The sequence below is a fragment of the Camelus bactrianus genome, chromosome 11, assembly GCF_048773025.1.
Source record: "Camelus bactrianus isolate YW-2024 breed Bactrian camel chromosome 11, ASM4877302v1, whole genome shotgun sequence".
NCBI classification, from domain to species: domain Eukaryota; kingdom Metazoa; phylum Chordata; class Mammalia; order Artiodactyla; family Camelidae; genus Camelus; species Camelus bactrianus.
In genome coordinates, this window is record NC_133549.1 from 48,257,475 (window position 1) to 48,834,190 (window position 576,716).

The 576,716-nt window shown below is 40.6% G+C and overlaps 4 protein-coding genes, 2 long non-coding RNA genes, 1 other non-coding gene and 1 pseudogene across 22 annotated transcripts; 6 read left to right on the top strand and 2 right to left on the bottom strand.

Annotated features, from left to right (window-relative positions):
- Positions 1-5,465: 5,465 nt before the first annotated feature.
- PCGF5 (polycomb group ring finger 5) lies at positions 5,466-290,123 on the bottom strand. 10 transcript variants are annotated; one of them, XM_074373970.1, is made up of 12 exons: positions 289,977-290,123; positions 264,091-264,219; positions 143,272-143,327; positions 73,485-73,779; positions 56,642-56,738; positions 47,658-47,713; positions 47,487-47,546; positions 44,867-45,015; positions 29,800-29,898; positions 27,058-27,147; positions 20,268-20,327; positions 7,691-13,382 (listed from the first exon to the last, which is right to left on the bottom strand). In XM_074373970.1, the coding sequence occupies exons 4-12, from the start codon at positions 73,594-73,596 to the stop codon at positions 13,335-13,337; spliced, it is 771 nt and encodes a 256-aa protein (XP_074230071.1). In that variant the 5' UTR covers positions 73,597-73,779; positions 143,272-143,327; positions 264,091-264,219; positions 289,977-290,123; the 3' UTR covers positions 7,691-13,334. The 10 variants fall into 10 exon arrangements, with proteins under 10 accessions (XP_074230075.1, XP_074230077.1, XP_074230071.1 ...); XM_074373974.1 differs by lacking the exons at positions 7,691-13,382; positions 143,272-143,327; positions 264,091-264,219; positions 289,977-290,123 and adding exons at positions 5,466-5,717; positions 75,835-76,063; XM_074373969.1 differs by lacking the exons at positions 143,272-143,327; positions 264,091-264,219; positions 289,977-290,123 and adding an exon at positions 133,490-133,827.
- LOC123613141 (ADP-ribose pyrophosphatase, mitochondrial pseudogene) lies at positions 129,498-132,806 on the top strand (annotated as a pseudogene).
- LOC123613134 (uncharacterized) lies at positions 240,345-281,795 on the top strand. The gene is made up of 3 exons (XR_006720491.2): positions 240,345-241,008; positions 263,530-263,689; positions 281,392-281,795. It is a non-coding gene; the product is annotated as an uncharacterized LOC123613134 (long non-coding RNA).
- Positions 290,124-298,852: 8,729 nt separating the features above from the next.
- On the top strand, positions 298,853-307,715 carry ANKRD1 (ankyrin repeat domain 1). The gene is made up of 9 exons (XM_010971228.3): positions 298,853-299,007; positions 299,676-299,855; positions 300,759-300,896; positions 301,047-301,154; positions 302,187-302,285; positions 303,801-303,899; positions 304,027-304,125; positions 304,263-304,361; positions 306,856-307,715. The coding sequence occupies exons 1-9, from the start codon at positions 298,981-298,983 to the stop codon at positions 306,964-306,966; spliced, it is 960 nt and encodes a 319-aa protein (XP_010969530.1). The 5' UTR covers positions 298,853-298,980; the 3' UTR covers positions 306,967-307,715.
- A 2,433-nt stretch (positions 307,716-310,148) lies between these two features.
- On the bottom strand, positions 310,149-341,581 carry RPP30 (ribonuclease P/MRP subunit p30). The gene is made up of 11 exons (XM_010971229.3): positions 341,266-341,581; positions 339,691-339,746; positions 339,008-339,064; positions 337,724-337,798; positions 334,840-334,911; positions 329,053-329,142; positions 320,413-320,529; positions 319,810-319,839; positions 319,368-319,405; positions 318,898-318,977; positions 310,149-315,419 (listed from the first exon to the last, which is right to left on the bottom strand). The coding sequence occupies exons 1-11, from the start codon at positions 341,345-341,347 to the stop codon at positions 315,310-315,312; spliced, it is 807 nt and encodes a 268-aa protein (XP_010969531.1). The 5' UTR covers positions 341,348-341,581; the 3' UTR covers positions 310,149-315,309.
- Positions 326,370-326,443, top strand: TRNAA-GGC (transfer RNA alanine (anticodon GGC)). Its single transcript has one exon. It is a non-coding gene; the product is annotated as a tRNA-Ala (tRNA).
- A 10,153-nt stretch (positions 341,582-351,734) lies between the features above and the next one.
- HTR7 (5-hydroxytryptamine receptor 7) lies at positions 351,735-462,884 on the top strand. Of its 7 annotated transcripts, none has more exons than XM_074373978.1 (6): positions 351,735-352,279; positions 419,971-420,732; positions 428,054-431,296; positions 431,897-431,931; positions 450,349-450,406; positions 462,700-462,884. In XM_074373978.1, exons 1-3 carry the CDS (start codon positions 351,735-351,737, stop codon positions 428,100-428,102), a joined length of 1,356 nt encoding a protein of 451 aa, XP_074230079.1. In that variant the 3' UTR covers positions 428,103-431,296; positions 431,897-431,931; positions 450,349-450,406; positions 462,700-462,884. The 7 variants fall into 7 exon arrangements, with proteins under 7 accessions (XP_074230079.1, XP_074230078.1, XP_074230080.1 ...); XM_074373977.1 differs by lacking the exon at positions 462,700-462,884 and adding an exon at positions 452,446-453,051; XM_074373979.1 differs by lacking the exon at positions 462,700-462,884 and having other exon boundaries at positions 419,971-422,127; positions 428,050-431,296; positions 450,349-453,051.
- An 8,218-nt stretch (positions 462,885-471,102) lies between these two features.
- Positions 471,103-478,725, top strand: LOC123613138 (uncharacterized). The gene is made up of 3 exons (XR_012510417.1): positions 471,103-471,309; positions 476,573-476,614; positions 478,382-478,725. It is a non-coding gene; the product is annotated as an uncharacterized LOC123613138 (long non-coding RNA).
- The last annotated feature ends 97,991 nt before the right edge of the window (positions 478,726-576,716 follow it).

The following is a 576,716-nucleotide window of genomic DNA, read 5'->3' on the forward strand; positions in this document are numbered from 1 at the left end:
TTGATTCAGGGCCTACTGTGTGGGCACAGAAAATTTCAGATTCCTCACTACCCAGCCAGTTTCACAGATAAGGACACACAACAGGAGGAGATGTGGAAGACATCTTCTGTTAGTTTTGTTAAAATGACATTTAAAACTAGATTCATCATTTATTAAAAATATGCATTGAGTATTTCCTGTGTGTCAGGCACTGTCGGGGTACGGCAACGAGAAAAGATGGACCAAGTCCCTGACCACATGTAATTTACATTCTAGCGAAGGGGACAGATAGTAAACAAAAGAGTAAATATTATTACCTATATTGTTGGAGTTTTTTTAAATTTCAGAGTTTTTTTTTTTAGTTGAAGTATAGTCAGTTTTCAATGTTGTGTCAATTTCTGGTGTACAACATAATGTTTCAGTCATACATACACATACATATATTTCTTTTCATATTCTTTTTCATTTTCATTATAGATCACTACAAGATATTGAATATAGTTCCCTGTGCTATACAGTATAAATTGTTTTATCTATTTTATATACAGTAGTTAGTGTCTGCAAATCTCAAACTCCCAATTTATCCCTTCCCATCCCCTTTTACCCCTGGTAACCATAAGTTTGTTTTCTATGCCTGTGAGTCTGTTTCTGTTTTGTAAATACATTCATTTGTGTCATTTTTTTTAAGATTCCACATACAAGTGATATCATATAGTATTTTTCTTTCTCTTTCTGGCTTACTTCACTTAGAATGATGATCTCCAGGTCCATCTGTATTGCTGCAAATAGCATGATTTCATTCTTTTTATGGCTGAGTAGTATTCCATTGTATAAATATAACACTGCTTCTTTATCCATCATCTATTGATGGATATTTAGGTTGTTTCCATGTCTTGGCTATTGTATATAGTGCTGCTATGAACACTGGGGTGCATGTATCTTTTCAAATTAGAGTTGCCTCTGGATGTATGCCCAGGAGTGGGATTGCTGGGCCATATGGCAACTCTATTTTTAGTTTTTTTGGTTTTTTTTTTTTTTTTGAGGAATATCCATACTGTGTTAGAGTTTTAAAGTTAGAAATATACCATGCTTATGTCACAAGTTCAGATAATACAGAGTTGAATATAAAGCAAGAAAAGAGGTTACCTTTCCAAGCTCCATTCAGCTGCTTCCTCATAGGTTACTACCAGCACAGTTCAGTGTGTATCCTTCCAGACTTTTTACTGTCCTTTTACAACCATGAATTCATACATTTGTTGTGGAGGAGGGATCATAACATACATACTGTGTTTCAGCTTACTTTTTCCCTTTTAAATTAAGCTATGCAACTCTCCTCATCAGAACATATAGATCTACTGTGTTCTTTACAATGCCGTAGTATGGGTTTATTAATCCATTTCTCTATCTGTGGACATTTATACTGTTTCTGTTTCTAACCATTACCAAACAATACTGCAGTGAACATTCTTTTGAATTATATCATTCCAATGATAATATGTCTGTAAGCTAGAATCCTTTAGCTGGGATGTCTGAGGCAAAGGGCGCGCATAATGTTAGACTGATTTTTCTGATAGTGAACCATTCACTGAGTCTAGGAAAGACTATGCGGTGAGTGGATATCTTAAATTTCTACTTTGTAAATGCTTAGTTTGAGATGTCTTTGAAACAGCTAAGAGGGGCTTCCAAGAGGGCTGTTCGGTTAGCTGTTTGGTTCAGGAGTGATGGGGTTTGGAGAGATTAATCTGCACGTCTTCTGACTGCATGCGGTCACCGAAGCTGTGCAGCTGGGTGAGCTGTCCCAGGAAAGGGAGCACAGGTGAGGACAGGAGAGAACCCAGGACCAAGTCTGGAAGGCAATTCACAATTAAACACCCAGCAGAAGAGGGAGGCATTGGCATGACCTTGAGAGTAAACCCCTCCTTAAGTTTTGTACCCTAGACATTTCACTAGTCCCTTCCCTGCTGGTCAGAGAGGAAGAAGGTGCATCAGGAGAGAGGTGTATCATGAAAGCCAAAAGGAGAGAATTTTTTCAAGAAAGAAGCAACGGTACCATTGTTGCATTCTGCTAAGGGGACAGATAAGCTGGGCCTGGGGACAACACGTTGGGATTTGCAGTGCCTAGGCGCTGTGTCCTGTAGGAGATGGAGAGATGGAAACCTCCCCCCGACGCAGCGCCCTTGCCTTTCTTTGCCATCAGTCCTGACGGCCTACATCTCTCCTCCTAGAGCAGCCTCCAGCCAGCCTGGTGCCTTCATGTTTTCTGTTTCTTTTCCTGAGAGGGTCTCTTCATTTAATTTGTCAAAAACACACCCCCACTGCTGCTGTTGAATTTGCTTGCTACTTCTTAGTAGCTGAGAAGTCTGTAGCACGTACAGGGCTCTCCTTTTCCAAATAACGAATGCCAGGAGGATTCTTCTTCATGCATGACCCAGAACAGTGCCGGTGCACAGCTGTTGCTTATTAGAAGCCATGCTGTTTAAAGGCATAGGTTCTGGAATCTGGCAGACCTGGGTTCAAAACAGTCACTAGCTATGTGACTTTAGGCAAATTACTTAACCTCTCTGAGCCACCGTTTCCTCATCTGCAAAATGAGGACCATAACCAAACCTCATAAGGTTATGAGGATTAAGTAAGATAATACATTATGAGGATTAATGAGATGAATGAGGCCCAGGATCCCAGGTTATCTGGACCCACTGGAACCCATCTGATTCTAGGATGTAGACTGAATTGTCAAAAACCCCAGGGAGCCAGGGCCTCCCCCAAATGCCCCACCTGAGCAGAGGCAAAGGAAGGGGTGCAGCCGTCTGTCTGCTTGGACACTCACTGAGGGAGATCCAGGATATGTGACTTTCACCAAGCCGCACCCCCTTCTCTAGTTTCCCATGACCCGCCACTGCCCCTCCCTCCAACATCCTGTGGCCAGAGAGCCCCAATTAGATGGCATGTGCCTCTTCCCTAATTCCTGTTCATTCAATCGGTTATTGAATTTTCCAAAAATTTTCTCTAAAGACCAAAAAGGGGGAAAAAAGTCTTTGTGTTTTGGAGCTTCGTATGCAGGGTCTTTTAAAAGGCAGGCCCGGGGCAGGGTTCCCTCTAGCGGCGGTGGTGGTACTGCAACCATTTCTTCAGTAAGCACAGGATCTGTGAGTTCACAACATAGAAGAGTCGCTTCCCATCTTAACTCACTGAGATTTCTCTTCCCTTGAGCACTGCCATGGGCCAGGCACATGAAGAGCTGAATCACATAGACTGGCCTGTGTGCTCAGAGAGCCCATCTGGGAAGACAGATACTACACGGGGAATCGCAGTTGAGGTGGGTGTCACAAGAAGGGAGGTACAGAGTAAAGTAGCCAAGGCAGGACCAGAGAGGGGAAGTGACTTGTCCGAGGTCACACAGCTGGTGAGCAGCTGAACTGGGAGTGAAGCCCTCCTTGGTTGGACTCCTGGATCCCTGCTCACTTTCCCATCACCACCCCACCTAACCTGGGCTCTGGGGCTACCTCGGGTGGAAACCCCCAGTGGCAGCTTTGAGATGCTCTTCAATGAACACATTTCTAACCAGAGAGAGCCACTGTCCTTGGGCTGTTTCCATCTCACTTCTTGGTCAGCCTGAAAGGGAAAACTTCCCAGAACGCTCCCCCGATCCCTCCAGCAGCTGCTCACCCAACTGCTTCCCCGTGGGGGAGCTTGAGAAACAGACAGTTTGATGCTGGTAGGTTGTACTGACCAGCCCAGAACAGCTGGTACCAAGTCTGTAAGCAGACAGTAGAGCCTCCCACATCGTAGGGCTCCACCCCTCCGGACGCTGGTTTTGCTTACCCCTTCCCAGGCCTTGGCTGGATCACTGCGTCCTGGCTCAGAGTGCCAGAGAGTCGGCAGCCAAACTGGATTCTGGAAGTTCAGACAGGACTTCACTTTCCCCACCTCAGCCCACCCTTTCTTCTCTGGGGGCAGCTGCTTTGAAGGAGTCTGACCTGGGCTGGTACCAGGGCCTCAGTCCCTCAGTCTGGGTTGGATGCTGGTGGGGTGCAGGTGTGTCTCTTCATCTGCCGGCACCATCGGGAGCTGTGCTGCGGCCAACAGGCCGTGTGCCATCTTGCCTCTGGACAAGGTGACCACGGAGAGAGCCACAGCTGAGGGAAGGCAGAGGGAGGAGCCCACTCAGTCTTGGTGATTACGAGCTGCCCGTGCTTCTGGTCACCAGGTAGGCTTTCCTTCACGTTTTCAAAGAAATACTGCAGGAGTCAAGGAGGGAGGTTTACACAGAGGCTTTCTGTGAGCGAGCTGGGCTATGAGCACCTTTCTTCAAGGCAGAGAGGGGGTGGGTGCTGGCCCCGTCCCCCGTCTAGTGGGAGTGGGGCTGCATCCCGGGAGGGCTTGATAGGAGGTACCTGGCTGTGGTGTGGGGACGCTTGCCTGGAGTCCACACACCCAGAGGAATCTAAAGGCCAGAGGCTACAGGATGTATTTGGAACCTGGGATTCCACAGGATGGGGCTGTGAAAAGGGTTATGAGGAAGGAGCAGGCAAGGACTCCCACTGGGCAGGAGGAAGACAGTGGCTCCTGAGGATGGCACCCCGGCATCCCGAGCGGGTGCTGGCTGGGCCTCTGCGGGGGAGGGGGACCTGTGCGGCGGACTCTGGGGGAGCCCCGTTATAAGGCTTCTCGGGGTCTTCTCTCCCATCCAAACAGAACCCACCTCCCTCCCCTTGCTCCTGCCACCCTCCCGCTCAGCTTTCTAAGGAAGTGCTGGCAGTTTGGGTGTGGCTGCTCCCCTCTGTTCCTTGGCTTCATCCCACCCTCTTGGTCTGGATTCCCCACCCCCAACTAGAGCTTCACCTGTGACCTAAGAATTTAGGTTTCATTAAATTTAGGCACATCGTGGCCCAGCTCCAGGTGATGTGTGCAAAGAAACCCATTTCTCGCCATTGCCTTTCATGTTCATCTTGAGTTTCATCACCACTGGCCTGGGACACCTCTGCTTTTTCTTAGCTGTACTGCTTTAGGCTTTTAACCTGTCCCCGTGTCTATTCAAGCCCCTACCCCTTTACCATCTGCTCTCCACAAACTCCCAGAATGATCATTTAAATGGGTAAACAAGATGATGTCAATCCCTGTTTAAAACCCTTCCATCGTGCTCAGGATAAAACAGAAGCTTTTAAGCAGAGCCTAAAGTGTCTTAGTGATCCGGCCCCTGCCGCCTTCTCCAGAATCCTCTCCCATCGCCCCCATCCCGGTCACTCCCCTGGCTTCCCGCTGCCGGGTGCTTACTGTTCTTACTCACTCTCAGGAATACTCTCTCCATGGCTCTGCCAGGCCAGCTCCTCTCTCATCTCTGCTTAATGTCATTTTCTCAGAAAGATCTGGCCCTCCCACGCCTTCCCATAGAATTTATTTTCTTCAGAACACTTACCACTCGTTTTATTACGTACTTACTGTCTTTGTTTAATGCATGTTTCCTCCCCATACTGGGAGGCTCAACTGACATGAGAGTGGAATCTGTCAGGTTCACCACCTGTCTGCCCAGAGCCCAGCACGGCACCTGGTATACAGTGGGTGTGCAAACCAGTGCTGACCACAGGAACGACACAGATACTGTGTCATCTTAGGCACATACTGGCTGCCGGGCGTTTATTCTTTACTGTGATCCATCCTGGAGTGGCAGGAAGGCCTGAAAGTAATCTTCTCTAGAGCTCCCAGAGGCAGAGCCAGGCTCTCAGAGAACAGAATCGGCCCTGGAAAAAGAAAGGTCCACGCTGGAGACCCAAATACATCTCTGGTGATGGCGAGTGACTAGGTCACTTTCACATCATTAAAACCGGGCTGAGGATGCCTACCTCACAGGTCTGTTCTGCTGATTAAGTGGATGAGAGTAAAAGGGAAGACATTTGTAAAGCACCTACTATGTGCATCCTTTCCTAATCAGTGCACTCAGTGGGAGTAAGTTTTAAGAATGACCACGTGACTGGAATGGCTCTCAGTAAGCAAGATTTGAGTTACTACATGGCATTTTAGCTCACAGCAAGTCAGAGAGAACACTGGTGTGGCACCAGCAGGTAGCAGTCTATAGATGATCAGGTGAAGATGGAAAATAGTTGTGCTGTTCTTTCTTGTTTCTGCTGGCATTGCTCTGAGCACTTCCTGTGGCCTCTCATTCCTCCACAAATCTATGGGGCAGGGATATAGTTCCTGCTTTACAGAGGAAACCGAGACTCAGCCAAGTGAAGCAAATCGCCCCATGCTAAGCCACAAACGACCATATACTTGAACCCAGGCCTATCATGTGACTGTTGTGACCTGAACAGTGAAGCCCTAGCCCCAGGATCTTACAGTGTGACTGTCTTTGAGACGGGGGGGCGGGGGGTGCTTAGAAGAGGTAATCAAGCTTAATGAGGCCATAAGGGTGGGGCTCTAATCCAGTATGATTGATGTCCTTACAGGAAGAGGAAGGATGCCAGGAGACTGTTGGGGACATGGCTGGACTCTTTTGTTAGCACTGCCTCTGCTTTCTGAAATCTGGATTCTTCCACTACATCGGTTTTATGGGTGCCAGTAGCAAATGTGTTGTGAGGGGGAGGACACACAATGACTGTCAACATCCCTCTCAAAGCTCGGAATCGAATAGGAAGACAAACACCAATTACTGTGGTTGTGATAAAAGTGTTACAGAAGGAGAAAGTCCAGCTCAGCTGGCTGTAGGAACAGGGCGTTGGTTGGGAGAGGGGCTGAGGGTGAGCATTTGCTATTTCTCCTCTCGGGGTGTGATGCTCCATTTGATTGCAACCCCAGCACCCCAAATCCCACAGCAGGGGACTGGGTGTCAAGCGGGGTTCTACGTGGCTTTCAGCAAAGTACTGTTGCAGACCCCTCTGCGCCGTAACAATCAGAGGTGGGCCCCCGGCTTCTCAGGCCTCACTGGGGTGCAGACTTCTCCACACCTTACTAAACCGGTGAAAAGGGCAGAGCTGAGTCTGTGCTGATAAAGCACAGCTGGGTGAACTGAGCCTTTCCTCAAGTGGAGGTGAGGCAGGGACTGACAAGCAGGTCACAAAACTGTTTTCTCTTTTCCTTGGGGCGACCTCCAGCCTTCCAAGGCCCTCACCGGTTCTGGCCCACGAAACGGGATACAAGTAACTTGGGCTCTGTTTTGAGCGCTTCCCACGCGTGGCCCTCTTGGGTCTGCCCTCCCTGCAACAGCCTTGAGCAGGGGAAAGCCAGAAGGCGGAGGGAGTGGGGTGCTGCTTGCAGGATGCTGCTCCCACATCTCGGTGACTGCCTGGGGTCTCCAGCCACCTCCCTGGTATCACTCATCTAGACAAAGCTTTAAGCAGACATCTGAGTCTCACTTTACCCAGATAGAATTTCCTGAGGCAAGGCATTAATAAAACCAAGCTGCTATCTAACCTGCTAAGCAGTCTGTCTTTCAAATCACTTGGGCCTTTCTTTGATAATTATTTTGAAAAGATGATTTGGATCTGATTAACTTAACAAAATGAGAAATTGTGCTGAAGTGTCCGTACACCTCAAGTGTTATTCAAGGGTCAGTGTGACATCTTAAAACTAAACAGCTCAGAAAGTCTTTAGGAAATGCTTAGCACCTCAAATATTCAGCAAACATTCATAAAATTGTTACAATAGTACTTAGTGGAGGCTGTACAATGGAGGCTGTGATCTGCAACCACTGATACAAAGGATGACAGACAATAAATTATGCAATCAACTTTTTAATAACAAAGATACTATTTTAACATGGTCAAATATACTTGGCTAAGTCCAGATTTTAAAAAACAAAAGTATCTAGCCCAACAGCACAACCACACAGCTTTGTACAGAACATTCCCTAGATCAACAGAAAATACATTTGAGCACAAAAATAAAAAATATTTAAAGAGGATCTCTAAGCAGCATTTTATTTCTGCAAAACAGACATATAGTACTGATTAAATATCTACAAGTGCTTTTCCTTTACAAAAATACATATATTCTTAATAGACTAAGTCATTAACAATGACCTGGTAATCTTTCACTTCAATTTGAATGATTTATAAGCTAAATCTTACAACCACAAAAAGGTTTTTATTTGTATTAAGATGTTACCACTTTTAACAACGACGACAACAACAACAAAAAGCTTAAAATATTTTATATTTCAAAGGAAAATCTGCAACATAACTGTACAATATAGCCTATGATGGTTTTATTTAAAGTGAGGGCTACTCCGCTGAAGACGGTGCTCGTTGTGCTGCCAGATGCAGGAACGCAGCAGGACACTGGTGCCCCCCCACAAGCTCTCAGCGCTGACCACAGCTTCATAAGGACACTTGGGACCCCCTCCCCATTCAAAAAAATACAGCAAAAGAAGCTGACCCCACACAATGTTCGGCTGAGCCCATTCAATTTCTAATGTGTAGAACTTCTCCTGCTGCATGGACTGATGGGAAGTCCATGCATAAATATCCTGTTTACTATCTCTACATCACCCAGAAATATTTAATCTTCAATTCATACTGGATCAGTTTCGTACTCCATGAAGCTCTGAAAGATGGAAGAACACTGGACCCAGTATTTTTAATGGTTCACTTGACTCTAGATTTAGATTTCTAGGTTCTAGATTTTTAAAATACTTAAAAATCATTTCTGAACAGTGTCTCAAGTTCTGAATCCTAGAAAAAGGGGCATAACAAGTATAGATACATTTTAATGAACACTTAAAATAATTTATTTTTGTTTAATTTTATAACTTTCTGAAAAGGAAGTGCTCAAGCATTTTAATTCTATTCAAAAATATAATAAGGACAGCAAATAAACACACTGCTCGTGAAAACCACCTCACACTAGGAAGAGAATCATTTTCAAATTATTGGGAAAATGACATTGCTTTAAGGAAAAACCAGGAAAACCCTGTAATGTATATTTAAGTACATTTTAATGAACTTTCAGTCTGAAGTTTTTTCAGCAAAATACTACTGACCTGTATCAAGTAAATTCAGAATTGATTGGTTATTTTGTGCTTTCAAAGGGTTTGAGTCTCTAGTACATTTAATATTTTTCCATTTTTCATAAACCAGACCTGACAGACATGTTATGTTCCTTATTGTAAGGATATATATATCTTAAAATAATAGCATTTCATGCTTTTGTGTTTCTAACCCAGAAACTTAGATATGGCAAACACTCATTTTTGCAATTCCTACAACCAATATCTCACTGGTATAAAGCACAGCCTGCTGGGAAATTCCTCATGATAAACCAGAGTATGTCATGGAGTGCATCCATTTTTTTCCTATCCAAGGAGGTTTACCTAGTGGCCTCTCAGAAAAGACATTATCGTGTGAGCTTCACTGGAGGGGGCCCACAGCCTGAGCTCCCCCAAAAGAACCGTGTGAGGAGAGCGCCTAGCTTGACATTTATGCTTTTCATCTGGGACCCGTCTTGCCAAATTCGGCTGTATGGCTAGATTCTAACAACAATAAAGTAATTGCTGAGAAACAAGACAAAGAGTTACTTGAAAAAAAAAACCAAAACCAAAAACACAGGCCTTTAGGAAAATTTTGCCTTTGAATACAGAAAGAGCTGTTTACTTATGCAAGCCCAACAGCATGTACTATTTTCTACACAAGTAAGCATGTCAGCACTCTCACTAAAGCCTGTCTTGTGTAAAATTTCTCATGTCACTAAGAACTTGGGAACTAAATCTCAATTTCACTTTCAAAGTAGGGATTTCTCCCACTTTTCATCCAGAGGGAGACTATCTGTTGTGTTAATCTCTTTCTCACCTTTGAGGATTTCCTAAGATCTGTCAGATGGTGCTGGAAAAACAAGGAACGTAACTGAAAGGAAGTGTGCTCTGATTGCTGCAAGAAAAATCTGCATTTGATTGATCTTACCACGAAAATTCAGTTTAAAGCCTTTCTTTGGTGATATTTTAGCAATTACTCAAGGTTATTGCCTAATTATATAAAAGTAAATCGCAATCTAAAAATTTCCAACCTCCAAACATTTAAAACTGTCTAACATGGATATTAACAGTAAAATGTCTTTGGTGATATCTATTTTCCTATGAAAATCTTTCAAAAAGAGATTACTCTAACTTACAACAGCCTATTTAGATACAAAACCATTGATAAGAGACAGGGACAGAACTCAAAATTTATGCAGTAAATCTAAAACAGAAATGCACTTTAGCAATGAGGCACTTTCTCTTAAATAGTTCAATAAAGCTAAACAGTTCACAATATTATATAACACTTTTTTTCCCCCTTAAAGAATCATTTTAATTTAGGTTACACTTAAGTGAATAATATAGTTGAGCAAACTTATTACATTTATAAAATGTGGCATATTAGTATGGGACAAGTTTTCAATGAATAAAGAAATAATATATTCTTCTAAAAGTAGTTAAAAGACATTTACCCAAGGTACCTGGACCCCAGACTGAATAACCTAATAGTACCTCATCAATCAATCTTTTAGTTTATTTTTTCATACTTCTTGAAAGTATTTCATTAATCTAGAGAAAGGGCCATATTTGGATTTTTCTATTAACTAATGTGATTACTTCAGTTAAAGTGATGTCTATAAACCACAGACCTTCTGTAGATTTGAGGTTCCTTGATCCTTGTACATCTTTGATATCCAAAGCAGAGAAAACAGATTACTTACAAAATCTTTTATGGAAACAAATTTCTTATCAGTTTGTTGCTTAAGAAATGAGATTAAAGAAAAACTTAATTTAGTTTTATTCTCCAAGATGATTATTCCTATAGGTTATTTGTATAAAGAGTTTATTTTATTAGCACCCTAAGTTTGTGAAACTAACCACCTGTATATTTTTGCCTGTGTATTTTTTCTATACCTGGTTTCTTGCAAATTCCACAACCTGACTTAGGGGATAATTAACTAGGGATTAGAGAATTACTAGACATGAAAGTAGTCCCATACTTAGAAAATTATAGTTGAATATACCAAAAGAAGTTGGGAGAAGTCTGTGGTTCTACTATTACCACATTACTCAGGACCATCATAAAATGTGTACCTTTCCCCACGTGGCAACTGATGCCCCTCGTTATGCAAGGCTTTCACATGTTTTGGCACATATTCCATTGCATTTCAGTAAAAATGTTAATACATTAACATTAAATTAAGGAGTTTTATATAAAACTATTCTCAATTCCATAATTGCTTCCTATATATTTCCTTGGAAAATAGTGACATTACATAGGATGAGGCAACAGGCCAAATTTAAAGAGATTGTATATAAAACTCACATAAGGCTGTAAGTTTTGGCTGGGGACCCCAAAACATCTAGGTCTCATTTGCATTTTTTTTAAATGCACTCTCCATTCATTTTTAGTTAATTAACTTTCATATGTAATCACCAACCTAGATGTGACAAATTTATAAGAAACTTAAAAATTGCTCAAGGAAGTCAGGGAACTGGATTTCATAGCACAGCAAAATAATTTCGGTAGCTAGCGAGTAAATTCAGCTTTTGGTTTAGTGTAATGGTTTGTTCCAACCATTTTGAAAGAGTTAATGAAAATCTGCCTTTCAAATTCCATTTGTGAGCCCTTCCAAGCGCAAACACAATCTAACAAAATGAAATTTTAAAAGTACTGTCAAAACCTTTTTCACAAAAGTCAGACCCAAAACAGAAAACTTTAGACTTTTTGACTTGAAACCAAGATATATGGAAAAGATAATTATGAAGTTTCAGCCTTTTATATTGTGAAATGCATCAAGATTTAGCTGTATTTTGTATGTTTCTTAGAGTTGTACAATGTTTTATTAAGAAGCATTTTGAGATCAGAAGGCATTAATTTGTGATACATTTTACTAGAAAATGTAGCACATTTACTATGTATACAGTATAAAAGCTATGTGTATAACACACAGATTGTGCTCATGTCAGATTTCTAAAACATTTTTTCCCAACTTCCAAGAATATCAGAATCCATTAACTTTGTTTTAAAGCAATTAATAAAACTTAATTTATGAAAACAACTGCAAATTTTAAAAGGTTTAAAGTGAAGTTCTTCATATAATTTAGGGTAACAAGACTTTTTCACTTGCAGACTTATCTCAAAATGAATGGAAGACTTAACAAAACTGCTAGATCAAGGACATTATCATAGTTCTGACCTTAAAGAACTTACGTATAAAACAGTAAACCCATTTCCCCGATTACTACAGGATCTGAAATGAAATATCCTCAAACCATTCATTGTGGTTAGTATAATTGGTCTACTACACTGCATTGGTTCTAGTTTATGCATGTGGTTTGGAAATGTGACAGGTAACTAACAGGTTTCATCTATAATTGCTTTGAGATTTTTGAAATCCATAAAATAGCTAAAGTTATCTGCTCTAAAAATCCTAATATTTAAAATCATCATAACCTTCTGCATGCCACAATGACACACACCTAAGGCCAACTGAAAAGAGAAGCCATGTACTTGTTAGATAAGAGCCACAGTACAATGGTGCACACAGAGGGGCTACACACATGACGGTGACATTTCATGAAGCGGCACCTGCTTGTTGTAAGGCATCATGAAAAACTGACCTCACTTACACATTGATTTTGTTAGAAGTAAATGTGATCAGCTGCCAACATTTCGAATGGTTGTGAATCTCACTTCAGTTCTCCAAGAAGTCATGCACATTTTCAATCTGGAGGGTGAACAGGTCCCTCCTTGTGCAATTGGTCGACTACAGAGACAGATGACTTGAAATGCTTACAATTATACTGTATACTGTGCTCTAATGTTAAAGAATAATTGGAATTCTTCCCAAAGGACTTGTGTACACTGAAGGGTGAACTATTTTGCACACAAAAAGCTTACTGAGAACAGGACAGTGGCTCCAAAACCACTTTTCTAAATATATTTCCCATACAAAATAATTTCAAGATATAATAATTATTAGTTTCTTGTACAGTACTCTACTTAAAAAATTAATCAAATAGTAAGTATGTGAAAACTGCAACACCACGAAGATTGAGCCATTTTACTAGTGTAATAATCAAACATTAGAACAATCCTGGAACAGGCAAGCAAAATATTCAGAAGGCCGAATCACGGCTGCGCACCTAGCTGATTTCGACCTTGACTTGTATTGTACACTGGGAGACAGCACAAATGCCGTATGCAGATGGGTCAGTAGCAGAATGGCACTTGGTTTGCTCCTAATAGAAACAACATAAATGCAACTGATAATTTAGAGACAGACAACGGCCTTATTCGCATGCTGAGAATCTGGTTGTGTCCCTCTAGTCCACATAGTTCACTGTCAATCTGTCGATGAGTAAAACATAGTGCAGGATTCATTCGGTGGGATCTGGGCCCCTTGGTCTAACCGAAATCAATTCTTGGTCGATACTGCAATACCATGGGGTATGACTATAAAATAAAAACAGACGATGAATAAGGCTCTGTTTATGTAAAACCAGTATAAATTATACATGAAAGATTTTTAGAATGTGGGGTTATGATCTACAATATTCCCTGGTACTAGTGATAATGGTAATTACAATTTTTAATTGCTATTATTTTCTAGAATCAGTCAAATTTTCCATAATATACAACAAAGGTCAAGTTCAAAAGGCTCACAGATGTGTCATGCTGGTGGCACATGGGTATGGTACTGATGTTAACATGGAGAGTGAGGCAGGCCTGTGGAGGACAGAGAGCTGCCCACCTGCTTAGAGGTGTTCACTCATTCACCCAGACTCCATCAGCGCTCTGGTTGGTGACAGCCCCCCCGGAGTCGCAGGTTAACAAAGAGACCACCTGCCATGAATCTCTGAAACTGGGGTAGTGTTCACAAATCACACATTTTAAGTAAGTTTGTCACTTTTAGCAGTTAAAATGTATTTTAATGGTCCATGATAAAAAATGTTGAAAATAAGTAGCTAATAGTTACGTGAAATGTTTAGGTGACTGCCTCCTTTTAATAGTCAGCTGATACTATTAAACATGCAGATTTGACTATTACATAGCTGAGTTCACGTGCCCTTCAGGCTGCTCTGCGCAGGGAAGGAATCACACACGAACATGCAGCACTGGGGAGGAAACAGCTTCCTGTGGATGAGAGTCGCACTGCTACTTCTCCATCTGGTTTTCCCGGTTTGGCCACATCATATACAACTTCAAAATCAGTTAGAAAGGGTCTGCAGAACCAATGGTTTTCCTTTTCTTAAAGCTGTAGATTCCCCTTTTTAAAATGAAACTTCCAGAAGCTACTTTTAGGAAATCAAGAAAGGGGTGAGATGGCCCCTGGCTGTTCTCCCCTCATCCCCATGTGGGTGAATGCAAACGCCCAGTGCAGAGAACGGTCTTCTGTCCTACAGACAAAAGGGGTGGACTGAGATTCCATAACCCTGAAAATGCCCCTTTCCATAGGCATCCCAGCTGTGTTCTGTGCCGGGAAGTCTCTCTGACCATTCAGCACAGGATGGGACTGGAGGGTAGGAATGAAAATTCCTAGATTTCGCTATGCCCAGCTGAAGCAGCGAGGTGGCACCACCACAGGTCACTGAGGGCTGGGGTAAAAGTTACAGGCAGTCTTTCAGGGCTTCCATGGTCTAAATCTATTTTGGTTACATTCTGCTTGCTTGTTTTTATTTTAAACTTTACTCTCTTCCCTGAGTATCTGTGAGCGGGGCACGGAAATCTGTGTTCTACGAAGCTCCCTGGGCTTTGTGAGGTTCAGCCAGGCTTGGAGCCTGCTACCTAGACAGCCTGCCACCCTAACGTGACTACTGCCCATCCTGCTGGCCCGACCCACTGCTCGCCTCTCATGACAATCTTTCTAGCTTTGCTTTCCATTCCTGACTCTTGAATCTGTACACTTTCTGCAAATAATTACATCACTCATTCAAGAATCCATTCATCATGTACAGAAGAATCCATCACCGGTTCTACTAGGATGAAGGCAGAGAGGGAAGTAAAATGGCTTGGTTGTCAGTGATTGGAATTTCAGTTTTGGGCTGAAAATGGTTTTGTCTTCCCCACCGAGTAAGCATTTTTGTGTGTGTGTTCTATGACAACATGAAGTTTAAGCATTTTATTGGTGTTACAATACTGGAAATTGTTAAGGTATATTCTAAGTTCTGTTTGTGTTTCTGTCTGCTTTCTGAAGTAAAATGGCACTGCACTCACTATAGGGAAGCGTGCACTGTGTTAACTGACCTCACTGAATGGACCTACATTTCTGAAAGCTGCCAGTCCTCAGTTTCATCATTTACTAAAATAAAGAATACAGACTTCCAAAGTATGTATTTCAAATGTGATTAATTTTAGAAAATGATAAACTTGACTACATACTGTTTTCCTTAAAAAAATTCATAAAAGTAACTTGGTTTTACTGTAGATTTGGAAAATACAGAAAAGCACCAAGGAAAAAAGGAAAATCAAGTAAACCCCACCATCCAAAGATAACCACCATAGACATTTTAGTGTATATCCGTATATCCATCTACTCTTTTTGTCTGTGTTATTTTTCTTTTCAAAAACCGAATCATGCTACACATATTGTTTGGCAAGTAATTCTGTCCATGTAAGAATTCTGTCCATTTAGAAGTTCCATAAGCTTCCCACCTCCCCTGCACCTCCAGCGTTAGTTCCCAGGAGTGGGACTGCTGATTCAGACAGCACCAACATTTTAAAGGGCTTTTTATAGACGCTGTCACACTGGACTTTGCAAAGTTGTTCTATTTTCACATTTCTCGAAGAAATATGGGTGTTCATTCTTCAACAGCCTCATCAATCATGAGTACTATTCCTTTTCTCTCTCTCAACTTGGAAATTTAATAAGCATAAAACAGTATTTTATTTCTTTCATTTCTCGACTTCTAAAGAAGTTAACCATCTCTGTACACTTATTAGCCAGTGTGTTTCTTTCGTGACTTGTCTAATCATGTCTTGTTCATTTTCCTATGAAAATGTGAACTTTTGTCCTACAGATTTATATAGATTCTTCATATATTAAGGACATCAAGTCTTTCTATCATATGTTACAAATATTCCTTATTTATGGTATTTTTGCCATGTTCTTTTCAATATTAATAGTTTGTCTTTTTCCTTTTACATGTACAGTGAGAAAGTCCATCCCCATTCTGAGATTATTCAGCTATGTCTTCCTCCCGATATTTGATGGTATCATTTCTATATGTAGCATTTTAGTGACAAACTCATGTAATGGGAGATATGGACTGGACCCTTCCTCCTCTGTCACCACCACCAACAGTCTCAGTACCATTAACTGAAAACAAACCCTACTAGGTCACACCCCACCCCCAACATCTCCGCTCCAAGTTCACCGATTCCCCTGCCACTACTGCCTCCGCGCCAGGCCCCTCGGCTGCCTTGCAGCCCTCAAACATCCAGACGTGACCTCCCCTCCAGAGCTCTGCGCTGTGTTCCCTCGGCCTGGAGCACCCTTCCCCAGGGAGACACATGCCTATGACTCTCACTTCTTGTTGATCAGAAATCACCACCTGAAAGAGAAGTCTTCCCTTGGCTATCTTATCTAAAATACTCTATTTATCTACTTTTTCTTCCACCACTATATACCTTACTCATTTATTTTTCATTGGTTACCATCATTAGAGTACAAACTCCATGGGAGGAACACTTTTTTTTTTTTCTTTTTTTCATTTTTACTTGTGTTCTCAGGGCCTAAAAGAGTGCCCAGGGCATACTGAAGGGCTCAACAGATATGTGGTAATGACTCTTTTTACCCTCCACTCATTGGAAATACTCTATAGATTCATAGGTACTACTGAGCTCTTTTTTTTATTCGTGTGTCTGTGTTTAAGTTAATGCACTATTTTAATTACTTCGGTTTAAAATACACTTCACTATGTAGTGGTGCATGTGCCCCTGACCAGTCATTTAAAATGCGACTGACCAGAAGCACCAATCTGTAGTTCTTGATGGACTTCAGAATGATTGACTTTGTCAGGTTAAACAAGAAGCTGGTGAAAGTGTGTTTGAAACTATTTTAAACTTCATAATTTAATTATAGGAGGACTGACATCTCTGGGATATCTGATATACTATTTAAATTTCTTGTGTGTGAAGTGGTATCTTGGTTATATATGAGAAGGACTTTGATCTTAGGAATTACATGTTAAAGTATTTAAGGGTCAATGTCATGATACTTACAATTTACTTTCAAGTGATCCATAAAGAAACAACAGATAGATTTATAAGGAAACTAACAAGATGAGGATAGGGGAAGAGGAAGAAAGGGAAAGGGGGCAAAAAATGAAGCAAGATGTTAACTGGTAAAGCTAAGTAAAAGAAAAAGAAGGTTCTTTTGTATTATTTCAACTTTTTTGTTGTTTTGAAACATTTCGAAAGGAGAAGCTGGTAGAAAAAATAGGACTTAACACTGAATTTTATCAAATGCCTTTTTGGCATCTACTGATATTTATTTGACTTAATGTGTGTGTAAAAAATATGTTTCTAATATACATATATAAAATTCCTTTCCCCCAATATTAAGCCATTCTTGCATTTCTGATAGAAATACTATTTCATCTTGGTTTATTATTCTTTTAGCATATTATTTTAGTGTATCTTATAATCACCTTTGTGTTTATATTCAAAATGAGATATAATACTCATTTTCTAGTTGGGGGCCCTCTGTCAGTTTTTTGCTATCATGATTGTTACTTTTGTAAAATAATTTGGAAAATTCCATCTTTTTCAATGATTTAAAACAATTTAGAACGGCAATGATTCATTCCTTGAAAATTTGAGACTATGGACTGTTAAAAGTAGTTTTGTATCTAGGTATCCTTTGAGGAAGCAATTCTTTAATAATTTTTTTACATCTTTCATGACTTAGTAATTTACGTTTTCCTTTTTTCTGGGTAAATTTTGGTCCACTGGTATTTTCCTAGAAAACTGTCTATTTCAGGAAATTTTCACTGGTATTTTCCTAGAAAACTGTCTATTTCAGGAAATTTTCACAAATTTAAAAAACTTAATAGTATAAAGCTACACACATAATATTTTCTTTTAGTAAAATAGTGGTAAGTTTTTCCTTGAAATTTTCTAGCTGATTTTTGGCTATAGGTGCATCCTATCAATCACAAGTTCAACTTTCTGACAGAACTATAATCCATAATGAAGTGTTGAAGAAAGAAAAGGAAATGTGTGTGAATTTTTGAAAATTTGATCTTATTCCAGTTGTTCTCTAATACTTTAGGTTAGAGTTTAAGAACAGCTTTATTTCTCAGGAAGTAGTAGGCATCAGTGCCACGTGAAAGCAAAAAGCCATGTATGTATGTGTTATAATTAAAGGCAGGGGCATCACTACAATTCATGCCCCAATCAGCTGTGAAGCTAAAAGCAGCTGAACCACCTAGACACATCTCACCAGCTCAGTTAAATTATTTACTCACCCTCTGCCCTCAACTGCAAAACGTAAGGAGAAGGATCTTTTTTCCTAAATCATTTTCTCTTGGCCTTTATGGTTGCTAATTTTGCTTATTCCATTACTAAAAGCCCAGGACTTAACCAGTGTGTATTAAGAAGCAACACATTTTGAATAGAAGGAAGCCTTTACTCTGGAAAATGAATCTAATTTTGAAGTTCAACTGGAATAAGCAATTGCTAAATTTTGTATAAAAATTTTATGTAACTTCATAATTAACTGATTATTTGATTTATTAAGTAAACAAAGCATAATGTTTCTTAAAGCCTATGAATAAATACTTTTTTCCAAGCATGACAGATTAAGTGAAAATAGGAAGAGTGAACAAAAATGGGAGGGGGTCAGGGATGTATCTGCATGGAGGAGGACAGTACTTTTGGGGAGCGCAATTTACATCAGCATCTGGGTCTTCTGTAATGTTTTGGAAGGATGACCTAAGTCTGATACACTGATGAACAGCATTAACAAAGGTCTGGTTGTCAAAGGCTAGGAAGGAAAATGCAATTAGCCACAGCAATGAGGTGATGTCTGTGTTTGGGGGAAAAATGGATACCTAACTGGCTATAGGAAACATTGAAATGATCCCATCAGTAAAAGGCTGGATTTGTGTGTGTGTTGGGTGGGGTGGGGCAGTGGTATCTATTATATAATGATCTTAACTCAGTGGAATATGACCAAGAAAGTCTTTTTGGGGGGTTAATATTTGGTTTATGTGATGAAAGTGGATATGTATCTCTTACTAATGAAATAACATGATAATCTCAACACATTTGTAACGTATAACATGCTAATTTTACCAACCTGCCATTTGCAATACTGTTTGTTTCTATTTAAAGAAAAAATAGAATTAAATAGAAGTGCACTGGAGTACAAAAAAAAACCCAGAACCACACATTTTAATGACAGTGTAGGCATTTCCATTATCACAGCACTGACAATGAGACTGAGGGAAATGCTAGTTTGCTAATTTAACATTTTTTTATTTGAAATGGTTCTTTTAATACTTAACCTACATTCATTTGTCCCAACCCTAAAACTGCAACATCAGAGGTAAATCTGCTGGTTAAGTTTGTTATGTAGTTATAGTTCTCCTTTCTTAGTTCCTTCATCCTTAGGAAATAAGGATGAAGACTAATTTCTGAGAGAGAAGAACAACGATTTTAAAGAAATGCTCTGATTAACCCATGGATTAAGGCTGACCACAGATCATCTTTGTACTCAACACTAATCCTTACTATACTAACACTTAGTCTTTTCTTATTAGATAAACTTTCCTCAGAGGCATGTTCAAGTTTTCTTGGTGCATTACTAAATTTAGGTCATGGTCATTTATCTATTCGAAGCGCTAACTCAAGTAAAGAGCCCAGGGCAGGCCCAGTAAGCAAGCCCACAGCCACATTTAGCTGCTGCTGTTATCCGGCTTCACCTAGTCTGGCGTTTTATCTTTCACTTGGGGATGAATGATTAATTAAACACATACACACACACACACGCAACTGTTAAGAATGGAGTAGAGATCAACATGGAGCAGAGATTTCTCAAGGGCCGAAACTGGTAATTATTAAAAATCCCTGATTCATAAATAATGGCCTTAATTATCATTTAAAATTTCATTTTTAGTTCAGTAAAATTAGATAGTTCAAGAGAACTAAAATAATGGGAAACTTTGGGGACATAAGTTGAAAAGATGAAGTTTCACAGCTCAAATGAGTATTAGTTTCACAAAATTCCATGTCTCAGGAACCTGAGTTTGGGATGAAGGCATCACCTTGGTGACAGGCATCACCTTGGCAACAGGCATCATGAGGGTCATATGTACAGTCGTGAGTGCCTCTTACCTGATACAAAGGGCCATCCTGAGGGCAGACTTGCGAAGATGAGCAGTTCAGACACCGAAACTGCGGAGGAGATGAACTCATCAGATAAGAGGCATCCACAACTGGGTACATATTTAAAACTGATTATTTAAAATATCTGAACGTCAAACATGAGTCAGCATGATTAACTTTAAGTAAACACTGTCCAAAATATGATAGTTGTTTTTGGAAAAAGATTTTAATAACTCAGTGGCTGGTAAATTTAGCTTGAAATAATTTTAGTATCTACATATGAGTCTTGTTAATATTTTGCAAATATTACCACATTGGTGACCTTTCCATCTCCTCTTCAAATGCTAATTCCTTAGAGAACCCTTGCCTCCTCAATCCAGGAGGGGCACCCTCTTCCTTCTGTCCCTTCCTGTAACTAATCTCACCTAGATCTCCTCTTCAACACCCTGAAAGTAACACTGCGGAAGGGGCTCAGAGCTCTGAGAGGGGCAGGGAACTTGCCTCAGCCTGTAAGGATCCATTTTCTGTTTTAGATTAGGTTCTTTACATTGTTCAGATTAGACTCTCAGTCTCCATAACTATTTTGATAGTGTTAGGGTATGAGCTCCTTGAGACTATATCTTACTCATATTTGCCACAGTCTTAGGTCTTAATAGCTAAGTCACAGACCTGGCACACAGCAGCCGGTCAAAAAATGTTTTGGGAGTAAATCCATGAATGAAGATACTTTTAACTAGTGAGTAGATTCATTTGTAAATCCACTAACTTTTTTTTTTTTAACAGTTTAACCATTCGTATTAAAAAAATCATTTCCAAATTGTGATTTTTCAATATTATGCTAAGCACTTACTAAAGACAAACATTTTAACTGTAATGGAATTATAAAATATAGATAAATCTAACATCCCAGAGCAGCTTTTTAAAGTATACTTCGAAAGAATATTTAAGGCGGGGGAGAATATAGCTCAGTGGTAGAGTGCATGCTTAGCATGCATGAGGTCCTGGGTTCAATCCCCAGTCCCTCCTCATAAACAAACAAACAAACAAATAAATTAACTAAACCTAGCTACCTACCCCCGCCACCAGAAAAAAACAAGAATATTTAAGCAGTGATTAAAACAAATATATTGGCAGCCTTTTAAATAAAATTTCAGAAATTCTCCATTTCCTAAAAGACCTTTCCCTAGAAGGCAGTCCTTGAATTTCTGCACAGGGCTCAGCCACATGCTTTGAGACACGTCCAGCACTGTTATCCCTGACAACCTCCCCCCTTTTCTCTCTGAAGAGTCCCCACACTCTGGCCTATCAGACTTTGCTAACTATGCAAGTCCCAAATAGCATTTAACAAGATTTGGGGTGGAAAGAGGCAAATTTCACTAAATGATTAGTTTTTTCTTATTAATCCCTTTTGTATTAGTCAAGACAGAGGTTTGCTTTTCCTCAAATTGCTTGGTAACATGCAAACGAAGCACAGCAAGACAAACATGGTGCGGTAACTCTAGGTCGGGACTGGCAGCGGTTGCTGGAAGGGAAAGGGCCAACCAGGGTTATGTGGGAAAGGAGGGAGTTCTGAGAGTAGGTCCTCAAGCTACCCGAGGTGAGGGGAGGTGCGGGGAGCGGGAAGAGCACAAGCTCCCGAGAGGGTGAGGCTGAAGAGGCAGACGCCGATGGCGTGCTCCCGGGCTGGGGCCAGGGGCAGGAGGAGAGAGTTACAGCAGTGGTGAGAGCCAACACACGTAAGCTATCAGAAAATTACATTCATTATGTCGGGCACCCTGCTAAGTACTGTATTTCATTAGTTTTGACTAAAAACTTTTGATAGGTGTTATCCCAATTTTAAGGATCAAAAAACTGAGGCAAAACTGGGCAGGACACAACTGGGAAGAAATCGCTGTGACATCCATAGCAAAACAGGAATATCCGGGATACACAGAGAGCACCCAGAAGTCAGTAAGAAAAAGACAGACTCCACGGCGGGAAAAAGAGGGCAACGGACATGGGAGGAGATGTCACACAAGAAATACAAAGCTGAAAATACATCGTGTTGGTGAGGAGATCAGAAAATGGGCACCCATACATTACTGGTATGATTATAAACTGCTAAAACTTTTTTAGGGAACAATTTATCAGTCTATCAAAATTTAAAACATACACACTCTGCTGTAAAACCACATCCGGAATTTAGCCAGTTGACATGCTTACACATGTGCAAAAGCATATATGTCCTGGAACAAGGTATTGCTTGCAGTGTCAAATATTTGAAAAAAAGAAAAACCTTAATCACATCATGCTATAGCCACACAAATGGAATACTATGAACTTTTACAAAGAACAACTTTCAAGTTTACTAATTTTTCACAAGAAATATTAACAAATGAGAAAAAGAAGTTGCAAAACAATATATATGATTTCATTTTGTTTCAAAAACTGATGAACACCACATGGATATTATAAACAGAATCCACATATCAGATTGGTGACTAAGTCCCTCCCAAACTGAAATCTAATTCTTGAATTCTACACTCTCAACTTACAGATGTGGAAACCACAGGGTCAAAGCCAGTGGTCATAAACCATGTCTCCTAAAATCTTCTTACTAAAAGATGGTCCAAAGATCAGATGCACTGGCATCCCCTGGGAGCTTGTTAGAAATGCTGAACTTTTGCCCCACCCTAGGACTACCGAGTCAGAATCTGTATTTTACCAAGATCCCGAGGTGATTTATAATTTGCATTTAAGTTTGAGAAGCAACGGTTTGAAAAAAAGGTACGTTTTCTCCTACTAGTAAGCAAAAGATGAACACCAATCTTGAGGCATAAATATTGTTATGAACTGAAAAATTTCTAGGAGTTAGCTAAGTTTGACCAGATACTTGATTCCTAAAGATAAAAATCATTCGAAAATCAATGCATCACAATGAGGACAAGGATCCAGAAAGAGCAGAGACGACAGAAAAGAGGCTGAGCCTAAGTGGAACTGCCCCAGGACAAAGGGGAGGAGCCTTACAGACAGAAACGTCCTGCTCGAGAAACCAAGGCAAAGTCAACTTCCTAAGACTCTTCCTAGGAGTCTAGAAATAGGTCAAGGTAAAGAGGTGATCTGAATATGGGGCAGCCTGGCCTGAGGCCAAAGAACCAGAAGGGCAGAGGAGGCATCAGACGTGAAGAGGGGTGAAAACCACAGACTTCACTCGGACACAGAAGAGTGCAGAGCTTAAGAGGACACCCCACAGCACCAAAGAGACTAAAAGACTGCAAATGGCAGCCAAATCCACCTAGAAATTTAATCCAATGCCAATCACAATCCCATTTTCAAGCTCACCTGAAAGAAAATATGTGGGGATAAATAGCCAGCACAGTTTTAAAAATAATAATAATAATAATGAGCTTTGCCCTAACAGATACTGATACATATCATAAAGCAACCTAAAAGGCCGGACTCCTTTCCTTCTAAGTTAGTTCGGGCTTTATTTAAACATATCCTGAAGAAAATGGAAAATTAAGGGGTTTTAGATAGGGGTGTTAGTGATCACATTCTTACAAAAGCTATAATGTGCAATGCTGGTGTAGGGTAAGTCCTGCTCAGAAGAACAAGAAGAACGTCCAGGAATGTAGACGTACACATCTGTGCGTATAAACATATGTCTAGATACACATGCATAGGTAACGGTGTAAATACTGAGGCAAATTATGGGTTACTATATAAATTGTATTTCTGGCAAAAACGTTCCTAGGGTAAGTTGGAGTCTTAGCCTCACGGCAGGTATGTGTGTGTGAATGAACAAATCCCAGGTGGATTAAAATGTTTAATACAAAAAACTACTAGAAGTAAAAGAACCATAAGGTGGTCATTAGTTTAGGAAATACACTGACCCCTGCCCAAGGCAGAGCCAGTTAGCAGTGCCAGTAGGTAGAGTAATGTGAGCTTTTCAGACATCTTGGCATCTGGCTGGCAATGGAGGGTAGAGATGGGAAGGGATGTGACTGCGGCAAATATGCCACGAGGGGCTTAAGAAAGAACTGTTTTATTGCTAGTCTGTCCATTCCCTCCAACTGTCAGAATTCATCAGTTACTATTATAATAACATAATTGGAACATGAGCAAAAGCTTAAAATTTGTTTAACAGAAAACACACGGGAAACAGATGGAAATAAACGAAATCACCTTTAGGATATATTCCACATAGCTATTACCTTATAAAAGACTAGAGTTTCATTCACTCTTCGATCAGATACTTATCACGTATCTGTACCAGGCACTGCCTGAGGTGCTGGAGACTGAGCAGTGAACAAATCCTCTTCCCTGCCCTCAGACTACGTATAATTGAGGACAAACAATCAACACGCATAAGAGACACAGTGTGTCAGATGGTATGAAATACGATGGAGAACAGCAAGGCATGAAAAGGGACTGAGTGCCAGAATGGGCAGGGGAGTTGTACTATTAAGCGAAGTCAGAGGTCTCACCGAGGAGGTGATGTAGAAGCAAAATTCTGAGTGAAAGGGGTAAAGGGAACAAGTTAGGTGGATACTTGGGAGGAGAAGGCAAGCCTGGCATTTTAGAAGAAACACAGAGGCCGGTGAAGCCAGAGGGAGGGGGCAAAGGGTCAGATCAGGGAGGTGTCTGGGGAAAACCGTGAGGAGCCTGCCATCTATAGGTCCCCAGAAGGACTTAGGCTTTTGTCTAAATGACATTAGGTGTTACTGGAGATTTAGAGCACAGAGGTGGCACGTCCTAACTGGTGTTGAGAGGGTCACCCTGGCTGCTGTGCTGGGTGAAGACGGGAGCAAGAGTGGATGGACGCATGGAGACCAGGGAGGAGAATCTGTAGAAATCTGGGCAAGAGTGATAGTGGGGGGACCAGAACGGCAGAATGGAGGTGTAAGACATAACTGGATTCTGATTATTGTATTTTGATGGTAGGGGTCAGAAAATTTGCTAAGGATGGATGAAACTAATCAGGATTGACTTGAGGGATTTTGGTCTGAGAAACGGGAAAAATGAAACTACTAATCTTGGAACTGCTGAGACTGTGAAGGCTGAGGGAAAACCAGGTTTAGAGGAGAACAAACAAAAACCAGGTTTGTCATGCTGGAAAAAAGGAAATGGGCTAATATAGTATTTTACTGTTGTACTCAGTACAAAATGTGGTAACTTTTCCATTTATTACCTGTATAAAAATCATAAGGTACTAAACCATTTTTTGAACCAACTTTTATTAAAATATGCCTTTAACAACCAGGGAATTTAAACTACTCAGAAATGTGTAATCAGAAGCATAATAGTAGTAAGGACTGATTTAACTCTTTATTAATAACAATTTCTATTAATTAGCTCTTTTGTGCTTTGACATTAAAATAACCGGCAGTGTGGGCGGCCTTTGGGAAGTGATCTTGGGAAGGACAAATGAGTGCCAGCAGAGGTCCTGCACTGGACGACTAGTTACATCTCTTCAGCCTTAAGGCAAACCTATTCATAATGACGATTTCAAGCACTAACACAAACTGAAATGTCCAATGAACCATCAAAGAAAGCTAAAATTGTATCAATATTATATTAATATTATGTGTAATAATCACAATAATCAGGCCCCAGCAGTGCTGGGCAAGAGAGAATTGGCTTGCTCTGTAATCTGCACGTGGTGCCAGAAACATTTTAGTTAGAAGGATTAAATGAGTGATGTATGTACACCATTTAAAAATATATAAAATGTCATAGTAAGGCAAGTAGTGATTTACCAAATACAAAGACAATTAGATTTTTTTAAAAACTGAGCCCTAAGAGGTTTCATGAGTTCTTCAAGGGCACACAACTAGTTGGTGGCTGGGACTAGAATATAATTTGCTTCTCCTGGTCACGAGCATTCAGCCTCACAAGGAAGGCTTCGTTCAAGTGGGATGCAAATAGAAAAAAAAATTCTGACTTAACAAGTTAGGTGCTCCATTTATTATTATATCATATCAAGATAGTTCTTCTGGAAAACAAAAAACAGTTCCATAGATATTGACATTCAATGTAAGTATGTTTTTGAACCACTGTAATTTGTGAGGCTACATGTCTTAATTTTGTGTTTTTCATAGTTACTACTATATTCCTTGCGGCTACATATCATCCTTACAATCCTTAGTCCTTCAAATTTCCCTGTCAATGTTACATACAACTCAGATAAGGCATGCTTGAAACTTCTAATTAACCCTCATCAAAGATATAGTTCCAAATACAGAAGTTCCCTTCTGGATTTTTTTTTTTAATTGTCTTAGGTTTCTCCTTTTAATCACTTCTTCCATATTGCACAATAACCTAATTCTGGCATCAGAAACCACTGCAAACTCACTTACCCTTTGGTCCGCTTTTATACTTTGAATGTAAAGGAGGTAGCTGAAAAAAAGATTATCTAGATTCTACCCTATCTGTTCCCTCTACCACAACCAAAAAATAATATCTTAACCATTAAACATATTAGTCAGGGCAGAACTTAAAAGTTCCCGCATTTTACTGGGGTTTAAAAAAATGTAAGTGCCATCTCCTCCGTCTCTAGGTTAGTAGAGTTCTGAACACATTCAGAGGGGGTTTTAAACTCACCTTAAATATAACAAAACCACATTCAACACAGCCCTTGGTCTTGTACTTGGGACCAATTATCATGGAGTAGCTGAGAAACAATAAAAGGAACTAGTTTCTTCTCTTTCCCTAGTTAGTTTTTTTTTTTTTAATAAGAATCTAAGTAATACTGCTAAATTTGAGTAATGTAATGGTAAGTAACTAAATACACACATAGGTAAAGATAAAAGCAATTTACGTTTTCGCCTCTTAGTCTCCATCTTGTCATGTAGATGAATTCCATAGTGTGATCCTTCCCCATAATTTCACCATTGCACAGCACATCCAACTTTAAAAAGAACAGTTACAGATCCATTAACAGAAGTTAATTTTGAATTCATTACTGTTTTACACATTCTTTTCCAAATTTCAAAAAAGATTCAATTAGCTACAACAAAATAGAAGTAGTATCCATTATTTAAAAAGAACACTGACTCTTTCTGCTAAGAGCACTGGTTCACCTCGCAGGTATTAACAATTCAGATATAACATGAACCAGCATCTGTCCTGTCCTACACAGTCCTATCTCAAGATCACACACAGTTTTGAAATGCAGTGTGAGCTTTCTTAGTCTATGTCTCTGCAATCTTTGAGATTTTAGACATTTCTGTGACAGCCTCTTACTGAATGAGAAGAAATGGTGGACACCTCACAGTTCCTCACGGCACCTTTGCCTTTTGGATCCTTTCAACCTTCCCAAAATGTGAAGGAGCTGCTGTCCTCTTTTTCATTAGTTTGTATTTGAAGAGGGTAAAGGATGGATGTGGGTATGATTTCTGGGGCCTTCGAGGCATCCAAGCTGTCAGAACAGTCAGGACAGTGCTTCAGGCCTGCATCTGCCAGGGCTCTGCAGCTCTCTGCTTTGTCTGGTTGGTAACTTACATAATACCTCAGGGACCTCTTTCCAACTTGTATGGAACTTCAAAAAAGGGTCATACTCATGCCAGAGCTCATTTCTGCTCCAGAGTTACTAGGAGCTGTGGCTATGATTTACGAATTCAACAGGGCATCATTAAACAAACATTTATCATAGGTCCCTATAAATAAAACATTTCGGTTCTCTAGATATTAAAAGCAAACTGATAGGATTTAATTTAAAGTGTGAAAAGGGGGAAGAAGAATGGGTTTAAATAATTCTTGTGTGGCTAGACAGAAACTAGAGTTTTGAACTGTAAGTCTAAAATCAGTACAGTTCCAACTGTACTAGACAAATTATTAGCTAAATGATATTGATGTTTTGATTTATGGTGATTTAAGTGGACCTCAAAGTGTTCTTCAGACACCATTTTATTTTTAAAAGCACAAAGTAGATAATTTTATTTTCTTTATCTTGCCTGTAAAACAAATGCATAAGTGAAGAAGTAAAAGGGCTTACTTAGTACGCAATTCCTAATCAGGTACACTGCTTCTTTGATTGTCATTTAAAACTAAATTATCCTGCTCCAACCACCAATGCTGCTACAGAAGCTTCAGCTGTTAGGTGTCTCACTAAATCATCCCCTTACAGGTTGGGCAGCAAAATAAAGGGGAAATAGTAAATATTACTAAAAATCATAGGGAAAGCCCTTTGCAGTGGGAGAGATAAGGAGCTGTCAGTGGATTCAGTCTCTTCCCTTCCATCCTTTTCTACAGAGAAATGCAGTAAGTGCCAGCAGTCAGACAGTGTGTATGAGAGTAACAGTTCTCTCAGCTCTAACAACTTCCTGAAAGCTAGAAAATAACTCAATGAGTCACACTTACAAGTAAAGAAATAAAACTGCAAGGGGTATTTTGCAAGAAGAGAATAAAGTGCAAAACCAAATTATAAAAACAATTTCATATTCTATTTTCACTGTTGCTATATCTATAAGTTGTTATTATCTTTTACTTTTACCAAGTACATAGGGCTTTGATTAACGTTCACAATTTTTTTTTTTAATGTAGAAGTTGCTATCTCTGGAAATTTTTTATTATTTGTAGGGCTGGACACATAAGAATTTTTAATTCACAGATTAATTATTCACCTGCAAGATATTTTAAAATAAGTTCAGGATGAGGGGCTTCCTCAAAATAGAGACTTAATACTTGTCAATGTCTATGTTCAAATCCTATTTTATTTCTGCTATGATAACTGTTCATATGAATATTATTGTACATAAGCCTAAAAACTATGTTACTCTGATGTCTTTGTTTATATGAGAAACTTAGCCTTGGCTTTAGTTTTTTTAAGATGCTACTAGCGGAACCCAAAGGGGTGGAAGAGGAAATTAATACAAGTTGTTAAGAGTGCCACTTGGGTAGACGAGAAGTGGTAGCCACGTTTCCACATTATGTTATAAATTACAGCCATATTCCTAGGATCATAAACATTCTCTAAACACTGAACACATTACAAGTTGTGCTGTGATCAATATCAGGGCAACTGCTCTCTCCTGTAAAGAAACTAGTAAACTACACTGATGCAGATACAATGTGCTGGTTTTACCTAGTGCTAAACAATATCACTTTTGCATATCATGGAACTAAAGGAACATTAATTACAAAATTCCTTTTGATAAAAGGACAATATTTTACATTCTGAAAAAGAAGTCTATAAAGAATTGGTTAAAATGGATCTAAAAGGTCTCAAATTTAAAAAGACACACCATCAAGAATGTTGGCATAAAAGGAATCCATTTAGCTACAATATTTATTTCAAGAATACTTAATGTAAAGTTATTTAAATATCTCCTATAATTATAAAATGCTATATTTATTAGTATCATGTTTTAATCAGGATATTAAATTAAAAAAATGCAGATTGCCTAAACAGAATATTACATTCTAAAAATTAAAATTTTAACATGAAAATAATCAGATTGCACAAAAATCAATTAATATATATATTCAGTTTTTATTTTTTGTTAGAATTTTATTTCAGATTATAATTGCCAAAATGATCAAGATTAGATTATTAGCTTACCTCGTAAGAACTTGGAAGTTTTAGTTTTAAACTTAGAAATTTTTTAATAGTTCCCACAGTTACACGTGTAGAACATCGAATGAATTTCTTCATTAAACCCTAAAGAAAATAAAGATTACTAAATGAAAATACTCCATCTTGCTTTGAATAAAACTACAGGTGTCATTTCCACTATCATTTTGAGTATTCTAAAAACGTATTCTGAAAATGTTTCAATTTACAGCTCTTTAGTATTTGTAAATAAAAGTGTTCCTAATTCTTGGATATTTACATGATATTCATGTACTAAGAAAATCCTTGCAAATAGACAATCTGCATTTCTCTAGACATTTTGGTAGAGAACACATCATGAGCTCAGATGATAAAGCATATAAAATATTTTATTATATGTCACTTCTGAAAGTATTAGGCACAGTAAACAAAAAATCTCGTAACTTTTAACTATTTTTAAAAAGAGCCATGATTTCAAATGGGGCTCTAAGGAGCCCTAGGGTTCAACAGAGAGAGGCCAATTAGGCCATGAAGTCCCCACCAGCTAAAAGTCATGCAGCACGGACTCCTGGTTGGGGGGAAACGCCCAGTCAGTGTCTGGTGGGCTGTTGGCAGTACTTTACTGGAAAAACAATGTTCTATGTGCCTTGATTTTTCTCACTAAAACGTAAGAACCGAACCAGAATGGACACCCAAACTGAAAACAAGTCAAAATGAGGCTGTGGACACGATAAACATGAACTAATTTGTGAAACAAAATTATATCCCCAAACCTTAAAAATTACCAATATTAAAACAAAAACAAAACCCAGCAATTTAATCTTTTAAAAATATGAAGTATTACTTCTACTTACATGTTTAGGAAATTAGGTCATCAATTTGGAGAAGTTCTTAAGTTGACTAAGTCAAAAGTAGAACTATCCAGTCAAAATGTATTCCTAGCAAAACATATTTCCCAGCAAAGACCAAGAGAAACTGATCTACAAATGACACTTGGTCACAATTCAGATGGTAGAGGATCCATTAAAAGAAAACAGAAGTTAATAGTTACATTAAAGCAAAACATAGCATGGCAAGACTGACACCCTAGACAGCACGCAGACAAAGGGAGGACACACACACAGACGTTCTCTCTGTTGACTGCTCCTATCACCTCAAGCACACCGAGGTTCTTATCTATTTTCTTGCTCCAAACAGCTTATAAAGAACTGTTATCACGTTTCATAGGTCACAGTTAAGTCAGAGAATAATGTGAGGGTACCAGAAGACCCTTCGAGTATATCCCATTTGCAGGGAAATCTAATGTTGAAAGAACCTGGAGAAAATGACCTGGAGTCACTACTCATAATCTTTTTGAAATTATAAGTATAGAGATGTCAGAAGAATTCAGATTTTAAAAACTATGCAAAAGCTTGTTTCTGGAATTTATAATCCAACAAAATTTGATATCAATCTCTAACAAAATTCCAGGCTGGATTATTTAATATTTGATTTTTAAGCATTTTGGAAATAAAACTAAAACAATTATGCGTTCTCTCTCTGTTAGAATATGCTACAATTATACCAAATTAACCTTGTTGTTTCCTAGCTAGGTACACCTGGGAATTGCTGTACAGCTCTCTGAAAGGCAGCTGACATATTTTAAGAGGGGTAATGACAATTAAGAGTGCTCAGTAGATGATAATGAGGCTGGTGGAGACAATCTTAAAAAGATGACCCTAGAGCAGTGATCCTTCCCTAACCACTTCATTTCATAACACACACTGGAAATGGAAACATCCCTACTACACATGGTGGGAGGTGCTGGGGCAGTGGATGTGCGGCCCAGGCCCTGCCCCGCTGTCCTGAGGGGATTAACATTTCAGCACACCTGTGTATTTGAAGAAATAATATATGGCAAAGATTTGTTTTGTGTTTCAAGATTGTTAACTTTCCCTTTCATGGCACAATCCCCTTGACTTCTGACCTGTCCCTTCTAACTCAGGCCAGAAGAGGAATAGTTCAAAAAAGGCTCCTTTCTGCTTCTAAGAGGCTTTCTGCTTCTACCCTAGAGGCTTTTTCACTCTGTATCCCTTTGTTTTTAGAAGAGTTAAAGACCAGATCCGAAATCAGATGGTGGTCCATATCACAAGTTAGATGGGCTTCCGGTCCTAGGGTACAATGAAATAAATTCTAATTCTTATGGTAATGACTACTGACTGTTTTTATTTCGTTATTGAAAAGAAACACCCTGCTTTCCTCCCTTCCCCTTCTTCAGAGTGGTAGGTCAGTATCTCCACCAGCTAAAGCAATTGTCAAACTTGACTCTGACTTTTTAAAAAACTGAAATATAATTCAAATGCCATAGAAGACACCCTTTTAAAGCATACAGTGCAGTAGTTTTCAGTATATTCATGAGGTTGTGCAACCATTACCACTATCTAAGCCCAGGATATTTTCATCACGCCCAAAGAAGCTCCATACCCAACAGCAGCATACTCATTCCTCCCTCTGCCCAGCCCCTGACAACTGCTAATCTAACCTTCTGTGTCTGTGGGACTGCCAATTCTGGACACCTCATACAAATGGAACCATGCAATACAAGGCCTTTTGTGTTTCATTCATGCTGTATGTGCTGTAGCATGTATTAGTATTTGATTCTAGTTTATAGCCGAACAATATTCTACGGGGCAGATTTACCACATTTTGTTTATCCATTCATCAGCTGATGGACATCTGGGCTGTTTTGACTGTTCCGTGATTATGAGTAATGTTATGAACATTCATGTGTAAGATTTTATATGACTATGTTTTCGATTCTCTTGGGTATACGTTCAGGAGTGGAACTGTTGGGTCGTATGGTAACTAACTTTCTGAGGAACTGCCAAACTGTTTTCCACAGCAGCCGCATCACTTTACCTTCCCACCAGTGATGCATAGAGGTTCCACTTCTCCACATTCTACCCAATATTTATCGTTTTCCTTTTTAAAAAATTACAGCATCGTAGAGGATGTGAAGTGGTACCTCATGGTGATTTTGATTTGCACAGCTGTAATGACTAATAATGTTTAGTATCTTTTAATGTGCTTACTGGCTATTTGTATACTTTCTTTGGAGAAATGTCTATTGAAAACCCACTTAAGAAATGGATTATCTTTTTGTTAACTTTTAACACTCCTTTATATCATATATGTGGCTTGCAAATATCTTCTCCCATTCTGCAGGCTGTCTTTTCACTTTGCTGATAGTGCTCTTTGATGTACAAAAGTTTTTAATTTTGATGAAGTCTAGTTTATCAATTTTTTCTTTTGGTGCTTGTACTGATGGTGTCATTTCTAAGAGTCCACTGCCAAATCCAAGGTCATGAAAATTTATCCCTATGTTTCCATCTAAGAGTTTTATAGTTTAGCTGTTATATTTAAGTATTGATCCATTTTTGAATTAACTTTTGTATACAGCATGAGGTAGGAACCCAACTTCATTTCTTACATGTGGGATATTCAGTTATTCCAGCATCATTTGTTGAAAAGATGTTCCTTCTCCTTGAATTAACTTGGCCTTGTGTCAAAAATAAACTCATTGGAGATAATACAGATTTATTTCTGACTCTCAATTCTATTTCACTCATCTATATGTCTATACTTATGCCAGTATCACAGTCTTGATTACTAGAGCTTTGGAATTTGGGCTTTTGTTCGAATTCTTTTGTTCTTTGGAGTGTTTTGACTATTCTAGCTTCCTTGGATTTCTGTAAGACTTTTAGGACTGCCATAAAAGGTAGTTAGAATTTTCACTGAATCTGAGGAGCAATTTGGGCAGAACTGTGATCTTAACAACATTAAGTAAGTTTTCTAATCCATAAACATGGAATACCCTCCCGTTTATTGAGGACTTCTTAATTTCTTTCAATGTTTTGTAGTTTTCAGTACACAAATCTTACACTTTTTTGGTTAAGTATATTCCTATTTCATTATTTTTGATGCTACTGTAAGACAAATACTTTCTTAATTTCATTTTTAGATTGTACATTCCATGTTTATCTTTAACTGTTGTATCCTGCAAACTTGCTAAGCTTGTTTACTAGCTAAAGTAGTTTTTCTGTGGATGCTTAAGGGTTTTCTATATATAAGACCATACCATCTGCAAACAGAGATAGTTTTACTTCTTTTCCAGTCTGGATGATTTTATCTTTTTCTTGTCTAACTCCTCTAGCTAGAACCTCCAGCACAATGTTGAACAGAAATGGTGAGAGCAGGTATCCTTGTCTTATTCCTTATCGCAAGAGAAAAGCTTTCACGGTTTTAAAGTTAACTATGATGACAGCAGTGGATTTTTTTGTAGATGCCGTTTTTCAGGTCAAGGTAGTTCCCATCTAATCCTAATTTAAGTGTTTTTACCAAGAAAGAGTAATGGATTTTGTCAAATGCTTTCCCTTCATCTACTGAGATGAGTATGTAGTTTTTACCCCTTTATCCTATTAATCTGGCGTATTACCACTGGACCAACCAACTTGGTCATGGTGTACAGTCCTTTTCATATAGTGCTGGATTCAGTTTGTTAGTATTTTGTTGAGGATTTTTGCATCTGTGTTCACAAACTGGTCATAATTTTTCTTTTTTTCTAAACTTTTTTGCAATTTTTATTGTGTTAAAAAACATGTAACACAAAACTTACCATCTTAACCATTTTTAAGTGTATAGTTCAGCAGTGTTACGTATACTGACACCGTTGTGAAATAGATCTTCAGCTTTTTTTCACTGTGACAAACTACAGTAACAACTCCTTTTTACCCTCTCCTCCCAGCCCTGGTACTCACCATCCTACTTTCTGTTTCTATGTATTTGACTAGATACCTCAAGTGGAATCACACAGTATCTGTCTTTTTGTGACTGGTTTATCTCACTTAGCATAACATCCTCATGTTCATCCATGTTGCAGGATATGACAGGATTTCCTTCCTTTTAAAGGCTGAATAATATTCCATTGTATACACTACATTTTGTTTATCCATTTATCTGCTGATGGACATCTGGAATGCTTCCACCTCCTGGCTATTGTGAATAATGCGGCTATGAACGTGGATGTCCAGATTCTGCTTTCAATTCTTTTGGATATATACCCAGAAATGAGGTTGCTGGATCATAAGGCAATTCTGTTTTTAATTTTTGAAGGAACCCCACATTGTTTCCCATAGACAGTGCACCATTTTACAATTTCACCAGTAGTGCACAAAGGTTCCCATGTCTGTCCTCACTAAAACCTGTTTTTATGTTTTGTTTTGTTTTTGATAGTAGCCATCCTAAAGGATGTGAGGTGATACATTATTGTGGTTTTGCTTTTCATTTCTCTGATGATTAGTGGTGGTTTTTTTTCTTTTTCTTTTAATTGAGTTATAGTCAGTTTACAGTGTAGAGCACAATTTTTCAGTTATACATGAACATACATATATTCATTGTCGCATTCTTTTTCACTGTGAGCTACCACCAGATCTTGTATATACTGTATATATTTCCCTGTGCTATACAGTATAGTCTTGTTTATCTATTCTACATATGCCTATCAGTATCTACAAATTTTGAACTCCCAGTCTGTCCCTTCCCACCCTCCTCCCCACTGGCAACCACAAGTTTGTATTCTATGTCTATGAGTCTGTTTGTTGTGTGTGTGTGTGTGTGTGTGTGTGTGTATTTATTTACTTATATATATATTTTTAGATTCCACATATGAGCGATCTCACATGGTATTTTTCTTTCTCTTTCTGGCTTACTTCACTTAGAATGACATTCTCCAGGAACATCCGTGTTGCAGCAAATGGCGTTATGTTGTCATTTCTATGGCTGAATAGTATTCCACTGTATAAATATACCACACCTTCTTTATCCAGTCATTTGTCGATGGACATTTAGGCTGTTTCCATGTCTTGGCTATTGTAAACAGTGCTGCTATGAACACTGGGGTGCAGGTGTCTTTTTGAAGTAGGGTTCCTTCTGGATGTATGCCCAGGAGCGGGATTCCTGGGTCATATGGTTAGTCGATTCCTAGTGTTTTGAGGAATCTCCATACTGTTTTCCACAGTGGCAGCACCAAACTGCATTTAGTGGTGGTTTTTTTTAACTGAAGTACAGTCAGTTACAATGTGTCAATTTCTGGTGTACAGCATAATGTTCCCAGTCATGTATGTACATACACATATTCATTTTCATACTCTTTTTTATGAAAAGTTATTACAAGGTATTGAACATCGTTCCCTGTACCATAAAGAAGAAAAATTTTAATCTATTTTTATATATAGTAGCTAATATTTGCAAATCTCAAACTCCCAAATTCATCTCTTCCGACTCCCTTTCCCTCAGTAACCATAAGATTGTTTACTATGTCTGCGAGTCTGTTTCTGTTTTATAGATGAGTTCATTAGTGTCCCCCCTGCCTTTTTTTTTAAGATTCCACATATAAGTGATAATCATAATAATAATAGTGATAATCTCTTTCTGGCTTACTTCACTTAGAATGATGATCTCTAGGTCCATCCATGTTGCTGCAAATGGCATTATTTTATTCTTTTTTATGGCTGAGTAGTATTCTATTGTATAAATATACCACAACTTCTTTATCCAGTCATCTGTTGATAGACATTTAGGTTGTTTCCATGTCTTGGCTATTGCATATAAGCACTGTTATGAACGCTGGGGTACATGTGTCTTTTCAAATCAGAGTTCCCTCTGGATATATGCCCAGGAGTGGGATTGCTCGATTATATATAAGTCTACTTTTAGTTTCTTGAGAAATCTCTGTTTTCCATAATGGCTGCACCAAACTACATTCCCATCAACAGTGTAGGAGGGTTCCCTTTTCTCCACACCCTCACCAGTATTTATCGTTTGTGGACTTTTGAATGATGATAATTTTGACTGGTGTGATATCTCATTGTAGTTTTGATTTGCATTTCTCTGATAACTAGCAACATTGAGCATTTTTTCATTTGCCTATTGGCCATTTGTATATCTTCATTGGAGAATTGCTTGTTTAGGTCTTCTGCCCATTTTTGAATTGGGTTGTTTGGTTTTTTTGTTATTAGGTTGTATGAGCTGTTTATATATTCTGGAAATTAAACCTTTGTCAGTCATATCATTTGCAAATGCTTTCTCCCATTCTGTAGGTTGTCATTTCATTTTGCTTATGGTTTCCTTTGCTGTGCAAAAGCTTATAAGCTTACTTAGGTCCCATTTGTTAATTTTTGCTTTTATTTCCATTGCCTGGGTAGACTGCCCTAAGAGAACACTGCTAAGATTTATGTCAGAGAATGTTTTGCCTGTGTTTTCTTCTAGGAGGTTTATTGTGCCTTGTCTTATGTTTAAGCCTTTAAGCCATTTTGCGTTTTTGATGATTAGTGGTGCTAAGTATCCTTTCATATGCCTGTTGGCCAGATGTATATCATCTGCAGAGAAATGTCTATTTAACCCCTTTACCCAATTCTTAATTGGATTATTTTTGTGGTTGAGTTTTAGAGTTCTTTAGACATTCTGGATATTAGCCCCTAAAATTATGACTTGTAAGTATTTTCTCCCATTTCATAGGCTGGCTTTTTACTCTGTTGATTGTGCCTTTTGATGCACAGAAGTTCTTTTAGTGCGATGTCTTTGGTTTTGGTATCAGATTAATACTGACCTCACAGAATGAGCTGGGAACTATTCCTTCCTCTTCTATCTTTTAAAGAGTTTATGAAAAACAGATGTCAATTCAAATTAAAACATTTGGGCTTTTCTCTCTGGGAACCTTTTTTTTCTTTTTAAATTACTAATTTCATCTCTTTGCCTGTTATAATAGGTCTTCAGATTTCTGTATTTCTTGAGTCAGTTTTGGTAGTTTGTGTCTTTCTAGGAATTTTCCATTTCATCTAGGTTATCTAATTTGTTGGCATTCTATTGTTCATAGCAGTCTCTTATAATCCTATCTTATTTCTGTAAGGTTGCTAGTAATATTTGTTCTTTCATTCCTGATTTTAGTAAGTTGAGTCCTCTTTTCTTCTTAATTTGTCCAGCAAAATATTTGCCAATTTTCTTTATCTTCTCAAAGAACAACCTTTTGGTTTTGTTAACTTTCTCTATTGCTTTTCTATTCTCTATTTCATTTTTTCCTAATCAAATCTTTATTAATTGCTTTCTTTTGCTTCCTTATAGTTTGTTCTTTTTTCTGGTTTCTTAAGGTATAAGACTAGGTTATTAATTTGAGATCTCTCTTCTGTTTTAATGTAGGTGTTCATCGGTATAAATTTCCCTCTAAACACTGCTTTTACCACATCCTGTAAGTTTTGGTGTGTTATGCTTTCATCTTCATTCATCTTATAGTATTTTCTAATTTTCCTTGTGATTTCTTCTTTGACATACTGCTTATTTAAGAGTATGTTGCTTAATATCCACACATTTGGGAATTTTGGCAAGTTTCATCTTGTTACTGATTTCTAATTCCATTGGGGTTGAAGGATATAGCTTGTATGATTTCAATCCTTTTAAATTTACAGAAATTTCTTTTGTAGCCTAACATAAGATTTACCCTGATGAATGTTTCATATGTATTTGAGAAGAATGTGTACACTGCTGTTGTTGGGTAGAGCATTATATAGATGTCTGTTAGGTACAGTTTGTTTTGGTGCTGTTCCAATTGTCTATTGCCTTATTGACCTTTTTTTCCTATTTGTTCTATCCATTATTGAAAATGTGTGTATGTAGAGAGGTACAGCTCAGTGGTAGAGTGCATGCTTAGTATGCACAAGGTACAGGGTTCAATCCCCCAGTACCTCCATTAAATAAATAACTAAATAACCTAATTATTTCTTGTCACCCCCCCCCAAATCTTTAAAAACTGTCATATTGAAATCCATTATTGAAAGTGGTATTGTCTCTTTCTCCCTTCAATTCTGTCAGTTTTTGCTTCATATATGTTATGGCTTCATATATTTTGCTGTTAGGTGCATTTATATTAATAACTGCTATATTGCTCTGATGATTAACATTTTTATCATTATAGAAACATCCTTCTTTGTCTCTGATAATAATTTCTGTCTGAAAGTCCATTGCCTGACTTTCCTATAGCCACTTCTGCTCTTTTGGTTAATGTTTGCATGGTATTTCTTTTCCCAGTGTCCTACTTTTAACCTATTTGTGTCTTTGAATCTAAGGTACGTCTCTTGTAGACAAGACAAGTTGTATCATGTATTTTTATCCAGTCTGCCCAATTTTTGCCTTTAACTGGGGAATTTAATCCATTTCCATTTAAGGTAATTACTGATAGGGTAGGATTTATATTTGCTATTTAAAATTTTTTTCTATTATGTCTTAGGCCTTTTGTTCCTCTATTTCTCAAGTATCATTTTATTTTGTGTTAAAATGATATACTAGAAAATAGCTCTTTAATTTTTTCTTTTACTATATATTTTCAAGTTACTTTTTTTGTGATTTCCCTGAGGATTATAATTAACATCTAAATTTATAATAGTCTACTTGGAAGAATACTATCTTACTTTCAGTAGCATATAAAAATTTGCTTCTCTGTAGCTGTTTATCCCTCTCGTCCCCTTCATGCTATTTTTGTCACAAATTCCATCTTTATACTTATGTGCCCATTAACACAAATTTAGAGTTACTGCTTTGCAGTCATCTTTCAAATCAGATAGGAGACAAAAAAGTTTACAAATAAAATATACCTTCATTTTGCCTTTTATATTTACCTGTACCGTTACCTTTACCAGAGCTCTTTATTAACGTGCATTTGAGTTATTCTCTAGTGTCCTTTCATTGAAGTTTGAAGGATGACCTTCATTATTTGCAGAGAAGGTCTGGTAGTGACACAGTCTCTTGGTTTATGTTTATTTGGGAGTTCCTTAATTTCTTCTTCCTTTTTTGAAGGATATAGATTTTTGATGCACACAGAATTCTTGGTTGACAGTTTTTTTCTTTCATCACTTTGCATATGTCATCCTACCGCCTGGCATCCATAACTTCTGATGAGAAGTCAGCTGCTAATCTTATTGAACATCCACTGAACATCACTTGTGATAAGTCACTTCTTTATTGTTGCTTTCAAGATTCTCTGTCTTTCGATAGTTTGATCATGATGGGTCTAGCTATGAATTTCTTTATCACACCTGGAGTTTGTTGAGCATCTGGGATGTTTAATGTTTTTCATCAAATTTGATAAGTTTTTGGCCATTATTTCTTCAAATATACCTTCTGCCCCTTTCTCTCGTCTTCACCTTTGGGGACTTTGATTATGTATATGTTGGTAAGCTGGATGCTGTCCTACAGGTCTCTGAGAATCTGCTCATTTATCTTCATTTCTTTTCTTTCTGTTCCTCAAATTGAGTAATCTCAATCTACCTTCAAGTTTTTAAATTCTTCTATGACTCAAATCTGCTGTTGACCCTCTCCAGTTCATTTTTCATTTCAGTTAGTTATTATACTTTTTAACTCCAGAATATTTTAAAAAATTATTTCTTTTTATTAGTATTTTCTATTTGGTGAGATTGTTCTTGTACTTTCACTTAGATATTTAAACATGATTTTAGTTCTTTGCATATATTAAAAATGGATGATTTAAAAATCTGTATTTAGTCAAGTCCAATGTCTTGGAGTCTTCAGGGACATTTTCTATTGTCTGCTTCTCTTCCTGTATATGGGCTATACTTTCTTGTTTCTATTTGTTTCACAATTTTGTTGAAAACTGGACATTTTAAATAATGTGGCAACAGTGGAAATCAAATTTCTGCCTGCTCTTCAGGGTTTGTTGCTGTGGCTTTTTCTAATTTCTCATTGTTTAATGACTTTCCTAAATTAATTCTGTGAAGTCTTTATTCTCTACGGTATGTGGCCACTGAAGTTTCTACCTAGTGGTCAGCTAACAACTGAACAGCAATTTCCTTATACACTTGGAACCAGTAAGTCTCCCAGTCTTTGCTGAGGGACCTGTATGAGTTTTGGGGCATGAGTCCATCATTTACCCAGACTGTTGACAACTCTGCCTTAGTCTTCACTTCCCACTTGTGCAGAGCCTCAAGTTCGGCCAAAGGTGAGCGTTTACAGCCTACTAGTGTCTTTCCTGAGTATATACAAAGTCCTATGCATGTGCCTGGCCTTCTAAATTCCCAGGAATATTTTTGAGTTTTCCAAAGCCCCTATAGACTTTGATATCTATAGACATCTCATTCTTCAGCTTTTCCTTTTAAGCTTTTTGGTTAAGTCTATTGTTTGCCTCTAATGTTATTTATAGCCATGAAGTTAAAACATTTGTCTGTAATTAGTTTTGATGAGTGTTCCTCCCCCTTCTTCTCCCTAGCCCACAGAGAAGATTTTATCCACTGGGCAAGCTCTAAGTCAGGTCTAACAGAAACAGCCTTGTAAGTGGGATATTCCAGGAACCACCAAATTATAATTATTTGGCAATTAAGCTTTGAAAAAGATCCATTTTTGTTCTGTCCCTTTGGTGCCTGAGAGGTGGAAAAGTAGGATATAATTTTTTCAAGGCTATTCCAGAGCTCAGAGTAGGCGGTGGGACTAAGACAAGTTAAAATGCCACAAAGCTCACTATTCTCCCCAAGAGTCAGCCATTTTTTTCTTAATGCTCCATGGGCTTCTGCAAAGGATTTTAGCCTTTGGTTAATTATCAGATTTCTGACACAGCTGATTCTGAGTTTTTGCCAGTTTTTTCATTGCTTTTATGAAGGAGCAAATTTTTGGAGGTCGTTACTCTATTTTCATTGCCTTCTTGCTCTTGACTTTGACTTTTGAATTGCAGTAGGTATACTGTATAAACTATACATGCAACTGGTCTAACCACCACATTTGAGACTCTCATCCTACTACAGAGGAATGAGATGGCTGAAGTTATAAAGGAACATAGGCATAATTTCTTTCTCTTTAGGTGCTGTATAATCCAGTTTAAAGGACAAGACACAACAACAACAACAAGATAGTATCAGTGCCTGGTACCTTTAGGAACACAGTAAGTGCTGATTTAATTAACAGCAGACAACCCTCATTGAGTGGTAAATGCCAAGTTTGACAGAATTTCAGAGAAGGGATTAACTAGGGTGGAAAAAACATCACAAAGAACAGAGGTCTCTTGGGTCTTGACAGAAGTCTAGGACAGTGATGAGAAGAGGGAGGGCTTGACAAAAGGGAAGGACTGTTCAAGGTTTTAAAGGGTTTTAAATATTCTCAATATGAGCCTTTATTCTGGATGCAATCCTTTGTCAGATGTAGGTGCCAACATATATGTTGGTATTCACATATAAAGCAATTATCATTTGTCTTGAGAGGAGAGAGGAGGGTTCACTGACAGAAATAATGGGACATAAACTTATCAAAATAGGGGTTGGTAATCTTCAAAGGCCTTGAATGTTAACACAAGGAGTTAAGACTTGATTCCACAGGCCAGAAAGTGGCAAACTATGACCATGGCCCTCAAGCCACATCTGCCTGGTTATCTATTTTCCTAAGTAAAGTTTTACTGGAATGCAAGCATGCCAGTTTATTCATGACCATCTCTGGCTGCTGCAGTGCAACAAGTAAGCTGAGCAGTTGCAACAAAGCCTGTATGGCCCACAGAACCTAAAATATTTCCTATTTGACCCTGATACTGGCCACGACTCTGGGCTTCATGCTCTGCCTTGCACACACTTAGGCTGCAGCCTCAGCCACGGAAAATAAAAGAAATTAAGGATACAGGAAACACTCGAGGCTACTTTAAAAACTCTAGATGTATGTGAGCAACACTAGACTGAGGGAAATTTTGCATGACTTATGACTGGTTGAAGGGAAAGGATAAAAGGTCAAAAATGACTCTATGATTCTGAACTTGTATGACTGGTTGAAAGATGGTAGTGATAACTGAAACTGCATGTCTGGAGTAAAGTTAGGTTAAAGTACAGTACAATGAATTTGTCTCTAAACATCTTAAGTTTCAGCTATTAGTGAAATCCCCAACTGCGATTCTGTAAGTAGTTAGAGATAAAATACCTCAACCTGGAAGAGATGGCAGGGTTAGAAAGGGGGATTTAAAAGTTCTTTGCAAAGGGAAGAGGGTATAGCTCAGTGGTAGAGCACATGCTTAGCATGCACAAGGTCCTGGGTTCAAGCCCCAGTACCTCCATTAAAATAAATAAATAAATAAAATTACCCCTCCAAAAAAAAAAAAAAAACTAGAAAAAAATTGGTAAAAAAAAAAAATATATATATGTAAAAATAAGTAAGTAAATAAAAGTTCTCTGCATAGTTGAAGCCACAAAAAATGGAGGTGCCTTCCTAGTATAAATACAGAGAAATAACTGGATGGAGGCCATACTCACATGTATCAAGAAGAAAACAGGAAGAAGTGGAGCCAGTGGAGACAGTATAGGAATGGCCAGAGAGGAAAGCTGGGAATTAGGGTAGCAGAATATGAGTCATGTAAGCAGTAAAAGCTGTTGTAAGAATGAAGGCACAAGGATGAAAAAAAAGTCTATAAAGCAAACAGTGAATGAATAAAAGGTCAACTGGCATGAAGGTGTCAAAGATGCCAAACAGAGTATCAAGGCAGAGGGCAGTTAATTTTTAAGATGGATTTCTAAAAGTCTATGCTTTAAAACTTTCATACTAGAAATCCTGCAGAGAAGTAGACTTCACATTTATTTATGAAAAGATATTCCACCCTCCTATTGGCTTAATTTTCACTACAAGATAATAACTCCCGTATTAGAGAGCTAAAGGATAATCATAAGCTCTATTGAGAAGAACCTCCCCAAAAGGGGATTGCAGAAATTATTTGGAATAGAGAGATGTAAAGTTATTTAAGAACTCTAGGGGAAAAAAGCTTACAAAAAGGAAAGGCTGCTGCACCAGAGCATAAAAAAACAATAGAGACACCTGGAGGATAAAACAGGGACAGCGGCTGCTTCTCTAAAGATTGCTGCACTCTATCACAAGTCCTGCCCAACCAACCTCTCTTAACTAAATAATCTTATTGTATTATAACTCTGTATGCATGAGACCTAACCAAAGTACCTTGAGTGAAAAAACTTACGAACATCTTTACTGACTAATATCTACACAGTGAATAAATACTCATTGAATCACTATGCTCATATACATTCCTTTTTGCAAGATGCTGGGACAACCTAATCAGAGTAGAAAATGTATTTGTTTTTAACTCTAATAGGAAAATGACATTAAATGTATTAGTGAAAAATTCAACCCACTGGCCTACAGATCACACACAGGAAGGAGAGGAAAATAAGAGACACTGAATATAGGTATTTGAATACAAACATGCAATACAAAGAGAAACAACATTCTCCATGGCTGATATTTGCTAGGATAAAATGACAAAAACCTATGTACCAATTTAGAAGCTAAAGTAGTAAACATTTATAATGAAAACAACCATTTAAAGACCAAAGAAAATCAACAGAAGTGAGTATAGAGCTCCTTTACAAAAAGGTTCAATTAGCAGGTAGAGGGAAACAGGAATGGAAACCAGGATTAGAGACAGACACAGCAGGAAACATCTGGGAGCCTACAAGGACTCTAAAAGTTCCCAGGTACTTTATGACATCCAGTTTTACTTAAAAACCAATTAATTATATTATTCATAAAATGTATTGGCCATGACATGGATAGCTTTTTGAGTTGCAAATAAAAACAGAGAAACAAAAGATAAAATGAGAAGAGGATGAATAAAAGAGTTGATGATGCTGACCAACATGAAATGATTGAGTCTGAGCTGGTGACCACACTTAAAAAAGGAAAAACATTGTATATGAACTCCCAACAAAGGTATAAAAGGAGGCAGAAAGAGAAACACAGCCATGATTCTACACATTGGCCACTAGGTGGTGGCATTGACCCAGGACAGTTCAGTTGTGAGGGTTGGAAATCAGGAGCCTGAAGTGAGCAACTACTTGGCCATCTGCAGGTAAGAGACTGCCCGAGAATGACAATCTCTTTGTTTATGTTAATAAAAACTTTGAAAGCAAACATTTTGAAACATCAGAAAAATTCATTAAGAAATTATCAAAGGTTTACTATAAAGTGATTATGAAAATACAAAGGTCCCTTGTCCACTCACCTTTACTACATTGTCCCCTGATTGTCCATTATTTCGTAAACAATCTAGACATATAGCAATTTGTGGGTCACTTCTATGATAGTCTTTATCATCTTGATTTTCATCACCTTCTTCATCTACTTTAGGTTTGTCAACTTTTGAAGTATCATCTGCATAATTTAAATAAGACTAAGTTAGATATAACTCAAAGTTGATTTTATATTTATAATTGAGCAACAATATACTAATCATCAAAATAAAAATAAACTTAAAAAACATTTGTTAGCAATTTTGATGAAAAATAACTGAACATGTTAATACCTTTAAAATGTCAACCAACTTAACACTGGAAATACTTTTTAAAGACCATCAATGACTTATTAACACAGCTTATGATTTCTAGGCTCACTGGGAGATCCAAATGAAAGAGTCAGGATGAGCTATGTACTTGGTCACAAAAATGATTGCTATTAGTGATTAGACCACTTAGAAACTTACAGGATATAAAAATACTTCCAAATTCTCTATATATTCAAATTTAAAACCAGGTCCTCTTCTTTTCAAACTATAAAATAGTCTCTAAGGTCTCAAAATTTCAAATTATTAGATATTCATAAAATTAGCTCATGAAATAACGAGTAGAATGGATTAACTTTTTAAACATGTATGTAGCTATGTAACATATTAAAACTCCACCAAATAAATCTGAATAGCATATTTCATATTATAAACAAATGTATTAAACCTATGAAATACCAGCAGCCTACAAATAATGCAACTGTATCTGTTGACTCATTTACTGAGTGCATTTAACTCTGTTAGACATGCATTGTGCTAAGCCTGAGGGAACAATACTGAAACTAGAGTGTTACCATCCTCACCCTCATCGTGTCAGGGTATAGAAGGAGATACAGGCAAGTAGAGAAAACAGACAGATGGAAAAGTCCAAAGGTAAGGACTCTAATGGGAGAGGTAAGACAGACCATGTGGGCACTATAACAGAGGCAATAAACCCAAACTCTGGGGTGAAGCAGAGATTCAGGGAAGATTTCCAGATAAAACATCTCAAAGCTGAAACTTGAAAGAATCAGCCAGCCAAGCATTAAAGTATAGAAGCCCAGGAAAAAAAAAGACCATTTAGTTCCTCTTTAATGACTGCAGTAAAAGCCTAACAGTGTATCATACAGGGTAGGTGGGCTCTTTCTTCTGCCTTTTTATATGGAATCCACATAGACAGGAATTGCCTTTATGAACCAAACTCAAGCTCCAAGAAAAGGTCCAAATTCTCCACCCAAACTGAAGACCAAATATGATAAAATACTTTAAAAAGGGAGAAATATGGGGTAAGGGAGTCGAACACAAAGTAGACTGTAGTCCTTCACTAGTCAATCAGAAGACACACAGAGTTGCGGACTAACCTGACCACATGGCTTCTGATGACAAGCCCTGGCCCCTGGCCTCTTGAGAAGGTAGTCAGAAACTGGAAGATTCATTCAGTTTTACCTATATTTTTACTTAGCACTACTGTCTAAATTGCAATTTACACTTGGTTAAAACAAGCCTTTAGTTAAAGTCATTTTTTTTTGCCAGGCTTGGCTTCTTTGCCAATTTCGATGTTACAGATCAAAAATAATCCCTTGCTATCTTATTGCAGTCATGCAAAACTATTCTCAAACCTCCCCTGCTATAGGAGGTCAGCCCTGTACAGGTAAGTTGAACTAATAAAACTCTGATCCCCACTTTATATATGAAAAGAGAAAGCCATTTAAGTGATAAATAATTGACGATCCTATGATCTTATGGGAAAACCAGGCTGGAAGACTGAGCTCACAAGTGAGCCTATAAAATACAAAACTACATGTACATCCTTGAAGGATTTGTAATCGTATTTAGGCCATCTTGAAATAAATCTCATGTTAAGTAACAATGGGAAAGGATCCTACCTCCTTTTAAAATCAGATATGATGTATTATTTTTCTTTTGTGTGAATTATATACATACTAAAAACCTTTCCTCTGCCCAGTAATGTTTGCCACTTTGCTTAAATTAGTATTAAAATTTACTGATTGCCAAGTCTCCTGGGACTCGAAAAGGAAGTCTGGACACTTAGCACAGGCTTTGGGGAAAATTTCCCTAAGTGTCTGAGCTCCACCTCTGAAAAGCTCATTCTAGACGATCAGAGCACAGCAAGCTCCTCTGATCTGGCCCTCAGCTACACCCCAATTTCATCTCCTATTAAACATATAAAATAAAAAATTAAAAAACCCAGCAAAGCCCTCACTGTTTTTAGCTGCAGGCTACAGCTGTCTCTTACTTTTGTCTCCTTTAGCTTTCCAGCAAACACTGCTATAACCAGTGGTCACTTTTCTGTTTCATCTCCTTTTTCTCTTCCTAAAGTCCAATTTTCTCTATTTCCAATTACCTCAGCTGGAGTGACTCTAGGTTTACACGCATTTAACATAAAATCTCATGATTTTACATAAGATTCTTAATCAGAGAAAGGTTCATAATGTAAACAAAAAAGTACATGAATATTGTATAGGAGAAATTTGAGCTTCAAGAAAAATTACTTCACCACAGCTACAAAAAGCTGAATAACTTGAGAGAGTCTATCAGATATGAACATAAAAAAAAAAGTCACCTTGTCCATTTTCTTGAGGCTTGTTTTTCTTCCAAAATTCAGATTCACGCTCAAGTTCTTCTAATTTAAAAGAAAAAAGTATAAAGATAATAGAAGCAGTCATGAAATCTTTAGTAGAAATGGTGGTTTCATAAAACACAAAAATCTGCAAGAACCCAAAGAGCAACTTACGTTCTCGTAGTCCAGGGACCAGCTTAAATATAATTTCCTCTAATGTGTTATCCAACCTTTGAGAGAGGAAAAACAGAGAATATACTAACAATGAAGACATCAAAATCCAGTATGTAAACAGTTTTGAGATCTGTATCTCATATGTTTTACAAAATATGGAACAAACACAGTTTTAGCATGTGTACCACACTCAATCCCTCTGCAGGTGGAGCACATCTACTTCTAGCCTGTCCCACTGGTAGACAGATGACAAAAATGGTCCCACCCCCAGCTCTCTCTACAATCTACCCCTTCTGCACAGGACTTTGAAAGTCCTCCCTTGATTAAGGGATGGAGTCTATTTCTCCACCCTGAGAATATCAGCCAGCCTTGAGACATGCTCAGGCCAGCAGAATGGGGCACAAGTGACATTGTGCTTAGCTCTGAGCCCAAGCCTTAGGAGGCATATCACGTGCTTCGATGTACTCTCTTTCTTAGGATCCTGCCACCCTGAGAACAAGTCTGGAGGATGAGACATCAGGCTGCCCTGCTGAGGCCACCTCAGACTAGTTCATAGACAGCCCCCAACAGGACAGATGCCAGCCAAGATAACAGAGCAGCCAACCAGAGCAGCAGCTGACTGCAGTTACCTGAGTGAGCTCAGCAAAGACCAGAAGAACCACCTAGATCTGTGAGCCACACAGAATTGTGAGGAATAAGTGCTTTTATTATTGTTTTAGCATGAAATTTAGGGGTGGTTTGTTATGCAGCAATAGCTGATACAGTCACTTGCAAAATGTCTACCACTCTGCCTCTTTCCTATGAAGGAAATAATCTCCATTCCTCTCTTCTGGTAAATTTAGACCATTTAGTCATTCAATCTTCCTAGGTAAAAAAATATTTATCTTGACATTGTCCTTGTTTTCCACTTCCTTCTGTCTCTGAGTATAACTCCTTTCCATGGCTTTCATTTCTTCATCTCACTCTCTTGCTCCCACAACGTCCATCCTCTCTTCCTCTCCCTCATCCTGCTCAGCTGCACAACTCTTCTGACCAAAAACACACATACTTTTCTCACAGCTGAAAAAACTCCCAACTTTGGCATAACCTAGTCTTTTCATGCTGTTAATGGCTTCTCAATCTTTTCTTCCAACTGGAAGAGCTTTGAAAGCATATCAATGTGACTTCTGATACACACTTAAGATTCTTTTACTCAACTGAACTCCCCAAATCATCCATACCTTCCATACTGAATAGATTTAAAAAAAATTTTAGAATAAAAATAATATAAATTTTTTTAATTTTCAAAGTCATTTCTCTCCCACAATGCTCTGCAGCTGTTAGTCAGTGTTGCCTGATGCTGCCTCCTTGAGAATTTCCTTTGATGCTTTCCTTTTTCTTTTTTTCTCTTTGTCTCTAAATATTTTTCTTTTTCCGACTACCTTGACACCTCAGTGTTCTCCTTTGCTCTGCTCCTTGTACTCTCTCACCTTTTCTACGAGCTGCCTTCCTTGAGGATCTCATCCACTTCTGTGACTTCAAAATCAACATACAGGCAGATCACACAAGTGCACATGCGCATGCACACACACACACACTGGGCACACGCAGACACACGTCTCTTTGCCAAGCTCGAGTTCCACATTTCCAGCAGGTGCTGACTACCTCAAGCACCTCCTTCTGTTCATCTATGTCAAGACTGTCTCATCTGTTCTCCTTCAACAAAATATTGAATGCTTGTCTTACTTTTTAAAAATTAATTTTAGAAATGATACCATAACTCTCCCAAATAGGCTCAAAATGCAAGGGATATCTTAACCTACTTCTGTCTCTCTTGCTTACACATTCACTCACCAAGCCCTAGACAGCTCCTCCTCAGTGTTCCCAACCCAGTCTTCGCACACCTCCCATCCTTCCATTCCCTCAATTACCACCCCACTGCGAGGACAGCGTGGAGACATCTCCCCTTACCCTGATGTGCTCAGAACCAATCTTCCTTAAGCACTAACGTGATCATCATTTGCCTGCTCCAGAACTAATGTCTTCCCACCACCTGGCTTCAAGTGTTTACCTAACTCGGGTCCGACCTACAAGTGGCACCTGGTGCTGTTCTCTTGTCACTCTTCTCGAGGCAGCGGGCTTCGTCAGTTACCCCCAAGAACGCCTTGCCCTATCCAATCTGTCTTCCTCCTCGCGCTCTTCTTCCTGGCTCAAATACTCTTGCCTACTACTCTCCAGCCAAACCAATGTTACCTTATGCTTCAGGATGTAAATACTCGTTCACAGAGTATTCCCAGACTATTTAAAAGTAGCAGTACTTAAAAGAAGCACTATTCCTCTTCTTAATTTAGTATTTGTTTTATCAATGTAATACATATATATAATTTACAGATCAAACTTCCCCATAACCTTGTATTAAAATACAACATTCCCATGCTACACCCTCCTTGTTTCTGATACCTACAACCACAGGGGCAACCACTTTCAAATCCAACCACGTCCTCCCCTTCTAGTATTTACTTTCACATTTGTATATTAAAGACAGATAAAAACACAAAGTCATACTTTTTCTGCTGCCTAGATTCTTCTGACCCCCTTTAACAGAAGACAGAGGTCTAGTTCTCTGAAGTCATCCTGCCACGCCCCTTTCCTCTCAACATACTTTTTCACAACTCCCATCTTCCTGATAGTCTTACTGCCAGTTTTTGTTGAATATCCGCTGTTGACATGGTTATGATTATATAAATATCCACAGTATACTCTGATAATAGGTATCTCCTCATTCAACTTTTTTCCTTCCCTGAAGTTAGTCACTGCTTTCTTTTCTTCACTTTTCATGTACCTATTCCCCAATTCTCTAAAAGAATTTCTTCTTACCACGTACAAACTGTTCAGGAATCAACCAGTCCCATTTCTGTCCCTGTCAGACATCATCCCTCGCCAATCCGACTGCTCCCTGCCCTCCTCATCCAGCTCAGGATTTACTCCACAGTCAGTTATTAAAGCCACACCCCTGTAGTACCTTCAATTCCCTTGTCCCTCCCTCATTTGCTCAAAATTCTTTGGCACAGCCACAACACTGGTTAAACCCAACTCTCCATTAACATGTGCGTGTACCCATGGGCTGGAAAAACAACCACACCCCTTCGAATTTGTAACTACAACCCAGATGTGCCTTTAAGGTTGCCAGGAATCGTATTACAGTTTCCCAGTCCATTTATTCTCTCACTTTCCTGGACAACACACTTCTCTCCTCAAACTCCTACACCCCCTTTCTCCATCCTTACTCTTGGCCAATAAACATTTCCTCCTCAGTGAGACACAAACTTCCGCCGACTCAGCCACCATAACCACCTGTGGCACCTACACCCATGCGTACTCCGCCCTCCCACCTGCTGCTGCAGATGATCTGTCAGTGCTTCCAGATGGAGCCCATCTCTTCTCTTCTACTCTTAGGTTCCAGTCCCTCTTACCTACTCAAGAACATGGCTTCAGCAGTGCCCTCTCTTCCACGACTATTATTAACTCTTTGCTCTCTCCTGGATCATTCCCTTCAAACATACCATTCTTTGTCCCATGTCAAAACAAAATAGAAACCCTCTTGACTGTACTCCCCCTAACAGCTACTACCCCCTTTCTTTGCCCCTATTTGTGGCAAAACTGGAAAGAGTGGTCTCTACTCACTGTTTCTAATTTTTCTTCCTCCCTTTCTCTCTTGAAGCAATCCAGCTAGTTTCTACCTCATAGCTCTACTGACAAGTGCCCTTGTCAAGGCTGATGACCTTCAGGGTGCTAAATCCAACCGTCAGTTCTCAGATCACAACATCAGGCACAGTGGATCACTCTTTCCTCTCTGCTTGGCATCTAAGCTTCACACTCTGGGATCTTCCTTCTCCTGCACTGACTGTGCCTCTTCAGTTCCCCTTGCTGGTTCCTCCTCCTCTCCCTGATCGCTCAGTGTCGGAAGGCTCCAGCATCAATCCTGGGTCCTCCACTCTTCCCTCTGCTCTCACGGCCTCAGTGATCTCATCCTGTCTCACAGTTTTAAACATCGTCTACACACAGAGGACCACCAGATACTTAACTCCAGCCAGACTTCTCCCCCTTGAACCACAGATCTGTATATTCACCTGCCAACTTCTCTCTGCTCTGAAACGATCAACAGACTCAACATGTCCAAATCCAAACTCCCAATCTACCCATCCCTAAAACCTGCTCCATGCTCAGTCCTCCCTGGCTCAGCTAGTGACAGCCCCACTCTTTCAGCTGCTCAGGTCAGAAATCCTGGAGCCACACTCTACGCTTTATCTCACACCCAATGTCCAATCCATCAGCAAATCTTACTGGATCTTTTTCAAACTATGTCCAAGATATGACCATCTCCTGCCCCTGTACTACCATCCCTTAACCTGAACCACTGTGATCACCTTCTAACTGTCCTCCCTGCTTCTACCCTTGCCTTACTATGTGCAGGGTATTCTCAACACAGCCATAAAGATGATCCCTTTAAACCTAAGACAGGCCATGTCCATCCTCTAAACAACTCTTGCGATGGCTCCCCATTTCATTCAGAGTAAGACACAAAATTTGACGGTGGCCTGCAAGGTCCCTGGACTCCAACCATCTCTGAGCTCCTGGCCCACCACCAACACCCCGGCCTCCCTGCAGCTCCCGGGACAAGTTGCAGGTACACTTCTGACTCCAGCCCTTTGCAACAGCTGCTCCCTTAACCTGGAACAGGCACGCTTTCCCCTTGACAGCAATTCTGTGCTCAAGTCTCACCTGCTCAACGAGGCCTGTCTTCACCAACTCATTTCAAGCTGCCACTTGTCCCTCCCTTCACATCCCGATGCCCCTCACCTGTAGCACTTTTCCCTTCTCCCTTTGCACTTTTCTCTTTCTAACGTACCGCATAAGTTTCGCATGAAATGGTCTGTCTGTCTCTCCCTACAAAAATATTAACTCTACAAGGGCAAAAATCTTTGTTTATTTTGCCCACGAATAGACCTCAAGCACCCAGAATGGTGCCTGGACAGAGCAGGTTTAGTAAATATCTGCTGAATGAATGATTCCTCATAGAGTTCTCCAAACTCTCTGCACCATCTATATCAATGACGTCCAGCAGAAGTACGAGGTGAGTCAATACGTAATTTTAAATTTTCTAGTAGGCATATTAACAAAAGTATTTTACATGGTTCATGTAAAATTAATTTTAACATTTTATGTATTAAAATGTCTAATACTACATTTATTTAGTAACTTTTACTTAATAATAGGTTCTATTTAACGGGAAAGTATTCATACTGCTTCAGGTTTTAATTTTACTGAATTTAAAGTAAAAATTCCATTCCTCAGGTGTACTAGCAACATCACAAGTGCTCAACAGCCACCTGTGGCTAAGGGCCACCGTCTTAACAGTCCTGATGCTGGACCTGCTGCACAGCTGTCTTACCCCTTCCCTTCCGTCCTATGTTAGGTTCTTGGTTTATCACAGCATACCCTTCAGTGGCCTCCTGAGAAAGGGTACAGAGGAGATAAATCTACTGATAGCTGGGAGCACACACAATGGTACCTACTGAAGAAGGCTTACTTCCCCTTGTTTCTTGCTAACAAAATCTGATTATGTTCTGGCAGCAATGTGTCCAGCCTTAGGGATACATTGTGATTTGCTAAGGCACCTTAAAATCCCACACCACCCCTTACCTAGGGGTTGGCATGTGACCGAGTTTGGGCAAATTAGAGAAAGCTTGCTGGGGGGACCTTTGGTAAAGACTCTTCCCCGTCACCTCCGAGAATACTCCGGTCTTCTGGGTCTGATCAGCCATCACTGCCACCTATCTGCTCCCCAGCGCCCATTCTGCTGCCGTCAACTCTTACCCTTTCAACAAGTGTTTACTGAGAACCTACTATGTTCTAGGAGTTGTCCTAGGTACGAAAATACTGAAGTTCTTGCTACTACCTCTGTGAGTTTATGTCTTTAAATAAATGTCATTGGTAGTAACTTTAGTGAGATAGGAGGGGAAACAAAGCTCTATAAAGGATATCAGTAAATAAACTGACAAAGTGGAATACTGAGGGTAAAGTGTATCAATGTAACAGTACTGTGGTAATGCAAAAGACTATCTCTTTACTTAGGAAATACGCGCTAAAGTATTTAGGTTAAGGCCATGATGTATGTAACTTACACGCAAATAGTTCAGAAAAAGTAGGGGGAGAGAGAACAAGCATGCACACATGAGAAAAAGCAAATGAGATAAAAAGTTAATGCAGACTAAGCTGGGTAAAGAGAATACAAGTGTTTCCTGGACTACTTTTATTTTTGCAACTTTTTGTTAAGTCTTAAATTATTTCCAAATAAAAAGTTGAAAAAATTTATGATATAATATTTTAGCCAAGGGATTAGATTTGATCAAATAGTGACTTGATTCCTTGAGGTATCAGACAGTCAAAATCAAAAGTTAAGATACAACATAGCACTTTATTTTTTTGATGACTAACGAAAGTTTTATTAAAGGATAGTCAGTTTACAATGGTATATTAGTTTCTGGTGTATATAATAATTCAGTTATATATATATATGTATATATATATATATATTTTCCTTTTCATATTCTTTTTCATTATAGGCTATTACAAGGTATTGAATATAGTTCCCTGTGCTATATACAGTGGGACCTTGCTGTTTATCTATTTTATACATAGTAGTTAGTATCTGCAAATCCTGAATTCCCAGTTTATCCCTGACACCAAAAACCAAAGCAACAAAGTCAAAAATAAGTAAGTGGGACTACATCATACTAAAAATCTGCACAGTTAAGGAAGCCATCAACAAAATAAAAAGGCCATCTGTTGAATGGGAGAAAATATTTGAAAATAGCTGATAAGGGGCTAATATCCAAAATATATAAAGAACTCATACAATTCAATAGCAAAAAACCAAACAATCTGATTTTTAAAATGGGCAGATGATCTGAATAAACATTTTTCCAAAGACATACAGATGGCCAACAGGCACATGAAAAGACACTCTACATCACTAACCATGAGGGAAATGCAAATCAAAACCATAATGACATAGCACCTCACATCTATTAGAATGACATTACCAAAAAGACGAGAAACAAGTATTCGCAAGGATGTGGAGAAAAGGGAACCTTGTGTGTTGTTGGTGGAAATTAAACTGGTGCAGCCACTATGGAAAACAATACGGAAGCTTCTCGAAAAATTACAAATAGAACTACCACATGATCTAGCAATTCTACTTCCGAGTATTTATCTGAAGAAAACTAAAACACTAACTTGTAAAGATATATGAACCCATGATCACTGCAGCATTACTCACAATAGCCAAGCACTTTAAACGGTGTAGGGAATAATTATCACCTGTTTGTTACAGTTTTTGATAAAAGCATCAGGAAAAGAATTCATTTGAAAGGAGAAGCTAACTCTGTTCTCCTCTGAATTATTTACCAGGGCTTCTTGATCTCAGCACTTCTGACACTCTGGGCTGGCTCATTGGGGTCGGGGGCTGTCCTGTGAACTGTAGGATGTTCAGCAGCATCAGCATCCCTAGGCTCTACCCTAGATGCCAGCGGCACCCACCCAGCCCTGATAATCAAAGATGCCCCCAGACACTGCTAAATGTACACTGGGGAGCAAAATCACCCCTAGTCGAGAAGCACTGACATATATCCAACCAGCAGAAGCCTTGCTCAGGACTCCAGACTACAGTAGACCAACAGTTCTCCAACTGTCAGCACACGTCAGAGCCGCTGGGCAGGCCTGTACTTAGTAAGATGGGATCCCCTCTCAGAGCTGCTGATTCAGTGGGTCTGAAGTGGGGCCTGGGAACTGTCATTCCTAACAAGATACTAATGGCATGGGGACCACACTTTGAAAACCAATGGGCCAGACATTTACTTGTAGACAAATTATTCCAACTACAGGCACAAAAACAGGAAAAAAAAAAAAAAAAAAAAAGGTCTGAGATGTAAGATTTGCAAATCCAGATCTATAAATACTGACAAACATCACACAGAGATGAATGTTATACGTGGGCTCTCTAGAGAATATCTAGTTCTGTTTTTCGGTGGGTACCTCCCTGCGATCACGCAGTTGACCTGTGATTGAGCTACAGGAGGAACAATGAGAAGAAAACAGGCTTAGTGGTGTGGACATCTGGCTTGCAGCCAGGAAGTGACACTTGATTTGCTGAGATCTTAGGCAATGTCATGTCACTTCTATAAATTTCAATTTCTAATCTCAAAAAAGAATTTGAATTAGGACCTTATACAACACTTTCAGCTTTAAAAGTATGTGATTATACTTCTTTATACTATTTATTTGGTATAATGATTATACCATTAAGTAAATGGTAAAGGGTAGTCATTTTGAAAATTCTTTAAGTTTTACATAAATGTTTGTACATTCTTTTCTGAATATATGATAAATTTTTTTAAAAAGTACCAAGATTAGTCTTCCTCACTAATAGGTCTGCCCTCTTTCCACTATAGCTCAACTAATATAGAGTATTGTGTAGAATCTTAAAACACTACTGTATAGCACAGGGGACTATAATTCAATTCTTGTAATGAGCTATAATGGAAAAGAATCTGAAAAAAATATATACATGTATGTATATTTATAACTGAATTGCTTTGCTGTACACCTGAAACTAACACTGTAGATCAACTATATTTCAACAAAAAATAAGAATTAAAAAAATACTGAAAAATACCTACAAAGTAAAGTAACTCTGAGAGCCTGAGATAAGTTATAATTTTTAATTTGGAAATGTTTCTTAAATATTTAATATGTCCTACCTTACTTTTTATTTCCTTTTAATAAAATAGATTGAAATAAAATGCTCTAAAATGAAAATCATAATATTCATAAAACCTATATTAACTGAGTCAAGGTGCCAACAAACATTATGATACATAACAAAAATGATTGAGTTCATATAATTTATCTAAGTTAGATGAACTACAAATATATTTACTTACCTCAACATTTCTAATGGGTTTGTCTCATGAACCTGGTTGCCACACCTTGGACAATCATTGCTATCTTCAAAGTGCTGGACAATACAAGTCTTACAGACTGAGGAGAAAGAGGATGTTAGGTTAAAAATTGTATTCTACACAAAGAATACTATTCTTTAATCAAACTTTCCAAGACCTTAAAATTTAACACTATAAAAAAAACCCAACTGAAGTAAAGCCTACTGCCACAAAATAAAAAGTGTATCTGCTGTTTTTCTTCAATACATTCACAAATCAAATAATTTATTCATACTACTATAAAAAGCTGATGCACTTACATAAAACACTAGGTTTTTCTCATTTAAAGAAGTAGGACAAGGAAAGGAAACAACTGTTAAGTCTGCATTTATTTCTTTTCCTAAAAATGCACTTGAATGCAACATAAATAGTTCTTAATCATACGTGAGAGTTTTCAACATGTTTGGATTACTTTTTACTGGCAGGGTGTTCCTGGGACAAACCAGGAGTGACAATGGAACTTGTGGCCTTTGCAGAGTGAGGAGCCTGTGCCCACAGGTGCCATAGTCCCATGGAGCACGAAGGATGCACTTGGGCATCAAGCTGGTATGAAAGCTCGAGACATGAACCAAGAGAACGACTAAGAAACTGACAGAGTAATTCAGATTTAAAATAAGGATTCCATACAAAGACAATGGAAATATGATTTGTGGCTTTTCTGCTACAAGCCTATATAGCTTGCATCTCCTCCAAATTAATACTCCAAATAACACTAATCTTTCTATTTATGAATCTCTCCCACTTTTTCCCTAAGCTTCTTACCCACCAACTGTCTTGCCCCAAAACCTTAGACATATTTACAGCACCTGAACTAAAAAAATTTTTAAATTCAATTCCCTATCCCAATACCCCTCCTCCATTTTATTACCCTGTAAAATCTGAAGTTTCCACCTAGTACAGACCAGCTCCCCCACCTTTTATAACTCCATGACAAACTACTTTCCCTCCGCCTCATGCCCCACACTATCAAAAAGAAGTAAAAGTTTATCTAAACGACTCATCAAGAGTGAACACTAGGATTCCTGGTACTGAGATTAGGTCTGCAAATTCAAGCATATCACATATCCGAATCAGACAGCAACGGTCAGCAAAGAATTCTACTAGGCATCTAATTTAAAAATCATCATTACACACAGAGAACAGAATCTTGGTACTTCCTTTCACTTATCTATTCATTGGCTCAACAGCCAAGCCTTGTATCAGGAGCTGGGGACACAGAAGCAAGCAAAATCAAGCCCAAATCCTCAGAGCGCTTATATTCTATACTTGGGAAGGTGAACAAAGAATTTTAGTTAGAAACAAGTGATATTTTCAAAAGAAAAGAAGGTAGAGTGCTGGTGACTGCCACCTATTTTTATGAGTGATCAGGTTAAGACTTTCTAAGAAGGTAACATCTGAGTAGATTTTTTTTTTGCTGAATGAGTACAACTGAATCCCATATTCTCTACCTCTTTTTACCATTACATACAGTTATGTAATGGTAAAAACTAATACTTTCTAAGTATTAGAAAACTTAAAATAAAAAAGCTTAGATATGAGTACTTCTGTCCTCCACATTTCTTGGCCCCCAAAACATTCTAAATGTCTTTTTAGAAAGTTAATGTTTGGGAAGGGAGGTCTGCCTTTTCTCTACATACTGAAGTAGAGGAAAGAGAAGCTGAATTCTTTAAAAGATTGCTGGTATTTGCTCTTTTCCCAGGGACACTAGGTAAGTCTCTGAAATTTGGGAAAGAAGGCAAACAGGACAGATAAGAGGCAAGAATGAAGGGGTGTTACAAAGCCTGATTCTGTCTTGAGGCTCTGATCCTGCCGTGGAGCTCTGATCACTGTGGTTCAAAAGGTTTATCAAGCTCAAGGGGGTTCAGGAATTCCTGGCTGTCCACCAGCCCTGGTCAAACAGAGAGGCACGTGACATGCCTGGGGCAAGTCCTCATCTGGGTCAGGCAAAAGGCCAAGGGCGAGAGACTATCCTCCCAGGGGTGAAGACACTAATCTCAGTTGCTGAAGAAAGAAATACAAGGCTCATTCATCCAGAGGGGCACTGGTTTCAAGAATAAGGCTGCGTAAGGCCAAGGCAGCCCCAGTGCTCGAGGATGCCCGATGGGGAATAGTAATCTATATTCTAGATCTGGACTGTCCAGTATGGCAGCTACTAGCCGCATGTGGCTGCTGAGCACCTGAAATGTTGCTCGTTCAAGCTGAGATGTGATGTAAGTGTAAAACACACACCAGATGTCAAAGACTTAGCACAAAAAAAATCTCATTAATGATTTTTATACTAATTACATGTTGAAGTGATAATATTTTAGACATACTGGATTAAATGAAATATATTAACATTAACTTCATTTGTTTTTTTTAAATGTGGGTACTAGGAAATTTAAACTTACACAGGTGGGTCACATGTTATTTCTACTGAACAGTGCTGAACAGAAGGAGACAGAAAGCCCCATCAGGAGGTGACTGATCTTTCACACCAACACTGGAGATACAGTATCTTACTCTACTTTTGTGGATGAAGGAGAAGAGGTTCTTACAGGCCAGGCAACCTGCCTCCCCTGATGAATGGCAGCACAGACTTGAATCCAGGTTTCCTGATATGAAATCACAGATTTTATCAAATTTAAAAAATGTTTTAACTTCACAAAGGAAAAGAACGTAATATAGAAATACCATCCCCCAAAACACCTTCAGCATCTCTGCTAAATCTGACCACCACGTAAACATGACAGACAAACTGTCCCACAGGGCATAGGAATTAACATTCCTACATCAAGTGTTACATTAAAAGAATTAAATTTTTTTTCTAAAGGCTAAGGTTCAAAACTATCTTCAATTAAAAAGGTTACAAACTTGTGGTTGCCAAGGGGCGGAGGGTGGGAAGGGATAGACGGGATTTCAAAATTGTAGAATAGATAAACAAAATTATACTGTATAGCACAGGGAAATATACACAAGATCTTATGGTAGCTCACAGAGAAAAAAATGTGACAATGAATATATATATGTTCATGTATAACTGAAAAATTGTGCTCTACACTGGAATTTGATACAACATTGTAAAATGATTATAAACCAATAAAAATGTTAAAAAAAAAAAAGGTTTTCAAATAGTTTAAGAGAAAAATTTAAGATGATGAAATATATTGTAACTCTAGTTTTCTTTTCTGTGCAGATGATTTGGTGGTGGATGTCACCATCATAATCACTAATGATTAAAAGGTATGTAACAGGCACTGCCCCAAATGCTTCCACATATATTTCAGCACAATTTAATGACTTAATATTCATTACAACTCTATTAACTAGGTAATATTATTAGGCCTCTTACAGATGAAGAAACTGAGTAGAGACCTTTAGAAATTTGTCAAAAATCATGAAGCCAATAAGCAATGAAAGCCAGGATTTGAATCAACAGCCCATTTTCTTAACCAATGTGTGCCTAAATGACGTATTTTCTTCTAGTTTTATACCTATAGGTCTAAAATAATATGGGGGGGAGGTAATAGCCCAGTGGTAGAGAATGTGCTTAGCATACATGAGGTTTTAGGTTCAATCCCCAGTACCTCCATTAAAAAAAAAGTAAATAAACTCATTAAAAAATAAATAAATAAAATATACAGAAAAAGAATGCCTTACCCCTTAACTTGGGAGCCTTAAGTCCACTTGCAGAATTAGACCTCCGTTTAAACTGAATATTTTAACAAAACAGCCCTTTTAAGTGGCTTATATATTCCTTAAAAAAAAAAAAAAAAACCTCGAGAAAATATATCTCATGTTTTAAAAGCTGTTAAATAAATCACAACCTTATACAAATGAGAACCTGAGGAAATCCAGGCAAGTTCAGTGAAACTGAAAGACGTAAAATGAGGATTTGCTTTCTCTTAAACGCTTAAGAAACTCATCACTACAAAACTGACCTTTGATTCTCAGTTTATAATTTGGTTTATACTAGCTGTAAAACACATTTTTAAACTATCTTAATGATCTAATGAAAAGCTGTCTAATTGCTCAACTACTGTACTGGTTGACTCAACTGGTCCGAGAATGTTAAAAAGGTCCTAGTCTGCAGTTAAGACTGTGTGTTGAAACCAAGTAGTGTTCATTCTCACTAGCCACTCTACAGAGAGATGCTGCAGCCCCAAGAAACACCTGGGTGAGAAAGAGAGTCAGCTTCACCGAAGATATCCCCAGTTGGAAAAACACTTAAACAGCAACAAGTGCTAACATTTACTGAGCACTAACCAAATGTCAGGCTCTGGGCTCAGGGCTTTGCATGGATTAAGTATGCACTGTCATCATCGCCCTTTGGCAAGGGAGAACGCAGTGCTGGAGAGCCTGGGCAAGTGGAGCAGACCAGCATCTATCCTCAGGCTGGATGTGCAGCTCAAGGCCTAAAATTCAAACCACCATGAAACACATCTTAAAGTCAAAACCATCTGGTCTCAGGCAGATTTTGTACTTTCAACTGATTTTTATATGTAGCTCATAACAACCATCATTAAACTTCTAACGCTTACTAAGTGAAATCTTTCTTTTTACCGTGTCTTAGATTTGAACTAACTTGTTATGCAAATTAACAGAGAAAGAGTCATTGTGTAATCTACTGCAATGGTTCTCAAATTTACATGGCTACTACAATCACCAATGAGACTTAACAAGAACAGATTCATGGGCCCCATCCCAGACCAATTAAATCAGAATCTCCGGGAGATTAGCACCAGGACTCTTTGCAAAGCTCTCTCACTGAAGCAGCCAAAAGATAACTGGGAAATCCTGGCCACAAAATCCTTACTGGCTAGTACCTCAGTTAGGCTGCCCCTTCCAGGATTTGGCACTCTGCCAAATCATAACCAGAAGACACTTTATTACTCACCATTGGGAAATCACTGCCACAGGACAAAACATACTCAAAAGAATATGGAATTAATGCGCTCTCCCCTATGATGCCGATTTACATGAGAAGCCCAGGTAGTACAGCACAGCTGTTACAGATAAAAGATAATCTTGTGGCAGACAGCTGGATCTGAACCCTAGTTCTGCCATTAGGCATATTACTCACTTTGTGTGTCTCTACAAGGGAGATAACAAGGGTAGTACAGGGTTCTTGTGAGGATTAACTGAGATAATATATGTAAAATGTGTAAGCAAGTGTCTGATAATTTATATTTAATAAATATGAGTTATCATTATAAATCAGACTGCTGGAGGAGCATAAAGTCATAACAAGAAGAATTAGAGTAAATACTGAACGTCATCAGACCATGATCTTAAACATGATCTTGTTAACAGAACTTGAAATGTCTATTGTGGATTAATCCTCTGCAGCCATGTCCACCTTAGAGATAGTCTTGCAACTCCAGCATGATTATTTATGACATACTGCTTCACCCCAATGGGAACTGCCTACCTTTACATGTATAATTCTTTTTCTGGGGTCAACGGTCCAAGACTGACCAGTGCTTCTCCATCATACACTTCTTCCTTAACTTTGTATGTTTAATACAACTCCAGCACAGTCCCAACTATCTAGAAGCTACTTTGCTGTGTCTCTTCCTGATCACTTTGCATATACCCGCTCTGAAGCACTACTACATGTTGACTTCATAGTTTAACCATTAAAGTCTATCCTACTTTATTTCCAAAGTTTTGGGTGGCGCGGGGCGGGAGGACTCTTCACAACAGGTGCAGGCCCACTGTTGTTGCTGTCGTGAATGTATGTCCACCCATTTCTCTTATACATCAGAGAACTAGCTTCCCAGCTTTGAGGACATAAAGTGACCTACACACATGTCTCTTCTTGAGCACCAATTTTCCTATCACTGATAAAACAGTAACAGTCTTCTCTTGTCCTTGGTGGTGTTACTGCTCTGTTTATTAAAATGCTCTGTTTATTAAAAGTGATCAAATGCTAAAGAAGATGAGGTGTATCTATGGAATATCACTCAACCATAAAAAAGAATGAAATAATGCCATTTGCAGCAACATAGATGGACCTAGAGATTATCATACTAAGTGAAGTAAGTCAAAGACAAACATATGATATCATTTATATGTGGAATCTAAAAAATAATACAAACGAACTTACTAATAAAACAGAAAGAGACTCACAGGCATAGAAGACAAACTTACGATTACCAAAGGGGAAAGTGAGGGGGAGGGATAAATTAGGAGTTTGGGATTAGCAGATACAAATCACTATATATAAAAATAGATATACAACAAAGTCCTACTGTATAGCACAGGGAACTATATTCAATATCTTGTGATAACTTGCAATGGAAAAGAGTCTGAAAAACTATATATGTATATATACTGTGTGTTTATACACATATATGTATATAAAACTGAATCACATTACTGTACCCTAGAAACTAATATTCTAAATCAACTATACTTCAGTTTAAAAAAAAATGATCAATTGCTGACTTCCTTTGTTAAAATCATCTGAATGTGTTATTTTTCTCTGTCAACACAGAAGTGTATTTTCTCTTCCTTCCTTAAGCACACTCTCTTTATGTGCCCTTTGTGATAACACTCATTTGAAAGTTTGCCTTTGAAAAATTTGTTATCTGCTAACAGTTCATAAGTAAACTGTGGTCATCTGCAAAGAGAAGAGGTATCAGTTTGCTATTTTGATACACATTTACATGTGAAACTGACATTATTTTTTTTTAACGTTTTCCAGAAGAGCTGTAATTCGCTTCCCTGAGACAGTATTTCCTGGTTTTATATGTAAGGAACTAATGAACATCTCTATTTCTCTTATGTTCTACATGGCACATTTCTTTCAGAAGCCTGCATGAGTTGCAATTTCATAGAAAACACTAACGACAGCATTACTTCCTACTGAGGAGAATGCTTGACTCTTGTTTTGCAGGACAGAGGAACAGGCAGCACAGCCTGCAGAGCTTCTCAGACAGGCTCAGGACACGGTCTTGGGGTTGAAGCTTGGTAGGCAGACTTGAGACCAAGTAGGCCAGGGGACTACAAGGTCCAGGAAGGCTGGAAAGGTCACCTCACTTCCACAGACAGGCTTATGGAGTCAAGTGGGACTCCAAGGTTGGGGGGAGTCTGGTAGCTCAGTGAGTGCAGTGATGTCCTTCCTCCCTCTTTTCAATATAAATTCCATGATCACTCAGAATAATCGCTCCTCACACATATTCCTGACACTCTGTTTCTCTCTGCTCACCTCTTCTTTCTCTTTCTTCTTTCGTCACACTTGTTCAGTCACACTATTAACCCTGGCTGAATCCAACTCTACATTCCTACGGGATTACAGCTGAACACTGTGGGAAAAAACACGCACCATGCTGACTGGTGTCTCACCTTAAATTCATGACCATGACCCTCAAAAGTAGGTCCTTCCCCTGCCAGGCAGCCACACTCAAGGCCCCAGGTCCATACATTCTTCACCAATACTTCACACCTTCTCCTCTCTCCTCAAACTCCCACTTCTCCTTCCCATTCCCACTCTCCATGGATGACCTCACTTCCTGTTTTACTGAAAACAAAAGGGAAAAAGAAAAAAAAAGGGAAACAATTCACACCACCGCACCTACTCACTCACTAGAATCTATACTTTGTGCTCCTGCCTGTTTCCAGAACTTTCAGTGACAGTCTCTGCTCTGTTCACTGGATCCCCTCCCAACGACCTCAGAACACGGCTCCACTGCCTCTCCCTCTCACCTGTGTCAGTCTTCACGATCTACTGAAGATCACCATCAACATTCCAGCATGTTATTTCCTTATCTTAAAAAAAAAAAAAGCTTTTGTTGACCCGACCTCCCTGGTCAGCTATTGCTCCACTGCAGAGCTATGGACCTATACTCTCTCTAGTTCCACCCTTCCCATTCTTTTTCACTCCTTCTTAACCTTCATTAATGTGAAATACTTACATAATTATTGTACAACTATCAAAACGAGGAAATTTAAATTTTTTTTTTTTTTGGAAATTTAAAATTTCCATCCTCTCACACCCACCCAGTCTTTTACCCTCTACCACTCCACTGAAAGTGCTCAACAAGGTGATCCATGACCTCAGCGCCGCTGAGCTGGTAGTCCCCTTCTCCGTCCCATCTTACTCAACACAGCTGGCTCAGCTGACCCCTCCTCCTCCATGACTCTCTGTGTCTGCTTTGCTTCCTGGGATCCCACACTTTGTTCTCCTCCCACCTGGCAGGCTCCTCCCTCAGCGCCCAGGCCTCAGGCCTCGGTCCTCTTCTCCATCTGCACTCACTCCCTCGGTGCTCTCACTGATTAGATATGATCAATGCTGATAATCTCCAGACTCTTGTGTCCAGCTCCCTACTGGACATCTCCATGTGCACGTCTCATAACTTACATTCAACTTCCAAAGAACTACCTCCAGGCCACCCACCCTCAGCCTTTCCTAAACAATTTGATGACATGTCTATCCTTCAAGTTTCTCTGGCCAAACGTCTTGATGATATCCTTGACTCCTTTTTCTTTTATGACCCACACACAGTTCATTAGCAAATCTGGCTCTACCTTCAAAATATAAGCAGAATCTGACCACGTTTACCACCTACCACCTTGGTGCAAGTCATCACCACCTCCTGCCTGGCTTACTGTAATAGCCTCCTCTCACAGGTCTATTTTCTCTAGTCTGAGTGATGCTGTTAAACACACAGCAGGTCAAGTCATTGCTCTACTCAATAGCCTGCCTGAAATCGGTTTTCATTTCTCTCAGATTGTAAGAGCCAAAATCCTGAAAAGGGCCCGACAAGGACTGGGTGCCGTGCCTGTAGCCCCCGCCCATCCCCATCACCTCCCTGGACGCTGGCACTCACTGCTGTGCAGCCACTCTGGCCCCTGCCCACCTCTGCACGTGCCAGGCACCTTCTGCCTCCAGCCTTTGCTCACCATTCCCTTCACCCAAAACACTCTTCCCTCAGCATCTGACTGGCTGACTCCTTCACCTCCGTTAAGTCTGTTCAAATGCCACCTTCCTGATGAGGCCTATCCTGAACACAGGCTTACTTACGTTGTAACACCTTCTCACTGATGGTCCAATTCCCCTTATGCAGCCTGACCTTCTCCTTTTATCACCTGCTAATACACACCATGGCTCACTGCCTACCATGTTGCCTGATGCATCCCAGGTGCCCAGAATAGTACCTGGAGGAGAAAGTGCACGGTAAATATTTGTGGAATAAATGACGACACAAGGGTTAGGAACAGCAAAGGGAGCCGTGATTTTAGGACCCACGGCTGTACTACTGCAGTCAAGTCAGAAATCAGCCTACATTTTCAACTAAAGCAAGGGAAAAGATTCTGAGTTTACAAGTAACTTTCTTGACAATTAAAATGAGTTAATTCAATATAAACTAAATCATTTTCTAAAACAAAATGACCATTTTCTGTTAACGGAGTAAAGAAATGTCAGTGGTTGAATATTCTGACAGAATATAACTTTGTTCACTGGATTTTGAATTTTTGATATAATATGGTAGTCTGGTAAAAATCTGTATGTTATAAAACACCAGTAGTTATGAAACATCTTCAAAATATCCAAATGGAAATGATCGTCTGTCTCTTCTACACTGGTTGGTCTGCACTTGTTCATAATGTGTACATTCAACCCTTGTGCTGCACTCTTATACACACCTGTACACTGACCATAACTTCTAATTCTGAATACTTTTGTTTTTTAGTTACGTATTTTTTTTCAATTCATCATTGGGTACGAGTTACAACTCATTCTGAACTAGATATAATTTATTCTCAGAAGCCAATATAGAAGACAATTTCATTTGTTATTCCTTAGTTTTGACTTTTAATGGCCACTATGAATTTTTGCTCAACTGTTGAAACATTCTTTACTATCTAATGCATAGTTTCAAAAGCTAAAAGAACCATACATCTGATACCATTCTTCTTAGCATTATAACTAATAGATGACACCTACATTGTTTAAGGCCAGTCATTATTCTTTTCCGCTTAAAAAGAATCATCATGACGAACAATGTAATCACTTTCATGAATGAATGACTAGTTTCTGCCAAATAATGCTTGAAACATGTAACATCAGTCATACCGATGACCTTATTTTTACTACAACCCTACAACATTCTATTTGCATCCACTTTAAATGTATAAACTTTATATATAATTTCTATTTATGCCTTTATTATTCTAAAAGCAAGTCTTGATTCCAAAAATAAAATTTTATAAAGAATACATTATTAGAAAATTCAATTTATATCCTGATTGTAAGGGCTATTCTTTCAGAATTAATGAACTCAGATCCTGATTGGGTATATAATGACAGGCATACAGTCATGAAAACATAGAAGAGGCTTATCATATATGTATATTTTAAAATTCACGTATTACTTACAGAAATTGTTAAAAATGCAGACTAGCAGAAAGAAAAAAATACAATCAGAAAACGTCATGATGTATTATGAAGACGGACATTCAGGATTCAGAATCCAGCTCTAGCTCTTACCAGCTGTGTTACTTAACCTGCCTGAGTCTTGTCTCTGTGAACAGCACTGGAAGAAGCATCTGAAACACTCTTCCCTCAAACCTTTTCATAGCTTACTCCTTCCTGTTATGGCCTCTGCTCAATGGTAACTTCCAAGCAAGACCTTACTCTGTCTTACTTTTCTTCATAGCATGTGTTACACACAAATCTAAAATTATACTATTCACTTGCTTTTTGTCTGTCTCTCCTATTGGAACATAAATTCTAGGCGGGCGGACTATGTCTGTCTTGTTTATTGCTGTCTCCCCACTGGCCAGGGTGATGACTGGCACAGTGCAGGTGCTGACAAACATTTGATTTAATAATGCCACCTGACTAGAAGGGCGCTTAGGAAGATTAGAGAAGGCAATGCATGCAAAGACCACGAACCCCAAATATGACAAACATTCAACAAATAACAGCCATTATTTTAATGTGACTAGTGCTTATTTCAATTACTGTCTGACTAAAAGTACAAACTGCCTACTTCAGGGGACACTGTTATTATAAATGTCTGGTCCAAAGGGTGCTTCTCAAACTTCGGTGCAGCACAGAATCACCTGAAGAGGTGCCGTTTAGACACAGACTTCTGGCCCTCTCCCCAGAGACTGAGGCTCGGCAGGTGGACGACAAGGCCCGCGGGCGCGCGCCGCTACGGGCTCTCAGGTGCTGCTGGGAGACGGCGCGCTGACGGCGCGCACACGTGGCACACGGCTGTTAAACACTGAGCATCCACGTATCAAGAGTTCCTTGAATCTTAATTAAATACTTGTGTATGTATAATACTTGTTCAGAAAACAGTAAGTGATTTTAATACTTAAATTTTATCATCGTATGATTAAACTATTTCTTCATTTCTACACATTACTACATAAAAGCAGCAAATCCCTTAATTGTCACATCAACTATATTTAATTATCAATTAACCCTTCTTTGCATAAGTTAAGAACTAAGTACAATGTTCTTCCATAGAATTCATTCTTAGTTAAAAGATTACTGCCATAATCTCTGAAAGGGCAGAAAGAAGAAAGCTTTCCTTTCCTGTACTACAGAATTCAATGTCTATAACCTTCTCTTTTTTCTAAGGAAAGAATCATCAGATTCTTAAAGGGGCCTCTAACCACAAAAGAGTTAAGAACCAATGCACTGTGTTCTGCACATTTTAGCTGCTGGAACAAAGGTCCTTTGTTCTTAGTTTAAGTGAAAAGTCTTTCATTTTAAGTCAACAACCTATACAACCACCAGCAAATACACTCTAAGCAACCTCAAAAAATTTCTCAGGACCCTGGTGCCAGAGAGAGAGCATCCCTTAATTTAGAACCGCCAATCTCCACCCTCCCCAATCCTGCGTCTCTCCCTCTCCCTCCCCAAGATCCACAAAGCTCCCACCTATATTCTAGAAGACAGTTTTGCAAAATTCTTAATTCCTAACCAACATTGTCTACATGCTTTTCAAGCTACCGATTACTGCATTTCAATTGCTGAAAGGAAAAACACACTAAAATAATCAACTGATTGGCCATTTATTTATTCATCTAAGCTTTTATTGAGCACTCAAGTACCAGGTACTAAGGATGCACTTAACACAAATCTGCCTGTCGGAGCAGGTGGGTGGCATATCTTGGAGGAGATGAGTTTTAAAGGATGGGTAACTGCTGGCCAGGCATACAGGAGTTCATTCCAAGCAGAGCAAGCAGCTGAACCAAGTGTGTACTTGTTATTTGTGTGAGAGAGAGGGGGAGAGAGGGGGAGATAGGGGGAGAGAGAGGTGGTGGCGGAGGAGACAGGCAGAAACCAGTCACAGCTAAGTAGCTTTCACTTATCCTGAGGGCAGTAGGGTACCTTTAGGCAACTCTGGGTTGGCTGGAGAGTAAGCCCCTGTAAATGATGACCACTGACACAGGGTAGGAGCGAGCTGCCGAGACTCAAAGAATGAATGAGGGCCTGAGCAAGAACGGCCATGGGGATGGGAGTGAAGGGACAGATTCAAGATATCACAAAGACCAGACAGAACCCCGTCCCAGTCTGTTAGTGAGGGGAGAGAGGGTCGCAGGCAGGCAGTGAAGCGCTGGCATCCCCGTCACTCACTCTTATACATGTTGAGCCCCAGGTGGCTTCAGGACATCTAAGTGGATGCCCAGTGGGATTCTGAGGCTCAGAAGGCCTATGCTAGAAGTAAAGATTTAGGAGACATCCGCATAGGCAGCTGAAGTCTCAGAGTAGACGAGTTCACACAGAAAAGAAAAAGCAAGCTCCAAACACACCTGCAGAAACTTCTTCTTGGCTTATGAGTTTTGCCAGACAGAATTTAAGGTCCAAACTTGTCTTCTTTACCACTCTATTCCAATGGCTAGCAAAGTGCCTGACATTTAATTATTTACTTTAAAGAATTCAATAATTATTTGTGCGAACAAGTTTATTTCCTTAGGTTTGTTAGGTTGGCAGAATTACCTCACAGACTGTAACCATGGTTAATGTGGACTTAGTTCATCTAGCATTAAGTGATCATTTAAAGGGAAAACTCATTCGTGCTAAGAACACCAAGGGCTGCTGCAGTCCGAAGTCCTGCTTGTCATTTTGGCCCTTGTTTCTACATCCACAGGGAAGCCAGGCAGCGTTAGCGCCAGAATTTCTCAATGGAAGAATGGGGGAGCACAAACCTATCTGATTTGAGGAGAAAGAGCCAGCTGAAATGCATCTGCAGCGCACTCGGAAAGAAGAGTGAAGTCACTTGGTTCATCACATGGAAGCAGGGAGAGCCACTCATGGTCCCTACCTGTCACCCCGACACAGCTCTGCTGCAGCCGCGCCCTGCCGCTATCATCCCTGCCTGAGGAGGCCTCGGGCTCACAGCTTTGGAAAGTTCAGAAAACACCGTTTCTAGTTCCTTCTCTGGCATTCCATTCTGCTGCAATATCCTGACACACATCTGCTACCATATCACTTCACTGCACTTATCAGCATCCAAACTTATTTTATACACTCCTTAACTTGATTCCTCCTTCTTCACTTGACCAGAGAGTCCAGAAGGGACTGGACCAGAAGCCTGACTCTGCTCACCAATAATAAAGCTTTACTTATTTCAAACTTGAATGGTATTTTATTACAAGCTTTCATAATAAGAACTATTGTTTACTCATTCTTTACTTATAGTATCATAAAATTGCAGCCTGTGTATAAAGTTATTTTAATAAGATATTCTTTTTACATGCCAAAGTCAAGATGGAAATTATGGGGTACCTCAATGTCACCCGACACTTCTCATCTTCCTCCTGTCCCATTCGGCCACTTCACTTCTCTACTGAACACGGATCCCAAATCACACACCTGCCCCATCTGATACCTAAGAAACCAGTAACGTCCATGACCCAACCAATGACTGAGGAACACTGCCCGCAGTACTATTTTATCAATACAAATAGGGGAGTATTTTGCAAGTAGGGTAGTTTTTGCCTATGAGCCCCAATATAAATACAAACAAATAAAAAATACACAGAAATCTAAGGACCAGAAAGCACACAGAAATTAGCAGTGCAGACTCCTCAGACACTAGGTTGAGCACCTGACTCCATTTACTCTACTGTTTTGTGGATGAGAAAGGCTGCACCCATGTGATCTGTGACCACACTTCTGCCATGCTCACTCTCTCTCAGCAGAGGGGCTTGATGACTACCAATGGATTTTCCAGGCCAGAATGTCTTCAGCAGTTAAACTCCACTTACTCCTCTAGACCTTAAATTGCTATTGCGAACACAAACATAACCATGGCTTATAAACGGACTGTTTCTACTTCTAGAATCTTTTGTTTTCCCTTTAAAAAGGGGACAATTAAATTGGGGTTTCATTATGTCCCAAAGAAAATTTTCTTTCAGAAGAACCGATAGAAAACCTATATTATATAGGTAGAAACTGGAGAATTTGTGCTTTCTCCTCATCTTCCAGGGTTGGCAGTTTTTGTTGGAAAATCCAAATGTGAAAACCATGCACTAATGTCACAAGAAGCTAAACAAAACAGACTGTGGACCATGTCCAGGTAGCATGCGTGGTGGAATGGGAAACAGGAAAGTATAAGATAAAGTCCCCACTCTATAGCAGCCACACACATGCTAATGGTTCTTCCTCCAAAGCACACCCACGATCCAGTCACCCTTCCCCGCCTCCATCTCACACCTCGTTGCCCAGGTGGAAGGCTGTACAACCTTTCAGCTCACCTGCAGTCACAGCCTTCTAACTGATGTGCTGCTCTTCCTGAATCTGCCAAGGGCATGCCCCTCTCAAGGCCATGTACTTGCCTCTTCCTCTGCCTAGAAGGCTCTTCCCATGTAACCACAGAGCTCAATACCCTCAGGTTTTTGTTTAAGCATCACTGTATCAAAGAGGCTGACCCTGATACTCTGTATAAAACAACCCCAACCCTCCTGTCTACAATCCTTCTCTGTTCCTCTTCATAGCATTTATCACCATCTAACAGGGCATATATTTATTACTGGTCTCCCCCTACTAGGAAGTAACTTCTTGAGAGCAGGGATTTTTGACTACCTGGTTCATGGCTGTATCCTCTGTGCCTAGAATCATGCCTGGCACACAGAAGGTATTCAATAAACATCTGTTTAATGATATTTAATTGATAATTGTTCAAGTTGAATAATCAGGCAGGGCAACAGTAAATCAATATTTCAAGACAGTTCAGTTCATAGTTAACTGCTGAGTAGCATGGGCCAGTAATACTCCCCACAGTATACAGCAACATCACTTGGAGAGGTTTTCCAAATACATACGCCCAGACCTCACCACAACACCCACCAAACCTCCCCAGGTAGAGTTCTGTGAAAGTGTATGTTTAAACAGCTTCCTAGGTGATTCTTTTTTTTTTTTAACTGTGGTAAAATATATATAACATAAAATTTGCTATTTTAACAATTAACAGGTGGTTCTATTTTGCAACCCTGTTTACAACTATTGGTATAATATTATGTTAGTTAAGCAGAGGGAGAAGAGCTGAAAGAGGGATTTTAAAAAGCCCCAGGTCATCTCAGAGAGCGGACTGTGGCGCTGAACACAGGTGCACTGTCCACTGGCTGTGAGACTGGGCAAGTCACTTAGCTCTTAGGCTCCCACTCCCGCAAATGAAGACTACCTCTTTACTCTCTCTCTCCACAGCCACTCCAAGCTGCTTCAAGGTCGCTGTGAAGCTAAAATGAAATCAAGTATATAAAGTATCTACTTTGGTGCACATAACTGGCATTAAACTACAACTTACTGGAATTACTTTCATTGACACAGGAAAATAAATTCCTATTGGCAAAAGCACAAAAAGTATGTGAAATTCTGGCCTAAGTGGCTATAAAAATGTCTCTTCCTCTACTGATAGGGTAGGCATGAAAGAAACCTGTCAGGTGTTCCACAGACAGGATCATACTAGAACAGTGACTCTCGACCTTGAGTGTGCTTCAGAATCACCTGGAGGGCTTGTTAATCACGAGTGGCTGGGCTCACTTCCAGAGTGTCTGATTCAATGATTCTGGGGGTGAGGCCTGATCATTTGCATTTCTAACAAGTTCCCAGGTGATGCTCAAGCAGTTGGCTATTAGTCAAAGGGTACACAGCTTCAGGTATACAAGACAAATAAGTTCAAGACAAGTAAGATTTATCGTACAGGGTAGTACCTACAGTTAACAACACTGTGTTGTATATGTAAAACTTGCTAAGACCGAGATTCTATGTTGAGTGTTATCACAATAATAATAATAAATAAGAGGGAAGGACAAAACTTTTGAAGGTGGTGGTTAGGTTTATGGCATTGATGTGGTGATGGTTTCAAGGATGTATACTTATCTCCAAACTTACCAAATTGCATACATTAAGTATGTACAACTTTTATATGTTGACCATACCTCAATAAAGTGGTAAGAAAAACCACAATGACTTAGAGCATGCATAGCCTAAAAATTTAACTGAGCATATTAGTTCCTTCAGTAAAATTTTTAAAAATCAGAAACTTAAAATAGTTCACTTAAAAAAACCTATAACCAATAACTGCAAATGATTCTTAGAACATTTTAAAAATCAGATAAAAGTCAACTATTATGATTTAAGTAAAAAAAGAAAAAAATCACATCACTGGTATCCCAGTGACAAGTAAATTCAATTCTGAAAAGAAATTTAAAGTTAACTCTTAGAATACTCATTGCTTTAAAAGTTAAAATCGAAATAAATTACAAAGTGTGGCAGCTTTCTAAGAAAAAGTCTGACCCAACAACTTCTGATGGGTAGATGACAAAAAAGAATACTTACAGGTATGGAGGCATTCCGTCACTGTAGTTGGCTTGATCAGATACCCTTTGCAGATGTAGCAGGTGATGTAAGGATTGAAATCTTTCACCAAGTGCTTCCTTTGGGTAGCCATTCGTGGTTAGCTAGGACTGGTTCTAGTAGTTCAGACAAAGAAGGCTATTAAGTGGATGAAAGTCTGATTCCAGAAGCTGGTGTGGAGTTCCCAACTGGATGTCCTGGGGCATGAGAACTAACATCCAGACTTGGCAGGAGATCACCGGTCATCACTCCTTTCGGTGGTTCTGCTTTCCCATATCTTCTTCCACAAGAATTTTTAAAAGATGAGAAAAAGGTGTCAAACTCCTCATACAGTAATATCATCATTATATTAGCAGCAAGTGTTACATGGTCCAAATTGGGTGAACAGGTGAATAGAACATTTCCCTCACTGTAACATTAATTTATAAACCTGCTATGATTAATTCAGAATAATGACAAATGCATCCAATCCTAGAGCCTCAACTACCACCTCTACACAAATGACACCCAAAGCTATTAACTCCAGTTTTGATATCTTTACCTCTTCAGTAATGCATTTTAACTATCTGCTTGACTGCTCTATTAGGGGTTCTTGCCAACACAAGCTAAAAGATTCAAAATTGAAGTCATTATCCTCCCTATCAAAACTCTCCCTATTTCCATTTTGTACTCCACCTCTAGTCGGTAACTAAATCAAACTCATGTCCTTTTCCATTCCATCCACAGCTATCCTACTCGGTATTACTTCTCCCCCTGCAGCCCCACTTATATTCTACCATCTTTATTTTTTTCTATCATGTTTGGGTCCTCTTCTCAAAGAATGTCAGTGTGTTCGCTTTACTCTGTAACAGAAAAACGTTTAAATTTCTCAGCTTGTCATATAAGACCCTCCACAGGCTGACCTTAACATACCCTTCAACACTCAGACAAACTGAAAGGATCATTCTTTCAATCCAGTCTGCAGGTTCTATGCCCTTCCTCTCCTGTCTAGAGCCCTATCCTTCAAAACCCTTTTCCGAGGCTCCACTCAGCGTAATCTCTCCCTGGATTTTTACCCTTTACTTCTTGAATCCTGTTACATTTTCCTTCTATTTTGATTTATAGTTATATTCGTTCTTTACCTCCTCTATTACAAAGTCTTTAATAGAAACCAGTCACATTTAGTAAATGTATAACCTGGGCAATGTTACTTATCTTTCTCTAAGTCTCAGGTTTTTTCAAACTGTAAAATGAAAATAATGTCAGCCCCCTACAGTGGTGACGATTCAATGAGACGTATACATAAAGCCAGCACATTGTAAAAGCTCAATGTCATTAACTTTTTTCCCCAGAAAAGTTTAGCATGACTTGTCCATATAGTTCTTTCAAAAAAGTTTTAAAGGATTTTTTATTTTACAACAAATATGTCCTCTTAGAAAATACAACATGAAAAAAGGTGTTGATTTCCTAAAGTATTTCTATAAACAAAAACTTTTCTCCTATCTCCGCTGTTACCTCATAAGTAGGTATAAAGCAACCAGAGAGGTAAAATCAACATTCCATCTTCTGTAGACAATTCGCCACTGACAGTGTGCACGGAATAGGTTCTACCATTAATCATCCCATCCGCTCAGGAAATCGCGTCGAGGATATAACAGAAAGCGGGCATAGTTATCAGACAGGGGGTCTGGTTTCTGGTTGTCAGCCCTGAATGACCTTCAGCAAGGCACTTAATATCCGTGCCTGGGTCCTCGCTTCCTCCTCTCTATATTGGGATTAACGGCCCTGCCTTTCCCACAGGTTTGCCACGAAGCTCCAAAGTCAGAGAAAGTCCTCTGAAAGAGGAGCTGCACGGTCCCAACCTGGGGTGGCATTAAGATCGTAAGCCATTGAGCCCTGTCACCAAGACGGTTGAGGGAAGCAAGTAGTTGCAGTGACTGCGCGGGGGCGGGAGGGAACTTTTCCGCGTCCTCGGGCAGGACCCAGTAGCACGGCCCGGGGCGGTCCGAGCACAAGCCGCCCCGCCCGCCTGGCAGGTGCGCGGGCCCGGGCCCGGCGGACGCGCCGCTCGGGCCGGGCCGGGGCTGCGCGGAGGAGGACGCGCAGCCTCTCCGCGGGACCGGCGCCGGCCGCCCTCTCCGCCCTCGAGCGCCCTGCGCGACTCCGAAGCCCCAGACCTCGGCCTCCCCACCCCCGCCCCCGCCCCCGAGGGGCTCTCCCAGCTCCAGGCGGGGCCGGCCGCGGCAGGTGCCCGGAGGTGCCGCTCCAGCTCCCGACGCAAACTTGGGCGGGGAGCGCGGGGGTGGCCAGGGTCCCGGCCCCTCGGCCCCTCTCCAGCAGGCCCAGTACCTACCCCGCGGCCGCCGCGGCCGCCGCTCCTCGCCCGCCAGGGCGCCGGCCTCAGAAGGAAGGAAAGTGAAAGAGAAACAGCGCCCGCCGCGGCCTGGCCGGTCCCCGCGCCCCGTCCGCCCTCCCCCTGCAGGCGGGAGCGCGCCGGCTCCGCGGGGCCACTCGGCTCGGGCCCGATAGGGCGCGGCGGGCCTCGGGGCCCAGGGCCGGTGCCGCCTCCAAGGGCAACTCCACCCCCTTCCAACCGCCGGCGCCGCCGGCAGGCCCCGCCCCCGCCACGCCCCCCGCCACCACGCCCGCAGGCCACGCCCGCCGGCCCGTGCGCCCCGCAGGTGCCGCGGCCGCCCCGCCGGCCCTGGCTCCTGGGCGACTCAGAGCTTTAGCCAAATTTGATCTCGGTTCTTCTTCTCCTCACCACCAACCCCTCCCGGTTGTTTTCATCATAACAATGTCTGGTATATTCTTCCTGGCGGGTTTACAAGCAATGGTCAGTGTTGAGAATGAGTCACCCTGCGAAATTGCCTACTCAACTGCGTCTTCCCCAAATCTGTCCCATCTGGGCCGCGGTGGGGACGAAGATGTCCCTTGATCTGCACCTTTTTTAAGAATCACTAAGGAACTTGTTACTGTGGGGTGGGTCTGGAGATCAGGGTTACTGACAACTGTAAGCAAGCGGGAGTGCGGTGGGGGTGTTAGTAAAAAGGTAAAGAATCCTTACTGTTTGCAAGGTTCAAAGCAAACAGACAAAAAATCCCAGCTATCTTTCTTTTGGACTTTGAGGTCTACAAGGGACCGTTCACTGCAAAAAAAAAATTTACCCAAAAGCATGCATTAAAAGATTCCTCAAAGTCATTCAATCCTATTCTACTGCATTCCACAAACTTACACATTTCTACTACAACCACTATTTTGCTAAACATAAATTACACCTTATTTTTTGCTGCTTAGAAGACTGCAATCCAGTAATCCTAGGATAGCAGGCCAGTCAGTGTGGTCTCCACCAGCAAAACAAAAGTTCAAAGGAACACCCCAAAGCGTATCTGCCAAGGGCAACTTTCAACCTGGCCTGTTAGAGAGAGGGAAAGGTGCTGCAGTTACATCATCTCCACTTCTGGAGAAGTGAGAGCCCTGAAGGCTAGGAGTTGACAGTAATGGAGAGGGGGTGGGGGGAAATTAATGCAGAGTATTTGCTTTATCTCCAATTGACACGAGTGACCTTACTACCACAGTGGAAATGGCGCTGGTGGCGAACCAACGAACCCAATGACCACTGATCTAGCAGCATACAAGTGTTCAAAGATCCATTTCAACTTTAAAATGCACCAAGATGTAGACAAGACAGCTTTAAAAATATCCAATTTATAATTAAACTTATGTAGAGTGGACATAACATTTTTAAATGACCATCTTTAACATCACAGCAGGGGCAATACATTTTCTGAAAGTTTTCAATGACGACATTTTCATAGTCCTTATAAGAGCCATTTTGCAAAAGTATACACCCCAATTTCCAAGCTGGGATCACCTTCAGTAAGTCCCAGTAGTCACAAGGAGCACAGAAAACAAGTTGGGGTAAAATGACTTTCTAGCTGAAAGATTACTCTCCAGGTCTTCATCCTGGAAACTAAACACATCAAAATGTGGAAAGTCACCCTATTTCTACTGTTTTTAAAATATGTAGTGGAAGATGTTACTGTATATACTACAACATATGACTTCGTATTTTCCTAATTTGTATCTGAAGCTATTTTAAATATATTTTTAAAGAATAACACCTAATGAAGTCCAGGGGGCTTAAATGTGATTGGTGATTAACAGTAAGTGGGCTTAATTGGCATTCCCTGAAATGAGGAAATGAGCTGGAGGATGGGTACTGGGAGGATTTATATTAGCAATGGAGGGAAGGGTGACAGGCATGCTATCAAGCAGAACCTGAAGACACACGTGGAGACGGACTGCCACCATGAAGCGCAAGTGGCGACTAGCAAGTGGGGAGAGAATGACAGCCTTTGCAAGAAAAATCTGTGTTTTGTGTCCCTAGAAGCAGCATGGTTTGTAGTAAAATGTTTAGGAATTTCTCCTTTCCCCTCTTTAATAAACACCCCCCACTTTCCCACTCCAAGAAAAAAAAAATGCACACACAAAAGAAAAACAAAACAAATTTAAAAATCTGTCTGGTTAAAAAAATAATAACAAAAGAAATGGTGGGATGGAATGTTGCATAGGTGGAGATTCCCTGACTCACATGAAGGCTCTAAGCATTAAGCACAGGGCTTTTCAGCTGCTGTGCTGCATCTCCTCCCTTGGCACTGCTTTCCAGTAACTCACCCTTTTAGTCCTTTGGTTCTGACACTGGGACTGGAACAAACCATAGAAGCTTCAATGTGAGGGGGTGGCTCTGACAACAAATCTCAAACACCAGTGGGACCTGTAGGAAACAAACTCCTGGAAGCACCTGGATATCCAGGACCAGGAAAGAGAAAAGGCAGACGAAAGAATCACAGCTGAAAGTCCCCTATCACGAATCTACTGGAGCCTTCTCGTTTCACAGGTGTAGAAACCAAGATCCTGAGACGTGGCAGATTCATTATCATAGAGCTGATTTTGGTAAAGCCAAGAGCAAAACAAAAGTGCCAGTTCCATGTTATTCACATGTCTCAAGAGAACTTCTCAAATCCAAGAATTTAAGGGCAGTTAGGTAAGAAAGAGATTAACTTAAAAAAAAAATAAAGGGACATGAGGAGGGAAGAATGAATGAAGAGAGGGAGGGAAATAACTAGAGCACTTAGGAGGGAACTGGCCACTGCTGATTTCCTATCAAAGAGACATAATCCCAAAGTGATAACTTGTGTCCTTTGATCACTGATTCAGACTCTTCCAGGGAACCACAAATGGCTCAAGACAGCCCCTGGAACTACTTGGAGCTATCTGCATACCTAACAAACCTTTTCATTACTTTATACTTTATGTCTAGATTTTTATTTCAGTTAAGGCTAGGTAATGGATGGATAATTCTATACTGAGAAGTTCACATTCCTTCCTAACAAATGTATCATCAGTGAATAGATGTTTAATAGCATTTAATAACATTTTCAAAATAGAGTTACATCTTTACATTTCCCTGAAATATTAAATAAGATGACTTTACCATTATTGTAAATTATTTTATATACCTAAGTATGCTATTTAGTCTTTTAACATACATTATCTCTAACATAAAACTACCCTCTGCAATCTAAAAGTCTTCCTATGGAGACTTTAGAAAACATTAAAATTTAAAGTCTGGGCCTAAATGTCTTTATTTTATGGCCATGGATATTACAGCTCAAAATCTATGATTGCCTAAAATCAATGATGGAGGAATGGGAGGGAACAGAGAACCGAAGGACTTCCATTCATCCTTGACCACGTATCTTTTTCTCTTAACACACCCCTCCCTTGTAATCAATAATTCTCAAGGACTCTCTCTGCTAACTGTCTTTTGAGTCCTTCCACTTAGCCCACCCTGGTTCAGATAACCACGATCTCCACCCGCCATTATTTCGACGAACTCTTAAGCAGTCTCCCTACAGCTCTCCTCTGCCAAACCATTCTCCACAGCACAGCCACAGGACTCTTTCTAACTGAAAATTTGATCATGCTGCTCCCTGGCTTAAAAGACCCTTGTTCTTAAGATAAAGCCAAATGCTTAACAAGCTCATCCCAGATTCCTGTCACTTCTACAGTCTCTCCATTGAACTCCATGCTGCAGCCTCTAGCTAGAGAGATGGGTGTTCTTTCAACTGAGCATCCTTGTGCAATCGCCTCCCCCTCCCTTGCTAAATCCGCACAACTTACTTATCCTTTAGGTGTCAGGTGATCTCCAAGGCCACCTTCTCAGGCAACTCAAATGGCTGAGGAGCCTCCCTGACATACACACACCATATATAAAAACAACTCATCCATATTCCCAAGTCCCACACCACACTGTCTTGAATTACCTGGCTTACCCCATACTGTGTAAGCCCCGTGGATCCACCGCTGGACTATGCATTCCTACCAGAGTGGATGCCAAACAGTAATCATTCAAATAAAAACTGAAAGACCAAATAACTGCACACACTGTAAGACATATTCTGTGTATTTTTTCTTGGGTTTCTTCCTGGAGGGATCCTTACAAGGGCTATGTTAAGGCATAATCCTGCCCTCCAGGACTACTAATTAAAGTCACACCAGGGAGCAGAGACTTATCCATGAGAAATAATTATGGAGCAATACACCACATTTATTAATAAAGTGTTAAATGGAGGAGACTCAAATGACAAATACTCCAGTTGAAAGAAGGAGTACTATGGGTGGTCAATAAATCAGCCCTACATGCTTAAGACTCTGCCAGTTACAAAGACGGCAAGGCAAAATATCAAAAGCTATGGATGTGGGATGTGAAAAATAAACGAGAAAGCCAGAAAAAAAAAAGAAATTCAGTCAAAACACGAAAAGTACAAGTGAGCAGCATTTGGACTAGACAGATTAGTCTGCCAAAGATGGTGCAACTGGCTAAATAAATAAAGTGCTTTAGATACATTATGCTAAACAGACAAACCAACAAAATTTTCTTTTCTCCGTTGAGAGGCAAAAAAAAGTAGCTGTATTTTCTTTACTGTGATGTCAACAGTTGGCTGGAGCAAGTTCCAGTTACACTGGAAGAGCAGAGAAAGTAACCACAATAGGCACAGCCTTTAAGGAAAAACTGGATTCGCTCCCATCATCAAGGCTACCATATTAAAACATCAGTACAGAACCACAACTGTTATTTTGGGAGGTCAGGTTAAAGCCCTGAGGATCATAAATGGACAAATGACTTAAATGCAGAAACTGAGACTATGCCATCAAATCTGAATTTAGGTGATTCTAAGTTAGGAGTGATTGTTGAAAAGTTAGAAAAAAAAGTGTTCTACCAAAAAAAGATATGAAATTCAATTGGGGCAAATGCAATACAGAAATTTAATGACATCAAAATTCAAATACCAGAGAAAAGTAGACACGTGAATTCAGAAAGTCCTAATTTTATAGGCAGCTGTGGTTTAGAAGAAAGGACACCGTATCCAGAGTCGAGAGAATCTGGTTTTTAGTCAGAGCAAGTCACTGAACTTCCCTTGGCTTCATTTTCTTCCAATGAAAAACGAGACTAATATTATCTTACTCACTGGTCTACAGGGAAGATTTTCTCTATATACTTGTGCATTGTTATAATGAGCATATATAAGTTCAAATGAGATACATCAGAAGTGTTTTTTAAATTGTAAACCATAAAGGACTTCAAGAACATGAGATGTAGGCAGAAATTTTGTGGACCACCAGCAGCTGAATAGTACCTAAATAATTCTGTCCCACCAGCAGAAGTTCTGTTATTAAGATATACCCAAAGAATGTTTGTAGAATGAATGAGACACTCCTGGCAGGAGAGAACCGGGACACAGCAAATAGTAAGGCACACAACGGTCAGAAAGTACTCCTTCCTCTGAACTCCATATTCATCACACTCAAGTTTTAAAAACTATGATGAGGAAACCTAACTATTTCACTGAGCAATTCAAAGTTGTACAAAGAAAACTGGTTCCACAAAAATGTTTAATAATTTGGCTTAGTTCAACATTGTAGAATTAGTATGTTAAATCTTTATTCATTCACCTCAAATAAAGGGGTAGCAAAAATGTTTTCCATTAAAATGCAAATTCCCTAGGTGGGGTCGAAAGTAAGCCCTTATGGGCCATCTCTTGAGATACCAGTTCTCAGCTCACCAGGATTACTAGGATTCTTAGTCCACAGGCAGGGAGAACAGCCAGCGAAGGACCTGAGGCTCTGGTTAGGAGTTAACACTTCAGCACGGTATTAACTGTAACACTTTGCTGGCTGAGGGGCTGGGGAGCCAGTGGGAGGAAGGAAGGGAGGAAGGAAACTGTATCTGAAAGAGGAGGCTGCCAAACCACCAAAGAGGATCTTCCCTCTCGTATTTCACAATTCCCTCTTGGACCAAAAACAAAAACAAAAAACCTTCTGAAAACAAAAGGCAAACTAGTATCTTCATACTGTCTTAAACTATTAAAATAGACTTTATGACTGAGATACTGATTCTTATTTGTCCAGGTTTGCAGAAAAGCTAAGAGAAAGCTGGCCTGAATTAAAGGCAGGGTAGGGGGCGACTATCACATAAGATAGACATTCTTAATTCTTGACCTTCATGTTGATAAACCCTACAGTAGTCTCAGAAGCTGTGAGAACTTGTTCTTGATAGTTCAAGGGGAGAGAAACAGTATTTGCCTTCAATGGTTTCTTCATTTCTGTCTGTTGAAAGGGGTTTTCCCAGATGACTGGAAAAACTCCTGCTGGTTATCAAACCTTCCTTGGATACCTTTCTGATAAGAAACTGAAAAAAGCACCAGCATCAAAGCACCTTAGATTAAATGATGAGTGAGAATGCAAGATGGCTGCACAGAACATAGTTAACACAGCATAAATCCCACGAGGGCAAGGATTTTATCATTAGAGCTGTACCCCTTGAATCAAGTCTAAAACATAATAGGCTCTCATCAAACATTTGTGGAAGGAAGGAAGGAAGGAAGGAATGTACTAACTAATAAACGAATTCTGACTTTGCAGCTGACTGCCCATGTTCATATGTGGGCATAATCTCTTACTGGCTCTGTGTTCTAGGGCAAAGAACTGTTTTCTGTCTCAGTTTTCTCACTGCCTAAATGGATATAATAAAAGTACCTATCTGAAAGGTGTTTTTATGAGGATTATATGAGATAATACAAGTAATGCACTTAGTACATAGTAAGCAAACAAATGCTTGCTGAATTAATTTTAATAACTTCTTAAGTTCTGTTGTTGGACAAAACAACAATGAAACATAGGACCTAATTTAAGGCCTGGTGACAAGTACTTGGAACAAATGCCTACATACAATTTATTTGCTTTTAGGAAGTAACAGTTAGTTACCTAACTTTCCTGCCAGGTACCCTTCCTCCTCCTACAAGAATTTTTTAAAAAAAGATTACTCTCTAGATGGTAAATGTGCAAAATATGAAAATCATAGCTTAAATTACTCATCAAGATGAAATCAAGAAATAGGATGTACACAGCAGTGTAAGGAGTTTTATGAACCTTTAAAACTCCAATTGAGTGACCTATGTATATACAGTCTAGGGAGGTAGGACTGAAATGTGACATATTTAGTAAATTAAAACAATCAATTATCAAACAACCACATCTGGAATAACTTTGTGTAGAGAGAAAAATAATGATTAGCAAGGAGCACAAAAAGGGAGGTGCAAAGGCCAAGAGGTGGGCAGTGGGGAGGCAACACAGGCCAGGGAGACACTGAGTCCAGCAAACTATGAAATCCATGTGATCCTACCCAGGAGTGGTCCACAGGCCCTGAATTAACAACCTTCATCTCTGGCTCTGATTCCAAGGCCCACAAACTTACTTCCTGAGTATTAATTTGTGTTCCCTTGTACCAAAATACTGGAACCAAATACCTGATTCACAAAATTAATATTTTTAAGATCGTCTCTTTTTAAATTTTAATTGACTAATATCATGACACTGTATTATATTCTTCAAAGGAAAATACTAAAAGGTACCGTCATAGAGCTGAGGACATTAAGGAAAGGTGATCAGCTTACCCTGGGCCAAGACAAGTGGTGAATCAGTCAGGGACAAGGCTAGGGTTTTCCTGTTTCTGTAAAGCATATTTCCTTCAATAAAAAAGTTAGGATAAAAACTTACAGTTACTAGGGGGAAAGAAGGGGTGGTGGAGGGATAGATTGGGAGTTTGGGATTTGCAGATGGTAACTACTATATATAAAACAGATAAGCAACAAGGTCCTATTGTATAGCACAGGGAACTATCGTTAATACCTTGTAACAGCCTACGATGAGAAAGAACATGAAAAGGAATATATATATATATATATACACACACACACACACACACACAACTTAATTACTACATTGTACACCAGAAACTAACACAACATTGTAAACTGACTATACTTCGATTTTAAAAAAGATATGGATAAGCTAGTCACAAAGGACAAATATTGTATTATTCCACTTACATAAGGTACCTAGAGTAGTCAAATTCATGGAGACAGAAAGTAGAATGGTGGTTGACGGGGACTGGGGCTGGGGAAGAGAGGGCAGTGGGAGCAGCGGATTATTGTTTAATGAGTATAGAGTTTCAGTTTGGGAAGATGAAGAATTTCTGGAGATGGATGGTGACGATCTTACAATATGAATGTACTTAATGCCACTGAACTGTGAACCGCTGAACACTTAAAAATGGTTAAATGGTAAAATTTGCATTACATTTATTTTATCACAATAAGTAAAGTTTGGGGGGAAAATCTTCCTTTAAAAAAAAAAAAGGAAGAGGAAACAGCAAGACCCTTGATACATCATCTCCAATGGGCCTTGAAGATCTTCAATTATATGGTTGTACAATTTGGAAGCATTACCCAGAGCAAATTGTATCTGTAATGAGTTAGGTGGCAACATTTGAGGTTTTGTGGTCCATAGGATTTCTGTTGCAACCATTCGACTATGCCCATATATGGCAAAAGCTGCCAAGAATAATATGTAAACAAATGGATGTTGTTGTGTTCCAATAAAACTTTATTTAAGAAGGAGGCAGCGAGCCAGATTTGGCCATTGGGTGGTAGTCTGCTGGCTCCTGACCTAGAGAATCTCTCTGTAAACATGCGTAAATGATAACAATTTTAACTTCCCTGTATCCCAGAGTTGAGAATCTCTATAACTGCAATAAGCTTTTGATGACAGTCTCAAACCTGAACACTTTTAGTGCAATGTCTTAATCTAATATTTCCATTTTCCAGGCAATGAGTAGAATACAGAGGTGGTGGTACTGTCATCATCATAATCAAACAGCTAGGTGAGTTAGAAGATATCTTTTATTCTTCTTTGTAAATGTTTGAATAATCTGATGTTTCTCCCAAGTCACGATGGAGAAATTTTACCAACAAAGAGAAAAGGAATATCAAATAAAAACATTCTCTCCTGTTTGTCAAAGAGCAGGCTTAGTCTCTGACCTTTGATGTCAAAACACCAAATCATCCCAGTGGCATTTAAAGCATTTCTCCTTTCTACCTGGAATTCTAGAGTCCTGATCTAAGAGAAAACACAGGTCTTCAAGGGGAAGGCTACCTGCTTACATACTTACAGACAGTGCTGCAAGCTGGCCCAGCCCTGGGACACCACGCTGGGGTGCGTGTACCTGTCCACTCCAGCCTCACTGAGGCCAGCTTTGGCAGCCTGGATCCTGGTCTGAGAGGAAGCCCTAAATGACAGGGTGGTGAGAGTTCACCATCCCATCTCCTTCCTCCTTTGAAGGACAACAGCTGCAACAAGACAGGGCACATTTGAAATAAGGATACTGTGGCTATGGAACTAGATCTGGCCCCACAGAGTAAGGAGAAGGTGGGATGCTTCTATTTCCATGACGCTAAACGAAGGAATTTACACAGCCCAAGTACTGGTGACATACCCTTCCTCTGAGCTTTCTGGATGACTGTTACCTGTAAATCAAGAAGAATCTGTGAACAGGGGAAAAGAGTTTCCAAGTGCTTTCCACACAAGTCAGCAAGACTGAGAACCATTCACTACCTATATTGTTGAAATATAAAAGAGGAGGCTTTGATATTAGATCATGTGAATATTGGCATTTTAATGTACTAAATTAAAAAAAAAAAGCAGAAAAGTCCAAGGAAAAGCAGTAATTACATACATCCACTTTGGCTTTTAAAAGGCAAATTTTGTCAAAAACTGTTCTTTAAACTGTGGTTACCAAAAAGGAAAGGGCGGGAAGGGATAAATTAGGGGTTGGGGATTAACAGACACATTACTACATATAAAACAGATGAACAACAAGGACCTACCATATATATAGCACAGGGATTATATTCAGTTTCTTATAATGAGCTGTAATGGGAAAGAATCTGAAAAAATATATATATGTATATATATGTATAACTGAATCACTTTGCTGTACACCTGAAACTAACATTGTAAATCAACTACACTTCAATAAAATTTTTTTTTTAAAAAAGAATTGTTCTTGACTTGAACAACTTACAATGGTGTTTCACTTCCTAAATTTTAAAAGGATGATACTTATCACAAATACTGACAAGGAAGTTAATTGGAACTTGATGATTATAAATCAGTAGATTTCCATCTCCTTTACAGTATTTCCTGAATAATTTGTTCCTTAAGCCTCTTTACCAATGAAGTCTGAAGTTTTAAGTGGAGTACTTATTTCTACTAGAAAAGGAAAGAATTTCTGTAATTAGAAAGCGAACTTATTAGCATAGGCATGAGTGCTTGTATAAAGTCTCTACATCATACAAGTTAAGGTAATTCACTTCAGAAGTATCCAATGATAAACTAGTCACTGATAAAACTGAATAAATAGAATTTAGCTTGTAAGAGTTGACATTTATTATACCCATATTCAGCAACAATGTGCACATTTCCCACTTTTGTACTTTATTCATTAACTTCATTATTTTAATATGCCACATTAAGTGTTAAATATCATAGAGATTTATTCCAAATGCCTGTTGTAGGCTGAATTGTGTCCCCCAAAAGATAATACATATATATATATATGTATTTGAGATATATATATCTCAAGCCTGGAATCTGTGAATGTGACCTTATTTGGCTACAAAGTCTTTGATGGTATAATCAAGTTACAAGAAGGTCATACTAGCTAGCTGGGCCCTTAATTTAATAGGACTAGGGTATAAGAACAGGGGACAGATAAATAGGGAGAACGCTATGTGAAGACGCAGAGGCTCAGAGAGAAGACGGCCACCTGCCGACAGGGGTGGTGATGGGAGCTGCAGAACTGCCCATTGTAGGGGAGGGGAAATTCTCTCCAGGGATGTTTCCACCAGAAGGCACCACCACTCAACTACCACTGGGTTAAGGAAGTTAAGAGGCTGGTCAAATTTGGGATCATGAGAGAGAATTTGCCCAGAGAATACAGAAGGACTTAAAAACAAACAAATGAATAAAAACCTAGCACTGAGATCCCAGCTGAACTGGATACCACATTTCTAGTCATACTGATTTGCACAGCCACGCTGGGGAAGGAGCAGGGCAAATGATGAATGGTCTGATCAAAAGGCAAAAGGACTGCAGACACTGTGTGGTGCAGGAATGGAGCTGAGAGGAGGTTAAGGGTGATTATACTGGGGCCTGAGGAAGATGAGAAAGGAATGGAGTTGACTGAACCGAATAGAAAGGGCAGAGTAGTGAATCCCTATTTATATCAATGTAATTTTCCTAAGTGTACAAGCCAGAATATGGTTATTTTATTTACTTTTAATGGAGGTATTGAGGATTGAACTCAGGACTTCATGTTTGCTAAGCATGCACTCTCCCACTGAGGTATACCCACCCCCTAGAATATGGTTATTTTAAAATCAATTTATACTGCACTCAATTCTAGATATTCTTGTCATTCAGTTCAAAAGAATCTGATATAGACTGATACTTACCATATCTGGCATAGAACTAATCTGTGCTACATATATCCAAATAGTTACAGAAATTACTTGATACATGTACACATAAACATACATATATACTTACATGTACTCACATATATGCATGGTATATTTTAAAGGCTGCACAGACTAAGAACTAGAGAGACGTTTTTCTTCAAACATTAGAGTCACGCTAAGTTTTAACTGATTATCTCTTATATGTTTTATAGGACACAAATACCATCAAGCCTAATTAACAGCTGATGGTGTCAGCCAGTGCACAGCATTACATTTGGGCTGCTATGCCACAACTGCTAGCCTCTGTAAACCCTGACCCTTGAAACCACTTAAATTGTATATAAGAACACTCTATATCACATATGGTGACATCTATAATATATAGAATCAAAATATAGACCAAGTAGCACTTAGGAAGTAAAACTGACTGTGATAAACAGAAGTGTGAGCGTTTTGTAGTGTTATCCCTTGAGGACACTGTTTCTTCAAGGAGTGTTACACTCATGCCCTTAAATGTTTCATACAGTTTCTACCATGAAGAGAGAACTGAAGTGCAGCTTATTCCTATCTTTTCAAAGACAGGAGACATCAGGTTCAGTAAAAATTCAAACCTCCTGCTACACAGATGAATTTAACTTACTTTCAGCTAAAAAGCTTAGAGTTAAAAGAAAGAAGAGCTTCAAAGAAAAGTATGAGACCGAATTCCTACTTTCCTCTGGAGAGCTGCCTTCCACTTTCTTATCCACTCAGAGTGTAAATACAACAAACAGAATTAGCACACGTGAGTTACTCAAGTCAGACATTGCAACTCTCGTAGGGATATTCATAGTTATTTTCCACTTCAATTTATTTAGATTCAATTCTCCATCTCATCCCTGTCAGCACAATATAAAATACTAGCCATGAAACAAAACAAACACCAAACAAACAAACTTCCAGTTACTCCTGGCCCAATAACTCACCTCCTCTAACTGACCAGCATTAAGAGTTCTCTGTGGCTATTAGGGGACACTGCCAATTACTCTGACGAAATCATTTCTGAGTGACGGTCAAGCATGATCATTCCTAAAAATGTGTGAACTGGAGATGTGACGGAAACAGAGTGGCCTCAGTCAACACGTCATCCTCTGCACGTGCCTTCTCACGCAGAGAGGCTGGAATTCAGGGGACACCTTTAAATCCTATCTCAGATGCCATCCAGGCAAAACGCAGCTCTACCAGTCCTCCTCAAGCTTCATTAAACCTGCCCATCAGGTCAGAGTCAGCCTTCTGAAGCCACTGCTTCTCTCCCGTGGCCAACCGTGGATCATGTGATGAGCTCTACCAAGTACCCAGCACGGTGCTAAGTACTTTATGTGATTATGATTTCTCATTCCTTACAGCAACCCAGTGAGATGAAAAAAAATCACTGTCCTTGTTCACCAAGTGAAACCACGGCACAGAGAGTTTGCATGACAACCAGGATCACACAGCTCATGATGGATGGAGGCAGGCATGGAACCCAGCAGGGTGGCTCCAGGACCACCGGTGCTGCCCCGCCACCTTCCAGATGACTTTCCTCTGTGGCAACCAGCGTAGCGCCTCGGGGGCCTGGCACCAGACAAGCTCCCTCACCCTTTCTCCACTCTCTCCCACACAGCACCTCTGCTCTGCAGCTTGGGCAGGCTACTCGTCGTCCGGCAAACACAAAGTGAAAACTTTTGCTTATTTATACTGCTCCCCACCAAATGGAATGCCCTCTTTCCTCCTCCTCCTCACCATCCAGGAAGGCCAACTGCAGTTCTCCCTCTTCTCAAACTGTTTCTTCTTTCAGCCTTTCCACCTCATCTGAGTCTCTCTTTCCTGAGAACTGCTGGAGACCCACGCACCTGATACTTAACTAATGTAGCATGAATACTGATGTTCCGTGTTTATGCAGGGCAGCTGGCAAACACCCTGAAGGCAGGGACAGGCAGGAACCAGTGCAGGTCTGTGAACCTAGCAGATGCTCAATACATGCTGGCTGAACTTACAACAATCTCACAGCAATACATAAAGTAGAATGAATGCAGCACGCTGTCATGAAGGGACACCTGAGAAATTATCTCAAGACTTTCCGGGTAAAAGTAGTGGCGCACATAACTTCAAGAGTATTTCTCAACCTCACAACCAATTTCCCCAGCTAATTATGCCAACTAAGCAGGCATGATTCTGTGTCTGGATATTGCCAGTCTATGCATATGTGTGTATGTAAACAGCCAGGGGCTGACATTCGAGCAGTGTGCAACCACAGCCTTGGAAACAGAATGAGGCATCCTGGTTTGTTGGAATCAAAATGATGTTTTGCAAAGGCTGATAAGATGGGAAATGAAACTAAAATGCACACAGTTGCCTTTTTTTTTTTTATTTGCTCGGATCATTTATTTAACAAACACTTCTAGTACAGACGCATTAAACACTGTTTGGGGCACTGTGAGGGATGCTGCCATTGCCCTACAGAGGTTTTGGGGAAGCAGCTCTCCTGTCTGAGAGTTTTTCCATGTCAGACTGTGCTGTTTATTCTTTTACATTTGAATGAGGTGGAACTTGCTCTCTGACCATCACCAGAATTCAAACACAGTTTTGAGAGGTTACAAAGATACAGAAAGATCTGGGTCAGAATCTGAAACAATCCTGATTTTCAGTTTTTTGGTTTTTGGTTGTTTTTGTTTTTAAGAAAAGCTCACAGAGAGAGAAGGGGAGGGACGAAACAGCAGAAAGCAGGTGTGGTCTAATTGGTAGCAGGTGTCTAGCACTAGGCACTGAAACAGCCCTTCTGCTTTCCACAGGGCCTGGGCACCCAGCCATGGCCAAGCCCCTGAATACCCTAGTGGTGGCTGCACAGACCGCAGGTTCTGCTGGCCCCGTGCTTCTATGGCAACCATGGACCCTCCGTGGGACAATCATGTCTTACCAGGCTAAGCCAATTACACAGTTTGATATTAGAAATCCTCAGGTGGCATCTTCTAACAAAGACAACTTAAAAGGTACCCACTTGTTGATGCATCTCACTGGGAGACTGCCAGGTTAGCTCTTAGATGTAATGTTTTCAGAGTGTGGCTATATTAAACACCCTTCTGTAATACACGCGTCACTCAGAATAAAACCCCTGCTAACTCCACACAGTCCATGAGCACGTAAGTATGCGCCATGGCCAGGAGGGGATCACACGAGCGAGAGCCCTCTCTCGCAGAGAAAGGGGCTCTAGCAGCAGGCAGATTCCTTGCAATGAAGGGAAGAGGGCGAAGCAACCTCAGCAGGGAAGTGGGGTCCAGCCTCCCAGAAAGAAGGGGGAGCTAAGGGAGAGCCCTGGGATGTACAAAGTTGTAAATCATTCATAAGTCAGAAAGAGCCCAGGCTTTACTGAAATCTAATGCTATCATCACTTATCTCCTTAAATGTGAGAAACAGCAAAAGGTACAAATGGTAGAAATTGAAACAGACACACACACACACTCATTTTCAAAATCTTCCAGATTCTGTTAAATGAGTTGGTGTGTGCACACTGGCTCCACATTCACTCACTTCCCAAGGCTGATCAGTAACTGCTAAATGAGGAGGTCTATAATTTGCTATCAGCAGGTATCTTATTTCAGGCTGCTATAACAAAATACCATTAACTGGGTGGCTTATAAACAACAGAAACTTATTTCTCAGTGTTCTTGAGGCTGGAAGTCTGAGATTAGGGTGGCACCATGGCTGGGTTCTGGTGAGAGTTCTCTTCTCGTTTGCAGATGGTTTACTGTTCTATCCTCACAAGAGAAAGCAAGCTCTCTTGTGCTTCTTATAAAGGCACAAATCCACTCATCAGGGATCCATGTTCATCTGATCTTAATTCCCACCAGAGGCCTGCTTTTAATACCCTCATATTGGGGGATAGGATTTCAACAGGTGAATGTGGACACAAACATTCAGTCTATAACATGAGGCATATCCTCTGGATTGTGACACATCCTCTATGACTGCCATAGGGAGATTCCCACACTTGTAAAGTTCTCTTCCTCTATAAGGAAGATGCCATCAATTCTTAGCAGAATGACGTAAGGGGAAATATAAAAGTCAGATGACAGGTGAGTTAATGAAATGACGTCAGGAAAAAAAAAGATTACTGAGAAAAATGTAAATAGATTAAACAAGATTACTAAGCAATACAAAACATACATTTGGAACTTTTCTGCATGTAATGCTCTCAAACCACGGATGGCCAGAGTGCCAACAATAATCTATCTAGAAACAGCTTTTAATGGCAAAAAGGAAATTATTTGATTAAAAGCCGCTGAAATCTACCAGTTCCACAGAGCAGAAAAAGAAAAAAAAAATTGAACATCTATTTTTTTATAAGGAGAGGTCAAACTACCGATGTCCCCTTTGTATCAATAAAGTTCCATCCAACTAGTGCAGAACACCAGTAGAGATATCCTCCACTGAGGCTGTCCCTATCTCCCCTGATCCCAGGAATCAGGAGCTGAAGCCAGCTCCTGGGTAGGTCAGAATTTCTAGGGAAATGCAAAAGTAAGAAGAGTGAGAGGAATACAAGGTTCCTCATGACCACAATTTCTGGGAATCAAGCAGCAAGGGCATGGCTCTTCTCTCCTCCATGTCTACCATACACTCATACACTCTTCAAAAGATCAGTCCCTTCCACATTAATAAAGTGACTTTTTCATGGTCATACAGGGAGAGCAAGACAGTTTTACGTCTTCCAGGTCAGCCTACAGACTCCTACACCTCTGCGCCTTCACCTGCCATCCACAGATCGTCAGCATCAACATCACCAGGGAGCTTGCTAGGAATGCAGAATCTGGGATACCAGGTAATTCATACACAACTAAAATTTCAGAAGCACTGTTGAGTGTACTAAATCCTTTTCTTACTCCTGGGACTAGGCATTTCTCCCCACATGCTAGGGATCAGTGCAGTTAGGCCAAGTCTAGGACAATATAAGCATGAAAACGAATGACAGTAAGGAATAACACACTGAATTTAAAGAAAAGAAGCCATGAGTCCATGTTTTTAATAAACAAACAAATGAACGGGGTAAGTGGAAGCTCTTCTTTACAACAGAAGGCAAATTTATAACTATACAAGGAATGAAAGAGTTAGAAAATCATCATTTTTGCAACCACCGTCATTATAAAGGATTCAGGCAAGAGTTTCCAGGCATCCTAAAACCATTAGGTTAAAGTCTGTTGGGGGACTAGGATATTCACATAGTTTTTCAGATCTCTCCATATATAATTTATGAATTACAGAAAGAAAAAGATAACTTTACAGTGGAGAAATCTACTGGACACTACCTAAACTAAGTGATCAAATTTAACATCCCTAGGAAGAGGGCCACCTGACATCATGCACCTGCTGAGGTGATGCACTTAGCAGGCTACAACAGTACTCATGCAATACATCTGCCCCCAAATGCATAACCTGACCCTAATCATAAAGAAACACAAATAAGCCCACATTGAGGGACATTTTACAAAACAAATGGCCTGTACTTTTCAAAAATGTTAATGTTAGACATTAAAATGTTAATGAAAGACAAAGAAAAACAGACAGATTAAAGAGACATGATAACTAAATGGAATGTGTGATCCTGGACTGTTTCCTGGATTGAAACTTCCTTCCTGTTGTTACATGGATATTATTGTTATAAAGGACATCATTGAGAGAAATCTGCACATTAGCTAATGCTATTGTATCAATGTTACACTTCCTGAATATGGTAACTATATCTCCTTCTTAGGTGATACAAACTAAAGTATTGAGAGGTAAAGGGTCATATCTGCAACGTATTCTTCAACAGTTCAGTGAGAACTGTAATAATATGTATATACAGAGAGATAAAGCAAACGTGGCAAAATGTTAATAAGTGGCACACCTAAGTGAAAGGTATATATGGGTGTTCATTGAACTATTCTGGCAACTCTTCTCTAGACTTTGAACTCGCAAAATAAAAAGTTGGAAATAGAAAAAAAAAGAGTGAAAAATCAAAAAGTAATGCAATTAAACAGTACCCATCCCACAACCTTCTAGTAGGATAATTAGAATACCACTACCTACTGCGCCCTCCCCTACCTAGAGTGGTCTTGAAATTGAGTGCAAGTAAGTTACAGGCTGAAAAAGAAAAAAAAAAAGAAAAAAAAAAACCCCTCCTCTTTAAAAGAGCTTTAGGAAAAAGAATTTTCTAGGTGAAAAGCCTCTTCTGTGAAAGTGCGCCTCCTAATTCCTTGTACAATGTGCAAGAGGCGTTCTTGGCACAGGAAATAGAGCAGTGAAGCAGACCTCATGGTGCTTATATTCTCCTAGAAGGAAACAGATGATAAACAAATAAACAATGCCAGGTGGTAGTCAAATGCTATAAAGAAAAATAAAGCTGAGAGGGACAGTGAGGGAGTGCTATTTAAAACAGGAGGCCGGAGGACTCTAATCAGATGACACAGAGCAGAGACATGAACAAGGTGAGGGGTTAAACAGTGCAGGTAACGGGGAACAGTAGACCAGGCAGAGCGCATGGCACATGCAAAGGCACAGAGGCAGGACGGTGCTCAAGTTGGCACAGAGAGAGGAAGAGGGGGCAGGCAGGAGGTGAGGTCATGCAGCCCCTCACAGGCTGTTATCAAGACTTTCTCGTAGCCAACTGCACAGTCCCGTGACGAAGGGACTGCCGCGAGGAAGCAGCCAAGTGTGCTAGCTCAGTCCGAGGCTCTGAGCAGGCTTCCCCTTTTTTGCTAGTTGCATCTCATACCAGGAAACACACTCTGCCTAACTCCTTTCTCCTTCCACTCTCATTTACTCTCATTCAAAGGTCTCAGAAAGGTTCTCTCTCATTAAAAAAAGAAAGAAAGAAAGAAAAAAGCCCCATCACAGCTGATAAGCTTAAGAGTCATATTTACGACATCCAGCGCCACCTCTCACAGAAGTCATCATCCCTTTCCGGATGTTCAGTTTTGAAGGGGACTGGGGCACAATAAAGCATTAGTTTCATTAGCATAAAAAAGTCTTTGAAAAGGCTCAGAAAGTGCTTCAGAAAACATTGGTACCTACCTCTCCATTCTTTAATCAAACCTGCTTTTCTTCAGGTTCTGCTGTTAAGCAACTTAGAGGCAGGGGGCATCATGCTCACTCCATTATTCCTAGTGAAGAGCCAGCAGCTCACCCACAAATATTTGTGGGAGTATTTTACAGGAAACAAATTAAAAAGCCAATATCTCATTAAGCTGATGGGGGTTGTCAAAATGTTAACATACTGTGCCTTTCATCTCTATTAACTGTAAATATATCAAAACTGGTTCAGATGCAGTCTGATGCAGGGCATGGTGCTTGGCACGTAGTAGGAACTTATTAGGTAGCTGATGGATGGAGGGATGGTTAGACTGATGACAGACCACATACCAGATAGGAGCGGTGTGGGCTGGCCTGGGAAAGCCATCATTTATAATATTAATAACACTGTTTCTAGAGGCAAAAATATACCTTGAGTTTGGTTCAAAACAATTAGTTTATAAATGAACTTCAGAGTACAACCATGTCACCTGTAAAATTGATATCTGGGACTGCAGGTCTGTTGTCACTCACAGACAGTTTACGAGGGATTTCAGGCTGCCAAGACTGATTTGGGGAGGAGTGGCGGGTATCTGCTCCCTGTTAGCTGAGCTGAGCCAAGTGCATAGAGGTTAAACATTTCTCATAATTCGGAAACTCAGAAAAAAGGAAATTAATTCAATAGTATCCTTTCAAGATATTTGGGAGCAACTGTGCTCAAGGAAGGATGATGTGGAGAATCAAAGAAATGAAGATTTTCCCCCAACTTAGTGACTCTAATGAGAGACAGAAATACATTCAATGGTTTAAACACAATTATATTTACAGATGTGATCTCACTGGACTAGAAGGACTAGGGTCCTAAACCTGTATCACATATTACATAAAATTTGACTCACCCAGAAAAGATTTTAAGACTTGTTTATGTAGATAAAATTACAAATTTACTAGATATTTTAGATAGATAGATATGTTCAACTTAAATATAGCCACACAGTTTGAATTTTAAGAAAAATCTTCATTTTTGGCATTTTGTGAGAAAGGAGCTAAAACTTGAATACTGAGGAAACCCTCAACATTGTGCCCAAAGGCAATTTATTACATTTCTTGAACTTGATGACCTACACAGCATCAAATCAACAGGGAAGTAGTCATTTTCAGAAAAAGAAACTGAGAAAGTTTAAGGGAGAAGGCGTTTGAGGAAGCGAGAGAAAAAGAACAGACTAATAATGAATTGGGAGTTGGGGAGCTTCTGCTATGTACAGCCAACTGGTTTTATTCTCTGGGCCACCACTCTTGGCATTTTCTGGGTTCTCATGTTTGTCATTTAAGTCTTCCGAGAATGAAAGGTTTGCCTGGACAGACATGGCTCTACCACTTCATATCAATTTATTCTCCGTTTTGGTAATTTTCAAACAGAGATTTAAAAACAAAACAAAACAAAAATGCTGCAGAGAATAAAACGGTTTGATACAGAGGACTAATAAGAGAATATAAAGGATTATGCTGTGTCTTTATGAGAACTGTTCTTGTAACTTGGTAAGGCCCTAGATGAAGCACAGCCAGCATTTTGCAGCGTTTGAAATCATCTGTCTATTATCAAGGTCTAAGAAAGTCCTTGTTTTGTAATGGAGTAAAAGTGAACTGGTGGCTGGTAGACGAACATCCTCCCCCACCCCACCCTCCACCAAGGCTGCAAAATCACCATTTATTTGCCTGTCTGCTTTTTTTTTTTTATCAAGTTTAGCCTCTCTTCCTCTATACGAGAATATTTACTGCCTACCTTGAGTTGCTTCTAGTCATTTCCACCAACACATTTCTTTACTGTTTATCTCACTTTAAAAATATCCCCTTGTATGAATACTAATCATGTCAACCTTTTAACAACAACAACAACAACAAAAACATAAAACAAAACTCTTTCAACACAAATACATCTAAAAGCTCTGAGTCAGAATTTGACTATAAGCATCATATTACGGAGCATAAATGGTTAATCCCTCCACCTATCCACCCCTCGTTCCAAATGTTAAGAAGCACACTGAAAATGTTTATTATTTAAGATCAATAAGTTAACAACTCTTCTAAACAAAAACCAGTTAAGTAACAAGAAGGAACTTTCTAAAAGGCTTCTTTCTAAGGGGTCAATATAGTGAAAACACAAAACAACAAAACAAAACGAAACAAAACCCTCTGGCTCTAAATTACATTACAGTCACAATGCCCCCATTTAGAGCCTTAATAATTTATAATAATGACGGCTGCAGTGCGCCAGACACTGTGCTAAGGGCTTCCCACATTTTATCCTATTTAATCCTCATGGCAATCCTGCGAATAGTTTGTATTGTTAGCCCCACTTTTCAGATGAATAAACCAAATCACAGAGAATTAAATTAACTTCCTCAAGATCACAATGGGGGTAGGACTCAAATCTAGGTTATTTAACTTCAAAGCCCATAGCTTAAATCACTATGTTACATCAAAGGAGAAGACAGAAGAATTGTAAAAACAGATGCATTAATAGCAACAACAATAACAACACTTCTATGATACTTTTTATATGCAGGCATTAGTCTAAACAACGAACATATAAACACCTATTTATCTCTCACAATAACCCTATCAGGTAAGTATGATTATTATTCCCAATTTACAGAAGAAGAAATTGAGGCAAAGAGAGGTTAAGGACTTGCCCAAGGTCACAGTGCTAATAAGGTTCAAGGCTGGGACGCAAACCCGGACAGCCTGGCTCCCAAGTCCAGAACTTCCCTTGATGCCACGAGGCTTCTTGTAACAATTTGAAAAGCACAGTGCAAGTAAACAGTCCTAACTCTTCAGAACCTCTGAAGTTGGAAATCACCACATTAAAGCACAGACCCATAGCTAAATGTTCATTACTATAATCAAAAATCATCAAGAACAGATTAAAAGGTTTTCATTCAGCCTTGTTAAGAAGGCAAAAAAGTAACACACTAAAGCAAAATTTCATTCAAGATGAGTTTCTAAAAACACGTTTTTCTGGAAAACAAACTCAATACAGAACAAATGAGGTGTTACAGTAGCTTTTCAAACATCTTTCTGTAGAAATTGTTTTTGTTCTTGCAGCTTTGGGGTTTCTCAGAATTCCCTTGGGGCTGTGAGAGGGGAGGAGATGGGACCCTGGTTCCCCACTCTACCTTCAAACGAGTAACTCTGTTTATATTTTTTACATATTGGGTTTCCCCATAAACTTTCACTTTGATGGGACCTAAGCTCCCGTGAGAACTTGGGCAGAGTGGGCAGCCCTTCTCAACTTCAGAAAGCTTCCCCCATCACTTCCCCGGCATCCCAGAAGGCGTACTTCACAGCATTTCTCCTGCTTCTCCAATCTCATGCCCTAATCCTTCTCCCACATGACCTTACCTTCCCATTCTCCTCCGTCGACAATCATCATGACTGCTGCTGATGTTGACCCAACTCCTTCTACGTGGCAGGCTCTCGTTAAATGTTTTTACATCAACTCCTTCACTGACTGCACTCCGTACCCCTGTGAATTAGAGTCTACTATGGTTCTATTTCACAGAGGAGCCCACTGACCAATGGCCACGGAGTGATGGAAGCAGGATGGAAGATTGGATGGTCCTCTCGAAAGGCATCTGGCTCTTAACCAGCACGCCATCCTGCCTCTCAGGCCACATTAATTCATGTTCAAAATCTCCACTGAGATACTGTTCCAGACTCAGTCTCTCAGAGACAAAACACAAAGCCCCTTTCCTTCTGGAGGAGCCCTTTATGACAGCACCTCAGCACTGACACATGCATCGCAAGCTTTCAGTACCACAGCATCCACATGCACTGATGGGAACACTCATGAAATCTTCTCTTGTGTCCTTTTTGTACATGTATGTGGGTTTGGCCCTCCCATTAGACTGTTTTTCAAAAAGAGGGACTGCATCCCCTGTGCTTTCTACAGCCTCACTCCCCTCACCAGATTCCCTAGATTTGGTTTGGACACAGTAGAGGAAGATGATCAACAGTCAGTGTGGAGTCCTGGCTGGCAGTCAGGACACCTGAGTTCTCGTCCCATTTGGGGCAATGCCCTGTAGAAGACGCTGTCATTGTCCCCCAGCCCTCCTCCTCGTCCTCAAGCCTCAGCTCCACATGCTGCAGGCAGCCTTCTGTGAACCGTCTGCTGCCACTGAGGCTCTGGGAGCAGGCTGGGCCACTCAGAGAGGGAGCTGGCAGTGCAGGGCGGCCAGTGGCCCCAGAAGACAGTCCTCAGTCAAGGATGGAGGGGGTAAGCTGCTGGGCAAACATCACGGCTTCCTTGCCCTTTGGGGAGGATGACTCTCCACTGTGTGGGCTGTTTCTCCCAGTTCCCTCAAGGGACTGAGCTCCAAGTACCCAGAGTAGTAATTCTCTTGAAAATGCACCTTTATTTAAGGCTTCTTTCTCTGCCCTGTCCCACTGGTCCACTTCACTGCTGACATGTCAGGGAGAACCTCTCAGACAAACCACTTACTCTCACATCCTAGTCTTGGGATCTGTTTCTGAAGAAACCAGAGATTTCCTCTCTTTCTGACTCTGTTTCTCCATCTGTTAAACAAGAGGGCTGGACGGAGGATCTCTATTGCCTTTAGTATCCTTTGCTTTCTATGAAGGAAAGCACATTTCAACATCAAATTAAAACTGATGATGAAGGCTTCTTCTTAGCTGGAACACCGTATCATATCTTGGGGTCAAAGCTTGGGGATGTGGAGGCAGCCAGGCAGCACAGACCAGACGCTTGTCAGTGGGATCTCTCTGGCTGCACTTGTGGAGGTGCTGCTGGCCGCTGTGGGGGTGGCCTCTGCTGCAGAGATCCTCTTGCCCAAGGTCACGCACTTTCCCAGGGTCGCCCACACGCACTGATGGAGGGATGCTGGGGTGGAAGGGCCAGGTCATCTCAGCCCAAGAGCCACTCCAGCCCCAGAGCTCCTGTGGGGCCACCAAGGTGGCCGCTGGGCCTGCACCACAGCTCAAGTTCTTCTTCTGCCCTTCCTCCCTTCTCACCCTCTGAAGGGCAGGTAAACACCCTGAACACTCAACTCCACCTCACAGCCTGCTTCCCAGGGGACCTACCCTGTGACGGTTGCATTTTAAATTTTATTTATGATGTCATGAAAGTCACAGACTCTGGAACTTGGCCTGTGAAAGCAGGGATGTTCCTTTGAACGCCGTAAGACCAGGAAGTGGTAGAGACAGAAGGGGAAAAAGTGAGTTTTTAATAAGACAAGAATGAGGCAGATACAGACCAGTTATGTATGAGATGCAGTTTCGGTTTCTGAACAAAAACAAGAAATACAGAAAAGGTCAGCACAGTCGCTGAAACTGAAAGCTGAGAACTCAGATGAGGCGGTCACAGAGGGCAAGCAAAGAGAGTCTCTCCCAGAGAAGGAAAACGAGAACGGCCCCACCATGGAGAAGTAGCAGCTTCGACACGCCAAACACACTCAGTCAAAACCCCTGGGGCAGAAATGACCATCTGAAAGGGGGCCCTCCACTTCAGACCCATCCAGCCTATGAGAGGTGCTCCCCCACGGCGTGAGCAAGGCAAACACCATCCTGGGGACTCTCACTGACTAAGCTCCGGGTCAATCTGGCTCCCGAGGCTGGGGAGAGCCCCACGGTGCTGCCACTCGGCAGGGCCTTTCCTGAAACTCTTCCAACAACACTGAAGGACAGAGATGGCTCTCCAACCTGCAGGCAGAGCTGCCGCCTGGAGAGGAAGCCAGTGATACTGCTCCATTTGTGGCTATGCCCAACCAGTGGCATCTGGTCACCTCCTATGCTGGGAGGTGACCTCCTGGAGAGGAAAGAGTGCCAGGGATGGGTTAGGAGAGTGATTTAAATTAAGGTGGTCAGGAAAGGTACCACTGAGAAGGCAAAGTCTGGGCAAAGACCAAAAAGAGATGAGGACCAGGTCTTATGGTTATCTGAAGGAAGGTGGCTACATGGAGAGAGATCAACATGTCATGAGCGGAATGATGCAGATACCCAAAGAACAGCGAGGAGGCCAGCGTGGCTGAGAACTGGGAGGGGCTGAGGTCAGGGAGAGGAGGCGCTGGGTCACCGAGGGCCTTCTGGGCCACTGAAGGGCTCTGGCTTCTACCTGGGGAAGATGGAAAAAGCCCCAGGAACATCACGGGGCAGGTTAACATAACCCGGCTCTTTCATTTCCCTTCTCTGGATTGATTTCCCTCCACAGCATTTCTCACCATCTCACAAATTATACATGTTACATATTTATTGACTGTCTCAACCTATTAGAACATAAGCCCCAATAAGGGGGGATAACTTTTGTCTGTTCTGTTCACTGCTGTAGATTCCCCCAGAGTCTGGCCCTTTGTAGAGGATCAGCATTTATTGAATGAATGGATCATCTTGAGAAGAATTTGAAGAACTCTTTGCTAAATGGCAATATGAGCCCAGACAAAGTGAATAATGTTTCTTCCTCCTCTGAAGCTGTTTAAATCAGTGCTGTGAGGCCAAAACAACAAATCATTATTTGTTCACTCTTTTAGGCACCTAGATACCTAAGATTAGAAATCTGTTTCTAATTTCTAAAAACTGGATGCTTCACTGCAGGGAAACACACAGAAGCATCGGCAGCTTGGGAGGTTTTACGTGCATGGAATTCACTCACTAAACACACTGAATGGCAGGGTCTATGAGATGCTCAATAATGAGGTTTAAATGAGTAGGATTCAGAACTACTGTCTTCCTGGGTGCAACAGGCTGGCCATTCTCAGGGCCAGAGGGAAGAAGTGGAAAGGAGGAGCATTTACAAACTATACCAGTTCCCTCTCCGTCAGGATGGAGAATCCCCTTTAAAATCACTGACCTGGGTGATTCTCAGGGGTGCCTTTTGAGTGCAAAAAAACTTTGAAATTCACTAGTACAAGGAAATGCAACCTTTTCATATGTAAAAGTTTCCAACATACCAATAGTTTATGATCAAGAAAGTCTTTTTTTAAAAATTAGTTTAGGTGTCTTTTCACAATACTTATGTTTTCTGATCAATCCAGACAACATTTAAATTTGATTTGGCAAAATATGATTTATAGTCAACAATTTAGGAGTATTAATAACCCTATAAGGCAAGTTATCTTCTAGTAATGTAGGCAGTAATAGAAATGATAAGAAAATAAGGAAATACTGGGCTTCCTTGCATAATTTCACTTCACATATTCCTTTAATATTTGGCGCTTTTTTTTTTTTTTTTGAGGGAGGAGGTATTTAGTATTAGGAAGCACTTTTCTCAAAAGTGTGTGGTGGCCTTTACTCCTTCCAAATCATGATCACAAATTTCTAATGGGCTTTCATGCTGTCAGGCGATCTTACTACATGGCCCTCGTTTGTTAAATCCCTCAAACCACCTTCCCCATCCTCGTTCTCATCTGCTTCCTATTCCACTGAGAGAATGGAGGCATCAGAAGGGGCTGCCCACACACTCCCCCTACATTCACCCACCCTCCACTCCACCTTTCCTATAGGCACCACAGTGAACTCACCACTCTCCTCCCAAAGGAGGCGCCAACTCATGCCCCCCCACACACCATCCTTCCTGCCTGCCCGAGGACACACCCAGCTCCTCTCTCATCCGTTGCCGTCAACTCTTGCTCTCAGGGAAGAGCGCCTGTCAGCATACGAACACGTCCTTAATGGCACTTTAAAAAAATGAAAACAAAGTTCTCTTGACCCCACTTTTCCTGAAAGTGGCTGCTCCTTTTCTTTGCTCCCTTTCCCTTCACAGCGAATCTTCTTAATCGTACTTAACCCGTCAGCAGCAGGTTTCACAAGCAATCACTCCCTCTTCCTTTACGTGCTTGCTTCACCTGCCCCCTCCAGGCCACCACCCTCTCTTTGTTTGCCCTCATCTCCCTGGGGCATCACTCTCGGTGTGCTTTGCTAGTCCCTCCTTCTCCCTGACCTTCCGTCGCTGAGTGCCAACGGTGGGCCCATGTCCGTCCTCTTCTCTGTCTCTGCTGGTCCTGTCAGTGGTCTCGTTCAGCCCCACAGCTTTAGATTCCATCCCAATGCTTTCAGACCTCTCTTTCCTCACCTCCAGACTCATGTCCAGCTGCTTACTCTGTGTATTAGTTTTCTACAGTTGTTGTAACAAGTTACCACAAATCTAGTGACTTAAGACAGCTCTAATTTATTATCTCATAATTCTGCAGCTCAGGCATGGATTTCACTGGAGTAAAATTAGATATTGGCAGGGCTGTGTTCCTTTCTCAAGACTCTTGAGGAAGATGGGTTTCTCTGCCACTTCCAGCTTCTGGAGGCCACCTACTTCCCTCGGCCTGTTGCCCCCTTCCTCTGTCTTCAAAGCCAACAATACCACATCTCTCTGACCATTCTTCCCAAGTCACATCTCCCTCTGAATGGTTCTCCACTTTAATGGCTCACCCAGATAATCCAGGATAATCTCTCCACCTCAAGGTCCTTAACTTAATCATATTTGCAAAGTCCCTCTTGCTACCTAAGGGGACATAGTCACAAGATCTGGAGATTAGGACATGGACATCTTTGGGGATCATTATTCTGCCTACCACACTTTCCATCTGCAAAGGGAAAATCTAGCAGTCGTCATACTTGCTACGTCAAACTAAATTCCAGTTCTGCCCCCACCACAGATCGCCACCCACCGCTTTCTACGTCTCAGTTGATGGCAACAGCATCTTTCCAGTTGTTCAGGCACCAAACTACAGAATTGCCGTTGACTCTCCTCTCTCACATATCTCATATCTAAGTCACAAAGAAGTAGACGTTATAATCAGAACATATCCAGAATCTGACCACTTATCATCTCACTACCACTGGTAGAAGCCACCACCCTCTCATACTGGGATTTCTGCTGTCGCTTCCTAACTCATCTCCAGCTTCTCCCCTACAGTCTATTCTCAGAGCAGCCAGCATGATCCTTTAAAAAATTAAGTCAAATCATATTGCTTTTCTCATCAAAATGCTGCAAGAACTCCCTAGGCCACCGGGAATAAGAGCCAAGGCCCCCTATGGTCTCCATCCTCCACCCCAGCTGCCTTTCTGACCTCCTCCTACTCATCCCTTGCCTGTCTCCACTCCAGCCACGCCGGCCACTTGCTGTCCCTCTGACGCCCCAGGCGGACCTCACTCTAGTACCTGGCTCTCCTTGTCCTCTTCGCTGAAATGCTCTTGCCCTGATAGTCCTGGCTATCGTCTTCATCCCCTGTGCTAGTTTTCTACTACTGCCATGAGAAGACAACACCTATTTATAACCTCCTAGTTCTGTAGGTCAGAAGTCTGAGTACAGCATGGTTCTGCTGGTCCACTGCTCAGTCTCACAAGGCCAAGACCAAGGTGTCAGCTGGGCTGCATTTGTCTTGGGGGGCTCTGGGGATAAGTCTGCTTCCAGGCTCATTCAGATTTTTGGCCAGATTCAAGTCCTTGCAGCTGTAGGACTGAGGTCGCGTTTCCTTGCTGGTCTTTGCTCCTCAAGGCTGATCTCCTTCCTTCTCATACTTTCCACATGGCCCCTCTCCAGCAACGGCAGGTTAAGTCTCTCCTACATTTGAATTGCTCCAAATTCAGTCACATCTCTCTGACTCAAACCACTTACTCTGCTTTTAAGGTCCTACTGATCTGATGGGGCCACCTGGATAATCCAGGATGATCTCTATATTTTAATTAAAGCTGGAAAGACCCTTTGCCACAGACCTTAACCTATTTACAGGTTCTAGGGATTAGAGGTGTACATTCTGGGAGAGTGTCTGCACACCACACCTCCTCTCCTGACCATGGCATTCACACAGCAGTCCAGCTCTCCACTCCCCGTCACCTTTCATCTCCTTTTCTTGCTCAACTTTTCATTTTTCCACAGATCCGACCACCTTATAACAAACCATATGACAAATATTTATTATGCTTATTGATTACTGTCTGTCTTCCCCTGCCAGGAAAAAACTCCCCTGGGTCAAGGATCTTTGTTCTCTTCACTGATAATCCAAAGACTAGCTGGAAGGTACTCAGCGAGTATTTCTTGAATGAATAAACAAACTTATCCTGTCCTAAAACATTCTCTAACCCCATTTCCACAGACTTTTTAGTTTCAGCAGTTTGAAAACACTTAATAGAACAAAGATCTTGATTGGTGATGAAGAATATGGGTAAATACCAAAGGACTGCTCTCTTACTATTACCCCATAGCTGAAGTCAATAGTAGCTAACTAGCTTAATTCTTATCAATAAAGACAGTTATGCTTGCTGGAAAAAAAAAAGCACTTGCTATTTCTGCAGAAATAAGAATGCTTTATTTTTATGCTATTATCCAGGCACACAAACAAAACAAACTTGAGTTGTTGAGTTCATCTGGTCTCAAAATGAACAGCAAAATAAATTACTAAAATTGTCATAAGTGCTTTTAAACAATCTCTACAAATGCCTGTGGGGTGGAAAAATGAACCACGCTGGTCTGAGGAAGAAGCATGAGAAGGAACTGAGACTTGCTGAAGTTTAAGACTACTGACTGCCATCAGTCAGTTCAGGGCTGGAGAGAGTATGACAAAGGTATAAAGAAAAAAAAAAAATTGAGGCCAAAGTCATTGTAGAAATCAAATCCAAACCTCATAGAGGAGGAAACTAAGGCTCCAAGAAGGTAAGTGACTTGTGTAATCTCAGTTAGTTAAGGATGTGATACTTTGAATATATATTCTTACAGAATAAAGAAAATGAAAATTAAATTTCCGTTACCTCTCTAGGCATTTAAGATGTTCATTCAATGAGCTCATTCTCTGCTTCAAAGAGTGGGATCCAGCAGGGATGCTCACAGACAGGGAGACTGCCTCTCAGCACTGTGCTTGGCTCAACGAGGTCCAGACGTCTCATTTCAGGTGCAGTGCTCCAGACAGGGCTAGTCCCATAGGGGCATCGTGTGGCCATGGACCTTGTAACCTCAGAGTGATTCAAGGATGACCCTTAGGACATCACTGCACTGAGGACAGGCTGATGGTGGCATACATCAAAGGGCTTAGGGATAAAACATAATGATTTCTGACTAGATTACTCGTACGTTAATAGAGAAAAATAACTGATACCTAAGGATCTTGACAAAACCTAAGTATTTATAGATATAGACTTTTCACCAGCAGAAAGGCAAAAATGAAGGAAAGCATATTTTAAGGGAAGAACAAGACACATTTTGAATGGGGTCTCACACAAACACAAAAGACAGCAGGAACTGATGCGAAATAGTTTCTATATTTACCAAATCACCACCTTCTGCTTTCTGAATACCTACAACAGGAATGCAAAAGAGCACAACAATTCAGTTCTATATTTGAAACAAGAGACAAGAGCTATTTGTTTGGTACTTCTTAAGGCAATCTTTCATTCACTTTTGAGCACTTAGCAATAAGAAAAAAAATCAAGAAATTGGTTTATTAAGGCAATATACACAGAGTGACTTTCTCAATGGGACAGCATCAGTGTTATGCAGAAGGAGAAAATAAGTCTATTTTTGGAGTCACCAATCAACTTTCCTCACCATGGTTACAGGCTGTTTCATAACTTTCCAGAATCACAGATGATTCAAAATGACCTTGGTAATAATTCAGACCAAACCTCCTATTTTATACATGGGGAAACTAAAGCTTAGAGAGGTGAGGAAGACTGTCTGACACCACAGCCCTTTAATGACACATCATGACAGAACTGAAGTCCCTTCACTCCTGAGAAAAAATGTGAAATAGTCATCTCTGAAAAAAATGTATCCCTTAATTTCTCTCTGGGCTTTATTCATTTGTAAACACTATGAGATTGTTTCGGCAGTTAAAATCTCCATATATTTCTATGTGATTGGGAAAAACTTTTTCAAAACTGTGTTTTTATCTTCATAACTTCAACACGATTTGAAAATACAGACGTGTTCAATACTGGCTCACATGTTCCTTAAGGTTTTAACCTGTTTCCTACTAGTCCAGGAGGCCCATCTGGAAGAGAACAGAGAAACCATGTGCACTGTGCAGGCCTCAGTGACGTCTGTCGCCCCAGATATTTAGTATTTATTCATGCTCTTTGATCTCTTTAACTTTCCTCCATTTTCCTGTAGACAAGTATGTATGTATGTATATACACATGTACATATACGCGTATATTTGGAAAGATTTTGTTAACTTGGATATTTGGCTGGGGAGAACAGACTAAAAATTAAAGCAATACGATTTTTCATGTCATGTACTACCAAGTGGAACTCACTTTTTAAATGACCTCCAATCCAGCAAGTACATCACTTTACAGAGAAATCTTGTGTTGATTCAGCCAGCACTTAATACACGTGCCAGGCACTGTGATATGAGCTGGACATCAAAAGATCGCCTCCCTGCCCTTGTGCCTGGTCTCGTAGAGACAAGTCTGACAGATCCTTGCCATGGCGTGGTGAGTGCAGTAACAACCATTGGCCAATGGAACAGCAGGGACAGAATGGAGGGAGATGACCAAATGTGGGGCTAAAGGAGAATGTCTGGAAAGAGGAGGAAACGACCAATGGGGTTTCTTAAGAGAAGAGATGTTTTTCCCAGGCAGAGACAAGGTAAGTGTTTTAGATGGAGGACCCAGCATGCGCGAAAGTAGAGACAAGAAGTGGACTGGCCTAGCCAGGCAACAGGCAGGATGCAAGGCCCACCTTCTCCACACCTGTACCCCTGCAGCCAGGGCTGGTTTCACCCTACGTCCATCCTCACCTACCTCCAGAGACCGTCACTGCTGCCCAGCAGTCACAGTTCGTGTCCCTAGGTGCCACCTACTCTCCCTCTCTCCTAAACTGCTCTTCCACATCATTACCTTCTTTTAAGTCTCCAATATTTCCTCCTCAATCCTCAGTCTCACCTAAGGAATGAATAAAGGTTGTCTAAGGAAGTGACAGGTGATGAGGGTGGAGAAAACGTAAGGCCAGGTCAGAAGGCTCTACATGACACTCTGGAGATTTGGCCTTTATCCTGAGACAGGGGAGAGTCCTAGATTTTCCTCCACCATAGAGGACTCTGGACTCTGGCAGAAGGGCTGGAAGGGAGACTGGAGGGAGCGAGGTCCAGTAAGGAAATTAACATGAATGAGAAATAATGAGAATCTGGCTGAAGTCAGTGGCCATGAAATAGACAAACTAATGTTAAGGAAATAAAATCAAAGCCCTTTTTTATGATTGAATGGTAGGGAGGTGGAACAGAGGATTCTAATTTCTTAGCAGCACAATTATATTTAATTTTAATCCACTGGTTTTAATGCTTATTGTTTCCAAGAAATTGTAATTAACATAATTTTAATATATATATAATTGTATCATCTGCTTCTAGGACCATCCTTACAATAATAACAAAGCAATTAACATTTGAACTGAGCTAAGGCCTATGATTTTTGAGCAAATCAAACCATCAGTTGCCACTAGCATTGCGAGAGCCTGAGAATAACTGTCACTCTACCAGGATGGTAAGTCCTCAATTTTTTAAGACAAGTTAAAACCTAAAAGTAAATGCATAGGAGATACTGTAAATTTTTCTAAATACTTGGCAAAGGAAAAGTACTAGAATTCTGGCTATGCTGAAACTTTGCAAGCACATATATTTATAGGTAAACATATACATAGAAAGTAAATTTATAGCCTTCTCTGGAGAAAACATAAAGCATCGAAGTTCATAACATAGTTTCCCCATGCTCTCTTACTGAAAGGACGTAGAAAACAGAATGTTCCCCTGAAAAAGGACATACCAACTTTGTATTTGTTCATCACTTCAAATATCCTTCCTATATTAGGTGACATCTGAGTTTCAAAGAAAACACTGTTTTTTCTTCTTAGGTATGCCTCTCTGATAGCCACCTGCACCTCACCTCCAGGACACAAGCAGTCCAAGAGGAACCCCTTCTCCATGGACCGTATCCATAAATAAGGTATATCTGTATCATAAAGGTTATTTAAGGTGCTTCCCAGATTGCTACAAAATCCACACATGAAGATCTTTACCTATGAGTCACAGCAAAAGCGTGCAGAGCTTATAACAGTGGTTCTAAATCCTATCTGCACAGTATTATTACTTGGGAAGTTAAAAAAAAATACACACACACACACACACACACACACACACACACACACACACACACACACACACATAGAATGTCTGGGCCCCTCCCTAGACCAACTATATCAGAATCCCAACGACAGGTCCTAGAAGCCCCCAGGTGACTCTACAGAGCAACCACAGTTGAGAACCAGGAGCCAGAACCCTGCTTCTCTAAGCGTGGTCTGAGGACCAGCAGCAGCCCCTGGGAGCTTATTAGAAATGCAGAACCTCAGGCTCCATCTGAGATCAGCTGAATTAGAATCTGCAATGTAATGCCATCCCGAGTGATTTGCGTGTACACTGAGGTCTGAGAAGCACTGACCTAGAAGAGACTTGCACTAGGGGGGCAAGCTCTGAATCAGACTTACTGATGGACGGATCAATCCCTCACCTTAGAGATCACAATTTGGCCCTGCTATATAAACGTATTAACTGTAAAGTAATCCCTCAGAAACCAGCCAGGACAGCTCCTCCTACACTGAGCACAGTGCTAGAGGCCAGCCCTCGCACTGTGTGGCGCAGGGCACTGGCATGACGTTAAACAGTTACAAGCAGATCACTGGCGCCGGATTCACCAGAGCTGCTGAATCCAGGGAGGCAGGGAATGGGACTGGGGAAAAGTGCCAAGGAAACTAACTGTATCTGTAATTGTTGATATTTAAGAAAATTTAAAGCTAGTTTTGTTTTTCTTTAAGAGAAGTTTTTCCCTGAGGTCTAAAATGTTTCTCTTATCCACACAACAAACATTTCTCCTTTAAGGTACACAAAATCTCCGTAGTCAAAGTCTAATTCAACAACACCTCTAACCTTGGGAAATTATACAATTCTCATATTCCTAAATCTCTTGCTTGTTAATCTCCTTTCTAAGAATCCCCTCACAGAAAACTAGGCAGCAGTGAACACTGCTGGTGATTCTAGGTGCGGAATGGAAATGCTGCTGTTGGTGAACGCCTGGTAGACCACAGCTGGGCGTGTCGGGCGCAAAACCCGGGGGAGATAAAAGAACCTTGGGGGCAACCTGAGGGTGCAGCTGATTCAGCCTCAGGAGGCAACACTGAAGGTAAAGAAATAACAAAATGTCATTAAGTTCAAATTTACTTGCACTTGAGCTCTAAAATTACTTCACTGGAAATTCAAGACAAGGCCACGTATTTAAGAAGTTTCTACAAAACAAAAGGAAACAAATATTGGCTCTCTGTACAGCCATTCACACTATGAATGGCCATCCAAATGACCTCTCCCATGTCTCTCCTTTCTCTCCTCCTACTCTTCTGACCCCAGATAGATCACATTAGTTCAGAACCGAGAGACAGAGAAGATTGGACTTGAAGCAGAAGCAGTGAGAGAGGACAGGAAGAAGACAAGAAACACAAGCAGCAGAAGCAAAGGCATTTAAACCACATGGGAACGCAGGTCAGCTGCAGAGCGGGAGCTGCTCTGGAAGCCCCCTGCACCCCTCATCAGCTGTTAGCCCCTTGTTTGCCAAATTATAGGGAATGGGGACAGGAGAGGGTCCCTCTTACAGTCCTAGCCATACATCAGAAGCAGCTGGGTTCTTTTACAAATTACTGACTCCCTGGGGCCCAACCCAAAGCCAAATAAGTTAGAATCTTGAGATGGAGCCATTTGAATTTGTTTTTTAAGTGTGCACAAATGATTCTGAGACAGTGATAAATCCCAGTTGTGAGGGAGGATTCTAACTCCGAAACATTTCTTAACTTTTAATGTATATTTTTACAGTTCTGGATCTATGTAAATCATTCTCTAATCTACTTATTAGCACTGCATTACTTTTTTTTCCTGCTAATTTTATTTTTATCGATATAACCTATGCAAATTACTTAAAAACTCAAACAGTACCAGGCTTAAAATGAAAACACAGCAGTAATCTGTTTCACATCTCCACTCACCTCCAAACCCACTTCCCAAAGGCAAACTGCTTTAAAAATACTTAACTATCTCTTTAGATATTTAGTTTTATATTCCTAAACAGTATGCATATACTGATATTTCTTGATTCATTTTTGACTTTAATTCAGTAATTAATATAATTACTGATGTCCTCTTATGCACTAGCTTACCACTTTTCCAGTCTTCTAAGATATAGTTATGTCAACAATTTTTCCCAGCCTCTTTTTCAGTCATGTGTGGTCAGGGTTAATAGTCTGTGTGTTTTAGTGCATTGCACCCATCGCTATTAAAATACTTCCACATTGGCTAGTAAATCGCTGCTACCTGAGCTTCTCTAAACTCCTTCTAGGGACCCTCTCCTGTCTCCATCCCCCATAACCCAAACAAAGGGCTAGGGTTTGATACAGGAGGGAGCTTCCATAGCAGCTCCGACACAACAGCAGACCTATGTTCTGATGGGTCAGTGTCAGGGCTACCAGTTGTTAAATATGTTGAATAACTGTTCTGAGGTGTGGCCATGTGATTAAATTTTGCCACTGGAATATGGGTGAAGGTGACGTGTGCCACTTGTAAGCTTGAACCTTAAACCTCTGCCCCTCATTGCTCTCTCCCTTTATCATGAGCTGGAATGCAGACATGCTGCCACCAGTTTCAACCACACACGCTGATCAGAAAAATGCCTTGGAGGATGGGAGAGCAACAAGATGGAAGGAGCCTGGGTTCCTGAATAGCTGCATGAGGCAGCAACATCAACCCACTTGAAATGCTCATCCTTCAACTGTCACACATAGTAAAAACACATTTCTTTGTTAAGTCACAGTCCTGTGGAGTCACTGTTATAGCAGCTTAATCTTACACTCAGCGTATCAGTGATTTATATTATTATGACCTATGTAAATACTGTTATCTGCTGAGTGAACTGCACTGTGTCTCTCTTCTTGTACAGCTATTTAATTTTTCTGGAGTTTATAATTGGCCCTTTTTTCCCCACTGACTAGGTTTTTTGAGTCAATAATTCATCCAAAATGCTCCACAGGAACTGGAAAGCCTGCTGAGGAATATTCTAATCTTGTCAGATGTATCAGATCATCTATCAGTTTTGCTTTCATTTGGGAATTCCCTCCTGGAGCAGACCCTCCTCCTCTTCTGATCTGGACTGGCTTCTCTCTAGGTCTGTGGCACTACTGTCATCCTATAATTTTCTTTTGCTTTTCTCCTTTGTTAGACTGTTTCTAGAATCCCATATATTATTCTTTCTTGGTTTATGCCCACATTTTGCTAAAATACACCATCCAGTAGCTTCCTGTAAAAACATGCATAGAGAATAAATTTTTGAGAACTTTCACACCCACAAGATGTCTTTTTATTGTATCTCCCAGTTGATAGTTTGTATCTGAAATTCTAGATTGTCTTCAGAATTCTGGAAGAATTCATCCATTGTTCTTTAGATGACATTCCAATTTCCAATCTTTTTGTATGTGATCTGTTTTTAACCCTGCCAAGATTTAGCTTATTCCCATTTCCTTAATATTTTGAAATTTTATAGTGATATGTCTTACACATTGATTGTGTGGCTTTTTTTTTTTTTTTTCTCATGCATTTGCCTGGCTAGTTTGCGAACTCTTTTAATCTACAAACATACGTCTTCCAGTTCTGGGGAAATAGCTTGCATTATGTCGTTACTAATTTCCTTTCCTTTCCCCTGTAGTCTCTTTCTGGAACTCTTATCAGTGTGACATGATGTTTGTTCAGCTGATGCTCCAACTCTATTTTTCCCCTCCTTTTTCTACTTTTTTGCTTTTATTTCTACTTTATGTTCTGATCCTTCCAATGATTTTTTTAATCATCTTTCTTTTAATTTCTAACACCCATTTCTTATTCTCTGATTATTACTTTTTTACAGCCTTGTTCTTATTTCATTAATTATAGCTGGATTGGTTTTGATTACTCTCATTTTTCTTCTTCTCTTTGCATTTCTGTTTCCCCCATGATTTTTGTTCTCATTTGTTCTGGTTCCTGCCCTCTTACTTTTGAATGCTTTCTTCAAATGTCTTATATTCACTGGCTATCTGTTTATATTTAAGAGTAAGGCACTAAAAAGCTGGATGCAAGTTCCATGTTCATAAAAGAGAAGGAGTGGGGTTACTGACTAGTGGTTTCACTGTAGGAAGAATGGGTGGTAAGTTTTCTCATTGTGGGACTGCAAATATCAGTATCTGCAGGTCTTTTCTTTAGGGCTGTTCATTTTGTCCAGAGAAGAGTCCTTCAATATCCTGCCTGGGTTAGTAATTACCCAGCTATCCTAGGATTGAGGGTGGCTTAAAAAAAGCATCAGGTCTCTCTGTTTGGTTACGCATAATTTCATTAAATTCCTCTGTTTTCAGTCGAACATTTCACTTTTACCCTCTTTTTTGCCTAGTACCCCTAAATCCATAACTGTTAGTTTACTTCAATTTCTCCAGAGAAAAAATATCCAGTCTCTGATAAGGACTTCATCTTGCTCTAAGGGATGAGGGAAGTGAACTGAGGGTCTAGATCCTTTTACAGACGTTCAGTCCCTTATTTTCAGTCCCATGCCCCACTCCAAAGCCTCCAATTCCAGAGCCTTTCTCGGGTTCTGGGGGATGAACTGGCTGCTTCTTCCCAGTATCTATTCCCAACCTCCCTGAAGGGCACTGAGGGATCAATGTTCTCTACTATCCCAAATCAGTCGCCACAGGTCTGTCTGCTTTTCACCCTCCAAAAATTTGTGAGTGTCTCCTACCTTATGTTTACCATCACTACAGTGGTACTTCAGGAGGGACTGACAGGAAACACAAGTTCAGTCCACCAAATTCTCAAATGAGGTTCCAATTACTCAATCTTACAACCATAGAAACTTCCCCCTAAAGATGAGCCTTTATCAATTTTTGAAATACTCAGTTTTTCTGTTTTTATAGACACACTTGACTAGCTAAGATACTTTCCTGATTATTTTAGTATTTATCATCATTGTCTGTTTTAATCATAAATTTATTATTATTATTTAAGAGACTCCTTTTCTGGATACCACAAAAGACTTCTGATTTATTGACTCATTAATTCTTAAAAGATGGTAGAATTTAGAACACTAGAAGATCATAATTAAGGAAAACACAATTTTTTTTTTCTTTCATGCAATAAAGCTGTTTTCACTGACTCTTTCTTACCACTTCAAATTTAGCCTATGGTAGCCTGAGCTGAAAGGTATTTGCCTCGATAATGGTTAAGTATTTCCAAGATGACCTTTGATTACTGTGCAAAGTCATCATCAATACTAGAGTCTTAGCTGTTTCATTTCTAAAAACAGGCAAAAGAGGGATGATCAGAACATTAAAAAAAAAAATTAGGCATGAGAAGTTTTCTAACATCCAAAGGATCACAACTCTTTCAGTCCTATTCAAAGGACACAAATCTGGAAACTCAGCCAGAAGATTTTGATCTTTAAGGCTGAAAACCCAGGACTTGTCCAAAACACTATATTCATAGTTATAGAAATAGCAAATAACTACAGAGTAAAACACTAATATTACTCCTTTGCTCTAATTCCACTCAAAGGAGCACATATTTTGGATCTGTCAATATTCATAATTGCCTCCTGCTACTACTCGTAACTTCCCTGAAAAGAAAACCAAGCATCTAACAAAGAAAAAGGATTCCTATGGGGGTGGGGAGGAATGAAACTGTCCTATTTCTTGAGCTGGAAGGTAGCTACATGGATGTTCACTTTCTAAATAATTCATTGGACTATATACATTTACATTTCAAAAGTTATATACGTGTTATATTTTATAGTTAAAAAAAGACCTTTTAACAGTTAAAAGAGAAATAGATAAAAAGGCAAAATTTTCATTTGTCATGAAACACTGTGCTTTAATCTCACTTGGCCAGACACGGAGACGGAGAAAGGGAGAAACTCATCACGATTTACCTGAAGTGCCTACCAGAGTGAGTCCCACCAAATTTCAGTAGTCATCTTAGTTATTTTATTTGAAACACTTTAATTTAAAAAAGTTCTTAAACCTCAAAACGTACCTTGTATCCCATATGGTAATACTGATACCTTACATTCGCATGACACTATTTATTTGCAAAGAGCTTTCACATCAAATACCTGGGAACAGAACAGGCGTTATTTTCTCCCATGCTGCAGATGAGGAAACTGAGGCATGTAACAATGAATTAGTAAGGTCACTGGTAGTGACAGAATCAGGACAAATTCCAAGTGTTGTATGGCCAATGAAGGGTTCCTTAAGTATTTTAGGAGGAGAAAGAACTTTCTACTTTTCCAAAGTTCTGAATTGAAAAATAGGATATCAAAGCTGGTGGTCTCTGCTGCGACATCTGTGAGTTTCCCGAGATCCCCAGCGAGGAAGGAGAGCCACTAGGCATGGCTATGAAATAGATTAACTATGGACCTATGTGTAAACCATTCTGAGTCATTTCACTCACTTCTAGTCAACATAATAATGCACCTGCTGCCTCAGAAGTTAAACTCCAGTGCAAACAGGAAAGTTATGAGTGGTGTATAACCTTATATGCCAGAGGACCAAACGCCTCTCTCCCATGCCCAGGGTTTCCAAGGGAGGGCTATTCCCGATCCACTGCTGTCTTCTTGCCCTACACCATTATCTCCCCATAGAGGTGGAGCAAGTTATGTGGTTGGTGCGTGACAGCCATGGCTCTGTTTCTCAGTTCACAAATGGATGGAGTTTTTCTATGAAAGGTAGTAGGCATGAAAGGTTTGGACTCTTTCTCTTTGCCTGAACAGTGAAAGGCAGAAACCTGGGTATTTCTGCTCTGCAGCCTCAAACTTTCCATCCAGTAGGCTGTTTCAAAGTCTAGCCTCATGTGTGGAGGGTGCACAAGACCATTCTGGGCTTCACAGCACGCTGTGTCTCCCAGTCTGGTCTTCAATAACAAAGTTAATATTTTGTCCATCTGCTGATTCTTATTTATTTTTTTCATTATTGTGGAAGAACTGGTGCTTTCCATGGGTCCTCCTCAAAGACACCATCACCTGCCCTTCAGGTAGAAGTCAGAGCACGTGGACCCGACCCCATAGCTCTCCTCAGTGGGGTTCCGTGCCTGCCAACACTGGTGCTCTAAGAGCAGAGGGCAAGCTGAACAGCGAGGAAGCATTCCAAGACTTTGTTCACTGGATCCTTTAATTGGTTCTTCTGCCTTAGGGGGCAATATTGAACTGAGATTGAGGGATTCTGGTTCTTTCCAGAGCCAGCTCTGCCACATATGTCTGTGATCTGGGGCAGGTCTCAAATCTTCTTCGAAAGCCTTTAAAAGACTTTAGCTTCTCCATCTTCCCTCTCTTTAAGGTCCTCTCCAACTCTACAGACTAAAGGCTCAGAAAGGCTTTAATAAATGTTTTCCAGAATTTTTTAAACAGATCCTGACATTGGTCTATAATCATCTGACATCCTGTCCCCATAATTCCTGAAGGTCAGTGAGCTTCCACCTCATGCTTGAGTCACTTCACCCTCCTCTAGTTCAGCCACACTCTGAATTTACATTGTTGCTCATTTCTGATCCCTCCATCATGGTAAGACAGATACTCTAAAAGTCCCCAAGGCCCTTAAGCACTGGCCCCAGGACTCCCCCTCCACATCTGCATTTCTCCCTTTCCTTCGTTCAGCTGAACCAGCCACCACACATTCTAATCTCATTCTCACTTATCCTCCCGGCCCATCAACACTCTAGTTTCACCTGCCTTCCTACTCAACCCAGGACCCATATGGAGCTGGCAGTTTCAATGATACTCACACCATCTCCACTTCCAATTTTCTGAGGATTGCTGGAGAAAGTCATAAATACAGGGAAGGTTCGCCCTCTCACCAGGCTATGGCCCCTGAGCAATCTGTCAGGCCCTCATCACCTTTGGCTCCCACAGCTACTCCAAACCTTTCCCCCTCCTCCATCTCCCAACTTTACCTCTCACTCTCAACATACTCAGCAAATAAACTGGCCTCCTCTGTTCTTCTTTCTTTCTTAAAAAGGGGGAACTAACCTATTTCAAATGCAGTCACACTCCCTCCCAGCTTCCAACTTTACTCTCTAAATCTCAGTTTCTTTTTGGTTCATTTAATCTTTTCCCCTCCATGTCACACTTGTTTTTCCATGAATAACTAACGACCTTTGTCATGATCAAATGATTTATTACTCAAAACAGGACTTTGTTTTAGAATCAAAACAGTCATTACTTGTCCAAATATCTGTAATATTTGTCCAAACATTGTCCCACTTATTGGGGTAACACGTGTGACCAGAGACCATCCTGGGCAATCGGATGTATGGTCACCCTATCGAGCTCCTATCCCTTCTTTCTGATGAGGGCCTGGTGCATCCACCGCCCCCCACTCCCTCTCCTGATCATCAGTCTCTCCTGCTCCAATGACCACCACTCTACCCACAATACTCTTGGGCTTTTCTCATGGCTTCGTTTAAAGAGTGTTTCACTGCACTCTCATCACCTCAAGTTATTGTCCTCTCCGATTTTCACGGTCCAGCCCTAGTCTGCACTCACTCTCTGCACTTTCTTCCCACTCAGGTGCCTCACGGGTACCTGGCTGACTTCTGTCTCCACTGCCCAGTGACCCTGATCCTCAAAGGCTATTAGCAATGGTCTCATGAACAAATCTCATGACCTTTTCCCAGTGTTCAATCTCAGCCCCTCTACCCTACTTGTCCTCTCCAAATTCTCCTTCCTCCCCTCTCTCCCTATCTTTTCCTTGTTCTCTTTCTGCTTCTTTCTTCTTTGCATCCTGTCAGCCCCAGTCTGTCTCCCTCCAAGCCCATGAATATGGTTTTTCCATGCTCCTCCCTGGCCTTTTCTTCTCCTCACTCACACTCCGAACCCTTCTCGGTGCTTCACTACCCACCTTCCCTAAGAATGCTTGCAAATGCATCTCTGTTTTTAATGGCTCCCATCCATTTGGATGGTCCACAGGCACAAAGAAATTATTATATCCAAATCAAACTTATAATCAAGCCGATTAATTAGACAAATATTTACTGACTGCATACTACTTATGGTGCTTTACCAGTGGCCCTTCCTAACTATTTCAATTTCTGCTATCACCATCCAACATCACTCAGCTCCAGTCTTGGACTTCCCCCTCAATTCTCTCATCCAATTAGCCAACAAGTCCTGTTGCATTTACTGTTTCTATAGTGTCTCACCCAACCCCACTGCCCCCAGTCATAATTTAGGTTCTCACTGCCTCTTGTCTGGAAACCATTTTAATAGCTTTCTAACTGGGATTATCCATGGCTTCCACAGTACAGATTAATCCTTGTAAAGCACAGCTTTAATCACATCATTCCCCGACTCAAACTACCTTTGATAGTTATCTACTGCCTACTAACCGGGCTCCTTAGCCCAGTGTTCAAGATGCTCACAATATGGTCCTAACTCTGCCATGCAGTCTGCCATCCCACTTTCCTGCCTCAAGACTCCTCACCCCTCAGCTTAACCATATTCCTCTGCATCCCTGGATATGCTCAGATATTCCTTCCTTCAAGTCTGAGTGCAGGCTGACCCCCTCATCTCTGGCAGCTGATAGTGTTTTCCTCTTCTGTAATCACAAAGCACTTACTTTCTGCCTCTGTAACAGTCCCTCCACGTGCTAAGGCCTTTGGTTATCTGTCTTACGCTCCCTACATGCCCCCTAAGCCTCTTAAAGAAAGGCTGGGTATGTCTGAGTAACCCATACCCTCCTCCTACTGCCTTATGTACAGGAAGCTGAATGAGAGGTTGAAACAGTCAGGTTAACTTTGTATCCATCATTCAAAGCATATAAAATAATGAAAATGTACTTAATATCATCAAAGCTAATCATGCCAAATGCTTAGGAAGGCCCAGAAATTAACGATTTCTGCAGTTGCTCTTGGTAGATCAAGAATGTACACATGTATCTTTTCACTTAAACTAAAACTGTAGAACTGTGTATTCTTTATCAGTTCCTTAAACTACACAGTTAGACAAGATCTTAGGGATCATTTAATTCCCCTCCTCCCATGGTAATCATGAATTCTCCAGTTGGGAAAAAAAGAAGCTTTGAGAAATTAAGCTGCTCCCCTGGTCACATAAATCAGAAGTCATAACATAAAAGTTGCCATTTATGAAGGGCCTTGTGTACATGCGGCACTGTGTATACATTATCCCAGTCTCACAGCAGTCCTTCAAGGTAGGTGGTATCACCCCCACTCAGGGACAAGAGGATGCTCAAAAAAATTAAAGTACCTTGCTACAGGGAGCCCTGTTTGTTAGGGGCAGACCTGAGCTTCAGCCCCAATTCTGTCTAGCTGTAATATCTAGGCTTGTCTAACTGGATACTGTGCCAAAGGCAAGACCTACCAGACGTCCTGCAACAGCCTGCAACTGTTTCTTCAGGCAATAGTTGTGCCAACTAAGCAAGCATGCATACCTATAAGGTGTAAGCCATTGTAGCTGAAGTTTTTGAAGCATGAAAATTAAACAACAGCTTCATTACTATAAAAGTTCTAAGGCTAATTACTGCCAACATTCTTTCTTCTCAAAAGACTTCTTCAGCCTGGAAAAGATATGTTTTCCTGCTTTTTCAATTCTCAGATATATTTTCAACTTAAAATAAATTTGTCCAACAACACCCAACATGTATTTGTCAAACCCCAAGATGCCCAAGGCACATGGAAGGGCACAAAGCTGAATAAAACATAATTTTACTGTCTGAGAGCTCACCGGCAAGAGGCAGACCACGGATTACTCAAGACAGGAACCACTCGTCCCCCAGCTATGGGAGCTCTGGCTAATTTGAGGATTTCCAACAAGAAGTCAGGACGCTTGGTTCTAATCCCAGCCCTGCATACTGGGCAAGTCATTTCACTGTGCCTTAAGTTTCCTCAATAAAGGGAGGGATAAGAAGGAATAAACTATGCCAAGCAATTTGAAGATCGCTTTTAGCTTTAAAACTGTATTATATCTGAGCTTACTCTTGAGATCATGCTTCTGAAAGTGATCACGGCTACTATTATGGAAAGGGAACTGTTGAAAACTCACTCTTCTTTAACAGAGAGTTGAGAAGTACTGAGTTCTGAAAATATTCCTACAGGTTTACAGCCGACTAATATGCCTCTGAAGTTTGTTATTTATATATAATAAAAAAGTTCATTAAAGTTTGTCCTCGAAGGAGGCAGTATGAAGCACTACATTCAAATCCTTCTTCCATTATACCACTGATATATTACAGTTTTAACTTAATTTTTACATTGAACTTAATGATTCTATCTACTCCTTCCATCTATTCTTCTGCGGAGTTATCAACATTAACAACAACAAAGCAGAGATGTAAATCTTGTATTCATTTAGCTAAATGAACACTTCATATTACGTGCTACCTACTATGGACCTTCTAAAACTGCAGCTAAATTTGAGGTTGGTGTGCAGGAAGTGGGGACAGAGGAATATAGAAATATCAGTATTTCAAATATGAGTGGAAACAATACCATGGGAATCTGATTTTGCCGATTCCCTTTCAATATCCTACATTTTTTCAATTAGCACAGATAATATTTTTATCACCCATTAACTTATACAGTAACACACCTTCCGTTGACAAGGCTCCACTTGCCTTATCTTTCTTTCTGCTCAGCATCTTAGGATATGATGCTCAAACCCATGTTGCGCTATAAGTTAACAGCACAGAGGAGGAAGTAAATCAATCAAAAGAAAACTGGAAGAAAAAAAATAGAACTGTAACGTCTTAGTGCTTTGTCCACACCTGGCAATGAATTTCAACTGACAAAGTTTCATGAAGAAATCAGGGAAAAGGAATGCATTCATTCACTAGTCAACAAATCCTGAGTGCCTAATAGGCCAGGCACTGATCTAGGTGCTAGAGTTATGGCAATGGAACAAATTAGGCAAAGATTCCTGCCACAATGGAGCTTACCTTCTAGTGCAGAGAGACAGGATTTGAAGGACACCCCCCCCAAAAAAATCAATCCAGATGACAATTTAGAGCTATGAAGAAAATAAAATAGGATTGCGGGTGGTGGTCCCTGGGGTGAGGGATGAAAGGCCTTGCTGAGGAGATGCCATCTGAGATGGGTCCTAAACGATGAGAAAACTTTACTCTTAATCCTACAAGCGTGGGGGTGTGGTGGGAATGAGCCAAGTTGGTCTTTGAGGGTGGTCGCAGTGGTCAAAAGTTCTGAATTAATGTCAAGTTAGATTTCTTTTAGGATTCGGCTCAAGAAAAAAAAAAAAACCATAAAACAACAAACCCCAAAACCTAAACCTTTAAGTAGGACTCCTCTACTTAGGAGCCACTTATTTTTCTTTTAAGATCCACTAACTTTCAAAGTTTTTGCTAATTACTTTAGCGGTACTTAAGTAGAGGCAATTACTAGGAAGATTCCTTCAGAGCCCAATACCTCACTCGACGCCATCCAGATTCTGAATGAGAGAGGACCCAACCCTGCAGCGAATCAGCGCTCCTCCACCGACTCATTAACGCAGCCAGGTGGAATTTTGTAACCCTTCCAAGAACCTCAACAAGCCTCGGAAAATCTGGAAACCCGACCCCTCAGAGTTCCCCAAAATTGCAGAAGGAGGAAGGAAAATAAGCTGCCACCCTTTTGCATTACCTCTCCCCGAGCCCTCCAGGCGTCATCGCCGCAAGGGCCGCCGTCCCTGGGTCAGAGGCACCCGGTGAGTACGCGCGGGGTGTACCCCGCATGAATCATCCGCGCCCGGTCCGCGGGGCGATGATTCATTCTCTGCCCCGGAGCCCACGGCTACACGTTCCGGGCGGACTGGGACGGCCGCACACGCAGCTTCCTTAATATTAAACAAATGTTTCAAAGTACAAATGCCCGGAGCCAGAAATGTGTCGACCCAGGCGAGGCGGCCGAGAGGAAACAGCACGTTTCGGCCGCTGCCCGAGAGTCCCCAGGGCCAGGACGGGAGCTGCGAGCACGTCCGTCCATCCCGCTGCCGCCACCCCCCGCCTCCTGGCCACGGCCGGCGCGCGGGCGGCACCCGCATGGGGCGCGGAGGGTGCACAGGTGGGTCCCCGCCCGGCCCGGCCTCCCGCCCCTCCCCGCCCCTCGCGGAAGGCCGACGCGCCGCCCGCTCGCCCCTTTCCTCTCCGTGACATCTTATATAATAACCCGAGCGAATCAAAACGGAAGCGACGCGCGCTGCCGGGGCCCGGCTCCCGGCCGCCACTGGATGCTCGCGCCCCAAGCCCCCGGCCCCCCAACTAGGCGCCAGGACGCGCGGCTTCGGGCGGGGGAAGGGCCCGAGCGCCGCCTCGGCTCGTCCCTCCTCGGCGAAGGCGCTGCCGCCGCCGCCGGTCCCCGTCAGGAAGCCGCGAGCGTCACAAACTGCGTCAGCTTCTTCGAACACGTTTCCTGGGCTCCCTCCAGCCAGGGGGCCGGCTGCTCCCGCGGCGGGGCCGCGGCCCGGGCTGGCGGGAGCCCCTCCAGGGAGGAGAAAGTTCCTCCGGGCCCTCCCCTCGTCCGCGCCGCGCCCGGCCCCGCCGCGCCTCCAGCCCTTCTCCGCGCGACGCCCGCCAGGATGGCAGGTTGGGCAACTTGTGACCCCAGAGCGCCAGGCGGCCCCCTCCTGCCCGCCGGTACGCCCGGCGCCGGGGGCCTCCCCGCCCCCCTCCCCGGCGCGGCGGAATACGGCCACGCCAGAAACTTCCCCGGGCCGCGCGGGGCGGGGGAGCCGCCCGGGTCCCCGCGCATCGCCCTTACCTTGCTCTCGGGAGGCCACGAGCCGGGCGGGGCGCGTGGTGCGCGAGCGCGCGCGCGTGGGGCGGTAGGTGAGGGCGCCCGCGCCGGCGGGGGCGGGGCGGGGGTGCGGGCGGCGCGGGGCGGGGGGGCCGCCCCGGCGGGCGGGCGGGCAGGCGGCTCGAGGCGAGCGGAGCCGGCGGCGGCGGCGGCGGCGGCGGGCGCGGGGCGAGCGCGCCGAGGGGGCGGAGGAGTTGCCGTGGGTTTGTTTACGCATTGCTGCCCGGCTCGGGGCACAGCCCGCACTCCCTGATTGGACACAAACTGGGGCACAGCCTCTCGCCGCCGCCCGCCAGGCCTCCTCGAGCCGCCGCCGCGCAGCTCCCGGAGCGCCCTGCCCGGCATGGCCCGCGGTGGCGTCCGGGCCTGGAGGGGACGAGCCGCGGCGGCTGCCGGGGGCGGGCGCCGAGCCACTCGTTGGGCCCGGGCTCGCCAGCGCCCACCTGTAGGGGCCCGACCTTGGCAAGGAGAAATTCGAAACTTCAGAGGCTGGAGTCATCGTACCATCCGGGCGTAGAAGGGACATTTTTTCTGCCCCTAACCCACCACCCGATCCCACCCCACCCCAACAGACGGAGGATGTTTGCCCTTGATGGAGAGAAAAGCAGCTCAAATGTCAATATATGCCCCTTCGGCGATGGTCAAGCTGAGGCTTCCTATGTGAGCTACCCCTGGGAGCTCGCAGTTCCTTCTCCTGTTTCCAGCTTCTCTGCTTGTAAATCCGTCCTCCGCGCAGCATTCAAAGTTGCCATCCCAGAAGTGACCTTGCCACAGGACGCTCAAGATCCTCTGATGACTCCTGTAGCCTCAAGCCCCAGTTCCTTAGTCTGAGTCCTCTGCAGCTGGGCCTCCACCTTTCAGTCTCTTCTCCACTGCCGCCTCACCCCCCAAACCCTTGTCTACAGACAACACCTCAGATGCCCCTGTCCTTTCATAATTGATTCTGATCCTGCTTTGTTCTCTGCCAGAAACCCCATCGATCCCTCCAGCGTAGACTCAGCTTGTACACCATCTCCTACTATCTCGGTGCAGCCTCCTCGACCCCTGTGCAGAATCCTCCCCCTGTGGCTTGAGGGTCAGTCATATGCCTACTCTGTGCCCCCACTAGACTGTGGAACAGGAACCTAGTTTTAACACGGTTCTGGGGATGGGAGAGATGAACGCTTGAAGAATAAAACTGAGTGTCTGCAGCTCTGCTGGGACTGCAAAACTTCAAGAGCATCTCTATCAAGAGGGTCTCCTGACAGACCATCCACAAACCTTATCTTGCAAAAATCAAACACTTTGAAAACCCGAGATTGCCCTCCCAGTGTGTCTCTGTGTTTCCACCTCACCACACCTAGCTGTGTGCCGTCTGTACTCATTATGGGCACTTAATGATTCTTGGAGGAACAAAAACTGAGATGTTCCTTATGCTGAGGCTCAAGATTATTAAAATGAGTATAGTAAATCATGAAGAAATAGACATGAATGGCCACAAACCCAGTCATTTTACAGATAATTCCCTGGCTAAGAGCCCCTCCACTCTGACAGCCACTGTGGATCCATCGCTCTCCAATCAAGCAATGGAGAAGTGGACCCGGACCCTCCCTGACTCTTGGAATGGCTGGGTTTCTTACTCACTAGATGCACTGCTTTCAGTCCCCCTGCGAAAGCTGTGTTTGAACTCTGAGGGTGAATCCAAGAACAAAACTTTTCTTTTCTAGGTTCCTCGATAGTGATCATTTAATGCAGTGTATTAGTTACAAAGCTGTTGAAAGAACTATAATTACAACCAGGGAAAGGTGAGGCAACCCTGAGATTAGCAACTGCTGGGTGCATCTCCTAGGTCTGGAGGGATAAAGGGAAGAGGCTTCCAGGACCAGGAAGGGCTTATCCAGTGGGCGCTGGAGCCATGAGGGATGTTCAGCTACTGCTGGAGATGCCTCCCAAAGCAGAAAGAGGGGAAGGAATCCCCTGGCCTTTTCCTTCCTCACCCTCTAGGACCACCCAGTAGTAGGACACAAGAGAGACCAGTGGACAAGATACAGGAGGCAGAGTTCAGAACCCCTCCAGTACAGGGCAAGGAAAGAGGAAGGAATCTGAGGTTGCACTGGACTTGGATGCTTGATTACCTCCAGGACTTGATTACCTCTGGGACTCTCCCTCTGGGGCTTGGCTTCTCTGTGGGCAGCACAAACTTTCTCTTTCTTTCTGAGTCCCAGAACTCTCTCTCCTCTCTCTTTGCTCTTTTGCTTCCATTTCTCCTCTGTCCACTTCTTTACCATGACTCCCTTATGTTCCCTTTTTTCTCTTACTACTCTATCTCTGGCTCACTTTTCTCTTTGTGTTCCCACATACCTCCTCCTACCCTTGACCTCTGCTTATCCTACTCCTTCCTGGGTAGGATGGAAGCCTTCTTCAGCATGAAGGAGATGAGCAGTTTCTTACAGAGGTGATGGAATTTGGAACTATCATATTGTTGCCTCTCTAGGCAACATATGCGAAATATTTTACATTTGTTATCTCACCTCACATATACTAGCTGGGCACTATTGAATATAACTGGTGTCTTCATGATTGCTGGTTTCAGGGAAGGCTTTGCTGGTGCAGGTCACCAGCAACACTGCTGCTAGTCCTCTTAACCTTCCTCATCTCTTAAGTGTCTCTCTCCACCCTTTCTTCTCCGTATCCTACATCTTTTCCTTTCATTAGCACAGATATTTTTCCTAGATCCCAAACCCCAACAGTCTAATACATCTCCACTCTAAATCTCCAAAGATTGAGAATGGCTCTTTGAACGAGGTAGCGTTTCAGTTGGCTTTGAAGGCTGGGTAGAATTTCAATAGATGGAGATTGAGGAAGGACAGTCTTAGTAGAGTGAAAAATCCAACTTGACTGAAACATAAGAGATGACTAGGAAAGACCAGATTTCAGAAATTTGTCTTTAAATCTCAGTTCTCTAAGACAGGGCACTCAGAAACACAGATTAATTCTAAGCATATTTAGAATAGGTATAATTCATGTAATTAGAATCATAACATTTTAAAACTAGAAAGAAATCTGGACATTGTCTGGCCTTACATGTCCACTTTTAAGGGCACTGAGGCCCAAAAGACTTCTCTACCTGGAGTATCATGGTAGTTAAACATGGGCATTAGAGTTTGGCTACCTGTATTCAAATCCCTGCTTTGACAAATGTTAGGTTATATGAGCTTGAGCTTATCTGTGTTTAAGTTTCCTCATCTATAAAATAGGAAGTAGAACCTATCTTGGTGGGTTGTTGTTAAGAATTAAATGTTTTTACAGGTAAAACACATAGCACACTGCCTATCAGATAGTCTGTCTTCAATAAATATAGGTAAGTAGTGTTATGTTTTCCCAAAGCCATTCTGCTGGCAGACACCAGAGCCAGAAGTGGCCCCCCCAAATCTCTTAAGCCATAGTTGAGTGTCCTCTCCATTACTAGAAGTTATATCTCAGGGTGCTTGTTGAATGCCATCTATGGGAATATGGTGCTCCTCTTGTCTGCCGTTTAAAGAAGTTCTCAGTTATCTTTCTAGCTCCTGTTCCTCCACACTTCCTGCTGCCTGTTCTGTACCAACCTCAGCACTCCCACTGTGCAATCAGTGCTGCATGTGTGAGGTTCCCCGAGCGAAGAGGGACATCAAAATTAGCAGTGGACCTGTATTTCATAGTCAACAATATAGTTTACAAGTTCCGATACAGTCAAATTTTACTGATTTAAATTTTAAAGGACCAACAAAAAAAATCATTGAATTAAAGGGATATGGATGACCTGTCATTCTGCAGCCTACAAAGTGTCAAACCTACCAGTTTAAATTTTGGTAGTTCCTTAGGGGAACTCACTGGCATCAAGAAAAAGCCTTCCTTGAATTGAGTGTCCAGTCCTTCAACAAAAATGTGATGGTAAGAATCTTCTTTGACCCCCCTACTTTTCCTTTCCGGGTGCCTGGTCCTGCTTTTCAAAACTCCCCCAGCTCCAGGATTTTCATGCAGCCTGCTCTCTGGACTCTAAGCACCTTGAGGAAATGAACCACAATCTCCTCACCTTCTCATCTCTAGAAAATAGCTCAGGATCTGGGCACAACAGGTGCCCACGTGTTGTTGAACCGACTGTTGCAATAAATGCCACACATACCAAAAGATCCCTTCTGCCTCCTCTTCCAAAGCTTTGCCTCCTCAGTTGATTGTCGTTAGCTAGTTGTCAGCTTGCTACACTAATTCACCAGAAAGCACGACAACAGCTGAATGTGAAATACATGTGGATTTCCCAATACAAACCACACCCACAGGGTTTTTTTTAATGGTGGAAATCCAGGCAGTATTTTAAGGGTCAGGAAGGTATTTTGGGGGCAGCTGGACTTTCCTAACCCCCTCACATCACACCACACAAACTGAAGCTTATCTTTCCTATAAATAGAGACTACTTGACTTTGATTGTTTCACATTTTAGTTTAGATTTCTTAGGTTAATTTATAGACAGCCTCTGTTCTTCATATGGCTGTATTAATTATCCTGCTGAAGTCATTTCTTACAAGGCATAGTTTTCTTTAATCTTAAAAATGTTGGTGGGGGTGTGTAGCTCAGTGGCAGAGCACATGCTTAGCATGCACGAGCTCCTGGGTTCAATACCCAGTACCTCCATTAAAAAAAAAAAAAAAGTCAATCATTGTCCCGTTTTTCTCTTTTACTTCAAAGCCAGACTAATGACCCAATACCTTGAGCACTCACTGACTCTTTAATCCCCAATATCTTTCTTCTACTTCCTCTATTTCATTTACAGGTTTTCTCTAGGAAGCTGGAAGGAATTGAAGGATTAATTCTAGATCAACTCCTCATTTTATAGGAGAGGCTACTGAGGCACAAATGTCAGTGGCAGAATCTCGAATTCCCAAAGCCATCATCTGCCATGCCTTGTCCATCTGAAAGGGTCCATTGCTAGCTGCCCTCCTGACTTCCCTATTTCTACCTGTCACCACCATCCTTTGGGCCCTTTAGGATTAAAATGAATGGTCTTTGACTCTTCCTTCCCTTCGTGCCTCCTCTTTCACATCAGGATGTCTCTCTGACCCATCTTTCTAGTCTGAACTGGCACATGGTTCAGGGCATTTTCTCTTTACAACTGTGTTACTACAATAGGTTGCTAAAGGTTTCATTGTCTCTCTCCAACCTCTTCCTCTTATACAGAGTGAACCTAGCAGAACTGTCTTAATATAACTTAATTTTTTTTAGTTACAATAAAATGGTGACATTTTGCCATATAAAATAAAATTCAGTGTGCATTTAGACTATCAATAAAATACAAGTTTATTATTGCCAAGCCTTTCCAGTTCTGAGACATAGCCCAGTAAACTAGCTGTGCGACCTTGGGCAAGTTATTTAACTTCCATGAACTGCCATGTCCACAGTCTGTTAATTGGTGATGTTATTAGTATATGTGCCTAATGCATAGGGTAATTTGAAAATTAGATAAAATAAAAATGTAAGGTTTATTTATTAATAACAGTACCTATAATAGCTAATATTTGTTGAGGTTACTATGGACCAGGCATTATTCTAAGCTCTTTAAATGAATTATATCATATTGACCCTTTAATATAGATTCCATTATTATTTCTAGTTGAGAAAACTAAAGCCCAAAGGAGTTCCAAAGATCAACAAGCCAAGAAGTGGCTGAACAAGGATTCAAAACCAGGCAGGCAAACCTGGGCAAACCTGTATGCCACAGACTGGAACATGGAAGGCACTTAGTAAATGGGACTTGTTTTATTGCTGTTATTTATTATCAGTATTATCACTTTAAAGAGAGGAGGAACCCTTTTCTCTGCTCTCCTTCCAGATTTCTTTCAAAAGTTGAGCCTTAGCATCACTTTAGGAAGAGATGGATAATTTACGATAATCCAGTTTGCTGGGTGCCACTTGTTTCCGCTTCCCAACAGAGGCTGGAGGGGTGATTCGGGATTCTTGCACTGCTGGAGCCCTGTACTCACCCTGATCCTCCCTGTCCCCACTCTGGCCTCCATAATATTCTTGATAAAATGGGAATCACACAGACAAGCTCTGACCCAAGAATAGTTCATAGTGACAGGTCAAAGTTCCTTTAGGGCTTTCTCATGGTTGGGAGCAGAATTTTCTCTGTGTTGAGCTCTGTTTGTTTTTCTGCCTCAGACATTGCTGCCTCAGAAGACAATTTAGGAAAGAGAATCTCCCCAGTGGCTTCCCAGCAAATAATTCTTTTGGTCTCTATTATGGTATTTCATTCCCTTCCCTTAGGGCACCTTTTGCACCATGATCATCAAATGGTCTGATTTAAGTCTGCTTCCCTTTGATGATGCTAAAAACAAAACAAAACCCCTCATTACTGGTTTCGATGTTCCTTTCCAGGTGCTCCAAGAATTCTCCTTTGGCCCACTCTCTTTCTGCACTTACTTGACACACCATGCCTCCCCTGCTCCCTTGCCTTCCTCAAGTGTCTCTTGCCCTCAAGCATCTGGTTGTTTATATTTGAACATCTGGTCTTTTTGATTCATAGCATTTGACCTTGGCCTTCCAATAATGAGATTTTCATAGATCCTAGAATAAGACAATGTTAAAGCCAGAAGGACTTTTGTAGATAACAGAGGCCATCTGATTCCTTTTAGAATGAAGAATCAAGACTCAGGGAAGCCAAGTGTCAGATGCAAAGCTACACAGCCTAGGATGGGGAGAAGGTAGAATCAGACCCAAGCCTTCTGCTTCATTTATTTCTTGTGAGTTAGATTATGATACCTGGTAATAATAATATGAGGAATTTACAAATGTCTTCTTCCAAAATGTTTAAGTTTTCGTATCAGTGGTCTTCCTAATATATTTCCGAGAGACTCAGGGGAATAGGAATTCCATGATTGAAAAAAAATGCGGCCATAAGAAGACACTATTTACAGAGCTCAGACCATGTCCTTTAATGATCATCTTTCTTTTCTAGTGGCACTTTGTACAGTGCACACACAAATTCTCAACAATGATGATGATGGTGGTGGTGGTGGTGGTGGTGGTGGTGGTGGTTCATGATGACCAGGTCTCATATTTCTCTGCTTTCAGTCCTTCTCTACCATTTTGTTCTCTATAGTCCCAACTATTTCTGGGTTTCAAGCTTTCAGGAAGCCTAGCTCCTTTAGTTTAGAGTTCTTTATGAGGGTGATGAGTAGGTATTCAGTAGTTGCCTTCCACGGAGATGCTGCTGCTGCTGATGATGACGACTTCAAGTGGTTAGAGATCTACCCCCAAGCATATACACATATTTTGAAACTTTTCTAAACTTGAGGAAGTGTGTTCTTAAAATAATGCCAGCTATTGCATAATAGAAGCATTCTCTGGTCCAGTAGTTTGGAAAATACTAGATGAAACAGAATTAAACTGTTTAGGGTCGATTTGTTTTGTTTTTACTGGAATTCACAGGGTCTTTAAAACGCTATGTAAGTCTTGTTATTGTTTGCTTTTTGAGGGGGAGGTAATTAGGTTTCTTCATTGAGTTCCACTTGGAGGAGGTAATGGGGATTGAACTCAGGACCTCTTGGGTGCTGAACATGCACTCTACCACTTGAGCTATACCCTTCCCCCAAAACACTATGTAAATCTTAAATTCCTAAAGGAGGGTGGTAAAATAGGTGGAATTTCCCAAATATATTTGATTAATCAAATCATTTATTCCTTGAACATCTTTCTCATGGGAGCGGTATAACACAGAACAAACTTTGGGAAATGTTAAATACCCTTTGGGTTTCAATTAGAGTGGACAGTACGGCATTTGTTCTAAAACTATCTGTTTCAAATGTTCAGATACCTTTCCGTAGGTCCTTAGATATAATGACTTAGCCTGTGCCTCTTCTTCTCATATCATTTCAGGACTTAGATGCTGTTATTTCTCAGCCTGAATTTCTCCAGACAGAGAAATCATAGGTTATTTAACTCTGACCTCCTATGTGAGCCACTCAATTCCCATGATCATTTCAACTGTCCTGTTCTAATCGACAGTTTTCAAGGCGCACCGTCAAAAAGTTAATGACAACTAGCATTTCTGAATATGTATGATGGGCCAGTTATTATGCTAACGGCTTTATATACTTAATTGTCGCCACAATTCTATGGAATTTCTATTTCCATTTTACACCTAAGGGAACTGAAGTGAGCTTAAGCAATTTAAGTAACTTTGCTGGAGAAGATCTCAGTTAAGAAAGGCAAGCTGGGGCTGGTAGAGTATAGCTCAGTGGCAGAGTATATGCTTAGAGTGTATGCTTAGCATGCACGAGGTCCTGGGTTCAAACCCCAGTACCTCCTAAAAAAACCAAAAGCTGAGGAGGAGGGAAAGCTGGGATCTGAACCTGATTGTGTTCAACTCTTAAGGATTACTGCACACTGCCCTTCCCATGTCAGTTCTGTTTTTTAATGTATGTGTTGCCTCCTCAGTCAGAATCCTTTAAGAGCAGAGGCCATGAGGTCCAGACTTCAGTACAATCTTCTGTGCTTGACAGCTCCTGGCATGCTGTAACCGTTACTCCATTGAATATAAAGCTTGTGCAGCTCATCTAAGCCATTCAGCTAGTAAATGATGGGCCTGAGATTTGGACCCGTCTCCCACACCGCGCACATCACTGCTCATGGATTTCTCACCAAGACCATGCTGGGTGCCCCAAGTGAGCTCTCTCCTTTGAGGTCACCCTCACCAGGCTTTTGAGCCTCCCAAACAGTTTTGTTCCCCACAGCCTCCAACACATTCATTCTGCCTTCTCCCAAACAGACAGTGGTCCTAGTCCCGGTGAACTAAATCTACCCGTAAGGCTGAATACCCTGCTAAGCAAGAAAGCACTTTTGTTGTTGTCGTGTGCTCATTTTGTTGGTGGTATTTGGAGGATGTTCTCAACCCCAGCACTTCACCTTTGGAATCCCTTACCAGACGTTGAAATCTTTTACTGTAAAATACTGACGCGACGATGGCCCGAAGGGGGCGCTTCGCTGGAGTCGTGGTGCGTCTCCCCACCCCACGCGGCCCAGCTGCACCGTTGGCCACACATTCAAAGCAAGGCGCCCTGCAAGCGCGGTTGGAAGCGCCACTCCTGAAGCGCCCGCGGAAATCCCCGCTGGCCGCTGGGCGATGGATGGCTGGACACTGCCTGGCAAAGGCTTTGAAGACCGTGTCTCTCTCTCTGTGGCCTTGGCCTCCGTGGCAGTCAAGCCTAGCAGCTGCCCAGACATCTCTGTGGGCTGGAGCCCATTTTCATCACGTGGGTTTCCTCCAGACTTCACCATGTCAGTTTCAGATGGCGCTGCCGACACCCCCCACAAGAAGGCCAGGACATCTCCGTACCCTGGCTCTACAGTAGAAAGAACTGCAGTCCCCGACGAGAAAGTGAGCTGGCTGGTTGAGCGGCCAGAGCACAAGCTGTCGAGTACACTTCTGGCTCTGTCTTGGCAACACCCTGGTGGGCAGATCCCCCTGCCGGGGAAAGGAACTTCTCTCTTAAATTTAACGAAAAGGATGGGCATGTTGAAAGAAGGAGCCGGACCGGTTTGTATGAGGTTGAAAACGGTAGACCCAGAAATCCTGCAGGTCAGACAGGGCTGGTTGGCAGAGGGCTCCTGGGGCGTTGGGGTCCCAATCAGGCTGCAGATCCCATCTTAACCAGGTGGAAAAACGATGGCAAGGGAAATAAAGTTATCCACCCGGTTTCTGGGAGAAACATCCTGCAATTTGTGGCCATCAAAAGGAAAGACTGTGGAGAATGGGCCATCCCTGGGGGGATGGTGGATCCCGGAGAGAAGATTAGTAGCACACTGAAGAGGGAATTTGGTGAGGAAGCCATGAACTCCCTACAGAAATCCAGAACAGAAGCACAGGAATTGGAGAAACAGCTGCACAAACTATTCAGCCAGGAACACTTTGTGGTCTATAAAGGCTACGTGGATGACCCCCGAAACACGGATGATGCATGGATGGAGACAGAGGTTGTGAATTACCATGAGGAGACAGGGGAGGTAATGGCTCATCTTCCTTTGGAAGCTGGCGATGATGCCAAGAAAGTGAGATGGGTGGACATTAATGATAAAATCAAACTTTATGCCAGCCACTCCCAATTTATTCAGCTTGTGGCTGAGAAACGAGGTGCCCACTGGAGGGAAGACGTGTCTCCTGACTGCCATGGATAGAGGTGTGGAGTCTCACGTAAGCCAAAGGCCTTCAAATGAATACAAGTAGATAAGAAGCAAACAGCCCAGAACTCCCAATGAACAGGACAGGGAGGGTTACTTCTTTTGGTGATTATTTCCAAAACTGTTCACAGGATGGAGGCTTTGTATTAGGAATAATATTGGACTAATTTGGGGGAATGGAAACAGATTTCTTGGCTTTCCAACTGGAAGAAGAGGAATATAGTCACCCATTGTATATGCTGTAACTATAGCTTTAACCCAATTATACAACAAATGCTCTTTGAAGAATTATAGGTAAAACAAAGATAACTTCTTACCAACCATGGCCTCTACTTTCCATCCAGCTTGCATTTGTCAATTCTTTCTTTCTCCTGATGTATTTGACTGTGGCTTCATCTAATGTATAATCTGATTTTTTGGATAACATTTGTTTTTCAAATTTAGCTTTATGGCATCTTGTGTTTGCTGCTTTCAAGTACAGAAGCTCTCTGATTATTCTTGTTTTTAGAACCTTCAGTTTTAAGGGAAAAGTTCCATCTCTATTTTAGTCCATAAGGATCAAGTACTTATGAACCAGAAAAAAAAAATGCAGTGACAAAATGAGCTTAATAGCCAGCCCTCCCTCTGGTTGTCAGAACTATTCCATCTGAACAGAATGGACTAAACTCAGGACACCAGTTTCCTCTCAAATCAGAAGATGAGAGCCTCATCTCAGAAGACCCGAAAAATGCCAGTTTCTATCATGAAGAAGTCTCTATCAGGCGATGTAGGTAATCACAGCCTAATAAAAATATAATTCACAGCTAATTTTTTCTCCATTTAAAAAACCCAAACATATAAAGTGTTTATAATCAGTTTGCAAACAGAGATAGGCACTGATAATCTCATAAGAAAACATTTAATAATAATAGCTAACACTTATATCCCACACACTCTTTTAAGTGCCTTATGTATAGTGACTTATTTATTCCTAAGGATCACCCTATATGGAGGGTACTCTTACCTTACAGGTTGGTTCCCCAGGGAGCAAGCTCTGAGCTGGTGATGAACACTGCAAGATGTTTCTCCCAGAGTGGTCTTGAGATCGGCTCTGGGGAAGTGAGGAGAAGGAAACAGGATCGGGTAGGGTGAGGCACTGAGGTGGAAGCCCGATGAAGTCTGCAGTCAGCCCCATTTGGGGCTCTGGGGCTCAGAAGGCTCTTCTAGCTCTTCTGATTCGGGGGAGGATTCAGGCCTTTATCTTCCTTGTGAATTAGTCATTGCAGGTGGGCTGCCCCGGAAGGAGGTGTGACCTTGGGAGAGAGGTCATTAGCCAAGGTGATGCCCAAGGAGGGCTAACAGGTGAATGCCATCTTCTGCTAACACTCCCAGCAGCTGAGGGGGGGAATCTGGGGAAGGAAAGGGGCAAGCATCACAGGGTCTACCCCACATGATTCCTTGTTTTACATATGATATAACCGAGGCACAGGGAAGTTATGGGACATAAACCAAGTTCTACAACCAGAGTGGTGGAGGCGGGATTAGAGCACAGGTTCTTGGGCTCAACAGTCCAGCCCCTTGACCACAACACCATAGTCCCTCCAGTAGTTACTGCCTCTCGTCTCCAGGTTCCCTGTGCCCTGTTCCTTTAAAAGGAAGAGAAAGGAAGTCACCATTATATCTCTTCCCACAGGCACCTTTGGTCAGAGTTCCCTTTCTTAAACCTGAAGGACACGAGCAGGATTTCATTTGTTTTTCTTGTGAAAGCTGTTGTATTTACACAGGTGATGACAATTGTAAAAAGGCTCACCCATGGATGCCCACCATTGTTCATGCTCATGAAAAAATTTAATTCATTGCTTTTTTTTGTTAATTCTATAACCACTTGTTTTAAGGATGGAGCCACGTGCTCTATATATTCTTCTCAGCTCAGTAAGTTTTCCAGGTGAGATGTCTCTGTCTTTATTTAATAATTGAGGCACCTGGTTGGTCTAACATATTTTGAGTGTTCCTAAACCTGCTTCATTATTTCTTTCTTCAAAATGTTAAGCTCCTGGAAATCAATACATTTACACATACTGCCCCATAATCCTGAAACCTGAAAAACCTGAAATAATGCAAAAACCTGAACTAATGAAGCTCTAATGTCTCAAATTCAATGTATGCAGAACAGAATTCTTGATTTTTTTCCCCCAAGAAAACTGTTTCCATCACTCTTCCAAGGTAACTGGCACCCAGATCTATCCAAGTTGCACAAGAGAACAAGGAATTATCCTAGATTCCTTGCTTTGCCTCTCCTCCCACGTTCAGTTCATCAGCAGAACTTAGCTTGACCTCCAACACAATGCATCTGGAATCATTCACTGTTTTCTATCTTCAGTAGCTGCCCTAATTAAGCCACCACCCTCCTTCTCTGGACTATGGCAGTTGCCTCCTAGCAGGCCTCCCTCCTTCCATTCTTGTTCTCCTGCAGGTCATTTTCCCCTAAAAATGAAACGATGTTTTTAAGAACGTCAGTCTTGTCCCAGCCCTGCTTTATGGACTATGCTCTAGTCTGACCTGGCCATATCCCACACTGGCTAGTCTAGCTTTTCTCTTCCTGGCATTCTTCATATTTGCTTCTGCCCCAGGGCCTTTGCTTTGCTTTTCCTTGCCTCGAATGGCCCTTCCATATTGTCACAAAGTCAGCTCCTGGGTCAGGCAGATCTCATTCACATGACAGTTCCAAAAAGAGAGTTTTCCTGGCCACATCATCTAAAGTAGCTCACCCAATCTGTTTTTACTCATTCACACTGTTTTATTTGCCACATAGTATTGAGCACCAGCTGAAATTATCCTGTATATTTCTGTCTACTTACAAGAGCGTCCAGTGATTTTTCTGTCTTGCTGACTGCTATAACCCTAATGTCTAGAATAGTGTCTGGTATGTCAATGAATTATTTGCTCTGTTAATAGTTTTTTATATACTGTGCCCCCTCTCTTAAAAAATTATAAATGTGATCACAGTACCCTTGGCCTAACTTTCTTATTTAAAAAGATTTTTATCTTGAAATAATTTTAGACCTAGAAAAAAGTTGCAAAAATAGTACACAGAGTTCCTGTATAATCCTTCCCCCAGCTTCTACAAATGTTGAAATTTATTTACATGGTACAGTTATTGAAACCTAAAAATTAACATTGATTTGATACTTTTTACTATTAGCTGATCTACAGAGCTTATTCAAAATTTGCAAATTATTCCACTAATATCCTTTTTCTGTACTAGAATCCAAGGATTCCACATTTTATTTAATTGCCATGTCTCCTTTATTTCCTCCAATCTTGGAAAGTTCCTCAATTTTTTTTTTTTTGTCTTTTATGATCTTGATACTTTTCTAGGTACTGGCCAGTATTTTTTACCAGAATGTTCCACAATTTGGATTACTCTGACATTTTCTCATGAGTAGATTGACGTTGTACATTTTTGGTATGAATATTGTAGATGTGATATTGTTTGGGTAAGCTTTTATATTGAAAAAGTTAAGGTAAAATTTTCAATGTAATCATGACTAGATAGTCAACAGTATACGCTATGTTTTAAAATGTGACTGTGGAATTCCAACCACCTTGTACTACTTGTGACCAGTATTTTTATATCTTTATGTATTTTTTTGTGTACACACACACACACACACACACACACCCACTGACTATATGTATTCTAACCCTCCCACCCCTTCTCTGTAAGAGATGCTGACCAGGAAGTTCTGAATTTCATTCACTATCCTCTCTATCATTTTTCTTCAAGTTCATGAGATGACACTTGAATGCTACATTATCCCACTGTATCAGTTAACTATTTCCACCAGAAAAAAAAAATTCTGCAAACAATTCCAAAACATAGTGGCTGAAAACAGAAATATCTAGCTTGTAACTCTGAAGGGTAACAACTCAGGCTGGGTTTGACTGGGTGGTTTTTCTGGTCACGACAGGGCTCATGTCTGGGAACTTGGCTGGCTTTTGGCTAATCTAGGACAGCCTCGGGATGATTCAAGACAATCTACCCTGCACCATGTCTCTGATCTATCAAGCTAATCTAAGCATGTTCTCATGGCAATGACAGCGGAGCAAAGGTCAAACGGAAACATGCAAGGGTTCTTGAGTCCCAGGCTCAGCACTGGCACCACGTCACTTCCCTGCATTCTATTAGAAACAGCAAGTAATAAGGTCAACCCAGAATTGATGGGTGGGGAAATAACTCTACCTCTTCAGAGGAGGAAAGTAGAAAGTCACTTGCAAAGGGCTTGGATACAGGGAGGTGGGAAGAACTGAGGCCATTTGAGCACTCAGTGATCCAACATCTATTGTGCCTTTGTTTTCCAAACTGTTTTATTGCGATGGAATTTGCATACCATCCAGCTCACCCATTTAAAATGTACAATTCAATGGTTTTTTTTTTAAACTATATTCACAAGGTTGTGCAACCATCACTGCAATCACTTTTAGAACATCTTTATCACTCCATTCGGAAGCCGTGGGGTAGCAGAACTCTATTACGATTTCTTTTTATTGGAGCCAAAGAATGTATCTTAATCATATTCACATCCCCAGTGTCTAGTACAGTGTTTTTGATCCGCAGTAGGTGCTCAGTAAATGTCTGCCCGAAAGAACTGAAGAGATAACAGGTTTTGCCTGCTCAGCACTGCAGTTTACCTATTAACACATCGCAGGCTTCTAGATTAAGTCCAAAAGTATTTTGTTTTGGTGCAAGTTTCTGCCACTCTCTATACCTGGCAATGGCTGAGCAATTGTTCCCTTTGATGAATCATTTCCAGGTACTCTCAGCATGCTGCTGAACTTTCTCTTTTCTTGTTATCGAGGTCTTTATTGAATGGGATGACAAACTGTTGAAAGAAAACTATGGGTAATTACAAAATAATAGGGTAGTGAGGTTTGCTTCATCATTTGCTTTAAGTTTGGTCCACATGGTCCCTGTGCACGTCCCTTGTCCTTTCTGTCTGGTGACAGCAGTAACAGGTACATTTACTCTGTGCCAGGCATTGTGCATGCAGTATTGCCCATGCTTCTTACCAAGGCCATGAAGCCAAGACAGATCTATCTGTGCCACTTCAAACTAGCAGCTTTTCGAGAGCACAGGCTTTTCTCTCCTTTTTCAGCATCCACTATGGCCACATACGTATTTCATAAAATCCCAAGTGAAATATAAAAGCTAAAAAACATTTTCTCCTTTATTATTAAAAAATGTAGAGTGAAGCAAGGAGCCAAATAAAAAGAAAAGCCATTTTCTTCAGCTCTGATGAGTTTCCTAATGCTGAAGTTTACATATGGCAGTATACTTTCTAGGTGAGAAAAATTCCGCCTTTTGGGAGTTCTTGAAAGGTTTTGATGGTATATACTTTAAAAATGGAAGCTTGTCAAGACTTTCCTCATGGTTATGCATTATGGGAATGCTAAAATCACATTTCAGTATGGTATGTTTTGTTCTTGGACTTGTCACTAACTAGCTGTAGGAACTTGGGCAAGTGGCTTCACCTATCCAGATTTTCTTGTGGCTTATCATTCTATAAGCGTTCAATTGACAGATGTTTGCAATACTTCTATATTTATGCTACTGGAAAGGGTACACAGACTTACCCATTTATAATTACTATATATTTACAAAAAGCAAACTTTCCAAAACAGGGATGGGGATTTATATATGGAAGAAATCTGAATCCTGTTGACTAAAATTTCTTTTTTAAGAAAATAGTTTAAGAAAATTGGTATGTTAGCTATCTGTTTCTAATTAGCAATGTTACCTCAACTATACAGCTTAAAATGACACACATATATTATGTCACAGTTTCTGTGGATCAGGAATCTGAGCACAACGTAGCTGCCTTAGGGTATCAAAAGGGACTGACTGGGGCTCCTGTCTTATCTGAGGCTTGACTGAGGAAAGAGTCGCTTCCAAACCCATGTAGTTGTTGGCATTTAATTTGCTTCCAGTTTTGCACTGAAGGCCTCAGTCTCTTGCTGGCTCTTAATTGGAGGCTGCCCTCAGTTGCTGCCGCCCGGCCGTCTTCACAGGTCAGCTCACAATAAACAACTTGCTTCTCCAAAGTCAACAAGAGAGAGTTTCCTTGCAAAAATGGGTTTCAGTATTAGGTAACGGAGTCAAGTCCATGTATCCATGTACATCCTGTCACATTTGCTATATTCCATTGGTTAGAAGCAAACCACGGGTCTCACTGCTCAAGGGGAGAGGAGCACACACGGCATGCACACCCAGCAGCTGGGATCATGGGGACCACCCTAGAGTGTACTGGCCACAGTTGGAAAAGCCCAAAACGTATGTGAGCAATAGAGCAGGATTAAATTCCAGGAGCCACTCTATCCCCGAGACATGCACACATATAAATCTTGCAACCAGGGAAGCATCCTGCTGCTCTGTTGTTCTCCACCTAGCAGACCTTTGTCTCTGCTTTCTCTCGCCAGCCCAACCCACAGTCCAATCCACCAATAAGATACCAAACACGACCTGCTCTCCATTTCCACTGTTTTCCTGCCATTCCCACTTACCACTGTCTTTTCCCAGACATCAACCACATCTCTCAAATGGCCTTCTGGGGCCCACTTTTGCCCTCCTTTATGGTCCACTCCTCATACGGCAGCCGGGTGCTTTTCTTAAAGCGTAAATCAGCATTTTCTCCTGCTTAAAGTCTTCCATTAGCTTTCTACTGAATGGAAGTAAAGTCCAAACTCCTTTATCTGGCCCATAGGATCCACATAAACTGATCTCTGCCTGTCTTTCTAACCTCATCTGTCCTATTACATTTCTCTTTATACACATCTGCATTGTTTAATTTGTAATAATGACATCTATTTTTTATTTCATAATCCAAAAATACTTTAAGGTAAATAAAATTAGTATTAGTAAATAAGCTAACAAAGAATATAATATCACTTGACCAGGGTAAAGTAAGTTTTAATAAAGCTAAGCATTTGAGGCTAAATTTTTTTTGAATGAATAAAAGATTAGTTAGCAGTTATGGCTTTATGGGTGATCCACTGCATCATGTATAAGATAATTTGATCCAAAATGAGATATCCTGAAACATGATAATTTGAAACCAAAATGAAAATTTGGTATTACAGAGCAAATTAAAGAGAAAAATTAAAACAAAGAAACAAAAAAACACCAAAAATAAAATGAGATATCCTAAACTGGATTAACTTCTAAGATAATATAAAATCCCAGTTTATACTACTAATATATACTGAAGCAGGTTTATCTATAAAGTGGTGAGTTTTAATATTTTGGGAGGAGGCAAGCAAAATTTATTATGTAGGCAGCTTACTAACTGAGCTTAATCAAAATTTAAAGTTATAAAATCATGTCCATAATAAAATCTAAAAGTAAAAGTTAATATTCTTACATTTTTTAGTAGTTAAAACCAGGAAGATTCACATTCTAATTAACTGTGTCCAAATTATTCACTTATCATAGGCTAGTCAAGCACCTGGGTGTGTTTATCCAGGTAAGATACAGTGGAAGAACACAGCCCCAAGAGAGAGACTGCCTGGAACTGAATCTGAATTTTACAGCTCGGTAGCTGAGTGACACATTCAGTATATTCAAACGTTCTGAACCTCAGTTTCCTCATAAGCAAACAGGGATAACAGTACCTACCTCTCAGGGTAATTTCAAGGAGTAAATAATAAATGTATTTATTGGCACACTGTAGGTACTCAGTACGTGTTCTTTTCTTTTTCCCCCACCACTGCTTGGCTAACCAACCCAAAAGTACTGTAAAATGATCCACATTCTATTTCTATTCCCATTATGTTAGACCTAGGATCAACTTGGGCAGAAGAAAAGAATCAGAAAAAGTATCATAAAGGCAGAATCATCAAGACTTGTCTGACAGAGGAAGAATGAGGCAGAAGCCACACCTGTGACGTAGATTTCAGTTGGAAGGGGTTATTTACATGGGTTACAAGGAATTAGTGTTTGTTTGTGATCAGGTACATAAGTAAATCATGGGAAATGATAGGACACTTTTTGTTAAGTGATATTATTTACTCATTGAATAAGCTATGCTGCTGTTCCCCTCACTCCCTGCATTTTGAATATAATGAATATTCATTTGAAACAGAAAAATCTGTGTGGTTGTTCAGGGTATTTTAGAAAAATTCACTGTCAAGTATTGAACGTAATGCAAATTCATTACTTATATTTCTCACCAGAAGTAGTTGTTTTATGAGATGAGTATTATTTCACTATTATTTCATTTCCAGAGCAACAGGGCTTTGGCTTTTCTCAGATTAGTTTTGGGAGAAATGACATTGCAGTTACTTGCAATCTAATGAAGAAAATTCTTTTATGGCTTCTCACTTTGGGATGCTGTTAGATTGCGTTGGCATGGTGCAGGGAGAATCTTATATTTATAAGTTCTGCAAACTCTTGGTGGTTTTAATGTTGTCATAGGTTCTAAAATATCACTGTGTAATTTTTAATATGGAAAGGTGCCGTTTCATTAAGTTAGCTTGACTTGGTTAATAATCTATCAAAACAAACTCAATGAAAATTCTTTCACTTTCTTTTTTAATCCTGAAAGCAGCAGCTTACTTCTTGGTTAACCATGGTGTGAGATCATAGAAAACATGTATTGGTTTCTGCCCCCCAGTTCCTGGCACAGAGTTCCTAAAACCCTTGTAATTTCCTTAGTGATTAGAGCACGAGGGGCATCTTTTGTTCTAATGAGGTGACCCTGGGTGAGCTCCTGGCTGGGGACTGGTCACCAGAAAGACTAAGCTATGATTAGAAGATTGGAATGTTCAGCTCCACCCCTCATCCCCCAGAGAGGAGAGAGGGGCTGGAAGTAGAATTCATAATGGATTACGTGTATGTGAGGAAGCCTCCATAAAATCCTGACAGTATGGGGTTTGGGAAGCTTCCAGGTGGGTAAACACATCCACATTGGGAGCATGATGCCCCCAGCCTCTGTGAGGATAAAAGCTCCTGTGCTCAGGACCCTCCCAGACCTCCCTATATATCTCTTCATCTGGCTGTTCATCTGCAGCCTTCATCATGTCCTTTAATATACATAAGAAAGTGTTTCCCAAGTTCTGTGAGCCACTCTAGCAAATTAATCACACCCAAAGAGAGAGTCATTGCAACATCCTATGTATAGCCAGGTGGTCAGAGGCACAGGTGATAGTCAGGGCTTTTAATTGGCCTCTGAAGTGTGTATGTGAGGACGGGGTAGGATAGGGAACAGTCTTGTGGGACTGAGCCCTTCACCTGCGGGATCCGAGCTACCTGCCAATAGACGGTGTCAGAACTGAGTTCAACTGTAGGACACCCAGCTGGTGTTGGAGAGAATTGCCTAGTGTGGGGGAAAAACCTCCACATATTTAGTGACCACAAGTGCAGTGTTTTGTGCCAACAGTCAAGGAGAATCACAGGGAAGAAACACACAGTAGGGAAGAACTGGGTTTTCCCCTTCAAAGGAAGTAGACTAAACTGTGTACATGTGGACGCTCAGATTCTCTCTTCCATTTGGGTTTCCTAAGGAGTAGGGTGACCAATTGTCCCAGTTTGCTCAGGACTGTCCTGGTTTTAGCCCTGAAAGTGCCATGTCCTCAGAACCCTCCAAGCCCCAGGCAAACCAGGATGGTTGTCACTCAATCAGGTTTGCTAGGCAAAAATGTTTCTTCCCAGGCATTAGGGTTCCAGTAATGAGCAATACACACACTGTCCCTGCCCTCATGGAGCTTAGAAACAGACAACTAATCCACTCACATCACATGGAAACAGTCAGGCCGTGTCCATCATGACTCTATTTGCATGAGGGTCTCTATTCCTGGCATAAATGGGGAAGGCACTTTGAAGCTGATAGATTCTCGGGTCCCTGGGTCATAGAGCTCAATAGAGAGAGGGAGAGTTTCTGGGATCAGCATGCCTCCAGGAAGGCAGAGCATTTACTGTGAGGAGGAAAAATGTATTTATGAGCACTCAATACACGTGGTGATGACTCTTAAGACGTCTCTCCCACCTCCATCCCCACTCCGCAGAGCTTTTACCAAGTCCTGCTCCTGAGGGCTAAGCAAAAGAGACAGGTCATCATAAGTGCTGAAAGCTAACTGGAACTGACCACTTTCTCAGACCTCAGAGACTGGATAAAAATATTGTCGCAGCCTCTAGAGCTTTTCCAGTGCTGCCAGTAATGGCAGTAGAGCCCAGCACCCAAGGCGCTGTCAGGCGCAGCCACAGTGTTGGAGTGCAGTGGGGTCTGGGCATGCGTTATTCGAGGCAGTGCAGCTCGACAGCAGCCGGAGAGCCCACAAGGAGGGTGTCCGCTGGGAAGTGCAGGGTGTCAGACACGACCTCTTGAGGTGGATGGACACAAATGTCCTTGCACTTATCCCCCGAGCCTCTCAGATGCCAAGCCTGGTGTAGTTCAGGGAAACAAGGTCTACGCGGAGAGCTGACAGAGACCCTGAAGGCACAGTCACCTTCAGTAACACAGCAATAGCAACAGGAGTTCCTGCCTCCCTGCTCTGCGCTCCCAAAGCGCTTCGTTAGTGCCAGTCAGAGCTGCTCACGTCAGCCTTTGTCTCCTCCACTGGAATGGACTCTTGGAAGGTCAGAGACCACTGTGCGCCTTTTACATCACCCTTCATATTTGTATCCCCATAGCACTTATTCCAGTGTGTGTTCAACACCCATTTACTGAACTGAATGATGGACGTGAGCTGACATTTCATAATAAGAAGGGAAGCTAACAAAAGTAGATCAAATGGTAATAGCCAAGGACTTACCATCATTAGAAGGATCTATACAAATTGTCACAATTCTTCTTGAATCTGGATCAGATCTAGAAATAAAGAGGTTGGGAGAATACAAATTATTTCCGTGAAAAGTTAGTCTTTAAGTCCACAGGAAAGAAATATATTGGCTTTTGTCCTGAGTGGTGATCAGGAATAGCTCCAGCGAGTAGCTGGGGGTGAGCTGTTACATAACAGTGACAGCATGATTGAGCTCAGACTCTAGAGAGGAAAAGGAAGGAAAAAAATCCATCAAGATACTTATTTTTAAAAAGAAAATAAGACTAAATTGCTAGATGGAAATAAATACCTGTAGTTCATTTTAAAAATAATACAAAGAATTCTAAAGTACCTTCTTAAGAAATGAATGTCACCAATTTTACAAATTAGATGTTGGAGGAAAAATCCTATGTTGTTCACTAGAGCAGCAAGCGAAATCACTAGAGGTAAAGGGTTTCATGGGAGAAGGGAAACATTCCACAAATGACAGAAACAGGAAAGCGTATAACTTCTGTCAGATCAAATTCATATCAAAAATTAGTCAGAAATTTGAGGAGCACACAGAACAGGGAGTGCCGTTTTAGTATGAGCCATCTCTGAGCGACTAGGACTCTAGGAAATAAGTCACTCCAGCTGCAAGATCAAGGAGTACTGAATCAAGCATAAACTATTTGGGGAAATGATTCTGGAAGGAGAGATCATGCCTGAAAAATGAATCCTCAAGGGGTCCCGTATGTCTATAGAGAATGGTGTCTCTATGGAAGTGGGTGATATTGACAGTTATCAGCCTTTCAGTCAATTCCACACCACAGGCTACCCTGATGTTAAGATTTCATGAAACTGAGGCAACATTTAGTCACAGGCAGATGTCTTTGAGGCAGAAAACATATAAAGGTTAATAAGTATGGAAGGAAATTCTACTCAACATCTTTATGAATGACCTGGAAAGGCAAAACCTACAAATTTTCAAATAACACTAAGCTCCTCTTGAGAAGTGGACTGAAGATATTCTTCAGTCATGCCATTGTGACTGGCACCAGAAATGCCACCATGAACACCACCCAGGAACTTCAGTGTGTGGGCAACAGTCAGACCAGACATGTGGATAAAAAAAATCTGGTTCATACTTTAAAGATGTTGGGTCTCTACCTTAAAGATGTTATGCCCTGCTAGTAAACTATGATCAAAGAAGACCTACAAATTGAGTTATCCTAGACCAGTGGTTCTCAAACCTTTCGGTCCCAGGACCAAAAAATTAAAATTTATTGAGGACTCCAGTGAGCTACTTATTAGTTTATTTTAAAATTACAATAAACTCATTACATGTTAATATAAATTAAAAAATTAGCTGTATTTCCCAAAATTAAAAATTGCTGAGAAGAATGGAATTGCTTTTATATTTTTGGAAATCTCTTTAATGAATGATTTAGGAGAAAAGAGTAGGTGATTATATTTGCTTCTGTATTCAAGCTGTTGTGATGCTGTTTTGATTGAAGTAGGTGAAGAGAATCTGGTCTCTGACAGATATATATTTAGAATTGGAGTATATTTTCATAGCCTTTTTTAGGTAACTGGATATTTTTTGATATTACACTAAAACTCGCCAAATGGTAGTTTGTTAGAGGTTAGTTGCATTGTGGAATCTGAAACCATATTATCTTTTCATGTTCTGTTATATTAAAAATCCAGTAGTTTACCTTGTACTTTTTTTTCATTTAAACCCATGCATAACTTGTGTAACATAGTGAATTATTTGTTTGGAAATTATTAATTGACTGAGTTCTGTAGATCTCCCAAATGTTGATTTTTCACTCTACAATATAAAGAAACCACATTTGTTAATATCACCACAGCTCTCAGCAGAAAAGTCTTTAGGCATCAAGAAGCTGTCCAGTTCTCAGTGAGGGATACAAGTTTTCCAAAATGCTAATTTTGGCAAGAAAATGCAAATTTTATCATTGGCAACACATACTGTCAGTTTTATTTCTTTGAAGTGACAGGTTCACTTCACTCATTTTGGAGAAAATATCTGCCAAATACTATAGCCATATCTGCCAGGCATCCTTCCAGGGAAACTGGTGTTCCAAGAAAAAAGCAACACGTGTAGCTCACAGTTTGATCGCATGAGTGCTTTTCCTTAAGACAACGTTCGTATTTACAATGCAGCAGAAGTTATTTACGTGGTTCTCATTTTGTCCCCAAGTTAGTAAAAAGACGTATTCTCGAGGGTTAACACTTAATAAAATTAATAATTTTTACTGCATTATCAAGAACATTCTTCAGTGAAATTGGCTTCTTGTTTTTAACTGTGTGTGCACGGTGATGAGAACGACTACCAGAGCTAAGGTGACAGAAGTTTTACCTGCCATTGCTTTTGTACCATCACTGCTAACCCAGCACAGTAACAAATGCAAGTAATTTCTCAGTATTATTATGCAAGTATTTTGTGTTGCTGACCCTCTGAGAGGGTCTCAGAGACACCAGGACTTGGGCACCCCACTTTGAGAGCCACATTCTTAGGCCGATCCCTGAATACATTGTCTCACCTTTGATGACCAAGAAAGTGTTCTCTCTCATCAGCCTAATATTGGAAATTAAATACAAAGTATTTCATTGAAAAAATTAAATATGTTTCTCTAAAAACGATACTCTGTAGCTGAAGCACCTTTCTTTGCATATAAGGAAGATCATTTGGAGATTAGTGACTATTATTATCATTATTCAAGGTTGGAGGAACCACATATAAGAGAAGACCAAGATAATTAGGATCTTACTTTGGAAAGAGAGACAGTTTGTCTAAAGTTTAAAAAGTCACGATTTAATTTGATTGGTATTTATCAAGCACCTGTAGAGTTTTATGTGTCTTGTAAAGAGGTATAATCTAGGTTCCTGCTCTTATAAGAACTAGTATGCAGTTGGCAAGGCAAGATATATAACTGTAATAAGGGAACTGAGAATTCAAGAACTAAGCAGAGATACAAGACAATAATAACAGAATCCCCACGAGGCAATGTGTGATTCAAAGCTAAATGAACAGTTCAAATGGTCAAGGCTCTGCCATCTTGGGTGTGTCTCACCTGTCCTACCCAAGAACTGTATCTCACTGCCCTACTGTTGAGAGCGTTGAAAGCCTATGCCCAGCCCTGCTCCCCAGTCCTGCCACCAGTGAGATCTCAGTCCAGCAGGGTAGAGGGAGCTTTCTCCTGACTGGTGTGGCAGGGTGAGTCAAGGAGCTCTTAACTAGTGTCTGTTCCTGCCGTTTTCCTTGGTGTTCCTGGCCCCTAGGGTGTTTGCAGGAGTGTACTTCAGCAGCTGCTTGAAATGATACTCTTTTCCTTTGCTTTTGTGAAAGCCTGAACATTTAAATTGGGAGGATTATGCCAAGCGGTGCGGGTGGTGCTACAGTTGACTGTTGTATCTCCCTGAAATCCACAAGTGAAAACCTAATCCCTAGTGCTCTCGTACTTGGAGGTGGGGCTTTCAGGAGATGATTAGGTCATGAGGGTGGAGTCTTCGTGAATGGGGTTAGTGCCCTTAGAAAAGAGATCCCCAGAGAGCTCCCATGGCAGAGCTCCAGTCCAACACTTGACACAGAGAAAAGATGGTCATCTATGAACTAGAAGGCAGTCTCTCACCAGACACTGAAATCTGCTGGTGCCTTGATCTTAGACTTAGCCTCCAGAACCACCAGAAATAAATGTTTCTTTAAGCCTCCCAGCCTAAAGTATCTGTTACAGCATCACAGATGGACTAGACAGGTGGGAAGGGAGAAGCCAAAGCGGGTGAGAGGCAGTGATTCCTGAAGATGGGGATGGGGCTGAAGTTGGTGAGAAAGAGCCAGGGAGATGGCAGGACCCAGGGGGCTGGTTGTGGGGCACCTTAGGATGTTTCCTTGGGCTTTTAATTGACTAAAATTTACCTGACTACCACTGCATGCCAGATATCGTGTAGCGAGAACCCTAAGAACAAAGGCATTGCTTCTGCCCCAAGGACCTTCTCAAACTGTTTCTAAATTTTGTCATTTAACTTTCTCACTACACACTTCTTTCTTTTTAAAAAATTATGACAAGCTAGAAAGCTCCATGTTAGTACTCAACATACTCCACAGTGCTTATACCATGTTCTCCACCAAGACGGCAATCACCACATTATGTTCTAAAGTATCTTAGGTTCGTAGAGTTGATGAACATTTAGCGTTAGAGGAAAAGAATCTAAGATGTCTCCAAGGTGACCCTGAAGTTCAGCCAGGACGGTTCAGAGGAGATGGAGACTAATGGTCCTAGTGTTGAACACGAAGGAGAAAATAAACAAAACGTGTTTGCACACAGGTACTTTCCCAAATGGAATGCTTTGCAAAGGTCCAAGTCATGGCAGATCTTTAGGCTGTGGAACAGAAAGCGTGTCAAAACCTGATCGAAAGTTCCCAGCAAAGTTTTAGTTGAACACTTGGTTTATTTGTCAGTGTGGTCACATGTCTTAGGCCAGGCTGCCCTGGGTTTGCTGTGGACTGTAAACAGCATCGTCCTAACATGAAGAGAAGAAAGGGCATGAGGACAGAAGTGGGGTGGTGGCACCACTGAAGAGTGGTTTCCAGGGTGTGTGTAGAGATAAAGCTGAATCCAGTCTTTCGCTCCGTCCCTCCACCTCTGTGCAGTGCCTGTGTAAGCGCATCACCCCACCTGTGGAGCTGGTAGCTTCTCCCTCTGGAAGCAGACTTGCTTCACTAACTCTATTGGTGGCATGCTTGGCCCATTTGTGGTGACACAACTTGGAGAACTAAGAACCTTGTCCAAGAAAGTAGGATCTTTACATTTCTGGGCATGTTTGGGAATGGCTGACCCTCCTGGGAGTCTACATGAATGTCTCTTTTATGACGGAAAGGGCTTTTTCCCAAGAGAGTTGAGGTGTACAAACTTGATTCAAGGAAAGGGACTGAGGTAAAATTTATATTCATTTTGAGTATAATTAGAGGTATGCCAGGGTGATTTTAGGGAAACTTACGTGGGGTCATGAAGACTAGTTTAATAAAAGGTTGATGTCAACTTCTTAGCGAATGTGACAAGGAATGGGGCGGGACTCTGGAGCAGTAATCGTGGGGAGCCTTCACCACTTCTGGGCCTAAAGGGACAAGGAGGACACCTATTTCCAGGACAAAAGGAGAGATGTTAACAGACAGGGCTGCCTGACAGGAGCTGGGGAGCTATGTCTTTTGGCAGATCCCACTGTCCTCAATTTCCCTGCTGGTATACACCTGCCTTGGGGATTGGTCAGGTCCAACTGATGCCAGAGGGCAAATGAGCCTGAGGAACGCGGATCTGTAAGGATTAGTTCACAGGGACACAGAGCAGCACAGAAAAGAGAGCAGATCTGGAGAAATGAATGGAAGACAGCGGCATAGAGCACATTTCTAGGCTGATCAATATGACCTTACATCTTCCTCCAACAGCGAGACTCCACCTCCCACATACAAGAGCAGAGAAAAGACAGGGCGGAGGGTGTGCTTCAGGCATGGTGCCTGGTGTGGTCTTTATTTATTTTTTTGCAAAAAAATACTGTTAAGGGAGGAAAAATAATTTTCCTTCTACTCTTCTAGGTTCTTAGCTGAGACCTCTGCCATATAAGACAGATTAACAAGAGAAAGACAAACAGAAGTGTATTAACATGCATACCTCGTTTATACACGGGAGGTACTCAAAGAAAATTGAGTAACTCCCTGAGGTGGCTTAGAATTCAGGCTTAAATATCATCTTAATAAGGAAATGGGAGAGGAGTGTAAGCCTCTTAGAGGGGAGTAAATGAGTTTTGGGAAAGATGACTGGGTCCTTAGAGGAATAGATGGGCAGTGGGTGTGACAGTCTGCGACAAACTTTGGGTGTGATGGCAACTTCTAGACTCCTCTCTTGTGATAAGAGTCCATTTTCCCTGGTTGATGAAACTCCTGGGGAGAGGATTTAGGACAATTGAGTTCTTTTTGGAGGATCTGTTCATAAGAGAAGTTCAGAGAAAGCGTCTCCCTGCATTTGCTGTTTTTCAAGTGCCTACAACTCAAAATTAATCAATATACCAAAAAAGCCTATTTCGGAGTGGTGTGTCCTGAACTCCTACAGTCATATTTTGGGGTTGCAGATTCTCATCGCCTTCAACAGCTTTTTTTTTTAATCTCAGAAAAAATGTTTACTGTTTATTATTTTTAAAAAATACATACCGGGGGAGGGTAATAGCTCAGTGGTAGAGGGCATGCTTAGCATACACCAGGTCCTAGGTTCAATCCCCAGTACCTCCACACACACAAAAAAAGTTTATTGCAGGAAATCTATAAAATAACTGTTTGCATTTTGGTGTACATCCTTCTAGTGGTTTTTTTTCCTACATGTGCAAAGCATATACATCTGTGTGCTATATATCTGCAGGTTGATTAAAAAAGAACTGAACGAATTACCACATTCATTATACCGTGCGACTTCTACTTGTAGGCACACGTCAAAAAGTTTATGTTGGTACTACTTTAATTTGTAGCCTTAAGTAAATCAAGTACCAAGTCTCAACTGTCACTTTACCTGTGGACGGTGATCTGCTCAGATGAATTGACTGTAGAGCTGATGGGGGCAGCATGGCACGAGGGGCACATAGTGAACATTTGTAAGAGTAGAGAAATAACTGAGTTTCCTCACAAATAGGTTTTGATTACATGTTCACTTATATCTTAGTTACTGCATAATTCATTTTTGTAAGTATCCATTTCTTTTCAAATAATTTTTATTGAAAAAATTAAGACCTATACAGTTTATATCCTGCTCTTCCCTCTTGCCATTATATCATGATGGGTCTCCTGTGTCTTGAGTGTATGAAATATACTGTTTCCCTATCCACAGTCCCTGGAAGGGACAGCCCTGATTACCACATGACCCTGCTCACCTCTCAACCCTTTTAGTTGTAGCTGACTGGACCAGAGGCAGGCATCTGACACATGGGGGATAAAACCATACATCCAACTGTAGCAATTAATTAACGTCTCTCAAGAATTTAGTCTGAGGAACACAGGCTGTGATGAATGTCTTGTTCATAAATCTGTGTGTAAGATTACTTCCTTAGGGTACCTTCCTAGAAGGTCAGTTACCTAGTCAAAAGGATTAGCAACATCAACCATCTTGGTAGATATTGCTAAGTCACTCTCCAGGGAAGTTGTGTGCACACCCCCATGCATTGTATCATGTCTGCTGCCAACCCCTTTCAATTTGCATTAGGATATAAATGATCATTAATTTCAGGGGTCTTCCATTAACAGGGTTCCAATAAAAAGGTGGCAGTGAAAGCCCATAAAAGGGACTTTGTTAGGCTGTGTGTTTCCCTACATTGATCTGTGTATATTTTTAAAAAACTTTAATGGAGCCCAAGTTGCTTGAAAGGTCAGGTTAGTTGCTTTGGGATCTAGGCTGGGGAATGAGTCTGTGGCACTAGAAAGAAAGAAATAGAGTGTGAAGATGCCCCAGTGAGGAAGAGGCAGAGGGGTTTTGATGGATATGTTGGGATAGTAGGGAGCAACCATCGGCTTTCCAGGAGGTGACTCTGTCTCTCTATCAGAGTTGGAAGCCCTCAGGGGCAGTCTGTTTCTCTTGCAACATTTAGCACAGTGGGGACACATAGAAAAGTTTTTTTTTTTTTCATTTTGCCACTGAGGATAAGAAATAATGAGATATTCAAGGGGGAAGAGTATGGTCTGAGGCTGGAGCACCCTCACTCATGACCACCATGGAACAGAGACAAAGGTGTTCCAAATGCTGGAAGGGGGTCCGCCCACAGTGGCCCACGGACTGTGAGCCTAGAATGGCTTTTGTATTTTTAAAAAGTTGAAAATGTAACAAAAGAAGAATTTATATGATATGTGAAAGTTTTTTGACAGTCACATTTCAGCATCCAAAAATAAAGTAATCGGGCAGTGGCGTGGCTGTGACAGAGACCGGATGGCCCACAAAGCCTAAAACATTTGCTCTCTGCCCTTTACAGAGAAAGTTTGCCCATTCCTGTGAAAGGAGAATCATTTCCATTTCGTGAGCACTTACTGTGTACAAGTGCTATCAAAATAATTTCACATGCATTTCCTCATTTAAGTTTCAAACCACTTCCTATTGTTAAAGACAAATAGGCGTATTTAAAATGTTTCAGTTGATTTGAGCAAAAATGGATTCAAATCATGCAGCATCCCCTCCAGCAGCTAGAAAGGAGCTCTGAGGAGCTGTGCAAAGTGAAAAACTTCTATAGGCAGAAGGGAGAGGGAATGAGGAAGTTCTCCGAGGCAAAAAAGTGGGTTGGTTATTGCAAGGTTACTCTCTTTAGGCGCTGGCAGGGGTGTATCAGAAAGATCAACTACCTGATCAGGCAATTCCTGATGAAGACTGGTTTAAGATTCCATTTTTGAAAGAGCCAAAATTGTAATTAAGTTAAATCTTAGCATAAGTGACTCCATTTTGAGCTTGTCCTGTTTTTAACGCTTGTCCTGTTTTTAACACTATGAAATAGTAGATATAGCATATTTCCATATTTTACATCCAGGAAAACTGAGGTTTTAAGAAGTTAAATTTTCCATACCTGGTAAAACGGTGGAGCGGGCTTTCAAAGCCAGGTGTCTGTCCAGAGAACCTGGAAGTTTGACTGTGGCTCTGAAGAGTGGTCAATGGACCTCTCTCTACAATGTTCTTTAGGCCCTCCTGTCTTCTCTGCCACTGTATCTGCTGCTCGTGTGAACAGGAAAGAACACGGAAAATGCCTGGTATAATCCCTGTCCTGAAGCAGGCACTCAATAAATCTTAGCTCACATTATTATGAAAATATAATGTAATGACTAAGAATAGTGTGTCCAAATGACTAATTATGTCCCATACCTGATAAACTGTGCTTAGTTAACTTATCCTTAGGTCCAAGCTCATTGCCTACTTCTCACACACACACACGTACACACTCAAACACACAAACATATATATATATATATACCTATGTCTTCAAGGGTTTTGTGATAAAGCTTTTCCCACCATTTTCCCCTCCCAAACTGCACAGTGGTACTGTTTTTCCGTCTCCTTTCAGGGTATCTATTCCTTTTGATTTCTATTGTGGCTCTAATTTCTTCCGGCTGTTGCTGCAACCCCTCTCCGCCCTCCTCCCTCCACCGCTTCCCTGATCCATCTCATTTCTAATCGCTCTTTGAAACTCAGAAGGCTTTCTGTCTCAGGAAAAAGGCCAGCTTTCGGCATCAGGAGGCTTGACATGCTCATGCTGCAGAGAGTGGGGCAATATAATGACACCATTACATTTTTGACATTTAGATGCCTCTTATGAGCCATCTCGCTTTGTGAACTCTGTTTTCTATAATCAAAGATTCTTAAAGGTGGAAGAGAGCTTATAAATCATTTAAGTCAACCACATGACCATTGTTAGCATCGCTTCTAGTACATCCTTGACAGACGGGTACCCAGGCTCTCTTGGATACTTTCAGTGACTTCCAAGGTAATCTCTTCACCTGTGAGAAACTAGATTGTTAGGAAGTTCTATGCTGAACTGAGTCTGCTACCCTGTTACATCTACCCAGTGGTGTCAGAAGTCTGTTCCTTATTCCACGAGGTGGTCAGTCACACCTTGGCAGAGAGTCATTATGTCTTCCTAAACCCTCTGTGTCACCCTTCAGCATGAATGTTGGTTCTAGTCCCCACTGCAGTCCAGATGGCTGTCCTTGGAAGGCGTGCACTGCGTCATGATCTTTTAAATCACCTGGAGCAGCACTGGACAGAAGACATCTGACATGGTCTGCCCAGCACCAAATATAGTGGACTTGGGCTATCAGTGTGGCCTTACAGGCTGGATGAAAAGTGAGGCAAAATTTAGAGGGATATCCAGAATCTACTTGTATATATTACTATTAATTAATTGCAAGGGTGCGTGATCCAAGGGAAAGCACAAATACATGAAAAAAAAAAGGAATATACCATTAAGAACAAGGGCTTTTAGAGTTACAAGAAAACACACTTCTCTTAAGAATCCAAAAAAGCAAAATTGAGCCAAATGGTCAATTTGGGTAGGAACAGCAGACATCTATGAGAAGAAAGAAAATGAGGTAATATGTAACAATTGGGTCTGGGGAAATGGGTTACTATTCCTCTCTTCTCCCCCTTTTTCTATCTCATAAACACTTTGAAGTTATGGAGTCATTTCCATAAAAACGAATTGAGTTCTAAGCACTCCATCAAGCTTTCCAAAGAAGAAAATATAGACAGCCCCTCATCTGAAATCTCTGATCATTTTGTAATTCCATGCAGAGAAGGCCATCCCCCCCAGTATATGAGAAGGTAATCCCCAAAACTGTATAATAAAATAGTCAACTTAAGGGTTAAACTCATTCCAAAATTGGAAAGATTTAGAATTGTGTAACATGATTTAAGAAAATCAAACCAAGGATATTAAGATTTTTATATCAAGGAATTCACACATATTTTAGTATTTTGTATACCTGAAGTAATTAGAAAAAGTTTTTGAGGGGCAACCTTATTACTCCAACTTAAAATGTGTAATTTCACTTGACGATTTTAAGTGAAAATCTTACTGATTGTATATACAGTATTAGAACATTTAAGAGAATTTGGGTCATCATATTTACAAATACAATTTATTGTTTTTTAAATATATGTATTTTAAAATATAATAGACTACCTTACATTTATAAACATAGTTTAAATATTTAAAGTCTTAAAGTTTCTAGTTAGGGTCAAGAATTATTCAAAGCTCCTTTTAAAATGATGGTTAAATTTACTAGAATTGAATGATAGATTTTGTAAGTTTAACTTAAAAGCTTAAGAATCAGATTTTTAAAATAGTTATCTTAAAGCATCGGATATCCAAATTTAAAACCAATAATAGTCTTTTCAAAAGCCACTTCAAGGACAACAAAATACCTCACATTGAACGATGATCTCCCTGACGTTGTGACTGTCTACTAGGCTGGGTTAGGAATTTCAGCCCAGGCTGAAAAGTTCTTACTCATATTGAACTTACAATCAATCAGTTGGTCCCTAATTACCCTCATCCTGGACTTTTCACAAGAATGATTGCCAGTTTAGTGTCATCTGCTCCTGAATCTGTGTGACTGACACGCAGAGCATGCACACAGGACTTCACCTTTATCGCTGTTAACTGTCGTCTTGCTGGCTTGGGACCCTTCCCCCTTTCTCATGAAGATTCAGTGTTGGTTGGTGAGCTCCTTTCATCTCTTTCACCAACCTTGTCTTCTGTATTGTCTCTTCTTCTTTCCTTGACGTTCTGACTGTGGGTAAGATGCTCAGCCCTCTCCATATTTATCCAAATCGAATCCTCCTTGAGGTCCTAGTCACTTCCTTAACATCAGCTCTTAGTGTTCTCCCCCCTTCTTATTTCCTGTAGGTCTACCTACATTTGCCCCTTAATTGCATGATACATGCATTGCCTTAACTCTCCCTTCAAAGCTTTTAGCTCCTGAAGGGCAAGGGCTTTGACTGCTCTGTTCTTCAACAGCTAGCTCAGAACTAGAGGGCGATCAATGGGCATTTGTTGAATGGAATATTTTTCTTAGAAGCATCATTGCACACAGTTTTCATTATCACCTGTGTGCAGAAACTTCCTCCACCCAACAGATATGACTGACTTCTCAAATTCTTGCTAGGCCACCTCCCTCGTTATAGTAGTAAGAGAACTTAATATTTGTTAAACACTTGATGTATGTGCCAGACACTGTTATAAGTGCTTTACTTGCACTAACTCAGTTATTCTTGACAACATCTCTATGAGAGGTACTGTTATTATTTTCATCTAGTCAAGCTATGGATGAGTAACATGGCCAAGATCACATAGGTGGTTAGTGGTAAAATACACTGAGATCTGAATGTCAGTCAACTGGCTCCAGGATCTGCACCTTATAGGATGCCCAGAGAGATGCTTAAATGCAGATTATGCAAATGGAACCTTACCATCAGAAAAGACTTCAAGTGTCCTCCAGTCCCAGTGATCTTTAATCTGGAGCATTTGTGTTTCTAGGGCAATGGGAAGATTTTTCAAGGGGTACTTAAGTATGAATATTTGAAGGGGGGATATTTTCAGATCCCTAACTTCTATATTATTATTATTAAACTTGATCTTTTTATTAAATTTGCTCTCCCTGAGAAGTGGCTCATTTTCCTACTTTACAAATGACATGGTCCTTGTCCACTTAAAGTCTTCCTTTGGTGTCTTGCTCCAAGGTGTAAGGCCTCCTGGGCACCAAGCCAATGGGAAGCCTTCATCAACACAGGCTCCATGAAGCCCAAGATAGCCAATCTTTGGGGGATTATTTCTGTGTAAGTATTTCTGGTTAATTACCTAAAAAGATAAAAATTTAAGAGGCTTATCCAAGATCCCAAACAAGTTAATGATAGAGCTGAAAGAGAAGCTACGTCTCTATTCACTGAAGTCAACTTCAAACTAGGCATTTACAAGGAAAGGATAAGTTTTGACGGAAAGGAGTGGAGAGGAAATTTCAGTCGAAAGAGTTGGAGTTTAGAGGCTGAAATGAGCAAGCCCTATGTTAGATACCTATAGCTTTGCTAGTCTAGGTCTGATCTTAAGAAGAATGAGGTAGAGGGTATAGCTCAGTGGCAGAGCACATGCTTAGCATGCATGAGGTCTTGGGTTCAATCCCCAGTACCTCCTCTAAAAATAAGTAAATAAACCTAATTACCTCCTTACTCTCTACTCCCCAAAAAGAAAATGAGAATATGGGATGCTTGAGAAAGGATCTGGAACCTCTTCAAGGACAGGAAGAGACATAAAGCTGCAGTAAGTTCCTAAACAGAAGAGTCCCAAATGTTTTAGCAGGAGAACTGGGTGGAATAGAGATCTTAAAGAAAGATGTTCAACAGGCTGCTGCAATAATTTAGGGGTGATGTAAAACACGTTTTTGACTTGATAGAGGCTACAGACCAGAAAAGAAAGAGCGGGTCTCAATGAGGTGGCAGAGAGAAAAACCAATAGGACTTCGGAGTAAGTACTGGAGGAAGCACAAACATGGCACCCGAGTTCTGAGGTTGGTGTTTGAAGAGCATGGTGGGGCTGTGCTGGCTTTGACAAGGAACTGGTGGAGAGGCAAGAATATTGATTGATTCATTGATTCATTGATTCATTCATTCACTTTTAAATCCATTCAACAAGTATTTATTGGGTAAACACTATGTGCAAGTCACTGTACTAGGTGGTGAATAAAACAGATTTTGTTTTCCATTCTGATGGACTTTGGTCTAGGAATAGAGAAAGATTGTAAGGAACTCAAAAAGACAAGCTGTAACTAAGCACTATCAAGAAGAAAAATTGTGAGGGGTGACAGAGAATAACAAGAGGAGGGGTTTTTACTTAGAGTAAGTGGTGAGGTGACATCTTCCATTTATATGATATGTAAGATGAAACTGAAGGATGACCAAATTGCTGATTTCTGTCCTAAGATGGAAAAAGAAGGGGGTAACATTTGTTGAGCACTGAAGACTACCAGAAGGTTTATACCATATTACTAATTCCCATTTTACAGAAGAGGAAAACTGAGGTTCGTGATGCTGAAGAACCTGACTAAAGACACACAGGATTCAACCCCATGAGCGCAAAGCATGTGCTCATGTCAATCAATACCTCATAAGAATCCCTAAGGAGAGTGAATCATCAAAGAGAATAATCTGCAAAGAACTTGGAGTTGACACTGAAAGGACAGTAGCAAACATTATAACGAAAGAGGGCACACGGTTATTTTCAGATGAGTTGAGGTGTCTGAATCGAACAAATCCTCAATGCTGAAGGAGATTGGGGTTGTAAAGAGGAGCTCTGTTGGAAACCTCTGAGGAAGGATGGGGAACACATCAGAGGTGAATACATGTACCCCCTTTTAAAATAGAAGTGGGGGCAGCAGCGCATGGAAATAATATATCTATAGAATTGACATTGATCTCCCAGCAAAATTCTAGGCAAGCACGCTGGCAGAGAGGTTAACAATGCAAGCGCTAGCATCTGATAGACTTTAAAGAAGCAAACTCAGTCCCTCCACTTTCTAACTGTGAGCATGTCACATACCCTCTTCATCTGCAAACAGGAGATGATGACCCCTTCACAGGGCTGTGCGATGATGTATGTGACACACATATGTAAAGCATTCAATTTGGTACCCAGTAGACAAAAAGCATTCGATCAACTGGAATAATTATAGTTACAATTTCTCAAATATGTTATTAATCAGATGACCGGTGAGAACTTGGAAAAGGAAATAGTGATAGACAATCCGACGTTCATTCTACACCTATTTACGGGATCTTTCCCAGGGAGAAAAGAGAAGCTGCAGAAAGGAATTGTGATTGATATTCTCTCTGAAAAAGAAAGATTTGGCTTATTCATTAACTCGCCCAAGTTTCCATTACTGGTTACATGGTATACAGTGTTTTCTGCTTGATCTAGCAGGGAGGTTGTAACTCTGCATTTTTGTGTGTGGTATTGCAATCTCTCTGTTGCCATGGAGAGATAAAGTGAAAAGAAGGCAAACCCTGGTTTCAATACAAACAGTGTCAAAGAACAAATATAGAGAAAAAGTAATGAAAACAAATGGAAAAGGCAAAATGGCTTTCTGCTTGAATGTGTATATGACAGCATGAAATCTCTTTGGTCATGAGGTTAAATAGGAAATAGAATCAATATCCCATATTTTAAATATTGGTTTGAATTCATATTTTTAAATGCATTAAACTAGCCATGAAGATATCATAAGCAGAATGGAGAGCGTATTAATTGTAAATTACTTTATTTTCCTAGATGGTTAGAGCTAATTTTACAGCCATGTTTTACTCTGGGAACCTGACACCTGGGTTGTTTGAATTGCAAAAATGATATAAGGATGTGAGGTTCCTTTTCATCTAGACGTGCGAAGAACAATTTAAGAAATTTTAGTTATGGTGTTTAATTTCACATTTTCTCGCTCTAAACACACACCCTCCTATAGAAAGGCAGTCCAAGGGATGGCATTAGAGACAGTAAAGCCATTAATGTTTGTTAAGCACCTACCACGTTTTATACATTTTCAATACATTATTTCACTTAATGCATATAATGCACCCAAGAGACTCAGAAACTAAGGTTTAGAGAAGCTGTGTGATTTGCCCAAGATCTTACTGCTAGTAAGGTGTAGGTCAAGGATCTGTAACTCGAATCTTCTGACTCTAAGCTTGGGCTCTGACCACTCCATGATGTTACCCTCTGTCAGATGAAGTGGTTTAGAAGCCAGAACGTCGGCTGGAAAAGAGGCCTGGTTCTCATTCCTAATGTTAGAAGCCATGGGATAGTGGGGAAAAGAAATTACTCCTCCAGGGTCATTTCCTCATGTGGAAAAGAAAAACAAAGGGCTAGGATACTTGGGGTCACCCTGCCATCCCATCCACAGTCCTGTGACCTATGGTCAGAGGTGGATTTAGTGTGAAGGTGAAGCTAATAAATCTGGAGCTTCAGAGCCCCTCACCTGCATGGGTCCTGTGAGTGCTGGCTGTGGCAGGGCGCCACAGAATGTTCCAGGCAGAGAGGAAAAGCCAGGGTGCCATCAGGAAGCATTTCTTCCCAAGCATCTCTGTTAAATTGCCTGATGAGGTCTGAGAAAAGGCCCCGAATTTTTCCGATCCCAAAACACTGAAGTCTAAATAAACAGTTGCTTTTCTAACTAATTTGTGTTCAGTGTTTTTATCTTTTTTCCTAAAGAAGGCTCTTGTGTTGTATAACATGTGATGTGTCTCTGTGTGGTCCTGTATAGGGAAACGGGCAGGAAAAAAAGGGAAACTAAGGCAGAGGCTTAAAAGTCTCCCTAAGCTGCCAGGGGTCAGTGAGGCTGCTGACCTGCTTTGTACATTTCCAGTCCTGCCTGGAGATGGGAGGCGCCATCTCACCCTCCCTCAGACATGTGGCTATCTTGGATAGCTGCTGTCACAACTTAGAAGTCCCCTGAGATGTCACCTATGCCCATCGAGCACGAGTGCAGATCCCCCTTGAATAGAATCTTCAGAAACTGACACATTGTAACTGACTGTACTTCAATAAAACAAAACAAAACAAAACAAAACCACCTTGTAAAAAAGGCTGGCCATCCCCGCTCCCTGTCCGCTCTGCACATGGAAACCTGGAGACAGCCGCAGAGAGCCCCGTAGGCAGGAGGAAAGAGCATCTTTGAGAACCAGAGTTTCAGCAGCCTTGCCAGCCTCTAAGAACCAACTGATAACTGAGATCCTCTTCCACATTCTCAGCCCCCTGCCCACGACCCACAGTTGCCAACCCACCTTCTTTTGCTGTCTTTACCATTTCCACCTCCTTTGGTTCTTATGTCACAGTGGAGAAAAATCACCAGCAAGGATGGGCAACATGTCCTCGGACTGTGTCTACGTAAGCACCAAAGCAATAACCTGGATAATTCAGGGCAGAAAACTTACTTTCGCATCAATCTTGTGGATAACTCATTTCAGACACTCTTCTCTTTGCAATGTCCTGATGATTGCTCCCAACTTCCCCTTCACTGTAAGAGGCAAGAAATAACCTCAGAGTTCCTTTCCCAAGCAGTTCAGTTTTAAGAGGTAGTTGCAGACGTACCTCTGGCTGAGGTCGAATGAGTCTTTTCAAAGCGTGCCGCCTTGTTTCTTGAGGACCTGTCTTGATCTTAAGCAGCCTAGAGCTGGCAGAATTTAGATGCCGGGCCTGTGTCTGTCCCTTTTGTCCTTCCTACTGTGCTGACCACCCCCCTGCCTCTGCCCCAGCATCCACGTCCAATGGTCTTGAACCTCTAGGGGTTCGGCTTCTTCTATATCCAAGGCCTCGAGGCTCAGGAAGGGCTGGGAGGAGGTCCCTGAGTCATGCTCTGCTTTATCTCCTAGAGACCAGTGCTGCCCAATCGAATTTCCTGCTGTGTTGGAAGTGTTCCATGGCTGTGCTGTCCCCTGTCACAGCCACTAGTCGTATCTGGCAACTGAGTACTTGAAATGTGGCTGATGTGAATTTTTAATTTTATGTAAGTTGCATTAATTTACATGGAAATAGACTCATGTGGTTAGTGGCTACCATGCTGGCTGGCACAAACCCTAGATCCTCAGGCCTCACATGCCCCAAGCCCACGAGCAGCTTGTTCCTGGTGTCCAGAACTAACGTCATCAGGTGAGGGTCTTAACACACCCTGAATAAGAAGGAACTGGTGGTATGAGGCTTTCCGTAAACCTCTGAAATTGGTGGTTATGCCCTCATTGTTATGTAATTGATATTAAAGTGAGGACACATTTATTGAGTGTCCACTAGGCACCAAGCATCATAAATACATTATGTGTGTACATGACAGAAATATCCTGCCACCTTCTGCCTCCCCAGGCCCTTGACAACATCTGTTAGGCTGATAGGAGCAAAGCCTGGGGACGCTAGGTTAAAGGAATAAGAGAAGCAGAGAAATGGGTACATCTCATGACCCAGGCAAGAGCGGAGTCTATGGGGACCGAGGAAGGGGAAGGATGTCTGAGAGGCAGGAGGCATTAGCCAGGGAAGCAGCAGGGTTAAGGAGAAGAAGAGATCAGAAACTGGGGCAGCTGCCACCCAATGTGGGACCTTAGGGACTCACCTGGGTCAAAGGTTTAAAGGACGCTTTGCTCAGCATCACATGCTGCATATTAGCTACCATGATGGACAGTTTCTAAACTACGTCCTGGGTGCTGTTCTTTAAGTTTAATCCTGAGACTTTGGGCCTTGGCTGAGGGAGAAACTGAGCCCCCAGAGGTTCAAGACCATTGGGAGTGGATGGACAGGACGGTAGAAAGGACAAAGGGGACAGACATGGGCGCTGCATCTCAATTCTGCCAGCCGTGTCTAGTGGACCTACAATCAAGATAGATTTCCAAGAAACAAGGCAACAGGCCTCGAAAAGATCCCTTCTGCTTCAGTTGTTCTACTTCTTGTAGTTTCTAGTCCTAGGAGGTAAATTCTATTATTACCTTCATTTCACAGATGGAGAGACCGAGGCATAGAAATGACCTGGAAACCTGCCCAAGGACACACAACCAAGAAGTGACGGAGTCACAGTTTGAACTTAGGCAGTTCAGCCCTCAAGTCCATGACTCCTCATACGCGTACTGCCATTTGTGAGTCTTGCTTATCTTTAAAGACACCTCCACGCACACATGCGTTGCTTTTCAAGATATTGTGGAACTGATTTTTATTTCTTTTGAGTGTGGCACTCTGGCTAGGCAGAGTAGCACTCTGGCTAGGAAGAAGAAGGGTTTTTTGAGTTTTATCTAAGACCCACGCATGACGCCCAATAGCTCTGAGAGGTACCTATGATTATCCCTATTTTATAGATTCTGAGAGAGTGAATAACTTAGCCAAAATCACACCACAAGGATTTGAAGAAAGGTCTGTTGACTTTTCATGTTCTTTCAATTACACAGATGTGTTTTACCTCCACACCTACACCTACGGACCTCTCTTAGCTTTTGAAAGAATTCACTGAACTTCTTTTACCTAAATGCCAAATGAGTGAGAACATGTTGAGAAGGTTTGGCAGGAAGGAAAGAGGCCACAAATTCTGTCATTCTGTCTCCTGGAGCTGGCGGTCTCTTACAGGGCTACTCCACGTTAATTATGACGGATAAGTCCCAAAGGAAGCCACGACAAAATGAAGACGGTTTGCAGAAAATGAGATTTATGAGCAGAGGCCAAAGAAACTGGATTCATAGATTTTAAGCAGGTTTCACAACTCTTCCTCCCTGAATACTGACTTGGAAAGCTTTAAAAATGCAGATGCTCGGGGGAGCCTATAGCTCAGTGCATGCCTAGCATGAACAAGGTCCTGGGTTCAATCCCTAGTACCTCCATCAAAATAAAGATAGGTAAATAAATAAACCCAATTCTCTCTCCCCTCCTAAATAAATAAGTAAACAAGTAAATGGATCATCTCAGTCCCTTAAAAAAATGAAAGAAGAAGTGTAAAAATGCAGATGCTGCTTGGGGTCAAAGCCAAGGGTCCTAATCAGTAGGTCTGGGAAGTGGCCCTTGAGCCTGGCCTCGGAACAAGGACAAGAGAGGGGACAAGTGTGTCCACAGCAGCCCCACAGCACACAGCAAAGCGTGTGGCTTACTGGGCACTGGAAGCTGATAACCTAGGTTCAAATTCTGATTCTGGCTATTAGTATGGTGTGACTTGAACCATTGTCAATTGATTTTCCCAAACTTTAATTTTATCATCTGGAAAATGGGGATATTTGGCTACTTTACTACGATCTGTTATATAGAATCGGTTTTGAGGATTATTTAAAATAATAATTGCCAAATTAACCTGGCATCCAGCAGGTGCTCACTGGCTTTCAATAAATCTGCCTTAAAGAGAAACTAAGAAGAATTGAAATGAAAATGTCTGTCAAACATAGGAGTGTACACTAGGAGAAATAACGAATTTTACCTTGGAGATTTTTAAATCATTTCTGATTTTCCTGGCACCCAGTACTGCCCTATACTTTAAACTTTCCTTATAATTAAAGCAATTGGCCAGGACATTATTTTCCGATGAAGAAAAAAAATCAATTATAAGACACACCTTTAATTTTTAAAGAAATTTTCATCAATAGTACCCTTTTATCAATGAGTAATTATATTTCTTAATTTGCACAAATGTCTATCAAACATGATTCCTTTCAGATGCTACAAAGCATTGGGCATTTCCTGAAAAGTCTGTTATCTGTTAAGTGGCTGCCATGGAAGTTCTTTTAAAGGCTGAGTAAAAAAACCAGACCTGCATTAAAGTGCTTTAGAAGTATCAACAGAAGAGCTAATTAATTCTCTTCAAAGACATTAAAATAGTTTAGAGTTATTACTGTAGCATTGAAGGAACCAAATGACTGTTGTTCTAGCAAATAATTACTCCCCATACAAGCAAAGAGTAAAGTTATAGAGTGCTAATCCTTCAAACTTTATAGCAGAAATACCAAAGTCTGCAAGTGGGCACATGCATTCTTGGGTTTCATCCCCTGAAGAAAAAAGATCGTTAATATGGAGTAACTGTTTGTTCTGCTCTTTCCGAATGTGGTCAGCCAATGTCCAGGAGTGACCACTGGGAAATTTGCCTGTTTTATCCTGGATTTTTACAAGCAGAAGGGACCCTTTCCCCAAGGAGAAGCTGAACTTAACAGAGCCTGAGTGCACTCACCCAGGACTCCCTGGAACCCAGCTTAGGGTGGGCATAGTTGCCAGTTAGCTCCAGCCAGTAGAATCCCGCTTGATGACAACATCTGCCTGCTTTTCTATATACTCAGAGGGCAAAGCTGGTTTTCCCTTTTAATCAGCCTGCTCAGCTGCCTCAGTTTCTGCGGTATAATTGAGAGAAGGCTCATCAGTTGAGGCTGAAGTTGACCCTCCGGGTGTGTCTCCATCAGAGGCATTCACACTAAATGCAGGTGATGGGCCCCAGGGTAACAGTGGGTGCTTTCTTTCACATCACATTTACATCACATGATCCCTCTTTATGTCTCCAGTTGAGGGAGATCTTTTTTGATAGGCTTTTGATGGTTGTTCAGCAGTCTGTTGCAGTTTTGTTGTGTTCGTCAGAGGAGGCGAGCTCGTAGTCCTACTATTCCGCCATCTTGACTGGAAATCCACTCTATCTACATCACATGATCGGTACTGCTAACCAAGTCTCCTGCCTGCACCAAGTCAAGGTCTAGTTCACTGACAGATCAGTAATTTGGAAAGAGCTTGATTTTGACGCCAGAGAGACATGAGTGGATCTGCCAATTCCCAGCTGTGTGACCTTGGGAGGGTTAATTAACCTCTCTAAGCCCACAGGGTTTTTTGTTTGTTTGTTTGGATTGGTTAGGGCTTTTTTTTTTTTTAAATTTCTACAATGAAAGTGATAAATTAACTTAAAGTAAGGATTAAATGAGATGATGCATACAGCTCCCAGAACAAAACAGGTTGACAAACATAATGTTAAGAAATTCTTTTTGTTCCTGGCCCAGCGATAGTCAGTTGTTTGGTAAATGATGCATTAAATTACAAAAAGTTAGAGAGTGCAATATAGGAAAACCTGTATCTCTAGAAAATGACTGAACTATACCAAAGGCATAATAATTAATTCCTTAGAAAGGCAGGTTATAAAAGTGCCTGTTCTTCTAATGCTTGTTATTAAAACACATATATAACATAACACAATCATATTAATGGGAAAAGTCTTGGCGAATATGCCACCAGAGATTATCAATGGTCCCTGTATGTGGTGAGAGTTCATCTTTTTGCATAAGTGGATCTAATTTTTTTTCAATGAATATGCATTACTTATGAAATTAAAATCCATTTCTAAAACTATTTTGTAGTACTTAAATGGCATTGCTTATTTAAATATACCTTTATCCCTGTTCCTTCTTTCACGTTAGAACACTGTGGTTCCTGGTACCCTAGAGGCCATCCTGCCTGCACTGCAGCACAGAGATGGCAGGTGCCCAGGCCTGGCTCCTAAGGTCTTGGGTCTGAGAGATGAGAGAGGCGACCCAGTGAAGGGCCAAGGGGGAGTGCCTCGTTATTATCCTGCTAATGGGGAAACTGCACTGCTGGAGTGAGCACTGACAGTGCGTTCAGGAAGCAAAACAAAGGAATTGTTCCTGAAGAGCATCAGGCAGGAAAAGGAGAGGCCAACAAGGAATGGTCTTGCAAGCAGGAAATCTGCATGGAGGCAATGTTTACAAAGTGTGCAGGGGCCGGCCAGGCACGTCTGTTACTCCCAGGTTTCTCCCTGTATCTCTGTGTACTTGCTCTGTCCCAATAGGACTCCCCCATCCCCAAGCACAAGCACATTTCCATGCCATTCAAATCCTATTCATAGAAGACAGGCAAACCCACCTGGCCAGGTTGGATCGGGTCGGGGGTTCTTCCCGGGAAAATCTAGTGGCACCATGGAAAAGAGGGGTAATCCTAAACTTGGTGGAGAAGAAAAGCAAAGGTCTGAGTCTGGGAAGAGGTGCCTTGGCGCTCTGTTCAGTGGGCGAGCCGAGGCTGAGACAGAAACTGCAGGTGGCAGGTCAGAAGTGGGCAAGACTGAGAGCCTGGCTGGAAAGAAACGGAGTGGGTGAGCGGGTGGGTCAGTGCAGCACACGTGCTTGAAGCCCTGCGAACGTGGATTCATCTGTCCCTCACCACTTCTCGGTTGTGACTTGGGAAGAGTCACAGCAGAAGCGTAGTCTCCCTAAGCCTCAGTTCCTCATCGGAAAAATGAGTGTGATGAAGGACCTCACGGGCTGGGATCAGATAAGACAGGCAAATCAGCAAGGCCTGGTTGAACAGACTCATTCTGTGTGGGTCTCAGAGGGCCATGGAGCTTCCAGGGCGGGATGGGAGCAACGGTACTTCAAGGGGGGATGGGTGCAGGCAATAAGAGGGCGCCCTTTCTGTAGAGGATTTACAAGCAATAATACAACGGAATAAAAAGCACTGTTGCTGACACCCAATTAGCGAAGACTAAAATGTGCTGGCCATTCTAAACCATATCAGTGATAAAATATTCCCGGCCAGGGAGCTCTGCACCTCCACACCCTGTCCTACAGGACGCTTGGGTGTGGAGGATTACCAGATGGAACTGCACCTTTCCCACCATGAGCCTCTGCAGAGCCCCTGGGTCGATTACCATCCTTCCCCGCCCCCAGCCCCCCGCTCAGTTGTTCTGAACAAGGCAGAGTAACACATGAGCAGACTCTAGTTTCATGTCTTGGTACTCTGAACAGTGACGCTTGGTCTAGACTGGGTAGGGGGGTGCGTTAACCAGTTAGGGAGGGGAAGAACGAAGAGGTACCTGAAACAAAATAATCTCCTTTTTGACAGGAGCATCGCTGCCAAAGTCCTCCCTACTGTGCCCCCAGCATTTCTGTCTGCGGCTTCTTCCTCGAAGTTCGAAGAGATCTGGAGTTCCCCAGCTTCCCAGGAACGTCTTTCTCACAGTATCTTGAGGGGAGCAAGGCTCACCTGGAGGAAGCGAGGGGATGCTGCAGGCAGAACGGATGAACTGGACCAGGAGGGCAGGAGGCTGAGGCCCTGAAAACATTTCAATCAGGGGTCACAGACTCAGTCATGTGTATTAAATGAATGAAGTGAATGAAGCCGGCTGGTGTCAGAGGAAATACACTGTATGACCTTCCCTACTTGTCTAAAAGTTCAAGCTTTCTCAGTGTACCATTCAATTTCCCACTTTTGCTGGGAATATGGCCACAGATAAATATTTCTTCTACTTTTGTTAGAAAACAAAACACTTGGCTCTGTGTTGAGGAGAAAAAGGGGGGGAGGCGGGGGACAGCAGTAGATAGAAGCTGACTTGTCCCTTGTGAATGGAGTGTCCACTGCACTCTGGTCCCTGCAGGAATGAGGGAGAATTGAAGCCAGGGCTTCTGATTTGATAAGAGAGCCCGTAAGTCTGGACTGTTCCACAAACTCTTGTAATACCTGAATGTTGGTTCCATTACAAACAACAACAACGGCGCTGGAAGACCAGAGGAAAGTACACCAGATGTGGCCCTAAGGCCACTCGTTTTTTGATGTCCGCATCAAACAAGGCTTGTTCTTTGTTCCCCGAGGGAGGTAAGATAACAATTTCCTGTGGAGGCCAGGCCTTCCTAGAGCGGGTGCTGACGTCTCTCCCTCCTTGGGGCTGGTCCTATCTTGCAGCCCTGCTAGCTCCCTCGCTGGTGAGATAACGGCCCCGTGCAGTCCTGGGGCGCTCAGTCCCTGGGGAGTATTCCAAGCTTGCAGATGGTGGTGGTTTTCTTGCATCCTCTCTGGGTTGAAAACCCTGCCTGTCCTGAAGGCCAGGGCCAAAGACAGCTCCAGAATATCTATTTAGAAAGGATTTAGGGTTACCCAACTGGATGGAAGAAGGGGGGACTTGAAACTGCCTTTGCAGAGCACTTGATATCAAGATTGAGAAAAGGCTGTGAATTGTCCTTATCAAATTTTGAAGAGGTGGCTGCCTGAGGCCATGATAATGTCTCCATCTCCCCAGTGGAAACATTCTTAGGATGGGATTGGATACAGCTGGTCACACAAAGACAGCCATCCACGAGGAGGTTTTACTGCGGTATCTTTCCCAGCAATAGTTGTACTCCAGCATTCTTTTAAGCCACAGGGATTAATCTCTATTCGTGAAATGCTGACCATGGCACCCTCCGTTTAAAATCCTTTTAGGATTAAGTACAAAGTCCTAGGATCACTTACAAAGCCATTTGATCTGGCCTCTGCTTGTCTCACTGCCCTTACCTCCCACAGCTGCTCCCCATACCGAATATTTTTTGGTTCCCTGAAGATGTTACACTGTGTCTCTGGCATGTCTTTAGTTCACTGACTTCTACCCACCCTTCAGGCCACTTGAGATGTCACTTCCTCCAGAAAGCCCTCCCTGCTGCCCTGCCCTCCCACTCCCCCAAGACTGGGCTAAATATCCTTCCTAGATACTCTCCCCAATCCTACAATTTCGTTATATTATCATACCCTGCAATTGCAGGTCATGTGCTCCAGGAAGAGGATGCAGGATTGTAGTCAAGAATGGAAGAGACTAGGGAGTGACATCTCTGAAAAGACCAGGAGAGTGTATCAGTGTCCTGTGGCTGCCACAACAAATTACCACCAACGTGGTGGTTTCAAACAACAGAAATGTCTTCTCTCCAAATTCTAGAGGCCAGAGGTTCAAAACCAAGGTGTCAGCAGGGCTGCACGCCCTCAGAAGTCTCCAGGGGAGAATTTGTTCCTTTTCTCTTCCAGTGGCTGAGGGCTTGGGCCCTCCTTGGCTTGTGGCTGCATAACTCCAGTCACTGTCTCCATGTTCACATTCCCTACTCTGTGTCTCTTCTGTGTGCCTCTCATCAGGATGCACGTGAGGGCATTTAGGGCCCATCCGGTAATTAATCACGATCTCCTCATCTTAAGATCCTGAATTTATTCATATCGGCAAAGACTCTCTTCCAAATATGGTAATGTTCACAGATTCCAGGAATTAGGGGGTGGATATATATGTACATGTGGTGGCCACCATCCAGCCCAGAAGAGGGAAGAAACATCCCCATTGCCATCAGTGAGGCAGGTTTTGTGCTAGACTCTTCTGTTGTCAGCAGAGGGCCACCACTGAACCTCTTTGTGATGCTGGTGGTGCCTTCTCGCTGGCACATTCTCAATGGCCTTGGTAGGTATGTGTCCTCTGGTCTTCTGGCCTCACTAATACACCCATCCCAGCAAGCCCACTTCGCTGGGCCTTTTCATTCTTCCCCTATGTCTGCATTTCCACCATTCAGCTTGGGCCATTGCTTTCTCCAGGCTTCTGGAAGCCACCCTAGCGGCCAGTTTTTGTTTTTTTTTAATTGAAGCATAATTGATTTACAATGTTGCATTAGTTTTTGGTGTAGAGCACAGTGATTCAGTTATAGATATGTATATATATTCTTTTTCATTGTAGGTTATTACAAGATATTGAATATAGTTCTCTGTGCTCTGCAGTAAGGCCTTACTGTTTATCTATTTTATGTATAGTAGTGTGTATCTGTTAGTCCCAAACTCCTAATTTATCCTTCCCCTACCCCCTTCCTACTTAGGTAACTGTAAGTTTGTTTTCTATGTCTGTGAGTCTCTTTCTGTTTTGTAAATAAGTTCATTTGTCTCAGTTTTTTAGATTCCACATGTGAGTGATATCATATGGTATTTGTCTTTCTCTGCCTGACTTACTTCACTTAGTATGATCATCTCTAGGTCCATCCATGTTGTTGCAAATGGCATTATTTCATTCTTTTTTATGGCTGGGTAGTATTCTATTGATGTATATACCACATCTTTTCCATTCATCTGTTGATGGACAGTTAGGTTGTTTCCATGTCTTGGCTATTATAAGTAATACCAAACTCACAGCAAGTTTATAATGTTTCCTGGGGTGTTTCCTGTATCTCAAGAGAGTGACCAAAGTAAAAACAAAACAAAACAAAACAAAACTCTCCTTTATCCAGATGTATGTTCCAGTTCTCTTGATCAAACCACCTGATCTCATCTTGCAGTTCCTTTGGGGTTGTGGCCACTTTCTTCCCTTAACAAGCCCAGCATATCCCTCACTGGGTTATACTGTGACTTGACCCTAATGATGGGCCTAACGTCCAGGAGAGGAAGAGGGAGCCACCTGTTGCCTTTTAAGGGCAAGCCCTCTGCACAGTCTTCCTGTGCAGGAATGTGCTAGTTCTTACTGGAGAGGCATGAGCACCCTGGCAGGCTCAGATGGTTCAGAGGAGTCTGGGAAACATCCACCTCAAAGTTCCAATCCTGTGTGTCATGGCCCCAGGTTTTGCCATCTAGGCCCTGTCTTTGGGTGAACATTCAATGGTCTCTGATGCTCAGTAACACCATGAAGTCCTGTACTTCACCTTCAGCTTTTCTGCTCCCCATAGTAGGAAGGCTTCTTAACAGAGATTCCTTTCACACTTAGTTTCAACGGTTACCTGTTCTCAGCTTTTCATTATCTTCCTGTAGGGTGTCAAGGAACTTAATGAGAATCATCTAATTCCATTGTCTTTATGCTTACAAACCCCAGTGTTCATCTCCAGTTCCCAAGTCAGTGCATCCCCCACTGCCTATATGCCATCCCAGCTCACTATTGGTGACACTTTTGACAACTGGACCCCCATCTCCTGCCAAGAGTTATCTGCATGCCACCTACACCAAGGATGGGAGGTGTTCATAACCAGCTGGGTGCTGAGTGATCCTGTCCCCAGACCTTTGTCTTGGCACTTGCTTTCTCAGGTCATTCTTTTTTTTTAAATTGCAGTGTTGTTGATTTACAATACTGTGTTAGTTCATGGTGTACAGCATAGTGATTCAATTAGACATTCACATATATATTCGTTTTCATTCTAGATATTGAATATAGTTCCCTCTCAGGTCATTCTTGATACCAGCTGTTGAATTTTCCAAGAAGCTGATGCTGAAATGGAGTTAGAAGTGCAGAAGACTTATTGGGGAGTAATACTTGTGAAAGGAAGAGGGGACAAATCAGGATTGTGGAGAGAGCCATAGATCAGGATGAAAACATGACAAAGTCTCTGCCAAGCCAACAAGAGCTCTGGAGCAAAGACTGCCTACTCATACAGCCTGAGACTGAGTGTATTCCTGCCTTGCTTGGTCGTAGCCCGTGGAGTCAGGCTGCCAGATCAAACAGAGGATGCTCATTTAAATTTGCCTTGCAGATAAATTCTTTTTTAATATAAGTATGTCCCAGGCAATATTTGGGACATACTTATACTAAAAAATATTTATTGTTTACCCACAATGCAAATTTAACTGGGTATCCTATGTTTTCTTTTGCTAAGGCTGGCAACTCTAGCTGGGGGGGGGGTCACCCCAAGAAGTGCATGCTCTCAGCTACCATGCCTTTGCTCAGCCATTGCCTGAGAGCTACCCTGAGAATAGTGTGACCTTGGCTTTGCAAGCTGAGGTAGACCTGAAGGTGCTAAGTGCTAAAGGGTTGCTAGCTAACCACACTCTTGATAGCTGGGCAGCAAGTCTTTTCTTGAAGAGAGAACTGAACAGAAGATCTTTGCATCTGCTACATTTATTTTCCATTTAACTGTTGTCTTCCTGGCTAGATGAAAGCCCAGTGAGGCTGAGAACACTGTCCCTCTTGCTTATTGTTTCGTCCTCAGAGCCCAGCCTTGTGCTTGTCATGCCAGATGCTCAGCGATTACTTATCAAGTTGAATTGTGCTTAAAGCTTCAGGGACCCGAGAGCACTTAGGGAGGACAGAAAGAAGTCCTCTGTTCTGTCCTCAGAATCACATTCTGAGTTCGGCTGATCTTCAATGGCTCTCCATTCTGTGTGTGCAGTAAGTAGAGGTAACCAGTAGAAGGTTAGCTTTAAGCGGTGGAGTCTGAGTTCACAGCCACTGAAATCTACATCAGAGCTAATTATTTATGGGATTAAGTAAATATTTCTAAGTAAGTAAAAAAGGTTCTAATTGAGGGATTTCAAGAGAGGCCTGGTACAGGAAGGTTGGTATTTGATGCTAATGTGTCGTGTCCATTTATCTCCATGTATATGGCGTCCGGAGAGCCCAAACTCAACAGACCCTGAACAGAACTCAGCATCCTTCCTTCCAGTAGTGACTCTTCTGCAATATATCTTCTGTCACCTAAACCAGAAATCCTTGCTCCACCCAACTCCGGCACGCAGCTTCCGATCATGTAGTAAGTTCTGCAGATTCCATCTCATTTTCTCTCAGAAAACCATCTCTTCCTCTCCATCCATGCTGCCACTTCTGTAGTTTAGATTTTCATCATCTCTTGCTAGGATAAGAGTATGCCAGTTGGCCTCTCCACCTTTGGAATTACCCTCTCTCCAATCCATCTTCCACACTATTGCCAGGCACTTAGCTTTAAGAATTTAAAATAAATCGCATCACATCGCATCCATCAAATCATGTTATTCTCTTTCCTTAAATCTCTCAGTGGCTCCCTCCTAACTGGGATTGTGTCCAAACTTCACCTACTGCTCTGATGGCCAGAAAGATTTCTTACTCTGCTTTTAACCATGCAATCCGATGTCGTCACACTCTTACTTTACATACTTTATTGACTCCTGTTGCTTGAGGATAAAGTCCAGCTCTCCCCGCATGGATTACAAGGCCTTCTATGGGCTGGCCCTGCCTTCATCTGTGCCACATCCTCCTTCACCCTTTCTGCTGTGGTTTACAGTCTCACGAACAGATCGTGCACTCTCATATCTGCCAGCCTTTGTGCAAAATGGTACCTCTGCCTGAAAGTCCTCGCCCTCTGCCCTTCCTGTTGCCTCGATCAGCATTTCTCAAAGGTTCACATGGCATCACGTTTAAACTGAGATGCTGATTCATTAGGTCTCCAATGGGGCCGCAGATTCTGTACTTCTAGATACTGATGCTGCTGGTCCATGGACCACACTTAGAACAGCAGAGGCTTAGACCACACTTGGCTTTCCAATGTCAGCAAAAAGGTCATTATCTCTCTGAAGAATTTCCTGAACCTTCCGGGAAGAACTGACTACTTTGTTTCTTCCCATACCTATAATTCCTCATGACCTTTATTAAAAAAAAAAAAACTCAGGTGACATTTGATTGCATTTTCACTCAGCGTCTGTCTTTCCCTTCAAGACTGTAAGCTCCTTTATGGCAGGGACCATGTCTTATTCATCTTTGGGCTGCCAGCCCTCAGTACAGTGTCTGGCATGGAGTTGGCCTTCAGTTAAAGTTTATTGAATGACTGAGTGTAGAGTCATCCTCAGAAACGTGCAAAGTCTATTTATGTTTAGGATTCTCTATCTCCTCAACTTTCTGATGGAAGACTTGAAGATACTAAAATAGAACTCCTTTGGCTGTAAATACCCAACTCCAATTTGCTTTCTCAAACTGGTTCCAGTAGCTGAGAAGGAGGGAGACTGAGAAGTTAGCAGAATTGAAGAAAGAGATGAACAGCCAGGCTTCTGGAGGGTGTCTTTCATCCCTGCTGCGTCTCTGCTTCTTTTGTATTGGCCCTTGAATTCCCTACTGCAGACAGGCCTTTTCCACGCTGCTGGGCTCTAGGCCCCAGAAGACGCAACTTAGCAACCCTGCAAGGAAAAGTCTTGTGCCCACCTCTGCAGCCATGGCAGGTGTGCATGCGGGGCGATGGAACTGAGGGGTGAGAAGGTGTGTGTGTGTGCCTGTGCCTGTGTGCACATGTGGGCGCACACGTGTAAGTCTGTGGCAGGGGTGGAGGTAGGGACTGAGCAACAAGATCTTTTGACAGAAGAAATGAGATGAAAATCTTGCTACTTTAAAAGGAATAGCTACTGTAGTCAATTGAATTACCTCCAGTTCAGAAAAACTGTCGTTAACATAGAGCGGGGGTGGAGGGGAGCCAGATAGGTAGAAAGGAGGATGGATGCAGGGAGGCTACATTCATCGTCTCTCTTCTGCCTCCCCCTAGTAGCAAGTACTGGGGTAGTGTTTGGAGGATCTGAACCAAATTTCCATGCATGTCAGTATCCTCTCAGGGGCGCCATTCTCCACACCACGCGCAGCGTTCACGGGTGGCACTCTGGAAGTCTTACAGTAGCAACACAGGGCTTTGGAATCACCTGCCAGCTTTGGTTTTCTTCTCTACAAAATATGACTCATAATAATACCCACCTTACAGAGGTGTTGTGAGGCTTAGAACTATGTGTGCAAAGCACTAACATTGATTGGGCTAAAAGCAAGTGTGCAAAGTAGGGACCACTGTTCCTGTTTAGAGGTTCTGAGAGGTTAAGTAACTCACCCTAGGTCACACAGCTTGTGGGTTACAGAGTGGGGTTTTAAAGTCAGTCTATGTGATTTCTGGGCTTGTCCACTTTTCACTAGAGCCAAAAAGAGAAATCTCCTCATACTGCAGTTCGAGGTGGAGAAAAGAAATACCTCCCTGCCTGTCATGACCTGTTATCACACAGGAGCACAGTTTGATCACGGCTCCCCTGAGAGTCGCTGAGAAGAAGAAGAGAGGGTTTTGCCAAAGACCACACACAGCAATTCTGTCATCACCATGAAGTCTCTGCCTCTAAAAGAAACTACAAATGAGAGAAAACTCCTGGGAGGACACTTTGTAATAGGAGAAAGAGTTTACAGTGAAAAGAAAGTCATCTAGTGATAGTCCACACTTAAATAGTATTTGCTTTGCAGTTGCTCTGTGGACAGTTTTAAAACTCTGAACCAACCCCCTTCCCACGTTACTAACTTGTACCAATCGCCTGAGAAAATACTAATAACCAATATGAGCCAAAGCCAAAGAACAGCTAGCACAGTTCACTGGTGGCTAAAAAGAAATAACATGATACGCACTTAAACCAGTGAGGAGAACTTGGGGGACTAGCCACCGGTTTATATTAATCCCTTCAGGGCTTTCTTCACATACATATACTCTGCAGAGAAGTCATATGCCATTTTTACCTACCTCAGTGATATTTTTGTCTTTCAAGGACCTTTGGAGCAGAAGAGCAGCATGGCGAGTCCATTTTAGCCATTACTCTATCATACTCTTATTCTAGTAACCAACTTTGAGATTAAAAACAAAACCAAACAAAACCCACTCAGAAACAAGATAAAAGGGGAAAATGAAACCAACCCAGAAATAGTCCCTTTCTTTCTACAACCCTGTTCTATGATTATTTTTAAATATTGGAAAATCATTGTGTCTTTATCATTATCTTCATCTCAGTAGCCAGCAAGAAAAAAAAAAAACCAAAACAACAGTGACAATGAACATGTATACATCGCCTCTAAATTTCTTTAGCCACTCTGAAATTGTTTCTGGAAAAATCTAAGTTGCATGGTTTGTCAGCGTGACTGCCGACTGAAAATTCAGACTCTCAAGTGTCTGAAGAGATAATAAGCACAAGTTCCACATCACAGACACACATGCGTACCAGGCAGGAGCCAGAACCTTTTGTCTGTGTCAGCTCACCCAGTGCTCACAGCAACCTTACCAGGTAGGGCTTTCACTCACGCCCATTGCACAGATGAAGAAACTGAAGCCTACACCATCTTGCCTAAGGTCATCCAGCTAGTAAATGAGGAGCTGTGATTTCAACCCACAACAGTGACAAAACAATAGTTAACGCTGATTAAGCATTTATCATCTGCCAGGAACTCGTCTAAATGCTTTACCATATTAACTTACATAAGTATTAACTCGTTAAAGATGTTGCCTTATTAAAATTGCCTTTGCTGGGGCAGCTTTCTGCTTGGAGAAGTGGAGGTGGCCATGCTGGGTGCTTGGGGTCAGGCCAAAGGATTTCCAAGGTCATTTCCAAGTGGAAAATCAATATATCTAGGAGGAGCAGGGGCCTTAGGGCCCAGGCAGCCCAGTCAATCCTGGGGTAGTATGGGCACCTCTTTGGCTGCTACCAGATGTCACTGAGCCTTGTCGGTGTTAAAGGCCAGTGCATACCAGTGCTGGTTATATTTACACAGTGGGCTAAAATTAGCTGGCATGCTCTCCTGGCAACTGGGAAGATATAAGGCTCTCATTTATCTAGCAATGCTAATTTCGGCAAAACCAAAAATGGTCCTTCTGCTGTTCTCAGCAGACAGGCATTCAACAATAACATCCTTTTCCTTCCTCTTCCTTTTCTCTACATTTTAGGAAATTTCAAATATAAATCCAGGCTGACTTTGGTTCAGGACAAATACTTACAAACATGGAGACGTAATGGGAATCCTGTAAGCAGAAGAGTTGAGGGACTCTTCTGGGTTAGAAGCAGCACAAAAATAAAATAAAATAGAAATACGTTACTTGCTTCCTAAGGATATGTTTTCCATCAACACTGGGAGATCAAGGAATTTAGAAAGGCACCAGTTGGGGCACTGGCAGTGTGAGTGCAACTGGAACATTTGGGGGAGGACGGAATGCAGGCCCTGAACTCCATGGTGAATGCCCCCCAGAGTAGAAGCTAACCTAGATCCATCCTGGGCAGGGACTGTGACGGTCACCTCACCATCTCTTTGAGGTGCTGCCATCTGTCTGGAAAAAGAGTCAAGTTTTATAGGTTCAACATGAAAGAGTGATGTGATCAGTGACGTCTGTCAGGGAGTAACACCAGTAGATGTGGCAGGTAGTTGTGATATATCACAGACCCACTGATTGGGAATGAGAAGAGCCAAGATTGAGGAGTTAAACAGACTTGGGTATGAGCTAATGGTGTCTGCCCCTGGGTATCCTGTGAAGGTAGAAGAGGGTCAACTTGAAGTTACTGCTCAACCCTAGACTTGTCTTTAAAGGATGCTATGGTCTGGATGTTTGTGTCCCTTCAAATTCATATACTGAAATCCTACTGCCCGATGTGATGGTATTAGGTGGACCTTTGGGAGGTGCTTAAGTCCTGAGGGATCAGTGCCCTTATACAAGAGGTCCCAGAGAGCCCACTGGTACCTTCCACAACGTGAGGAAACAGTGAGAAGGCACCGGCTACAGACCAGGAAGAGGGCCTTCATCAGAAGGTGACCATGCTGGCATCTAGATCTTGGACTTCCCCACCTCCAGAACTGTAAGCAACTAATGTCTGCTGTTTATAAACCACCCAGTCTGTGGTATTTGTTACAGTAGTCCAAACAGACTGAGACATGGGTTATCAGGGAAGCCAGCAATGGTAAAATTTGTATTGAGCACTTGGTATCTCAGGATGGCCAAATGAATAAACCGTGAAGATACAGAAGGAACATTCAGAAAACGACTGAAGTTTCAAAAAAGTGTAATAATGATTATATTAGAGGTGTTAGAGGGAAATGAAAGAAAATTATCTGTCATCAGTGGACTTTAAAATATCTATCCAAAAAATAAAACTTTGCCCATTTTTCTACCATTGGCCCTGTTTCGATTTGTACTTGCTATTAGCACGTTAAGCTGTTGTTGAAACATGATACCTCCCGACTTGGTCATTTATATTTGGCTTTATGGTGGTGTCTCTTGACATGTAAATGTGTATTATGTGTGTACATGCTTGTTTTTAAAGAGTTAAATTTATCAACCTACACTTTATGGCGGAGTTTGTGTCATTTTGAATAGTTTCTATTGTTCTGTCTTCAAATATACTAATTTTTTCTTCTGCAATGTCTAATCTGTCATTAATCCTACCCAAAGTATTTTTCATCTCACACATTGTAGTTTTCATCTCCAGAAACTGAAGTCATCTAAAAAATGTATTTTCTATGTCTCTTAACTTTTTGAACATATGGAAAGTAGCTAAAAGTACATAGCTGTTTTACTGTCCTTGTCTGCTAGTTCTAACATCTGTGTGAGCTATAAGTTGATTTTAATTGATTGTTTTTCTCTCCTCATTAACAGTTGTATTTCCCTGCTTCTTTTCATGCTTGGCAATTTTTCACCAGATGCCGGACACTGAATTTTACTTTGTTGGGTGCTGAATATTTTTGTATTCCTCTAAACATTCTTGATTTTTTTCCTGGGACCCAGTTATTTAGAAATATTTTGATCCTTTTGAGTCTTGCTTTTACAATTTGGCAGGACTGGAGCAGTGATCAGTGGAGGGCTAATTTTTCCCCACTCCAGAAATAAGCCCTTTCTGTGTACTTTACCCAATGCTCCATGAATAATGAGGTTTTCCAGTCTGTTTTGTGGGAACAGGTACTATTCCTAGCTGTATGTGATTGTTGGGCAGTATTACCTCTAATCCTCTTGGGTGCTTCTTTCCCTAGCTTCATGCGGTTTCTCACACTCATGCACTGATCATTCCTCAGCTGAATACTCAGAGAGGAGTCTCTTAAGATGGTCAGAGTGCTCTCTGCATGTGGTCTCCTCCTCCTCAGTATTCTGTCCTGCAAACTCTAGTTGCCTTGGTCTCTCAGACTCTCAGCCCCATCCCTCAATTCGAGTCCACTGAACACTACCTGTGTCTTCCTCACCACTGCACTGCAGCCTGGGAAATCACTCACCTCAGTAAGCCATGACAGCCCTAGTGCTCACCCTGTTTGTTTCCCAGCTCTCACAGATTCTTTACTGTCTGGTGTTTAGTGTCTTGACAACTGTTATTTTATATATTTTGTCCAGTTTTTGTTTAATGTGGGAGAATAAATCTGGCCCTGTTGCTCCATCTTGGCTAGAATCAGAAGTGCCAATCTAATCCTAAAATATCTCCAAGACACAGTTATCATGGAGTCTACACGGCTATGAATTGTCTCATGTAAAGGTTTGAAGGAACCCTTGGCAGCCTTCTTTGAGGGAGGCAACTAATGATGGTTCCAAACCCGTCTCCCAGAGGACTTAGTTTCCCCATATGTGCCATCACTCATCGTGCTCACGCTGAGCTGGGCTTGGATGAAAGCGGTGCCCCAGCTGAGCTGCTGCTTTGTTTAGAAATGGCAACTTACTGCACATTTACAGAGACACTCTCTACTATTCACCTTGGGAATTTAAAGGGAATGAGAGGATCCAAAACTATCAGACTACTTCGATCAGCAAAGCTCCCAAGTCATCTCTAATGTATTGAGCTAGAGGGGCTGCAAATTCATAGGCTTCTGAGCCAAAATGAGATTCACATTCAATATAAATAAGAATTAGTCTGTGATCCTGCAGTTTTGTTTCTTGACCTGGCGCCTCCTGCAAAAATAGAAATGTCAGTGCCTGGCGGTGGTGGAGCATGCCAACTGATACTGTGACCCGAGAGACCAAGAAGGCGCTGGCTGCACGGCCAGCTGGCGGGCTGCCATCGCCAAGGGGAAGCTCATTCCTCTGTGATAAGACAGCGACAAATGCTTTCCCTGTGGCTGCGATTAAAGCGGGCTCTGCATTATGACAACAGTGCTTCAAGCTCTGCATAGCAGTCATTTTTGCTAAATATTCATATGCTTATTTATACTCTCCCAGGCCTTGTCTGAAATCAGGGAGTTTAAAATTTCAGGCACAAACTATTTCCCTTTTTGGGGAGAAAAATTAGTGGACACAGGAATAGAAGAGTACGTTTAGGAGTTGGGAAAGGGGTGGGGAAAGGGAATCATAAATGATTCTGTAATCAGTCTACAGAAGAATTGTGTATTTCTTCTACATGTTTGGCAGAAGGGAGTTGCTAATTGTGGAGGGCATGTGTAAGTGTAAGATCCAATTCCAGGGGGCTTTATTTTTCCTAACCCAGCAACTCATAAATGTGTGTCGAATGAATGAATAAATGAATGAATGATCTATAAAAATGGTGCAACGTCCTCTAGGGCAGAGACGAAAGGTTGTCTTTGTAACCATAGTATCTAAGCAGGGTTCCTGGTACATAGAAGGAACTCAAATACATGTTTTTGGGTTAGTTAATGAGTGATAAAATGAGGGGAGGAAGGGAGGGAAGGAGGGAGAGAGGAAGGAGGGGGAGGAAAGAAGGAAGGAAGGAAGGAAAGAAGGGAGGAAGGGAGGGAGGGAGGGAAGAGGGGAGGGAGGAAGGGTTTAAGAGCAGACAGCTGGCCTGACCACCCTACTTCCCACGACAAGTGTGCCTAGCTGCCAAGAAGCAGCTTTGTCTTCTGCAGGTGTTTGTTACACCTGCTTTGGGGCCATGAACTTTCAGGCCCTATGGTGAGCCTCTCTACAATGTGTTAGCCCTTTATAACTTACAAGCATCTCAAAGATTTCCAGGTGGCCCTGGGCACTGGGAAAATCCAGTGTTTACCTTAGGAGAGATCTCCACCCTCTGAGCTGGCCTTCTGATTCTGTCACCCCCAGCCCTTCTTATGTCCTTCTCTAGCTGGGGATGGTGTGTATGTGTATGAGAGGGAGAGGGGGAGAGGGAGGAAGGGAGGAAGAGAGAGAGACAGAGAAGAGAGGGAGAGAGGTGTGCGATGCTGGAAGAGAGATTCCTTATGCATCCTTTGGAAGCCCACCTGTCAACATCTTTGGCCGCCACACCTCCTCCCACATTCACATGGAGCTCTGTTCCTCTGATGGCAACGTAAGAGCTTATGGGCTTAAGGCTTCAAGGGTTGAAATGAATACTGAAAGTTTACATATGGCACCCTGGCAGGATTATGGAAGGGGAATATAGGCATTTTATCTCCCTTTAAATGGCCCCAAATAAAATAAGTGGAAAAGAAATCTTTCTAGGTCCTTGCTGTGTGTAGTAAACTAAGGACTAGTCTGAAATCGAGAGCGCTGGTCCCTCTCTCATCTCTGCTTCCAGCCCACCATGTGGGTGTGAGCGAGTCTCCCCTCTCTGGGTCCTAGCTGGTCACCCGGGCAGTGGGAAGGCTGGGCTGCAGGGCCTCCAGCATCCTTCCTGGCCGTGGCTCTTCTGTAATTTTAAGGAAGGTCCTGACCAAGCCCACCTGCCTGATGAGGCCGATACCCGGGAACTCACTGCGCCAAGAGGAGGCTGAGATGGAGGACACTGGGCAACCATGGTTCGCAAGCTGTGCCAGTTTGTTTTTGTCAAGCTTGGCACTTTGGGGAGAGAAAACAGCAGCTTGGTGGGTGTCAGAGGCACGAGAACTATGGGATGGACTACTCTGCACTGCAGCCACAGTCCTCTGAGACCATAAGGGTGCATCCTGCCTGATGAACCCCAGGCCCTCTCACTGTGGACATGAATACCTTCACCCTGCACAGCAGCCTTAGTCAGCCCCAGAGCCACAGTGGGAATTACCCCGGTGTAGATACAGAATCTGATGTGAGACTTGGTTAATAATTTAAAATGATGATGTATCCATTTGAATCCATATCCACAAGCTCAGGAGTACCAGAAATATCACATTCTGTATTTTCTTTAAAAGAATATTAAATCTAACTCAAAGTTCTCATCTTGCCCAACTTACTTGTTACGGAGCCTCCACCCTGACTGCCTTTGGGAACAATGTTCCTGGGTCTTCTAGTGAGACAGCAGTAGCAGGACCTCTCTGCTAACTGACTGGTTACTGCTAGGACCGTCTTTGTCTCAGGCCAAATGGTCCCTCACATCGGGCGTCTCTGTTGTTCACCATGGTAATCTATGACAAGACTTGGAGTCAGTGTTCTGGGGTCCAGTCTGCCTAGGGCACCAGGCAGTTATTCCCTCTAATACCTGTCACCATCTTGGGACTCAGCTAGACAGCAGAGAAAGGGTCACCACTGCTCGTGGGTCCTAAAGACCTCAATCCTGTTCTCTGTCTGGAAGTAAGCTCTTTTTCCTCTTGCCTTCAAGTCATTCCTCACTCTCTCTTCCCCTCCCAGGAACATTTATTTAATGAGTTGAGATACTTAAAACTAGGAGAGACTTTAAACTATTTCTGCTTTAGATACAACAAACTAGTGCATATAACAAAAAAAGAAACAGATTCACAGAAAATAGAGTACAAATTAGTGGTTACCAGTGGGGAGAGGGAAAGAGAGAAGGGGACATTTTAGGAGGAGGGAATTAATAGAAACTATTATGGATAAAATAAGCTACAAGGATATATTATACAAAACAGGAATAGAGTTAATATTCTATAGTAACTATAAATGAAAAAACAAACAAATTTCTACTGTATTGCACAGGGAGCTATAGTCAATATCTTGTAGTAACCTATAATGAAAAAGAATATGAAAACGAATATATGTATATGTATGACTGAAACATTATGCTGTACACCAGCGATTGATGTGACATTGTAAACTGACTATACTTCAATTAAAAAACTGAATCACTATGTTGTATACCTGTAACATATAATATTGTACATCAAGTATACTTCAATAAAATATATATATTTATTTTTCAAAACCCTATTTCTGCCTTAGACCTTCAGAAAAAAAAAAAAAAGAAAGCAAGCCTGGGTGTTAGGAAAGAGCATATGTTTTAGTTCGGGCGTGGGCTCAGTTACTACGACAAGAGCCCCAAATGTATGATGACTCGAACGGCAGCCTGGAGCTGAGCAGCAGGGTGGCTGGAGCTTGTCTCCTCCACGTGGTCTTATACGGATGGAGGCTCCTTTCACTGGTCCCCAGGGTGTTGTTCTTGTCTACGTGCCCAAGACTGGGTCACCTCCATGTCTGTGACCCAGCCTGCAGAAAGGGGACAGTGTAGAAGCCCTGTAATTTATCTTTAAGGAGCTCATCTAGAAGTTCTCATGTCACTTTTATTCCTAAACCATTGACTGAACTAACTCATAAGACCACATCTGGCTGCAAAAGAAATACAGGACTGGAGGGAATTCTCATCATCTGAAGAAGGATAGAGTATATAGCAGAGAAAATTTGGGCTATCTGGTGGAAATATAAAGGAAAAGAAACCATAAATTGACATTTTAACAAATTATTATTATCCACATATCCATATGTGGATAATAATTCCCTTCTCAGTATGAAGGACCAGTTGAAAACCTGTCACTCTACTGGATTTACCTATGTTATCTCTAGTCCTTTACAATAATTCTGCATGGAAACAAGAGCTCTTGTGCTATCCAGGACTCTATCGTGGCTTTTTGCTCTGTAGATTTAGAGAAGTAAAATTACTTCTTTGTATGAGTTAGGATGAGGGGTGGCCACAAGAGAAATGAGGATGAGATTTGGAAGACATGAAGTGGCCGCCATCTTCCTGCCAGGCTCGGTGGCAGCTCCCGCCCATTGTCCACTGGTCTGTTGGCTTTCCGTGTTGGCTTGGGGCAGTGCCCAGGCTCCCAGCCCCTCCATCTCCCACTGGTCTTTCCCCTTCAGTCTTCTCTATGGCCTGGGCCTTGGTGTGTGCGTGCAGCTCCATGGTGAAGGTCACCCATGCCATCAAGGTTGAATTAGTCCTGTGCTTTCTGGTTTGTCCTCATGGGTTCCATTCAAATTCATGGATTCGAGCTTGTCCTTGCCCTCTCCCATTTCCTGAGCAGCTCTGTCCTGCTTCCTGAAGAAATCGGCCTGAGATCTCTTCCTCTTCCAGTGCTCCTCCATTGGCTTCTGTGGTTGTACTTCTCCTTGGTCTTTCCTCCCACTTCTCTGTCTGCCCTTATTTGTTTCTTTTCAGACATCCACTCTTCTTGCTGTCTTTTCTAAATAGGCGTGTCTCAGTTTGCTTCCCAGGTGAATTTATCCATTCCTATTTTCAAATGCCATCTATGTGTTCGTGACCCCCCTGGTTTATGTATCTAGACCAGACTACTCTTTAGGGCTCTAGTCTCTTAGGTCCAGTTTCCTCCTTGACATCTGCACTTGGATGACTTATAAGCATCTCAAACTTGATGTTTCCAAAATTATACTATGTTCTTCCTTTGAAAGTCTGTTTCTCTTTCAGGGTTTTCCAATCCAGTAGATTGCATCCTCCCCATGGTTCAAGCTGGACACCTGGTTCCGTCCATGACTCTCCCTATCCTTCACCCACACCCTGCAAATGAAAGTTCAGCGAGTGCCTTCTCTATGTCTAGTCAGAGCATGCAGCTGGTACAAAGGCTCCTGAATTTCTCTAGGTTTCCTGCTCCCTGGATCCTCCATAGGAACAGTAGGGCAAGATCAGCCTGGAGGCAGGCAGGTGCTGAACCCCCGGGCATGGTACAGTCATGGGCAGAGCCTGGGTCAGCTCTCAAAGAGCCCTGTGAGGGCAGCTGAGCTTCAAACACAGGTCCAGAGAAATGCATCAGGTCTGTGGATCCTTAGTGTGTTATTATCATTGTGATGATAAAACCGTATTCTTTACATCATTTTCATTAACTGAATATATCCCTATCCCTCTCTATCTAATTATATATACTTTGTACTAATATAAATAATATACATTTCTGCTGGGGGAAGGGAGGGAGGAGCTTTGTTTTGTCCACAGTCCTTAAGCGCTGGGAATCAAGAATAAGAAAATATTACAGAATTACTGCACCAAAGCAAGGTGCAGTGCAAACCTTTTCAATAAACAACACAGTCAATCAAATATTTACTGAATACCTGCTTCATAGCAGGCACTGTGCTAAGTGTTATAAAGGAGCTCACTGATGAATAAGACATGGCTTTGTGTTTTCACAAAATAGTTAAGAAAACAAAGAACAATACGTGAACAGTTAAGTAATAAGAAGGAATTAAGTGCTGAGACTTTGTTTATACAAAGCAATACAGAGAAATTATATATTAGGCTGGTTTCTAAACAATGCTTGGTAAGTAAGTATAAGTGGAAGGACTGAGCAATATGAAAAGATCCTTCCACTGAAGGATCTTTTCCCATCCAGTTAAGTCTGTATCTCAGTGAACATCAGCACCTCGGCTCTTTATTCCCATGGTAACTGGAAAGTCTAGGGAAGTAATCACATCAGTACTTATCAAGGTAATTAGACTAATCATAGCACTGAGGTTTCAGGCACAGGCAACGCACTTGGCTGGTATAATCTCATTTCAACCTCACAACAATCCTGTGAGGTAGTGACTACCCTGAGGCTCAAAGAGGGTAAACTGTCTCACATCAGCTACGCGGCAAGAGGCAGAACTTGAACCCAGGTCTGTTTGGCTATGACTTATGCTTCAAACTCAGGATGGGAATGGGCCTCGTCTCTTAGAGCCTCCTTCTGACAGGAAGGAATGAAAAAAGATTTAAATCGAGTCAAACGGAGGCTAGGGATGGAGGAAGCCACATAAATTCTCTTGGGTACATTTCACTAACAAACTTAAGGGGAGAAGGAAGAGTCTGTGGGTTGCTACAACAGATTCCCAGCAAGACAACTTTTCATCCAAAAATGCTTCCGAATATGAGGCCACTGCGTGCTACCTAAAGTGGGTACAGAAAGGACCCCGTAGGGTTGTTACTCCTGGCCCTTGGGAAAGCATGTGTTAAGAGTAGTCTGAATTTCAAAGAGGAACTCATGAATTGAATAAATAACTCAGAAAATGGAACTTTAGTTTCTAAAAAATGAACAAAACTCTTCCATGGGCATCCATTACCCTCTAGCAGAATGTGCCAGGGACCCCTGGGGCAGTGGCGTGCTGCAGCTGACTGACACAACCTCGCGAGAGCTGGCTGGTAAACCAATGGGAACTTGTCACAGAGTTTGTCATCTGTTGGTGGTTGGGAATATTTTACCCCTTGGAAATCCATAAAGGCTCTACGTCCCCCAGAGAGCTGGTTGTTAAGTATTTATCAGCACACGGCGGCCTAGAAGCACCAAGGGTTTTAATTAGCACCCCTTCATCTACCCCAGGGCCCTTGATGGACCTAATGTAATGAAAACTGAGAGTAGAGTGGGTGTAGGGAAAGAGGAGGGGGAAAGTAAAAATAGAACAAATGCTAAACATGCTGCAGGTAGTGACTCCCACATCTGGCTGCATCTGAGAATTACCAGGGGAACTTTTAAGAGATAATGATCTTTAGATCCAATGAAGTATCTATAGCACATTTGACATGTGGAGAAGATAAAAATCCCCCTCCTCTGCATGACAAAGTTACTTTAATAGTAATTATGTAATAATCAATAACTGATTATGTTATATAACATGGATGAGTCATGTTATATATAATGTAGATATAATAAAATATATAATACATATAAAATAACATTATTTTCATAACTCATTTTTATTTTACAAATAGTTAAAAGAAAAAACAACTTTCAATTTAAAAATTTTATTCAGTAGAATCATTCAGGTATGGAATAAATTTTGACCATTCCAAATATAATGTTGTACTTCATAATTTGCCTATTTTGCCATTTTAAATTTGAAATGAAATAAAAACTACAGGTGATTACAAAGAACAGCAAACCTGAACTAACTCAGGTTCTGTATCTTTGTCTTCAGTAAGACTATTACCATGTGTTATTTTTATTTATTTTGAATAAATGCAGGCAAATGTCCTATAGGTGTTGGAGACACACTGAACCCATAACAACCTTTGAACACCAACTGCAAAAAACTTTCTCTGGAAATGAGCATGTGTAGGTGAGTCTGTGTGTTGGGGGCAGACTGTACAGCTGGGAGTTCTGCAAATTAACGTGCAGGGAGAAGACAACATTTACTAAAGGATTTAATAAAAAAATGTGCAATTTGAAGCTCGAGTATATATTACTTAAACTCAACAACAAGTGCTTAGAATTTTGGCCAAAAAACGGTTTTGAAGAAATATGTCTCACTGACGCTGTTTAGAATTGTCAGCTTGTGGTGGTAATCAAAAGGAGGCTGACTTTCAGTTGGTTCGATGATAGTTCTTCACACTCTATCTAAAGAAAACGCTCCCGCTTATTGTGTGCACTGCTCCAGCCCCCTGCCATTTGCACATCACTGCCTAGATCCCACCTCAAACCCAAATCTCTCGGAATTGCCTGAGGGGGCGGCCCAGAGTTTCTGTTTGTGAAAAGCTCTCCCACATGATTCTAATGATCAGCCAGGTTTGGGAACCACTGGTATGGGAAGAACAGAGATGGAAATACTTAGGACTCAAGGTCAAGGGAGGAGGCTGGGATAGCTGAGTAGCTGATCACATCTCCAAATCCTAGAAACCCTTCACCAGTCGCACTGGGGGCAGAGGGACTACCACTGAGAACAATCAGGTTAAAAGGACCTCCAAGGGCAACTCTAGAAAGTTCATCCACTGTGTCGTGAAAGATACTTGGCAGACAGACATTTACATGTTAAAACAAGAAAACATACCCTTTTATTTAATGATAAATTAGGAGGAGAGTCATTTTTTTAACTACGTATTTTTACAACAAAATTTTTTCAAGTGTTCTCTCTCCTTATTGTTCCCTTTGCTCCCCCCCTTGACCATCTCAAAGAAGCCAATTAACAAAAAGTCAGAATGATTAAAAAAAAAAAAGCCTTGTAGATGTAACTCTTCTGCTCATATACCTTCACTGGGCTCTTATTTCTCTCAGAATAAGAGTCAGAATCTGACTATAGTTACAAAGCCTTATATAGTGTGTCCCTCTCCATTCCACCATCATTACCTCATCTCAAGATCTGTTGTGTGTGACCTCCTCACTTGTTCCATTTCAGCCACATTAGCCTCTTGCTGCCCTTCGAACTCACGAGGCATTCCTACCTCAGGGCCTTTGCACTGGCTGTTCCCTTTGCCTGGAACACTCTTCCCTTGGGAATCTATATGGCTCCTTCTTCCACGTCCTTCCAGTCTGTGTTCAAACCTCTCACCTGATATAAAAGAGCTTTATTTTTCTCAATTGCACCTAACATCATGTGACATATCATATATTCTTCCTTGTTTATTTTCTGTCTCTACTACAGTTCTGAGGGCAGGATTTTCTATCTATGTTCAGTGCTATATATCCAGTGCCTAGACCCTGCCTTGTACAGAGTTGGCACTTAATAAATATTTGTTGAATGAATGAATGAATGAATAAAAAATGCACATGATCAAAAATCAAATAATAATAATAAAGTAATAAAAAAAAATCTCCTTTGGCCCATCCTTTCTTATTTGGTCACACTTCCAGAGGTAACCACTTAGAACTTTTTAAGCTATAATTTCTGTTTACCCTTCGGTCTCTGAATTACATGCTTCTACTTTCATTATCTATTGGATCCCTGCTAGGATAGAGCTGGATTTGATTTATTTGACTTTACTTTCTTCATCATGTATTTATCTCCTACAACGTAGTTACTATTACTATTTTTAGTTCTTTCTTCATCTATGTATCTACTACAGTATATATATTACTGTATATATATTTTACTGTAGGTATATATGATATGTATATATCTCAGTTATATTCTACCATGTTTCTATTCCACTCTTTGACGCAGTGTCTTTTGTCTCCTCAGTACCTCAGATGAGGATATTAGCCCCTTATTCTTTCCTTCCACCCTCCTTCTCCTTGTCCTTGTCCCAGTTTTCATTGTCTTTCCTGAGGCATTAGTTTTTATCACATGACATGACTTGAATTTCATGTCTCATAACTGAAATCTTCAAAAGGATCTCTAGGAGGGTATGTCCAGTTTTAACAGACATTTCTCTTCCCCTGGCCTCCATTTTAAATCTGGACAGAAACAGCGTGGAGCAAGGCTGGGGTTTTCCCAGAAGAAGAGGGAAGGGGGGTGACCCCTCAGGAAGCTGGCCAGAGTAGCCTTGTGGTGGACGCACCAAGTTAGAGCTGGCCTCAGCAATCCACACTCTGCCACCTGATCCTCAAGTGAGGGGGATGCCTAGGTTAGCCAAGTTTTCAAGACTGATAAACCAATGTTTGCCTTTCCAACAGGAAACAGAACTGTTAGGCCAAAAGGGATGCATGTATTGGCAAGATTAACATACTCTCTCCCAGTAGACACATATATGTAAGTAACCAAATTATAATCAAAGATAGCTTGGTGATCAGATTCAAAACAAGCAGATAGTCTCTAATTTGAAAAGATACATGCACCCCAATGTTCACAGCAGCACTATTCACTATTTATAATAGCCAAGACATGGAAGTGACCTAAATGTCCATTTATAGATGATTGGATAAAGAAGATGTGGTATATATACAATGGAACACTACTCATCCATAAAAAAGAATGAAATAATGCCATTTGCAGCAACTTGGATGGATCTGGAGATGATCATACTAAGTGAAGTAGGTCAGACAGAGAAAGACAAATATCATATAATATCACTTATATGTGGAATCTAAAAAAATGATATAAATGAACTTATTCACTTATTCAGAAACAGACTCAGACATAGAAAACAAATGGTTACTAAAGGGGAAAGGGGGAGGGATGAATTAGGAGTCTGGGCTTAGCAGACACAAACTACTTTATATAAAACAGATAAACAACAAGGTCCTACTGTACGGCATAGGGAACTCTATTCAATATCCTGTAATAAACCATAATGGAAAAGAATACATATATATATATATATTTGAATCACTAAGCTGTACACCAGAAACTAACAAAACATTGTAAATCAACTACACTTAAAGAAATAAAAAGCAAAACAAGGAGTTAGATGAAATAGATGTTAAATCTCAGTGGATGTAAATAGCTGATCAGTCCTCTCTCAAGGGAGAAAAGGTTCTGCCAATGAGATCCCAGTTCCTCAAGATCTGTTGTGTGTGACCTCCTTTACTGGTGTTGGTGGCTTTCTTTTTATGTCCTCATCTCTGATTAATTCCCTTTTGACCATCACATATACAAAATTTCTCCATATTTCTCATGAAAATCAAGACAAATTGTTCTGCAAGCCTTTCACTGTAAGGTAAGTTAGCACATCTCTGTATTATGACAACTCTCTGAGAGCCATCTTATCTCCCTCACTTCCAAATTCATAGCCAGTCACATCACTGTTGCCTCCAGGTGAGAAGAGAATGTCTATTTTCTATTGATTGAAGGGATATAGAAATTCAGTATCTCATAAGTATAGCAAACTGAGCATTGTATTTCTGTAGTGAGCACACTTATGAAATGGATTGAGGCATTTCTATGAAAGCAAGAAGACTGGTTGGATGTCAGACCAGGTTCACCCTGGGACTGAACATGTTTATAGCTGATGTGACTTAATGATTTACCACCAGATGGCCTATCAGATCTTAAAGGGAAGTGGATAAGGAATATTAATCAACCATGTACAGGGCTTGGGGTCTCTTTTTTCTTGTTTACCATTGTACAGAACTGTGTAATACTGTAGCTTATGATACAGCAATATGGAAGGGAGGGAGGGAGGAATGAGATAAGTAAATAAAGTGAAAAAAGATTTTTATATGTTCATTCACATATTGAACATTTAATTAATACGTACTGAGCACCCACAATTTGCCAGGACCTGTACTAAACCCTGCAGATGCAGTAAATGATGAACAAGGCAGATTACAGTATCTGATCTCATGGAGTTAACAATCCTGAGGACAAGACAAAATTAAATAATAATTACACAAATAATTAAGTAACCATAAATATGAAACATGCTATGAAAGAGAAGACTAGGATCCTATGAAAACAAAAAGGACTGATCTAATCTGGCATAGTTGGGGTGGATGGAGATGACATTCCTAAGGCTGGAGTGTATAAGTTGAGACCCAAAGGATGTGCATGACCTAACTTGTTAAGAGCTTGGAAGAGTGTTTCACGTAGAGGGAACAGCATGTGCAAAGGCTCAGAGGCAGATAGTAGCATAGCATACTGGGAGAATGGCAAGGCCAGTATTGGTAAAAGGTATCCACCAAAAGACTTGGATGGATAAGATGAGCACTGGAAAGCAAATCATAACATCCCCAGCTGGTAACAGTTATACAGTTTACTGGATGGAGGAGTTACTGTTTAGTTCATGTGTGTAGAATTTAGTTACCTTTCAAAAAGGAAGAAGTCAATATTCTAGTTCATGTGATGTTAAGATTTTTAGGTAAACTAGTAATTCTGATAGCTAGGACTTCATCTATTCCATGTCATATAATTTTAATAACTTTGAAATAAATTCTTCTCCTGCAGACCAGAGTGCCTAAAATTTTCTTGGTGGATGAATGTCAGTTAAAGAATTAGGTCATCTTTGTTAAGAAGTGCTTTCTTCCTCTATTCTATCTAAGGCCTTTGGAGTTCTTCCCAGTCACCAGGGCCATCTTAACAGTTTGAGTTTGCCTTAGAAGGATGTCTGTCATTTGTGAAAGTCTTTTGCTAAAAGATTTAAAGAGCAAAGGAAGCAAAGTCGAGATTTCCAAACCACTGGTGATCTCATTGGATTTTATTCCCTTTTTTCTTGTTTTCAGTTAAAAAGTATCATCCCAAATTCACTTTGTTTTCCAACCCACCCATTTTCTCTCTGTTCCAATTCTTCCTGTGTCAGATCTCCCTACCCTGACCCAGGCACTACTTCCAGTTACAATTTTCATTGTTCTTATTCTTCCATAAGAAGAGGTAAGGGTCTGTTTTATGCTACTGTGTCTAGTTGTATCCATATGTGCATTCCTGAGGTATGAAGGTGTGTAATTATGTGCAAATACAAAACTGTTTCCTTAGGCAGGTGCCCATCCATGTGCCAACAAATGGATGTGTGTGAAAATGTTCTGTGATCACAACACTGTAGGGCTGCCCTGTCCAATATAGGTAGCCACCAGCCACATTTGCCTATTTAAATTAACTAAAATTAAACAAAATTAAAAATTCGGTACCCCTGTTGAACTGGCTACGTTTTAAGTGCTCAACAGCCACAGGAGGCTAATGGCTGCCATACTGAATGGAGTAGACAGAGGACATTCCCACCAGAACCAGAAAGCCTATGGGATAGTGCAGCTGCAGGGGAAGTTTCTTTTGCCCTTAGGATTCAGTTCAGATTCCTTAATATGGTTTACAAGGTCTGGACCTGGCCTCCCCCACCTGGGTCACTGTCTCTCCCCAGGCCTCCCCTCAAGCCCTTTTCTCCAGGCATGCTGAGCTGCTTTTAGTTCCCTGAGTATTCTTCACTCTCCTTGCCGGGTTTCCAGCATACCTTTCCTCCCTGCTAGGGTACTCTTTCCAGTATCATCTGTCTCCTTCCATTTTCAGCTTCAATGTCACTTCCCCAGGCAGGTCTCCCTCACTGGGAGGCTCTGCAGGGTGCACCCTATTCTCCCTCTGTATCGAAAGTAATACTTCAAGGTCCTACTGTACAGCACAGGGAACCACAGTCAATACCTTGTAATGGCCTATAATGAAAAAGAATATGAAAAGGAATATATATAACTGAATCACTATGCTATACACCAGAAATTAATATGACATTGTAAATCGACCACACTTCAAAAAAAAAAAAAAAAAGCCAAAAGATAAAATAAAATAAAAATAACCTAGGGGAAAATTTTTTAAAAAGAAAGTAATACTTAGAAAAAAATTCTTGCTTTTTAAATTACACTTAATTCCCCCGCTACAGAGTGTAGGCTGGGTGAGGCCAGGGATGTGCCACTGTGTCTATCCTGCTTAATTTCTGCCACTCCGGACACGCACCTGGCACCTAGTGAATATGTGTTAGGTAAGTAAATGCGCGGCTCTTGCACAGCTTTGAGGATGAGAGTATGTGGCACTGCATCTACAACTACCGTATACACGGGGGCAACTCTGTGTTTATGTGACACGGATACTAGGACGCAACCAGTGTGCCTGAGAAGCAGACGTGGGCAGGCGGAGTCAGAGGGGAAGGTGAGAAGGTGAAGAATCAGTGTCAGAACAAGAGACTTCCCTCGGAAGCAGGGCAGCGAGTCCCGTCCCGGTAGTCACTCCTGGTATGTCTCCGCGCTATCCGGTGAGCAGGTGGGAGTTAGGAGGCTGAGTCTACGCCGTGGATCTGCACGCAGAGCACGTCCGTCCGCGTAATCCCCGCAAAGGCACCTCCTTTGCAGTCCCGCCCAGGGGAGGTTAGAGTTGGGTACCGTGGTCCTCACAAAAGTTTTCGTTTTTACACTGCACGCTCTACATACATTTAAGGTGGTCCCCAAACCTAGTTTTTAGAAATTCATTACAATCTCTTGTCCTCTTCTATCTTTATCATCCCTAAATTCTTTGGAGTTTCTTTCTTCTGACCTGTCTCTGTCGCCCTGGTCCCCGGGTCCCCCCTCTTCTCTCTCCATGTGTGGTTCTACAAGGGCTCCAGGTGAGTCACCCCACCCCCACCCCAAGTCCCGCAAATCTCCCTACGGATTGAGGGTTGTGTTCTCGAATAACTGCTTTTCTCACGACAGTTGGATTTTGTTTTCCTTTCCTTTTTTTTTTTTTTAACGTAGAAAGTGAGGGAGAAATAAGAAGCTGGGTGGACAAAGGTGGAGAGAGAATGCTGTGATCTCCTAAACATTCATAATTTTTATCCCATCCCGTGTAAACTGAAGTGTATAAATCAAACTCTGTAGAATTCATCTCTGGAAAGGCTTTCATTCCAATGTTCTTTAACAAATGGAGCTATAAGTTTGTTTTCTGTCTGTAAGTTATAATGAAAAAGAATATGAAAAGGGATATATGTATATATATGTATGACTGAAACATTATGCTGTACACCAGAAATAGACGCAGCATTGTAAACTAACTATACTTCAATAAAAAAAAAATGGAGCTAAAGGATTCTCTTCAGATGTTAAGGGGCTAGCTTAAGTAAGTATACACAATTGTTTTTTTCTTACTCTTCCTGGGCCCTGACAGTATAAAGAATGAGGGCTGGTAAAATTGGTTCCCTTGCAAGGGTGCAGGTCAGTCCTTGTCAAATGGATGACATACCATTTCATATCAACGAATTAAGGGCAAATGGTGCCTCATACAATGCCTGGCACACAGTAGGGCTCAATGAAGTTCAATGAGAGGTAGAACCCAGAACAGTGGTTCTCATCCTAGTGCACATTGGAAGCATGTGGGGCGCTTAAAACTATCATTCTCTGCTTCCCACCTGCAGAAGTTTGGATGTCACTGGTCTCAGGCCCAGGCACTGGCATTTTAAAAAGCCCACGGGGCGTTTCTGTCACACAGCCAAGGTTTATAAACATATGATGGTCTAGGGGGAAAGAATGAGTCCTTCTCTCCTATTTTCCTGCAGATCTTTACAAGGATGCCCGTATCATCTCTGGCTCAGCCATGGGGTTGGAATGTCTGGGGCTAATCAGTCTGAGACATAAATTTCATTGTGGAATTTGGAGATTTCATTGTGGAAACTGTTAGATGTTTACAAAGTGGTGTGTGTGTGTGTGTGTATGTGTGTGTGTTTTGCGTGCGTGTGCACATTCGACAAATTTCTTCTAAGCTCTTTTAAGTTCCATGTCCTCAGCAGGTCCCCGAGACTTAGAAATTTGAAAGCTTTCCCTCAAGTTACATTATAGTTTTACAACCACATCCAAAGTCAAAGTAGCAGCAAATTATTAGCATAAATCAGCAAGGTGAGGATGGCCACCAGTCTGGAAGGGCTGGCCCGGTAGTCCTCGACGATACCTTTATTTTCATCTATTTGCTGGGTTCAAGATTAGTTTATTTATTCCGCAGCAGGTTAAGGGAATAGAGGCAGCTGGTTATCATTTATTCATTTATATTTTCATTCAACAGCCATCTGCTGAATGTCTTCTATGTGCCAAATCCTAGTTAGGGTTAGGGATAAAATGGTGAATAAAATTACACAGCCACCATCTTCAGTCCAGTGGGGGATAGAGACAAGTGGATCAGCCCTTGCACTAAATGAATGTGCAGTGACACAGGAGTACAGGATGCTGGGAGAGACACGGTTAGGACATCCAGCCCAGACATGATTGGCAGGCGAGGGGTGGCGAAAGCCTCCTGGAAAAATTATTTTGGGGACAGTGGCAGCTGTGGTATAAACCACTTGGCTTTCCCTTTAAGAAGGAACTCGCTCTTCAGATACTGAGAGTGCAGTTATCCAACAGCATCCAGCTGTCAGGATTTACCCTCACTTTCAAGAGAGGCCATGCTCTTCCAGGCCAGGGGAACAGCACTGTCCTTGCTCTGTGTCGTTGTGAGTAGAGTGGCGTGAATAGTCATAGGGAAAAGGGAAGAATGAGGTCAGAGAAGGATCATGGGCCAAATCATGGAGGGCCTTGGAGGCCATCACAAGAACACTGGCTTTGACTCAAAGTGATACGGGGTGGGATAAGGGCATTGAGTGGGCAGGGATGTGAGCTGATTTACATTGGACGCTATCCCTAGCCCCTGACTTGGCTACAAGTTGTGATTTAAATGGTTAGATGGTCTCAGTTAACTTCAGGACCAGTTCTGCAGTTTAATCATATTGTCTTTTTTGGCCCCCAAGGCGAGAATAGTGTGGGCAGAAGCACTGCGATTCCTTAATTGGTGCAGGTTGACACCTTTAAGGGACACAAATCCATTCTCTTCCCAGCCCTCTTCCACTTTCAGTGGAAATGCAAAAAAAAAAAAAAAAAGAGGAAAAACCTAAAGAAGAAGTCAGTTAAAATGACAGAAAAGAAGGAAGGAAAGAAGAGTGAAGGGAGGGAGACTTAGGAGAGTATGTGATAAGCACTGACTTTTACTAAATTCTTCCTCCATGCCAGGCTCAATCCCAAGTGCTTTGCCTAGAAGATTTCATTCATTTTTTTGTATATACATTTATATTTTTTTATTGAAGTATAGTCAGTTTACAATGTTGTGTCAATTTCTGTCACACAGCATAATGCTTCAGTCATACATGAACATACATATATTCATTTTCATATTCTTTTTCACCATAAGTTACTAAAGATATTGAATATAGTTCCCTGTGCTATACAGTCTGAGCCTGTTATTTATCTATTTTATATATGTATATATATAATATATATTAGTTAGTACCTGCCAAAGCATGGATACAACCTAAATGTCCGTTGACAGATGACTGGATAAAGAAGTTGTGGTATATTTATACAATGGAATACTACTCAGCCATAAAAAAGAATAAAATAATGCCATTTGCAGCAACATGAATGGACCTGGAGATTATAATTCTAAGTGAAGTAAGACAGAAAGAGAAAGAAAAATACCATATGATATCACTTATATGTGGAATCTAAAAAAAAAGACAAGCTTATTTACAAAACAGAAACAGACTCACAGACATATTGATGCTATTTCTACTGTGTGGAGCCATATAGAATAAATGTAATTCTTTTTTTAAAGTAACAACACAATCTACATTTTATTTTGTTTTAAATCAACTGTACTTCAATTAAAAAGCAAACAAACAAACAAACAATCTATTTAAAATATGGACAGAAGAACTGAACAGACATTTTTCCAAAAGAGGAAATGCAGATGGTCAACAGGAACATGAAAAGTTGCTCAACATCACTAATACTAGGAAAATGCAAATCAAAATTACAATGAGATATTATCTGACACCTGTCAGAATGGCCATCGTCAAAAAGAACACAAATATCAAATGTTGGCAAGGATGCGGAGAAAAGGGAACCCTTGTACACTGTTGGTGGGAATGTAAATTGGTGCAGCCACTATGGAAAACAATATGGAAGTTTCTCAAAAACCTAAAAATAGAACCATCATATGGCCCAGCAATTCCCCTCGGGAATATATCCAAGAAAAACAAAAATGTTAATTCAAAAGATTCATACAACCTGCTATTAACAGCAACATTATTTATAATTGCCAAGATGGAAGCATCCTAAGTGCACATGAATAGATTAATGTATAAAGAAGATGTAGCATATATGCAATGGAATACAACCCACTCACAAAAAAGAATATTTTGCCATTTGTGGCCCTTCATTTGCTTTTTTTTTCACTTAAAAACCCAGAATTTTCTACATTTCTATTGCATCAAAAATAACAAAATACCTGGAAATAAACCTAACCAAGGAGGTTACCTATACTCTGAAAACTGTAAAACATTGATGAACGAATATGGTACAAAGAAATGGAAAGATATCTTGTGCTCTTGGATTGGAAGAATCAACACTATCAAATGGCCATACTACCCAAAACAAAAGATTCCATTCATTTTTATAGAACCCCTTGAGGGAGGTGATACTCTCTCCATTTCACAGATGAAGACACTGAGACTCAAAGAAGTAACTTGCCCAAGAGTATACGTGCTAGTAAACAGTGGAGTTGAGATTCAACCCACCTTCTTAACTCTTTCTGAGAAAATGCGTATATGTGTATGTTTGCGTGTGAGTTCCCAGTGAACTCACCTTTGCCAATGATGGAGTTTTTCCCATCCAGTCACCTGAAGCTTGGAGAAAAGAACTGACTCACCTGTAGCCATGGAGACAGCATGACAACACAAACGACCAGATTATCAGTCTACATAAATACAGTTAAAGTCAAACTGGCCAGGCAAATGCTTTGAAATAAGAGTGCAGGCATGAGGTGCTGACAGCCGTTATAGGAGAAAGAGTTATAGAAACCCGCCTGTGGGGAGCAGGCTCAGAGGAGAACTTTGGGATGTGCTGATCAGGGAGCATCAACATCACCCTGATGGCCTCCAGAGGACTCATGATACTCACTTTCTCAGGATCTAGGAGTGGTTTCTGAAGGGCACAGCAGATGGGGAAGCTGCTACAGGACCAGGAGAGCTGAGGGAAAGTCTTCAGCTTTTGGAGAGATGTAGCAGCAAGTGGGACTGGGAAGAAAGATTCAGACTCAAGGAGCCATACCAAAATGTAGCTGTGCTAGGAAAGGATGGTTTCCAAAACTTCCTAGTCCTGACCCAGGCTTCCCTGAGATGTGTCCCAATATTCCTAACGTTGTTGTAAAGTCACTTGTCCAAATCAATGACCTGGCTGTGATACTGCTAGAAGTCAACTTGTAGGAAGGAAGCGAGATGGAAAATAAAGAAGCAAGGTTGCAGCCCCAGGATGGCGACCTCACGGAGGGTCACTGTGGTCCTCTTCTGCACCTTTTTGATTGTTTGTCACAAGATATGGAGCTCTTGTCCCTGTGAAAGCACCCATGGCAGCTAATGGTAGAAGAAGAAAACATTCTCCAGGGAAGCAATTTGATGAAGATAAAAATCAGTACATTTTAATCTTTGATGAGCTAGTGAGTCAGTGTCTTCTGCAATTTTACAAGACTGTGAGTTCTTGGAGGGCAAGACCTATGTTTATCCATCTTTGAATCTCCCATGGGGCCTCAGGTGGCATCTTGCTCACAAATATGAACTGAATGAGTGACACCCAGATGCCTTTCCAAGGCTGTGTTGGAGAACCTACAATCACTTATCCTCTAGATATGGTTTGGTTTAGTTCTTCCCAGGTGCTTTCTCTGAATTTGTCATATTGAAATGCCTGTCATCCATTTGCCTCTTATCCAATAACTGCCAAGAGATTTTCCTTTGGTTTGGTTTCACCTTCCAGGGCCAAGTCTAGTCATCAGAGAAATGTCCCTGAGAAATGTAAAAGGCTTTAACTTCTCTGTTTGATTCAGAATGTTGGAGAAGATGGCAGAACTGGGTGCAAACACAACCCAGTTCCAAATAAGTCTACAAATGGGTCAGTTTCTACTTTTTGCATGTTGGTTGTTTCCTACGCAGAACTAACACTGTTGGCCCTTCCCTGATAAGACATATTTCAGGTGGTTTTTGCACAGTGTGATAGATTAATCTGGCCAGATAGGAAACATAACAGACAGACAGGAAACTAGACCATGGACAGAACCATTGCCATTACCTGCCAGTCTTTCTAGGGGCTGGCAAAATGGATTCACATTCTAAATTCCCTTAATTGTTCACTGTAAGTATCACTATAGATTAAAGCTCATTTACACTTTTCAAAATTATTATTGGGAAGCCTCAAATTTCTATAACACCTACCATAAGCCAGGTATTGTGCATGTCCTTTACATGTAACCCCTCACCCTTGTGTTATTCCATCTAATAGCAGAGGAAAGAGAGTTTCACAGAAATTAAGCAGGCATCTGAGGCCAAACCGCTCTTAAGCAGTAGTTAGGATTTGAATGCAACTCTGTCAAAGCCCAAATGTTTGTTCTTTCTACTAAACCACAGTTCCTTGGTCACATTCCTACTGGGCTGGAAGGACTTTGCCACGTGAATTATTCATCCCCAAATTGCCTTTATTATGGAATCCTATCAAAGACTTTTACAAAAATCTCAATAAATCATGAAGACTGTACTCTGCTTTTTGGAATCTAAATTTTTCTCCTCAAAGACTTCCATGGAGCCAAAGAGATGGTCAATGGAATCCTTTGATCATCCCAACTCAGACTCCATTCCATTCAGGAGCAAAGCCTCCAAGAACGGTTGAGCAGAAGGTTGCCTTTTCACAAGACTCAGAGGCCATGCAACTATTTTCTTGCAGAGATGGAACAGGTTGTTCCAACATCTCTTCAAAATCACTCTTGAAAATATGAGTCCAACAGGATAAACTAGACAAGGCTGTCCATTGTGTGGGACATTTATCATCTACTTCAAACTTTTTTCCTTTTTCACAATTATTTTTAAATTTGTAAAAATAAAGTAACATTTATTACAAAATGTCAAAACAACATGAAGGTACATAAATGCGAAAGTGAACAGTCTTATTTACAGGGCCTTTTACTCACCCAACCTTGGGAAGTCACCGTTGATTATACTACAGTGTATGCTGCAAGATTATTTTGCCATGGTTCAACAGCCCCCCCCATACACATACACACACACACATAGGTACATATATGTGCACACATGTAGTTATTAAGTAGCTTTTCTTTTTTACAAAAATGAGACCATACTCTATATTTCACCTGTAATTTTCAACTGAATATGTCACACAGAGATTTTTATGTCCATCAGTCATAATTCTGTTAGCTTATTCCTCAGAACTGGAAGTAACACTGTTTTCCCTTCTCTTACCTTGTAAGTTTGCCACAAGGATTAATCAGACATTGAAAGGTACTCAAGGATTTTTTTTTAAGAAAATAGTACCTAAGGTTTTGAGGTGGTCACTGATGCATTACTTTACAGAGAGGCATTATAGAGAGTAGGCGGTGAGTTCCAAAGAGAGTAAGGACAAGGAAGTCGTTTCTGGTTTTCCCACTTTGAATGGGACACTTCGTGATCTGCATGTTATAGAAACATGAACGTGAGGTCAGGCTTGGCAGGGAAATTGCTGGCTACAAGCTTTTAGGACAATTAAGAAACAGCAGGATCATTCTGGCACCAGCTTCAACCAGTTGGCAGAAAAATGCCTCTTCTGCTCCTACAGTGACTGGCAATCTAAGCAAATAGCTAAAATTGCCTTTCATGTCTGTTGGCAACTTCTTTCTTGAAGTTTTTAAGTCTTGTTGAATTCTCTTCGATAATGGGGGTACCTTCTCTATTAAGGCAAATCTGACATCTGTAAGGTTCACTACAACTCTAACAGGACAAAAATTCACTTGTTTCTAGAGTTAGGAATCCTTGAAACCTTGCTCAAGTCTAGGAAGGAATTTTGCCCCTAAAATTTTTCTTCTTTAAGTCTCCGTTACCATATACAAAGACTATGTTTTATGTGATTGTGACATACTAATCAGCATTTTGAAATACTAAAAATACCCCCACAAACCCCTGTTATTATCTTTGGTGAAGTCCAAGGACTTGGAACCCTAGGTAGGACATATTAACTTAATATGTCCCTACTCACTTAAACCATAAGCTGTCAATAAATATTATATTTCTCCCAACTTCAATTGACAGTTCTGAAACTACATTGCTCCTCCCACCCCTGACATGTAGCCAGGGCAGCTCCAAGCTTGTTGGCTTGCTTCAGAAAGCCCAGGGTTGAGAGGCTGTATGGTGTAAGGGTGAGTGTGGCCCTGGAGATCCAACAGCTGGTCCAAGCCCTACCCTGTTAGCTTACAGTTTCCATGAAGTGGAGAAGATGGTGGCACCTACCTCCTAAGGTGGTGTGAAAATGAATGAATCCATATAATAAAGCATCTAGAATACTGCCTGGACCATGAAGTGTTTTTTATATTTTATACTGGCCTTTTATTTTTAAGGCCACTCTTTTTAACTTTTGTTATTGGAATGAGGACAGTAGCTTTTTGTCCTACCGAGTGAGGAAATCCTCATCTCATTCCCTGTGTCATAATAGGAACAAAGACAAAGGAGAGGATGTAAGTCTGTATATCACTCTCACTCCCTGATATCAGGTCGGGTAAGAGCAGGGGTTTGGAGCCAGGTTGCCTGGCTTGACTACTCACTAGGCTGTATTCTGAGCAAGTTTCTTTAACCTTTCCAAGCCTCAGTTTCCTCATCTGTAAAAAGGGGATCCTGGCCCTGGTCATAGGGCTGTTGGGAAGACCCAAGTAGTGTGAATAAAGCACTTACACTGAGTAAGTGCCTGATGTAGTTAGCTACTAAGCTGATTCAAGCGGCACAGACTGAAGGACATCAAGTGAGCACCTACTATGTGTCCACACTAGGGACTTCATCTAACAATAACCCTGCAGGGAACACTCATTACCTTCATCTAACTGATAAGGAGATTGAGGCTTTGAAAGAATAAATGACCTGTAGTGATTCTCATTGTTAGAAGGTGATGGAGTTGATCGCACCAAAAGAATAAAATATCTAGGAATAAAGCTACCTAAGGAGGTAAAAGACCTGTATTCTATAAGACACTGATGAAAGAAATTGAAGACAACACAAATGGAAAGATATATCATGTTCTTGGGTTGGAGGAATTAATAGTGTTAAAATGGCCATACTACCCAAGGCAATCTATGGATTCAATGCAATCCCTATCAAAATACCAATAGCATTTTTCACAGAACTAGAACAAATAATTAAAAATTTGTATGGGAACACAGAAGACCTCAAATACCCAAAACAATCCTGAGAAAGAACAGAGCTGGAGGAATCATGCTTCTTGACTTCAAACTATACTACAAAATCACAGTAATAAAAAACAGTATGGTACTGGCACAAAAAAAGACATATAGATCAATGGAATAGAATAGAGAGCCCAGAAATGAACCCACACACTTATGGTCAATTAATCTATGACAAAAGAGGTAAGAATATACAATGGAGAAAAGACAGTCTCCTCAATAAGTGGTGCTGGGAAAACTGAACAGCTACATGTGAAAGAAGGAAATTAGAAAATTCTCTAACACCATATACAAAAATAAACTCAAAATGAGTAAGGACCTAAATATAAGACTAGATACTCTAAAATTCCTAGAGGAAAACATAGGTAGAACACTCTTTGACATAAATAGCAGCAATATTTTTTGGATCCATCTCCTAAAGCAAGGGAAACAGAAGCAAAAATAAACAAACAGAACCTAATTAAACTTAAAGGCTTTTGCACGGCAAAGGAAACCATTGACAAAATGAAAAGACAATCTTCTGAATGGGAGAAGATGTTTTCAAATGATATGACTGATAAGGGTTTAAGATACAACATATACAAACAACTCATACAACTCAACATCAAAACAAACAAACAAACAAACAAATGTGACTGAAAATTGAACAGAAGAACTAAATAGACATTTTTCCAAAGAGGAAATGCAGATGGCCAACAAGCACATGAAAAGATGCTCAACATCACTAATCATCAGGGAAATGCAAATCAAAACCACAATGAGTTATCACCTCACACCTATCAGAATGGCTATCATCAAAAAGAACACAAATAACAAATGTTGGCGAGGATGTGGGGAAAACACTGTTGGTGGGGATGTAAACTGGTGCAGCCACTGTGGAAAACAGTATGGAAGTGTCTCAAAAAATTAAAAATAGAACTACCAAATGACCCAGCAATTACACTCCTGGGTATATATCTGAAAAAAACAAAACCACTAATTTGAAAAGATACATGCACCCCAATGTTCTTAACAGCATTATTTACAATTGCCAAGATATGAAAGCAATCTAAGTGTCCATCAACAGATGAATGGATAAAGAAGATATGGTATATATATATACAGTGAATACTACTCAGCCATAAAAAAGAATGAAATTTTGCCATTTGCAGCAACATGGATGGACTTGGAGGGCATTAAGCTAAGTAGAATAAATTGGAGAAAAACAAATATTGTATTGTATCACTTATATGTGGAATCTAAAGAATACAACAAACTAGTGAATATGACAGAATAGAAGCAGACTCACAGATGTAGAGAACAAACTAGTGGTTACCAGTAGGGAAAGGGAGGAGTGAGGAGCAATATAAGGGTAGGGGAAAAAGGATTATTATGAAATTATATGAAATTATGTGTGTGAAACTTTTGAAAATTGTAAAGCACTATGGAATTTAAAGACTCTTTCATTCAACTGAAAAAAAAAAAAAGCAGGCAATGGAGCTGACATGTGAGCCTAGGTCTTCCAAATCACAGACTAGTGTTTTTAACTCTATATATCTGGATATCTCCACATGCATGATTATCTGGTTGACCTAAGGACTCTCAAGGTCAATTAATAACCAGGGTGGAGGAATTGTTAGTCCCTGACTTCTTACTGCCAGAAATCTTTTCAATTATTTTTAAATTACCAAAACGTGTAAACATACAATCTACTTTTAACAGTTAAAGAATATACCAATTTTTCCATAATTATATTCCTGGCTTCTTTCCCCTCAAAGTGTCACAGACTTTCAAGAATGTCTAAATAAAAATTTTCAACCAGGAGAAGTTTTCCTTTTCCACCGATTCTAAAACAATTAGTTGACTCCTCTCCTTCCTGGAAGCCTTTTAAAGTCATTACAAATAGTATTTATCTTTATAGTTCTCAAGTGACCTTTAGTGCAAACATCTCTTTCTTCTTCCTGGGATGGGTTCTGACATCATTCTCCAGGAATACAAAGGCCTCCACTAGATTGATTTATCCTGCTGAGGCTTTGGAAAGGGTCTCTTCTTCTCTGACTATGTCTTAATTCAAATTTCAGGGGGGAAATATTTAGCAATGCTACTCTTCTCCTGGTTTTCCCTGAGGTTATATTTTTTTTTAAAGTCACTTATTCTGACATCTGCTTGGAAAACTTTATTGTCCCCGATCAAAAGTATGGCTTTGTATCTTTTAGCCAATTATTTCTTATCTTTGGCTACTTCAGCTCTTTTTTCATTCAAATCAGCCAGCATCTGTTCCCAGGATCTGGTGCCAAGGTGCCACCCAGCTTAGTGAAACGAATCTTTGATCTTTTTCTTTTGCCTCTTCTTGGTACCATGCATTAGTTATCATCCGAAAGTCTCCCACAATCTCATGGTTCCTTTTGCAAAATTACTTGGGATTTAAAGAAGAAAACTTTAAAAGGAGAGCTAAGAAGCTTATTCATATTAAATGCTGAGTTACGGTGTCCAAAAGCTGTGTGATTTTCTCTGAGTTTGCTCTCTTCTGCCTAGATGTCCTGTGGCTTAATGGGGAAAGACTTGCCAATTTAGCACTGAGCACAGAGATTTTCAGTACCAGCTCCTCCCACATCATGGGTCCTGGTAAGTTTCCCAGGTAGCTCTTTCATGTCCTGAGTGTAATGGCAGAGGCCACCTCTGTAGGTCAAAATTAATGTTAGGAGAGTGGCACAGGCCACACTATTCTTATCAAGAATAGTCTCAGATACTCAGTTACTTTTCCTTAGCTTCTTGGGGTAAACAGCCCCCCTCCTTTAAACAGAGACAACAATGGCTTTGCAGTTTCATACTGACATGGAATTTTGGTCCAACTTTTGAAGAAAATCTTCTATTTCTGCATGATGAATTCCAAATCCAAGTCACAGGCATTTTTGTTGTTGTTGTGTTGGTTTGTTTTTATTGAAGTATAGTCAGTTCACAGTGTTGTGTCAATTTCTGGTGTACAGCATAATGTTTCAGTCATATATATTTTATATATATATATATATATATATACACACACACATACATACATACATATATTCCTTTTCATACGCTTTTTCATTATAATGGTTATTACAAGATATTGTATATAGTTCCCTGACCATTCATTGGCATTTTTAAAGTGAGAATTATGTAACTCACATAAGATGTAATAAAACAGTTTTGAAAAGTGCTGAAAAGAACTTTTCAGTCACCCAATCATTCAGTCAAAAAACATTTACTCGGCGCCCACTCTGTGTCAGATACTACATTACACCCCAGCAATACAGCAGCAGGGGGAAACACAGGCCCTGTCTACCTGAGGCTTAGGGCCCAGCTGATAACTTCCACTAACACAATAGTAGTTCGTCTGTGAGTTGTGGCTTTTCTTAGCCAGGTTTAAAGCTTGTGATTTGCCCTGAAGCCACGTAGAAAGGGTGATTCCCAGAGAAATACTGCATGAAAAGATTCTGCAATTCCCAGGGAGGCTTTATCGCCTCAGCATTTCTTTTAAGGATTTGATCTTTTTCACCCAGAGCCATGCACATGAATAAATTAATCCCTCCTACGGTGGGGAGAGCAGGGGTCAGTGTGAAATAAGGGTTAGCAAAGTCCTGCCCATGGGCCAAGTCCAGTCCCCTGCCTGTGTCTGTATGGCTTGAAAGCCAAGGGTAGTTTTTATATTTTTAAACACAGGGGAAAAAAAAATCAAAGGAAGAATAATGTTTTGGGGCACCTGAAAACTATATGAAATTCAGATTTCAGTGTCCATAATAATTTTATTCCCACCACCAGTCATGCCCATTCATTTACGTTTTGTCTCTGGCTGCTTTTGGGCTGCAATGACAGAGTGGGAAAGTTGCAACAGAGACTAGAGTCTGCAAAACCTAAAGTATTTCTTATCTGGCCCTTTAAAGAAAGTATTTTCTGACTTCTGGTCTAGAAGAAGACTTTCTGGTGCCATCACTTCACCCTGCGTGGCTGCCATCATCTGTTGAGATGCTGAGAGACACACTAACCTCAAACTGCCCCTTCCCTCTATATGGTGTGAAAAACAGGGAAAGGTGTAAGAAGACACAGAGAATGGCAGGTTCGCATTTTCTTAAACCATAAACTTGGGTGTGCAAGAAATATAATGTTATTTTCTGTAATGAAACTTAACGTCCAAAATGTCAGAACATGCAATCGTAATCATTTCTACAAAACCTCTGTGCTTTCCCATGTCTCAGGCTTTTCATCTCAAAGTTCAGTTGATTCTGGATTTTCTCTATTGTCCTCCTTCTCCCCAAGCGAGGGGAACCTACATGGCCTTCTGACAAAGGCTGCCTCTCTTGAGATGTGTCCCGTCTCTGGTCCCCGGTATCCCAGGGGTGTCCGTGAGCCCACCTGGTCTGGCTGCTTTCTGCTCCATGGACCCTTTGTTACTTCTGCCAAATAGTTCCAGGGTTGATCAGTACTCTGCTACTCCTGACTCCTTCTGAAAACTTACATGGTGCCTCCAAATTTTCTCTGGGGCAGGTGGAGATCAGCAGACCACCCTGGGATGCTGGGATGGGAACCAGGCCAGTCTGATGGCATCCTTGCCCTGGCTAATGCCGTCCTTCCTCTTCACACAGCCAGCTTCCTGGATGGAAACACCCCAGTCCTGCTACTGCTCCATCGGCTCCATCGGAAGAGCTGGATGTGTTCTCTTTCAGGGCTATGATCTGAGGCAGGCAGGGAGGGGCAGGCTTCTGCTGGATAGGCCTTTCAGAAAGGAGCCTATTTGCCTTTCCCAGCTCTGTGCATGTTCCAGCCAGCTCAAGTCAGTCCGACTGGCTCTGTTTGATTCAACAACTTCAGGCTCCGGTTAGGCCAGATGGAAAATCAGTCGTGGAAAAACGAAAATGTGAAACACCAAGGCAGAGAAGGTCATTCACCCCCTCATAAATCTAAACACACTACGTCCATTGAAGGACTTGCCAGGAAAATGCTATTTTCAGTTTTCTCTATGGGTTCAATTTATCTTTACTGCTAAGTAGTCAAGTTGAATTAGATCCAGAGCCAGATACAATTCAACCATTTTTCCTTGAAGGGAGTTACCCCTACCTCCCTGTCAGAGACCCGGCTTCCCCATCCCAAGGGCCGGCATTTCCCAAGTTAGGACTCATAGAAGATCTTCCTTTTAGATGTCCAAATTGGGTACCACTTATGTTTCCCTTTCTCAGAGAATGAGTCATTGGCTCTTCTCTGCTACATCTCAGTAAGGATGAGAAACAGTTACTCAGGGTTGTACTTGACTTCACTGGATTTTGCTGGTTGAAGACGGTCATTTTTCTGCATCTTCCAATCACCTGGGCTGGAAGCACAGCCTCATCTATCATCCTGACCATTCAAGTTTGGGGTTTTGAAAGATACATCATAGAAAGGAGTACAAGGGAAGACATACCTGTCCAGGCAACTTGGGCGGTCAAACTAACCCTAGTGTCAATGGGGTGGTTGGAATGAGTGTGGGAATGCCCACACTGCCATAATGTTACCACAATTATGTGTAAGGTAAAATACACACTGTCCTAAGATATTCTCCAAGCTGTTATCAATAAGAATCCCAGTTCCCATCCTATGAAGACGGGGGCAGGGCAGAAGAGAGCAGTCCAGATGTATTTCCCATCTGAATGGCGAAGTGGAAATTGATTTCCAATTTTCCACATGAAAGCTGCTTATTTCCCCACATTGGTGGCATCAATCAGGACAGATGTCCTGAGGCAGATCCCTTCAGGATAGAGTGAGAGAAACCTCGTTTTCAGACTCCCCGTACCAGTCTTGATATCGACTCACAACTTCTTTGACAGGCTTCCCTTCAAGAGATGGGGCTTAGTTCCCCTCCCCTTGAGGGTGACTCAGTAACTGGACTTAGTAACTCACTTCCAAAGAATAGAATTTGGCAGGTGTGACCTTGTGTCACGTACAGAGACTTGAACATAAAAGGTACTGTGGTTTCCTCCTTGCTCTCTCTTGGGTCACTGACTCTGGAAGAAGCCAGCTGTCATGTCATGAGAACACTTAAGCAGTCCTATGGAGAGGTCCACATGAGAAGTAACTGAGGTCACCTGCCAACCACCAGTGAGGAACTCTGGCCTCTTGCCAACAGCCACGTGAGTGAGCTAGGCTGGAAGCAGATTTTTCAGCTCCAGTTAAGTCTTCAGACAACACAGCCCTGGCCAGCGTCTTGATGGCAACTCCAAGAGGCACCCTGAGCCAGAGTCACTAAGATAAGCTGTTCACAGATTCCTGACCCATAGAAACTATGAGATAATAAATGTTTGTTGTTTTCAGCTACTAACTTTTAGAGTCATTTGTTATGCAGATAATTAATAGAAGTTCTCCTTTGAGAATATTTCATTGTGACGAAAAGTTTATTATCTATGTTATTTATGATCTTTATGTTTACTGGTTATAAAAAAACTAGTCAGTTTTCAAAAGGAATAGAGCTGATAAAATATATTACTATGCTAGCTTATACCTGAGCTGCCCGAATTTGACCAGACATGTTCCTAGATAATTGAGTGGATACATTCAAATGTTTCTCCAAGACCACTTGAGTGGACAAAGAGGAAGTGAGGTCTAGGTTTATCAATTCTACTTTATTGTAATAGAATTAAGAGGATATTGTGATGGTTTTACAATATGCCTACAAATTCTTTGACACTCTTCCCATTGAGAACAGTGTGTCTCTGTCCCCTTCCATGGAATCAGGGCCAACTATAGTGATGTGTTTATAACCACAGTTGATAGCCCCTGCTGAAGTCCCAGCCAACAGCCAGTATCAACTACCAGACACAAGAGTGAAGACACCTCTCAGTGATTTCTGCCCCCAACCAGCAAGTCACTCCCAACTGTCAGGTCATCCCCAGTTTAAGTCCTCCAACTTGAGGTCCCAGATATCATGGAGCGGAGTTCCATGTGCATCCTAAAATGGTTGTTTTACGCCACTGAGGTTTAGGGTGGTTTGTCACGTAGTAGTAGTAATCAGAACAGACATGTAAAACAGGTTTTCTCTTTAGCAGACTTAACTTCAGGGCAAAAAGTAAGGTTCAGTAGGAGGGTGGCAACATGAAAGACCAAATGGAGAGACATTGAATAGTTTTTGCCCTTGTAGTTTTTGTTGTAAATTGTGGGTCTCTGGAGAGAATATTTAAAAACTTGTTAGGCAGATACATAGAGATAGAAATAGAGAACATAAATTTCATCTTAGAGGCCACTTGAAAAATATTTCAGTTGTGAAAAATTTCAGGCACAGAGAAATATATCTAAGTATTCACCATTACCACCCAGAACTCATCCAAGGTTAACTTTAACTTTTTTGATGTATTTGCTTCAAATCTGTTTTTAAATAAGAAATCAGCAGTTAGCGACATTTCTAGCTTCCTACTCCCACCCAATTCCAATTTATCCCCTCTCAGAGGTAACCACTACCCTGAAGTTAGTGTTTTTCCCTTTGAGAGCTAGTTTTAATGATATTGTCATTAAGATGTAAGTTGATTTGGTTAAGACAAGACAGACAAATGATTGCTTTCTCACTAATGGACTGAAAATCCTAGGACACTTGCTCTCCATCTAGTGGTAGAAATGGGATAACCGTGGGTGCACATATGTCTGATGTAGAGGGATGAACACATATGAAGTGACTTCTATGGACAGGACTCTCCTCTAGTCTCTGTGAAGAATCCAAACATGAACACAAAATGCAGACTCTGGCCCTCAGGGACATTGTTCAGCAATCACATGAGGAATATGGCAGCTTAGAGGCTGAGTAAGTTGCTCAAGGTCATAACGCTAGCAAGTGGCTGAGTGGCACTCCAAACTCTTACTACAGTCCTGACTGCAAAGCCCATTCTCTAAATGGCAAAGCTTGACGGTACTTTAAAATGCTATTTTTATATTAAAATAAAGACAGATTTCTTATGAAGGAGAATGCAAATTTTGATGAATTGTAAGGCTTAAAGAGAAGAGTCTTCAAATAAATTTAACCTGTTTCTTGGGTGGCCCTGAAACCTCAAATTTAGGAATTTCTGCCTTAAGGGGTCCCTGGTTAAAAAAAAAAACTTTGAGAAGATCTGCCTGGGGATAGCCCTCTAGCTTAGAGCAGGAAATGGTTCAGAAAGGGGGAACAAGGCACTTGAAAGACTCCTAGAGCCATGATGTTAAAAAAAAATGCGCACTGACCAATCAGACCAAACACTGAACACAGCAACCAGCGTAGCCATGACTACACTTGTGTATCCTAAATAAGGGAGGGGATCCAAAGAAGGGCAAGGGTTTAATAAACTATCCACTGGAAGTTCCTTTAACATGTCCCAGACCTGTTCTTCCTTTTCTAGTCTCCTGCTCCCACTAGTGTTCCAAATTAGAAACCCTGATGTTACCCTTCACTTAATTTCTCAGTTGGACTAGAAACCCATCTTGATTTCTACTGCTTATCTCATTGGTGCCTTGTTCCCACTCTGGGGGACCGAGAGAGAATATGGTGTGCTTGGGGCAAAAAGTTAAGATGAGCCACTGGCAAGGGAATTTTCTCAATGGGAGAACAGGACAAAATCAGCATGGCCATGGTTTGGGCAAAGGTGGTCATCACATAGTGGATGAGGGGGAGAGCACAAGAGGGTAAAGTCAGAGAGATAGTCAGAAGTCAGGGTGAGGAGACCTCTGATTTTATTCCAAGTGCAGTTGGGGGCCAGCTGGAGAATTTTAGGTAGTAGTTAGGAGTGTTTGACAAGATATGATTTGTGTTTTCAAAAGGTTACTCTGACTGTGACAGTGAACTCAAGGATGGCAAGACTGGAAACACGGGTATAAGGAGTTTTTATGATTGTAGAGGAACGAGATGGTGCTAGTTTGGACAGGAGTGGTAGTGAACACAGAGGCAAGAGAATAGATTCAGGATATATCTGTAGGGAGAGTCTACAGGGGATCATCTGATATTACCTTGTCCAAATCCTTCACATTACAGAGGAGGTAACTGGGGGTCAGAAGTATTGTCGAGTCACTATCTACAAAGAGCAGGACCACCATTCTGACATGGGCTTTTGATTTCCAGCCTAGAACACTTCCCTCTGCAGCACACTGCTTTATAGATCCTTTTCACGTAAGCGTGCCTTTGTCTGTCTCACCAGATTATGCACTTACTGAAAGCAGAGAATTTGCCTTATATGCAAATGATTGATTAATTCAACTTCTATTTGGCAAAGGGTATTGGCAAGCCCTGTGGTAGATGAAATGTTGCAAGACATAGTTCAATACTCCCAGGATCACTCAATCCTAGGCGCAGAGAAGGATCTCCTTGACACGCTGTAAATTAAAATGAAGTTGAAACATATAGAAAGATTTCAATCTACTTACATAAAGCAATATCCCGTTGAGATTTAGACTCCAAGAGAAGTTCAGAATCTGGCTTGAGTTAAGAGAAGGGGAAATACTGGAGAAAACCCACATTAGCTCTTTATGGAAGATAACTGCTCCTGCATGAACTGTCCCAACTGACCCTAAACTGGAAAGTGTTTGCATAACCATTTTCCTCAACTCTACATCCTGGGAGGAGCTTTACACAGCCTTAGCAGAGGGTCCACACACCCTTCTCAAGACTTGGCAATGGAGACCCTGGTGGCAAGGGTGAATGAATAACAGATAACCCTGGAGAAACTCTCTTTTTTCACTTCTGCCTTCAGAATAGTAAAAGAGCATTGCCTGAGCCGTCATCTCAGGAGGTGCTTTTATCCAGAAGGATATGCAGGGCCAGGTGGAAGCCTAGGGCAAAGCAAATCAAAAGGCTGATTTCTCATCATTAGTTCTGGTTTAGGCTTCAGACTCCAATAAAGGAAAGGGGGAGAGACTTCGAGCATCTGTGTTGTTTGATCAAATTCACTAAGATACGAGAGTAAAGAGGGATTAAGTTATAACCAGGAATAAAGAATGCTCATTTAATCCAACCATATCCTATGTTATCTCATTCAGGAGCCCAAGCTGGACAGGTAACAATACTGGAGGGATGTGTGGATTCAGTCCAGTTAAGGGAACCCTTCCCATCTGGTGTGGTTGGCAGAATCCAATGCGACCATCTGGAAAACCTCTAATGAAAGGATGCCACTTGGTTTCAGAGAGAATGCCAAACACCTGTGCTTATTATTAATCATGAAGTCATTGAAAACTAGCTTTGAATAGCTCAGGTACTAACGATGAGTGAATTTAAGATCACTCCCTATATCTTAGAGCATTTCATCCTTTCTCTCGGTATGTGCAGTGCTGGGGAAGGTCATTCTTAGGACAGATCTGTTTTCTGTGCTTTTAGCTCTGTGTCTTTCTCTCTACTTCTCTGGTGTCTTATGCCTTCTTGCTACGAACCGGGTTTCTGAAGCTCCCTGCTGGATTTGCCCACCAGTGTCCCCAAATTATTCCTTTATTCTCCATTGATTCCATTAATCCTCCCACTTCCTCCGAACACTGATCTCATGCACCTGTTTGGTGGAAAACAATGTGATTGAACTTATGCTACGGGGTGGATGACTTCAAGTGTGAACTTGTCCATCCTTCAAATGGATAGATCTTAAAGGCAGGATGTTGGGGGAACAATGGTCACGCCCTCACACTGCTAACATGATCACACGCTCTTTTCTTTTCATTGCCCTTATCACAATTTGTAATTATATAATTGCACAATTAACAGATTCATTTCTTCCTTTTGACTAGATGACAAGGTTTGAGGGGGCAAGGCTCACATCTATATGCATTTCTCAGGCTTAAGCACCATGAATGAACAAATGAATGAATTGAAATTTCAAGTACAGGGGAGACAATCCTTTTTCATATTTGCTCCCAAGGTCAATAATTTTTTTTAAAGGGTGACATAGCTTAAGAAAATGGAAAGATTCTTGTAGGGAGCTGGAAAATAACTAATGTTTTGTTTAAGAATATAGCACTGTGTACAAATTTCCTCAAATTAAAGAGAGAAGAGTCAAACTCACTGAGGTTGACAGGTTTCAAGGAAGCAAGTCCCAGTTAGTTAATGCCTTTTGCTTACAGGACACCACCCTCAGATTAGAAAATGAATGAATACTATCCTTTCCTCCCTCCATCCCCTTTGCTCTGATGAGACAAAGGATTTGGACAAAGAACAGCCAGACTGAGCCCTGTGTTTTCAGTTCTCCTGCTGACATCCGTGCCCTGACTCGTCACATTCCCACCCCCGCCCCACGCAGACCCTCTCTTTCTAACCATTTCATGTTCCTTCTTCTCTGGCTTTCTTAGTGATGAGACATAGGAATAGGAAGTCAGATGTAAATTTTGTCAGTTTTGCACAAGGTTCAGCCTGAGCTGCAGAAGTGTCCTTGTTCTGCCTAGGTTTCTATGAAAATGAGATAAAATAAGTAAAAGTGCCTAGTACCTCGTAGGTACTCAAAATGTGCATGTTTTTTTCCTCCTTCCTTCTTGGTTCATAAAACACTTGTGAACCACAGCTGTCCAGCCAGGATCTCTCTTTATCTTCTGGCCTCAAAGGGAGGCTAAAACGTTTGTAATTCATTCAACTGGAAGACAGTGAGCTGGGGTTAGGAAGGTGTATGTGTGACAGGGAGCTAAGAAACTCTAAGTGGCAATAGCCTGTAATTCCCTAGAAGGAGAACTTCTTAAAGAGGGTGATTTATCTTTAAAGCATCACACAGGTGCCTTTTGTTTAATTCCTACTGTTGCTATGGAAATCGCCCCTGCACAAACGCATGCAAATGCAGCCTATATTGCCAGATGCATGAATAAGGGAGTGCGTGCAAGTGGCGGGCATGTCAACCCTTGTCCATCTCCAGCGTTGGACCTGAAGAAAGAGAAGGAGAAGGTGGTTGAGGAAGATGGAGGGAGTGCTGTGGGGGTAGGCACCACCAGAGATCTTCGTGCCTGATAGACCCCCAGACCTTTTAGAATCTCCAGGTCTCCACTCCGTTCCTCAGGGTAACCATTATATCTGTCATCTCAGCACTCCCATTAAGAATATCTCCTTTCATTGTCAATACCATCCTGGTTTAGTTGATAAACCCGAGAATCACTCGATCACCATAGAACCTAATTTCCCTCATAAAATAGGAGAAGCATCACTGAAGGGATCCCATGAGATCTATGATTATATTTTATGGGCAGGAGTTAAGTCATTTACAAAGCTGTTCTCTGGGTCCGAGCCACCTCTTCCTTTCTCTGCCCTTCCACCACTTCTATCATAGCTCCAGTCAAGTCGCTGTGCCTCTTCCCCTGGCCCCACCAAAAACAGAAACAAGTTGTCTATTACTACTTCACCAGGAAAGAATAAAGTTGTGCAGAGCTGTGAATACTGGAAGTCAGTTAGACTCACTCACCAGTGAAGCAACTAGACCTTACGTGCTAGCTTTCTAGATTTGTGCCACAAACTGCTACTTATTGTGAATACTTTGACGGTGTATCATTCATGGTTTATAGCTGTGAGCAACTTAAAGAAAAAAAGGTACCAGGGACATTATGGAATCCTTGGGGGAGGCTGGAGAACCAGGCTGAGGAAATGAGCAGGCACATAGTGGGGCCAGGCAGCCAGACTTCAGCCAAGATCAATGCCACAGAAGTCATCCAACATGGACGCTGCTGTTGGGCTGCTGGGCATTGGACCCCACTGGAGGCACCAAGGCCATGGTTGCCCCTCAAGACTGATGTTGCCGCTGTCTTTGCTGAAATTCCATGATCCCTTCTTCTTTTCCTAATTAACTTCTAAGTCCCAGATGTGTGCATCTGATGGCCACGCCTAGCCTGGGTGCTTATGCTCTAGCTGCAAGGGAGGCTGGAAGAGTGACTATCAGCTGTCCTTGGCTTTGACAGGAGGAGGTGAGTTCTGTCTCTTGCCAATTTCATGAACATAGGAAGGAAATCCAAATGTCCTGTGGCCAAAAAAATGTCTGCCACATGGGGAGATGGTAAGTATTAAATTCAAGACTGTCAATATAAGACCCCTAAAAGTCTATTGAAATCAAGGTCAAATACTTCAAATGAAGCCTTAAAGAAGGGGTCCCTCAGGTTTTTTAAAAAGAGGAGACAATTTTCAATTGCCCAAGGGTTTGAATCTAATGCTAGCAGAAGTAAGGGGAAGGAGGAAGAAAGGAGGCTGATTAAAATTCTTAGGGGCGGGGGAGTTCATAGTCCTGGATGGAGGAGGGGGCACAGTTGTCAAATTTGGTGCCATCACCTGCTAGAAATCCCAAGCAAGCACAGAGAAGGGGTGTTGCTGTAGTAGACGAACAGGGAGGTATTGAGCCAGGAGACATGGAATTGCATCCACATAAGGAAGGTAAGGATGTGACTGGCAGAAGGGGAGATAAATGCCCTGGTGAAATTTGGGCTACAGGGAGTGATGTCCTCAAGAAATCTTGAACACCTGGGTGTCACATATAGTGGGATGTGACTCAGAGGTATCCTTGAAGAAAGAGGGGATAAATGGATCATTTGAAGCAAAACAAAACAAAACAAGAAAACCAACCAAACAAACAAACAAGAAGGGTCATCTAATTGTGGGACAGGCCAGCTGTCAGGATGGGAAAATTTGCCAATGTGTCATTTTGGCTGCACGTGATAGAAACCCATTGCTAATTAACTTGGGCAAAAGAGAATTTATTGGAAGGATAAGAGGCTGCCTCATATGACTGCCAACATGAGGAGGAAGGGGCAGCTGGGCCTCAAGGATCAAATGTCCCCAGGACTCTCTGTCTGTGTCTCTCATCTCTGCCTCCCTCTGAAGAGAGAAGGTATCACTGCCTTGGCCTGTAGACCATCATCTTCAGGTTGGTGGGGACAAGACTGCTCACAGGGCTAAGGTCCTGCCCTGTGGCTTCTGCCTCCAGAGGTGAGACGAACCTCTTCTTTCAGTTCCGGTCCTGGAGACAGTCTCAAATAAGCCGGCCCACCCAATGTAGGTGCCTCAGTTCAAATTTATGCAATTTTAAAGGACACTTGCTAGTTGTGAGCAAACTGCTAACATTTTAACCTATCCCTGGGGTAAGTGATTGTGGACAGGAAGGTGGGGTTCTGATGCATTCATCTGGGGCTTATTTTTTCCCCTGGATCTGTCAGCTATGCAAGGAACCAGGCCACGTAACACAAACTTGACTGCTTGGGTCCCACCCCCCTGAATCAGGGCTGTTCTCAAAGAAGGGAGATGCACTGTGAGTGCCAGCTGGTGTTTGTTACATCCGAGAATTTGGATGGGAATTTGAGCTCAGAGCTTTTTCCTGGGAGCAAACAGGTAAAACCCTGCCATGCTGTTCCCGATAAGAAGGGTGCTGACTTGAAAGACAAACGTGGCTGTGCACATCACCTCCAGACACATCACAGGGCCTTGTGGGCGCTCCATGATGGTGCGGTTGAAGGGGGCTTGTCACAAACAATCCGGTGAATTATAAGCAACTGCCCATTGTGTGTACCTGACAGTGTGGGAGGAGCTGAGGCTTAAGGGGGGCCTGGGGCAGGGATAACATGCACCAACTGCCTTAAGAGCACAGGACTCATGATTGTGGTGGTGTTGAGAGTGGCCAGGTTCTCATTCCATACCCAACTTATGATCCCAAGTTCCCACACCTCCCTTCACGACCCGACAGCTGTCTGATTGGTTTCACAAGGGGCTGGTTGTGTCCTGGCCCACTTACTGATCACTCCTAATGTACTGAAGGCCACAGAGTTCTCCCTTGAAAAGCAAAGAAGCTGTGATGATCCAGTCTGCATTTATGCTCCAAACAACTGCCCTGAGAGATTCTTGATGGAACTGACTTAATCACACTGTTGTTTTGATAGCTTACACACAGAGCCACAATTTGTAGTTTGGGGAAAAGTCAGTGTGGATTTCCCTGATCTGATGCTATGTGATGTCAGCTCTGCCTCCCAGCCTGGCCGGGCTTTGTGGAAACCAAATCCTAAAGAGAAGAGTTATGCTATTATGTCTGTAGTCCTTGGTGCTGGCCGAGTTTTCACCAATGACCTTCTAAACAGAACTGGGCAACTGGAGAAGGATGGGTAGAAGTTCCTGGAAAATTCTAGTCCCATTTATCCTTCACTGCTCCTGGGAGCTGAGATTAGCACCCACCTCCTGAATTTCATGTGCTTCCTTCCAAACATTTTATATGAAGTGATGTTTCAGGGAACCAACTACATGTTCCATCCAACTCACTCTCTAGAATGAGTCATGGTCAAACGTTCTTCTTCTGTGGAAAAATAAAGCTACCTATATGGATTCAATCGTCATTTGTTCCTTGAAAACACTCTCAGGTTTCTCCTTTTACTCAACTTTCTGACTTCTGGACACATTCTTGTTTTAAAAAATTAAAGCTCTGTCTTTTTAGGGATATATGTCAACGTATCAATGGCTTTGTCACATTCTTGGCTAATGCCAACGTTATCAGAATTTAAAAAGCTGAAGCAAGGAATTGCATTTGGAAATGAATGCCACGTGAGCAGGAAGGCAGAGAGCCAGCAAACAGTTTGATGAAGAGAATGAAAGCGGAGCTCTAGTGGAGAGCGTTTAAATCCCCTTTACAGTTCTGCTCATCTTCCCCCTTCCCCAGCCTCCGTGGACAACTGGAACAAAGGTGGTGTCACATTCCCCAGGCACGCTGCCTGCCACCACTTTCAGTATAAGCACCAATCTTTCACTCTTCCTGTCTCCACCCTGACAAAGCATGCATCTTAGAATCATTTTCTCGCCACCAACTTCCCCTGTGTGGGCGAGAGAACATCAGATTACACATGCAAGTCTAAACATCGTGCTTTCCCCTTGGCTTCCTGGCACCCAATGTCCTGTTCAGGCTTAGAGATTTCCTACTTGGAAACCAAAGGCATTGGCCACCTCAGCAGCTGTATTTTTTAATTTATTTTTAAGCAGATATGATCAACAAATTCGGCATATCCGTCCATGAATCTGAGTGCATCCCACGTATTTGTCTTTGTTTGGGATTTCTCTCTCTGGTGAGCAAAAATGGTGAAAGTTAGGGGGCTATGCGTATTGGATTTTTACATCAGAAGCAGCACAGAAATGTTCTCTCGGAGCCCCACATTTCAGAACAGTTAGCAGCAGCATGTAGAAAAGTACCCAAGAAGCGATTTCATTTCCATGGCAGCCAGGACCCAGACGCCAAAGCTTTATAGATTAAAATCAATGCCTGAATTGCATTCAGAAAGCCTGAATTGCCTGTCAGACTTCAGGACCACAGCGCAATGTGATAAATGAGGTGAAGAGCCTCATCCAGGCGAGGGAGCATTAGCGAGCATTTCTGTGTCTTTTTCAGAGCAAATACCAAGTGAAATGAATTACTGGGAAACAGCAAATGAATGTCAAGAATTTGAGATGCAGGGGTTATAATTTACTAATTACCGGGAAAAGATGAACACAAAGTCAATGTGTGAAAGAATGTGGTGGGGGGAAGAGTGGAGCAGGGGAGACAAAGAAAGTGAGCAGGGCTGAAGGCTCTTATTTTCTGTCCTGGTACCAAGAGATGGATTTTAGAGGCATGGATACCCAGTTCAACTTCCAGCTTGGTCATTGCTAGTCTGTGTCATAAACCATAATGAGTGTTAAATGAGATATGTATATAAACACCAAGACTAGTGCTTGACACACAGTAGGCAGTCAATAAAAGTTTCATCTCCCTCTCACCAGCCTTTGTCCTATTTCTTTTTTATTTCATACAGGAATCACATCACCAAGACATAACTGATTTTGTTCAACAATTCAGTGTTAGAGAGTGAGACTCACTGCCTCCCATGGAAGGTCATCAATGTTTAAAGACAGCAAAGCAAGGATGGAAGGATGGAGCACTGAGAAATTCACGGAGAAGCCTTCACAAAGACTGAGTTCACTATAAACTTGCATGAATAATATAACTTGATGCTGGCCTTCGCTCATTGGTGCAGATCTGTCCAACAGCAAAATAAGCACATTCTCTGGTGTCCTTGCCTCTTTTCTGTGATGCAATGCATTCTCTGAGCCCAGGGGGAGCTGGGCATGTCAGTCCATTATCCCAGTGCTCCTTATAGGGCTGCAGCTTCCAGCAGCCAAGATAGGGACTCTCTGGGGTCTCTCAACCATGAGGGATAGGAAGGATGCTGTCTGGAGAGGAACCATGGAGTAATTGAGCAAGACTTGGAACAGGAGCCAAGAGATGAAGACACTTGTCCTGACTCATCTGCCACCAAGTTGTGGAAAATGATGAGGTCAGACCAGAGCATCATTTCCCAAACTATCTTTACTAGCTCTTTACGAGACTATGATGGAAACAGCATATTTTTCCCCCACTATCCACTATTCTCCTCTTGGTAGCAGTAACCTTGATTTTTAGCTATAAACATGGCTACTCAGAATAGAGACCACATTTCCCAGCCTTCCTTGCATCTTTGCCATGTGATAAAGTTCTGACCAATGAGATGAAAGCACAGGTCATGTGTGCAACTTCTTGGACATATCATTGGAAAGGAGACTGTGCATGACCCTCTCGTGCTCTTCCTTCTTCCTGCTGGTTTGCATGTGTTTGTGATGGCTGGAGATGGAGTAACCATTTTGGACCTTGATGTGGAAGCCACATGCTGAGGTGGGTAGAACAACACAATGGAAAGAATATGGGATTCTGACTGTTAGGAGCCCTGTCAACCCTACATAGACTACATAGATTTCTTTTATGTGGAAGGGAGAAAGTCACAGTTAGTTTGGATTTTTTTGGTCACTAGAAACTTATCTGAGCTAACCAATAGAGATGTTAACAGATGTTCTACTAAAAAAGGGTTCCTTGGGCAAATAAATTCTGGAAACTCTGTATAATATAGACCCTCCTTAAAGATTTGCAATGTCCCCTAGCATAGGAGGTCCTCTATAAAGAACCATAACATCTCTTATGAACTTCTCCCATGAGGCTACTGTTCCATAGGTCCTTGCAACACAGAGTGTGGTCCATGGGCCAGCAAGATCAGCATCACCCAGAAGCTTGCTAGAAATGTGGAATCTCAGGTAACCCTGGACCTACTGAGTCAGAATCTGCATTTTTAACAAGATTCCCAGGTGATTTGTCTGCACATTAAAGTTTGAGAGGCACTGCTACTGATGACAGGATGGAAAAGGGTGTCCTGGGATCCTGGATTCTGCATCAGAAGTAGCCACATCCTGCCAGGGGTTATATCTGGAGTTGCAGGAGCAAATGAGCATGTGTAGGTGATCCCAACAGCCACAAACTGGCCCTGAGCTCTGCTGGCCTGAGGCTGCTGCTATCAGTCCTCTGAACCAGTTCAGCTCTAAGCTTTGAGTCATCTTCAGGGCCAAGACTTCTTGGTCGACACTGAGTCAAGGGTCTGTAGCAGATATCCTGTTCCTCCGCTCTCTGCTGCCCCTGCTTCTATAGGGATTGCCAGGCTGGAGCTGGTCTCTGCCAGATCAGCCCCTGCTGTGGCCACACACCTCCGTGGGCTACCTCTGCTCTTCTCTGTATTTAACACAGGAGAGGAGAGAAGGGGCTTCTGGGAGCCCCCACACTACTGTCCAGGACATCCAGGAACAGCTCGGGGGCAGAGCATCTGTCAGTCCTCTCCAGTCACACACAAGCTCACATGTGGGCACCTAGTCTGGTCAATCAAAACATCAGCTGAATTAGGTTGTACTGTTTGTGAAACAGTAACCAACTGGATCAATCCCATATACTTTCTGTTCTACAGTTTATCTGGTCGTAGTATGTTAGAGTCTGGATAAGGCAGAGGGAAACACCTTGTTCCTTGGAGCCAGAATTTCTGGGCTTGGATCCAGTTTACAATGTGCTGGCTGCACAGCTTAGGTCAGGTTACTTAATCTTAACCTCTCCAAGCCTCAGTTTCCTCATCTGTAAAATGGGAATAAAATGGTATTTAACTCCTAGATTTATTGTGAGAATTACATAAGGAATGAATGTGAAACACTTAGACTTGTTCCTGACACACAGAAAGCACTATGAAATAATAACAATGCAAATAAAAATACCTTTATATACATAAGTAACAAGTTATCACCATTATCTTATAATTTGGGGGATTAAAATCAATATCATGTGGTTAAAAATCTTAAGGTGGGAAAAGCGATCTATTATAGGAGTTGACATGAAGTTTTTCAGCCCTGTTTCTCCTATGGGGTATTAGCTAAATAAATGACTGTCAGTTTCATTAAAGTAGGACAGACCATTTGAGCAAGCACACATTTCATAAATGTCCACTGAGTATCAAGGTGGGAGGTCCACGCTGGGGACTTGGGGGGAAGCAGTGATATAACAGACGAAGTCCCTGCTCTGTGATTCAGTAGAAGAGAAAGACATTTGCACAAATATCTTCATTCAAAGACAAATGTTGAAAATGCTATAATATGTTTTATGAAGGCAGAAAAGCACATAATAATAATAATAATAACCTGCACCAGGAATTCTATATGAGTTTTAACATACATGATTATTTTGATATTCAAAACAAGCCTATGATGGCAGTATGAGTCATTCCCCATTTTACAAATCAGTGGGTAGAGCTTCAAAGACACTAAGGAAAGCTCTCACAGCTGATTAGTGAAAGACTGGGATTCAAACTCAGGACTGCCTGATACCAGAGTCCTTGCATTTCCAGTCACACTAGACTGACAGCAAAGATTATCAGTTCATGGAGAAGGTGACATTTCAACTGGGCTTTGAAAGATGAGTCAAATCTTCGGGCAGAGTTGGGAATTGGAGGAAAGGTGGGTGTGGTAAGCTGAAGGGCTGGCATTACACAGGGGTGGATGAGATTGGCAGGAGAGGAAACCAAGGCTGATAAGAGACTTGAGAGACATAAAGATGGGAGAGTTGACAGGGGTGACGTGGTGGAGGACATTAAGTCAGAGATGAGGGAGCTTAGACTGCATTCTGTAGACCCGTATTAACCACTCACATGTCTTCAGGGGTGTCAAAGAAGAAGAGGAAGGAGTGTTTGTGGGAACGGGGCTCCAGAGAGCAGACGGTGGTGGGTAAGCGGGAATGCTGAGCATACAGGGAGTGACTATACAGGCTCCATTTAAAGGCATTCAAAACCTAAAAATCCAAACCAACAAAATCACCCACTGTCCTTGCAAAGCCAAGTCTGCAGTGAGCCTGGCCCTCCAATGACCAGTTTGTAAATTCTCTTAGGCTGTGGTCCGCTAGTGAAAAACAGGTGCCTAGCTGGAGGCGAGAAGACCCACCGGAGGTTGTGTGTGGAGGATAGTGAGCAGCAAAGCAAGGACACTGGCAGTGGGCCGGAATCAGAAATTGAGTTAAGAAATTTACAGATCCTCCTGTAGATCCCTAAGCAGCTGGATTTAAAATCAGGCCATATCCCTTCTTCAGTCATCACTTGCAGTGGGGGAAAGAGACACTCACTAAGCATTCTCCATAGGTCTGCTTTTGAAGCGTCTAAAATTCAAATGGATGGAATTACTTTCTGTAATTCTTGTGATTTAACTGCAGGCAGCCTCACAGCCTGCGAGGGTGGAGGGAAGGGGAGAGGAGAGAGGATGGTTAAATAAAAACAGTTCTATTCTTGGCATGCTTTAATGACAACTCCGTCTTCGAAATATTTTTATGCGGTGCCTTTTCCGTTCGGTGTCATTGAAAGGGTTTTTAATTTCAAAGAGAGGCTGTGGCACGGGGATGTTAATCAATGAAATTCTGGCATGCTTTTCTATGAACGCGGCTCATTATTTATATTTACCAGCAACAGAGATGAGTTTTTAAACCCAGGCACTGTTATCATTCATGCCTGGTTAATAAAGGAAAAAAACAAATGCTGTAGGAAATTCATCCTGATGGGGGAGGGAGGGAGGGAGAAAGAAGGATCTATTTTAGGTCTCTGGGATATTTCATTGTCCCCAAGGCCTGAGTAACAGGACAGAAATTTGAGGCAGAGAAGGCAGAATAGAACAGTCTCCTGGACTGAAAAATCAGTTTTGGCTGGAATGCTGGATCATGGTATTTATGTATTTCTTGCTTGCGGGTTTCCGCAATACCTTCTGTTATATATGCACAGGATGCAGCGGGCAATGCCAGCGTTTTTGTTCCTCTGCATTTCTGTCGTTGGACACTGCCAGGATTTAGGGTGGGGTCAGCCCGGGGCCATTTTAGCCCCAATAAAGGTCTGTTTTATTAAAGGCCCGCTTGTCCCTTGCCTGTTTACTGCTGCCCAATACAACCCTTTCTTTATCTCTTTTTGGCACTGCCCCAAAGAAAGCAGAGAGACTTGCTGCTGCCTCTGGGATTCTAATTTCTATCTCCAGTCTGGTTTTAGGGGGTTTAGGGCTGGAAATGGGGAAAAGCTAGAGTGCAGGATCAGATTTAGGGTTAAATTTCATGTATTCCAGACTCCAGTTTAAAGGAACAGTAACAATGATGGTGATGATGATGACGATGATGCTTCGGATCCGCCCTGTTGGGCTGTTTCTCCCATGTCCATCCTGGGGATAAAGAACTCTGCTGTGTCACTCACACACGCGCCTCCCTGCTCCTGATGACAAGACCGACCCGTGGAAGATCTGACAGATGCAAGAAGTGAAGACAGTGACCGTGGAGGGGAGTTTCCCTGGGAAAACTAGTGGGTAACTTGGGAATGCGAGCTCTGATTTTATCTGAATTACTACCATGTTCCCACTTGCTTATCTGGTCTTGATAGGCACTAAGCTAATAGGCTGGGTCAACTGTAAGCAGGTTCAGTTTCCTGAGCATGTGATGGGACAGGCTCCACGCTTCAAAGGGCCCTGCACCTCGTTTGAGGCTCTGCTATCATTGTCTTGAAATTTCTTAATACTCTCTAAGCAAGGGGACCCACAGTTTCTTGTGGCACTGGGCCAAGCAAATTAGGTAGCCAGTCCTGATGGTAAGACCGGATCTTTGGGCATTCCTGAGTAAGATAACTGATTGTGGAGAAGAGTCCCTTTTTTAGGCTCCCCAGTGCTATTCCAATTTTCAGGGGATTAAAGGAAGCATATGAGGCAGTGACAAGTATGAATGCTTGTGAAATTCTGAGATCTGTTCACAGTGGAAGAGCTGGGCTCATCGATTCGTGGAAAGGCCAAGTGCATTGTGGCCTTGGAATGACCACCCCGGCAGAGCTCTGACGTTCAGAAGAGAGGGTGATTGGCAGCGGCAGTTGCAGCTGGGAGGTCAAGGAGGGGGAGAATAAAGGAGCTTTTGAATATGCCCTTGAAGAGGTAATTGGAGACTTGGAGAACCTGTCAAAGAGAAGGGTAAAAGCTGGCTGGAACTGAGCGGAGAATTCCAAAAGCAGAATTGGAAACAGCAAGACAGAGAACATGTTTGGGAGACTTTAGAGTGGATGAGAGGTGGTGAGGGCTGGAGATCTGCAGACGGGTGGATTGCACCTGTCCCTGTCTGAAGGTCATGGGGAAGGCAGTGGGGGCAGAGGGGAGGAGTTATGGCGTTGGGAAGGGAGGGATATGGTCTGGAAAACTGGCATCACAAAGGGGAGGGTAGAAGAGGGGATGGATACTGTAGAAGACCCAGCGTATATCTGATGGAATCCGCATCCTCCCCACTGTCACCACCACAACTAGTAAGATCTGATCAGCAAAGGAGTGATGTAGAAAGAGGAGGGTGGTGAGCGATGCTTCTAAAATCTGGTGGGAACGTCCACATCCGAATCACTGTCAGGTGCTTGTTACTAATGCATTTTCCAGATCCTACCCTGGATCGCCGCTATCAGCATACTTCAGGGCCCTGGGGTGGGAAGGCAGGAATCAGCGTCTTATACTAATGTTCCCAGGTAATCCTGATGGTATCAAACATTTAAAAACCAAGAAGGTGGAGGAGTGCATCTGCGTGGGGGCAGTTACAGCAGACTCTGTAGGCTGGATCAGAAAGAGAGGGTTGTGGGCACAAGTGGTCCAGGCCCTCAAGTGTGGATGATGACCCGAGATGGGTGCAATGCATGTCTGGCACCAAGGAAGGTTCCTGCCAGCAAAGTTCCTGCCCCTCTCCCTGCAACCCAAGTCCCCCTGGGAGCAACTGTGTCCTGCAATCACCAGGGAGGATAAAGAATTTCCAGTGGGGACTGTGCTCCTGAAAGCTGTGCTCTGGTCTGTCTAGTTTTTGTTTAGAGGTAGTTATCAGTAGAAGGGGTCAAATAACTCCAGCCACGTGACCGGGGTTTTAGTACAAAAAGAAGACCCAGCAAACTGGGTTCACAGAGCAAACCCAGCACTGACCCAGCTCCCAATACAGGCACCATCATCCGATCCCTTCTTCCTTCTCCAGCCCTATGCCTTGTTCAAACTCTCCTCACTTAAATATCCCAGAAACTTCTAGACCTTGGCTTAGGCAAAATTCCTTATTCTGGGTCCAGCCTTTCAGTTCTGGATAAACTGGATCTCTCCTTAGGCCACAGATTCTGCCAACATGAATAAGCTGAAAGGATTTATTCTCAGTTCTTAAATTCAGCCTCTTACTCAGTTTCCCCAGCTGCCAGCTTCCCCCTCTCTCTACAATTCCCTTACAAATCCTTCTTGATAAATCCCTGATTGCTTTCTCACTAATCTACTGATGAACCCTTCCAGAGGGACTAGTTTTGTCTCTCAGCGGTCTGATCCTTAAAGAAGTTCTTAACATACCAACTGTCTCACCATTCCTGAGCGTTTTCCACTGCACTTTCTCAAACATTAATACGCAGTCAGACCACCTGGGAAGGCACCTGCTGGTTTAGTGGGTCTGGGATGGGACCTGAGATTCTGCTTCTCTAACAGGCTCCCAGGTGCTGCTGCTGCTGCTGTTGGTCCATGGACCACACTCTGAGCAGCCAGCTTTTATGGGATGAGCAGCTCATAATTCTCTTCTGTGTCCTGCTCCACTGGCTCCAGTATTTTTATAGTCTCATCATTCTACTTTAAATAGGAATAGAAAAAATCATCTATCTCCAGTTAATTCAGATTTAATTATCTTGCTTCCAGTTACACTGTTCTCTCCGAACTGTCTTCAAACAGGAGATCTGAGCTGGGACACTGGCAGCCCCCAAAACAGGTTTCCACCATCTTCCTTGCGCTATCCAGTCAGGGATCCGTTGAAAACATCTTGCGCACAAAGCATATTGCATTATAAAGAGAGAACTGTGAGCTGTAGAAAGCTGATAACAGGCAAGCTTCCAGGCTTCTCCAATGCTTGATAGAGAAGCAGCAGAAGTTCCCAAAGGGTGGCTTCAGAGAGGCCCAGTTCCTGGTGCCCCTGGCCATTTGCTGAGCTGATCTCACACACTTCTGTCTCCACAGCTCTCTCCCCCAGGACCCCAACTCCCCTCCTTTGGATCAGCAATTGTTAGGTAAACAGGAGCCTTATGCTGTGCACCAGAAATTGACACAACATTGTAAACCAACTATACTTCAATAAAAAATAATGCAAATAAAATATTTTAAAAAGAGAGAAAAAATACTTTTTCCACTTGTATTTAGGATTTGAAAATATTTATCGCTTTATGGCATTTACATTTTCAATGCAGATTTCCTTGTTTTTACACTTGGTGAGTGAATCATCTCTCTAAAAATAAAGTTTTGGAATTGTAACAAATGTTTTGCAATAGTAATATTCAAGGATGGCAAAAATGGTTATTATTAAACATCCATCCTAGGTTTTTCATCAGTAAAATCTTCTACAGCTGACCCTGGAACAATTGAGGTTTGAATTGCGCGTGTCCACTTACATGCAGATTTGTTCAATAACTATAGCACTACATGACCCATGGTTGGTTGAATCCTTGGATAGGGAAACAGAAGCCAACAATGAGCCTTGAGAATCCATGGATTTCAGTATCAGCAGCGGGTCCTGGAATCAATCCCCTGCAGATACCAAGGACAACTGTACTTACACTCACGTTCCCCCTCAAATCAGTGCTCAATTTCTCTACTTTTCATAACGAAACTCTCAGGATGATCTACACTCATTCAGAGGTATCTTCAACCTCATTGTCTACTTAAGTGGCTGCAATGGGCATCTTTTTCACAACTTGCTAAACTTGCACTTGCAAGAACATTCGTTATCTCTCAGTCACTGGGTCTAATGATGACTCAGTCTCAGTTTGCTCTCCCTCTCTGAGCACATGATGCTATCAACCTCATTCTTTCTTTCTTGGCTTCCTGATTATTGGGGTGTACTGAGTTACCCACCTATCTGAGCTTGGCTAAATATTTGCTGTCTCCTTTCCTTCTACCCACCCCAACTGCACATACAAGGCAGGGACCTATGTCCAGGACTGTTCTTTATCCCCTCTCTCCCTTGGAGAGCTCATCTATTCATATGGTTTTAACTAGTATTTGCACTAGGCAACCATTCACCGAATCAATAACCTCGAGTGCTGATCCCTCTTTGCAGCTCTAGCCCCCATGTTTAAGCACCTGGTGGACTCTTCCACTGTTACCTCCAAACTCTTCCATTTCTCTATTTCTGCTTGAAGCAAATGTGACTTTGCAGTCATGAACTCAAAAGGTCAAGAACTATTACATTTCTTATTTTTAAAAAAATCAATATGAATCTGACTCTGGAATTCCATCCCTCCAAGTCAGCAAGAAATTCTCTCATTTGTTACAGGGTCTCAGCCCTGCCCCTCAAAGATTATGCCAAGATCCCTCTAGGTTCTGAAGCAGTACTCAAGCATTAAGAAAGCTTAAGGTGCCTACCAAGATGTTCCTTATCCCAACTGGCAAGGACCCCTAATACCTAACCATTCTATTATTTCTGTTGCACTCGAGACACAGGAATTTCTTTTCTATTGTTATTAAAAAGATATTTTTAGTTCTTCCTCTTAATCTTCCCTTTCTGAATAATTCTATCCTAAAAGCATTTCATGAGGCAGAGCAACTTTGGCAAGTTTGGTATCCCATGCTGGGGGCAGGGAGGTGAGTGGGGGAAGCCATCATGTCCCAGAGAAAGATGTCAGAGGCCAAAGAAAATGACAAGGGCACCTGCATAGGAGGGAGCACAATGGAGTGGCTGGCATGGAAAGTTCAAGGGGCTTAAGGAGGGTGTTCAAGTGAGAGGGAAACCAAGGGTGTCAGAGGCTGAACAGTGTTAGGAAGGAGAAAACTAGAATGACCCTGCGGTGATGGACTAGAATCAGAGGCATTGGTGTAAGCTCATGATTTCACATATGCACCTATAAAGATTTCATAGCTCTGTCCACTGAGAGAGCCTGGGAGCAGCAATATCCCAATAGCAGTGAGTAACTACAGTACCCAGATCTTGGCTTCTAAATACCATTCTCCACTAAAACAAACCAGGGCTACCAGCAAACTAGCAATAGAAGAGAACTTCCTCAACCTCATAAAAGGAATCTACAAAAAAACTGTGGATGACATGACATTTAATAGGGAAAGACTAAATACTTTGCCCATAAAATCAGGAACAAGGCAAGGATATCTGCTGTCACCACTTCTGTTCTACATCTATATCATTTATATACATATAATTTTGAATATGTAGGCTACATATATATTTTTTCTGTATATTTTGATGTTTTTACATCTTAAAAAAACAGTTCTGGTCAGAGAGAGACCCCTGTCCTGGGGCTGGCCAATTCTTAGAGACAACAAAGAGCTCAGTTGGAAGAATCCTTTGATGTGCAAACTGATTCAGAGCCAAAGCTCCTCCATCTGGCCTGTGCACCCAGGGGGCAATATTCTTCTGCCTTAACTGGTCCAGGACCAGGTACTGGGCAACTAGAGACCACTCTATAGCCCAAAGCCAGCAGAAATTATTCAAACTAACAAGTCCTAAACTGTCACCCTGCCCTGCCTTGCCTTTCCTGCAGAAACCCCCAGAAAGACGCTAGCCTCAGCTTTCTCTTTACTCCTGCTTTATACCTCTTGACCAACTGAGTCTTCCCCATGCGGCCCTGCATGGCGTGCTGTGCCTCCTGTTTCTAGGACCTGTAAGTATAATAAAATTCTGCTTTTGTGACCTTCTCCCATGTCTCCTCTTGTGCCTGCATCAGACTGACCATCACATAAAAGAACCAGAACACATTATGCTGGAGCTTCCAGCCAATGGTATCAAGCAAGAAAAAGAAATAAAATGGCATCTAGATAGAGAAATAAAGTAACAAATATTCACAGGTGAAGTGATTGTCTATGTAGAAATTTCTATAAAAGGCTACTAGAAGTAATAAGGGAGTTTTGCAAGTTTGCATGAACAACTGGAAGCTGAGATTCCAAAAATAAACTAATTTTCAATAGTATCAAAAAGATGGAATACTTAAGGATAAATCTGACAAAAGATATGCAAGCTGAAGGTCTACAAAGGTGCAACAAATGATGTTAGAACAATTGGATATTTGTATGCAAAATTTTTTTTAATTAGAAGAAAAAACACAACAACAAAAAATTCTTCAATAAATAGCTTGTATCATATGCAAAAATTAACTAAATACATGGATCGTAGACCTAAATATAAAACCTAAAACTATAGAACTTATAGGGAAAAACTGAGGAGAAACTCTTTGTGATGTCAGCTAAGATTTTTTTGGTTACAAAACCAAAGCACAATCCACAAAAGAACACACTGATAAATTGGACTTTATTAAAATTTAGAACTACTCTTTGAATGACATTGTTAAGTAAATAAAAAGAGAAACCACAGACTGGGAAACATGTTTGCAAATCACATATCTGATAAATGACTTCTATCCAGAATTTATGAAGAATTTTCAGATCTTAACCCAAAAGTCCATCAACAGGTGAATGGTAAATAAATTGTGGAATACCCATATAATGGAATGCTACTCAGCAGAAAAAGGAAGGGACTATGTACATAATGACATAGATGGATGTCAATGTAAGTATACTGAATGAAAAAAGCCATTCAAAAAAGAGTTCATACTCAACATGGATTAAAGACCTAAATGTAAGACTGGATACTATAAAACTCCTAGAGGAAAACATAGGCAGAACACTCTTTGACATAAATCACAGCAATATTTTTTCAAACCAGCTCCTAGAGTAATGGAAATAAAAGCAAAAATAAACAAATGGGACCTAACTAAACTTAAAAGCTTTTGCACAGGTAAGGACATCATCAACAAAATAAGAAAACCTACAGAGTGGAAGAAAATATTTGCAAATTATGTGACCAACAAGCGACTAATTTCCAAAATACACAAACAGCTCATACAGCTTAATATATATTAAAAAAAACCCCAGCAACCCAGTAAAAAAATGGGCTGAAGACCTAAATAGACATTTCTCCAAAGAAGACATCCAGATGGCCAACAGGCACATGAAAAGATGCTCAACATCACTAATTATTAGAGAAATGCAAATCAAAACTACAATGAGGTATCACCTCACATCAGTAAGAATGGCCATCATTAAAAAGTCTACAAATAATAAATGCTGGAGAGGCTGTGGGGAAAAATGAACCCTCCTACACTGTTGGTAGGAATGTAAATTAATGCAGCCACTATGGAGGACAGTACAGGGTTTCTTAAAAAACTAAAAATAGACTTACCATATGATCCAGCAATCCCACTTCTGGGCATATATCCAGAGAAAACTATAATTTGAAAAGACACATGCACCCCAATGTTCATAGCAACACTATTTCCAATAGTCAAGACATGGAAACAACCTAAATGTCCATCAACAGATGAATGGATAAAGAAGTTGTGGTGTGTGTGTGTATATATATATATATATATATATACACATATTATATACATATATATATTATATATACATATATATACACATATATGCATTATATACATATACATTATATACATATACATTATATATATGTATATATATACATTATATACATATATTATATATATACAATGGAATACTACTCAGTCATAAAGAAGAATAAAATAATGCCATTTGTGGCAACATGGGTGGACCTGGAGATTGACATTATAAGTAAAGTAAGCCAGAAAGGGAAAGAAAAATACCATATAATAGCACTTACATGTGGAATCTAATAAAAGGACACAAAAGAATGTATTTATAAAACAGGAACAGATTCATAGACATAGAGAACAAATTTATGTTACCAGGGAGGGAAGGAGGTGGGAAGGGATAAACTGGGAATTCGAGTTTTGCAGATACTAACTACTACACATAAAACAGATAAACAAGTTTATACTGTAGAGCATAGGAAATTATATTCAATGTCTTGTAGTAACCTACAATGAAAAATAAGAAAACAAATATATGTATGTATATATATATATATATATGACTGAAACATTATGCTGTACACCAGAAATTGACACAACATTGTAAACTAACTATACTTCAATAAAAAAGAAGGTAAATAAAAAGACTAAAAAAAGAGTTTGTACTTCTAATTATGCTTCTAATTATGCACACTTTTCTAAAATGGAAATGAATTAATAGGAATTGAAAGCAGATCACTGGTTGCCTCAGAGTAGGGGTGGAGAGGGGAGAGAGGTAAAAAGCAATTAAAGAGAAGCAGAAGGACAATTTGGAGGATAATAGTTATGTTCATTCTCTATATTACAGTGATGGTTCAAGGATGTAGACATATGTCAAAACATCAAAGTATTCACTTTAAACTTATGCACTTAATTATATCTCAATAAAGCTGTTAAAATAATTTAAAAATATTTTTGAGTGAAATATTTTAAAAATTCAGACAAACGTGAAGGTTAATATAACAAACATCTGTGTACCCACCACTGTTTTGACAGATACCAACATTTTGTTCTAGTTCCTTCAAATTGAAAAAGAACAACTATTACGGACAGAGTGGAAGCTTCTATGACCCCTTTCTAATCCACTTTCCCTCCCATCCCCCACCCCTAAGTGTAATCGCTATCCTGACTTTAATGACTGTGGAACCCACACTTGCTTCACCATTTTGCTTTGTGTGTATGTGCATAAATAATACATGATATACTTTTGCACGGTTTGCATGTTGGAAATCTTTATATAAATGATAATTTCCTCCAGAAACATGCTCTTCATATTCAACATTGTGTTTTTGGAAATCCATCCATGTTGCTCTAGTTCATTCATTTAACGGTCCATTTTGTGAATGTATACCATGTATTTAAACATCCTCTTCTTGGATTTTAAGATATTCCCGGTTTTCCTCTGTACAATGTTGCCCTTCATCATTCTTCTACCCATCTCCTCCTGGTGCATACATGTGGGAGATTTCCTAGGGTGTACACCCAGGGGATTTGGGACAGTCTCTAGTTTTACTAGATAAAGCCAAACTGCTCTCCCAAGTCGGTTATACTTAGATAGCAATTAGCATTCCTACTGTTCCTCACCCTTACCCAAACTTGGTTCTTTGCACTTTTAAATGGGAAGCATGGGACTCTTCAGCTCTTCCAGATGGACCTAGCTTCTGTGGTTTCTCCAGGTTCATCTTGCACTATCCTCTCTGAAGCTAGACATCTTCCTGGAGGTGGTGGTCACTGAGCTGAACTGGGTGCATACTCCGCCTGGGACGTTTTTCCTAGTCTTTTGGAACCTACTTCTGCTGAACCCACTTCTGCTGCCCTCTCTCTCCCTGATCTTGAAGGAGCTCCTTTCTCTGCTATTATTATTGCTCATCCTTCTAGGCTATCCAGTATCATCCTCTTGTGAGTTTTGGTCATAGAGAAAACAAGAGGAGCTGAGAGCTCTTCAGGCAAAAATTCTTCAAGCAGAGAAGTATGGAAAGCCTGCCTGCTTTTGTGAAATTCATGGGGATTGGAAGTGGGGACGATAGTAAGGAAAATCTCAGAGGGCAAAACACAAATCTTTATCACAAAAACTATCCTACTCAGGTGAATGGCACCATTCACCTTATCATCTGGACTACAAATCCCATGTCATGCACTGATAACCATTTAACCTGTTAGTTCTTCATTCAACATGCTTTTAATAGTCTGTGCACTGACCTCTATGCCAGACCTCTATCTCATGGTTAGTTCCTGGCTCCCATTTCCTTCCCTTCCCACTTCACTGCCTCCATCCAGTCTTTTCTTCAAATGAGCACCAGGGTAATTTTCTTAGAAGACTACTTTGACCATTTTAGTGTCCTGCTTACAGGGTTTTCAAGGTTCCTTATTGCCTGTAGAACGAGATTCAGATTACTTAACCTGGCAGTCAAGGCCCCTTCCAATCCAGTCCTACCTAGACTAAACTCCCTTTCCTTCCTATATAATAAACCCTCTGTTTCTGCCAAGCTGCTCTCCTTCCTCCTCTGAATAGTTCTGTCACTTTCAGCTGCTTCTCCTCCGTGGCTGATATGTCCCTTCTTTGTGGCTTGGTCCCAGCTCTTTCCATTCCATCTGGCCTTTCCAACTCTAGGTCACCTCTGGAACTCAAGCTGTTCATTACATCCACACCAGAATTTGGGCAGGTAAAACCAGTGTGCTTGCACTATTTACAATAGCCAAGACATGGAGCAACCTAAATGTCCATCAACAGATGACTGGATAAAGAAAATGTGGTACACACACACACACACACACACACACACACACACACACACACACTGGAATACTACTCAGCCATAAAAAAGAATGAAATAATGTCATTTGCAGCAACATGGATGGACTTAGAGATGATCATACTAAGTGAAGTAAGCCAGACAGACAAAGATAAATACCATGATATCACTTATATGTTGAATCTAAAATATGATACAAATGAACCTATTTATAAAACAGAAACAGACTCATAGACATAGAAAATGGACTATGGTTACTAAAGGGGAAAGGGGTAGGGGAGGGATAAATTAGAACTTTGAGATTAGCAAATACAAACTACTATATATGAAATAGATAAACAAGGTTCTACTGTATAGCACAGGGAGCTATGTTCAATATCCTGTAATAAACCATAATGTAAAAAATGTAAAAAAGAATATATATATGTACACACACACATATACAACTGAACCACTTTGCTGTACATCAGAAACTTTAACACAACATTGTAAATCAACTGTATTTCAATAAAAAACCCAGCTTGCTTTATGTAAGTTTTATTTTGCTATTTAACTTTTCACATATGTACTTATATTTCTCTCTCCATTAAGGCTATTGCTTCCTGACGTATGTTGCATAGACACTGGGCCCTCCAGCTGCTCCTAGAAAAAGCTGATTGTGTTCAAATAATTTTGGAAAAGGCTGCCCCTCTCTAGAAAATTCACATTGAACATGAGCATATTAAAAGATCTAAAAAGTCCTACACCAATGAAAATCATTTAATATCTGATTAATTTATTTGCTTTCTTTCTGAATCTAATTATCAAGGATATCTTTTTTTTTTGTCTTGTAACAATGTCAATATTCTTTAGAATTTAGTGCTCTTCAGAGGAGACTTTGGGAAGTATGGAATTAGATTACAAACTCCTTATCCATCATTGTAAACCTACGATGGTACCTAGCCTACTGACCTAGCACTTAGTAGGTGGTCGGGGGTATTTGGAGATTTGGCGAATAATCGTTAATATTTTACTCACCCACTGATCTAAACTCTTCCAAGAGTTTCTTTCTGCGCAGTCTTAATGCCGTAAAACAAACAAATAACCTTGCTTCCATCTCTTATTAAATTTATTGGCAGTAGACTCTGAAACTAATGGGATTTCTGAGTCCTCTATATGCTTCCGTGTCTGCCTGAGAAAGATAGTCTGCGCTAGGACACAGTGGGAACATAAAAAGTTCACAGAATTTTCCACTTCTAGAACAGTGGGCCCAGGCTTTGCTTGTCATTTAAATGCCCGCCTCACCATTTTATTTCACTTAGCGGAATGATTCAGGGAGACGCTCAGGAGCCGTCTGGGCTCCTGCAAAGAAAACTGACCCAGAACTTTCACATAGATGAGTCCTACTTCTGGGTCTAAGTTTTTCACATTTGTGGGTTTGGATGTACTTTCACTAGCATGTTGGATGGAAAAGCTAATGAATCTAAGATAGCATAGGACAAATAACAATTACTTCAACAGCCAAAGTTGTGGGAGAGTTACTAGTTATTTTGAAGCCAAAGTTTGATCTTGGGATTCAAAAAGAAGAGGAGGTTTAAAGAGGATTGCCCATAAGTTAGTGATTTTTTTTTTTTTTTTAGTTAGTAGGTCCTCTAAAATAATGTTTTTAATAGGTAATATAAACATGAATATTATATCCTACACATATTATTACACTAAACAATATACATTACATTTTACTTGTATGCGTGCATATATATATATATAAAACACAAAATCAACATATACAAAAGAATATATAGCAAAAAGTTAATTCCTCCCATCTCTGTTTTCCATCTGGTCTGCCCTCCCCAAGAGGCATCCCTTCTTAAAAGATATTTCCCAAACCTTCTTGAGCTATTCTATAAGATATAAGTATATAATCATGCAATCCTAAATGTTATTATACAATGTGCACTTCTTACCCTTGCTTCTTTCATTTAATGCATATTGAAAACATGTCCATTTCAGTACATAGTGAGCTGCTTCTTTCTAACGGCTTCAGTATATTTCATTGTTTGAGAGGACCATCATTTATTTTATTTCCGTATTGGTGGGCATTTAGTTTCTTTCAAAATCCTTTGTTATTATAAGTGATGCTCTAATGAATACATATGTGTGTATATCTATATCCATATATATGTATGTATTTATATCTATATATAAAATACATGTATCCTTTCCCAGATGTGTGAATAAAACCATCGAATTAATTAATTCTTATATTTAGAAATCTAGGGGTCAAGAAGCACACATACTTTTTAATTTTAGTAGACCCCGTTAATTCGGTTTCCCTATCACCCACGCCAGTTTACAATTACACCACCAATGTATGACACAGCCATTTCCCAGCACCTTTGTCTACATAGCTGATTATCCAAATTTCTTGTTAACTTTTTGCAGCATTATAGGATGGGAAACATTGTTATAATTTGGATTTCTTACATGATAAGTGGTTGATCAAAGCATTTTTATATGTGAAAAACCTGTAACAGTTCCTTTTGAACTTCCAGGTGTGAACTGTGCAGTCTTTGTCCATGTTCTGTTAGGGCATTGTCTTACTACTGATTCCCAGGAACTCTTCATATTGTGTCTGTGATACATAGTAAAATAGTTGACTTTCTTCACCAGTGCTAGCTCCTGAAAGACATTAGACCACGATCTTCTCCCAAGGGTCATTTTCTTCAACCCCGGCTTTTTAAAGATGTTAGAGACTACTTCCAAGAAGATTGATTTCCTTCCTTCTACTTCAGCTTTATAAAAATTTTCCCACCAAAACAAGACCACATTTACATATCAGTACATTCTGTAACATCTTTCCAAAATTAGCCAGTAGATTCAATAGACTTTTTTTTTTTTTTGGAAACAGCATACTTTCACACCTTGTTTATATTCTTGCAGAAGTGGGCCGCGTATCAGCTGTGGCTAGTTGGATTTATTCAAAGAATAACCCTCCCTTTTCCTCTAAATCAGAGGTTATAAATTGACCACCCAAGGGCCAAATGCAGCCATGATGTGTTTTACTTGGCTAGCATGGTGTTTAGAAAAAATCTGAATTAGTTGCCCACATTGAACACAGTGAGTAATTTTACAGGAATATCTAGATTTCTGGCTTCTCTTGAAAAATCACAAGATCTGGCCACGATGCATTTCCACATGACAACTGGCTGGAGCTTGTGGGTATCCTCTGCTTTCACTGACCATGTGCTTCCATGTTCTTAAACCAAGCCTGCTTCACCGAACTATTTATGTTACCTGCCCCGTTTCCGGAGGTGTTTGCCTTTGTAGCCTCTGACCACTGTTTGTTCCCATGGTTTTCCTCTCTCTCCCCTTCAGTCAGAAGGAAAAATCAAATCCTCCCAAGCATCTTGTCTCATTCAGAGCCAAGACTCAGCTCTTTTCCCCTTCTGTACCCCAGCTCCCTTCCTTTTCTTCTTTGAAAAGCTGTTTTCCTGCATCTCACGAAGTATTTGCTTGCACTTTGCATCACATCCTCACGTTTCTCCTTCCAGCATTTCCCTTAGCTCTGTGGTCTGTTCCCTAGGATGCCTTCCAAAAGGATCCAGAATGATAAAAGACTGTTCTACTAGGGCGTGAATTTTAAGACAGTTCAATAGATTTTGACAAAGTTTTGAGAAAGATGAATACAAGGGTATTTCTGAGATTTCCTTTGAGAACTAATAGATGCTTTAACGTGAAAATGTTTTCTAGGCTGGAGGCTACGGACCCAGGATTGGTTTGCTCTTGTCTATCTCTACCGTTTCTCATATTTCAAGTTCTTGACCAACTGAACTATTGCCTCAGCTTCATAACTGGTCTCTGCTGCTGGTCTCTATTTTTCAATTTTATTCTCCAGACATAATCTTCTGAAGTGTGAATCTTATTTCATTAATCCCCACTCCTCTCAAAAACCTTCAGTGATTGATTGTCTGTTGCCTAAATGGGTCATTGTCCACAAGGCTTCTGAGGTCCTTTATAACTGGGTCTCAGGACTTCATGTCCAATTAATTTTACGTTTATTTGTAGCCTAGGAACTTCAGACTCTTTGCTAATCCCTGAGCACATCCAGAACACTGTGTTCCTTTCTGATCCAAATGGTACGCTGAAATGCTGTATTCCTGCTCTTTTATGTTCTGTGCTCTGCACTCACCCTTCAAGATTCAAGGCATCATCACTTCCTCTCTGAGGCCTTCCATTTTCTTCTACTTGGTCTGGTCTCTCTCTCTTGTGTATTTCTATAATACTTATCACAATTACATAAGAGTCTTTCCCCCCCATGGGACAGTGAGCTCTTTGAAGGTATGAAACTCACCTTGTCTGTCTTCATGTTTCCAAGATCAAACATAGTTTTTGATATACAGTGGGTGCTCATTAAATATTTGGTGAATGAAAAGAAGGAACCATTAATACCTTAACTTGTATTAATCAGCCAGTGGGTCATTTGGAATCTTCTAGAAAATATGCTGTCCTCCCTTGCCAGCCAGTGGTAACTTCCTATCTGTAAACTTGAGCCAGTCACTATTTTCAATGGTTTTCCAGTGACTTCAGTAGAAGGACAAAGTTCTTCAATATCGTGTACGTCATCCTTCATGATCTGATCCCTTGCCTACCATTCCAGTTTTAGCTGTTGTCAACCTCCACCTCGTCCCCAACCTCACAGACACACTTCAGGGTCCTGAAAGAACCCTGCTCTCTAGATCTGGGCCTTCGCTCCTCACTCTGCCTGGAAGCTCCTCCCCAACCCCCTCCTCTTCTCCATGGCAGGGCACGCAGAACAGCCTGGAGAAGGCTTCCCTGACTTCGCCTGCCTGGGACTGGGAAGGGGCCCCCGGTGTGCTCCCATAGCTCTTGTCAAACTGTGATCTCTGTGTCTTCTGCTGTCCTAGCCCCACCCCGACTCGAAGCTCCTCAAGGACAAGAACTCTTTTTCAACCTTTTCCCAATAGTAGGAGCACAGTCTCTGGTTCAAACTAGATGCTAAATTAATGTCTGGTGAATAAAAAATCATGATAGAGAGAAACTAATCTGATGTATATAGTTCACATAACTGTGTGAATGTTTAACTCTCTTGTTTGCATTTAAAGCTGCTTTTTAAATTCATACCTATAATAGCAGAGCCAGGAAAAGAGAAACCAGGCTAGGTATTTCAAACAGGGGAGAATTAATATAGGAAATCGTTTCACAGATGTTGGAAGGCTGGAAGAACAAAATGGAAGTTGAGGCAACCTAGTTATTAATAATTATGGGAAGAAACTGTTGATCCCAGGGCTGAGGTCAATGAGCTACCTTCCTGGGGACACTGGGCAAAGAGGGGGAAACATGGGTTACAGAAGCCAGAGGCTCATAAGGAAGAAGGGAAAGAATATCAACCATGTTAAAGAAACACATGATTGTAAGACGCATCCCAATGTCAAAGATGTCAAAATGCGAAGAAAAACAGAGATATGGTATAGATCTCTAACTGACAGACTGTCTAACTGACAGACTCTAACTGACAGGCTGGATAAATGTATTAGATTTAACTGTATTAAATTTCGAATATGTAACCACTTTTGACCTACATAAATAACAATTTCACATGGTTTAACATAACCACACGACATTACATTGGGAGGCAAGAGGCTAACACGTGGTACCTTGTCCCCGCCCTGGGCTTCTGTCTCTTCCAGGCCCATTGTCCTGATCTGCCCCTGCTCTTCCTAACTTCCATCCAGCCTCTTCAAGTTCTTGGCAATAAGCCTGTGCATGCTCAGGAACTGCAGGACTTAGAGGTAGCGCGCAGACAGCCATTTACAAGTATTTGCAATTTTAAAGTCAGATATTCCTAAGAAGGGGTTATCATAGGTTATGAAAAACTAACCACAGGTAGCTCTTTACTGAATGTTTCCCATGTTCTTGTGCTAAGTGTTATCACTATCACACTCATTCGATTCCCTAATGAACTCAACTGTGCAATCAGAGCTACGTGTTACATGGCGCTTAATATGTGACCTAAAATGGACTCATTTAATTATCTTAATAAGCCTAGGAGATAGGTATTCATTCGCATCATTTGAAATAACTGATATTTAACTGTTTTGACCTACAAATTAGCAATTTAATATAGTTTAACTCAATTCAATAATTTTTGAATTTTTTAATAAGGAAATTAAGGCATATAGCAGTTAAATAACTTGCCCAATGTCATACAGCTGGTAAGTGAAGGAGCCAGGATTCAAATCCAGGCAGACTGTGCTCTAAACTATTGCACCTACTGCCTCTCCATAGGTATTATTTTATCCTCGTCCATAGACAAGGAAACGGGGGCTCAGAACTGTTAAATTACCTTGCCTGAGGTCACAGACCTGGGAAGCAGCAGAGTTGCCTTCTAGGACGGTCTAACTCCGGAGTCTACACTCTGCCCATGTATTATTCTACAATCATGCCTTCCACGCAAGGGATGCTCAGGATGGAAAGTGAGTGAATTTGCCTGGCTTATTATCTGGATTTGTCCATCACTCCAGTTGAGTAGATGTTTGCAAAGCTTCCTTATCAGATAGAACTGAAAATACCATCTCATAGGTTTTCCCCCCACAAAGATACTAGAAATCATGCAGATAGTGATATTCAAAATTACCAGTGAAGCTGTCTAGATCTTTCTTCCAAAGGCCATAGTTTGATACATTCCGCAGCTCCCTTTGAAAACTGCCTTGGAAACCACACGCTCACGTGTTGAACATTCCCGGCATGCGATGACTCTCCTTTCTCCCACCTCCTTCTTAGAACTGCTGGATTTATTAAGTACATCCCATGTGCTTAACAGTATTCCTTGAGCTAACTGATGAAGATACAGCAGCAAATAATATAGACACAACCTGCCTTCGCAACGTTTTCAGCCTATCAGGGAGGACAGACACTAAAGGGGTAGTAACAATAAGGTGTTTTGATAGAATACATATCAGGAGATTCAGGATCACAGAGCTGGGGAATTTAATTTAGTCTAGGGGAGCGGTTCCCAAAGTGTGGTCTGCAGAACAGCACTAACAAGAATTATGTGGGAACTTGTTTAAATTACTCCACCCCAGACCTACTAAATCAGAATTGGGTGGAGGAGGACAGAGATGAGAAAAAGGAATCAATATTTTTAAGATCTCCAGGTGATTCTTAGGCATACTAATTTTGAGAAGCCCTGCTAAGGAGGTCTGCATGGCTACTCTGGGACTGGAAGTGAGACAGGCTTGGACCTGTGACCTGGGACTCTGCTACAGTGCTTGCACCTGGACAAATGTCTCCTCAAGCAACAAATACAAAGAAACTAAAAGGGACTAAAATTATCTCTATATATGCACTGTTGGAGCAAAATATGAACAACAAGATACAAAAAGACCAAACATCCAACTGGCAGTTCTGAGGTGTAGGAGCAAAAGCAGGGTACTATGCATGATCCCTGAACACAGCACCACCAAGGGGGTGGGCAGACCCCCTAAGCCACCCCTCTGGCCAACTCATGGAACCACCCCTACCCTCATCCCATTTAAGGGACCAGCTCTTCCTCACTCAGGGAGCAAGCAAGGGAACTAGTTACTTGTTTTCACTCCCTCGTGCTGTAGCACAAGTCCCAGTGAAGCCTTGCCTGAATTTCTTGTCTGGTCTATTGATTGAGGAGTCCAAGAAACCTGGTCAGTAACAGAAGGACAAGTATGAGGAAGTCAGATGCAAGAGGGATGAAAAAAGATCATTCCAGACAGCAGGACACTATGTGTCAAGATCTAGAAGTCTGAGAAAGCCAGATTTATGGCAGGAACCAGTAGTATATGGGAAACAGGGGTCAGAGACGAAGAATCATAGGAAGAACAAAGAGACATCAGATGGGGGGAAAGTGGACTCCATGAGCTCTGATAGATAATGTAAGGTGGAAGTAACAAGATTCACTTTGAGTGACTCATCTTGCAGTAACCTGGCTGGAAAAGCAACTTCATTCCTAATTTACAGAGGACCAACATCAGTGAAGCTATTCTAAAGAAAATGAGGCCCCCACAGTTAAGCCCTGGTGAACATTTGTTGTTGTCCGTGTAACGTGAAGAACTCCAACCAAACTCACTCCCCTTCCCTTTCCCCCAGAAGGAGATGGGTTGAACCTAAATAATTTAATCCAGCCTACAGTTCTCCCAGGCCCTTTCAAGGGAGCATCTGTTAATGGGTAACCTAGCTCCTTCCTCCACGCTTCTTGGCCTCTGGCAGAAAGCCTTTCTGCATGATAATGGGCCTGGGTTGCCTCGTCAAGGAGCAAACAGATCTCTCTCAGTGAGGATTCAGACCACATTATCTCAGTGTTCGTGCCCAATTTAACAGATCCATGATTAAAAGGGCTGGTGTGCCTGCAGCTCATACTGAGAAATGAAATGGAATTTTGACCAGAGGGATCCATGTCTACCCATGATGATGAAATTAAAAAACAAGCAAAAAAACAAAAAGATTTCAGTGGCCATGGACATCTCTGACCATCCAGTGGTGCTACATCAGACTGAAAAAGAGACCTGGGATCTTGCAGGGGAAGGAAGAGTGAATCCAGGGAGTGATACCTTCTATTAAAGGTAAGGGTGGATCTTTTCTAAAGGAGATGGATCTTTAGATAAGATATGAGGATGAAGGTGTACAGGGAGGGGCTAAAACCTGACGGCAAGTGAGCAGAGTTAGCAGTGGGACCTCATCCCAGAGATGGGCCTAAATCTTCAGGTACCTCCCTGTCAAACTCAGGAAACTTACAGTTGGTGAGCCCTTTTACCTTACTGAATGCAGGGGTCCATGTCAGAAGGGAATTTGAATGAAGGAGAGGGTCCCCACCTGTGATTCCCTGCTGGAAGTGACTCCTAGTTCAGCATGTTCACGTGTTTGTCTGCAAAACCTGGAGTGGAGACTAATAAGGCACACTGCCCACCTGTATCCTCACTGGAGTAAGAGGAGACAGTGTGTATCGTTTTATCTCTTCATCCGTTGGATTCTGAGTGTGAGTCCTAAAGAAGCCAGGCATTTGGAAAAGAGATGCCTGGCAGAGCTGGTAGACGGAGCACTCGGGGCAGAAAAACTCAAGAAAGGTGAAAAACCAAATGTTTTTCTTATCCCATAGTTTGCAAAGGCTGCCTTCTGAAAGACAATGGGGCAGGCTGGACCTCCTAGTAACAACTGATTGCCTTGTTTCTAGGAAGAGGACATGTGCATCCCAGACCAAAGCGGATATATGTCTGAAAGTACAGAACACACAATCCCAAAGATATTAGACTTGAGGAAGAACCTCATATCTCTTCCTCAGTGGTCACTGACTAGCCAGTTAGTCAGCATCTCTAACTGAGCTCTCAAAATGCCCAGAGCAGGAGGGCATCCGAGACTCTGTCAAGGTAATAACAAGAAGACATTAGCTGCTCTGGGACACCTGCCCACAGGCCTAGTGGTTTGGGGCAGTCTTGTTTTTAATCAGTGACTTTCCCTGGGGCAGTCCCCTTGACAGAGTCCAGAATCTGTTCTTTTTTTTTTTTTTTTTTTTTTTTTTACTGCTTTTTCTCCACCCCTCACTGAGCTGCCAGATAAGATCCAGAACACTCCATTAACTTTGAATTTCAGATAAACAATGAATAACTTTTTAGTATAAGAGTATCCCAAATATTGCAAAAAAATCTGATTTAACTGGACATCCTGTATTTTTATTTGCTAAATTCTACCCCCCAGGGACTCCCTGAGAATGCAGGTACTTGATTCTGTTCCCATGAACTATTAGTTTGGGTCCCTTCTTCTACTTGGAGATTGCTCAGTGAGTACTGATTTTATTACATGTGAAAACTTTCTGTGTGATCTTTAAGATGGGGGAGAAAGAAGTGAATATTTCTCAGTTCTATAGGCACAGTTTTTCTTCTTACCTAACACGGTGGTCCAGTAAGGAAACTGGGAAGAGAAATGAAAGTTTATAAGTCCTCTATGAACCCCTCCAAGTCTTAATGCTACAGTGCTGGGATGTAAACTGGAGGTAGACAAGGAGGACACAGATGATACCAAGGCGATGTGAACTGAAACTGTCAAAAGTGATTGTTTTACAACCACTTCTGCCGCCACAAATTCCTTTGTTGGTTAGTTGTGAGTGGGTTTAAAAAATATTTTTTTTTACAGCAATGGTACTGTACTTTCATTTTGAGAAAGCAACTTGCTCTAAGCCAAAGTGAGAATTAGATAAGTTACTCCCCTCACATCAGATTTTTAACGACTGAAACTCTGCCTGGAGATTTCTGAAACTTTGATGAGTGGAAACTGTAAAAAAAAAAAAAAAAAAAAAAAAAAAACCAGTCACTTAAGTGCTGCAATTAATTTTCTACCTTGTAGGAAGTGAAGGTTTCAATAATCCTTTCACCATAGAATCTTCCTTTATTAGACCCACCAGAAAGATACCTTTATTTACATAAAAATAAAGCAAGTATCGACCCATTTCTTGTCGGAAAGTGTAAAGCTACCATTAACCTGAATGTCATTTAGCATGGAAGCTCATTGTTGTTTGGAAATACAATTTTTTTTTTTTTTTTTTTTTTGCCCAAATCAGAGCTGCTTCTGTGTATACTTTCTCTGGTTTGGGGGATTGCTTGCAGAAGCTGAGGATCTGGGTGGAGAAAACAGAAGAAAAACTCAAGATCCAAATCTCATGCTAGAGGAATTTGACTGAGTTTGGCACAGCTCAGCCCATCAATACTGGGCCATAACTCTCACAAGCACACTGTTATTTAAGACTGAATTATACAGAATGTACTGAGGTTGGACTCATGTAATGATAAAATTCTCATGTTGAGGCATACAGGGCAAGGCCACCCCCTAGTGGTAGGGGCTGGGATTGCTCCTCAAGAAAAGATGTTCCCATAGTCAATCCCTCCGAGAAAAACCATATATATAAGGATCAGGTTAAAGTCCAGATAAGGGTATCTTAAACACATAAGGGTTTGCTTCTCTTTCTAAAAGAAAGTCTAGAAGTAGGCAGTCAGAGCTGTGAGGGTAGCTCCTCAGCCTTAATGAACGGCTTCCATTCTCAGGATCACAGGATGGCTGCTAGAGCTCCAGCCATCATATCCATAACACATCCTGGAAAGAAGAAAAATGGAAGAGGGAAAAATAGCGTGTGCAACTGTATGTGTTTTAGGGTGAGGCCACCCAGCTGATTCTCCTTTAAATAACCTTTCTAAAGTCCCTCAAACACTTCCAAAGCTGTGGGGATGAGAAATAGCCTTTTACCTGGACACTTTGCCACCCTCTATCAATGGTAGTGCTCTTACGAAGGAGGCAAGAGAATGGATATTGGGGTCGGGAGTAGTTGCTGCCTCTCTGGCAAGCAGGCCTGAACCTGGAGGGACAGAGAAGTGCTTTCCCTCTCAAAGTCATCTGACAGTTGGGCCTGAATTCTCTGGGAGCAGCTGTGAGCTGGGCTCTGCCCTGGGGAGCCAGGCACCAGGAGCACTGATAAGGGCTCTGGTGAGGTGTGCTTCAGGGGTCTGCCTCTGCCAGCACCTGAGATGACTCTTGAGACTAAGCTTTCTTTCCTTTATCCCTAAGCCTTTCTGAAGTTTCGTTACTCTTCTGTTGTGCTGTGGGAAATTAAGGTGTGTGTGAAGGGGTGGGGATGGGGGTGGGGTATTCATGCCTGGAACTGAGTGGAAGTAGGAGGGCCATGTCTCCCTTCCCAAAGCCAGAAGGGTGGCTTGACAAAGACTGGCTGCCCAGAGCTGCCAGAGGCCACCGGAGCCCAGATGGTCTCTGGCTAAGGCAGTAGTTTGTGGCTTGGCTGCTTCAGACCTCTTGAGAAGAAAAACATGCACAGATCGGACAGATTCCTAATCACAATTTAGAATGACTACCTTGGTTTGTCCTGGGCTGAGGAGTTTCCTGGGCCATGGGACTTTCAGTGCTAACACTGGGAAAACTCTGGGCAAACAGGGATTAGCTGATCATCTTAATAATACAAGTAAGAAAGCATCTTGTAGGGAACCTTAGAATTTGCTTGGGGGCACTTGGGAGCCCAGGATTAAATGTCTGAGAAGTGGCAGCAAGGCGCTTAGAGTCCCTGGGTTCTTTTTTGGGGGGTTGTTTTGGATATACTTTATTTCTTAGAGCAGTTTTAGGTTCACAGTCAAACTGAGAGGAAGGTACAGAGATTTTCCCATATACCTTCTGCCCCAACACTTGCAGTGCTTCCCTGTCATCAACATCCCGTGCAGACAGAACATTTGTTACAACTGATGAACCTACATTGACACATCATCATCACCCAAAGTCCATAGCTTATACTGGGGTTTGCTCTTGGTGTTGTACATTCTGCGAATCTAGACAAATGTATAATGGCATAAAGCCACCGTTATGGTTTTATACAGAATTGTTTCAATGCCCCCAAACCCTCCATGCTCTGCCTGTTCACCCCTCCCTCCTCCAATCCCTGGCAACCACTGATCTTTTTTCATTGTCTCCATAGTTTACCTTTTCCAGAATGTCATGTGGTTGGAACCACATCGTATGTAGCCTTTTCAGACTGGCTTCTTTCACTTATTAATAGGCATGTAAGCTTCCTCCTTGCCTTTTCATGGCCCAATAGCTCATCTCCTTTTAGCACTGAATATTATTCTGCTGTTTGGATGTACCACAGGGTCTTGTTTTTACTGGTATAAACTGTAGGAAATCAGTTCTGATGATGCCTGAAGTTTATGATTGCAAAAACTCTACCCCTCAAAATAAAACTGTGTCTGCCTTAGCATACAGAAGAGAAATAATTAAACAGGTCAACAAACATGGTCATAAATGAATGAAAAAGTAAATGGCAAAGTCCAAATCCCACAGCATCACATACAGACCTTCCCGAATCCGGCAGTGCTGGCTCTCCCACCTCATCTCCTACCTTCCATGCCTCTGTCACACCCTGCCAGGTTCCCGTTCCAGCTCTGTCACATCCTGGATGCATCACACTGTTTCTAATGTCTCTGCCTGGAATTCCTGGCCCCCTTCAAGTACCTGGTGAATCCCAACTTTTCCTTTAAGTTCTGGTTTAAGAGTCATCTGTGTGGCACTTTCCCTGGCCCTCCACAGGCAGAGTCGAGGCCTCCTTTCCTCCCTCCAGCCACCTGTGCACCCTGGCCTGTCCTTGCCACACTGAACTCCAATGGCAGTTGGACCCAGGTCTGCTTCTCCCACTGACCAATGAGCTCCTGAGGCTTGGGAGCCCTTCTCACAGAGCAAAACTCCAAGCACATGATACACATAATAGATGCTTAATTAACATTGGTTAAAAGAATCAATCAATGCGTGTGCTTATATTTACTCAATTTTTCTATTCAGGATATCAGAACATTGACTGCAATTTTCAGTTGGAGCCGTTCTGTTCAGATTTATTTGTTAAAATACCTAAAGGGTTTAGTTCACTTGGGACTTTATAAATACACACAAAAACAGAATTCATTGGAAATATTACCATGAGAATGACTAAAATTTATAAACACAATAAAAGGATTCATTAGAAATACTGTTTAATTGGGAATAACTAAATCTACAAAATGGGATAAACTTCCCTAATAGATAATTTTAGCAGACATAAGACAAGCAACAAATATTTATAATGTATTCAGGTATTAACTTGTGGAATTAGAAAAGTTTTGAAAGAGTATGGCTAATGCATTAGATTAGACAGGGTAACTTAGCGTTTGGTAAGACAACAAACACAGAAACCAAAACAAATTCCAAATCTCAGAGCTTAGACACAGCGAAGGTTTATCTTCCACACATGCAAGTCTCCTCCATGTAAACCTGTGCCGTCTCACACACATTGCCTCCACCATCCCTGGAAGATCCCTGGGCAACCTTACTCTGCTCACCTCCCATTGGTCAGCACCCTGTCACATGACCCCACTACCCACTGGGAGCTGCAGAGGAGCCCATGGCTCATTAGGGGAAAGTCCCAGTCTGCAGGGAAGGAGATTCAGAGGTGGAGATTAGTGTGCAGAGCATCTCTGAGGGACTGCTCTTAGAGTTCACACCCGTGGAAGGGAGTGGATGGAAGCTGGATTGGGCAGAGTGACAGGTCAAGTCTCAGTGTAGTCACCTCAGGAGCCTTGGGCTGACTTTGTGAGGGGTTCTATAGACACAGTAACTGTAGGGCTGTCCTGAGTTGGGGCAAAAGGACTGGACCTTTGTACCCCTGCATCAGTCTGTCTGGATCAGGTTGTCCTGGGAAGGGGCGTGACCCTGAGTGAGGCAGCCCAGCCAAGGCAATTCCAAAGAGGACTGACACGAGGGCTGTGTGCTGGCAGCTGGGGAGTAAGCCCGGCTCACATCCCTGTTGGGGGTCTGGGAGGCTCATCACAGCACTCACACAGTGAGGGTGACAGATTCTTCCAAGCAGATATCTCTGCACAGATGACATCTGAATCCTCTTTCATCATCCTGGCTTTAAACCAATCACTCACTGGCTTGACCCGTGAACCATACCAGTTGTCTCTGCTAACAATTCCACCAAGCTTGAGCATAAAGCACATTCTTCATCCTTCACGGCTCTAGCTGTTCCTGCTGGCTACTGCACAGGTTCGGGCACTGCTGAAACCCCAAAATAGCCTGCAAAATTCCTGCTGTCCACTTGACCAAAAGACAGCTTCTCCTCATCTGCATTGGTCTTTGCCAAGCTCACTATGAATCAAGGACATCTCTTTTCGAGCTGCCTCTGGCTATAGGAAGCCAGGACTCTTCCACAGTAAACAGCCTCTTTTAGGCTGGATTTCCTGTTTAGTATGAACAAGCATCTACTCCTCCAGTAGTGGGAACCAAACTTGGTTTTTCTGTTTAACCATTTCATGCCCACTATTCTCTGGTAACACTGGAAACAGTACAGACCTGTAGAGGAACACCTCTGCAAATTCAGCATTTGTTTATTGTGTCCCCTGTGGGAGAGGGTGTGGCACTGAACTCTCCTGTTCCAGAGGGTTCCAGGACTCCACTTTTACTTGATCTAACCACATTCTTTCTGTGGAGACAATACCAATAGCTGGCATTTATTACAAAGCATATTACGTATAACTTACTTAATTTTCATATCTATCCTATGCAGAGGTACTATTATTTTTCCTGATTTACATGTAAGAAAACCAAGGTACAGACCATTGAAGACACTTGCCCAAGGTCACGTGAGGTATCAATGGTGCAAGCAGGATTGGAACCCCAGGCTTCTCTGACTGTGATATTCAGGCTCTTAATCACTACATCACACAGCTTATCAATGGCCGGGGTGGGGAGGAGCATAAATCAGCAAGGCATATTTGCATGGAACCTCTCAGAAGGATCATTTAAGGTACTGAAGTCCAAAGCTGGCATGGAAAGCCCACCAAGGAACGAAGCGCTAGCTAGGAACTCCCTTCACCAGCCAGAAAGAGGAATTAAAAGTGAGTAAATTTAGGAGGGGGATTTCTCCATAAAAAATTGGAGCTAGTATTAAAATATAAATGTATGGACTTTGGTATTTTTAACAAGGAACAACTTATGAGTAGCTTTATGAATACGTATGGTGGTACCATGAAACAATAAGGTAGTGAAATATATTTAGATTTGGAGGAGAGATAGTAACCACGATCTGTAGGTATGGTGGGGCGGGCGGGCAGGAAGAGAGACCTGTCTCCTGTGACATGGAGCCTACTCGTGTCTGTCCATGCAGATGTGCAGAGCCGTGTGGCTACACCTCCACCACCCTCACCCACCTCGATTTGCACAGGAAGCCCAATTGTCTCCAAGTTACAAGGTGGCATTCTCTATGTTAAATTGCCTGGTGAGACTTGGAGGACACCTTATAAACCTGATCTCCACGCTGGACAAACTGCTCCTTCATCTTCAGGGGTGATGACGTGATGGAGTCTGGCCACACCGCATCCCCTGGGAAATAGGGCTGGAAGGACACATGGTGCCAGGTCTCTGACAGGAACGCTAACCTATCATGTCGGCTCCAATGTCAAGATACAAATAGCCATAATGAGGCCATCGACCAAGCTTAGCAAGTCCTGCCCAGTGATGAAATGTGCCTGCACTAGGCAGGGTCTGGAGGTGATTTGGGCCTGACAGCTCAGCCTCCAAACCGCATTTTCCATGTGTCAGGAAAATGAACACCATGTCCACTGCACATGGTTTTAGCAATTAGACCTTTATTAATACCGCAGAGCAGCTGGAACTAGAAATAGTCTCAAGGGCTCAGATTCTTTCAACATAGAAATTTCCAGAGCGGTGGCAGCTGCTGAGGCCAGGTTTATTCATTGTGGGCCAGAATTCTCATACTCTTGACCCCATGTTTTGGGCCTGGACTTTGTGGCTCTGAGAAATATGGCTGCAAAGCCCTGCTCTGGGGAATCAGACCCTCCTTATTAAAGTAAGTCCGCTGCCTCTTTGTCCCCTCCATTGTCAGTGGCTTGGGTTTTAGCAAACTCCCCTTCCTGTGATTGGGGGTTCATTTCTCCCAGGGAGTACTGTATGCATATCTCTCTTACCACGGCCCTCTCCCATATCCTACCAAGCTTTCTCCCTGGTGGGGAGAACGGGTCTAATCCAACAGTCTCCCCAGGGAGACCCCTCCTGTACCTTGTGCCTCCACTTCCCCCAGGCAGGCCCTATGGAACCATTCTGAGTGTTTGCAAGTTCTTCCTTGAGTTCATCTGAGATCTACTCCCTTAATCTGGCCTCTTCAGTTCTATCCCTATTTGTATTCACTGCGTGGAATAAATGACACCTCCTGAGTGTCCAGACCATTCATTCTCCCATGTTGCTCTGAAGAAAGAAGGGAGGGAGTTGTGAAATGAACTCCACCCCCTATCAAAGGACAAAGACAACTTATCCTTCAAGAATGAGGGCTCATGTCACCTCCTCCAGAGAGTATCTCCATTTTATTTATTTATTTTCCCCTCTTCTATGAAGTCCTGTCATGATAAATATAGTCTTCCCTTGATATTCTCAGGGGATTGGTTCCAGGAACCACCCCAACCCCAAACAAAATCTGCAGATGCTCAAGTCCCTTATTTAATATATGGCATGTATTTGCATATAACCTCTAAGTCCGCCTGTATACTTTACTTTAAATCATCTCTAGATTACTTATAACACCTAATACAATGTAAGTGCTGTGTAAATACTTGTAAATACATTTGCTTATTTTATTTATTTATTTATTTTTTAATGGAGGTACTGGGGACTGAACCCAGGACCTCATGCACGCTAGGCATGCGCTCGCTCTACCACTGAGCCATACCCACTCCCTCAGCTGTAAATACAATGTAAATGCTATGTCAAGAGTTGCCAGAGTGGGGAAAAACCTGAGTTTTGCTTTTTGGAACTTTCTGGGTTTTTTTCCTGAATACTTTCGATCTGTGATTGGCTGAAATCTGTGAATGCAGAACCTGCTGGGTTACCCAATCCAAATACTTCAAAAAAGTACAGGAGAGATGCCTGGAATAGATTCTTTTCTCACAGAACTCGGAAGGAACCAACCCCGCCCACACCTTGGTTTCGGCCTTCCAGCCACCAGAAACTGAGAGACCACAAATTTCTGCCATGCAGGCCACTCAGTTTGTGCTGCTTCATTATGGCAGTTCCAGGAAACTACTGTGGGCACACTATGAGATCTTTTGTTTTCTACATTTTTTCCCCTAAAAAATTTATTTTTCACTGAAGATTATAATGTACTAATTTCTGGTGTAAAGCATAAGGATTCAGTCACACACACACACACACATATTCCTTTTCATGTTCTTTTTCATTAAAGGCTATTATAAGATATTGAATATAGTTCCCTTCTCCAAAAATTTTTTAAACAGAAAGAAATAAAAAAGAATAAACCATAAAAAATGGCTTATAGTTTCCCTGCACAGAAAACTCCTACTGTTCATATGTATATAGTATATATTATCTTGTTATACATAACATATAATTTTCTGTTTTATATATAATATATATAATTCCAATATACTATATATAGTATATATACACATGCATCCACACATAAATGACATACATATGCACATGTATGTAATGTATATTCTGAATTACCCAATTCAGATACTTCAAAAAAGTGCAAAAAAAAAAGTTTTCACTCCCTAGTCTCTCTTCCCATGACTGTTAACCACTGTGAACTTTTAACAACCCGAAAATTGTTTACACTAGCACTATATATCGATCTTTTTTTTAAAATTTATGCAGAAAGGATCACATTTCACGTATCCTTCTTCCCTTTGCTGCTTTCTCTAAATGCTATGTTGGAAATTGACTAAGATCATCACACACTGAGTGTCCTCATTTCTTCATGGCTGCACTGTATTCCACCGTGTGGATGTGCACTGATTCCTGTACCCACATCTCCCAGGGGCCTGGATTTTCTGCTCAGCTTGCTAGGGTGGATCAGGAATGTGTCGGAGCACCTTAGGGGCTGGCAGGACAACAGAATGGGAGAGAGAATGGAATTGCGTTGCCTAGAGTGACACAAAGAACTAACTAGAAGTGGTTATAGCTGTTAGGGATGTTAAGACATTTTCTATAATTATGTGACTTTTTTGTTCCCCTGCCAAAATGTAAGGATGTCAACTCTGAAAGGAAAGCATCTCATAGCTGCACATTTACAAAAAAAAAAAAAAAAAAGAACAAAAAATCTTGAAATAGAATTTTCTAACCTGTTTACAGCTCTTCCAAATGAAGAGTTTCAGCAAGTTAAACACATGGTAAATGTGTAAAAATGCAACAAATTCCAAATGGTTTGTAAGAATAATTGATTGACTGGGGGCGGGGCAAGGGGGAATATAAATGTAATAGAATTGAAATAAAAGTTTTGTGTAATTGATAAGTGAGGGTGAGAAGATGAGTATCATGACTTAGCAAAGCTCCAGCGATTGTTCCCATTTGCATCCATGTCTTTGTGAGAGATCCAGATTTTTTGTTTTTGCTATGAGCTGTTACAGCCCCTAAACCAAGCAGCAAAATAAGGCAAACATGTAGCCGGATCTTCCTATTGTTTGATTTCAGAGTATGTTAAATTAAGTGTCAATCAGGATATTTAAAACCAATGAAGCATATTTATCCATATTTAATTCTTTAATGTAAAATCATTATAGCTATTAATTTAGTGAAAGCAAAATTCTTTTTATATTAAGAAAATAAATTCCATTTTTAAATTATTTCTTTCATATATGCAGTCTTTTATGTTTCTATTTTATGTCGTATTTTGTATACACCAGTACATTAATTTATGCATAAATTTATTAATATATAAATATTATATATGTATACATTAATATATTAACTTACTGATTTATTAATATATAAATATTATATATATATACATGTACTAGAGATGTGGACTCAAAATTGGCTTTATTTATACAGATGTGAAATAAAAAATGTTTAGAAAACTATAAATTAAACTGCTAGCTAATGTCTTAATATCAACAATAGAAACATAACTAAATAACTTCAATATGCCAAGGGAAAATAAGTGGCCCTTTAGAATTCTATTCTCAGCTAAACTAAAATTCAAGAGTAGAAGCAAACTAAAGACATCATCAGGCAAGCAAAGACTGAAATAACTGGCTAGTTCACAGGCCCCCCACTGAAAGAATTCTAAAAGCTCTACTCTGGGAGAAGGCATGGGAAGGCAGAAGCAAAGGTGAGTGAAGAGACTGATAAATAAACACATGGGGAAGTCTAAATGGACACTGACCACAAAGCAATATAATTATGATTTGGCTTGGGGTATAGGAACTAAAATGCTAGACAAAACGAGCCTGTAGTACAAGAAAGAATGGTCAGAAATGGACTAAGGTGATGTTCAGGAGGCAGGGAAAGATACTGATTCGCTTTATGTTTCATTATGTCAAAATTCAAATGTAAAGATGGCAGCAAAAACAGGTGTTTCCTGGAAAGCATCCAAGAGCAACAAGGAGAATGAAAAGTAAGATTTGATCTCCAATTTTAGCAAAACAAAGAGACAGCTAAAAGTTGAATCACCAAATAAGTGGAAATATTGTTCCAAAGCAGTGGACCTGGAGCAAGGGGGTATAAGACTGGAAGCATAAAGAGCATCAGTGGCTGCAAATCTCAGGAAAAGTTAGCAAAACCTTCCCAGAGGCAGGATGTAAACCATCCAAGAGCAGTGGGGATGTGGTACAGGCAATGGTGGCTGAATTCCCTGGATCTGATTTAGTTACCAGAGGAAGGAGTGGAAACAGAGAAGGAATCATGATATAGATAGGCCAGGAACTGTCCATCAGAAAGATCAAAACATTCTGAAGTTGTTGACTTTTAAGAAGGTAGTCTCAAAATATATGAACCACATATGACCACAGTTGCAAAAAACCAAGAAATCCACAACCATAAAGAGCTATTTTAAATAATGCTCCAATACCTCAAGCAAAGAAATTAGTAAACTATTAAAGATTTAAACAACACACTTAATAACTTAAACATGACATTTCCTGTATCTAACAATCAGAGACTATACATTGAACTTATTTTTGAATGACCACATACTTGGCCACAAAGCAAGTTTTTAAAAGTAACAAATGAATCAATATCCTATGAACCACATTTCCTTTCAAAATGCTATAAAATTGGAGACAAATTACAAAAGTGTAACTACAAAAAAGGAATCATATGTCTGGAAATTTTAAAACATTTCTTAACTATTAATGGGTGAAAATAGAAATCATAATAGAAAATTTTAAATATCTAGAGCTAAATGACAAGGGAAAAACTGCATATCAAAATTGTGAGATGTAGCTAAAGCAGTACTTCAGAGAGGAAATTACAGATACAAAATACAGGAATTACATACACCTGAAAAGAAGAAAGTTTGAGTATTAATGAACACATTTAATTAAAGAAGTCAGAAAAAAATAACTATGAACTCAAGAAAAGACAAAGGAAAGAAGATAAAGATACGGGCAAAAATTAATGAAATAGAAAACAAACAATGGAGACGGCCAACAAGTAAAAGATCAGTAGAAAAATAAAGATGATACAAATGAATCACCATACTGGGAAGGAATAAGATATGACCATAGATATAATATAAATTTACCAAGTCATGGGCTACTATGTATGACTTTATTGTAATAATATTGATATTTCAGATGAAATGGAAAACACTTCCAGAAAATATCACTCAAGAAGAAATAGAAAAAACTGAATAGACATATGGCCTTTTAAGTATTTAATTGGTAACTTAAAATCTATCCACAAAAAAGATTTGGTACCTCAGGGAATTTTACAGGTAAGTTTTTCCCAACTTTCAAGGAAAATTTAATTCCTATGTTATGCAATCTGTTCCAGAAAAAAGAAAAAGGGGGAACACTTTCTGACTCAATATAATATTATATTATAGTAATATAACTTTGAAAACAGAAACTAGAAGAAACATTACAAAAAAGGAAAATATAAGAGAATTTCATTTATGAAAGCATATATACAATTTTGGAAATAAACATTAGCAAACAGAATCTAGCAGTGTTAAGATAATACATCATAACCACACTGGGTTACTCAAGAAATGAAAGTTTAACAATAGAAAAGCTATTCATGTAATTTGCCAGACACATGAAAAACAAGAAAAAACATGATCACCTCAAAAGATGCAGAAAATTCATTTGATAAAATTCAATTGCCCATCTATAGCCAAAATCTCTTAGCATACCAGGAATAAAAAGAATAACTCCATAAATTTTATCTACTATTAATCTACAGTAGAAGTTATACTCAGTGTTATCTCTATAATAATTCCACTTAGGATCAGGAACAAGACAAGGGCAACTATTCTCAAAAGCTCTTATTCAATATTACTTTGTAAGTCCTATCCATTGAAGTAATGATGATAAGAAGAAATAAAATGAATATTCAAAATGAAAAAATAAGAGCATCACTATTTATGGATTCTATGATTCCCTTTTCAAAAATCCAAGAGAAGAGAAGTAATAGGCAACTATTAAAAGAAATAAGGAAACTAATAAGTTGTCTAATTTAAACTGATTTTTAAAAATGGTTCCTGAACACCTGTAACAAACTGTTAGAAATACAACTTTCAAAATGATACTATTTAAAGTTGTAGCAAGCACTATAAAAACCTGGCAAAAATGTATAAAATCTTTACAGGGAAAAGTATAAATCTATATTAAATAATATAAATGTATCATTTCTCAAGAAGGCCTATGTAGAAAGATATGTCACATTTCTGACTGGGAAGATATTATACAAATATTGATATTATACAAATATTATACAAATGGCAACATTTTGATATTATACAAATGCCAACATTTTCCCATATTAATCTATTTAGATGCACTTCCTTTATCAATCCCTATAGTGTTTTTTATAGGAAAAAACTAGCTAATCCTAGAAAGTTGGAAAGGTCAGAACTAATGAAAGTCAAAACAAATTTGAGCTATAGTCAACAATACTGTATCTTATACTTGAAATTTGCTAAAAGTAAATCTTAAATGTTTCAACACACACACATATAAATGGTAACTATGTGAGGTGATGGATGTGTTAACTAGCATCTCTGTGGTAATCATTTCACAATATATACTTTTTAATTTTATTTATTTATTTTTATTGAAGTATAGTCAATTTACAATGTTGTATTCATTTCTGGTGTACAGCATAATGATTCAGTTATACATACATATTCCTTTTCATATTCTTTTTCATTTCACTATATATACTGATATCAAATCATCATGTTGTACACCTTAAACTTAAAAATGTTATTTGTCAATTATATCTCAGTAAAGCTGAAAAACAACCATATTTGAGGGGACTCACTGTACCAACTACTAAGTACAGCTATCAGTTATAATAATGTGAAAATTGCATTACAGTGCAAGGATAGACAAATGGACCAACAGTTGGGATAGTCAAGGAATGATCCATTTATACATGGGAATTTGTATTTAACAGAAATGGCATTTCAAACACTGAGAAAGGCTGGACTATCCTTATGAGGTTCTGAAACATTTCACTTTCTATTTGGAAAAAGATAAAATTAGATTCCTACTTCACCATATAAGCAAAGCAAAAGTAAATTCCAGATGGACAAAAATTTAAATGTGAAGAGCAAAAATTTAGAATTTTTAGAAAACAATATGGAGAATATCTTGAATGTAGACTCATGAACAGATTTATTAAAGAACAAATACCCACAAATCATAAAAAGATTTATGATTTTGACTACACTAAATTTTGAAAGTTATTTATAACAAAGGATAACATAAACAAAACAAAAAGGCTAGATACAGTTTAGGAGAAGATATTTGCAATTCAAGTAACAATTTCAGAATAAATACAGGACAGCTACAAGTGTATAAGAAAAGGATAAACCAGTGTTTTAATAGGAGCGAAGGATTAGAACTGGCCTCTTTCCCTTTCCCGTGCTCTCTCTCTCTCTCTCACACACACACAACTAGCTAGTAAACATATAAAAAAGCTTAAGTTTATACGTACTTAGGGAAATGTAAATTAAGACAATAAAATGCCTTTTTATATCTATAGATTGGAAAAAATTTAAGTCTCACAAGCAATGGTGAGGATGCAGGAAAATGGGAATTTTTAGTCTGGTAGAAATGTGAATTGGTATAATTACTTGGGAGAACAATCTGTCAGTACTGAGGAAATTTACTACTTAGCAATTCCACTTGTAGGTGTCTGAAGATATTATGTGCATGTGCACAAAGATACATGCACCAGCATGTTCACTGCAACAACAACCACAAAAAAGCAACTAACCGTCTCTCTATAGGGAAATGGACACATTATGGTGCACTAGGCTGCAGTTAGAATAGATGAACTAGCTCTGCGCTGTATCTTTACCACCTGAATCAGTCTCTAAAATATACTGTTGAGTAAGAAAGCAAATTGAAAAGAATATATACAACTTGATGCCATTTAAGTAAAATGATAGCAAATGTTGTCTCGAACGTACAGTATTTAGTGAAAGTAGAGTCATGCGTGCAAATAACACATACCAACTTGAGGCAGAGATACCTCTACAGAGGGAAGAAGGGATAAGAGAGAAGGAGGGGGAAGGGTGGTTAAGCCATTTACATATTTTTTATCTTTTATTACAAGTGATCTAAAGTAAATGGAGCGGGGTGGGGGTACAGCTCGGTGGTAGAGCCTGTGCTTACAATGTGCGAGGTCCTGGGTTCAATTCCCAGTAATTCCATTAAAAACAAAAATAAAGTAAATGGAAAAATGTTAACAGCTATTTAATCTGGCCAGTAGGCATATGGTGGTCTGTTTTATTTTCTGTCCTTTCTGTATGCTTGAAATATTTCTTAATTTAAAAAAATTAAAATGTGAAAACATTTTTAAAAAGCTGAGAATCAAGAGTTCAAGTCTTTTCTCTCTGAATCTTCTTCAGTACAATCCAATACAACGCACATCCCCTGGGCTAGGTAGAGGAAAACCAGCCGTCATAGAGATGCAGTCCCAAATCCAAGGACTACCTGTCCTAACAGGGAGAGCAGTAACAATTATTCCTTATCCTTTTGGGTTATTGTTTGGTACCTGTCATGGAGGAAAACAACTGCAGTTTTTCATTTGAGCTAAATATAAATGCAACAAGGAAAGACCCATGTGAAGGGCTTTCCCAGGGCCACACGTTTGGCTGTCACATCTACAGATGACAGTCACAAGCTCCCTTTGACTGCCAAGATGTCATTAGATGGTGGCATAACCAGGGCTGCTGGGATGCTAGGCCATTTCACAGACTGCAGGTAGCAGAGTTCTTCTGCAGAGGCCATGTTCTCCCAGGATGACCCTGGATAGTTGGTTCACTGGGAGTCAGAGATGAAAAAAAAAAAGAGCTCACTACAGAGACAGTAAAAGGATCAGTGGTGACCAGGGATTTTTTTTTTTTTTTTTTGGAGGGGGCAGGGAAAATAAATAGAGCACAGAGAGGATTTTTAGGGCAATGAAACTACTCTTTATGATACTAGAATGGTGGATACACGTCATTATACATTTGTCCAAACCCAAACCCACAGAATGTACACCATCAAGATTGAACCCTAATGTAAACTATGGACTTTCAGTGATTGTAATGTATCAATGTAGGTTCATTGATTGTAACAAATGTAACACTCTGGAGGGGGATGTTGATAATGGGAGAGGGGTCTTGCATGTGTGGGGATGGGGAGATATGGGAAATCTCTGTACCTTCCTCTCAGTTTTGCTGTGAACCTAAAACTGCTCTAAAAAAATAAAGTCTTTTTTTTTAAAAAAAAGGCTCACAGCCTGGTGGGGAAGAAAAGTATAAGGATCAAGACATATGGTCCATAAAAGACATAGAAACAATATGCTAAAAGAATTAGGGGCAGGGGAAGAAATGAGATTGTAAACAATTTCTTGGAACCAACAGAACTTCAGATCAGCCTTATTTCTGATCAATGACTATGTGAAGATTGCTCTTCAGATCCCTATCTGAAGGGTCATAGGGTCTCATCCTAAGTTGCTATTGACAGAGGACGCTTTCTGGAAGTGACACTGGAATCTGCCGGTTAGGCTTAAGTCACTGTTTCCCTCCTTCCCTTCCCCATTGCTCCCACCTCCAGGCCATGGCATGCCTAGGAAGATTACTTCAGCATAGACCATACAGCCACAGGGGTGGCTGCAGACTCGGAATCTGTGGGGCTAGATGGGTAGGAAGGATGCAAGAGAGAGGGGGAGAGAGAACAAGTTCCAGCAGCAGCAGGTAAGAAGTAAGAATCACTGGTGTTTCATAATAAAGGCCTGAATCAAAAAGTAGGTTTCCCAGTTGAGACCAGCTACTTGGGGCAATGGCAAATGGATCACAAAAAAGAAGATCTGGAGGCTTCCTCACTTCCAGGTAAACATAAAGTACAAATCAAAATCAGAAATTGTGTGTCCCCCAGGGTTTACTCTCTGATCTATGTAGACTAAATAATATCCTGCAAAGACATCCAGGCCTAATCCCCAGGGTCTGCAACAGAGACTTTACTATGGGATTAAATTAGGCTATTATTATTATTATTATTATTTTTATTTTTATTTTTATTTTTATTATTTGAAATGTAGTTGATTTACAGTGCTAGTTTCAGGTATATAGCAAAGCAATTCAGTTATACATATATATATATATATACATACAGGTACTTTCTTCAACTTCTTTTCTATTATGGCCCTTTACAAGGTATTGAATATAGTTCCCTGTGCTATACAGTAGGTCCTTGTTGTTTATCTATTTTATATGTAGTAATATGTAACTGTTAATCCCAAATCTACCCCCTTTTCCCCTTGGTAACCACAGTTTGTTTTCTATGTGAGTTTTTGTTTGTTTGCTTGTTTTTTTGTTGTTGTTGTTGTTGTTTTTAGATTCCACATATAAGCAACATCATATATTTGTCTTTCTGTGTCTCACTCACTTCACTTTTAGGCGCTTGATGGGGAGATTATTTTGGGATTGTCCAGCTGGGCCCTAAATGCAATCACAAGTGTCCTTATAAGAGGGAAGCAGAGGGGGATGTGACACAGAATAAGAAGGAACATGACCACTGCAGCAAGATGCTCTGTGGCTGGCTTTGAAATGGAGGAAGGGTCCTTAAATCAAGGAATGCAAAGAATTCAGCTCTAGAAAAAAAGGCAAGTAACAGATTCTCCCTTAGAGCTTCCATAGGAAGCTTCTCAGCCCTGCCAACAACCCAATGTTGGCCCAGTGAAACTGGTTTCCAGCTTCTGACCCACCAAGTTCATTGTAAATTGTTGCAGCAGAAAGGACACTAATGCAGATTTCTTTGGTTGTCTTGATAAAAGAAGACTTCTAGGCATTTTGATATGGAGAGGTTGATGGCCATTGGTTGACAAGAGTCAAGATTCTGGTCCTAGAGAAGGCAAGGGGCAAGGGAGTGATAACCTGGGACAAAGATTTCCATGCAGGTGGTTAACCGGGAGTGATCTGGGGAACACCACTGTGCAGAGGTGAGGAAAGCAGGCCTGGGCAGAGGGTGAAACGGTACTTTGAGACAGTAGCACAGAGGCCCCAGCCAATCCCTCAGGGAGCTCTGGAGTTAGGGTGGTCCGGCAAATGTGGCCCAAATTGAGCAAAGAGACCAATCCTTGGTACCTCTAACAATGACCAGTCATCAGATGCATGCTATTCCCAGGGAAGGGGTTGTCACCTTGAGCAATTATTAAAAGGTCATCCCTTGGGGAAGGACTCAGCTCCACGCCATCTGCAGACAACACTCCTGGCTCCTAGGAGAGTACGTGCTTTGGTCCTGAGGTGGGAGTCAGAGCAGCACACAGCATCTCTTGCACCATGGAAGCAGCCTCCAACACAATTTTATCTGACTAAGACCCTGGTACAGAGATGGATGGGAAAGTTTCCTATTGACTCTGGTCTCAAACCAATCTTTCAGAGACCCAGTCCAAGTTCTGAGTCTGTGCGATTCTTTGGGAAGCTTGCTGAAAGCGGCTCAGGGACACTTTGAGCAAAGAGCCTGACATAACTCTAAGTGGTTTGGTCTTGGACTGAGGTTTCAAAATAAACCTCCCCATGAATATTTGGAAAGCCTTCTGAGAAAGCCCCTGAATAAATACCATAACCCCTTGTACCATTGGTCAGAATTGTTTTGGCTTGGTTTTCTGGGACTCACAGTGTGCCCTGGCTGATAAATGAAGCCATGTGGAAAGCTCAGGGAACCCAGGGCCAAACCCTGTCCCCGCCATCACACCACACCAGGCACCAGCCAATGCTGGCTCCAGACTCCAATACCCAGGCTCTAGGGCAAAGCCAAGTTGAAGTTGATTTCCAGGGAGCCTGCCCTCTGGAGAGACCCACTGTCAGAACAACCTTAAACAAGCCACAGGCCTTTGATTCCAGCTTTTGTTGCTCTAAATCCTGCTAACAGGCCTTACTGCACTCATCTGCTTAAGTACTGCCCGGAGCATAATTTAGTGGTACTTTACTGGCTGGGAACCATCAGGGGCTCAGAGGCATCACTCTGAAGTGACTGTGGTGTCTAAAGGTCTGGGGTCTTCTCTGTCTTCTGACACTTCTTAACAATGTGGCCTTGGTAGAGGCACTGCTCTCTGGACCTGCTTTCCTCCTCTGTAGAATGGGTGGCACAAAATTATCACTAAGTTCCTGTCCTGTCTTCATGCTCGGGGACTATCTCGTCCTCTGGGTGTGAAGGTTGCAGAGAATGACATGCATTTGTACAGATGCTGGCACATCCTAAAATCTGCAAATTTGGGAGCAAATTCCTGCCATCAGATGTCTTTCAAATGGATGAACATATGAATAAATCATGCTTACTTACATTGGCTGCTTCTGCTCAAAACCGGCAGCTTGGTATTCACTTACATCACCAAAATGGACCCCTTTCATCAGCCTGTAAATTTTCCAGGGCCTTGTGCATGAGCGGCCACTACATTTTTTTTTTTCAATCCACAAGATAATTTTAGGAGTTTAGTGGAGTGGCTGAACAGAGAGCCAGCTAACTTATTTGTCAGAATGTTTGCATTGCAATCTGTGCCAATGACTCACCTTGTGACATTGGCAAGCCATTTAATCCCACTGAGCTGCTGAGAGGGATGCCAGTCAAGGTCAACCCTGCCTCCCTCACATGGTAACTGCAAAGATCAAATGAAATGGAGCTTGTGAGAGGACTCTGGGACCTGTAAAGCTTATCAACATGTAAGCAATTATTATTATTCCATTAACACCTTCAAAGCCACACAAGGGGAATCTATTCCATCAGTTGCCTTTGCTTGGGATAAGCCTTTCCTTCTCAAAGGAGAGGTTTTCAGGTAGTGTTGTCAGAATACAAACAGAGTGAGTACAAAGGTTTATTTTGCCAGCTTCTGAAGTTCCCAAGAGAATGATTCCCAGCAGTACAAGTTGCTAAAATAGTTTGTGAGGTCACCTGCTCTTAGCAACCAAGATTGGTAGAGAAGGAACGAGCCTGAATCCACCCAGAGGATTAATGCTCACGCCAGGCTGTACAACTGTCTGGGCAATTGCTTATGCAGCCTGCAGCGCCCTGAGCTGCCGCTTCTGCATTAGAAGAGGCAGTTCTGTTAGTGCCTTCAGAGCTCACATTAGTCACGTGGCTCTTCTGGCTATGAGGATGACTGCACATGTGACTCCAATCACAATACAAAAATCATCACCCTTAAGATTTCAGTGTGCAAACCTGATTCCTTCCAGTTTGCAGCAAGATCACAGAGCAACACCTCACCCACTCTCTTCCCCCAATTTGGACTCTGAGAAAAGCCCTACAAATGAAAAGACAACTCCGCCAAAAGGTATCTTTGCTGTAAAGGCAGTGTGTTTCTGTTGCTAGATCTGAAAATATCCTGAATTCATCTGCCCTTCAACAAGATTATTGAGAAAACATCCCAGCAAACCAACTGAGAGCCGACTTCCTGGTCTTGCTCCAAGCCTACAAGAGCCTAGATAAAGCAGCAGTGAAGGAAACGCAGACATGCCACGATGAGAAGGACTTACAGAAGCTCTGCTTTTATTTACTCATTTACTGAGTCTCTATTTTCCTCTCTCCACTCTTGGGAAACACTAATGCTTGGTGCTGGCATCTGGGTGAGAACAGGCAGGGCAGGTCTGGAGTGGGCCAGGCTGAGGGCTAGGCAAAGTCAGCACAGATTGACAGGCGGCCTTGTGCACAGCCAGAGAAAACTGTGGGGGATGGGATCTGTTGTTATAGCAACCAGAGTCTTCCTAGGTGCACATGGGTAGGGGCAACAGGTCTTTGGGAACACACAGCAGACAGTAAGATCTGGAGGAGTGCTGTGGGACACAGCACAGGCTGACAGGCAGACCCACACACAGTGCAGCTGAGCGCAACAGCCAAGCAGAGAGCAGGGGCTGGCGCTCTTCTGCCTGGAGCTGAAGCCCCGTCTTTCTTCCTTCAGGCAGACATCAGCTGGCAGGTGCACTCTGCTTTTTCCTCAGTGAGGCAGAACTTTGCGAGTGCTTGTGATTACAGAGCCAGCACGGGTTAGGGCTTCTGGGAAGTTCTTAACGACCCTAATGTCAGTTACCTGTGGGTTTTTATTTCTCATCAGCCAATTAACTAGAGTTTCATATGATGTAAGGTAAAACGTGGATCCACTTGAGTTGCCTTCTTCTGTCTTGCCCTGAATTTCACAAACAAGCAAACACACACGTGCACAGACACGGAGTAACTAATACACACAACAACCCAGACACACACTCTAACACAGACATAGTCTCATAAGCCCACCCTCATGGGCCCTCTCGCATAGACACTCACATTTCTAAGGTTAGAGAAGGCTTATACTTCAGAGACTAGAGCTTAGCTGTGTTTTTAAACATCCCCCTGGCAAAGGGATGTGCGTTTCAGAGCAGAGTGGTTGCCAAGCTCACAGGAATTTGGGTTTCAAGTCATGAAGCTCCAGCTCTTTTTAAAATAGCTGAGATGCTTTGGTTATGGTTGTTTGTTTTTTAACTTCCCTGCGATTTGTTTTGGTGTGTGGTTTTAAAATAGCCCTGCCAGGGACCCTGTGGTTGATACTCACTCACTTACAAGTTTCTCCAGGATATGAGTGAAGTGGGTAGCACTCCAGACAGGAATAAGTCTGCCCAGGGTGGCCATCCTGAAGGTGAACCCTTCCTGCTCAGTGCCCTGGACCAAGAATCTTGACTTCAGTTGTAAGTAAGACTCTCCCTGCCCAGCCACCTCATTAGAAATATCCCCTAGGGTTATTTATCCCATGACTTTATAAAGACAGCAAAAATGGCAAACTGAGAATCATTGACTCTAAATATGAAATGAGAATTATGTGCAGTTCATTACACAGCCCCAAAGCCATCAGTAAGAGACAGCCTAGTTCTGGAATCCATTTCCCCATCCTTTTTATCAAAGATTTGTCTATGGACAAATTTCTCTAGCCAATCCTGATCAGGTCTTTTTTTTCTTTCACTGTCCCAGTTCTCATCTGCATCCTTCACCATTTATGTTCTGAGCCTGTTTATGTTGATGGAGCAGAGAGATGGCTGTGTGTTCACCCAAACCCTTCTTTTTCCTCCTGAGCAGAGTGGAAAGCTCACGTCCCAGCCTCCAGAGCCATGAGAACCACTCACTGAGCCCCGGCCAATGGAATGTGGTGGAGGTGGTGGACAGGACTTCGCTGATTGCAGGGAGTGTGGTCCCCCTTCCCGTTCTCCCATACAACCACTACCTCATTGTGACACAGGTGAGACACAAACCTTTCTTGTGTTACTCCAGTGAGATCTGAGGACTGCACTCAGACTCTTTCATAGACCAAGATTAGAAATACTAACTCTGAAGAATTCTTGGTTACTCTCTCTACAATGGCTTAAAGTTTAGACCATGTGAATTTCTAGTGGACTGTATATACACACCCCAAGTTACTCCCATCAGTACCAATGCCTATTGTCTGGTGGCCCCAGAATGGCTTCTCAGTATGCAATGCTTTGTTCTTTTCTGTGCCACCCTGAGTTGCTGTGCATGAGAAGGGTTTTAAATAGTTCAGAGCATTTTGGTGTACACAATGTGAAAAGTGTTCCCTGTGTTTGAAATTCATTCCCTTCCTGTTCCTTCTGGGTAGCAGTATCAGCCAAAGCTCAGACTTACCTGTTCCCATCTTGGCCTGTGAGCCACACAAGACTGTAGGCAAGCTTGGAAGACAGAGGCCCTTCTGGGTCTCCCTTGTTTGAGGATATCTTTTATCCCTAAGACATCGTCTCTGTTCATCTTCAGCATCTGAGAAGCAACAGGGCAAAGTTATAAACAGTGAGGCAGTCACTGGATGTCCATAAACTGAGATCTCTCCTGTGCCCAGTAGGTTATGAAACAGTTCATTTATTTTTGAGAACTGAAGAGATAGGACAATATAGATTATGAGAAAGAGCACAAAATTAGATTATTGACCTGGATCTTAATCCAGACTCTTCCACTAATTTGCCTGGTGACATCGAACAAGTTACAACTTCTCTTGGCCTCCGCTATTTTGTTTCCTTATCTATCATAGCTGGTAATATCACCTTCTCAGGCTAACCTGATGGGTGCTTGAATTGTTACAGAACCAAACAGATCATATGTACAGACACATGAGGAAGTTACATTGGGAAAAATGTGAGGAATTATTTAAAGAAAACTCATGTACAGTCAGGTTGTTACATGTTATAGACTGACCAGACCTCTGACAGAAAGAGCTGCTCTTTGAAAATGGACATTATTTTCTCGGGGTTCATTTGATGCTTTTTCCCACTTTAGTACATGTATAAAAGTGGGTGCAGTGGTTTACGAATGGGATACATACCACCACTTTTCTGGTTAGCTTGTCAGAATAGAGGTCTTACTCCATTCCAGTGTCACTCAAGAGTGTCAGAGTTATGTGTGCCTAAGTTGAAAACTATTAAAACCATGGCTAGACAATTCCATGTCTGGGAGTCTCCCCTATGAGTAGATGGATGTGAGAAACGATATTAGAGGCTATTCAGTGTTTGGAATAGAAGAGAGTAGAAGCATCTAGATTTTTACCATAATGGAGGATTGGTTAAAACAACTGTGGACCATCCATGCATTGGCAAAATAGATAGCTATGAATGCTGGAACTCTGATACACTGACAGGGAACACTTCCCAGGAAATTTCATTAATCTAAAAAAGCAAATTGCAGAACAGTGTGTAAAATTTGATGCCATTTGTGTCAAAAATCTTTTTTTAAGTATTTGCTTGTGTATACATAAAATATCTCTGAAAGAATACCAGAATGCTGGTAGAAGTATTAATCTCTGGAGAAGGAAATGTATTGGCTAGGACAGATGGTAGAGGTACCATTTTTGTTTTTTAAACTTAAAACCATGTGAATATATTAACTGCTCAAAACAAAGCAAGACAAACCCCAAAACAAGATTAGATTCAGTTCGTTTGTTTGTTTGATAGTTATAGTAAAACATAACTAAAATTTATCATTTTAACCATTTTTAAGGGTATGGTTTAGTGGCATTAAATATATTCTTGGTGCTCTGGAACCGTCATCATCATCCATGCCCAGAACTTGTGTTCCTTCCCCAGGAGGGAAAAGCATCAGGGGAAGGCTCCTCAGCTCTTCGCTTTCCCTCCCCAAGGGTAGGTGAATGACTAAGCTAATTGATGAGTTGGGAGAAGACTGAAATCCAGCCTTTTCTGGGTATTCTCTTTCAGAGTACACTGCCTCAGGACACACATTTTCTGCTCTTCCAATCAGTAAACTCACTTAGGCAGACCCTGCCCCTGCACAAGAAAGCCTGTGGTTCTGGGAGAGTGAGGGACTAAGGAAGAAGGGGTAGGAAGCTTGTTTGGGTGAGACTCAGAAAGGTATGCCTTAACTTGTCCAAGACTGATTCATATCCATCAGCCTTCTAGAAAAGGAGATGACTACAAAGATCCAAGGAAGAAAGTTACAGTTCAGGGTTGAAGGTGGCCAAGCCCAGTTAATCTCTTGGTTTGGATCCAGCTCTTTGAGCAGGCCAGAGAAAGGTGGTACTTCCCCAGTCATGAGTACTGGGATAAGCCTTGCTGCTAGGTTGCCAGAGTATACATCTGCAGAGGCAAGGCTTGGACACCCCCACTCCAATTATACAAGGGGAGGGACCAGTGATCCCCCACCCCAAACCCTGATTCAGTAGGAGAGGGCTGGAGCCAAGGTTCTACCACGCTACAACCTTGTGTTGTACTCTGACCACTAATTACTCCAGGGTAGGGCCTGGTGTTTCTTTAATAACATAGCTTTAAAACTTCACAGCCCAAGAGTCGGGGTCCATTTCCTGGAATCTGATGTCTTGCTCCACTGATCACCGTGGGACTCACACATGTTTTACTGTTTCTGTCTCAGTGTTTTCCCCAAGGAACACTGCCCTAGCAGAGCTGGTGTGTCTGCTGCCTGGTCATTTGCCATGTTTGTATGCAATGTCCAAGCCAGTGATAGTGATAATAAGGCTGATAATTTCATATGTGTAGACCCCTGTGCCTAAATATCCATTCCAAATTTGGAAGGGGGATAAGGGATTGCTTTATCATGACCTATTTGAGTTCCAACAATTTTTATTAAATTGCTCAACTGTGACTTTGGCCACATTTGGTCCTGTAGAGTTTCTCCCAGTTATTTCGGAGAATCCCTTATGGGGTGTCTAATGTCTCACGTCTGATAACAGTATTTCCTTGCAAAGCCACCATGCCACCACCACTGCTGCCCATGGTCTTGGGGGACCACTGCTCTGTGGTGCATGGCGGTTTGTTTAATGCCTCTACCATACTGGCCTGTGGGAGGGGCTCTGCACAGTCTTTTCTCACTGGCACCCAAACATGTCCCAGTGGGTTCTTCTTTCGGGCTTAGTTTTTTGTTTTTGTTTTTTAATATACTGAAGGATACTTAGTTACAATGTGTCAATTTCTGGTGTACAGCATAATGCTTCAGTCATACATATACATATATTCCTTTTCATATTCTTTTTCATTATAGGTTACTACAAGATATTGAATAACGTTGCCTGTGCTATATAGAAGAAATTTGTTTTGAACTTAGATTGAACTTGACTCAAAGTTCAGGGAAGCACAGGAAGAGAACTTAGAGCTGTATAAGATATGGTTTCTCTGAATCTACAGGCTGACATACTGACTCAACAGTTGCTTAAATGTTGACCTGCTTACAAAGAAGTCACCCATACCCATCCCTGGAAGGACTCAGAGCATGGCCAGGTCCATCACCTGAGGCCCAGCAAAAGAAAGGCATTTCTCCTCTACTCCAGTCTGAGGTCAACCTTCTCAATCTTTATATCCTATTCTAGGGTCTACTTCCCAGTGTGATGGACAACAGTGATGTTCACTCCTTTAGAGAGAAAACACCGCCCCCCTCTGCAGGGGTACTTCCTGGCAACCACGTCATAACACAACAGTGTTCCATGGTACTTTCTGGGCTAATCAGTCTTCATTAGGGCAGGATATCAGAAGTTCAGTCCAGGTTGAATCCTGCCAAATCCAAACCAGTCCCCTTGGTAAGGTGAAGTCATTTTCAATTCACCATCCCCACCATTTTGCCTTCTGGCCTCCTATGAACATCGACTGAACAAGAACACACTCCTCCAAGCAGAATACATTCATCGGCCAGCGGGTGTAAGAAAACATTTTTCTAAGGGAAACACATCTGCACAGATGCAAGTCTTTCTGCACCATCAGTTGGAACCTGTTCCCTTATCTTACAGAGGAGCTTAGCCTCTGGATTTAATAACATATTCATTTGAAAAAGCCACATTTATTTTACATTTTTGTAGTATAAAGACTCATTCAGATGGTTTCCCCCAAAACGGAAGTCTGTACATTTTGAGTAACATAAAACTACTTGCGGCTTTAAAATTTTAGTTTTTCCAGGTTATAGCCAAAGTTTCAAATCAAAGTCTCAGCCTGGGCACCACATACATGCTAATTTCAGTTGGAATCCAAACTCCTTAGCACAATCTTTAAGGCATAACACACTTGGGCCTGTCTTATGAACATGTACAAATGTATCTCCCCATCGTCTCAAACCTGCCTGTCTCTGCTCAAATCGGGAGAAGTCTTCCCAGAAGAAGCTACACTTGCAGCTTTCCTCCCGCCACACCCAGGTCTAGTCTTCTGATCTTCCAAATCCCCTGCCCCCCCGCCCATTTGATGAAGTTTTTTACCTCTTCTGATGACACTCACTTCTCCCTTTGGATTTCTCCACGGCTCCTCTCCTTCATCCAGCCACCCACCCACCCAACAAGAGTTCATCAGGGGCCTGCCTTGTGCGAGACACCATGTGGGTTCTATGGGACTTCTGAAAATGGGTAACACCTGGGGCTTCCCTCAAAGAGTTTTACAATTTGGTAGAAAAATATACAAATGGCAAAGTTCTGTTACTTTTCTACTAGAGAACTATTTACATTTCTTTTCTCACCTCAAAACTGCAATACTCTTTCTCTTGTCCCTCCTCTCCAATAGTCAGAATAGTCATGCTGGACAACAACATTGTTTACTCATTCTGCAGTTGATGCAGATTTGGTGCTGTTATTTTTTTTTTCTTCCAGTTCTTAGTCATTTAAAATAAAGCTGCTATTAAACAACTACATATAAAATAGATAAATAACAAGGTCCTACTATATAGCACACGGAACTATATTCAATACCTTTTAATAACCTATAATGAAAAAATATGAAAAATAATATATATGTATATATGTATGTGTATAAATGAATCACTATGCTGTACATCAGAAATTAACACAACCTGTAAATTGTAAACCTATACTTCAATTTAAAAAAAAACCTTGAAAAAAAGCTGCTATAAACATAAAAATAATTTTAAAAAACAGAACAGTCATTTCCTGATTCTAAACTCGCTGCATGCTGTATACAGATGATAGATGGAATCAGATGAGGACTACCTCATGCTCCCAACACCAAACCCACCTGCCTGCCTGCACTGGTGACCCCATTCTCTACCATCCCTCTTTCCTTGCTCTTAAGGGAAATGCTTCCATTTGGACCCCAGATTCCTCTACAATCATCCCCATTCTTTCCTGCATCATCAATTTTCCTCTCTATTGGCTCACTCACATCCACTCATCAATATGCATTTTTGTGTGTGGATATCACACATTAAAAAAAATCCAAACACACTCCCTTGTGCCCACACCCTCCTCCAGCTACTGCTGCCTTTTTCTGCTCCCTGTCACAGCCGTCCTCTTCAAGAGGGATGTCTACATGTGCTGTCACTGCTTCCTCACCAGCCACACTCTCCCAAACGCTTCTCAAACCCAGCTGTGCTTCACCCACCACTCTAAGGAAATGGCTCTTGTCAGAGTCACTGATAGCCAAGGCCCTTGGCCAGCTCTGTCTTCGTCTTTCTCGGCCTCGCAGCAGAGTTTGGCCTGACTGACTCCCCTCTTCCATGGAGTCCTTTCCCCCGGGCCCCTGGGACACCCGCTTTCCTGGCTCCCTCCATGTCACTGGCTGCTGCTGCTGAGGCTCTGCCATTTACAGCAACACAGATGGACCTGGAGATCGTCACACTAAGTGAAGCAAGTCAAAAACAAATACTATATGATATCACTTACATGTGGAATCTAAAAAATTGATACAAATGAACTTATTTACAAAACAGAAAGAGACTCACAGACATAGAAAACAAACCTATGGTTACCAGGGGTAAGGAGGGTGGGGAGGGATAAACTGGGAGTTCGGGATTTGCAGATACAAACTACTGTGTATAAAGTAGATAAACAAGGTCCTACTGTATAGCACCAGGAACTACATCTAATACCTTGTAATGGCCTATAATGAAAAAGAATATGAAAAGGAATATATATATATCTGAATCACTATGCTGTACACCAGAAACTAACACAACACTGTAAACCGACCATACTTCAAGAAAAATTAATTAACTAATTAAAATAAAATCAGCCAGAATGCCTGCCTGGTGCAAATAAAAAACATAAACAAACAAATAAATTTCCAATGTTAATGAGCTCAGAACCCTTTCAGGAACCCACTTCTCTTCCTTCTCTATCAACTCCTTCCCTGGGTAATTTTACAGATCTTGGGCTTCAAACACCAACCATGCGTGGGTTACACTCAGACTTACGTCTCCAACCCAGAACTCGTGAGTCCCAGACTTATTTATCCACCTGCCTAGATTTCACTTGGATGTCTAACAGTCATTTCTTACTTAATCTAGCTGCACTTCCTTAAAAAAAAAAAACTAAAAAAACCCCACAGAAGTGTTGATAACCCCCAACACACCACATCCCCCCAAACAACAACAGTCTTCTCTCCCTGCCAAGCCTCCCCTACCCTATAAATGATGTCACTAGCCAGGGGCAGGTCCAGGTTCTGTGAGCCTAAAGCTGAAACAATTTGCAGAGCCCTCTTCAACACAAAGAATACGAAATCAAAATACAAATTTAATATGAAAATAAATACTCATTTAGGCTGAGAAATCACGATGAATTGCAGATTTTAAAAGACTGACAAATACCATGATCATCACAAAATCAAGCATGATAATGTAGAATTTTATTAATTATCTGCCTGACACACCTCTGTAATACTTTTTCCCCTACATTTTGGCTGTGTGCTTTGACTGCCTCTTTGTAGAACAAGACTTTTGTGCTATTCTCTATAGCGAGAGAGATTAGATCATTTCTCTTGCTAGGTTAATCAAAATTTGTTTTTTTAAATTATGGATAGTTCGGAAACATTTTAGCATCACAAATCTTTATGGGTAGAAGTTAAAGAAAATTCACTTACAACTTGATAGGCATATACTTTGGACTAACCAGAACTGTGGCAATAAGAATTCCCTTGTGAAAATAGGCTTCATTTTGAGGGATTTTATTTTCACAGCCTGGTACATGTATAGAGGTTTGGAGCAACGATCCATGAGTGGGGTCCCTATCATTGCTTATCCAGGTAGATTTTCAGACTGGAGTTCTTGGTCACTTAATGCCATGAACCAAAGAGCTGCTCAGTACTTCTGGGTTCAAATTTTCTGAAGTTGAAATATGTCATGGACATAGTTAAGCAACCCCACTTCTAGAATTTACCCTACAGGGAGATTCTTTCTTTTCCTTTCTTTACACTCTATAGCCAATCCTTCAGTCATTCCTATAGGCGTTTTCTACAAATTATCCCCCCAGTTCCACCCCTCCTTCAGCTCCACTGTTCCTCCCCTGTCCTGAGCTACTGTCCCTGCCCTCAGGGACAACTGCATTAGTCTATGGCATTGCTGCTTGCTGGCTTTAGTAGTACTTCCCTGTCATCCACCACCCCGTCTCCCAGCATCCAGAATGATCTTTCTAAAGCACAACTCAGCTCCTGTCACTGTCCTGGTTAAAACTTCAAATGGCTTTGGATTGCACTGAAAATAATACTCAGTCCCTCAGGGCCCCACACAATCCAGGCCCGCCCACTTCTCTGGCCCCTCCCATCACTCCTCTGCGGCCCCCGGTTCTCTGGCCACACTGGCCTTCTTCTTGATACTCAAACACGCCAAGCTTACTCTCAGCGGGGCCTCTGTACTTGCTGTTCCTCCAGGTTAGAATGAATTTCCCAGCTCTGCAAGCTGCCTGGCTCATCCTTGGCCTCAAGTCCAATGGCACCCATCACAGGGGCTCTTCCATCCTCTTAGCTCACATAGCAGTCTCCCTCCAGGATGTTACCATTTGCAGCTTCTTTATAGCACTTTTTAGTACCAGAAAACATCACAGTTCATATATTTTTATAAAATCTTTCCTTCTTTACTAGAACATAGCCCTCAAACTGAGATGCACATTTTATTTCTTATGTTTAGTAAGTATCTTTCTAAGGGTATGACGGTATAAAGAGAGAGTTTTAAGGGAGTCTTTTTCCAGAGCCTCATTTCCACGACTGTTGACCTGCAGAGGTGACGTGCTGTCCTCCTTTCCCTACTCCCCATCACAACTGTGCTGCTCTGCTGTACATGCCACTCATCCATCCTGAATTTCACAACAGGTATAGAAGTCTAGGGCTTGAAAAAAAAGGGCAAATGAAACTAATAGTTTTGAGAAAGTAAATTACTTTAATGATAGGATTTCAAAAATCATTTTCTAAGTATTATGATGTCTAATGCTTTGCTTTCAGCAAAATTAAACGAGGGCCAAGTCATTTTTTCAAAGATCACTAAAAAGTATTTTACATGGATCACTGTGCGATTTTCTAAATATAACTTAGGAGAAAAAATATACAAGAATCATATGCATATGAATATGTAACATATTATATATTAATTATATAATAATTACATTAATTATGTTATTAATTATGTTATATAATTCTTAGACAATTATAAGAAATATAAGAACTTAGAATCTAAGAATACATATAAATAAATATAAGAATATAACTTAGAATTAAATTGAGTTGAATTGAGAAAACAAAATTTTTTCCATTCCCATCTAGTTATGTGAACCAGGTTGATTAATGCTTATGCTATAAAAAAACAAAAATAAGAAATAGAATTGATACTGAATCCTGTATCATTCTAGCACTAAGTAATATTCACCCATGAATATGTGAACTAACTGAAAACACCAGTCCCATCTATCTTAAGAGGAAACTATTTGGTACAATTTTATTTCTTATGTTGAGTAAGTGTTATAATCTATAATATAGTTATGTTGTTTTGATCAATCATGTATTAATATCTATTGTGATGTTAACTGAATCCAGATGAAAATTTTAACAGTAAACTTCATAATGACAAGAATAAAAAGAATTAATTTTGATTTACAATAGAGTATTTGTTCAAGATAAACATCAATAAAAGACTGTCCAATATAAAAATATGTTACATTCGAATGAAATTCTATGGAAGAAATGGAATGGAAATACAAATCAAGAAACAAAAGAAATACATTAAAATCTATGCCTACTAGAGATGAACTTGTTCATACATTTAAAAACTGGATAATGGCCGTATAAATAAAAAGAGTTGGTTGGACATACAAAATGCTAGACACCTAGCTTCCAAGATCATTTCTAGACGGTGAAGGGTTACTAGGGATTTTATCGACTTTTCCATCTCAACAGAGACAGAAAACCTTTATTAGTTATACTTCTAGGGTGCAATTATACATTCAACTCACATGTGTTTAGAAACACTTCTGCCATCAAGCAGGGGCTGCCTGACTGCCTTTTAACACCACAGTGCTGGCCACACAGTGCTGAAATTCATTAGATTACAAAACAACAAGAAATCTCGTGTTTCTGATGGATTGCAGGCACGCGGGCTCCTTTAAATCAGGAGGGCTCCCTTCTAGGAAACCTAGAAAGGAAGCCCAGTTCTCATGGCCCACTCTCCTCCTAAAGAAGACAAAGATAACCATTCTCTTCTTTGCGTATGACATTGTTTTATGGGAAAACAGTACAAATGGCTTTAATAGACAGTGATTCATCCATCTAATTACCAGAGAATGTAAGACATAGATCAGCTTCCCATAGCAAAAGAACTGTAACTGGTTTACGCCCCCAAACCACTCCATCACCTAGAGGCACCATCTGCAGCTTGTTCCCCTTGGAGGAGTCACTCTGACTAAGCCAGGTTAGCAAAGAGCCACACACAAGACTGACATCACTTCCCCGACTTTAAAGCTGTCCTCAGTGAACTGTACTTTCATGTCATGTTATCAATCCACTCTGTGCAGGATGTCCTAAGAAACAGTCCTAGGAAAGTCATTATTAACTCATCGTTGTATTTATTGTAGGAATACTGAGAGTGTGATTCACTGTTTCACACAGTATTTCTATCAGGAGCCCAAGGGGGAAATTCCTTTAAGTTTTGATAATCGGGAATAGTAAAATTTCTGCTGAGCATTTGCACAGTTTTCTTCTTCTGGGTCCTCTAGTTCACATTACTGAGCAGGTTCACCCTGTGCTGGCGGCTCTGGAGTTTGACTTGAGTTTGTGGGGCAGTGACAGCAAGGACACTGGATTCATGGCAAGCATTTTGTGGGTATGTGTGCTCACCTTGCTACTGGTCTCATTTTTTTTCCTCTATGCTAATTTTTCTCTCTATGAACTTCTCTACTGAATTAACCATGACCCTCAGATGAGAGTGACTAGAAACTCAACTCAATTAAGAAAAAAAGGGAGTATACTAGGTCTACTAAGAAAACCCATAAGTTGGTCTAGCTTCAGCCATGGCTAGACCCAAGAATTAAAACATTCCCATCAGCATGCAGTCTGTTTCCCTCCGTCTCTTGGCTGTGTTCTTTTCTATGTGGCCTCCATTCTCAGGCTTCTGCCGCCCCACATGGTGGCTTCTGGCAGCACCAGACTCATATCATCCTACAGACAGCAGTGTCAGTGGAAGAAGAGATTCTCTTTCCCATAATTCCAACAAAGTTCCTGGAATTGTGCTTCCATGGGGGACTTGGACAAGCCACTGAGACCAACCAGACAGATGGGATGCTCAGATTGGCCAGGTGTAGGGATTTGGGATGGGACGGTACCAGTTCCACCTGAGAGGTACTTCTCCCAAAGAAAACAAGGAAGAATAAGAATGAAATGGATATGAGGCAGGCAAAACCAAAACCCCACAGTATCCATTTAATTTATATCAAATTTTATTTTTTAAATGGAAGCCTGTGCACTCTTATTCATAAGCTCCCTCATATTTTTTAGAAAACAGTGGAATATTAATAAATATATGGGAAATCAAATCATAATTTGTCAGTTACTTAGTGAACATGAAATCAGAACAGGGGGAACTGCATATATGATTCAAATAATTTTCTGACTCCAGGCTCGGAGAATGAATCATCTGAATCCTGCACAACCAGGAACAGACAGGTCACACCTGTGGGTCAGCACTGGAGACACACTGCAAGTTCTTTCTTCCTGGTCTCTCCTTCACTAGAACTAGGATTGTCCAACAATCCTGAACCTTCTGGGTTATGGTAATACCATTCACTTCATGCAGTTTTAGACAAGTTAATGGAGCCAGAATTGTCTGGCCTTCCAGCTTCCAGCCCAGAAGCTGATCTGTCTTTTGCCTGTCTTTGTATACATCACATCTCCTCCGTTATGGGCTGACTTTTTATTGTGACTCATAGCACTTGGGGTGAGGGAAGGACAGATGCTGAACCTACTTAACATTTATAAGGGAGGCAAAAGATTTCTCTTTTCATTTGCAAATGATGCAACTAACAAGGACATAATTTCCAGAATATATATGTACCACTCATATAAATTAATAACAAAAAACCCCAAAAAACTCAATCCAGAAAAGGACAGAAGACCTAAACAAGCATTTCTCCAATGAAGACCTACAAATGGCCAATAGGGACATGAAAAAATGATCAATATTGCTAATTATCAGAGAAATGCAAATCAAAACTACAATGAGATATCACACTAGTCAAAATGATCATCATTCAAAAGTCCACAAATGATAAATGCTGGAGAGGGTGTGGAGAAAAGGAAACCCCCCCTACACTGTTGGTGAGAATGCAATTTGGTGTAGCCACTATGGAAGACAGTATGGAGATTCCTTAAAAAACTAAAAATAGACTTACTATATGATCCAGCAATCCCACTCCTAGGCATATATCCACATAAAACTGTAACTGAAAGATACTTGTACTTCAATGTTCATAGCAGCACCATTTACAATAGCTAAGACATGGAAACAACCTAAATGTCCATCAACAGATGAGTGGATAAGAAGTTGTGGTATATATACAATGGAATACTACTCGGTCATAAAAAAGAATAAAATAATGCCATTTGCAGCAACATGGGTGGACCTGGAGATCCTCATTCTAAGTGAAGTAAGCCAGGAAGAGAAAGAAAAATACCATATGATATCACTTATATGTGGAATCTAAAAAAAATACGACACAAATGAATTTATTTACAAAACAGAAACAGGCTCACAGACACAGAAAATAAACTTTTGGTTACCAGGGGAAATGGGATGGGAAGGGATAAATTGGGAGTTCAAGTTTTGCAGATACTAATTAATTACTGTATATAAAATAGACAAACAAGAAGTTTATACTGTGTAGCACAGGGAACTATATTCAATACCTTGTAATAGCCTATAATGAAAAAGAATATGAAAAGGAATATATGTATATGTATGACTGGAACAGTATGTTTTACACCAGAAATTGACACTATAGTCAGAAACTGACTATACTTCAAAAAAAAAAAAACTGTAAAAACAAAAACAAAAGATTTCTCTTTTCTTTTCACAAAATGTCTGTGAGGGGTGGTGGCAGGGCAGCATTTACCATCAGAGGCCCACAGCCTCAGGTGGGGAGTCATAGAGATGAATCACTTACACTGGGTTGTGTACTGTACTCTGAGTACAGAGGAAAGTGTAACTCAAGCAGCTTCTCTAGAAATCATGGAGAAGGCAGTGCAATTTCTCAGGTGATCAACACATCCTTGGACTCCTATGGAAGGATCCTGGGTGAATTGACACTTGCCTCCTATTCTTCCACCCGGGAAGGGGAAGGGGTGGAAATTAGGGAGAACAGTCATCCATCATTGTCGGTTAATGCCAGGGAGCTTCTCAATTATCTGAAAAAAATGTGGAGGGGACAAGCTCAGCTCGATAAGGCCAGCACTGTTATTTCACTAGAAACAGGACCAAAGTTCTGTTCAGAGGAAGAACAGGAATGCCTCATCTAGGCGACACTGGAGTGGGTATTAGCAGAGGAAAGCTAGTCTGCTGGCTGGAAATAGTATGAGTTCAGATTTTACATCATTGAGGAGGAAACTAATGGAAACCTGAAATGGAAACTTCCTCCCTCCCTCCCCTCACTGCTTTCTCTTTCCCCTGCGTGCCCCACCCCTCATCCATGGGACCAGAACTCCTGCTCATCCAACCTCCACCTTCCGCCCTGGAAGATCAAAGAGAACAGGCTGGAAGAGAAGGGGCTGAGGGAGCGGGTGGAGGAGGGGGGGGTGTGCGCAGGAGAGGCTCTGGGTGCCTGCAGGCGGTGAGGACTTGCTCCTTTCTGTGGAGCAAGGAAATTAGGAGTGGGGGCAAAATCAGAAGGATGACGCACAAATAACTCTCCTCTTTGCCTCTGCTCTGCCCCTGAGCTTGTGTGGCTCCAGATCTTTGAGGCAATTAACTGAACCTGACAGAAAAGGACTGCATACTTCCTTTGATGTCCAATACGTATTTGTTTTAGGAAAATGGGGCAGCTAATGAGCAGCAACAGCTCCCTCTCTGTGTCTCTGTGAGTCAACAGCAAGCCAGGATTGTCTATCTTGACAACTCTGGTCCCAACACTTTCTAGTCCCAAACAGTTTCCTAGAGTCACACATTGTGGGAAAGAAGAGGAGAGACCTTCCAGGTAAATTACCATCTTGTCTCCCTAGGTGGTCCCTACGCTGAATTGAAGATTCCTAAAGGCAAAGCTTGTTCCTTGTTTGTCCTACTCCCTTTCCCCTCACCCCCACCATCAAAGCAACCAGATTGACAGAGGTTGGGGGTGGGGGGGTCGAGGGGGGATGAGGGAGGATATGGCCCAGGGGTAGAGCATGTGCTTAGCATGCATGAAGTCCTGGGTTCAGTCTCCAGTACCTCCATTTAAATCAATCAATCAATCAATCTAATCCACCACCCCCCCCAAAAAGAAGGAAGACTTCTAAGAGTTAAGATCTCTACTAAAAACAGAAAAAGCAACCAGATTTGATGTCTTGCCCAGAGTGAAATTTAAATAAATGATTATTAATCTTTTTGCCAAAATCAGGAAAATGATAAACATTTATCGAACGTGGGCTCCCAGCTTAGCACTGTGCTGACAGTGGTAAAGGAGATAGGGCCAAGTACTGTAGGTGAGAAACACTGCCTTGAAGGAGTTGAATGTAACACAAATGACACAGCAGAAGAAAGCTAACCATTCAAATCGTTATGAGAAAAACTTAGGTTAAGAATTTCCCCAAGGGCACATAGCTGGTAAGTGATGGAACCAGAACTAGAATGTCCTCTCTAACACATCAAAGCATTTGGCTACCAAAGGCAGCAGGGAAGGAACTCCTTGCCATTCGTCAAACTCCAGGCTCCAGGAAAAAGATTTCTGAAAAATTAGTGTCAAAGCCGGGACTAGGATCTGGGCTCTAACTTTTGGCTCAAATTATTTTGAGGTCTGGAAATTATTTCCAAAAAGAAAGAAAGAAAGAGCCAAAGACATCTGAGTAACAGGCCAAGGTTCACTTTTTCTTCCTGAAGGCGCACTCTTTCTCAGATCTTCATGTGGTTAACAGGTTCTGACACTGTCATTATTTCCAGCCCACCCTTTCTAATGATATCTCTAAGTCAACAGGTCAACTGTCTCCAGAATCATGAATGAGGGATATGGGAGCTTCCCATCTTGTTCCCGTCTTTCAGGGAGGTGACAGTTTTCAATCAGCTATCCCTTTCTTGTTATCCAGGGCTTTATCTTTTTTTTTTTTTTTTCCTTACTGGTGATCCTAAGTGACCCACCATTTAAGCTTCTCAGGCACTCCCCAGCAGCAAAGGCCACTCAAACCAGAAGTGCAAGTAACCAAAACTCAAGATAGTTTTATTAGGGAAAAGGCCCCCCGAGATATTTGCACTTCGTTATACACTTTTTCATCAGTCTGTCAACCCTGCCCACACCTCCCCTCTGTAAAAGGGAAGTACAGGCATATCTCTGTTTTATTGTGCTTCACTTTATCGTGGCTTTTTTTTTTTAAACAAAACACAGGTTTGTAGCAACCCTGCATTGTCAGATGACGGCTAGCATTTTTAATCAATGAAGTATTTTAAAATCAAGATATGCACGTTGGTTTTTTAGATATAATGCTATTCCATACTTAATAGGCCCCAGTATAGTGTAAACATACTTTTTGTATGTGCTGGGAAACGAAAAAACTCATGTGACTCGCTTTATTGCAATATGTGCTTTATAGGGCAGTTTGGAACTGAACCCACAATACTTCTGAGGTACGCCTGTAGATATGCAGAGAGAAGCCAGATAAAAGACCAGGTGCCTGGAGAGCTGGTGAGAAGGGCTGCCCTAGTTCCTAGTGGTCTTCGGCCCCATGGGGCCTGCTACCCTGCCTGCCTTTGGGTTCCCCAAGATCCTCATGTGTCCTTCCAACAAACCCATCTTGTAGTATTAAGATAATTTTAATCGTCCTGGACAAAGACGCCCTTGCTCCTTCCTTATCCATTTGTCACTGGACTCCTTTGATAGATTCTGTCAGTGTTACTTGACATCTTTGCCTCTCTAGCTGTATGAGTTTATTTCTCAGCCTGAAGTTCAAGTTAGTTGACTGTTGCTTTTACTTAATCAGGACAACATACGTTTGGCTTAACTCACCATGGAATGTAACAGTAAGCCAGAGAGTAAATTGGGGATATTTGAGATAGGAAAAGATTACCCTGGGTTATGAATCTGAATTCTATCCCTAGTCACAAATTGTGAAGGGGATTTCCAGATAGCTAAAAAAAAAATTACTTGTTTCTTTTATTTATAACATCAGCACATTCTGTCATCTTAACTCTTAAAAAGCTGAGCTGGGAAAACCATGCAGACTAATTCAAGCCTAATTTTGCAGATCAGGAAACTGAGTCTTAGAGAGGTTAAATGTCCCATTAGGCTGCTTGGCTCAGAGCAAGTTATTTTAGGCCAGGATCGTCACCCCTGGCCTCACATAAGTGGGAAATGCAAATTTCCACATCTCTTCTGTTGGTAGGAGTCTCCCTAATTGCCTTGGGCAGGGCCCCCATTTCTGATGCATGTTGTTAGGGGCAGACAGGGGTCTCTTCAAGGCAACAACCCATCCTGGGTATAATGGGATATTGTGAAGTATTAAGTTTTGTTTTGTTTTTTCTTGCTCCTGACTTGACTGCTTTATGGAGTAGAGATAACACTAGCGAGATGTTAATAAGTTCCCTGGTTATAGGACCGCCCCCTCTCACCTGCCACCATCCACCACCTACCACTCACCACCATCACCTAGGGCCCAGGGGGAGAAGAGATATAGGAGGGGACTGGAATCTGGATGGAGGCTGCCTTTGAGAAAATCCGTCATTTTCAAAGAGAGGCTGCCCTTGTCTCAGGGAGAAGGTCACCAACCAGTCCCTCCCTCTAGCTAGGGAAGTGAGGCCCAAGAGAACTGTCTGTCAACTCTGGTGGGTAGACCGCCATTTTGATCCATAGATGAAAGTCTGCTCAGCCTCTTCAGCTGCAGATCCACCCTAGAGGTGTGAGCCCCAGGGAAAGAGCCGGGGCAGGCAGGAACGCAAAGAGAGACAAAGGCATCACCCTCAAGTTCTCATTTCCCTAAGGCACAGAAAATAGAGCCCTCTTGTGCCCAAAGTCTCCAAAGGATAGATGAGATCAGGTATCGAAGGGAGAGCAGGGCTGCCGGGGACCACCCCAGTGAAGGACACAGAGGTGCTTCCCCAGAGAAATGGGGGAGCTGCTTGGAACTGCATAACTGCCCATCAAGGGTCATTGTGTCTACCACTTGTCCAACCCACGGACAAGGAGCCTCGATCCAGGGGAGAGCCTTGCCTGAGCAGCCTCATTGGAAGAGACTGTCTTGTGGAGTCGTCCATCTCCCTGCACCACATGGCAGAGCCACCCCCACAAGTACTCAGAGAAATACATTGATGTCATCCCCGACTCTTTTTCTCCCCCTCCACCACTTTCCCAGCACAAAATTTTGGTTGGTTCTACCTTCAAAACGTATCCAGTCTCTGATCATGTGTTATCACTTCTACCATCATTAAGCCACAGTCAAGTCTCACCTGTCTTATTGCAACAGCCTTCTAAGTGGTCTGCTTCCACCCTCACCCTCCTTGCAATCCATTCTTGCCAGAGTGGCCAGAAGATCCCTGTAAAACTTATATCAAAAATTGTCACTCCCACTGCAGAATTTGACCTTCTTTGTGAGTTGCTCCATGAGAGCAAGGACTGAGTTTTGTTTACTGCTCTATGCCCAGAACATTACCCAGTACATTGTTAATATTCAACATGTGAATATAAGATACTGTCAGGTGTTACTGGATATTATTATTGCTAGGTAAGAAGTGAGGCATCATTCTGCTCCTTATCTGTAGAGGAGAAGATGCCAAGTGGCCCAGGATGAGAAGAACTTGGGTCTTTTACCTCTTAATTCCGTGATCCCTCTGATACATTGTGGGGACTTAGCTGCTGTGCTCAAGGCAGGAGCTCCAACTTAAGTGGGAAAATTCAGACCCAGGTTTTCCCAGATCTCATGGGTCCCAGCTTTCATGGTTAGAGGCCAGAAGCTGTACATTTCTGTGGTTAGGCTACGGCTGCGTCTCTTGCACAGGAAGTCAGTTCACCACGGCAGTACTCAGAAAACAAACGGATGCAATGTTATTTCTTTCCAGGTTTGTCTCAGAACAGTTCAACTCTCTTGCCAGTGATGAGGACGCAAAGGAAAGGATGAACTGTTTCCAGCTATTTTCAGGCGCTCTTGTCAAGACTCTTAGGCTACCAGTCCAGGAGCCTGAAATGCTGAAACTCAGAGTTTAGGATGAACTCCAACATGAACTGAGGGCACTGAACATAGTTTCGTGCAGAGTTTTGGGTCTTCTCATTATTTGCCCTCGTGACTGTTAGTTAAATATCATTACCTGAAAAATCACAACTATGCACGTGGAAAAAAAAGTTTGAAAGGTTGGTTCTGATCCTCCATGTTGTGAGTTTTTTGGTTTTTGTGTGTGTTTTTTTTTTTTTGTAAAAACAGGTATGTACTGTTTTGACTTCATATTAAAAATTACTTTTCACTTAACTGGAAGTCAGATAAATAATTATCTTGGTTAACTACACAGCAAGTCACCCTCAGACTTTGTGGCTTAAAACAAGGATTTGTTCTGATTCTGCGGGCAGCCTGGCCCTCACCTCTGCTGGCATCCTTTGGGCTCACTCATGCAGGGCTACTCAGTTAGACACTCAGCTGTGCTTAGTTTTTTCTTTAAAGGGCCAGATGTGAATTTTTTTAGGTTTCTACGGTCTAATGGTCTCTCTCACAAATACTCGTGTCTGCCATTATAACACAACAGCAACCATGGACAATTTGTAAACAAGTTAAGTGTGGCTATGTTCTAATATAGCTTTATTTGTGGACTCTGAAATGTGCATTTCATCATTTTCATGAGTCACAAAATATTCTTTTGGTATTTTCCAACATTAGGCTGGTTAAAGTCATTCTCAGCACAGAGGCTATCCAAACTGCTGGGCTGGACTTGGCCCATGGGCTGTAGTTTGTCAGCCCCTATTTAAAAGGTCCAGGATGGTCTCACGTATATGCCTGGCAGTTGCTGACTTTTTTTTTTCTTTTTCTTCTTTAATTGAAGTATAGTCAATTTACCATGTTGTGCCAATTTCTGGTGTACAGCATAGTGATTCAGGCATATATAATATATATATACATACATATATTTGTTTTCTTAATCTTTTTCATTATAGATTGCTACAAGATAGTGAATTTAGTTCCCTGTGCTATACAGAAGAAACCTGTTGTATATCTATTTTATATATAGTAGTTAGTGTCTGCAAATCTCAAACTCCCGATTTATTCCTTCCCACCCCTAGCTGTTGACCGGGGCACACTGGTTTCCCTCCACAAGGCTTCTTATCCTCGTGGAGGTGGGACCAGCTTCTGCTCATGGCGGTCCCTGGGCAGCAGCCCAAGTTGGGGAAGACAAAAACTGCAGGGACTCTTGAGACCTGGGCTCCAGACCTCAAACAGCATCAACGCTGTTCTGTTCTCTTAGTCAGAGTCCGCCAAGGTCCTGCTCACACTCAACGTTTGAGAGAAAAGACTCCACCTCTTGTGAGGAGCTGTAAAATATTGCGGTCATATCTTTCAGTCTACCACGATGCATAAGTGTTATGGGCTGAATGGTATCTCCCCAAAATTCACATGTTAAAGTCAACTCCCAGGACCGCAGAATACAACCTCACTTGGAAATAGGGTTGTAGCAGATGTACTTAGTTAAGATGAAGTCTTACTGGAGTAGGGTAAATCACACTGGAGTAGAGTGGGTGACCTTATTTGGAGATAGGGCTGTAGCAGATATAATTAGTTAAGACAAGGTAACATTGGAGTAGGGGATGGGCCCTAACCCAACATGAAATATCCTTCATCAAAAGGAGCAATCTGGAGACAGACATGCGCACACACAGGGAGAACGCCATGTGAACATGAAGCCAGAAATCAGGGTGATTTATCTACAAGCCCAGGAATCCCAGAGCTTGTCAGTATGTCAGTTTCCTAGGGCCACTATAACCAGCTACCACAAACTGGGTGTCTTGAGCAACAGCAGTGTACTGGTTCAGAGTTCCAGGAGCTAGAAGTCTGAGATCAGGCGCTGGCAAGGTTGGTCTTTCCTGAGGGCTGCGAGGCAGAATCTGTTCCAGCCCTCTCTCTTTGGTTTATGGATGGCTGTCTTCTCCCTGTGCCTATACATCCTCTTTCCTCTGTATGTGTCTCTATCCAAATTTTCCATTCTTATAAAGACACCAGTCATACTGGATTAGGACCCACCCTAAAGACCTCCTTTTAACTCGATTAATTTTATAAACACCCTACCTCTAAATAAGGTCACATTCTGAAATCCTGAGGGTTAAGACGTCCACATACAAATCTGAGGGGCACATAATTCAACCCATAACAGCCAGTCACCCACCAGAGGCTAGGTGAGAGGCTTGGAATAGACTCTCCCGCAAAACCTGCTGAAGGAACCAGTCCTGCCAATAACTCGATCTCAGAATTCTAGCTTCTAGACTTTTCCTAGAGAAAAATAACTTTCTACTGTTTAAGCCATGCTGTTTGTGATGGCAGGCCGAGAAAACTAATACAGTAACCAAGAGTAACAGGCAAGTTTTCACAAGCTGAAACTGCAACTGGAAATCAATGAGCGGTTACAACACATTGAAGATCTGAAGTTCAGCACTCAGATGCTTCTATTCAAATATGATGACAGATAAAAATATTCTGAAAGTCACTTTGAGTGATTTCATACATGTTAGTTACAAATTTCAAGCGTTGGGAGTCTTCACATGTCACATTTTTTCAAAATTGAAATTCCAGCCATAATATTCTTGATTTTAATTTATATTCCTACCTAAATATGAAAACATAAATTGAAGCAAACCAACAGTCAAAAATCAAAATATCTAGGGAGACAAAGGGGCATTTGATAACATCTAGTCTAACTTCGTTTAATAGCTGAGACAAACAACGTTTTAAAAAAAAGTGTGATTTATCTAAATTCAGGAAGTTAGTCAAAGTGCTAGGTCATTTCCTGGGACCCACTGTGTAAGAACTGTGATTTCTTAAAATTCTTGAGGGCTCTTTTTGCCAGCCAGCTAGCTCCTCTCCTTCTTTGAAATCCAACCCAGAAATGTCATACTATATCATTTCAATTTAGGGTTTATAAAGATTATTTTTTACATAGACATTCTCATCTTTATCACAAATGATAGGATTTATTATCTCAGTTTTATAGTTGAAAAAATGGGGAAAAAAAAAAAAAAGAAAACCGGTAGCTCAAGATCACTCAAGATAACCAATTTAAGTCGACAGAACTTGAACTCAGGTCTTCACAATCCAAACTTGATCCACTTTCTTCTACCTTTCAGCTGCCTCCCTAGCCATGAAAACAAATTACTTTAACCCACCAGCCTTGGTTTCTTTATCTGTAAGACAGGGAATATTAATCATATCTGTATTAAAAGATTACTGTGCGATTAAATGAGCTAATTAACGTTTATCCCAGGACATGGCATACAGTGAGTGCTCAATAAATGCTAATAAACAGGTTGGGTTAGGGAAAAGTCCTATTACAGCTTAGAATTTGTCTTCGGTGGTAAATTTCATGCTCTACATAGCCCTTCCACAAAAGACCTTTCTAATCAATTTCATGAGCCATGAATTTAAGGGATAGGCTTCCCTATCCTTTCTGATTTGGACTTCTCTTTAAAAAAACAAAAAAACCACAAAAGGGAAATACAGAAAAACGAAGCTGGACCCTCGACATATTGCACTATAGCCTGTCTCTTCTAATCCTCAGTGCAACTGTCTTCTGCAGCTGAAGTTAGTGCTGTCCATTTTGAAGTTTTCCTGCTGGTTCTGGAAGGATTCAGTAAAAATGAAATCCCTAAAATGCCATAGAGGAATGCTTGATTAAGCAAAGCTCTTTAATAAAAAAGTTATTTCCCCATAGGTTGGTTGAACGTTTTCCAGTCAGCCTTTTTCTTACGGAGGACCTTGGAAAACTATTTCTCAGGTGGGTTAAAGCTCAGGCAAACAAAATTATCCTTTATCCTTCACTCTAAGGAACAAGCAATTGCAGTGTTCTAGAATGTTCCTGGCATTAGCCATGGCAAGACATGAGAGGAATTCTTGACATTTCAGTACTGTGATGTGGCAATTTCTTGGAACATTCTTCTAAAAGGAGAGTGAATTTAAAAAAAAAAAAATCCTTCAATAGTTTCATTGTTGTACCTGAGCATTCCTTAGCCAGTGGATTTACTCTAATTATCTAAATGATTCTAAGGAAGATGGTTTCCCCCCGGGAAGGGCACAGCAAAGTGATCATAACAGAGACATGAATGTAAATTGCTTTGGGATAGAAAATCGACTGAACTGTAACAAGCAGCAGCTGCCAAAAGAGAGCCTCTGATGCCTTTTATAAACTGGGGTCTGGCTACGCCTCTGGCTCCTCCTGGTCTCAGGAGCCTGGATCTGAGATGGCCCAGTGTTTGTGACAGTCCTGAGTTTCCTGAGCACCGTGCAGGGTCAAAGCATTGCCTGGCTACTATGATCTCAACCCTGACTGCAACCATTACCGTATTTGGTCATCCTGAATGCTCAGTCCGTCAATAGAAAATACATCATAGCAGCAGGGGCAAAAACCACAGCCAGACCAAAAGGCAAGAGTAAGGAAGGGAGGAAGACAGACTGAGGAAGGGCAGACAGCCTATGACTGAGCTCACAGAGAGACAGCAGAGAAAAGATCAGCTACCAGCAGACACGCAGGGAATGAAAAACAGAGGCACAGAGTGAGACCAGAGAGGGGAGAGGGAGAAAAGAGAATGCAAGGAATGGAGAGGGAGAGATAGAAAGAGACCCCAAATTAATATCTGTCTATCTCTATACATACAAATACATGTATGTGTGTGTTCAACTCATTCACACACCAAAAACCCTTGCTGGTCAGTGACCTAGTAGGGTCTCCATTCTGTATTTCCACAGATGTACAGGGAAGTGATTCAGTTATACCTATACATGCATTTTTTTCAGACTTTTTTCCATTACAGCTCATTGCAAGAAACTGAATATAGTTCCCTGTGCCATACAGTAGGTCCTTGTTGTTTATCAATTTTGTATATAGTAATATGTATCTGGTTTTTTTTTTGGTTTGGGTATAGAATATAAGGCACTAGTGAGCTCAACTACATTCATTGTCCTTCAAGCGTTTCTGACTTATTCATTGTCTAATTTACACTTAGCAGAATAAATATTCTAAATTTGCACTTACTAGTTTTAGGTTTTCCCATCAATTCAAATTGTGTCCTCTCTAAAGACGTCACTTGGAACCTAGGTGCCTGGTTCACAGACAACCTTTCCCCTCCTTAGCTTCTCAACCTCTTTCCTCCACTGACCCAACCCAGCTGGGGAAGATGAGATTCATTTAAGAACTGAACACTCTAGTTCTTTACTTTTTCAAAGAATTTCATCTCATCTGTGAGAAGCTCTAAGCTGCCTCCTCACTCTCTTGCCTAAAATGTGGTAGATGTGAGTTGAAATGAAGTCATTGGGTTTCTTTCTATCTTTATTTCCATTTCTGGCAGGAAGGGGTTCCATTTTCTGGCATAAATTCCTTTCCTGGATTCATGCCCACAGTCCTGGAAGAGTTTAGCTATCAATCCTTTAAAGTTTGAATGATTTGTCATTTTCTGATGCTGGAATGAGTTTGTTAGGGGAAATTTATGAACACATTACCCTAACTGGCAAGGGCCTTGGGTGCTTGAGGATTTCCTGAAGAGACACTCCAAGAACCTTCTGTGGCTTTTTGTTTTTCCTTAGGATGTGGTGTGATTTTCACGGTCTATTTGTTATAATGCTTCCTTGACGTAAAATACTCATACAACGTAAATAAGCTCTCCCTGAAATACTTTGAATCTTTCCAATCTGGAAGTCTGAGCTTAAGCTCCTTGCTTTAAATACACCGCATATAAATTACCCACTGGAAGAGACAGCAGGATCCTATTGGGTCCAAACAGTACTTTTTACTCTGTGTACTTGTTCTCAGCATGCCTGAGGACACAGATTTGGTCTTCAGATATTTTGATGCTATGTTCTTGACTGCATAAAAATTAATTATTCGTAGAAATTCTTGTTGGATGGTGTTTCTTATCCTTCTTTGTCTCATTTAGTGCTGTTTGCTTTGAATTTGTTTTGTCTGGTAGTAATATTGCCCCTTCTGCATATTTTGGTAGCATTTACATGGTATCTCTTTGTCCATCCTTTATTTTCATCCTCTCAAAGTCATCCTGGTACAGTCATGTCCCTTACAAACAGCTGATAGTTTGGTTCGTATTGCTTTACCCCCTATAAGAGCATCTGTCTTTTAAAAGAGGCATCTAACTCCGTATTTATTGATTTGAACATATTCTTGCCACTTTATTTCATGTTTACACTTACTCATTTACTGATGTGCTTAACAAATATTTTCTGTTTTCTTGTTGCTTCTCAGATATGGAATCTTTGTAAACTGCATTTGAGTTTTGGTTGTAACCATAGAGATGTTGATGAATAATAAAAGTGCAGCTTTTGATAGCATGCCTTGACGAAAGAATGCTTGTCTTGAAGTTAATGATGTCCGAACTTGGTAAATCTTGAGAATGATTGCCATGGGGGTCAGGCTTGGCTGTGATGGGATTTAACTACAGTAAAAGTGCTCTGGACTTGGAGTCAGTCTCAGGTTTGAATCTGGCCACCACCCTCACCCTCCACACACACACACACACACGCACACACACACACATTTGTTATGGAACTGTGGATATTTCATTAACCTTGGTACCCACTAATTTCCTCATCTGTAAAAATCCTGGAATGATTGAGGGGATTAACTGCAGCAACATGGGAAAGCATTTTCCACAATTCTAGGCTTACAGCAGTCTTAACAATGCCTATATAAAAATAAAACTCCATCTCTCTCGGTTTGTGGTGCGTTTCCTTTTTGGAGCTGGGGTCCGGCTGGTATGCAGGAAAAGGAGAAGGCATGTGAACTATGTTATCTGCTTGTCATCACAAGAGGAGCCAAGTGGCAGGCCATAGATTGAGGCACATCCGGAGCACTGGGGTGGGCCTGGGAATTCCACAGTGAAGACTCCGAGATAAGGAAGTACCAAGGGTGGGGGCTGTGGAATGGCTTGGACTTCTGCTGACCAGGGCCAGGTTCTGATGGGAAGAAAGATGAAGAGGGTATGCAGCTCCCAGAGCCACCAAATAAGGAAAGATGTCATCTCTCTCCACTTCTCCCAAATGTCGATGTCAGCACCAGAGCAACTCACCCCACACCACCTCAGTACCCCCAAACATGGTTTTCAAAGGACCAAGGACCAGCTCTGAGCTGAGTGATACAGTAGGAAACATTTATTTTTCATTATGATTTCTCCCTTCTCAGTTCCTTTTCTTTCTTTCTCAAAATATAATTTGCCAGGAGGACTGCTGCCCTTTGAAGGCAGGAGTTGCTCTAAACATCACAAAGCCCCTGTGATCCCAGCCCCCTCCCCTGCCCCTCCCAGCACGCTCTGTCCAGGTTGGTGGTTCTAATCTGTTACTAACTCAAACTGACTCCCCAGGGAGCCACTGGGTTGAACCTACAGAGGTCATTTCCTTGCCAAACATTCCTTTTCAGTGAGAGGACATTTTCATCCCCTGGTAAACAATCCCCAGCCCACACAAAGCAGAGAGGGGTGCCTGTCCCTCTTCACGCTCTCCACGCAGTCCTGAGCCCCTTCCAACCCCAGAGGCGTCAGTCTGCTCTATAAATTCCTTTGTGAAACCTGAGCGCCTGGGCTCCGAAGGAGAGCAAAGATCTTGGAGGGGTGACAGTTTCCCTCCTCTCGAAAAGATCTGCTTGTGTTGGCAGCAAAAGAGTATGTTCTTCCAAACAGGCTCTTCCCTTTCTTATGTGAATTCAGTTCAGAAAGTACTGCCAGGCTCCTTCCAAGAGGGAGAGGTAAAATCACCTCCCTTGCAGGTCTACACAGGAAAGATGACATGCCTGGGGGGATTTTCCAAGTTAAAAGGGTCTGAACCTCCTTCTCAAACAGTCGCTATTAGGAGGGACATGGCTCTGCTTATGGGAAGTAGGAGAGGTGGAGGCTGAGGTCAGCTTGAGTTTCACGTGATTTTTTTATGAGACAGAGAGAAAAAGAAAGGAAGAAGGGCAAAAAGGAAAAAGAAAGAAAAGGGGGTGAAGAGAGGAAAGAAAGGAGACAGCAAAAGAAAGAACAAAGAAGAGAAGGAGAAAGAAAAAAGGAGAGAAAGACACCTCTAGCTGGCCGGCTGTCTGCTGAGCCACTGTGTCAACATTTGACTCCCTCACCCCCAACTCTCCTCCTCCATTAACTTTCCAGGCATTTTTTGAATTCATATTTTATCATTTCTTAATATATGGTTCCTGTACCCCAGCCTTTAGAAACGAAGTAGTACGCCATTCAACTCATAGAATTGTACAAAACTCATCTTTTAAAAACAATCTATTGTTTTGGTGGCATTAAAACGATTAAAAAAAAAAAAAAGGTCAGCTGTTGCCTTACTGTAAGACTTTCAATTTCACCAGCTGCCTGGGGTGTACTGGATCTTGTGATCCAGGAGGTTTAACAAACGTTCCCATTTTCCCCTGAATCCACGAGGCGACGGAACCCGTGGGCGCTGACGGGAGCTTACCTCCCTTAATACTCTTATCAGAAACGTCTCCTTGCCATCTCCGGTTGGACTGTGGCACGTGGCGAGAAAGCAGGTCACGAGTGAGCCATTCTGGCTGAGTGACGCTTCTTTCCCCCACCTTCCGCCCAGCTGGCAGCAGGAAAGGCAGATGCAGCAAAGGGAGCACTGGCCACAGGAGCCTCCCGGGTGGAGCTCAGAACCGCGCTGACTGGCTGGGCGCTACTGGGCAGACACGCCCACTCTGTGGCTTCCATCCATCCCTCTGACACCAGGCTGGGGCCACGGTTATTGTCTTTTTTTCATGAAATGCATCTTTACTAAGTGCCTACTATGTGCCAGGGGGTTGTTCTAAGGGCTTGGGGTACACCAGTGAGAGAATAAACATAACATCCCTTGCTTCATGGAACTTAGGTCCTACGGTTCCTATTTTACTAAGAGGTCTCATTTTATTTTATTTTATTTTTAATTTTTGAAAGCTACAGAAACACTGAAGTAGTACAATGAGCACCTGTATATGCTTCACCTTGACTCAACTGTTAATATTTTACAGCTGTGCTTTTTCTTTCCACCTTTCTTTCTCTCTGTGCCTCCCCTCCTCCCTGCCCCTCACTGTTTTTGCTGAACTATTTGAAAGGAGGTATCATGACACCTCACCCTAAATAATTCAGAATGTATCTCCTAAGAATAAGGACATTCTCCTACATTGCCTCAAAACCATTATTACACATAAGAAAACTGTCATAAGACAAATAAGGTGTCTAAAATACAGCCCCAATTTAGATTTCTTTAATTGGCCCCAAAATGTATCTTACGGCTTTTGTTCTTTAAATTCTATCATCCAGCCAAAGTTCACACATTTTGTTTGACTGTTACATCTCTTTAGTTTCTTTTCATCTAGAACAATCCCCCATTTCTTTTTTGTTTGCTTTTTCAAGTCGTTGACCTTTTTGAAGAGCCCAAGCTAGTTATCTTGTTGACTATCCAACATTTTAGATTTGTCTACATGTTGCCTCATGATTGGATTCAGGTTAAGCATTTTTGGCAAGAATATTACCTAAATGACGTGACTTCTTACTGCAACACTTCAGGAAATGCATACTGTCAGGCTTTCCCACAGGAATAAACTAAACAAACATTTTTGAATGGATGAGTTACATATATGATGTATGTATTTTCCCCCACAGTCTTAGTAAGGCAGAGCTTTTAACAATCAAAATTCTGAGACCATAATAAGGACAGCTTATTTGTTTACTACAACTTCATATTGTACATATACATACATATTCGTGTAAATCTAAACCCTGGGATGGTATTCCCAATTCTGGGTGAAAATTAGAATCAGCTGGAAAGCTTTAAAAAATAGATACCTGGTCCCTAGCACTTCTGTTTTTTAAAAAATCGAAGTATAGTTGATTTACAATGTGTTAGTTTCAGGTGTACAGCCAAGAGATTCAGATATAGATACAGATATACACATACACACACATATAGATAGATATAGATATACCCACACACACTTTTTCAGGTTCTTTTCCATTATAGGTTATTGCAAGATATTGACTATAGTTGAATACAGTTCCCTGCCTATCAAGAGAAGTTCACTTTTCTTGGTAAGTTTGGTCTCTTGTGAAGGTGATGCCTACTGGATTTCTTCATTGTAAAGGTGCTTTCAGCTCTTTAGTATTTAATATGTAATCTCTGTGTGATCTTTTAGTGCTATGAGAATATCCTGACACCCAATGACATTTTAGAAAACGGTTTTAGCATTCACTGACGACTTTGCTTGAATCACTTATTTCACTGGGGGTTGTAACACAGTGAACTTCCTAATTTTATCCTTCTTGCTACATCAATTAGCTGGCATTCTTCTGTAAAGAACTTTCCCCTTTCCTTTCTCTATTTATTTACTTGTTTATATATTTATATTATTTATTTATTGAGTATAACTATGGGCTCAATAGATTATTTGTTTCATTCATAAGTTACCATCATTATTCTTTTTTGGGGGGAGAGATAATTAAGTTTATTTACTTATTTTTAATGGAGGTACTGGAAATTGAACCCAGGACCTTGCATATGCTAAACACACACTCTACCACTGAGCTATACCCTCCTCCACCATCATCATTCTTTTTGACACTCGACATATCCCAAATTCGGAGAGAAGAAGCCCTTTACAGCTGTTCCTTTGGGCAAGCTCCCCCTTAGTCCACGAGTACCTCCTTGCTTTCTGGCACGCGGTGTCTGAGGTCATCTTGTACCTTCCCTGCTCCAGACCTGGAATCAGCTACGTCTCCAAGGAATGGGAGCCTATATATATTTTTAAATGACCAAGCTATAAAGCACTGTATAGGAGGAGACAAAACATGAAATGATACGTGTGTGGGCATTTACTTTGGAAGGAATAGAGCACTAGCTAGCAGCTAGTGTCTCTTTGTGAAGAAAAATAACCGAGATACTTTTAATCTGGGGATGGAGCAGTAGCCTGGAAGTAGGGAGACCTGGATTTGGATCCTGACTCTATGCGCGATTTGGGATGAACTACTTCACCTCTTTCGGTATCACCTGCTCCACTGTGTTTAATTAGGAGACTGGATTAGACAGAACTGAAACTCTTTCTACATTCTAAAAATTGATGTTCTGAAGAGTTTAACAATACCTAGATATAAGAAGGGTTTTGAGCTGATGGAAGAGATTGTTCCTGTAAGATTTCAAGGGCAGAAACTTCACCTTTTAGCTTTTTCTCCTCTTGATCTAACAAAACTCATTGTAAAAAGTGTTCAGTCAGTGTTTTGGGGGTGACGATTTTTCCTGAAGCTAGAATGAAACAAACAGGCTGAACTGCCAAGATTTAGGTAAACCACAAAAAAACACAAATAAACAAACAAAAAAACCCAACTATGTGGCACTGAGATTTTAAGCATTGAGATGTTTACAAAGGTAAGTTTTAATCTTTAAAGTAAGAGGGTCCCCAACTACCTGAGCCTGGACCTTTCTGATGGGCAGGGAAAGGACTCAATAGCTGCTCAGTGTTTTGCCTGGCCCTCAACTTCTCTTCTTCCCAAAGAACCCATACTTAAGATGTCTTGCAGCATTTTTCTCTTGTATTTGGAAATTCCAAACTACACCAAGAAAATGTTTTTCCAACACTCCTCACTTGAAGTCAGAAATTGCATTTTAAAAATAATTCTCCTCTGCTTTAATAAATTGGCTAAAAAGGTTAAATGGATCCTCTTTATACATTTGTAGTCACAGAAAGCACTTATCTCTCACCCCGAGTGGATGTCCTATATAACTGGATGTGAAGTAATTCTAAAGTTGCCTCAAAATCTTTTCAGAGCGTTACTATGACAATCAGCCTTCTTTTTCAAAAACCACTTCAATGCAAACTCTCCATCATCCCACTGTCCATTCAGTACAATTTCATCTCATGAAGTCAGTTTGGCTTTTGAGAAAGTTTGGGGGCAGGAGGGGGAATCATTATGCGTTCACATTAGCTGATTCTCCCACATATCCATTCTTCTCAGAGTTATAATAGGCAGTCCACTTATCTGATCACCGTCTCAGAATGTTGATCGTGAAAGGCTCTGCCTTACTAAAACTACAGGAATTAGTGCAGAAGCCTAAAAGAGAACATATTGTTTGGGGAAATAAGAATTTTATTAAAAAGTCACTGACAGCTCTTCCCATTTATTGATACTTTTTCTGCATGGACTCAGTAAAACAAGAACCCAGGCAGAGATTCTCAGAGGGGAAGAAGGAGGGAAAGAGCCTTACCAAAATTTCTAAGGCCTAGGGAAGTCTGGAAAAGCATATTCAAAATTACCATTTCTTTCACTGGTATGGGCCCCCAGTTGATCTTGACATTTCTATTCTCGTTAACAGAAGGTGTGAGATTTTTATATTTATCAAGTGGGGCATGTCTTAAAAATGGTTGAAATACACTGGGCTCATGAAGGCTTCATGAGCCATTTTCTGTTTTAGAGGCTCTGGAGAATTAACTCTGCTGTCCACATGTGATGCTGCAGTTAATGAATGTTTATTTCTATCTTTTGATTTGGTGGTTTTGAGACTTTAATAAAACTTTAGGGGCCCAGGATCATTTTGTTCAAAGCTCTTCTTTGATAACTGGAGTTGTTGAAAGGACTAAGTTAGCCCCAGGCAGAGCTGGGTTTAAAAGCCAGGTTCCCTAATTCCCCATCCCACACCCTTCATCCTTCACAACTTCATACACGACTGACGCCTTCCTTGACCTTCCTTGGCCTTGTGGCCAAAGAAGCATGTTATACTGCCTGCAGTTTTCCTTACATAACAGTAAAACAGAGAACTCCACAAAGGAAGGAGAGTTTGTCTCTTGTGAGCATTGGTATATCTCAGCCTTAGAAAAATGCCTGACACATAATAGGGCCAAATAAATATCAAATGAGTACATCTTGTGTGTGTGTGTGTGTGTGTGTGTGTGTGTGTGTGTGTGTGTTTCCCATACTCTTAGGAAAGGCAGAGTCTTTCACAGTCAGAATTCTGAGACTAGGGTAAGGATGGCTTGACCTCCTCCCACATCTTCAAGAATATATGTATATATAGTTACGTACATATTCTTTTAAATCTATACCCTGAAGTGGTATTCTCAGTGCTGGGGGGAAATTAGAATCAACTGGAGAGGTGTTTGTTTGTTTGTTTGTTTGTTTTCTATGCCAATGCCTGGACATTAAAAGCAAAGATTCAGATTTCACTTGACTGGACTGAAGCTGGGGAATCAGCATCTTTTAAAAGCTTCACAGACAATTCTAAGATGCACCCAGTCCTGAGTACCACCACCCTAGGGAAGTTTAGCTCACTTCTGAGGTACCCTAACTGGAAAATTACCATTGCTGTAGTTAGTTAGCATTTGAAAGATACTAACGAGCTGCTCACACTCCAGATACCCAAGCACTTTAACTATCTAATTAGTACTAGAGGATTATTTGTTAATTAGCATTAGAAATGCTACAAACTGTTTGTCATTGAAAGGAGGATTTGGGATATGCGGTTTGGCTAGAAAAGAATGGTTTCATTTGCCTCAGGCGAACCTTTTATGCCAGGCACCGTCCCAAGATCTAAATGGACAGAGGCCGCTTCATTGAGTCCTACAGGACAGGCATGTGGCTGTGTGTACCTGCTGGCTGACACGACCTTGTATGTGGGGCAGAATATGGATGGAGACAATTATTTACTATAGCAAGGCACCTGCTGTAAGGTGTGGTGGAAAGACTTCTAGTTTTCACCTACCTCTACCAAGGGAGGCCACCAATATCTGCAAAAGGGCAGCTTGTACTGGGTTGATTATATCAATGTGCATGCCTTTTCTGTTTTTTTTTTATTTATTTGTTTTTAAAATTTTTTGTGCATGCACTTTCTGTCCAGAGCCCTGGGAACAGGACTCGGGTCTTGACTTTGTCCTTTGAGAGGAGATGAAGGCAGATGCCACCACCCAGCTCAAAATGTCCCCAGGACCTGTGGCTTTTCTAATACAGGTGATTCCATCCCTTGTTGGCAGGGGAGGGGAAACAAACTTGAACCTTGTTTGCTTCAGTTTTATGACCTCCCTTTGGTATTTTCAACTGTGTAACTGAGCCTTGGCTTGGCTGTAGGGATCCTTGGATTCCTGGTTAGGCAAAGTCAGCTATTTCTCTGAGCCAAGAGCAGTGAGCAGCAGCTGGGACAAGGACGGCGATTAGGAGGGATGGTAAAATGAGCAATTACAAGTACAGCAACAGAGCAGGGTGGCTTCCAAGTTGGAATCTGGCTACAGTTCGTGGAGTCCTTCCTTTTAGTAGCAAGGTGGGGGTTCTAAGGACAAGGAGTGTTCATAGCAATAACGTTTTATGTGCTTATAAAATACCTTGGATTGTAGCAAATAAAAGTGACTCTTTTCAAAAACAACCTACACGGCCATAAATAGGAGAATGGTTAAATAAGCAATGGTACGTCCACACACACAAATCCTTGTAGTTGTTTAAGATAATGAGACCGACTTTGTGCTGGTAGAAGACGGTTGATAAGAGACGTTATCAAGTGGAAAAAAATTAAATACTCCAACACTCAGTAACACTGCAACTAAGCCACATTCTCTTTGTGTTGTTTCAATTCTTAACAATGTATTTATATATCACTTACATAGTCAAGAAAACATAGTAAAAATAAAAAGTCAGAGGAAGAGTACAATGACCTAAAACTTGGAGAGATAACACTGTCCTTGGAGCCGAGCTATGGCACACAAGCCCTGGGGGTGTCTGGGCACGTCTCTCAAACCCTGGGTGACAGCAGTTAAGTGCCTTAGGCCCTGCTTCTCTGCCTCTCACTTCCTCTTCCTGTAAACAGGGTGATAATACTGTTCTCATCAAAATGCATAAATCCTGAGAGGAAGGGGAAAAGGCTCATGAGGGAACTCTGGCAAAGCTCAGGGACCATTCCCTTGCTCATTCTGGCCATAGATAGTTGACCCTGGGTTGCTAAATGATTCTAGAACCGACGTGCAGCTTGGTTGCCTTAATTCATCTTAGTAAGGCAAGGTTATGCCTAGTTTGAGGCTATGACCAAGCCAAATATACACATTTCAGAACATACCCTCTCAGTGAAATTTTATGGGAAAGAAACTCCTTAAAAACAAGTGACAGAGAATTCTTCTCTAGTTGAGAAGTTGGGTTCTCAATTTTGATGAATAAGAATGATTTGAAAACACAATCTTGTCTTGGGTGTTGTTACGGAGCTAAACATTTCTAGAATCTCTTTCTGAAAAGCAAATCCTCTCATGTTTATAATGACAAACGGGATCAACATAGGAAAGGGGGAGTGGACAGGCTGGCAGTGATTTTCCTTGTCTGGGGACCCCCGAGAATCTGGCCGGCTTGCTCCTTTCTCTACTTTCAGCCCATTCCACCCAAGGGTCATCCTCTGCAAAGCCTTCTTTAAGACTTCTTAATGCCTCCTGCACAGCACCAGCCAGGTTTGAGGGGATGATCACATGACTACAGGGAGGAGTGGGTGTGTTGAGCCAATCCACCCACTTCCACTTGCATTCTTTGAGGGGATTTGAACATAGAAGAGCCGTTTAATCAGTTTTGGTTCAACCCTCAGTGGGTCTAGGTAGCAACTGCCTTGGGACACCTGCTCTGGCCTCAGTGATTCTGTTTCTGTTGAATGGAATCAAAATTCTCCAACTTAGCCTCCACTAACTAGCTATGCGTCTGCAGCCAGTGACTTAAGGTTTCTGTGCCGCAGCATCCTCTCTGCAAGATGAAATCATTGGTCTTGTCTGAACTCAGAGGGCACCAACAGCTCTGGGCTTCTATATCCAACATGCTTAAACAACTCATGACCCTTGCTCAAAGATATCTCCTAAGGCTCCCCTCAGTTTGGGTCAGGCCTGGAACAAAAAGGTGTAAGAAATGGTAGGAAAAGCTTAAGTGGCCACTTCTTACTTAAAGAGACCAATGAAAACAGCAATAGCCGTCTTCACCTCAAGAAAACCCCCAGGACCTTAACTTTAAGGAAAAGCCCTCTTGGGTTAGAACATAGGAGACTGGAACAGATGCCGGAGCTGGTGGGAGGGCCCCTCTTTGCCAGCACTTAGGTTTTGTGGGAGGTGGGGTGGTCCACGTCTCATTCTGAAAGTTCCAGAAAAAGCAACCACAGGCTGATCAGTTCGAGGGGGAATAAGAGAAAGGCAGCCTTGTTTGTTGAGTGGGTACCTCTGACGGAGTGATAGAAACAGAAAGGGCAACATAATTAACAGACTCCCCCACTCAGACTCCCTTCCTCACTCTCCCCTCCTTTCTCGTACTGAAAAAAAAAAAAAAGGTTTTCAACAGCTTTGGAGATAGTACTCCCTGTTTCTCCTTGAACTCTAGAGACCTAAATATTGGTACATAATTAAACATCCCAGAGGTGTTTTTTTACCCCTCCCCAAAGACAAGCTCTTTGCTCCTCTGGCAACCCTTCTCAAACCTTGATGTGTCAGAATTACCTGAGTGCTCTGGAAAAAAAAAAAAAAACAAAAAAACTCCTCGGACCCATGGTACCTGGACTCAGAATGCCCTGGAGTGGGGCCCAGGGATGTGAGCTTTTGACGAGCTCCCACAGGTGAGTCTCTTACCACAGTACCTGAGAACATTGGCTCTGTGACTTAATCAGGGTTGGACCCCGTTACCAATAACTGGTCTCACAGAATCTATCTCGGGACATTTTGGAAACTTTTTGAATAAAATTTGCTGCAGTAAGTATGCTGTTTGAGAAGACAGGAAGCATGTCATGGGCTAATTATGGCCTGTGACACCATAAAATAAAAGTGCATTCCCGAATGCTTTCAATTTCTTATAATGATGGTAAGGTGGCATGTCATGGGGCCTTTTTAGTCCCAGACATCACTCCAGAGAATTCCAAACAGATATAGACAAGGGCCATTAGGACCCGGATCCTCTCCTCTCGGCCTGTTTACCCATGGGAATAGGATGTCCCGAAGCCACACTTCCCCCAAGTGACGTGTTGATAAGTCTGGTTATCAGAAAGATATTACTGGGGGTGTGATATGCAGGGCATTTACATTTTCTTGATAGGGTGAGTCATATGAAAGCTGACAAAGAAGGAAAAGGAGCAGCGGTGTGGTGCAATATCAACAGACAGCTGTCCCCTGGCTTCTTGATAAATAGGATGACTTGCATTGCTGAGCGGTGCGGTCACGGCCAAAGGAATGGCCCCTCTCACATTTCTTCCTGATTCACATATTCAGTGGGGTTACTTGTCATCCCCTCCCTCTCCTGCTTCCCAGACACTGAGTCTGGAATGAAAATTCACCTGCCTCTGAGTTGGCCACGGGGGAGGGGGGTAGGGGTGTTACTTGGGTTCCCAGGTTGGAAGATTATCTCACCCGGCCCGAGCTATATAAGCTGACTGGAGTGGAGGGGCTCCCCAGCACCGACTCAAGGGTTCATCCCCCAGGAGAAAAACATACAAACTTCAGGTCGACATGATGGTCCTGAAAGTAGAAGAGCTGGTATGTAAAACCTGTTATTTTTATGCAGTGAAAAATGCTTCAGCCTTGATTTTTATTTGAAAATTGCAATGCCCTTTCCTTTCAGGCATAATGCACCAGTACTCTGAAAATGTCCTATGTGGAAAATGGTTGGTTTATGTGATGAAATAAGTGAACTTGGAAAAATGGAGCTGGCAGGAATGAATTCTCTATATATTTCCTATTGATATCTTCTCCTTTGGTTTTAAGACAAGGGTGGGATGACATGCAGTTATCAAAATGCCCTAGGGGAGAAGTTTTCTGGCAAGAATATATGTCTGGGAATTACAACCCAAGGCAAGGGATAATCAAAAGTACCTAAAATGAAAAGACTTTTAAATAATTGGCAGGGCCGGGGAAGGAAAGGGGTTGTGATTTTCCTAGGAGAAATGTAATAAAGCGGGTTAAAAGTAGATTCAAATAGATAAACCTAACCTAAACCTTGATTTAACCAAGAGACTGGGACGAGCATCTGAAGGGATCCTGGAATACTGCTGCAATGCATCGCAGTCTGAGATCCAAGCGTGTGCCGCCTAGAGGCCACTGTCACCAGGGAGAGAGGACCAGGGGCCTCCTGCAGCATCCTCTGTGCAGAGTGACCCCAGGACCAGCCCTGCTACTTTTCACCCTGTGGTCTTCTTCCCTTGCAGGTAACAGGGAAGAAGAATGGCAGTGGGGAGACTGGGGAGTTCCTTCCTGAGGATTTCAGAGATGGACAGTATGAAGCGGCTGTTACTTTAGAGAAACAAGAGGACCTGAAAACACTTCCAGCCCACTTTGTGAGCCTGGGGGAGCAACAGTGGAAAACTGAGAAAGAGCGAGAGGCAGAGGTAAGAACTCTGCATGAAATTCACTAGTAGGACGTTCGGAATGGAGTAAGGGATGGAGGTGCCAGGCAGGAAGGAGAAGAGAGAGAAACAAAATTGGTTATTCCAAAGATGTTTGTTTACCAAATTCTAACTCATAAGGAGACAACTTCCATTGGACAGGTTATAAATGATTCTTTGGCAAAACTATGAACTCTGGATTCTGAAACAATCATTGAATATTTTATGACCATGTTCTAACTGAAAGACTTGGAAAGAGAAACACGTCCAGTGAACTTCTGACATCTCATACTGTCTACTTAATCCCAGGCAAGGGAGCCTTCTTTTCCCAATAATGTGGTTTGTGGTCCATGGATCATTGTTTGACTGTGGCTGCTTTCTGTGTTGACAAAATACGCTGCTGGGTGAATTTTCATTACTTACTAACCACAGATAAAATATGCATTAGTTAACTATAGTCCCAGGACAGTCTGTTTCATGAGCCCTGCTTCGTGGGCCACCTGAAAGACACTGGCATTGATATTTTAGACCTTAAAACTTATTATTAGAGCCTTTTGGATAAAAAAAAAAAAAATTTCATGAGCATGTTAAAAAATTCTACAGAAATCTGGGGTTTGTTTATGGAAATAATTACAAAATTATCACGTAGAGACTAGATCCTATCTCCAATTAAAAGCTGATGCCACAAGCAAGAGAAGCTAAGATGAGGCAATTAGCTGAACAATTAGATCCCTAAATACTTGAATAAGAAATCACTAAATCAAAGCTGAAGATTTAAATTTCTTATTTTTTTGCTCAAACTATTCACATACTTATCTCAGACCTTGTCAATTTTGTTTAGACACAACCAGAATGCTTGTCAGTAGAACTCACACCTGGTATTTTGAAACTGGATTTCTTTTTTAGCTCAAGAAGAAAAAACTAGAACAAAGATCAAAGCTTGAAAATTTAGAAGATCTGGAAATCATCATTCAACTGAAGAAAAGGAAAAAATACAGGAAAGCGAAAGTTCCCATTGTGAAGGAACCAGAACCGGAAATCATCGTAAGGGCTGCTTGGTTTTGTAGTCTTAAACATCAGTGTGATGCTAATGGGGGAATAAGTATCGGGGAGGGGTTGGGGTGTTGACTGAATGTTGGAGAGCTCATGGTAACTCTCACACTATTTTTTTTTTTTTTTTTTTTTTGGCTTTAGACAGAACCTGTGGATGTATCTAGGTTTCTGAAGGCTGCCCTGGAGAATAAACTGCCAGTAGTAGAAAAATTCTTGTCAGACAAGAACAATCCAGATGTCTGTGATGAGGTAAGGCTTATGCAAAGCATTGCAAAGGCCAGATCATTAACTGCGTGTTTCTTACGCTTTCCTGTAGCCTTGCTAATATGGTGCCAAAAATCAATCCACCTGAAACAGTCTTCCCAGCTGTTGCCACACATGCCAGGCGCATAACAGGAGAGTGCAGTGGTCCAAAAAAAGAAAATGCTGGATTAGTGCTACGGATGGCATTCTTTTTTGCACTCTCATCTACTGCTGGCTGATTTTTTCAGTGTGTCTTTAATTTTTAGACCTTTGGGAGAGACTTTTAATAAGGCAGGACCAATGAGTCGCCATTGGAGAAATATATTATCTTTGATTGGACTCAAATCCATCAGCTCTACACAGAGCATCTGCAGACTGGAGTCCAAGTGCCAGCTCCATCACTACCTGCCTATTTGATTTTTAGCAGCCAATGTGCATTTTCTGGACCTTAGTTTCCTTATGGGAAAATAGAGGACACAGGAGTGAAATGACGACTAACGTTATTCCAGCACAAATAGCCTATTAATCCATTTACAGGAAGCCAGTTTACCAGCAACCACTAATCCTTTTTGTAGGTTCTCCCTCATGAATTGAAATGGGGAACCATTTCTGATGATGAACTAAAAATGTCTCCCATTTCCTTAAAAATGAAACTGAATACTTTTTGATATTCAACCTAGCAACAGTCTCAGATGGAAAACTGCCTGTACGGCATGTCAAATACTACACAAACCAGGAGGGCGCACAAGAAAGGGAAATGTCAGCATTTAGGTGGTTTGAATCTTTTTACGTTCACTTGCCTCGAGGTAGACCTCTCAGCTCTTAGAGATGTATATTGCAGGCAACGCAGATCTCAGTTTCAGAATAATTGTTCTAGTCTCCAATTTTGGTAAATTTGACATTTCTAATTCTTAAAGAAGCACTCAAGTTTCTATCAGTTAGGTCAGCAGCGTCCCCAGTTTCATACCATAGAAAGGATTTATGCTCATTTTTATATACGCATTGCTCTCTGTCTCTCTTAAATCTCTGTTCTCACAGTATAAACGGACAGCTCTTCATAGAGCATGCTTAGAAGGACATTTGGCAATCGTGGAGAAGCTAATGGAAGCTGGAGCCCAGATTGAATTCCGTGACATGGTAAATATATTTGTTTGGAAATGAGCCAAAATAAGTAGACTATACGAAGCTTGAGAAAACTTACGATGAAAAACTGGGCCTAGTGGAATGAAAATGGATCTGAGAGCATTAGGCAGAAGTTCATTTCTCCATAGGAAGGGAGATAGGACTAGGTCATGTGGAAAGTATTTTCCATACATACTGAAAAGGAGGGAAGTATTTCCAGGGAAAAGAAGGAAGTGAAAGCTGTTGGACAGAATTCAATCTCCTCATTCAAGTGTTGGGTCATTATCAAGTCAGTAGCATCAATGAGAAGTAAGACAGTCACCACTTGTCTTTCAGCATCCCTGTCCTTCCATCATCCACGGCAGTCTGCTCCTGGCCCCTTGGCTGCTAGCAACATCTCAGAATTCTCTAGCTGCATACCCTATGATAGATACTGATTGCCATCAGTGAGATTTGGGGCTAGACTGCCTACAAAATAAATTGCATCTATGGAAAGTAATTGCTATTCAGATCTCAATAATTCAACCACTGTGATTTCTACAAAGACCAGAACACAGCATACTTTATGAACAGAAGCTTGAGCTGGGGAAATGCTTTCTTTATTTAAATACAGCTCAATTTGACTTGATAGCAAAGTAGAAAAGGGATTGGAAGAGTCCAAAGGACTTGGTCAAAATTTAACCCAAAAGAAATAAACACAGAGAAACAAGAAACAAAATATAAAGTTTGCAAAGAAAGACAGAAAAATTCATGAGTACAGGATTTGGAGGGCCAGGGATATACCAAACAGAGCTCCTATGAGTAAGCAGTGACCACAAGGGATGAGAGTCAGGGTGGGTACGGAGGGAGTGATAGCACAGGAGACAGCAGAGAACCAGCAAAAGATGAGGGAAAAACAAAAGGGAAGTGGGGAAGAGGTGTCAGATCCAGATTCCTATCTTTTGGAAGGGACTACTTTCATTCCGCCAGAATTCGAAAATACATGTCTAGAACTTTTGAGTATATTTGGTGAAACTGCTAAAAGTTCCAGGCAGATGTGGGGTTGACTATCTCTTCTGCCACTTACTAGCTGTGCTTCCTTGGGGAAGAAATCTGAGTATTTTGGAGCCTTGTATTTCTCACCTGCAAAATGAGCACAGTAAGACCCACATCACAGTGTTGCTGGATCAACACATCTGGAGTATGTGACACTCTGTCGGCCCGAGGGAATTCTCAAGAAACTGTAGTTCTTATTCTCTTTGAAAAACATTTATTAGGGTTATTAAGAGCCTCCTAATGATGCAAACACGCGCCCAGATATGCACATAGGAGTGCATATACCCACATTCACACACTTAAGAGTTTGCCCAAAACATATGGCAACAGCCTTCAACTACGAAAGTTAAAATTGGCAACCTAGACGAGGACAGTCCAGTGTTACCACGGATGCTCTAGCAAGCCTGTGTTCTTGAGCTTTAGAAACAAAGTACTAATTCCTTTGACCAGTTTCTTCTTTATATTAAGTCATGTCCTGTTACCTTCCTGGTTTAGCTTGAATCCACAGCCATCCACTGGGCAAGCCGTGGAGGAAACCTGGATGTCTTAAAACTGTTGCTGAACAAAGGAGCAAAAATCAATGCCCGGGATAAGGTATTTCTCCTGGTCCCTCTCCCCTTCCCCACTCCCCATCCCTTCTGCACTTCCCCACTTTCTTGGGGGGTCTGGGACAGCCTCTGTCCTCAAGCCCAGGGGCTGAGCAGGCTCTTCAATTCCACAGCTGCTCAGCACAGCACTGCACGTGGCAGTGAGGACCGGCCACTACGAGTGCGCGGAGCATCTCATCGCGTGTGAGGCGGACCTCAACGCCAAAGACCGGGTGAGTAGCCTGGCCAAGTTCAGCCTCCTAAAGCTTCACTCGTCATTTTTTTGGAATCACTGCCTGAGTCAGACATCCCTGTGGACCCACTTGCTGGCCTCAGGCCCACCTTCAGCCTGTTGACTCTGCTTCTCTAGGAAGGAGATACCCCCCTGCACGACGCCGTGAGACTGAATCGGTACAAGCTGATCCGACTCCTGATCATGTATGGTGCCGACCTCAATGTCAAGAACTGTGTAAGTACTCAAACCAGGGGCCCTACTTGCGGGTTTCCTAGAGAACAAAAGTAGATCTCACATACTTGAAGAGTCTTACAACAGTAGGTAGTATTTTAGGGGTCTTTCGAGGGTTTAAATGCCCCTGTTCATTCCCATAAGGACACTGCTAACCTTGGCAAGGGCTCAGGGGAAGCCACAATGACTTCTGTCACTCAGTGCCTAATACAGCATCTAGTAATTCTTTTGAAATTTGGCCTCGGAAATAAAAGTTGGCCAAACTGTCCACCTTCACAGACATGAGCACAGCCCACCTTGGCCATCTCTGGCTAAGCAAGGCCTGGGGTAGTCAGGAATAAAGACACCCACCATTCCTGAAATTGTTGAAAATCCCACAGTGGTCAACGCAGCCAAGGGCCAAGGAACTCAAATTTATCAATATCTAATTCAAGTATTTCTGAACAGTCCTCTCTTCACAACAGTATTGCATGCTACCACTTTCTTCCAAGGAGAGCCATGCTTTTGCCTATATTACTGAGATAATTTCTACTCATTCTCCACTTTGGTTTATCTGCATATCCCTCAAAATAATTTCCTATATTTAGGCCCCAAAGATGCTTGTATAAGTTCCATTTACAAGTATGTATTAATGTAGCTTCATCTGTAAGCCAGAGAATATAACCAAATCGTCCTCATGGTCCCAATTCCCAGACAAGCATCATCTAATATAAACTTTGAAATTGTCACTGGGAGGAATGAGTGTAAAGTACTGAAGAAGAAATTTGAAAGAAGCTTTTGGAGAATCACTTTACAAAGAAGGAAGTCTTTCTTACACTGTCATCTTATACTGTGAATAATTTCTTCCTCTTACTGTGTTCCTATGAGACTGAGAGAACTACTTTACCACCCAAAAAAATCCCACCAAAAACCTATCCTGGCGACAAGAACAGAAAATAAATGCAATAAACAGAGACTTCTTCAGGTGGGAAAGCGTTAACAGTAGGGTCTTCTCATCCTTGATAATTTGGATTGGTTTTATCAAATAATTTAAACAAATCAGCAGAAAGAGTAGATTCAATGAAATCCTCAAAGCTGCAGAAAATGATTTTTTCCCCCTCAGGCAGTGAGACACTACCCACAGAGATAAACAGCATACAGATTTGGGGAGTCTGTGTATGCAGCCAGGTAAGGGTTCCAGGAATTCATGGAATAGCCCAAAATATAGAAATAGGGCTCATGGCTCTGAATTATCAGTTAGATGCCAGTATAAGGGTTGTGGAACTACTAATGCCATTGACTCAATGGATGGATGTTCCAAAAAAGGCCTCTAAGCTACTGGATAGCATCCTGAAGGGAACTGGAAACAACAAACAATACATTACTCTGTTGTCCAAAACTCTGTCTTCATATCTGTTGATGAGTGTTCCTCAAGAAAGATGCTACAAGGTGAGTTCAAAATAAAAGTTGCAGGGCCACTAACTCAAATACACACAGGGGCCAGGGAGATCACACGAATGCCTTAAATAGTGGCTGTGGGCTGCCTGCACAGAACTTAAAGGCACTGGGCCTTCTCCAGCCGGTCCTCTGTTGTTCTATGGAATCGTGGGTATTGTGCTGCCAAGTGGTCCAATTTTTTCAGAGATCATAAATCCAGTTGGGAAATCTCTTAATTTCTAAAGATTGCGAACGAATTCCAACTTTAAAAAACAGTCTAAGTTCTGTTTGGGCCAAAACAGGTCTCTAGACTGATCTGCATCTCAAAGCTGCCAGTCTGCAATCTCTGGGATAGAGAGAGACTTCTGAATGAAGAGATAGAAAATTTTAGGACCTCTCATTTTAAAGACAAGAATTGAGAGGTGACATAGTTTTAATTTTTGTAAATATCTTGAGGCATTTGCATAAGGTAAAAAAAAAAAAGGTTGGTCTCAAAAATTATTTATTCATACAGCATTCTTGGATATCACCTCCAAGAAAATAAATTTCCTGGGAGAGCTCAATGTAACTTCTGAGCAGTTGTGAAAAATCTATCCCCTGGGGCAGTACCTGCGTATTTAACCTAAGATGTTGAAGCAGCTCTACCACCAGTTTTTATCCATTAGGAATCAATTTCCACATTGACAGGAACTGGTTCTCGATCAAGAAGAATACTGCTACCTCCTCATGCTCATTTTGCAGGATACTGGACATGCACAGAGGCATTTTTTTTGAATTTCAAAGTGACTTGGCTTAACCCGTGCCATTAGTGTCTAGGGACTAAGATTTTTACCAGTACCTGGGATAGTCTCACAGGAAAAAAAAACATTGTTAATCTGAAATACAAAAAGCATTCCCTTGAGAAACAGTGAAGGGCTGGTTTGAATATAAGCTGCAAATCATTCATCATGGGATTCCTGAAACACTCCAATAACATACATCTATCCATTACCTCATTAAACGCGCGCGTGCACACACAGAAGAGGTGAATTTCTAGACATCTCCCATCGGTAAGTCACATTTCTTCCTCTATTTTGATTAGGCTGGGAAGACCCCGATGGACCTGGTGCTACACTGGCAGAACGGAACCAAAGCAATATTTGACAGCCTCAAAGAGAACTCCTACAAAGCCTCTCGCATAGCGACCTTCTGAGAAAAACGACAGACTCCCCCATCGGGGTGCTCTTCCCCGGCAATTTGAAAGCACCGCCCCAAAGAGCCACTCGTCATGAAATCCTGTTTCTGTTTATCCACCTGTGGTAAAGCTGCACCCGGTGATGGTTTGAGAAAGCACAGGGATAGAGAGCGTGCCGTCTCCCTTAGTGAAACTCACTCTAATTGTATTTATTCTCGTTTATTTATTTATTTATTTACTTCAAGACCACTGGTATTCAGACCCTTCCTGATCGTCCATTTACGAACAAGCTTAGTGTGTATGTAATACATCAGAGCCTTCCTATGGATAGTTCTTAAGCCGTGTTAACCAGCAACGCTGCCAGCGCCTACTTAGGGGTCACCCCTAAGATGTTTCAAGGGGTTTTTGAAAGACAAAGGGGGTTATTGCAGCCTTCTTTTCCCCTCAGTTTTAGTGTGGGAGAGTGAGGCCATGGAAGGCCTGCAGTGACAGGAAAGGAAGCAGATGGAAGTGACTCTGCGAGGACAGTAAAGCCGGCCATCTGACGCCTGGGCCTGTATTTCTCAGCAAGTCGCACGCTGTACGTACCAAGGTGAAGAGAAAGTGTTGAGTGTAAGTGGAGAGCAGTGCAAGGAGCGGGCCACTGGGCCAGGCAGAACTGAGTTTGCTCAAAAGAGATGAAAACTAACTGCGAATTGTAAATGTGTAAATGTATATTATGTTGTATGTACATTTTATATTCATAATAAAAGCAAATTCTAAACCTCTTTACTTCTTTCATTATAGTGGGACAGAACCAAGTGAAAATGACATTTAGATGGGGTTTTTCTTTGTCTTTCAAGTTTTTCAGATTAGGAATGTCCTACTGAACAGCACCTCTCAGTATTTCATGCATAACACAGATCATCTGGGGAGCTTGTTAAAATGCAGATTCTGATTCCTCCAGTGAGGGTGGGGCCTGAGAGTCTGCATTTCTAACAGCCTCCAGGTGATGCAGAAGTGGTATACCCCAGCCACACTGAACAGCAAGGCTGCAAAAAACCATACACACAGGAGAGTTCAAGCTCTTTTGGCTCCCAGATGGGAAGAAAGAGACCCTTGGTGGCCAGAATAATTACTGCAAGTTAAGGTGCTCCAACCATTCCCATCAGGGCTTCACTCACCTGAGGTTTAATAATTATTGTAAACACTGGCTGGTAGTGTCGAAGGCCACCCACGAGCAAACCTGGCCAATGACTGATAAACTCCAAGGGGAGCTTTTTTGTTGTCATATGCTGGGACAGGTACTAAGACCTGTGATGAGAAAAACTGTCCCTGCCCTACCTTCCTGGAAGAGATGAATATTAAAGAAATAATCACAGAAATAAATATATACAGTAACAACATGTGGTAAGTACAAGGAAGTAAAAAGTAGAGTGCAGTCTAAGCTGGGGAGCTCCATCATTTGACGGGGAGGGGGTGTGGATTTCTATAAAGCCTTCTTTGAGGTAGGGACCTTTCAGAGGAGTCTGAAGGATACACTGAAGTTTTCCAAGCACAGTGTTCCAGGCAGCAGAGAGAACGCAGAAAAGGGCAAGGTTATGGGAAAAGTTGAGCACTTGAGGCAATGTATGAAGGCCAATGTGAAACACTAGCCCTGGTACCCCTCCCCGCAAACTCACTCTAGACAGGATAATATTCATAACCTCTTAGCTCTGCCTCTAACACGTTAAGAAGGCAGAGAGGCACAATTCATAAGCAGATGGTCTTCCAGTTAGCTGGTCATGGAGTTGCGAGGATGGCTCGAAATATTTTCCATCCAGGATCCTAACAATCTGTAGAGTCCACCTCCTAGGGGCATCAGGAGCTTCATTCTCTGTTATCTCCACCCAGCCACATCCCCCCAGCCCTCTCTCTAGGGTCCTAGCTCTCATCAGATCCTTACGGCCCAGGGTCCTTCCACTTCTTCCAGGTAAAGTACCTACAACACAGGCAACGCCTCCCTTGCTAGTACTGATGTCTCCCCTAGCGTAACGTGTTAACACGTGTGTTGTTACGTGGCCAAGTTTTCTCTTTATGTCTTTGGCAAGTCCCCTTCACCACAAGAGCTGGAAGGTAAGGAAGAGAAGAAAGGAAGGGGTTAAAACACTTTTGTGCTGCTGCATATAAAGACTTGCACTAGGACAGAGGTAGAGGGCATGAGAACCAACGTGGAATAAGTTCCATTATAACAAAGCCAACTCAGTTACCTCTGCCAATGGAAAAGCTAAGGTGTCGGGCAAAACCTTCAAGTTTCCATCACACAGGTGGACGATCAACTTTTATAAGTTCCTTGTCTTCCCACCTGAGCCAGCTCTGTGCCCACAGTCTGTCTCTTGTGTTCTTTTCTCATTGAAGGGAACGTCCTATTGGCCAACAGAGACTCTTAGGAGTTGTTCTTGACTTGCCCTTTGCCTCACCCCTTTCAGTCAACCACCAAGACTCCTTACCAGCATACTACTAAGTAGCAGTGTAATCTGTCCATTTCCTCCTACCCTCGGGGCCACTCTCCGAGTTCAGAGCACCACGACATCTCCAGGATTTCTCAAATGCCCCCAGCTTACTTCCCTGCAGTCTGTTCCTCAAGTTGTGGGCAGAGTGATTTTTCTAAAATGCAAATCTAGTAGTCATTCTCCTCTTCAAAATGTTTCAATGGCTTCCCACTTCCCTCAGGATGAAATAAAAAACACCTTAACGGTCTCTAAAATTCTCGAAATCGGACTCTTTATTCTCATCTACATCTCACTGTCTTCTAGCTAAATGTGAAATTCCAACTCTACTGACTTTTCAGCTCCTCAGAAAATGCAGACGCTTGCTTTTGTTCTTACATACTGTGTCAGCTTCCCTGGAAGGCTCCTCCTCCCACCCCACCCCACCCCATCCCACCGTGTAACCTCCCCTCAGTCCTCCCCTTCAGGTTAGCTGTACTTCCCCTTGGAAGCCATCCCTGACCCTGACTTAGCCTCTATTAGCCTCAAGTGTGTTCCTGTTGTATTTTTTCCTCTGTGTCCTAACGTCTATCATACTGCCTTTACCCACCAAATGAAAAAATCTCCTCTCCCTTTGAACAAGTAACATACTTATTAAGTATTAAGCCAATTATGGAAAGGAATAATGAAGAAAGCAAACATCAATAATCATCCTAATTTCATGGCACTTTGATTATTTCTGTGCACATTACATACAAGCACTGTACATTTAATTTTATTACTTTGTTTTCCAGTGAACAACTTATTCCAGACATCTTTATAAATGGTAGTCTTATGTTTCAATGTACAATGGATCATTTAACCAATTCAGTCATTACTGGGCATTCAGGTTGCTTCCATTTCCCCATTTTAAATATTGTTGCAATGACTAGCCTTATCCATGCATCCTTTACACCTACCCAGTTATTTCAAGAAATACACTTATAGAAATATCTATGAGGTTGGTATCAAATTATCCCTTCCACAGTATGTTACTGCCTTTCCCCACAATCTTTATAAATCTTTTATTTTTTTCAACCCAATCAGCAAAAGAGATGTATTTTTGACGATTTCCCCGATCACTAAAAAAGTTCAGCATCTTCAGGTTTACTGAGCATTTTTCTGGGTCAACCTTCTTTGCTCAATTTTCTATTAAGTCAGGTTCCCTGGAAGCAGCACTTGAAATGAGGATTCTTGTGCAAGTGATTTCTTGAGAGAGCTCTATAAGGGATTGAGGGAAACAGGACAGAGCAGGAGAAGAAAAGAGGCAGAAATGTGGTTTTGGGAGAAGTCTCACCTAAACCTAATCCCATGAGGTTCTCAGGAGCATAAACTGCACCACAGAGGCCAGAAGGCGGGCAGTAATACCCTGCGCATCAGGCATTTGCCATGGGCCAAACTCCAGGGGTCCAGGTAAAACTTCCCAGGCATCTCTGGGTAAGCTGCCATCAATCAGCCCAGGACAATCCTCTGGGGGAGGGTGACAATAAACCATCAGTACCCAATAGCTGCAGCAGCTGGGGGACGGGTACACCGGACTGGTAAAAAGATCTGAGTGGACACCAGCAGTATTTGTCATGCTGTGTATTTGTTTTTTAAAAACAATGCCTTTTAAAAAGCTAAGGATCTCTGGAATCTCTCTGGAATATGCATCGCAAATGTACCTTCCTAGCTGTTTGCACTTTTCCAACATTACCCTTTTATAGACAAATTGATCAAGGTTTTATGTTTTCTGGCTTTGATGACCAAACCAAGCTTTTTTTTTAAGTTTTTAAAAAGATCTTTAATCCACTTCAATTTACTAACTATGAGAGTGTACGGGGTAAAAGATAGGGATTAGACCTTTTTTTGCCTCTAAATGATCGACTAGCCAATATTTAATAGGTACATTCTACATGACAGTCCTGCTCTGAGTCTTCTACAGATTTTAATCTACCTAATCCTTGCAATAATGCTATAGGGAGACTAGATGAAGGAGGCGAGGCACAGCGAGGTTACGTAATTTGTCCAAGATCACAGGTACAAAGTACTGGCAAGCTGGGACTCGAACGCAGGCAGTGTGTCATCAGTCTGCACGTCACTGGTGTGCTGTACTGCCTCTCCCGCTGCATGACCAGCTGTTCCAGCACCACTTACTGAACAACCCATCACTTCCTCCTGAAACTAGAGTGGTTCTGGACTCCCAATTCTTTCACTGATTGGATCTCTGCACCAATTATACACTGTTTTAGTCACTAGAGTTCTGTTGGACTCTGTAATATTCAGCACTGCAAGTCCCTTCCACTGTTTTTCTACAAAATTTCCCAGTTATTCTCGTATTTTTTTCTTTCAAAATACCAGACTAAAAATGAAACGTATACACAGCAAACAAAAATACAGAGATACTTTGTTTTGGATGTTAAATTCACAGATTAATTTGGGGGAGAATTTGATGTACAATGTCTCTTTATCCAAGGAAATAGAATGTCTCCCATCATGTATTCCAGTCTTCCTTAATTACCCATATAATTTTCATTTAGTGTTTTCTTCATAGAGGTCCCAAACATTTCTTGGTAATATATGTCTTTATGAACAGGGCTATCTTTTAAAAATGGTATTCTATAACAAGTTGCTGTTAATGACAACTACTGGCTTTTGTGTATTTATTTTATAACTGACCACCTTGCTGAACTTTTATTAAAGGTATTGTTATCTTGTTACAACTAAACCCACAGTGGCTCATGTTCTAGCAAAAGCACACCTTAAAAGGAAACCTTCTCGTCCTCCTCACTGGTGACCAGCCATCATGGCCTCCCATCCTGGACCACAGGATAAGCCTCTCATCAGGCACAACTGCAAATACACAACAAATGTGACGAACTAAGAAGCACCTGTGTGTCTTTTCCCGGTTGCTTTTCTTGAGTTTTTCAAGACTCACAAGTGCCCTAACTTCACCTCTTTTCTAATATAACATGAAAGTCCTCAATACTCTATCTGGTACAAATGGAGGCACTGTATAGTCAGTTGTCTGAAAAAGTAGATTAAAGTGGGACATGAAAAAAAGTTGAACATTATCCCCTTAAACATTTTTTAAGTTTAAAATATATAAATGTACACTCACGTGCCAATCTTTTAAAGAAAGGGCAAAGCCTATTCTTGGAAGTGTGGCTCCACTGATGGGAGAGCTACAGTTCTTTCCTGAGCTCCAGTCTCTTTAAAGAAGAAAGAAAAGTGAGATCTTATTTAGTTTTGATTTGCATAATTAGTGATGTTGAGCATCTTTTCATGTGCCTGTTGGCCATCTATACATCTTCTTCAGAAAAATGTCTATTTAGATTCTCTGCCCATTTTTTAATCAGGTTATTTGGTTTTTTATTGTTGAGTTATATGAGTTCTTTATATATTTTGGACATAAACCTCTTATCAAATTTAAAAATATCTTTGCCTATTCAGTAGGTTGTCTTTTCGTTTCTTTGATGGTTCCTTTTGCTGTGTGGCTTTTTAGTTTTTGTTTCCCTTGCCTGAAGAGACATACACAGGAAGATACTGCTCAGACCTATGTCATTCCTGTTAGACTGTTAAAATGGCTATTATCAAAAAGGCAAGAAATAACAAATGTTATGGACAGGATGTGGAGAAAGGGAACCTTCACACACCACTGGTAGGAATGTAAATTGGTACAGTCACTAGGGAAAACACTATGGAGAGTCTTCCAAATATTAAGAACTACCCTATGACCCAGCTATTTCACTTCTGGGAATTTATCCAAAGACAACAAAAACTAAAATTTGTAAAGATATATGCACTCATGTTCATTGCAGCATTATTTACTCTCTCTCTTTCTCTCTCTCTATATAAAACAGAATACTACTCAACTATAAAATAAGATGAAACCTTGCCATTTGTGACATCACAGAGGGACCTCAAAGGTATTATGCTAAGTGACATAAGTCAGATGGAGAAAGACAAATACTGTATGACTCTACTCTTAAGTGGAATAATAATAATAAAAAAAAACTAACTAAATGAAACAAAAAAAAAACACTGATAAAGAGAACAGAGTAGTTGTTACCAGAGGGAAAGATGGATGAGGGGAGAGCAAAATGAGCAAGGAGGGCATCAACCATATGGCGATGGATGGAAACTAAACTTTTGGTTGCAAGCTGCAGTGTACACAGAAGTTGAAATATAATGTTGTACACATAAAACTTAATGTTATAAACAATGTTACCTCAATTAAAAAAAAAAAAAAGAGAGAACTCAAAGACTCTAGCATATCACAGTGCAGAATTTCTACTGGATCTCTTCCAAATCTTAGTTGTCCTGCTCACAGCTACTTTGACAGTTGTTTTTAATGACTCTTCTTTTTCAAACTTTTTGAAAGCATCCATTTTCCTGGGAATTCTTTTTTTTTGGCCTCTCTTAGTTCATCAGTTTTCATAATTTTAAATTAACTTATATAACTTTACAACGCTAAACACAATGGTGTAAACAGGCTTGTGAATAAACACACACCTAACTTTTGGTGAATCCAAGTGGGGTGAAGGCAGAAGGAAGCTGGCACTCAAGGAAGTGGCAGACTCTTGGTGCGAGGATTCAGCAGCAGTGGCCATCAGTTTTATGGAGGGAATGGAGTAGTCTAATCCACCAAACTGCTGAAGTGGAAGTCAAAAATGCTTTACTTTTAGAATCATGATGCTAAATATACACAGTATATAAATATAAGTGAACATATACATGTACATGTGAAATATTCTTCCACTTGTACTTTGTCAAGGGTTTTTATTGTTTTTTCTTTGTTTTAAATCAGGAGTGGATTTTAAATTTTAGCAAGTGTCTTACTGGCATCTATTAAAAAAATTTTGATTTTTCTCATTTGACCTATTAATATGACAAAGTATAGTGCATTAAAAAGAATGGAAATATTCTTATAATCCTAGAATAAATCTCACCTGGTTACAGTGATTTCTCTTTAGTAATATTTTCTTTAAGCATCTAAATTTGTAAGTGAGTCTGGTGTAAAGCTTTCTCTTTTTAAAATTACCTTTTGACTCTCAGAGCAGTGTTCTTTTTCTCATTTAAACAATTTTACTTTATATCAACATAGCATAAATGCAGGTATCTGCAAAATAAAAAGCTACCTCTATTTAATATGATCCTGCTATTAAAAAAAATTACTTTCAAAGTTGGTTGAGTCCAGTGCTTTGATATCTGTAATACAGCTATTAGAAAAATCGATGTTAGGTTTTTACGGGCTTCCAACTGAGAGACATCCCACTGCAAGGACATCACAGAGGTAAGCAGCAGCAAAGGAAGCGGCCAAGTACGACTTTGTGTGCACTTTCTCTTTCCTGCCACAAATTTTATAGCAATTCCTTTTACAAAGGACTTTGACTTGATGAATATAGTGAAAGAGAGGCTTAAAATAAGAAGAGATCAACTAAAAGCCAACCCCTTAAAAAATGTTTCAATAGTGTTCAAAATAACCACTTTTTGAGTAGTAAAATTAAGAAACAGTAAGCCACGTATAGCAAGTAAAGCTAAAGCGCATGAATATTTAAATGAACAGGAAACATTTTTAAAGAGTCTCTTGAAACACATACAACATCTTACTCAATCATACCTGCTCTTTACCCGTAACACAAAGGATAAATAAACTAGTCTTCGCTTTTCTTCTAAAATATACCTAAATTCATTAAGGGGGCAGTCTTTTTTGTTTCTTAAATGCTTCACTAGGTTTTGCTATTTTCATGGCTTGAATATAAGACTGTTCTTATAGACTACTGATACGTAGCTCCAAGTGAAAACAGTGAATCATATGAAGGTTTCGTTTCTGTTGCAGCTGATGAACCAACCAATGGAAGAAGACAGTGTTGGCAGAGGCTGGTGGCTCCCTTCAGCCCTCACACTTGGCTTTCTTGCAGGCCGGAAGAGCATCATCATCTGCTTCTGATGACCGAGGCTTCTTCACCGTGGAAATAATTCCAAAAGCAGTTTTTCTAGTTTCTATAAAACAGGGAAACCATAGTGCCAGAAGTTAAAACATGACTGAAAAAGAGGTGGTTTAACAAGCATCTCACTGTGAATTACAGTGTTTCTAAATGATAAAGCCATAAACTGCTATCAGTGCTGATGCCATTCCCCCACCTCCCACCGCCAGTGTATACAAATATCAGTATGTTACTAACACCTAATTCACTCCAAAGGAATTACCTCAAGGGTAAAACTATAGGGCGAGTTATCTCTAATGATCTGCGGCATCTCATATAACCAGAATCCAAGTTACAGAGCTTGGTGCAGCAGATGCGTTAAGTGTGGTAGAAAGACGATGAACTAAGACAGCAAGTACAACAGTCAACTGTACTGCGCCCATTGTGGTGTGTGTGCTCACTTCATTTCACGGAACACATCTGTGACCCCTACTAGGTATCAGTGTACCTCTGAAGAATCAGTCGTATGGTACGGCCAGCATCCAGCAACACCTGGGTGTTTAACAGGTGTTGAAGAAATACTTCGGTGAATGAAAAATATCAAATTCACATGTTTATTGATCTCTTACATATTGGTGACAATGGACAAAAAAGAATGGGAATTATTAAATGTTTAGGTCAGGTTGGCAGCAGAGTTCATCTTATATTTAGCTAACTTCTGCTAAAAATGTACTAAGAGGCCAGGCACTATGTCATCTGTAGAGGGTATTAAGATGCCTAACACAGTGCTCCTTCCAACCACACACTGAGATAGCACATCAGGGGCAAATATAATAGGAATGGAGGCACCACAAGAAGTATCTCTGCTTGGATGAATGAGGAAGGCATCATAAAAGAGGTGACGCTAAGAATAGGGAAAAAGGAAAAGGAGAGGAAGTATTCTTTTGCAAAGGCATGGAGAGAGAGGTAAGAAGAGCCTCGTATGTTTAGGGGACAATATGGCTGGTGTTGAGGAGGGTTGTGAAAAAATTAGGGGGAATGAGGATGGCGGTTAGCTTGTGAAGGACCACAGTGCCATGAAAAGAGACTAAAATGTAGTCCTTAGGAAATAGGGAAGGACTAGGGAGAAGGAGAGAGACAGAGATCCTTTAGCTACAAAGGAAGCAGAATCAAAAGAACTTAACGAACATAAATTTAGTTAAGAATTATTTCTTACTTCAAGTAATAAAAGTAAAAGTTAATTCTAAAGAGTTAAACATTACCTTCTCATTTATCAGAACTAATCTACCAACCCTATTAAATCTTTGCCAGTTATTTAAAAGCATTTTCATTTATAAAAGGAACAAAACGGCTCTCAAGGTCATTAAAATGCCAACATAATCAGAGAACCTCAAAGTAAATAGAAACTGCCAACGATTCCCATTTTACCAAATGAAAACTGTAGCATTTAGGGATGCCTATTTATATCACTATGATTATAAGCAGAAGTCTAAAAACCAGTAGAATGAATAAAAAGTATAAATTTTAAATTGCAAAAATCAACACTATGTAACAAAACAAAATGCATTAGTTTCAAAATTGTTTTAGTTCCATCTGAGAAATGCCTTTTTTAAATCACTGAACATTTACTTAATCTAAGCCGACAGACTAAAAATAGGACTTTTCAGTCTTTTACTGTCAAACAAATTTTCAGATAAAGTAACTCTTTCAGACCCTGAACCTCTTTCTCTGTCCCTTCCCCACAACCTCCTTAGAATTGCTGTTCACTGGTTTCCAGAACCCCACAGGACCCATCAAACTGTGATTCCCTGTAGCAAGCTCTCCAATGTGGAACTTCAGCCACTAGGTTCCAAGTCTTCTGTTTTCCAGGTATCTCTTCTTGCACTGCTTTCAACAATTTCTCTCAAAATAAGGTTTCCAGACCCTCCAAGAACCTATGAGCTGTCCTCTGGTAGTGCTCCAGGGCACTGCTGTCCTTCTTAAATGTGGCTCTCAGGAGGCTATATAGATGCCAGCCGGGACTTGGTGCAGAGGGCAACAATGAGACTCTGAATCCTTAGAATCTTGAATTTATCCTCATGTAATCTTAGGCTGAATTAGCCATCCTAGGAAACTACCACATTACTATTTCTTACTGATCCCAATGTGAACTGGAACCAGGGTACTTATAATTTATCCTCTGGATGTGTTGTTACTTCTGCAGGAACAGCAGGCATAAACTAGGACTGTTCTGGGCACATCAGGGTGAATGGGAATGCTACCTAAAGTCCACGAGGCTCCTTTTAGTTTAGCTTCTACAAAAGCCTAGCTCCATATATATCTTATGTTGAATAGCTGAGTTGTTGAGAATTTCGTATTTTTCCCTATTGCATTTTTAAAATGTTTCCCTTTCTTGTCTTAGTCTGTTTTGGAACACTAATTGTTATCCAAAATCTTGATGATTCCTTACATTCATTTAAAATAGACAAAAATAATGGCAGAAATACCATTGTGAACCAACTGTTCCCTAATTTCAAGAAAATCTTGATAAAATTCTAATTAATTTGGCCATTCCCAGAGCTTATGGGGTGGGTCTAGGCTATACAATACAACAATCTCAAACTAAAAATGTTGAAAACAGAAGCAAAATCACCCAATTCATGGTTAATACAGTAACCAGTTCTCCCAAGATGAAATCAGATCATTAAAATGCAGACACAACACACAAGCCCCTCAATAACCTAACTATTCATATGCTAAAAAACCTAGTCTATATGCAGCAACCAATTCTGAAGTTTAAAATTCATCTAGATGATATCAAATGAATTGCTTCCTGATCACTACCAGGAGTGCTAAAAATTACAGAGAGAATGAAGATAAAACAGCAGATCAAAAGTATAAATGTTTTACTTTTAATAAAACCTCATTTTCATTCTCCAAAGTCTTGGTATATCAAACACTTCTAGTTTAATTTTTATTATCTGATGAATAAGAAATTCAGTGCCTTCAAGTAGTGGAATTAAGGTGAGGAGGAGATAAATGTAAATAAAATGTGAGTAAAAAGTGTATAGTCTGTGCATATTTGAACATGCAAACAAAAAATAAGAAAAGAATCATACATTGTAATAAATGTAAAAAGTTATAATTTGAGTTTGTCAGTTGGGTTTTTAAAAAGGTATTTGGGGTTTCTGTATTCCTCATAAAAGGCTTAACATATTTTTCACCTTTCAGTTCTCTAAAACAGTGCTTTTCAAGCAGGGGAAGCATGTCCGTCAATAGAGGATGGAGGAGAAAGGGATATCAGAAGCCTATCCAAATGCAGGCGGGGACACACATGCAGAGCTTGAAAGAACACACAAACTATATTCATTCCACAAACTACAGAAAATAAAGCCTAAAATAAAGGGTGGGAAAGCATTGATGGGGATGGAGATGGTTAAACGGGTTCAGAAAAGATGACCCTAAAGGAACTCTGTAGGACAGGAGAACAAAAGGAAATATGGCTCAATTGTTTGATAGAAACGACTGGCTCTGAACACGACCACTGGGCATTTTTCTTGGAAGAGCTTGCTCACCTCCATGGAGAAGCGCTGCCCGGCAGTTGGTGGACACCGCAGCCTTGGCATCACTTTCAGACAGCCCAAACAGCAGCCCTCTGGTGGGGTCGTTAAAGACTTCAACGCAGAGTCAGCCAAGGACACAAGACTAACAGAAACGTAACTGAAAATGCCAGCTTGCCTGGTCACACTGAAGGAGACAATTTAATTCTACAGTTCTTAGCCCTAATGGAATGTGCATTTGAGAAGAGACTCATTTAACTCTAAGCTTTTATAGAGGCCTTCTTTCCCCCTTCTCTATTTCACCCTTATCCCAGAAAACAAAAGGATGAAGCTCTCTACAACCTGGTATGATTTGTTTTTGAAGCTATTAGTTGGTAAGCTTACAGTAAAAGGTTAAAAACAAGTCTTGTTAAAGTATAATATATAATCAAATTCCAAATTTCCTAAAAGAAAATTTCAATGACTTCCTACTCGGGAAAGGATACAAGTTTGCCACATCGTACGGGCCTCTTATTTCTAAAGGCTAAAATCAAGTGAACAAAAAATAGACGAGAGAAGTTATTCATAACATTTCAATGACTTCATTTGCAGTAAATAGGATGCTTAAGTATCTAAAAATAAGGAAGTCAACTGCATAAATTTAAGTCCTTTTAACTTTGATGAGTTTCTGAAGCTTTTGAAAATATATAAGATCCCTGAAAAGCATTTTACAACAATATAAAGGAAAAACTACTTATATAAACAAAAACTTGAAGCCCCAAAGGAATGGGGGTAAATTTTATTCTTCAGCAATTACAATGAGCAAATTCAGTTAAAAATGAAAACATACAATAAATGTTTGTTACATTACTATTTTAATTTCTCCCTTAGAAACTTAAAGTTTTATAACTTGAAAAGCGAAAACAAAGTACTTCATGCCAAACTTACCCTTTCTGCAGCACTAGATATAATTACATTCTACAAAACAGAAAGTGATCAATGTTAATCTTAGATAAATGTGAAAAAAATTGGAAGTCTTATAAATAACTAGTAATTACATTTTAAGATTTAAGGCTTTATAAATACCAACTTCTTCTAAAGATAAGAAAAATAATTTAAGTGAAAGGATGAAATTCAGACCTCATGTCAAACTAAAGGCAGCCTACAATAAGATATAAAACAAGCTTTCCCAACAGATCTTAGAAAAGATACATTAGTTTTAAAAACTAGTTGAAAAAGTCATATAACCTTAATTCGACTCAATGATGACAAACAACTGTTATCTAGACTATTCTTTCACAGTGAGGAAATGGCAAATTCCTTACTGAAAGATAAAGGCTTTCAACATCTCTTTCCCCACCCTCATGTTATTCTTCCCTGGGATATTTTTCTTTCCTTTAAAACTTGCAGCGCTCATCAAAATGGGAGAATTTGTTCCTGTATCTGGAGAATCTTCTGCTTTCAGGAAAAGGGACCAATTTGATAATCCCAGTATATTAATAAAATTAAACTGCTAGATTTGAAAAACATCCTAAAAGTATGGAACCATACCTTTCCTTTGCAGACCTGCATCAAGTTGAGGGCATTGGCAATTGTGTACCTTCTCATTGTGGAGTCTTTGATAGCGGGGCTGTAGACAAGTTCAAAGCCCAAGCCTCGGTCAATTGCCTTCACAGGAAATAAAGAAAATAAACTGTCAAGGCTAAACAAATACTGTCTTTATTTTCATTGAACCCCCCCACCCCACCCCAACTTCCGCATATCCAGGTACAGCCTTCAATAAAGGCAGATTTTTGCCTGAGTGGCACCAGCCACAGGAGAAGAAAACAGATCCACAGCTCTATCTGATCAATAGAGTTTATCTTAGCTGAGGGGATGTTGACTTTATATAAACAGGAATCAAGAAGAGGCTAAGGAGAGCAGAGTCCCAGTGGGGTGGAAGAAGGGCTATTACTCCTTGGACTATCAAAAGGAAACCAGAGATGTGCTCCCAACACGTGGATAAACTGTTTGCAAACATATTAACCAAGTAATTTGACCCAAGAATGAAGGGACAAAGAAATGAAGAGCTGAAAAAGGTCCAAAGAAAAGGGGTGGAAGGCTTCCCTCCTGGGGTAAGTTATTTATTACACATTCAGTGAATGAAGAAACACTAACAACCATGGTTAAGTGCTATGGGCCAGGCACTGTGCTGACAGTCTTATATATATATGTATATACCTCATGTATATTACCCCTACCTTTATAAGGCCTTGTGTCAGAGACAGCTAACTGACCCAGTATCTCTTCACCCCTCTTCCTTTACTAATGGAGCCCCTGATTGTAAGCTGGGCTCATGGATGCCCAGCCAAAAAGATGAAATCTTTTTGGGCCCTTGACAGTATCGCCCAGCTTTCCTTACAAGCTTGATCTTTTACACGAGAAAAAGAAGCTTCTTTCTTATATAAGGATGTTTAATAGGCAGGTAACCACAGGTAAGAAAACAGCCTGGAAGGTGTGGACATGGGATTCAAACACACCACTACACTATTCAGTTCCCTGATGGTGATTCAAATCTTCATCCATTCACAACAGATATGTTTTAGGCCAACTGTGTGTGGGAACGGTGAACAAAAAAGCTGACAAGGTACTTCTCTTCTAAGAGCTTCAGGTTAGTGGGGAGACAATCAAACAATTACACAGATGCAAAACTTTCACTGTGATAAGTGCCATCAAAGAGAAGTTTGGGAGTGGGTGAGGGAGGACTCAAGTAGTTACACAGCAGACAGAGGAGCATGTGCAGAGGGTAGGTGAAAAGGCTCTAGGGCTGGCAGAGCGTGGCAGCACGCAGCGAAGGTCAAAGGCTGGCGAAGGGAGAACAGGAAAGCCCTGTGGTGGGAGCAGAGGTGAAGAGGATGGGGAGGCGCAGCTGTGCAGGTCTTTAGAACTGAGACAGGATTAAGCTTAACAGCAACACAAAGCACCTAAGGATTTTAGCATGGGGGTGATAATCAGACTCACAATGGCAAAGTCACTTCACTGCAGTGGTCTTTTGAAGGAACAAAGGAAGGTAAGCAGGCAAAGATCAGGTAGTATGTCCAAGTCTCTGCCTGGCAAGTGAGTTTGTATTACCCAGAGGAGTTGGGACTGGTCTAGCTGTGACTGCGGGAGGTCTACTCCCGAGTGTTTACAAGAAATGGAAAACCTGTCTTCTTCCAAAATGGGCAGCCTACCTTGATTTAATACAGGTGTACCCGGCAGACTCCTTCCACTTGCCCTTCCTGAATACATCCCCCAATATCCTCTTCCATTCCCCAGCCTTCCCTTTCCTTAACTTTTCTGCCTGCCTTGAGGCTCCCTGATTTTATTCTGGATTTCCCTATAGATCTCATGAGTTTAGTTAGGATTTATATGCTATTTTTCTACACTGGAACCTCCCCGTCTCCCCTTTTCTGATAACTTTTCCCCGCCTCCAGTTCTTTGGTTTGTGTTGATTACATCTGGGAATGATGTCTGTTACCATACTCTTTGTGCCATGATCATACATCTCATTCCCTTGCTGAGCTTGTACACTTGAAAGCTGGTATCATGATACTTCTTTGTAACACAGAACTTTTATACCAAAAGTGTTCAATATATTTATATCCTGAGTGAATAAATAGTAGCTTATAGAAAAGAGGTCATGTGATAATGCTGTTCACTATGGATGATCCATCACAAAAGAAACCAGGAGTGACTTGGCAAACTGAAATTCACAGATAAACCGAAACACCTCCTTTAACCATATTCTCAACTAACCCCCTGGCTATTTCTCTTACTAAAACTACGAATTAGCCAAAGAGGCTTACTTACATGTATTTCTTTTTCTCATCCTTCTAGTTGCTGAACTAAAACACAAGTCAGTAGGATGGAGAAGAAAGGAAACAAAAGATGTGGATGACACAGAACTAGATGACCAGGTCCCAGAGCATTCTTGAAAATTTACTGCACCTGCCCCGACCCCCATCAGAGAGGAGATCAAAATAAAAGCTCTCTTTTTAGGGGGTAGCAAGGGTTAAATGGACATAATTATCAACTTAATTCTTTTTTTAAGAAAAATGTTCTGATTCTGATCTCAGCACATTAATCAGATTCACTTTCAAATTGCTAAGAAAACTCTGAGACAGAGAAACTGAAGATAACATGTTACTGAAGGTTGTGAACAGTTCTTTCATAACATCTTATTTAAAATTTTTAGATAGATAAAACACAGACTCGTTATCTGAGTTCCTGCTTCTAAGACCATTTTAATGTAAATTGCTTGAAGCTCATCAACTGATTGTTCATAACAACCTTTTCATAAAGAAGGCTAGTGCCTGCTGACTGGCTTTTGTTCGCACCTCTGACCAAAGGTTCTGGAATAGGCAGATGATTTCTTTACTAATGAGAAATAACAGGCATAACGATGCTACAAACCAAGAGCAGGTGTGTGATATTTGAAACGAGATATTGGTGGTAAAAATTCCAAGAACTAAGCAAAGCTTAAGAGAAAGAAGAGACAAAGAAAATAGGGAGTTGATTACTGGGACAACATACTGATTCCCTGTTAACGTCATAAAAATTCTTTATTGAACTCAAAAGGATGACACTCTTGGTATATCTCTCTTTGAGATAGGTAACTTCATGATTCACAAATCAAGCAACATAAGAAAGCAATAAAAATTCTTAATTGTATCTCTGCTCCCATAGCCTCACCCCTACCTCCCATAATCACTTTTAATTTCTTGTGTCTTCTTCCAGAGTTTCTTCATACAAAGATAAGCAAATATGAATATATTATTATTTTTCCTCTTTCTTACCCAAAAGGTAATTAACCTACTACATTCTTGTTCTGACCTGAAGGGTCTTCTGTGTCAGCTCCTAACCTCTGCATTGCTTTATAGCTGCATAGTACTCTACCACATAGGTAAAGGCATGCTTTTAATCACGCCTCTACTGATAGATTTGGGGTTGTTTCAATGTATCTGCAGAATAAACATTAAGTGGGACTGCTGGGTATCATGGGTTGAATTATGACCCTCCAAAGAAGGTTATGTTGAAGTCCTAATCCTCAGTACCTTAGGATGCGACCTTATTTGGAAAGGGGTTCATTTTAGATGTAATCAGTTAAGTCGAGGACTGGAGTGGGGTGGGCCCCTAATCCAATATGACTGGTATCCTTATGAGAAGATGGCCAGGTGAGGACACAGAGACAGGGAGAACACACTGTAAAGATAGAGGCAGAGGTCAGAGCTATACAGATGCAAGCAAGGGACCATTCAAGATTGCCAGCAAACCACCATAAGCTAGAAAGAGGCAAAGGATTCTCCTTCAGGTTTCAGAGGAAATATAATCCTGCTGATGTCTTGATTTCACACTTCTGGCCTCCAGGACTGTGAGCCAATACATTTCTGTTAGTTTAAGCCACCCAGTTTGTGGTACTTTGTTATGGTAGCCCCAGGAAACTAACACACTAGGTCAGAGGGTAAAGCAGTTATAATTTGATAATTGTTGCCAAATTACCCATTCCCCCATAGGGGTTATTCTAATTTACAGTTACAAGCAAAGTCTGAGAATGCCTGCTTTCCCACAGCCTTACAACAATCTATCATCAAACTTCTGGGTTTGTGCAAATCAGATAGATGACTTTAACACGAATTTCTCTAAGCATGATGACTTTAAGCATCTTTTCATATGTTAAAGGGCCATTCATATTTCATTTCCTGTGAAATGTCTTTTTCATATTCTTCATCCATTTTTTGGATTGATTTTTTTTTTTAACCTTCTCAACTTCCAGGAGTTCTTTATATATTAAAGAGATTAGCCATTTGTCTGCGATATAAATGAAACTATTTCTACCAGTCTGTCTTTAGTCTTTTAACTTTGTTTCTGGTGGGGTTTTTTTGTCCCACAGACATTTTTTTTTTGATACTGACAAGTTTGCTGGCACTGCTCCAAGCACTGGATCTTTAAACTACTTAACACATTTATGTTACAATATGTGTGATGAAAAATAAGTTTCTAGAGCACTCACACCCAACTCAAGGATATATGGCAAGATTCCTGGAACAACCTCACCACTTCACTATTTACTGGATTTCTCTCAGTGGGGACTAACCGGACCATGAAAATAAAAATGGATTAGGGTTAAAGGAAATGCTGAGAGGGAAACATCAGAAAGAGAGCATGAAACATACAATCACTGAGAACAGCTCCATAAACTTACTTGGAGTCACCGCTGAATGGCAATAACATTCTAAAGAATCAAAGGGAAGGTAAATATATATGCTGCTTAAAAAAATTCTTCTCAAAACCTGAATTCCTAAAGATCATGTTTTCAAATATGAAATTATTCTGTGCTTAACAAAGAGCTCTGCTGTAATTTTAAATAGCATTTCCCAGTAGGAAATGATAGCAGATTTAGAATCAAAGCTTGAGTACAAATCCCAAGTCAGCCTTTGAGAGAGACATGTATCTTGTGTGAGCCACAAGCTACCTGAGTCTCAACTCCATCTCCTATGTAATGGAGAAAATTCACATCTACCCCACCATAAAGCTGCTGGGCTGGAGCAGGGGCGAAAGTGCTTCAACCATAAAATACTAAATAATTAGAAGTCATTTGGTTATCCCAAAGAGGAGGTGAATTCAGTTTTTTTGCAACCTGGCTATCACATGATAAAATGATTCCCATACAAGTTACTTAGACTCCAGAAGAGGTCTGTAGGACACTTCAGAGGGAATTATATAATTGAAATGATGGTGCCCTAAGCATGCGGTGAAGAGGACCAAATGGGGCAGAGCTGGAAGTTACACATATGGAGTGCTTTGGTCCGTTTTTACTCCTAGACCCTCTTTCATAATCCCGAACTTCTTCTTTTTTTTAAACTTTATTGAGGGATAGCTGACAAATATAATTGTATATATTTAAAGTCTACAACGTGATGATTTGATAAACATACACTGCACATTGTAGAACGGTTACCAAGATCAAGATAATGAACACATGCATCACCTGACAGAATTACCTTTATTTCCCATGGTGAGACTGCTTAGGATCTTCTCTCAACTGCTTTCAAGTCACGATACTGGATTATTAACTACAGTCACACATGTGGTACACTGGAGCCTCAGAACTTGTCCTTTTAAGTGAAAATCTGTACCCTTTGACCTAAAATTGCAAACTTCTGAGCTGATAATTCTCACATGGCTTATGGCCTTGAGGTAAAAGACTCAAATTAATGATAAATGCATTAAATACCTTAATGCTCCTATTTTTCACCACCCCATCTAAATTAAGATCTGTGCCCAATAAAGTGATCCTATCAACTCTGCATGACTCAAGATGAGTTCATTGTCAGAGCCAAAAGAGCATGCAAGGACCAAGACTTAAGATTAAACTGTTCCACACATTCACTGCATGTTCCATATGTTCATGGTGAATATATTTCCATACTTTAATCACACAGCTCCCATACTCAGAACAGATATTATTAAGTACAAATAATATAAAGGGATGGTCATAGCTCAGTGGTAGAGCACATGCTTGGCATGCATGAGGTCCTGGGTTCAATCCCCAGTACCTCCATTTAAAAATAATAATAATATGCACATATCTATACAACTATTATTTACTCTGAAAAACAAGTTAGATGCCTTTGATTGTATGTATCTAGATTTTAATTTAATTTTTAATTTATCTTTTAATTACAGTTTCTCTTAATGAAGAAGAGATGAGTAAATTAACAGGGACTCTTCTGCTTCTTGATCAATTCACACCGCAGCCTACTTCTACATCAGACGAAGACTAAAAATAATCCTGCACAGCCCTTCCCTCCACTCCATCATCTAGTTTCTATTAAACAACATACGGAAAATGTTCACACCAGATTTTAAAAAAGCAGACACTGTGCTAAATACTGTGTATCCCTCGCATTTGTCAAATTTTTACTTTTTAGAATTCTTAAATTGAAAAATGTGGGAATTAAGCCAAAAATATCAAAAAATAGCACTTTCCTGAACTTACAGAGAGAATGGGAAGGTAGGGTGCCCTTGTGCTGCCGCCCCAGTGCCCCTCCTCCCCCAGTGGGGCTGTTTCCTGCCCGACGCTGACAACCAGCTAAAGACTCAACTCGCAAGATTTGGTCATGTTCCCCAAGCTGTACCCTGATATATGAAATTAGACAGATACTCATTCAATTAACAAATTTTAGGGAGACCCATTACAGGCAAGATACTGGGGTAATTTAAAAAGGCCCATGACACACCCAGTGCTCTCTAGAAGCTCACCCTCTGGGTTAAACAGCAAGGCACGTTCATAAGACACCAACTGAAAGGCGTCACCAAAACAGCCACCGGGAAGCTTCCCCTTGTGAGGCACAAGTAATTATGTGTTGTGTATTGTCTGTTCCCTAGACTTCGCTTAGCATCACCTGCCACTATCTCCTCCCAACCAAGGACACGGTATCATATGTGGGTTTACTCATGGAAAGCCATCTAGAAAATGGCCTTTCTAGTTCATTAAGGTGAAGAGAAAGGTCAAAAAATTTGTAAGTTTAATAGCAACTTGCAGAGCAGCTGCAATGCCTAACTTTAGGGGGGTGCCGTTCACCTGGAAACTGGACAGGTAGTTGGAAGCTGGTGAAAAGCCTTGGCAAACTCCTAGAGACAGAGATTGCTGCCTTTGGGCAGGAACACATTGTTCCAACAAGACTGCCATTGCCTTGGGTACCGGATTAGTTTGAAACTTGTATCATGGCAGCTGGGGCTCATCTGATGGGGAACCACCCAGGACATCCCAATCCTGTGTCTCCCTGCCCACCTTCATCTTACCACATGTGACAAGTGAGCTGTCAAACAACAGAGATCTTCAATTCTAATATGTGATGACGCAGGGTTGTTTGTTTTTTAGTGTTTACTTTTTATAAGTACTGGTAAGAACGTGGGGAAACTGTGATTTGAGCTTAACCAATACTGTTACATGTTCAGTAGTACTCTCAATATTTATCAGAAAAGAGCTGTTTTATAGTTTTCCTTTTAGGTATATGACTTAAAAATTTTGAGTACTTTTCAAATACAGGTTTTGTAGCATATATTTAGGAGTAAAACATAAGCCATCTTAAATTTTCCTGCACTGGATTCAATTTTTCCACATGACGTAGATCAATTTTCTCCTTTCACTGTCTCTCCCTATTCTCAGCATCAAGCTAATTCCTTAGCAGCAGAGACAGGGAAACAAAAAGTAAAGAAATTGTGATTTTACAGAGACAAAAGAATGGGGGGAGTTACCTATCTTTAAAAAGAACATAAATTTTTAATTTTCCAATTCTGATAGGATTGGGTACATTATCTAGACAGTCTGTTAAACCCTCTTTCTCCTTCAATTGCAGTTGCTGAGAATGGGAGACAGCTTTGGGAGCCTTTATTCTAAAATAGCATCCCAACCCCTCCCAGGATCTGTCTGCCAATGCAAATAGTTGACAGCTATGCCAACCTTACAGCTACCGATGTGAAATAACATCACTTTTATGAAGGAATAAGATTTACGAAAAGGTGTGACAGATGGAAGATAAAGGGTAGGGGAAAACAAGAGAAATCATGTAAAAAGATAATGAGAAAAATTCTACAGCAGAGGAAGGAACACAAAATTTGCTGGATGCATGGTCACCCTCTTAGGTTACTGTAAAAATAACCCTGGGCTTTTGTGTGAAGCAGCACACTTCAATGCAGATCTTTTTTTTTTTTTAATCTTAATTTTGCATAGACGACGCCTATAGTGCTTTCCAGGCCCCACTCCTCCCGACTTTGCTACAGCCTCCTCCCCATTTCTAGTTTGCCGATGCCTTGGGAACCATCCCCCTACTTTTTCCTACTCCTTCTTTCTTGACTGCTCTGTTTCCTTAATGTTCAACGTTCAGACAATAAGAGTCCATCATTATTAGCTATCCTCTTAAGGAAGAGCCTTCATAAATTTGGGTTTCTAAAGCCTTTCAAACACATCTAGGTAATTTACGGGTATTTTTTCTTCTAAGCTTTCTTTCAACCTTTAGTCAGTGTACACAAATAAAATCCTCTCTTCTAAATTGCCTCCTATTTACTACTAGCCTTTGTTTTTCCTAAGAACAGCATCTCCTTCTGCCCCTTTTCCAGTTTGTTAATGCACCATTCTAGAGATAGAATGGAAAATGTGACACTTACCACATTAATAGGGGGTCTTTTGAAGTAAAATGGTAGTTTCTCTGTTACGGTTATGCAGACTAAATCCACATCTAAATGTGTACAAGCAACCTGTCAAAAAGAAAGGAACAGGTAAAGTCAAAAGGAAAACTGGCACAAGTTAAGAATGGGGTGGGGGAAAACCAGCTATAAAGAAATGTAAACAGATACAGCTCACCCCACAGGCATTCTAAGGGTCTGTGTTCAAATACATCTGTTCCTTTACAAAGTCAATGGTGAGCCATTCCTTCACGTTTGGTCCGAATGGTTTAACTATAATCCAGCTGAAGCAGTGGGTATGTCTACAGACCATCTCAACAGACAGGGTCTAGAAACCCTCTAATTCATGGTTGGCTACATAATGATAGGTTGTTAAGAGAGGTTCAGTTTCTGGAAGGTTACTTTAGATTGTTCAGAAAAAGGAAACTAACTCTTCTGAAATCCAAGGAAAAAAAAAAAAAGCCAAAAGGAATGTATGCAGAGTCCATTTACTCTGGAAATTATTTCTGTGCCAAGAATTGTCCCAGGCCTGTGGCTCGTATCAGTATGAATGGTGAAGAAACACTCACCTGGCACTGCCAATGGCATTTTGTTCAAATGCTAATAGAAACAAAGTGTCCCCATAAATGGTCAAAACAAAGCTGTTATAAATCAAACGACACTGAATGCATTTTTTTCAACTTTTCATTTCCCTTTCCTTTGTCCTCATTTTTGCTATTACTTGTTGATGATACTCTGCGTTTACTTTCAAAAGAAATTTGAAACTGCTTACAAAAAAATACCTGCAAGATAAAAGAAACAGATAAGGAAATCAGGGTAAAGGAAGATCAGGGAAGGAAAATAAAGCCGGGGAAAGGTGACTTGCACAAAAGTGCAGGCCAAAAGACGGTACTAAAGATGCATATCTGGCTCTCAATTTGCCATTATTTGATTTACAGCGATAAAAAGAATTGGCTGTTTTATACTATAATAGAAACGAGACTTACTGCCCTTGCTGGTGTCTATAGGCTTGATGAACAAATTCAAGCTGCCAGGGTGGCTATGCTGGCAAACCAATGTCAGTGGCAAGACCAAAGGAAAGGGCAGAGCAAGGAAGATGGGTCAAGAGGGGATGACAATGCCCTGTAGGAGCGGATCCACGTTCAGCAATGACAGGAATGTCGCATCTTGTCCCTTTTCCTCAGAATCCCCACAACAATCATTCCCACCCCCACCCAGGGCTCTAAGAAGCAGGTAGTGATCAGAAGCTGCCTGGCTTTAAGACACTCAGACAACTGAGTAAGCCTGGGAATTAATGCTGTTTTGGCAGAAACACTTGGCTCATAAATGATCTGCCCCATCCCAACAGCTACAGCTGCCCAACTCATAAAAGAGTCATCGAAAATTTGATAAGAATAGGCCAAGGAAAGCTCTGAGTAGCAGATAAAACAGAAAACAGGTTCAGCTCCTGTTTGCCTTCTTAAAACTATCAGAATGGCAAAGAGCAAAAAGTTCAGGAATAAGCAGCTGACACAAGAATGAACAGGGCTTCACTGGGTCTTTACATCAGTCCAGGGTCTTGAAAAGCATTTCAGCAATAGGTATCAAAAATATACACGTACACATCAGCAAATCTCATCACTAGAAAGGTATCCTATAGAGACTAGAAATATCTTCTACAGCTATATACCCTGCATATGTTTGGGGTTATTAATGTAACGACAGCCACTGCAACACCAATCACAGAAGAACAGACACAATTAAACATCCCTCAATTTTACTTAAAAAAAGGATGGCCCCTTTATATGATGGAATATGCTGACTCCTTAATCAGAATGAAGTTCTTCTCTGATGGATATTATAGAACCATCTCCAAGATACACTGTTAGGTGAAAAAAGCATGGTGGTAGGGAGCAAGGAAGGAGAGAGGGAGAAGGGAAGGAAGGAAGGACGGACTAGGTAAATAATATTTCTGAAAAGACACACAAGAACTGCTGGCAGTGGTTGCCTCCGGAGAAAAGGAGAGGGCGTTTTAGGTGGGAGGAAGGCGTACTTTTCAGTGCATACCTCTTTGCACTGTTTGACTTTATTATTACAAACATAAATGATTCTTAATTTTAAAAAGCTGATTCATTTCTCAAACACCTACGAAGCATTCTTCCCCAGAGTAAAGTTAAATTAGGTTTTTTACTTACGTATTGCTCCTTTCTTCCCTTTTCTATATAACAGTGGTTAATTAAAAAATACCCCCTGTGTGGGTTTAAGTACATGCATTGTAAGAAACTTTCAGTGACAAAGGACAGCTCCACTTGGCTCCCTCTACCACCAGTAACTTAGAATGGCCCAAATCAAATTATTTTATTATTTAGCTTTCTATTAATTCAAATGTTCAATTAATAAATTCAGATAACTACAAAATAAGTTAATGTTCATGTTACGATGAAATGCTTTCTAAATCATTAAAAAAGATTAAATTATGTCCAAAGAATATTTGTGGCTAAGCATATTGTTACAGTGGTTTTTACAGGTTGTGTATGAATTCATATCAACTGTTCTTAAACTTTTCTTTTTTTTGGCCAAGGACTCCCATGAGGATTTAAGGAACACAGAGTCCTAAAAGCGCACATATACCCACATACATTTATCTTTGACTTTATGGAACAAGGGGAACAGGAGTGTAGGAGTTCAGTCTCCCCCAATTCCCCTTCATGGATGTCACGTTGATACATATTGGTATTCTATGACAAACAGCATACAAGGCAGAACCGGGACGGCCCAGGGCAAAGAGAGGTGCCCAGCAACCATGCCTCTCGACCTAAAGTGCATTAAGAAAAAAGCCAAAAACCCTCCCCTAAAGAATTTACTTAAAATGGAGATTATCAGGCCCCACTCCCAGTAATAATACGAAATTCAGTAAGCAGGGTCTAATAACCTGCATTTTAACAAATTTCCCGGGCCATTCTGGTGCTTGGAGCCAGACCACACCTTGAGAAGCACTGCCTTGAAAGCTATGCCCACATGTTGGTGGCTCCACTACAACAGTGCTCTGCAAAGGGGAAGCCGTGGACTTTGGAAGCAGAAAGAAAATGGAACTTCTGTTTTCATTTCACTGACTTACATTTTGCTTTGTTTTCTCTGTGTATATTATTTCATAAAGCACAATGGTATAATGGAACGTGCAAATAATTTAAAAGAAAATAAACACACATGCAATGGGGATGCAGGCTCAGTATCTCAGTATTTTCTTATATTGATAGTGTACATACTCAAAGTAATTTGACGACCACTGGACTGAATAACCTTGAATTCTCCTCACCCTCTCCAGTCGCTTTAAATCCTAAATGGGAACAACGAAACTGGAAGCTCCTGAAACATTTCTGCAACTCTTCCTGCCCACAGTCCTCGGCCACTCTCGTCCTCCCAAGAAGCCCTGGCCTGGACTCTGCTCACAATCTTTCATCTTTGCCTTATCCCCTGGGGTAACCATGGAGAGGAAGCGTTTACCACGAGATACCTTTCAGGTACTCTGATTAAAAACAGTATGTTACTTCCCATGGAAACAATGCTACTTAAGGTGGTTAGGTTTTATACTAAGTACTAACGTGTGTAAGAACACGTTTATGACTCATTTTAGAGACCTAACTTCGTTTCAGAATACCATATCATAGGGACACTTCCTGTTTACAGACCAAACAAACAAAATCACTTACAGAATATGACCTGTTAAGCAACAGACTGTTGCCATTTGACCCAATTCCAAACCATAACATGCTTTCAAAAGCTTTATGATTAAAAGAAAGATGTCTTTTTAAATTGATTTTCTATAGAAAACAGAGAGAGTGCCAACTTCAACTGAGTCCTAAAGAATGGGTAAAATCTGGACAGATAAGATGCTCTGATTTTAGAAACTATTTTCATGTAGCTTTTTGTGTGTATCTGTACAGTCAGTTCCAAACAAATACTGTCAATTATTTATGGCTTTCTTCCATCTTTCAGAATATTTCTAAATGTTCCACATGCCATCAAGTATGTGTCCATGCTTTTGAATTAAAACTTTTGGATAATATGAGAAAAACAGGTAATAAGATAAATGAGTAAGATAAATTTGCTAAGTCAAACTATAATGTATTCTAAAATGCAAAAGTCCTAGCTCTATGACATATTACCTGAGACTTAGAGCAAATCATCGAGTCTAAGTCTCAATTTTCTCTTCTTCAAAATGGGGATCGTAATAAGCATCTGTCCTGATTATTCCCAGGAATGCTGTGTCAGAAGTAATAAATACGTAAAAGCCTTTTGGAAGGTTATATAAACGTATGCTTTCTGGCCATAATCTTACTTTGTAAGTGTTTTATTTGTTTCTCTAATCACCAGTAAATGACTATGGAAATGTAAGTTGTAAGCGCTTCAAAATTAATCCAGAAAACAAGTGTATGATAGAAAATTAGGTACATTACCGACTTTCAGTCTATGTTACAACTGAGTTCTATTTAACAACAAAACTAAGTTGCTGTTAAACAAATTTGGACACATCCATGGTTTTCCTTAGGTTTTCAGCACTTAATCAGAATCCCTTGTGGAATCTGAAAAAACAGAAACCCAAACTCAATCCCAAACCTTCCAGATCAGAATCTCCAGTGATGGAGATCTGAATGGGCCTGATTTTAAAAGGTTCCACAGGGGTCTCTGGTGACTAAGAACCACTCAATTCTACTCATTTTTTTTTCTGAAACAAAATTCTTGACAGTTACTATAGCTGAGCATTTTATAAAGGGAGTCACCAAAAAGGGAGAATTCACAGATAATTTGTGCTGTTTCCCTGCATTAATATATATGATTAAGAATCGTTAGTATGCCTTGAAAACGAAATTTAACACACACCAGTCTTTTTAGTCAATAGCTCCATCTACTGGATAAACTTAGGGAAAATCTTCCTATAATTTTAGAACAGATTTTGCTTAAAAATGAATTACGCTGAAAATTAAAACATCAAAGACTGGTTCTTTTTTTCACCCTACAAAATCCCTTTGGTGGATATACTTTTGGTAGATGACTACTTTTTTGAACCTCGATAAAGACAACATTCCAAACTTTCTAAAACTGGCTCCACCTCATTTTATACAGCAAAATACATTCCTGAAAAACTATATTGATTTTTTCCTTGTCTGTTATCATTTAAAATGCCCAGTGTGTTCTGACTCAAACTGACAAAATGAGCACAGATGTTAAACAACTTTCCCTCCTGAAAAGTTACAGAAAAGGCCATTTGAAAAGTCAAAAGAAATTAAATTCATAAAGGTTCTCAGAATACAAAAAGAAATGGCATCCACAGATGTATGATTCTGAAGGATTTCTAGAAGACAGCACCATGCTGGCATATGGACCGCTTCAGCACACAAAGGAGAAAGCTAAAACCCAGAAGGGATCTTTTACGCCACAGGAGAACCTTTCTTCCCACTGAGGTGCTAATCTTAGAGCTAGAAAGAGATGGACCGTTTACCTAAGAGAAGTTTCAAATGAATGAATGAAGCAGAGATAAAGAAACAGAAGAAAACTTCCTCTCTTAATCTCAACCCATCATGTATCTAGCAGCATGAATAAAACAAAACAAAATAAAAACACATGCCACCCAAATACACACTTATGAAATTCCAGAACTCCAAGTATAAATGAAAAGTCCTAAAATTTTCCACATGAGGTGAAACAGGTCAACAACAAAGGCGTAACATCAGACTTCTTACATAAAATAGCAGTACTATTTTTTTTTCTTTTTTACTATCTGTTACTTACATGAAAAAGTTTTTCTGTCTTTGGAAAAACTGCAACGATATCATACAGCCGGACCCTTGAAGAAGTTGCTCTCTAGGAATATAAAAAGAACGTTACCATATAATAACAACCAAAAATGCACATGGAATGCTGACTCTTGGCCTGGCGGCACTTATATTTCAATGGTGTAACACTTCTAATATGCTACTGACACTTCTGCTTTGCTTTGTAGGCTGACAGAAAAGACCTTTTAAACACACACAAACTTAGATTCCAACATCCATCCCACCAATTATCTCCCTTCCTTCCTTTCCATATTGTTCTGCTTCCACTGTGTACCAAGCATTTTGCTTGAGATACAAAAATCAAAGTAGATAGCTCTTGCTCTTATAAGCTACTGGAGGAGCTTGCCAGAAATTTACTGAGCACCTGCTACGGGTAGGGGACTAGGGACACAAAAATCATTTAAGGCCTATGTCTGCTCTCAATGGAACTTACCATTTTTTATTTTCTTGTGAGACAAGAAATACATATGACTGAGTGTGATGTGATTAGGTTCACAATGAGAATACTGTTAAGAACAAATTAAACTGCTAAACGTGCAAGAAAATACCCAGGAGTCCTAAGACAGGAGAGGAATATCTCAGTTAGAGAGAAAAAGTTATTGTTTAAAAAAGAAAATCTCCAACTTACACTTTAAGTGTGTACATGTAAAAAGGCTGGAAAAACAGATATTCAAATATACAATCTCTGAATGATGAGATGATATGGGATATTTCTTCTTTGCTGATTGGCACCTTTTACATTTTTTTTAATCTCTTGTTTTGTAAAAAGAAAAGACGTGAGGAGGATAGGGGAGGGTATATAGCTTAATGGTAGAGTGCATGCTTAGCATGCATAAGGTCCTGGGTTCCATCCCCAGTACCTCTATTTATTAAAAAAAATTAAAAACAAAACCAAAAAAAGTTTAAAAATTAAAAAACTAATTATCCTCTCCCCCCCAAAAAAGAAGAAAAAAATTGTTTTAAATTAGAGGAGGAAAGAAAAGGGTTGAAGAGAAGCAGCAGGTATTGTGCTTAAACAGGAAGGAAAACCAGCCAGGCAGGCGTGTGCTGAGACAGGGCAGGCTCAGGTCTCAGAAAAAGTTATGGATCCAGGACTCTCTGCCTCTGCTTACATGTTACCACTTGTGAAAGGGACAAAAAGGGGCCACCAGGATGTTTATGATAACCAGAGACAATGAAAGTCTTTGTGACCATCAAAAGTCAGCTTCATGTATGCCTTCCAGGGCTCCGAGAACCAGAATGCTGCCCGTGATTGTATAATATCCCCAGATTTGGCTTTCCACAATTTCGTTAGCAAGGCTAACTGTTGGAAAGGAGGCTAGTCCCTGCTTGATTCCTCCTGCTCCATGAGAGAGAAGGCCATTCCAGCTAACGATAGAGCAGCTCACCTTCTCAGGGATCTATCTCACTTTCTCTCTCCCTCACTGGATCCCTCCCATCAGCACCAGACATTCTTAGGTCTGCCACCTAACAAAAAAAAAGTTGACAGCAGGTTCTCAGCCGCCAGCCTCCCGATGCCTTCTGTCCCCTCAGGGATTTAAATTTCTCAAGCAAAGTCAGCAGCACACACAGTCTGCATTTTCTCATTTCCTATCACTTCCACGGAAATGGTTTTTGCAAAGGCAACCAATGACTTCCTCGTCCATAGGGGACTTGCCTGTCCAAGACATTTTTCAGCCCTTCTTCTCCTGCTTGACTACGTGGGCACGCTGATGCTGCTGACCTTCTCACTTTCCTGGTTGTCCTCCTACTCCTCAGAGTCCCTCTTCATCCTCTACTTCACTATTCAATGCTGAAGTGCCTCAGGACTCTGTCCTAGACCTTGTCTTCCAGCACTGCACTTTGATCAGGGAGTCTCATCCATTCTCGTGATTTCAATTACTCTCTACAGGGTGACTACTTCCAAATCAGTATTTTTAATTGGAGTCCCTCTTCAACACCCTTTTTTTTTCCAACCACCCATTTGACAATCTCCACAGGAACTCTCACTATAACCCATCTGTCCAAAACATGATGCTCTCAAATTTCTCTTTCTATGCCCATCTCAGGAAATGGTACCATCTACCTACCTGGTTGCTCAGGCAAAGGCAGGGAGTCATCACCCTGTATCTAATCAACAATAAATACTGTCACCCTTCCCACCCAACCCCAATGCCTCTCTAATCCCTTCCTTTATCTGCTCTGATCAGTTTTCTATAATGCAAATCTCATAACTGTACTCCCTTAGTTAAAACCTTCAAGGGCTTCTAACTGATCACCCAGACCTACCTCCCTAACCTCATCTCATGTCAGACAGCCCACCAGGCTCAACTCAACTGGTACTTCATTTCCCAGAAGGCACCGTGTTCTTCTTGGATTCAGGACCTTGCATAATCCATCCTGTTTGTGGGAACATTCTCTCCCCTATGTGGCACCCATAACACTTACTGATTCTTCTGGCCCCAGTTTGAACATCAACTTTCTCAGGTTGGCCCCCTGTTATACACTCCCAGGACAGAATTTACTACCTCCTACTTTTAAAATATTCCTCCCATTTTTAAAAGGATTGTGTCTGTATTATTTAGAAGAGTAATATCTCCAGCATCCACCTATGTCTGGTTCATTTAAGTTCAATGAATAACAGCTGCCAAAAGATTCTTTAATTGTGGCATCCTTATACATGTGCCATGAGTAAAGAGATTCCTTTATACTATGTGAATTTTGAACTAAGGAGAGCAGTCAAGTGTCATGCACTGGAAGTGGGGGGAAATGTCAGAAACGGGGTGAGGTGAAAAACAACACTGTTCAACATTAATCAGTGAAACTTACAAGGTGAAAAAGAAGGAAAATAACTAACTTACCAAAACATTGCAGTGTGATGGATCTGAAACGATGATCGTCAGTCTCGTTAAAATTTTAATTGGTTTTGATTTTCCCTGTGATCAAAAAACGCACACAATAATAAATGATTGATTTTACTCCTTACCAGTGGAAAGTACTCATTAAAAGGTACTAATAAGGGATAGTGAAGATCAGAAAAGGCTAGTCCACATTCTCAAGAAATGTAGACTACAGGTGTACCTTGTTTCATTATGTTTCGCTTTGCTGTGCTTCACTGACATTGTGTTTTTCACAAATTGAAGGTTGGTGGCAACCCTGTCCTGAGCAAGTCTATTGGCACCATTTTTCCAACAGCATTTGCTCACTTTGTATCTCTGTGTCACATTTTGGTAATTCTCCCAATATTTCACATTTTTTATTACTATATTTGTTATGGTAATCTGTAAGCATTGATCTATGATGTTACTACTGTAATTGTTTTGGGGCTCCACAAACTCCACCCATATAAGACACAGAATTTAATCTATTGTTGAAATGACAACAAATGATTTAGAAAATTACATAAACTTAATGGATAAATCAGTGGCAGAGTCTGATAGGACTTACTCCAACTTTGAAAGAAGATCTACTGTGGATAAAATGCTATCACACAGCACTGCATGCTACAGAGAAGTCGTCAGTGAGAGGAAGAGTCAATTCATGCAGCAAACTCCCTATCATCTGATTTTAAGAAACTGCCACAGCCAACTTGACCTTCAGCAACCACTATCCTGATCATCAGGTAGCCTTTAGCACTGAGGCAAGACCCTCCACCAGTAAAAAAGATTATAACTTGCTCAAGGCTCAAACGATGGTCAGGATTTTTAAGCCATAAAGTATTCTTAAATTAAGGTATATACGTTGTTTTTTCAGACCCTAAAGCTACTTGACTTAATGGACTATAGTACAATGTAAGCATAACTTTAATATGCACCGGGAAACGAAAACATTTGAGTGTCTTGCTTTATTGTGGTGGTCTGGAACCAAACCCGCAATGTCTGAGGTATGCCTGCACAGCTAGAGAAAAAGAGATGTACGTATACTAAACTACATAATGAAATAATTTAAAGGTTGTAAGACTTCAGGAAAAGATCATCCAAGAAGCACCGAATTGACAGAAGTACCGACTTCACAGACAGCTAAGTCTTCATGGAAGGGTAAGACTGGTAGACAGAGGAAGGGACAGTGCAGGTAAGAGCACACATCTGACTGGGTGTGTCTGAACTGAATGAACTAGTATTATGCTATTTAAACAAAACACCTACCTGCACAATTGGCAAAGTTGTAAAGAGTTCTGAAACAGCTACTGGTTTTTCAATTTCCTACAACAAACAATAAACAGTCACCCTAGATGGTACACATTAATGGGATGAAGCAGAGTGGAAAACGTACAAGCGGTTTTGAGCTAAGGTAATTAAAAAAAAAAAAAACCTGGCTTTCAGAAACAGTAAATAAGTTGTGTGTGTGTGTGTGTGTGTGTGTGTGTGTGTGTGTGTGTTTAATGAAGAAAACTGACAAGAGAAGAAGCAGCTGAGAACATCAATGGAGAGGAGGGATGAACAATAGTTTTTGGAATTAACCAATCTAAAACGAGATACAAACACTTACTAGTATCTTTAAGAGGGAAATCAATTAGTAATGAGCCCATACAGTAAAATAAAAAGGACTAAACGTTGTAATTATAGTTTAGTCAGTAACAATGCATTTTTTAAGTTACTGAAAGTCACTCAACATCAAATCCACGTTAGGAATCCTTACACCATGCCCTAGCACTTCACAAAAAACTTTATCACTTATACAAGTATGCATCAGCTCAACTGCTAACATGTAAGACACTGCAGAAAGAGTGAGTGCACCTAAGAAATACATATGTAGCATCCATATGACCAATATACACACAAATAATTACAAATGCTGGTTATTATTAACTTCAGAAATTATATTTTACCTGTTTCTTTTCCTTAAATTCAACAACATGATTGATGGCAACAACTGAATAGCCCACTGAAAAGACAAATTGAACATTCTTGTTAAATATAACCACCTCTTGTTTCTGGACACAGAGGCTCATCCCAATTCATGTCAAATGAGAAGGTCACTAGCAGGATGGGTATGGGCTCTCGGGTCAGGTCAAACAGCCTGTTTTCAAATCTAAGCATTACCACTTACAAGTTACTTAACCTTAAGTTTCAAGTTCTTCATCTGTCAAATGGTGATAATAACAGAACTTCCCTCATATGTCCATCATGAGAAGTAAATGAGATAACACATGTAGATGTTTTAGAACAGTGCCTGGCACATAGTTAGGGCTTCACTTGACCTCAGTGATGTATTATTAGCGTGATACCAAAGACCCTTAACTTTGTGCATCTCCTTTCAACCATCATTCTCTTTCGTGTCCCTTTGTTCATTTTCATTTGTCCCTTTTCATCTCACTGAATTTATACTTTTTGACTGTCACTTTTATTCTTACTCATTTCTTTTACTTTTTACCCTTTCTACTTCTTCAGAGGCTCTTTTGCTAAGGAGAATGGAGTAACGACTCTTTCACACCTATGTCCACGTTCCCCTTTGAGCTGCTCAACGTCAAGAGATTGGGAATTCTTGGAAGCCAGGGCCTTGCTTTAGCAACTTCAACACAGCACTGTTCTGGATATCTGGACTACCAAAAATATGTCTAAATCATGACTCCAGTATCTAAATTATTTAAACACCAACGGGAACAACAGGATATTAATATTAAAAAATAATGCATATTAATGCCAAAATAGTGGTCCTTCCTCTCATTAGTTCGTCCAATTTCCTTCCTTTCTTCTTCCCTCAAATATTTACTGAGCATCCATTACTTGACAGGCCCTGCAGAAACCTCTTTATTTTTAAACCCCTCTATGCCCACTTAGACACTTTACTTTCTAGGAAAGATGACAGCAGTGGTCATTAACTTCAATAATTAAAATGAGGTTTTACTTCTCAGGGCTTTTGCTTCCCTTAGATTTAAATATGAGTAACATTCTAGCTCCCCTCCCCTCGCCTAGTAATTCCTCCGCCCCCACCTACCCTTCCTCTAAAGAACATTATTCCAACACTCACAACCACATATCCCTTCCCCGCTTCTCGGAGCCCTCACAGCACTCCCCGTTTTTGTACCATTTTCCCACATTTGATAGCGTCAGAAGACTGTTCTGAGAAGTAGGAAGGGGTTGAGAGACTGTACACTTGGAAGCCCCCGCGGCTGCCAGCCATGAGCTGTGGGGCCCTATGCAATCCTTCTCCCTGCCAGGGCCTCAGTTTCCTCGACTTACAAGAAAAGAGGTGCTGCACTGGGGAACAGCTTTCCGTGCTTTCGAGTTTCCCGCCCCTGGAATCAGAGCAACCCCGCAGCCGCCGTCAGCTTCCAGAGACAGCCGGAGACTCGGGGAGACCGGAATGAGGCCCGGCCGGGTCCCTCTCGAGCGTGGCCCGACGGCCTAGGGGGCAGGGAGGATGAGTGGGCCCCGAGGCCCGCGAAACTGGGGCGACTCACGGTGAGCGGCGTTCTCCACGAGACAGCGCAGCGCCTTCAGGTCGGAACCCGCTCGCAGATCCAAATCCGCGAACACCGCCATGCTGCAGTCACATGACCGCGCGCGCGCTTCTGCGCAGCCGCGGGGCCCGCCCCCTGGGGCATGCTGGGAAGTGCAGTCCGCCCCTCCCGCCAGCGGACTAAGTAGGGTTCCCGGGTTCCTGGCTCGCTTTCAAGAACCAGCAGAAGTTAGTGTGTGGAAATCAACAGTCTCACTTCAGTCCTTCGTCTCCTTAGGAATGAGAATGCTTTACCATGAAATAATGTAGACAGTGATTCTTTCGCAATGTAAGTATACAAAATCTATTGCGCGCCTACCGTGAACCAAACGCTTTTGCTAAGTGCTGGAAACCCTTCTTAAAAAGTCATTAGGAACTTGTGTTTCTTTCCCTCCCCTAAAGTCCATTTGTTGTCTAAAATGTACTTAACGGGAATATGGGGAAACCGACCTGACAAACTTGAAAGACGACTGCCCGAGAGAAAAGGTCTCTTTGCCCAATCAGAACTAGCGGTGTCGCAACACGCTGGCTCTATTACAGTCCCCAAACACGAGATGGCAGGGCTCTCTCTAGGATGCGTGGTTATCTCCAACACTGGTTTAGGCAAAAACAAGTTAGATGAGGGAGGTGCAAAACTGAAATGTTTTACAATTTTCCATCTGAGGAATGTTCAAAGTGGTATATATCCCACATATTTGATGTTTCCACACTTTTGAACTTAGTATAAATGAACTCTTGAAGATTGATAAGTCAATTATCTGAGAACATAAAACTGTGGAATTGTAGTTTACATCAGTGCTTCTCCAGCTGTCTGTGATGAAGGGTCAGTCACCTCCCTTGCACCCCCATTCTTCCAGGACTAGTAGGTGATCCATTGTGCATTACCAATAGGCAGCTCTGGCCTCAAAAGATTAATCTGATAACATCTGAACTGCTCTATACTTGGCTGAGTAAGAAGAGTCCACTAACTGGGGGCTTGGGTATCCAGACAATGCTGAAGGGCTGTGAAAGTTTCTAAACATTTTCAGTTTCTGTACTAACTTATCACACACAGCACACAGATGACTCTGGTCTATGGGCCACATCTTGATTCGTACTCCTTTACTGACTTCTTTCTTAGTCTCAGAAGGGAATTTTAAGAGCCATCTGTTCCATGTAGTAGCATGCAATTCTCCTGGTTAAATTTCACAAAGAAGAAAAATCTTTTGCTTTCCCAATGCTTGATATTTCCTAAGTAAGAACAGAAAATATTTTCTTCTGAAAATAGAACAAAGTCGTATAAAGCAAACCCTTTGCTTTCCATTGGAAAGTCTAGTGTTAATTGTGCAGGCTTCTTCACCTATGATCACAAAATCTAGATTGGTCAGAAATATGTCCAATATGTGATGAAGGTGAATCAGATGACTCATTATTTGATGCCAGCATTAGACTACAAAGGGCCTCTTTCTTTGAAAGCCATGGTGCTGATACTGTAACTCTATCCTTGAAACTTCTTTTCTGTACCCTTTAGACATCTTCACCGTGCACCTAGGTGATGAGGAAGAAAAAGAACGAGAAGGAAAATGAATAGATAACAGTCATAAGCATTTACTGAGGGCAAGCCTGTTGGCTAAGTAATTACCTGCATATTTTATTTTCAAAGCAACTGTGAGTTCAGTACTGCTTTTTAGCAACATCTGCATTTTACATCTGAGTCATCTAAGGCTCAGGTAATCTGGTGGAACTCCATCTGGAACCAGGGGGTTTGGTTCAGTTCTCACTTCGTGTACTGTCTCCTGGGCAAAGTAAGCAGAGAGGAGAATTGGAGGATGGGAAGGGAGGAGGGGGAGAAGAGAAAGGAAAGGAAGAAGAGAATGGAGAGCTGGAGGGAGAGGAAAGAGGAAGTAGGAAGGGAGGGGGAGGAAGGGAAGGAGGTGGAAGAGGGGAGGAGGAGTGGGAAGATGGCAGAGGGAAGAGGGACTAGGGGAGAAGAGGGGTGAGAAGTTGGCCTGGAGAGGTAGGTGAGGCAGCAGGATCTGGAGTTAGAAGAAGATCCTGGAAATTTCTGACTGGAAGATAATAGTACTGTATAAATATTCCACGTACTTCCTATCTGCTGTCCAATTTAATCCTCACAAATTAGAGCAGGCAGAGAGCTAGGTGAGAGCAGAGAAGGGGTTGGGGACAAATGGCAGGAAACCATACATCTTGCAAACAACAGGAGCCCTTGGGCAGACAGAAAAGCAGGAACCTCTGGCTGATAAGAAACTGTACATTTTACAGTGACAAGTGTCCTGGAGGCAGACAAAGAAAGGTGGGAAAAGGCAGAAATCTCTGGCATCTGAATGTAATCTCTTGTTCATTATGCCCTCATTACAATAAAATTAGCCTTGCAGATTAGAAGTACCCATCATGTACTGACATCATGACACTCCCAATCCAGACTAAATAAAGACAAAACTCTCTCCTCCCCTCAGGAACCTGGAGCTGGGATGAAAATCAGGGAATATGACACCAAACCCCTCCCTCCCCAGTGAATGTTCTGCTCATTCATTTTTATACCCCATATAACCAGTTTGCCAAAGAAACTCAGCACAGCTGCTCACTGAGTCTGCGCCCTCTCCCCTTGAGAGTGTACTATCAGTTAATCAATCCCCACTTTCCTTTCTTGACCTCCATCTCATTCTTTCTGTGATGAGACAAGAACCTACTCTCCGGTAACACAACCGGTCAATGAGAGAGAGATTGTTATTCCTGTTACATCAAGTAGGAGTCCAGGGCTCAAAGAAGATGACTCCTCAGTCATTTCCTCTTCCTTGGAGAGCTAAGGAAGAGAAGGTGGGCTTTAGCATCCAAAGCAACCTTCAAGCCCTTAGTCTCCCTGGGGACCTCTCTTTCTTGGGTGGTTCCTGAATATCAGTGCATGCTCGGTTGGTCTTTGGCCTTATCCTCTTCTTACTTGGTTCACCATTCCTGAGTGAGCCAAGAAACGCTATTCTGGACTTCTGTCCTCTGTCTGCTTAAGGCTGAAGTGGGGCAAGGCAAGAAAGCAATGTTATAATATGATTTACATACATGTGTCAGGAACATCTGTCAGGGTCTGCTCTTCCAGATTGAGGGGGAAGTTGGGGAGATTTGGAGAGGATATAGGACAGTTTCCCAGAGGAGGTGATGCTTGAATTATATTTTGATGCATGAAATTGAGGAGCGACAAGATGCAGGAGTCTGGGGTATATCCAGAACTCAGTCAAAAGTTGAAGATTTAATAAATGAACCGGTGACTTCTTGTTCACCTTCATACCTATGTCAACACAGTTGTAACACTGTTGGGTGTATTCAGTTACCTAAACACATGGCCAAAAAATTTACTGAACTGTGCAGGTGGTGGGCCAGCAACCCAAATGAAACCCCCTCTCTTGTTCCCCATGATGGAGCACTTACTGGAGTTCCTGTGCAGATCAGAAAAAGATATCCTTCCTCTAGGCAGACTCACATTGGCCTCTATTCACCACATGACTGGTAAGTTGGTACAGTGACCCACTTGCCCAGAGGCCCTGGAAAAGTATACTAGAGGATTTGATTGCTGAACCTAGAACTCAAATGGGACTCCACAGGACATCACCAATCCAGGGAGCCTTTCTCAGTAACTCCTCCCTCGTCTTCTGGCCTTCCCTCAGAAACTCCTCTTACTGACCTGATATAAGAATTTGTCCGCCTTCTAGGCTGTAACACTGCTTGCAATGTTAGGTTTTGGTTTTTTTTTTAATGAAATTAAAATGAAAGTGAAATACTTTTTATATCTATGTTTCTATTGAAAGTTTGAAAATGAAAGGCAGGTGAAGAAATCTTATATATTATAAAAATTAGCATTGTGAACTAAGGAGTATTCCTACCATCTTTAAGATGCAAAGTATGCCTATGACCAAAGAATACAACTGAAGACGTCATTATGAAAGAAATCAAAAGTAGAGCTATGATTGGTATCTGGAAAAGACATGTGATGGGAAACTTAGTGAATTGAAAGAAAAGGGCCAAAATTGCAATAGGATTGGTTGTTTAATGCAAGTAAAGTAAATGATTGTATTAGTGTTAGGGTCCTCCAGGGAAACAGAACCAAGAGAATATGAATATATAGGTATATACATACATACATACATATAGACAGAGACAGAGACAGAAACAGAAACAGACAGAATGAGAGAGATAGAGGCCAAGAAAGAGACAAAGAAAGGGGGAGAGATTTAAAAAGAAGTTGGCTGGTGTGATTTTGGAGGCTGACAACCCCAAGATCTGCTGTTGTCAAGCTAGAGACCCAGGACAGTTGATGGTGTAGTTCCTCCAAAGGCAGGCAGGCTTAAGATTCAGGGAGAGCTGATATTTCAGTTTGAATCCATTGATAGCAACATGCCCACTGGAAGGCACTGGAATCCTCCCTTATTGGAAGAAAGGTTGGTTCTTGTGTTCTATTCAGGCCTTCAACTGATTAGATGAAGCCCACCTACATTGTGGAGGTTAATCTGCTTTACTCATTCTATTGATTCACATGCTCATCTCATTCTGGAAAACCTCATGCACAAGGCCAGAAAAATGTCTGACCAAATGTCTAGGCACCCCATTGCCCAGTCAAGTTGATAAAACCATTGCTGTGATGCTGCCTTGAAATTGTTGCTTATTAAGTGAAAAAATAATTGCTCAGGCAGCTAAAACTTTTTGACTGAATACTAATTTGCTAAGAATGGTTACTGAAGGCAAAGAACAGGTCCTCAACAGAAACTAGCATTGCATTCCCCTCTCCTCCAGTGTACTGATGAAACTTCTGCTTGAGCTGAAATTTTAGCTCTGTGAATTCTTTGGTCCCTCCAGGCAGAGCCAATGTTCCTTTCCTCTGGGATCCCATGTCTTGGGTTCATACCTATGAGGCTTTTCACATTGCACTGTAACTAGTCTGTCACTTTCGCCAGGTAGTGAACATCCGTCGGGTGGAGAATTGGCCTTATTTATTCATCCCTGGCACTTAGCACAGTGCCTATTCATACTTAGCTGGTACATGTTTATTAAGTGACTGAAAGAATGGATCAGGGGTAGTTTTGCATGGAAATGGGGACATGAACCTGATGGCAATTTTCATTTCAGATATTATTTTGAACACTATAGAAGGATTCCTGAAATTCTACAGGGGATCAGAAAATGTAGAATAAAATGGATCCCATCAGTTCTTCAATGAAAGACTTTCTTACTTTCTATTCTGATTATGTTTAAATACCACATGTCCCTCTAGCTTCTGCCCAAGTCCCTGCTACTCTTTTGAATAAAACTACTCCAAAAGTTGTCTGTTATCCCAGTTACCATTTGCTCTCTTCTCATGATCTCCTGAACCCAGTCTAGTCCACTTTTGTTCCAACCACTCCATTGAAATAGTTCTTTCCTTACTTGGCATTTGACTTAGTTCACCAAGCTCTTCTCCTTGAAACATCTTCTCTGACTTTGAGCATCCAAGCTCTCTTAGTTCTCCTCCTAACTCAATGTCTCCTGCTCAGTTTTTTTGGGGTCTCTCTTCCGCTGCCTGACTCCAGAATGTTGGCACATCCTAGGGTGAATTCCTCATGCCTTTTCTCTATCTACTCTTCTGCTTGAGAGATCTTCTCTTGAACTTGTATCTAACTATCTGACATCTCCAGTTGGATATCCAAAAGGATCTCCAACTTAACATGTCCTTTGAAAAAAGAACTCCTAAAATAATACATCGTGTGTATTAGACACTCAATGAATGTTGACTCAGTCAATGAGTGAATGCTCGTGTGATCTGTTTTTCTTTCAGTTGAAGAACTTAAATTTTTTTTTCATTAGTCCTTCAGGTTTGGACCATGGTCGCTGACCTTGTCCAATTTGTTCCTTGAAAAAAGCCTTCTGTGGAAATTCTCTCATTGTGGAATTTGTATTGAGGAATAGATTCACCACTAGAGGGTGTGCAAGTACCACTTACACTGCAAGATGGACAAAAAAATTGAGTAATTAAAAAAAGAATAAGTGATCTTGGAACTATCCGTTCTCTGATTCTTTGTTCATCTTTTTTGTTGTTGTTGAGGACGATTTTTAAAGAGTGCATTTATTTTGTAAAGAGAATGAAGATTTTCTAAAGGGAAATTTTCAAAGGGAAAAAAAGTACATTTTTGTAGTTAGCATTAAGGGAAAATGCAAGTGAAAGTATCTTAATTAAAGGACGCATCTGAATTAAAACACGATTCATGATTTACTTTTAAGCTGAGGAATTATTTTAAATCATGAACGACTCTTGGCTATAGGCATTTTTCTACACTCAATTTGTTTGATGAGTGTTTATTGAGCACCTAGTATGGGGCAAGAATAAGAAAATATCCTTGGCTTTGGGGAGTTCACAGTCTAATGGAAAAGACAGTCATATAAACATAAAGCATAATATAATAGAAAATGTTATCATAAAGATCTGAAAAAAGTGCTTTAAGAGCTTGGAAAGGATGAGACTGGCCATGGTGAGGGGAATTGTCACAGAGAAGGGGACATTCTTGTGTCCCAGACTAACTGCTTTTGTCCCAACTGGGCCTCCCAATGTCTGTGTTGACAGATTTCAGTCCTCATCACTAGGATGTATGTTCTGTCTCTGTGCTACTGCTCTAGAGCCCGACTGGTCCACAGGGTAGTACTTGGATATTTATATACACTAATTTTAGCCCTAGACCTGTCTAAGCATTGTTTTCCTAGTCTTTTCGCATCCAGTTCTGGGGTCGACACCCAGACAATGAGTTGAGTTGAGCTGAGTGAGCCAATGGGGTGTACAGGTAAACAGCTGAAAAACTTGGAGAAGTGCAAGAGTATATACACACAGCTGACTCACTATGCTGTACTCCGGAAACGGACACGTTGTAAATCAACTATACTTCAATAATAATAATTTTAAAAAGTAGCCTTGTGGGAAGTCAGCCACATTAGACATTAGAAATCACTGGAGCCCCAGTCAGTATAATGTTAGTATATTTAACTGACCAATGTGTTGCAAGCTTTATTTTACTTGTTTCTTAAAGCAAATCTGGACTGTCAGAGTATGCTGGTTTATGGGAAAATAAACTCTCTTAAGCTTATGTCCTACGGATAGGTATGTGTGGGTCTGCAGAGATATGATTAAGCATATGCATTTAGATGAGTTAGATGAGTACCTACAGGGAAGAAGAGCTTATAAAAAGATGCTTATAATTCCCATTATAGGATGTGGCTGCTGTTCTGTACTCCCCCAGAGCAATTCTGAGAGCAGGAGATTGCCAGTTGGAAACATCAGAAAGCTGTAGTTTCAGATGCCCTCACTGACAATTTTATGAGAATGCTGTTATAGGAAATGAGAGTCTAGACAAGGTTTTGTCCTTTTTAAAGTGGAAGAGTTATTTTTTTTAATGGAAGAAATAAAAAGGATAAAAACTAAAGACATGATTTGATTTAGATGCTAACACTTCTCTTACTATTTTCAATATAACTGCCAGAGGAGGCTGGCAGGGGGAAGGTGAAGGCATCTTGATATGAATTTTAAAACCCCAGGAAACCAAGGACAAAACAACAAATTTAGGTGAATGTTTAGGTCTTTTTATGAATATTTTGTGAAGCTGTATCTTTAGCTTTTGTGTGTGTGTGTGAGAATACTATGGAAAAGTATCCATGAGATTTTAGCATTTTTATTAGGATATGATTATTTGTTAGTCAACGTTAGAGGGAAACTGAAAGAATTTCTAAATTGTTCTGTCTGAATTTTGGAATGATACAATGATAGATGAAATTTAAACTCAATGTTTAAACCAGGTAATGCTGCAGAAGCAGAGATTTTCAATAACTGTGTTTATGCATTGTGACAGCTTCTAAGTTAAAAACCTAGCAACTCCTAGGAGATACACTCAGCCATCACCAGGGATAGTATAACCGAGATGACTTCTCTACAAAAAGGGGAGTTTGGACCTGATGCTATATTGAAAATGGAAGAAGTAAATCCGAAGGTAGTATTTTACTAATTATTTGGTGCATTTATATGTCTACAATTAAAAGAACAAAAGCAAAATACATCAGAAGCTGCTATGAAACACAAGTGGGCTAAATAAGGTCTGGCCAGGGTGTAGGTGGGAAATAATATTGACAGTAGATTCAAATAAAAAAGATTGCTTTTCAAATTCTTTGTATAATTAATTAGCATGGAATATTATAGTATAGAATTAAATTTAATTATAATGTAATATATAATTATACTTAATTAGAATGTATAATTAAAAGAGCCAAGACAGAACGTAAGCTGACTCTGATCAGAGTCCTCTACGGGAGGGGAAAAAAGTGAGAAAAGTCAAAATGAATTAAAATAAATTAAAAAGTTAAAGTGAGGAAAATCAAAAGTATCTGGTGAAATTTAACTACCTTCAGGAATTTTTTGGAGGCCTTGACACAATTCTAAACCTCAAAACAAAAAACCTGAGATGTTTCAGTGTAGTCATGTATAATCTTGGACAAGTCATTCAACTTGTCCCAGCCTCTGTTTCCCTCTCTGTATTGAAGGGGGAACAAATGGGTTCTGAGATGCCTTCCAGCTGCATACTAGTTTTCTTCGGTCTGAACTTATGTTTAATACTAACTGAAGTAAGGCTGAAGAAAGCTCCTCACCCATCCTCTTAACTATTAAATAGGATTGCTTTGTGGTCTACATGTTCTCTTCCACTCTTCCTCTGAGGAGATGTGTTTATCTATTTACCTCAGACAGAGGAGAGTCCCTGACAAGTTCATAGTAGTGAAAGAGCTGTGAACATTGGCCCATGATTGAGGGATCTGTTTTTTCCACTTAAAAAACACTGTTCTTTGAATGTGCAGAGGGAAAAATATGGACCTAGTAATCAGATAAACCTGGGTTTGAAACCTATTACTTACCAGCTGATTGCAATAGCAACTGTGTTTCTTTATCTGGAAAGAGGGCTAATACCCATCTTGAAGGATGAAGGAGAGCGTTAGCACTCATCTCAATACATTTTGTGGTTTCCGTTCTTTTTCTTCTTATTTATGATCCTCCAGGGCCTAACTAGAAAAGAAAATAGATTTGATTATTTTTAGAGTCTTTAAACCAAAGAAATCACTGCTAACTTCCGATAAAAATCTTTAAAACAAAATGAGTGAAATGGAAAGTCTCATAAATAGTAAAAATCAGCCACTCTGACAGCGTTTGAATGCCAAGGGGATTTAGGCAGTAGGCATTAAATCAACATACACCTCCAGGATTCTTCTGCAGAACATTATAACCGGTCATTTCTTCTCTTCTGTGCAAGATTTCCAGAATGCCATAGGAAAATTAACCCTCACTTCAATATATTAGGCTCTTAAGTCTGAATATAAAAGCAGCGAAGGTCTATTTTCAAAGCCGAAAGGCCTGTTTTTAGACGCCTGGAGGGTTTGCCGGAATGGGTTTAAGCCCTCTGGAGGTCCCTTTCCCAGAACCCCCAGCTCCTCCTCAGTGCCAGGACCCGAAGGCGTCCCTCTCCACACCCCCCCTTTTTTTTCCTTCTTCTGAGCTCCCACCCCTCACCCCCTTCAGCTGCTTCTCCTTTTCCATCTTGGCTTTCTCCCATCACTGGTCAAAATAGGAAACGTAAGTATCTGTTTGTTGCTTAGTGTAGCGCTAGAAAGATTTTTTTTTTTTTTTTAAGATTTTAAAAATCCCTCTCCTGGTTCTTCATTTTGCGAGTCCGAACGTCGGCTGGGTCCCTAGTCCTCCCCACCGAACTGTCGTGTACTAGTGTAAGAGGGTTCGGGTTTGTCCGAAAAGGTCTGAAAAACCTGCCGCAAGAAAGGATCCCGGAGCGAAGAGCCTCGGGTTCCCGGGAGGCGCGTGGAGCGCCGCCCCCCGCCCAGTGGGGAGGCGCGGGAGAAGCGGCGACCCCTGCCCAGCCAGGAAACCCTGTCCGGGAGCCTGGGGGGAGCGGGCGGCAGCGGCAGCGGCAGCGGGGACGCGGCACGGCTGCTGCAGGGGAGCGGCGGGAGCGGCGGCGGCGGCGGCGGCGGGCGCGAGGGGCGGGGCGCACTCCGCAACTTCTACCGCTGCCTCCTGGGTGCTCTCGGAGGAGCCGCGCGGCGGCTGTGGGTTGCGGGCTGCGGGCTGCGGGACGGCCAGCCGAGCCCGGCCCGCCAGCCTGCGAGCCCGCGCGTCTCGGGCGTCCGTCGGGTGCCGGAGGAGCCTCCCGCAGGGAGTCCCCGGGCGGCCGCGCTCCCGCGTCGCCCGCTGCGGCTGGGGGACCCAGACTTGTGGGGCCGCAAGGCCGAGCCGGGGCGCCCCCCAGCGGCCGGCACGGGCCCCATGGCTGAGCTGAGAGGAGCGGAACCGGCGAGGTGAAGCCCCCGGGCCGGCAGCAGCCGGAGCGCGTGGCGCGGGCGCCGACTCCATGGGCAGCGGCGCACAGCGGCACGATGATGGACGTTAACAGCAGCGGCCGCCCAGATCTCTACGGGCACCTCCGCACCTTTCTCCTGCCAGAGCTGGGGCGCAGGCTGCCGGACCTCAGCCCCGACGGCGCCGGCCCGGTCGCGGGTTCCTGGGCGCCGCACCTGCTGCACGGGGTCCCCGAGGTGACGGCCAACCCTGTGCCCACCTGGGACGCACCCCCAGACAATGTCTCCGGCTGCGGGGAGCAGATCAACTACGGCAGAGCAGAGAAAGTTGTGATCGGCTCCATCCTGACGCTGATCACGCTGCTGACGATCGCCGGCAACTGCTTGGTGGTGATCTCGGTGTGCTTCGTCAAGAAGCTCCGCCAGCCCTCCAACTACCTGATCGTGTCCCTGGCGCTGGCCGACCTCTCGGTGGCCGTGGCGGTCATGCCCTTCGTCAGCGTCACCGACCTTATCGGGGGCAAGTGGATCTTTGGCCACTTCTTTTGCAACGTCTTTATCGCTATGGACGTCATGTGCTGTACGGCCTCGATCATGACCCTGTGCGTGATCAGCATCGACAGGTAAGGGCCTGGCCGCCCCGTCCCGGGATCCGGCTGGGGATGCCCTGGCAGCTTAGCCCCGCGCGCTCGCTTTTCTTTCCTGGGAGGATAAACCAGACTTCACGGCGGGATGAAGGGCTGCGCTTAAAACATAACCCCCCACGCATCAACCCTACACCAACCAAACAACTTCAGTTACAGCCTAGCCCATATACACCTTTAAAAGAAGAGCTCGAAATGTTCTGGTTTACTGTAGTGAGAATTTTAAGACCGAAGTTAAGAGTATTTTAAGCATTAGCAGTTCCACCAGGGGGTCCCTTGGCTTGGTTTTCAGAAGGAAGGGATTTGATCTCCTTTGAGCTTGACAGACCCTTGCTGTGAGCCTGAAAGAATCAATTCTTACTTTAAGAAATCAGCAGGAGACAAGCCACCTTGCTTCCCTGATTGTAGGAGCTACTTCCCAGGCCAAAGTGAAGACCTAGGGTGGTCCATGAATTGAGGGTCTACACGTCTTAACGTTGCCCCTCTCTGATTGCTGATTCTGAATCACGTTCTTTTGGAAGCCCGGTTTTAGCGTTCTGCCAGGCTGTCTGTATCCGACAGGCTTACTGGAGTCCACCTTACTCCCTGTCTGAATGGTTGGCTCTAGCATTTCATCATATCCCTTGGGAATCTTCTCTTGAGAACTCCTCCACTGGAGTAATTGAAACAGAGGCTGACCATCTGTCAGCGATGCTGGGGAAAAAAAGTCCTGTCTTGGGTGTCAGATTAGAATAGCACCCCCAACAAGGTTTCTTCAGACTCTAGCATTACAAGATACTGCTTTGGGGCTAGTGTTGGGTCCTAGAAATATTGTGCAGTTGACAACTCAAAGCAGTCCTAATGTTCTTTGGCCACAAAACAACTCTGCTTCTCTTGAAACTGAAATATTAAACTTTAATATTCACAATCAGAATTCTGCTGGTGTTTTAAAGCCAGCACAGGACTGGTATCCTGCTGAGCTTAATGATACAGAAAAATGGTAGCTTATTTTCTTAGTGGACCTATGGCATCTTTAAATGTGTAGAACTTCCAGCATAGGAGAAATAATTGATGCCTCCACACTTAAAATGACAAGTGTTTCAAAGGATGGTCTAGCACAAAAATGAGATTTTTTTCCCCTCCTATTCCTCCCTGTAAACACTGCTATTTGTGTGTGTGTATCTGTGTGTGTTTTGTTATTTAACATGTTCTGCTGTTTCACTGCTTGGCCAGGGTCTAAAGTTACTGAAGGAAGGGGATATTTGCCGGGTGGGGAAGAATACATTGTAGTTGTATTTACTTAAAAGATCTAGATTATTTTTAAAAATTGATCCTGCCATTTTACATATTATGCTAGGAGCTTCTGACAGCAAACGAGGGATTATTTTTAAGAGTAGAGCACACACTACATATATGAGACTATTAGCTCTAAACTTGACAGCTGAAGTTCTGAATTACTGTTATTAATAATGACAAAACCATATGCATTTACAGTCTGGCTGTGGCAACAGGAACTAGGAGAATGCACTCGATATATGTAGTAATTAATCAAGTAAAATGTATATGAATTATAAGCGTACAGGTCCTACTGTTCATCCAACCAAAACGGTGCTTTGTGCATGAATGGAGGGAGCCCTTTTAAATGGAACTTAGTGTGATAAAACAAGTAACAGTTTATGCTGGAAGTAATGCATTTATAATCCTTTTTTCTGTTTCATAATTGATAAATGATAAGTAAACAGCAGTGTGCTAATTTGTCTCCTAAGACAACTAGGTTTGGCTGGGACCATTCTGAGATTCCTGTACACAAGCTAAAGGCTTTTACTCATTATACACTTGTGGCTTAGCAGCAGCAGGACCATCTCCAGTACAGAGAAGAGGTTAATTCTTCTTGCCAAGAGCTTCTAATTTCTTCGTCAATCCCATGTGATTATCACAAATCATGTTCATATAGGGATGTCGAGTCTTATCTCTTAGTTTTTGATGGGAATTGCCCCGTTGGTAAATTCTGCTTAACAATTATTTTAGAAGGTGAACATGTCATTTATTTAGATAAAGAATTTATAACATTGGAAGCCACAAATTGCTCTTCTTCCAAGAATGCACTGAACTAAAAACGAGCAAAAGGAAAATGCATTTACTATTGATTGGTTGATAAGGTGGATTATTTCTGAAAATACTTTTTTCTTTAGTTCCATTGTATAATATGACCAACGATATAAAAATGTGCTCAGAAGGTATGAAATGGATTTAATCTTCATTGATTCCTCTATCCATTCCCTCCTGAGTACCTAATATAGGCTATGCTGTGCTTTGTACAGCATAAGCAAAGATGAGTAATAATATTCCTACCTTTGAGCTCATGCTATATTGCAAGAATTTGGATATCTGTTGGGCATTTAACCTGTACAAAATTGAACCTTTGATTTTTCTTAACCACTCCCCATGATGCTGAGATGCTTTTCCAGCCGTTTTCCACTGCAATTTCATGCCAGTCTTCACAGGTTTCAACACTCCCATCCTCACCCTTTATAGATAATGAGTCATGATCATTGGAAAGGTGGCAGCCGTTGGATGGAAACTCCTTTGTCTTTCCACTAGCCAAGAAACAATTTTTCCTGCATCTGTGCCCTTTCTATTTCCTGCAGGAAGACATTGTGTCCCAGCAAAGACCAAACCACTTGCCTTCACATCCCATCCCCTTTCCCCTGCTTAAAAAGCAGGAAGACATTGTGTCCCAGCAAAGACCAAACCACTTGCCTTCACATCCCATCCCCTTTCCCCTGCTGGAGGACTTTGTGTTTTCCTTGATTTCTCATCTAGTCTTTGTCTTTGGTGTTCGCTCTCAACAGCGTGGAGCTTGATCTTCCATTTTTAAGCCCTCCTTCCTGGGCCTCGCTCTTCCCTCCAGTTACTGCCCCACTTCACAGTTAATCTGCGGGAAGAACTGTGACCACAACCTGTCTTTATTTCCTTACTCCTCAGAGAGATGAGTTTGGCACTCACCAAGTCTACTGTCAATATTTTAACTGGCCTTCCTGCTTTCACTTCTCTCCACCCCTCATCCATTGCCTGTGAAGAAGCTAGAATGGTTTAGTTTTTTAAAAGTTGTTTTAAGTGAGTAACATTCACCTATAGTGAGATGCACAGATATAAATGTACATTTTGATGAGTTTTGACAAATGTCTATACCCATGTAACCAAAATTTCAAATAAGATAGAGAATATTTTTTTCATCCCAGAAAGTTCCACTATGCCCCATTTAGAATAATCTGTTAAAAATAGAAATCAAATTACCTTTTATATACAGTTTAAAAGAATGCAAAACAGTTCTATGTATTGTATAGATCAACTTAGACAAGGAGTAGAAGTATAAAATTGTACAGAGGAATGGTGAGCCCCAAATTCATGAGAGTAGGTGTCTCTGGTGGGGTGGGTAGATGTGTAAGGGAGTAACATGTATATCAATGATACTGGTCATGCTTTCTTTTTTTTTTTGTATATATATGTTTTTATTGAAGTATAGTCAGTTTACAATATGTCAGTTTCTGGTATACAGCATAAAGTTTCAGTCATACATGAACATATAGTCATTTTCATATTCTCTTTCACCATAAGTTACTATAAGATATTGAATATAGTTCCCTGTGATGTATGGTATGAACTTGTTGTTCATCTATTTTATATATATTAGTTAGTATCTGCAAATCTCAAACTCCCAATTTATCTCTTCCCACTGCCTTACCCCCTGGTAGCCATAAATCTGTTTTCTATGTCTGTGAGTCTGTTTCTGTTTTGTAAATAAGTTCTTTTGTCTTTTTTTTTTTTTAGATTCCACATATAAATGATATTATATGGTATTTTTCTTTCTCTTTCTGGCTTACTTCACTTAGAATGACAGTCTCCAGGTCCATCCATGTTTCTGCAAATGGCATTATTTTATTCTCTTTTATGGCTGAGCTGTATTCCATTGTATAAATATACCACAATTTCTTTATTTTGATGGACATTTAGGTTGCTTCCATGTCTTGGCTATTGTGAATAGTGCTGCTGTGAACATTGGGGTGCATACATCTTTTTGAATTAAGGTTCCCTCTGGATATATGCCCAGGAGTGGGATTACTGGATCATATGATAAGTCTGTTTTTGGTCTTTTGAGGAATCTCCATATTGTTTTCCATAATGGCTGCACCAAACTACATTCCTATCAACAGTGTAGGACGGTTCCCTTTTCTCCACACCCTCTCCAGCATTTATCGTTTGTGGACTTCTGAATGATGGCCATTCTGACTGGTATGATGTGATACCTCATTGTAGTTTTGATTTGTGTTTCTTTGATAATTAGTGATATTAAGCATTTTTTCATCTGCCTATTGACCATTTGTATGTCTTCATTGAGAGAATTGCTTGTTTAGGTCTTCTGCCCGTTTTTGAATTGGGTTGTTTGTTTTTTTCTTACTAAGTTGTATGAACTGTTTATATATTCTGGAAATTGAGCCCTTGTCAGTCACATCATTTGCAAATATTTTCTGTCATTCCATAGGTTGTCTTTTTGTTTTGCTTATGGTTTCATCTGCTGTGCAAAAGCTTATAAGTTTAATTAGGTCCCATTTGTTTATTTTTGCTTTTATTTCTATTGCCTGGGTAGACTGCCCTAGAAGCACATTGCTAAGATTTATGTTAGATAATGTTTTGTCTATGTTTTCTTCTAAGAGGTTTATAGTGTCTTGTTTTATGTTTAAGTCTTTAAGCCATTTGAGTTTATTTTTGTGTATGGTATGAGGGAGTGTTCTAACTTCGCTGATTTACATGCAGCTGTCCAGTTTTCCCAACACCATTTGCTGAACAGACTGTCTTTATTCCATTGTATGTTTTTTCCTCGTTTGTCAAAGATTAATTGACCAAAAGTTTGTGAGTTTATTTTTGGGCTTAATCTTGGTGGTTGATACAGTCTTGTTATTCTTTGTATAATTTTCTGTATGTCTGAAGTACATTTCTTAAACTTCTTTCTGGAAATAGATATAGAAAAGTGAACAATGCTATAGTAGAGTTTGATGCATTTCCACAAAGTAAACACATGCATGTAATCTGCAACTCAAGCAAGAAATTGAACATTATCTGCCTCCCAGTGATCCCCTCTTGCTCTTTCCCAGTTTCTAGTACTCCCAGAGATAACCAGTGACCTGACTATTAGCATCATGAATTAGTTCTTGGTCAGAACCTCATAAAATAGAATAGTATATTATGTATTCTTAAATCTGGCTTCTTTTGCTCAATATGATGTCTGTGTGATTCATCCATAGTTTTTAGCCTGTCAGCACTTTATTCTTTTTTTTTTTTCTGAGGAGTATTCCATTTAATTTGTTTATCCATTCACCTCTAGATGGACACTTGAATTGCTTCCAGTTTCTGTATATTACTAAGAGATTCTATAAATATTTATTTGTGTACAAGTCATTTTGTGGACATATTTTCATTTGTCTTAGGTAAATACAATACTGGATAATAAGGTATCTTATTTTAATTCTTTATACCCCTTCACATCTTTTGTCTTGTTGTTGTCATGCATTTTAATCTGCATATTTTAAAAACCTATTAAACAATATTATTGTTATTTTAGACAATCAATATTCATTCTTATTTATCCACATGTTAACCTTTTCCATTGGTCTTTACTTTTACCTACATTACCATGCCTTCATTTGGAATCATTTTCTTATCAAGTTCAAGAATTTGGTTCAATTAGACTTTCATTAGCATTTTTTAAAGTGAGGATTTGCTGGTGACAAATCCTCTCAGCTTGTACTTATCTGAAAATGCCTAAGTTTTACTATCATTTGAATGATATTTTTCCTAAATATGGACTGTATTTGAGGTTTTTCCAGCACTTTAAAACGTTATTCCATTGTCTTCAGGCTTCCATCATTTTTGTTGAAAAATCAGTCATTAACCAACATTATTATTACTTCTTTGAAGATAATATGTCTTTTCTCCTCTGCCTGCTTTCAGGATTTTCTTTTTGTCTTTAGTTTTTATCCATTTTTCTGTGCTGTTCCTTGGTCTGGCATTATTGATTATTGTCTGCTGTTAATTTGCTGTCAACCCTGCTGAAGTTCATAGTAATGTTCGTATTTGTGTATTAATATCTCTAATCAGTTTGCTATTATCTCTTTAAATACTTTTACTGTCTCATTCTTTCTCTTCTACATCTTCCAAGTTACATAATTTAGATCTTTTTACTTTATCACCTATGTGTCTTACACTCTTTTCTTTCTTTTTCATTCTGCATTTTACTCTGTGCTTCAGTTTTGAAGAATTTCCACTTACCTTCCAATTTATTAATCATCTCTTCTGTCTAATATGTTTTACAGCCTATCTATTGAGTCCTTAATTTTACAGTCCATTTAATTCTTTTGCATTTAATTCTGGTTTTTTTTGCATTTGATACTGTATATTGATTCTAATTCTTTGTGAAAATTTTTGCCTTTTCACTGACTTTTCCAACTTGTTATATCTGAGTATATTTCTGAGTATATTCATCATAGTTAGACTATGATTTCTAAGTATACCAATTGTAGTTAGACTCTTTTTCTACTAACTCTAATAACTGAGTAATTGTGTGTGATCTGTTTTTTTTACCCCCTCTGGATTTTGGGTTTATGTCTTGATGTGCTTAATAAACTTTGATTGTATATGCAACATTTTATGTGAAAAATTGCAGACATTGTAAATGATGCTGTTTTCTTCCAGAGAAAATAGCTGCTAGGCAGGCATATTGAGGGACTGATTATTGTAATCCAGTTAAGGACTTAGCTGACTTTAGGCTTTGTTTTAGTTTTGATGAATCTCTTGTCTGCCGCTGGCCGATGCCTCTTTCTAGGGTGTAGCCTTCTTGGAATTTCAGTTGAGAGCATAGGGTTTTCTCAGTGACTTCTCCTGCTAGCTAATTCAGATCTCAATTTTTTTTCCTCCCCTCAGCAGTGGGAGACTCTCAAAACTCCCACAGAAAAAATTTTGGGAGCTTCCTACCCAGCCAAGTGTTGAATTTAGTTTTCTGCTCCTTCCTTCTTATTGGGATCTTGGTATCTCCTGTCTCTAATGTTTGTCTCTCTATCCTCAAGAGACTACCAATTTTTCTTTTGATATTTGTGCCTCTTAATAGCAAGCCCCTTCCCCCTCACTAGTTTAAGCATATGTCCCAAGGGGAAGCCTGGCAGCAGAATTTTGGCCTACCTCTTTGTGAGTCTCTCTGCCCCAGGATTTTGTCCCCTCAACTCCTGGTTGTCTCAGAAAGTCTGTGGTGCCTTCAAGCAGGTGTGTGTGTGTGTGTGTGTGTGTGTGTGTGTGTGTGTGTGTGTGTGTGTACTTGTGCTTTACCCAGCTTTTCTAGTTGTTTTCAGCAAAAGCATTATTAGTCTGAAGCATTCAATAACCCCATCATAGGTACAAGTGGATGCGTCCCTGAAAGATTTTAAATATATACATTATAGAAATATAACCATGTGAATTTCCTGCTTAAAACCCTTCATTGGCTTTTCATTTCACTAGGAATACAATTCAGTCTTTAGCACATCTGCAAGGTCCCTGATTTGTTCCTGCCTTACTCTCCAACAGCAATTTGTACTGTATTTCATCTTGCTTTCCAGAGCATAGTCATATTGACCTTTTTCATTTTCTCCATCGTGCCAGATTCTTTCCTACATCAGGCACATTCCAAGCCAAAGCCACCAATTAATATATTTGCAAAACTATGATTTCATGTTGGTAGTTCTGTTCCCTAATACAGGTTTTTTGATCCCAAGTTGGAAAGCTTAAAAGTGTTTAACCCTCTAAAATGGCAACAATTAAAATATCTGAAAAATACCAAATATTGGCAAGGATGTAGAGCAGAGGAAACTTTCATTCATTACTAGTGGGACTGTGAATTGGTGAACCACTTTGGAAATAGTTTGGCATTATGGTGTAACATTGACAATACAGACACCCTATATGACTCTGTTATTTTAGCACTACATATACTACCAGAGAGACTCTTGTCACAAGAAGTCCTGTACAAGAGTGTTTATAATTGCCACACATTTAGAATTCCCAAACTTGAAGTAATACATAAGTGTATCAACAGTAGAATGGAGAAATCAATTGTGGTATATTCATATAAGAGACTACTCAGGAGTGATTATCAAACTTGAATGTGCATCAGAAGTATCTAGAGGGCTTATTAAAACACAGATTACTGGGCCCCATTCCAGGAGTTTCTGATTCAGTAAGTCTGGGATGGAGCCCAATAACTTGCATTTCAAACAAATTCCCAGATGATTCTGATGCTCTTGGTTCTGAGACTTTACTTAGAAAACTGTTGCTGAAATGAAAATTGCTGTTGTTAAATGAATCTCACAAAGTAATTTAAACAACTTTTTACGATTACATTTTTGAAACGTATTTAAGAGCCAAGAGTATAGCATGTAGTGTGAAGAGCCTGATCTCTCTACTGCCCACTTCAGCAGTGATCGATTTTTGGCCAATTTATTCAACGTATTCATCACAACTCTTTCTTCTTCACAGTATTTTAATTCAAATTTCGGACATCATGTCATTTCACCTGTAAATACTTTGGGTCTCCAAACAGAACGCTGAACAAAAGCAGCAGAGTAGAAAAGAAGACATGTAATGTGATTTCATTCATATAAAAGTTGAAAGAAACAACATTGTTTAGAGACATACATACATAGAAATACTATAGAGAAGAAGGAAATACGTATCATGAGAACAAGGATAGTGGTTACTTCTAGGTGGGAAGGAAGGGGTTGTGATCAGGGAGGCATGCCTCCCAGGTGGTGTCACATTTTGTTTCTTGACTGTATCAATAGTTACGTCAGGGTCCCCTTTAAAAATTACTATTAAAATATCCATGTATATTTTAGGCACTTTTCTACACATGTATTTTGTTTTATATTAAAGGGATAAAAACATTTATTTGATGACATCTTGTGAGGTGTATACGGATTTACATCCGATGTATGATTAATATGAGCAGATGCAGTTATTATTTGAATGCTGTCAGCATCCGTGAGTTTTTAGCTGCACATGTGAGGGCAGGGGTCATCTTTGGTTGATCCACTGTCACAGGAACTCACCTGGCTTGTTTACAAGAGCTGTAATCTTTAGTTCTGACAAGTGTCTGGCCGAAGCCTTGCTTCCTCGCCAGGTACTATGACTCATTCTTGTCGATCTGAGTTCTGCTCTTGGCTTTCATTCTGCTGTGATCAGCAGTGCAGGGTGCTGGATCCCCTTTCTCTTTGAAGGCAGTCATCCTTGCTTATCTCTAAAATTGATTTTTAGCTGGTATATATACTCTGAGAGTGGGAAGGATCCTCTTCTTTTTTGTCTTTTTCCCCATCTTGTCCCTGGACTGTAAATCTGGTGGCTCAAGCTCTGGCTCTGGCTCTGTCCAGTCAAAACAGGCAACCAGGGCCACTCTGGAGAAGGAGAAGGAGTGCACTGGGAGGGTCCTGGAGGATTGTGGGCTCCACTAGATTGCCAGACCCTGACTTCTTAACTAAGGGATGAATAGATCCCACCCTGTTGTCTGTCACAGCTGCTAAACCTCTGTGCCCATTTCTGATCCTACTCACTCATCCTCCCCTCTGATGTCCACATCCACTTTCTAAAACATCGTTATGAGTTTTCCCTGAGTCCTTCTCCTTTAGGAAGAAGGGCCTCTTGTGCTACATAAATTCCTAGCAACTTTACACATAATAGCTCATTTAACCTTCATAACACCTTTGTAAGGATATTTATTGAGGCCTCTGCTGTCACTGAGGTCTGCTGGCCAAAGGTATACGAGACAGATTATGAACATTTTTAATCCCATTCTGTAGATGAGGAAGCTGAGGAAACACATGCATTGTGTGTGGCGGGAACACCATCTGATTCAGAAGCCCATGTGTGTTCCTCTGCATCATTGTAGCTGTTGCCTGCTACCCGAGGAAGACATTGTTAGGATAGCTTTCAAGGCCTTTTATCATTTGACCCCAGCCTCCTTTATAGCCTCAGTCTGACTAACTGTGTTATAGGCATCCTCCCTTTCGTAATATGTCAGAACAAAACTAATGTTCTCACCCCCAAAATTTGTTCCTCTTCCAAGGCTCCCATCCCAATCAACAGCATCAGTCTGCACCCATTTGCTTTGCTAGACATTTAGGTATCATCTCTGAAACTTCCCATCCAGCCCCCCACTGTCACCAGCCAATCACGCAGTCCTGCTGATTGGCCCCTCACTTTTCTTCTCCCTGCTCCCAAGTGCCAGCCAGCAACCCAACACAAGCCTCTATCATCTTACATTCGGACCACTTGAAGTAGCCCCCCAGGGCTCTCCCCGTGTCTACCCTTTCCCCACAGTAAAGCAGAGTGTGTAATGCTAGCTGTACATTAGAATCACCTGGGCTATTAAAAAATTACCAGTGCGTGGAGCGCATCTCTAGAGATCCTGATTTAATTGGCCTGGGTGGGCCTGGGCATCAGTGTGTTTGAAATATCCCCCAGGTGATTCTAATGTGTAGCCCGCCAGAGGGAGAAAACCCATAAGTGAGAGAGATAGTATAAAAATGCAAATAAACAAACTTATGTTTACCAAAGAGGAAAGGGGGGAGGGATAAATTGGGAGTTTGGGATTAGCAGATAGAAAGTACTATATACAGAATAGATAAACAACAAGGTCCTACTGCATAGCACAGGGAACTATATTCAATAACTTGTAATGAAAAAGTATGTATTGTATGTAACCTATAATGAAAAAGAATCTGAAAACAAATATATATATATATAACTGAATCACTATGCTGTAACACAAGATTGTAAATCAACTATACTTCAATAAAATTTTTTTTTAATTTAAAAGAGAAGAATAAAAATTGAAAATGTGATTTTATCCATAGTTCCTAAACTTATCAGCACATTAGAATCATTTAGGAATCTTCAAAAAATTTCAAAGCCCATACCAGACCATTCCACACACCCGACTGATGCACAATATCTGGGGGGTGAGACTCGTGCCTTGTATTTTGGAAGCTTCCTAGGTTAGTCCTCTGTGCAGGCAGGTTTGGGCACTACTGGATTATGCTGTTCTTCTCATCAAACCCTTTAATGAGTCAAGGAATTCCCCTGCTCTTGGGATAAGATCCTAAGTCTTTAATATGATTTAAAAAATTGTATAATCTGACAAGTGCTTATCTCACTAGATCAGGAATTGGCAAGTGTTTTCTGTAAAGGGCTGGATAGTAAATATTTTGGGCTTGTGTGCCATATGGTCGCTGTTGCAACTACTCAGCCGCTGCCTTTGTAGCGCGAAAGCAGCTGTAGACAATATGTAAGTGTATGGGCATGGCTGTGTTCCAATAAAACTTTATGGATACTGTAATTTGAATCTCATATGATTCTCACAGGTCATTAAATAGTATTTGTAATTTTTTCAACCGTTTTAAAATATGAAAACAATTCTTAGCTGGTGGGAGTGGGGGCTGTACAAAAACAGGTGGGGACCAGATTTAACATTGCCCGAGATTGCTGACTTCTGCCCAAGATCTGGTTCAATTCAGTTCGATTCTCTATCTTATATATCATCTCTCTTCCCCGCCCCCTGCCCCCCATATTCTGGCACTTCTGAGCTTTGGTTTATGTTTTTGTTTTTGTTTTTTAAGAAATAAAAATGTTTTATTCTAGAAGGGAAAAAGAGGAAATTTTTTTAAATAAAAATTTCCAAGGTTCAAGTACATTAAAACATATTATCCTAATGTGGTACCTCTGAGCTTATTTCAGTTCCTTGGCATTTTGATATTCAGGGACTTCACAAGTCTTTTTATTTCCCTCTCCCCCCTACCCCTGACACACTATTCTGCCTCTTGGGCTGGTTAATTCTTATCACTTGTCAGGTCCTTGCCTAGATGTTGTCTCATGGAAGCATTCTGAGAATCCCAAGATGATCTTAGACAGTCTTCTAACTCCATGTACTTTTTTCTTCCTTGCATTCACCTCAACTTATAATTAATGGTTTGTGAAATTAACTGTAATGAATTCATGATTTGTGGGATAATCTGTACATTACACATGGCAGGACCAGGGTCTCTCTTGTTGGAGACTGCATCCCCAGCCCCCAGCGTAGTACTTGGCACACAGTAGGTGTTCAGTTAATCTCTGTGGCTTGACTGAGGAAAGAAGGGAGGGAGGGAGGAAGGGAAGGAAGGCAGGTGCCTCTGATTCCCAAATGTCTGGCCTTGACTTCTTACTGTCAAGCTTCTTATGAAATATTCCTTTTGGTGACAGTACAGAAGTTTCCTTGGGAAACCAAATTAGGGTTAGGACATTGATGAAACAGAAGCAGCATGAAGGCAATGGGGTGGTCCCAAGGGATTGTCCCATCAAGGCACAGTAGGCTGGTGAGTCACTTTCTGCTTTCCATGCGTATGCAGAACACTGACATAAACAAAGCCCTAATGATGAGAAAGATTTAGCCGCTTACAGCCAGGAGTCGGCTCTTGATTATCATTGTTGCTGTGCCATGAAGCGGGGTGAAAAGGCAGGCAAAATGAAATGAAAATCCCAGAACCTTTTTCCTTCAATGAATAAAACATGTTTCCGCCAAGCTCAGTCATCACAGAAGAAAACCCATAGCTGTCAGGCTCGAAGGTGAGACCCATGTAGGGGAGTGCAATAACTGACAGTCGCAACATCATTTATCGAGTGTGTACTATGTGTGTGCCAGGCCCAGTGCCAAGGGCTGTGTATGTGATTCATCTCGCTGAATCCCCAAGACCCCTCTGTGGGTACTTTCATCCCCGCCAGCCTTGTGGGATGAGGAAAGGGAGGCTGAGAGTGGTTAAACTATTTGCCCAAGAGCACACAGGAGGAAAACAGTGGAATCCCATTTGGCTGGGGGAAGATCTGATTCCAACTCTTTTGAGGATCAGAGGGGTGTTGGCTTTGTGAATGAAATGTATAAACCATGTCAAGTGATAGGTGCTCTCTCCTGCCTTCTAGAGAGGGCAGTGATGATGTTGATATCATACTATTATTATATTGGTATAAGTCCATAGTCTCTTATCTAATATCTTTGGGGCCAGATGTGTTTCGGTACATTTTTCTCTACTGTTACTCTAGGGTACCCTCCAGTCCAGTCCATCCATTAGCTTTTGGGTTACTGTTAAGGTGAGGTCACTGTAGAATATCAAGGTCCACCTCTTCAGAGGGGCCAGGGGTGGGTGTGTGTGTGTGTGTGTGTGTGTATAAAGAGAGAGAGAGATGGATGAAGAGAGTGAGGGGAGGGGAGAGGGAGAGGGAGGATGCATAGGCGAGCAAGCTAGAGGAGATGGCAGAGGTGAGATTTATTTAATAAGCAAAGCCTTGTTGTTTGCCTGCTGGAAGTTTGAGTACTGTGGGGATACAGAGGTGGATAACGAACGACACAGCCTCATCGTCAAGAGTTTAGCTAGTTGAGCATCGATTACGGTGATTTTATTCACATATCAGAAAATTTGGATCTTTAAAAAGTTAGGTTGTATTTATTGCTTTGCAGTCAATCCCTGTGTGATATGACCTTTCTCGAAGGAGTTTATGAGTCATTTAGCTTCTGGTTGCAAACAACTGGGTTGTTTGAGCACTTCTGTCAATAAAAACCCCAATACTCTGTGGTCTGTTTTTGAACAGCCTTGCCTGCCCGAAGAATTCTTGCTAAGGGCTGCTGCAAAATGACGAATGCTGGGTCAGACCTAAGGGCTCCCTCTCCTGATGTTGTGTGTTCAGGTCCAGGATGCCAGCCCCTGGGGCTGAGCAGCTGTGGGCATCTGGGAGCACATCTCGAGTGCAGCTATTTGGGGAGCTTTATTTTTGTCCATTTAGCCAGTTTGTATTCTCACTTTTATCCTGGCCTCTGATTCAAATTCTGTATCTCTGGGCATTCTGATATTTCCCACTCTTTCAAACAGAAGCAGCTGGATTCCTTCCAAATGGTTCTTTCATCGAGAACATCAGGCAGAACCATCCACCTGAAGGGGGCTCTCAATATTTAGAGTTAAACACGGGGAGACGTAAGTGGTGTGCTTCCATCCGTCTTTAATCAGTCTGGCCCAGCTGCCTGAACCATTCAGAATTGTATTTTGGGAAATGTATGCTCTATATGTTCGATTTGAAAAAGTCTGTGGTACTCTCAAGAGAACTCTTTGCAGATTCATCTGTTTTGGTAAATAGATTGCCTCACGAATTCACATTTGATGGATTTCTGAATACTGCCGGCTACTACCACTCTGGTTTTCTTTCTGGGTCACAAAGGTGACAGTCCTTTATTAGCAATTTCTGATCATGTAAAAATTGCCTTTTCTAATGCTGAGAGTCCTAGGGGATTCATCTCTTCCCTTCTTCAATGTTTATTGATTATTTAATCTTCATTGGTGACTCTTTTAGATCCTAAACAAAGCAGATAAAGCCTTAGCTCTCTTGAATCTTATATTCTAGTAAGAATAAATAGGCAAGGAACAGATAAATTTTTAAAAAGCCACACAAGCACACTGATTCATTAGGAATATGTGCCATGTGGAGCGATGTGTTAGAGTGGGTGGTCACGGAAGGCCTTTCTGAGGAGGTTGCATGTACATCAAGATGTAAATAACATGATGGAGCTGGCTGTGTGAAGATCAGGAGGCAAAGGCAGCAGCTGGTACAAAGGCCCCACACCAGTGCGATTGGAGTAGAGAAATCAAAGGAAAGCCTGGAAGGAGATGAGAGTGGAGCAATGGTCACGTGTCATATTGAGGTTTGGGATAGATAAAGAATTTGGATTTTATTCTAAATGCAGTGGAGCCATTGGAGAGTTTGAAGTCTAGGGTAATATGCTCTGATTTATAATTTTAATAGTTCCTTGTGATTACTTTGTGGAGAATGAAATGGAGAGGAGTGAGACTGGAAGCTGGGAGACCATTGGGAAGGCTTCTGCAGTGGTTAAGATAAAAGATGACTGACAGTAGTGAAGATGGAGAGAAGTGGAGGGTTTCAAGGTATGTCTTAAAGTCACATTGGCAGGACTAACCTACATTCCAACCCTCTCTCTGCTGCATTGTACTCTAAGGGTGACTATTTATGTCCATGTCTTAAGTTCCATTAGAATGGCCAAGAACATGGGCTTCATTTTCACTTCTACTTCCTAACATTTAGAGTTCCTGGCATACAGTAGGTGCTTGATCATATTAGTTGAATGAATGGATCAATGGATGAATGACTGTCCAGTTCGAGCAGAAACACCTGTGGCTCGAGACCTTGTCTGATTCATCTTCTGCAGGCTCACGGACACTAGTGGGAGTACAGAAATATTCCTGAATGCATAAATGAGTCTGCCAAACTTGGGAGTAGAGTAGGGGAGCTTGGGTTAGGAAAAGTCAGGGATTGGGGCTGTTTAGACCAGAATTCATTCCCATAGGACTGGGGAAGGGCACAGAAGTCTCTGTTGAGACAGAAGGCAGAGGACAGGATACAGATTCTATATCTGTATATCACTATACCTTGTTTCTAAACCTCATTCCTCATAATGATAGAAATATACATGAGTTTAGCCCATGGTCTGACTCCTCTAAAACACCCACTCACTGAGAGCATTGTTATTATTACTATTATTAATTTTAGTAATAGCTGTGCCAGGGATTTGAGTTCTACCAGACAGTCAGGGTAGCTCTCTGGAACTGGAGAATTGTTTGAATGTGGAAGGCTTGTGGATGTCCTTTCTGACTCATCTTTCTTCTTTCATTCTAAAAGGAAAAAGTAATCAGGTTTGCCTTTAAGAAAAGCCTATATGGGGTCTTTTTTTTTTAATTGAAGTAGAATCGATTTACAATGTTGCATTAGTTTCATGTGTACAGCAAAGTGATTCAATTATACATATATATGTCTATTCTTTTCCAGATTTTTTCCATTATAGGTTATTACAAGATGCTGAATAGTCCCTGTGCTAGACAGTAAGTCCTTGTTGTTTATTTTATTATACGAGATCATGATGAGGCTTCAGGGAATGCCAGCCTGCCCCCAAACCAGGGAATCCCTGTCCCTTGATGCCAGAAATAGGGGCCCAAAATCAATTCCAGGATTTAATTCAGATGCTGCTTGAGGCATGTCAGGGACTTGAATTCATTCATGCTGAGGTGTGCTCAGTGGGTGAGTCAGGAAGGATAAATAATTGGTATCTTACATAAGGTTTTAGATAATGAGAAGGGGAGGGTTTGTGGTACGTCATTGCTTCTCAGATAACACCCTAGCCTTCTCCTCGGGCCCATTCTCTGTGTACTTCCTGTGTCACTTTGGTTTTCCTAACTATACCCCATCCTCCTTTGTTTCCATGTCCCAGTACGTTCTGTTTCCCCTGCCTGGAATGCCCCCCTCTTTTCTGCCTATTTCCTAAGCATTCTTTACAATGCAGCTAAGATGTCGTGGTCTCCAGGAGGCTCTCCCTGGCACCTTGGTCTGGGTTAGGGGCCCCTCGCAGCCCCTCCCTTAGGACTCTGAGCTTCCTTCTCTATTATCATCGTGCAAAAATGTAATTGTTTATATTTCTGTATCCCCCACACACCAAATTGAGGTTCATGGGGGCAGAGACATCTTATTCATCTCTCTGTGCTCCCAGCTTTTGTTGGCAGGCAGAAGGTCTGAATAAATATTTACTGGATAAGTGAATGAATGAATGCACAAATGAATGAAGCCAGCAACAACTGACTTTATTTATGTCTCGAGTATGAAACAGGTAGGGAAAATGAAAGAGGGACATGGAAGCCACACCGTTTATGGTATGTTCTGCTTTGGTGGGCCTCGGTTCCTTAGTCACCCGAGTGGGGACCTCATCAGAGCTGCCAGGAGCCTTTTTTCTGTCTTTGAAGGCACAGTTCTGCTTCTCATCACTTATAAAGATGCTGTGGGTTTCATTTCCAGGATGTTCTGTTATTAAGGTCTCCCTTAAGGATGGTCAGCATAATGAGGATTTTACCTGCAGAGCATATTATGTGACTGCCCCTAGCAGCCTTATTGGGTTAGCTTCCAAGTCCCAGGGTCAAGAATAGACACTGGGAACGGTATGTTGGGATCCACTACAGCCACAACTGTTTCAAATATGCTTGCACAGAATGGGAAATCAGGTGATGAAATCTAACCTTGCCTCAGAACCTCTCATTGCTACATCTTTGGTGAGTCAGGGACCTTTTTCCATTTCCACGGTGGTCCCTGTCTTGACTCTTCTTCCAGTGTATAGCTCCTACCCTGGTAAATTCCTAGGAGACTGTGACATTCCCCTCAGATATCACTTGTGTGTGACCTTGTGCTAGATTACAAACATGGCCCCCAATTCATCCCATTTCTATATGCCTTTAATGTGTAACTTTACAGCCTTTCCTGCGTCGACTCTTGGCTTGACCTTATAATTTGCTTTGGCTAAGAGGACTTTAGCAAACACAATGCAAGCAGAGACTTGGAATTGCCTTCCATTGCTGCTTTGGGGAACTCTGTGACTGCTACCATGTCAAGAAGCCCACCCTGCATGATGAAAGCCCCATGGCTTACACCTCTTATTTCCCAGACTGCCAGTTACCAGTCAGGTGAATGAGGTTATCACACATTACTCAGGCACCAGTGGATCTACACCAGACCACAGACATAGGAAAACCCAGTTGAGATGGACTGAACTTGCCTGGCCCAGAACAGTCCTACTGACCCCCAAATAGTGAGCTGAGTAAATGGCTGGTGTTTGAACTACAAGGCTTTAGAGGAGTTCATTACACAGCCAAAGCTAATCAATAGCAAGCCTTTAGTGGTTTGACCTTCCTCTCCCCCTGAATTTATGTTCCTGTATCAATTTGTTTGTGATAGCACCATGTCTGTCATGTTCTCTGGATGGTAATTTATGAGTCTGCCTCCCCAGTGGACCTTGGAAACTCCAAGAGCAGAAGCAGTGTCTGGAGAACTCATAGGATTTGCTCACCTAGAGTCTATCCCAGTGCTAGGGACCAAGAACACACTCCAGAAATGTGGACGATCCAGATGAGTGTGGGCAGCTCAACTGTGACGTCCTTCAGTCTTGGCTTCTGTATCACCAACAGCCTCTTATTTCTTCCCAACTCCCCAACTAGGTAACCAAAACCTGATGTTTGCTATCCTCTTGACATTTTGTATTTTCACGTTCTTTTTTACAGTTGTGGTCTTTTCCCCATCCTTATCATATCCTTGTGTATCTATAGATAATAGTAAAGTTCCCCCCTAGTTTTTTTAAAAATAGGATTATATAGTCATAAAAGACACTGGCCAAAAGAAAGTCTTTTGATGGAATCCAAGTTTCCTTTTTCTAAATTATATTTTTCAAATGGCATTAAATGATGATTGATTTTTGTTTTATTTGGATTTTATTTTTGATGTGTAAGATTTATATTTTCAAAATGAAGAATTTTTCCACTGAACGCTATTAATTTCATCTTGTCTAAGGTGATAACTCCTCAAACAAATTCATTTAATGTGTAGCTTTAGTAAAAATCCATGATTGATTCTTAGCATTTTGGGATCCCTAGAAAGTGAAGGAGTATTGCAGAGTGAGAATGAAGGAAAAGGAGGGTAACTCAAGTAATGGCCATTAACAACTCCCCAAGAAATTTTTTTCAGTAAATGCCAAGTGAAGGGTTAAATATTGTCCTGTGTCAGTCAGACCCTGTGCTCCACAATGACCATCTTACTGAATCTTCCTAACAGCCCCGTGTGGTAGGTTCTATTATCCTTATTTTACAAATGAAGAGAGGCTTAGAGAGTTGAATCAGGTCACCCAGACTCAAAGCCTGGAATCAAACTTGGGCATATTCTTATTTCAGAGCTGGTGTCTTAACTCTTATGCACAGAGAAGGAAAATATGGTCTATTCCTTTTAGATCATGTATCCTCTTTTAAAGATGAAAATCAAGTAACATATCTAGACCTTGGAGGTTCACATGATATCAGTACCCTGAAATACTTTGTACACAGATAGGGCAGGGGCTGACCTTGGTGCATATGTTGGTCCATACCCATTCCTAATTGCCCAGAAGTTCCAGGTTTGGCATGTCAGAGGTCAAGTGAGGTCAGTCAAGTTGTCCCCCCAAATTACCAAACAGAATCAGTAGACATTAAAACTGGAAGGGAAACCTGTGCTAATTCCCATCTCCAGGTCTACTCTCTACCCTTCTCTACTCTGTTCTCTGCTCTGGGAAACTGATGCGCTCTCTGGCTTCTGGTTGGGTTCAGATAATGGCAAGTCCAGAGGAGGAGATCAAAGGGAGATCCAACCCTTCCTGCAAGTCGATCACCTTGCACTGACCGTGTCCCTTGACTGGAAGTTGGCTGCTCCTCTTAAGACAGTCCTTGCTATACAACTCCTTCCTTCTGGGCCCTGCCTCCTTTCCTTCTCCCTGTGGGCCTGGGATGGTGATGATTCTCCTGTGGCTGCACGGTCCTTTGTAGTGTCCCTACCTCCTGCCCGTACCCCCGTAAGCAGCCTCCTTGAATTACCCTAATTTGAGTGTGCGGTCCATTTCATGCAGAGACCCTGATTGCTATGGAATCCTACAGATTATGTAGTCCAGGCCGCACATTCTATAAAGAGAAGACTGAAGCACAAGGAAAGTAAGCACCGGTTGAAGTGACTGACTACTCAGTGGCAGAACCAGACCTTGGAAGGCATTCTGGGCTGACTTCTTGTCCAGTGACGCCAGTAACAAAAGACAGTGAAAGACACAACATTCATTGAGGAAGTTGTTTATTTATGCCCTTTTCTTTGTAGAGCAGCGTCACTGGGTCACATCTTCCTGTAATGACTCTGGCCCAGGTCACTGCTCCACTGTACTTGGGCAACTTCTCAGCTATGACTCTTGCATTACCTTTAGCACTCTAGAATAAAAAGATTTTGTGAATGGGCTTCTGTGTTCATCTGGTTGCAAATTTAAAAGCAGTGTAGGCAGATGATTTGTGTGTGAATGTAATTCATGTCTTTCGGGGTAAATGGTTTTTGTTCTTTAGGAAAGGAAGAGTTTTCATCAATTTAATAAACACCCACCAACCAATATGGCAATGAATCAGGTTCTTACCATCAATGGAAGAATATCATTACACTGTTTATAACAATTGTTGAATGGTATTCAAATTGTAATTACTGAAACTTGGCTTTGGCCAATGCACGAGTGCAGGATAAACAGTCGGGAAATATTTGTTGAATTATTGAATGAATGAATATTCATATTGTCAAGTGGGGAATGGTTTAAAGTTAGCAGTAGTACCTAATCTGTCTTTGACTTCCAAGGAGTTCCCTGTTGGCTATTGAAATCTAGTAAAATTAATTAGAATTTTACTGATGCCCCTTTATTTGTCTGTTCATTTTCTATATCTGGTATGATGTAGAAAGAGCACTGCCTTTGGAGGGTGAAGGCCTTGCTTTTAGTTCTCATTCTGTGACTTCCTCATTAGTTGTAAGACATTATTTCACTCTCTTCTAGCCTCCGTTTCCACGTTGTAAAAGTTGGGTTGGTATGGTATTTCGGTGGTAAAAATAAAAACATGTATGCAAGAGTGCTTTTTTGTGAGTTGTGGAGATTTGCTTTCACTGTCGTGTTAGGGTGTTACAACCATCCTTTGAAACAACATACTTGGCAGGATGGTGGGGCCTGTTGACATTTTGATCCTTGAGTTGTACTAGTTCATATATTTAGGATCTCCTCCCAGGATCTGTAAGTAATTCCCCCTCTCTTAGAATGACAGATTTTCCTTCTTGATAAATGTAAATGTAGTTATGATTAATAAAATGCAAATTTACTTAAGAATATTTAAGCTATCATAGCTTTTTGTCAGTCTGAATTTTTTCAGTCAACTGATACTAAAAGTACAATTACTACTAAGTGTGGGTTTGAAAAATGTTTTGACATTTAAAAGGGGTCCTCATTTTTGAAGGAGGATGGGAATCCTTGGGGTGTACCTTTTAGTTTGTGAGAGACTGCCTGAACTCTACCTCTCCCTAGAACTTGTGGGACACTAGCTGGTGCCAGTCTAAATGAGATTCTTGGCCCAGGGACTGGGATGGGATTTCAGATTTTTGTGTCAGGTTTATGCATTGAGAAATAAGGCTGAACTAATGCCAGTGTCCAGGACAAAAGTGAGCTTGGGAGCCAACAGTTGGGAGCAGGTAGATACCAGAGGTAGAAACCAGATTAAAGGTTAAGCCTTCATGGGGCAATTTGGAGTTGTGACTATAAATTATCCACAAATCAGTAGCTATTTGGGAGAAGTTATGGCAATATGGATTATGTTGTTCAAACATAGGTTTCCAAACCCAGCAGATCCCTAATGACTTGGGTCCCCAGCCCTTTGCATGTCTTCTTGCCACAGTGGATAGAGAAGCAGGATTAGTGAAAAGGGAGTAGGAGAGATTTTCTGGGAGGGAGTAGAATGAACACACATAGTATAGTGGTTTTTATTTCATCTTTTTGTTGTTGTTTAACAGCTTTGATGAGGGATAATTTACATACCATAAAATTTACCCAGTGTAAGTACACAGAGCAGTGACTTTGAGTGAATTTCTTATAGAGTTGTGTCTCTTTCACCACGATCCAGTCCTGGAACATTTCCAACCTCCCCACCCCCATTCCCTGTGCCCTTATTTCCCATTGACCACTCCCAGGCAACCACTCATCTGCTTTCAGTGTCTACAGATTTGCCTTTCTTTGAAATTTCATATAAACAGGATCATACAAATGTGGTCTTTTGTGTCTTCTTTCACTTGGCATGATATTTTTGAGGTTCATCCATACTGTAGTATGTATCAGTCGCTCACTTCTTTATATACACACATTTTTTTTGCAGAATAGTATTCTGTTATATGGATATACCATGTTTTGTTTATCCATTCAACAGTTGAAGAACATCTGGAATGTTTCCACTTTTTTGGCTATTATGAGTAGCTCTGTTATAAATCCTTCTGTGGACATTTTTACATTTTTTCTTGGGTAGATAACTACAAGTGGAATTACTAGTAAGAATATGTTTAACTTTCTAAGAAACTTTCCAAAGTGGTTGGACATTCCCAAAAGTAGTGTATGGGAGTCCAGGGTCATAATGTTCACATCAGTCATTTTGCTTATAGCCACTATAGCAGATGTGTATTAGAATTTCATTGTCATTAAGTTCCTACCCACTAACCATTTTGAGCATTTTATTAGCCAGTCATGTATTTTCTTTGGTGAGATGTCTATTCAGAACTTCCCCCACTTTTTAAATTGAGTTCCTTGTGGTTTTATTATTTTGTAGGAGTCCTTTATATATTCTGGATATAAGTCTTTTATCAGATGTATGATTTGCAGATATTTTCTTTCATCCATATCTTAGTAATATGTGAATTATTTTATTCATTTATTGTTGGCAAATATTGATTAGCACTTACTCTGGAATGGATTCTGTTCAACACATCAGGAATAGAGAGCAAACAAACCAGACCAAATACTCACTGTCAAAGAACCTTCGATCTAATGGAGGGAGTCAAACAACATAAATATTAAGAAAGTGTAATAGTAAGAAATGTGTGCTATGCAGCAAGTTAAAATATGGTGAGATGAGGCAGAGAAATACTGCTTTAGAGTGAGTGGCCTGGGACATTTTCTCTGGTAGGAGGACATTTGACTAGAGACCTGAATAAAGTTAGGGGACAATTTGCAGCAACATGAACCGACCTGGATATGGTCATTCTAAGTGAAACCAGAAAGAGAAAGAAAAATACCACATGATATCACTTATATGTGGAACCAAAAAAAAAAAGACACAAATGAACTTATTTACAAAACAGAAACAGACTCATAGACATAGAAAACAAACTTATAGTTACCAGGAGGGAAGGGGGTGGGAAGGGATAAATTCGGAGTTTGAGATTTACAGATACTAATTATTATATATAAAATAGATAAACAACAAGTTTATATTATATAGCACAGGGAGCCATATTCAATATCTTGCAGTAACCTATAATGAAAAAGAATATGAAAATACGTACATGTATGACTGAAACATGCTGTACATCAGAAATTGACACAACATTGTAAACTGATTATACTTAAATTTTAAAAAAAGGTAGTAGGCAAGCTGTGTGACTATTTGTGCAAAGGGTCCCACCTGTAGTCTTTGAAGATCATGACTTCCAGTGTTTTCACTGTCTAAATTTCTGTGCTCTAGGGCAAAGCCCGGGGTCGTGAACACCAGGAATGATATTCAAGATATTTAACTATGACTGCTGACCAGTCACAGTGGATGTGGGTCTTGGGGCTGACTGATGGGGATGTGGGGGCCACTCAGGGAGCTTGGGGCAATAGCAGTTTGCCAGCTAGAATGGAAGGATCATAATATTTTAACAATTGGTGGTCATACCAGCGTATACCTGGTATGAGATCAGACTTAACAGCAGATATTATCAGGTAGTTTGAGGGAAAGAGTAGAGTCAGTGGAGGTCCCCAAATATGAGCATGGAAGCACCAAGAAGAAACCAGCCCAGAGTCTCCCCAGTGGACATTGGGCTTTGAGGGGTTCTGATCTGAGCGCAAGACAGTTCCTATGTTGTGTTAGTTTCTGGCGCACAGCATAGTGATTCAGTTATAAGTAAATATTCTTTTTCATTATAGGCTGTGACAGGATATTGACTATAGTTCTTTGTGCTATCCAGTAGGACCTTGTTGTTTACCTACTTTATATATAGTGAGTTACTATACGGTCCAGCAATCCTGGCATATATCCAGAGGAAACTCAACTTGCAGTTTTTGAGCACTCTTTGAAGCACGTGACTTCATTTAATCCATTCATTATTGTCCCAGGTAGACTTCCATCCCTTTAAACATGTGAGCTAACTGAGGCTCAGAATGATTACAGTTTACTCAAGATCATACAGTTCATAAGGGGAGGAATTCCTCCTTTTCAGAGGATGATCTTTCTTTAAGTGATAGTCCTGGAAACCTTTAGTTTCATATTGTAAACACATTCCCGAGAATGAAAACGAGACCTCCAGGTTCCCACAAAGTATGGCCCAAGAGAACAACATTAAAACTCATACTTCGTATTCTTAGAATATTTTTTTCCATTTAGATTATGGTTATTTTGGGTATAATTCTAACAAGGTTGCTTATCTGCTTTCCCAGTTGTCAGATTAGAGGTGGAACATCAGAAAAGGGAGAGGAGCTGATTGCGGCAGGAGCATTAAAATGGCACGAAGTTGGAGGCCAAGCTTCACAGTGGAGGAAGAAATAGTTTCATCGTCTGTGAGATGAGTGGGTTGAACCGGTTAATCTCTGAGTTCCCTTCCAGCTCTAAAATTCAATGTGTTTAAGATAAAAAGTATAAAAAGCTGCAGAACACACATACAGGAACAAAAAAAACCTAAAGAAATCTGGACCCAGTATGGAGGAAATAATCCTAGAGAACCTAGTAGCTCCTGGGGGCGTAACTGTGTCATAGGCCCCGTGATACTTGGTTCTTATGATGATGTTGAGTGATCAGGAAAACATCAGAGTTTGTTCTGCAGATGTGGTTTCAGGATGCAAAAAAGCCCACAAATTACTTTTAAAAGATTGCATTCAAAAGTGCCTATCAAAATGTTTACAGCGTACACATGCTCTATTGGACAATTTGCTTAGTGAGACATCTTCCTTGATAACGTTCATCATGGTTTTATGGGGTTTTTGTTCCTCAGTAGATTAATTCAGATAGTTATGATAGTATCTTGATTCTTTTGGTTTATACTAATTCGCAGCATTTTTCCATCCTAGATTCCAGTTAGCACTTTGACAAAGTTTCTAGTTCTTCCTGGAACGTACCCTTAGTGTACAGCATATCTTCCAGTGCTTCTCACTGGCTTTACGGTTTGCGGACTGCCAGTCTGTTAGACTGATGGCTCCTTGAGGGCAAGGACCAGGTCTTCTTCATTTTGTTTTCCTTTGAGTTTTGTTAAATGTGTGTTAGATCTATGAATCAGCGAATGAATGAACTACAAAAGAATCAAGTCCCTCAGTGGCCCCCATCCTAAATCCTATAGATTTGTCTTCAACAAGGCAGTGCTTCTTGCTTACTTTCTTTCATTCCCATCACCCCTCTCCTGTTTTTTTTTTTTGGGGGGGGGGGTGGTTAGTAATTAGGTTTATTTTTAGAGGTGGTACTGGGGATTGAACCCAGGACCTTGTGCGTGCTAAGCATGCGCTCTGCCACTTGAGTTATAACCATGCCCCTGTCCCTCCCCTGTTTTTGTTTTGTTTTGTTTTGTTTTTTAACTGCACTCCAAGACAGCCACTAAAGAACAAATCCCTGCATGCTGGTTGTAGGAAATTTAGGTAATCCATAAATGAATACACTTGAGAAGGGGAAAAAAATCATCAGGCATCCCACCATCCAAAAATACCTATCATTGACTTCTAGGAGATATCCTTCTAGTCTTTTTTCTTAGACATATCTTTATAACCTAGATGTCAGCTGCCATTCAGCCTCTTCTCAGCTTCCTCCAAAAATTCCGCTTGCCTAGAAATTTGTAAATTCTCTTTGGCAATGGAGTTTTGGTTGTTCTTTTAATCTTCCTCTCCGTTTCTTGGGCTCCCACCTTGCTACATCCTGCCTTCTTTCTCCTTGTTCTTTCCTAGCCTTCTAATATCCTGTGGAAGGTATTATATTATTGTTTAGTATTCAGAGAACTTTTGAGCTTTTGTGTTCATACCGTCAGTCTCCTTAGAAGATAGTGGTAGTGGAGGTGATAGCAGAAGATGGTCATTTTTTCCTCTTGCATATAAATGTCTTTCAAATGTGGATTCATGCTCAATTTTCTTCCCCTCATTTAAATAATTGTGGTAAAATGCACATAACGTAAAATTTATGATCTTAGCCATTGTTAACTCACAGCTCTCCTCCCCTTACAAAAGGGAAACTCTGTACCCATTAAACAACTCCCCATGCCTCTCTCCCCTCAGCCCCTGGCAACTGCCATTCTCTTTTCTGTCTCTGTGAATTTGACTCCTCTAGGTACCGCCTGTTAGTGGAAATTACACAGTATTTGTCTTTTTGTGACTGTCTTATCTCACTCAGCATTATGTCTTCAAGGTTCACCCATGTTATAGCAGGTGTCATATCTTTCCTCTTTAAGGCTGAGTAGTATTTCATTGTGTGGATAGATCACATCTTGTTTATCCATTCATCTATTAGTGGACACTTGGGTTGCTTCTACCTTTTGGCTACTGTGAATAATGCTGCTATAAACATGGGTGGGCACATATCTCTGAAAGACCCTGCTTTCTGTTCTTTTGGGTGTGTATCCAGAAGTGGAATTACTGGGTTGTATGCTAATTCTATTTTTAATTTTTTCAAGAACCCTCATACTGTTTTCCACAGCTGCTGCACCGTTTTAAATTCTCACTGTAGATAGAATTTTATGTCTTGCTGTTTTTATTTAAAATTATTTTGGGTGCAATTACCCCACAATTGAGTCATTTTTCAAAATTATGTCTTTTGGTGACTGCATAACTTATTTAGTTATTTTCCTGCATATTGATATTCAGGTTGTTTCTGGGTTTTGACTATCATTAAGGGTATCATGAAAATACTTGTTTGCTGCTCTGATTATTTTTTACAGGATAATTTCCTGTAAGTAGGCATTGCAAGAGTTGGTATATTTTTCATATTTATGGTATATATTGCCACATTCCTTCTGAAATAGATTATACCAGTTTAGTTTTTACCACCAAGAGTGTGTGAGAGTATCTGTTTCATTGCATTTTTGCCAACACTGGGTAGTATCATTAAAAAAATTTTTTTCCTTTAAACCTTGACAATTTAAGAAACAAACACGGGATCCCATTTTGTTTTGTATTTTTGATTTGAGATGTCCAACTCTTATCATGTATTAACTGGCCGCCTATTTATTCTTTTGTGAATTGTCTTTGCCTGTATATTCATCTTTATTTTACTAGGAATAATTTATTTCTGATTAAAAATACTATGTTTATTGTAGAAAATTTGTGGTATACAAAAAAAGTATAAAGAAACTAACATTTTTGCTTTTATAACTCAAATACCATTAAAATGGTGAGTATTCAAATAATCTTTCTTTTCTTTGTATCTCAATATCTATACTAATTAAAAATTAACTCATAGGAACTCTTTATATTTGAAGAATAATCTCTTTTTGTCATAAATGTTTCATATATACTTTTCTGGTTTATCATTTGCTTTTTAAATTTTGTATGGTATTTTTAATGTAGTCAAATCTATCTTCATTTATTTCTTAGGTTGGATTTTTCCTCAAGATGTCTTTATTTATCCCTTGATAATTTAAATACTTGTTTGTGATTTATCTTAGATATTTCATGGATTTTTTTTTTTTTTTTTTTTGCATTCAGTTCTTTTGTTACTTTCCTTGTTGTAGTAAGGTTTAATACTTCTGGGCTATTATTCTGTCTGATTAGTTATCAGTTCTTATACCAATATCTTGCTGTTTTAATTTTTTATTACCTGATAGAATCATCCATTTCCTTTGCAAAATTTTTTGACTAATATCATCTTAGTGTTCTTCTAGATGAGCTTTAGAATTACTTGACTCATTTTGAGAAAACAAAAATCCTAGTATATTTCTAAGATACAATTTCTAAATAATTTTACTTTCCAATGACTTCAAAATCTTGTCTAATCATTTTAGGGATATTAATTATGATTTTTAAAATTATACTTATTTTCAAGTCTTTGTGTTTGTTCTAATAATTCTTCTTCCTCTGGTGTTAGGTGTGTTGAGTTTGGTGCTTCACTCTGGTGATTGTGGTTGTCCCCAAATATTTTGTGGTTCTTGGTTGTGGGCTTACCTTCCCTGTCTGTTAATGGTGTCTCTCACTGCCGTGGCCCAGAACAGTGAGGGTGGGAGCATGCACTTCCAGGTGCGGTGTTCTGCTAGTTAGTGTTTGGGGCATAGGGCTGAGTGGAGATTTGTTCCTACTGTGATAACTGTTCGCACACTGTCCATACACCCATCCCACTTTCTAGCTTAGAGCACCCCTAGAAGCTCCCACACATTTTTCAGCAGTCATTTTCTCTGAGCATTTTGGTCTGTGATTCCTCTTTTAATCGGATCCAGTCTACCTTCTGTCTTTAAGGGATTCCATATGAGTTTTGATTCATTGAAGGTGAACCTTCTTACTTTCCAATACTGTTATGGGTTTTGAAAAAAACTCTTTTTATACATCAAGAAATTGGTGTGTAAAGATTGAGGCTGCAGTATACAATGGTCTTTAATTCTGAGCTGATCTTATTTTTTAAGAATAAAAAAGTTGGTTTTTAATATAATTAAATTTCTTTTCACTAGCTATACATTAGCATATATATATGCAAATATCTAATATATATATTAAATATGTTGATATACTACTATATTATATAAATTGCTTAACATTATACTTGCATTCATGGGATTAATCCCGTCCATGGTCATTATGAATTCTTCTTCTAGTTTTTTTTCCAAATGTTTGTCAGTATTTTGTTTTGATTTTCACATATCACATATCTACCCAATCATACTAATAATTACTTGTTTAATGGCTAGACTATAAGCACTAGGAAGACAGAGACCATATTTTTTCTTGTGTTTTAGCATAGTACCTGGTAGACTACAGGCCCTATGTAATATATATTAAAATGAAAGACATGAGACTGAGCTATAGTTAATTTCAGCAATTTATTCTTATTTGGAGCTAGTTTTTTCAGATACTAGAATTGTATTAGATTCATAAAATGAATGGGATGGATTTACATCTTTTTGTCCATAGAACATCCAGTTCTGCAGCCTTTTTTTTCCTTTAATCTTTCAGTTTCCTTCATTATTAGTAGTCTATTTACATTGTCTACTTCTTTTGAGGTCGATCTGGGAAATTTATTATTTTCCTATAGATATTTCAAGTCAGCTGAATTATATAACCTACTTCACCTGAAATTAACATGGCCAATCTGCTTTTTAAAAAGTTTGCCCAGTGAATCTGTTTATCCTTTAACTCTCTGTGATTTTAATAGATGTGTTTATTTTTAAGCTATGCTTTGTTGAATATTTTTAAGATAAGCTGAAGGACCTTGTTAATGGTTAGATTATTCATGTAAGTGATTTTGTGAGTTGTATGTCTTTGATTTTTCATGAGGGATGGGGGTTTTTGTGGAAAGCAGAGAATGGCTGCTACTGGAATGTTGGCCAGTTGCCATTTTTTGTGTCATTTTCTTGTACAATTCTGAGCTGAACTTCCTGATTTTGGTTTCCTTTCCTTCAGTCTACTTTGCTTATATCCATCCTGCTGATTTTCCCCAAACACAGCTTTGATCATTCATTTCCCCTTTGAAAATCTCCCTATTGTCTTCAGAATAAACTTAAGACACTTTAGGTGTTGTTTAGAGCTCTCTATCCATAGGTATATCTTTTCTTGTTTCTCATTAAGCCCTTGCACAAATTATTATTCCAGCTAAATCAGTCTTTGTATTCCCCCTACTCCCCCCCCCCCCGCAACCCTGCCTTGTAGGTTTTTATGTTTGAACTTTGTTCAAGATTTTATTCACATTTGGGTATTCTTTTCCATCTATCCACATGCTGCTGATTATCCTTAGCTCACATCTGACCGATTCCACTGAGTCCTTCCTTATTAACAGCAGGAAGTGGGCTTTCCTTCCCATGCGAGGGAGGGAGGAGAAAGGGACAGGAAGGTGCCCATGGGTAGATATAACTGTCTGCATCCTGGTTCTTGGGGTGGATGGTACATTCATGTTATTCACTGTATTATTTTTAAAGATAAATAAAGCTAATGAAAAACAGGGTCATACATGGAGCAATGTTGATAATGTGTTATGAACCAACAATTATGTTTATTTCCATCTGGTATGGCTGAAGCCAAAAAGGAAAAAAAAAAAGAGCTTCTTCTATTTACAGACTTTATCAGTTATCTTCCCAATTAGACTTTGAAGTCTTGGAACCAGAGACTTAGTGTTGTCTTTTTTTTTTAAATCCCCCACTGTACCCTGCATGAAGATAAGCTTGGATTGGAAGTCAAGAAACTTAAAAATTGGAATCACGCTATCATGGCTGTATTCCCAGCACTGAGAATTTGTGTGATGAACTTGTTCAACACTTAAAAATTTTTTTTTCTTTCAGTGGATTTTGAGTTAAAAAATGGTTTCACATTTTGTTTCATTTCATCCTTTCAACAATCATCTAACCTTTATGGGTCACAGATGCCTTTGAAAATGAGGAATTTGAGTTACATCATTTTATGGTTTCTTCCCTCTTCAAAGTTCTTTAATTTCATGGTGTATTTCTTGTAGACTATACTGAAAATAGACTTGGAGATTTCCCAGGTAAATGCCAGAGAACTATAGGGAACAGCTGTGACCAAATATTTCAAACTTGAAAAATTAAAACTCTGGTCAAATACTAGAATAATTTTCATGTTTGTGAGAAAATGTTAGAGACCAAGGAACAGGAGGATTATTAAGCTTCAACTTACTGGAAATTATAATTGTGTTTTGACTTAAAGAAAAAAGCTGAAAGGGAATATGAACAGAGTTCACTTTAAACGTTTTCTTTTGGGCTTGCTATACATAAGCTAAATACTACATGTACATCTTTATTCTCAGTATAGTTTTGTGGGCTATGACATATTTTAATTAATGCTAGTGTTATCTCTGGTGGTTCTCTCTCCTCCATTTCCCCCTTCAGTGCACATGAACAAAACCTACACACACACACTGGACCACTCATCTTTCTCGATCATTTCATGACTCTTCTACCTTGGAATCTTTCCATTTAGTCCTCCTGTTGAATTCTGTTCAGTATTCAATGTGCAGCTTAAACACTAGTTATTTATATAGTGTTCCTTTAACGTCCCAGTAGAAAGTGATCATCCCCCAGTCTATCTCCTAGAGGTATTATGTACAATCACACACACACACACACACACACACACACACACACACACAATTGATAGCACTTCCCACATACTACCTTATTCTAAATGTACACATATGTCTCTGTCTTCTCTAGATTTAAACCTTGTGGACAGGTACTTGGTAATATTTTTGTGTGTGTCCCACCTAAGACCCAAAATACTTACTGGGCTATGGTAATTGCTTACTGAAGACAATAGCTTGGAACAAAGTTTTCTGAACCTCTCTTTTAAGTGAAATACGTAGGATTCAAATACGCAGAAGAGATTAAGGGAATATTTTATTAGTATAAGTTGTTAGTTCAAATTTGTGACATTTTATTATTATAAAGTCATCCAAAGGATCAATGAAGCCGATTTAATAGTCTTCCAGTGAAACCTTCAATGAAATTGGTGTTTGTGGAAGGCATTTCTAGTCACATCAATTTAAGCGTCTAATTTATTTTTCTCTCTCTTTCATTCTGTATCTCTCATTCTCTTTCTCTGTCTCATATATACACACACTGTGTTGCTCTTTGCACGGTATCAAGAAAATCTGGGCTCACACGGATGAGCAGCTGCAAATGGTAGTGCTTTTTTAACAGCTTGCTTTTTAATTTAACTGTTACAGTAGCTCAGAAGAATAGGAAATGCTCGTTTCAAATTAACATCACAGGAAGTAACAAGTGCAGGCACTTTTAATTGTTAAGTGTTCGGTTTAAAAAGTCAATTAATGGGTTCCTTGGCCATCTTAATTTGTCACCATTTGGCAGAAAATACCGTATGAATGTATCTTGTCATTGAATTGAGTGGAGCACACTTAGGTTGTGCTGTATTTGCTTATATGATTTTATGTGAGTAGCCATGTGCAGATCTGGATTTCAACAAAAATAAACAAAAGACCTCCAGTCTTCTTAATCAGTGGCACATTCCCAAGAAGTTCAAATAGATTCACAAGGAAACTTTATCATGAATGCTCCAGGGAAAAGCAGAGTTAACCAGGAAGCATAAATTTTCATTTGGGGTCTCTTTTGTGTTAAAATTTGATAGAGAACACAAGTGAGTGTGGGTGATGTTTTATCTCTCAGTTCCAAAAAAAGATTGATGTATTTTAACAATGAAATTGGAATCAAATGTTTGCAGAGCCCTGGAAACCATGTATGCCTACTCACACGACTAGGATAAAAGATGTTGGCATTGGAAAGGTTCATCATATCTACCCCTTTGATTTTTCCAGGTGGGAGCTACAAAGATGTTTGTGAAAGTCTCCAGCACAATATTTAGTGTCTGCACTCAATGTTTACTTTCTTGAATTAATGAATAAATAAATGAGAAATGAGAAAGAGTAGGGGAGGGTATAGCTTAGCTGCCTAGCATGCATGAGGTCCTGGGTTCAATCCCTAGGACCTCCATTAAAATAAATAAATAAACATGGTTAGCTCTGTAAATAAATAAATGAAATTTAGGGAGGAGGATATAGCTCAGCAGTAGAGTGTATGCCTAGTATACATGGGGTCCTGGGTTCAATCTTCAGTACCTCCATGAAAAAAATAAATAAATGAACCTAATTACCCCCTCTCCCCAAAAAAAGTGCAGAATAAAAAAAAAAGAAAAAAATTTTAAAAAGAATTATGAATGTTAATATTTATTGAATGTTTACCATATGCCAGACACCTGCTGAGTGCTTTAATAAATTCAGGATTATTATTATTCCCATTTTACAGGTAAGATACTATTCTTATACTCATTTTACAGATAAGAAAACTGAGGCATAAGGGGACCAAAAGCATGTTCAGTGTTGCCCAGCTTATAGACGGCCTAGCATGGATTTGAATTCTGGCTCTGTGATTTCCCCAAATCCAAACGTTTAACCATGGCACCATACCAATGAGATGCATTTAGCAAGCACAGTGCTTTCCCTAGTGGCTAATTTTTGGGTAATTGTAGCTGATTTTATGCAGCCATGCAAGGCTGATCTTTCTGTTTTATTTATCATTTTCATGGAACTACGGTGATTCTTAATTGTCTGTTAACCTTCAGCAGTATGTTTGCCAAGAGCATTAAAGGATACAGATCATGCCTGGGCACTTAGATTTATAAAATGGATTTGATGTTCCCAATGAGCCTTTCCACACTCTTTTCAGTTCAGGCGGATGCACTGATGTGTGTGGGGTATCCTTCCTGGCACAGTTTTTATCGTGGGCAGAGCAGACAAAAATTGGATCGAAAACCAAAGGCCTTGGTTATTTCCTCTACTTTACATTTCAGTGATTGTCGATTTTGTAGCTTGGCAGGATTAGTTTTGAAGACCATATGGGAGAAAAAAAATCGTAAAAGAAGAGTCTTAGTAAAGGCCTTGAGAATTGCTGAATCTTTATGCTACTTTCAAGAGCTTTTTGTTGTGTGATAATACAAAGTATAGTTTAGGAAGAAGGGAATAATATTTACTTTGAGTAATCATTATTTACTCTGGTTTCTGGTTTCAGTAGTTACTTAGCTGATGGGTGTGCTGAGAAGTTTCATGAGAAAGGCCTCATGGTCTCTGTGGGAGAAGAATGTCAGTGCATAGTCATGAGATGACATGATATTGTTTAACAGTGTGACTTACCAGGTGCTATGGAATTTCAGTAACGGGAGTGAGCAGCTGGAGGTGGGGCACAGATGGGAAGAACTTAACAGTGGAGGTGACACTTGAGCAAAGCCTTGAAGGAAGTATAGGAGTTTTCCAGGTTAGGAAGTGGGGATTAGAAATATATGGGCACTTCCTGACTTTCCCATTTTGGCCTCCTCCTGTGTTTCTCTGCCTTGTTCATCTACTTCTTCTCTTTCTCTCTCTTTGCTTTCTGCCAAAGAGGAAGAGCAACTGAAAATGACTGACTGAAATAAAAATACTCTTATTTTTTCTCTTTTTTTCTACATTCTATCTTTTATATTTTATTTATTTGTTATTATATTATTTATTTTTTAAAATTTTGGTAAGGGGGGTAATTAGGCTTATTTACTTTTGGAGAAAGTACTGGGGATTGACCCCAGGACCTCACGCATACTAAGCATGCACTCTACTGCTTGAGCTATACCCTCCCCCCTATTTTTCCTATTATTTTTGAGAAGAGGTCTTAAAAAAGAAGTAAATTTGATTTGTTTGGTTTAGATAGAGCCTTTTTTCATATCCCATACTGACACCTCGATATCACAATTAGCTAATATTTAGTAAAAGAAGGTACAGAACTGTTGAGTTCCTGCAGAAGTAAAGAACAGGGGCAGCTGTTTCTTTCAGGCTTTATATCTGGACCCAGTTGGATTCTTGGTCTCCACGTGATTGGCTTTGTCTGCTTTTAACAAGATTAGTCCAGTCTTTTGTAGATACATACAGGTAGGTCTTTCCTGTAAGAATCTGAGATCTTCCCTGTTATGCTGTGTCTATGGTCATGGATTTTTCAAAAAAGCTCTGTTTAAAATGTTCTGCTTTGTTGACCCTTTAGGAATACCATGGCTTGATCTTTTTGGGGTTTGGAGTGTGAACTTTGTATAGTAGGCGACTAGCTTTGGTTATCAAATCAAGTGTCAGAAGTCTGTCGAATGTACTTGATAAGGCAGGTACAGGGTGACAGTTTGCTATAGTTTCCAAAAAATTGCTATAACCTTCGGCTTCCTTTGACTCTGCAGTCAACTGCTCAGTAATGGTAGTCTTTCCTGTGCCAGGCCTCTCTCCACTAGATGGAGCTGATATTTGCTGCTGCAGCTCCAGCCTAGGGTGATTTTAGTAGTAACAGAAGGTGAGTCATTCATTTAGTAAATATTTACTGAATACCCATGATCCAGACTCCGTAGGGGTTGTGAGTGATGGGTTCCCAAGATAACTAGAGTGGGCTCTGTCCTTGGGAGGGTCCTCTCACTGTTGTAAACAAGTAGCAAGGCAGCAAGTGGAGGAGGCCACAGAGAGAGGCGGTCTAGTGATGTGGTTAAGCATGCTGTTTCTGGAGCCGGGATACGTGGGTTCGCATCCCAGCTCACCCGCATGCTAGTTTGCTGGCTAAATTACTTACCCTCTCTGTGCCTCAGTTTCCTCATCTGTAAAGTGTGATTAATAATAGTGCCTCCGCCCTTTCTATGTTTATTTTCTATGTCCTTGAGTCTGTTTTTGCATTTTAAATTAGGGGTTGGGGGTTAATAGACACCCATTACTATATATAAAATAGATAAACAACAAGGACCTACTGGATAGCAGAGGAAATTATAGTCAGTTTCTTATAATAACCTATAATGGAAACAAATCTGAAAAGAAAAAAAATATATGTATGTATATGTATAACTGAATCACTTTGCTGTACACCTGCAACTAACATTGTAAATCAACTACACTTCAATAAAAAATTTAAGAAAAATTAGTGCCTCCTTAACAGGGCTGCTCTGGGGATTGGGTGAGCCAGTGTGTAAAACACACAGCACTACAGCTGATGGAAACATCCACACTTCCTCCCCAGCCCCCAGCTGCCGGAGGCACGGGAGCTCCTGGAAGGCAGGGAGCTTTGCATTATTTTCTGATGGTTCCTATGCATGCCGCTGCAGGGCACATAGTAGGCACTCCTCCTCAGCAAATCTGTTGAATAATAATGCAGGGTTTGAGAATGGACTTTGGGAGTCTAGCTGAGGGAGTCAGGTATGGAACTGTGGGTCTAACAGGGGATCTTGAGCTTTCTAGTTTTTACAGTTTCTAGATTTCTGTCCTGCTCCTCCTGAAGAGGGATCTTTATCCTGAAAGAAGGCCATTTTGATGAGATCTTCCTGAAAAAAAAAATGCAACAAGATAGACATGAGTTTTTCCCATGTATTCTGCTGGAGGGGAAGGAGCGCTCCCAGTGTGACCTTTCATCCCTGGGGGGCATCTCACAGGAGGGGTCCGGCCTCCTGGGGCCATTGTCACCTCTCCCCTTGTCTGCCTCTCCCCTGCTCTTTCTCTTTCCAGTGAACCAACATCGTGAAGGCAAATGTCAAGACGAGGAATCAGAAGAGCTTAATTTGTCACATTGAGTACCGCTGTGTGTGGAATGGCAATTTGCATTTTAATGTTTTGCTTATTCCAGAAAAGTGGCATTTTACAGATTTCCTGTATTATTCATGAAGTTCAAGACTTTGGCATTTAAAAAATATAAGTTCAGGTAATGACGGAGAGTAAAGGAAGTGAGGCCCTGTTAGGTTTTCTCACTCTCCTTGTCTTACTGCTTTTCCACCTTGTTAAGCATTGTCTAGCTCGTTCCTAGGCCCAGTACCCTGATGTCAGGAACAAACATGGAAACAAACATGGAAATGTTACCCCGGGCACTGCATCCGGCCTCCACCATTAGCTTCAGAGTTCCCAAGAGAATGTATGTGGTGAGAAAAAAATGACTGACCGGCGTAGAGAAATATGAGCATGTATCTGACAGTGGGCAAGTATCACCAGCAACTTCCTGCTGTCGTAGGGGATGAACCATCCTTAGCCGAAGCCCACCCGTGGCCACATGGCTGCATTTACTGAGTGTTAAGACCCCCCAGGGTGGTGATCCTGTCTGTTGGAAGCATGAGCAAACGCTGAGCAAAGATCAGGTAACCCATCTGCTCTTCTAAATTAATGTGTTTTTAATGAAAACACAGTGGGGTTCAGGTCCAAGAGAAACCCAGGCAGGCTGTGCTGGGGAAGTTCCTCCCCAGAAAGGCCTGGAATGAGCATTGTTTTAGCTGGGAGCCAGGTGGTGCGATAGCTCCTTGCATAAGAGCCACATCCCTGTGGTCACATCCAGATGGGAAGACGCACCCCATGGGCAGGTCCGTCCCCAGGTTGGGGGTCTGGCAGGCATCCCAGGGCCTGTTTGCTCGCTCTTCTCAGAAGTGGTACTGAGGCTCTAGGACTCATGGATCTCTGCGTGCTGGGCTCAGTCCTTATCATCAGGCATGATGGTGCCATGTGAGGAGCAGTGAGAAATGCTGGGGGAAGAACCAGCACAGTTTTAGGACTGAGTAAGGAATAAGAGTCAACTGTAGTGTTATTTAAAATGCATCACAAAAATGGAGGCTGGAGGTGGGTTGCAGGAAGTTAATGCTGGTTCTCGGTGGAAGTGGCTGTTAACCAAGGCAAAGTGAGAGAAGTGATGGGGCAGAAATGCAGGGTGTCATTCAGTTATTTAGATAACATTTATTTAGTGGCTATGTAGCAGGTACCGAGTCCTGTACTATATGGAGGGATGTGTTTGTGTGTCAGAGAGGAAGAGAGAGAGAAGGGAAGGAACAGATGGGGGACATGACATAGGAAAAAGGAATTTGCATCTAGGATTTAAGAATCCCCTAGACTCTACTTGGCTTTCACCCAAAAGATAGCGTTCAAAGTGTGTGTCTCTGCCACTGCTTCAATTCGATTACCTTAGATGTTTAGGCCTGTCTGAGTGATCAAACACCTTTGATATTTCTAGTGCCTCTAAGTGATGTCTGTGGGACAAATAAGTCTTTTGCTACAGTTGTCTGTATGTTTCATTTGTTCATTCATCCTACCAGCATTTATTTAATGCCTGTCAACCCTTGTACTAGGGTTTGGATTTAGTGCTGATCAAAGAAAAACATGGTCCTTGCCCTAATGCATCTTACTTACTGAGGATCCAAACAAGTAAGTGTGTAATCATAGTCCAGGGTAGCTGATGCTCTGAGGAGATGCCCTGGGAACTCAGAGCAGGGCACACATTGACACGGGACCATTTTTCTGGAGAAGGCGGGATCCAAGCTGGTATCTAAAGAATGAGTGGGACTTAGCCCAAAGAATATTATGGAGTGTTCCAGGAAAAGGAGCAGCCTTTGCAGTGGCTGGGAGCTGAGTCTTTCCCCAAGTGGTCAAGTGCACCAATGGCTGGTGAATGAACTGGGCTGTGGTATAGGACTCTGTGGGTTTATGCTAACAATGCTGAGTCATACAATTAGCTATTATATATTCTGGCTTATTTGTTTATTTTTGGAGGAGATACTGGCGATTGAACCTAGGATTTCAGGCATGAAATCCTGACTGACCATCTTGGGGAGGGGCTGGCTCCACAGAGGACCGAGTTGAAGAGGTGGTCAGGTCAGCACACATCAATCCCCGTTCCTTAACCAAACCTCTTGACTTCCTTACACTTTACTGATGTTGGCTCAGTTGTGCTCACTACTCCACTTAGGAGAATGCTGGATGGGTATGAATAGTATTCGTTCTTAAAGCTGCTGTTTATTAAAGACAACCTATGTGCCAGGAACTGTAGCAAGGATTTTACAGATGTTCTTACTTAAACCCTGAGCTTGCCCTGTAAGGGAGGAGCTGCTGTTCCTGTTGAGTAGATGAGGACCAGAGATTGCAAGAGATGAAGTGACCTGCTCTCGGTCTCTCATCTAGTAAGGATTCAAGCAGGGATTCAAACCCAAGCTGTTTATCCCAGAGACTGGACACGGGATCCCAGTGTTCAGAGAAAGAACAACATGGAGGTATTTAGTATGTTTTTCAGGAGCTATTAATGGATCTTTTCAGAGTTCTTTGCAGTATCTTAAAATAACATGAGCATTATAGGGTGTAGATGGTTATATCTCCTGAGGTGATTAGCAACATGATTAGATAGTTTCGTATGTGGTGTATTTTATGACAGATAATGTATAAAATGCTAAACTATTCCTCATCTTCTCTTTAATAGGACTTGTTCTAGCAAGAATGTAATTAATCCTCAGCTTTCTTTGTGTAATTTTATGGTGCCTGTCAAGAACTAAATTTTCTAGAAATCTTACTTGAAGTCACAGAATACAGTAACCTTTCTCCTGTGGGTGGATCTCGTTGGAAAAATTCATGGCCAAGAGCCATTGCTTAATGGAAAATGAGAGGAGAAAATAAGAGACAACTCAGGCAGAGGTGCACCTGTGGGGGCTCCAAAGTAAAGCAGGAACATTGTGGTTATTGAAGCAGATGACAAGGAGAGGCAAACAAACCATTCAAATAATGGGGTAAAGAAAATATTGAGTAAATGTCAACATCAGATTAAAATCCAGGCTATTTCTGGTAGTATTATGAATGGACTAGATATTTTGTAAAGCCCATCTAATGCAAAACCATAAAAATGCCGCATACAACTTTAAAAATATATGTCCTTTAAATTGCATGGCTGAGCTGGCATGAAAATGAGAGGGATCCTCAGAGGCTGAGCTGGAGAGAAAGCAAGCAGTCAGAGGTGGACCAGCATTGGAGCAGCTGGCCTGCCCTGGGGTGGCTGCTGCTTTCTGGTGACCGAGAACCTTGGCTATAAAGATTGCAATCAGGAGGCAAGAAGTAAACCCGGGGCTTTTACAAAATGGGGAGCAAGACTGAAGCTGCCACCTGAATTCAGGACCCTTGAAAGAGTGGCCAGTTGGGGTAGGGACTTGCAAGGGAGTTAGCAGTGACATATGCCTTTCTTAACCCTGGCACTAGGCAATGCACAGTCTCTCTTGAGAACCTACAACCAGAAGCAGGCACTCATGGGGTTGAGCTTCAAGTTCATACTCCTGAGGTTTAGGGAAAACAAACAGAAAACCCCAAACTAGGATTTGAAGTAAAGGGATCCTGGCCTGACGATGCTGCCCGGCCTGGGAGAAATGGATGCAGATGGTCGGTCTCTGGAGAAACACACCTTCATTACAGGCCTCAGAGAATCCCCACTGTTAAAGTCCCAATAAGCTCATGCTCCCAGTCACCACATCATAAAACTCAGAAAACGAGGCACTCCTAACAGAAACTACACACAGCCAACTGGGTCTGCAGACTTTAGATATAATTATCAGATACTGGACCTAAGATGCCCACATTTACTGGGTTTAAAGAAGTAAAAGATGGAATCTGACGTATGAGCAAGGAACAAAAATGACCAGGCAGACTTGTGGGAAGAGAAAAGAAAGGCTCCAGGCTGGGCATTAGAAACTTGTACGAGTCTCAGACGAACTCTTGGGAGCCTTGAGCACATGGAAAGGGGCAAAGGTTTCCCTTGTTTTGGAGGATCCTGGCTGAGTCTGGTTGGCCATTTCAGGGCACTGTCATAGCTCTGTCAGAGTACCATTCCTCTGGAAGGATCTGGTCTTGTTCCTGATATCTAGGAAAGGTAATGGGGCATGATTCTAGGGAGTTAATTACTTAAGGAAGTCAGTGATTCCAAAGACTTCAGGGAGGTTTAGCGTCATTATTGCCATCACCATCATCATCACCATCATTATCACCAACATCATCTCCACTAACAATTATAAGCGCATACTGTGCTTCATGAATTGTGTGGAACACAGTGTTACTATTACTATTTAACTGAACATTAACTAAGCATAGTAAATAATATGGGTTATTTAACCTTATTAAATAAGATTTTACTTTACTTAACCATATTAAATAAATGCTGTTATCAACCCTGTGTTACAAATGAGATAATGAAGTCTTAGGTAGAATGGCTCACTCAGGCTTACGAATTAGAAGTCGGGGGTGAAGCCATTCACCCTGACTTGTGAACTCCTGACTTTGCTGCCTCTGGAAGCTGCTTCATGTCCTCTTGGAGAAGCAAAGCAACCAGTGTGATATCCTGAGGCGTCTGGAGCATCGAGTGCACGGTCTCTTGCCCAGGACTGTGGAATTGGAGCCTGTCGAGGATGTGGGATGAAGCACTCTTTCCCATGTTTGTGATATCCTGTTAAGGACAGGACTCAGCTTCCCATGGGGGAACCAGCGCAGAGCTAGAGGTCAGTGCTTGGTCCCGTAGGGCAGTGTTGATCCAACTTAGGTAGGGGAGTTAGAAAGCCAAGGTTGGAGTTGAAAGGAGAGCATACCCAGAGTAAGGAGCTGGGCATGGGGAGTCATTCTTGAGTAAGGTACAGAATGTGATATGACTACTGCCTGCATGTACTGTGGCCACAAGCAGGCTTGTGCCAGGAACGTTATAGTGGTCAAAGAATAGCAGACTGAGAGGGATTTTCCCAACGAAATGCTAATTTTGATGCAGGAAATTTGACACATGAATATTGCTTTCATTTGATGGGGAGGACTTGAATTCTGATTCTCTGCTTATAAGAAAATAAAAGAAGAATCCTTGTTATATAACAAGATAATGTTTGAAATAAGGACATTTGAAATCAGATTTTTTTGATAGAATCACACACACTTTCTAGTGAAAGTAAAATGTTTACTTCCTCAGATTCTTATCTTCAGTTAGAAGGTGAATAATTGCATTGTATGGACCATATATTACCCTTCTGGTACCTTCTGGATTTTCTGTGGAACATGAACTCAGTCTTCTCATTGTTCCCACAGGAGAATGTCTTAAACTCTTTTCCTCTTTGAAAGATAAGTTTGAAACTAAAACTCCAAAAAGTTGTGCCTTACTTGATAGGGGTTTGGCTTAAATTGCTTGTTCTCAATATTCATCTTTAAAATGAAGGAGGTGTATTTATATGTACTGATAGAGACATGTCCCATAACTATGGTGAAGAGAAAAAAGCAAGTTGTAGAATACGTAGAGTATGATCTCATTTATATGAAAAGATTACATATCAACATGCCTGAATACACTGTGCGTGGAGGATTTCTACAGGAATACACTGCTACCGTGATTACTTCTGTTTGGGACTCACGACCTCCGTGGGAAAACAAACCCCACTTTGGAAAGGTTATTATATTCAGTCAAAAGCATTCCTAACTGGTACACCATCACTTAATCTATAAAATTTTCATTGTTCTTATTTGCCGTGAGATAGGGAATTTTGGCCAGATCTCAGCTAAACTAAGATCTTAAATAATTGGATTTTTTTCTTTGTATCTATGTGCATGGATGGTTATTGTTCAGAATAATGACATTCAGATTGTACAACTTCTGGAATCACTGAGCAAAATTCTGTTATAGTCAGTAGACTATACTTATTTAAGTGGAAATCTGCCTAACAGATTTTAGAAAGATTTTTCACAATAAGGCGCAAACATTAACTTTAGAATTCAGTTAAGAAAACCATCTTAGTCCCTAAGTATTCTGGTTAATCAACATTTTTATACTTGATAATTTTATTTTTGCTTAAATGTTGATTTTAAAATTTAAAAAAAATGTTACGGTCTTTTAACCTATGAGAAGTGTGAGGTGTGATATTTATGAAATTTCTTAGTCAACTGAATCAAATTTAGGTCATAAAAGAAAGAAAAAATAATTAAGCTTCACATCTTTTCTAAGGTTAATCAAATTTATCTAGTTAATGGAAGGATATAACGATTGCCAATTTCTGCTTTTTCAAATAAATATCCCAAACTAGAGCTAGCCAGTATACATATGTATGAGTGTGTTTTTGAATTAAAGTATTTGAAAATAAAACGTTAATCTAAAGAGACGGTAGAACTAGACGATTTTCACCCAACAGATCTGAGGTATTAAAGTTAGCCAGACCTTCTAAAATTTTAAATATTTATGAAATCAAGTCCTCAAATATTAAAGGTATGAAAGAGCATAAGGGACACCTTAGATGAAATACAGAACAAGTAGAAACCATTGTCCCAAACTTCCAAGTCTAATATGGCAGCCGGTAACCACATGTGGTTAGTGAGAATTGTGATGTGCTGTATGTGTAAAATATACGTTGGATTTCAAAGGCTTTTTACAGGGAAAAGACTGGAAAATCTCTTAATAAATTTTTTGTATTTGTTGTAGGTGGAAATTATAATATTTAGAAAATGTGTGTTAAGTAATTTAGGAAATATGGGTGAGCAATTCAACTCACCTATTTCTTTTTACTTCTTTTCTTGAATAGAAACTTTAAATCTGTGGCTCACATTATATATTTCTCTTCGACAGTTCTGGTCTCCAACAAGTAATTGAAACAGACTCTCAGAGATAGAGGAGAAAGCTAGTGAATAGAAAGCATTGTTTTCTTGTCAATGAGGAAAAAGTGAAATTAAAAACTGTCACAAACATAAAAAACAGACTTAAGGTTATGGTAGGGAGAAGGATAAATTGGGAGTTTGGGATTAGCGGGTACTAACTACTATACATAAAATAGATAAACAAGGTCCTGTCTAGCACAGGAAACTATATCCAATACCTTTTAATAATCTATAATGAAAAAGAAAAGGAATATATATATATGTGAATCACATATATATATGTGAATCACTATGCTGTACACCAGAAATTAACACAGCATTGTAAACCGACTATACTTCAATAAAAAACAAACAAAAAGCTGTCAGAAAATCTTGAAAAAAATCTGCTTCCTAGAATTTGGTCTCCATGGAGTCTCTTCTTCACAGAGCTGCCAAGTAAACACCATGATATGTAAGTCAGGCCCTGTCTTCCCTGCTCAGCTCTGCAAGGGCTTCTCAGCTGACCTAGCAAAAAACTGGAAGTCTCATAACAGCCTGCCAGGCCCCATGAGGTTTGGCTCCTGACTGAATTTATCCCTTAACATCTCTCCTTGCTCTCCCCGTGCTGTCCCCTCTGGCCCTTTGGCTGCCTCTCAGATATGGTCGTGTGCTGCTCCCAGGGCCTTAGCACGTGACTCGCTTTCTCTGGATCTGCATGTGTCTAGCTCTCACCTCTCTCAGGTCTCTGCTCACAGAAGCCTGCCCTCACCTCACTGTCTCATCTCTCCCATTGCACCCTCCTTGCTCTCCATCCCTTTTGAGTTCCCCTATCTGGCACCTACCACGGCCTGCAAACACGGTATCTGATTGCTTCCTTGCCTGTGTCACCACCACATTTCCATTGCCTAGAAGAGCCATGAGGAGTAGTAGGATCTCAATAAATATTTGTCAAACAAATGAATGAATGACCAAATTTTAAGGGAAGCTACCAGAAAAGGAGGGGGCTGTTTGGAAGGAAATACACCCAAATGTTAATAAGATCTATTTCTGGGGTGAGAAGAATGTGAATAATTACAATTTTCATCTGCTGTGCACCCTCAACCACGTCCCCTCTTCTTCTTTGTTAAAAGAACCTTACTTTGTTCAGGCACCCCCTCTCCTACACGTGGCCACGTTTCACTAAACCACTTACGGTTGTCTCATATTTCTCTCTGTGATTGATTTTGGAATAAATATGTGATGTATTTCCCAGCTGGTGAGCTGGGAGCAGAGGGCCACTGGGAAGGCCACCTGGGAAGGGTTTTATTGCTTAAAAAGAGATGCTCATCAAGAAACAGTTTGTCAGAATCCTACTGGTTTGTGTGTGATGCTTGGAATGGCAGTTACTGTGTCATGTCCATGGAGCTGCAGAGTCTGAACACTGAGGACGGCAGAGTGAACAGATGGAAGGAAACCCAGTCCCTGATGATCATGTTGGGCTGGCATACGTATCTTGGGGCCAGCCAACTTTGTGACTTCTTGTTTGGGGAGATAATAAATCATCCTCATTGTTTAGGCCATTTTGAGCTGTTTTTTCTGAAAAAAAAATTTTTTTGCTCTCAGCCAAATGTATCAAACTGATACTATAACAAAATTCAAGTGAAGCAGCCTCCAAATTATAAACCTGTCAGACAAAAGTGCAGAAGTCATAATAAGAGATACTGTTGTCAAACCTCCCTGAAGAATAGGCTTGGGACTCAATTAGCACAAGTTGAGCACTCAGTACTTGAGGGAAGAACAACTCCAAAAAAGAAGAAATACCTTGAATTACCACTATCATTGTATAAACTTGAACTATAACACAGAAATGTGCAAAAATGATTCCCCTGTTCCTGTAATCTATGCTGATGCAGGCACATTCAGAGTCCTGAGTTCAATTCCGTAGTCATGTTGCAAGATCACTGACAGATTCTACTGAAAACAAGGAAGTTGCTTGGAGCAACTGTTATTTTTATCTGGGAAACAATCCCTTCCCCTATTCTTACTCCATGTGTTTTGGGTGGAGTGGCTGGCCCAGTATTGGGTGTTGGGTGTTTTTCCTGGCCTGCATGATTTGTTCAGGGATGGACGTATGTACCAATCAGAGTCAACAAAACACAAGAAGACTTTTTCCAAGTCTGCTGGGAGAGAGCACACACTTTTGAATCAGATTGACCCTTGCAAAATACAACTCTGGAACTGCTGGGCACCATATTGCCATACACGGAGCTTGAGAATTAAGCCACATTGATGAGTATGGAGATGAGCGTTAGAGAGAACCCAGATTCTGGTAACATCATTTGAGCCCCTGGATCAAGACATGCCTGAAGCACAACCTCAACTTGTTTTATCTGTGAGCCATTATATTTGCCTTTTTGCCTACTTTTGTTTAAGTTCAGGGTTCTGTCATTTCCAGTACCAAACAGAAAATGTGAAAAGATCATAAATGTGTGCAGTCATTTGAATAGTTGTCATGCAGAAGACACTAAGAATTAGTCTTAGCTGCTCTAAAAGAATAATACTCATGGAGGGGAATCCATTAAAAGGTGCATTTGTCCTAGAGTTAATGTAGAACTTTTAAACACTCGCAGCTATCTGACAGTGTAGCTCTTTGCTTCAAGCAGCTGTGACTTCTCTGTCAGTGTATGAGTTTAACAAAAAGCTAAGACCTAAACAAACATTTCTCTAGTGAAGACATTACAAATGGCCAGTAGGCACATGAAAAAAATGCTCAATATAACTAATGATCAGAGAAATGCAGATCAAAACCACAGTGAGATATCATCTCACACCTGTCAGAATGGCCATCATTTAAAAGTCCACAAATGATAAATGCTGCAGAGGGTGTGGAGAAAAGGGAAACCTCCTACACTATTGATAGGAATGTAGCTTGGTGCAGCCACTATGGAGAACAGTATGGAGGTTTCTTAAAAAACTAAAAATAGAGTTGCCATATGATCCAGCAATCCCACTCCTGGACATATATCCAGAAGGAATTCTAATTCAAAAAGATACATGCACCCCAGTGTTCATAGAAGCACTATTTACAATAGGCATGACATGAAAGCAACCTAAATGTCCATTGACAGATGACTGGGTAAAGAAGATGTGGTATATTTATACAATGGAATACTACTCAGCCATAAAAAGAATAAAATGATGCCATTTGCAGCAACATGGATAGACCTTGATATCATCATACTAAGTGAAGTAAGCCAGAAAGAAAGAAAAATACTATATTGTGTCACTTTATGTGGAATCTTAAAAAAAAAAGGACACAAATGAACTTATTTATAAAACAGTAAGAGACTCACAGACACAGAAAACAAACTTATGATTACTAAAAGGGAAAGAAAGGGAAGGATAAATTGGGATTAGCAGATACAAACTACTATATATAAAATAGATAAATAACGAGGTCCTGCTGTATAGCACAGGGAACTATATCCAATACCTTGTAATGGCCTAAAATGAAAAAGAATATGAAAAATTATATATATATATATATATATATATATATATATATATATATATATGAATCACTATGCTGTACACCAGAAATGAGCACCACATTGTATACTTGAAAGAAAATAGCTAGGGATGCTCTAAGTGAGAACGTCAGGGCTTCTAAGCTCTTTCCAACTAGACTTTCAACGATTCTCCAACATAAATGGAAAACAGGGATTATACTAGACCATGTATATGGGTGTGCTTTGTAAATGATTAAGTAGAAAAGTGTGTATTGGTTAAGAGGAGGCTCCGGAAACAGAAAAACCCATGTTTTATACCCAGTTTTGAGCTTTATTAGCTATGTAACTTGGGGAGAATAAGTTAACCTCTCTGAGCCTCAATTTCCTCATTTATAAAATGGGGATAATACCTACCAGTATCAGGTTGTTACCAGGACTGAATCTAATGCCGCGAATAAGCATTGATCACAGAGTCTGGCATGCGAATGCTCAGTAAATATCAGCTAGTATTATTCAAATGCTATGAAAACATGAGGCAGAATTATTTTTTTCCATTCTTTTTCTTTTAGGATAATCATTCTGGGGATAAAAGGAAAACATATGCCTTATTTCATTCAGATTACACAATGCACAGTGGGTTTCTGGGCAGACAAATATATAGAAAGAACATAATTTTTTTCTCCCTACAAGTAGAAAGGAAGTTTATCAGCTATGATTTTTAATTCTGGGAAGTTTTTGCTTTAGTGTAAAGATATGTCATGTAAAAAGGGACCAAGGGAAAAAAGACAGAGTAGAAATAGCCTCTGGACTACAGTTGTGGTTTTTTAGTGGTTAATTTGCTAAAGGAGGAAAGAAGAAGAGGGGGAAAATCTCCATCTCTTATTGATAAATTCTCTGGAAGAGGAGGAAGACTAAACTGTTAGACTCTGTGATGGTGCAGATAGACTACTAGTACTGAATATTATTTCAAATATTATGTCAAACTATTGGATAATGCCATTTTAAGGGAAAATATTAAAAGAATATGAACATAAAGGAGTAAAATGGAAGATGAGAATGAATAATCAACCCAATATTTGATATCTATTTGCTGTTTTAAACAAGTAAGTAAGAATCAAATGATGCTCCTATGATGTGGGTTTTTTGGGGTTTTTTTTTTTTTTTTTTTGGTGAGGGGAGAATTTGTTTTAATATCATCTGAATTTAGGAGGTTACTGAATTATTTTAGGGTAATTTTGTCATCAGTTTTCAATTGAGATGCCTTTCTAAATACAGTTTTCAAAGATATAATGATTTACAGTTCTTACCAAAAGGTTTTTCTTAGTTCTTTGTTTTATGTTTTAATTTACTTTGGAAGTTATTGATCTTTTTACATGGTAGTTTCTTTCTCACTTTATTTCTTTCCTCTCTTCATTTCTTTCTCATTTCACAGTCCACAAAGGAGATTTTCAGTTTTATTCATTTTGTTCAAGGCACCAACACTTGGCATTTTGTCAACTGGTTCTGCTGTTCTGGTTTTATTTTTGCTTTGGTTTTTAGAATCTAATTTTTAAAATTCCTTTTCTAGGTTGGACTGTATTATATTATTGGTCTCCTAATTCTAAAACTTCTTTTGTTCATTGTTCTCATAATTATTTTAAAGTCTGTATTTGGTTATATTTAGCTGTAAGGTTTAGGGCTTGTTATGTTTAAAACTTGAAACCAAAAAATGTGTTTTGGTAACTATATGCTGATTTATATTCTACTCTGTTTCAGTGGAAATATATGAACATTTGTGATAGGCCTAGATGTGATAAGAAATTTAGTTCAGAAAGAAAACACAATGAAATTATGCATAATCTTGCATACATAATATGCTTTTCAAGATTAAATATATTTGCTAGTTGATTGCTTTGGGGGAAGATTAATAGAAATGGGCAAATTAATTAACAATTATCAACAATAATGAGCAGAAAAGAGAGTATAGAGTAAAATTAATTTGTAATTTTCCATACAATTCACTTGAGGGGAAATGGTGTTTTCAAAGTATTGAATACAGAGACAGATGTCTTACCCAAAGCTATAGGTGCCATATTTTTATATGCTTTTTAAAAACTTGAATATTGTTGGAGTTAGACTGCTGTGCAGGATATGATTAAAGTAGGAGTAAAATGATGTGTGTGTTCAGATAGTGCAGCAACTTGAAGTATGTTAAAGAAACTTTTCTTGTCTTTTCTGCCAGGATGGCTCAGGGACACTTTTTGTGGCCCTGGGTTCCAGATAATGGGAATGTTCTTGGCTACTGGGAAGAAACATCAATGCTTTGCCCTTTGTCAGTGGGGCCTTGAGTGACTGAACAGCAGCCTTGGCCGACAGCATCTTTCTTTTTCTTCAAAGGCCAACTGAAGGACAGGTGGCCACTAAGTTTTAGGGTTCATATTATCAAGAAGATGTTGGAATTATTTCATCCTTTATATGCCTGGGTGTTTGTATCTGAAGTATGGATGTCCTTGATTTGTGGATAGGTTGGGAAAGAATGTTGTTTGTACCATCTGAATTTATTTATTACTGGATAAAAAATGATGGCTAAGCCCCACAACAGAATGCTGTGCAGCTCTAAAAGAGCACGAGGGAGCTCTCAATGCAGCAGTGTGAAAGTATTTCCAAGATATTTTTTTGTTTTTTCTATTTTCTTTTTTCTTTTTTTATTAACATTTTTTTTATTGAAGTACAGTTGATTTACAATGTTGTGTTAGTTTCAGGAGTACAGCATAGTGATTCAGTTTTACATGTATCGAGGATATATTGTTAAGTGAATAATGCAAAATAGTGTATTCAGTATGCTGTATTATGTATGAGAAAGTGGAAGATAAGAACATATTTTCCTACTTGCTTGCATTTGTACAAAGAAAAGCTGGAAGAGTGCACAGGATTCTAATAAAAGTGATACATATATTAGGCAGGGAGGTTAGGAAGCTGGAAATAGGGTTTGGAGTAAGGCTTCTCAATATACAACTTATTATATTTAAAATTTTGAAGTATGTGAAAATACTACATATTCGGTGTTAATAAATTAACATTAAAAAATAAATGGATGCTTGAAGAGAATGGATTAGGAAGGAGAAGAATAGATGTGGAAGACCAATTTAGAGATAGTTGTGGTAATCCACAGAGAGAGAATGATTCTAGAGTGGTAGCAATGGAGACAGAGGTGGGTAGGTGTTAGGAATTTTGAGGAGGTAAAATAGGCAGGGCTGTGTTAATAGTTGGGAGGGGAATGATGAAAGAGAAGGATGACCCCTGGTTTCTGGACCACATCCTTTAATGGATTCACGAAGTTGGGGAAATAGAAGGAGGCTCAGTTTGTAGAGATGATGGTATGTTTGGACGTGTTGAGGGTGCCACACCCAAAGAAGGTGTTTAGTAAAAGTCTGTTGAACAGAGGAGTGAGCAAGTAAGATGCTTTAGAGATATCCAAGTCAAGATGCAAAAGAGGCAGTTGGATATGTGGGTCTGGAGCTCCAAGGGGAAGCCTGGGCTGGGGATTCAAATTTTGGGATCATCAGCCAACCGAGGTCTTTGAAGCACTGGTAGTTGACAACCAGGGAATATAGAATTAGAAGGAAAGTGGGATTGGGACCCAACTTTGAGGAATTCCAAAACATAGAGGCCTGCTAGTGGAGGACAAGGCAGCAAAGAAGATCGGGCAAGAGACGGCAGAGGGGCAGGAAAACGGAGAGTGTGGCAATACTGAACCAAGGAGTTTCAGGAAGGAGCCAGTGAGGGCTGCAGAGCTATCAGGTGTGATGAGGATGGAGCAATGTCCACTGGGTCTAGAGAGGTCATCAGTGATCCCAGCAAGATCTGTCTCCGAGGCCTCTTGGTGGATTACAGTGGATTGAGAACTGCTTACTTCAGATAATGGCCCACCATCTTCCCTATCACCCTGGCTTGAAAACTGATGAGCTTCTGTAACTCCTCCTTTACCCTTTCCCTCATCCCTGCTAAACCATTTCCAAGTTTTACTGACACTGTTTCAAAATTACCCTTTGCTTCTGTCTCCTTTTCACCATTCATACTGCCACTTCACCAATTCAGGTCCAGCCAGCAGTCCTACCACTGGATGCCACAAACATTGACCCTGTGCTGCTGTGCTCTGTTGTATGTGGAGTAACCACCCTGTAGCCTTACTTCCTTTCTCAGATGCTTTGCATTACAGCCCTCTTACCCTCTTATTGGATCAACTCAGCTTACAGCCTCATTTGCCTGTTCCTTTCTCTAAAATGGAGTTCTAAGGGAAGGAAGTCAAAGTCAGCTGTTAGGAGGAGGGTGTTAGGAGGAGGGTGGGGTGAAAGCCTTAACTGCATACATGTTCTCATGTAATCGTCACAGTGACTCACAAGATAGATAGTCTTTTCCTCTTCCTCATATGTGAGGCAGAGTAAGCTCAGGAAGGCTGAGTACCTTTTTTCAGAATACTTTAGCTCATAAAAAAGATAGAGCCAGAATTCAAACCAGATCCTCCTGATGCAAAATTTAAATTGTTTTCATTTTCTTTGATCTTGAATATCATCTAGCCCACTATGTGGAAATGGCACTTCTCCATGCAGCCTAAGATAAGAAAGTGAGTGAAGGCAATGGCACAGACGTTCAGAGTGGAGGGCATTTTGAGAAAGACTGGGCAGTCTGCAGTCACATTTCAGGGAGAAGAGAAATAGAGAGTTATCAGAAATGAAAATTAAAAAAAAAATAGAATTGGCTAAAAAGGAGGTAACCTTGTAAACTGCTTTCTAGCAATGGATGTGGAAAACAAGATTATTGGGAGAATCAGAAGGAAGTGGGTGGGTAGGAAATAAAAGCAGCTGAGATAGACAGGACGTTCCATAAAATTGAGGTGAAAGGGAATGAGGACTATGGAAGATTGACTGGAATATAATATATACACACAGTAGACACACACGTGCCACCCACACATACATTTATGTTGGTAGGTGAAACAGGATAAACTTGTAACCTTGAAAAGTTAGAGGTGGGGAGGAGGGGGTGGAGAAAGAAATAATTTAGAAGCCAGGCCTTATAGGAGGGGAGAGAGCCAAGGCCCACAGTCAGTGTTCTTTAAGTACATTTGAATTCTGTTGAATAAAACTTGGTAGGAAATTCCTACTTGAGATTATGGGGATCTTCAACCTAAAAGAACATACCGATCTCAAGTTTCAAGGAAAAGCTGAGGTCTGGATACCTAGCCTGGGAGGTAGAGGTGAAAGGGTTTCAAGGTTGTGATCACAATGTAAATCTGTATTGCAGCTTGCCCCCACCCCACCCTGAACTCTCCAGTCCCCTCCCCTGCACTTATTTCCCTCTGTTGCGCTTACAATTATCTGACCTACTGTATGTTTTTACTTATTTATTTATAAGTTGTCTCCCCACCCCACCCCAGGTTGTCAGTTTCCTAGAATCTTGTCTGTTTTATCCACTACTGTATTCCCAGTACCTAGTGCATTGCAGATACTTACAATACAGTCTTTGAAAGAATAAATGGATCAGTCAAGATGGAGTCAAAGTGAAAGTAGGCATGGAATGAATTTTGGAGTTGCTTCAAACACTAGTGAGTGTTTATGGCTCACTTTTAGGGGCTGCAGATGAAAAGGTAAAGCGGTAGGGCTGGACAGACTCATTCCCAGTAATGAGGTGAAGTACTTGCCAGCAAATTCCATTTCTAAGATCATGTGCTAGTTAGGAGAATATGGCCTTATTATTCTGTCTCAATTATCTATTGTTGCATATAAACCACCCTGTAACTTTATTTTTATTTATTAGCGTTGCTAATTTCCTGGGTCAGGAACTTGGGCAGAGTTCATGCATGTGATTTGTTAACATTAAGTGACATTGTGTGGGATTATTCACCTGGCTGCACACAGCTGGTGTCTAGGCTGCATTAAAAGGTCCAAGAAGTCTTCACTTACACTTCTGACTCGTGTCCATGTCCCAGTGCTCCTCGACGTGGCACTCTCCTTCTTAACATGTTTAGCTTGAGCTTCCTCATATCATGGTAGACTTCTAAGAGGGAGTTTTCCAAGCAGTGAAGGTGGAAGCTGCAGACCTCTTAAGGTTCAGCGTCGGAAGTTACACAGCATCGCTTGCCCCACTCTCTGTTGGTAAAGATGAGTTACAAGGCTAGCTTAGAATGAGGGGAGGGGAAGAGCTTACCTCTCGAAGAGAGAGGGCAAAGAATACACAGCCATCTTTAGTCCAGCACAGCACATTAGGAGACTATGCTGGCAGGGTGCTTAGAACTGGCTGCCTCCCCGAATTTATTTCACAACCCAAGAAGTCAGTGAGAACTTAGAGTGCACAGGTAATTTTCGGAAATTTCTGAGGAATTCAATATGGTTAAATTAGCAGTTAATTCTGAACTTGCCAAGTTCATGGAGAGATTTATAAAGGACCAGCTAGCAGGTGAATGAAATTACTGGCTGAAATCATTGTTTTTAAAAAGGGCCTTGCAGTGTTTTAGAGAAATAATCGATTTTTTTTGTGAAAATTACATGTGCTTGTTATAAAAATTTCAAGCAATTTAAAAAATACAAATAAAAAATACAAATGAAAGCAACAAATCATCTAAACTCTCTGTATACAGAGAAAAAAAAAACCGTGCTAACATTTGGTGAGCATCATTTTAGATGTCTCTCTATGCTATGTCCACTTAGGAAGGTGGCTGGCTGGTTGGCTGACTCAGCAGACAGGTAGGTGGAAAGTTGGTAGATAAAAACTTGTAAGAATGAGATCACATCATACATGTTATTTTTTTCAACAAAATATTAAAGCTAAGTTTACTTGAATTTAAAAGAAGAAAAAATGAAAAAGAAGGAAGTAAGAACTTTAAAAACTGTTAACTTTAGAGCTATTAGTTCCTAAAAGATTGTATGACGATTATGGGGAAAATATGAAAACCATCAAGAAGTTGGATTTATATAAACTATGTGGATATAGATGTAGTTATGCAGTATCAATTGTCCCCTACTGTGACAGTTGATGCGATTAGTATTCTAACACTGTGTCATATGCCATTTCCCTCAGCTCCTGATTCTTGTGACTTATATTATTTTTACTTAATAAAATTTATGTTCTGTTTTTTCTGCTTCCCACAGGTGTTAGTTCTACATTTAAACAGGTTCAGTGGGAACCACGTTTAAAATCATGGTTTTAAATTCCTCAATTTGATTCATCTTTTGGTTGATGAATTTTGGTTTTCTCCCCGAGAAGGTTTTATGGGTACTGTATCCCTCCACATTCTTTCATGTTTGAGAATGTCTGCTTGTTGACTTCATAATCTTAAATAGCAGGTATAATTTTATTGTGCCCTTACATCTTTCGACATTTTTGTAGTATGTTCTGTTATGGAATGATGCTGTTGAGAATCAGTTTGATTTTTTTTCCCCTTACTTCTTGATTTCTTTTTTTTTTTAATTGAAGTGTAGTTGATTTACAATGTTGCATTAATTTTTGGTGTACAGCATAGTGATTCAGTTTTATGTGTATATATATAATATGTATGTGTATATATATGTGTGTGTGATTTTTTCTTTTCATATTCTTTTTCATTACAGATTATTACAAGGTATTGAATATAGTTCCCTGTGCTATACAGTAAGACCTTATCGTTTATCTATTTTATATATTGTAGGTAGTTATCTCCAAATTCCAAACTCCCAATTTATCCCTCCTTCCATTTTCCCCCTGGTAACCATAAGTTTGTTTTCTACGTCTGTGAGTCTGTTTCTGTTTTGTAAATAAGATCATATGTGTCATTTTTTTAGATTCCACATATAAGTGCTATCACATGGTATTTTTCTTTCTCTTTCTGGCCTACTTCACTTAGTATGACAATCTCCACATCTAACCATGTTGCTGCAAATGGCATTATTTCATTCTTTTTTATTGCTGAGTAGTATTCCATTGTATGTATATGTATATACCACAACTTCTTTATCCGTTTATCTATCAGTGGACATTTAGGTTGCTTCCATGTCTTGGCTATTGTATATAGTACTGCTATGAACATTGGGGTGTGTGTATCATTTTGAATTAGAGTTCTGTCCAGAATATATGCCCAGGAGTGGGATTGCTAGATCACAGGATAAGTGTATTTTTAGTTTTTTAGGGAATCTCCATACTGTTTTCCACAATGGCTACACCAAACTACATTCCCACCAACGGTGTAGGAGGTTTCTTATTTCTCCACACCGTCTGCAACTTTTATTATTTGTGGACTTTTTAATGATGGCCATTCTGACATGTGTGAGGTAATACCTCATTGTAGTTTTTATTTGCATTTCTCTGATAATTAGTGATATTGAGCATTTTTTCATGTGCCTATGGGCCATTTGTAGGTCTTCATTGGAGAAATGTTTCCTTTGTCCATTTTTTGATTGGGTTATTTTTGTGTATATGTCACTGTTATTAAGTTGTATGGGCTGTTTGTATATTCTGGAAATTAAGCCCCTGTCAGTTGCATCATCTGCAGATATTTTTTCCCATTCCATAGGTTGTCTTTTTGTTTTGTTTATAGTTTTCTTTATTGTGCAAAAGTTTATAAATTTAATTAGGTTCCACTTGGTAATTTTTGCTTTTATTTCTGTTGCCTGGGTAGACTGCCCTAGGAAAACCTTGCTAAGATTTATGTCAGAAAATGTTTTGTCTATGTTTTCTTCTAAGAGGTTTATAGTGTCTTGTCTTATATTTAAGTCTTTAAGCCATTTTGAGTTTAGTTTTGTGTGTGGTGTGAGGGAGTGTTGTAACTTCATTGATTTACATGTGGCTGTCCAGTTTTCCCAATACTACTTACTGAAGAGACTGTCTTTTCTCCATTGTATATTCTTGCCCCCTTTGTCAAAGATTAATTACCTGTAAGTGTGTAGGTTTATTTCTGGGCTCTTTATGCTGTTCCATTGACCCACATGTCCTATTTTGTGCCAATACCATTCTGTTTTGATTATTGCAGGTCTGTAGTACTGTCTGAAGTCTGGGAGGGTTAGTCCTTTAGCTTTGTTCTTTTTCTTCAGGAATGCCTTGGCAATTCTGGGTCTTTTGTGATTCCATATAAATTTTAGGATAACTTGTTCTAGTTCTGTGAAAAATATTCTGGGCAATTTGATAAGGATCACATTAAATCTGTAGATTGCTTTGGGTAGTATAGCCATTTTAACAATATTAATTCTTCCAATCCAAGAGCATGGAATGTCTTTCCATTTCTTTAAATCATCTTTAATTTCCTTTATCATTATGTTATAGTTTTCCATATATAAGTCTTTTATTTCCTTGGCCAAGTTTATTCCTAAGTATTTTTTTGATGAAATTTTAAAATTGATTCCTTTTTTCATTTCAGATGCCTGCATACATCTTTCCATGTCTTGAAGTTCAAAGACTTTGCCTGGATAGGTCTTCTTGATAATAATTCTGTCATTTTTTCCAACTGTGTTATGTGTCCCTTGATCATAATGTTCAGCTCTTTTATTGATTTAAGGAATATATTCTGTATTATATCTCTGTATGCATTTTACATGTTGCACCTCTACTTACATTTTGTTGTTTACATTTGTTGTATTCTTTCTTTCCTTTGGCAGCACTTTGTATTATTTTTGTATGTCTGCAATCTTGTTCAGTTGCTTGAATAAGTTTTTCCCTCTTTTTTTTATTATTACATTAAGCCTTTACTTTGTGCCATTGATTTGCTTTTCATGTGTCTGTTCTATTCCCAGCTGCTTCTAATGTATCTATTAGATCTGCACTGGTGGTGTTTTGGCCTCAATTTATTTCCTTAACTCTACTGTCCCTTTTTTTAATCTTGTTCTACTGTTTTAACATCTCATCTTTGAGCCTCTGCTTCATTAATTACATATACTTGTTAAGGTCCTTCACCTTGAAAATTATCTGTAAGAAAACTGCTTCTTGTCTGAGAGTTGTGTTTTCTTCTTGAACTTGGTTCTTCAACAGTCCAGTGCATATTCTGTTGCTTTCTTCTTTCACTGTGGTTGTTTTTGTAGCATGTTTGTATAGTTGTGGTAACATTTTTTTCCCATCTTGCTCATTCATGGGTTATTTAAAGCTTACTGTTTGTTCTGACATGTTGTGGTTGAATTCTCCTTGATATTCAGCCCTATTTGATACCAGTTTTTTATCCTTTCGGCTACTATTTACTGTGTCCACTTCTCTGTAACCTGAAAGTGGAGGGCTGGGGGAAGGGAAGGGAGTAGACGTCACTACAGCTGAGTGTAGCCTTTAATGGAGGACTGTTCTTTATTCTGAATTCTTATTCAGTGTCCTTTACCAGAACACTTTCCACTAAGCTAAGGCCTACCCCTTCTGGACCCTGGTGTTCAGTTCAGCACAGTGTCCTGAAAGATAAATTCTGGTGGCTCTTCATACCTTGGCTGAAATGATATGTTGGGGCTTCTGTTCTTGATGGTTTTTCATTACTTTTCTTTAGGTTGTCTTCTTACCACCTCAGTTTGCTTCTCTCCAAATAGGAGGGTGTGAGTCCGAATATTAAGGATTTTATCACTTACCCTCTTTCTTCAGTACTGCTTCTTGGGGTGAGGTGCGATTAGAAGCCACTAAGTACAACCATACAACAGAAAATATACACATTTTCCCTTCCTGGAATCTTTGAACTTTTTAGCCAAGGTTTTATGCCATTCCTTTGTTTTCTTGTTGTTGGTAAATTTGGGGAGTCACCTTTTGCCTTTCCATTTCTCTCTTTTCCCTGAAGAATAAAATTCTTTGGTGGGAAAATTCAGAATCTGTTATAAGTTCAGATACAATTGGAGTGATTAACACCAAGTATAATGGAGGGGTCACTATTGATCTCCTCCATTGTTCATTTTCCTTACTTTCTGTAATTATCTTAAAAAAATCCTTTGAAAGTGTTTAATAGACATAAGAGTTTTACATAGTAGGTGGATGAATAACCAAGTTGATAGTAAGAGAACACTTATGTTTTTACATTGAATGACAAGAATCCAGCAGAAAACCATTGCCTTATGATAAAGTGCAGACAAGATTAGTCTTACTGGAAGGCTTGTCTCAACTTTAGTAGGTAGCAAATAGGTCTTTGTTGAGCTCCTTTGGTGGGAAATTTTCTGTATCCTTGGCTTTTGTTATCACCAAGTATCTGTGGTAGCAAGGTTCTAAGATGGCCCCCTTTCTGGGTGTGCATGCCCTATATAATTCCTTCCCCTTGAATGTCAATTGGCCTGATCTAATCAGGTGAGCCCTTTTCAAAGAGGGGCTAAAGATCAGAGAGGTGGAGAGCTGCACCAGATGCTCTGATACTGTGCTTGAAGATGCCACCTCTGTGAGTTGTATAGTACTCTGAGCCTCATGACATCTCAGCCCCAGCCACAACCTTGCTTTCAGCCTGGTGAGACCCTGAGTAGAGAACCCAGTTGAGCTGTGTCCAGACTTTTGACCTACAGAACTGTGAGAACACCTGCAGAATTGGTGTTATTTTAAGTCACTAAATTGTGGTCATTAATTATGTAGCAACAATATATGAATATTTTAAAAGTACTTTCTTGCCAAAACACAGCCTCCATACCCTGCTTACCAAATTGAGATTTGAGGACAGAGTTTTGGATGAAGTAGAAAAGACAGCCTTATTTCTTTGCCAGGCAAAGGAGGTCATGGTGGGCTAATGCCTCCTGAGACTGTGATCCTGCTAGGGAGAAAAAGCAGGGAGTTTTATAGTAAAAGTTTAAGAGTTCAAGGGACAGAGCTAGTTTCCGTAGAGATCATATACAAAGTTGTTGCAAAGTTGTTCTTGTCTTTGCGGATATAGTGGTCCCCTTCCTTCTGCTGGTCATGTAGTTCACCTCCACCTTTCGGACTCTTTTCACATTCTTCTGCCCAGAATAAAGGATGCATAGGAAGTGGTGTGTGGAAGAAAGCGCTAGAGAAAAAGTATAGTTTAAGATCAGGCTGATAAATGCTTTTAGCCTTTTAAGCAGGGTGAAGCCTGGGACCTCCTGCTGCAGGCTGAGACCTACAGCTCGAACAGCATGGTATGAAGAAACCACAAGGGGCCAAAAATAACTGCAGTCATGAGCAGTTGGGGTGAGTTATAAACAATAAAATGCACAAAACACCCAACTGCTGTTTCTGAGGTGTTGGGGTCAAGAGGCGGGGACTTGGGGCAAGAGCAGGGCACTGAGCATGATCCCTGCATGCAGCACCACAAGGGGGTTGGGCAGACCACCCAAGCCTCCCTCCTCTCCAGCCCACCCTAGTCAGCAAAAGCATGAGAAAAACCTTTAAACCTTTATGTACTTAAACAATTACAAACATGATTACAGGTATCAGATGGTCACCGATGACAATAGGGTCCTGCTCAGTTAAGCTTTTAATTTTTAATTTTTTATTTTTATTTTTTGTATTTTAACTTATGTGTTTAATGAATTAATTAATTTGAAGATTATACTTTTTCTAATTGTGTGTTCTTCTACCCAGGAGTATGGTTTATCTTCTTGTTTATTCCAATCTTTTAAAATATAATTTATTAAAGCCCAAAAGTTTTTTGTCATATTTTACATATTTTTCCAATTTATTTTAGTATTGAGTATAGTAATTAGTGATTGCTTTATAAATAGATTAAATAAAAGATATTTTTAACATTGCTTCTTACTTTTTTTTTTTTGATTTTTCTTGGTTTGTCCAAGATTTTAATCTTTTTTTTAAAATTGATGTATATTAAGTTATAATGTGTTAATTTCTGGTGTACAGCACAGTGTCTTAGTCATGCATATACATACTTATATTCGTTTTCATAAAAGGTTATTATAAAATACTGAATATAGTTCCCTGTGCTATACAGAAGAAATTTGTTTTTTTAAGCTATTTTTATATATAGTGGCTAACATTTGCAAATCTCAAGCTCCCAAATTTATCTCTTCCCACCCGCTTTCCCCTGGTAACCTTAAGATTGTTTACTATGTCTGCAAGTCTATTTCTGTTTTGTAGATGAGTTCATCAGTAGCCTCTTTTTTCTTTTTCTTTTTTTAGATTCCACATATGAGTGATATCATATGTATTTTTCTTTCTATTTCTGGTTGACTTAACTTAGAATGACCATCTTGCAAATGGCATTATTTTATTCTTTTTTATGGCTGAGTAGTATTCTATTGTATACATATATCATGGCTTCTTTATTCAGTCATCTGTTGATGGACATTTAGGTTGCTTCCTTATCTTGGCTATTGTATATAATGCTGCTTACACTTTTAGATTTAAGTGATTTGCTTTACTTTAATTAAGTCCAGTTTTCTCCCTAAAGGGAAACTCTCATTTCTTGTTTTATGATTTACTTTTTCAAAGAGGAAGCTTTTGTTATTCAGTTTCCAAATTTTGTTGAATTTTGTTGCCCCCCGCCACCGCCCACTTCTCTTCCTCAGTACTGACTTCAGAATGAGGAATTTGGATCATTTACTGATTCTGACTATAATTACATCTTGGACACACTGATGAAAATGGTTTTAAAGTATAGTGGAGCCCCATTTTAAAAATAGTTTTAGAGAACAGGTCAACATCTAGTTTAATGACAAATGGTAAGTCCATTGTGTTTTAAAAATTTTAATTTTAAAAATTAACCTTATTTGTATACATTCCAAAGATTGCACAAATCATAACTGTACAGCTCACTTAATTTATACAAAATGAGCATAGCTATGTACACATCCAGATTAAAAAAATAGAACATTTCCAGAACATCCTCTCTCCCCTTAAGGTAACAACTATTCTGCTTTATATTAAAATGTGTTAGTTTTGCCTGTTTTGGGACATCATGTTCTCTTTTGATTTTGCCTTCTTTAGCTCAGTGTTGTGTTTGTGAGAATCATCCATGTTGATGCATTAAGCAGTAGTTGGTTCATTCTTGTTGTTTTATAGAATTCATTGTGTAAATATACCACAATTTATGTACCCATTCTACTATTTTAGAATTGTACTTACTTTGTTCTTGGAATGGATTGGTTTTATTTGGGGTTATTACCATTAGTGCTGCTTTGAACATTCCTTTATATGCATTTTGATGAATTTTCATTATATACTTAGAAGAATTGCTGGGTTATAGAAAATACATACGTATATATGCACACACACACACATATTAGCTTTAGTAGATGTTAAGAAATGGCTTCCCAAAGTTACTACATCAATTTACACTCCCACCAGCAGTGCATGACAGTTACAGTTGCTCCATATCTTCATAAAACACTTGGCGTTATAATTTTTTATTATTATTGTCATCACCATTATAATTTTTAATTTTAACCATTCTGATGCATGTTGGTGTATCTCAGTGTGCTTTTAATTTTCATTTTCCTTATGAATCATGATGTTTAACACCTTTTTGTGTGTTTATTGAAGGCCAGTAATTTTCAAACATTGGGTTATGATCCATTATTGGGTCATGAAATCAATTTAGTGCATTAAGACCAGCATTTAAAAAATCTGAAGTGGAATAGCATTCAGTAGAAGAGAGTGAATTGCAAGTTATAATGGTAAGTATGGTATTGTAAAACTTTTGTTTCAATTTCATATATGTAAATATATGCATTTATATCTACATCTATATACCTTCTTAGATGTACACACGTATGTCTGCATCGATTTCTTATTTATATATATAAATATATATATTTGTGCTGAGTGACTGTGGAAAATATATTTTTTTATTGTGAAAAATATTTATTCTTATTTCTTATTGTCAGAAAGGTTTACAAAACCCTTTTGTGCATTATGCATTTAAAAAAATCAACAACTTGTTTAAGACATGCTTACGCTATTTACATTTAGCACAGTCCTGGGAGATAGAGCTAATAGCTGAGATCATGGAAATATGATTCGTGGCGATTTTGCTAGGCCAACCTGGAAGCCCATCATTAAGATGAAATATATAAAGTAAAAGTCAAGTCCTTCATACAGTAAGTGTAAAGTCTTTGTAGCTGAATGAGGGAGAGTTACTCTAAGAGTTCATGGGCCAAAGACCCAGAATCATCCATCCTAAATACAGAGCCCTGAGTCTCTAGACCTTGAAAGAGAATCTGTGGATGGTGGCCTGGAAGTCTGTATGTTTCAGAAGCTTCTTGGTGATTCTGATAATCTGACAGTTTGGGGAACCACTATTGTAGGTTGGAGATTGCAGTGGATTTCACCTACTGGAAGGGAGCAGGTCTTGTGGAAGAGGTATTCTAAGTGTGCCAACCTTTTTCAAGCTTGACATTCCAAAAAACACTGTTTCAGAGTAATTCTACCTGGTTTCCTTTACCGTCTAAATTATTATTCTATAGCAGCATAATTCAGGAGAAGCCATTTAATTAAAGAACCATTACCTATAATTTCTGTACAGTTAGAATGGAAGATAGGCAGCAGAGTTAATTTGCTTTCTAATACCTCCCCATGTGGATTGTAACTCCCTAATCCTCTTTTGCTCTAAACCCCTACTTTAAGGGAACCCCTAATGTGAGTTGCATTCATTTCTCAATTATATAATACTTTGGTGCCTTTGTCTCTGAGATTTACTGTACTTTCACATTTGTATGCATTTTAAAGTTAAATTCTGAAGGCTTTATAAGCACCTCACTTTCTGATTAACAGTGCGCAGAAAATGTTAGTGTGATAAATGTTAACCATGCTTATTGGGGAATATTTAGAATCAATCTAGGTTGCTTTTTTCTCCCCCTCTTCCTCAAAGGTAAGATTTATACTATACAAGATTGGAGAGAATGAATTTATAATTTGGACAAACACTTCCATGAATAGCAATATTACTTTATATAGTAATTATGGGATTTTAAATGCCAGTGAGTTCTGTTTTCTTTGTGTGAACTTATGAATGTAATAAAACACTTTTGAAAAGCTAATCAAATAAAACAACCTAAGATTTAATTGTCAGCTTTTTAAAGATTTTATGAACCAGATCATCTCTGTTGGCAGAATCACTTATGTGACTTAGGAATCACAAAATCTGCTTAAATCTTTTATTTTGTTCTTAGAATTAAAATGCCCCCCCTTTTTTTAACATACATTTAAATAGTTCTCTTTTATGCTAATTTTTTTAAAAACTAGATTTTTCTAGTTTTTTTAAAACCAGATTTTTCAAATCTCTGCAACTCAGATAAAATTGCTGTTAATATTTTGGTAGATATTCTTCTAGACATCTCAGTATACACACCCACACACATACTCATACAAATACCTCACTTTACATAAACAGATTAAAATAATATATCATATGCTGTTACTTGTCCTTTAGGACTAGTCATTGTTTTCTATCCGCTTTTTGGTTGTTTGGATATCAGTAAATAGATATGTACATCGTAACTTTCAATGATTACATGATTTACACACACTATAATCTATTGATATTTAGATTGCATCTTTTTTCTTCTCTATTATGTGTTTAGTTAACATCCTTGCACATTAATCATTCTTAAGACAGATTCTTAAGATAGATTCCTGGAAGTCTGATTACTGAGCCAAAAGGCAAATGCTGATGTGTATTAATTACCAAACTGCCCTCTGAAACTGTTAACTCAGTTGAAACTCCCGCTAGTAAAATGATAGAGCACTTGTTTTTTTCACACTTCCCCAATATTGGATTTTGTCTTTCTTAAAAATTGACAAATGGCCAAAAATTCTGTCATTATTTTTAAAATTACAACTATTTAATTATTAATGAAGTTGTATGTATTTCCAGTTGCTTATTGGGTATTTTTATTTTTTCGTTGTTTAATTGCTTCTACTTTTATTGAGATAGTTGTCTTTTTCTCACTAACCTGTAAGAGATCTGTGAATAGTGGGCTATTGCTTTTGGACTTCAAGTTTGACATTTGACTTTTAACTCTGTACATAGTGATTTTTAAATTAAACTAATATCATTTCTTTTTTGTGTATCAAATTTTTGTCAAAAACTTGTCAAAATATCATTTTATAGTTTCAAGCTTTTGTATCATGGTTAATAATGACCTTTGGCAGAACTGCAGTAATACCTGTATTTCCTCATAGTAGTCTTATTAGTTTAATTTTTTTACATGATAATCTTTGATCATCTGGGATTTGTTTTTGAATAAGGATAAAGATAGGCCAGGCTTATTTTTACCCCAGTTGCTAGCTAGTTGTCAGACTTTATGAATATCTAGTCTTTTACCCTAATTTAAAGTGACCTACTTTCTGATACTAAATTCCCTTATATCTTTGAATGTACTTCTAGGATCTTTTTTTTCCCTATTGATCTGTCCATTTCTGAATAATTATTACTGAGTTTTTATTTCAGTGGCTTTGTACTATTTTTCAATAGAATAAGTATCCCTTCTTTTTTCACATTTTGTCTATTTTGCATATTTACTTGATGAAGTTAAAAATCTATCAAAAGAAACATTAGGGTTTTCAACTAGAGTCATATAATGTTTTTAGATTAATTGAGGGAAAATTGCCACTTCTGTAATACTGGGTTTCCTTATATAAAAAAATTTTTTTTCTCATGGATTCAAACATTCTCTTAGGTCTCTCAGTAGTATTTTATGTTTTCTTCATATAAGCCCTGGCCATTTAAAGAGATTTTTCTAGATATTTTATTTTTTGATTGTTGTTGTGAATGGAATTATTTCCTTCCGTGGTATTTTAATGATTGTTAATTGTTTTTTTTGAAAAGCTGTTGACTTTTGTTTATTTATTTTATTTCCAGACACTTTAATGAGCACTCATATTTTTTTTCCTAATCATCTTTTCAGTTGACTTTAGCCTTCAAAAGTCTTGCCAGGAAACTAAAGAAGAAAATATAACTTCTTTACTATGGGATATTACTTGAGGCCATTAGAGAATGGAGCCTAAAATAGGCAAGTTCATGGAGTATAATTTGTATATCCAGGAAGGACTGAGTATGGGCCAATTCTCATCACTGAAATGTAATATAAGTCAGACTAAATGTATTAGAATGAATAAGCATGCTGTTATTATGAGATTATTTAATATTCTGAGATGCCCTTTGGTACTCAGTCTCTCAGGATTAATCTTTGTGGGGTCAATATTATTTATATGAGCAGAGAAAGGCTAGGTATAATTAAGCCTGAAGATGTAAGTCCTTGTTTAAGTTTTGAAAATATGAAGGTTGGAAGGGAAAACTGAACTGACTTCCTCAAGACTTGGTGTTTGCTAGGTTGTGAGTTCCAGCCTTGCTAATTTTTGATATAGCCTTACAAATACAATATAATTTCTTTTCTCATCGTGAGTAATCCTGCTTCCTTCTCCTTCCAGCAAACACCTATTGCTCTAACAACCCACCATCCCAACCTCCCAGTAAGCAGGTGTAAGATGGTCTGATCATGCCATCTGGTGGCCACCTAGGAAACTATATGAACTAATCTCTTGTTGGACCTCAAAACCTGGGTTGGTCTAGTATCCTGGAAGCCAGATCCAGGCTTGGGAACAAGCAGTTTATGACTGTGGCTACCGGCAAAGGGAGAAGGTAATCAAAGTCCAAGTCCTGGCAAAGGCTGCTTGGGGGATTTGGGAAGGAGCCAAAAGCCTCCATCCATAGGAGCTGATAGAGAGCAAGGACTAGTTCCAAAAAGAGACGCCTGCAAAGGCATCCCAGCAGGAAAGAGTTGCAGAGAGCTCTGGAACCAACCAAAGAGAGGGAGACTTTTAGTGGAACAGTTGCCTTCAGCCCCAGGGCAGGGATCAGTTAGATTGTGAGCTTCCAGTCTGTTCTGACTTGTGTCTTCAAGGGTTTCCTTATCTACCTTTTTTTTTTTTTTTTTGTCCCCTTAAAATTATTTTCCCCATAGCTTAAAACTCACATAATTTCAGACAGTTGCACAAAAGGCAAAGTCTGCTCCACAATTCCCTCCTCCGCTCTCTTTCCCCTCTTCCTCCCATGCTCCCTCCTCCCTACTTCCTTTCTCTTTTCCCTTCCTTTTCAACTCTTACTCTTGAGTTCTCAGGCAAACCTCCCTCTTTCTCTGCTTTCATTCTCTTTGAGAGCCAAAACATAACCCTAATTGCAGCTGACAAACCTAGAGATAGTGCTTGTGGGTCAACTTTATCAAGGACAAGGGAAGGTGGAAGTGAAACGGAGAACTGGTACCACTGACACCCACATCCTTGGAAGGGATCAGGAGTCCCTTCACCATTTCCAAGGGGCTCAGTCCTCCTGTTCCCCCCCTGCAGGATTTCCCCGTGTGCCTGCATTCAAGATTTGTGTCTCTTTTATTCATTGCCGTATCCTCCACATTTAAAACAGCATCTGGCATATAAAAAGGGCTCTATTGATATTTGCCAAAGAAGTGAATTAATATTCTTGATGAATAAGCAAATCTGGCTTATTCTTTTTTTTCTTTTTTTTTTTAACTATATTTCAGTTCTGCCTTGTTGTGAGTGTTGCATTGATTCTAATTTTCACTGTGAAAGCCTGATTTGCCACTTTTGTGGGATAATTTAAGCATAACATGTGAGGGTATTTCTAGCACAAAGATAATTATTTTTAAAATTCCAACGTATGAAGTAACAGACTTTCAGAAAAGAACATATTGGTAAGTGCAGGTTTCTCTGTACCTTTCCTTTTCGTGTTGCAGGAGTGTATCTTTTATATACATCAGTGAAGTAAAAAGCCCAACAAAATGGCTAGCTTTTACCTGTCTGGACTTCCCAAGTGCTCTATGAATCCTCCTCCAAATAGAAGCAGAGACCATTAAATACAGAGGAGAAAACAGATTTGGAAAGCTGAAAACTGCTAAGCGTTTGGCAGAACGTCTTGCTGAATATGTTTTCTGTGTTTCCTGAGTCTCTTTTTCATTATAAATCCTTGATAACAGAGACGGAGAAATATTTATTCCCTATATAGAACTAAATAAGCACAGAGAAAACGTTGGGTTTGACTCATATTTTTCAGAACTGTGCCCTTCCATGCGGTCTTCCTTAGAACTGGAGAGATGAGACAAGCTGTTTTTATTTTCTAGATTATTCCTCTGACATTTCTTTTGCATGAGACATTTCTGGGGTGAAAAAAAAAAGATCATTTTCCATTCCAAAACCCTAGGATTTCCTAACTATCTCGTAAATCTCTGTGATCTTAAAGAAGAGCTTTCACTACAGGGCAAAGGGGTAGTTAGCATGAATTAAAAGCTGGTCTGCATTAAGACAACGAAGGAGATCAGCGGGTATATACTATCCGAGTGTGGCAGACCCTGGCTAACTCACAAAGATGTGTCACATCCCATATCAGGTGTGACATTTTGTTCTTGGCTGATTTCAGTGGCAGTGGTCATGGGGGGAGGGTGGATATTGAATCTTTACTGTATTGACTACATGGAATGTGAGAAGCTACAAGGTATGAAAAACGAATGGACAAACATTACAGGCAGGGGGCTCTTGGAGGGAATGCTGGCAGTGCTGTTGCCGAAACTTGGCTTCCACATCCCCCTTACTGAACTGAGAATGGAGGACAGAGTTTCAGATGAAGTAGAAAAGGCAGCTTTATTTCTTTGCCATGCAGCGGAGGTCACAGTGGGCTAATGCCTCCGAGACTGTGAGCCTGCTGGGGATAGAAGGCAGGGGGGTTTACAGTAAAAGTTCAAGCATTCAGGGGGCAGCCCTGGTTTCCGTAGAGGTCACCTGCAGGGTAACAGACGGTTGCAAAGTCGTCCTTGTTGTTGCAGCTGGAGCAGTCCCCTTTCTTCTGCTGGAGATGATGTTCATCTCCGGCTCGGGAACTCTTCTGGTATTCTTGTGCCTCAAACAAAGGTGCTTCGGGAAGGGGTCTGTGGAAAAGTTACTCTAGAGAAAAACTTGTGCAGTTTAAAGTCAGGTTGATAAATGCCTGTAGCATTTTAGGTAGGCTGAGGCCTGAGACCTCTTGCTGCAGTGTTTGAGCAGGCTGGGACAACAATACAAAGAAACCACAAGGGACTAAATGGAACTGCAGACATGCGCAGTTAGGGTGAGTTATGAACAAGATGAGCAAAATACCCAACTGCTGTCTCTGAGGTGTCGGGAGCAAAATGAGGAGGATGGGCGGATCCTCCAAGTTTTCCCCTCCTCTCCAGCCTAACCCTGGTCAACAAAAGCATGAGCAAAGCCATTTAAACTATTATACAAAATTACAAATAGCATATAGTCACTGATGACGATAGGGTCCTGCTAGGTTACAGTGCCTTTGGCTGACTGTGTGACCTGGGAAAAAATATGTGACCTCTCAGAGCCTTAGAGTATGTACCTTTCTGCAAAATGGAAATAATGATTCCATTCCTTAGAAGGACTGTTGTGAGGGAGCTACTAGGTGTAAAGCCTGGCACCCGGCTTGTGGTCCTTACCCATTGATGCATTGTGATCTGGGTAATCACGTGTTCTCCATCCACTTCTCCAGGTACCTGGGGATCACGAGGCCGCTGACGTACCCGGTGAGACAGAACGGGAAATGCATGGCCAAGATGATTCTCTCCGTTTGGCTCCTCTCTGCCTCTATCACTTTACCGCCACTCTTCGGCTGGGCGCAGAACATCAACGATGGCAAGGTGTGCTTGATCAGCCAGGATTTTGGCTACACAATTTACTCCACCGCTGTGGCATTTTACATCCCCATGTCTGTCATGCTTTTCATGTACTACCAGATTTACAAGGCAGCCAGAAAGAGCGCTGCCAAGCACAAGTTCCCCGGCTTCCCTCCTCGTCTGGAGGAGCCAGACAGCGTCATCGCCCTGAACGGCATGGTAAAGCTCCAGAAGGAGGTGGAGGAATGTGCAAACCTTTCGAGACTCCTCAAGCACGAACGGAAAAACATCTCCATCTTTAAGCGGGAACAGAAGGCAGCTACCACCTTGGGGATCATTGTCGGAGCCTTCACTGTGTGCTGGCTGCCATTTTTCCTCCTCTCGACAGCCAGACCCTTCATCTGTGGCACTGCCTGCAGCTGCATCCCGCTGTGGGTGGAGAGGACATTTCTGTGGCTGGGCTATGCAAACTCTCTCATTAACCCCTTTATCTATGCCTTCTTCAACCGGGACCTGAGGACCACCTACCGCAGCCTGCTCCAGTGCCAGTACCGGAATATCAACCGGAAGCTCTCGGCTGCAGGCATGCACGAGGCCCTGAAGCTTGCTGAGAGGCCCGAGAGGCCTGAGCTTGTGCTGTAAGGTCATTTATCACTATTTTCTCTTATTCCCCCAACCCTTCTATGGAACTTCTTTTTGAAGCGTGTCTCAGAAAGCTTCCTGAGTCAGCAGCTAGCTTATTTCCTACTAAACACATCAGATTCAGAATCCCATAAGCTCCAGACTTCCACCCAATCAAATTCCGAAAGCCAAAGATGGGTATTCAGTTGGACTGGAAGAAGACTGATTTGCTGATGAATTGCAGCTAATGGCATCGATGACAAGGAGGGTGATGTTTTTCATCCTTTCTCCATAAATACCATCCAAATTCGGTCCTTATATCTCCAATTCTTGTAACATTATCATTTTAATTGCTGTTACTCTTACATCCAGTAAAATCTTTTTGATGACCTCATCCTTTACTGATAAACTCTTTGAGGAAGGAGGCAAATTCACATGGGCCAAGGAGGCTGTCTGAGACAATGGGGAGTGGTCAGTCTGGGGAGATGCCAGGATGGCGCAACGTCCTGAAAGCTACTGAGCTTTCAGAAAGTGCTCCCCATCATCTTTAGGAGTTGGGAATTGGTACGGAGTTGTTGACTTTGTCTAGGAAGTCAAAGTCATTAGTGACTTTTCAAGAAGCAATTACAGAAGGGTGCTGGGTCTGGAAAAGGATCGCCAAGGGCCAACAGTGACAAGGAGATGGGACTTTCACATGAAACAGAATGAAAATGGCATTATGTAAAGAAGGAAGGAGATAATATAGCAGAATCAGCAGGTCACATGAAGATTTTGTTTTAAACTGGAGAGGGAGGAGACGTCTTCATGTTTGAAAGCTGAGAGGAAAGAGACTGGTTGGAGGAAATGGAAGGTGCTGTTGAGAGGGTGCAGATCAGTGTGGACGTGAGAGAAGAGGTGGTGTTCCTCTTCACAGACCCTGGTTCTCCGGGACAGGCCAGAGAACCACAGACCCCTGTAGCTGAGAGGGACCGCCCCAGTCATCTTGTCTAGTCCTTTAATTTGACAGAAGAGGTAACTGGGACCTGGAGAGTGAGCTGTCTGTCCACAGCGAGCTGGCGGTAACGCTGGTCTAGATCCCACATCCTGTGAGCCGTACCTCTGTATACTCTCTATACGCTGGACTGCCTTTATGTGTCATCAGGCTGGATACGGCCACCTCTGTGCTCTCAGCTGTCTCAGGGGAACAGCCCTGCCAAGGAAGGTCCCAAAGTGTCCAGACGCACTTACACTGCAGTAGACCCCAGAGGCTCCAGACCTAGGGTGCACTCCAGATAACTCTGAAAACCTCAAGGATCTCAGCCTGTTCTCTGACTTGTCACCAGGATGAAGGAGGCAGAAACAGCTTCCTCATATGGATGAGGGAAGCCAGAGGTCATCAGTTCTTGTCCTAGGAACTAGTTGTAAGACTACAGGTATGAGAATTCTTGAGCTGTGAAAAGCTTCATTGGTGTTTATTTTCACTTCTATCATACACACTCTTTTGTACATATGATATTGTTCACAGTAAAAAGTTAAAGTTTTTTTTTTTTAAAGAATACAATCTTAGGTTTCAGAATATGTACTGTGAGCAACCTGTATCCCCAGGGATCTTTCCAGGCCTGTAAGATTCTTATTCAGTTGACCACTAGTGTTTGTCTACCAGGACCACATTCTAAATTCCTTCAGAGAAGGGGTTATGTCTTAGTCAAAGTCCTGTTTGCAGAATCTAGTACAGTGCTCAACACAATAGACAATACATAAAAGCAATGATTTCTAACAGTTACTGAACACCTACATCATTCTACCTGTGAAACAGGGGTTCTGGCATCCCCAATTTTCAAAAGAATAGCTGAGGCTCTGAGACATAAAGTAACTCACCTAAGATCACATTGCCCCTAAGTGGTGGATATGGTGTGAATCTCTCAGTGCATGTGCTCTTAACTGTTACTCAGCACTGCTTGTCAAGTGACTTCAGCCTGTGGCAGTGAAGAGCTATCAAATGTTTTTGAGCTGGAGATTTTAGCCATCGGCTCTCTAGGAAGACAGAAAAGCCTGTTAGTAGAAGAAAGTTAAGTTTATTAGACTCACTGCAGCTTAGGAGGACACCTCCTTGACAGAGAGAGTCTTGGCAGTTTCTCAGATGGAGAAAATAAGGAAAGGACGTTGGTAGAGTTTTAGGGCTTGGGCTGTGTCATGTGAAGGTAGAGAAGAGGTGAGAACTGGGCAGAGTTTATGCCATGATAGCTTTGGATTGGTGGGTACAGCTAAGTGAGGGCCTTGAAGCCAGTATTAATGAGCAAACTGTGAGTTTGCTTACTCGGTGAGTAAGCTAGTTGAGTTGGTGTGCAGTCTTATCTTTTGGAAGCAACTATTTCCTGGCACAGTACTGATTATTTTGCCAGGCCCCAGAGTTGGTTGGTTAGCACAGGAACAGGAAAGCATGTTGGCTTCAGTTCCCAGGGGTGACATGCTGAGAGAGATGTTTGAAGAAAGGCTCTCTGACAGCAGTGAGAAGGGCAGGTAAAATAGGAAGACTGGTGGCAGGGGGTCCAGTTAAGCAGCCAGTGTAGAGACTAGGAAAGAACCATTGAGGTCCTGAACTTGAAAATATGACTGTGTTTGCCTCCTACAGCCTCCAAGAACTTGCAAATAATTTTATTGTTTTTTTCTTAGCTAATAATTCACACATAATTCAGATTGTTCACAAAATGCTAATTTTTCAAATGTCACACCAACAAGTACTCCAGCTTAAAATAATAGTCACCCACATTTATTGACGATTCACTCTCAGGTACCAGGCTGAGCACTCTATGTGAATTCTATCACTTAATCCTTAAAACTTTCTCAGAGGTTGGCTTCCTTCATCTCCATTCTGTTGGGGAGGCCAAATAATCTTTTCAAAGTCATACATATAGAGCTGGATTTGAACCCAGGAAATCTGTGTTCAGATATATCTTTTAACTTCTACACTGCTGAGCCTTTTATAAAAGTAAATTAGCTAACATGACATCTGGGGATATTTGCCTGTGTGTCTCTAACTAGTGTGGAATCTTGGGTATTATTTTCCTGTTAACCTAACACAGCAGACTTCACTGTGAAAGGCCAGATAGTAAATATTTCAGGCTTTTCTAGCCACAGGCCTCCATTGAAACCACTTGTTTCTACCTTTGTAGTGAGAAAGTAGCCCTAGACACAAGTAACCAAAGGAGTATGGTGGTGTACCAATAAAACTTTATTTACAAAACCAGGTAGCCAGCTGGATTTGGCCCACAGGTCATAGTTTACTGTCCCCTGTTCTCAGAAAATGACTGCCTCCTTATTCTATCGCTCTCTGAATTTATAATTATCAATTTTATGTATAATTATCGAATGTTAAAATCATTTGGGATGATTGGCCTAAATATTCATTAACTTTAGGAAATTTCTAATTAGAGAATTGGAATAGCTGCTTTTTTAAAAATTCTATACCAGGCAGCTTTCTTTTGCATTCTGTGTGGGAGGACTCCTTTTAAAATTCTTGTTTATAATTGTGTCATTCATTGAGGAGGACACAGAAAACTCATGCTGTCTCTCCTGTCTTAATGCACACATTCCTAGTGTACAGACCATACATAAACACACACACTCATTCATTCTCTTTGTGTTGAGAACAAAGGAAAGGTGAAGACAGGAAAAGCTGTAGGATTCAAAGGAGAGGAAAATAACTCAGCACTTACCCTAACCCTGACCAGGGAAGACTTCCTGAAGGATATGGGCTTGCATATGTCTATGAAGGTCAAAGCATTTATAACTAAAGGAGATTAGAGATGGCATTCCACATGAAGGAGACATTTTATATGGGGGCACCACTGTGGGACCTTATGCAGAGGACGGTCTGCTTGGAGCTAAGCATGGTTATGGGGAAGATTTGGAGATCATAATGGAAAGGTCAAATGAGATTACGTTATGAAGAATCTTCCATTCCAGTCCCAGGAATTTGGGATTTTAGTATAGACAAGTTGAGAAACCCTAGTTTGGACAGAAGTAAGCCATTGCCTGAATCTCTGCAAGTAGGTGAATGGAATCACCAAAGTGACAAAGACCGATTTGGTGGCATCGTGTGGAATGAATCAGAAGGTAGAGGCTGGAAGTAAGGCTTCTCTTGGTTGGCTTGTTTTCTCCAGAAACATTTGAGGGCCTGTTGTGTACCAGGCATGGTGCCAGGCATGGCAGGGGATGAAAAGAGAAGTGACAATCCTTGCCTCTAGAAATTCATAGTCAAGTGATCCGGGGTGGCGGTACACGTGGTGGTGGCTAGGAAAAGACTAGTAACCAGAATACCCGACATGGTCCACACTCTGCAGAGTGGCACTCAGGTAAACACCAGTTGGATCACCCAAAGCAATTATAATTCTCGTGGAATCTCTGGAAGAAGGATGTGGCATTGAATCCATCGCCCACAGCAAACCTTCTTAGAACCATTTGTCCCCCTTTGCTGTCTCTCTAGCAATCACACTTCTTGGGCCAGTCCAGAGACTCCAGCCCTTTTCTCTTCCTCTGGCTTCTTGAGTTCTAATCTCTTTAACTTTCACCCCTAATTCCACCTTCTTGGCTCTATTTTTTTCTCCTACGCAATATTCTTCCTTTCCTGTATAAACAGTCTACTAGATTGTGTATTGCTACTTTCAAAACTTAGTCAATTTTTCCCCCATCTTCTTGATCAGCGTAAGAGGCTCAGGAGTCCAGCAGGCACTCAGGAGTCCTCCTGGGGTAGGGAGTGAACAGAGGGAAAATGCTATGAGTACTTCACTGGTCATTTTAATTCAGTACTCTAAACTACAGTCTTTGTCACCTTTTCACAAGTATTCAAACAGTGATAACAGAAAACCAAATATGATAATGTGATAGAAGCAAGGGCTTTTTTTTTTTAATTTGATGATTTTATTTATGGATTTGCTTTGAATCACCATAAATGGCTTGTAAATGTCACATTTGGATGACTTGTTCTTTGACACCATTACTGTGAATAATATTGAAAAGCTGTTTCTAAAATACTTCTATACAAAAGAATTTCGTGAAATCGTTTTGAAGTAGCTCTGCCTTTCCCTCTCCCTTCTCCTCTTCAATGAGCCTCTTGTAATCCCTGTCGATGGCAGTGGTGAATTGTAGCAGAGCAACCTTGAGTTCCTGCCTTGAATTCCATCAATATGCTGTGCCATGGTTTTATACTGACACTTTGGAGTTCAGGGTGATTTTCCCTTTTCTTTACTGAAATCTTTCATTAAAAAAAATAAGATGAAATGGGTCTCGGTGGAAATTAGGAAGGAGCAACAGGGTCCCTGAAACACTGGGTATCTGTGGTGGGATGTTGTCTTAAAGACAGAGACAAACAAAAAGTTAGCTATTCCATAGCTTTTCTTCCCGCAGAGTAGTATTTTCCTCATCATTGACTAGCTGGAATTCAGCACTTTATTTTTATCAAATCATCAATTAGTACTAATTATAGCTTGTTCACTTCATGCTTTATAGTTGCCTATGCTTTAACTTTGCAATGTCTCTTTCAAGTAAGAAAGGCAGGCTATTGACCTCCCTTACTTTTTCTAATATTTTTGTTTGTTTTCTTAGTAGACAGTAAGTACACATAGCACAAAAGAAAATGAAGCAGTACAGACATGTCTACAAGAAAAATAAGCCTTGGGGGGAACGTCTTAGGAAGGAAATACCCATGGTGGAAATCATGAAGGAGGTGATATTTGGGATGGGTCTTGAACGAAGAGTAGGAGTTGAGATTTGCAGATACTAACTACTATATATAAAATAGAAGAACAGCAAGCTTATACTGTACAGCACAGGGAGCTAAACTTAATATCTTTTAGTAACCTATAATGAAAAAGTATGACAACGAATATATATGTGTATATGTATGACTGAACTATTATGTTGTACACCAGAAATTGACACAATGTTGTAAACTGAATATACTTCAATTTAAAAAGAAAGGGATGGCAGGGGTTGGTGTGGGTTTAGGGCTACTCAAGGCAGGGGGAACAGTATGGACAGAGGGACATAGACATGGAGAGAGGTGGATAAAGAACCTGGGGCATGTCTTCAGCAGGACCTGGAAGCTGGGTAGATTAAGGTCAGATGGACGGGCCACATGGGCAATATGAGTAGGGGGAGAGATGAAGGCTTTTGACCTGGAGTGAGACCAGGACTGCAGCATAAATTGGGGTTCACAGTAGGAGAAGGGAGATGGGTAGGAGACCAGTGTGAAAGTGAGGTCTCCTGTCTGGAGGGCCCGCACTAGGAGGGTAGCATTGAGACTGGTAAAGAGACCAAGGATGTCTGGATGTTTGGAAGTTGACTAGGCAGGTGGTGAGGAAATGGAGACTTCAGAGATAGTGCTTTGAGCCTGGAGGGGGTCAGTAAAGTTTTTGAACCATTGTGAGTGGCAGAGGAAGTGCAGTCTCTCCTCCTCGGGGAGAAGAGGCAGAGGCCCCAGGCTGGGGACAAGTATGGAGCACCACTGGGGACACAGCCTCTTTCCAGTGCTCCCAGCTGCCCCCAGCCTGGAGTTGTGGGTCTGAGCAGGAGCACGGCGCTTCTCCTCGGGCACCATTGTGTGAGGTGAGGAACCAAGCGAGAGATGGTCTCTGATGGAGAAACCAGTCCTGTCACCAGGAAAACCCATGTGTCACATCTTGGCAGCCAAGAGGGAGGGGCACTTTGAGTGGGTTGGGCAGGCAGAGGCAGGGGGCGCAGTGCCAGGACCCTCATAGACCTAGCTCTCCAGCACACGGATGTCATTTGGTGAGTCCTGTGAAGCTACGGTGAGGGGAGTGTGTATCTAGAGGGAGTGTGGCTCTGCACCAAGAAGAAAGAGGCTCTTCCTCAGCCACTGGCCAAGAGTTCTCTGACTCATGTCACTTCTGTGAATCTGGGAGGAAAGCAGTGAGGGGGCGTGGCTTCCTGTAATGCACCCTCCTCGGTTTGAAGGAGAGAACACTTCTCATTGTAGTCATCATTATTCTTCTTGAGTACGGCGAGTGCAGTAGTATGTATATGCAAGGATTATTGTGGGTAGAGCCGTTTGGGGCTACAGCTGTATTATAAAAGTGAATTTCTAAATGGGTTCTCTGGGGCTGATTTGCAAATATATTAAGGCCCTGGCAACTGTCGAAGTTATGAAACTGATGAAAAGAGCCGTAGCACCTTTTCTTTCCCCTTAGAGATGCTTGTAACCCCTTAGAAACCACAAATAATTCAAATTACTGAATGCTGTGAAAATTAAATCCACCCACCGTAAAATGAAAAGTCACATTTACAATTCTGCTAAATCATTTTCTTGCCTCCTCTCTCTTTCTCTCTCTCTCTAGACAGAATTCTGAGTACTGTAGAAAAAAAAGTCATGAATCATGAACAAAAGTGAAATAAAAGAGATGAAATAAACAAGGGCAAGACAGAGGTGGAAACAGAACAAAGTCATTTGCCGAGACGTCGGAACGGAATGCTGCTTCCGGCCTTTTTTGGGATGGCTAACATATGACCAGCAAAGTTTTTCAGCTGTACAAAGTATATTACAAGGGAGACGGTGACCTCTCCTTTTCTTCTATGGATCAGTGCTGCTGTGTGCACATGAAAATAGTTCTCCGTTTCCGATGGTCCAATGAGCTCAGCAGTAAGCACACGCACAGAACTGAGTTCCAGAAAGGAAACAGTTTCTGGGGCTTTGCTTCTGTCCAAGTCCAAGTTCTGTGCAAGTGGAAGAAATTTCCCATGCGACTTCCCATGCTTCCGAGTCTGGGCCTTGGGGTGAATATTCAGGAATCATTCATGAGACAGATGTGTTTTGTCATAGGACAGAAGGGTGTTTTCCCAAGCAAACTGCGGTAAGCCTAGTGCTGAACACATTGCATGTCCACGTTAGAAAGCAGAACCCCATCATCAGCAAATACAAGTGATCTCCCAGAGCCATGTCTGTTTAAAGCTTCTGTCAGTTTGGCTTTTCCGCAGGGTCCCTGTGACTCCCCCACCAATGTACTTTCCTTGTTAACTCGCTTCTTGTTACGGTGTATCTCAGGAACAGATCTCAGGATGGAGAGAATCATAAAACCTGAATAAAGCTTTTTCCTGCACTCACTCTTCTTGTGGGGGGCTGGAGGGGTCCGCGAGAGGTGAGGGAGTTTTCCCAGAATGGAGAGTGAGGGCTACCTCACCGCATTATGTATTAACATGATTGTTGGCACTAAACTTTTGATTGTCATTGACACCTGGGTGCATGGGCTGGTCCCTAACTGTGAATTTTGTTGGGGGGGGAGGTGTGGGAATAATGGGGTTTCCATGAAGGGCTGTGATGCTTCTGAGGATGGAATAGCCACCTGTTAATTCTTGCTGAGCAGTGTTGTATTGAATGGAATTGTGTGAATTGGAGGTCACCTGGGCCAATGTTGGGAACATTCCAGAGGATTCTGTTCCTCCCAGAGGATTTGTTCTTGTGTTCTCTGTGTCTTAAATCAAATGTGTGCCTGGCCAGTTCTGTTCTCCCCTATCCCTCTCAGAAGTGGTAGGCATTAAAGGCAGGTAAGGAATTGGAAAAGGTCCCTTTGTAGATAGTGTTTTTTTTAATGGTTCTATGTAAGATGTATGAGCTAAGGAGACAGAAAGACATAGATCAGAGGAGAGAACCTCTAAGGGGGGGAAAAATGAATGCAAACCTTCATTTGATAAAAGAGAACTGAAAGAGAATATTATTTTCCTACAATATATGCAGCTGTTCTCTCATAGGATCATGTGAAATTTCAACATGGATGATGGATTTCTTCCAACTTTCACTGACATTGCTTCTTACCATACACAGAGAAAGATCTGCCTTTCTGAAAAAAAGGGGGGGGGGAGGGTGGACGCCATCCTTCCAGACAAAGCTTGTACAAATTCCTGAACCGCAGATTTGCTCACATGACTGTATATACTTACATTCATAATTTAAATGATGCATTCTGGTCAGATACATGTTGTTAAATTTGAAAATGTTTTATTACATTACATCGAATAAAGTTTATTTGTAGCTGTAATAAAGAAACTTCAGTAATGACTTCTAAATGAAAGTCTGATGTTATAAATGTCACTCTATGTAGAAGAGCAGAAGGGCAAACTTTATAGATTTGCTACAGTCCTAACAGGTAGTTAGGACAGTTCTGTAATTAATTGCATTTCACTGTGAGGATTCATTCATTCTGTACCTTTCTTTTTTTAAAGAATGAGCATTCATTCCTTGACTTGATTAATGAACGTTTATTGGGCTCCTGCTACATTCAGCACTGTGGATGGACATCGAGGGAACCAGGATGGGTAAAGCAAGTCCTTACTTTTAAGGAGTTTGCCATCAGATAGAAGGCAGACATTTCTCAGATTGTCACCATATAGTATAGTGGTTGGTAGGGAGCGCCATGTTTCTTTCCTGTAGTATAATATGATGGGTTGTTATAGTTAATTGGATTGATTTAGACTTTCACATGTGTTTAATTTTTTTATTAGGATTTTAGTTATTCAAATTGGCTCTTTATCCCACCTGATGTGAACGCCTGATAATTGAACTCTCTGCTTCATTCTGGCTACAGGGGCTGGACACAGGACACTGTGCTTTCCATGTATGACAGCCAAAGGAAAGGAAAAGATAGAAATTGAGAGAGTATGAGAAAAATATCAAACCATTTATACTATTTCACCTACAATATAGTTTGTGCCAAAGTTGCGGCTTGTGTGCTAACTAGGAATTGGGAAAAATCACTGAAGTAAACATTTTACGTATGTTTTATGACAATTGGGCAAGAATGACTGTTATGACTAATCTCCTTGCTCTAGGGTATCAGCTGTCATCTTCTGGTAAGGCTGAGTATTGGGAAATGGTGCTGGAGAAATAACGTACTTGTAAGAGATACCTTTGTGACTGTTGCCTTCATGTTGAGTTTTATTTTGTAAATATTAAACAAGACACTTACAGAGTTCCTAGGTTTCTGGAAACTGTTTCATACCTTCTTAAAGCATCTACCATGGTGTCCTCCTATGCTTGAGATGCGTGTATATGTTTCTGATGATCATATTTTCATGCAGTTTTTTCAGATTCATTGATAACAGGCATGATAAGCTTAACAATCCGAGTAGAAAATTCAGGCAACTTTTCAAATATTTTATGCTAACATAATAACGTGTGAATTGCATGTGGAGGTGATGGGAATTTTCCTTTCAGCATTTTGATTGTGACCTGAGTACTCAATTTAATGGATAGAAATATTTGCAAATCCTGCATTTTTTAAACAGTCCATACTCCTCCCCGTGTGAGTACCTTCACGCATGCTTCCCCTCTCTGTCTGGAATCTTCTTCCTGTTCTCAGTTATTTCTTCAATGTATGTCTTCATCATTGTTCAGTAGTTCTTCAAGGGCATGGACTGTGTCTGTTTTTTTCATCAGTATGTCCAGCACCAAGCACCATGCTTGGAACATATATGGTAGGAAAATAGTAAATATTTCTTTTTTTATTGAAGTTTAATTGATTTACAATATTGTGATTCAGTTATTTTTTTTCAGATTTTTCCCATTATAGGTTATTACAAGATAATAATAAGGTGAGTATTATTCCCTGTGTTATACAGTAAGTCCTTGTTGCTTATTATTTTATACATAGTGTTTATCCGTTAATCCTGTATTCCCTGTGTTATACAGTAAGTCCTTGTTGCTTATTATTTTATACATAGTGTTTATCCGTTAATCCTGTACTCCTGATTTATCCCGCTCTCCCATCCTTTTCCCCTTTGGTAACCATAAGTCTGTTTTCTGTGTCTGTGAGTCTGTTTCTATTTTGTAAGTAGATTCATTTGTATTATTTTTTAGGTTCCACATATAAGTGATACTATATGATATTTGTTTCTCTCTGACTTCACTTAGTGATATTCTCTGGGTCTATCCATGTTGCTGCAAATGGCAATATTTCATTCTTTTTTATGTCTGAGTAATATTCATGGCTGTGTGTGTGTATACATGTGTGTGTGTGTGTGTGTGTGTGTGTGTGTGTGTGTGTGTGGGTGTGTGTGTAGTCACAACGTCTTTATCCAGTCATCTGTTGATGGACACTTAGGTTGCTTCCATGTCTTGGTTATTGTAAATGGTGCTACTGTGAACGTTGGGATGCTTGTATCTTTTCAAATTAGAGTTTCTGTCTTTTCCAGATATATGCCCAGGAGTGAGATTGCTGGATCATATGGTAAGTCTATTTTCAGTTTTTTGAGTTCTCCATAGTGGTTGTACCAATTTACATTCCCACCAACAATGTCAGAGGGTTTCCTTTTTTACACACCCTCTCTAGCATTTATTATTTATAGGCTTTTTGATGATGGCCATTCTGACCTGTGTGTGGTGATCCCTTACTATGGTTTTGATTTGAATTTTTCTAATTATTAGCAATATTGAGCATCTTTTCATGTGCCTGTTGGCCATCTATATGTCTTTGGAGAAGTGTCTATTTAGGTCTTCTGCCCATTTTTTTTATTGGGTTGTTTTGGGTCTTTTTTTTTTTTTTTTTTTTTGATATTGAGTTGTATGAATTGTTAGCATATTTTGAAAATTAACCCCTTGTTGGTTGCATCATTTGGAAATATTTTCTCTCATTCTGTAGGTTGTATTTTCTTTTTGTTGATGGTCTCCTTTGCTGTGCAAAAGCTTTTAAGTTTGATTAGGTCCTATTTATTTACTTTTGTCTTTTATTTCTTTTGCCTTGGAAGACTGATCTAAGAAAATATTGCTATGATTTATGTTCGAGAGTATTTTGCCTATGCTCTCTTCTAGGAGTGTATGGTATCATGTCTTTTATTTAGGTCTTTAAACCATTTTGAGTTTATTTTTGTGTAAGGTGTGAGGGAGTGTTCTAGCTTCACTGACTTACATGCAGCTGCCCAGCTTCCCTAACACCAGTTGCTGAAGAGATCCTCTTCTCCATTGTATATTTTGCCTTCTTTGTTGAAGATTAATTGACTGTAGGTGTGTGGGTTTATTTCTGGGCTTTAATTCTGTTCTGTTACTGTGTATGTCTGGGTGTGTGTGTGTGTGTCTGTGTGCCAGTACTACACTGCTTTGATAACTGTGCTTTGCAGTATTCTCTGAAGTCTGGGAGGATTATGCCTCCAGTTTTGTTTCTTTTCTTCATGATTTATTGAGCAATTCTGGATCTTTTCTGGTTCTATATAAATTTTCGGATTATTTGTTCTAGCTCTGTGTAAAATGTCATGAGTATTTTGACAGGGATCGCCTTAAATCTGTAGATTGCTTTGGGCAGTATGGCCATTTTAACAATATTAATTCTTCTAATCCAAAACCATGGGGTGTCCTCCATTTCTCTGAATCATCTTCAGTTTCCTTTATCAGTGTTTCCTTTTTCAATGAAAGAACTTATACCTATCATTCTCAAACTATTCCAAAAGATTAAAAGAGGAAGGAACACTCCCAGAGTTATTCTATGAAGCCATCATAACCCTGATACCAAAACCAGAGTAAGACATTACCAAAACAGAAAATTACAGGTATCTGTAATTTGATGAATATAGCTACAAAAATCCTCAACAGAATTTTAGCAAACCGAATCCAAAAATATATAAAAAGAATCATAGTCCATGATCAAGTTGGATTTATTCCAGGGTCACTAGGATGGTTCAACATCTGCAAATCAATTCACCACAGTAACAAAAGAAAGGACAAAAACCATGTGATCATCTCAATGAATGCAGAAAAAGAATTTGATAAAATTCAACATTCTTTCATGACAAAAACTCTCATCAAAATGGATGCGGAAGGAACATATCTCAGCATAATGAAAGTATTTATGATAGACCCACAGCCAACATAATACTCAGCAGTGAAAAGCTGAAAGCCTTTCTGCTAAATTCTGGAACAAGGCAAGGATGCCCACTCTCACCACTTCTATTCAACACAGAAATCAGACACAGGACAGATTGGAAGGGAAGAGGTAAAAATGTCATTATACAGGATGATACTCTATATAGAAATCCCTAAGGACTCCACACAAAAACTATTAGAATTAATAAATGAATTCAGCAAGGTGGCTAGATACAAGATTAATATACAAAAATCTGTTGCATTTCTTTACACCAACAATAAAATATCAGAAAGAGTAAAAAAGCAATCCTGTTTAAAATCACATAAAAAAAAAATGCTTGGGCATAAACCTAACCAAGGAGGTGAAAAAAGACCTACCTATAAGCTGAGAACTATAAAACATTGATAAATATTTCTTAATAGAAAGGGGGAAAAAAAGGAGAGAGGGAAGGAGAAGGAAGAAAGCCACGGTTGATTTGGCACTCTTCTTAGTCTTCAGGTGAGGAAATCCAGGAGATGGTGTGATCTAGTGACACGTGCAGTGAGTGGGTAGGAAGGAGCTGGAATTAGGCTCTCCTGTGTGTGGCTGAGGGCAGGCCCTCCACTTCATGGTGCTACTTCTTATGCATGAGTTTCTCAGACCTTTTCTTAATTTTCTGCACTAGTGAAACAGAGCATGTATGTGTTTTGGCCCATATGTTAAAACTTGTTCATCTCCAGCTAGCCAGATGGTCCCTAACAGCATTCAAAGAAGCCATTTGGAAACTTTAAGCAGGTCAGCGCATTTTGAAAGCACTGGAAGTCATGCATATTGTGATGTCATCCTTACTTACTCTAAGCAGTGTAAACCAAAAAGGAAAGCCTTGTAGTTATTACATGGGAAACATGCAGACTTTGAGAACCAACTCTGGGGATCTAGTGCCTAGAGACAGAAGTTTTTTAATTGGATCTCTTTTTCAGATTGCTTTGTCTACACATTCTCTGGAGAAGAAAAGTAATTTCTTAACTTAAAATAGTTTGCTTTTTAAGCTCCTGCTGGCTAAATAAATTAAAAAAAAAGACTCAAATTGTGCTTATGCAGTACAAACAAAAGAGATATGATGTGATCATCAGTAAAAATGTAAAAGCAAATTTTACGATGGCTAATCCAAAACAGAAAGTGAGAGAGGTTGATAACTATCTGAAGTAGACTTGCAGGTAACAGTTATGTGGGTGTTTGGCATTTTTAAAAAAGCTGAGTTAAGGAATTAAGACATCTTCTAAGTATGGCTCCCTGGGCAGACACACATGAAATCTTAGATTCTGTTCAAACTATAAACTCTGTGCTCACAGATTATGGAACCAAAAGGAGGTGATAGACAATAATATTCAAGAGACTATAAAGGAATGAAAGACTAATGCATGCTTCTTCCTCTAAGAAATTCATTCATTCCTCCATTTACTCACTCAATCAAATGAATATTTATTAGTATGTCAGAGACTATCCAAAAACTAGAACCCAGTGATGAGTAAGACGGAAATGATCTCCATTCTTATAAAGCCAAATATCTAGCAAGGAAGGTTCTGAATGTTACACAAATGATTATAATAAAATGTGATGCCTGTTATGATAAGGCACCAAGAAGGAGTTTCAGAAAGAAACGTCTACTTCAATATATCGATATAAATATTTAAATCTCTGTGGAGGAGAGAAGTGGTAATTCAAAATAGCGGATGGCAAGAACTATCTAGAATTTACCTTTGATATGGATTATGCACTATTTTTGGTGCCACATTACCTTTCTTAATTACATTTTGATTGGACTATTATTAAAATGCTCTTTATTTTTTAAACCCACACAGTCTCACAGTGGGAGAGACGGTGTGGAGCTATGATGAGAGGCAGCAGAAAGTCAGCTGTAAATAGGAAAGTTTGTCATGGATAATTCACAAAGGGAATAATCCATCTGTAGGAAAATGAGCTATAACTGTATACACAGAGAACTGTGGACCTAAAGAGTCTAGTGGGTGATCTAGTAGCACTCTCTACTGTTAAGCAGGCGAGACCATGAGAATTAGGGCTGTGTTTTGTCTGAATTTGCTCACAAGATATGGTACAGAGCAGCGCTTTGTAGACCATCTTTGGTGAGGGAATGTTTTTTGATCTGTGACAGAGCTATGCATTTGAAAAATGTAATAAAAATGAATTACAAGGAAAGCTAAGTGAAAAAAACAAAAAATGTAAGTTCTTTTTTTTTTCTTATTAGGATCAGTGGACTTAAAATTGCATTTCAGTAAATGTGGTTGGGACAAACACAACATGGAGAAAAAGAATCACAAAACTGACATTGTTCACTGGAGGTCCTTACATCCTCCCTGCCATTCCACAGAATGCTTCTCACTGGCTACTGACTGGTTTTGTGGGCCTAGAAATGTGCATCTGAACTCTGGGAGGGACTCACTCTTCTCCAAATACCTCCTCTTTTACCAAATCCCGTAAAGCAGTTGTTCAAGGTTGAATCCCAGATATTTGTGCAGGAAGCAAACGCTGTGACTCCTGCTTCCTAACCCTGTTCTTGGAGTCCTGCCTGTTCAGTACCTGGACCCTCAGTGCTTCACCTGGTTATGCATTGCTATCGCAGCCTGCCTGTGACAGTTAATTTTATATGGCAGTTTGATTGGATCACGGGGTGTCCATAGATGTGGCTCAACATTATTTCTGGGTGTGTCTGTGAGGGTGTTTCTGGATGAGATTTGAAGCCATAGGTTGAGTAAAGCAGATGGCCCTCCCCAGTGTGGGTGGACTTCATCCAGTCCACAGAGAGTCCAGATAGAACACAAAGATGCAGGGCGGGAGAGTTCACTCTGTGCCTGACTGTTTGAACTGGGACATCCGTCTTCTCCTGCCCTGGGACCGGGACCATCAGCCCTCTGGTTTCTCAGGCCTTTGGATGTGCATCACTGCATCACTGAAATGCATCACTGGCGTTTTTGGGTCCCCAGCTTGCAGAAGGAAGATCATGGGACTTCTTAGCCTCCATAATCACATGAGCAATTCCTTATAATACATCTCTTTATATACGTGTGTGTATATACACACACACACACACACATACATATGTAATTCTGTATGTACAGATATATAGATATCTATGTATATACACATATACCTCTTAATAGCATATTGGCTTACATGTATGTAAAGATACATATATATGACGTTGCATATTAATAATCTCTATATAATATATATAAAAAAACATTGGTTTTGTACCTCTGGAGAACCCTAATACACCGCCCTAACTGCTCTTGCCCTGTAATGTGTGCCTTTCTATAGTCTCCTCATTAAAATGTATCTGTTTTGGGTCCCTTTCTCTCATCTTTTGCTGTCCCTTGACTGTCAGACAGCTAATCAAGTACACTAATCCATTACTGACAGGCAGTGTCCCCTTCTTACAGGGCACATGGTTACACTGAAGCAAACAACTCCTTGGATCAATGTCTGAAGCCGAGAGGGCGCTGATAGAAATTTCAGACAGTGTGACAAGTTGGTGTTGGCGACAGCCGCTCACATCTTACCTTGTTGAGATACTTACCACCCCGAGAGGCCCCTGCAGCAGAAAGCATGCAGTTAACCAGACCCATCGACGTGACGGGCCAGGTCTCCCTCCTGCCATATGGGAGCTGAGAACTGAGGGGCTTCCCTAACTTTTTAAAGCAAAGATGAATGAGGGTAATTAGGTAACAGCTGAGGTTTGTCAGGAAGGCTTGGCCAGTTGCCCCCGATCCTAGTCTTTGTGAGATGTGCTTCTGTGAGACAGCTTCCGCTGCTGTTCCAGCTGCAGAGAGCAGTTCTAGCGAGGGATGTTGAGTGTCATCCCTGTTACTCCATCAGCTTCCTCATCAGTGGCTCTGTATGAAATGTTAGGATATATTTTAGGTGTGGAGATAAAATTAACACCTGAAACTGTTTCTGGTGCATAGTCAAAGATTGCCCTTTATACTGCTTATTTGCTTGGCTCTTAGAAATTTAATCGTAGTAAGCTTTTAAACATTGGCTTTTAACTTATCTGCAAAAAATAAAAGATTTAGTAGATAAAATCAATTAAGGGAAAATTTGGCCTAATTCCCAATCATCCATTTGGATCATGCAGAGCACAGATTTTTTGGATAAAAACCATCACTTCAGTATGATAACATGAATTGTAGTGGGGCATACCGTTTTGCAACAATGCTGCCTAACACAGGCTGGGGTAAAATGTTCTCATTTCCATTGCACCACAGCAAATATAAAAAAGGATGCTAGTCTATTTATCTACCATTGGTGAGAACAACTGAGAAAAAGACACGTTTTTCTTAAAAAGAAATCATAACCAGAGTTTTAGAATGATCTTGTTAGACAAGTTCAGGCTTCTGAAAGAAGAGAGCAGAGCTTTTAAATTTGATATTTCAAAAAAAGTGGGAAAAGGTGAAGTGTAACAAACCCCTATTAATTTATTATGTTGTTATTTTATCATAGTTATTTCAAGTCCTTATTAATAAAAAATTTATTAAATGATTAAGAACCCCTTTGTACCCTTTATTAGAGCTGTGTAACCTTGGGCAAGTCCCCTAATCTCTGTGTTTCTCTGCATCAGTTACTTCATTTGTAAAATGGGGTCAATACTAACCAACACCTCTTGGGGTTGTGGAGAGGATTAAATGAGTGACGACTGCAGAGAACTGAGAACGCAGCCTGATGCACTGGTACCCCATTGATGTCTTCTGTCACTGTGCTTGATACCCAACCATTGTGTCTTTTAAAAACTTACGTGTGTAAATGTTACATATATATTTGTACTCTGTGTGCCATCCTTCTGCAACCTGCTTTTTGCCTCAGGGCTGGGTTTTCACGATCTCTTCATATTGAGAGGTATAGATCGAGTTTGTTCATTTTAATTCCACTATAATGTTCAGTTAGCTGAATATACGGTGACTCATTCATCCATTTTCCTCTCATGGACATGCAGTTTATGTCTAGTTTTTTGTAACTGCAAAAAATGCTGTTGTGAGCATCTATGGGCGTGTCATCCTACGTATAGTAATGAGAGTCTCTCCTGCATGGGGCCTCCCTTCCTTTTTCATTTGGCTCACTCTACCAGATGTCACCATGCCTCTCAACCAAGGCCGCCCTGAGGACTGAAGAGGTCAGTATCTTGCAAAACTATAACCCATATGCCCATTTAATGCAGACCTGCTGGGAAACTCCATCCCAGAGGACTGGTCTTCACATTGAGATGTGTGCACTGCACCAGTACCCCCTACACACACTCAAATACATCCACTCACACGCACGCACGTGTGTATATCTGCGTGCACGCACACGGAGACTTTCCCAATATGGGTGTTGTGAAAGCAGTCGATTACCAAGATTCTAAACTTGACCTACCTGGGGGCCACATGCAAGTTCCCACCTCCTCATCTACCATCTCCTTCACTCATTTTACAAAAGAAAGATCTCTTATCCACCTAGGATCTTAAGAAGTACTGTTCTCCAAAAGGGACAATTCAAAATATCGGGGTCCACAGTGTCTCCTTTAATGGAGGGCCTACAAGCATAAAAATATATTACATTAAGATAAACGTCAGCGATGGTGTCGAATGAAAATACAAGTTCAAAAAAAGGTCAGATTTCCAAATGTTAAAAAGAGCGGTTTATATATTTTTAAAAATAGATAATATTGGTTATCTGATACCACTTTTGAATAGATTTAGAAGAATGACACCATGGTTTTATTTTGGAACTGTCAATATTTATACTACTTGCAAAATTGAACATCTTTTGCAGCTATTTACATTTATGATTTTAAAATTTACACGCCTGTTTAAAATAAAATTTGCAAGTGGCAGCAGAGTTTTTCAGAATTATTTTATAGAGTCCATGTGCAAAAAATACAGATGCCTGACAGCTCTGCGATGCACCCAAAGTGGGATTGCTACGGAGGAGGGTGTGCATATCCTTGACGAGATTTTGCCAAACTGTAAGAGGTTGTCCCATTTTACACTCCCACTAGCAGTGTATGACAGTTCTCATATTTTCACATTTTATCAAACACTTAGTATTGTCAGCTTTGCAGTTTTGCTTGTCTGAGGGTGTAAAATGCTCTCACTTTGTGGTTTTGCATTTGCAGTTCCCTGATTACTGGTGAGGCTGAACTTCTCATGCGTTTTTTTTAGCCACTTGTATTTCCTCTTACATGGATTGCCTTCTCATATCTTTGCCCATTTCCAACTGTTACTGTCTTTACAGAATGTTGACTTTGGCAGCTTACGTTGGGGAAAACACCTTTAAACTTCTTTTGCACTCCTAATTCTCGACCTAGTCCTTAATTAGCCAAAACTGTTTCCTTTAACAAAGCACTCACATTTTGGATCTGTTACTGGAGGGTTTCCTCTGCAGAAATTAAGTGCTGATTTTCCTTCCCATATAAAGCGTGAAACCGGATAGACCCTTCTGACTACATGACAAGAATTCTGTATTTTTACATGGCTACATATACAGGTAACTTGATACAAACAAACAAACAAAAAAGTAAAATAAAAGCAGTTTGTCACCTTACCAAAAACCTAGGGCAATATTGATTGGTTGAATAAGAGTCGTTTGTGGTTCTCCGATCTGGCAGATGTCTGGGTGCCGGCTGTTTTGTGGGTCGTGTTTTGGATTTTTTGGACACTTAACCCATTCTTATATAGGCTATGTGCTGTCGAGACAACTTCTTAAGACCTCCAGTTCCCGCCTCAGTGGCCATTCCACGACCTCTTACTACTGGTATTCCTCTGAATCTGTCCGGCAATCCTCCTGGATGAGACTTTCAAGCCAGCTCAAGCCTGCTGCTTCTATGACATCTATTTTGCCTGAGCTCAATCTCATACATCTTGGCCAAATGCTAGGAGTGTGGGTTTCTTACCCAACGCTATTGTTCTTTCAGCTCACCTTGCTGTAGAGAGTTGTTCCAGCCACCCTCCCCACTTCAGAATTCCCCCAGCGATGGCTACCCAAAGTATGGTCCAGGGACCAGTAGCACCGGCACCAGGCGGAACTTCGTTAGAGAGCTGGGAAGGCCCCATCCCCTACCAACTGAATCAGAATATGCTTTTTACAATGATGCCCAGGGAATTCATGTGCACAGTAAAGTTTGAGAAGGCCTGACCAGAGGCCAGAAGCAGGCGCTGGTCTCTGTGTTCAGGTTGACCCCTCACCTCCAGGGGGTTCAGGTAAGCTGTCTCAAGTTCCCTATCTGTATCCACCCTGAGCTTGAACATCTCAGTGTCATCCTGCTGGGGAGCCTTCTTGCAGGAACCCCAATTTTTATGAGACTTTCTCTGGGAGCCTCTGTCACTTGGTCTGGAAGGGGGCATGCTTTCTTTTCTTACCCCATGAGTAGAGGGGAGAAAATCCACAAGTTCTTCCCTAAGGCCTAGAAGTCATACCTCCCTGACCCTCTTAACAAACTCCAGTCTTTCACCTATATCAGCTAGAAAAAGGGGAGGGACAAGGATCAAAGAACTCAGAGTCACTTAGCAAGGCTTAAAAGAAAGTGACTGGCAGATCCATGGTTCGTCTCTTCAGAATGCGGAGGCAGTAATCACCTCTTGTCCTCAGTTTGGACTTTATTCTGAAATTCTATGATACTTTGAAAGTTATATTGTCCCTCTTACAGTAAGAAGTGTCCTTATATTTTATAACATTATGAAATATGATCTAATTTTGTGAATTTTTTTCATATCATAAAAATGTCAAAGTTGTTAAGAACAAATGAAAGAAGTGTAATTTGTAGACTGTGTTATTTAGATCAACACTTCTAGTGACAAATAAAATACTGCAGCCCTCCCTTATCATGGGGAATACATTTCAAGACCTCCAGCAGATGCCTGAAACCATGGATAGTACTGAACCCTATATATACTGTGTATTTTCCTATACATACCTGTGATACAGTTTAACTTATAAATTAGGCACAGTAAGAGATTAACAACAGTAACTAATAATAAAGTAGAGCAATGATAACAATGTACTGTAATAAAAGCTATTGAATGTGGTCTCTTTCAAAGTATCTTATTGTTCTGTACTCACCCCTCTTCTTGTGACGATGTGAGATGACAAGCCTATGGGACAAGGTGAAGAGAGGTGAATGATGTCAGCACTGTGATGGAGTGCTAGACTGCTGTCGCCTCTGTGGATACATCAGAAGGGTCGTCTACTTCGGATGATCTGGGATCATCAAGCCATGATGATGTCCATGGTTGGATGTCAGGAGCAGACAGTGTTGATCGTTGAGTATCTTGGGTGGGGTGGGGTGGGATGGCATGAGATTTCATCATGCTACTCAGCATGGCGCACTATTTAAATTGTTTATTTCTGGAATTTTCCACTATTTTTGACCCACAGTTGACCACAGGTAATGGAAACCACAGAAAGCAAAACCACAGATAAGGAGTTGTAGCTGGATAAAATTGAAATAGAAAAACGTCTTGAGACCATCTGACAAGTTAGGGATGCAGCAGAGAGGTAAGCAGAGCTCAAAGCTGTTTTTGCTCCAAGGGCAAACCTGGAGTTCACTTCTGATGAACTTGAGTTACAGAAATGAAAGAATTTCCAACAAGGGGACTCTAATAGGAGACTCTCTCCACGTTAAGATCAGCTCTCAAAAGGCTGGATTACCCTGGGTAAAGGTCTGTAACTAAATCCACTTTACCCAAATCTCACTTCCCATTTCTACCCATAAATGTCTTAAGATAAAGTTCCCTTGAGTTAATGAGAGGGGGTGGGGAAGGAAAAAGCAAGAAAGGAAAACACATTTCTTAGGGAGTTGAGTCCATTGCCTTTTCTAGTGCAGATTTGCAGCCCTGGTTTACATTATCTAGGTGGTCTAGGGAACCCCAGGCTTCTTAATTTAATTTGAGGTGGTTCAGAGTAAGCTGTTAATGCTTCCAGGTGCTAAGAAGAACTAGATGCAAATTCTCTCTGCTGGAAGACATAGTAAGTCTAGTCTTCAAAGAATTCTCATTAATATTTTTCAAGGATGGTGCTTTTGTATGCAGTAAACAAACAAACAAATAAGCAAACATATAAGGAAGTAAGTGAGAACCAGTAGGAAAAACAGTAGAAATAGAACTTCCAAAATTACAATTAGAATTTTAGGTTGAATTGTAAAGAAGAAATAAAAATAAAGTAAAATATATAAACTTCCAAACATTTATTAGGCATATCACGCCAAGTATTTTATATTCAAGATACATTATAAATGTCATATCTTAAGAAATTTTTTCCCCATGATTGGATTGACAGAAGCTTCTTTTGAGTTGCATACGTACAGATAGAAGACAAGTCCTTTTACTGGTAAGTCTCCCATCGCAAGCATAGTTATTCCTTTATTGCTCCAAGAGCCTTCTTTTCTTTTTCTTTTGAAAACTTTTTCATGAGGTATATTTTATATTTGATCAAGTATACACATCTTATGGAAAACTTGAAGTTTTACATATGTTTATGTCCATGTAACTACCACTTCCTTCAAGTGTTCAACAGTTGAAGCACCCCCAGATCACTTATACATCCACAATTCATTAACACCCAAAAGTTAGACCTCTTTTTCCTTCAATTACTTTGTCTATTTTTGAAATTTATATAAATGAAATCATATAATATGTACTTTTTTGTATCTGGTTTCTTTGGCATAAAGTTTTATGAAATTCATCCATGTTGCTGTGTGTAGTACTAGATTTTTTTTCTTTCTAAATATTGTGTATATTCCATTGAATGGATGTACCACAATTTATCTACCCATTTTATCACTGATGGACACTTAGAGACTATCAAGCATAATGCTGCTGTGACCATTCTTGTGCATGTCTTTCTGTAAACATAAGCAATCAGCTCTTATGAGTGTGCCCAGGAGTGGAACTGCTGGGTGTAAACTGTACGTACGTGTATTTAGCATTAGTAAATACTGCCAAATAGTTTTACTAATTTATACTCCCAGCAGCAATGCATGTGTGTCCTCCAGAAACCTTTTGTCTTCAAAAGGAAGTTCATCTAATGTCCTTGCTCATATGATGTTAATGAATTTCTCCTAAATTTTTCAATGGTAAATTCTAAAAGAAGGGAAACTTTCATGCTAACTTCTGCCTTGCTGAGGTTGTCAGCTGCCCATGCAGAGAGGAATAGAGCAGGAGATAGAGTTCTATTAATATCATTTAAATTCATGAACACTGTCATGCCTGAGGCCCACTTCATCCTGACCTTTCCCAATTATATGAACTAGTAAATTTCAGTTTTGTTTAAGTTAGTTTGAACTGGGTTTCTGACACCAGCAACCAAGAAGATCCTTCCTCATAGAGAATCTGGCTAAAACGAACATTGCAAAGGCTCTCAGTCTGTCTCCAGTGTCTCGAAGTTCAGATTTTTAAAAGTGAACATTGCGCCTCTCCAACTGTATTGTGTAACATACTAGTTATGGACATAAAATGTATGCATCAAACATTGCATGTGTGGACAATTGGAATTCCTGAGAGTATTTGCCCAGGGTTCCTGTTACAGGTAGGTCAGATTTTCTCGACCTGTATGATTTTAGGTGGGGGCCAAATGATGTAAAGATAAATCTATTTTTTAACCTTCCAACAATGTTTATTAATCCATTAACAAATGAAAGTAGACAACACTCAGAGTGGGGCTATTTTTCAGATACGCCTCATTTTAAATACATTTTAATTCTGAAATATTAAAGAATTATCCTGGAGAACTTCATGTCCAAGGGCGGTAGGTGAACACTTTTGGAAAATACATCAGCACTAATTTTTAGGAGACACTATCAATACTCAGGTGAAAGAAAGTTTAATGAGTAACAGCTGCTACAACTGTGGAGTCGGAGATCTTTGCATATATAGTAAGATTCTTATAATGGGAGAGAAGATACAAGTTACTAGAGAAGGAGTTGCAAGAGCTCTTCCAGTATAAACAGTACAGGGTGTGCTGAAGCTCTGGCTTGCCTCAAAATCCTTTCTAATCACTTTTTTTTTTTTGGCGATTTTTTTTGACAGTTTTCAATAATTAGAATTATTAAAAAATAGGATTCATTTTTGTTGAAATCAACTTGACAGTCACCTTTGAAGTAATTTTTTTCTCAAAAAAATGTTAACTGAATTTTTGTAAAGCAGCTTTCCATGACCAATTGGAGTCTGCCTGCTGTCTTTTGGTCACTTTCAGAAGAATCAGTAATCAATCAGAAGAAAGCAAGAACCTGGCCCTTCACCCACTTCTACTTGAAAAGAACATACCTAGTTTTCAAGGCAAGGTACTGCTGGCGTATCTGGCAGAATTGAAGCTGCTGAAATTGTTAAGCAGATTTCAAGATGATTTAGGAAGTTCTGGCTTGCTTCCCACCACTAACGTGTGGAGATATGGCTAAGAGTGGGCTTATGCCTAAAAGGGTTCAAGAAATAGCCTTGTTGCCAGAGATTAGGTTCTTATCTCATTGCAGAATGAATTCAGAGAGGAGACATGGAGGTCAAGAAAGTAAAGTAAGGATTTATTAAGCTTTAGATCATATGCTCTCAAGGGGACAACAGGCAGACTCAGGTGAGCAGCTGTGCTGAGTTTCTTTGGCATGCTTGTTACATGGGGTGTAAGAATGAATGGCTGGAATATTCATTGGAGAGGGAGGGGTTTGGGGTCTTGTTCCCTGATTTCCATCCCAGCTCCAGCTTCCCAAGGAGAGGAGGGATTTTTGTTTCCTTATTTAGTCTGGATCAGGAGTGTCAAGGTATCAGTGCATGGTGGGTACGTCTTAGCTACAAGGCTAATTTTATTATATGAGGGCATAGTGAGCAAAAGGTTACATTCAGATGCTGGAGATTCCTGGCTTTTTGCACCTTTCTTTGTCTGCCTCCAGGACACTTGTTACCCAGAATGTGTGATATCTTCAGTCTGGAGGTTGCTGCTTTTCTCTGTCTGCCCAAGGACCCCCTCAAAAATGGGCTGATTTGGGCAGGAGGTATGGCTCAGTGGTAGAGCACCTTCCTGGCATACACAAGGTCCTGGGTTCAATCCCCAGTACCTCCATTTAAAAAAAAGTGCTAATTTCATGTTCCAGCCTCAAAATACGAAAGGTACATCCTTATATTTTAATGGTAGCAGAGTACCTCATTTACTTGACCAAGCATACAATGATGGATATTTTGTTTTGTTCAATTTTTTTATCATTTTAAATATTTTAATTGATAATTTTAAGTGATAGATGTTATCGTTATTAAAAAGACATGTTTCTACATATACAGTTTCCCTGTCATGTAACTATCTGTTTGTGGAGAAATTCTACATATGAGATCTCTGGATTGATTGGGGTGCACAACTATAATTGTGATATGGATTGATAAAAATGCCTCCCAGAAAGGTGTATCCAATTATTCTCCTAACAACAGTTTCTGAAAATGTCAGTTTTTGTCTCCTTGGCCAGTGGAGTTCAGAGCATGTCACCCCAAAGGATGCCGCTTTGGCGTATTGATTATTTTGCATTAAGGAAACTTGAGAAACAGCAGATGTAAGAAGGGCATTCAGACCCTCCTTTTTCTTCCCGAAAGCAGGAGATAAAACTCCCACGTGAAAGGTGCCCTCCCTGTGTCAGAAGGAAGGAAGACAGTCTTATCACCAGAGACACGCAACTGAGGTCAAAAGAAATCTGTACAAACAGACCTTGTTCAAATACTTCTTATCTTCCTTTAGCCTCTCTAGATTGTCTAGTTACTTTTCCACAATTGCTTCTTTTTTTTTCCCATCTGATATAAAAGCATGTAGGTTCTAACATTTCTTTGGGTCTTTATTCCTTTGGAGAGCTCCTGTGTCATGTAAGACTTAATATAAATGTGAATACTTTTTTCCCGTTAATCTGTCTTATGTCAGTTAAATTCTCAGGCCCAGCCAAAAAATCCTAAAAGAGTGGATATAAAAATTTGCCTCCATTATGCCAACATTTGGATTTTGTCACTCATCGGATGCTGGTCTTGTGGTTTAAAAAGATTTCTTTTTTGTTGTTTTTGTTTGTGTTTTAGAAAATAATGAAACTGAACATCTGTTCATACTTTTGGGTCCATTTTAATTTCTTCTTTCATGAATTAATTATTCATAGTCTTTGACCATTTTTCTTTTTTTAGTTGATTTATAAGATCTCTTTATACGGTAGTAGTAATTCTTTGTCCATCATGTGTGTTATAATTGTTTTTCCCAGGCCTTTCACACTTCTATAATTGTGTTATTTTGTTTCTGTTTTTGCTGCCAGGAAATATTTAATTGCTAGGTAAATTCATTTTCTTCTGTGGTTTCTGGCTTTGGTATCAAGTGAGGAAAGACTTGTTCTACTCTATTGTTATTGAAAGTGTTTACTTATATATTTTTTTCACTTAGTGCATTTATTAAAAATTTTAATCTAACTGGAATTTAACTTATGACATTTAATTTTTCCCATAAGGAGCCTAGCCAGTTGTCCCCAAATTATTTGGCAAATAGCAAATCTTTCCCTTGTGATTCAAAATGTCACATTTATCATACACCTGTTGGAGGAGGTCATGGAGAGGAAGTGAATACTAGTTGACCTGCACTCTGGACCCAGACAATCAGAGGTGTCTCACCCCCTCCCCTGTCATTGAGATGCACATATCACCCACCCTGCCCATGTAGAAGCCCTTCAGGGACACAACCTTGATGTGTTGGTGAGACTGTCTGGATGGTATATGTGACTGAACCCAGTTAAGGCTTCTATATAAACTTTTAGAATTCTGGTGGGCAGGTGTGGAGAGCTACTCATCTTCCAGCCGCCTAAGACAAGCATCTTAAATAAGTTCCCTTGCTTATTAAATCTGTACCTACCAATTGGGAGTGACCTGCTTCCTGCTGCCCTCCACATATTGGGGGTGAGGCAGTTTCAGATATCACCCAGGAAGCTATTTCTGTGATTTTCTTCTCTGCCCCTTGGTAGTCTGCCTTTTCCTATGCCAATACCATCCATGTTGTTGCTGTTGTCGTTAATACTGTTATTGCTAAATACAAAATGTTACTGTCTTAACAGGAAAAACGTGTGTCCCCTCCCTACCACTCCTTTAATAATCTTTGTTATGATCTTTGCAGGTGAATTTTTAAATAATTTTTGTTATGTTTTTAAATAATCTTGTTGGAGTTTGATTCATGTTTCATGCAATTTGTAGTCTATTTTAAAAAGAATTGACATCTTTACAACAGCTAATCTTTCTGTCCAGAAACAAGGTATGTCTTTAAACTTATTGAAGTATAATTGATAAAATATTATCTTAGCTTCAGATGTACAGCATAATGTTTTAATATTTGTAACACTGAAAAATGATCACCAAAGTCTAGTTTACATTTATACGTTATGTGTTAGAAAATTTCTTTTCTTGTGATGAGAACTTTTAAGATCTACTCTCTTAGCAACATTCAGATATACAGTACAGTATTAACTATAGTCACTGTGTTGTGCATTATATCCCATGAATCATTTATTTTATAACTGGAAATTTGTACCTTTTGACCCCTTTTACCTGTTCACCTACTCCCCCCCAGCCCCGGCAACCACCAATCTGTTCTCTATACCTGTGAGTCTGGTTTTTTGTTTTGTTTTTTTTTAGATTCCACATGTAAGTGAGATCATATGGTATTTGTATTTCTCCATCTGACTTATTTCACTAAGCATAATGCTCTTGAGGCCCATCCATGTTGTCACAAATGGCAGGATTTCCTCCTTTTTAATGGCTGAATAATATTTCATTGAGTATATTTATATTATATATAAAATAGGTTGCTTCCTATATTATATATATTATATATATATACACATATATATAATATATAAAATATATGTGGCTTCCTAAGCTTATATATATATATAAACTTAGGTTGCTTCCATATTTTGGCCATTATAAACAATGCTGCAGTGAATGTAGTGTTGCATATATCTTTTTGAGCTGGTGTTTTTGTTTTCTTTGGATAAACCCAGAAATGGAATTGCTAGATCATATGGTAGTTATATTTTTAATTTTTTAGGAACCTCCATTGTATTTTCCATTGTGGCTGCATCAATTTACATTCCCACCAACAGTGCACAAGGGTTCTCTTTTCTCCACATATTCACATCTTGTCTTTTTGATAATAGGCATTCTAACAGGTGTGAGTGATATCCCATTGTGATTTTGATTTGCATTTCCCTGATAATTAGTGATACTGAGCATCTTTTCATGTATCTGTTGGCCATCTATATATCCTCTTTACAAAAATGTCTGTTCAGTTCTTCTGCCCATTTTTAAATTGGATTTTTTAGTTTTGCTATTGAGTTGTATGAGTTCTTTATATATTTTGGATATTAAACCTTTATCAGGTGTATGACTTGTAAATGTTTTCTCCTATGCAGCAAGTTGCCTTTTTATTTTGTTGATGACTTCCTTTGTTGTGCAAAAGCTTTTTAATTTGATGTAGTCAGAATTGTTTATTTTTGCTTTTGTTGCCCTTGCTTTTGATGTCAGATTAGAAAGTCATCGCCAAGACCTATGTATGTCAAGGAGCTTGCTGCCTGTGTTTTATTCTAAAAGTTTTATGGTTTCAGGTCTGAGTTCAAGTCTTTAATCAATTTTGAGTTAACTTTTGTGTATTGGTAGAGTTTTATAATTTGTATTACTGCACATTTCATTTTAGTTATTTTTCTATTTGATTTTCTTTGTTGTTGGTTGCTATTACAAATGTGGTTGTTTTCTCACTAGTTATCATTGGTATATGAAAAGTCTGGTTTCACTTTTGTATGTTTACTTTAAAACTAGCTACCTTACTGATTCTTTAATAGTTCCAAAAGTTTTACAGTTTGTTTTCCTGTGGTTTATAGATATAAAATTATATCAGCTGGGAATTATGATAATTTTGTAACCTCCTGTCAAGTATGTATTGCTCTTACTTCATTTTCTTGATTTATTACATTCTCTTGAATGTTCAGAACAATATTAAGTAATTGTGATGATCTAAGATACCCTTATCTTGTTTCTGACTTTAATGGAAACATTTCCATTATTTATCCACTAAGCATAATACTGGCCTTAAGTATTCAATATGTATTAACTTAGAATATTCAGGGAGTATCCATTCCATCCAACATCACAATTTTTTTTTAAACTAGGAATAGATTTAGAATTAAACAAATGTTTTTGGCAGCTAAGAGAGTATATTATGTTAACGTGTTTATTAATATCAAATTATCCTTGCAGTCTAGAATGAATTATACTTATTCATGATCTACTGTCCTTTCAGTGTCTTATCCACTTCTATTTCCTAACATTTGGTTTCATTTTTTGATTGATATTCCTAAGTGAGATTGGTCAGTAGCTTTCTTTTAGTTTAGTAAGAATTGGCAATTGTGTTATGTTGTTTATTTCATGTATTTGGAATATTTTCTTTTCCTTTAAACTGTCCCAGGGCTCAGTAGCAAAATGTATTCCATATAGATTTTAAAAATTTGCTCACAAAATGATCCTACCAGGTCTTTTTGATAGGTGGCTTTCCAAAGCTTTTTCATTTTCTTCTGGCTTTGGTTTCAAGTTAAGAAAGACTTGTTTCTAAGTCTATTAAAAGTATTTACTCATACTTTTGTATTGCTCTGTTAAAATTTTCTGTTAGTTAATTTGGTGCTTGTTTTTCTTTAAATGCGTATTATTATTATAGTTTGGGTTAAATACTCATTAAACATTTTATGCTAATATTTTGATAAAGAATGTATTTTTTTTCAAACAGCACAGCAAGTTGGACAACAACAACAACAAAATACTTGCCTGACTTGGCCACTCCTGAGGTAAATTTTAACCAATGGACCTATTCCAGTTTCAAGCTGGATATTATTGTATAAGCATTGCCCTAGGAACATGGGTTATCTTTCCATTTCTTTAAGTCATCTTTAATTTCCTTAGTCAATGTTTCATAGTTCTCCACATGTCTTTCACTTCCTTGCATATATTTATTCCTAAGTATTTTATTTTGGGGGATGCAATTTTAAGAGGGATTGTAAATGGCCATATTGCCCAAGGCAGTCTACAGATTTAATGTGATCCCTGTCAGATTACCCAGGACATTTTTAGCAGAATTAGAGCAAATAATCCTAAAATTTACATGAGATCACAAAAGGCCCAGAATTGCCAAAGCATTCCTGAAGAAAAAAGATTGAAGCTGGAGGAATAACCGCCCTAGACTTTAGACAATACTATAGAGCTACAGTAATCAAAACAGCATGGTATTGATACAAAAACTGACATATGGAACAATGGAACAAAATAGAGAGCCCATAAAAAAACCGACAAACTTTTGGTCAATTAATCTTTGACAAAGGAGGCAAGAATATACAGTGGAGTAAAGACAGTCTCTTCAGCAAATGATATTGGAATAACTGGAGACCTGCATGTAAATCAATGAAGTTATAACACTTCCTCACACCTCACACACATAAAAATAAGCTCAAAATGACTTAAAGGCTTAAGCCATAAACCTCTTAAAACATAGGCAAAACATTATCTGACATAAATCTTAACAATGTGCTTCTAGGGCAGTCTACCCAGGCAATAGAAATAAAAGCAAAAATAAACAAATGGGAGCTAACTGAACATGTAAGCTTTTGCACAGCAAAGGAAATCATAACCAAAACAAAAAGACATCCTATGGAATGGGAGAAAATATTTGTGAAAGATGATACTGACAAGGGCTTAATTTCCAGACTATACAAACAGCTCATACAATGTAATAATAATGATTTTTAAAAACCCAATCCAAAAATGGGCAGAAGACCTAAATAAACAATTCTCCAGTGAAGACGTACAAATAGCCAATAAGCACACGAAGAAATGTTCAGTATTGCTAATTATCAAAGAAATGTAAATCAAAACTACAATGAGGTATCACCTCACACTAGTCAGAATGGCCATCATTCAAAAGTCCAAAAATGATAAATGCTGGAGAGGGTGTGGAGAAAAGGGAAATCTCCTACACTGTTGGTAGGAATGTAATTTGATGCAGCCATTATGGAAAACAGTATGGAGATTCCTCAGAAGACTAAAAATAGACTTATCATATGAGCCAGCCATCTCACGCCTGGGCATATATCCAGAGGGAACCTTAATTCAAAAAGATGCATGCACCCCAATGCTCATAGCAGAACTATGTACTGTAGCCAAGACATGGAAGCAACCTAAATGTCCATCAACAGGTGACTGTATAAAGAAATTGTGGTATATTTATACAATGGAATATTACTCAGCCATAAAAAAGAATAAAATGATGCCATTTGCAGCAGCATGGGTGGACCTGGAGATTGTCTTTCTAAGTGAAGTAAGCCAGAAAGAGAAAGAAAAATACCATATTATATCACTTATATGTGGAATCTAAAAAAAAAAAGTAACTTATTTACAAAATAGAAACACACTCACAGACACAGAAACAAACTTATGATTACTGGGGGGGTGGGGAGGGATAAATTGGGAGTTCGAGATTTGCAGATACTAACTAATACATATAAAATAGATGAACAACAAGTTCATACTGTATAGCACAGGGAACTGTATTCAATATCTTTTAGTAACTTATGGTGAAAAGAATATGCAAATGAATATATGTATGTTCCTGTATGACTGAAGCATTGTGCTGTACACCAGAAACTGACACAACATTGTGAATTGACTATATACATAAGAATACATATAAGAATCACCTTAGGTAGGCAGGGCTCAAAAAATCTTTTCCTCTTTTTGGGAATTTTTTCTTTTTAAAGAAACTTTTTCTCTTTTCCTTTTTGGAATGTATGAACATCTGTATACCAGATCTTCTCATTTTCTTCCCTAAACCAAGAAGATAAACCAACCCCCTCTGATAGGATTTGTCTTCTTGCAACAGCAAAAGCTCATGGGCAATTTCATAAAGACAGGACTGACTTACATGGGCAGAACCTAGTGACCTGGTGATTCATGGAGACTAAGGGACGTCCCAGTGTGGAGGAAAAGAGACAAGAATAAAAGAAAGGGGACAAGGAATGGCTTCCACTGAAACTGAGATCTGAGTTAACCATCACCAAAACCAGAAGAGCAGCAGAAGGCTGCACTAATGATATGGTCACACTTTTCCTGCTGTCCTATTGCAACTGAGGGCACAGCTTCCTAGAAATCTCATACTGCATCTGCATTTCTGGAAGGCTTTTCTCACCTATGATGTTATTCACCAACCTAACTGTAAGAATAGGCTGCGTGGTGGGCGCTTTCTTGTGGTTGCTATTACTTACAGTGAGAAAAACACGATTTCTAAAGCTGAAATGGAATGTTCGTGATGTGAAAAGATTTTGTATTGACATTTAAATGACTGAAATACATAATTACTATTAAAATGCTTTTATAAATATATTTGGTCTAGGCATTTGGTTTAAGGAAATAATTGGAAATAAAGTAAAGATTTATGTACAAATCAGTTTATCTCAACATTATTTCTGTGGCATTTATAAAGCCAGCATCCAAAAGTGGTGATATGAACAAAGAAACAGATTAGTAACAATAACAATGGAACATAATTCCAAAATAGTTCAAGTTCTGTGTTAGTTAGGGTCCTTTGATTACAAGCAAAAAAAAAGAACTGTGGCTAACTTAGGCAGCAAAGGAATTTGTTCTAAGGATGTGGGTAGATTATGGATACGAAGGAAAACTTGAATATCTAGTTATTGTAAAAGATAGTTCCAAGGCTATGGAGGAAGGGGAGATGGTTCTCCTCCCAGGGACAAATGAATGGTTATTACAGGGCACTGTCATCAGAATGAACCAGCCCCAAATGTTTTCGGGTTTTTTTGTCAATTTACTCAAGCTTCAAAAATCGGGAAGGAGATTCCAAGTAGCCATACTTGTTCTCTGTCCACTGTTGGGTCAACAAGACACAGATACCTTGAGTAACAGTTGTATCAAGACCTCAGAGAACAGGAAGTGACAGCAGAGACTGGCCATCTCTGGGACACAATCAACTTGCATTCTCAGTTTCCTTTGCAGCTCGCTGGGGGCTACTGTACTGGATTCTGGGCGGTGGAATGGGCCAGGAGTGATGTAGGCCACCTCCAGGTCTGGCCCATGAAAACTCCTGCAGACACCTTGGTGCGCTCTCTGCTTCCTCATCTCCAGGCAACAAATAGAAAGACCAGTGCAAGACTCAGGGACCCTGGGGGATGTCAAATCTACCCTATGGAAGGAGCTGAGTTCCCACGTCACCACATGAAGGCCGCGCTCTAACATCCCCCCGGACAGTGACATGAGAGAGTCATGAAGTTTAATGATGTGAAACCACTGAGATTTGGGGGCTGTTTGTTTAAGCAGTTAGGATGCCCTAATCCTAAAGGATGAATGCTAGGCAGGCAAAAAACCTCACCTGATTCCACTTCGGTTTCTGTACTTGCATTTTGTAAAACACAGTGAAGAAGTTACACAGATCATTGCAATAATTTCTTTTTTAATCTCCAGTCTAATTCTCTCACATAGCTACTCCCACATCTTGTCCTCCAAAATTCTCGGAAAATCCCTCTTCGCATCCTAGCCCACACACCTCTTGTTCCTCAGCTTCAACATCACCTCTTTCCTTCTGAACCTGCATTACAGAAGCTCAAAGACGCATTAGGCAAAACAGAGCTCCCCTCTGAGGGTGAGGGAGAGAGAGAAATCAAAGAGCTGTCAGGTGAAGGGGAAAGACTGGGAAGACTCATACATTAGAAATATTGTAACATTTACGACAGTGAAAATTTGGAAACTGCCTAAATGTGAAACGATAGGAAAATGGCTAACTACATTATTGCATACTTGTTACTGGTTATGGGAACAAGAGAGATTTAGTCCCTATGCTCATGGGGCTGATAGTCTAACAGCCATTAACAGTAAACATGCTTTGGAAATATTGTTAATAATATGAAAAGAAAATTAATGGCGCAATTTCAAGTGAGAAATTCCAGGTAAGAAGCTGTATATGTAGTAGTAAAATCCTGATTGAAAGAAATTTATGTATGTAAGCCCTTGTGTGTGTGTGTGTGTGTGTGTGTGGGCCAGACTGTTAAAGCGGTTATCTCTGGGTGTAGGGATTCTTATTTCCTTTTTATATTTTTCTGTGTTTTCAAAATGTTAATGGTAAGTATATTTTTAATAATAAATGGGATTTACAGCCTATTCTTTTTCCTTTCCTTATACTTTTCTGCATTTTCCAAATGTCAGTAGAATGTATAATTGGAAAAAGCATCAATCAATGCACAGTGTTGGTATCACTGTCTACAGAAGTGGCTTCCTCATTAAGTTGACTTTTGCCTCCAGTAGCTCTGTAGACCTGAATATATATGTGAAGGGTGTGTGGGTATTTATAACTGGATTTTTACAACAAAGTGGATTATTCCCCAAGCACAGTTTGTATATGCCTCCTTAGACTGTGTCACCGTGGACTCTGATAAACTTGAGCTTACCTGCCCTTCAAGATATAGGCACTAGAATTTCATCAGGTGGCTTTTAAGAAAGCTAGTTCATGTCCTTAAAATATGGAGATGAAATGGTTAATAACACTGGGCCATTCTGGTCAAATTTACTTAGTAAATTTGCTGTGCTTTCTTCTTGGCCATATGGAAATCTATAGAGATATTAAAATGCAATTTATGTTGTGCTGAAAGAAAATGACTTTTGCTCAATACAATGCAAAGCCATTGAATGCTGATCTTACGACATGTGCCCCTCCTTGAACTATCAGATGCCATTGAGAGGGGTGAGTGAATTATCCTAGGTGATTTTAATTTAGATTACTAAAACATTTCCATAGACATAGAAGTCGGAGTTGATTAAACTTTAAACTTATCTGATTATGGCACTTATTATATTATGGTGGAAGTTACAGGAAAGTACTTCAATTGATTGGATAATTATGAATAAATAGGGAACGATATGACTTAGAAAATTTGTTTCAATTATTTAAGTGATTGCTATATGAAGGAAATGATTGCTATATGAGGTTGTCTCAACATTGTATCAAATTGCCAGGCAGAAGCTTTGAAGATGAGGCTTTATGGTACCTGTGATGCTTAATCATTGTTTAATTGTTTAGTTTAAGAGATGAAAAGATAAAGATAAAAATAGGCAAATTCAACTAATAGAAACATTGACTTATTGAATATTATGCATCTCTAGCTTATCTCCTCAGCTGTTTTTAGAGAAGTCCCCCAGCAAAGGTATCATTAGGTGTCCTAAACAATGTTCCTCCCTGAGAGCCTTTATTTTGTTTGCTGCTGTTCTGTAGTTAACATTCCTGATTAATGAGCGTGATCAGTGGACAGTTACACGTTTAAAGCGCTGACCTCCATGGAGGTTGTTGGATAGTGATCACTATTTTCAGCTTAAACTCAATCTGGGAGTTATGCTTCTTGCCCAAAATCTAAGAAATGAAAGCTTCCTTTATGCTGTAAAATGAATCAGAACAGGGATATGGACTAAACATTGGTAGAAGAGCTAGGGAGAGAGCATCTTTAGGTGTGTGTGTGTCAGTAGGGGCGGGGGTGGTGGACCCATTTAAATATTTCCTGCATGTCCATGTGCTTAAGTTAACTGTATTGTAAAACTGCACATGGATCTTGTTACAAATTGGGGTTAGTCTTTCTTCTAAAACTGTTGCCATCTCCATAAAGGCATGTCTTAAAGAACTCCTCCACCTACTACAGCAGACAGACAGATATCTGTTCTGGATGCTCACCCACTGACAATGAACAGAGGGGAAGACAGTTCTAAACCTCTTTCTTTAACTCATGATCCCTGCTTCCCGAGCCATCTCAGCAGCTACCCTTCAGTGAAACAGTGCTCAGCTCCCAGGGATAGCCTGATACCAAGCAATTTGCAGGCTTACATTTCTAATATCTCTTACTGTTATCTCTTCAGGCTTCATCCTTTTCTCAGTACCAGGGGGCAGTTAAGTTTGAAATCAATTGGTAATGTCAAGCATGACTGTGAGTTGCTTTCACGGAGATTATAGGATATACAATTCTTAAGTTATACAGGTCTATGAGAGTATAAGATTGGCAATTTATATTTTTACAGTAGAGGTCTGCATCCTTCCTTCCTTCCTTCTTTCCTTCCATACCTTACATTATTCCATATAGGATTTAAGAAAATTTCTGTTCATTCATTCCAAGCCTTCCTAAACTGCATGGCTATAAAGAGGAGAGGCAGGCCAGCTCTGTCTGTTTTGGTGATTTATTTCCTCCAATACCTAAGGGAGGCAGAAGATGACTCATGTTCCTTCAGCACTCCTGCTCCTCTCTGATGAGGTTCCATGGGTCAAAGGGAAGACAGGAGGAGAGATGTTCTAAGTTGAGACCCTTACTGTGAGATCTTGGGCAAATCACTTCTATTTCTTATCTACATAGTGGTAATTATAATGTGTCTGACTCAGAGTGTTATTGAAGCATCGAAGATAATAATGACTATACACTTGCCTTGTGAAGTGCCATGCTTTTATCAAGGATTGGTACTATATACCACTGATACATTTATGGACTAGAACTATAAGAAAGTGTCGCATATTGCTCCTTCAAGGAAAAGTATGCTGTATTTTCTTACTGGGACATAGGTATAAATACTTGATCAATTACCAAAACAGACAAAGACACTACAAAAAAAGAAAATTATAGGCCAATATCTTTGATGAATATAGATGCAAAAATTCTCAAGCAAATTTTAGCAAACTGAATCCAACAACACATAAAAAAGTTCATGTCCTGTGACCAAGCTGGATTCATCCCAGGTTCACAAAGATAGTTCAACATATGCAAATCAATCAATGTGATACACTATATCAATAAAAGACAAAAACCACACAATTATTTCAATAGATGCAGAAAAAACATTTGCTAAAATTCAACATCCATTCATTATAAAAACTCTTAAAGTTGGTGTAGAGGGAAAATATTTCAACATAATAAAAGCTATTTATGTCAAACCTGCAGCCAACATAATACTCAAAATTGAAAAGCTGAAAACCTTCCTGCTAAAATCTGGAACAAGACAAGAATGCCTACTCTCACCACTTCCATCCATCATAGTATTGGAAGTCCTAATCAGAGCAATCCTAACCAGACAAGAAAAAGAAATAATAGTTATCCAAATTGGAAAGGAATAGGTAAAATTGTCATTATATGGAGATGACATGATACTATATATAGAAAACTCTAAAGACTCTACACAAAAACTACTAGAACTGATAAATTCAGCAAGATAGCAGGATACAAGATTAACATACAGAAATCTGTTGCATTTCTTGACATTAACAACGAAGTATCAGGGAAACGAAAAAAATCCCTTTTAAAATTGCATCCAAAAAATAAATAATATACTTAGGAATAAACCTGACCAAGGAGGTGAAAGACTTACATGCTGAGAACTGTGAAATATTGATAAGGGAAATTAAAGATGATTCAAAGAAATAGAAAGATATCCCATGCTCTTGGATTGGAAGAATTAATATTGTTAAAATGGCCATACTACCCAAAGCAATCTACAGATTTAATGTGATCCTTATCAAATTACTCAGGACATTCTTCACAGAACTGGAATAAATAATCCTAAATTTTTATATGGGACCATAGAAGACCCAGAATTGCCAAAGCAATCCTGAGGAAAAAGAACAAAGCTGGAGGAATAACCCTTCCAGACTTCAGACAGTACTACAAAGCTACATTAATCAAAACAATATAGTATTGGCACAAAACAGACATATTGATCAATGGAACAGAATAGAGAGCCCAGGAATAAACCCACACAGTATGGTCAGTTAATCTTCAACAAAGGAGGCAAGAATGTACAATGGTGAAAAGACAGTCTCTTCAGCAAGTGGTATTAGGAGAGCTGGACAGCTGCATATAAATCAAAGAAGTTAGAATACTCCCTCCCATGATACACAAAAATAAACTCAAAGTGGCTTAAAGACCTAAAGACATGATAATAAAACTCCTAGAAGACAAGATAAGCAAACATTCTCTGATATTAATTGTAGCAGTGTTTTCTTAGATCAGTCTCCCAAGGCAATAGAAATAAAAGCAAAACTAAACAAATGGGACCTAATGAAACTTACAAGCTTTTGCATGACAAAGGAGACCATAAACAAAATGAAAAGGCAACCTACAGACTGGGAGAATATATTTGCAAACGATGTGTCCAACAAGGGCTTAATTTCCAAAATATGCAAACAGCTTATACAACTCAATAACAACAAAAATAACAAACAAACAATCCAATCAAAACAATGGACAGAAGACCTAAATAGATATTTCTTCAATGAAGACATACAGATGGCCTACAGGCACATGAAAAGATGCTCAACATTGCTACTTAGTAGAGAAATGCAAATCAAAACCACAGTGAGGTATCACCTCACACGAGTCAGATGGCCATCATTAAAAAATCTACAAATAGTAAATGCTGGAGAGGGTGTGAAGAAAAGGGAACCCTCCTAAACTGTTGATAGAAATGTAAATTGGTCCAGCCACTATGAAAAACATATGAAGGTTCCTTAAAAAACCAAAAGTAGAATTGTAATATGATCCAGCAATCCCTCTCCTGGGCATATATCTAATTTGAAAAGATACATGAACCCCAGTCTTCATAGCAGCAATATTTACGATAGTCAAGACATGGAAGCAGCCTGAATGTCCATCAAAAGACGAATGGATAAAGAAGTTGTGGTATATATATACACAATAGAATACTACTCAGCTATGAAAAAAGAATGAAATAATGCCATTTGCAGCAATGTAGATAGACTTGGAGATCATCATACTGAGTGAAGTAAGAGACAAATACCATATAATATCACTCACATGTGGAATCTAAAATATGATACAAGTGAACTTATTTACAAAACAGAAACAGACCCACAAAGAAAACGGACTTGTGGTTACCAAAGGGGAAAGGGGAAGGTATAAATTGAGAGTTTAGGATTAGCATATACAAACTACTATTTATAAAATAGATAAACAAGGTTCTGTATAGCACACAGAACAATATTCAATATGTTGTAATAAACCATAATGGAAAAAAATGTGAAAAAATATATATATGTTCTTTTTCACTATGCTGTACACCAAAACTAACACAACGTTGTAAATCAATTATATTTCAATTAAAAAAATAAAAGCATTTGATCATTGGTAGGGTCTACCCAGATTTAGGTATGGCAAATCAACCAGTACTTCCTTGTTTTCTTAAACTGGCACTTTTAAGGAAAATTTTTGGTTCTCCTACCAATTTCTCAGTGTTTAAAATGAGTTATTTTATTTGAGCCCACAAATATTCTTATCATTAAGATTTTATTATCTTCATTTTTTTTCCTATGGAGAAACTGAGGTACTGGTTCAAGATCCTATGAGTGATGGAGGCAGTATTTAAACTGACTTGGGACTCCATGCTCTAAACCATCAAACTTCCTCTGCATGAAACTGCGAATTGTAATCAAAATCTGCCAAATAGTTAAGCCAAACTCATGGAGTTTCTGGTTAAATATGTCCTTTTTAGAGCATTTTTACTTCTCTTAGAACTCAGTAAAGTAGCAAAAATTATGAAAAACAGGGGAAAAAACCCTCACATTCAGTGAAACAATAAAATGGCGCCATCTCCAGTCTGCCCCAAACTGCACCAGATTGTGTCCCAAACCTAAAGACTCATCCTACAATTCTTCAGATTCATAGGACATCTGTGCTGTGGCAGAACACAGTTCGCTAAGTGGGGAATGCCCTGTGATGACCCCAGTTAATAGTTCTTACTGGCAGCAATGGCATCTCTAAAAGAAAAGCCTCACTGAATTTCCTATTTATTGTCTAAATCCATCCAAACAGCAGCAGAATAAAGCAGGGAAGCTCTGGTTTTCACCTACTCATAACATAGAATAGACTTGATTGACAGAGGAACTAAACCTCAGAGACAAAGGAGAGACATCCTCCCAGGACAAAGCATTACGTCTTCCACCTCTGGACTTGCCCTCTGGCAGATATCAGCAACCACATCCCACCTCTCTACCTTGACATTGCTCTCCACGTGGCTTCTCAGCTCCTGGTCTGAACAAGTTGGGACTTCTGAATTCCTAACTCTGCAGGAATGGCAAGAGGAGGCACTAGGGAAATTTTGATCAGAACTGTCAGGGCTGTGATGTGAATCCTTGTTCAGCTTTTACCTTTTCCATATAGGTACTGGAAATATGAGTCAGGAGGATGAATGTGGGCAATCAGATTCTGTATAGCACACAGAACAATATTCAATATGGTGAATCTAACTAGGGGTGCAAATTGGTTATGAAATTCTGAAGGACCCAAGTTCTAAATCCCAATATTAGAATTTCTTATACACTTAACTCTGTCTCCCACATAATTCTGAGTATGAGTCATCCCCTTTCTCCCTCTCCCAGGCATCTCTTTCAGTTTCATGTCTTTTGGTTCTAACTAATTTTGCCCCTGTTTATCCCTGGGTTTATTATTCATGAACAATCTTCATTACCATTTCAGTATTTCTCGGGGGAGGAGAAAATATTCCAGCAAGATGCTGAACAACACTGAACAGAAGTGTTACCTCCATGAACTTTCACTCCTCTGGAAGGCTGGAAAAAGACAGAGAGGGGTCTGTCTGTGGCTGAAAGTGACAGGTCCACAGCATGGGGCTGTATATACTCCAGTCTCTTTTGTAGTCTGTATGTTCCTTCTGCCGGGACTGGTGGAAATGAGCACTCTTTTGAAGTGAATGAATGTGTCCAGTTAGCTGTTTCCTCTTATTCTAATTAAAACTGTTAGCTTAACATGTACACCAGGGCTCCTAGCCCACCATATAAATTATGACAGACTTGGTGAAACTGTGTCCACAACCATGAACTTGAATTGACTTTGTAGACTGTTCTTGATCACTCTCCCCTGTCCACGTTATTCCTTAGCTAATAGTTGGCTCCATTTAAAAAAGAATCACTATTTTTGTTTTAAAGGAAGTGGGAAAAAATACATCACAGAAAAATTTACCCAAAACATAGGAAGAGTTCAGACAAATGAGTGTATATATATTTTTAAAGAAATGACACTGTATTTTCTAAAAGGGAGTTCAAAGGGTTCTCTGTGAAGAGACTGTAATACATCAAGCAGGAAATGAATAGCATGTCAGTAGAACTTAGGGGAGAACTGCAAGATAATAAAATCATTACAGAGATGAAGCACACTTCAGAAGCGACAAGAATAAAGGAAACAATGCTGAAATCATAGCCAGAGATAAAAGTGCTGAATAGGCCTGCGGAATCACAGAAACAAAATGGAAAAGACAAAGACATTAAAAAGAGTATAAAAAAGTGATCAAACTGGAAGACAGAGAAAGCATAATCAACACAAGTATAATTGATTTTCTGAAGATGAGAACAGAATAAATGGAACAGGAAAAGTACTACAACATATTATTTATGCCTTCAAAGAATATTTACTGCATACTTATGTAACTCTAGACATAGAGGAAAAGTATTGAATAAAAATATAATAGAAGACAACTTTCTTGAACTAAATATAAACATGAAGTTGCAGATTGAAAAGGCACAGTATATCCTAGGAAGAAAAAAAAAAAGCTGGATATGGAATAACTGAAGTTAAAACATATCTAGGGGAAATTACTGAATTTTAGGAATAAGGGAAAATTCAGTGGTCAGAAAATGAAGCTCTATACAAGGGAAAAATACGTTTGGTCCCAGACTTTAGTGGCCCCACTCAGTGCCTGAAGACAATAGAACAGTATCGACCAGTATCAAGCGGCTTGGTTATGCAAGTGGAGAGTTATAAAACAGACATTCTCATTTATGTGGTTTCTGTGATCCAATCTTGAAAAATGTATGTGATGACAAAATTGGGCATTTTTTAGAAATGAAATCTCATAAATAAATTTTTATTTGAGATTTAGTAATTTTTCAGTTACTCTTTGGTATCTTCTGGAAAATTTTGAGAATACTAAATTTATAGTGAGAAAACTGTATCTTAAGAGGTGTGTATTAACATGATCCCAGAATGTGAATATTACATCTAATCAAAATTTTCTTTGAAAATCTCTTCAGCAAATATGCGGCAGTGAAGGTCACTATTGTGGGGTAAGTTCAACATGACCAATTTAATCTCCAGCTTTGGAGGAAATCACTGCTTCTTCATTAGAGTACTAGGTAAAATAGTAAGTCTGTGTTCAGAGGCATATTATGCAAACAATACCTCTTTTTTAATACCAAAGCTCACATTCAGTTCAGTGACATGCTAGCATGACCTTGTAAGAGAGTACATTGTCCTTGAAAGTGAATGAGGAACAACAGGTGGAAATCTCTCTCTCTCTCTCTCTCTCTCTCTCTGTCTCTTTCTCATGCTCCTTGAGTGAATGAAGGGAAAGGTAAGTTGAAATGTCTGCAGTATGTAAATTTATACTTTTCCTCTCTCTCTCTTTTTATATAAATGTGTGGTTTTATATGTGTAAATTGAAGAAATGCTTACCGTTGACTTAAAGAAAGACATAACACGTTGTGAGTTTGTTTTATTCAGGGTCTTGCTGAGGAGTAGAGCCAGATAGCCACTCAGTTAGCTCTGAGGAAACTGCTCCAAAGAGGTAGGGGGGGAGCCAGTTTATATATGATTTGAGGTTAGGAAATTCGTGCAGAAAAGCATAGTAATCTTAGTAAAAGATTACTGCTAATCACAAAGAACAGATATCACAAATTAATGATTTTAGTGCTTTTCTATGTTTGGAAAGATGCAAGGATCTGGGGTCATGGAAATTCTTCCTGAAGTATGCATCTAACTAAGAGCCTGCTTATCTAAAGAACAGAGTGCCTCATCCTGTTTTTCAGCCTGGATTCCTTTCAGGGTGCACCATCCCTGGTCAGTCGCTTAACCCTCATAGAACTAGTGGTGAGCAACATTCTTTGTCTTAGTGATCTTAAGTTTTTCTGCATCCACAGTAGATAATGTGACTCCATGGAATATTTTAATTAAAAACAGCAGGTAGTATAAGTCCATTTTACACAAGATTTCTTTCTTTTTTCTTCCTTCTTCCTCTCTTCCTTTCTTTCCTTCCTTCTTTCTTTCTTTCTCTCTCTCTCTATTATTTATCTAATCATATCTCTCTGTGTACATCCTTCTATTCATCCAGCCATGCATACATTTGTGTGTGACATATATTTATGTAAATATATATGTGTGTGTATTTAGAGAGATGTGTGTGCTTGTTTATATATGTGTGTGTATGGACTGATACAGACATAGACATAGACATAGACATACACGTACACGTACACGTACACATACACATACACATACACATAGACAAAGACAAAGACAGATTTATCTGAATTGATGTCCACCATGTGGTAATGATGCTAACTTCTGGTAGATAGGATTTGAGTACTTTTTTATGGTCTTTTTTCCCCTAACATTTGTATTCCTAGAATTGTTTTCTGAGAATGTATAATTCTATAAAACTCATAGTCTTTATAAAACTAATAGTTCTTTTCTGCTTTCTATACACAAAGACTTATACAACACTGACTCCTAACATGTTATGACATTGTGTCTGCAGGCAGACCTGCACAAACACTGCGTTTTGTACTCAGGTCACTAGGAAGCTGGCAGAAGCTGATCAGCCAGAGGAGTGGGTCTTGGGCCCTCTGTGCTGCATCTCCTCACCTGTTTCTCCTGTGGAGCTGGCTCTCAATTCCTAAGGATTTACTGATCATGTTGCCGAAAAACTGGCCTCTGTACCTCAGTAGCAAAACTGAGAATTAGAAAAGAACAGCTTTATTACTATGCCAGCCAGGCAAAGGGAAGTCACAGAAGGCTAGTGCCTCAGAGACTGAATGCATCTTGGGGTTGGTGTCCCGAGGTTTTATAGAAAAACCAGATGCAACAGAAAGCTAACATCAATCAGGGCGCTCTCCCGGATGCTGTATTCTTCTTAATCTTGAACCCACCTAGCATCATGGAGAAACCCTGGACGGTATGTTCATTCTTCTGAGGCTATCAGCCCATGAGCACCTTCCTGGAATACTGCTTCTGGGTTAAAGGATAGCTCTTCTGGGTAAAGAATATATAGGGAGTAGAGAGTGTAATGGAAAATTGGGGGGGGGGGAGGTGCTGTTTAGCACAAAAGCAGTTGAGCAAGTGAAGCAGAGATAGGGGCTTGTCAGATAAAAGAGAAAAACAAGTCCATACCCTGGCCTCAGTTTATTTCGTTTGGACTTTCCTATTTCCTCCCTCATACGGTCCTTCATTGTACTCCCAAGGAAAGTTTGTTATTTTGCCCAGGAAGGGCTGACATAGTGTACCCTGCCATCAGAGCCTGTCTCTTCCCACCAAACACTCTCTATCCTGGTTCTCAGGAATGATGGAAAGCATCTTTAGTAGAAACCATAGGGCATGGGGTCAAGGAAGAAAACTGTGTGAGCTGGTCCAGTGACCAGTAGCAGATGGAGTGGCCGGCAGGAATACCCCACAGGTGCTTTACCTCACACATGCCCTCTCTGCGCAGGTATACTTGCAGAGGTGTTGCTGTATTTCACTGACTTCTGCCCTCTCCGTGTATGCAGGAGTTCAGTCTGCTGTTGACAGAGTCCTCCCATTATTTTTGAGTATTCCCAGAGGGTTTTCTCATGTGCACTTATGTAAACCCCCCTACATCTTCTGTTCTGGACTCTCATCAGTGTTTGCTGCCCAAGAAGCCCCTAAGGAAGGGACTTCTCTGACTGCAGTCACCAGTGCCTTTGTCCAAATATGAATAACAAATAGATCCCCTGGAATGCTGCCAAACATCCCCATCCCAGTTGCAGACATTGTTGGGGGTGGGGGTGGGGGTGCAGGGAAAACCAGATTTGAGACTACCAGTATGCTGTTGTCTTATTTCTCTCATCTTTCTTCTTAGGCACTTACACAAAGACCAACTTCCTCAATCTCCTGTAAAAATAAGCAAGCAACCAAACAAATCATTCTCCTGGAAATCAATCAGGGGAGGCCACCTCCCAGCTCATTACATATGATCAGACATGCATGAATCCTAGTTCAGGCTCTATTCCTGAATTTTTTCAATGCAGGGTTAATTTGAATGCCGTGGATCGGATCCAAACCTTTTGAAAATCACCAACAAGATTTTGGGTTTGAATAACCTTGAACAATTGTTTATTTACCTCAATATGACTATTTTAAAATGTTAGACCCACTGATGTACAATTGGCCTAAACAAACAAAAAACATGTTCAGTGAAAGCAGCAGCCTGTTTTAGTTGCTTTTCCTCTTGTCATTCTAAACACTTTAAATGTGTGAGTATAAATTCGTGGAAAATTCTGTTTTTGTCTGTCTAGTAATGTCTTGGTTTCACCTTCACTACTGAAAAAACCATTTCTTAGGGTGTAACATTCTAAGTTGGCAGTTAACGTCTTTCAGCACTTTGAAGATATTATTCTGTAGTGATTTGACTTCTCTCATTGCTATTGGACAATAACCTGTTAATTTAATTCTGAGTCATTTATAGGCAGTTGTGCTTTTTGCCCTTGCTGATTTGGAGATCTCCTTGTCTTTGGAGTTGCCTTTTGCCCATGTTATGCCGCGGTATATCTAGCTTGCTCTTTGCTAGCCATCTTGAATCTAAGGATTGGTGTATTTCATCTCTCTTGAAAAATTCTTAAACATTGTGTCTTAAACATATTGTTTCTCCCTCCTTATCCCTTCTCTCTTCCAGAATTCCAAATAGACATGTATTGGAACTCACGCTATCTTTCTTGCCTCTTTAATTTTTCGTATTTTTCTCTTTTTATCTCTCTCTGTGTTGTTTTATGTGAGACTCACCTGGGGAAGCATCAGCATCTAAGCCAGCCTGGTGGCTGGGAATGTGCAGTTCCTTGCAGGCTGTCGGGCTGAGGGCTCAGTTTCTTGCTGGCTTTGGCTGGAGGCTGCCTTCAGCTCCTTCTTGCCTGGCCCTCTCAATACAGTGGCTTGCAAGATGGCGGCTTTCTCCTTCCAAGAAAGCAACAGAGAGTGACTTCTGGTAAGATGGGATACACTTTATGTAACGTAGTACACACAGTTACCTACATTCTGTTACCTTTGGTATGTTCTGTTGATGAAAAGCAAGTCCCAGGACCTATCCACAGAAGGCACGGGAATCATGCACTTACCCTAGATTCTGTCTGTCACAGTGCACACACTGAAGTGTGTACATCTGTAATTTAATGCAAAATGAATCCATGTAACCACCAAAAATGAAAAACGGAAAGTTGTCTATATCCCTTAAGTTCTCTTTATGCCCCCTCTGAGTCATTTTACCCCTTCTTCCTACTGATAACTGCTGATGAAATTTATGATAAAACAGCCTCTTTTCTTTTTTTTAAGAAAATGTATCTATTGGTATTCCACCTGGGAATGCATCCCTAAACAGTATGGATTAGTACAGGCTATTTTAAATGGAACCATCTTGTGTAAAGTCTTCTAGGTTTGCTCTGTTTAATTCAAACATCAGGTTTGTGAAATACACCTAGGTTCAGTGTGTAGCTGTATTTTGTTCATGTTTATTACATTATAATAGTCCATTGTATAAGCATCACACTTTATCAAGTTGACTATTGATGGACATTGGCTTATTTCCAGTTTGAGGTTATTGTAAACAATGGTGCAAGAAACATTCCTGTACAGTATGTGTGCTTGCACTCGTTTATGTGGGGTATATACCTAGAAGTGGAGTCCCTGGGTCACAGGGCATGCGTATTTTCAATTTTAGTAGTTATGCCAAACTGTTTTCCAAAGTGGTTCTTCCAGTTTATACTCACCACCAGTAATGGGTGAGAATTCCTGTTGCTTCCCCATCCTGACCAATAGCTTATACTGTCAAGTTTTTTTTTTTTAATTGTTTTTAGTTTTAGCCCTTCTAGTAGGTATAAAGAGTAGTACCTCATGTGCCTTTAATTTTCATTTCTCTGTTTATTGATGGGGTTACACATGTTTTTATATGATTATCATGTTAGAACGACTTTTCATATAATTATCTATTCAAATTTCTTGTTCATTTTTCTATTGAGTTATCTGGCTTTTTCTCACTCATTTGTAGGAGTAAATTTTTTTAAATGTTGATTAGACGTGAGCACTTCATCAGTGTAAATAATAGTAGCATCTTTTCCCAGTCTGTAGGTTATCTTCTTATTATCTTAAAGGTGTCTTGATTTTAATGTATTCAAGTTTGGCAAAATTTTCCTTGATAGTTACCATTTCATGTGCCTGGTTTATGAAGTCTTTCCTTCTCCTTAAATCATGAAAATAATCTCCTGCACTATCTTCTAGGAGCTTTATTTTTGGCCTTTGCATTTAGATCTACAATTTACTTTGAAATCATTTTTCTGTATAATGGGAAGTAAAGGGTCATGTTTCTTTTATTATATATGAGTTTACAATTGTTCTGGGACCATTTATTATAAATAATATCCTTTCCTTTCTACTCTGCTATGTTATCTTTGGCATAAATCAAATTTCCATCAATGTGTGTGTCTGTTTCTGGGCTCTCTATGCTTATATTTTCCAGTATTTCTATCTTTGCATTAATATTGCAGTCTAATTTTTTAAAAATAGACTTTATTTTTTAGAGCAGTGTTAGGTTCTTAGCAAAACTGAGTGGAAGGAACAGAGATTTCCTATACTCCCTTTGCCCCCCCACATGCATAGCCTCCCCTGTTTTCAACAGCTCCTACTAGAATGGTACGTTTGTTAACAATTGATGAGCCTACATTGATACATGATTAATAATCAAAAGTCCATAGTTTACATTAGGGTTCATTCTGCATGTCATGTAGTTGTTTTTGTTTTGACAAACTTTTAATATTATGTATCCACCATTATCGTATCATACAGAATAGTTTCACTGCCCTAAAAGTTACCTGTGCTCCATCTAGTCATCCGTCTTTCCCTTCCCACCTCAAACCCTGGGAAACCACTGATTCTTTCACTGTCTCTATAGTTTTGCCTTTTCCAGAATATCATGTAGTTGGAATCATACAATTTGTCATCTCTTCAATTCAGACTGGCTTCTTTCACTTAGCAACATGCTTTTAAGTTTCCTCCATATCTTTTCATGAAGTGGTAGCTCATTCCTGGCTAGCCCTGGATAATAATATTCCATTATTTGGATGTACCACAGCTTATTTATCCATTCACCTACTGAAGAGCATAATGGTTGTTTCCAAGATCTGGCAATTATGAGTAAAGCTGTTATAACCATCCATGTGTAGGTTTTTGTGTGGACGTAAGTTTTCAACTCCTTTGGGTAAATATCACGAAGTAATTGCTGAATCATAAGGTTAGGGTGGGTTTAGTTTTGTAAGACACTGCACCATTTTGCATTCTCAAGAGCAATAAATGAGAATGTCTAATGCTCAACATCCTTGCTAGTATTTCATATTGCCAGTGTTTGGAATTTTGGCCATTTTAGTAGGTGTGTAGTGGTATCTCGTTTTAATTTGCATTTCCCTAATGACATGTGATATGAGGCATCTTTTGTATTGCTTATTTGCCATCTGTATCTCTTCTTTGACACAGTATTTGTTAAGGTTTGACCCAGTTTTTAATAGAGTCATTCATTTTCTTATTGTGTACAATCTAATTTAATGTGACTTTCTAACTTCATAAATAAAGTCTCCTACCTTGGTTCTTATGTAACTCCCCTGCCCTGACCCCCCACCTTTTAAAAATAAATTACTAGGTTTGTTTTGCTAATATATTGTTTAGGATTTCTTGTATGTATGTTCAGGACTGAGGTTTGGCCTGTAAGTTTCTTTCTTGCAACATCTTTGTCAAGTTTTGATAATAAAGCTATTAATGGAATCATAAAGTAAATTAGGTAGTGTTCATTCTTTGTGTATATATTCTTTGGTAGTATTTTCTTGTGAAGTCAACTTTCTGTGAGCCCATGTTTTTTTTGTGGAGGGGGCAAATTACAAGGTTTTAAATTACAGAATCAGGCTTTGAAATTGTTCATAGTCTGTGCATATTTACTATATCTTCTGTATCTATTTTTGTAAATTTAATTTTGTTTTTTTTAGGGATTTAGCTCATTCATCTCTTCTCTTTTTCTTGACTAATATCTCCAAGAGTTCATAAGTTTGTTAGCTTTTTTAAGCACATAACTTTTGGCTTGGTTGCTATTCTTGTATGTATTATTTCTAGTTCATTAATTTCGTCCATCTTCTAATTATCTTTGCTAGGTTTTTATACTTTCTCAGGATGGATGTCAGGATGTTTATCATTGATTTTCAATCCTTCTTCTTTTCTAATACACACTTTAAAATGATAAATTTGCATCTAGTTGTTTCCCACCAGTTTTGACGTGTCATTTAAAAAACAATTTACATACCTTCTAATTTCCATTTGAATTTTTTTCTTTGACTCAAAGGTTACTTAAAAATGGCATTTCTGAAACTGCAAACCCTTCAGGGTTCTCTGTTATCTTTTTGCTATTGATTTCTGTGTGGAAGTAATTGTGGAAATCATCTTAGATGATAATGTCTGCCTCCAGTAAAGATCTGAGTTTGCTTCTGCTAGGTGTCTGGGGACCTAGCAATTCAGGATGAGCTTCAAAGATTGATGTGATTCAAAGCTGAGCTGCCATCTCTCTGAATGCCTATTGATTTCTAGGAAACTCCTGCTCCTTCGGTGTAGCCCCTCAGGGCTCTAAACAAAGCTTCAGGCTTTTACCCGTCTTCCCCTTTGGCGTGCACTGGGTTTCCATTTAGCTCTGTTAGATCATTTTGCTTCTACTGCTCAGTTTCCTCCTGGAATAGGCAAACACCCACAGCAGAACAGCAGCCTCTGACACCCTTAGACCACCGACTATCCCAGGACCTTGGCATCACTTTCTTCACCATCCTGTGAGCTCTTCACTGCCCCTGAACGATATGTTTTATATTTCACCCTTTAATTGTCCCCAGTGGAAAGGTTTGTCTGTATTCCTTAGCCTGTAATTATTAAAAGTGGAAGTTTTATTTAGTTCTATTTCGTTTCATCCTGGTCAATTTTGATATTTACTTGTTCTTGTCCTATACTTAAGAAGCTTCTTTTATTTCTTTAAATATATAAAACATTCTTATTTTGTATTCTGTATCTGATAATTCCAATACTTGAAGTTTTGTGGATTTGATTCTACAGTTTCGTTTTCGGATTTTTTTCAGGTGTTGCTTTTTTTACTCTAGTGTCTTCTTACACCTCACCAGTTTAGGGATTTTTCATTGTGTGCTCAGTCTCCTAGGAACTTTATCTTGAATTCTGTGAGTCTTGCACTTAAGATATTTTAATACAGAAAGGATTTTCTTTTGCTGCTGCCATGTTCCTGGGAGCATAAAAAACCTGAACCACCTGAAACTAAAATTTTAGTTTTGGTTTTCCTGGGCCACTCAGACCATTTGAGTTTTGGCCTCAAATTTGCCTGATTCTGAGCATATATTTAGGAATTCTAAGGGGCCTTTTCCCTAGCAACTTCCACAGCCAAGGCCAAGAGAGTCCAGCATTCCTGTCCATCTCCTTCGAGGGTGGGAATCCGTGGTGGGGGAGGGGCTCCAGGTTTCAGTAGCGTCTCTGATTGACCTTTCACCTTGTTCTTATAGGTTGGTTTCCAGTCTTTGGCCTGTTAAATCCCGGCTCCAGAACTCCCAGGATTAATGGTAGATTGGTGCCTGCTTTTGACCCTTAAGTATTTCTTCTTTCCCCACAAGGCCAGCTATAAATTTAAAAGAGTTTTAAAAGATTTTAATCCAGAGTTTTAAGTTTTAGGGCTGTTCCAGGAGCAGTTTCTGTAACAATCTAATTAGTCATATCACTGATCAGAAGTCTCTCCCTGGGCATTCTATACTCTGTGATTCTAAAATGACTTTATTAATGCATATTACATTATGGTTATGCTTGTTACACACCACTCCTTCCCTGTCTGCATTTGCCTGGGGTCTGTAGGAGTCCAATACATTTTGACCAAAAGGAGGGGGTGTCCAGCCATCAATCTGATGTTTAGTATATTGTACAGGTCAAACATTTGGTAATTAAGTAGATTCTTCATCACTAAAATGTGCGGTTTTGTTCAGACACACCAATCGTTTGCATGTCCTGATTTGCTGCTATTATTTTAGATACATGAATAATTCATTTATTTTGATTTTGGTTTATCTGGCCATCTCACTGCTACTCTATCTTTTGTGTAAAAATACCAAGAAAGGAGGGATTATTTTAGAACTAGATGTTACTATACAAGTATGGCTAACCTGTAGCGGCAGGTAATTCTGATTATAATCCATTCCTTTCTCAGCATAGTCTCTGGAGGCTGGGATTACATAGCAGAGGTCATTAGCATCACCATTATACTGGTGCATCATTTTGGAGCATTAAGAAAAACTGAGCCCCAAGAGTAATTTGGGATTCTTAAGGAGTTTACTTACTGAGTGATTTCTGTTATAATTTATTAATCCCATTTTATCCACAAGAAATCTCATGTGAGTAATCAGATGACTTACTGATGTATTGAGAAGTATCACAAGCTAGGAGAAAACAGAAGCCAGCACATTAGTCCTTATGGGTAAACCAAGCTTCTTCCTAGGATTTTGTTCAGGTAGACTGTGAATTGTAACAAGTGCCAGGTTGACAGTAGCGAGGCCCAGCGTGTTTATTGCTCTGCTTGCTCTGCACGTGGAAATGAAGTTGGAACATATTCAGTAACGTCCATCTGAGGTCAACAAAGTACAGTGAGCAATAGAACAAATTTGTTACTGTTCTGAGCTCTCACTGGTGCTCACAAATAGTATCCTCCTCATATGAAAATGAGAGACAATGGTCATTCATTAAGAAGGAGGTGAGGGTTTGGGGATTGATATTTAGGAATGAAGACAGATTTGGTCCAGACTATGCACACTCGGCCAGTGGAGCTAGCCATACACCTCGTCTGCTGACAATCGTAAGAGGAGTAATAATTAAACAGGCTGATGTTCTGCAGCATTTTATAATTTGCAAAGAGGTTTTTATTTACCTTCTCTTAACCTGTTCCTCTCAAGAGCCCCTTGAAGTTAAGGAGGCAAGGATTATGAATCTGTCCTTTTACAAAGGAGGAAACCAAGGTTTAGAGAGATTTCATGACACAGCTGAGAAAGAACTCCAAATATCCTGGTTCTCAGGGGAGTGTCCTGTCCCTACACCAGTCTAGTGATTTGGCAGGACTCTTGCTGCTGTGGGAGGAGAATCCACACAAAATGGAGCCGCCTGGGCCTCCTGCCCTTGACGTGTTCTGTGACTCAATTCCCCGACACACTCATTTTATGAACTTCCTGGGATTACCATGTTATAGCCTCTATGTGCTTAATTCTTGAGCCTTACTTTGGAATAAAACAAACACATCAAAAACTCGTACCAGACAGTATTTGGTGACTGCAGTGAGTGGAGAGTTTATAAAAGTGAGAGGGAGTCATGCTTTGGGAGATTTCCTTTTATCTCTTGTGTATTTATTTCTGTTATTTGTTTTTTACACTTTTTATTGAGTTACAGTCATTTTACAATGTTGTGTCAAATTCCAGTGTAGAGCACGATTTTTCAGTTATGCATGAACATACATATATTCATTGTCACTTTTTTTTTTCACTATGAGCTATATTTCTGCTATTATTAATCAAGTTAATCTTGTCTCCTTGCTTCCCAATGGTATAATGTTCTCTGGAATATTCCTCCCATTTCTTGTCTCCCTTTTTTCATCCTGCTGTGAGTTGACAGTGGATGGAGGTGGCTGACACACTGGAATGCAGTGATGTGACAAATAGCATTTCCCCAAGAAACCCAAACAAAGTGACATGTTTGATAGCTTTTCCTTCACTTGTATTAAGATCTGAGGGCTCCCGTAATCTATTTTTCTAGCCCCTTCCAGGTTTTGCCTTGCTGGTCCATGTCCAAGAGGAGGTTAGCTTCCTGAAACATTAATTTAGGAATTGTCCATTAGTGGGATTCAGAGAGGCAACAGAAGACAGCACCCAGAGATTCATTAGACTGTTGATTTGGCTTGTCTGGACCAAAAGTTTCTTATTCTCATTAAATTTTATTGACATTTTTTCTTTCCTTCCCTTTTTTAAAAAAAGTAATGGATGGTTCTCTTTTTCAGCTCCTATATCCAACCTGTCACAAGCCCTGTGTGCCCCACGTTTTCCATGATCTGTCTCCATTCCTCTCTCTGGAGCCCACTGTCATTGTCCTTGTTCAAGCTTGAGCAGTTCTCAAATCATCCATCCATCAACTTTCTAACGTGTCTCTCTGCCTTCATTTTGGCCCCCCCACCCCACCATTCCTAGTGCTCTCCGAGAGAGATTGTTACAAAATGCAATTCTCGTCATGGTACACCTTGTTTAGACTGTTTCACTGTCTCCTTATAATTGTCACTAGTTTAACTCAGAAGACTTTCCAGATGTTGGCGCTTATTTCCTCTAGAGCTTCATTTCTCACGCAGGTACCCTTTGTCCAGACAAACTACATCATTTGCACTCACCTTAAGGCACCCTGGTATTTGCTGCCTTTGACCTTCATATATACACAGTTCCATATACCTTACGTTCTTACCCACCTTGTGCACCTGGCTATCTACCCTATACCTTCACAACTCAGAGGAAGCCTGATTTTTTCTGCTTAGCGTCCCCTCCCCCAGCGACTTAGATGCCACCCCTTCCTTCTGCCCTCCATCCTCACTTGTCCCATAGCAATGTCGCATGGAGTGCTCATCACCTGTGAGCTTGTCTGTCTTTCCCACTGACCTGTAGATTCTTGAAGGAAAGAACTGGGTCTTACTTGACTTGGCATCCCTAGTAACTCTCTAGGTTCTTTCACATACTGGGCATTTAAGACATGCAAGAATGGGTATATCTAGTAGAGAGTGCTGAGCATGCACAGGGTCCTGGGTTCAGTCCCCAGTACCCCCATTAAAAATAAGTAAATAACAACAACGACAAAAAAATGCAAGAATGAGCAAAAAAAAAAGAAAAAGAACCCAAAGATATCCTAGAGAAGTGACTTTAATTGCCCCATGTCATGGGTAACTCTGCTGCCCACACGGGTACTGGACTGATTCTAGAACTTTCAGCCGGCCAAGGATGCAGTGAGGGTGTGGGCCTGACAGCTGGTTCAGTTCCTGTCTGGTTGTGCCAAGTGTGATATGACTCAGGGGTAAGCAGTTTCCCACTCCCTCCCAGCAGCTCTAAACGCCCAGCACTGTGCAGTGAATGTAGTGTTTCCCCCGGAGAGTCATCGCCCTATTAAGGTTTGATCTTTAAATGTCAAATACAACAAAAGTATGAGTAACCATAAAGATACTCAAATTGATTCTTTGGAAAACTGAACTAGAGAGATGCTCCTTTAAAAAAGTGATTTCCCTAAGGCCACACAGCTAACAGTGACATCTGGGCTGGAACCAGATGTCTTGGCCTTCTGTTCGGGGGGTTCCTGTGATACGATTCTGCTGTTATGCTCAGTTCTAGGTGTGTAAGTATGATCTATCCTGCTTACTGCAGTGAGTACCTGGTCCCTGCCCTCAGTAATTCTGAGTCGGTGGGTCTGTGTGGATTTGCGAATCTCCAATTCTGTGTCACCCCCTGGGGAATTTTCATGCAGGTTAGAGGTGTAAGCTTCTGAGTGAAGACTTGACTCCCAGGACCAGACCCCTCCCAGGGAGTCTGTGTATCTGTTGAGGGACCCAGGTCTGCCAGTTAGGCTTAAAGGGGATGGAAATATTTGAGAGGGGCAAGGGTGTAATCTGCTGCCTTGTGCTTTTTATGTAAAATGTTATTTCTTTATTTAAAAAAAAAATAACAGAACTGGGCTCTTGAACATGACCATCTGCTTGGAAACAATAACTGACGTAAGCAGATGTAAGTGGAACAGCGATGTGCTCAGAGCTCACGGATTTCCACTCAGGGTCAGTCCCCGGCGGTGATGTCTTGGGAAGTGGAAGTTGATCACTTTCCTCTGTGGTTGGGGCTCTTTTTTTCCTTGCCTTTGGGTTTCCTGGTATTTTATCCACAAGTGCATCACAGAAGGGAGTGGTGTCTCATCGCTTACCACAGAATGTCTAACCTTACTTCAGAATTTCCCAATATTGCTGAAAAATGGTTCCTCTTTTCTTCTAACTAGAAGATTTTTTTAAGGAAGCAGGACTGCTTTCTTCTAAACACGTAAAACTTTCAAATTAAGTAGAAAACTGTCTAAAAATATTGCTTAGAGACTCAGTATCAACGTTGAGCACAGTCAGTCTCTAGTAAGTACCATGTATGGAGTGTTGTTTTCCTTACGGGGTGATCATTTGTCCCTTCAGGCTGAAAGGTCCTTAATGAAAATCTGATCCAACCTTTATGTGTTACAAGTGAGGAAATGCAGGCTAAGCAGGAGGTGATTGAATAAGAGGGTATTGGATGCATATGAGTAAAGGGTGTTCTGAAAAGGAAGACAGGGGTCAAGTTTCACAAGGCGTTTGTGAGTCTCTGACTAATCTCACAGGCTGGCCTCTGTCGGGTCTCCAGGCCCATAAGACAGTGACATATCACTGGACAGGTTGGTTCTAAGGGTTTTAAATCCAGGTGGTCTCTTGATGGCTCTCTGACCACTTTAATTTGACCTCAGATTTGTTTCATAGACGTGTGATGGGGCAAAGGGGAGGGTCTGTGATTTAGAAGGGCAGCAATTCTGGCATGCTCATCACTTCTTTTGAGGGGGGAGTTTGATGTCTCAGCTAATAGTCATTTTTCCTTAATAGAGAAAGGAGCCTCGTTTCAATTCACCCCGGGTCTCAGTATTAGAGATATGTGTAGATTAGACACCAGTGGAGACTTAGATGAGGGTCCCTTATTAAGTATCCAGAAGGATCATTATGATATCCTACTCTTAATTGTAACATTTTCTCTCTCTCTTTTTCAAAAGAACAGGACTTTCAATAACATTCCTAAAACCATGCCTCCAAAGGTGAGTGAAAAAAGCAGCTTTCAATGTAAACCCAATCTACAATAGCCCTTAATATCTTTTTCCTTTTTTCTTTGCTATCCTTCTTATTTAAAATGAGGGGGAAGGTATAGCTCAGTGGTAGAGCACATGCTCAGCATGCATGAGGCCCTGGGTTCAGTCCCCAGTACCTCCATTAAATCAATCAATCAACCTGGTTTAACCTCCCCCCTGCCAAAAAAAAATGAATTATGTTAGAGTCAAAGACTCTTCCCGGAGCCAACTTACCTATTAAGCACCACGGCATTCCCGAGCCATCCCTCTCTCTTTCCCAGTCACACTCCCACAGCTCTCGGTGGTTTCCTCTCATCTCCCCTTCAGGTCTCTGCTTGCACCTCCCCTTCAGAAGCAAGCCCTTCCCAGGCTGTTCTTCATAAAACAACCGCCCCTTCCCTCCCTTTCTCAGCACTCCCTAGTCTCCTTTCCTGCTTGTCTTTTCTTACTGCCAACTGCTCTATTTGTTTGATTACTGTCTAGCTGACTCCACTAGAAATTAAGCTCCGTAAGGGCAGGGATTTAAAAAAAATTTTTTTTCTTTTTTGTTGTTTTTTTTGGGGGGAGAGGGGTAATTAGGTTTATTTATTGTAATGGAGGCACTGGGGATTGAACGCAGGACCTTGTGCATGCTAGGCGTGAGCTCTACCACTGAGCTACACCCTCCCCATCCCCCCATCCTAAAGATAGGGATTTTTATGTGTTCTGTTTACTGCTGTGTCCTTAGCACTGAAAAGACTCTGGTGCATAGTAGTTGTGCAACAAATATTTGTTGAATGAATGATATGTATGAGTAAATGAAATAATTAAAGTACTGTAAGGGCACCAAAAGGTAAAAACATAAACCTTAGCTCAGCGTCTTCCCTATTCTCTCCTGCTCCGAGCTTTCCTGCATCCCACCTTCTAAGACAGAAGAAAAGAAAATAAGGCACTTACCAGTCTGGGACCAGAGTCTGGGTTAGACAAATAGGTTAAGAACAAAAAGGCAGGGGACACTACACTATCTCTTGTAACTGGGAAACAGAGGGATGGTTCTGGGGATGCAAAACGGCTTAAGGACTGTGGCTCTCTGTCCCCCTTTAGCTTTTTTCTCAGCTTCTACAGTATGTCTTGACCTCATTCTTCTAGTGCTCTCACATGACAGAGGACACGGCTGCTGGTATCTCTGGAACAGCATCATTATAGCTTTCAGTCAAGGGGGAAAGAAGTATTTCTTTTGCTGTATGCATGTAAAATCCTGGAAAATAACTCCAACTGGTCCAACTTTGCCAACTCTTCCCACTAGGATCTAAGCTCCAAGAAAGCAGGAACATTTTCACTTTCGCTCACTGCTGAATTCCAAGATGCTAGAATAGTGCATGGCACAAATAGATGCTCAATAAATAATTATTGAGGGGATGAACGAATCACAGTGACCAGGAGCAGGACACTGATTGGCACCTGCACTATAATCAGGGGTCACTACCCCCAAACCAAAATATTACATCGAGGAAAGAAGGGGTACTGGGCAGCTAAAATATTAGCTACCCATCTTACAATATAAAGTCTTTATTATTATTTTTTTAAATCAGAAGTAGTGATTTTCCATTTTAATCTTAGAGTCCCTTCCTGGGAGAGCACAGTCTTCAGTTGAAGGGATTAAGCATTAAGGTTCAAGTGAGCTGTGGGCCCTTTCCATTTACAAGCATGATGGGACAAAAATCTTTTGATTTTCTGACTACCTGGTCTTTGTTGCAGGTCTTTGTGGCTTCTCCTTTGCCTGGGTGAAACAGTCTCTTAGAACGAACTGAGAAGCTTCCTCCCAGGCTCAAGTCCTCAGAATGTCCACCAAATAAAAAACTCTCAGCTTTTGGGTTGTGCATTTTATTCCAGTTGACAGCCCACAGGAACTACAATTCTTTAATCATTTCTATTTAGCAGTGCCTGGAAGAATAAAGTCCTTCCCCACAGACCATACCCGTGAGAAAATGCCGGAGCTGTCCATCACTGGCAGCCTCTCCCTGCTGACCAGCGAAGATTGCAGCCAAGATTGATCTCAAAGTCCCCAGTCTGTCAAGAATAGAGTTGAGGTAAACACCCAAATAAACAGGATTTTAATTTTTGTGTGTCTGTTTAAGATAAAGAATCTTCCTGTCTTGGTAGGATTTACTAGACTCTGAAAACTGAATCTGTTAGGTGAGGCCTAGACAGGAGATGGCCTATTTGAAAAACTTAGTTTAATGAGTAAACGGGTACCTCAAATTAAGCAAAAAAAAAAACTAGAGTTTACAAAAAGTTACACACTTGTTACAGAAATGTTGGGAAACAAGGCAGGCGGATGTTGCAGGCAATAAAAGAATTTACCGAAGACACAGGAGAGTTTAATAGATACGCTGCTATCGGCAGCAACAGGCCACACAGACAGGTGCCTGTGTGAGCCCCGGGGGTTGATTGTTGGGGCCTTTTACGGGGAAGGGGCTGATGAACACAATGAGTTGGGGGCTCTGTGTGTGAACAATTCTGGGATTAGTTGTAGGTGAGGCACGAAGTTCAGGGTCCCTGAAGGGGCCGTGGGTTTATGACTCTGATAAGAGGCTGAAACAAACCAGCCTGGGCTACTGTGAGGTAAAGCATTACGTCGGGCTGTTAGTTTGTTAGGGCAAACGAGCCCTGCAAAGAATGTACTTTATCTTTTGAGGGACCGCAGGCAGACATCTGAGAGCCCAGGAATGGGGGTCACTGGACTTTGAAAGGCCCCACACTTAGTAACCAAGTTTGACTGCCCAAAGAAATTCTGCTGTTTCCCATATTTCCCTCAATAAGTATTTCTGGGACTCCCTGGGAAATGCTGACAACACAGAAATTGATCCTGGTTCTTGTTGCCGCCTCAGCCAGATATCTAGCTGCCCCAGCCAGATATCTAGCTGCCCCTCTGTCCTCTGTCGGTTCATTTCCTGATAACTTGTCCCCAGCCCCATCCCTAACTTGCTCCCAGCTTTCTTCACCCTGCAGCTGGCTGCTTCTTGGCGATTTTCCCCAGGTGGGCACAGTCATTTCCCTTAATCCCCCCATGATTGGCTGTTAGATGGCCCAAGGCTTTGTGAAGGCTTGAGGGTTTCGGAAGGGAACCCCCCAGCAAAGAGAATGCAAAAGAGGATTCCAGATGTGGCAGGGCTCAGAGCCCCTCCTGGAGGTCATCTGCAAGGTGTGCATTTTCTCCCTGCTCCCCTTTCAGAGGAACTTCCATCCTGCTCCTTAACCAACCACAGAGCGGTGCCCTTGAGGACGTTACCTGGAGTCTAGCCTCCGCTCCCCTGTCCACAGCCCTGAAGACCTCCAAACACCCTGTTTCCCACCTCCCCTTCCCAAATGACTGGGAATATTCATTCCCTGAAGGGGAAAGTCCACAGGAATAAGGTTTTCTCTGAAGGCTCTAGAATCAGTCAGAACTGTGAAGTTTAACCAGATTCATTTTCCTAATTTAGGGTGTTCAGTGGCTCATGACACCAACTGTGGAATAAAAAGCGCAGGCCCAGGACAGACGGCACTGGTCCCAGCCTGTTCCTTTCTGCCTCCTCGCTTGCAGGGTCAGGTGAAGAGAACGTCAGGGCTCCACTCAGATCTCTCTCAGATGCTGGCTCCTCCGTCCCATCTCTGTAGCTCCTGGACACAAATGCGGACAGACACCTTTTACTCCGCCACACACACTCACGTAGACGAGTAGGAGATTATAAACCCACACTTGGGGAAGAAACATCTCTCTATTGACTGTATAAACTGTAGAAAGATAGATCCATTCAAAGATCTGCCCAGTTTACATTTCTAAACAGATCCCTTGGCTTCGAATGGAGCAGACTGCATCATCTGGGTTTGTATTTAGGTCTTCCCCAGAGCTGTAGGTGGGTATTACACAACCGAGGGACCCACTCAAGCTGAAGAACAGCCATCAAAACCCCAAGCTGCTACCTTTGAAGAGGGAGTCTGCCTGCAATCTTTCCAGCTTGAAAATAAATCATACTAAAGAAGAATTAGGAGGAAAGACTAACCCTACCAGATATTAAAATGCATAATAAAGTTAGAATAATTAAATCAGCTCATAATCAAGGTAGAAATAGAAAATCAATGAAACAGATTACAGAGTCTAGAAATAGACCTGCATATGTTTTCAGATTTGACGTGCTGGGTAGTATTTGAAATCAGTAAAGCAAAATTAGATTATGTAATTATGTTTGGACAACTGGAAATTTGGAAACAATATATAGCAGGGCCTTATGTATTGTCTTACACCAAAATAAATTCCAAATGATTAAAATATTTATATTTAAAGAACTAAGTAATAAAAGTGCTAGCAGAAAATACCAATAATTTAAAAAATTAACTTTGGAGTGGGAAAGCTCTGGGAGTCTGACATAAAACTCAGAAGTTACAAAGCACGAGGTTGATAAATTAGGTTATGCTTTGAAAAATATAAAAATCTTAGCATTTTAATAATACTTGTAAACAAGGTAAGAAAATTCAAAGGACAAAGTGGGATATGATAAAGTTATAATCATTTCGTATCTAACATATCAAGAAGAGGAAGTGAACAAAGGAAAATGAGTCAAGGATATAAATACATAGTTCATGGAGGTAATAATGTTTCTGTGAGTGTACAAATAAGGCATTAAAAATGCTCACTTCAGATTTATAATGGGTGGGGATATTCCTAATTTTATTATAATTGAAGAAATGGAGATTAAAACAATAAAATACCATTTTCACCTAGTGGTAAATACTGAGTATTGGCTAAGTTGTGGAAAAACACTTGACTTTCAATGATTGTTTTTGAAAGCAACCCGACTCCGTCTATGACACTTTACAATGTGCATACTTTTTAAGCCTGGGATTCCACTTCTAAATGTGTTTGCACAGGGACACAAAGATACATGTACAAACTACTTAACTGCAGCATGGCTCGTAAGAACAAACAATGGAGAGTCAGCCAATGGTCTCTTCCGAGAGGACTCATTAAACTACTGTCTGCCCAAACAATTTTCAGCTCTTCAAAAGAACGAATTAGATCTGAGTGTACCCATACAGAAAAGTGTCCAAATATATTAAGTTAAGAAAGCAAGTGATGAAACAGTGTTCTTGGTGTGATTCCCACTTGAATATTTTAAAAAGTATTATATATAGAATCAGTTGCATAAGTATAAATCATTTCTTGAAGGATGTAAGCTGTGAAATGTGGTTACCTGTGGCAAGAGCACGTGGGGGAAATCAGGTGATTTTTACCTTTCACTGAATACCGTTCTGCATAACTGAAGACTTTACTCTGTGTAATATTTTCACAATATGTAACAAATTTAATCTTTGGGACCAATCTCGGCTAGGGCAGCAAACTATCTATAGGAGTTCTAGCTGTTTGTGTTTACCTGCAGATTGAGAAAGCCAGATGGAGTAAGGAGCACACGTGATCACTCCTGAACAAATGACTGCTTATTGCACATCCTCCTAAGGAATGCAGTGTCACCAAGAACCTCTGGGCAGCACTGAGGTGAAATGGGACCGTCTCTAAGGACACATTTCCCGTTTTTCCTCTTCTCTCCCACTTCCCCTCAACACAGTTTTCCCTTGCTGTGGTGCAGTGCACAAGGTGGTCCCTGACACAGCTCTCCCTCTCTGGGTTCCCTGGGGAGCCAACTCTGCCCTGGGTTTGTGCTCGCTTGTCATGGTACCTGGGTCTCAGCTTCCTCTTGGGGAAAAAAAAAAAAAAAAAGATAGTATAAGAGAGTAGCCATTGTAACTGAGAACCCTCCTCAGCTCCCGTGACTAAACTCTGACATTAAGGTTCTGGAACCTTACAAAGCATCCCACATCTAATTACTATAAATGTGCTTATGCATTAGAAAGCATCAGAGTCGCTTAATGACAACAGCTTGAGACTTGCTCAGGGAGTGTTAGGAAAAACGAAAAATCTTCGACGAAACCTGCACTTATCACTGGGGAAAGAAAGGACTTAGGAAGGAACTCTGGAATTTGACAGCTCTCGAATGTTTTTTGTCTCTCCTCTTGCTCCTTTCTTCTCTGGGAAGCCAGACATAATCCTTTTAGCTGACTTTTCCTAACTGCCTGAGGAGGTGGCTGCTGAATATTCTTTCAGCTTGCTTTCTTTTTCTTCTACACCCAAAGCAGCGTTTAAGTCCAGTCAATGGTGTGGAAATGATAGGATCCTCGTGACAGGATGGGAAGCTAGGACCTGGAAAGTTTCATTAATGATGAGACACTGACCTCCAGGAAAAGCTGGAAGGGAGTTCAGTTCGACTTTGCTGGCAAGGAGGGTACCCTGAGCTCCACTGGGCGGATGGGGCAGCTGCCTCCCACGGGCACATTTTGTCAGTCCTGGGATGTGTCCTAGACAATTCACTCTCCGTAGCTGCAGTAACCTATCCGAGGCGCACAGCTCCCACTGGGTGGGAACATGCTAGAGTGTGCAAGCTAGCTGCTGTGTGTGTTAGTGGGTGTATATGTGGGCTCTGGACAGGAAAAACTGGGACCAATTATACAATTTTCCTTTGGGCGTTCCAAGCAGGCTCCCTGGTTTGGATGGCTTGTCTGGGAAGGGATAGATTCTAAGTCCCTCGCAGTGTGATGCGGTGACATACCTGCACTGTCACACTGCGTAGTGTGTGTGTGTGGGGGGGGGGGGGGGAGCCAAAGAGAGAAACAGATGGTAAATGACAGCAATAGAGCTAGAGATACTTTAAGAAGAAGAGGCTTGAGCATCTAGTGAACTAGTTCAGACAAATGAATTTTTGCATACATTTGTCAGGTAAAAGCTTGTATTTTGTGCAAACTCTACATTAATTACGGTATAAGCTAACCTCTGATAAAACTGTTGTCTATATTTATTTCTGAAATCAAAGGATATTCTCCAAACCATCTCATTGGTTAGGATTTAACTGGTGGCAGCAGACTGTCAAAGCCAAGGAATTGAGAGCTTTTGCCTCTCACTTCAGCCCAGCTCCACTCCTCCCTGGAATGTTCTCTGGGGAGGTACACCCACACAGAACACACAGAAAGTGTGTTGACAAAGCTATGTTTGAAAATGGGTTTGGGCTTGAGGTCTCAGCCTATGAACTCTGGTAAAGCTAATGGGACTATATAAGCCTAATTTTTAATTTTCCGCCTGCTAGTTATACCCGGTCCATCATATCTGCCAGCTGCAGGGGCGTGGAACTACAGAGAGAGAGACTGTAAGAAAAACTGCAATTGTCTACAATCCAATGCCTAAAATAGCCTAGATGGCACATGGGCTGGGGCTCAGCTATGCATAGAGAAGAGAGGGCAGAGCCGTGCAGAAAACAAGCCTTGGGCCAACTTTGCACGTCATCTGCACGTCTGGGAGCAGGAAAGGAGAGCTACTGCGAAGGGCATCCCACTTCCCAGTGTGCATCCGACCGCACGGTGACCTTGGTCAGTAGTGAAAGTGGCCTTGTCAGTATCCTCAAGTCTGGTGCTTAGACCAGTCTGAGTAGTCACCCTGTTTCCAGTGGGGCTTGCAATGGGCAGGGAAGAAGTGAAGAAGTAGGTGTGCAGATTCAATGGGGAGGGGGCAGTAGAAGTAGGAGCCTTAGAGCTTGAGGCTTCTGGGGAACCCTCGAAATCATCTTGTCCGACCCACACATTTTGGAGATGAGGAAATTTATTTAAAGGAAGTGAATTCTATCAGCAGGTCCAGGATTAGAGCCAATGTCTTTGGTCTGGAAACTCATCCAGTTGCCCTAAACCACTTGCATACATGAAAGTTGCTGAGGTAACTGCAAATCTCAGGATACGGAACAGCCCTGCTGGGAAATCCTACTCAGCATGAATCTCTCTCTGCTCTGGAGCACATTTTAGAGACTCATCAGAAAAACAAATGTCCCACCAACAGACAGACTACCTCACTGTCTAATAGTCATAACGTTGCTTTTATGATGTGAATTGATATATTTATAAGGATTATTTTTTCTGAACATGTCATAAGAGTTCTGGACATTGTAGAGAAGAATTGTTATTAAAGCAGAGCTACTGATGGATATTTTTCTTTTAAGTTTGGGCTTGGAGGTTATGCCCACGGAAATAGGTAAGACATCAACTACTGCAGAAAATGTGGCAATTTTAAAAGCTCACAAATGCTATTTCACAAACCACTGTCCTCCTTTAGCAAACCCACGGAAATAGATAAGGTAGAATCTTCCCAGCATAATGACTGTTCTTCAGAATAATTTCATAAAAATAGACCTAAGTGCAGCCCAATTATTTCTACTTTTGTCTGAAAAACAAGGTCTGAAGCCTGCTTTCAGGAACTAGTCCCCGGTGGGGTGGAATTGGCGTTGCCATGTTTCTCTTTATATATCTGATTATGAAACCTATTTATGAAAATATGGGCATGCCTCAGCGATATTGTAGGTTTGGATTCAGACCACTGCAATAAAGCAAATATTGCAGTAGAATAAGTCACATGTATTTATTGGTTTCCCAGTACATATAAAAGTTATGTTTACACTATACTGTAGTCTATTAACTATGAAATAGTATTGTGTCTAGAATATGTATATACCTTAATTTAAAAATAATTTATTGCTAAAAAATGCTAACCATTCTCTAAGCCATCAGCGAGTCCTAACCTTTTTGCTGGTGGAGAGTTTGAAATATTTTTAGAATCAATACAATGTGAGCAGAGGCTGTTGGGAAAATGGCTCTAATAGACTTGCTCAATGTGGGGTTGCTGCAAACCGTCAATTGTGAAATACTCAGTATCTGTGAAATGCAATAAAGGGAAACTCAATAAAATGAGGTATGCCTCTAAACAGTAAAGGTTTTGGAGGAAAATCTATGAGTTGGGAGAAGTTGGTGAATAAGGAAAACTTACTACATGGAAGCAGTTGATCTAAAATTGGACCATGATACAAACACAACAAAATGATCATGAGTGGAGACTCTAGAATCTCAGAATCCTGTTGGAACCAATGATCTCTTGAGAGAGCAAGATCTAGCCTATTCCTCAGTTGACAGAGTATTTGGGGAGCATCTTCATCTTGTTGGTATAAATAGGCCATGAAGATGGCCTCCTATATGATATCTATTGCTGTATACTAGTCTAAAAATTAGATCTTACACCCCTACTTGCTCCAATTCTGAGGATCGAGATTTTACCATCTGTTTAAATCAACAGTAGGAAACATGAAGTGGTAGTGTTACCGAGTCCAAACTCATTCTGCTTACCACACAACAGGCCAAAGGGATAAACTGGGAGACAAGACGTTGGGGCAAGGAATAATGACTTTATTTGGAAAGCCAGTGGACCAAGAAGATGGCAGACTAATGTCCTAGAGAACCATCTTCTCCAAGTCAGAATTCAGGCTCCTTTTATACTAAAAAAGGGGGGGAGGGGTTGTGGTTGTTGCAAACTTCTTAGTGTCAGAATCGTTTGTTCTTGCAGCTGTCCACGTGGGTTAGGTCATGGTGTCCCTGTAAACCTCCAACAAAGCAGATGTTATTTTCTATTCTGCAACTTGTTATCTCTATATGAATGGAGAAGTGTTAATACCCTTAAAGATCAGAACCTTGAGAATAGGCTCTCCTGTATGTTTCAGGCTATAGGCAATATTCTTTTACTAAATGTGCATAACCATCAGGACTAAGCCTAGGAAACTGAGCACAGGGTTAAAGCCAAAGCAACAGATGTAATATGGAGACAGATTTGTTCTTTTCTATTATAGAACCAGACTCAGAACTCTGTTGTCCCGACTCATTCATTCACCAACGTTCAGTCAGTATATTCAGTTCCTCCTATCTGCTAGGCACACTTCCAGGCACCTGCAACATACTTGTGAGCAAGATAAATAAGGCTCCGGCTTTCCTTATATTCTAGTTTATATTTGGGTCTCTGAAAGTTCCAGAATCATGCTGGATTTCTAAAGAGGCATGGAGTTGGCTGGTCTGATACTCTGCAGTAGAGATGGTCTGATGATTTGATTGCTTTGCTTTTGTAGGTGACAGAGAAACTTCCTGTTTGTTCCTCTAGTCTAAGTAAATGTCAGGAATACTGAAAAGGTTGAAACTGACATGTTTCTATAAACAAATTCATATTGCTTGGATGTAGCAGGATAAAGTCAGCTCAGAAATCACCCACCCTTAAGGTATGCTGCTCTGCTTGTATCATTTGTGACCTATGTTGGTGCTTTTGGTATTCATTGGATCCTTAAAGTGTCACAGCTGTAAGTATAAATGGGGGCCTCAAATCTTGTTTATTTCTGCCCGGAAAGTCACATAATGTGTCCAAAGTTCTCTGCTAGACAAACATTATGATGATTGTTACAAGGAGCCCTTTTTCATTATCAAAAACAATGGCCTTCTCCCAAAACAAAATAAAACAACCCCCCCCCAAACTGGGTTTGCTAAAATCTCCCCTCCCCATGAACCTCCAGGCAAGTAGCTGACCATTTCATTCTTTACCTCTGAGGCCTATTTTGTCTGAAATCAGTATTGCTACTCCTGATTTCTTGGCATTTCCATTTGCATGGAATATCCTTTTCCATCCTCTCACTCTCAATCTATGTGTGTCCTTCTCCCTAAAGTGGGTCTCTGGTATGCAGCATATTGTGGGTTCTTGTTTTATTATCCAGTCTGCCACTCTATGTCTTTTGATTGAAGAATTTAGTCCATTGACATTTATGGTAATTATTGATAGATGTGTGTTTATTGCCATTTTGAACTTAGTTTTGCAGTTGATTTTGTATTTCCTCTTTGTTCCTTTCTTTCTTTTTTTGTGGTTTGATAATTTTTCTTTGTATTATCTTGGTTTCTTTTTAGTTTTTGTGACTCTATTGTAAGCTTTTGGCTTGTGGTTACCCTATTTTGTATATATATTAACCCATTACTGTATTTGTTTGTTTTAAACTTATAGTAATATAAGCTCAAACCCATCCTACTGAGAACAAAAAAAGAAAAGAAAAAAACTATATTTTCTTGCTCCCCTCTCCCACCCTTAATGGTTTAGATGTCTTCTTTTACAATTTCATATTTATTCTGTTGTAATTCATTGTAATTATCACCTTTCCAATTACAGTTTTCTCCTTTCTGTAACATCCTGCTTCTTTTCTGTTTAGAGTAGACCTTTCAATATTTCTTTTAGCATAGGTTTAGTGTTGCTAAATTCTTTTAGTTTTTGCTTGTCTGTGAAGTTCTTTATCTCTCCTTCTATTCTAAAGGATAGCCTTGCTGGATAAAGTATCCTAGGCTGCATCTTTTTCTCATTCAGGGCTTTGAATATATCTTGCCACTCCCTTCTGGCCTGCAGTGTTTGTGTAGAGAAATCAGCTGAAAGCCTTATGGGGGTTCCCTTGTAAATAGCTCTTTATTTTTCTCTTGTTGCCTTTAGAATCATTTCTTTATCCTTAACCCTGGCCATCCTGATTATAATATGTCTTGGTGTGGGCCTGTTTGGGTTCTTCTTATTTGGGACCCTCTGTGCTTCCTGTACTTGGATATCTGATTCCTTCTTTAGGTTTGGGAAGTTTTCAGTCGTGATTTCTTCAAATACCTTTTCAATCCCCTTTGCTCTTTCTTCTCCTTCTGAGACCCCTATTATGAATAGGTTGGCACGCTTTATATTATCCCATAGGTCCCTTATATTGTTTTCATTGTTTTTTTATTTGTTTTTCTCTCAACTGTTCTGACTGGGTGACTTCTGTTGTCCTGTCTTCTAAGTCACTTATTCGTTCCTCTGCATTATCTAGCCTACTTTTTACAGCTTTTAGTTCAGCTCTTATCTCAGCAAATGAACTTTGCAGTTTTAATTGGCTCCTCTTTATAGTTTCAATTTCCTTTTGGACATATGCTCTGTCTCTATTCACAATCTCTTTTAGTTCCTTCAGTACTTTGATCACTCCTTTTTTGAAATCATGATCTAGTAGACTATCAAGGTTTATTTCATTGATCATTCTTTCAGGGGATATCTCTTATTCTTTTAATTGGGAGTGGTTCCTCTGCTTCTTCATTTTACTTACATCTCTGTGGCACTATGGATTATGGAGTATCAGTTATCTATTGTGAAGGGGTTTGTTTGTTTATCTAAAGCAGATGTGTAAATAAAACTAAAAAAAATTTTAAAGAAAAAAGATTTGAAAACAGTATAATCAATAACAGAAGAACAAAATGAAGAGAAATAAAAATCAAGTTGAGACAAATTTTTAAAAACTTAAAAGAAGAAAGATTTGAAAACAGAATATAGTTAATAATAGAACAAAACAAAGAGAAATAAAAATCAAATTGAGACAAAATTTTTAAAAATTAATAAATATACTTTAAAAGAAAATTTTAAAAGGGATTAAAAATTGAAAAATTGAAAAAATACTCACAACCAAGAATACTCTGTCCAGCAAGGCTCTCATTCAGCTTGATGGAGAAATCAGAATCTTCACAGATAAACAAAAGCTAAAAGATGTCAGCACCACCAAATCAGCTTTACAACAAATGTTAAAAGACCTTTCTAGTCATCAAACCATAAGAAAAGAGAACAAAAAGAAGAAAGAGAAAAAAAAAGAGAGAGAGACCTACAAAAGATTCCCTCAGCTGTTTGGGATCTTTTGTGGTTCCTTATAAATTTTGGAATTGTTTTTTCTAGTTCTGTGAGGAATGTCATGAGTATTTTGATGGGGGTTGCACTGGATCTGTGGATTGCTTTGGGTAGTGTGGCCATTTTGATAGTGTTGATTATTCCAATCCAAGAGCACAAGAAATCTTTCCATTTCTTTGTGTCATTCTGGTTTTCACAGTATAGGTAACCTCCTTGAATAAGTTTATACCTAGGTATTTTGTTGTTTTTGATGTAATGGAAATGTCTCTGCCAGTTATAAAATTCTGGTTTTTGAAGTGGAAGAAAAAAGTGAACGAAGGGCCACAAATGGCAAAATATCCTTTTTTTAATGGGTGAGTTTTGTGTGTGTGTGTGTGTGTGTGTGTGTGTGTGTGTGTGTGTATAGCATCTTCATTATCTATTCAACTACTGATGTGCACTTAAGATGCTTCCATATCTTGGCAATTATAAATAATGTTGCTGTTAATAGCAGGGTGTATGTATCTTTTTGAATTAATTCTTATTTTGTGGTTGGCTTTATTCCTTTGATAACTATGTAAGTTTAAAAAGCTCAAGTTCTAAACGTTCTTAGAAACAATGAACAGTACATATATGTAAATTTAAAAATATATGTGCAGTAAAAAAAAATCAAGCCTTGAAAGACATACAAGAAACTTAAAAGACATATTACTAAATGAAAGAAGCCAGTCTGAAGGGGCAACAAACTGTACGATTCCAACCAAATGACATTCTGGAAAAGGCACAGCTACAGAAACCATAAAAAGATTGTGGTTTCCAGGGGTCTAGGGAGAGGGAAGGAGGGAGGAAAGAATAGATGGAGCACAAGGGATTTTTAGGGCAATGAAGTTATTCTGTATGATACTATAGTGGTGGCTATACATGTCATTATGCATTTGTCAAAATCCACAGAATGTACAACATCAAGAGTGAACCCTAATGTAAACTATGGACTGTCGTTGATAATAATGTGCCCATGTTGGTTCATCAATTGTACCAAATACACCACACTGATGAGGGATGTTGAGGGTAGGGGAGTATATATGTGTGGGTAGAGAGGGCTATGTACAAACTCTCTGTATTTTCTGCTAAATTCTGTTGTGAACCTGAACTGCTCTAAAAGAATAAAGTCTATTTTTTTTTAATTAAAAAAGAAAAAGAAAAAAAAAAGTGGATGTGCTCTCATGGAGACTGTGCACTCTTAATAATTTTGTGGAGAAGGCCTTCTTAAGTATGAGTTGTTGCCGAATCTTCCTTCTAGGCCTTTTGCCAGTTATCCCTTCGGTTGGGGGTGTGGCCGGAGCCTGCCCTGGCTATTGAGCGGGGCCTCCTGTTTGTTCTGTGGTTGTTGCCTCTCCTGCCCTTGCCCAGCTGCACGAATTCCGCCCGCTGATTCGAGGCCCTCCCGTCACGCCCTGGGTCTGTGCTGCTCCCAGTGCTGTTAGGCGGGTGGGTCATGTCTCCTCCCAACATCGTGTTCCAGGCCAAGTGCAGGTGCACGGTAGGTGGGCAGGTCACTCCCCTGTTCTGTGTTGCTCCCCTAACCGCAAAGGGTCCGTACTCGGTAAGCGGGCTCGGAGAAAACGGCGGCATCGGCGCTCGCCCCTGCTGTGTGCCGGAACTCTGCTCCTTGCTCGTTTGTCTTAGAGGTGTGAGTTCACAGAGGCACCTGGGCAGAACAGTCCCCTCTGCCTGGGGCTGTAAACAAATCTCAGTTCCGCCTGTGAGGTTGCCGCGGCCTTGGGTACGGATTCAGGTTTTGACCTCACCTCAGCACCGGAGAATACAGCGCTGTGGCCGAGCCCCGCCTCTGTTCTCTGGAGAATGTGCCAGTAATGGCGCCGCAGGTCTGTGGAAGAAGAGGCTATGGCGCCCCTCCCCCCAGCGCACACCAGCAGGGGTGCTTTTTTTTTTCATATTTTATGGGGAACCCAGGTTGTTCTGCTCTGTATCCCCTCCCAGCCATAGCGCACAGCACCCTGCAGTCCCCTGAGGTGGCCTCTGTGCAGTAGGCCAAGTCCTCCGCCAGGCTCCGGCTCCTGCAGCTGGTCCCGTCCCACCCCCGCCTGTTCACATCTAGGGCTGGGGGTCGCAAGGACCCTTTGTGCCCGTTTATCTTAGTTCTGTCAGTCCAGGGCTATTCTGTACAGATCTGAGCTTCTGAGGCTCCCCCTCTGTCCCAGCTGGCCTCTCCGTTGGAGAGGGGGAGACCCAGCGAACGAGCGCTAGTCCTCCTTTGCTGCTCCCTCAGCGCGGGACCGATCCTGTACTGTTTTCCTTTTTCTTCCTTCTTTTCTCCTTTTCTCCTATCAGATTTGTGGCGTGTTTTGTCTTTTGAAGAAGGCGGTGTTCTGTCAAAGTTCAGCAGGTGTTCTGAGTGGCTGGGTGGGTCCGTGGATGTCACTCTTGGTGTATTCATGGGAGAGCGTGAGCTACGAGCATCCTTCCGCTCCGCCATCTTGGCCCCTTCCCATAGTTTACTGTTTCCAGCACTAAATGGGCCATTGTTTTAAAAGCTTGGGAGTCTAGAATCCTTAATTCAATTAGCCTCATCATTTTTGAGGAGGAAAGTAGGAACTAACCCACAAGCTAAGGAGCTGGAAATTTTCCTTGTTGTACACATTGGCACCTAAGGTCATTTGTTAGCTAGAATTTCCTCAGGATTTTAAAATGTGGCAAATTTAATTTTGGAGACTGAGGTCTGTATCTTTGGTTTAGGTAGGAGGCTCACTTAAAATTCATAAGACATTTGCACCTAGTGAGGGAAGCAGTATGTGATGGTATTTAAAAGCTACTGCTCTTTCTAAATTATGCTTTTAATTGTTCCAGGAGCAAGGCCCCAGTAAGGAATTTTTTTTGCTAAGCGGAGCTAAGCCAGAGAGGTCAAGGGCTGTCGCAGGCAACTCCTGGGCACTGGGAGGAGAGCTATTTGAATGAACCAGCAACTCAGTGCCTTTAGAAGTTTTTGGGTTGAGACATGATAATGGCTAGAATGACCTTTTGGGAGAAACTCTTGGGGATTTCAGAAGTCTCAATTTTTGTTTCTGATGCAGGAAAAGGAAAGAGTATGGGATCACCACGGGTAACACAACCCACATGCACAGACAGCAGTTTTCTTTACCCATGGCATGAATGTCTAATGAGAACTAGCCCAAATTAACCAAGTCAATAGGGGGACGCACCCTGTGTCATAACATGCAGACTGCAAATAGTCAGGAGGGGAGCTCTGGCCTCAGGCAGGGATTCTTTTTTCTTTTTTTGAGAAAATAAAAATTTTCCTAAGCCCAAGGTTTAATTAAGTGGTGATGGAAACAAAAATTAGTGGCAAGAGGTACTATTCTTTACCTGTCTTTGTTTAAAAATTGTTTCAAGATACAGTCGGCTCTCCTCACCTGTAGGTTTTGCGGATGCAGAGGGGCACTGACCCGTAGGTACTCTGCCATCTCACACCAGGAACTTGAGCATCCGTGGATTTGGGTATTCACTATTCAGAGGGGTCCTGGAACCAATCCCCCATGGGCACCGAGGGACAACTGTATCTACTCGTTGTGTGACCTTAGGTAGGTGACTTGACTCTCACTGTCTTAGTTTCCTGATAGGTAAAACAAAATTAATAGTAGCATCTATTGCATGGGGGTCTTGGGAGGATGAAATGAATTGATACTTGGAAAATGCTTAGAATAGTGCCTGCTCACTCATAGTATTTGCTTTTATTGCTATTATAGTATATATTTATGTTTAGTAAATACTGCATTTAGATGACCAAATACATGATTATTCCAGTAGCTCCTCTGAATGGAAAAATCATCAAGCAGTGCAGAAGTGCACTTTGTCTCATTTTCCTCAGTTATCCACGTGGAATGGGGACCTACTTGCTCTGGTCCACACATGCACAACAGGCTTGGTTTTTGAGAGGAAAGGAGCAATCTGTGGAGAGCTGATCTTCTTTTTTTAAACCCATTAGGCAAAGACAAACATCTCTCACACACAAAGAAAAACTCTCACCCAGTCATTTCTTTATCAGCGTTACCTTTTCCTGTAGGTGTTTGGAGTGGCGTTAGCAAACAACTCTCGACTGTTACCTATGTACCTTGCTTGGAATTTTAGACGAGGATCTTAACTTTAGAAAGTCAGTCGCACCATAGGGATACATGGAAAGTGTACCTCTCCTGTGTCTATAATAATTCTCTACTTATTGTTCCTGGAGAGACATCCAGGTTGCACTGTTCCTGTCATATCTATCTCAAAAGAATGGTGGCAACACTAAAATGGTAAAACAGCTGAGAAAATAGCCAAGTTGGAGTCTGATTAAGCAGATTGCTGAGCCATTTTTTTTAATTTAATGGAAGCAAAAGGAAGGCTGCTCTCTTCCACTTGGTATCAAGTCTTCAGATGAAGTGATCAAACATCCTTGTTTTCACCTTGCCGTCCCAGCTGCTTTGAGATTTGGGCTCCTACCGAGAGCTGCATGACATAGGGAGAGGGAGTCCTGCTTTTCTCGGGAGAGTGATGAAAGGAGAAGATAATGCTGAGTCAGCCGGCCGGCAGGCGTCCCCTACACGGGGAACACTCAGTGCTGCGCCCTCCCTCCTGCACCTGCTATCCTGGCTGTCCCTGAATTAAGTCCATATACACTGCGGCAGACTTGATCGAGGGCTTCTAGTTTCACCCCACCTCCCTTGTCTCCGGCAATTGTTGACATTGACTGTCCTCAATGGCTAACTCAGAAATGTCAGAAACTGCATGAAGAACACTGCTACTCTAAGAAGGGACCAGAAGTAGGGACCTCCCCCTGCCTTGGGCTCCATAACGATGCAGGAGAAAAGTTGACAAAGAGGCGTTTGACAGAAGGATGGAAGCAGTGTTACCGAATAGTGATGCCTTAAAATAATAGAGTTAAATGTTCCTGCCTTCAATACAGAGTGAAAATGGTCAGTGTTAAATGGGATAGAAGGAAATGGAGGGAACCAGCCAGGAGTGAAGAGTAATTATCTACACTTGCTCAGAGTAACTGCATTTATGCAGTCTAGAAAGCTTCCCACCAAGCCACAGGGGGTGTATCCACTCAGCACTTTCTCAGTGGAACCCAGAAAATGATTTGAGTGACCATTTTCTCAGATTTGTGAAGGATAATGCAGAACATTCTAGATGCACAAGGGATAAGTTAATTTATGATGTACAGCAGATGCCTTAGGGCAGCAGAGCTTAATCCTCTCAAATTAAGAAAGCATCCCCATTATTCTTGGCATGGCATGATTCAAAGATGGGGATGATAATACAGACAGCCCACGGTTGAGGATGCCTGTTTGATCAAGGCATAGGATATGTTCTCCTTAACCCCCCCAACCAGGGCGGGTTTGGGAGTATCTGTAATTATGATGGCCATTCATTCATTCACTCAATGAATAACTGTGAACATCTTGCCCTTTTCTGTGCCAAGAGCAGGGGATATACTGGTAAACAGATAAATGATAAAGCAAACAAATAAATGATAATCCATGCTATTTTGAGGAAAAACTCCAAGGGACCAGGAGAGACCAAAAGAATGGATTTGGGAGCATGGACGGTGGGCATGTCGGGAGGTAGGCATACTTCAAAGAGGGATGTTCCTAAACATACCCAGCTTGGCTGATTCACCTGTCTGGCAGGTGGTAGGAGCCTTTTAGGCAATGTTTATGCATTTATGCAGAGAATAAAATGTTATCTCTCTGCTTCATGGTTATTTTATAAACACAAGCAATTTATTCTTAGGATCCCTGCCATCTCTGCCTTGCCAGCACCTTCTAGAAGAGGGCCCGGGACGTAGCAGGCATGCTATGATGTTCAATAACATTAATGAGTAAATGAGAGGGACTTTTAGAACAATGGGCTGTTGACTCTGTGGTGTCATAAAATAAATCAGCTCTATATTTGCTCTGCTTATTGTTGGATTTTGGGCAATAATGAAGCACTTTCATTTTTTTTCTTGATCTTTTTTTCTGAAATCAAAGCAATCACTGACCATGTAAACTCCTGAAAAAAAAAAAGGTACATTTCTCTTTCAGGTAAAAGGAGAAAAAAAACCCTCAAGATTCTGGTGTAGTGGGTATAGTGTCTGTGTTGATTTTTTTCTGTGTTGCTTCATTTCCTGTCATGTACCTCTGTGGTGATGTGGCACTGGATATCTGACCTTTCAAATACCAATTTATTCCTCTGTTTATAAAGAACCTTACACTATTTTAGAGCTTTTTCTTTTATCTTTAAACAACTCTAAAGCTTACTTGTGACATCATTTTCTCATTTACTTCTAAAAGGGCTATGCTAAGTGTATGAAACAATCATTTTGACATTTCTTGAATTTATTTTAGAGCAAGAAAAATTATATATTTATTAATGATAGATGATCATTAGAATGGTAGAATGATATATAAATAATTAAATTCTAAAAGATCAACAATTTAAGACATCAGTAGGATGATGTGATGATTAAATTTCAGATGTCAACTTGGCCAGAATATGGTGCCCACTTGTTTGGTAATGCGATTAACATTTACAGTTCCAGTTGATTTTAGGTGATCTGAAACTACACTGCATAGCAGGTATGCTTGTAATGGGGTGTCGGTGAGTGATGTAGGTGGCTTGGGGCAGACTTATTCCCATGGTTGTGGAAACCACTCAAATGATGCCTGCCATGGATACTGGGTTGGAAAGACCCAGTTTCTTGTACAACCTTGGTTTCCAAGGTTGTACAAGAAACCAACACTTCATGTCAGTAATTTCAACTCTTTAAACAGCTTTGATCATGGATGTTCAGGGATTAAAAAATAGATGTACAAAGAAATTTATTTCTACCCAAATATTCTATTGTAGTTCAATGAATAGTATTTTTTGTCTTATACAGAACACGTATTCATTTAAAACACATTAACTTGATAAAATTTTAGCCTGTTAAAAACGTTGACCAAGGCTACGTTCTTCCCACTTCCATACAACAGAGTAAAATGGTGGGGATGCGTGATTATTGCTTGGGTTTGGGCTCTGAAGATTATCAACTCAAACAAATGCCCGATTCCTCCTCCAGTTTACTCTGTAATGAGGAGACATCCCTCTCCTGTAGCTTCAATTATAAAAAATATATTGTGTCATCAAATGAAAGCTTGAGTGATGAACAGACTATAACACAATACACAAACACAGATGGAAAAGTGCCTTAGACACCACACTTTTCGAGGTAAAATATGATAGATTTTGACTAGAAGGCTGTAGCCGTTGCTTCTTTCACCCTCTGTCCACATGCTTTACTCACATATAATTTAAAAGTGTTTTTGACTAAATTAAGCTTTTGTTTTACTCTTCAAATTAATAAACACATATGTACAGATATGAGAAATGCAAGAAGCTTTGACCTTCTGGAGGAATCCCATGTTGCAGACTGCATATTATCTCCTTTTGGGAGCCATCACAACTTGATTATCCTTCAGGGGTTTCTTTAAAGAGGAGTATGTCATCTCTCCTGCCTCCAAACTGAATACTCCTCATAGGTTCCCTGCGTCATGTGCACCTGGCAGGCACACTGAGCCATGAGCCTGACTTCGCGGGAGCAGCCGTGCTTCATGCAGTCTCCACGCCAATACTTCTCTGTAAGATCAGGGTCAAGGAGCACCGTCATTGGCAACATCCCTTTCGTGACATCATTTTTATCATCCCCAGCACATGAAGTGAAATGATGTGAAGGGGGAAACTAGTAAGGATCTAGTAAATATAGTTCTAGGGTCACAGATTCAAATATTTTGCAGCTAAGGTTGACTTTGGAGGGTTTTCTGGGTATTGGGGTAACTTTTCTTGGTATTGGGGTATCAGTACTTGAGGTGACTCAGTTTGTTCTATTGCCCCAGCTGATATCTGCAATAGAACAAGCCAAATATCTGGAGATTCCAAAGGTTAACACCCAGCTGGGTGTATATATTATTGGTCATATGTATCATTGTGGGATATACCATTGGTCACACTGCCAATCACATCACTCACCAGTGGGAACGACATGGCTCTTGTATAGCTAGAACCAAGATGTGGAAGCGGAGTTTCTCTCTCCCATCCTCTCTTCAATTTCAAGAGCTCCCACTCCTGGATCTTGCATCTTGCAGCAGCATTTGTTCCTTCCTTGTCCTATGTTCAGTCAACCTGTATATCAGGCTTAGCTCTATACTCTCTCCCTTTCTTCTTAGGGTATCTTTTCCACTCCACTCTGCCCAAGACCAACTTTACTCCAAATTTCTAATAACATATATCTTACCTACTTCTCATGCCCTTACTCTTTCTTGTTTGTATACAAGATCAAAATAGACCACTGCAATCTTGATCATTGAAAGGCTGGCTTGGGGAAGGATAGTGTAATTCAGATCATGGAGTTTGAGTACAATTTTACAAAAGATGAAGAGGGTTTAAAGTCTTTAGGACACAAGACTCCTACTACTTAAGCCTGTTCCTAGTCACTGCTCTCTAACTTTATTGCTGGCATCAGCATGAAGAATGTTGACATTTTATTATTCTAGAGTATAGAAGATTGAGTTGTCTTTCCTAAATCCTTGGGGTAAAATGATTTGTAGATAAGAATGGATAGTAGAACTGAAATGAACCTCAAGACATCTAAATGGCCTGCTTTCAGGTAGTTTCTAGACCAAAATGGCAAGACAAAGTTTAGACTTACATGAACAGTTTAATTAATTGCAAGTGACTGCCTGAAAGCCTATGTTGATATGAATTCTGTGATCAAATCCAGGTTCTGGGTTTGCCATAACCAATCAATGATGTCTGACAGGGTTAAGGGATAGGAAAGTACTGACGTCCTGTCACAGGGCTTCTCTTCTTGGATAAAATCAGCAGGGATGGAGAATTACTTCTTCAGTTCAAAGTGACTTCAAACAATGAGAAAGGGTTCCTGGTGAGCAAAGGCAGGGGAAAATCCATCTTGCTAAGAAGGAAAGAGGATGTTAACAATAGCTGTTATTTTTGAGTATGGTAACTTTTCCGAAAATGTGCTAAAATATAATAGTACTCTTGAAATGATTATGCAGACTGTAATAGAAACTTTAAAGGCGGATAGAGTGCCAGTGCTTGTTTTCCCATCTCAGAAGGACACAGCCCTGAGAAAGTGTAAAGTAGTTGAAAATTGGCTTCTTCACAACTGAGTGAAGATGATCATTCCACGGTCAAAAAACATTCTTAAATTGGACTTCCAGTGCTCTAAATTTAAACATATAGGTTTAAAAAAAAATACTGTTTTGCTGAACTCTATGAAACAGCGCATTTTCCATTTAACAGAAAATCTATTTTCTCATAAAAGCAGAACTTGCTGTTCTTCGTTCAGATAACTTCAGAGAAACTTTTTGTTGTTGTTGTTTTGTTTTGAAATGTGGGTACCCTATACTTAGCTTAGAAATAAACAGAAGTCACAATAAATTTCTTTCAGAGATGTTAGCCTGGAAACATGATTATGTTGTGGCTAAGGTCCAACAAAATGTCTGAAGGGCTAACGAAGTCTTTGTAAATGCAGGTAAATGGACTTGCCACCCCCTTCATACAATGTGAGTAGTGACAGAAGTAAGAATCCCAACCACTTTTTGCATACGAAGCCATCATTTATAATTATATGCCTGCTTGCTTGCTTGCTTCCTCCTTTCCTTTCTTCCTCTCCCCTCCCCTCCCAGCCCCTCCTCTTGTTTCCACAAATACTGAATTCCTACTATATTTCAGAAACTATAAAAGGCTTGGGATGCAATGATATTGGGTTTCCAGATAGACAAAGATTTTGGCTTCACAGAGTTTATACTCCAGTGGGGAAAACTGGGTATTCATTAAGTATTAACAATAATGTGTCGTGTCAGTGTGGACTTAAATGTCTATCTGAATCCTTTTTGGTGGACAAAGGGGAAATTTGGGGACTAGAAAAGAGTGATTTCAGTGTGTTTATTGCTTACTAATACAAGGAAGAGAGAGGACAAATGTATTTTTACTATGAAATGGCTTGGATATTGTTTTGCAAGGAATTGGGTCTAATTCATATTAATAAGAGAAATTAAACTTTTAAAATATAGAGACTAGATACTTTGATCTTTAGAAAGAAATTTACCTTTATCTGGGTAAGTTCTGTCCTATCACCTGGGTTTGATTCTGCTGGGATGTGGGAACTGCCAAAGAGTGACTCCAGACTCTCACTTTTCTTTCTAATCCCTACTTATAGGCCTCTCTTGATTTCAGGAGGGTGGTGGAGGGTGATGAAGGTTATTGTGCTACTGAATGTTGATTGTTAATTCAGTATTTTTATGAAACAAATTAGTCTTCCATGAATCTATGGCTTAGAGAGTTTTAATCAAAACAGCATACTTTTGTGGTTTTCAAAGCTGTATCTTAACTTAAAAAGCACAAAGCAGGACTATTGCAAAACTGGAGATGAGCAAAGTCCTTAGTTTCTTTTAAAAGAAAGAGGCGGTTGTCCATGATGAAACAATGAATACTTTTGGATTAGTCCAATTTAAGAATATCCAAATATCTCAAGACAAAAACCTGTGTGCTTCTATCTTTTACTCCTGTGGGCTTGTGTGAGCTGGGATTTTTAAATAATGCCACAGTGAAAATAAATATAAGAATAATCTTGGTACTGTACCAGAAGCCAGAAATATATGTAATAATTAGAGGATTTGTGATAAATAATGAAAAATTTACTTATTGTATTAAAATATTTTATATCCAAATTTATAACAAAAATGTAAGATTCAAGATATATAGATCCTAATAAATTAATATGATTTAAGTCTCTAATATGTTGTTACTTTATAAGGTAAAATATGCTGAACATGTTTAGCATCATTTACCACATCTGAATGACTTCTTTTTTCCTTCTTTTCTTTGCCTACTACATTCATTCAGTCATGATTATGTCTCATGAGCACCCATCTGAATGTGTTCAATGAACGACCTTTCTTTCCAATGCCATGGTCAAATGAGTGGCGGGGATGCTGCCTTACAATGAAGGCTGTTCGATCATCTCACTGACTCCTAGTTTCATAAGTATGCAGCAGTGAGATTAGAAAAAGCTTAGAGAAAGTAAACAACTAAACATTTAACCATGCAGTGATTTGAGCAGCAACATAAAGGAATGAAACCAGCCCTTGACGGGGTCCTTGGTGGAGAAATCTAATCAAGGGGGTCACACCTGTGGTTGGCTTGCTAATTCTCTCTCATGGCTGATGTGTCACAGGGCAGATGGAGGGCATTCCCTCCAGAAAGTTGCAGAGAGAGACTGTGCAGCAAAGCAGGCCAGGGGTGCAGGAGGCGGTGCCCTGGAACTGCCTGATATTGGAGTTTGAATTCTTTCTTCTTAGGCTCTTAACCTAAGTCTCACCACCTCGAGTTGGCGTTGGGAAGGATGACTTCTAAATTTTTCATTCTACATCAACACAATCAAATGCATCTTTTAAAAATATTTTAATATTAAATTAAAGTTTGAACTTAAATGATGTATTTGTTTGCATTTGAACTTAACCTGCCTTTTCCTTCCTGTTCTTCCTTGATTTCACTCCCTGGCATATGATAATCCAAAATGATAGTCTTGAATATATCTTTATATGCTTAAGTATCTCTCTCACATATTTGGGCTTTTTTGGTCATTGTTTTAGAAAATGAGATATTATGTCCATTTCAGTGCATTTTGATTTTATCAGTCAGTGGTTCCTATGGAAATTTCTTCAGCATAACTGGGTTTTCAAGGTATAAGGACATATATCAGGAGTAACATTAATTTTTTTTCTTCTTTAATGCTTATGTTCATTATTTTACTACTTTTTACTTACTAGATTTTCTAGATGCTTCATGGAAATAATAAAGAATGTTGGTATTATATATCATTTCTTCTGTAATACTGATTTTAATTAAAATACTGTGACAGTAGGATATCATATCAGCATCAGTTGATATGATATAAATATTTTAGTGTGTCATCAAATTCTGTTTGTGAAGAATTTGCTTTTAGTTTTGGTATCTATGTTCACAAGGAGAAATGATCCATTATTCACCCAAAAGATATTTATTGAGCACCTGCTTTATGTCATGTGTCAGTCCCTGTCCCTATTGAGTTTATATCTAGGGGAAAGTTTCCTTTCTCTTTTTCCTCCTTCTCTTCCTCCTCCTCCTTCTCTTCTTCTTTTTTGGCTAATATCTTTATCCGGTTTGATGTTTGAATAACTTTATTTTCTAAAAATTAACTGATTAAATTTTCACATTCTTCCTAGGAGTAGAATAAATTAAAAAAATACTTGTTTTTTAAAAGATAGATAAAGCATGAACCCATTCGGTGTTGATGCCTTTTTGAAAGGTGAACTTTTAATCTCCTTTCTAATTTTATGGTGATTGGAATACTTGAGTTTTCCATTTCTTCTTAGGTCAGTTTAAAGAATTTTTGTTTGCAGAAAAGACATTTTCAAATGTGTTTGGAATACATCTTAAATAGTTTTGTGATGTATTCTCTTATACTTCTTTTACTTGCCCCCTCCTCGGTGGTTTTCTTTCTTTTCTCAACTCTAATATTGCTCCATTTTTGTTCTTGTTTTTTCTCATTCAAGAGCTTGATGAAAATTTTACCTATTTTTTTCCCTTCAAAGAACCAGTTTATACATATCTCTATCTTTTTTTTTTTTAATCCTTTCCATTCTTTGTTTTCTATTCAATTAGTTTAAGTTTTTATCTTTATTCTCTTCATTGCTTCTTGGTTTATTTTATGGTTCTTTCTCTCCAACTTCTTAAGATTAAGAAATATTTAATACTTAAGAAATACTTAGGCCCTTTGCTTTATTTTTCCTTGTTCATTCTTGTTTAATAACAAAGGCATTTAAGGCTATAAAATTTCAATGAAGTAGAGCTTTTCCTTTATCCCATAGATTCTGAATAAATGGTTCTGTCATTGCCTTCTAGATAATTCTGATTTCCCTTTTATTGTGCTTTTTTGATTTAACACTTACTGGAAATAGGTTTCTATATTCTCAGTGGTAATTCTTGTCACTTATTTCAAGTTTCACTGGTGTATGATCAAAAAGATATAGTTTCTAAAAAATCTTCATTTTTAGAATCTGTTAAGTTTTTGAATCAAGTACATGATTAATTTTTCAAAATGTTTCATGGATATGTGAGAAAACTTATATTCTCTATTTGAATATAAATGTTCAAGCAGAGAACCAAGAGTATGCCGATAAATGTTTAACAGCCAAATCTCTGGATATTATTTGTAGCATTTGCTGTTTTCTTTGGTGTATACACTCCCACCATGACCTATTTCTAGTTACCAGTGTGACATCATTGAATATGAGGTTGGAAAGAGACACTCACAATTGCCTTCCAAAAGCTGGTACAAACTTGTTTCTCTACCCCATTGCATATCTCTATTACATCAAGTTTATTGACTGTTATTATTAAATTCTTCCATAACTTTAACTCACTTTAGACAAGCAGGTTCTGAGAGAATTATATTGAAGTCTCCTATTTTCAGGTTTTCCTTGTATACCTAATAGTTTTTGATCCACATATTTAGCTGCCATTTTTTAGTACGTACAGTTTATAATGATTTAGCTAAATTCCTAAATTATGCTTTTTATCACTACATAATGATTCTTCCAATCCTATGTAATCTTTTAACCTTATATTCCACCTTATCTAAAATTAATGTTGCCATTTTGGTTTTCTTTTTGTTTGCATTTGTCTGGTATCTCCTTGCTGTTCCTTTCATTTTTCATCTTCTTTACCACTTCAACTTCAGTGTATGTTTGCAAATAGCAAAATGTATATAATCTAATCCAACAATCTTTACATTTTAATAGGAAACTTTAGTCTATTCCCATTCAGTGTAACGACATTGTCTTCAGTATTTACATTTCAGTACTTATTTTCCCATTTCCTTTTTCTTAACCTAGCTGATTTAAGTTGATTTTCATCCTGCTTCTTTCCTTTTGTTAATTTGGAAGTTCTAGTGTATTTTTTCCCTTTTAGTAATGATTGTCTTTCACCAGATGAATAAACCTGACTGTTTCCCTAACTTGGGATGCACTCACTGTTTGATTCTTTATTTCTCCAATCCTCCCTGCCCTGCAGGATGAGGCCATTGAAATACTTTTACTTCTTTCCTCTTTCTTTCCTCTCTTGCTACCATTAAAATTTTGATTTCATGAGTTCATTTTTCCCCACTCCAAATGCCTAGATTTTGCTACCACAATTCCATTTCTATTAGAGTTTTCCTTACAGTATGTCCCTGCTATTTAGAGTCCTTTTTTAGCCCTTATTTAAACAATGTGATATCATTTATCCTCATCTTTTTATATCTGTATTTTCAGCTCTGTCTATATCTACATCCACAGTAAAGTACAAATGCTCATGTTTATTTGTTCATTGATCTTTTTTCTTTCTCTTTTTTTTCACCTTGAGGTCGATTTTTAGTCTCACTTACTATTTGGTTAATGTTCCTGAGTATTTTCTTTAGATGAACTATATAGCTGATTTGCTCTCTGAGGTCTTGCACATCCTAAAAGGGCAATCATAGCTTGATAGGATATAGAATTAAATTGTGGTCTTTGTTCTTAGCTGTAGATCTGACTCTACTGTTTAACTTCCAATGTTGTCAATGCTGATTTTTTTTCTTCCTGTGTAGGTAGTTGTTGTTTTGCTTGGTGACTTGTAAGATTTTTCTCTTCATTCTTAAGAAATCAGAAATTTTATTAAGGCAAGTTGTTTTTTTTTTTTTTTTTTTAATGTCTGGGCTTGAAATCAGAGAGCCCTTTCAATCTACAGACTCCAGTCTTTCGTTATCTCAGAAAAAAATTTTCTCCTTTTATTTGTCTAAATACTACCTCCTCTCATCTATTTCCCTTTATCCTAAAATATCTGTTATTCCTATATCAGGTCTCCTGGATATAGGCTCTAAGTCTCTAACCTTTATCTTCATGACTTCCATTTCTATAATTATTTTCCTGAGGTCTTTGAGATATATCTTGCAAGCCATTTTCTAGGCTACTAATTTGGGTTTCGATGATGATCCCCCACAAAAAAAAGTAAATCGCTACTTTTGTTTGATAAAATTTCTCCTTTAAATCTACCCAGACTTACAGAAGCATGGATAGGTTTTGAAGTCACAGAAACCAGGTGTTGGAATCATCGCTCAACCCTTACTACCTCGTGACCTTGGACAAGGCACTTACTCTCTTAAAGCTCAGTTTCCTCCTCTGTGGGGAAGGGACTGATACCATCCACTTAACTGAACTATAATAATGATTACAAGATAGGAAATAAACAGATTTTTTTTATTTGCAAGGAACAGGGTAGTGTCTAAAGAATGTTCTATGAATATTTAGTGTAGCATTTGATTAAGCATCCATCTTAACTAATGTAAAATTGAAATGTTGGAGGGGGAAATCATAGGCTTTTTTCAACATTAATTGTGTGTTCTTATGTATTTTTGGTGGCTTTTGCATAAAAAGCTTTTGAACCGTAATGCCTTACATTTTTGTAGTACTTGACAATTTGTCTATAGCCCTGTGATTGAATGCTTGGTATGGGACATTATTACTATTATTGTAATGCTTGGTATGGGACACAAAGGACTTTGTTTGTTGTTACTGCACATCTGAATTGCACTGTTGTATTGTGCAAATCAATGCCCATAACTTAAATTGTCTGACCCATAAGCTTGGTTCACACCTCCCTGTGGTGCATACAGTTCACAGAGCTAATTAGTGGGAGAGCTGGAGGAAAACTAAGCTTTGGTACCATGTTTCCTCTGAAGAATTATGATTAGATAAAATTTATATTCCTTTAACATTTATTCCCCTCGGTATTTTATACTCCTTTCATGTATTAATTCAGCCATATAAGTACTTGTTTTGATATATAAATATTTTCAACTTTTGTGTACTTTTGTATACATGCAGCTAGTAATTGGGCTTTGATATATATATGTAAATATACACACACATATCAGACATTGTATAATATGTCATATATAATTTATATTTTATGAATTGTGTAAAACATATATATTCTATAAATTACATAATATATTATATATAATACAATATATTATATATGTATTATATAATATCTCTCTATATATTTTTTGGATTTGGTTCCCTTGAGTCCAGAAGTAGTAGCTGGGCTACTTGGTGAGCATTTTCTATCACCTAATAGCAGCAAAACCCAGAAGGGTGAGGTAATAGCTGTATTTGGATAGCAATGATTGCAAACACTCAAGATAGCAAAAACCTGACGGTAGAGGAGAGCTCTCCCTACTCCTCATCTCGTGCAAGCAGACTGACCAGGAAATGAACATCTCCAAGAGCCCTGGCCTTGTGAACAAATCCATAAATTAGCTGTAACCGTTATTCTTCAAGTGTATGTTCTGCTCTCCCAGGCAGTGTGCACCTGGAGTATCCCCTCCAGGGGCTGGTTCACAGAATAAACAAGCCAGCCCAGTCTCAGCCAGTCGTCTGCACCCATCTGTGCTCTCCTCTTGAGTGATTGAGGACTCTTGGAGAAATAGAAGCACAGTGTTAGGATTCTTCTTCCAGTCACACAGCCAGTGACTTGGGACATGTTTTATGCTGAGCTTCATAGTCCAGCCATAGTCCACACTGCCTCTCATGGGGCAGTGGTAAGAACCAGGGTGTGAGAGTCAGACAGTCCTGGATTCAAATCTTCTACTTCCAAGCTGCTTGGAAAAGCTAATTAGCATACCTGAACTTCAGTTTGCTTGTCTGGAAATTGGAGATGATAATATTTGTATTATGGAGTTATTGTGATGAATAAATGAGATGGCAGAGGCCACACACCCTTGGCACTCCATCTGAAATAGAGTTAGGGCCTCATGAATAGCATTTTATTGATAGTGGTGTTTTTGTTAATTTTGCTGTTCTTTATAGTGCCTACAGAGGAAAATTCCTCTGAAACTGCCATGAAAGTTCCACATTCTTGAAGACAAGGACATGTGACTTACAGCTTTCTGCACATGACTTTTTATGCTGATAGTAAGTATGAGCCAAGTGGATTCTGCAGGAAGCACTTCAGTCAAAATTCTCCCTCCATTTGAGTTCGGTGTGCCATTCGTTAGATCCAACGTGAATTCCCTCAGCTAGTTTAAGCACTGACCTTTGAATATTTTCACTGAGGGAAATGGAGACAAATAACACGATTTGAATCAGATAAACCCCTGGGAGATTGAGAAAGGTAATGTTGGTACAATCATGAGTACCCTGAGCAATTCTATTTCAGCTCCAATCCTCATCCAGTGTTAATATCCAGGATCTTCTGAAACAGGCATTACACACTGAGGAAGCGTCTTCCTGCAACTCAAGTGGGGCATGGCGGTAGACACCATTGATCTGCATGTCTGCCCAGGTCCTGTTTTCTGAGAACTGTGCACCCTACTCAGATGCAGAACCAAATACCTCAGGGAGACTGTGCGAATCAAGAACAATACAGGATGCGCGAAGGAGGAGCCTGCCTGGCTCGGAGCTGGTCCTCGGGCTGTGCTGCTTAAAAGCTGTTTCCATGGTGCTTGGTGAGGAGAACTGGAGACTGGCATCAAAACCCAGAGGGCCTTTCTATTCCACTGTGTACCAGCTTACATCATGACAAGTATACTTGTCTTTACTAACATCATCATCTTCACCAACTTAAAACCAAACCTCGCTGGGCCAAAGGAAATCTACTTAATAATTCCAGCCAAGGGGCTGCTGCCCAAAGTAGGACAACCTGGGAAGTAGTCGCCCTGCCCTCTCGTAGAAAACAGTTCAGTGAGGCTTCCTTCCATCTCTGTATGAGAAATTATTCTTACAAAGCAGAACCCCATCCTGGCTGGGTGTCAGAATGCTCCGGAGATTAGACTCCGCTCAAAATTTCTGAAGCATGTTTGGAGTGTCACTTAATGGCATTTAATTGGGCCTCAGAGTAGCTCCAAATTTCTGGGGTAGTTCTGGGGCCCATTTTGGCTTCTGACCCCATGAATTTCCTTCAACTGAGTCCCTTGTGGTTTCAGCCTGGCAGCTTCGTGAAATAACAGAGCCCACCTAGAGAGGATGAAAGGGCCAGCTGCTGAGAAGGGCTTTCCTCTGTCCCGTTTTCACAGCCACTGTTTCTAATACTGTGTTTCTCAAGCCTAGCAGACCCAACACCTAATTATGCAGACATTTTGTAATGTCCTCGTTACTGTCCTGAAGTAAAATAACTATTCACACCATCAGAACATTACTATAACATCTTAGTGATAATATAAAGGAGAAATAAAAAGAAAGTAATTTCCACTAAGTGATATATGCAGTTCAGTATGTAAATTTTCAAGCATAACCACAGTAGAAGACCTAATGAAGGCATTAGTACTTGCACTTGTATGTGAAACCTCTGTAAAGGCAGACTACAAGTGCAAGCTCATGTTGTCTGGGGCCCAAAAACTGCCATCAGTGTTGGTATGAGGTAAGTCATGATACTGTCCGGAATGGTGAACAACTTGTGGAAGTTTCAAGTAATAGAAACTCTTTGATTTACATGGTGGTTGAGTTTTTGCAAAATCAATAGCTTGCAAAAGATACATTGTGTTTATGTGTAGCACCGACCTGTCTAGGCTCTAGTAAGCATGCACTGACTTTGTTCCTCATGGCTCTCTCTCGAGTGACATGTAAAAGGCGTGTGGAATGGAGGAGTTGTGAGGTTGGACTCTCCCAGGTGTTGTGGGGCATCTAGCATCCCTGCCTCTCCCCATCATTGTGCCAACCAAAAGTGTTGGTTGGACAAATTCTGCTATTCGTGGATTTCAGAAGTTGAAATTTAAATCTGCCCTATTGAACCCATCACCCTACACTGCTGTTCCTAATGAAGGAAGCAGTATGCTTGGACCTCTGCAAATAGTGATGGAGATTTGTATTCTGATTTTTAGTAGCCTTTTAAGGCTGCTGGCGTGTATTCAGGTTGGAGCCCAATCCCTAGGGCATTTTTCTTAATTCTAGCCCATCATAGAAGTGCATTACCACCCCTGCCCAGAGCCTGACGTCTGCTCCCTGCCCTCCCTGGCTTGGCGCTGGTTTACATGACCACACACAGGCTGAGGTGGCTAAGACTTGTCATCCAGGCCAAGCCTTAAGGACTGGACCCTTCTGATATTTGCTTTGTCCATTCCTGAATTCTTCTCACTAATAATGTTAAGTTCTTTTTCTCCAGTCATGAATCTTTCTTTAGAAATAGCCTATTAGCCATCAATAAATTGAGCCCAATGGCATTAGCAGACAAATGGAATTAAAAGTAGGTCAGGTCCAGTATGTTCCAGCAGTGAACACATCTGGCAGTGGAGGAAAGACAGGCACTTAATTTAAAGGGAATGGGGTGCCTGTTAGCAGTGTTTCCGGTGGCTTTGCTCTTCCGGGAATCCCCTTCTGGAAATAGCTTTGACGGGCTGGGCTTCCCTTTGGCTAAGTGTGATCCTTAGTCCAGCTGGAGTGGGCCTAACACACATCTTCAAAACAAAAAACAAACAAAAAAACTTTCATTTTTAGAACAGTTTTAGAGATACAGATAAACTGCAAAGATAGTGCAGAGAACCCCCATAGACCTCTGCAGTTCCCCTATTATTAACGTCTTGCATTGGAAGAGCACCTTAGCTACAGTGAATGAACCAGTATGATGTATTATTAACTAGATCCACACTCTATTCGGATTTCTTTAGTTTTCACCTAATGTCCTTTTTTGTTCTAGAACTGACCACATTACATTTAGTTTTTACGTCTCCTTAGGCACCTCTTGGCTGTGATCATTTTTCAGAACTTTCTTGTTTTCAATAACCTTGCAAGCTTTGAGGAGTACTGGTCGGGTATTTTGTCGAATGTCCCTCAACTGTGATTGCTCTGAGGTTTTTCTTGGGAGTCGGCTGGGGTTAGGGTACATACAGTTAACCTGATGCATCACTTTTGGTGGTGACCTTGATCATCTGGCTGAGCTAGTGTTCATCAGCTCTCGTCACTTAAAGTTTCCAGACCCCCACCTCTTTCCACACTGTGCTCTTTGGAGGAGAGTCACTGTGTGGGGCTCACACGTAGGAGTGGGAAGTTATGTTTGAGTATCTTACACAAATTACTCAGAATTCTTCTGCATGGCAGACTGGTCTCCTCTCTCCCATTTACCCATCTGTCTTTACATCATTGAGCTGAGTGATTAGCACAGGACTGGAAGAATGGTAGGCACTTAATATGTTTTATTGGTTCTTGTTTTCTGACTATCCAGTGTAAATCTCAGTAGGGACGTAGCTGTAACTGAGCAGGACCCTGCGGGGCCTTCCAGGGTCAGACCCCTGCCCACCCCATCATCTGCTGTAGCTCCTCCCTGAAATACCCAGATAATAGTATCTCATGCATATTTCCTGAGCTTTTCAGATGCTAAAGCCTCCACCAAAGGGAAGAAATTGACTACTTGATGATTGAGAACACTTGGCCCCCAGACTTTCCGGCACCTGCGGGTTGATAGTGTTGACCACCCTGTTCCTGCAACATTAACCACTCAGAGAACTGTGCACGAGCTGATCACGTACCCTGTGACCCCCTCCCTTACCTGGCCTTTGAATGTGCTTTGCTGAAACCCTTCAAGGAGTTCGAGGTTTTCTTGGGCATGAGCCACCCTGTCCTCCTTGCTCGGCCCTGCAATAAACCCTTCTCTGCTCCAAACTCCATTTCAGTTTGGCCTCAAGGTGCATCAGGCACAAGAACTTACATTCGACCACAATAGCAATACGAAAACGGCCTCAATAATGAGAGTATTAAAATAGGAAATACTCTTTTTAAAACTTTTATTGAAGTGTAGTTGATTTACAATATTAATTTCAGGTGTACAGCAAAGTGATTCAGGTATACATGTACATACATATATATTTTTTCTTTTCAGATTCTTTTCCATTATATTTTATTACAAGAAACTGAGTATAGGTCCCTGTGCTATACAGTAGGTCCTTGCTGTTTATCTATTTTATATATAGCAACATGTGACTGTTAATCCTCAACCTTTAATTTATCCCTCCCCACCCGTTCCCCCTTGGTAACCATAGTTTGTTTCTTTTAGAAGCACTATAGTAGGTATTTTAGCTCTTTAAATCCTCACAACAATCCTATCAGGATGACGCTAGTATCATCACCAAAGAGTGTTTTTTAACTTGTCTGAGGTTAAAACGTGGCTGATAAGTGGGAGAGACAAGATTCAAATCCATGTCTGATTCCCCACGCTCCAAAGCTACAGAGGCTGGAGGGCTCTTTGCTCTCTGTTCCCATTACCTTGGCCTTGCTCGTTGAGTTTACCCCCTAGGAGAGGAGGGTCCAATGTATAAATAGTCCCCAGCTGGAAATCCTCTAGTAGAGGCTCCTTATTTACACCAAATTCTTCTTTTAATTCTGTGAAGTCTCCAAAGCACACTGGAGCAGAAATTCTTAAGAAATCACAAGAGGCCTCCCTTCTGAAGCTTTCTTCGGGACACGAATCAAGTTCCCCAAGTTATGGAAGCCAGACCTTGACACTGTGCCCTGGAAGTGGACGGACAGTCCTCAGCTGTTATGAACAGGAGGAGCTGTCTAGGCTCCCGGTCCTAATATTTTTCACACTTTAAAATAGAACACATGGCTCTTCAGGGCTACAGGGAAGGGGTAATAAAAACACTTAGCTCTTGGAACTTCCAGGATAATTTGCTGGTTTTTACTAAGAATAGGCCAGAGTACTTAACATTGGAACTGAGATAGGAAATCAGTATATGGTCAACATACTAATTAAGTGTGAGTTGAGGACGTAGGTATCAGCCCCAAACATCTGTTTGTCTTTTACAGTGCATGAAATCTAACCATTATAGAGTAATTCCTTTGGGTCCTGCACATCCTGCTGCAAGGTGGAATAAAACTGATGGATTCATGCTTTTATAGTCTGACCCATGTCTAGATTCCAGAGTGAAATCAGCCATTATAAATGAGGAAAGGAGAAACTAAAGGTAGAGAGGAAGCTGCATTTTTGGCAGCAAACAGCTGCTATTCTTTAGTAGCAAGGAGTCATGGAATCTTGAACAGTGTCTCTTGGTAGAGTTTGTTTATATACTGAGTAATAATTTCCCCAAATAGAATCCACTCTAAGTCCAGAGTTTGAGTGATTTTAGCAATTTATTTTCTACTCCCATTTAAAAACACCGCAAACAACATCTCCCAAAGCATGATCTTTCATTTTGATTTACAGCCACAAGGAATCTAAGAATAAACACTTTTAGTCATGGAGTCCCTTTAAATCAAGATATTCAAAGATTTCAAACCACGCGTTGAGCCTTTTAGATGCCCCAATGAGACAGGCTGATCTGTTTGTCATCAAATAAGCGTGCTAAGCTTCCACATGTGCGGGCAGCTAGAATCTGCTCAGATGAAAAAATTTATGCAAAACTACTTGTTTCACTCATCCTTTAGAGGTGATTTATTGGGAAGGCAATGTTCAGTAGGCCACAGATAGTGGTAACTTGTCACCAAGAGCTCTGTTAGAACACTGTTGGCAGCTAACATTGCTGAATGGTGAGAGAAGGAGGTATTTTTCCTCTTTTCCTCACCATTTCACATTGAGGGTCATGACTGTTTTCTCATCTGCATGCTTTCAGGATGAACTTAGGCCATCACAAAAGGGGTTTCACTTAGCTTTTCTGTTTGCTTTAATGGCAGGCTACTCTGAGTACTTTAGCTGCATTAAATCACTTCAGCCTCATAACATCCCTCTGAGGCAGACACTATTATTTCCCCCTTTTTACACATGGAGAAACTGAAGCACAGAGAGGTTAAGCAATGGGCCCAATCTTGCACAGCTAATAAATGAGGGAGCTGGAATTTGAATCCAGGCAATCTAACTTTGGTCTATGCTCTTAACCAAGAAACCATGCTGCCTTAGTGAACTTATTGGTATGAAATCATAAATAATTAGGGCTTCTTTATATCATCTGCCTTAAAGACCTCCACTCTATTTTGTGCGCTGGCAAAACAAAACTGGTGAAAACTCCAGCTACTCTATTTATTCAAGTTCTGTGTCAAAACCACTTCTTTCAGAAGTCTGCAGGTTGTCCTGTCAGGAAAAAGGAGGGGGGCAGCATATGAACATCAAGACATATTTTAGAGGACTCCCCTATCCTAAAATTAGTCAGATAATAAGCCTAAAGAACAAGAATGCAAGTCACAATGTCATTTATGAGACCAAAAAAAGAAGAACATTTGAATGCTTCCCTGCCCTTTAGTTGAGAAATTAATGCAGTTACATTTGACCCTTGAACAACGCAGGCTTGAACTGTGGGGGCCCACTTACTGGTGGATTTCCCCCAGTGGTAAGTACTGTGATCCTACATGACCGTTGGTTGTTGAATATGAGGATACAGTGCCTCAGCTACGGAGGAACCACATGTAGGGGGACTGGCTGTAAATTACACGTGATTTTTTGGTGACCCGGAGCGTGGGTGCCCCAACCCCTGTGTTGTTTGGGTCAACTGTATTTTATTTAACTGGAAACCATGTATATAATATTTACCACTTGCCAGGCACTGTTGTAAATAAATATTAAGTTATTCGAACCGCAACAAAATCCTGCGAAGTGGATATTACTTCCAGTCGGCAGGCATGGTGCCTGAGGCCCAGGGAGATGAGGGAACTTGCCCAACGTGATGAAGTCAGGAGCGTAACCTGGGCAAGCCGGCTCCAGAGTACAGGGTGTCACCACTTTGCACCTGATTGCTCGGAGGCCACTGTAATTGTGTGTTTTGAAGAATTTTGTTTTCTGTTTTCTCTTTTTCGTTTTTCTGTGTTCTTTTTCCTTGCCTTCCTGAGGGTGACTTAAATTCAGTTTTGATTTGTCTACAGCATTTTTCAGTGTTTCTTTTTGGATAGTTTTTGTAGTCACTGCTCTAGGTCTCACACGTAGGTTACATACACGCACCTCATCACGGTCTACAAGTGTCAACATTTACCAGCTGGCATCTCACCTCCCTTTACTCTGTCCCACTATACTTGCCTTAAATATTTCCTCTATATACATTGAGAACCACAGCAGACGTTGTTATAATTTTTTCCCCAACCATCAAACAATGTAGAAAACTTAAGACAAGGAGGAGACATTACTGCATTTACCCCTTCTTTTGCTTTTTCTGGGTTCTTTCTTCCATTCCTGATTTTCCAAGATGTCCTCTTTCACCGTTTTTCCTTCTGTTTAGAGAACTTCCTTTAGTCTTCTTTTTATAGCTGGTCTGCTGGCAACAAATTCCAGTTACCCTTCATCTTAAGATGTCTCGATTTCCCCTTCATTCGTGAAGGAGATATTTGCTAACAGTAGGATTCTGGTTTGAGGATTCTTATCTTTCAGTGTTTGAGAAATGTTGTGCCACTTTCTTCTGGCCTTCAGGGATTGCAATAAGAAGTCTGACTCATTCAATTTTTTTTTTTCACGATAGGTATGCATCATTTCTCCCAATTTGGTTTCAAGTTTCTTTTCTTTGTCTTCAGTTTTCAGAAGTTTAGCCATGATATGTCTTGACAAAATAGATTACTTTGGGTTTATCCTGTTTGAGTTTCTTTTAGTTTCCTTGTATCTGTAGGTTTATCTCTTGCCAAATTTGGGAAATTTTCAGCCATGATTTCTTAGAACACTTTTTCAACCCACCCTCTTTCTCCTTTTTTCCTGGACTTCAGTGACATGAATGTTAATCTTCTGTCATAGTCCCCCATGTCCCTGAGGCTTTATTTATTTACTTATTGGACTGTTTTCTCTCTTTTGTACAGATTGGATGATTTCTATTTAATTTTCAACTTTATTGATTCTTCCTCTGTCCTCTCCATTCTGCTGTTGAACCCACCCACTGAGGCTTTTTTTTAAAAATTTCACTTATGTTTTGGGTTAGTTCAAAAATTTCCCTTTAGTTATTTATATCTTCTGCTTCTTTTCTGACACTTTCTATATTTTCATTTGGTTCAAGCACATTCGTATGCTCACTGAAGCATTTTCATGATGGCTGCTTTAAAATCCATGTCAGATAATTCCAACATTTATGTCGTACTGGTTGATTTTCCTTTTTTCATTTGATTTGAGATCTTCTCTGTTCTCTGTATGAATGATTTTCAGTTGAAATTTAGACTTGTGGTGTTATAAGACTGAATTTTATTTAAATAGCTTATTTTAGAAGACTGCTTTAAAAAAAATTTTTTTTTTCTAATATGGAGACCTAGGGATCCAAGCAGGTAAAAACAAAAGCTGTAGGTCCTCTTAAAGCCTAACAACATTATTTGCACAGTGTCACTCTGCCACATTCTGTTGGCAAAGCAACTGCAGTATCTGCACAGATTTAAGGGGAGGGAAAATCAAACTCCATCTCCAGATGAGAGGAGTGGCAAAGTTGTGCTGCAAAAGTGCATCCAGGAGGGAGGGATGGTTGTGACCATCTTTGAAAACAATTTATCAAATTAATAGTTATTTTGCCTTATTAAATTATGGATTATGATTGTTTCATCAGTTTTTTTTCTGTATTTTCCTAGTTTTCTGTATTCAAACAGCACTTCCTTTAATACAGTGGACCCTTGAACAACTAGGATTTGAAATGCATGGGTACACTTCTACACAGACTTTTTTTTCAATAAATGCATACTACAGTACTACATGATCTTCGATTGTTTGAATGCCTTAATTCAGAACTGTGGATATGGAGGGTTTACTGTATAATTACATATGAAGTTTTGACTGCCTGGGGAGTTGGTGCCCCTAACCCCTGGGTTGTTCAAGGGTCAACTGTAGTAGAAAAATATAAGTCAAAAAACACCAGAAGAGTCATAGAAGTGTCAAATTATACTGTCAGGTTTCTGCAAAGGGAATTCAACAACTGTGATCTTTGCTCTTTAAAACTGTAGAATGTTTAAAGGTGATGCCTGGGATGATTTCCAGCACTTGGAAGTGATGATCTGCATGTGTGTCCTTTACCCTAATCATCCAGTGTAAAGCATGGGAAGATACTTTTGGTGCACCTGTCACCCCTGCCTTTACACACGTTCAGGCAAAGGAGAATCCACACAGCCTTCTCTCCTGCAGAGCTGTGGGGAGTTGGAAAATGCCAGATTTCGCTGAGAATGTCCCCTTTCCTCCATACGTCTTATTGGCACAGGTAGGAAACACACCTGTGTCTCTGTTGCCAAGTAACTACCACATCCATGAAAATAATAGCAATTCTGTTTTCCTGGATCTGCATTAGGGAGGACAAGGAAATAGGGGAGATTCCTTTGCCTCTCTCTAGGGGTGTTAGGGCTCTGTATGTATGGAGATTAGAAGCTCCTTGGGGATGGAGGCTGATAACACATAACAGTGGGTCTTAGAACACAAGTGTTGAATTAGATTTTAAATTCTATGATGAAAACTCACTAATTTAATCAGTGGAGGGAAGGCTTAGGAAACATATTTCTTATCTTGAGTAATTACAGCACCTTATGCTTAATGTACACTTTCAGAGTGTTTTCATCTCACTTTTACCCTTCACATGACCTTCAGTGTCTTATCTATAGAATGCAAATAATGATATCTACAAGCCAGAATGTTGAAAGTTAGATAATCTACCATTTTAGGTAGATAGTAAATGTTTCGTTAAGAGTTAAATACGATGATATATGTGAAAGAAGCATTTAAATTTTATGATGATATTCAAGTGTTAACTGTTACTACCCTTATTCTTATTTCTTTTAGGTACAGAATGTGCCATTTTCTTTATTTTTCCCCTTTTAAAATGAAGAAACTGAGATTCACAGAGGTTAACAATTTGCCAGTTAGTTAAACGGTGGATTCTGGCTTCAAGCTACATCTTGTGGCTCCTGTGTTAGTGACCTTCACTTACTATTATCATTCCAAATTATTTCATAGCTTTGAAACATTCCCCAGACTCTCTGATAATGATAAGCTCCATCAGGCTTTGCATTTCTCTGTGACGTGTGGGGGGGGATAAGGTGTATATTTCTTATCACAAAGACCATCACTCATATTGAGGCCGACAGACTGCAGCCTGTGGGTGAAATCCCCACCGCCTGTTTCTGTGCTGGACACAGCACTGGTTTAGGTGTCGTCTGTGTCTGTTTTCACACTACAGAGGCAGGGTCGGGTAGCTGCAACAGAGACAGTGGGCCTGCATAGCCTAAAATATTTACTACCTGTCCTTTTACAGGAAAGGTTTGCTGACCTCTGATTTTTATTGTCATCCCAAATGCTATAGAACCCGTGCCCACAAAGAATGGTATTCCAGAGTTCACAAGTAACTTCAGCAGGCACCCTTTTCAGCCTTCACCCCAGTTAAATCAAGGTGGGAAAGTGGAACCCTTTTTAATTTTCACATGTTTCCTCCCCAGGAGAAGCTTGGGTTCCCTGAACACTGGGAGCATTTATTCTTAGAGGAATCCTTCTGACCCAGTTTAATGAACATTGAAACAGGAAGGAAAGGACCTTAGAAATGTGGTTTCAGCATCCTCACTCAAGGGATGAGAAAACTGAGACCCACAGAAGGAAAGCAATGCCCCTCAAGTGAGGCAGTGGTCGGCAGTTAGATGAGGACCCAGGTAACCTGACTCCCAGTGGTTCTGTGACACTGAAAACTGAACTGGACTGAGTCACAGTCCCCAACTTATGAGTTACGGGTGTGAATTTTCAGCCAGGCGTTTTGTGCTGGGTAGGAGGAGGCCACGGATTAAATGAATCACAAGACATCACTCAGAAGGTTCACATTAGGATCTGGAGTGCTTGAGCCTAAATATATAAACCAAGCATCTCCTTGTTTTGCCAAGAAAAATGACAAAGAACAGCCTGCACTATTTACTCTGGTCTCTTTTGCCCCTGATTTTCCTCATCTCCTAATTCCCTCATGGCTAAATATAGCATTGATGGTACTGTCTAGCCTGATGTCATGGAGGGTTCAGAAGACCAGACTGAGCCTGCGACAGCTGTTCGGATAGCACAAGGGAGTTTACGGAGGGAGGGAGGGGGTTCATGAAGGAGAGGCTACACTCCTGCTCTGGTGTCTGAGTTTCTTTGTGTGTTTCTGGGTGAAGATCGCAGAATTAAAATTTCTTATTCATGAATTATGTGGAGTTTGTATGGTTCTATTAATAAGAAAAACCAAAAGCCTTATGTTTGGGGCCCCTAGGCCTACCCACCAGATTGATGGTGTTTTATGGCCCAGTTAACCTACATAAGGTGCTTTGCCCCTAAAGGCAATTAAAATCAGCAGGGCTTTCAACGGGAAACTGTCTGGAACCACAAAAGGCCCAACAGGGATGCAGGTAGCAGAGTGGGAAGGGTCATGGCAAGGATATAACAAGAGGGTGATATCATTGGATAGGCCATTTTAAAAAAAAAATGAGTTTTTAGGAGGACTTAACCTTTGTGTGACATTGATGGTGACTCTCAGGACTGGGTATGGAATCTGGCTTCTCATACGCAGCAACATCCCTTGTCTTGTTCTAGTAACAATGTATCCTTCCTTCCTTTGAAGCGCTCACCCTTCTTCACTCTATGCAGCTTGAATGGAGTTTTACATCACAGGGCTCTTTCCCTTCCACCAGATGCTGTTTGATCCAAGCTTAGGCCAGTTGGGTTATCTCTGCCAAAGGTTTCCATCCTGAACACAGAAGGCGATGGGGCAGATACCCAGGTGGGAATGCTCACCCTGCTATGGGGGTGCCCAGATCTGCCCTGGGTCCAGTCTCTCTAAGGTCTGGTTTTTCTCTCTCCAGTTTTATGAGCTCATGTTACTAAGTCCAAACTCGTTCAGCTCACCACATGACAGACCAATAAATTGGAGATGAGGTGCTGGGGCAAGGAAATAACAACTTTATTCAGAGAGCCAGCAGACCAAAACATGGCAGACTAATGTCCTGGAGAACCATCTTCCCCAGGTCAGAAATCAGGTTCCTTTTATACTAAAAAGGGAGGCAGTGTGGTTGGTTGTGGCAAACTTCTCGGTGTCAGAATCCTTTGATCTTGCAGCTGTCCACAGAGGTCAGGTCATGATGTCCCTGTAAACCTCCAACAAGACAAATGTTATTCCCTGTTCTGCAACTTTCTATGTGAATAGAAAAGTGCTATACCCTTAAAGGTCAGAACCTTGAGAACGGGCTATCCTGTATACATCAGGCTACAGACAACATTCTTTAGCAAAAGGTACAGAACCAGCATGACTAAGCACAAGAGAACCGAGCACAGGGTTAGAGCTAAAGGAACAGATCTAACGCGGAGTCAGATTTGTCCTTCCCTATTACACTCACTCGGTAGAGTTCCAATATAGTATTATTATTTACTTAAGTTAGCAGTTTTCTGTTTTTGCTGCTTATTGGATGTTTGAATGACCCCAAGGGGCACAAAATAACTGGGCCTAATATGCTATCTTACGTATTTAACAAAAACACCATCTATTATTACACATGTAAGTTAAGTACATGTTATTAGTTCTGTTACACACATGAGGAAATTGAATTAGAGAGAGCTTAGGTAGGTTGCCAAGGTTTATGCTGGTAGCAAGGGAAAGAGCTAAGGTTAGAGCTCAGGACTGTCACCCCCTGGACCCACGACATCACAGAGCCATGAGTGCAGGGTGCAGCTGGTGGAAGGAACAGGAAGGCGGGGTCTTAGGAAACATCCGAGAGAGGTGCAGGGAAACCGGTTGCTCTCTGAGGAACAGGAGCCAAGCATCAATCCCACTTGTCCCCAACCTTTTTACATTTTCTGGAAGCAGTCAGATTTTACCTGGTTGGTTTTATCTCTTAGTATAACAGATTAAGTCACCTGTCTCAGAGTCAAAAATCATTTTACAGGTAAGGGAACTGGGCTCCAGAGATGTCCACTGGATTTTGACACACAGCAAGGTCACAAAGCTCTTGGTCACATAGCAAGTTAGTGCCAGATCCGGATCAGGACCAGGCTTTCCCGACTCCTATCTGGTAACCTTCCCAGTTCTCCACATACTCTTACTTCCTTGATGACTCTGGAAGTAATGGCATGTGACGCTTTCCTGAAACAGTACAGTGGAGTCGCACCAGATACACATTTAACTGTAGTGAATTTAAGTGGTTAAACACTTGGCAATGAAAGGAGACAGGAATAGAGAAAGAGCAAATTTTAATATCGCAAGTGAGTCCATCTGCCAGTCTGGCTTATGAGCCAAAGGAAAAATGAGATGGAAGAGGTGAATATGATGATCACTTAGTGGGTTTCAAGTCTCATATATCTCTCATAGTGTGAGCATCTGACCATTTATAAAATACATGTCCGTGTGTGTGTATGTATTTTTTTTTTAAGTTCAACGTGGACTCTGAAATACAGTCCACCTATTTATACTGATCTTTCTCCCTCCCAAACTCTAGCTGTCTGTTCAATATTGGAGGACAAAACTGACTCTGGTGGACTTCCTGACAGCTGGTGTTGTAATTTATAGACAAAGACATTTTCAAGGATAATTTGAATTGCAGTTCTAATTATTTGCTTAGCGTACTGACTTTAGAATTTCAGCCCCATGTAAGTTGCAGCTCTGTGCCTTACCATAGTGGGAGGCAGTAGAATATAATGAAATTGTAGGACATGGCTCTTGTGTTAGAAGGATTCACATTCATATACATTCCCTGTGTAATTCAGAGCAATCCTTCATTTCCTCAGATTATAGGGAAAAACTGATGTAAATGGTTTAGACTTTTACATCCAAATCAAACTCCATTTCTTCATTTCAGTGCTAAAATTCTTATATTTCTTCACATATTCTCTGAAGTACAGTTGTGTTCTGTTCAAAACATATTTGCATTTAAAAACTTTTCCCAAAAAGAAAAAAAAAGAAAGCCCCTTTAAGCAGAGGGCTTCTAAGATTGGTAAAACTGCTAGGGTAAGAGGTGTAAGACTCTTCCTGGCATGTTGAAGACTATTCTTGGAGAAGGAAGATAAAGCATGAGATGCCTTTTGAGTAATAATGTCTGATTAAAGGTACAGTCTCAAAGTTGGGAGACTGGTAAAAAGAACTTGAAAAACAGACACTTGGCCTCAGAAGGGATAGTTGCATCAGAGAAGCTCAACCAGAGAGCAAGCCAAGACAGGATGGGAAACGGAGGCCGGCAGTGCAGCCTGAGTCAGATTCTGAGGCCAGGACTACGGAGAACACCTGGGGGTGGGTGGGGAGAAAGCTAGAGCCAGGTGCAGTGGGTCAGTTTCAGAGTTTTCCTAGAGGAGTCAGAATGATCCCAAGATGAGATTTAAAACTAGTGTTGTCCATCACTGAAACAGATGGTGTTTGCAAGGCAGGATAACCAGACTGCAGATTCTCTTAGTGCTTTGTACATGTGTTAAAGTTTGAGAAGCACTGAAGCAAGTTTTGGGAACTACTAGCCTAAAAGCCCTCTTTCTTTTTCTCTCTTCACTGACATAAAGGAATTCTAATTAGGGTAATACAAGTATTTTATTAGGTATGGCTAGCTGTTTCAAAGCATCTTGTATGTATTTTCACATTTGATTATTTTTTAAAAAGCTGTATCATAGCTTCTTAATAAAGTAACATTATGTGTTAGTTAATGCCTTCCTAGGAGATGAATACGTGCATTGAAATGTTATTAGAAGCAAACCTGAAAAAAAACATTCAGGTAAAATGAGTTTCCAGTGTTCGCACTGTGTTAATCTCTTTACAAATGTATTTTCAGTGTCACTCAATTCTTTTAGAAGCAGCAGGTTGAACCTTCAAAACACATAGCTCTATCTGTGTAACAACCCTTGTAGGGCTCTTTTCTTATCAGATGGAGGTATCAGGAGACTGTCCATCTCTCCTTAGAGCATTAAGTGAGTGGATGTTCTCCAAATACCAATTCAAAGGAGAAGCAAAAAAAAGCAAATACATTTCTGCATGAGCTTGCCTGACTCAGACTTTGCTAAGTTTTTGTTTGTTTTGTTTTGTTTCTTGTTCGTTTGTTGGCATCCAGTCCCATGTCAAGGGCCTCTTAGAAATGAGGATCTCTTTTTTTCCACGGTTAGAAGACAAAATTCACAGGAATGTGGAGCACGTGTTTTCTTGCTATCCGCGTTCTAATCAGAACGTGATTAACTGGTTCAATCAAGAAACTGCAGGTTTTCCTCTCTCTCCTCCTTTAATCCTCTTCGCTCCTTCACTTATTACTGAACTGCTAGTAGTAAATGAATTGATTTGACCACCCTCGGCATATTATAATCCCTACTTTTTTTTTCCTGCAGATTTAAGACTACTTCTTACTAGAGACCAGGCCCTATTCTAATCATTTGGAGGAAACAGGTTTAAAATATCACCTACCACAGTGGTTCCTAAACACATGTGCATTCAAGCTGTTCAGTAACCCAGAGCAGAGCCATGGCACTTGCACCCACATGCTCTAGTAAGTTTCTAACCAGAAGGAAAAAAAAAAATCATTGCTTAGCCATGAATTTAAGCTCAAGAAAACCACAAAATAATTGGAAATTGGACACAGGAGATTACAGTAAAGGTTAGATTCCTTTACAATTAATTAAAAAATTTTTGTTGTAACTAAAAAAACATAAATGTTGGTCACTGTGGCAGGCAGAACAATGGCCTGAAGATGCCCACATCCTAACTCCCAGAATCAGTGAATATTTTCACAGCAAAGGGGCTTCACTAATGTGATTTAATTAAGGATCTTCAGATGGGAAGAGGATCGTGGGTTACCCAGGTGGACCCAATATCATCACAGGGGTCCTTATAAGGGTGGGGGTGGGGGGGGGAGACCGAAAGTCAGTAGGAGACGTGAAGTTGGCAGTGAGAGGTTGGAGTGTTGAAGGAGCTGTGAACCAAGGGTTGCAAGCAGGCCTTTAGAAGCGGAGAAGTCAAGGAAACAAGTTTTCCCTGAGAGCTCCCAGAAGGAGTCAGCCCTGCCCACACCTTGACTTTAGCTGTGAGACTGATTTTGGACTTCGGAGCTCCAGAACTGTAAGAGAAAAAGTTTGTGTTGTTTTAGGTCACTAAGTTCGGTAATTTTTTTTTTAACAGCAGTTCTTAAGTATTAGTTATTCTATAATTTTATAAAATTGCATATTTTAATTTTAAAAGTGGCTATATTGTGAATGTTACTAGTTTTTCTTCCCTACAGATGTTGTTTTTTTTAAAAAAAAGCCTTTACTTTTTGGACACCATTATCAATCTGGTGAAAGTTTAGAAATAATTAGCCTGTAAGAGTTGAGTAAATTATGGTTTGGTCTGAGTTGTCTCCCCCCTTACCTGGCCCAGAACATTGAATTGATGTGGCAAATTCTTAGATTGTGGTTAACCGTTTGCTTCTGGGAGTCAGAAAGTTGTATATTCAAATCCTAATTCTGCAACTTCTTATTTATTTCTTTATTTTGGTGGGGGGAGGTAGTTAGGTTTATTTTTTATTTTTTTAAGGAGGTACTGGGGATTGAACCTAGAACCTCATGCATGCTAAACATGCACTTTACCATTGAACTATGCCCTCCCCCTGCAGCTTCTTAATTTGTACCTTTAGGTAAGAACTTTACTCTTCTAAGCTTTGAATTCCTTATGTGTAAGAGAGGGGTCACAGGGGCGTTATGAGGAGTATATGAAATAATGCAGGCAAGATGCTTAGCAGAATTTCCACTAATAGTAACTAATATTGGTTAGTTAAAACTGTAGTAGACTTGGACACGGTACACTGACGTTTGTTAATTGTGATTGCATCTGGGCCACACCTGATAAACTGTCAGAATGACCCTAAAGAATCCAGGCAATAAGAAATCTCTGGTCATCAATCAACCAGCTGGAAAGAATATTCTGTAGGGTGGAAAGAAGTGGTATCTTAAGAGCGCATATTCTCATTTGAAAATAGAGTATTCTTTCAAAAGTGAAATATGTATCCAGCTCTTTTCTGTTTGTGGCAGAAAAACACTACCTGATGTGTTTGGTGTTGGAGAATTTCATTCTTAAGATGTATTAATCTCCTAGCAAAAGAAGCTTTCTGCCCGTCATTTGATTCTCTAATGAGAACTGGGAAGTTGTCAATGCAAAAAAAAGTTGCAATGTTGGGTGTAATTATGCTGTTTGGTAATTGAGGATGACTGCTTAATTTCAAAAACATTTTTCGTATTTTCTGATTTGCAAAATATTGAGGCAAAACATTCACTATACCATAATACACTCACTGATCTCCTGATTTCTGAAATGAATGCCTAACTGCTCACATACAGCCCAGAAGATTTACAGAGAAGGAAGTCCATTTTAAAATGCTGCACTAAAGTCTCCCAACTAGGTGTGAAGTAGGTGTAGGAGTTGTGACAAAGATGTTTGAGCACACAAAGACCCACCGTGTTCCTCTTCTGTGTTGTCCTAATTCTAATGGAATTATCGAACAGCTTTGAACCAGGATTAACAGGCCTGGTTCTTTTCCTAGCTTCACCATCAACCAAACGTGACCATTGGCATCAGTATCTTCATCAGGTCCCCAGGCATCAATTTCTTCATTTGTAAAACCTGGGGCTGAATTTCAGTTTCTATGTCACCTTTGCAAATTTTGCAACATGAATATATCTGCATTCTAATTTCTTTGATAACCTTTTAAACTGACTCATTTAAAAATTCTTTTGACATTTTTTATTAAGTTATAAACATTTTACAATGTTGTATCAAATTCCAGTGAAGAGCATAATTTTTCAGTTATGCATGAACATATATATTCATTGTCACATTTTTTTCTCTGAGCTACCATAAGATCTTGTATATATTTCCCTGTGCTATACAGTATTATCTTGTTTATCTGTTCTACATTTTGAAGTCCCAATCTGTCCCTTCCCATCCCCATTTAAAAAATTCTTAAAGGAAATGTTTTCTCATGGCTGCAAATTAAAAAAAGACATTGTATCATAAATAGCAGGTAAGCATAAAATGAATAAATGAAAATAAAACCTTGTTACCAATTCAAGATAGAGGAGGTTAGTCTGAAGATTCTGAGATGAATGATCTAGCTGGACCAGTTAAAGTAGCTCCTTCTCCTCATAAGGAATGTGGGGAAACCACTCATAGGTAGCCTGGCGGCTCAGTTACAAGTTTGAGAGATGAGTCCTACATAGGCTGGGGACAGTGGCCTCTTGGGAAGAGGTCTGATTGGAGGGACTGCTGTGAGTCATGACTTGGAGGGCTGAAGATGGATGGTATTGGTCATAGATGTGCTCTCCAGAGGAGAGGAGTTTGTGTGAATTAGGTGAAAGGCTCAAGCCCTCCGAGGAGCTGGCTGGGGTATAGGGCTCATTCGGTCCTTGAGATGAGCCAGAGGGAGTAATTTGGATCAGAAACCAGTAGAGAGGGTGCCACAAGCGCATTAGACATGGCAGAAAGTTGTCACCACATAGGACTGGGCCCAACTGCTGCTAGTGGTATGGGATGATGAGGGCATGAGGTGGCTTCTCCTGGCCCAGGGTATGGTGTGGCTAAGCTGGTAGTTGGTACTCATGAGAGGCAGCCCAGACTCCGGTGGGATGTGAGAATTCCTTAGTCACTAATATAATGGAAAATGCATGTACTTCTGGAAGGTAATATTTGCATAGAGAATAACTCACATTTACTTGAGGACTGTGCTAACCCCTTCACATGCTTTATGTCCTATAATTATAATAATAACTCTAATAGACAAGCACTATCGTCAGCCCCTTTCTTAGCTGTGAGGAAGATAAATCAGAGAGGTTAAATACTCTGCCCAAAGTCACACAGGTAATAAATGACAATGTTCAGATCTGGGCTGTTTCATGGGGGTGGCCTGTGTTCTTAAATTACACATGTGTATTCCTCCTACATGTCCTGAGACTCTCAGAATTGACCCCATTAGTTATGCAAGACAGGAACTGGGACAGAGGGAGGCTTTGGCCTTGGTTGCCTCCCACTGTGCAATCCCGCCTCCTGGCCCCAGCAGCAGCACATGCACTGGTGTGCGTCTCTGTAGCGTCCAGGAACGTTTTTCACACTCCATCTCTGCATCTTTGTGGTACCCGTTTGGCATAAATCAGGTTCCTTCCCCTGCTGTACCTGGGCTGCCTTGACCGTAAGCAGAGAATCCATTGCATCTCACCATGAGGAGTCTGCAGTGTTACCACAGCACAATAAGCAAGCTGCACAATGTTGCCCTTTACTTTGAAAAATTGGTGACAAACAGGTGAGAGAGAACCAAGCAATTGGATCAGACGTTGGTGTCTGGCTCTCATTGAGCAGCACCAGGAGGGAAGAACAGAGCAAGTGGGAATAGTTCTGGGAAGAGGCTAACACACATGCACGAGCCACTGAATCTCAGACCGAAGCTAGGTTTCAGCAGTGACACTGGACTGATTTTTTTTTCCCCGCTGACCAGTTGGACAGTTTAATAGAACCAGGTGTGTGTTAACAGAACTGCTTCTCATCTTCGCCATATTTCTGCCCCAGCAAGAAAGCATAATGATGTATGTGATAGTGCAGAGCAGACAGGTGAGCACTTGGATAATTATAATCAAGAGCCTAACGTGAATGCTAAAGAGCAGGACTGTATAAATCAGTGATTCTCAATTCTCGCTACATGTCAGCGTCGCTTTGGGAACTTTTAAAAACTATGAATCCTTTGGCTCCACCCCTAGATGTTCTAATTTAATTGCAACTCAGACGTAAGTGGTTTTTACAGCTCCCAGGGTGACTTTAAAAGTACAGCCCAGTTTGAGAACCCTTGTGTGAATCATTCCAAGTAAGGCTTTCTTTGATTTCACTGGGAGGAAAGAGTTTCTCCCTCGCAGGATTGCCTAGAAACGAAAATGAGAGTGGAGAGTCCTGCCTGCAGGCTGGGCGGGGGCGTTTTCATTCTGGTTGTTTCCAGATCATGTCTGTGCTGCCCCAGCTCACTTGTCCCTTCTACCACATGGGTGCCACCCACCACCTTTGCAGAGAGCCGGGTTAGTCCCTATGAGGGAGAAAAGAGATGGAAGCGAGAGAATCCCATAATGCCTGGCACATAGTAGGTGCTTATTACGTGTTTGAATGAGTGAATGTGAGAGGAGAGGCGATGTTCTATTCACTTTGGACTTCTATATACTTAACAGTTAATATTATGCATCAACCTGACTAGGCACAGGGTGCCCAGATTTTTGGTCAAACATTATTCTGGGTGTTTCTGTCAGGGTGTTCTTGGATTAGTTTAACATTTAAATCAAGGGACTGAGTCAAGCAGATTGCCCTCCCTACGTGGGTGGCCCTCATTCAGTGGAAGGCCTAAGTGGAACAAAAAGGCTGACCCTCGCCTGAACCCGAGGGACTTATTGCCAGAGTGCCTGTGAACTGGGACAGAGGGCAGAGGCCTTTCCACGCCTTCAGGCTCAAACTGAAACACTGGCGATGCCTGGGTCTCCAGCCTGCTGGTGTTCAGTCTGGACTTAACCACCAGCTCTCGCATTCTCCAGCTTGCCCACTGCAGATCTTGGGACTGTCGGCCTTAGTGACTGAGCCAATTCCTTATAATAAATCCCATACATATGTATGTATCCGTACACACATACTACTGGTTCTTTGGCTGGAGAACCCTAATAGATTTAATTCTTCTTTCTTGTCTATGAAAAATCAAAAGGCTACTCTTTCTGTATCTGTATTTTCTGTAATAACTAGTGACTATTTTTTTTCTCAACCGTTTCTAGAATGAACCTCAGGATGTAAAAGTATTCAATCTAACAAATTTATTGAGGACCTACTATGTGTCAAACACTGAGAATATTTTGGATAAATAGAAGACAAACGACCTGTCCTCCCTAACATTGCCTCCTCCTAGAGGGAGACCAGTAGTCATTAATGTGTGGACGGTTACAGGTATTAAAATGGATGTGTATACAGGTTACAGCTGGGCTGAAAGGAAGAGAGCAGTTATTCCACTTTGAGAGATCTTGTTACTAACGCAGGGTTATGTGCCTGATGCACAGTGAGGCCAAAAAATACCAAAATATTGGAGTTTCGGGCAGAGAAGGGTTTATTACAGGGCTGAGCAAGGAGGACAGGGTGGCTTATGCCTGAGAAAACCCTGAACCCCCTGAAGGAGCGTATTTAAAGGCCAGTTTTGGCGATGGTGGGGAGCGTGGGGGGCGGGCATTGCAGGTTGCGTGGTCAGTTCATTCACAATTCTGATTGATGTAGAGGGAACAGGGCAGTCAACACTATCAACAGCTGGGCTCCCAAAAGTCTGGGGGCCATGTGCTCAACAATCATCAGATAGTTAATTTCTTCCATTTGGTGGTGGTTTTTAGCATCTGAAAAACTCAGGAACTATATGTGAGATACTATCGTCTGGCTTCTTTAAGGAGGAGCCACAGCAGAGAATATGGGGCAGGGGGTCTGTCCTGAGGAGGCCCCACAGTTACAGTCTGAGGGAGCCTTCACTGCAGGAGGACACAGCAATAGGAACTCGATTTTTCTCATACTCCTTTGTGTGACTTAAGGGAGCAGCCATCTCAAGCCGCCACATCACTGAGCAGAGTATTTGGGACATTAGTACTACAAAGGCTCTTTTTTTTTTTTCCCTTTCCCCAAGAAGGACAGACATAAGAGGACTCCCACTGCTGGTTTCTGAGTGCGTGCCAGAAACCACACTCATTCCCCAGCTTGAAGAGGGCTGATAAAATGACTAACATAGGGCAGTTGGTGGCCTTCAGTCTGAAGGGCACTTGATAGTAGAGGAGAGAAAAGAGGAGGCTCTCATATGAGAACTAGGAGTCGGAGAATCTGACGGCCACGACTGTTCAGCTGAGTTGGGAAATTCAAGTGGCTCCAGGACTAAGCTCAGTAGCCTCTACCCTGCATTTTCTTCTATCAGTCACCGGATGACAAGTGGCACTTTACTGGGTGATAGATGTTTACATAGGTGGGAACTGTGTAATCGCTTACATTTGTCTGATCGGATTCAAAGAATATGCAAAAAAGGAAAAAAACCTAGCAGAATCAAAAACACGTATCAAGGATGCAGGATACACAGTTATTATTTGCAAAATCTATTGTATTCCTATGTACTAGCAACAAATAATTCCAAGTGAAATTTTTAAAATTCCACTTAGAGTGGTATCAAAAATATAAATTACCTAAGAATAAATCTTAACAAAAGGCACTCAATAGCTTGACATTTAAAACTGTGAAACATTGTGAGAAATTAAGGAGGTCCTAAGTAAATAGACAAATATATGCTATGTTCATGGATTGACAGACTCATATTGTAAAGTTCTCACCAAATTGACCTATAGATTTAATACAAATCCATTAAAATTCCATCAAGATTTTTATAGAAATTGACAGGCTGATTCTAAAACTTATTTGGAGATGCAAAGATTCTAGAGTATCAAAAGTAATTTTAAAATAGAATAGCAAAGTTAGAGAAGTTATTCTGATTTTAGGACTTACTTTGAAGTCACAACGATTGAAGTAGTTTGATATTGGTGAAGAGGTAGACAAAGAGATCAGTGGAATGGAAGAGGAAGCCTAGAAGCAGATCTAGCATTTGATCAACCGATTTTTGACAAATTTCTAAGGTAATTAAAAAAAAAAGTCTTTTCAACAAATGTCACCACTCAACTGAATATCTATGTGGGGAAAAAAATGAAAATTGATCCTTATCTCATACCATAAACAAAAATTTAGAAATTGGATCATAGACCTCAATGTAAAATCTCAAATTTATACAGAGAAAAAGAATATTTTTGTGGCTTTGAAGTAGGCAAGTTTTCTTAAATAGGAAACGCAAAGTATAAACATAAAATTTTTAATTTGTGAATTAAATTTAATGGGAATGAAAAATCTTTCCTCTTTAAAAGTCACCAGTATGAAAATAATTTATTTTTGAAAGGCCACCAATGGAGAGAGAACTCAAGCACAAATATCAAAAAACTAGTATTCAAAAAACATAAAAGAATTATTGCAGAGTTATTATTATTAAAAGACAGCCTAATAAGAAAACTGAGTAATAGACATCACCAAGGAAGATACACAAATGGTAAATAAGCATATAAAAATACTCGACATCATTAGTTATCAGGAAAGCACAATTTAAACCATAATGTAATATATACCCATCAGTGACTACAATTACAGTGACTGACTACACCATGTATTGGTAAGGACATGGAGCAACTACAATTCTCATACAACTCTGCTGGGGATGTAAAAGAATACACTCACTTTGAGAAAATACTGTGGCTACTTCTTACAATGTTACATACATACCTACCATAAAACCCATGTATACATATATACACATGTTCTTCCCCAGACTTGTACACAAACTATTTATAGTAACTTAATTATAATAGACAAAATCCAGAAACAATCCAATAGTCCATCAACAAATAATTCATAATTTGTTTTCTCATTTATCCATGTAGAATGGAATACTATTCAACAATGGGAAGGAATGGATTAGTGATAAATACAGCAGTTTGCCTGAATCTCTAAATAATTATGGTGAATAAAAGAAATCAGGGAGAAAAAAGAGTATTCTGTATGATTCCACTTATTTAAAGCAGAACAACTGACAAAAACCAATCACGCTGTTAGAAAATGGTATAGTGTGTGCATTTGAGGAGTGGTTGGGACTGGGGAGGAATGAGAGAAGCTCCCGTGGTCCCCACATTGTTTATTTATGGGTGTAGGTGCCGGTTACAAAGTTGTGTTCATACAAAGAAAATGTATCAAGCTAGATATTGATGATGTGTGCATGCTTCTGTGTGTGTGTATTATAGTTCAATCTAAATTTTAAAATATAAGACAAAAACACGGCTATAGACTTCGCATTTCTTACTTCCTTGAACAATTTATAGAACTAATTGGCATTTGTCATGCTCTCAGGACCTTATCAGAGAGTCACACTCTATTCTTGAACTCTAGAGCTAGTGGCCCCTTATCTTCATCGATGACTAATTCCCTTCCTGCATCATGACCAGTGATAGCCACAAGAACACCAAGCACCTCTTGGCTGACATTTATGGATGAGCCACCGTTCTATTCAAAGAACATTTTCTGGACATTCTAAGTTTATTCATTCACAGACACACACACACAACCACCATCTCTGCCATTGCTTTGTCATTGTTATCAGCATCATTTTCACCACAACAATAGCTGCCCCGTGGCAGCACCCGCCCTGCACCTGCAGTTCTGTTGCAGCCAAGGTATTTACTACTGAAAAAAAAATCCGTGTCTCAGTGGACCTGCACAGTTCAACCCTGTGTTATTTGAGATCAAGTATTACTGGAAAAATGACTGGAAAGCTGGCCAGGCTGCCTTGGATAAGTGAGTTGACATTTTAGTGTATTACCAGTGGTATTCCTTTGCCAAAATGTAATTGTGCTCAAAACAATTTACACTTGCTCAGGTGACATCTGTGTATTCATTACTAAACATTTCACAGGAATAATCTCTTTAATTTTAGCTACACATAGACTCATTTGCTGGGAATATGGCAAAGAGGGTGAGAGTTGTGAAGAGGAGCAGCAGTGAGACGTGAGGACAAGGTTTGAGATTAATAGGGGGATGGTTTGGGGAGGGGTAAAGGATTGGTGGGCTTTGGATTGTTTCTGGGCTCTACCTCTGGTCCTGTAAAGATTAGATTTGTAAAACAAGGATAGTTGCTTTTTACTCAAAGAATGGGGTGGCCACCTCAATGATATCAAAGGACTGACATGCCCATTTACCAGTGTGTCCCTCGTTTAGCTTAGGGGTAAGCTCCCTCCCCTCTGCCCACAATTGCTATCAGGCTTTAAATATCAGCTACAGTCAGTTTAGTCAGACTGGTGACCTCCTGTCTTGGTAATTCATTTATAAACACTTTTGAGAATCCCCTTTGGCTTTAAGAAATTCTGTAACTAGGGCCCTCAGTTCAGCCTTTGATCTGAAGAGGCTCACCCACAGCCCCATCTGGTCCTGTTTCTGGAGGTCACCATTTAGTGGTGTCTTCAGAGTGGAAAGGCAATTGGGAAGATTGCTAGAATGAGAGCTCAGAGGAGGATAGAAGGGAGCAGTAGTTAAAGTTTTAGGTACCTTGTATATCATTAACTTTTCATTAGCCTTCTGTAACAAATCTTTCAATGAGGCTATTTTGGAATTTTGAAGGCTGTTGGGGCTTCTACATACAAATGAAAATAGGTAAATAGTTTAACACGAGAGCTCTCTAAAAATTTTAACAATTTAGTAGTTTCTCCAGTGGATCCAAGGAGCTAGCCCTACAACTATTTTCGCCTGCTAATCTAATTTTAGAAAAGGGAAAAACACTTACCACTGTTTCCAGTAGACCCCACAGGCACAGGTCCAGAAGACTGCCGGCTTCAACTGTGCGTGAAAAATGTTTTAGAGCACCAGAAGAACCCCATCTTGGCCATTTCAGGGCCCCATTTCCTTTAGTTCCCGTTAAGTACTTGCAGGCATGTATAAACCCAGCTGGTATTCCCACAGGTGGCTCTTTGCATGGGAATTATTTGGCCTCCAAGGCACAATTTCTCAGCATTAATTTTGTAGCCTAATTCAGATAGGAGATACGATCTAAACAGCTTTTTAAGGACAGTGTGGTGGATCACACGTGCTGCTTCTGAGTCTAGCTTCCCAAGGAATTACCCTTGGGTCAGTTTGACTCTTCAGCGTGGCTCGGTGTCTCCCTGGGAAAGCCTAAAATTGCCATCAGTGATCGGAGCACTAGGTTATCAGCCTCTGTCCTCTCCCACCCCCATGAGAGTGTTTACTTACTGGCTGTAGTGGGCCTCCCTTGTTCTTCAGAGCTGAATGTTTCAGTCTCATGTCACTAGCCAAAGTTTTGTTCAGATTATATATCAACTCATTTTCTTTTTTGATTTAAGCCAAATTTAACAAAATCCAGCCACGTGTTTGCCCTGACCCTCTAGGTCCTGCCTAGGAAATGCTAGGGTGTCCGCTAAGACTCCCAAGTCTTAAGTAAAACAGCTTAAATACAATTTTCAGGATCATCAGTGAGATCTGGAGATCAGAACTCACCAGAACACCTGAGGTGGACCGAGAAGCCAGGGGGGCTCAGTGGGGCCGTGCTGGTGCCAAATGCCAGTTCTGGGTAGATTCCCAGTGCCCTCTGGTGGGTATCTTTCATAACCTGCTGGCTATGCCACACATGTCGACAGATTAATCGGTCAATCTAAGAAAGAAATGGAATAATTTATTTGAGCCAAGCTGAGGATTGTAACCCAGGAACTGCATCTCAGAAAACTCTAAGAACTGTTTCACCCATTAGAAGTCAAGGCACAGTTATGTTTTTTGAGGCAAAGGGCTGTACATTAAATGACATATTATTGACAGTTTAAATAATCCAGATCTAACTGTCATCGTGGCCCCTTACATGGTTAAAAAGGAATGTTACCTTTTAAGGAGTTGTCTTGCTGATACTAGGAAAATATTCCTCTTTATGGTTGAGCAGGGATTTCTGCTGATGGGGGAGGTTTTGTTGGTGTATAATGCGGATACACAGTGCACAGTAGAGGGGTGAGAGGGGGCCAAAGGTCAGAGAAAAGTAATTTTCATGTGTAAATTTTTCTCATCTTGCCATAAAATACGAATTTTATTTTACAATGTACAGAATGAGAAAAAACAGAATTTTAGCAAAAAGGACTTTATTGCACACCTACTTCATCTTAACAGGCATTTCACTTAAACCCCTAAAGGAAATTTGTGTAACAAAGGCTCTAAATGATTTTAGGGGTCAACTCCCTGGTGGTATGCTCTGAGGGTGGTACTCCTAAACTAGTTTGGGAAAAAGGCTCCAAATAGATAACCTTCTATTATCTTTTTCTTAAGCCCTTCTGCTGACTGAGGTCGTGCACTACCTCCATTATAGAAGTTTCACTTGCTGATGGTACCACAACTGGCGGGTGGTACAGCCAGGGCCTTCACCATCATGATATCTGCCTCTATGAGAAGTAACGTCACCTGTTGATAGAGGTTTAACTGTCTCATTTTGAGAAAGAAAAGACTACTCGCTGTGTGATTTGGATCCCTATTTCTTAAAAAGAAAAAAAATAGTGCTGGTATTCCGAGTGCCTTTACTTCATTTTTTTTTTTCCTGCTTTTGATTAAATTGGTCTTGATAATTGAAGTCAAAGGCTCTGTACTCTAATTCTATGAAATTTCTTTTTTTTTCCTACGTCCCTGTCAAATCAACTCTGAGAATATTTACAGCTTTGAAGTTTGGGTGCAAGTTTCAGGGGTAAGAAATGAACTGCAGAAACTTATCCCAAACCCTATGGGCTCCATCTTTGAATCCTGTGCAACTAGACTGGATCTGCTTCACTGGAAGTAGAGACTCGGCAGTGAAGAGTGCTACCTGGGCTCTTTAAAGACCGAGATCTGAGCCTGGTTCTCTTAAGATTTCATCGTGCAGTAAATTCTCATTTTATGACACACTGGCTTCAGTTTATTTTAAAAAAATTATTTTGAGAAATAGTGGGAAGGGGAGTTTATTCTTAGATGGAAAGTGGGAGTTGACTTTTAGATGGAAAATATTTTGAAGTTTGTAATAGTGAAATACGGAGTTGAAGAACTGTTGCTTTGGTCATCCCTAGTTATCTGTTGCACATAAAATTTTTAGCCCAACGAGGATATGTCCTTCTATGTGATGAAGATACTTCGGGATAGAATGTCAATGTTAGCCTTTGGAATTGGTGACTGAGGCAACAGACATTTCCTGTTGGAGGCAGTTGACCGCATTCGTCCACCCAGAGCACCCAGAAAGAGTTGACAGGAAACCAGAAAAGAAGTGAAACTCTGCTATGTGTTGCCTGTGGTTGATGAGGGCCTTACTGTCAGCAGGAACAAATCGGTGTTGCAAACATCTGTCGGTGAATCCAATCATATTTCCCATCAGGCTAGGATGCATGGACAGTCTCTGAGGAGACCAGCTCTGCAGTCTCTCTGTAGACTTACGTGCTTCAAGTGGGCTGGAGGTGGTTTAGGCTGACTTATTGAGAGCCAGGCTGGTCTGATGAATAGGCTGCTTTTTATTTTGTGGGAATTGGGGCTTGTGGCCAGGAACTTTCTTGGATGTTCTACACCAAGACCAAGATCACTGAGGCTGGGGGAGGGAGGTCCTGTTACTGGCAGCCCCAGTCGAGAATGCATCATTCCCATGACAGGAGAACATTATCCAAGGAAAGTGGTGGCGTTAGATTCGAACGGCAGATACCCACCTTAGGGGAAGTGCGATGACAAATAGGAGCCAGGAGAAGGAAGAGAGAATGAGATTTCAGTTAGAGCATGACCTGGAAGGGGGCCAGTGTGCAAGTGAGAAAATAATTCACCCCACTGGGTACAGTGCTTGTATTGTTGGGGGAGGGGTGTAATTTTGAGGAAATGATCACTTTTTAAGCCATACAATTTTGTGGTATTGACATTTCCTACCATATTTGCATGTTGTTTTTACAGTCAGAAAAACATACTCATTTTAGAAATATTTAGTGTCTACCTATGTGTCTAACATTGGGAATATCATGGTGAGTAAGACAGACAGACCCCCAAGGAACTAACTGAAGAAGATTTAAAGGGGATTTCTACAGTACAAACCCAGAGAGCTTCATGCTCTTCTGTGAACTAGCTCAGGCACATGCAGGTTGGACTTAGGGATGAAACTGTACAGCGTAGCTAGTTCAGCATGCAAGTGTCTAAAAGCGGTTAGACAGTAAATGCTAGCTTCCTTTCCTTTCCGTTATGTCTTCAAAATTCCTCAGGCATTAGTTGTTCCTGAATTACCAGGAAAATTATCTTTTGGGGGATGAGTGATACTGCTTGTGTTTCTTAAGACAAAATTGAATTCATTAAACACACTTCAATGATTTATGAGGAGGTGGAAGGTATATTCTTCCTGAAGAGCTCAAGGACTTGGAGGATGGCAGAGGTAGCGAGGAGAGAGGCTCAGGTTGTCCTAGGTCCAGGCAAGAGAAAGCACTTGAGCCTAGAAGCTACACGAAGCATTTGTGCTGGGCGTTACTGATTTGGCAGCTTTTCTAAAGATCCTACCAAATTTCTCTACGCTAATAGTGGCCTTTGCAACAAAAATCATTCTTGAGGGCAATATCCTGAAGGTGCTTGCCTGAAAAAAATCAAAAGATAAATTCTGCAGGGTCATGGCTCACTGGCATTTCAGGGTAAGCTGAGTGGTGAGGTTGGCGGTCCCTCCCTACACGGAAGCTCTAGGATTAAACTAAACCAGGAGAGGGTGTTAACCAACATAAGGCAGGTGCAGAGCTGCGGTGGGAAAACAGAAGGCATGAGGCAAATCCAAGGAGAACGAGAGGAGGGAGATGAGAGTCAGGAGCATTCCTAGGTCGGTCCAGTAGAACAGCCGAAGCCGGTAGTTCTCAGTGCGCACGGGTACCGGAGGGAACGCCTGAGGCGTGCTTTGGGAAGAGCATTTTCTAGTGGTTCAAGCTGCACTATCCACCTCAGTGCCTGGGAAAGAAGGTATTGGGGCTGGAAGAGATAATTTTACTTTTACAGATTAATTCAGCAAGACAATTGAAAAGAAATTATAAAAATTCGCTGTCTGCACCATAGAAAATAGGCTGGACTAGAACAAGACTAGAAATATCTAAAAGAAATGCTTCTCCTTCATACCTACCCCTTATAAGGAAGACAGTGCAACCACTTTTTCTCTGACTTCCAGACTTGAGGACCACAAGTGCTTCTCTTTAAGAAAGTCCTAGTTATTTCGTCATAAAGTTTCTGTCAGCTGCCAGATTTTAAGATTCTTGTTTGGAGAACGTTGAAAGCAGTGTGTTTGCTTTGTGAACCGTGAGCTCCCAAGCCCAGTTCAAGGACATTCCTAAACATTCTTATATTTTATTGCTAAAACAATGATGCTGTAATGTAAACATGCTTTGGCACCCAGTATATCATGCCATTATGACAAATGTACTGAAAAGAAAACATGACCTTTCATAACCTCCTTCTCGCACAGATAGTCTCTCGATAGCCCTGACTCTGGCTCTGTGAGAAGTATATATGCTTGTGAGGATTAGATTGTAAAGTATTTCACCTGGATACTGGCACATGGCAACCAACAAGTATTAGCTCTTGGTTGTAATCAGCAGCATCATTATCCTCCCCATTCTGGATGCAAGTCTAGCATGTGAACATCATAGTGGTGAGAGGAGTGTTTCCTACCCTTTCTACATGGTGGAAAGTATATGGGGGGAAGTGCTTCCACCCTGGGGGACTGCTCAGTGACAGTAACCCTTGGACTGGCAAACTGGAGAAATCTGACAGCACTGCCTTTGACTAGACTTGGGATTGTTGTGAAAGACAGATGAGCTTCCATTCCAGGGGCCAAACCAGGGTGATGCGTGGACTTTGAATAGTGATGGGGTTGTAGTTAGTTCTTCGACAGTTTCATCTCAAACCACTTCTTCCTCCTCTTTACCTCCTCAGCTGCACTGCCCTCCTCTGAGCTCCTTTCGACCACAGGTTATTTCCTCCCCCGGAGGCATCCTCTGTGCTATGCCCTCAGTCCGGGCTGTCCTACCCCTGGCTCTTCACTTGGCTGGCTGGCCCTTTTCATCTATCAGGTGTCAATTTATCTTCCCTCCTCAGCCAGGTCTTCCCTGAAAAATCTCACCTAAGCTGGTCTCCACCTTTATCCTCTGTCACAGAATTCTCTCTACCACTTTCATAGCATTTATTCTTTATTTATTTACTTACTGAAGTATAGTTGACTTTCAGTGTTGTTTTTGGTGTACAGCACAGTGATTCAATTATACATGTATATGTATATATATTTCATTATAGGTAATTACAAGATAATGTAGTTCCCTGTGCTATACTGAAGACTTTGTTGTTTATCTATTTTATATATGGTTGTCAACATCTGCAAATCCCAAACTCCTGATTTGTCCCTCCCCACTCTTTCCCCTTTGGTAACCATAAATTTGTTTTCTATGTCTGTGAATCTCTTTGTTTTGTAAATAAGTTCATTTGTGTCACTTTCTTAGATGCCACATTTCAGTGATAGCGTATGATGATTTGTCTTTCTCTGTCTGACTTACTTCATTTAGTATTGATAATCTCTAGGTCCATCCATGTTACTGCAAATGGCATTATTTCATTCTTTTTTATGGCTGAGTAGTATTCCATTACATATATACACACACCACAACTTCTTTATCCAGTCATCTGTCTATGGACATTTAGGTTGTTTCCATGTTTTGGCTATTGTAAATACCACTATGAACATTAGGGTGCACGTATCTTTTCAAATTAGTTTTCTCTGGATATGTGCTCAAGAGTGGGAGTGATGGATCATATGGTAAGTCTGTTTTTAGTTTTTTAAGGAATCTCCATACTGTTTTCCATAATGGCTGCACCAAACTACATTCCCACCAACAGTGTAGGAGAGTTCCCTTTTCTCCACACCCTCTCCAGCATTTATCATTTGTGGACTTTTTAATGATGGCTATTCTGACTGGTGTGAGGTGATATCTCATTGTGGTTTTGATTTTCATTTCTCTGACAATTAGCGATATTGAGCATCTTTTTCGTGTGCCTATTGACCAACTGTATGTTCTCTGGAAAAATGTCTGTTTAGGTCTCTTGCCCATTTCTTGTTTGGGTTTTTTGTTGTTGTTATTATTGAGTTGTGTGAGCTGTTAGTGTATTTTGGAAATGAAGCCCTTGTCAGTGGCATCATTTGCAAATATTTAGCACTTACTCTTAATTAGCAATTAAATATCTGTATTGCTTATTAAAATCTGTATTTACTATAGTATTTAATACAATGCTAATATTAAATATATGGATTACATAGTGTATATTTTCAGCTGGAGTTTGAGAAAATGGTGGAGGCAGTAAGGTCACTCTGACAGTCTCCCCCATCCCTTTTTTCCCCACTTCCCTGAAGTAGATCATAAAACCCTGTGTGAGGATTGCCTTTTCTATCACTCCCTGTAACATCCTTATCTCCAAAGACAAAGGGACTCCCAGAGGCATCCAAAGAGGCTTTACTAAATTCCCCCGGTCTGCTACACTTACCTCCTACTCTTTGCCTGATCATGTTTCTCCCTGTCTACTTGTCATGGACCCTAGCATAAAAATACCCCATTTACCGATTTCTTTAGCTCTTCAGTTCCTTATGAAGGTTCTCATTCATACAACTTACAATAAGTAAATTTGTGTGCTTTTCTCCTGTTAATCTGTCTTTGTCAGTTGAATTCTCAGACCCAGCCAGGGACCCGAGAAAAGGTTGAAGAAAACTTTTCCACCACTACGATACCATAAACTGAGTGAGTTATAAACAAATTTCTTAATTCTGGAGACTTAAGTCTGGGATCAGGGTGCCAGCATGGTCAAATTCTGGTGAGAACCATTTTCGTGTTCAAAAGAAGTTGCCAACTTTTCATCGTATCCTCACATGGCGGTGAGCAGAGAGGGGTAGTCTCTCAGGACTCCTGTAAGGGTACTAATCCCATTTGTGAGGGCCCCACCCTCACGACTTCATCTAATCCTAATTACCCTGCAAAGGTCCTGACTCCTCATACCATCACCATGGAGGGTAGGGTTTCTGACATGAATTTTGGGGGGACACAAACAATCAATCTATAACACTTTCTCTTTTTAGACCGTGGGAGTTTACAGCATCCTCTGCTGGGGAAGGCAGCCCTTGGTACCATAAGGAGCTAACTTCAGGTGTAACCCCTTCTGCTGGGGAAGCAGAATCCTTTGTCTCAATTAGCTCACTGTCCAGACAACCTAAAATGTGCTCCCCAGGTCACTTTTGGATAATTCTGTTTATTGAATGAATGAACCATATTACAGTGACTGGAATATTGTAGCTGCTCAAATGTTTTTCTGATACATGAAACAATTACTGAGGGAGCCTGGAGACTGCGTGGAAATTAGAGTTTTAGATTACTCAGATTCCAACAGCACTGTATTCTGGAATATCCACTAATAAGTAAAGGTTCTAATGTATCTCTTCAGGAAGATCTGTTTGTGGCACATAGCCTGAACCTTATGAAACTTCATGGTTTCTGGGGGAACTCCTGGTGACTCTTTTCCCCCAGGTATCAGGAGGCATCCTGGAAGCCACATCATGATACAGCAGAATCCAGAGAAGTAAGGCTTTGAAATATTTAGCCAAAAAGTATCCACACTTCCCAGAACACATAACAATGAAAAGGATGTGTGGAAGACCTCATTTAGTTTCTGAATGTTGCCTGTGTGGCCCTTAGAATTCATGTGGCTTCCAGATCCGTTCCGGGCTGGCAGGATTGGTAGATAAGGCATGCTTTGCCTAAGGGCACCTCAGAAATTGTTTTTACTCACCAGTAACTAAGATACCTCCGGGCTCACTGTAACTTGGAAATGAATAGAATCCTTTTCACCTTTGGCTCAGACTCTTAATGACAAAATACCAGAGCTTTTCAGAGGCAATGATAGGATACTGCCAAGTTAGCACTTTGGGGGAATAGGAGATGAGGAGCCAGGGAACTCAAAAGACATGGGAGATAAGTGTCCATAGTGATGGAGGGGAGTAGAGAGGAGGGGCCAGGGGAGTGTGTTTAGTCAAGGGGAGTGAGTTACAAGGAGGAGACCACAATTCGAGCCAACATGAACAAAAAGGAGAGAAAAAGACAGGTGTTTCATGGACAGCAATGGCTGAAAATGGAAATGAGTAATTCAGTCGGGACTCTGTCTCTTCTGCACATTCTTTTCTCACTCTTCTCTCTGTTCACCAGCTTTCTCTACTTCCTAGTCTGCACGGAGGAGTAGGGCTATCCTGTGGGGACTTCATTTTTAGTTCTTAACACTTCAAGCCACAGCTAAGACTGCCTGGCTCTCTTTGGCTTTCTCTTCCAGATTCCTTTAGGAGGATGTGTGACTGGTCCAGCTGAGGCCAGAGGTCCAAAACCAGTCCAGTTTCAAAGGACTGGAGATCGGGCGCCTAGAAGTCCATCTCGGTGGGTTGGGCAGTTAGTGGGTAGGGGAGAAGATTGGGTCTCATCAAGTCCTGGGTATCTACCTCTAGAGGGGTCATTTTAAGTAGTAGATAGACTCCTGCAAGGGAGGGAGTAAGAAAGAAGGGGAACTAGAGAGAACTTGGTAGATGAACTGGTATGCTCCCCAACGCTCTAGCTGTCTTTATCTGTGTTTTTGTCTTTGAGAAAGACTTTCCTAAAGACTTGTAGGAGGAAACAACTGGAAATGGCCAACAAGGGTGAAAAAATCTGGATTAGAGACCAGACAAGTTTCTTTTAATCTTTTTTTTAAACCACTTAATTGAATTATGATTGACATACAAAAAGCTGTACAGGCTTAATGTATACAACTTGGTGAGTTTAGAGGGAAGTGTATGCCCACGAAGCCATCCCTGCTGCCTGTGCTGTAAACCTATCCATCACCTCCGAAAGTTTCCTCCCACCTGGTTATTTTGTGACCAGGAGACCAACCCTCGTAGCAACTTTTTAGAATACAATACAGTATTCTTAACTATCTGATAGCGTTTTCCAACCAATTCATTTACTGGTTTGGACAAGGACGTGGTTTTAGACTTCCCTGTGTACCCTTTCTCATCATTTTCCATCCTTTATGACCGAAGAAACACATTTAAAGGCGGTTTGGGCGGGTTAGAAGTGTCTTCCCAGAGACAGTAACTGTTCCTTAAGGCACTTAAATGTGATCTTTCTCCTGAGCTCATAAATGACAGGCTCAGCCAACCGTGTTAGGCAAATCCTGGCGTTACCTGGGACTTTCTTTAATCTTGTGGTCCTAGGTCTTCTATACAGGAAACTTTGTTTTATCCTTTATTCCACGACATTTGCTTTGAGTATTATCTCCAGAAGTTAAACTATGTCAAAAGTTTTTTGAAAAATGAGTGTATTGTCCTCACTGAAGCATTGTCATGGAATAAAGAGAGAGTTTCAAAGACTGCAGCAGGTATTAAGACATTGCCTTTTTTTTTCCTGAATCTAGGCTGAATCTTAATCAAAATGTTCTTCTTTTTCATAACCTCCACCCATGTTTCTGAAGTGCCTTTCAAACAATTTATTTTAGAATCTTTGTGTTTTATTTAGGTCCCTCTGGACATCACAAGTTAAATTTAGAGAAGCACTCTTCATACCCTCCCCAGGACAGTTTCAATTCCTCTCCTCATAAGTCAAATTTCCCCAACACAGTTTTCTCCACTCCCTTGTTCAGTGCTGGTTTTCACTGGGGTTTTCCATAAGACCTAAGGAAAATGTGGAAGTAAGCGGATATTCTGACTTGTTGGCTATTTTAGTGGGTAGAGGTTCCCTAGGAATAAAGACCTAGGTGTGATGTCCATTTAATTTCTTCCTCTCAAACCATCTGGAGTAGGCTCTCATACTTTGTTTTATGAGTAAAAAGGGATTTATTATTAGAACAGAAAAAGATAAAGATATAGGACGTATGTAAACTGTGATTACAGTAATATTTTAACTTATCTGGTGCTCGTCTTGGCCTTCCTTGGAGGCTCTTTCCAGCCCTTGTGGTTTGGCACCTGTTCTTGGGATGCCATCAAAGTAGGATCAGAAGTAGTCCTTATTGGGCCAAGTGAAGATACCTGTTCCCCAACCATGGTTCTTAACTGAGGAATGCGTGTGGCACTGCTTCACAGTTTCTTCTTTGAAGCCCATTATTGGCCATAAAGCTCAGACCATGTTTGTTATAACTGGAAAACAAATGGCAGTTGCAGCACATCTTGGTATCACAAGCAGGGGCGATGTGACAGGGGCGTGTGGGTGTGAAGGCAAACCTCTTTAGTCGGCCAGAACAATTCTGCAAGGGAGGAGACCTTATGGGAAGCACCAGGAGGCAAGGTGAGAGGTCAGGTAGGCCTAAGGAAAGGTCTCAAGGTGCATGGAACATCCCTCTTCAGATTGCCTTCTGTCGTTGACATTGTGCTAGTTTTTCTGGTTTGAGCTGGGACCAAGGAAGCTATAACGGGGTCATGCTAAGATGAGCATACAAAATGTAGAATGTCTCCTTCCGAAAATATCACTTCATGCTTCCTTAGACACCTTCCATATTCCTCTTTTTACACCTCCAAAGTTAAGGCCTGTGCTTTCAGGAGCTTTCAGCTTCCTCCCAAGGAAGGAGCTTGTAAACTTGCTTATACTGAAGACGAAAGTCCTGCCTTTCCATACCCTGACCCCGACCCCAGGGCATTTGTCACTTAATAGAAAATTTTAAGCCAGAAAACCATAGAACATTAGAGTCCCAATTTTCAAGTCTTCTTTGGCTGCCTTTTTCTGTCTTCTACTTGCCAGTATGGAAACATCTGCTGTCTAAAGTTTTAGCTCTTTTTCTTAGCCATTAACCTACTTCTTTGGTCTACCTTTTTTGTCCCATTAGATTTCAACTGAATAGTTTAATTAAAACTGACTACAATGTTAGAACTTGATGGGTCAAAAAGTCTGCTTTTATATAGAAGCAATTCTTCTACATAGCTGCCCCCCTAAAGGTCATGACCTCTTTACATGCCTAATTCCCTCTCAGTGCCATATCCACCTGCTTTGTCTTGGGGGAGAAACTCAGCATCCCCTTGGATTGTGTGGTCAATGCCATCTTCCAGCTCCAAACCCGGCTCCCAGTGGCCTGGTGCACTCTGCATTCTGAGTAGGAAAACATCAACAAGGCAGGGCTGTTTATAGATAAATATTGGATAGTTCTCTCTTTGAAAAGCAGTTAGATGGTTCTATGTTATAAAGACAATACCAAAGAGGGGACAGGCATCCATAATGGAAGGAGGCTGATTGACCTGCTAGGGAAAGAGAAGAGAAGTGGCAAGACACTAAGGGGAATGTAAAGGAATGATGGAATTCCCTGGTAGTTTAGTAAGTAAAATAGAAACCAGTAGTTCTCATTTCTTGCTGTACCACTGACTCATCTGGTACTTCCTGAAATACTTACGCCTGGACCGCATGCTCAGGAGTTCTGGTTTAAGTAGTCCGGGTAGAGGCCTGAGCATCAGTGTTATGAAATGTACCACCGGAGTTGAGAAACACTGATCTAGGACCAAAAAAAAAAGTCTTCAGTGTTTTCAGGACACGGGCAGAAATGGCTCCTCAAACTGAGGGAAATAATAAGACTCTGTCTTGGTGCAACACAAATGTGGACTCTATCTAAATGGAGGGAGTCCTGGAATCTGATTTTGTGTAAGCCTCTCTGGTACTGATTCAGGTGTTTCATGGACCATCCTTGGAGAAATAGTCCATAATGCAAAGAGAAGAGTGTCTCCTTTCTATGCACCCACTGTTTATGATGAACAAACACAGGGATCCTATAAGGAAAGCAGTATTATCCCATTTTACAGTTAAGGAGGCTCCGGTAAAGGAGATGAAGTAACTTGTCCAAGAACACAGAGCTAGTAAACAGCAAAGTCTGACATCCCACACGAGTAGCTGAAGTGTTAAGGACAAGGAGAGCTCTAACCACGAACTCCTCTTCCTATGCTTTTCCGTGCTTCCTGTTGGCACACTGTTGGGGCCCCACAGGTCATTAGCTCTTGGCTCAAAGAGGATGGATACGAGGACCTGGCTGAGAAGCAGAGAGAATCATAGCTGCTGGCGCAGCCTGACCCAGGCAGGGAGAGGTTCTGGGGAGGCACTGTGTCAGAGAGCTGTCCCAGTGCCGCAGATTCTCAGGAGCTGTGAGCTCAGCCAGCCTTGCTTATAAGAAAAAGCCAATAGTTTTAGAGAAAATTAGAAAGCCTCACTGCTTTAATTCTTACTGTTTTTTTTTTTTAAACTCCTGTCTGTCAGATGCCAATCCTTGTTGTCCCAATAGGGAAATACACTCTCTTCCAGTAAAGAGGATTTGAAAGCTCCAGGGACACCCATTTGTGACTACAAATGTGACGGGCAGAAGGGCGACATTGTCAGGGTAGTGAACAGAGCAGGGAGTGAACTCCTGGTAGTGATCTTGTCTTGGCTGAGACTGGTTTCTGAGAGGGAGAGAAGCCCATTTCCTATGAGTTATTTCTTCTCCATCAGAAAGGACCATCTCTCCTGAGTTCTACACATTTTAGCCTAAAACAAATACAGCTCAGAGGTTCTCTGTATTCCACTGCCTGCTTGATACTTCCATGTGGTTGCCTCAGTCAGTTCAACGTGTTCACCTTCTGGCACATTCTCGGTGTCAGAGACTCACTCCTCTGTCCCCCAGTTTGCTCCAAGCAGAAACAGAGCATCTCCCCTCTCGCCCCAGAGCTAATCTAGCACTGAGTCTGGGGCTGTTTCCTCATAAGAACTTCTTGGATTTGTCTACTTCTCTCTCTCATCATTGTCACCTGCTCGTTAAAAATGTCATTCTTACCCTCCTGGACCACAACAGGAGCCCTCCCTTTCACTGCTTTTCCTGCATCCACGCCTGCGCCTCTCGTCAGTCTTCCATTGTGTCAGATGAGTGATCTTTTCAAAATGTTAAGTTTTATTTTAAACCTGTAGATTGAAAAAAAAAAAGTTGTGTTTTAGAATAAGGATCAAAACCTCTGACTTGGCAGGTCAGGCTTGACCCCTGCCCACTTCCCCACCTGCCCCCTCCCCACCCCACCTTACTTTTTCAATTCCATTCCCACTGATCTCCTTTGGTCTCTTGAGTGGCTCCTATTTGTTACTCTTTTGCGGACTTTGGGGACTTCCTCCCCTTTACCACGTTCATGCTTCCTCATCCTTCAGATCTCTACTCAAATATTATTTCCAGAGTGTCCTTTCCTGCCCCTCCAAAATGAATTTGAATCCTCCAGCAGTGCACCAGAGCTGGTGTGCCGCACACACCTTCCAGCTGCTTATACAAGCACGCAGTGCCAGGGCCGGGCTCAGCCTGTTCTGCCATCGCTGTATCTCCATCCTCACCCGCGTGACGAGCACACAGCAGGTACTCTATTTGTAAGTGAAGAAATAAAGGGATAATAAATGATGGGCATGACAACACCCACCCCCCATTCTTACATGGATGTTTCTCCATTTCATTGTCCGGGCTACAGATGACTCCAGCATTTTACTCCTTAAAAACGGTAATTGCTCAACTCACATTTTAATGTAAGAACCTGGCTAGAATGGAAAAGAAAGAATATGATCAAAGGATTTTTATTCAAAACTCTCTACTATTTGATCCCCCTTGAGCCAGTTAAGGACTTTGTGAAGTGGGGAGGGCTGCTATTACTGTCTTTGTCTACAGAAGAGGGATGTGGAGCCCAGTGCGGTGGGCTGATTGGTACGAGGTCGGACTGAGGTGAGGCATGAAAAGGAAAAGAGTCCTTATTAGGATTTCTTTTGAACACAAATGATGATCATGTTAGTAATGGTAATAGCTAACCTACTGAGTGTTGGAAATATTTTAGATGCTGTGCTCAGGGCTTTCTAAACTGTCTTAGAGGTACCCTAAAACCTGAAGAGGTAGTACAGTGACTGTCTTGTCTTTACTGCTGGGGAAGCTGACCCAAAGAAAAGGTAAATGACCCACTGTAAATGAGGCACAGAGAGAAGAAGGCACCTGGTGCCAGCTCTCTGCTCCTGACAGACAACTTACTCTGCTGCCTTAACTACGTTCGTAGGAGCTCCTGGCTTCCTAGATAACCATCTTTATCACGTGAAAAGAAGTTAATAAAAAATTATGTTGTTTTGCTATTGATCTGTCTTCCTTTTGTGGTTCCCTGTTTTCCTTTGTACCACATCCTGTTTTTCCTGGGACCCTCCATTCTTCATGGAAGGCAGGAAATTTGGCTATTGCTGAAGTAGCAGCAGCAACAAAAAGCAGACTCAGACTTTGCCGAAGAGCACCTCTGAAATCTACGCCCACATCTTTTTCTAGTTAAGAATGTGATGGTCTTTTGTGCGTGCGTGCACGCACACCCCCCACCCCCACCCCAATTTGCTCAGTTGGTCTCCTTTCCAATCTTGAATGATACTATGTGTTCTGGGTTGAAGCCATCTTAGTTGTGCAGGTAAGCTCATTGGTGGAGTGGAAAATGTTCTGAGTTTCAGTTCCAAAGACTTTGCTTTTAGGTCCTGCTGTGTCATTGAGCTATGTGACCTATAGCAAGTCACTTACCCTCTCTGAACCCGAGTCTCTTCATCTACAAAGTGAGATAATAGCTTTGCCTTGTGAATGGTTATCTTGGTTTGCAGTGCGTCTTTCTATCATAAAGGAATTACTGTGTGGTACTTCTTTTAGGAAAAGGAAAGAACATGAAATAGAACATTTTCACGAATAATTTCAGGGAGAATGCTAAAGAAACAGTCTTTAATTAGCCAGGTGGTACCATTGAATACATTGAGTAAGTTTCCAAATGGTCAATGTGTAATAGAGTTCAGGGCAGGGAGGGGTTGGGGAATGGGGGAAGGAGGGAGGGAAAAAATGAATAATTGCTTTTCTCTAGGCTTTGAGATGAGCACATTGCCCTGGGAAGAGTGAAGGACTCACATAAAGATGGCTATTCTAATCAACTACACTTGAATAAAATTTTTTTTAAAAAAGGACTAGACCTATGTATAAAAAAGACAATGCAGAAATAATAAAATGGTCGTATTTCAGTGCTGGAACAATAAGTTACAATTTGTTACTTTTTAATTTTTTTTTTAAAAAGGATTATTATTCTTTCTCCCTTCTCAACAATCTTTAGGGATAGGAAGTTTCCCCCCTTAAGTTTCAGTTTAAATGTGTTGATGGTGCCTGCCAGGAACACTGTGCGGCCATGTCAGGGTTCCCTGGGAAGCAGGCCACGATGAACCCTCAGGCTTAGGAAGGTGAGGTGGCCTCACTGCACACGCTTTTGCTCTCTCTTGCCTACATCTAAGTTATGATGGGAAGGATACCCAGAGTAAGGGGGGTGGTTAGAAATCTCAGCTTGGGGACTGTAACTGCCCTCCTGTTTTTTCTCAGTACAAGGCACCAGGGCTTGAAAGATGACTCTTTAATGGTTAGAGGCAAAAGTTATCAGTTATCAGTTAATTCACAAAACACACCAACTTATCTTAGGTATAGCCATTTGTAAAACAGGCCCTAATCTTCATGACTGTTTCTACACCTGCCTTGCAGGGACTTACTGACTTTGGAACTCAGAATTACCAAGGACCTTTGGAGACCCCTTCTGAACTGTCAGATGTTGAATGACATTTGGCTCCTTCGTCACCTTGGTGACATTCCTGTCTGAGAACAGGCTGGGCCAGGTGAAGGTCTTGAGGACAAATATACCTGCTAGTAAATTCTCCTGTGCATTAGCACAGATTTATTTTCAACTTATACTAGTACACAGGTCAGTGGGACAGTTTCACTGGTAGCTGCCATTTTTCTGGAACTTTCCATTCATACTCTAGTACTGTGACCCTCACTCGCTCTGGATCTAAGATGAAGGTTTGGTAGTTTGGACCTTGTTGCCTCTGAGACCAGATGGATGTTAATTTAACAATTGCTTAGCCTTTACCAGTGCCCTGGGCCCTTTCATAAACATCAGCTCATCAGAATTGTTTCATGCACTCCTGCAAGGTGCCTATTACCATTTTCCTCTTTCCACTGAGAAAACTGAGGCTTAGAGGGGTTAGCCAGATGCCTAAGTCATACAGCTAGTGACTGGCTGATCGGGGCTCGCGCCCAAGTGTTTTCGGGTTTAATTCCCATGCTCTTTCCTTAAGCCACCACTGCCCAGTGGATGACAATGTCGACCTTGTAGTCAGAATGTCCTGTGCAACTTCACTTTGTGGAGCAGGAGATGGAGGTCTCTCCACTTTGACCTGAGTTCCTTTCTCAGGGCTCATTCACTGACCTGACTATGAGGTGCCCTTGAGGTTATCTCCCAGAGCCTGCAATTTCCCGGCCACTGAACATGCCATTCTTGGGAGAAATCACTTTCTATGCATCTGTTGCACTCCTACTTCAGCACTGTACTGGAGATTGAACAGTGACCAAAGGCAAAGCCCCATGCTCTTGGGAAATTTTCTAGGATAGGAGACAGAAAAGAAATAACATGTCAGATAGTGATAAATCCTCTAGGATAAGCAAAGCAAGATAGGAGGATTATGAATGATAGAGAGAACAGAGGAGACCTCTCAAAAGAGATGGCATTTCAGATTAAACTTGAATTATATGAGCAGTGAGTCTTAGGGAAATCTGGAAGGAAAGTGTCAGAAACAGGCAGAGCAAAGGCCCTGAGGTAGAAACATAGGTAGATGGGCTCACGAAATAGCAAGAAGGCTGACTGACTAGGGTGGGCGAGGGAAGAGTGAAAGGAAAACAGATAGGATTGGTATTGGGAGAAGTGGGCACAACTTAGACTATGTTAGGGGCTTTGGATTTTAAGCATGATGGGAATCCACTGGAGTGTTTTGAGCTGGGATGGGATACACTGTTTTTAAAAGGCCCAGTCAGTTGTATAGATGACAGACTGCAGGGTGGGGGAGCCACAGAGCCAACAAAGCGATTAGGGGGCTGCCACCAAAGACTGGATTAGGCATATTGGTGGACTGGGGTGGTCAGAAGTGGCTGAACTTAAAAATGTCTTTTGAAGGTAGATCAGATAGGATTTTCATGTGAATTAGATGTTGGGGGTTATCAAGGTTATCACTCACTTTGATCCAAGGCCGACACTCAATTGTGTATTTGGAATGGGTGGCTCTCACCCTGGGAACAGTCAAGAAGCGAACAGAATGGTGCGCACTTATGCTCAGCCTCATACCTTCTTCTTCCTGGGCTGTTCGATCCTCCCATTGTGGAAGGGCGTCCTCTGCAGTTAGGTGCCACTTTGACACTGGGTCTTCTGTTAGGCATTGCTGTCTCCTGCATGTGGGAAGCTGATATTATCAAAGTGACCCTCCTCCACCCCGCCGCCGTCTACTGCCCTCATGGAGCTCTTAATCCGACGAGAGAGGCTGCATTACAAGACAGAGTGAAAGAAATGCTGTAAGGGAGGTAAAGATAGCTCTGAGGGAACTGGGAAGTGAGTGATTGATTATTCTAACTTTGGTCGGAAGACTAAAGAGGTTTGGTAGGGGAGGTGGCAAGATCTGAGCTTTAAAAGGGGATCCTCCAACTTTATGTGCATGTCTGTTCATGGTCAGTTGCCTGATTTCTTGCCCTTGTCCTTTCTCCTTCTGTGACTGCTGGCTTTTTACTTACTGTTCCGTGAATGAGTAATCTTCCTTCATTCTGGAGGCTGTGGGTAGAAGCAGTGTGCATTTATCTTGGTGACTAAGGCTGCATGCCCAGTTAGAAGGGAGACCCAAGGCTTTTTTGTCCAGTGACCATAGTCATCAGGTCTCAGTGAGCCGGCCTTGACCAGTGACCCATCAAAGCCAGGGTAGGGAGCGAGCTTGTTAGGACTTAATAACATGAAACTTGTGAAATCCCCTAACCCAGGGAGCCTGGGCCTTGGGGCCTAGAGAAGGTCTATTAACCTTGCTCTGTGGGCTTCCTTAGAGCTTTCTTTCTTTTTTGTTTTAAAAATTTGGGGGGGGGGGGTTGGGAGGTAATTAGGTTTGTTTATTTTAAATGGAGATACTGGGGATTGAACCCAGGACCTTGTACACACTAGGCATGCACTCTACCACTATACCCTCCCCCTCTAGAGCTTTCTGACCTGCTAGGGAAGAGCATCTCCAGTCATTATTCATCTTAGACTGAGGTAAGCTCTGTGAGTGTTAGCTTCTGTCCTGCAGGGCTCTTTACCTGGTTTACTGGTTTCTCAGTCTTGAGGAAGTATTCCTTGGTAATAGAGACAGAATCATTGTCGCAACATAAGGCCTAAGGTTCCAGAAGCTGTCAAGGCCCTGGTAGAGTCTCATGCAGATTATTGTAGATCTGTTGACAACATCCATGCCTCTTGCAGAGTATGAATCTGTTGCTATATTGACAAGTGTCATTAGCTGACATTGGTATGAGAGACATATTTTTTAGAAAAAAGCAGTATGTATGGACTTGGAGCACTTGCCAACTAATTTTGTTGTGAGTTTTGTATACAACAAATTGTGTTTGTCTACCATATTTGACTCTAAGCTCCTGGAGAAGAGCATGTCTTACTTTCTTCTTCCAGGTTTAGAATAGTCATGAGCGGATCATGCGTCCAACTGAGTGTTAGTCAAGTTGCTTGACTCTTCTGTACCTCAGTTCCTTCAGGTAGGAAATAGAAAACCTACATGGTTACAACATTAGTGAAATAGTAAACAAAATGATAAAACTGCTAAAGCACTTAGTACTGTGCCTGAATTCACAGTGAACACTTAATACACAGGACTATTATTATAGTGCGGTAAGTGCTCAGTAACCTCGTCTTGAGTGAAGGGAGGCTGTTGGAGACGAGAGGTCTGTTGGAGGAAGTGAAGTTCTATGGCTGGCACAGGGGAACAGGCAAGAGCTAATGACCCCATCCCAGGACCATTCCTTTCCTAACAGGTAAGGGCTGGGGCTGTGCTTGGTGAAAGATGTCAGGATTTGTTTTGGGTGTGCTGTAAACCAGGTCACTAGAGTATGAAAGGCATTTGCCGAAGGTTGAGGAACTCCTCCTTCTAGTAGCATGAGAAACATCGAAGGCTGGAACTGGACTGACGTTTGGGCTCCTTGTCTGAGAGGCTCTGTCCCATCAGCTCCAGCCGTGGAATGGAGTAGAATAGACTGATACCTCATTCTAATGCATCTCTAGCTCACTGGCTTCTACCTATTTTTAACGTGACTTTTGGTTGCTGAGTAACGTCTATCTAATGACATTGTATGAAGTGTCAAGAGCAACCATAATGGGCAGAACACGTGTCCTCTGCTGTGAAGGTTGGGCCTTCTTTAGGGTAGACCTCTAGTGACCAGAAGGTGGGATTGGGGGATTCTGGATCAAAATAAACCAACTCCTAGGGTTGCCTCTTGAGGGTACCCAGGTACCACACATATTTCAAGTATGTGTGAGCATCTGCCTTTCATGACAGGACCAGAACCCTAGAGTTCCCAGACAGCTTCTCACATCAGCTTTACTCTCGGCACAATTTAATTGGAGAAAAAGATGACCCCCAGTTGTAGAGTTCCTTCTTGACACCTTAGCTTGTCTAATCCTTACCAGACGCCTAAAAGTAAGTATTGTTATCTCCTCTATCGGCATGAAAGTATAGAGATTACAGTAACTTTCTCAAGGTCATAGGATAGGAAGGATTTAAACTTAATCTCTTAAGCTTCAGCTATACTGCTCACCTCCCAGTAGGCCTCTGATTTATTAAAAAGTGAGCTTGCAATGTTTCATGCAAATAATCTTGGTTTCGTTAGACTGTTGAGTCTATTCCAGTTCTGTGATTATCCTCTGGCCACTAATTTAATCATTTTGTTAATAAAGAAAAAAAGTGTTAACTCCAGAATAGCAATTTTCTGACACCCTTCTGGTTAACTGAGGATTTTTTTCTTTTGTACGATGCAATGCTGAAATTCTTTAGTGACATAGGTATGTATAGAAATACTTAAAAAAAAAATTCCATGCCGTTCATCCTTTCTGAGCTGTGATAAAAATCTTCATATATGCGAACATACGTTTTCCTTCAAAGTTTACACTGTGGGAGGTCGTATTTATTTCAGCTTAGGTCCTCGTTAGTCCCTCACTTTGGGTATTATTTTTAGACCTAGATAACAAGCTATGAAAGAAAATCTGTCCCATTTAAAAAATTAATTTCTTCTATTGCGATTTCAAATACATATATAAAATTTGCTAAATTAAAGATCTGTTGCCCAGCTCATTTATATTCAAGATCATATGCTTTGGAGATGATGTGGGAAATTGAGATTTGTTGATGAAGATTTCTCCATTTCCTACATATGGCATGCCTAATTAAAAATTAGAAATATTTCTATCCATTAAAACCCACCCACCTTCCATTTTGCATGACATTGTCAAGAGGGTTTCACCTTCAGACATGTCTAAATATAGTTTAATTGGACCCAGTGTGGAAATTTACAATCTGCACTATGGCTTATGAGCAGTGCTCCAAATCCTTTTGCATTTTTATAAACATCATTAATAATAGGTCAATTTCACATTTGCTAAAAGTCACACATATGGCTTTTCTCACAATTTCATGAATTTCTTGAATTATTGAGAGAAAGAAGACTTTTCCTTTTTATAAAGATGAGATAAAGACAACTATCTAGACTATTTTCCAGAAAGGAGCACTATAGTGTTGAAAAATGTGGGCTTTGGAGTCAGGTTGTCACTAGTCCAAACTCGTTCAGCTTGCTGCATGACAGGCCAATAAATTGAGAGACAAGGACAACTTTATTCACAAAGCCAGCAGACTGAGAAGATGGCAGGCTAATGTCCTGGAGAACCATCTTCCCCAAGTCAGAATTCAGGTTCCTTTTATACTGAAAAAAGGGGAGAGGGTGTGGTTGATTGTTGCAAACTTCTTGGTGTTGGAATCCTTTGTTCTTATGGCTGTCCTCAGAGGTCAGGTCATGATGTCCCTGTACACCTCCAACAAAACAAATGTTATTCTCTGTTCTGCAACTTTTTATCTCTATATGAATGGAAAAGTATTATACCTTTAAAGGTCAGAGCCTTGAGAATGAGCTATCCTGTATATTTCAGGCTATAGGCAACACTTCTTTTTTTTTTTTTCCTTCATGAAAAGTGCAGAACCAGCATGACTAAGCACAGGAAACAGTTCAGGGTAGAGCTAAAGGAACAGCTCTGCTATGGAGTCAGACTTGTTCTTTCTTATTACAAGATTACTTTCGGTTCTGACTCTGCCACTATAGGTTACTAGTCTTTATGGAGCAGACCTGATCTTGCTGACTCAATTTTCTCATCATTTTTCTTACTTCTGTTTTGCTGTTGAGAACTCTATCAGTTTCTTCCTTTGCTGGGAAATCTTCTCTTCTGGTGCCTTGTAAAATTTTCAATATCTTTGATATTCTGCTGTTTCTTTATGATGAGTGTCGACATAGATAATTTGTTTAATTTTTTAGGATTTGTGGTACTTATTCAATCTGAGATTTGATGTATTTTATTAATTCAGGAAGTTTCATAGCTGTTACCTCTTCGAATATTGCTCTCCTTCATGCCCACTTTCTAATATTCCTAATAGACATATGTTGGATAGTTTCCTTCTGGTTTGCCATATCTTTCAACATTCCTTACAATTCCATCACTTTATCACTTGGTGATACGTCTTAGGTTATTTCCTCAGCTCTTATTGATTCTCCCATTGACTATATTAAATTAGTTTTTTCTTAGTCAATTAGGTTTTAAAAATTAATATGTATTTTTCATTTCTAGAAGTCCTTTTTTTCCCTAGATTTCTTGTATTTTTTTTTATGGTTTCTCATAGTTTCTTTTCTTGTATCTCTTTAGGCATTTAAAATATTCTAAACTTGTTCAGATGATCATTTGTCAATCTTAAGGGCTATTAATCTTACTGTCTGCTGCTTATTTTCCAGCATGTTTTATAGTTTATGACTGGGAACCTCTAGTATGTCACCCTTCCCTCTGTAGGCCTTTCGCATGGCACTGGTTCAGAGCAGTTTTTCATTTTCTTCTGCTGTGTGTCTCAGTAGTATCAGCTTGGATTTTCATCACTCAAGGGAACTATAAGTTGGACTCTAGACCCCAGATCATGTAGGCTTTTGACTGAGGAAAATTTTTTTACTCACCCAGAATGTACGATAGTGAAAAGACTATTGCTGTCTCCCGGAGATAGTAGGCAGGTTTTATCTGTTCCCCCTTTTCTGAGGGTGTGGCAATGGAGGGTCCTGGCTTTATTGTGGGATTTATATTTCAATTCCTGATCACCCTGTATGGACACCCTGTATGGACATTAGGACCTGAACCTCTAGCAATTAGAGGAGACCTCCTGGTTCTGTATTGTCCTGCATACCATTCACATGGACCCCTAGCTATTGCAATGTCAACTTGTGTATTTTCCAACATTTTAGTTCCTGATACCCAGGGCTTTTGCTTTTTTTCCCAGCTTCCTTAATAATATATTTAAAAATGCTTTTATTTTAACCAGAATTTCTAAGCATTTGCAGTAGAAGTATTTATTAGTTCAGCCTATCATGTTAATAAAAGCATGTAGTGTTATTTTGAAGATTAAATGAGAATTTGCATATATGGAATTTAGTACAGTACCTGACGCTAAGCTTGATCCTTTCAGTATTAGCCATTTTTACAGGACAATTTGCATAAGGTCACAGTGAACCTCAGGTTACTGCTGAGAGGGGGAAGAAGCAACTTGAGCATACACGTTTGGTTATTTCCACACAATCTTTTGATAAGTCATAGGATTGGGTATTGATAAGCATATGCCAAGTTTCTAGCTCTGTTCCTGGAAGATCTCCATTTCCTCATCACAGCCTCCCAATAGACAGTGGATATCTCCAGTGGCTTGCTGTTTTTGTCAGAGGCTTCTCTTTATCATTTTGCCATCTTTTTCACAAGAGTTTTATGGAGAACATGGTGTGATTCTTTGCCTATAGTGATAATATGCTGTCAAGTATACTTTTCACTAACCTACCAGTAAAATTAACATGATTTGCAAAGATGACATTTTTTTTTCCAATAAAATGAAATCCAAGGCCATTTCATGGCCATGAACAAAGAAAAGGCTTAACATTAGCCCCTTTTGATCATGTCTGTCATTTACCACAATTAGTGTCACAGTTCATTGATGCTAAGCAGATGGTGATGTTTTTCTTTGGCAATTAATAAAACATATTGCATTGTTCTGAAAATGAATAATTAACTGTAAAGTCAGGGGACAGTAAGAAATGTATTCTAGATTCTTTAGTACAAAGTGTCATTTTAGCTTTTAGCAATTTTTCAGCTTTTGTGATAAATATATATTACTATATCAACAGTAGCGTTTTTAATAAGTTACTTATAATTAACCAGAAAATTGAACTAACTTGCAAGCAAAAAATGAGAATAGTTAATATGTTTAGTCTTTTCAAACTGTAGACTATTTCATTATTATTCAATAATTATGCAAACAAAAATGATGTAGTATTACCAAGCTGTATTCAGAGCAGAATGATTCACTGTGAACAGTTTATTAACAACAAAGAATAAAAAAAGAATCCAGGTATTCTGTTCAAGAGTCTAGAAAAATGAAAAAATAAGCTAACGAAAATATCCTTAATGATTCCGTCTCCCTAAAAGCAGAAAAATGAAGCCATTAATGGGTTTTTGGAAAGATCAGTAAATAGTTTAAATCTTGGCAGTGCAAATAATGGAGAGACCCACTTATACATAGTATTTGAAATGGGAGGATAGAACCAGAAACATTAAAGTAATTAAAAGTAGAAGTGATAAAACAAAACCTCAGTGAAACTTAAAATATTAACTAATAAAAAATCTTAAGAAGTAGAAAATGTAAGTAATGACCATGCGAGGTTTTTTAATTTATTACGGATTTACTATATTGATGAGGCTTTAGCCTGGTGCACCTCAACAAGTGAGTTCTTGTAGGTTATTCTTAATCTATTAAAACTATTCCAGATTTCTGGTAGAAATCTTCAATATAAGGCATACTTATTTCCCTCATTTTCTTAAAACATGCCAGAAACAGCAAGAAAAGCATAACTCATCATTTATAATGATATAAGGAAAGGCTGTCTACTACAAACTCAAACTATAAAGCATTGGCCAGAGATCTGTGATATCACTGAGATGAGAGTGCGCTGAGAGGTGTTCTCGATCCTCTTCAGGATAAGGAATGGAATATTCATGGTAGATGTGGAATGTCTCTGTAGAGACTTGGTTCAAAAATCACAAAAAAGTAAAGAAAGTACAACTGAACAATCCACCTTGTTACTCATTTCTGTTGTTTCTAACCAGCTCTCCTAATTGAGGTGGGTGCCTGGGATAGGGTAGAGGGACCCAAGGAAATGAAAGCAGTTGCAGATTGCAACAGAAAGATCACAGAGCCATAATAGTTCCTGTTAAGCTTTACACAACAATTAGTATCTGATGGGAGCTGATTTAGATTAAATTACCTTGTTTAATTTTCATAACATGTAAGAGTTGCTACTAACCCCATTTTACAGATGAAAAAACAAAGACAGATAAATAAAAATACTGTTCTTTGACCTTGTAAGTGGTAGCATTGAGATCTGAATCCCATGGGTGGCTTCAGAGCCTGTGTTTTTAATGGTATTCCTCTGTGCCACATCCCCACTCCTCACCAATTCTACTATCTTTTCCCATAGGACACTAAAAGATTCAGTGAAAAGGTAAAAAAGAGATCAAAGGGGAAGCTGCAGATTGCCAGATCACACCCCTCTTCCTCCATAAAATGTTCATCTGGAATCTGGCAGATAAATTATTCAAAGATGGGTAAAAGTATTAAACAAGAGGAAATGAACAATATCCATTGTAAAATGAATTGCCCCAAGAAACATAGGAAGGGTTCAGTTCAGTAATGCTCTATACTCTTTGCTACCCTAACAAAGGATGGATAAAGTTATTCTAAAAATAAGAAAAGCTAAGGAATATTATATGTTAACTGGATAATCTGAAAAGCCAGTTGGAAAAGCTCAGAAAATAAATGGAAGTGAAACCTGAGACATTACATAATGAAAACAAAAAGTAGAAAAATAACAAACTCTAGCAAAGATAGGGTGAATGGCTTAGAAAATCACCTAAAATGAAGAAAAGAGTAAAGTTTTTATAATAATATAAAAGTTAAATGAGGGTGGTCTAATAAATGCACAGCTGGTATTTTTGACAATGAGAATAGAACAGATGGCACAGATTCAAACATCCAATGCCAAGGAGGGTGAATTTCAAGAAGGCAGAGAAATTCAGCATTAGAAAAAGTAACTGGATGTTTTCTATATTATCAATAAAAATGAAGAAATATAGTATCTTGAGAGGTGCTTAAAAGGTATTTGAAATTTGAAATACATCCTGATTTAAAACTAAGTTTAGTAGAATAGGGTTAGATGAAATTGATATAATAAAAATAATCTCAAACGACCAGATATGTTTTAATTGTTGGAAGACTAGATTTATTCTCTTTAAAACCAGGATAAGGACAAAGGTTCTGTTATTACCAGTTATTATTTATCTTCACTTTTGTAATGTTAGCCAATTCAATTAGATAAGAAAAATAAAACCTATAAATATATTAAAAATATAGATAAATATATTACAATATAAATAAAGTAGTTATATTATGACTATTTTAAAATAATATGAACTAATAACAAATATATCAAAAAGATAAGTAAAGCCTGGAAATAGAAGAAAAATAGAGTCAGTAATTCCATGAGATTATTTAGCCTTGATAGTATGGTAATCAAAGACTTGAAAATTAGGACAATGAGAAATAACACTTCTTACTGAATTAGAAAGCTAAACTTAGTAATGATACTCAAAATTAAGAGTGTGTGAAACAATATAACATATACTTTTAATACAACTATATGTTAGTATAACATTTCAAAAGTCTTGGAAATAACTCTTAAATGTTTCTACAGTTTGGCTCAGCAATTTCACCTCCAGACATATACCCCTGAGGAAATAATTAGACAACAAGTGTTGAATATAAGCCAGGATATACCTTAAAACAGTTTAATTTCAGTTCTTTAATAACAAAAAATTAGAGGTACCTAGGATGTTTATGATCTATTGTTAAATAAGAAACTGGTCAGAAGATTTTATATAATTTCACTTTTAAAAATGTTTGGAAGTATGACAGAATTGTATATGTAGGTGGGAGGTTGATTTTTTAATTTATAGTTTCTGATTTCTTCAATGATCATCTATTTGTACAATAAAAGAGTTGATGTGCATAAGAACTTTTCAATATATCACATTATATGGAGAAAACAATGTAAACATTTCTTACTCAGTTTAATCTCGTGCCAACCAAAATACTTGGGAAAAAACCCTGAAATTAAACTAAAATGTTAATGTCAGTTGCTTCTGGGAAATGAAATTGAATCATGTTTATTCCTCATATGCATTTTCTCTACATCTCTAAAATAGTTTTTGTAATTAAAAAAAAATGCAGAATGCCAAAAGCATGGCAAGAAACATGAAGAAAAGTAATCCTTAACCTAGTCGTTAAATTAAAATTTGCTCTTCCTTTGCGTTAGTTCATTAATCTGTGGCTTCAAGTGTGACCCCAGTAGGGGGCTCATTTGAATCACACCATCTTGGCATCCATATTTTATATTCCCTCCAGGAGGCTTATTTTGAGGAAATATACAAATTAAGACAATAATTTAAGAAGTAGAAGTAAAAAGAGCCCTACTTCATAGTCCTATGTTTCTGACCAGTTCAGTTTTCACATGTTCTCTTGGATCAAACACAGGACTGTCCTGTGTCGTACCAGCCTTGAGGTTGAAGTAAGTAAATGGGAATAAAAAGATAATCTTGTTTATACTGAAATAAGGTTTAAAGGAGCTCATCCTTTAATATTTCTCCTCCTCTATTTTCTTCTTAAATTGTAATATCATCATTTATCTTACTGTTTTATAAAAATGTTATAAGCTTATTTTTAAAATGCAAGCAATGGAAAAATATGGAGAAGTAAAACATCATTTAAAATTCCAACACAGAAGAATCTTGAGTGAATTTTGCTAATATTTAATGATAAATAGAACTCTGGATGTATTCAGAAAGAGGAAGATGACTAAATCAGTAGCAGGAAGTAATTTAAGAAAAATGGCATCAGTCTATACTACTTTTTAAAAAATGTACTGAATTTACCTTAAATTAAGCCAAAAGAAAAAAAATTAAATGCAAATAATTTCTAAACTGCAAATTAACATTTCATAAGAAGAAGAAATCATAGGTCCTAAGAGACAACATTGAAGTAAAAACAGATTGAGAGAAAATTTACAAGGTTAAAGTCATATGCATGAGTATATATATCCAGAAACATTTCAAACTTTTCTCCCAAATCACACTTTTTATCCTTAGTGTGTCTATCTACTAAGATGTAGTAGTGTATCCACTGAGTTGTAGAGCTTGGAGTTGAACTGAAGGAAGCCATTACAATAATACCTTCTAGAAGCCAACAAATTGATTTCTGTTGACGGTTAAAAGGATGCAAGACAGGGAAGATGTGCCCCTCAGCATGCACCACCACTGCTGGAATCCAGTATTCCTGCTCCTGCAATTCACAGGGACACCAGTCAGCCACTCAGTATTCCTACCACAGTTGTCAGGGCTGACCTTACAATACAGCAGAGGTGACTTACATTTATTTGCACATGAAATCCTAGGGACAAGAAAAGTGAAAAATCTCCCATTCCTTTTATCCTCTTTCATGGTCTCAAGATTTGCTAGCTAGCCAAGCAGATGGAAGTTCCCCTTCCCCCAATGTGACCATCTATCCCTTTCCAGGCAGACCCAGATTTCTCCAGTAGCTCACAGTCGAGGACTGAGGTTTGTATATGAAAGTGGGTAGGCTGGTGGAGCTATAGTGGGAGACCTTGCCTGTACTCCACTGAGAATTTGTAAAAGGGAAAAGTGAAGATCTGCCCAGACAGTAGTTTCTAATGTTAATACTTGGACTGACTGTGCTTCATGTGGAACTTGTATATTGAGACTCTTTGCTGGCTCCTCCCATCAGCACTGACACACTTATCCCCCAGGAGACACTGGCTTCCAATGGACCATGGTTATGCCCTCCACTGAAATTACCCTCAGCTGTTGGGAACTGCCTCACCTGAAGTTACACTTCCTGGAGGAGATGGCCCGTAATCTATGACTTATTGAGGCAGGACATGAAGACCCTTCCCCCATGTTCAATTTGGGATAACTCTGAAGGGTCACTCCAGTCCAGAGCTCCTAGTAGGACTGAATGAGGTTCAGTTGCAACAGCATTGCAGGTCAACTTCACCTTCAGCCCAGTCTTGCCTTCCTCACTTTATTACAGCTGTCTCTCTTGGCAGTATTCCTCAAAATGCCTCTGCACAAAATTTAAGACAGTGTTCTCACTACTAAGAGGCACAAGGTGGAAAATAAGTATAATAGTAAGTTTTTCATAAAGCTAAATTTTATTTAATGTAAAGGATACTTTTTGTCCCATTCATAAAAAACATGGTGATGATAGATGGTGAATTTATAATGTATGACCTCAGCTCTAGAATTTCTTTCCCAGCAGTAATGCCAACAGATAGGAAATGCAATGAATTTATAAGTTCATGGGTTTTTTTGGTACTGGTTGTCATCATGCCAGAGGGATTACAGGCAGCTAGTTATGTGTCCAAGATGATCTCAGGACACAGTCTTGGGATTTCCCTTTGGCCAGTTAATCTCTTAACGATTTTACTCTATTCTTATGCCACTCCCCTCAAAGCTCATTATAATATTATCACTGCGAAAAGAGGTGCTATGTAAGTGGGGTTGGGGAGGGCAAACTAGAGGGTGCTAGAATCTCCATTCACATGGCCAAATGCCACCTGACTTGGTGGCTCTGATGATTCTCATGGCTCAGTCCAGAACAGACACTTCCACCTTCTCTCTCCTGTGTCTTCATATGTATCATTGTGACTCTGAAATGCTCTACTGAAACATGCACTTTGTATGTTCAAGTTCAACTGACAAAGCGTGCAACATATTTTCAAGCACATAAAATAATTTAACACAAACTTCTCAATGACTTTATTTTATGCATATATTACTTAAACTAATACATCTCTTACCAGGCCAACAGGCTGCCAAATCTGCTCCTTTCCATGAGGCCACTGTCTTTGTGGTCCAAGCAGCCTCTTCCAAGCTCACCCCATCTCTCCCAGACCATGTCCCCCTCACTTAGTCTGGGGAGTCTGTCTTCCACTGCCTTTCCAATTTCTGGTTATGCCCTGTCTCTTTCAGAGCTTTCCCTTTGATTCTCAAGAGCCTTTTCCTTCAGCAAAGCCCTTTCTTATGATTCAAAAGTTTTTTACTTTCAGAATGATTGGTTTTGTTAATAGCTTAAAGTCTATTTTAGGAGTGAAAAAAAAACTCAACATTTACTGTTTTTCTTGATTTTCTTGCTGTGAGGAATTTAATTCTTCTAGAGGCAATGTGAATGCTTCTAGCCAACTAGGAGGGAGAGATCGTCTTATATAAGGAAGTACAGAAAACAATTGTAAGGTCTATTGGGCAGCATAAATAAACCAAGCATTTCTGAGGCTGTGTGGTAGCCCCTGTTCTGACGGCTGTGTCTTCTGCCTGGAGAGACTACTTCCAGGTGTTTAGTCACTACCCGTGATGCCACCACTCACCTTTCTCGTAGCTCAACTAACCAAACATTTCCCAGTATGCTTCCCTGTTGTGCCGAGATGTATCTTCTCAAAATCCCATTCTTTTCAGTCCCTATTATTTGATCAGTGTTAAGTTTAATCAAGATAAAATCTATTACCTTGGTCTTCTGGGTGCAGGCTTTAAATAGGGCTTAGGAAGGGAAGCATGAGTACAAATGCAGGGGCTCCTCTCTGGTATTTCTCTCCAATATTTCCTAGTGGTGATTCATGCAACCCACGAGTTTTGCAGAATATATTCAAAATCTTCCTTAATTCAGCATGTAGAGGGTTTTAAAAATTTATGACGAAGATGCAGATGAAGCTCTGTAACTAGCTATAGAAAGCCTTGTTCTAACTAAGCCGCTTTCGCTTTCTAATTAAACCCTAATTAGAACTCATAATTTCACTGAGCGGCATGAACACTGCCTGAGCTATGAAAGCTTACTATGGTTGTTTAAAACCCATGGGTGTTAAAATAACAGCAAAGCTGTCTCACCTGGATGTGGAGAGATTTAAATATAGAGTAGTCTCTTCCATTTGCTGGTAATTTCAAGACATGTTTCATAAAATGGGTTTTCCATAGGCTAGCAATTCTTTCTCCTCTCTAATCCATCTTTTACTCTGTTCAGTTACCACTTAAATATATAGCCCTGATGACCTCACACCTTTGCCTCCACTCATGTCTTAAAACCTCTGTTGGCTACAAAATAGAGTCCAAAGTTGTTGATACCTAACACAGATGACCCTATCTGACCTTCCCAAACCATTCCTCTCACAGACACCATGGCTCTCAACATCTCCGTCCACCGAGCTTATTCCTGGGCCACATGGAAACACTTGTGTCACAGATCTGAATTCATACAATTTCTTCTCTGTTTTCATGCATGCTATTTTCTGGTTGGACTGTTCTTCCTCCCTTCTCTGTACTACAACTACTAATCACCTTGCAGATGGCACAGTGATGAAGTGTGGACTCTGGATTTAGTGTTGGTTGGATTTGAATGCCCATTGGCACGCTGCTTACTGTCTGATGTTGTATGAGTTGTATGAGTTATATCATTCTCTCCCATCCCATAAAAAAAAAAAACTGGTTCTTGTAGTCTTCTCAGATGAAAAAGTAAAAGCAAACAGAGGCAGTTACATGTTTACTGTCATGATCAAAGAAGAGGAAATGAGGTGAAAATGAGATGATTATGGTTTTGATGTGGAGTACCATTCAATATTTGTTTCCTATCAACTTTTTCATACTTTAAAGTTGTGGACATAACTATTTGAACAGCTAGAGAAATTGTGATTTCACTTCAATGGGTAATCGGCTTTCCTCATAGAGAGGTGATAGCAAGTGTCAATGCTCTCCAGCCAAATACCACCAGGAATGTACTTGTAGTTGTAGTTGGGTTTATTACTCATTGCAGTGAGGGATAGCAAACGTCACAAGGAATTGTGGGGCTTCTCAATAAGAGGGTGTTAAAAAGATCCCATTAAAAGATTTGGGCTTAGATTGGGGGTTTTAGGAGAGTCTAAGGAAGAGGAGGTTTGCTCTGTATTGGGTGCTGTCAAAAAGCAGAGACATACTACGATTGGGTATCTCAGTCAGCTTTAACCTATAGGAAGGACAGAATAGAGCAAGGATAGCACAGGAGAGGGTATGTTAGGTCTTTAAGCGGGTTGTACAATGACTTTGCATTTTTCTGTGCTTGGACAAAGTTGTGAAGTGGCCTTGTTTTGTCTCAGTTTATCATGGACTCAGCATATCTGATGCTGTGTTCTAAGAGATTGTTTATGTCCAACAGAATAACAGAGCCTAACTTGAATGCCAGGCCAACTTCAAACAACATCAAAGCCTAATTGCATGCGTTAGACCAGTTTCCAGATGTCAGTATTTGCTTTTTTCCTTTTTCATGAGACAGAAAAGTGAAAGATCATACAAAAAGTACTTCTGCAGTTGGTGGCCTCTTTGGATCCTCTGTACAGGAATCATAGAGAAACATAATCACCTGTCTGGAATCTTCTAGGTGAGACTTTAACTTACAGATGAGGGGAGGTAGCAGGTAGGGGCTGAAATTTGATTCAAGTTTTACCCTCCAATGTGAGAGTGAGAGCTGTCTTTGCTGCAAGTGTGGCCAGAGGATGTCAGCCTGGAGGGAATCCATAGGAAGAGTCCAGGCAAGCAGTCCTTTCCTCTGCTTTGTCCACTGACTCCCAGTCTCCCCCATCTGTGTATTTCTTGGTAGCGCTCTACGTCTGGGTCTCTGTGGATGACGCTAAGACTGCAGGTAGGCATGTTTCTGTTCCTGAGTGTCATTTGCAGTGCTGACCTTTCTCCCTCTGTGTCATGTCTTGCTTATATTTCTGAAGGTATCAGATTGATTATATAATACTAAAGACACCCAAAAATCTAAAGAAAAATGTAACAAATGTTAACATACATACAACTACTTTATATTGACAACCCAGATTCCCTTTCTGTGGTACTGTCTGATCACTGCCTTTCTCCTTCCCAGAGGTAACCATTATCCTGAATTTGGTGTTTCTTTCTCACACATTTATTTACACTTTCATACATATTTAAATCTCAGAAAGCAGTGCATCGTGCTGCTTTGAATGGTTTTAAATTTCATATGAAGAGCTTCATATCTATGATTTGTCTCACATCTTTTGTTCAACATGTTTGAGATTCACCCATGTTGAAGCACACATAGCTCTAGTTCACCCACTGTCTTTATTATGTATCAGTTCTTGTTATGAATGTTCTCAATGACTGATTTTCCTGCATTGGATATTATGATTGATAGGGGTTTATTTTGTTGTTGTTGAACACAGTTTTGTCATGAACATTTTCATATGCATTTCCTGCTATACAGGTGGGTGAAATTCTCCAGGATTTGTACGTGGGAGTGAAATTTCTGACTCATCAACTGTGTGCCTGCAACGTTAATTGTCAAAATTCATCACATCAGTTTACCCACCCACCAGCAGTGTAGGAAAGTTCCCCCAAATCTCCATATTTTGCCAATGTTTGTTATTGTTGGACTTTAAAGTTCTTGTGATATGATAGAGTGAAATGGTATCTTTTTGATTTTCTTTTGTATTGTCCTATTTGCTGGCTAAATTGAGCAACTTTTCACGTGGTATTTGCCATTCTAGTGGTATAGGTCACCTGAATTGGCTGTTATATCCTTTACCTATTTTTCTACTTGGATGTTTGCCTTCTTATTAATTGGAGAAGTTCTTTGCATGCACTGCATGCAGTGTTTGGTTGGTTGAATGGTTGCAAATACCATTTTATAATCTGTAGGTTACCTTTCCATTCTTTATGGTATTTTGGATGAATGGAAGTCTATTGGTTTTAATAAAGCCAGATTGTTCCAGCTTTTAGTATTGTGTAAAGAGCATCCCATGAGTTAGTGGCTTAAAACAACAACAGGTTATTACATCCCTTGGTTTTTCTGGGTTGGAATTTGGGAAGGGCTCAGCTGAGGGCTCTGACTGAAGACTTTTTGTGTGGTCGCAAAGGGATGGTGGCTGGAACTGGCACAATGGGGAGCTGACTGGACATTGCTCTTTCTTCGTGTGGTCTCAGAACTTGCCTTTGTGATGCCTCTGTGGGATTCTGCTTAGGTTTCTTGACAGCATGACGGCACAGGGTAGTCAGGCTTCTTGCTTGGCAATTTGAGGCTCCAGTGTGTGTTTATGCAAGCACGGTGAGAACTATATTTCCTTTAATGACCTAGCCTTGGAATTTTGTTGTGAATTCTGCTGTATTTTTGGTCAAAAACAGCCACAAAAGCCCACCCATTTTCAAAGAGAGAAGACATAGACCTTATCTCTGAATGAGAGGAATGTGAAGGTCACATAGTAAAGAGGAGCACGTGGAGTAGAGAACATGGTTGCAGTCATCTTTGGAAAATAGGATCTGCCACATAGATTTATCAGTATTTCCCTTTTATATTTTTTAAATCTTGATGTAAATATCCATCACTAAATGAAAGACGGTCTTTATAAATTTGAGTTGGCTTTACACAATGGTGGCTTCAGTACATCTGGAATTGATTTCTGCTCAATGTATGAGGAAATAACCTAACTTGATTCTAATTATTCTAGCACACATTATTTTTCTTCTTATCATTGATCTGAAATGCTACATTTGTTACAAATTAAATTTTCACATATGCATGATTCTATTTCAGAGCTGCCTATTCTGTCACACTGAAATTTGTATTAATTGTTACAGCTTTTAAAAAATTCTCCCCACATTGTTCTTAGAAACTATTGTTTATTGTCTTTTATTCTTTCATATAAATTTGAATCAGTTTAAGAACTTACAAAATCCTATTGGAATTTCTTTGTAATGGAACTGAATTTGTAGAATAGTTTGGGCAGAATTGTCATCTTCATAATATCCTGTCCTGTTATACATGTGTATAGTAATGGTCCTCATTTATTTATTATATAATTCAAAAAGTTTTATATTTCTCCTTGAAGGTCAGACATATCAAATTTCTAAATTGTTTATTTCAAAAGATTAATTTTCTATTCTGGGAAACAGACATGCAAATGATTCTTATAAATTGATCTTGTATTTAAGATCTTTGCTGAACTCAATATCTAATAAGTCTAAAATGTCTGTATGAAGACAGATACTATATGATATTCCTTATATGTAGAATTACAAAAAATAATACAAATAAGTGTATATGCAAAACAGAAATAGGCTCACGGGTATAGGAAAAAACTGGTGGTTAATAAAGAGGAGAAGGAGGTGTGGGGAGAGGCAAATAAGAGGTATGGGATTAAAAGATGCAGACTACTATGTATAAAATGGATAAGAAACAAGGATATACTGTGTAGCACAGGCAATTACAGCTATTATCTTAAAATAACTTTTAATGGAGTATAATCTGTAAAACTGAATCACTACACTGTATACTTAAAACTAATAAAATACTGTAAATCATCTATACTTCAGTAAAAAAAAGTCTGTTTTGAGGTTTCTATTGAAAAATGAAAGTTTTTTGCCTTTTTAATCTTTCTACATCATCTTATTTTTCTTGTCCTATCTGACTGGAGAACAGCTCTAATATAATTTTAGAAAGAAGAGGTGATGATGAGTATTCTCAACTTGTTCTTAATTTTAAAGCAAGTGCTCTAAACAATTATCCACTAAGTAGTTGCTGTAGGTTTTTGGCATATACTCTATTTGATAAAGGAAGTTTCCTTCTATGCATAGGTTACTAAGAGCCATTAATTATGGTATTGACTTCTACGGAATTCATTTCCAGCATCAGTTGTATTAATGGTTTGGTTTTTGTTAGTGGTAATTTATATTACTCAACTTTCTGTATGTAAACCAACCCTGAATATGTTCTATAAATACAAATTTGTTATAATGTGCATATTTATTGCTAAATTGTGCTAGTATTTCATTTAGGTTGTTTGCAGCCCTAGAACTTTCTTTATCTTGTACTGAAAGTCTGTACTCTTGACCACATCTCCCCATACACGCACCCACACCACATCTTCTCTACCCTTTCATCTGTTGATAGACACTTCCATTTCTTAGCTATAGCAAATAATGCTGCAGTGAACATAGGGGTGAATATATCTTTTCTAATTAATGTTTTAATTTTCTTCAGATAAATACCCAGGAGTGGAATAGCTAGGTCATATGGTAGTTCTATTTTTAATTTTTTGAGGAACTTTCTTACTGTTTTCCATAGTGACTGCATCAATTTACATTCCCACCAACAGTACACTAGGGTCACCTTTTCTCCACATCCTTGCCATCATTTGTTATTTGTGTTCTTGATGATAGCCATTCTGACAGTGGGCAGGCAAGGTCTGGTACCTGCATCAGCAGGTGGACAGACCTGGTACTTGGGTTCATGAGGGCCAGCCTGGTGCTTGGGTCTGCTGGGGAGGGGGCCTGGGTCCCTAGTAGCTGATGTGGAGTCTGGTACTATTGGGGCTGGCCTGGGACTGTGGCAAGCCTGCGAGCCTGTGTCTGCAGAATGTAGCATGGAGGCTGGGTCTATGACAAGGCCAGCCTGGTGCTGGGGCAGGCCCAGGCCCTGCGGCTGGGAGAACTGGCCTGGTGTTGGGGTAGGCATGGGCCTGGGGCTGTAGGAGCCAGCCTGGTACTTGGGTGGGTCAGGAGCCTGGGGACAAAGTAGTAGGCCTGGTGCTAGGGCTGGTAGGGAGCTTGGGTTTGTAGGAGTCCACTTGGAGCCTAGGTTCCCTGGGGCCAGCTGGGAGCCTGGGGCCATAAAAGCTGGCTGGTGCTGGGGGTCAGGGGCTGGCAGCCTGGGGCTATAGGAGTCACCTGGCACTGGTGTCGGCCTTGCTGGGATGAAGGTGACACTCCACTCTCCTTCTCCCATGGAGAGGATGTTTCTCTGCTCTAGGCTGCCTGGGCTGGAGGGAGGTGTGACAGGCAATGTGAAACCGTCTTTCCTACCTTCTTCAATGTGTCTTTTACTTCTGCATTCCACCCAGGCACTGTAATCCTGCACCTGGAATCCTTAGCTCTTGTGAAGGAGTTTCTGTGTGTGGATAGTTGTTCAAACTGATGTCCTGGGGGAGATGGGGGCAGTGCTAGAAATTCCTATACCATCGTCTTGCTGATGTCACTCCTGAATTCCCTTTGACTTACTCTTTGACCTGTGGGAGATTGAGAACTGTTTTAGTTTCCAAATACTTGGAATTTTCCCAGATATCTTTCCTTCATCTATTTCATATTTTTGTTGTTGTTCTGATTAAAAAAAAAACAACTTTTCCATGACTTGAATCTTTTAAAATTTATTCAGACTTTTGAATGGTTTATCTTGATAAATGTACCAGATATACCTAAAAAGATCTCTTTTTAGATCTACAAATGTCAGATGGTGTGTTCTACAAGTGTCAGTTGGGTCAAGTTGTTTGATGTTGCTCAAATCCATGTCCTTACTGACTTTCTCTCTACTTTTTATATTAATTCTTCAGACTATGGTGTTAATCTGTGAATTTGTATATTTGTCCATCATTCTTTATAAGTTTGTTTCATGTATTGTTAGACAAATAAGCATTTGAAACTATCACCCCCATCTGTTACTGTGTTCATGCATTGTAGCTCTGTTTTAATTCTGTTTAAACTGTTGCTGATAGATGCAACCGGTGTTCCAGGTTCTTGTCCCGTCCCAGAAAGAATTCAGAGACAAGACTTAGAGGTTAAAAAAGGTGAAGTGAGGATTTATTAAAGGATGGATAGTACACTCTCAGGGGAGAGCGGGCAGGCTCAGATGAGCGGCTGCCCTTAGTTTCTTTGGCAAGTTAGTTACATAGGGTGTAAAAATGAATGGGCGGAATATTCATTGGGAAGGGAAGGGTTTGGGGTCGTATTCCCTGATAACCATCCCAACTCCACCTTCCCAAAGGGAGGAGGGATTTTTGTCCTTATTTAGTCTGGATCAGAAGTGCCATGGCATCGGTGCATGATGGGTACTTCTGATCTGCAAGGCTAATTTTATTGAAATGAGGGCATAATGAGCAAAAGGTTACATTCGGACACTAGAAATTCCTGCCTTTTCTCACCTTTCTTTGTTCTTCTCCAGGCCACTTGTCATCCCAAAAGGCATGATCCCTTATCAGCCCCAAGGTTCCTGCTTTTCTTCCTCTGCCCAAGGATCCCTGCTGCTTACATGATGTGTGGTTTCCTGCATTTGGCCTGTGCCCCTCCTTTCTGCCCAATTCCTGCCATTTGGTCTGTGTCCTCCTTGCTCTGCTCATATCTAGCTATCTGCCTTCTCTAACAAAACCACACAAGACGCGATGCAGACACTGTGTATCAGTGTTTACTCACATATTTTTCTCTGCTTTTCCTACTTTGCTGCATTTCCATGTTTCCCTCTGGGATCAATTTCCTTCTTCCTGAACAGGTCTCTTTGGTGTTTGTTTTAGAGCAACTCTGCTCAAGATGAATGACTTCAGATTTTGGTTTTCTGAAAATAAGTCTTTGGCAGATATTTTTGCTCAGTGTATAATTCTTGATTAGTAGTTACTTTCTCTTATAAATTTAAAGATGTCATTTCATTGTTTTCTGGCTCCCATTGTTTCTGTTGAGAATTCAGATGAAAGTCTTCATCTCACTCCCGTGAGGATAATGTGCCTTTTTATAATCTGGATGCTTTTAAGATCTTAATTTATTCTTGGTTTTCCGTAGATTTACTAGGATGTGTCTAGGGGTGGTGGGGCTTCATGTTATTTTGCTTGGGGTTTACAGAGTTTTTTTCAATCTGTGGATCTTAAAATAGTTTTAGAAAATTGTCTTCAAATATTGTTTCTGCTCCATTCTCTTCCTCTGGCATACTAATAAAATAATTTTATGTATATTATATATATATATATAAAGCATACTTTTCCTCTCACTGCTTTTCAAATATTTTCTATTGAGCTGTCTTATGTTTCACTAACCCTATCCTCTGCTGTGTTAATCCATCATTGTATTATTAATTTCTGGTGTAGTAATTTTCACTCCATTATATTTTATAAACTTCAGTCTGTTATAATTCTCCATATTTTGTTCTATTTCTCTATTTTTTTAAATTTTATTTTAAATAGTGAATCTACTCACTTATTTAAAAATCCTTTCTACTGGCACCACTATATCAGTTTGCATCTACTTTCTTCTTCCATTTATATAGTTCTTCCCCTTGGGATGCCTAGAAATTCCTATTGAATATAGGACATTGTAAAAGTTACGGAGACTCTAGATGAACTTTTGGTTCAGTTTCGTAAAACAAGGTTCACTCTTCTGTTAGACATAGATAGAATGGGAAACGCTTCGATGCAGTCAGGGTCTGAATTGAATTGCCCCTGTGATGCAGGAAAACAGATGTGGGCGTGAGACGGGCCGTGTCCCAGGCTTTGGTTGAGCCCCTGGGACGTGTGCTGCCAAGTGTGAGTCCTTGGCTTCACTCAGGAAAGAATTCAAGAGCGAGCCACAGTTGAGTAAAGGTAGATTTATGCAAAGAGATACATTGAAAGGCAAAAGAAAGGCCACGAGGTGTGGGAGTTGGGTGCTCAGGTTAAAAGTAGGTACACACTCTATAGACAGAGTGCTGGCCGCCTCCAAAGAAGGAGAGAGGGGGCGGCCGCGAGGTAATGTGTTACCAGTTTTTATGGGCTCAGTGGCTTCATATACTAATAAGTGGAAGGACCAGTCTAAGTATTCTGGGGAAGGGGCTGGGATTCCCAGCAAGTTGGCCGTTTCCCATTCTTTGGCCTTTTGTGGCTAGCCCTGGGACAGCCATGGTGCCTGTGGGCGTGTTATTCATCACGCTAATATATTACAATGAGTGTGTAGTGAAGCTCAAGGTCCACTGGAAGTTTAATCTCCCATTATCTTGAGCCTCAAGGCCTGCCTGGGGTTGAATCTTTCACCATTTTGATGTTAATTGCTGTAACGTTTCTTGAATGGCTGTGCCCTGCCCCTTTCCTGTCTCACCTGGATTGGAGTTTGGTAAACCTCAGTCAATTTGTTTAATCTCCCATTCTTTGGGTATCACTGGAGAATGTTTTCAAATGATAGAATAGTTTTTATTCTTGGGCCCCCTTCTGGTGAATATTTCCCTTCCCAGGCTTGAGAATTTGGCAAATGTCTTGAGAGGAAAACCAGTTGTGCCTCAGGCATGAATTTTCTCTCTGCAGACCTCAAACTGCTGACAGCTCTTCTGATTTGTCACTAAACTCAGCAGACTTTGTTCTGTGCACAACATCATAAATAACCCCAGTAGAAGTGTCTTTATGTCATCACTCATCTCTTTGAAGCTCCCCATTTTCCCAAATGTTTTTCCCTCTACTTCTCAATCCTTTAGCAGCTCTAATACAATTAGAGCTTCTTAAAATCTATCTGGCATTTTTAGTTGTTCTTGTAGAGAGCTCTGGCCTGCTGCAAGTTATTCCCAACCTTTGGGCTTTTACTTTCAATTGCTATTTTATTTTTCCAAGTTCTTTATCAAATCTACCTGGCCATTATTTATAGACTCTTGATTCTGATTGTGATCAAACTTCTTTATTTTCTATGAACATCTTAACCATACTACTTTTTTTCTATTCTGTACCCAATAATTTCATAATGTGAAGCTCCTGGAGGTATAATTATTTGTTACTCCAGCTGATTCTTACTGATGGTGGCTTGTTTTCCCTTGCAGTGGGTAAATTTTGACTGTGAGCCTAATGGTTCCTTGATATTAAACCTTAATATGTCTCTGCATCTAGGGGCTTATGCTGAAGGTGCATTCTTCCAGAGGATTCATGTTTGCCTCTGTCACTTTAAGTTCCTAACTCAGTGTTCCCTGGACCAGTCTAAGTTCAACTCCTAGACCCAGTTCAGGGCCATGGTACTGGTTGAATAATGGTCCCCAAAGATATATACATCCTAATCCTTAGACTCTGAATATGTTGCTTTACATGGCAATTCACATATGATTAAGTTAAGGAATGTGAGATGGGAGAGAATTCTACGTTATCCGAGTGGCCTTGATATATAATCACAGAAGTCCTATTACAAGGGAGTCAAGAGACCAAAGAGAAAAGAAGATGCTTCACAGCTAGTTTATAAGGTGGAGGAAGCACTCACGAGTGGTGTCTGGAAGCTGCAAGAGGTAAGGCCTGAGTTCTTCCCTGGAGCCTCCAGAAGGAACACATTCCTGGTCTTTGATTTTAGCCTCAAAAGACCCATTTTGGACTTCTGACTGCCAGATTCTATGAGAACAGATTTTTGTTTTAAGCCACTAAATTCATGGCAATTTGTAATGGTAGCGAAAAGCTAATATGGCAAGCTTGTGATGACACATTTTCCAGAAGATGCCTATTTCACCCCCACCCCCAACCCCAAGCAGAGGCCTGGGATGGACCAATTTTCTTACCCCTCCTCCTCCTGTGGTCCTGGATGGCGGCAGACATTTCACTCTAACATTTCAACTTGTAAGGGTCCAAGCTTTTGTCTCCCATTCCTGTTACTGTTAAAACCAAGTATTTGGGGTGTGTATGTGAGAGAGAGAGAGAGAGAGAGACCGCAGATGCTCCCAGGCAGCCTGGCAATCCCATGTTCGCTTCTCTCTCGTGCTTTTAGTTGTGTCTTACTCAGAATTTCCAAGTATTAGTAGCAGGAGAGAGGCAGATTCTAAAATAAATTCCTTAGTGCTGTTTTTTTAATCTGCAAAATGAATATTTGTAATAAAAATTACATAATAGGGTGGTAAACATTCAATAAATACTTCAAGGATGATAAAGTTGATTATGATGACTTATGGTTTCTCTAAGCATGCTGAATTAATCATTCTTGCCTTTGCTTCCATACCAAATTCATAAATATATAACTATTTTGTTCTAATATATGACACACTCTGACAGGCATTGCATTAGAGACCATATTTTTTTATGGAGTGTTTTCAAATTAGTCTGGCTTTGTTAGGAACCAAAAACTTAATTAAAACTTTTGTTTGACATGTTTCCACTTCAGATTTCTACCTTTAAAAATATCTGAAGCCGTGTTTTCCTTAAATTTGAAACTTCAGAACACAAGAACAAAGACTTGATTTAGAATGATGGAACCTGCCTTTTAGAATTAAAATTTTGTGGAAATTGATTTGTGATCTTCACCTTCAGACCAGACTCTGTATTAAAAGGGTATTAAATCAGACTCAAGACATGAATGGGGGTAAATGGGCTTTCCAGAACACTGGAAATCTGAAGGCAAAGACATTAATCAGGGACATTTGGAGAATGACTCTAATTTCTATGTTTAGAGGAGGGCATAGGTTTGACTAGGCTGAATTTTAAGAACAAGGGAGCCTGCTGTAATCCTCTGAAGCGAAAATGGTACTTGGTGTTAGCCCTTTCCGAAAAGAGAAGCCTAGAGCATAAGATGGCAGTAGGATAGCAAGAATTTAATTTCTTACATTTGGGGAGATCCTAGCTTGTTAGAAGACATTCAGCCACTCAGTGTCTTATGAGAGCTGAGCCATCCATGGTTAGAAATGCTGTATCTGCTCCTGTCCCGTATTGCCACCCTACATTTGGTACATTTTTGTGTTCTTGGTTAACCAAATTGGAAACTTAATCTTACGGTAATCTTCAGTCTATGCGAAGAGCTGTCGGGCTTTCGCTAGCATTCTATACAATGCCATTAGCTATGCTTACATAAATTGTAAGACCTGGATATCATAACTCAAATAGAGTTCTGCAGTTTTCTACTATGGGATTGACTTCAGGTGTCTCTTGCAAATAATTGGTAAAACCCTGAGCAGTGTGGGCAAATGAATTTTCTCTTTTCTGATGTTAGTATTTTTTTTTTTCTGTTGCTTTTCAGGTATTGTTGTGTAACTCAGGGCTAGCTTATTTGCATCTCATGCCGTATCATTTCTGTTTCAAATAATAAATGTGAACTTTAAACTAATTTAATTTTTAGAAAGAGCTTTTTTAGCTCATGCAGCTGGAATTTCCATGACCCAACAAGACTTAGGCCTGGCTGGGTCTGGGTGCTTGGATGAGGTGGCCCAGCAACTCCCTGCTCTTCCCCTCTCCCTCCATTTGTTTCTTTCCTCCCTCTCTTCTCTCTCTTCTCTTTCCCTCCCTCTATGTTTACTCTTTTTCTCAGTATGGACTTCATTTTTATGAGCTCCTTTTCCCCCACCATGTAACAGGATTGATAGTGGCCAGAAATTCAAGATTTAGATGGTACTTAAAGCTCTTGACTCCAGAACAAGACTGATGCTCTCCAGTTATCCATTTGACAAGCCTTAGAGAAGATGCGATGGGGCCACAGTGATCTCATCTCTGTGGTCAGATGCGTGAAGTGCTCTTTTTGGCTAAGCCCAGGATAAATGACCATTACTGTGGAAAGGTGGGAGGCAAAGTCAAACTACATGGAAGGTGTTCTCCATGGCCAGGGGGAGATCTTTTATAAGAAGAAGATGGTTATGATGGTCAGAAACAAATAGCACAAATAGCCTACACGATTCTGTTGGTCCCATACTCTTCCCTTGCTGGAATAGCCTTTATATCAGGGCCTTTGTCAAATACGCAGAGTTGTCAGCATCTTGGTCTGTAATTGTTTAAAGGTCAGACTTTAAATGCTGTCTCCATCAATACTCTCATTATTTCCAATAGTTTTGGTTCTATAAATAGGTCTTTGACTGCATAAAAGTTAAGAAAGGCATTTCTCTTCGAATGTGCTTTACAGCAATATCTGCTGATAATCACTGTGAGTGACATCTCCCCCTACTCCCCACTTGTGAGAGATGCGGTCTGCTGGGGGCCTCTCTAGTTAAGTATTCTTGGGCGATTGATTTAAGGTAAGCGCAGCTTGAGGACCAGTGGGCTCTTTGCCAACAGTTGACCTGAGGCAAGTTGTAATCTTCCCAAGTTGCTTGAGTTTGGCTTTTTGCTTTAATCAGGTTCAGATGGGATGCCCTTATCATGTCTCCATTTAGAGACATTTTAAATTAGTGTTAGTCACAGTAATTACTGGCAATTCCCTTTTTCCATTAATTTCTGTTGCTTATAAAGTGCCTCATTAAGTGCCACTACAGTTTAGTCTCCCAATTCTGAGAGTTGGCATAAACAAGCATCTCTGTGCATAAGCAGTGCATCATGAGGGAATTGCTAATTTCTAATTGGTCGTATTCCTTTTTGGTCCAGAATTCAATCAGTGAGATACATTGTAAATTTTGATAACCTTTAAAAAATTGAAATAGTTTAATTCTTCTAATGATTTATGCAATGATTCTTATTTTTAATTCTCAACAAAGTTAGATGCCGAAAGTGTTTTCTTTCAAGATGGCTGAGAAATCTGTGCACAATGTGTGTGTGAATCCGTGGAAACATGTTCATGCGTAGTAAGCTGCAGTTGAGGGCTGAGACAAGTGGTCCCACTGACGTGGGAGTGAAGTGGGATGAAGTGGGCATCCTATCAATGCCACTGCCCTACTGTGTTGCCCCCTCAGCCTCTATGTTCAGCTGCCCATCAGTGCATCGTGTAAGATCTAGTTCTTTGGAGAAAAGGATTACTTTTGCAGGAAGCCAAACTATCTTACGGCTTATTGTTTCATGTCTTCTGTGGGCTACAAAAGCACTTGTAATTCTAATAATATTGCATTTATTATTCATTAAAAATAGAATTTTGATTATATATTATTTGATATAATTTATATAGTACACAAAAGTTTAAAGGAAGCATAAGTCCCCTTTACTGGTTATCCTGAGAAAGCTACCATTAAGATTGTTACGAGGATTCTTTTCCCTTCCTATTTTTTCCTTTCTTATGCATACACATAAACACCCAATTTTACATAAGTGGGATGTTAAATGCTGATTTTGTCATCTGAAAATACCATAAACCTATTCAGTTTATCTAAACCTTTTTTTTTAATTATGTTTTGCAGACTCAAAGTATTAGTTGCGCTGTGATCAGATTTCACTTATTAATTTTTGTAACCAACTGCCATCTGTTTAGTAGTTTTATTTTCTCAGGAGTTTCTTGCTCTACATTGTCTCTGTATCTCTATATTCTTCCCCTCTCTGCCCATTCTCTCTGGACTCCTAAGAGCTTACTAGACAAGTTCTTTCCAGGAAATTTTTGCTAATCACCCCAGGTCTCGCTTGCTCCAGGGCCCAGGCTCTCATGCAGCAGAGGTGGAAAAGTTCCACTTCTTGAGGTCTGGATCCTGGACCTTGCTCACTCTCTCGAAGCCATACTCAACTTCCAACCTGAGCAGCTGTCTGCCTTGGGAGAAGCAATCCGTTGGAGTTGTCCTGGGAGGGTAGCTGGGCCTCTTCAAGTCCCCAAAACTCCCAGAATTCCCGTGCCTCCTCCCCCCGCTACCCTGCCACAGAGTGTTGTTTTGTGCTTACGACAATTCTATGAGAAAAACATTTTTATCATCACTAATTTAGTTGCTTATGAATCTCCTCCTTCAGAACTTTGAACTCAAACAATAAATGCTGAAGGAAGCAAGGAAAAATAGCAGTTACAGAAGACATTTTTTCATTCGGGAGCAAGGTTGAAGTACTGCCATGATACACTTTCATTAGAAAATAAAAACTGTCTGGTGTCTACTTCCCAAATGCTGATATTAAGTGAAGTTTCAAAGTAGTTTCTGGAGCTCTGAATGCTCTGTGGAGGCATTCTAGCTCGAAGGCCTCTTTCTCTTCAGTCTCAGTCTCTCTTCTAA

What these genes read in the sequence shown, in the direction of transcription:
- PCGF5 (XM_074373974.1), bottom strand. Translation starts at nt 73,596, where the DNA reads ATGGCTACCCAAAGGAAGCACTTGGTGAAAGATTTCAATCCTTACATC. An exon ending in GACGGAATGCCTCCATACCT is followed by an intron (nt 56,739 to 73,484) that starts GTAAGTATTCTT and finishes CTTTCTCCTCAG; the next exon opens with TCTGTAAGACTTGTATTGTC. An exon ending in GGAGACTAAGAGGCGAAAAC is followed by an intron (nt 20,328 to 27,057) that starts GTAAATTGCTTT and finishes TCTCCTCCGCAG; the next exon opens with TTTCGGTGTCTGAACTGCTC.
- ANKRD1 (XM_010971228.3), top strand. Translation starts at nt 298,981, where the DNA reads ATGATGGTCCTGAAAGTAGAAGAGCTG. An exon ending in ATCCAGATGTCTGTGATGAG is followed by an intron (nt 301,155 to 302,186) that starts GTAAGGCTTATG and finishes CTGTTCTCACAG; the next exon opens with TATAAACGGACAGCTCTTCA. An exon ending in ACCTCAACGCCAAAGACCGG is followed by an intron (nt 304,126 to 304,262) that starts GTGAGTAGCCTG and finishes CTGCTTCTCTAG; the next exon opens with GAAGGAGATACCCCCCTGCA.
- RPP30 (XM_010971229.3), bottom strand. Translation starts at nt 341,347, where the DNA reads ATGGCGGTGTTCGCGGATTTGGATCTGCGAGCGGGTTCCGACCTGAAG. An exon ending in CAACTTTGCCAATTGTGCAG is followed by an intron (nt 337,799 to 339,007) that starts GTAGGTGTTTTG and finishes TTTTGATCACAG; the next exon opens with GGAAAATCAAAACCAATTAA. An exon ending in AGACAGAAAAACTTTTTCAT is followed by an intron (nt 329,143 to 334,839) that starts GTAAGTAACAGA and finishes TCTTTTTGACAG; the next exon opens with GTTGCTTGTACACATTTAGA.
- HTR7 (XM_074373978.1), top strand. Translation starts at nt 351,735, where the DNA reads ATGATGGACGTTAACAGCAGCGGCCGCCCAGATCTCTACGGGCACCTC. An exon ending in TGCGTGATCAGCATCGACAG is followed by an intron (nt 352,280 to 419,970) that starts GTAAGGGCCTGG and finishes CCACTTCTCCAG; the next exon opens with GTACCTGGGGATCACGAGGC. An exon ending in GAGAGGCCTGAGCTTGTGCT is followed by an intron (nt 420,733 to 428,053) that starts GTAAGGTCATTT and finishes CTCTCTAGACAG; the next exon opens with AATTCTGAGTACTGTAGAAA.